The sequence below is a fragment of the Serinus canaria genome, chromosome 3, assembly GCF_022539315.1.
Source record: "Serinus canaria isolate serCan28SL12 chromosome 3, serCan2020, whole genome shotgun sequence".
NCBI classification, from domain to species: Eukaryota; Metazoa; Chordata; class Aves; order Passeriformes; family Fringillidae; genus Serinus; species Serinus canaria.
Genome location: NC_066316.1, coordinates 87533836 through 88110551, shown reverse-complemented (window position 1 = coordinate 88110551; position 576716 = coordinate 87533836). Strand labels below are relative to the sequence as shown.

At 37.7% G+C, this 576716-nt stretch overlaps 1 protein-coding gene across 1 annotated transcript; it reads right to left on the bottom strand.

Annotated features, from left to right (window-relative positions):
* Positions 1-130812: 130812 nt before the first annotated feature.
* Positions 130813-438121, bottom strand: KHDRBS2 (KH RNA binding domain containing, signal transduction associated 2). Its single transcript, XM_030235769.2, has 9 exons — positions 438009-438121; positions 377790-377917; positions 332277-332393; positions 281537-281683; positions 229353-229480; positions 226709-226904; positions 159515-159597; positions 145808-145866; positions 130813-131795 (listed from the first exon to the last, which is right to left on the bottom strand). The coding sequence occupies exons 1-9, from the start codon at positions 438097-438099 to the stop codon at positions 131698-131700; spliced, it is 1047 nt and encodes a 348-aa protein (XP_030091629.2). The 5' UTR covers positions 438100-438121; the 3' UTR covers positions 130813-131697.
* Between the last annotated feature and the right edge of the window lie 138595 nt (positions 438122-576716).

The window sequence follows — 576716 nt, the reverse complement described above, 5'->3', positions numbered from 1 at the left end:
TCATGGGTTTCCAGCCCCCATCAGAGATAGGGATGCTCAATCCTTTCAGAAAGGGACATCCTGGACTGCTGAGATGAATACTGCTCTAAGCTTGGCAAAGCACAAATCAGTTCTTTCAGGAAGACCCACAGATATGTGGTCTGCATTTCAGTGTGCATTGGGCTTATGTGGCAAGTGGAGGGGAAAGGGGTGCAAGTGTGACTTCTGTTAGAAGATACCAGAAGCTGACTGTGTTGGACAGAGCCAGTGCCAGTCAATTCCAAGATGGACCAGCTGCTGGCCAAAGCTGAACCAAACAGTGCTGTTGGGAAAACTCTGTGATAACACATTTAAGAAAGTGGGAAAAAAAAAGCTTCACAGCAGCAGCAGTTAGAAAGAAGTGAGAATGTGTAAGAGGAACAAGTCTGGAAACACCGCGGTCAGTGGAGGATGAGGGGAGAAGGTGCTCCAGCACCTGCAGCAGAGATTCTATTTCAGCCCCCAGCTGGACTTCTGGCCTTATGGAGACAGGAGCCATCCTGCAGCAGTGGGCTCCTGAAGGACTGTCTCTCACAGAGAGAGCCTGTGCTGAAGCATTCCTGAAGATCTGCGTCCTGTAGGAAGGTCTCATGTTGGAGAAGTCTGTGAAAGGCTGTCTTCCGCAGGAGGTACCCCATGCTGGAACACAAAAAGTGCAGGAGGAGGAAAGAGCAGGAGGAGGAATGAGCAGCAGAGATGATGTGGAATGAACTGACTGAAACACCTGCTCACCATGCTGCCAGGGCACTCAGTGGGAGGAGGCAGAGAAATTGAGTGTAAAGCTGAAGAGGGCAGGAAGGGAAGGGTGGGGGAATGTTGGGGGTCTTTAGAATTTTTTAACCTACTCTCATTTCTTTTATTGCTCCATTATTGACAATAAATAAATTTGCCCAAGTTGAGTTTGTTCTGCCTGTAATATTATTTCCCTGTCCCTATCTTGACCCATGAACTTTTTGTATTTTTTTCTCCCCTTGCACTGTTAATAGAGGGGGAGTGATAGAGAGGCTTGGTGGAAACTAGCCCAGGTCAGGGCCCTACACAGCATGGGAATGTCAATACTTATCATCTCCTTAGGAGAAAGGAAGAGAGTCATGAGCGCAGTGAAGCAGGCAGCAGCAAGGGGAGTGATGTGGGGAGTCTTTATTAACTTACAAGACTACTTGTTTTTATGTCATGTTCTATTCTATGAAAATTGAGGAAATTATGTTTGATCTAGATGGTTTTATACAACCTCCAGCTGGTACAGATGAGTAAGGAATCTCTTGGATTACTCAAAACAGAAAGTTATAAAGTATTCTTTATGCTGAGGAAATCTGGGTTGTCAGAAAGCTGGCAAGTCAGTTTAACTTAGGAATGACATTTACAACCTCCTGTTGAAACCATGTTTGAAATTGAGTAATCATCAAAAAAAAGCCAACAAAAAGTGGTTGTTGTGAAAGAGAGGGGAAAGCTTCAACACTTGAGGTCCATCAGTTCCAGTAAAGAGGCTTGTCTGCTAACAAATGCAACCTCAAGCAGGGTGTCAGACCAGGGCACTTAACAGAGCACAAGAAGAGGCTCAGTAGAGTTACCACTCTAGAATAGAATGAGCTGGGTTCTATTCAAGGTTAGGATGCTTAAAATGAAGCTCCTAGTCATGTATAAAAATATTTTATTCAGTGGAGTCTAGTCAGTACTGGAATTCCTGCAACTGATCCTGTTGTGCACTGCAGAAACCTAAGAAGGGTCTATTTTTGCCACCTCAGTCTAAATTATCTGGTGTAATTGCTGTTGAAAATTGCTGCCCCCTCTGTCATGACCAGAAATGTGATTTGCATAGTGAAATCCCAGCCTGTGAACTGAAAATATATGGGATATCATTCTAGCTGAAAAAGGCAACAGATATTGATTTCCTATATATCTCAAATTTGCCAGTGGAGTAGATTCCATGAATCTTTCTGATTCTTCAAAGTCATGCAGCTTCTGCATAGGAAAATTTTTTAGAGTGTGTATCACTTTGTGCATTGAATAGGGTACAAACGGCTTTTATATTTTGCATATTTTGAATTTTAATTCATTATAGCTGTATTTGCCCTATATATTTCCCAAAATTGTAATATTTATTTCACATAAAACCAGTTCAATTTATCCCAAATATAGGCCATTAAAAAAAGACTATGTGCAATAAAAATGTGAAGCAGATGGTAAAATATTAATTTGTTTATGATGAGATTTTCTTTTCAGATTATCTAATAAGATGTTTCCTATTATTTTGTAATGTGCTCTTGAATCTCATTTGAATGGCTATTTTAAGAGTATATTTTAAATGGAAATAGAAACTAGGCACAAATGTCTATAACTGAGCCTGTCAAGATGAGAAAGTAACAGTTCTATTGCACAGCAGAAATAGGACTAACACTAATCTTGCACTTATATAATCCCCATATATAATGCATCCCTCTAAATATTTAAATATATTGGTCTGGAATAACCTGGACCTTTAAAATGAAAATAGTTTTCTTAGTATTTTACTATTTATTGTTTATTTTTTCATGGGTTATGCTTATTGGAAAAATTTTGAGCTGAGAAGAATACATAAAATTAAGTGCTAGTTGATTTGGTTTGGGCATTTCTTTGTCTTCAGAGTGAGCAACTTATTTTTGTGGAAAAAAAGAAGATTTCATTCTATATGCTAGACTACTTCAGTTTACTGTATGAGATACTGGTGAACTCAGTACACCTTTCTAGACTATTGCAACTTTAAATTAGGTCTTAAAGACCTCATAGTACTTATTAATTTAAATAAGCCTAATAAGATCAGGCTGTTGCAGTATAACTTTATTTGAAGTGTATTAGTTGGTTATCCACAGCTGACAAGGACAAATGAGTTCTGCTCAAGGCACTCTTTCATCTTCATTGATCCAGGCTAAAAAGACTCCTATGAGTTCTACTTAAATATGTTGTGGGCATAAAAACAAGAAGCAAGTATGTGATAAGGAGATTAGATAAGATCTGTAACCATTGTTTTGTTTAGACATGTTTTTTTTAAGATGTGAACACTAGAAACAAACAAATACTAAAATTTCTTGTGGCATTTGTAATAAAATGTTTAAGTTTTCCTCCACTCAAGGAGATTTTTCATCACATGGTTCAGCATCTTGAAGTGTCAGTAGCAAGTTTAGATGGAGAGATAACAAGAAAAAAAACATAAATTAAATTTGCTTCCTTAAGTCTTGCAGAGCATGGAGAAACTTAGGGAATAATTGATAGTGGCAGGATGTGAGACATAAAAAGAGATGGACTGGGAAGTTTTTAATGACTCTTTGTGGTATTACATCTGTCACACTTTTTGTGCTACATTAAAGTTTCATTATTTTCATATTTTTTGTGTTCATATTTTCCCATCCTCTTCTTTCTGCTAAATTTACCAAGTAATACAATGTGAATAATAGAGAGCTATTGCTGCAAATGTCATTGATTCTGTTACTGGACTGGATAAAGTACTTCAGCCATGCATTCTTTTTCATAATGCATTTTCAATTAGTGGTTTTGGAATTCTATATAAAGTAGACTCATGGTTTTTGTTTTTGTTTTGTTTTTAAATAATCGTGTATTTCGAAATAGAAATAGTAAGACTTACAGTATGGAACTATTAATAATAGTTCCATAATAATGAGTCATTTTTATTTCACCAAAGAAAATTATTGCACTAATCTCTTTAATTAAGACGTTTATTCGTCTAAGGACTTGCCTTCTACAGGCTCTGAAACAAATGGACTACCTTTCCTCATCTGAAAGATAACAGACATAATCTGAGAGATTCAGGTTTCCCTTCTTTCAGTCTTGTTTCTTCCCTCTATGTTCTTTAACCTTTGCAGCCTACACACATAGATCAGTGGTTTAGTTGTTTGGAAAAACATAATATCTTTTGCCTGAATATGTTTTCCTAACATGTTAAATTCTTTAAGAAGATGTCCATAATTTCTAACAGTGTTTCTCTTAGATTCTTGAGATTCTAATAGAATTCTGTTCATTAGTGAATATCCTGTTTATGTTTTAAGAGTGGAAAGCAAAATCTGATGTATTAATAAGTAATACTGTGTGTAGATTATGAATCCATCAGGATTTGTTGGGAAATTGGAATGCATATTAGGTACATGGAGATAATAAATGGAATATTGGGCTTCAATGCCATCAGGAACTAAAGTAACAGAGAATTCTTCACTTAACTAAGATAAGTAAAAGGTTGCCTGAGATAATAGCACTGGAGGCAGAAATCCAGACTGATGCTGTCCTGGTAATGCTTTTTTTACTTTTTACATAACCAGACTACAAAGGGCTCTTTTCTGGTTGATAATTATGCAGTATGATTCTTTCAATGATAGATTGCAGTTTGTGATGATCTCAAATGTTTACTCTGGAGAGACTCTGAAATGTTAAAACATACCCCATATTTAAGTGCCCTTTAGAATGCAGAATTGAAAGCAGCACCCAGAATTCCTGAGAGCTGTATGAGTCATATTCAGCCATAGGAGCTGCAGAGTTACCAACACACATTTTATGACTTTTAGATTATAGCTTTCTCCTCACTCCATTGTCCACAGAATGCACAATTTCACTTTTATGCACTTTATAATCATTATCCCTCAAGTCATTCTTCTGTCAATACAGTAGTGTAATTCACTAAGAAAATAATATACAATGCTCTGTGACTTTAAATCATCTCAACCTGCACTCACACAAGCACAGAAAACAGACAAAGCTGTTTTGAGGATTGCAAGATTACATCCCCCGAAAAAGTTGTGAGCTTTCTAAATTATAGCCTCAGGATCAAGAGAAAATAGGAGGAAAAAAGCCCTTCTGCATGATGGGTAGCATTTGAGATTGCAAATTTATGTGAACTACCTTAATTCAGTTAAAAGGTGCTGAAATAAAGAGACTGCTTTTGCTGTTATTTTTATAGATATAATACAGAAGTGTTTCTGCATTATTCTTTACGGATATAGCTGTTGAAATGTTGCACTAGTATTATCATCTTTGAAAACCGTGTTTTAAAATTATGTTTTACTGAGAAAAAAAAAGAAACATGAGGCCTTTGCAATTTATAGGGACCTGGTTATAGAAACCCTGCTGTTCAGCACAGAAATATGTAACAGACTTGTACTTAGAAATGTATCTTTTCCTTGATATTTGATTTCTCTCCTATTTTACTGTTCTTTCCAACTGACTTGTATGACAAATATTGAGGATACTGGCTCAAGAGAAACAGTTTTGTTGCAGATGTGATTCTGTGCACTGCATATGGAGCTGCTTTGTATGCAGGGTAGGTAGAAGCACTGGTTCTTCAGTCACACAGAGACATTATGTATAAAAGATTTTCACGCTGATTATTTTTTTCCCCTCAAAATTAGCTGTCTATATTTTTCTTACACCTATTTCCATGGTTCTTCCCAGATCAGACTGAAGATTAAAATTTCCTTCTCACCATGATTCTAATAGTGCCTCTGATTTTCAGTGATTATAATTTCATTTCTCTCAGTAATCATTTTTTAGTTATTCAGCCTATTTTTAACAACTACAGATGGAAATAAAATGGATCTGTAGAAGAGACATTCATTAGCAAGTAAATATTCAAGGACTGGAAAAGTCTGTCTGATTCACAAAGCAGAAATGGCATTTAGTATCCAAGTCTCCTCCTAGACAAAATTAGCAAAGACTGCAGTGGAGTTAAAGCCTGCTGGTTGCAAAATTGGAAATTGGTTTCCTGGGGCTCTCTGTAAACTCTTCATTACTTTACTCAATCATGGTTCATTAGTAAGTTAACAGACAGAGGACCAGCAGACATTGGGATATGTTTAGGGCCAGGACTTCCATCTCCTTGAATATCCCTTAAAACTTCAATGTCACAGCAAATTAGGTACTGTGTCAAACTGCATCTTTTTCCAGCTGCAGTACATACAGGGCACAGATCATGGCCACTTAACCTCTTGAAATTGTCAGGTGTTTTTTATCATGCATTTCGTGGAGAACATGTGTTTTAACTCAAAGCAACTCTGATGGAACAAACTAAAGACCTCAAAAGGAGCCCAAAACAGAAACAAGTCAAAAACCCTTTGTTAGCAGCATCATGTAAAATGGATTTAATCTCTCTTATTAACCACAACCTGATTTGCTAGAAGAAAACAGCCATAGGTGATATTCTTCTAGTTAAACAGAAAGTTAAAAATAATTTTTAGGTTTCCAGGAAACCTAACCTTTTAGTGGCAATATAATTTTGAATTACAGCTGAGTGCCAGTTGTCTAGAACCCCATCTGAGTGCCTGAGTCTCTATTTTCTATTAAACACCATTGCATTTTTCTATGACATTGCCTGATTATTCAGAAAAATATTTACTGTAAATAGTTCAAGTCAGTGAAATGAACTGTACAGAAATTTTAAAAAATTTAAATGCTTCTGTGCAGCTACTATTTATAATATAATCTTTTAATGCTATAATTTTCATGAGATATCATTAATTTTGAAAAGAAAATGTAGGCCAGGCATTATTTGATGCAAACTGTTTAAAATTACCTGTGGTGTTTAGAGTCTCTTTAATACAATCTGTTCATGGTTTGCAGGGTTAATGGGTATAACAAGTGACACTCCTGGCTTTGTACCATTGCATCAGGTGCAAATGACTGTAGTGGCCAGCATGACAGCCACCTTGTGATAAGGTTTATTATTTGGACTATTTGCTAACCAGAGGTGCTAGACCCTGACTCCCTATGCAATTAAGGAATAAATTCATTATGGTGTTCAAAACAGGGAGTGGAGCTATCAGAAGTGCCCATTTGGAGGGAATCCATGGGGAGCCAGTGTATGGCAGAATGAACTGTGCATTTTCTCATTGCTCTCTTGAATCTTAGTGCTGTTTCAGTCTTAGTACCAAGTTAGGCACCTATTTTAGGTCATGATATGGCTACAAAACTATGTAAGCTGAATTTTTAATTATGCCGTAAATAAACGTGATGCAAAGTACGTGACAGCGTCCAGAGAGGGACTGAATACTTCCAAAGTCCCTTTGTGAGGAACTCCAGGTTTTTTTGTCTTTTCTGGGCCTACTCAGGGGGATTATTCTATTTGCTGTTTACAAGTGCTTTGTGTGCTCAGTGGGGCCTGTAGCTTCCAGCTGGGTGCTCACTTGGCTCTTTCTGTCTACTACTAAACAAGGTACTTTTGGGAGTCTGAGGATCAGACTAGAACTACACAAAGTAGCATGAGTGCCATGGTACACCCCAGCAACCTGATCTCTCAGCCTTTTGTGTCCCACAGCACAGCTCCTTTCCAGCCTGGGACTTGGATTCCATTTGTGTGGGGATCAGAGAGATAATTCATGGGTACTTGAATGTCTCTCTGGGAGTGCACAAAAGGATGAAGTTCTTTCAAAGTTTGAAAGTAGCCAATTTCTTCAGCTGGTCCTTGGCTTGCCTTTGCCTTGTCCTGGCAAAGGCTGTCATTACCACAAGAAGTGAATGTGCTGTGCTTACATTGCCACGTGTATGCCAATTACAGATAATGTTATTTACTATCACAAATTCAGTAAAATATGGCAAACTGCAATTCAGAAAATATGTTTCATACATGGTGCTTAAGGGTAGAATAAAATGTTCTCCTGCCATAATCTGTATGATTTTCACATAATTAATTTGTCAGTGTACACATATGCTCCTATTTTTATGGGGTTCTGACATCTGTTTGATGGATTATAACCTAATTTACTCTAGAGACAACTGACCTGCTGAGGGCTGGCCTTTTGTTATAAATGTTAACAAAAGAATTAATCCCTCTCTAATTTATTGCCAGGATTTCAGTTGTACTGTCACAAAGAAATGCATAACATGCAGAAACTAGAAAAATGGCACAAAATAAGCCTTATTGAAAAGACAGATTACCACAGCACAAGTAGGAATGAAGTGGCTGGTGACTCAGCTGAAAACTTGAAAATCCAAGGTCTGATAAATAGTAACCTTGTTTCACAGTATACACTTCAGATAACATGCAGAATCAGATAACCCACACAAAGTCAGCCTAAGGAGCAAATGAGTGAAGAGTCAGGGCAGATATTGCATCAGACAATCGTGCTGTGGGAACTCACCTTGCTGAGAAGTCCCTGGCAGAAAAGCAACCCCCAGTGAAGGTGTCAGATTCACAGAAACAAATGAAAAACATGAGAAAAGGGATGAGATCCGTTTCCTTTTGTAGCTCAAGTATTTGGGCTAAATTTAAGTCTTTCTTTTACAGCTAATCTATGCATAATGTACCTGTAAACATATTCTTACATAAGTTCCATGATGAATTTTCTGTACAGATCTTGCTAATAATTTTATTTAATACTATTTTACCTAATGCAATTATTGAGCAGTATTTTGGAAAGTATTTGATGGGGGAATTATGAATATACAGACACCAGAAAGATTTTAAAGTAGTTCTGAAAATTGCAGATTTGTCTTTTTCTTTCCCCTAGAAATTTGATTTTCTGCCTGTTGCACTGGTTTTGTTGGTCCAGTGGTGCACTATTATTTAAAAAAGCATTCTCTTTAAGTTATGAATTAACCTTAATTAGAATGAAAGCTCAGATGCCAAGAAGACTACATTAAAAGTTCATTTCCATATTGGATTAGGTGTAAAATTCCCATATTGGTTTCTCCTCAAGTTGTGTGTAAGCACTTCTAAATTCTTTATCAATAACTTGCAAGGAAAATTAATACACAGTTATGCTTAGATTTTTGGATAGAGATGCAGGACCTGCATCATTCTCTGGAGTATGAGTGACCAGTACCTGAGAAGACTACAGGCATCCTCATTAAAAGCTGAGGATGTGACTTCTTTGACTGGCAATGTAATGTGTCTGTTTTCAGGGTCCCTTTACCCCCTTCAAAGGCTGAGGCTGTATCTCCACTTGCAAGTCATTTGGCTGAGTAGGAACAGATCACAGGGTGAAGTCACTGGTGCCAGGGCCACCACATTAGCTCCATCCTGAGCTTTTGATTTTTGATTGAATTCAGTCTAGTATCCTCAACTGGATATCCTTATCATGGATGTGGTTTAAAATTGCCAAAAGGACAAACCCTGTTTTGGACCATTATGTTTTCCAGTCCCAGGAGGTGATGGAGCACATTTTTTGTGTACCTAAATTGGAGGCTTCCAAAACAAACCTTGTCTGTGAGTACCACACCTGCTCTGGGAAGTGAACTACTCAATGTGTTATGTGTGGGTGGCGAATGATAAGTGCATGTTGCAGTTCAAATCCTACAATTGCTCTAAATCGAATGCTAAAGGATCTGCAGCTTGAGGGGTACAATAAGCTCTGATAGGCATGGATAACTCTCTGCTTCCTGTATCTGTTTCAATGTTTTGCTAACTGCAAATCATGAATATCAGAATTTTCCTGGTAATCCATAGAGTTTTGTACCTGAGCATCTCTCAGGATTAAAAGTATTGGGAGTTTCCATGGTTCCCATATTTGAAAAACAGCATAATACTCCAAAGTTTCACTGCCAGCATGTCAAGTATTAGCATAGCACTGAGGAGAAATTACAGTGCAAACAAATTTGCAACCTTTTGTGTCAGGATGAAAGTGAAGCCAAACTTGCAAAAATTGTTAGAGATCCTGTAGACCTTATAATAATATCCCTGGTGCTCTGGCCTGAGGTCCTTTAGGCCAAGGTTCTCTACTAATGCTAGCACTGATTATTCTGTGCACTAGAAACGTTGGATGCAGAGGAGACGTTCTGCTGATTAGTGATTACAACCACTGCACTGTGGGGGATGGTGTGTAATTTACTCCTGTGGGAAGTGCTGCTGCAATAAAGCATAAAAATGTTAAAGTTTACTTGAGTAGGTGTTACCATCACATGGAGAGCAGTGATTCTGTAGGCTGGTCACATTTCACACATCAGAGCAGCAGCCTGGTATTGGTAGTAGTTGATTGTTTACTGAACCTGAAAGAACCTATTTACATAATGAAGTTTTACACTTCAAGTCCAGGTTTTAGAACTCTGTATCAGCCTTATGGTCAATCATTCCTGAGGCTTTTATTTCACATTTCTCTAGCTTATGTTTTGAAGAAATGAACAATTAAAGTTCTAATGGGAAATTCCATTTCCATCCCTGTGTTGCTTAAAGCAATCTGTTTCTTTGCAGCTTGTGGCTTTTCCAAAGTAAGACACTGAATATGGAAACAGGCTGCAAAATAAATCTTTTGTTATTAGGGAAATTTGTATTGGTGAAAATAGAGTAAATTTGTAGCTAAACTTGATGTGTGGAGTGTGAAAGGCAGAGCAGCCCAAGACAGGATGGATGCTTCTATAATGCTAGTCATAAAATTATATTCTGAGCTATGTAATTTTCTTTTCTGTTGGTGACTGACAATAGCACCAAAAGTATGGTATTTTAAAAAAGAAAAAAGAGAAAAATTTTCCTTAATCATGTTATACTTAACAGAAGTCATGCTAACCTGCAAACCAAAGATTGCTTATTACAATTATAGCTTTTGTTCTGACAGCTGCCTAATATTTACATCTACAGAAGTGTTTGAAGCCATAGTTATCACAAGAGCACCATATTGGAAAGATATTACATGTTCATTAGATAACTCCTTTTGAACAAGTTCACCTTATAGCAGGACCCTAATAGCTACTATACCAGTAGTCTTTGCCAAAATTTCACAGAATAGCATGGTCAGCTAGAGATATCTGTAACCCCTTTCTCAATGGACCTCCTAAGTCACTACATGGAGTTCATGACTACTTTTTTTGTCAGCTTTGTTGTCTCCTAAGTAGCAAGAGTTGCTCTTTTTTATGGATAAATTTTGTATAAATTGGCTCAAAGATCCAAACTCAAATAAGAAATGGTGTCTTGCTGGATGATGAGGACAGCAACATTACTGTGCCTACCTACTTGCCATTAAACAGAACAAGAAAATATTTTCAAGACAATATTTGCCTGTGTTCAAATAGCTGTTGTCTCTCCATTAGAGAAATGAAAAAAAAACCCATGTATTTCCTGCTATTTCACAGTTGCTTCTCTTGTATACTGTGCTGCTTCACTTTGAATAGACAGAGAATGTTGACAACCTGATGGTCATGTTTGTCACTGCTAAAAGGGGACAGTTTTTCTCTGATCTTTCACTTGGTCAGAGGCTCCTATTTCTTCCCTGGTAGCATTGCTGCAAATCATATCTCAAGAGTGAGAAGTTTCATAAAATTCTTTACCTTTATTGTTGTATTAGTTAAGTGAAGACTCAAATTATTTTTGTTGCTGGGTCAAGAGATCAAGGAGATCATAACTAAAGGTAGAGACAGGGGAAGGCAAGAAAGACAGCTTCCATATTTTGAATCCTTAAAGAATGATCTTTCCTTCAGCCCGAGGTTCTATTCTTCAGGGCTGTAAAAAGGGAGCATCCTGAGCTCAAAATTTAAAATCTATTTGGTTTAAATCTGATTTGAAATCTCAGTGAATGGGAAAACAGAAACTGGAGCAATATATTAATCAGGAATGTGATCCTGGCCTGGAGCTAATTCACAGGACAGACAATTGTCTTTACATGTGATTTTAGTTGTCATGATAATCTGCATTTGATTAAAAATTGGTTATTTGTCATGGGCAAGCCATTTGACTATAGTGTAACTTATAAGAATCATGAAAGAAAATATAAGAAGCAATATTAGTTGCTTTTCATAGTGGTAGTAGTCTTTCAATGCCATTTGCTTTGGTTGAAACATTAAAGGGTAATACTGGATATGAGAGTTACTGTACTAAAGTCACTTCTAAACCCTCCAAAAATCACTTTCACATCTTAAGTAAGACAATGTAATTTCAAACATATAGTAAACAATTTGGCTTTTGAGAGTGAGTTAAAAATCAATTTGCTGAAAAGCTTCCATCTAAGGAAGGAGATATTTCCTATTTGGTATTTTCAGAGGTAATATTTCATCTGCTTTCTTCTTAATGAGTGTGAACAAATAGTAAAATTTGAGAGACGAGATTTGAAGTAAAGCTTTTCTTGCTCATGTTGAAGGAATTTCATTGTAAGATGAAAGGAAACATGGCATAAATATAAAGGGAAAAAAAAATAAGGAAAGATTCCTTTTGCTTGAAAAAACCTTTTTAAATGTGAAGTACACAGCCAAGATTTGAAATGTATGGTGCAATTGGAAGCAAGGTGTTATGCAATGGTAACTCATGAGTTTAAATCTATAGCTGCTCCAGTAAAATTCACTTGTGTTTTACTGCTCTGTGATGTTCTGTTTCCTGAGAGTATCTGAAAGTCAAATTCACTCTAAAGAGATCTTCAACCATCATCTCTGCTTATATAATTTTCTACTGAAGCTTTCTGCAATGCAGACTGCTTCTCAGAGTCTTGCTTCTAAATGAACATGGGGTTAGTTGACACACTGTGTTCACTAATATTTGAGGGACAGGAATAAAACATGGTCCCTCTTGACATGCCCTATATAACTGCACACTGAATTTTTATCTGATGCATTGTGTGAAATATTCATAAGGAAATCTGAAATTACTTGGAAATGAGCAGATTTCAATTATCAAGGTAAATCTGCTCCCAAAAGTGAAAGATCTAGCAGAATTATTTTATGTGTGGGGGTTTTTCCAGGCAAAACATGACATATGTTAATAGGGTGCAAATGGGTTTGATCACAAACCTCAAAGAAAAACATACCAAAATCTATTCCATGCAAAAGGAAATAAAAATTCCTCATTTTTACTTTACCCTTGTACATTTTGATTTTCTGAATGTGAATGTAGAGTTTTTATATGGTAAAAGTGTGGCTATACAGTCAGACAATTCAAGATTTTAATTTTTACTTTACAAACGAGGGCAAAAAATATTGTTCCTTATGTGGAAACAATTAAATGGATTTCATGAAGAAATTCTTCAAAATTTCAGGTGGGACCTGGACTTAAACATCTTCCTTGGTAATATTCATAACTATGATTGATTAAACACAAACAAATATAACTGTGTTTATGAAAATAACACAAGTGAATGTGCATGCTCACAGCCAGACATTAACATTATAGGAAAATTTGCTGGCTCCATTGGGTTTGTGGCTGCTCTTCTCAATGTTATAAATGGAAAAGCCTGAGACAAGTTGTGCTTAGTCATAACCAGCACTACATAATGAAAATGTCAGAAGTAGGAACCAAACATTCTGCAAACTAAATATCTGTGGGAGGGACCTGGGAAGGACTAGAGAGGTGCAGTAAATACACCTGTCTGACAGTTGCCAGCTGGGTGCTTCTGTGAACAGCAGACAAAACCTGGCAATGTGCAGCTTGTAGCAGTCCTGAGAGCTCTTTTCAGTACCATGGCTAGTGCTAATCTCCTGTTCTTGGGAGTTACATCCCAGGCTGACATGACCTATTGAGCCTAAACAATGAAAGGATGAGCTGTAGACATGTAATAATTGGAATCAACAGGTTGCTAATTTTAATCAAGAGCCCTGAGAAGATACCCTTGTAGAAGGATTTGAATGTGTCTGGGCAAGACAGGAGACAGGGAAATTTGTTGTCTGCTTACCCAAAGACAGAAAACTGCTGCTAAAGTTTTCAATGGAGTACTGTATTTATGAAATCTTTACCATTTTGTCTATTATTTTCAATCTGCATCTGCCAATTGAACTGGAAAAATAGTATAGAGTTAATAAAATTGCACCAGATAAGTTTTTATTCCAAGACTGTGAGTAGTAAAAGATGGCATAACCTTCCCTGGGGCCTTTCTCTGCTTACAAAGAGGACAAACGGTAAAGTCATATATCATGGCATTGTGCTTCTGGAACTATCCAGGTCAGTCTGTAAGTTCTGAGATGCACAAAGTAACAGAAATAATATACATTGTTAATTTGCAGTTTCTACAGCAATAAAATTCCTTAAAGTGTCTTCTGAAACCCTCAAAGGTTTTATTGAACAGGATATAGAAGAGCTTACTATTCTTTCACACAGGAATTGACAGTGATATATTTTTACACTCTACAGGACATATAGTTGCTGGTGTTAAAAAGTTAGAGAAGACTTGTTTACATATTTTTGAAGCAACACTTAAGACACATTAGAGATTAAATAGTGTATTGCTTTGAATTTATGTTGATGTCACATAAACCATTTGTTAAAACTTGTTTTGAACATGAAACTGCATTTTATATCTTGGAACATAAAAGATGATTGGAATAACTAATATGAATGCCCATTTTTTTCTGTATGTATTGTTCTCAAAATGCAAAATAATTCAGTCCTTGTTAATGCCTTTTTTGTCCATACTTTGCAAAATAAAAGGTTCCTTTCACATCATAGAGAAGACTGCTTGTAGAGATGATTTTTACCTTGATTTATTTCCTGTTGATTAGCATGCCTAGATGTAAACATGAGTGTTACAGTAGATGGATAATATTTATGCTATTAAATAACATGCATATCCTGTTCAGTCTTGAGGTAATTGGAAAAAAGCAGGTCTTTAGCAGAAGTGACAAATGAATTCATAATAGAATAATCACGGAATAAGACCAGAACAATTTCACAACTATGGCTGGAAACGTTCTGTCTCACTGCTGAGAAGTCAGAGATGCTTGCTAAAAATCTTTAGACTGAATACCTTTGTATGAGCTCTTTTTCCTTCATGCTGGACATGTAGAAGCTCTTAATTTACAGCAGTTTTGTCAAAACTCATCAGCCAAGAGCTTATCCATTAAGTTCAATGGAGCTTGGACTTGGTCTGTAAATTTAAGTAGTTCACTGTTAATGTCCCTGCTTTTGGTCTGTTGTTATTCTTAATTCTAAGCAGAGAAATCTGCATTTTGTATTGAATGAAGTCATGTTTGCTCTTTTCTCTGGGATAGTGGTAATTGGCAGTGTTGTCCATCTCACCCTGGGGATACTGCTCTGTAATATTCCCTATTTTATGACCTTCAGAAGTGTTCATAAGATGCACTTTGGGACTAAGGTACAGCACAAGTGGAAATTCAAAGTGGGTAGACCTGTATGATAAAAGTACTAGTGATGGGAGAATAAGATAGGAACCAGCTAGCACTGATGCCTAAGACATTTTTAAGTACGTGATGAGGCAGACAAACTTATGACTCTGGAAAGCAAAGCTGAGATTCTTGGAGGTGATAAACCATGTAAAATAGCCTGTGGACAGTGGTCATTGTGGTATGGTGGTAGTGAAGTCTTTAAATAGAGAGATTCAAGGCAATTCTTTCTTTTAAAGAAAAATGATTTCTAGCCCTAACAAGTTTCACAGCTCTCCCTGAAGTAGATCTTACATGCTGACTTCAAAGTAGAAATAAATTGTCATTGGTGTCAGTGATAAACTCAATTAGAGTAGTAGCTTTGCTTTCTTGTGAGAATGCTCTTTACAAAATAGTGCTTTTAACTGTAGCACAGTTACAAGCAGCAGCCTTCTGTCAATTACTGAGTTGTAGCAGCTGGGTAAAAATGAACCAGCTTTGAAATTTGGATCACAGTTCTGATATATGTCAGTAGCAAAGAAATGGAAAAGAGAAAGGGTTTCAAACATGATCTCTAAAATGTACCATGTATTCAATGAAACCCTTTTGCTCTGTCTCACCTATCAAGTAACAAGAGCCACTATAAACAAGAAGTGAGAAGCAAGAAGTGCTGACTCAATTACTATTCTCTTAGAAAAGCCTCTTCCAGAGTATCACATACTTCACATCATGGCCACACCAGTCAGTTGTTCTTTATGCCAGTCATAACCCAAGCTATGTCTGCCCTGATTCTTTGCTGGTTTTAGTCAGATAAATATTATTTTTACAGAGATCTAAAATTAAAATCCAAACAAAAGAAGAAAAGCTGTAAGTCTTTTTTTTAAATTTTTTTTTATTAACAGTTCTGTGCCCTGAAGTCAAAAAGGTGGCAAAGTACCATTTAATTACTACCTTTGCTACTGTTAGCTACAGAGAAGACTAGATGTATAGAACTACCTGATGCTCAGGATTCAGCAGCTAGTGGAAATAGCTGCTTTCACTATTCTCATTAGCACCTGAAAGAGAATGGTTTGACAGCTAGAGAAAAATAAATTGGAGTTAAAGCCATTTTAAATTACATTTTCTCCACAGCTATAGTAGTACAAGATAGTGAATACTCTCTAACTAGACAGATGGTGAGAATAAATTCTCCAATTCGTTTCTGAATGGAGTTAGGAAGACAGTGAAATCCTGAACAAAAAAAAGAAGTTACACTGGATGGTATTCACAGGTGGATGGAGCATTACTGCCAGTGGAATAAGGAATGACACAATATAACTGTTCCTGCATCCCACCTCATCTGTCTCAGAAAAAACAGACTTCCCTCTTTCACCAGAGAAAACTGTAAAGCATTCAAATCCTCAGATTCTTTATTCAGTGATGTCCCACAAATCAACATCATAGTGCATGGTCAAGCTATTCTGAATCCAGAGCTGGTGGGCTGACACACCCAGGAAACAATTTAGCACAGAAGAGATGAATCAAGAGAAATTATCTGAACATAACTTTTCCATATTTTGTCCTGTTGATCACCGGGATATTCATATATTTGGTATATTTTCTCATTACTGAAGTACAAAATATAATGCAAAGTTTTTTTCTCTGCAGTTTTATGGGAATATTTCATCCTCAGTAGGAGTGCTTCAAGACATTTCATTAGTGAGTCAGGATCTTTGTTTATCAGGTCAGTGTCATTCAGCAGGGATTTTGATTAAAGCTCTTGCTTTGAAAGGCAAAGCAAAGGAGTTCCTTCTGTCTTTCTTGTACAACAGAAGCTATGGTAAGAGCTTTCTTGTGTCCAGAAATGATCAAAAAGACAGAGGTTGAAGAAGGAAGAGAAAAATTCTTTTTTACTTCAGTCAGAGAATTTGTGGTGCTTAGGGTATGAAATTGCCCTAAGGTAAATAATTCCCTTAGTTTGGGAAAAAAACAAGCTTGAACTTTGGCTAACCAAATTCCAGATTGTCAACAACCCTCACAGAGGGGTTCTACTTTTGAGACAATAATTTATGCTTGTGTTCACATTTACTGAGGTTTGGACTGCTTAACATTTCTCATCAAATCTTAGATTGGAAACTCCCAGGAACATCTGCTGGAGAAATAGCTGTTCTTGTTAATATAACATGCTCAGTAAATGAAGAGAAGTATGTGCCTATGAAAATTGTCAAGGGGAAACCCATTCTTCTCACCATCAGTTCTTCCATGACATGTAAAATAGACCCAGGGATTAATTTCCATTTAAGAAACTCTCCATTGAGAATAACTGGAATTGTTAGCACAGACATGGTGAAGGGGTACCTTTGGCAGGCACAGAAAAACAGGATAACAACAGAGCACTGACAACAGGGAAGATGAAAGGGTGAAAGAAGCAAACAGGGCAGATTGGGAGAGTGGGTTGAGAGGAGAAAGATGGGAAAAGTTAAGTGCTAATTATGGACACAAGTGTTTGAGAGATCTGTCTAGGGAAAGAACAGAGCTGAGGGCTCAGGAACAGGAAAGAAATTAATTTGAGCAAGAGTAAAGAATTACTTAATGTCTTGGATAAAAATGGGAAGTGCAATAAAATATATTAATACTGTTGTGATTTCACAATGGATAGCTGTATCTTATAAAATAGATGGCATTTATACATATAAAAATAAAAAGGGCTGGGGTGTGTTTTCATAGAGAGAGCTGTTTCTTAATGCATGGCCTTAGCCATGCAATGGGACTGTCAGTTAACAGAGCACTGAAAATACCAACGTGTTTCTATAGCCCAGAGTGCCTTTCAAGTTCAGAGTCTCTTTTTAGTGAAGTTCCATGAATAACTGTCAAGGTTATTTGTCAAATAAAGGTGAGGTGAGTATTCACAGTGTATCTATGAGGCTTTTTCTTTAAAAAAGAACCCAAACAAGCAGATGAGAAAAATGCACAAAAGACAAGATGCTGTTAATAGTTCTGTTTTGTTCTTTTAGAGCTGCAGTGTCTCCAATAAAGAAAATTATATGCTAACACATATTTTTTCCTGCTTTTTGGCTAAGAGCAAACTATTAGTTTAATATCTGATCTGTCCCTTTGTCAGTAGAAAGCATGCTGCTTTTGGAGGCAGATGGACTTAACAATCTAATAAGATTTTCTGGTTATTAGCTAAAATAATTGTCGCAAATAAGTATTTCTATAAACCTACAACAATTTCAGATAATGAAACATAATTACTTTGGATTTAATGTCAGAAATATTAAGTCATTGACTTGGGTGAAATTTCTGTTAGGTTCCTTGTGGGTATTTTTGTTGATTTATCTCAGATTCACCCTTTGCTGCTGCTTTGAGATAAGTAAGTAATTTGCTGATCTCATGTCTATAATTGCCTTATTTTGAGAGATTGCTTACAAGATTCTTATTTCTATAGTCTAAATTTTAAAAATTATTTGTGGGTTTTAAAGTGTTAATTTAAAAAAAAATTCTGATATCAATATGAATGCATGTTCTTAATTTATTTCTTAGAACACACCCTTACACTGGCTGTTTTGTCTCAGTAGAGATTTGCCAGTGAAACAGTTCAAATAAAGAATAAAATTAAGAATTAGTTTTGTTTTCATTAACAAAACATGAAACACCATATTCCAGGGAACTAGCTGTCTCAGATTATCTAGAACTTCTTAATTAGACCTGGATGTTAGCATTCATAAGCTGTCACCCCTCAGTAATCTACCTGATGTGGCAATGTCCTCCTTCACGATGTGACCCCACTGCACTCAGCAGGGCTCATGCAATCCTGAGTAGGATGAGCTGGGCTGGAAACCTTGTGGTCAGTTGGCAAGAAATTCCCAAGGGACGCTCTGGACTTCTGCAGACAGCATCTCCAGCAGCACAGTGGCTGCTGTATTCATTAACCCCAAAGCTGTGGGACTGCTGTGGTTCCCTGTGCCCAGGTTCAGCCAGCAGCAAGGCTGTGTTCATTATTATGGATAGTCATGCACATCTGTGTGCACACAGACACTGGGTGAGCACAGATGGAGAGGAGGGACCTACCTGCACTTACATGGATGTACAGGTCTTGTGTAAACATGAGTAGTGTGGGCTGCCCAGTGGTGCTCCTCTGCTCTCCTCCTGCTCATCAGGACTGAAGTCTGCTAGTGGTGTGTACATATATATATATATATACATGCACACATATTTATATACACATGCACACTCCAACTGCTGACCTTAGCCACTCAATCAGCCCTGCAGCTGGTCTCTGATCCCTGGTCTTCCAGTTGTTTGCATCCATCTGCCCATTTGAATGTCCTGAGCTTTGCAGCCTTGCTCCTGTGATTGGTACTCAGACCTCTTCACACCCGTGCACAGTCAGGTGTTTCCTGTCCCAGTTCTCTGGGAGTAGAAGCAAGGGAGTTTCTTTTCTATTAGGATAGGGCCAAATGAAAAAATTTCTATGTAGCTAGACAGACATAGGAAGTTGACAAGCCCAATGATCTACTGTGAATAATTCCCTTGCACTTTGAAACATACCAGAATATGCACTTTTGCATTTTCCCAGAAGTGAAATTCTGACAGTATATTGAAAAAGGTTTCTTCTAACATGGAACCATCTCTTGCTGAAGGGCTGTGAAGCTGTGTATTCTGAAAAGCTGAAAAAATGTTTTAGACATGACCCTATTATTTAAGTATCAGTATCTGACCTTCAACAGAATGTCTTATAGGTCCTTGTCTAAAATGGGCACACCAACTGAATTTCAGAGATGAGAAATTCCTATTCTACTGGCAAATTTGATCACATTTTAAAATGTGTCTACGTGTCTCTTGTTTGCTAGTCTGGATCTTTCCTCTCAAAAACACTGTGAAATAAACTCATCTTGAATTTAAATAGTGTCTAATATAAAAATGTGAAGTGAATGCTAGTGAGAAAGCAATAAACTCAAAATGGCAACTTGATTTTAGTAGTATGTTGTGTATTGGGTTGTTTTATATGCCATCAGTGTACATGCCTACATATTCTTTGTCTCCCTATGAAATAGATTTTTCCCCAGCAAACAGGATTATGGCAGAATATAATTGCTAAGAAGGACATACCTTGTTTAGCTGTAAACTGCCTTCTTACATAACTTCAGGAACAAAATGCAGAAATAGCCTATACTCAGCAGGCCCATTTTATATTTTCATTCAGCAAATACTTTGCAAGCTGAAAACATTTCACAGCTCTTTTTTTTTTCTTTCTACATAAAACAATTTTAGAGAATCTGCTATAGGTTAAGAATAAGGAACAGCAAATGACAAAAACAAGGCCTCTTGAATGAAATGGATACTGCCCCATTTCATTCAAACTAAGGTATCAGGATTTCTTCAGTTCAGATTGCAGTCATCAATGCTCCCATGCTGACACAAGTTTTACTTCAACTATCTACAAAGCAGATTTAATAGAAATAGTGTAAAAATAGAAACTCAGAGTATATGTCTTGACTCCTTTTGCTGCAATAACAACATTTCCATGTCATATTGTAACTGGGTATTAAAACCTGATTTCTTTTTACTGACAGTTTTGCAAAATATGACTAGTTTTGCAGATGTAATTAATCAAACAAATGCCTTTGTTTTCATGTTTTCCCATGGAGATGCTGAATTTATTGAGCTTTCACAAAAATAGTGATAGTAATGGTAATAGGCTATTTTAGTTTACTGCACCTTGAACAATTTTTTTGGTCTTTGCCTTTAAAAATTTGCAAAAGCAACGTTGAATTATGAGTGAGTATGATTACCATACACTAGGGATTTCATATAATTCTTGATTGTTTTGAAATAAATTGGATTAATTATAATAAGTGCGTTAGTTGTGTCTTATCCATTTTCATCTCCCTTCTGTGTTTCCCTTTTCCGTCTCCAACCCTATTTTCTGCCCATCCATTTGACTGATCCACTCTATTCTTTCTCTAGCCCTTACTCTCCTTTATTCCCCTCTTATTTTTCTTCCTGATTTTTCCTTTCTCATAATTCCCTGTTTTGTTTCTTTCTTTTCCCTTGGTTTGTATTTCTAGCCTTGCTTTGATTATAATTATTAAAGTTTTAGGTTTGTTTGAAAGAAAATCACCATTTGGATTTAAGTTAGCTGTATAGCACTGCTGCTTCCTTTCATTTTTCAATTGCTTTTTAATGCAACAAGAAAATGTAGCTACGGATGGAACTCACCCAAGGTTTTGGATCAAATTTTTTTGTGAGTTAACTGTGTGTGTAATAATGTAATGTCTACTGTCCACATGGCTGCTTATAGGGTAAAATTTTGTTGTGTTATACGAAAGAATAAAAACATTACAGAGACTGATTATTTTATGATTCTGTATGTACATACACCTTTGTGTGACAGAAATTGATTACTCTGGCAATTTCCATTTTAAGATCTGATATTCAGTTTCTTCTGCTTCTCCTTAGTTTTATCTATTTAGACTGAATTTTACCATGTTGGACATCACAGGTAAGACTTCTCCCTTTCCAGAATGACTGACTACACCATAAACTGCTATTTAAATTAACAAAATCTATTTTAAATTGCAGAAGAGTAGTTTCACAAGTTTTGTGTGTTGCTGGGAAGAAATTCATAGACACAGAACGGTTTGGGTTGGGAGAGACCTTAAAGATCATCTAGTTCCAACCCTCCTGATGTGAGCAGGGGACCTTTCACTACATCAGGTCCCTCAGAGCCCCATCCTACCTGGTCTTGAAGATCTCCAAGGGATGGAAGGTACTGGAAGGCTGCTTGAAGGTTCTCCCAGAGCTTTCTATTCTCCAGGCTGACCAGCCCCTATTCTCTCAGCCTGTCCTCATAGCAGAGGTTTCCCAGCCCTGAGATCAACTTAGTGGTCTCCTCTGGACTCATTCAAGCAGTGGTTTATATGCTGGGGTCCCCACACACAGTAGTCCAGATAGAGTCTCACAAGAGAAGAGGAGGGGGTGATACCCACCTCCCTTGACCTGCTGAGCACACTTCTTTCAATGCACTCAACACTTCTTTGGCTGCCTGGGCTGTGAGGACACATTTTTTGGCTCAAGTCCAATTTTTCATAAGTCCTCTGCAGGGCTGCAGGAAATACTGAGGACAAAGAGTGAAATTCATGTTGATCCTTTCTTCTATTCTTGTCATCAATATAAACCTTACTGTGAAGGGAGTGTCAAGTATATTTGTTATGGAACTATCTAAAAATATGTTTAGAAGATGTTACTTTCTGCAGTAGTAGAGAATTTAATTGCAAGTCAAAATTGAGGTGCACCAGGACACTAGTTTGCTGTAGCAATGTAGATTTCTCACTAATACAGAAAAAATATCGTTAAAAAGGAATTTTTTATAGGTGTATTTAAGATAAAGCAATGCAAGGCTCTTAAAGGCAATTGAAGTATAATTTTTTTTACTTCAACCTAAAGAAAAAATTCTTTAACAGTCAAGTAAAAAAATGCTTAAGCTCACTAGAAAGGGAACATAAATGTGAATCAGATTCCTGCAGATTTGGTTAGCCCTTGACAATGACATCTGCCTACAAAGTGGATGTCCTGCTATTTTGTATTAAGGAGCAAATTGGTCCATCCAATATAAAATCAGATTCAATTAGTGGAGTTAGCACACAGACCAGGAATCTAGGAATAATCCCTTGACATGTTTTGATGTGAGTAAGGTGTAAGACCAGTTAGCAAGCTGATATTTCCAGACTTTTTTATCTTTTATCTTCTTTTGTTTCTCCCTGGTGGGATAAAGTAGAGATCTGCCTTCATGCCACTGGTGCCTAGCCTTGGCAGAAAGATGTGGTCCCTCCTCCTTGGAATCTGTATATTTTAGGTTTACTCCAGAGTTACTCCAGGTAAAGCTAAAATTACTACAGAGAGGCTGAAATGACTTCAAATTCACCTCTTTTTAGAGGTTGGTAGTGAGAAGTGAAATCAGGCCAAAGACCATTTTCTCCCAGGAAATGTTTTTCACAGAATGTAACTGAGCCACTCATTTGCCTGTGTGATTTTCAGCCCTCAACAAAGACAATCATTTTGGGTACCTGATATTGCCCCCACATCATTTTTCCCACTATTTTCTTATTTTTGCTATCTTAGTAAAATTTCTTCATGAACCTTTTTCTTAACAGATAGAAAACAGGCAGTATAGTCTCAATAGCATTTGTTTCAGTCTTACATTAGTTGTGACACCTGGGTACATGTACCATTTAAAGACTGCAGAGATATCAGGAATGGCTTTCAGTGAACTACATTGCTTTGATAAGCAAATAGCAAGCAAACTCATTAGAAGAAAGCCACCCACAGAAGCAGAGAGCTCTACTTGCTCTTGCAGGATAAATACTGCAGAGAAGCATAGCATTCCCAGTGCTTCCAGTACCTGAGCTAGCTTGTTTAAAATGAGGTCAAGTTGTTCCAACATTACACAGCAATCTAGAGTGAGAACATATGTCTTTATATCAACATATAACATAGATTTTGCTGGCTGGACATTGTTTCTCAGGGTGACTATCTCACTGGACTTCCTAATCTTTTAAGCTGCTGAATTTCTCTTCTTCCACCTCTGCAGTCTGAACTGTTTTACAGAGAATGTTGTTGACCCTCAGCAAACTTTTTAGGCAGGTTCCAGGTACCTGTTGCGTTATTTAATCTAGTTTTGGTGGTAGTTCTTCTGTCAATGGGTTTTGACACACTCCACATTACGACATTCTTTGCCAGGCTTTCATTTCAAAAATTAATCTACATATAGGTTTTAGCCATGTTGGAGCCTATGACTTGTCTGTAGTTTTTTCTCTCCCACCTAATCATCAATGCTTATCTCACCTTCTTCTTTTTATTCTATCTTGTAGTTCAAATTTCATCAACCTTGCAGTTTCTGGATGACCTACATTTCTGTCTTTTCTTTAATAAACACAATTTTTTTTCTCTGTCACTGTCTATGTGATGTCTACAACATCACCACATTTTTTTTTACAAATGTATCCAAATATGTAAAGGTACCTAAATTTCATGGAACTCCTTTGCAAATGCTGTAAAAGAAGTTTCAAAACTCTGTGTCATTAAGTGTCTATTTAAAATTTCCAGTAAGCAAACCCTAATATAGCCCTAGCATATCCAAACCTTACAGCTTTTAGTTCATAGAATGACCTTCCCTTCCTGCTCTTCAGGATGAAATCAGTCTCCTGAGCCTTTATCATTCAGAGATGAAGAAAAAGAAAAGCAAGCTGCAACGGAACTGATATTTTTCATTGTAACAACAAGATACTCTTCATTGCAACAACAAGGTGTTCTATTAGCTAGTAGGTTTTTTCCATAACATTTATGTCAGGACAATTTATTTTTATTTGGCAGGCTGGTGTTTGGGGGGTTATCATAGAACTTACGTGGTCTGGCTGAGAAGTCAGCGGCTCAAGGAGCTTTCCTTCTTAGACTATTAAAAGTGCAAGGCTAAAGCAAATAAATTAGCTTCAGAACTACAGGGTCACCAAGAGGCAGCAGCAGTACGAAGCTGCTTGTGAACAGAGACCTGTAAAAACCACACTGGACCTAGCAGTTCCCTATAAATCAAAAGACTTTACAAACTTGGGGTAAGAGAACTGGCAGAGCACATGGTGTGTTTATTCTCATCTTTTTCATACATAGATTCATGTGCTAGTATTTCTTTGGTAAAAAAACAATCTTGAGCTCCAAAGCAGAGAAGAACAGGCAGCAGTTCTGGCAGCTGCCTGCTCTTCTGGCCAATTCTCTGTCTGGAGGAGGTACTTTCATTGCTAGGCAAAGCCTGAACATGCCCTGCAAGAGCTGATCCCTGGACATGCAGGTGCAGCAGGCAATGGGGGAAGAAGGTACCCTGGAGCAGAGGAGGAACCTTGCCTGTACTTATAGGTAATTATCTTGGCAGTCCACAGCAGCTTCTTCAGATTTTACTCTTGCTTGGGAGAAATCTGAAACTTCTTAGAAAAAAAGGCTGGAAGAAAAAGTTTATCCTGCAGAACCTTGGTGGGTAGAAGAGTGATTCTGTATTTTATCTTGTCTCAGCATAAATAACACAACGAATGGGGATACAAGCATCCTAATGTCACCTTAGGACACCCAGGTTATGAGTGTTTTCCCTCTATAAGATTCCCTCTTTTGTTTACTGCAGTCTAGTTTTAACATCGAAAACTAGAGAGACAGACCTATAGTGATGGCTGTAAAATGTTTAAAGAAAGCTTTTCATATGTAACATGAAATACATGTACATGTAAGGAATACATTTAATTATGATTTTTACTGTTTTGTAGATAGAATCTAGAAATTCAGAAAGCTGAGGGACAAAAATTAAGTTAAAGTAAATAAACAATATTAGTATTTCCCAGTTTTGAAGCAATTTCTCATGTTCCAAAGACATCTTGTATTGTTAGATTGAACTGGTCATTTTACTTCTATAAGAAAAAAAGTTATTAAAAGATTAATTATAGGAGTGCAGGGAAGACATAATTTAGAATAAACTGACTACTGAACCAATTATAGAACATGGAAAATGCAAAGGACATCTAAAGCAGGGAAGGTTGTCTAGTGGCTTATGAGTTAGACTTCACATGGAAAGGAGATGTCTTTGACCTGGAATATATTCAATCCAGAGGACAAGCAGAAACTGCCTAGATAGAGACATTACTGAATGGAAAAGTAGACAAGGGCACGTATGTGATGTAGAGAGAGGCCAAATCCTTCACAGTTTATTGAGCCAGGTACAATGCCTCATGCATGTACCTGTTTCAACCTTTGGCACCCATCTAGCAATAAAAATAACCCCTCAGCCCAAATAAGATGCCATATCTGATTGGAAAAGCAAATTAAGACCTTGCAACTACTCATAGTTCTGACTAGTCACCAACATATGAATGGATTCATATTTGGAGATAAGTGAACTGTGTAAGATAAAGGTTTTAATAATACCCTGTGAGTAAAGTGTTATAGATTATCTCAGATAAATTTTCTACACGATTAAAGCATTAAACAAATATTGCATTTTCCATGCATTTTTGTGCTCTTACATTTTGACAACTAGCTTTTTTCAAGTTTTAGTATTGGCAGTTGCTTTTTAAAGCATTTATGTTTTCCTCATGTTTTGAATAATCATTTAAAAAACACAAACCACTAACATGAGGATTTAGTTCTAATACACATGGAATGTGAGTCTGTTAAAAAATTCATTGTGCTTGAATGCACTGGCCATCAGCTGTGTGATATAAAATGACCCTTCCTGGTTGGAAATTCAAAACAAATCACAACAACAATGGATTTTCATGTCTGTAAAACTATTCATTTTGATCCATCGTTTAGAGAAGTTCTGAGAGCGAGAGATCCTAGGAATTAAATAAGAAGTAGGACTTAGATAAAAGACTGATTGAAATTGTATTTTTTACTAAAAACATGATGGGATTCAGTTTTTGTTTAGGTTTTTTTGCTGTTGCTATACTTTGTTAGAAAATTGATTTGATTGTGTACCAGATTTCTCATCTATAGAGCAGGAAATATTTTTCAGTTAATGTTAGCTATGTGTGACTTCCAAGGATCCTTAAGGAGCTGAACCTGAAGAACATTTTTGTGGCTGTCCCTTGGAAGCAATGTAACTGTAGACTGAATGAGGGCTGCTGTTTTTCAGAAATCCACACCCTATCTGAAGTCTAAGTGCCTGAGCAGGGTTCTCAAGGAGGTACCTCTTTCAGCTGAGAGACTGTATTTGAGAGTCTGAGTCTATTACTGGGGTTGTGAGGCCAGGTTTTGGTAGCAGGGGGTGGTACAGGGGTGGCTTCTGTGGCAAGCTGCCAGGAGCTTCCTCCATGTCTGGCAGAATCAATCCCAGCCAGTGCCAAGCCTAACACACCACAGGCCAAGGCTGGGCAAACCAGAAATGATGGCAGAGTAACATCTTTAGGAAGACAAAAAAAAGTTGTTGTGCAGATGTAACTGTGGCCAAAGAAGAGAGAAGTGAAGCTATGTGAGAGGAGCAGCTCTGCAGACTCCAAGGTCAGCACAGGCAGGGCGGGAGGTTTGCTTGAAGGTTTGGAAGGCTACAGTCTACTATCATGTAGGAGGACATTTATTAGCTGCAAAGCTTTCAGCTCTGATATCTGACCACTTTGTCACTCTAATTGATTTTACCTTTGTCTTGGCATTGTGATTGCTTTGCAATTTGTGGATGGTTAGTGGCTGTCCCTTGGTTACCCTGCTTATCTAGGCCCAAGACATAAACCAGGCTTGCTTTGACTTTGACTTGTCCTAAACAATGTCAAAAACTATTTAGTTCAAATTTATCATATGGTGAAAAGGAAACTCACGCACTCATGTCATCCTCAGCCTCTCAGCTCAGCAGATGAAGAGCTGCAATTGGCTTTGCAGGGAGATGTGTGGGGACTTTTAGCTTTCCCTGCTTCTAGGGTGGCCTACATCTTTTACCTTGCCTTTAATTTGGCATGATGGTAAAAAACACTTTCATGTACAAGCCCCAGGCAAGAATTTGTGCCCTTATATATTTACCTAATATTCCTTTTCTTGCCTGAAGCTGAGATGTTAAAGTTGATCTGAGTCTAATTTTGAGTTTAAACTGAGATTTATCTGAGATTATGATTTTGTTTGGGTTTGGGTTTTTGTTTGGTTTGTTGATTTTGTTTGTTTTGATTTTTGTAATGGTTTATTTTGGTTTGGGGGTTTTTTGTTAGTTTTTTCTTCTTTTTTTGGTTTGTTTGTTTTTTGTTTTAACTGCAAGTGAAAGTAATAGCTTGTGTTTACAAAGCAATGAGGCTGCAGCAGATGAACCTACTCTGTTGTCAGATTCTGGGTTTCAGATTGATATCTCTTGGCCCTAAATGTAAGGTTTTGGATTTCTCAAGTAGATGCAGGTTTTGTTTTTTTTTTCTTTCCAAGTCACTAAAATAGCCTATAATTTCCTTTGTGTTAGGAAAAAATTAATGTTTCTTCCCAGGTGTCCCAGCTTTAAACTTTTCTTTCTTGCACTTCTTATTTCCATGTAGAAATTGAGAAAAATGTAATATCACTATTTCTTGATATGTGTGCCCTATTTTCCATCATAAATTATAATCTTAGAACCAGTTAATAGTCTTTAGTGGTAACTTTTCAGCTGTAGCCATCAAAGAAGAGGCTGACCCCCGGAATGGACCATAATTCTGGAATAATTACTGAAATATCTGCTCAAGCCAAGCAAGACACTTGACAGTTTGTTAAGACAGAAAGGGAAGAGATGCCAACCTTCTTTTGAAGGGGTTCTAAGATTTCCCCTCACTGACATGCAGTTGGATTTATCACTTTGCAATTTGGTTTGTTGAGTTCCTTCTCATCTCTGTTTCTTCTCTCTGAACATGCTGCTAATGAAGGCAGGTGTGGTGCAAGTGAACATGTTTTCACCATTTGTTTTGTTACCTTGGCACCAAAACACACAGTAAAGCTTTGAAAATAAAACCCCATGAGAGAACCAAGGACTGCCAAACCAAGAAATTACAGGAAAAAACCCCAAATTCTTCTTATCCTATTAAATCTATTGGTTTCATTTATACCGATAGAGACCCAAATGTAACATCTAAAGCACCAACTAAATGCAAATCAGAACACAGATGGATTTTTATTTCTAAATTATTTTGGAAAAATGGAACAATTCTGCTGCACAGATATTTGCATTCAGTATAAACAAATGTTGAGAGTTCAGCTATGCGAACTCTAGGAATAAGACTCAAACCACCAAAGCTGCTGAAACTTTGCTGCTGATTCTCAAATGTACAGTTTCTTCCAAGTGTAAAGTCTTGCCCTCACAGCCTGTACCAAAACTGGAGAGGAAGTTTGCAAACACAGACATGTGCTCAGGCTGATGTGAGGTTTTGTTCATAGCCAGAAGTCTGAAGCAGAGGGAAGGTGCTATCAGGCTGCCCTTTGGGCTAAGGAACACCCAGCAGGTGCTGAACAGCCAGCACTCCCCAGCCAAGGCTGTAAGGGCCCTCACAGTGCCTGAGCAAAGCTGTGGGGTGTAAAATCTGAAGGCAATGTCTGTTGACTTCAATTTCCTCCTTCCACAAGACAGTGATGTGCCTGGGGACACCCATAAGTAAGAGCTGCAGGCTGCCACCTTGTCCCCTGAGTGAGCCAGAGCCCTGTCCCCATGTCTGTTTGCAGGAGACTTGGAAGTTGTGTTCCACACCTCTGCTTTTTCCTGTCTCAGAGGTTGTCTCCTCTCTTTACACTTTCACAGCTCTGTACCTTCCTACAGCACAGAAAATCACTTGGGCTTTCCATTGCTATTTGAGCATCCTGCTTCTGTAATTGGTGGGGTAGGGAGCAGAGGAATTGTGTTGTTAATCAATATGGCCAGGCAAATGTTGAAAAGCATAGATAGCTAACTGGACCTATTTCTGTGTGGATCATTTCAAAACACACAGGAGAAACTGCAACAAAGTAATTGAGAAAAGCTAGTATGAAACATCTGAAAATTATGAATCGTGGTAATCAGTGATTTTAGGGAATGGTTATAAAGGGGGAAATCAAATTTCCTCTTCTCAAATAAGAAAATCAATGCACTTTATAAAACCTGGAATTTTCTTTTAAACCTGCATTTTAATGATGTTGAAATTTTTAATGCCAAATGTCATATCTGTAGAAGTGGTAAATTTCAGGGCTGTAATAAAAGCTTAGGGGACATTTACCTTGGAAATGATGTATGACATGACCTTCAACTCTTCATAATTTAATAAGAATGCAAGGCTAACTAATTAGACTTCAAAATGACAGATAAGTGCTAATTATACCTTTTGAGTAGACAATAGAAGGTTTTAAAAATAAGTGTTTTAGATGTGTGGCAGGATTTTGCTACTACTAGCAGAAATCAGACAGTGTCTGCTAAAAAGAAGGATTTTTCTCTTGGTACCACCCAGGAATCATTTTCAAGATTTCTTTCTTTCAAAAGAAGTAGTAGATGCAGCTCAGTCTGAGTCCAAGACAGTTCTAAAAGGGGAAAAAATTGGGAAAAATATGGGAAAAATGGGACAAAAAATAATCTTCATGATTTCTCATTTCCCAGTTAAAATCTTACTGAAAGCTTTGGGTTTATATTGTTATTTAACTTCATGGAGTTGGATTCCAAATATGAGGTGTCTGATTTTTCAAAGTAATTTTTGGAATAAAACTTCATTAAGAACAATTAGATAACTCCGGAGTTCATGTTTCTGCAGATCAACTTACAAAGTGATCATTCAGCTATTCATTGTGAGGAGTTTCTTGGGTTTTATCATATAATGAGACCTTATGTTCAGAAATGTATTTGTTAAATTTGGACAAGCGTGTTTTTGGATTAAACTAAGCAAAAACAAAAACTCAGGAAGGGACACTATCGAAAAAGCCCCACCAAAAACCAAAACCGAACAACCCCATTACAAACCCACACATTTATGGGGGCATGTCAAGCAAGGAGAAAACTAATGAAAGATATGACATAATATTCTGCAATCCTACCCTTTTGTAAAATATTCTAGTTTAGTATAGGTTTTGCATGGCAGATTTTGGTATTGGGGGGATGCAGGGGTGGTTTCTCTGAGAAGCTGCCAGAAGGTTGCTCCATGGAACTTGTCAGAACTCCGTTGGCTCTGACAGAGCCAATCCCAGCAGCTCCAAGAGGGACCTGGTGCTGGCCAAGGCTGAGCTCATCAGCGATGGGTGTGGGGTGACACAGGAAGGGGGAAAAGCTATGGTGCATGAGGGATTGCAGCCAAAGGAGAGTGGGGTGAGAGCCTTGAGAGGAACAGCTCTGCAGACATCAAGGTCAGTGAAGAAGATGGGAAGGATGTGCTCTGGGTGCTGGAGCTGAGATTCCTCTGCAGCTCATGGAGATCAACAGGGATTCAGAGATCCACCTGCAGCCTAGAGAACCCCACACCAGAGCAGGTGGATGCCAAAAGAAAGCTGTGATGCCTGGGAGCAGGCTCCTGGAAGGACCTGTGTATCCATGGAGAGAGAGGAGCCCACGCTGGAGTGGGTTTGCTGGCAGCACTTGTGAGCCCATGGGGACCACAATAGACTGATCCCAAAGGACTGCACACCATGGAAGGGACCATCCTGGAGCAGCTTGTGAAGAACTGCAGTCTGTGAGAAGGATTCAATGTTGGAGAAGTTTCTGGAGGACTGTCTCCTATGGGAGGGATCCCACACTGGAGTAAGGGAAAAGTGTGAGGAATTCCCTTGAGAAGGAAGAAGTGCCAATGGGCGATGAACTGACTGCAGTGTCCATTCCCTGTCCCACTGGGCCACTTGGGCAAGTAGAGAATTTGAGAGCGAATTTCAGACCAAGAACAAGGGAGGACTGTGGGAAAGGTGTTTTTAAGATTTGTTTTTTTCTTTTTTTTAATTTCTTATTACTCTACTCTGATTTGATTGTTAATAAATTAAATTAATTTTTCCCTTCATCAAGCCTGTTTTGTCCATGACAGTAACTGGTGAAGGATGTCACCCTGCCCTTATCTTGACCAATGGGTGTTCTGTTGTATTTTCTCTCCTCTTGTCCAGAGGAGGAGGGGAGTGCCAGAAGAGTTTTGGTGGGCACCTGGTATCCAGTCAGTGTCAACCTACCACAGAGGTAAAAACAGTTGTTCTGAAATTTTTAGACTGCTCTGTCAAGTGAACAAAATATTGTTTTCCTGTCTTGGATTATCACTCTGAAATCCTGTGATGATCAATAATGCGTGTCTAAGCTCTTTCTGAACAGAAAAATGGTTTGTCAAAGAGCAATGACCAACAATTTCAGGGGTTTTTGGTGTTTTTAGAGGTCTTGTTTATTGTTGAGTTCTTGGGTTGTTTGAAAGAGCAGTTTGGATTTACCTTTTATTTCATCTTTCATTCTTCTAACACATAATTTTAAAATTTTTCTTTCCTGTGCCTTGCTCCACACAGGAGTTTGTCAAACTGTACTGTTTGGATAGATATTTGCTACTCCACTACATTTTCAGTTTTAGCATAACCTCCAATACATATAAGAGCAGCAAAAAGAAAATAAATCAGAATGGAGTTTGGGAATTGGCAAGTGGTGGGTTTTCTACCCCCTGCTAGACAGACAGCCTGAGAGGAATTTGTTATCTTGCTTTTCTGAAATTTGTTATTTTGCTATAGTGCTGAAACTAGACAAAAATGTCTATACAGGAAAAGTAGAGTAAGATAACACAGTGATTCTCAGCAGTGTACACAGGTTCCTCTATACATTTTTATATATTCTATAGTAACAGAAACCCACGAACCCATAATCCACAAGTGTCATATCTGATTTAATTTTCCCTTGTAAACAAACTCAATTTGAAGAGATCTCTATAGGTTTCTGTACATCTTTTCAGAGTTCTTGTTCCTATTGTATTCCTCTCCTACTGCGACCATGCAAACCTCTTTTCATTTACCTTCACATTTGCTACTATCCTTTTCCTCTTGTCCAAATCTATGCCACGAAGTATAGTGCCCACTACTTACATCTTCTAATTTATTCCCATAATACCAAGTTTTTGCTTGAAAAGGCCCTCTTTGGAAACCCCCCAGCCTATTTGAGAACTCATTGAGTATACATACACTGGAAAATAATTTACTTCCTTGTTTTGCCCTTACTTATCCCAGTCTCATATATACTGTGTTCATTCCTGTATTCCCCTTGGTGTGAATCAGAGAATCACAGAGTGTTCTGAGTCTGAAGGGACCCACAAGGATCACTGAGTGCAACTCTTAGGTGAATGGGGATTCAACCCTCAGCCTTGGTGTTATTAGCACTGTGCCTTCACCAGCCAAGAGAGTTTCTGGACGTAGCTCCCAGAACTGTGTCCTGCAGAGATATTTTCTGACACAGAGACCCTAAATACCCCACGGTCCTCTATATACAGTCTAATACTAGAAGAATTCTGGTTTAGACCCCTGAAATGCAAACCTCAGAGGTTTTCAAATTATTTCATCTTCAAAAGCTTACAGAAAATAATTAAAAGCTTTGGGTGACTATCTCAGGAAAAGAGACTCAAGCAAAGTACCAGACTGTGTGGAAATGGTCAGTCTTGTGGTTGCACATCCCCCTGCCCTTCTTCCCCCATCCTTGGAGCTAATCTCAGAAGCTCCTGATAAACCTTGACTAATTGTCTAAGCACTGAAATGTCCCTAGGCCCTACCACAAGCCATGAACTTTGCCATCAAATTCTGTAAAACCACATTTTTGCAAAATCCTATTAACCCCTGCTTTTGCTAATACCTTTCACAGTGTTTCTTTAAGTGACCAAAACACTAATTTGTTGACAAATCTCTCTAAAAAGGATCTGACACCTGGTCTTTACATGATTAACTCTGTACAAGTTAGTAAAAAATGCAGATAACATACTAGAGCAAGTGTCTTTATCTGTATAAATAATGGCATTGCATACAGTAGAAATTAATACAGAATATTTGGTGTGAACAAATAACAACTCATACAAAGTTAATTAACCCCCATCCCCCAATTTTTCACAAACTTCTTCTGTGTGACTTGTCATCTCCAGACCATTTTTTCACATCGCCATCGTCATACTATGCACATCTTGTCACTCATTATTTACTTTTTTCTCCATATTTTGCCGTAAAATTTTGTGTACAGCATAATGCCTAGTTAACTAAAGTAGTTAACAATTAACTAAATTCTTCTTCATACATAAAATTTTGCAAAAAAGTTGTGCTAATTTTTAAGCTTTACTATCACATATCTAAAATATCTTCTCTGAAGAAATTTTAACCAGGTTTTGCAATTAAATATACATAACTTTATTACTATCCCAAACAGTTAGAAGTAAAAGGAAAGAAAATTATTTAAAAAATCTCTAAAGCAATCCAAAGATGTTATAAATATTTATTTTTAATTGAACTGTAAAAAAAACCCCAGCACTCAGCATCTTTCAGGGCATTTCTACAATAAATTCAAGAATATGTGTAGAGTCCCACTGGAAAGTACAAAAAAGTTAATCCTCATTTTTTCATACAGAAAAAAAATAATCTTGGTGCTTGCACATAGGTTATTGCAAGACTTTTATGCTTAGGGACTTAAAGTCACTTACGGACTGAAGAACAAAAGAAGGAAGATTTAAGATGAGTGAGCAAAATGAGATCACCATGTCAGAACAAACAACAAAGCAATACCTCTGAAATTTGTGGGAAATGGGCAGAAAGGAATGAAATATTTGGAGAGTGATGAGCTAGATATGAAGGGAATGAACAAGCCATAAGCCATCTCAAACACCAGGAGGGAAACCTAGAGTTAGAACTGCAGGTAGACAACTTCTGTAAAATATAATAAATTGTGCAGCGAAAAGAAAAAAAAACCAACCATTTATATCTGGTCTTCGCAGTTCATGAGTTATTATGTAAAATTATGTTATGGTTTGTAACCTAAATTTCTAAATGTAGAAACTACATCAACTGTAGAGAACCCTCCAGTAAGGATTAGTGAGATGGAACAGCACTCAGGGGAATTTTGTATGCTCTTATTCCTGTCTTACACTTCATCCTGATCTGCTGACAGCTGGTGCTGGAGATGTGGTACTAGGATGGATGGGCCTTTAAAAAACACAGTATGCTCATTTTCATGCATTCAAGGGGTGCAATTGTATGAGTGCATTTTGTTATACTGCTCTCAAGGTAGCTTGCACTGGAATGGGTACTTGCCACTTGAGAGCAAGAAAGGAATATAAGCATAAAGGTGTGTTTTTACACCAGTATAATTGCATCAAGTGGAGAGGAAAGTGGTGGGAGCATGGCTTTATAGTGTATTTAAACCACCAGCATACAATGCTTTTTTTTTTCGTTTGAAATCCAGGTTTAGACAAAGAGCAATTGTTTCTACAAACAATAACCTAACCAGGAAATGTAACAGGCACATGAACAGCAGCTTTCACAGGTCACTAAGCCCACCCGCCTCAGTTCCTGCCCTTGCATGTCAATGAAATCACCTGTGCTCTTTTGGGAGGTAACATTTATCACCTCTGATGGGCATCCACAATCTCTAGAGAAGTGATAGCAAGCACTTACAGCAAGAATGATAATAAGAGGCTTTTGGAGGCTAACAAAAGCCAGTGACATGCAATTTCTTCCAATCATACTGCTCTTGGCTTTTGATGTCTTTAAGTCACAGCAGATCCTGCCTTTAATCTCTACACATGTAGCTTTAGCAGCATTTCTCGGGTGAATATAAATTGAAAGGGTAGAAATGCAGTAGAAGCAGGGGAAAGAGTACGTGATTTACAGGCTCTCAGAATCCCAGGAGTACTAACAGTTGTTTTGCATGAAGAAACAGCACACAGGAGCAGCTAGACCACTAAAGGGTGACCCAGACAAGAATTACAGCGTGGGTGATGTGTGAGCTGGCATGGGCAGGATGCTGGGACAGCCACAGCCAGCCTGGCTGTTCCCTCGCCAGCTGTGGGATGTCCAAAGCAGGATGTGGACAGAGGCACACAGGCAGGGATGCAGGCACCATGCTCCATGCTAGAGATCACCCAGCCTGCTGGTTCCTCCTGTGTATCAGGGATTCACACAGGTGTAATGTACCACTGTACTTTGATCCTTCCCACAGCAGGGCAGGAACCTCGAGCATGTTTGATAGGGTACCTCTCCATCTATCACAGACCTGTGTTATCTAAACTCAGATCTTGTACTTGTCAAGTATGTACAACTGAACAACAGTTAGAATGATGCATGTGTTTTTCTACACCCCAGCTGCAAGTCACTTGAGTGTGTTTGCCATCTTCCTTGACAATCTTCTGTTATTTTCCCACAGGTGGGAACCTGTTTTCCCTGCATAGTGAAGTGGCATTGTCAAGGCACTACAAAAAAAGCAGGGGTTGAACTCACCTGTTATAGGACCCAAAGCTGTTCCAGAAGTGAGGAGGCAGGCCCAAACACCCTGGATATTCAGCCATTCCCAAGTTTCACCGTGAATGGTCTCATCCAGAGACAGTAGAATGTGGAAAAATTTTTCCACATTCTCCAGCTGACGTTTATCGAACAAACAGTTATGTTTCAGCATCTGTTAGAAATGTTATATTACAAAGTATTTAATTTTAAAAAAAGAAGAGTTAATTAATTGAATTTTATAGTTTATTCAGATGACATTGATGAAGTATATACATCAGGAAATTTTTGTAGGGTACTTTTCAATCATATTTATGAGTAGTTTTTCTTCTTAAACAACCTTAAAGGGTGGATGTCAGTCTGCAATGATGTTCCAATTGCATTATTGTACTGTCAACAATATAAGCCTGAATGCCAAATTTGTTATTTTCACATTTTTTAGTGGGTGAAAGAATTAATGTATATATGGTATTGCAGCTGAAGTGTCAGTCTCTATTCTCATGTTTAAAAATTCTCCTTTATGGATCATTCAAATGCTCCTAATTTGGGAAATAAGCAATGTTTGCTTCTGCAGCTTTTCCCTGCCCTGCTGAAAAAATGAGTGATATTAATGTTTTTTGTTAGGAAAGGACAAGTAGGAAATAGCACCCAAGTATGCAAATTGTATTAATCATAACATGAAATCTATAATGCTGTCTCAAAGAGCTATAAGGAGCTCTATTTCTCCAAAGAGTATCTATTTGATTGCTTAATAACCAAATTACAAAACATGCCTAATAGCAGAGCTATTAGTGAGAATGGCAAGTGATAACAGTCCTTAGCATGAGGTTTTAATCTTTCAGATTAGATTAAAAAAACCTCTCTTAAAACTGTTTTGAAATACCTAAATTCCCTGGGGTGCTGAGCATCCTGACAGATGTAGCTTATAGAATTCAGCCGAATCTTGTAGCTTTTCAGACCCTTGTCTTAATCGATGTACAGGGGAATACCATCCAGATTTTTAAAATTTATTTAACCCATTATACTGCCCTGCAGATGCATTCTGTCATAATCATGACCTGAGAATAGAAGAGTGTGGGACCTTACTGTGTGATCTGCCTCTGCTCCTTTTCTAAGTGATGAATATTCACAAAAGTAGTCTCATTCCTATTGACTAAGACAGGTGGCTGAACAGATGGAAATAGACTGATGGTAATATTCTAGCTTAATTTTTGAAGCTGCTGCTAGCTGGACTTCCATTTTCCTTTTAGAGACGAATGATTTCTGGAATAAATGTATGCACATAAATGTTATACAGAGGTGCCCTAGTACTGATGAGTGATAGCAGCAGCTCCTCTGGCATTACTGGATTGTGTGGTTGTGCCTGTTGCATCACATCACCCTGTGCAGGATTGCAATGCCTCTGAAGAGAGAAATGTCTGTGAGCCTCCTGCTCCTCACCATGAGCCTCCACCTCTGTCTCCCAAGATACTGGCAGCAGGGAGGAGTAACTGCAGGTTTTTTTTTTTTTTTTTTTTTTTTTTTTTTTTTCCCTGCATCACCATGGAAACTCATGAAGATACAATGAAATTGAATTACGATTTCTTCTCTGTCCTGACCCTTGTGACAGAACAGAAATATCCTACACAAATCTTCAAGTTTTGAAGGTGCTGGCAGGCTCTGGTGCTCATGTTGACCTCCACCTTCTGACACTTGGAGCATTGATCCTTGTTTGTGGTGAAAGAGGATGCTGTTTCCAGAGCAAGCTGCTGTCTGGCCTACTTAGTGATCTAGATGACATTTACATTCAGAGGAAGCACACAAGGAACGCGGTTGTTCTGAGAATGACTCCAGGGAATCTTCTGCAGCTGATTTGCATTCAAATGCTGGCAGGCAGAAGTTAAGGGGAAAACCATGAAGGTTTACATTTATTTAATATCCTCAGAAAGTGTGACTATAACACAATCATGCCACAGAATACTGAAACAGCGTTGACATTCAAGTAGCACTGCAGTAATTACCCTCTGTCCTAATTGTTCATAAAGCTGTCCAGCAGCCAAGCCACTGTGCATCACTTCACATTCTCTGAAATTTTACTGTGGAAATTAGTGAAAAATGTAATTCTGCTATATTTTTAGCCCCAGAACTTGAACACCAGCTAGAATCAGTGATTCAAGGAAATCAAGCACAAATGCCTAATGTGTTCAGAGTTCATTCACTCCTGAGTGAGGTAAATGAAGTCGTCTTTTCTAACACTGCATCAAACTCATGTGGGAGAAGAAGAAAAAACAGTGAAAATGGGTCCCCTTGAAATGTCTGCTTTTTTATTAGTTTATATGGATCTATTGAACTGGAATAATATTTTTGCATTTTAAGATGTCCTTAATGGATATATTGTTTCTGCTAAGACCCTTTGAAACACATAAATCAAACACTATAGAAATTAAGCTTTACCCTCAGCAAATAGAGATCTGATAGGTTTTTTTTTAAATTCTCAATAATGTATTCCAAGTAAATTAAAAAAAAAAAAAAAAGGGAAAATCATACTTTTTTTTTTCTTATGCTGCTGAAGTGTCCCTATTTCTTCTTTTGTCCTTGTACAGCTTGGGATGAGTACTTCCAAACAGTACCTGATCTGAAACTATAATTTTCCTCTAAAACTCTCTTTATAACCTGTCTGAATCTGTTAGAAGTCTTATTCTTCATGGGTTTTTTCCCCCTGGAAACTGACAATGCTTTTCATATCTGTTATTGCCTGAATTAGTTAGGTAGCCTTGTAGACTGACACAGACGCTGTGCTTTGCCAGTCACAGAATATCACCTCTGCTCAAAAGCTTAAAGGATTCTACTTCTGATGCTTTGTTCACACTTGTCCTTCTAGCTATTTACAGCTCAGCAGTTCTGCTGTCTGCACCATCAACTCCCCTCTTCTGATCTACATCAACATTCCTTCTGCCTCCTTTTTCTGCTGGCACCATAGTGCTCTCTTCCCTTCTGCCTTGAAAGCTGCCCTGTCCTTCCAGCCTGGAATGTTTGGATCCGTATGGTCAGCAGGGATTAGCACTTTGTCAAAATGTTTTTTCTATCCTGCTGGCTTATCCTTGGCACTTGTTGTCACTTAGCCTTTTTTTACTGATTGCACCCTTGATTTGTCTATGCTTTTGAATAGCTTAATCTTATGCATGCCATTTATATAGGGATTTTTTCTTATTTTTAATTGAGCTTTTTATTTTCTGAAAGCATTCTGCCTTTTTTTATGATTTCATGTTTTGTGCTGTCCCATTTTTCCCAAGTGAAATGTTTCTCTCATTATTTGCCCTGTTTGTGTCTTCTAAGAACTGTTTGCCGTTTGACTCTTTCTTCCTCAAATATTGCTACTTATCTCTAGAGAGGTTCCTGTAAAGAGATTGTCCTGCAAGGCACTCTTGGAACTGCTGGAACAGTTCTCATAATGCTTGTCACAATGAAATTAACTTCTTGTTACATTCTTTTTCTTTGTTGTTGGAGTTTAGTATGAAATTCATATTTTTCCATATGTAGCACACTATCTTAGCTATATCAAGCAATTCTGTAGATAATGCCATTCAACACCTGTGTCCCATCTGTGACTCTGCCTTGCCTGGTTTTGGCTAGGTTGTCCGATGAGCTTTTCACAATGAGCAGTAATCTCACCATGGCTTCTTGGCTTTCCCAGTTATTATTTCCATGGCTGGCTGTAATGTCAAATTTCATATTTTCATTCATCTTCACACTCAGATAACTTCCAGGTTTTGGAGGCAGTCCTGGTTCTCAAGGAACCTTGGACATGATTTGAACATTTAAATAGGTGACAGATGATCGGACTGAAATTCCAATGAGTAACATTTTGTGGGTGGGGGAGAGGAAGACACTCAGGAGAGCTAAAATGATTGCAGAGATTATTTCTGACTGTAGCAGTGTTTTGGAAAACAGGAAGTGATGTGCTATGAGACAGGATGAAAAGTTGTTTTCATCACAAGCTAAATTCATAATTAGCAGTGAATGGAACAAAAAGACCCCTTAAACATAGCCTTCTGTTTCTTCTCACCAGAGAAAGCTGAGAGGGATAGGTTAAAGATACTTCATATTAATATTTTAAAGCAAGAGAAGAATGTTGGAGCTGACAGAGAAAAAGACAAGATCTTGTGGGTGTTTGTATGTGCAGGCTGCATGCAATGAGACACGGGAGCATATTCCAGAAAATGGAACAACAGGGGCCCAAAACTGAGTCTGCCTCCTTTAATCAGGCTGAGAACCAGAGTCTTTCTCCTTTTCAAGCCATTCTTTACATTCTGTGAACAGAGATGCCTCTTAGAAATATCCCTCTCACTTTAGTTGTCTTCACTTCTTGCCAGTCTTCACTGTCTCCTTGTCCTGTTTCATAAAGGATTTCTGGCATCTTACTCTCCTTAAAGCTTACTGTAATCTGTAAAAGACAAATTTGTTTTAAGGAGAAGTAAATGTTGAAAGTCAGTTGTGTTTGCAATGTTTCCTTTCCCCCCCCCCCCCTTAATTTGATAAATGACCTCAATGTTTACCTTCTGTTTGCAGAGTTCACTTCCCTGTGTGCTATTGCTTCCACCTATCTAAGAGCATTTTGAAGTACAGTTAGTGCTTACGTGCCAGTGATGTTGAGTATATTCAATTAAATACCAAGAGAGAATTCCATCATTGACTTTTCTGTGTTGCTGAAATATTACCACTGTTGCACTTCAAAAAGTTCCATGGCTGGCTGTTACAGGAGTGAAAGGATTTTTCAGAAAGAATTCTCTTTTCACAGAACAAGGAAGATAATATACCATGTGGTCTTGCAGTGCTCATCATCAAACTACAGTCATTATTTTTGTGGAAAAACTCTGTATAAGAATAGTTAGGAATATGCACAAAGTATATAAAATTCACCAGTGATTGTCTTCAAAAATAAAAATGTGCAGAAGGTTCTTTAAATTAGGAAACCTTCCCATGCAGAGTACTTAATTCTCACCTAAAAACAGAATGACAGCTTTAAAAAACAACAAAGCTGTCTGGAAAATCAGCCTACAGTCTTTTAGCTTCAAGCTGCTGTGTTTTTTGGGTCTTTTTCCTTTTAATCTGGGCAACTTCACAGCTGTTTCCAGGAACATGCACAACGCTTCAAATACTTAATGTTAAACTGATAAGAAACACCTCTGTAGAGAGAGCTATATTTTGGAAGAAGTTGTTGTTCAGTTTATCTGCATCAGCCTCCTTGAAGCAGTCCAAAAAATCATGCACATGTGTAGGTAGAAGCAAGGACAGACAGACTAGTTCCAATATTGTTGTGTGCTCTACTTCAAAAAATATTGTATATTTTTAAAATTTATTGGTTTTTTTAGAGTAGCAGTGCTGCTGCTACCCTAAAAATTGGAGATGGAGATTTATCTAGAAACCATTCTCAGAGTCATCCTGTGATGCTGCTTCTTACACGCCTGTATTAACTTTTTGGGAAATATATTTCCTTCCCTGTCTCCCTCCATTCCTTTCTTTCTGCCTTTCCTCTTTTCTGCTTTTCCTGTTTTCTATAAATCCACCTACAATCATTTAGACCATTATTTTTGAGTGAAGTAATTCTATTTCAGGGAATACATAGAAACTTCTCCTGAGGACAATGATATTCCCACAGAATGCATCTATGCCAGGTCTTAATTTGAAGCTAAAATGATATAATATTGTAAATATTCTGCTTTGAAATATTAATTTTAGCATAGATTCTTCCAATAGTAAATCATCAGAGTTGAATACACCATCAGCATTTGTCTCCCATTTAGAGAAGGTCTCCAATGGATTGGGAAAGGACAGAAATCATAGTACCTATCTGTAGAGATATAGATTCCAGAGAGTTATACAGTAGGGACCCAAAATTCAATGCTAGAAAGTTATTGGAACAATTTATTAAGCAATCAATTTGAAGGTACCTGGAGAACAATAAGGTGGTAAGAGACAGCCAATATGGATTGGCTAGGAGCAAATAACTACAAACCAGACTAATTTCCTTCTTTGACAGAATAGCTGGTTTAGAGGACAAAAGGAGAAGCAGAAGATACAATAATTCTTGACTTGAGTAAGGCTTTTGATGGTATCCCCTCTGACACTTTCAGGGAAATATGAAGAAATTTTGCAAGATGAAATTACAGCAAAGTTGCCACACAAGTTGTTGAAAAGCTGTGGTGGGATAGTAGTTATCAATTGCTGCCTGTCAAACTGGAAAGGTTTATCACATGCGATATGACAAAATCCTAATCTTAGGTCAGTGTGAGTCAATATTTTCACCAATATTTTAGAGCGCTGGAATAAAGGCAAATCATTTATTTTCAACATCATGGAGGCCTTATAAATGTCTTTAGAGGCATGAGTAGAAGTTAGCAGAGCTGAGTAGTATGAATGATGCCACCTCCTCCTCCGACTTTCCTCCCCATCCTCTGTTATTCAGTGCCTGTGATGACAATGTATGTTGAAAATGAAGTTCTTCACTTAGTAATATTTCTAATCTTTCACACTCTCTAACTCAATAGTCTTCACTAGTTCTCTACATTTAAGTCCATTCACACATCTATTGAAAAGGAAACCTGGAGCAAAATTTTTCTCCCTTTCCAATGTTTTTCTTTATCTTTGGATTTGAGCAGTGAGTTGACATCAGCAAGATGAAATCCAACCTCAAAAAAAAAAAAAGGTAGAAATTGAATGAATGAAAAAGGTCTCTCTCTGCAGGAGTTCCAGTTCTCTATGTTGTGATGAAAACCCTCAACAAACGTGGTAGTTTGTCCATTTTTGTGGAGAAACTTCTCCAAATAGCAGGAAGATCACACTCTAAAGTATTAATAAGAGTATAATATGCAAGGAGATAATTATTTTGCAGTAGCAGTGAAAGACCCCTTACATGCTAGATAAATAATTTCTGATAACTGTAAGAAAGCTTTCTATTTAATGTCTCATGTCAGAAATAAATCTATCACTTCTTTTGTTTAATGTACACTGACAGCCAGTCTCGCTGTGGTCTCAGATAAAGTTCTGTGCCAATTTTATGCACTGTATTTTGAGATGATTGTATGCAGGCTGGAAAGAGTTGAGAGAACAGATAAATTTAGAAAATACGACTAGCAAGGAAAGATAGAAAACCTTCAGTTTGATGAATCTGTACAAAAGAAGACTTCAGAGAAGATAGATGGGAGCATGTGTAAAATATTTCTTATGAAAAGACAGTGTGTCCACATCTTCTGAGGGCAGGAACAAGAAGTAATTTGATTTAATTAACAGTAATGAGAATTCACATCAGAATCTTTTCTTGAATAACAACCATTTCACTTTTGAGAAACATGCATAGGAAATCTGGGAAATCCACAGAGCTGTATATCTTTGAGTATGCACAGTGGGAAGCTGCACCAGCCAGAGTGATCAGGATGGGCTCTTGACTTCAGTGAGTGAATAAAATTTCCTGTTTGGGTTATAGCCTGCCAAGGTAGTCTTTACTAAATATGAACTAGAACTAGAAACTCTAAGTGAGGAATGCTTGGATCTGCTGGGTGAAATGAAAGAATTTTCAGTTTTCTTTCCATTTTCCTCTGCCCACACTGCGGGGGAGCTTTACTCTGGTCTTGTTCCCAGGCTAGAAACTTTCACTAGATACCTGCATAGCAACATGTTTTCTGTAGTCCCTTCTGGCTGTCCTGGAAAGTATCCTATTTGCTTCTCTTTCTAAGGCCCAGCTGTGCACTTTTTAACCAGATACTATCTGGGGCCATCCTGTGTCAAGCTCATGCTGCAGCCTCCCTCCTGCTATGCCTTTCAATCCCCCTGTGCTCCATCCTACATTCAGGCAGTTCTATCTGATCATACCCAATTTTTCCAGGGAAGGAACTTCCCTCCAAACACTCTAAGCTGACCTATTTTAATGCAATATAACACACAGTGGACTCTGAAGAACCAAATTGTCTTCAAGTAATAACAACTGAATAGATAAATAGCTGTAGGAAGGCTTTTGGTGTAGTTGATTATGCCAGAAGTGAGGTGGTGAATTCAGTGGTCTCTCCCAGAGCTCCATTGCTGAATGTTTCTGGCTGAAAGACTTGAGCAAGTTGGAGCCCTCTGTCTGAAAGCAGAGTATGTTTGTGTGCAGCTGTGATTTGCTTTTTGGGCTCACAGGCATGGTGCCATGTTACCAAAACTCTCAGACTGCAGAGTGGACTCTGCTCAGATGACGTTCAGGGCTATGCATATTGGTCTGATGTGATTGTTCACATCTGCAACCACAGTCTGCAATTGCTGTGTCAGCTTGCTGTAAAATCTCTGAGACTGTCTCTCATTTGCTCCTTGTTGGTGTCAATGGGTGCTTTTTACAAATAGGCCAGCTATTAGCTTTCCAATGTATTTTCTCTCATTCCCCCATTAAAAAAAATCATTATGAAGCCCTTTGGTGATCTGTGGCTTGCTGGTGAAGCCATCCTAGCTTCCAGGATTAAATTGTAGAGGAAATGAATGGTCTTCACAACATTTGAAAAATGAGGCTTCCTTTGTAAGGTGGTTACCCTAAAGACAGCATTTGGTGCACAGCTTGGATGAAAAAGGTCAAACTCTGAGTTTTGATGGTCTAGTTTTAGATGAACACATTTTAATGTTGTCCCCCCTGTTTACACCAGGGCCTCATGCTTCTTGAGTGAGTAAGGTGAAATAAAACTTCTGTAATTTCCTAAAGTAAATGAGGAATTTATACTGCTGCTTTTATTACATGCTCTGCCTTTTCATGCACATACTATGTAAGCCTGTATTAAGCTACTAAAGCAATAAGAGAGAGTAAAAGAGACAGATATTATAAGCACTTTGAGAGCATTACATGAATGGGACTTTTAAAGAACAAACATGGTTTTGAGGTTTAGAATATGAGCACATTGCTAAGTGCCTGTTGCTGCGTAGAAACTCTTCATGTGCACATGCTCAGCCTTCAGTTAGTGGGAGACAACCCAAGCCATGGTAGCTTGCTCTAGCTTTTTGAAATTTGGCATGTGTAAGGGAGCAGACATCACTAACTGCTCAATGTGAAATTCTTTGCACAGCAAGCTGTGCAGGAAATTCACAAAACCATGCTGTGTCTGTGTAGAGGCTTGATAGCCTGGTCCAAATCAGGTGTGAAGCAAAGCAAATAAGCAACAAGAATTTTTGTAAAACTACTCAGCAAGACTGTCCTTAGAATATGGAGCCTTATAATGGAATAAAAATGTCCTTTCTGACACCCCTTCAGAAATAGTCAGTACTGGTACTGGCACTTCAGTACAGGACCTGAGGAAGGTCACCTAAAGCCAGAATGTCTCCTCTCTTCCTCTCCTTTTATAAATGCAAAGGCCACTTACAAGAGTCTTTGTGCCTGCTAAGGTTGTTTTAGATGTGATAGTGTATGAATGCCAAAGACTACATTTGTGGTGATGTTATCTGGAGGAAGATTCAGTTACAAAGCCCTTGAGCAACCATGTTGCAGTTATTGCTTAAATTCTCTTGCAAACTTTTTATTGCCACCTGTTGGACACATTTTATTTCTTGTCTATTGAATTATTGACTTCCAGTGGCCTTTGTTCACTGCATCTTTTCTAGAACAGAGAAGAATCTCCACATCATGGGCTTGAGTTTGTATCTGTAACTTCTGGATCTAAGGGGAATATCTGATTGTACATCTGAGTACACTTTATTCACATTCGAAACCAGGAAGTAACTCAATTACAGTAGAAGTGCTTATTCTTCAAATACCCTCCCAAAACTCATCTGTAGAATGGATTGGTCAATTCCCTGCTGTGAACTGCAGAGAATCCATGGCCTCAAATTCTGATGGAACAATGATCTTCAGGGTCTTCTTCTCTTGTGCAGTAATTGCCAAATGTGACCTGTTAAACTTAGATCTTAATGTCTGACTATGTTTTTATGAAGTATTTATGATGTTTAGCAATTATGAATAAACTATGATGAGCACACTTTTAAAAGGTCAAGTCCTTTTAAAGAAAAATTTTTTACATTATTTCCAATAACTGTTGAATCTTTTTCACAAAAGAAAAATTGATTATCAACTCTTGAACATTTTATAGGTGAAATTTTCATTTTTCATTTGTATTAGACAATTGCATTTTTAACCTGACAGCAGGAGCTTGTTTTGAAACTAATGTATTCATACTTCCGTTTACAGATAGGTGTACAGTAGGCAGAATATTAAAGTGTTGATATGTCTATCATTCATCAAAATCTTACAGAAATATGATGTTAGCATTGCTTTTTAAAACAGAAATCTTTTTCAGGAGGTATCTACTGTAAGTGATTTGGATAAAGTGTATGAATTTATATTTTTCTCTCTACAACAACTTTCTTAGAAGCTGAAAGACTCTGAATTCTCTCTCATGGTTCCTACCTTATAGTGTAGGTTTGCTCATCTGTGTGACTGCCTGTCTGCCTACTTGTCTTAACATTTATGTTGGGAGAAACAATTGTATTGAAAGTATTTGGCAGATGTTTTCCAAGGTTACCCTTTCTGTGTCTGCAATTAGGATTTATGGTGGTGGTTGTTTCCTTATGTCTGCTATAGCAGTCCTCTCCTGGAACGTGAACTTTTGTACAGCAGTGCTTTTGCCTAAGACTAAATAGACATAGACAGGAAATTTCTGAAGTCCTGCAGTCTCATTCTATGTCTTAGTATCATCAAAAATGTATTCTGTGCTTCTTTGGCTACCAAATTCAGCAAACCTGATTTCATACAGGATATGGAGTGCTGACTTGCAGGTGTCAAGTGGAAGTCCCAGTGTCTGTGGTGGTTTCTGGAACAGAAACCTTAAAGACAGACAGAGTAAATACACCAAAAGGCACACAACTCTGCAACTGACAGTCTGCATCTTAGAAAATTTCTACTGCTTTACAAAGCACCTAAATAATGGATTGCTTCCTCTCACCTTTCACCTTCTGAAAATCTCCTTTAAAAGAATTTTTGTGTGTATTTATATGAAAAATGTGTGTATATTTTATATAAAAGCAGTGATACTTACAATAGACACTTGAAACTCACCATTTCTTTTATAGTGCACAATTTCCATAGGGGCAGCTCAGAGTGACTATTGTGCATCTCCAAGTGTGTCCTTGAGGAGTAAAACTGTTGAAGGTTTGCATGTCTGATAGCTTTATAATCATCCTTACTGCTGAAATCTGGGCTTTTACATGACCTTGGTTGTTATAAATTATGATAAAGAAAGTTTTTGTGTAGAAAATTGTAATTTTGAACAAATTAAAAGGTAGTTTTCCATTTCTTCTCAGAAAAGTATAATAGCGACTAAAGATTTCCCCTGATTTTACAGAAAGTGATAGTGATTGTCTAGAATATGAAAGCACTTTCTTTATCATTCCAGTGCATTTTTAGAATGGAATCACACCAGGTTTCCTTGATGGTTGTAGTACCTGTGTATGGTATTAAATGTGTGTTGTAGACAGTATCTCTTTCTGCACCACTTTCTTCAATAAGAAATCCTTTCTTTAGAGTATTTTCAATTCATGACTAAACAAATGAAGTGACAAAAATATTTTGGACACTTTGGTATATTTAACTGCTTATCTGAAGAAAATGTAAAGTATTTCAATACTGAGATATCCAGAGCTCTGTCCAAAGATAGATAGTTAGAGAACACTCATATTAGTTACTATTCATCCATAAACAAAGAGTATTTGTAGTTGTAGTCCATTTTGAAAATATGATATTTATAATAAATAACTTAGAAATGCAATGAATTGTGTAGCCATCATTTGGACATTGCCTGTTATCCACTGAACTGCATCACCCAGTTCAATATTATACATCCCTCACTACATATTTATGAACCTTCTGAGTGATTTAATGTTTTATGCCTTTGGGTAAACTCCCAATTCTCTGTGCAACTTTGTGCCCTAGAAGTTTAACTGAGATCAATATTCTGAACATTATTATAATCCTCCCACTCCAGATAAAATTATTTGCAGGAAATATTTCAAATATCAAGCTATAACTCAAGTTAGGCTAGAAGTGGGGGAGGATGAGCTGCAGGAAGGATTAAATCCATGTCAAATATGCAAGAACAGGCTGAAAAACAAGCACAAATCATAGTAGACAAAATCACAGCACACTACACACATAAATAAAACACCAGACACAATCTGAAGAAATACAACAGGGAGTTTAGTTGGGCTCAGAGTTAAAATTTTTACAATTAGATGCCAGATTTTAGCAAAACACCATTTTGACCTTTACCTTTTAATTTGATCATTTATCCAGCACAGATTTCCAAAACCACCACATCTTACTGGTGGTGCTGATTTTTTGTTTTTTACAGTTTAGATATACTGAGAGCCAAAAGCAACTTAAGAAAAAGATAGGAAGAACAGCTTGAAACCATCCTTGGAAAGAAGGAGATGAGCTGAGATTTTTTTTTCTTGTTTTTTTTTTTTTTTTTTCCAATTGAAGCTTCTCAGATTTGATAGCTTTAATTGAAATATCAAGTAAGGTCACCAGATGATGGATATATCACTAAGTTAAATTTCCATATTATCCCAAGTAAATACTTTACAGTATTTGGACTGATCTCTCAGAAATATTTCAGACCTTTGTGCATATTTAAATGCACTGTCTGACCTAAGGGATTCCCTCCACCCTAAGGAGACTTCTCTCATATGACCCCTGTCTGCAGAATTTCTCCTTGTATTGCTCCTTAGCCTAGCGTGCCATGAATAATTCAACCTTCCACACCTTAGTCATAAGGAAAAGAGAAATTCAGAATATTTCTGCAATTTCTGCTCCCTCTACAACCGTCAGTTCTCAGGTTTCAAGTCTCTTCTAGCTGCTCACACCACAATTTTCTGCTGCCAACCCAAGGATGTTTGTAAAACGCTCTCTCAGCTTTGGTCTGCAGAGTTCCTCAGCATCTGAGGATGTCGTCAGAAGTGGGAAGGAGCTGGTTTCAGCCCTCTGATGAGGTGAATGAAATATCAGTGATGGCAGGTCTTAGCTCTTTGCCCTAGTAGTGGTTAACACCAGGCACTGTCCCTGCAACACCACCATGTTGCTACATACTGGTCTTACACCAGTCCATTTTAATCCTTTTTTGGTCATGCAGATGATACATAGAATAAAAAAACTGGTGCTTCTACAACCCTCATTTATTATGACCACTGGACAGCATCTTTTTGGTTCTCTTTCACTTGGAATATGACTTTATTTTTTTTCAATAAGAACGTCAATGGTGATGTGCTTCACAGGGACCTGTTTGCTCACCAGGGGTCTCAAGTTCTTCTGTCACTGAAATAATTTGAGAACCATAGCTAGGGAGTGAAGATGCCTGGAGACAGAGTAAGCTTTGCAGCAACAAAGCAGAAATTGATAGGTTCTATCACTGAAAAAATAAATACATCATAAAATACATGACTACTTCTTGAAAATTGTTCAGAATTGCACAAATTTTTTTTCTGTTATGTTCTCTCACAATTAAAATGCAAGCATATATTGATTTGTGTGTATGTGTGTGAAATATTTCTCCACTCTTACAAACACCTTCCTTAAACAGGTTCTTAAGCAGGTTTCTACCATGTAAATAAGTGACTGTTCTCTGTGTAAGATTGCAACTTCCCCAGAAGTCTTTCCTTTCAATTATTTAACTTTGGTAAAGAGAAAAGGTTGACATAGTTCAGGTTAATGAGCTAATTATTTAAAAATACCAGCCATCCAAATGCTTTATTCTAGTTAACTGTGTACATTCATTATAGTCATCCCAGCCTTGTGTTTTTTTGTTGTCCTTATCTGTCACCCTGATATTTTAATATTTTCTAAGCCTTCTGATGTTGATGTTCTTGTAGAGAACTTTCTCACACACTTTCTGTAAATAACACATTGTTTTTCATTCTTTTATGGAGGAGGAGAAATTTGATGGACTGTTGGTTTGTCCAGTGGCATTGGAGAGGTGGCACTGTCACCCTCCAATCCAATGTCACTTTTGGAAAACTATAAATGTTGGAGTCAGAAAATAAATTTTCCCTTTTGCTCTTCACCTTGAGAGCAGCGGTGTGCGCCTGTGTTCTTTCGTGTTCCATAGTGACACTCATCAATGAGCCATTATCAATTAGGGTCCAATTGCTAAAGAAAAAAGACACTCCAGACCACCTACAATCTCTGGGTTATGAAGCAGTTCAAACTACGTGTCCTTTTGCCATCCAACTACCTAGGCAGGTAACTAACTGTGATCTCCTCAAGCAGAGAAGAAATAAAGATGTTATAATAGGAAGGTGCTCAGTTTCTCAGGTCTTGGGAGCAGTTTTTTTGTCTCATGTGCCCCTGGCTGCTATTGCTGTGTCAAAGGTCTTCCCTCATTCTCCCTCTTCACTGCTCCTTCCTACTCTCACATCTACATACAAATCCCTCCTGCCTCTTCTGCCTAGGCAAGCAGCCTTATGTGCCATGGCTGGTTTTCATGGCTAGGGTGAGAAAGGCAAAGAGTGATGTTCCAACCTTTTTCACTCCCTGGTTTTCACTCAGTTGTTAATTTTCATGACTTTTAGCAAACTCACAAACTTTAAAATTCCTATGGCTCTGTCATCTTGATGTGAAAGTGTCTGCACATTGAAAGTTACTAACAGATGCAGAAACTAACAAAAGATGTATCTGTACATGTGTACCTATGTTCACACATATTAGGTCATATAGAAATGTGATTCCAGAAGCCTCAAAAGAAAAGCCACTGGTGGAATCTTTGGGTTACTGGGAAGCAAACATTCGACCCTAGAAGAGTCTATTTTCTCTTTCCAAGTCTCAGATGTGAAAAGCCAGTTAGTCTCTTTGCCCTTACACGATTCCAGCATCTCTGCATGAAGCAGAAGCCTAAAATGAGACCTAAAAAAGGCATACAGACAGACATAATTGGGTAGAAAGTAATGACTAGAATGAACAGGAGTTATCATATGGCTGCTGTCTATATGCTGCCTTTCACCTTCTGAAATACAGAACACTTCAGAAGAGGCAGGAAGAAGGAATATGATGGTGGGGTTTGCCTCAGTGCTGATGTATAAAGTGGATGTATCCTTGAATAGTCAGAAAATCCATTTTGCAGCAGAAGTGTTACTCAGACATATTGTGAGCTAGAGAGTACTGGTGTAGAGAGTGGTGCCAATTTTTGAAATTCACATTTACTCAAGTTTTACAAATTAATCACAAAAAATGAAGTACAAAAAGTCTTCAGACACTTGCTGACAGCCAAAAGAAAATTTGTTTTAATGTATTAAATTCTGCTAAATATCAGTGCTTATTATTAATACTTTTTCACAACTACAAATCCCTTGTATTGCTTGTTCAGCAAAGGGTACTGGGTTTTGCTGTCCAAGATTTTTTTAAAAAATGAAAGTGACCCCATGCATACGTTTTCAACTTTTTCTAAATTGTGAAAGTATTAGTCTCAAGTGACCCAAGACACAAATAGAATAGCTAAAATAAAAATTCCTATTTATCCCATGTTTGTTTACTTCACAGAAATGAAAATACCAGACTAGACAAATTCAAATGGACTTTTGTACAAATAGCTTTATTGATTGCCAAAAAGAAAATAAACTGGAGAGTAGAATTCCCTTCACCAAATGACAAATGCATTATAAATCTCAAAGACATTTTTCATCTTGAAAGACTGCAATGTAGCTCCTAGAAAATACCAGAGAATATTGATCAAAGTGTTTTATCCAGTAGCATGTTATTTAGCAACAAGTAAATTCTAATCTGCAATATTTTTAAAGCAAACTAAACAAAATCTTTATTGTGGTTGCACTTATATTCTTTGGTTTTCCTCTTTTTCCTGTGATTTTAATTATGATTGCTTTGTAAGAATTACTGCATTACTGTTTTGCACTTTGGTTACTTCAGATTTCAACCATTCATTATGTTGTTAATTTCCAGCTATAAAGTCCTACAGTATTATTACTTTGTAAATTGGTAAATTATTTAATAAATTTTCTTACTGAAGAAACAATTGGATTTTAATTAAAAAATGAACGCTGTCCCCCCAAAAAATCACCTTAAGCAACCAAAAACAAACTGAAGAATTTTTGGTTCTGTTTTGTGGGATTTTTCTTAACAATGTTTACTCCATCTCCTTTTCAAGGACAGCTTCCATATCCTTTAGGTCTCTTTCAAGAAGGAACTCAATTATACATCCATGCCAACATTTGTGATGATTGAGTATCTGGATAGTCTAGTAATTTTCAAGCTTTCTTGATCCATAATATCTTCTGTCTAGAGGCAAAGAATAGCTAAGAATAGCCTTGACAGAAAATACAAATGGGGAAGGAATTTAAAAACAAAATTTGAGTTTCTAAATATAATACCATATTTCAAAATGCAGGCAAAGTTTGTATTGCTCTCAAAAAGCCTCAGCTTACAATAGCAGATTCATCTGACTCCAATCATTGCAGTGCCTATGGACAGCAGATATCTCACTCTGGCCCTCCACTAGAGCCACTTACCGCTTTCAATTGGACTGATTTAAAATGAAATATTTAAAATGCAGCGTTTCGTAACCCTGAATTTGAGAAAACATCAAAAGCAGACACAAGAGGTAAAGAATCTGACAATAATGACCTTTTCCTTGCTGTGGTGACTGTTTAAGTGCTTTTCACAGAAGAAATCAGGCCAGCCAGTCATGCTTTTTTTGGCCACTAATACTCCTTAAGAACCATACACACAGACATGAGAATGCATTTACTGGCCTCATGTTTTTACTCCCTCTGTCTCATTGCATGAATCTCAGCTGCTTTTGAAGCCATGCTTACCATGCATTGAAATGAAAATTCTTTGCCTTTGGCTCACATATTTATTTCCGCAAATGACGAACAGAACCAGTTCACAAGCTCCAGTCTGATGTATTTCTTAAGGAGTTTGAAGTGCAGGTTTTTGATCCAGTACAGTGTAAAAGAGCATGGTCAGGGAAGCAGTTTTTTCAAAGAAAGTCCTAATCTTTCAGCTGACAGTGGAAAGAAATGTATTGATAGAATGATTCACCTTTTTATGCACACCTACAATTTCTCTTGTAGTAAGCAAGAAAAGGTTTCACTTGAACACTGAGGTTCCAAATGCAGCAATACATTTTACATGCAACTAATAAGATTTTACTTATAATTGATTTGGGAATGATTAGGAAAGGCAATTGAATTTATAACTGCTGACTGACAGGGAAAATAGAAATGTGCCCTAAAATGCTATAACAAAATAGCCAGACTTGGTGTTTATGTTAATTGCAGTCTATTCACTGAGTTATCTTCTTGAATATGCCATGACTTCACTGAGATACAATAGGGGAAAAAGTACTACACCAGACAAATGCACACATTTAGAATAATATTTCTTGCCTAATTACTAGCTAGAAGGTGTGTATATTTATTGCTTTATAATGAAAGCTGCACATCATAATCACCGACAAGCCTAAACACCAGAAATGGTTAATTTTGAAGTATTTAACAACTCTTTCTTTGCCAATTTTATTCAAAAGGAGATGTGAAATTACTGAAAATCTATATATTTTCCTCTTCTTTCAATAGTACTTATCTCGTGATTAGCAACCCATAAAGCCAAGTTTACTTTGCTTGTAAGGAGGACTTTTTTTCTAGGATTTTCATGTTGGATATGTTAGACATGTTTTGAATATAATAAAAATCTGTCAGATTTTTAAAAATTGAAAGAAAAATGCATCATTTGATGTAGAGTATATATTTCTGGCACAAATACAGCATTCTAAGGGTTTTAATGACAGCATTCCACTATGTTTTACTCCTGTGTTGTATATCCAGTATTAGTTACACAGATGTTGCTTCAGCTCTTTTAACAGAAACAACAAAAGGGTATGAAGGTGCTAAATAAGCACTAATCTGATAAAAAGATTTCCACAAAGAAATAAAAAGCTGGAAAAAATATTGAAAATCAGTATCTCTGCTGAAGATGTGAGCTCAAGTTCTTCTGAAAAGTCCAAGAGAAAAGGATAAAGTACATTCTGTTTTTCTGTATCCTGTTGTTATTTTTCTGTGAGAGACGTCAGCAAGGAGAAACAAGTCTCAAATGCCAGGTGTTCAATGGGATGATCACAGATGTTGCCCTGGATTTGCTGAGGAAGGTTATTACCTGTGAAACAACTTGAAACAACTATTTTCCATGTGCTTTTCATATGGACAATTCTTATTTCTGGAAGAATTACTTTTGTCATCTCTTAATTTTAGATAGTTGTCTTGTTCTCCAGACTGGATGCTCTAGGAAGAAGTAAGAACAGTCTTGCATTGGCCTTAACTCCCTTCTCTTTCATGTCTGAATGTTGGATTGCTCTCAGTGATCCCCAAATTGTTCTCACTTTCTCCCAGAACAACATCTCAGACTAAGGTCTGAGAAAAGTACCTCTAAGGCAGGACCAGCTAGTAAAGTAGAGGACTTGTTTTGTTTTGTTTTGTTTTGCTTCAACGCCTCTAATATCGTAAGAGCCATACAAAATTTTCCTGCTATCTGGGGCACAGAGAGAACAAACTGTCTTTAGACTTGGCTAATGTGAATGGAATGTGTCCCCATGTCCACCTAACAAGCAGATGTTGTTTCCTGGTCTACAAGGCTGACCAAAGTGTTACTACCCACATGGCTTGTCAGTCCCAGTTTTGCAGCTCACTTTTTTGGTACAAAGTGTTGTGGTTTCTACTACTTTAACCAACAGTCGGCCTTCCTATCTACTTAAGACATGGCTGAATCTAGACATGAATCTACTTAAAGTAATTTTCAGTATGGATGAATTTCTCTAAACAAGAAGTAGTCCTTACTCTTTCAGTTCAGGCTCGTGTCATCTAAAATTCCTCTCATGACATAGTGAAGATAAGAGACAGACATGTTATAGGTAGCCCTTATGTGTAGTGATGATGTCTGAAGCCAATTCCCCCCCAATACTTGGTGCACCTACCAGGTTTGCCATTAGAGAAAGAACAGTGGTTTTGCAAGGTGACCTAATTAGGAACTGTTTCTTGCTGCAGGTTTATGAAGAATTTTGGAATTTGAGCTAAGTTTTCAGTTTTCTGAAGTAGAAGAGAAGGTAAAAGTCACAGCAATTTCCTGCCAGCAACTTCCCAGTAACATCTTATGCAGACAGGTTATACCATGGCAAGGCAGTGTTCTCTGCCTGTTAATGGCTGCTGAGAACATATCTGTGAGATGACCTTGTACAGCTCTATCCACATAACTGTAAAACCTTTACAACAGAGATTATGTCAAAAAAATTCAAGCTCCATCCCCTTAAAAAGTAGGTCATGGGCTGCCTAACTATCTAGTGCTATTTTAGATCAGACAAGATTAGGATATGCCTGTGCTCCAGGTGCTAGCTTTAAAACTGAAAATAATTTCTTGTAGACTCTATGTCATGTCTCCAACCCCATGTCAGCTTTCTGGATGCTCTATAGCCTCCTGCATCTAGTCTTCTGTGTACACATTTCCTTGGGCCACTGGTAATGAATGGGCACATGAAAAATCACTGGGGAAAGAAAGAAAGAAAGAAAGAAAGAAAGAAAGAAGAAAGAAAGAAAGAAAGAAAGAAAGAAAGAAAGAAAGAAGAAAGAAAGAAAGAAAGAAAGAAAGAAAGAAAGAAAGAAAGAAAGAAAGAAAGAAAGAAGAAAGAAAGAAAGAAAGAAAGAAGAAAGAAAGAAAGAGAAAGAAAGAAAGAAAGAAGGAAAGTCCTTTAGCAGTACGAATTATAATCTTTCAGATATTCACAAGTGTATGCTGTGAGGATGCTGTGAGGTTTGTTCCTTTTCCCATTCCCTATCATACAGTCATAGCATCATAGAATGGTTTGAGTTGAAAGGGACCTTTATAGATCAAGAAGTTCCAATGCCTCAGTGGGCAGGGACACTTTCCACTAGACCAGGTTGCTCAGAACTCCATCCAGCCTGGTCTTGACCACTTCCATGGATGGGGCATCGACAGCTTCTCTGGTCAACATGTTTCAGTGCCTCAACATCCTCACAGTAAAGAACTTCTTCCTAATATCTAATCTAAACTTGTTCTCTTTCACTTTGAAGCCATTCTTCCTTGTCCTATCACTACATGATCTGGTAAAAAGTCCTCCACATTTCTTGTAGGCATCCTCTAGGCACTGAAAGGTCACAATTTGGTCATCCCTAAGCCTTCTCTTTTTTAGGGTGAATAAATTCAATTCTTTTAGCCTTTTCTCAGACACTCCATTTCTCCAATTATCTTGGTGACCCTCCTCTGGATTGTCTCCAAAAAAGTCAATGTGCTTGTGCACAAAGTTCCTGTGCTGGGAACCACACAAGTGGATGTAGCACTGCAGGTGAGGTCTCTTGAGACTGGATTAGGGGGATAGAATCACCTTCCTTGACCACTGTCCTTGTCATTTCCAAAACTCCTGGACTTTTATGACATTGGTACAATGTTTTTGCCTCATTTTTTTCCCCATTGTTTCCTAAAGCTTTCAATTTTTGTAGATTTGTAAGTCCCTTTGTCTAAAGAAAAGAATGTCCTTCAGTTCTCCCTTCTTCTCTTTTAGCACTGAACTAGCTTTATTTATATTTACATCATATTAGCTGTTTTCCCGTATACTAGTCTGTTACCTTTACTCTCTTTTGTTTTCCCATTTTTTCTCACTGTCACACCTATCCCATTCATTGAATCTCTTTGTTTTAGCATACCACATCAACCAACCTTTATTTCTCCTTTTTGCAGCCTAGGTTTTTTTCCTTAGAACATTGCCCTATTTTTCTTGTTTCTCCTTTTCTCCCCCCTGAGCATTTTACAGTGTCCTTTGTCTGTCTTTTTCTGTCACAGTATCCTGCTTCTGCTCTCTATTTTCTCTAGAGTGTCATTTTGGTATAAAATGTATCGCATGTTGTGTATTCTCCACAATTTGGGGTGAACAGACCTGCCTGTGTATAGAGACACATTTACACATAGAATCCTTCAATTACTTCCAAATTGTCACATAATTTCAAGAGTACACTATATTTATAGCAATTGAATTCTCCAATGTTTAACGTACTGTAAATCTTTCATTCTTGTTTATTTGTACTCTGTCATAAAGAAGAAATATTTGAATTTTCTGTTCCTCATGTGCATTCTTTCAGTGCCACAGGGCCAGACTGCAGCCAGGTGAGGATGTGCAGGTGTGTAAATTGGGGCCAGTTGAGTCCTTAATCAGGGAGCTCCCAGAGTGCCTGGACAGGATGAGTGCTTGGCCAGTGCAGCCAGCAGCACCAACACATGGGAGGTGACACTGGGGTCATCACTCTTCTCCATGAGTTGGCAAGCTGCAGCTGGCACCAGAAAAGAATATGCAGTGCAGACTTTTCTGTCCTAACCCTGCTTCAGTTGCCATTGCTTCCACAGGGCAGGTTAGAAGGATCTTAAGCATCCCTCAAAGTTGGTGCTGTGCTCTGCAGGGAGGAAGCCCCTGGGGTCTGGGAGTGGCATTTCTCAGGCATGACAGTGACTCAGAAAGGCATAAAAATTGCATATCTGGTGTAAAAATAAAGATAGTTCTCCCGTTACTTGGTTGAATGGCATTGGAATACAGAGAAAACTATTATATTTTGATGCTGTAAGAAAAGTTAAATTTTGTTGCCCTGCTTCATTGCTGAAGGAGATGTGTAAGATGAAGCTGGGCACTGCAAAGACAAAGTTTCCTTGAAAATATATGAGATGAAAATATGTAGGAGTGACAAGATAGAATAGGCACAGGGTTTAGTGTATACAAAAAGTGCATAATTTAAAATTATGCCGTACCTTAAAAAGCTAACTGGAAAGAGACCTTAGGAAGTCACCTAATCAACTGCCTTACCCTAAGGAAACCTCTTTTTTTCCTCCCCCCCTTTTTTCCCCCTTTTTTTCTAAGATCTGCTCAACTTTTTGTTGAAGATCTCAAACAATGAAGGTGGCACAGGCTCATAATCTTTAGTGTTTCACTTCTGGTCATAAAATGTTTAACTAATGTCTTGCCTCTATTACTGTTCTTTGTAACTTCAGGTATTTTCTTCTCATATCAACTTTGCATGTCAAGTAGAGATGAATTTCTTCCTTATTGCTGCAGCCTTTAGGGAATTGGAGACTATTTGTGGAATTCTTTTTTCAAACATTCCTACTTTATGCTAAACAACATCAGGTTTAAGTTTTGTTTTGATTTGGGATTTTTTCTTGTTCTTGTTGTCCAAAACCCTGCACTGTACCAGCTACTAGGAAGAACATCAACTGTACCCCAGCTGAAAACAGGACAATGGAGCAGCATGTCTTATGACCTTATTGTTAGCAGAATTAAATTTTGGTAAGATTGATACCTGATATTGAATGCATTTTGTTTTTTTAAGCAGCTGGGATCCTAGAAAATAGAATTGCAGTGATACAGACAAACGAGAAGAATTAGCAATTATTTTGACTTGACTATCACTAAAACATGATATTTCTATATTCTTGTGTAAATGTTTATCTCTTCTTTGAAGCCTGAACATTTAAAAAATAGCTGTTATTTCATTTAATGCCAAGTGTTTCACTTAATTTGAGAAAAAATTTCAGGGAAAATATCAGAGTTTACTACATAGAAATATTTGCATTCAGAATACTTTTTTCTACTGGAAATGCTACGAAACAGTCATTTGTGCCCAGCTGTGACTGAGTTCACAGTATAAAGTGACATGGGAAAATTTTTAATGGAGAGAAGAAGGAAGTTACAGTAGGAAATAATTCAATCCAGCTTTATTTCATCTTCTTGTGTCTGTTGCTTTACAGAAGTGGAAAGGAAGGCCATATGGAGACTTGCACATACTTAGAAATCTGAATCAAATATGTAGTAAAGGGGTGCAGTTCAAAGGCTCATATAAGAAGAGCAAGCTTACCACATAAGCCTCTTCATAGATTTCAACTCCTTTTTGTGTTGCTAGTCATCTGACACACTTGTTTCTGTGTGTTTGTTTCTTTAATGTACTTCTGTGTGCCATTAGACTGATAAAAACTTCTACCTTCTCACTTCTATCTTTGACCATTTTTTTTCCTGGCTAAAAAAGTAGATATTACAGACAAATTTAGTTTGTAATAAGGCTACAAACTAAGAAAAATGTAACCATTTACAGCATCCAGAGACCAAAAGAATCAGGCTTTGAGCATATGTGACAGTCAAAATCTATTTACCTCATTTACTGCAGAATTAACTGTTGTGTCCACATTTATAGTAACCCCCCCCAAAATGCTTGCTCTAGGGTTCAGGCCTCCATGAGACAGCTTTTAAGTAAGTGGAGAAAGCTCTGATAGCATTCATTAAAGCACAGGACACATGTCATCATGTCATGGGTTTATGATTATAATACTGTCACCTTAAATATTCCAAAGACACAGTTCCATAAGAAACAGTTTCATAATATTAATAATGTATAATTCATTACATCATAAAAAAGAGCCCACACAGTCCACAAAGTGCTAACAGAAATGAGCAAGTTGAACACCATTTAGCTGAAATGGGAGCTTTACCAAGCAACTATGAATTTATTGCATCAGTTGTTTATGTAAGGTCATCCAGAAATAATGGTAACATTTCAGTGGGCTAAATAATTTTGTTTCAGTCAAAAAAGTGAGCAATGAGTTGAATTTAGGCTCTAAATCAAGACTTTGATGAGGTTGAATTGCTTGTACATGTACAGCAGCACCAAGAACTGGGAGATCATAATCTTAAATCTGTCTAGAGGAAGAATGATTTGCAAGATGTTTTTGTTTGCTTGTTTTGGCAATTCCCAATTTAATCATCAGACTGCATATATTCTGAGCCTTTTCTGTCATAGCATGAAGATCTTTCTATGCAAATGTATTAAATCTGTGATGTTTTCTGCCTTTACTAGATGACTCTGCCCTTTTATCATAGTAAGGAGAATGACAATATTCATTAAGAATATATAAGACATTAAATGGCAGTGATAACCTATTGTGATAAACATCACATAAAGATCAGGAAATGACAGTCAATCCAGGCCTGAGGAAATCTTAAGGCTGCAGAGTGAGCAAATCTCTCTTGTCTTCCCTCCCTCAAACCATTTGTCTCTTCTCTTATCAGTGAAGGCAATGACAGTAAGAACAGTACAAAAATAATCAATTCCTCTGGCATATTTAAAAGTCTGATTTCAAGGACCTTTTCAGAAAACCTTTTTGCCCTCTTTGGGTTCAGAATATGACGTTCATGTCTGTGCTTTCAAATTTACCTTTTTTTAAGGACCAGGGACTTTACATATCCAAATGCAAGCTCTATTTCAATTTCAGTACATATCCAAAAAGCTGGATCCAAAAATAAGGACACCTCACTGTAATTGCTTAATGATTCACCATCTTTGCTTCTCTAGGTAAAGATATACAGCTTGTTTAAAAGTGGTTGTTGTAGGAAGACTATAGATTTGTTGTCTGCAAGTCTTCATGTTTTCTTTGTAAAGTGCATCAGAAAGAGTTTGTGCTTGTTCATGGCTTCTTGCTTTGGTAAGTGATTGCTCTAAAATCAATCATCTCTATTGCCCTATACTATTCCCATAATGTGATGGCATGATGGCATCTCCTTTAGCTCCAAATGCAATTTTAATGCTGTTATCTAGTTTGCTTGTTAGACACAAGGCTTCAATTGGCATTTTTCAGGAAGGGAGACCATGTCCAGGCTTCTATAAGCAGGAGGAAAAGATAAAGAACCTGACTGGCCTTGTGCCTCTTCTTACAATTATAAGGTTAATGCTTTCAGCTCTCTATTACCACAGAGTTTGTTTTGTACAGAGAATAACAAGCTCTCAGCTGAAGTTGAATATTGTGAGTGCTAACAAATGCAAATAATAATTGCATATTTTTTTTCAAAACAGGAACCCTTCTGTGATAATGTGATTTTGTTGAATGGGCATAGATTGATGGGGCTGTAATCTATTCATTATTATTTTTGCCAAAGAGCAATGCATGCTGCCTGACACATCACAGAACAAGAGCTGTGCAATGTGGATAGCCTCTCCCTCCCAAATACATACTCTTTCCCAGTCACAGTATTACAGCAGAATCAGCCCTTGTGTTAGGTGCTACATGAATGCCTGAAAAAAGTTGGAATTGATTTTTCCAGAATTTCCAGCACACAGCTGGTGGTTCAGTGATGCACAGAGCACATTGTTCTAATATGCTCTTTGACAGTATTTATGTTGTTAAAGTCTAGAGACTTTAAAGATGCAACTGAGAGATCCTTTTCAATGCTTCAGGACACTGTCTAATTTAAATTTATTTTAGGTGATGAAATTTCCTTCTCAGTACATGTGAACCCTCAATAGGAGTTAAAAAAGTTACACCCTGCCTGCCCTTGAATATGAGAAAAACAGATCATGTCATTTGCTGCAGTCAATTGCTTTCTGTTCCACAGCAAGTTATATATAAGCAAATGAAGAGAAAAGTAGTTAAATATTTTTATATATCTCACAAGCAAATAATATAAAGTAATTTTGGAATATACTTCAACAGAGGGATGTATATTTGATAGGTTTTGCTTGTAGCTGGTACAAAGGTTGATGCAACAGCACAATTCACCTGCAAACAATAAGTAATTGCTAGGAAAAAACCCACAACTATTTTTTTTAAACAAGAAAACCAGTCCTAAATCAAAGTTTCTTTTCCCCAAATCTCTGTAAATGCAAGTAGCTCCCTTACTGACAATTGAGAAGTATTTTCTCTTTAATGGGAAAAAAGGCTATGTTTTTCAAATAATATTTAATTTTCTTATCTAATTTCTTTGGCATAAACAAGATACAAAAGCTTTTGCTGCCTAAATACTCCTAACAATTTCTCTTTTACATTGAATTATAGTAGCTTTGAAAGGAAATAATGCATCTGCAGATGGTGCTGAATTGCATGAAATTAATTACTACATGTGCAAGTTCTCAGTAATTAATTCCATTGAGGCCTGTAAAACCCATTGTGAGCTGAATTACATGCTTTTTAGCTTTTCCTTTTCTACCTGAAAGTTGCTGTATCATCTTTTAAGCTGAGTTTAAAAGTGATAAGGAAACTATATTAAGTTCATCCAAGAAAATGCATTCAATTTTCTTTGTCATGTTCACAATATAAAGAAATCAAACTGTTATGAATTGGGTGTTTGTACAGTCACCAAACATTTCTAAATGTCTTCCTGGGAAGTAACTCTCTGCTACTGATGTACATTCTGAAGTGGTGGACATTCAAAACTCCTGGGATCTGTGTTCAGTACCCTGTCCCTGCATGGGTTTTAATACAGCCAACACAAAGATCGTAGATCTCAGCACTTATGACCACTTGTACCAAGCTTTTCGTGTTTTTTTTAAGAAGCTGGGATGAGAGAGGATGTTTTCAGAACATGTATCCTCCAGATCTGATGCTAAACATAAGGCAGACACAACAGTCCTTAGACTAAGAATCCTGGCAGTGCCCAGATATAAGCCAAGTGCTTGACTGATCAAATCAGCAACAGACCTTACACAGACATGGGAGATATTAGGGAGCTATATAGAAATACCAAGGTGGTTTGGAACAAATGCAGGGGATTGAAAAGGATTTTTAAGGGTGAAAATTTTAGGATGATAAGACTAACCTTGCTGTTAGTCTTCAACCTGGTTCAGGAGGGAAGACACAGACTGCATGCAGAAATTCTGACAGTGATGGACTTTGTACAGGAAAGGAACCGTGAAATAGCAAAAAAGGGTTGAGAACTCCACCAGTTAACTATGATCTGTCTCCCAGTCTGATGAATTCTGACTAGCCTGGACTCAGTAAGACACAGCTCACAATGAATCCCATGCTGTATAAAACTCCTGAAGCCTAAGCCACCCTACTATTTCCAACCAGCCATTTTGTCTGGATCCAGTCCTGTGAAAAACTTCAGTGTCATGTTAGGCTTTGTTGCTCTTGTGGGGTCTGTACAGGCAGGGATTCTGCTGGTCTAATATGACTTTCCTGTTTGTGACAGCTGGGCTAATTTTCCTGGGATACACTGGGCGCTACTGCAAGAGGCTGTGCTTGAGCAGATATACACAGATGTATATTGTTTTTTACACTAGTTTGAGCCAAAGAACTAGTCTGACTATTCAGACTTATGAAATTTTGAGTCTCACTAAAATAGAAGATGCTGGGACTGTGATGCATTTTTTTTTTTCAAGGACTGCGTAGGAGAGCCCTGTTACAAACAGAGCTATAACATTTTCAGCACATTTGTTGTCTGATTGCTTGTTGTGTTATTTAATCAGGGAGGTTCCTGTAAATCAGAAAATTTCTGATCAGGAATTTTCAATTTCTGAAAAAACATTAATCCAAAATATTACCTTTATCAGTTTGAATTTAATTTTTGCTTTTGTCTCAAGGTTTAATGTTTTTTTTTGCATTTTCTGAAATTTGACTAGAAAGTTGGGGCTGTATTTCCAGGTGGAAATTCTGGTATGCATAACAAGTGAGAAGTAATCTCACATGCTGTCTGCTACATTGCACTTAAGAGTCTGACAAAGAAAATGGATAAAACTGTCAATCTCCAAAGTTGCTAATGCACGTTGATACCTTATGTCTGACACTCTCAGAAGACTGAAGGTGGGAAGAAGCTCTGAGAAGGGAACAGTATTTTTTCTACCTCAGACTCTGAGGATATGTGACTTGCTGGCCTTTCTAATTTTTGCAGAGCCATGGTATGTGTGCTTCTATAACCTTTCAGTCCAGACAGCAACTGGGTAAATGCCAAGGAAAGCATGATCTGCTTTCTAATCAGCAAACTGGCTACTGCATGAACAAGGACAGTGAAAAAACAGAAGGCTTTTTTCCTCTATAACCCCAGTATGGTGGTTATAGTAGCAGAGAGCATATTGATTCAAGTTCGGTATTTTTCTATATATCTGATACAAGGCTCACAAAAATAATTTCATTTTTCTTAGCTGAATTAAAGGGTGATGATGTGATTGACAGAGATTTAGAAGAACATCAGAAAACTATTTTAATAACCATCATGAAATACAGTTTGGATACTGCAGAGAATTCTAGCAGTGGATTTCATTTTGTTTTACCATGTACTTGATAAAGAAAGTATTCTTGCTAAATAGATTAAACAGCTACTTAAATTAGTATCTGTAATGTTAAAGGCACCTATACATCACTGTTGAGGTATGTGAGAAGGATGAACAGGGATGTGGTGGTTGGGATTGCCTAAATACAAGTATTTAGTCCTATTAGAGACAGTTTGGTATATCTAGAATAATTATACAAGGCTGGCATACATGGCAGTGGACCAAAGGGGCAATTCCTCTCTGTTGGAGCTGTAGCTGGAGGCCAAGAATTTTCTCTCTCTCTCCCTCTCCCTCCCTCTCTCTCCCCCACACACACCTTTTTTTTTTTTTTTTTTTTTGGGTGTGTGTTTCTTCTATGAGTGTTCTGTGAATCTCCCTTGAGACGTCAGACCTTGCCATGTAGCAAATACCTAATTTAAAAACCTCCCACTCCTTTTTGAAGTATAGCTCCTAGTTTTGTGTACTAATATTGATGTTAGAATTGCTTCATCTCTGTCTACCAAGAGCTACATAAATATTTGCAGCACACAGATTGCATATGCTGGTGATGATGATGCTGGGACATAAATCTTGGTGGTAGCTTCTTAGTCTCCTTATAGGATGTGTCCTAAGGACACATGTTTGAATAATGTTTTTAAAAAGGTCATTTTGTACCTTGATATACTTTCATTTTTTTCCCCAAAAAAGATTTAATGGGTTAAAAATAAATTGATTACTAGTTTGCTTATTTTAATTCAAATGTCAAAATATTTGTGACAATAAAAATAATTTTTTTAGCCTGTCTAGCTTATAGCTTGGAATTGAAAATCATCTAAGAGTTCTAACAACCTTGTTTTTACACTTTAATCTCCTTGTTTGTCTCAAATATGACCTTAAGCAGGTCATCTCAGCTTCCTGTACTTTGACTTCCCTACCCAAAAAACATTGATAGTCATATTTGTCTGGATGATTAATTTGTTTTAATTAACAACTATCTTTGTTAATATTGGAAAAGTGCTTTGAGATCCATGGATGGAAACTAGGATATGAATACAAAACATTTTCTGCTGCTAAGAAATCTATTTTACCAGAATGACAAAGATGCAAAAAGAGAGATGAATGCAGATAAATATCTGTATAACAGCTATTCTGGCCTCCTGGGAGCAAGTTAACATTTTTTCCTGAGAGGACTGATCTGCTCATAGATTAGATAATCAAACACAGCCGCATTATACTGGCAAGGTGTTTTAAAGGAGAACCTTGACGAAAAATAAAGATGCTCCTTGGCTATTCTGTAAACATCAGCATGACATGTGAAAGGCCTTGATAACGCTGAGGATTAAAGAAAAGGCACCAAAAAAAATGTGGGCATGGCTGTAATTAATCACACTTTGCTTTCAGTAATACCCATACAAAGCCAGAAGAGCTGCATATTTAATAAAAGGCTTTGCTGAGGAAAACCTTTACCTTGGTTAAAAATCAGTTTCCTAAATGAAATGTCTTTGGGCTTACACCCCATGAGGTTGAAAACAGAACCGGGGCCAGATTTGGAATCTCTTAAATGCTACAAAAGTTGTGTCTTAGATGGGGTACTGTTTTTTACAAACACAAAAAGCCCTAAAGCCTGAGAATGAGAGCAGTGGGATCCACCTGACAGAAAGTGGTGAGTGCCTGTTGGTAACAGAAATGCAAAGGAGGACTGGACTGAGACATGCTGGGACAGCTTGCAGCTGGATACCTGCAATGAACAGGTACAAGGTCTTCAGGAAATATTTTCAAGGAAGATAGAAGCAGGGGAGCTGGAGGAGGTGCTCTCTGCATGAAACAGCAGCTCACTTATGGGGAGCTCTTGTATAGGACAGACAACAGGCTGAGGGACAGCTCATGGGTCAAGTGATGGTGGCATTGTGGTAGGAGTCTCTGGTCAGAAACCCTATATTCTTGCTGGTTGAGTGTTGGGAAGGATGAAAGTTTGACGAGAAAGTCTCACAGACATGTATGCTTGGCAGAAAGATTTTCAAATGTAGAGTCTGAAGAAAGAATAGAGATGAAAGCAAGTTTTGATATAGAAGAATTACTGAGTCAGTCTTACTGATTAACCAAGGAGGCAAAGGGTGTGTTAGTTAGAAGGGGTTTTATGACTTAGAGCAAAGGATAAACCCACCTCAAACAAGAAGATGTTTTTACCAAGCAGAAGGGTAGCAGAGGCAAACAAGTCAACAAATGTTGCAAGTAGAAAAAAGGTCTCAGAATTTTCCACTGCAAGAAAACTGAATAACAACTTCTAGCTTAAACTGTAATGTACTGACTGTGAGTGATTGGAGAATAGTAACATGAATATGGTAATTATAGCAGTTATGATAGGCTGTAGATAATAGAGAAGGAATAGATTGGTTCTACTGTATTAAGATGCTCAGCAAAGAAAAGTATATAATGCAATGTAACCAAAACCAAAGGGTCTCCAGGCCTGCCTGCAGCTGGGGCTGGCAGCTGTAGGCACAGGCTCTGTCACCCACGACCCTGGACAGCTGTAATCTCTTGGATGGAATAAACTGCTTTTTGAAGTGCTGCCTGGAGGTCTGCATCCCTCATTTCAGCTCTTACAGTTCAGCAGACAAATCCTCCTTTAAATAACTCAAGTAAGTTTCTGGATGGCCATCAATGACAGAGCTGTCATTCAGGGGGTACCAGGCAGGGTGGAGTAGTGGGCCACAAGAACCTATATGATTAAAGGAAAGCTGGAAAGCACTTGCCTGAGAAGGAAGAACCTTCTGCAATGGTACAGGCTGGATCTGCTTGGGAGCAGGCTCTGCTTAAAACTGCTGAGCTCCTGAGCAGTGACACGTGACCCAGCAGTATGCCCTGGCAGCAAAGATGGCAACAGTGTCACAGCACACATTAGGAGAATCATGGCCAGTAGACAGAGGGAAGAGACTACCCTCGTCTTCTTGGCATTTGCTAAACCTAGTTCTACTCTGCACTGGTGTGGCCACACCTTGAATACTGTGTGCAGTTTTGGTCACCACAATATAAGAAAGACATTAGGCTATTAGAGAGTGTCCAAAGGAGGCCAGGAGGATGGTGAAGGGTCTGGAGGTGAACAGACCAAGTGATCATGTATGAGGAGCAGCTGAGATCACTTGTTCTGTTCATCCTGGAGGAGATTGAGGGGAGACCTCACTGGGGTCTTTCACTCACTCATATGGAGAAGTGGAGGTGCAGGTACTGATGTCTTCATCCTCATGACCAGTGACAGGATTCATGGAAATGGCAGGAAGCTTAGGTCAGGTGAAGTTTAGGCTGGATATCAGGAAAAGATTTTGCACCCAGAGGATGGCTGGGCACTGGAACAGCTCCCCAGGGCAGTGGTCACAGCACAGCCTGACAGAGTATAAGAAGCATTTAGACAACACTTTCAAGTACATGGTGTAACTCTTGAGGTGTCCTGTGCAGGGCCAGGAGTTGGACTTGATGATCCTGATGAGTCCCTTCCAACTCAGCATGTTCTCTGATTCTATAACACAGCCTCCAATTTTAGGCCCTCAGTAGGAGGAAGACCTCAACAAATTAGGATGAGTTAGCTGAGGCTCCCAAAATGTTTGGGAGCTGAGCACTCAGCCTGGGAGGAAAGGTGGAGAGACCTGACATTGTTCAACCTAGAGATGAGATGGCTTCAGGGGAACAAAAGAGCAGACCCTAGTCTTTACATGGGGGCTGTTGAGGCCACAGGCTCTCCACAGTGCTTCCTGGTGGGAGGATGAGAGGTAAAACTGTAAACTGAAAGATAGGTTTAAATTTTTTTTAAGAAGACTTTTTTCTCATGAGGATAGCCCAGCAGTGTAGCAAGTTGCCCAGTAACGTTACATAACCTCTTCCCTTGGTGATTTTTCAAGACCAGACTAGGTAAATCCCTAAACAACCTGGTCTGATCCCATGTCTAGGCTTCTTTTGAGTGGAAGATTAAACTGGAGACCTACTCAGGACCTTTCATACCTGAATTGCACTACAAGTCTATTATTCTAATAGATAAATAGTGAGAATGTCACTTTTTGAAGCTTAAATACTCATTCTGGAAAGGCTTAAAATGACTTCAATTACTGCCAGGCAGGCATCATCTCCAGTTATTCAAGTACCTAATTTCCACTGATTTCTAAGTGAGGCGGGCACTTTGATAGGTTTGAGGAATTTGGACTAAGGGTGTTTCCTTTAAAAAAAACCAACCAACCAATTTAATGGTACCTATGGCAGTTCTCCATTACTCATCTTTTCTAAGAAAAGAAGTGGCTGGTGAGAGGGAAATTAGCTTCCTGATCCTGCAGAACTCTTAAAATAGAAAAAAGGAAGACCCGTTCATAAACATGGGCATCTGAAAAAATGCACTCCATCCATTGCTGGTCTTTCTCCTAAAGCTGGCCATTTACTAGGGAAAATAGTTTTCTTTTTGTCATCAATATTAACAGGTACACTTTAAATTAGATCTGCCACTTTGTGGGAGATCAATGTAAGGAAAATAAGAAGACAGAACAACAGAAAAATTGGAAGATAGCAGTAGGAAAGCAGAGGTTTTTTTTCTGATTACTGCCATGCAATTGCCTTAGATACATTTTATTCAGAGTCTAGGAAGTAACTCTGTTAGGCTCAGAGGTCAACATAGGTGTAAGGAATACATTGAAGGTGTAAGGGTGTAAGGAATATTTTTTGACCTCTGAGTAAACAGGAAACTGGCACTTTAAAAATATTGCCGTTTTGCTTAAATCTTTCCATTTCTTGCCATTATTCATGGCTTAAATACACTTAAAATTTGGGACTTGGCATGGGGAAAGGCGTACGCATGGGTTTAAGCATGTCAAAGACTGATGTCCTAGAAGACAGTACAATGTTCTAGATCAAAATGTAAGTAGGTACATGTCATGGCTGAACAGAGGGGTGACTAAAGACACTTGTAGAGGGAAGATTCTGCTTTTTCTGCTTTGGGCAGGAAAAAAGGAGCAGTTTAGCACCCCAACCGCTCTCCCTACCCCCAAAAGATTCAAAAAATCTTTAAGAGAGGGATTGAAGGACACATCCTGTTTTAAGGCTACTACATGGCCCTAAGAAAAAGCACAAAAAGGAAGGTAACTGCACTGAGTGAAAACCTTGGTATGTCAGGTCTATTTTTCTCTGGAAGCTGAGTCCAGTATCTGGGGCCTTTGCAAATTCTCTGTAAAAGCAGCAGAACATATAAAATAAATCAAAATGAATCAACCACTAACTTGTGCTTCTAATTGCCTTGCTGTGAGCAAGCTGGTCAAAAAGTTTAATTAACATTATAAACTAGCCCATGGCTTTGGTAAAATGATTCAGATGTGGGAAGTCAGTGCTCCCTGTGTTCAAGTGTGGGCAGGGACAGTTGAGCTCTATCCAGTCAGTGAATGAACTTGCTCCTGACACGCTTGAGAACAAAACTCTGACTTTTAAAAATTGTCTTGAAGGTTAAAGCATTGGAGAAGATAAGCCAAAAACATTAATGCCTTGAAAGACTCTTAGCAACCTACCAAACTGGAACACAGGAAAGAATCTGGAGCAATTCACTTAGACAATATACATCTGTATCTGCAACCATCTGTAGACTTTCAAAGTTTGTAGTCATATTTTGGGGCTGTCCTATTAGTTTGTCTGTGATGTAATAAGCTTCTCCATAATTTCTTTGCTGAACTTTAGAGTCTCAAACACTTGTAAGAATGATCACTACTGAAATCACACAAGCATGCTGAAGACGATAGTATTAAAGGCAAGTCTGGCTCTGTATATTTTATGTGAAGAAAATTACCACCTATAACTGACAGGGACTAGGACTGTAGTTACTAAGTTGTCTTTGATTAGATAATTATTGAATTATAGCTTTTGTAACCTGTAATTTAAAATACTTGGGCAAGCCATGTAACAAACTCTAATTTAAACAGCTGACCAGGAAAGTACCCAGCAACAGATATATTGTAGTAATATAAAAACCTGAAGGAAGTGATGTTTTTTATATTGGTATATATAAGAAACCTACTCCTAAAGTGCAAAATTAAGCTGTTCATGTGCCATGTGATCCTATCAAGTTAATTCTAACTATGTTCTCATAGAGGTTTATTAGGAGTATGCCATGACATATTTGTTTGTGACCAAATGCCAACATAATAGGACTATAACATTCCCCTCCAAGAGATCTGACTTGAAGATCCTTAAGCCCTGAAGATCTCTGCTAATATGAGTCTCCATGATAAGGCTGATAGGAAGTCATGTAGTTCAAGGAATCCTGGAAACAAACCAATAAGATGGCTTCTTCCAAGCATTGTACTTTCTGCTTCCTTTTTGATTCACTTTTTGCATGCACTGAATTTTCACTAATACACAAAGGACGATCAGAATCTGATATGAATGGGTCAAAAAAAGTGTGTGGTTGTTTTGGACAAGAAAGGCTGAACAAATACTTTTTTCACTAAAAGTGGTCTGCACTGTTATGCAAGAGTAGAATTCAGGAAAGGACACACTTTTCTAAGAAAACATTTGTAACGAAAGACAGAATTCCCCCCTCTCTGTAAGGAATGATTTTCTTTATTCCCTACCGCTCCTTCTTCAGCTTATCAAGGTTACCACCAGATGTGTGTAGGTTTAAAACCCTATTCTTTCATCTAACTCAGCATCATCTCTGTTAAATAAAAATATGTCAGCAGGTTGAATTTCCTCTACTTGTTCTTGGTATTGAAGTTTAGAGTGTCCAGCTATCCCACTGTTACTTAGCCATCTCTCCTCAATATTCTCCTTAATTAAGACTGTTGCAGAACACTCAAGGCACATGGTAAAATATTGAAAACCTTTGATGACTTTTTGTTCTTCCACACCTCCCTTCTGGATTTATCCAGTTCAGTTGGGCTATAATTTTAAACAGTTGTACTTAGATGAAAAGGAGAATGACCTTTGTCCTTCCCTGCAAAAAGATCAAGACCTGTCAGATTAACTATTGCCTTGGCCAGTTTGGTTTACAGAGAGTAAGGAAGGATATACCACAGAATAGGAGCCTCCTGTGATGGTTTCCTGGGCTAACAGCTGATTGCCTGAAGGAAGGATGAGAGGTGTAATGATTTATACCAGCAAACACCCCTTAATAGTTCATATTAGCCAGGGGAGACATTTGTCCACATTCTAGGCCATGTGTTCAGTCACTGCATGCTATTACACAGAAATGAAAGAAAATATGAAAGACAGTGATGTGACAGATGGCTGCTTATGGCAGAGAATGGCTTAAATCTTCTGCCACAGCTAAAAGAAAACAAATATATGAAGTGACTTTACTAAAGGAATACTGTAAAATACTGCCATCTTATATCATACCCTCAATAAGCCCTTTAACCTTGTTTGTTTCTTTATTTCAGGTTTTCTGAAGTTATTACATAGGACTACTTTGAACGTAACAATTTTAGAACTGAGTGGTAAAATAATCACTGTCAACAGAGTATTCCTTGCAGGATTTATGCTTAGAAGCAGCCTTTTCTTTCAGAAACACTTGTCAGAAATAGTCCTAGCTTTTACTTTACAAAGCGGCTATTTTAGAACCCAGCTAGGTAGAAGAAAATTATTTCCATACCTAAATTCATTCTGTGAGTATCATGGGAATGTCTAGAATATCTGAAAGAGGAATGAGCTTTTGTGCAGCATTTTATAGTTGGATTTGCAAGATACAAATCTATGTCCAAAAGACCAGTGGTCTCTGCAGTGATTTTGGCTGTGCTCTTCTGTCTGCTTCAAATTAACTGGCTTCATTTACACATAATTGTTCTTCCTCAACTGATATAGCACATGTGAAAAAAGGCCTGTTCTTGGGGGTCAGGAGAAATAGAAAAGATCATAATATCAATCTTAAATGAGAAGGGATAAAAATTGCTTAGAGGTAAATCTACAATTACTGTGCATTTGTGGCGTGCCTCTTTGCCTTCCTTGGAGTGCTTGCTCTCCTGTCTCCAAACAGAATGTATTTTTGTTTTTCTCATCTTTCCATGTAGGTGATATCCAGCAGATCATTTTCCAAAGAGATGGAAATTTAAAGAAATACTGTTATTTGAAAAATGACCTAGTGGATCTCTGTTTGTGTACTATGGTGGAATCACACATTTACTGTTGAGACTACTTGCATGTATTTTCCTTCCATGTTTTACAAATAGAATACCAGAATCCACCCTAACTGTACTGTAAGCAGATTTATTTAAAATTCAGCCTTTCTGGCAATAACTGATATTCAGTTTCTAAACTACCCTGACCTGTTGGATTAATTATATCAGAGTGCTCATGAAATTTCCTTGATTAACCCACAGAAAATGTAAGGATTGTTGTAAGCACATGAAGAGGCAGTATGGGTTATTTTGAATTCAGACATGTTCACAGTCTTTTTTTCTAAATTAAAACATGATCAAGCTTAAATGAATCACTGACAGTGACTAAAAGCTTAAAATGGAAAAAGAATTATAGTACTGTACGGAACAACTGTACAATGCAGAGACCATATGCGAACTGTGACATTGACAGATGTGCTCCCCCAGTCCATTATAAGGATAACTTCATTGAGAAAATAAAGATACAATGTTTATTTCTTCATGACTTGCTAGATTTTTATAATGTAACAAACATTTTTAATAAAATAACAGTACTAATAATTGCAAAAGTACTACCAAAAATTAACTTATTCTGTGTTTGCCATTCTTAGACCCTGTTCTTAAGACTTGGAATGAAGTTTCTGGAGACATTATGTTTTTCTCAGCTTTTTGCTAATTTATGCAGTACACCCTCTGATGGTTTTGTTCAAGATTAAAGCTACAGCAAACATTTCTAGGCAGAGAGCAGATGATCAGGGAATTGAAAATCACACCAAGAAAATATTACACGGCTGCTGCAAAGGAGAAAGAGAGGTATGATGGAAGAAATGTTGTGGAAGTGCAATGGTGTTCCAGAGTGCCAGGAGCCCTAGGCTTTGTTGGTTTCTTAAGGCTGACCCTAAGCATAACCCTTCCAGTAAGTGGAGCAGGAAAAGCAGTTTTTTGCTGAAGCAGACGTGGCCAGCACATGGCTCATTCCACAGGGAAAGGCGTGAAGGGAGCTATGTTGTGGCAGTCCTGAGCGCCCCTTGGCAACCCTTTCGCAGCTGCCCTCTGCCTGGAGCTCTGGGCTTTGAGTTTTTCTGAACCCTACCCCAAGGCATGACCCTAATCCTAGGCAGAGCAGTAAAAGGGGGCTTTTGCTGAGGAAATTTAGCTGCCAGCACATCGATGGCAAATGAGAAAATTTTGAAGGCGACAATGTTGGGGCACTGCTGTTTTTCTCTAGGTCTGTTTTTTGTAGTTGTAGTGAGCGTGGAGCTCTAGGTTTTGTGTTATTTTGAGCCCTAATCCTACACTAAAATGTATCCCTGAACTGAGAATTAAAAGCTGCCTTTTTCTGAGGCTGAGGTGGCTGGCATATGGCTGGTTCCACAAGAAGGGTGTTCAAAGGGCCATGTTGAGGCGGGCAGTGCCATGCACCCTTTGCCATCTGTTTTGTAGCTTCAGTGTCCCTGGAGCTCTGGGCTTTGTGGCTTTTTCAATCCTAACCCTAGGCATAACTCTAACCCTAAGAGGAGCAGGTAAAGTGGCCATTTTCTGAGGCTGATGTGGTCAGCACATTGTTGGTGCCAAGGAGGAAGTTATTCAGGGAAAACAGGTGTGGAAGTCCCATGCTCCCTTTGGCCTTTCTTTTTTCTTTTCTTTTTTTTTTTTTTGTAGTTTCAGCACCCTTGGAGCTGTTGGCTTTGTGGTTTTTTAAAGCATAACTGTAAAATGAACAGCCTTTTGCTGAAATTGAGGAGGACATTTTTCATGTTTATAAACAAATTTAGGTATGGAATACTATGGAATGAGTGTTTCCCTTAACAAAGAACGCTTCTAACAATCCTTTTCTACCAATCCTTTTCTTAACATCTTAATGAGATGTTAAGACCAGTGGATGAAAGTGAAAAAAACCCATTAATTGACAAGAGTGCCAACACTGCATGGGGAAAAATGGTGATCACATGTTAGATATTGAACTGTTAATACCTCCACACAAAAATAAAAAAACCCTAAATGACAGGGAAGGAAAAAAATAAAACTCCAATGGCTGCAAGGTGGTGTGAAGGAGAAAAAACCCCAGTGCCGGTTTTTGTCTCAGGGAAGGAAAAAACCAAAGAGTTGTCGCAGCAGCTTGGGCAAAACCAGATGGGAACCTGGTGAATCTCTATGTTTGTCTCGTGTTCAGAGCAGATGAATGTGGTGAATTTTGTGTGCTTTCTTTCCCTGGGTTGGGTATTCCTAGGTCTGGAGCTGGAAGGAGCAGCTCCTCAGCTCCCAGCCAGTGGCCTGCTTCTCACATCAATAGTTCTCTCATGCCACAGCCCAAACAAAACTGAGCAGTTCAGGGAGAAGCAAAAGCTGCTGAAGGATTGCTGCCACAGTCTCCAAGGCCAGGGAAAGGGGAAAAAAAGCCTTCTTGTCTAAACTAACAAGAAACTCAAGCTAGCTAAGCAGCAGAGTGATGCCATCACAGGGCACCACTGACACCCGAGAGGGAAGCTTTGAAAAAGCCCAGGCAGCAGCCCCAAGGCTTCCCTCTCTCCAGACCCACTGAAAGCTACAGCAGCCATTTCTGGGCATAAGGCAGGTGAGCAGGGAATAGAAACCCTGCCCAAATCAATTAGTGATTTTCAAGATGAGAGCATTGTTTTCTATGAGTAGATTACTTGCATGTCTTTCCTGCTAAGGAATGAATACTTGGAATTGTTTTCCTTATCTCTCTTCAGGCCTGCTACCTAAATGAATATGTCATATGTATTGTCACTTTATTTTAAAGCCTGCTCTTGAATGATGATCTAGCTGTGGATGACTGGCTGAGCATTAGATATTAATCTTCCCTGAATTTTTGTAATATAGTCATCTCAGTGATGCTACTGGGTATTTTGTGGGTACCATCTGTCAGGAAGAATTATAAAGCAATGAGGTTTAGTTTTTTTCTCCCTAATGTATGCTATTAAATAATTGGATGAAACTGAAGTTCCCAAAAGCAATTAAAGACTTATGATAAAAAATTTGCCACAAAATGTACCATGATGAAGCATAAGAAACAGTAAAGTCAGTGTCTGGAGTTTTGCTAAAAGTTGTCAAAAAAGACATTTGCTCTCATAAAGTTATTTAAATAGTTAACAGGGTTACATTTTTAAAAAATTAAAGTCCTAATTACCTAAAACAGTCAATTACTCCTTCCTTTTACATCTTGATTTAAAGTTTACTCACCTGGTTTTGTTAACTATATATATGTTTTGAAGTTAGAGGATGAAAATACCCAGTGGTACAATCACCTGGCTGATGATGCACAGTAATGGTGACATTATGGGATTTGTCTTCACCTGTTTGGTTAACTCTATTACAAAATAAAACCAACTGATTACATTGTAGTATTCTTGTAACTTGATCTAAAGACAATTTTGCTGAGCACACAGTATGTTAAGTAATAGAATGAGAAGGAGCCTGAAAACTTTTGCTGGACAATAAACAATATTAAAAAAAATCCACCCTGGCTTTTAAACTTAGAATGCTTCTTCCATGGTAATATAATATTCCATTAATAGCAATAGAGCAGATAGATATATGTTGCTCAAATAACAGTTCTTATCAAAATGTAGTCTGAGCATTTGAAACATTTGGAATGCAGAGGAAGGGAACAGAGAAATCTGAAGATACAGTAATGAAACTGGGATGCTTCTTCTTTCTTTGTATACTCCTGAAGGTCAATATGGAAGAAAAGTATCCTACAGTTTTGAGTAAAGCTCCTGTTTTCCCTCTCCTATCCATAACACTTAGGCAATTTAATTTGTCATAGCAGGGCTCTAGAAATGATCCTTGAAAATGTGGCATGCTAGTTTGCCATGCTGAGCTTGTTTCAGCATATTTGAAAAATTTATTTCCATCTTGCTAAGTGCCAAGAAGGGTCAATTTTAGTTCAGTGGATAATTTAAGGTTTGCTTAGGAGCAAACCTTTTGGTTATGCAAGAGTTTATGTGTGCTTGTTGGACAAAATAAAATTAAGGAAGTAAGCAATAGCACTAAATGTTTCCATTCTTGTTGCAGGACTAATTCTGTATGTTAAGTCATATTATTGCTCAAAAGAAAGAAAAATATCTGTTGATCACTGGAGTTAAAGCTGAATGCTGAAAGAAGAATTTCTGGATAGAGAGAAATAATGAGTAAAGAAACTGAGATATATTCTGAGTAAATCAGCTAACATAAACAGGCTCCTTGGACATGTCCTAGTGTATTGGTTTGGCATGGCCTGGTTTTAGGTAACAGCAGGGCCACAAAGATTGCTCCTGTGAGAAGCTGCTGGAAGCTTCTACCATGTCCTGCAGAGCCAATGGCTGATGGCTCTGAGGATGGATGTGCTGCTGGCCAAAGCTGGGCCAATGAGAGAGGCTGGTAACACCTCTGTGATGACATATTTAGGACAAAATCAAAAGAAAAATCATGGGTCTTGCTTCTAGTCAGGGAAGAGGAGGAGGTGGGAAAACAACATGGACACACCGAGGTCAGTGCAGAAGGAAGGGAGGAGGTGCTCCAGGTGCCAGAGCTGAGATTCCACTTCAGGCTGTGGTGAGACTGTGGTGAGGCAGCTGTGCCCCAGCAGCACATGGGGATCCACAGGGAATGCAGAGATCCACCCACAGCCATGGGGATCCATAGGGAATGCAGAGATCCACCCACAGCCTATGGGGATCCATAGGGAATGCAGAGATCCACCCACAGCCTATGGGGATCCACAGGGAATGCAGAGATCCACCCACAGCCCGTGGAGGAGGTGCCCATGCTGGAGCAGGTGGATGCCAGGAGGAGGCTGTGATCCAGTGGGAGACCCACTGGAGAGAGAGAGCCCTCGCTTCCAGACTGGAGCAGCCTGTCCTTGGAGGACTGCACCCCGTGGAAGAGTGACCACGCACATCACAGCAGGTTTGGGAGGACTGTGTGCCCATGGGAGGGACTCACATTGCAGCAGGTGAGGTCTGGCTGCTGCTTGTGAGAGTGGACAAAGGCTTCAGTGAGAACTGTCTGCCCTGGGAGGGACCCCACAGCCTCACAGGGGAAGGACTCCTCTCCCTGAGCAGCAGAAGAAAACCTCGGGTGATGAACTGCCCAAAATCCCCACACCCTGTCTTCCTGCACTGTCAGTGGGAAGGAGGGAGGGGCTGGGGGCGGTGAACAGTGTTTTAAGGGCTTATTTCACATCTCATTTTCCTCCTCTGATTCTCTTAGTAATAAATTTCACTTTTTTAACTAAAGTTGAGCCTGGTTTGCCCTTGAAATATTTCTCCCAGTCCTTATCTCACTCATGAAGCTTTTGTAACTTTTCTCCTTTTCCCTCCTTTGCCTGGCTTAGGCAGGGGAGGGTGAGCGAGTGACTCCCGTGGGTGCCTGGTATCAGGCCAGTGTCAAACCACAACACCTAGTTTTCAGTGTTAGTTTGCAACAACTTGAAAAACTAGGTTTTCAGTAACTTGAACTAATTATTTTCTAATCAGAGGTTGTTGTGAGATTGTTATTGCTATGATTGTTCAACCTTATAAAGTTAGTTTAATGAAATTTACTTTTTTATTTCTCATTTCAAAGAAATACTGTTCTTAAGAACTCTATAGCCATTGAAGTAACTCATGCCTGTACCTCTGATGCACAAATAAAAGCACAACACTAGAATTTATATTAATGAGGATTTATGCTTTTAGCAATGAAAATAGAATCTCTTTGGGCGGACTAAAAACTTTTGACTGTTAAGTAAACTTAAATTGACAACACCAGTATTTTCATTTTTTTTTTCTACATGTAGAATTTGGCTTTGTAGAGCGATAGAAAGTCATATAACCCATGCTGAAATTGGGGAAAATTCCACTTAAATACTTATCAGCTCTTTCACAAAAAAAAAAAAAAAAAAACCCAAAAACCCAAAAACAAACAAACCCAAACACAGAAAACATACGAACAAAAAACTCCAAACTACCAAAAAAATTCAAACCAAGACAAAAAAAAAAAAAAAAAATCCCCACACAACTATTTCATTCAAAGTAAAAGAGAAGTAGGAACTCAGGTGTTATTCTGTACGTTTTTTTCCTATGGAGTTGTAAAAATGCATGCAGAAATAGAATCTGACAATTCTTCTGTTTAGAGAGTTAATAATGTCTGTCTTCTGCCTTTGATAGTGCAGTGATCTAGATGTGAATTAACCCTGCTTTATCTTGCTGTACCACAAACATGTGCATGCTCTTGTTCCCATATGCACATGCACTTCTGCTTGCTCTTCTACAAACTATCTTTAGTCATCCAGTAATCTTATTCATTTTTTTCCCATTCTTATTGAAGTTTTGGTTCTTGATTTTAGAAGTTTTTGTGGAAGTATCCTTAGAACCTGGTGAAAATCCTAGGTCACCAGGAATCCAGACAGACTAGAGGTGGGTCTCTTTGAAAGCACAGCCAGCCATCTGAAACATAATCCTGTAACTACACTATAGATTTCTGATCCTTTTCAGTCTCCCATGGGCACTACTGGCTTGTAAACAGTTCATAGTCCCCTTATAAAGCAGGGTTAGCAGGAAGATCTGACAGTGAAATCAGAATTCCCTCTCACAGGCTGATGCACATGCATTGCTTTGCAGGGGAGGTTTCTTTGGTGCTGCAGGGCAAGTTCTCTGGCTGCCTTCTAGGACACTTTCCCTTGTTGAGTATGCAGGCAACATTTTCCTCTTCCTCAGAAGAATGAAGCAGACCCGATTAGATTTGTTCTCAGTCTGGGAGCAGGAAATTAACTTTGAAAATGATTTAAATGTCTTGCCTGGGGAGGGCCTTTTGCCACTTTGAGTTCAATAGTTCAATTTGACAGAGCTCTCTGGCAGATTTCTAATGTATGATAGGTAGGTTTAAGGGATGAAAACGAAGTGGTGTTTTTGGATTTATATTAGCTGAACTTTTGCATTTAGTTTCCTGCATGTTTTTATTCCAATGTTATCAAAAAAACTGTTTTGAATGGCAATTCTGGTAATGAGGCTTATGGCTACATTAGTGAGCAGTCAAGGATATTTGAAAAAGGACACCTGACTGAAGACCTGATGTTCCACTGGTGTTTTGGGGCTGTTCATTTTCCACAAGTTTTTAGTTTGATTGTATGGACTGAATGTTTTTCCCTGTGTTTCTGTATTTCCATCATAGGCAGAGGCAGACAGCATTCAGAACTGCTTCGTTCATGTTCAGGCACAGACCTTTTTTGTATTACTCCATTCATTGTATTCCCATGCAACATGCCAGCTGTGATTAATAAGCAGTACCCAAAGGAAAAGGAAGTATAATCACAGAATCCTGGAATAGTTTGGGGTGGAAGGGACCTTTAGAGGTCATCTAGTCTGTAAGCCCACTTATGTACATTCAGGTTCTTCAGCTAGTTACAAACCTGATCTAGTCTTACAGTGGGAAGCACTTGGCTCCCTCAGTTTCCATCCTGCTGTCCATCCTCTTGAGAGGTGTGGAAAGAGGTTGCTGTTGAAGATTTTGGCAAAAAAGCTTAGCTCAGCCTTGTTTGCAGCTGGTCAGTCTTGCTGGTCTGATGGGCTACACCTACTTTGATCTTCCTTTTCTCTCTGACACACCTATAGAAGCCCTTCTTGTTACTCTTTGCATCCCTTGCCAGGTTCAGCATTGTCCACATTTTGGCCTTCCTGACATTATCCCTACATAATCAGGCAGCATTCCTATACTATTCTTATACTACTCCCAGAATAATTATCCTTGCTTTCACTGTCTGATTCTCTGACAACCTGAATCATCATTTCCTGCAGTATTTATCATTCACTTAACTCCACAGTTCATTAGAGAAATGCAGGCTCAGTTGGATCAAAATTAAATGGGAAGTATATAGACCAAATTTACAGTCAGACTGCACCAGTTCTTTGTCTCAAGTGCCAGTAAATTAATCTGAGACTGTAAGGGTTTAGGTAGCAGAAATACCAGATGCAACTACAGGATGAAAGGTGAGATAGCAAGTTTAACAGCAACAATTGCAAGCCAAATACTGTTATCATAGAGTACTGTGAAGTTCAAAGAGGACAGACAAACAGCACTTTCCACTAACAGCAGCAATGAGAGATGTTGAATGCTTCCACATGGTGACAGTCCTGATATGGCAGCAGTAGGAGAGCTGTGAGGGAGAAAGCAGTCATTAGACGTGATGTGGAGAGGTGTCTTGTGAGACTGGAGAGCAGGGTGATGACAGTGAAGGGTCTTTATCCACTTGTTGCAACAAAAGTCAGAGTAAGGCTTATCAAAATATCACAAAGGTGTCTTGAGGACAGGAGGAAATATTAACTGAGCATTTGCTTGTCACTGGTTATACAATCGAGTCAGTAATATTCACTCTCGTTTTACTCTCATTTAGTAAATTTTTTTCCCTCTGATTAAAGCAATCTACCTTGTAGTCCCAACCTAAGGGGTAAGCAATAGCAGAGCTGCTTCTCACAGGAGGATGAGCCAGGAGTCATGGAAGGGCAACCATGGCACAAGCAAAGAACGTGAAATTACTGAGCAAAATCTAGCAAGACAGGTGTGGTAATGGGAAAAAGTCCATCCATAGTCCTAGATAAGGTGAGGTAATGTGTCATGTTTAGGGTCTAGCCAGGAAAACCTGGGGATAAGTCTGGAAATCTGGCAGTAGTGGAGGACTGAGGGCTGTCCAGAAGGCAGAGCCAGGGGCAGCATCTCTGGTGCAGCATCTCTGGTGCAGGGACTGGAAGCCCCAGGCTGGGCTGAAATGTGGTCCTGGGCTGCAGACGGGGGGAGTGAAGGTGCTGGGTTTATGCACAGGGACAGGAAGCCATGGTAGCACTCTCAGGATCCTGACAGCTTGTCTAAATATCACATTCCATTGACAATTGTTTTCATTGTATCTAAGCTATTCTCAGTGCTTTTTCTCTGAATGATTCTAGCTGCAAAAGTGATTTCACTTTTTTACTATGAATGGAGAAGAATCAATACCAAACATTTAATCAGAACTTCCTTGAGCTTTGAAGAGAGTTGCACATGGCTCCAACTCCTGTATTTAAGAGCCTCTTTGTGATTAGACTATAAAATATTTCTAATGATATTTCTATGGTTGTATGGTTACTAACATATCTCCATTTTGAAATGGGGTTTAAAAGTGGAATAATCACTTATAAAATCCAGCTATTCTCACTAATGAATTGTTGAAATACAATGTGCTCCACAAAAGGAGCTTAGTTTGCATTCCTTTCCAGGGGCTGCACCCTATATCATGGTAATTGCAGTGTGTGATTTTGAAAATCTTAATTCTACATTAGAAAAGGCTCTAAAACAGGAAAACAACATAGATAGCAGTGGATGTCTAATATAAACAGATAGTTTCATCACCCTCCACTTATCTTGCATGTCCCCACTTGCCAGCTTCTGACAAGGAAGAGGAGGTACTGTGCATGAGCTTGCTGAGATGGAATACCAGTATTTAGAAAGGGGCAGGCAATGCTTTACCTGAACTTAATCTCTTTAAGCCCAGAAACAGTCCAGCTTCCTTTGTTTCAAGTTCTAAACACTAGAAATAACTATGAAGAGGTAATATCTTTATTAATTTATCTCTTGTCCCTTCAATGAAGTAAATTTTCTGCGGATTTTTCTGGCTTTATACAACAGATTAATTTTAATGTGTTTATACTTCACTTTGAAAATATGAACTAAAATAGTTTGTGTGACAGACAAACCCCAACCAATTTTTTCAATGCTTCTGATTTTAACAGAGGCATTTCACAGAATTTCTGGGTCACGCAGAAGCAAACCCACTTTTACCATTAATAGGGATGAGACTGCAAATTACACTTTCATATTTAAAAATTTAACAACCAAGTAAAATGTAGAAGGAGACAAGGTTTGGAGGAACAAAGCATAAAAATCGTGACATTTCCTTTTGCAAGAAACACGGAGAATAATAAAATTCCCGTGTTCCCATCAAAAAGGAGGACAGACTTTTTTATCCCCTGCAGTATGTAAGGAATATACTTAGAGTCCTATTGCCTGGTCAGAAGATTTTCTTTGTGCTTGGAGGATAAAATTGCCCAAGCCAGCTTTTGTTCTAAAGGTAGAACTTTTACAAAACATACAGACTGAAAGGAGGGGGATGTAAGTCAACATAAGGGAATAAACTAATTATGGCTGACTGGATCTTGAATATTTATAATGCAGCCAGTAGCAGCTCCCTTTGGGCCCCTTGTTTACCAAGTCTGTTGAATTTATTTGCCCTGACAGGACACAGAGTTCTGAAAAGTGCTATGTGCATAACGTCAGATATGGCTGGAATACTTACAGGCTGTAAAGCTTCATTCACTAAGGCTGTGTCTCTCTTAAAAAATACAGATTTGGAGTACCTTTACTGCTGAAAGTGTTCACAATAGATATATAAAAAGGAAAATGTAGGAAGCTGAAAAATGGAAGCTAATATTTTGACAGAAATGTTGACCTTTGCTCCCTTGATTATGCCAAGTTTTTGCCTCAAAACCATTTCACTAAGCAAGGCACTAATCCCAACAGCCTGTCAAACCCCACATCACACATCTGTCACTTTCCTCGTTGCTGGAACATGATGCAGAAAGCAGCATTTTGTCTTTTGAGGGCCAGTACAAAAGCAGGGCTTGCATCAGTGGCAGAATTGATGGCAGAAACAGAGTGAAATGAGACTCTGCCTTGGAGTGGGATCAAGCACTGAACACCTTCAGACAGGATTTATGGAAGATTGTCCATCCAGGTGGCAAGTGAAATCTGTTTTTCCCACTCCCCCACTGTCTATACAGTAAATTGCCAACAAATCTTCCTGTGTGGCCTTTTAAAGTAGGGAAGACCAAGCTGGGGAAAAAGTGTTTAAAAATAACCTTTGAGAAAGAATACCTTTGAAAAATGTAGTTGCACGACAGATTCAATTGACATCAGATTGTGCTGTCAAAAAGCTTTTTCACCCAGAGTTTCTTCAAATACAGCTGGACACTAAGCAAAGTGCAAGTCATAGGCACTTGAAATGGGAGCAGAATAATTTATTAAAAAATTCATGGGTGACCAGTGCTGATCCAAAATTCTGGGGTGAGGGTTGTATTTTGGAGGCTTTGTCTCATGACACGTCCCACGTTTCATCTTCATGGTGGCTCATGAGGATGTCCCAAGTACAAGGAGGTGCATGGCATTCCAGCCATCACGTGTTGCACATGTAATGAGTTAAAGAGAAAGGAAGTAGAGTTTCCTCTTTCTTCTCTTTCATCTCCTCCTCAGTCTGGCCCAGTGGATGAGTGGAGGTCCTTGCAAAGGCAGATGATGTGTTCGAGATCTGCAGAGTGAGGTTTTGATGGCAGAAATAGAAACTGCTGACAGGACAGAGTAGTGGCAAACAGCAACTCTGAGGGCAGAGTAAGAGTGAAGAGGGGCTCTGGGGAGAAATCAGCTGCCTGCTGGGCTTTGGGCTGGCACAGTACTGTGTCACCTCTGGTCAGATGCTGCAGCACCACAGCTGGGTAGGTGACAGAACCAGGGACAGACAGCACACATCACACATTTTTACTGTAGTTGAACAACACACTCAATTATATTGTGTTGTATTTTTATGTATGCCCTTGGAAATGTGATTTTTTCCAAACAGCCTTCAGAAAGAGTGTTCTGTCATTCGAGATTTTTTAAAATTTTGCTGGCAATTACCAGAAGCCCTTCAACTGAAACAAACAACACTCTGTCCTTCATGGGTTTAAATGGGGTTGAAGTCATGAGATTTTAAACTAACTTTATTTTAATGAGGACAAAGCTGTAAAATCTGACAAAAAGTATCGCTTATGCTACCAGCATTGTAGAAGTAGCCTTCAAGTTCCTATTCTTGGAAGAAAGTTTGTGAAATATATTCCCCAAGCAGGAAATGTTTTACCACCTCACTCTGTTAAAAAGCCTGCCCATCCATTCCTGATTCATGAATGAACTGGACTACTTGAAAGCCTAAGGCTCAGGTCACTCAGTGCATTAAAATCTCCTATGAATGGTGTGGGGGGGGAAATGAATCAAGTTAAGATGATGGGCATTGCTAAAATTAGTCCTTAAGAGAGGAGAATGGGTGCCCACCACAGGCATGTTGGGCAAAACTTTTGGTGTTAGCATATTTCCCTTCTGCTTTATTAATGCCATTTAGCATATCTAAATCATTGTGTGCCAAGCACACAATGGGAAATAGTTTACATCCAGTATAAAATCAGACCAACAGATTTAGAGAAGCATGCTGGATGAGGAAATGGCATTGGGCTTCTCTGTATTGGCTATGTGTAGTGTTGCATGCTTCTCAGATCACCCATTTCTGTGACAGCACTGAGCTGCTACCTGTGGCTGAGGGTTTATCTCAAATGGTCATTAAATCTAACTCTCTGCAGAAAAAAATAATGTGGAGAGTAATTTTCAGTTAAAAAAAATGAAAATCTTGCTTTTTCATCTTTTTTAAGAACATACATTCAAAGAGAGAGAAAAAATATAAAGCAGAATCATAATCATTGCTTGTGGTATATATCACAGCAGTAAAGAGAAAAGCAATGCATGTCTTCCTAATGTGAGAAGCAGAAGTATCAAAGACATGCTATTTCAGATTACTGATGTTGTACCAACAGAGAAACCCTTCTACATTCCACTAAAAGTGGAAGGAGGTTAGGACTTCTCATGAGTGGATGTGGAATCCCCTAGCCATCCAGCACCAGCTTTTTCTCTCCCAAAGTATATTTCCTACAGACAAAAAGAGAACAGTGTGCTGTAATCCAGTACAAGTATAAGGAATTGTAGGTGGTCATGATCCTATGGGTTCCAGTTCAGAGACCTACGTGGGCAGGACTGATACCTCCTGAAGCCTCAGTTCTGGTTGATGGTTGGTGGTAGAGAGGCAGCACACTGACTCGCAGTATTAGCAGAAATCTCAATTATTTTATGGAAATAGAGTGTAGTCCATGGTTTCCCTCAAGAAGTGTTGGGCATTTCCAGGTTTAGAAGAGAAAGCTGGTATTGTTTGAAGTGTCTGTTTATACTGGTTGGTTTGTCAGCTAAAATTTGCACTCTGTCATCAGTGCATAAAAATCACAAAATTATTTATTTACTCACACAATTATTTTCAAATATTGCCACATTTCTTATACTGGTGTTATAATAACAATCTGTTATTCTACTCAAGATTTATCCCTTCCCCAAAACAGCCAGTGACATTATATTTTACTGGCTATTCCAGCAGAAAACATCAGGGAGAGGATGTGGAATTGCTATGCTTTCTGAAATATGTTAACTATATCTGCATTCTGGATTTCATTCCACACACTACACAGGCAAGCTCCACTATGCTTTTCAGAGAAAATAAAGCAGACAATTGCTTGCTTCTGAACTACATAGTATGAATGCAGTGCTTATTTTTGCTCTCATTTTGCATCCCAGGAGTAAAAGAAAACTCTTCAATTCATTGCTGAAGTGCGCTAGATGTTTGTTTACTTTGATCACATGAAAGGATGATATTTCAAAAGTGTGTACCCATATATTCCAATTTTGTAGAGTTTCTGATGCTGAAAGACTCTGTGTTGGCTTTGGGGATAAAGTAAATCATACACTTTTAGCTTGGCTGTTTATCATTCATGCAGTATCCCATTGTTAGAATTCCTTGAACCAGCTAAGGGTTTATAACTGCTTATTTAGGACTGCATTTCAGAGTCCTAAATACAGCATAACAATATGTTATGGTTGTGAACACTCTAATACAATAGTTCCTGAATCTTATTATGGGGTGAATGCTTTAAATGTTTTTTTTTCTTTCATCTTCTTCAGCTGTGTCAGCAGTAATTTCCAGTTTATTTTTAGGGGCTATTAGACAACCTACTGGGACAAGACACAGTGAAGTTAATTCTCATTCTAAATGCAATGCATTTTAAAATAGATGTCAATGTTTTCATACAGAGAAAAAGTAGAATCATAGCAATACCAGACACTTTAAAAATGTAAAATTTCATGTAAAAATTTTAAAGCTCATCCTTACATTTGGACACAAAATATCTGTTTAAGAAACTAAATCCCCCAAAGACATAGGAAGGCCAAAACCAGATGTGTAATGTCTCTAGGAAACTGGAAATATTTCAAGGTCAAGTGTGTTGCACTTTGTAATTCTATCATACCTCTTAAAAGTTGCACTTTTGCTTTTCTTCTCAGTCTGTGTTTATCATGTTGAATAGCTCATGAATACTCAAGAAAATTGAGTTTGACAATCGTGAAAAAGCTGCAGCAAGAAGGGGCCTTTCACCTGCTGTGCCATCGCTGTACACTTACTGAATCATAGAACATATCATAGAATGGTTTGGGTTGGAAGAGACCTTAAAAACAATCAAATTCCAGCCCCCATACCTTGGGCAGGGACACCTTCCCCTAGACCAGGTTGCTCAGAGCCCCATCCAATCTGCTCTTGAACACTTCCAGGGATGAGGCATCCACAACTTCCCTGAACAATCTGTTCCAGTTCCTCCCCATGCTCACAGTAAAGACTTTCTTCTCTATATTGTTATGGATTGAGCTGGAGCTTCAGACAAGCCCTGCCTAAAGCTAAGATTTTTGGCAGCAGCTTGAATCTAGGTGGCCCACACCTAAAATCATTCCAGCTTGTAGGTTCTGAGTGTGGCAGATCAGGTCTAGTAGAAAATGAGTTATTTATTGAATAGGCAGGAGATATCAGAGAAGAGGATATAACAGAGTTACTGCACAGTATAAAGCACAAGAACCACTATCAGATTATATAAAACACTGCATTACCTATATTATAGCTAGGAAAGAAATAGAATAGGTTAGGAGTCAACGTAACTTACCACTGAAATGATGATAGTGTATACAGAGTTCTTCACCTCAACCCCTGAGAGAAAACCTGAGAGAAAAGCCACAAAACTGGTGTCCCAAGAGACCCCCACGGATTCCCAGGGAATGTGCATAAGATTTCTGCTTTGTGAAAATTTGGCTTTTAGAGTTTGTAGAATGAAGTGTCTGTCAGTCAGAAATTCCAGCTTATATTTCCACATCTGTTTCCACAGCAAGATATTTACTGTCAGCTGAAAACATCAATTCCATGACACTGAAATAGCTCACTACAAGACAAACTGTCTTGATTGAGTTGTTTCACCAAGGCTTATGTGAGGCTCGTGAGAGTGAGATGCCCTGAGTTATTCCACTAGCTAACAAGCAACAGAGAAACTTTCCTGGGGGGAAGGAGGGGTTGGGGTGAGATGCCCTGCTACATATGCCTAATCTAAACCTACCTTCTTTCAGTTTAAAGCCTTCTTTCAGTTCTATCACTAATGCCCTTGTAAAAAGGTCCCTTTCCAGCTTTCTTGTAGCCCTGCTTAAAATACTGGGACCCAGCTAGATGTCTCCTTGATCCTTCTCTTCTCCAAGCTGAGCAGCCCCAACTCTCTTAGCCTGTCTTCACTGGAGATGTACTCCAGCCCTCTGATCACCTTTGTGGCCTCCTCTGGACCTGTTCCAACTGGTTCATGTCTTTCCTGTGCTGAGGACACCAGAGCTGGACACAGCACTCCTTGTGGGGTCTCATGAAGCCAGAGTAGAGGGGCTGAATCCCCTCCCTTGCCCTGATGGCCACTCCTCTTTTGATGCAGCCCAGGATACCATTGGCTTTTTGGGCTGTGGGTGCACATTGCTGGCTCGTGTTTTGCTTCTCATCCACCAACACCCCCAGGTTCTTCTCCTCAAGGATGTTCTCAATCCCTTCTCCAGCCAGCCTACACTTGTGCTGGGCGTTGCCCCACGCCCATGCAAGACCTTGCACCTGGCCTTGCTGAATTCATGAGGCTCTCACAGCCCCACCTCTCAAGCCTGTCAAGGTCTCTCTGGATGTTTTCCCTTCCCTCCAGCCTGCCAGCCACATCTCACAGCTTGAGGTTGTCAGCAAACTGCTAAGGGTGCACTTGATCCCACTGTCCATGTCTCTGACATGGGTGTCAAACAGCATCAGTACCAACCTTTGAGGGATTACAGCCTTCACTGCTCTCCACCTGGACATTGAGTAGTTGGTTACAACACCTTGAGTGCAGCCATCCAGCCAATTCTTTGTCTGTCTGTTAAATCCACGTCTCTCCAGTTAGAGACAAAGCTGTTGGACACTGAGGAACAGTGTCAAATGCTTTGCATAAAATTAGATGAGCTTTAATTAAAATTAAAATATGCCCCATCTCCACTTTTTATAGTTTAAAACCCAAGCTCCTCATAGATGCTTATTAGCAAGACACTTTTTTCTCTAATCCACTTGTTTTCAGTTGAGGAAATTTCATAACATGTACATGGCACGGCACAAGAGGAGAATTATAACTTGGTATCATACAGGAGCTGAGCCAACAACTAACTTCATTCTCTCCTATGTGTTACATTATCTGTTCACACACGGGGTTAGACTGGTTGTCAGAGCCTTACACATCCCCTCCTCATCTGTTCGCTGTGTTACTAACATCGCCTGGATTGGGTTCTGTTTTGTTGTTTAAACATCACATTTAGGCACACTGTATCTACTTCTCATTTGGTTGCATGCTATTGCATATTTGGAAGAGTTAAGTGTTATGTCAAATCACTGGGAAATCAGAGAATGTCACAAGAAATTCTCTTTATGTTTCATGGAGAATCCTGTGCTATGCTGTCTCAGTGAAAGTTCCTGAAGCATGAACATGTGATTCAGACTGAATTTCCTCAAAATCAATGCTTTGATGGAAGAGGCTGTAAATGAGATGAGATTTTTCTGTCTGAAATATTTTAAAGGTTTTTTTGAGCTCTCTGACACCTGTAAGCCTCCTGTCATGATAATTGAAGTACACTTAACTAGTAATTAATAAGAATGCTAGGTAACCATTTCTAGGTCTTGTGTCTGTATAAAATAGATCAAGCATATCTTCAAAAACCAGTGTGGAAGGATGATTCACTGGTTCAAATTATCTGAGTAGAGGGTGTGAGTGAGCCATAGGCAGACCATACTGAGTTCAGTCCAAAGGGGAAGCTCTGTAAGTGGCTGGTAGCACAAGCACAAGGACAGTGTCTAAATGCTGGCAGACACAGAAGGATCTTTCCCCCAGTCCACCTGCTTCTGGCAAAATCGAGTGGCACTACCTCACTAAAGGAATGATTTATGGTTGTTGGGTAAAGTGGCTTTCTGATAGTCACAGGGAAATTCTGTACGATTCCTTCTCAGCACCAGAGCTATGGTGTGTGGCATTGTTTGCAGTGGTCCCAGGATGAGGGAAGAGACGAGAAAGTTAACTCCATGTATCAGAAGGCTTGATTTATTGTTTTATGATATATATTTTATTAAAAACTATACTAAAAGAATAGAGGAAAGGATTTCATCAGAAGGCTAAGCTAAGAATAGAAAAGGAATGAATAACAAAGGCTTGTCTCTGCCCGAGACCATCTGGGCAGGTGATCTGTGATTGGCCCTTAATTAGAAACAACCAGATGAGGCCAATCACAGATTCCCCCTCTTCTATTTCACAGCAGCAGCAGATAAGAATTGTTTACAGTTTGTTCCTGAGGCCTCTCAGCTTCTCAGGAGGGAAAAATCCTAAGGAAAGGATTTTTCATAGAACATGTTGGTGACAATGGTGTGCTTCAGCGTCACAGCGAGTCCAACACTTACCCAGACCTGCAGCCTTCACTCCTATCTGCAGGTAGTGGCAAGAATGACATAGAATTATGTCACTGATACCAAAGATGAGACAGGCTTTTTAGGCTAGTACTGTAATAGCCAAAGAAATTCTGTGTGCAGCTCTCTTCCTCATTCTTCAGAACCAACCTGAATTACAGATCTTTGAGGAGACATTTTAAGGGGTTTTGTACAGTGTGGACTGTTGGCATTGAAGTGGCTTTAATGCAGAGAAAAGCTTTAACTATTTTTCTGATTTTTTAAGTAAACCAGAATCCAGCAGCTCTTTGTGAGGATAATTACATGGAGAGGATTTGTCTGAAGTGTGTTTCAGAGAAATAAAATACTCCTCAGATAACACTTTATGGTCCGCAGTTTTTGGAACTTTTTGCTTCTCTGAGTGAGATGCTTTAATCAGAAATAGGATTATGTAAACCCAGGCTTGAAAGATCCCATTTTTAATACATAGAAAGAAATTATTCTGTTTAATGTTTAAGATTACAAAAAAATATGAGCATTACTCAAAAAAAGTAGTCTTACAGACCTTCCTTTTTTAAGATAATGAAAGTAAATTTGGCCAGATTTTACTGATCATTGTTACAAAGTTTTGATGATCCATGAAACTTTAAAAGAGTAGAAAAGCAACTTAAATCACTGATAACACCATTAGGCATTTATTTGACTTGGGATAAGAACTATGATGAAGTAAAATTAGGTCTTTCTCTTCATAATACCCAAGTGACAATCCTCAGGACATAACTAAACTACACTAGAAAAGAGGATGCCTGTTAGAGCACATGAATGCAACAGTCCAAAAGTTGCTCAGAAGAAAAAAAATGTTTTTCTAATAAAGGCAAAAGAATTTATGTCATTAAAGATGAAAGAATTTATGCCACATTATCAAGAAAATTTGAAAATTATTGCTCTTTACATAGTGAAAATGTGAATGAATGTTACAAATAAAAATTGTAGCCATGGTGTTCCATAAGTTAAAGAAAAATTATTAATTATTTTTATTGCCTGTAAGAAAACATCAGCCCTAAAAATACGCTGTTAACAATTAATTTGAGCTCTGTTCTGCTACAGTTAGAGCTTTGGCAGGTCCTGTTGTACATCCTAATGGCTGAGAAATTAAGATTGAATGAAAAATTGGTGTATATGAATGGAAAAAATTCAGGCAGTTTGGGGGGAGGTAGATGCAATTTAATTTACCTTTTCTTGTGATGAATTAAAAGCCATCTAAACCACCAAAAGATTGTCTGCTTGTTATTCTGGACATTCAAATGATGAAGAAATTCAGTTGCAAGATGTTTTGTGCTTGAAAGCAAATTATACGGTAATATCAAAATGATATAGTGTCAGTCTCCACCCTTCTGCTGATCATGAATCTGGCTTGCTAGAGCTCCTTGATTAATAACTGCTACAGTTTTAGATGGAATTTCCAAATACTGCTTTGGTCTTTCTAAATGATGAAAATCATTGGAATGTTGCTGAAGTGCTGACTGGCAATTCAGACTAGGTTGGCCTTTTGTGTGGGCATTCCTGATCAGGATAGAATTTTTACTGGTAGCTGTGTTAGGACAACTCTCCTATTTAATATAGTATTTTTATATAAAAAATAAAATGTATTAAGCTAATAACTTCAGTCTACTTAATGTGAGGCAGACTTGGCAGCAGCTGAGATACGAAGGCAAGGGGAAAACAACCAGAAAGTATCTGAGTAGTGTCTGCATCAGACCAATGCTGACTGCACTCATCTCCTTCCTGCTCACACCACCACAGACCACTGCTGGGTAACACAGGGCAGGTATTTCCAGGCTGGGGCACAAAGACTTGGCTTTGGTAAGCATTAGAGGGAGCCAGTTATCTGATGGGTTTTCAAGAGTTGGAGTTAACTGAACTGACATTGGTCCTTTATATTATACCATTGTGCTAAACTCCCCAGAGAAACAGTAAGTGGCTAATTTCAAGTACAATATTTCAGATGGCATTTGTAAACAAACATGATACCATTTCATTATACAGACACTATATCTCCTAAAATGGCAGGCTTTGTCACTAAATCATACTGAGTTTTGTATCTTAAGCTCAAGTATCAGGAAGAATGTCCTTATTTCAGATCTTGTGATATTTGGAGTTCAGGAAAGAGGAACTGAAAACACTGAGTCATGTGTACACTAATTTTGCTAGCACCCTGTACCAACTACAGTGTTTGAATTTCAAAATTTAGTGGGTCAGAATTTTTAAATTAAAAGTAGAGAGAATTTGAGTATTATAAATGTGAGTCGGGTGGTTTTTACTGGGCAGCTTAGTACTTCTTAAGACACAAATCATAAAAGAGCATAAAAGAATCTAATACGAAAAACCCTCTTAAAGGCCCAAACCTTCAAATTTTGAGAGGAAATCTTATGACATTGTTAATGTTGACTAGAATACTTATAATATATAAATACTCAGTAAAAAATACAAAATTTTATAAAGATATTGTAAGGAGACTGAATCCTAATTACAGTCTTCCCTTATCTCCTGTTTGTTTGCCACTGTGTAGACATGGCTGCTTTGGGCTCACTTGTATGAGTCTGGGCTACTCTTCTTGGCAGAGCAGCACAGGCTGCTTTTCCCAACATCTGTTTGCCTGACAGGAGAGTCCCATTCCTTTCCTGTGTTCCTAACTGGAGGGCTGGGGAAATCACTCCTGTGACTCCTTTTGGACAGCCAGAAACCAGACCCAATATTCGCCTTCTATTTTCTATGCTCAGATGAGTGGTGAATAATGAAACTAGGTCTCATTGTAGGGAATAAACAAAGCTAATCCAGTCATGCCTTCGTGATGGAACAAGCCAGAAGGTCTCCCAGGATGGGGACCCAGGAGTCAAGAATTAAAAAATAATTACAGCAAGTGACTCATGATACAAGGTGTTCTCAGGAACTTTCTCAGCTTCCTTTTAGGTATTGGTAGGAACTGCACTTGCTAAGACCAGCAGAGCATAAGTAAGTCTTTACACAATAATTTTCCTTAGCTAAAGCTTCTGGCACTTGAAATGGTAAAAGGGCAGCTATAGTTTAGCTCACAAAGCTGCTACATTTTAGTCAGAATACAAGGAAATGTGGAGAGATTTAAAATAAGCAAGAGGAACTCAACATTTGGGGACTGCATTATACAAGGCACATCAATCCTGCTTTTTATCATTCAGCTCATGTCTGAGCACTAAATATAAATAGGGATGCAAGGTAGTTTCTTCTGTCCACTGAATGGCTCAGGCCATTGTGTGGGTAATGAGAACAGTGTGGGATATGATTCTGGAATTGCATCAGGGCCTGGTGGCTGATGTGATAACAAAGAAACTCCCACCTTCCTAGTTCCTTTGGTCATAGGTCTCTTTAACCCTTGGAAAAACATTGCACCTTAAAGCAGTCATGCAGTTCTGTAAAATTTCAGAGTCTGGGCACAAAGAATGTTCCACTGACTCTCACTCCTCACGTGTTTTTGCTGTTGCAGACGCCGTGGACCTGCGCATGGACCCAGGGTCACATGCAGTCAGTCAGCAGTGCTGGGGGCTCATGGGTGGATGTATTTCTAATATGCAGTCCCAGCATGGCAGGAAGGTGCCATTAGCTGCGTGTGGAGTCAACAGCAGAGCTGTGGGTGCAAAGAAATGCTTCTAGCATGTCCATTTATATCTCTGCTGCAGTTTAAAGCAGCAGGTATTCTTCTGTCATATGAGAATGTGTGTACAGTGTCATGACATAGGACTGGATGCAACATTCTTTTCTGTGTTTGGGAAAAGAACATTCTCCTCGGCTTCAGTGACACCTGTGCAATTCTTCACACCGTGGTTTTTAGCTAGGAGTCTCAGCTCCCAGCTCACCTGGACTCCAAAACACACACTCACCCCCAAAGATTTCTGAGTCATGAAAAAGCCTATACTGGCCAGACAGGAGGCCCTGAGTTCTGGCTTGCAATTATCTGTGATGGGATTTTTTTGTTGTGGTACCTGGCAAAAGTCTGGGCCCAGTGAGGTACCACCTGGCAGTGCCAAGGCCCATGAGGCAGGACAAATTAGGGACCTAGCATGTTTTTAGGGATCTAGGCACTCTTTCTACCAGGCCTGATGTTTCTGGCACAAAACATCATGGGATCTATTCAGTTTGCTTTATAAAGAGTGAGTTGGCACTTATCAGTGAGCTCAACAACCTCTAACATGCAGATGTCCTTCATTCACAAGTAGCACTCTCCCCTACAGCAGTCCTGAAGGGGGGCTGTGGATGGCCAAGGAGGCTTTCAGCAGGCAGACAAATTTTGTTCCTTTCTATTTGTATGAATAATTTGTCTTAAGACCAGTAATGACAAGAGTGTACTTGCTATCATATTCTTTCCTTCCCAAGCAAGCTATTTTTGGAAGGTAATGTGCAGCTCAGACTGATGGACCGTGCTGCCACAGTCTGATTTCAGTCAAAGGATTTATCCTTTGTATTCCTACATCCTCTTGTCTTTTTCAGTTCTCCCTAACGAGACTGCTCTTGTTGCTAAAGGCAGGAAGAAATCTGTCACGTACACAGCTCTCCCTCCAGCAGTCCTTCCCCCTCCCTTCGTCTTGCTCTCTCTCCTTTAATTGGGCTAGAAAGAAAAAATTTAGCAATTTCTCTCCCCCTTTCTCCTCATTAGGCTAACGATGACATATTCTGTTTCCAGAGTGTCTGTAGGAGCACAGTGCAGCAGCCACTGCTCATTGTTAACACTGGAGGACGAAAAAGCTGGTGGCTTCATCCAGAATTCATGTAGATGCATGTAAATGAGAAGGGATTTCCTTGGGATCAGATGTAATACTCAAGTGAAAAATCAATGGGGAGAATTTCAGACTCTTGCTTGGTGGTGTTTTGAGCCTCCTATTATCTTACAGCCTTGGTGTTTTGAGTGCTGATGTTATCTTATAACCTTGTAGTTCCTAATGAAAGTACATTCTTCCTCAGATACATCGATACAGACAAACCTTGGGCTTTTTACATATTTTTTCAGTGCTTTAAGATTTATTTTGCCTGATTTCATTTATCACCTTTCTAGGGGTTTTTTTTCTCACTTCTATCCATATACTGACCGACATATGGGCAATAAATTCAACATTTTTTCCATACACATGAAATTAGAACTGTTCTCTTTCTTTTTATCCGGCCTTCCTACTTTTTATTTACTTCCTTTGTTTATTGTCCTTTCTTCCCTCCTACCTGCCTGCCTTTCTTTCTTCACTTTGGAAAAAGGTAGCAATGAGCTCTAATAATATCTCTATATTTCAGTTACTGCTGCTAATTGCAATCAAACTTATCATCCTCTTTTAACTTCTATTTGTTACCATTTAAACATTCTCAAATCCTGGTCACATTCCTGACTCACTTGTCTACAGAGCTAAAAAAAAATATAAACTGATAATTAACCCACAAACAGTACAGGTTTCTATACACTAAAGGAAAATTAGTTTTAATTGCAGGTTTGGACAAGATAGGCTGAGGTGACAGAAGAAACTGCAATTAATGCAACTGTATTTACAGCAGAGTGAATGATGTATAAATGCAAAATGGATCTATTCAAGAGCCACTGCCTGCAACTCATTTAATAGAATTATTAAGAAACAAAAGTTCCTCTAAATTTGAATCCTAATATTTAATGTGTCTATTGACTTCCATCAGAAATGTTTAAATACTTAAGGACACTGATCAGTTAGTAAAGCTTCATATTATGTCTGAGAGTGATACAAATAATAAGACCTTCATACAAAAGAGTGAACTGAAGTGCAGAGTAAAAGTGGGTTCTAGAACTTCACAGAATCATAGTTTTACCTAAAGTAAATTAAAATTAGGAAAAGCTTGGGTGAAGCTGGAGCTCTATATGGGTTATGTGTAGCTTCTCCTTTAGAACAGCATTTGGCTTGATCCCATTTTGTCTTCTTCCACCCCAAGCCAGTCTCACAAGCTCTTCTGCTGGCCAGCACCAGTTGGCAGGTTTTGCTGTCCCTGAGGTGTGTCTAACCCTCTGTGCAGAGGTATCACTTCCAGAGAGATGCCACAGTAATGTGCATGCTCAGAGAAATTTCAGGCAAATAGAGTGTCAGGACTTGACTGTGTTCCCAGGAAATACGTGCAAAACTAAGGATGGTTTAAGTGAAGGATGAGCTGGGCCCTGCATCCCAAGCCAGCAGAGTTTGCAAGGAAGTCTCTGTGCAGGTTCAATCAGTGGCCTCTCTGCCAAGACTGTCAACAAAGGTCCCAATTAGTGCCAGTTGTGATGATGATTTTTGTTATGCCAGCACCTGTCCACTATAATCTGGACTGTGACCACCCTCTCATTTCCCATTAGATGCTGAGCAGCTGTCAGGTGGTAGCAGAGCTGAATGATGTATTAGGTTCTGTGCAAATCAGCAAGTCAGACAGGCTGTATTGTCTCTAAAATGCCTTTCATGTCAAATTATTTTAATCTCTCTTTAATAATGCAACTGACTTTGTTCCTTTGACTTTAGTCTGTTTTCTAGCTCATGGATTATTATTCATATAATACCAAGTAACATTGTGTGACAAAACAAAACAAATTCAAATGCAAGTATAACAAGAATTTGAGATGCAGGTACAAAAATCACACTTGCAAAAATGTATTTACACAGCCTTTTAGTGGCAATAAATTCTGTAATTGTAAACCTATCTGACTTTGGCACAACATCAGCTTGATAAACAGACCTGTACAGAGGCGTGTTTGCAGTGGACAAGCACAGCTTTTAATGTATGCAGACTTTAACACTGTTTACCAGGTCAGTTTGGAGAACAAAAGCAGGTTTTTATATGCAGATGCAACCTAGGTATGCAAGCACACATGTGCTGAGATCCTGGCCAGGAGTCCATCACTCCTAGGGGAGTGAGTGTCTCACACAGCCACTGTCCCAAACATGCCAGATGTGCTCTGATGTGCTGTGCACACAAAATGTGCTGGGCACACAGCAGGACCTCCAGGTCTGTGCTGTGCTCTGCACATCCTCTGCCTGCAGGACAAGCTTGGCTGGCTGGTTGTAATGAAGTAGCCTGTGGGCAGCTGCCACTGGGTCACACCAACTCCCTGCCTTTACCTAAAGCAGCAGCAACAAATTCCCACGTGTGTATCCTTTTTTCTTTGACAGTGAAAATGATTAATGGAGTTATTTTGTTTTAGGAAAACCTTACAGGAACTCAAAAGACTGAAATATTGGGTAACCTTTACATGGGCAGGATCTGCACAGGATTCTGAGCCTGCATGGAGGTTCATTCAGTGGTGCAGAACTTGGGCTTCCCAGCACCTGAATGGATGTAAGATCATCTGTGCTAACCTTTTTTTCTTTGAAGTGTTAGCTGCAATAAATGTTTAAATATTTCAAACCACATTTCACAGAGTCTGAGTGTCCTTGTTACTGGGATTACAATGAACCAGCAACTCCTGGCACAAAATCCTGTGTGTGGGAATGTGTGTGCTGCACATAGCCTGTTGTGCCTTGATGTGTCTCTTTTATGATCTTGCTTCAATATGACACCTTTCCATCAGCCTCATCCTTTTTGTTTGTTAATTTTGTTCTGCTGTTAATTTATTGAACATACCTCACAGAGGATTATATGATCCTTGTACTTGGAGATGTTCTCATGGGTTCACGGGCACAACATTTTATGCAAAACTCATATTCACCCTCTCTACTGAAGAAAGACTTCATGGAAATGTCCAAAACCTACATTATTTATTTGAAATAATTGATAAAGGGAGGTGTCTCTTAAAGTTCAAGTTTTTGTATAGGTTCATAAAATGTACTTGATTATTTTGGTAATTTTTCACAAAAGTATGACTGTGATCACATAGTGAAAAAAAATCCATTTTATAGAATGACTGAATAAGACTGTATTCAAGGTGCTCCCCATGTTAAATACTGTGTGATACAAAACCAACATTTTTCACAATCATGAGAACTAAAAACTGTGTAACAAAACCCACTTTCTTCACTTGATACACTGGACTGATAGACTGACTCTCTAAGAAATCCTGGAGATATTTTGTGTGACTACACATTGAGTCTCTCCTCAAAACCCTGGATTCTCTATTCAGTCATGACCTAAACATGATCTTTTAAAAGATGGACAAAACTGCAAATATTTTATTTTTTTCAAAGCAAAAGTATATATGGTCAGAGTTCTAAAAAGTATAAAAAAATCACAGATTTATATTGTGAATAATAATTAGGAACTAAAAAAAAAGTTTCATTTAATATTTTCTGTATGTGGCATATTGGATGGCTGATATGTTTGGTTAGGAAGAAGAAAAGAGCTATTTGTAGTAATTTCAGTTTTAAGGACTATTAGCTTAATAACAAGGAACTTGATGGAAACTTGTATCTAGTGGACTTTTTATAGGCACACAGAAAACATTAATTTCTGTAGGCACCTACAAAATGAGCACCCATTAGGGATTTTTGTCTGTGGTTTTGCAAATCCTTTGAAGTTTTAAAATAGATTGCACATTGCCAATGGATTGAAAAGCTATCCTACTTTACGGTTGCAAAACAAAGGATGAAAAATACATTTACAATCTCCAGTGGAAAATAAAATTACTTAAAAAAAGAAAATAGAAAAAAAACCCCAACAACTATAAATATACATACTTATACATTCACTCAAGGTACTGAAAGCAGATTTTGGATATGGTTGTTTTGTCTCTCTTGACCAAAGCAGAATGGTTTTTCTCAGCACGATGCTGCATGTAATGTACCACAGAGAAGTTTTTCTTCAAGATGGTGTGGGAAAACGAGGTTCAACATGATTTCTAATTGTGATCTTGTTCAAACCCATGTAGGTCTACTTCAGCCAGTAATACTTCAAGACTTTTTATCCTTGGAACGATACAAAATGTTTTCTTTAATAATTATCAATATCTTTAAATTCTAACTTGTTACATTTGTGAGTAATAGCACACTTATCATATCTCATGAGGACTGCATATAAGTAACTAATACAGTGGCATGCTATATACCTAATTTTTTCATTTTTATGCACAGCACTTTTTAGTTGCCATAATAAGATTTAACATGAGGACCCTAATGGTGTATTTTAGGGATAAAATACAACATCCACTTCTAGAAGGTTATTTCCCCCCTTAGAACTATAAGCAAAAGCAAGTCTTCATGCAGATAATGATTTAAGTAGGAAATTCTGACAGTTCTTATATTAAAACAGCCTTATATTGGATATACTGCAAAATCCTCTGCCTTCAAAGATTCCATACCTTCAGAGACTCTCCAAGGAGAACACACACCATGTGTTGTGTGTTGGAATTCATAATCTCTGGTTTTAGGTTATTCAAAGAGAAGCTGGAAAATCTGTATTTTCAGCAGTGCTGAAAATTATTTGCTGCAGTTCAACATATTATGCAGCAAAACTTGGTGTACTGTGCACCTTCTCTTAAGATATCTTCCCATGTTCAGGACTAGAAAATATTAATGGAAAATGGGCCATGTAAGCAGGAAAATGTGTTGTAAAGGAATAGAAACAAATAGCATGCATGCTGGCTCTTTGCTTGGCTTAGGTTTTTGAGATCTAGACAGAATTCACAGCTGGACCATTAAAGGAGAAAGGGATTTATTCTGTGTAGTTCCATCCTCTTGTTACAATCTTTGTCATAGGAAAGAAAGCAAGAACCTTGTACCATTTTCAGTTCTTGTTTAATATCTTCTTCATAGGAAAATGCTGCCAGGATATTAAACTCATCTGTTCTTTTGGATAATAAGGATGTAATGTACCATTCTGACCTTTCCAAATGCTGTGTTTCAAATTACTGTTCATTAGATCCTTTTTTTCTTGATTAAAGTCTCACTAACCTGTAGAAACAGAATGAAATAAGATCTAGTCAAGACATAGCATATCAAGCATGATCATAACAAAACCACACATTTGTATAGCTCAAGGGCTATAACAGATATTAACAATTTGTTGTGCTATATGATTGCTCTCATCATTTGTAACAGAGAAGCTAAAATGATATTTCTTTAAATTTTTGACATGCTATTTCAGAGTCACAAGCTGAAGAACTTTTATTTGCTTCAAAGTTTAATTATGAGAATAAGAAATACTCTATTTTTGGTATCCTGTAAAAAAGTTTCAGAGATGAAGTCATAAGAGAACTGAATTATAATCCTCAAATGGAAATGTAATTAAATGATAAAATATATATGACTGAGGGCTAGATTCTGTTAACTTCATTAGCTTTTTATTTAGATTCAGAAATAGATATTAAGGGCACAAGAAGTGATGCATTATTGTCCAGTCTAACCTCCTGTGTGGTCCCAAAATGTTATCTGTCAGCCTCTGTAGCTTCTGAATGAGATGAAGCATTTCTTTCTATGAGACCCAGATGGTTCTGATGGTTGAAAGCTCTCATTGTTAATTTGGTGATGGGGGAACAGGCTGGAATTCTTGGCTCCAGCTAATTGCACCTTCCTTCCTCCTAAATGAGAGGGCCCTTTACTGTCAGGAATACTTTTTGCCTGTAGGTACCTGAAGGCTGTAGTCAAGTTACTTCTCAGTCTTTTCTCAACTGATTTAATGGCTAAGAATCTATTTAGTATTTCACTGTTGGTATCTTTTCCTGTATTTATTTTTAATTTTCAGAATTATTTTCTGTACCTATTTTTGACTTTCCATACCTTTTTCAACAAACCATAAAGGTGCTTTCCAGTGGCTTTCTAACAAATTTGACATATGTGAAAAACCTGCCAATTTCTGAATATTATTTACCTATTTACTCTTATCAAGATTCCATTGGTCGTCAAATAGCATCCTATTCATAGTCCATATCCAATTTACATTTATAATGACACCGTGTCCTTCTCAAAACCATTATTTTTCTGAATAACACAAGATCAAAACATACTTAAACTAAAATGAATTATTAATCTAAACAAGAAATCAGATGCAAGCTGTCCCTTTGTATACAATTAAAAATAAGTCAGTACACTACTCCCTTGTGTTCACAGTTTAATTATTTTTTCTGTAAGTGTCCATCTTAATGGGACTTTAGACTGGAACTTTAACACTTTAGGCTGGTTTCTACTTTCTTTTTAACAGTGAAGTGATTTTGCCTACAGTTTAACCTCTGCTGAGGAGAACTGGCCAGCCTTGGGACTGCTGCTACAGAATTACAGACACGGTGATGATGAAACCACTGCTAATGGTGCTCCTGAGAGAGAATAACTCAGTGTTGGTGTGGATGTTATGAATGCCTCCTGAGGGACTGCACTATCTGTCAGACCAATTGCTTAGCTGTTGTTTACCTTTTCTGTCTGTGTGGATCAGTAAGCATTTTAAATAGCACTGGGTAAGAATCTGCTAGCACTTATGAAACCACAAGACAAAATAAGGAAAAAAAAATTGTTGTAACAAGGAAATTGCCCAGTCTGAGCAGCAAATTTTTTTTAAGTGGTGTGTCTCATACTGAAAAGTATTAAGAGATGAACATGGGGATGCAATGATAGGTAACAGGTAAGTATCATCCAGAGGAGCAACACCTGAAGTTCCATGTATAATTTTTCCTCAGACACATTTTTTTTTCTGAGCCTGAACATCAGTATTAAGGAAAAGTACATTTCCTTAGAAAAGAAGCTGAACTGCAGGAAGTAGTCGTAGCTGCAGGTTATACCAGTTGCTTTCTGCTACAATGCTGGATCCCAGAAGAAGGCAAGTCATCAGTCAGGAAGGGTTTATGATGCATAGGTATGGTATTAACTGTTTTCTCACTTTCAATTAATCCAGACAGCTCAATATCAAAAGGAAGTAGCAAAGCCAAAGCAAGTAATTTAAGATCCTTTCAGAGACCTTGTATCCCTATGGATGCACATGTGGTTAGCCAGGCAATGCACACACACACAAAATGACTGAAATGTGAATTTACAACCTTTTCTAGCATCTACATATTTGAACTAATGGTGTGGCACATCAGCTGTTCCCTTCTGCCCATGGCTGCCTTTGAGGACATTCTTATTGGAGACACTAAAGACTAGAAGACATAATCTAATCTCAAGTGACTACAAGAACCATGAGAACTTCCTGAATCCAAAGATTCCTTGGAGGAAACATTTCTCCTTTTTCTTGATAAACTACAATCCTTGGCATGCTTTCCTAGCAGGGCAGTATTTGAAAAAAGAGTGGAACTCCACAGCACTGTGCATGGTGACTCTGCCTGTCTACATTTGGTAATCTGAATCTGTTTAAGGATCACAAATGTTTTGTTTTGGGCTATTATAAAACCAGCCCCCCATACAATAGGGCCATGAGGCTCTTCCTCTTCTCAGACTGAGATTGCTGTCACTCACCCTATTCAAAGTGCTACATGAAGAACTACACAAATACACAAATACTTTTTATTGACAGCAGGATCAGGCACCTTCATTTTTCATCCCAACATTAAGCCTACATAAACTTTGGCATCATTGATTTTATGTTTGTTTCCGTGGGACTCGGAAGAAAGGGCCCAGAGAATAAGAAATGAACAAACGTCATTTAAAATGAGGAGGAAGAAAAAGTGAAGTCCAATTGAACAAGTGTGTAAATTGACATGTTATTTTGACAGCATTAACTACCCACAGCTTGATTTTCAGAACATTCTATCTTTTACTTTGAAAAATAAAATTTAGGTAGTAAACCTAGTTTTCTTGATAGGCCCTTGAAGAAAAGATAAGGATTTTACTTGACAGAAGATCTCATTGTGTTTATGAAATATTTTTTGTGTCCCCAAATATTTTACCTAGGCTAAGCTAAACCCATGATAACTAATTTAATTTTATAAATGGATTGTAACATTAAGGTTTTTCTTATTTTCCTTTCCTCCCCCCCCTTGTGGTTTCTTTTATGCTTTTTATAGTCTTGAGCTTTTCAATATTGTACAATTTCCTCAAAAATTAAGTAGCTGAATCTCTTCTCTTAAGACATTAACTATATATGTATCCCATAGGAATCAGCTTTTCTGGTAGCTGGACAGATGTCTGGTAAAATCACATGCTCTTATGAAAAGAGAAACAGGTGAATATTGACAATAGGTGTCAGGGCACATTTTTATACTGCCAAGAATTTTGGATTTGTTATGACAGAGTAGGAATGAAGACAAACCCTTCATGCTTGCATAGACAAGAAGTAATTATTTTGATAATTTTGAAGTCATATGAAAATTCTAATGCACAGACCTAAAATTCAATATGCAATCTTATTTGAAAGCCTTTTCGTTTTTCTTATACAGTATAACGAAGTCTACTGTCCAGAAATTAATAACATGAAAATACAACTTGAAAAAACGTATCGAAACAATTAAAATTGCACTTAGTGGTATTTTACTGATTTTATTTTTTATTGTTTTGTAGCAGTTTCAAGGCATCAAACTTTAAGGCAGACAATTCCAGTCTTCCTTGAAACTTACTTAGAATTTACTTCCCAGCCAAACAGATTTTTGAAATCCAAAAAGAATAAATGAGTGTACACTGAGTGCCTGTCACAAGTGTGTGTAAAGCTAGGCAGAATTCAGAGGAAATATGACTGTCATCTTGCCAAAGGCAACAGCTGGTGAGTGCCTCAAGCTCCGAGGAGGTGCTGGTTCAGAGATGTCACTGCCAGACCCAAAGTGCAGTTACCAATCCATTCCGCTTAGGAGCAGAGGCTGCAGGAAAGCCCCTCACCAGGTAGGCTGACCTGGAGCACTTAGCTCTTTCACCTCCTGCTATGGACCTGAAAAAGCTCCAACAACTTTCGGAGACTCTGGTATGAGGCTGGAAGCAGTGGCTGGAGTGTGGCTTGGGAAGAGTAAATCCATGAAGCCCCAGCTTGATTGTGGCTCTTCCTACTGGGATCCATAAAGCCCAAAGCCACAGCACAGACCAGAAAGGGCAGATATTCCAAGACTGCTGCTTGTGCCCCTGGCTCTCAGCACCAACACCAACAACTTCATTCCCATTCTTCTCCAGCTTTTCAGTGCTTTTCAATAGCTGTGTATTTAATCTCTTCAAGAAAATAAAACAAAACCACTACTTATCCAATAATAAATTACTTTGAAAAATAATTTCAAAATTCATTCACACAGCATTCCAACTAAAGCAGTTTGCTCATTATTATAGCTTTAGTTTGTACAATGGAATATTCTGTACATATTCATTCTGTATTACATATATATGCACTGTACATATGACAGACAGCAATTCCAGGTCTGTGAAGTGTTTTCACTAACAGTTATTGAACACAGTCCCTGGTGCAGTGGGATGCTAAAACTCTCTTGTATAAAACCAAATAGATTTCAATGATGGTACTCACAAGCTTGCATTTTATATTTCCTCAAGTTCCTCCTTTCTCTGGTCAATATACTCTTTTAAAGGGGTAAAATAAATATCCTTTTATTATCTGATTCTTAAAGGTATCAAATCTCAGTTGCTTCATACTGCATCACATGTGTACCATTGAACTGAAGGCTTGATTTCAAATCTTCTGAAGTCAGAGAGCATCACTGAGGGTTTGTGCTTGCTTGAATTTAACCACCAGTGTCCTTTGTGGTCACTATGCCAAAATGTCAGTGCATTTCCAGTCCTGAATAAAGAATGCTGGTCATGCACACAACACCAAAAGTACTGGGAGGTCAACAATAAGGAATGAGGCTTTCCATTTTTTGTTAATCCAAACATTTGTGTTTCTGATTTAGGGATTATAGTTCAGCAGATGCCAACTGTTTACATTTCAGGAAAGGTCCCTCTGGTATTTATGAAGGACTTGTCCTGAAGTGAGTCTGCTTGATCTCTATAAATATTTGGAGGCAGCATGCTACTTTAATGGAATTAATGAAAATCATGGAGATTTTTATTGGTATGCAGACTACACTTCACAGAACATCTTTGAACTGACTTGATGTAGCCCATTTATTGAACTGTCTGCTGTACTCTCACATTTAGCACAGCATCAGTTTAGAGACGAATCTTACCACCCATACAGCTATGATGAGACCCACTGAGGTGAACAGGATTTCTCACTGTAGTAAGATATGACTTTTCTTTACATTTTAATTCCTTTGTCTGTCTGACATTGGAACTTGCTTACAGGTATCAATTCTGGGAGTTGTACACAATTACTCAGAATACTGGGAGAGAAAGGAGTATCTCAGAAACCGCAACAGGCAATTTGTAAAGAGTAATGATTTAATGCCATCTTTTATAGCTTATGGTAAGTCAAACTTTTGTGGTTTTAGTTAAAAGCTTAAATGAGTTCTCATGTTTATTTTTACAGCTAATACATTTATCACTCTTAACTGTCCTTCGCTTGGATAAGGATCATTCACATCTTTTACATTATATGCCTAAATATACTGGGGTTTTTTGTTGCATTGCCCTTTCCTCTCCTTTTGCCCTTGACAAAATCAGTCATGCTGTCCCTTTCTGCAGTTCTCACAGAGAACTAGTTGTGCCAACCAATTTCAATGTGATGGAAATACCTGCCCTTTTGTTGGAAGGACAGACACAGGCAGGATTCTACTGAGGTATCTGTATCTCTGAAGTATATACCTTGTATTCTTTAAGTGAATTATTTGCCACTGCAATGTTATGCTTACCTCATTCTTCCAGCTGAATCCACAGATACTGGGATGAGCAGAATGATTTTCAACAGTTCACAAATACATACAAAATAAATGACTTTTACTCAAGAGTATATTTATGGTAATGCTAAACATAATACAATATTTCAGAAAATATGTCTAGGACAAAGGGCAAGCAGAAATTCTTGGAAAGAGATCTGGAACATGAGAACAGCAGATACATAGAAAATACAGAGAACATAGATTACATTTTTGTATTTAATTCAGGATAATTTTTCAGTGTTGTCATTATATGATGCATTAGAAGAGCCTGCAAAAGGCTCATAGTCCTTGCACCCTTTTCTGAGATTCTCTGAAGAGATAATTCTTCCTGATTTCACAGACAAACTCAGAGTGAGTACCCAAATATTCAAAATATTTTCCATTCACCTACCTGTTAAACAACCAGTCATTACAAAAAAATCTTGCTCTCTATGTCAATATTGTCATATCTTAAATATCTCTTTGGACCAGGGTCAATTGGGAGAAGTTAAAGAGCTGGATGAGATTATGATAAAAAGCAATAGGCATAGTTGGAAAGCCATAATAAAGTGCTAATATTCCAACACTTGCTATTCATATAAAGATTGATGCTGAATATACTTTAAGTAGAATATAAGATTATGACTCAAAGTGAGACATCAAAATAGGAAGTGCATAAATATATAAGTAGGATAGAACTGAAAAGACAAGACATCTCAGAGATTATGTTAAAAGGGGCCACTGAGAAATACACCAACATGCATTTTGACAAAATGCAGAAAGATGTACTTCAGAACTCTGGATACTAATTTTTTATTCCTTGATTTTAAATTCATCAAATTCATAGAAAATATCTAGAAGCCATTCTGTCCATCCCTAAAAGAAAAATCTGCTTGATGTGTAACTTATGCCCAAGAAACAATAAACAGTTGAATGGGAAGAGCAATTACAATATTATACGGATTTATAGCCCAATAGTCTGCTTTAATCTGCACCTAAAATACTTGAAAAATTCTACTGGCTAAATTGCCAGTGCTCCCTGTAGATGAAAATTTTATCACTAATTTTATTTAGAAACAAGCAAAAGCAGAAAAGCTCAGAGAAAACAAACTTTTTTTAAAAATGCCAAATGAGCTTGAAAAAATCATTATGCCTAATTCCTAGTAAGCACTGAACTGAAGTGCTCCTAATACATTTAATAAATATGTGTTTATGTGCAATGGGAACAACCATAATTCTGGTGAAAACATTACTCCCTAATCCCTCAATCAGAGTGAAAATGGCAAACCCCACTTTCATCTTCTAGAGGAACCCTAATGCTGAATTCTGTTCTTTACATTTTACACAGAGAAAAATTATAGACCAATGTGACATCTTATTAAGAAAAAAAAAAAAACAAAACAAGAAGTTGTAAATTCTTCCCCTTTGATACAAAAATGAGACATCAGATTTCTGAGACGGGGATGAACTTCCTCAGTTGGCAGCTGTTCCTCCTGGGTAACCAATCACTATGTTTGCAACCTTAGCTTAGATTTGGCACTGGTTATCCAACAGGCCATCTCTTTCTGGGTCCACAGCACAATCTGGGAGAGGTCCTCTCTACATCAGTTTAACTGCTCATTTCACCAAGCCCCCATGCTCAAGTGGAAGATGATTATATAGCATGTTGCCAACACATGCAGCCTTTATCTGTGCTGCATTTACTGAGAGATGAGGGTGCTTCATGCTGATCATTTCAGTTTTTAACCCATAGAAGAGTATGATTCCAACCTGTGTTCTTTCTCATTTATATAAACATTAATAATTTGTTGCCTGTTTCAATACTATGGAAAATGATGCATGCATTGCCAGCCTTGTCTTGACTATTGCTTAAAAGGAAACAAATAGGCCAAAATCTGGGTTCACTTTTAAGGCTGTAATTTCATGTAAGTCTGCTGTCAAAGCTATAGAGAGTGCAAAATCTGTTGCCCTGGCAAGGAAACTTCCTGTGCTAATATCCAGGTTTCTGCTCATGTCTGGGCTCAGGAGTTTTCAGGAGCTGCTCCAAGTCATCCCTTTAAATCTGCATTGACACCTCATTTTGAAGCACCTTATACTCTGTGGGTCTCTATGGGTAATTTCTATGCAAGCACTGTTATGTAAGCACAATATTCCTTGCCTAAATTTCAGTTATCCCTGATAGGCAGCCTCCAAAGCACACAGCGTTTTATTTTACAGAGGAAAAAAAGTATTTTATCTTGATTTGTGTTTCCAAATTCCATCTTGAGCTTCCAGCCTTTCTAACATTCTTCGTGCATTTATCTAATGACTAAGAGGATCCATTTGCTTGTAATGAGGAACTTCTGCCCTAACTGAAGTCTTTGAACTTGTAATTATCTTTAGAAAGTCTTCATTGTACCATCTATGTTCAAAAAGGTTTTATATCCTAAAATGACAAGATTAGAAGTATATTAGAGGAGACATTCAGAGCATTCAAATATAACTATGGAGATGAGTATTAAACATTACTTTAAGGGAGATGAAAGTGCATGGATTGGATTTCCATCCTGGATTAGGATTGCAACAAAACTTTACTGGTTCTATCTTCTTACTTTTCTTCATGCCCCACGAAGACTGGCATTTTTAGGTTGCAGAAACCTCTGGACAAATATCAACTCCATAGGAGCTATGATTAGCAAAGGTAGGTACAGAAAGGACAGGAAACTTCAGCTGGGTGGGAGAGAGGCATTTCCAGAATCTCTGAAAGAAAAAACTGAGTTTACTCTTTCAGCAGTGGGAAATCTGCTCCTAAAAGAAGCCTTGAAGAAGAAGTCTATTTCTGCAGCATTGGAGTCCCTGGGTGGGCAAGGATAGGTAGGATTCAAAACTACACAGGGACCCTCAGCCAAATGTCATTCAGCCCTAAATGCAGATGTATCACTGGCCAGAGAGCTGGAGGGCGTAAAACCTCAACAAATCACGTGTGCAATTGGAGCTCCTGTAAAAGGAGCTGTGGGAATAAACTCGAGGCTGTTTGTCACAAGAATTGGGGAATGTGTGCTGTCTCTGCCTCTGACCCACACCCCCCATCATGTTACACATTTCTTTAAAGGAAAATTAAATGTCCACTGTGCAAGACTTTGGAAATGCAGTTGTTAAGTTACTGCTCAATTTTAGATATTTTTGCATAAGGAAGTTCCAACTTGACATTTTTATTTTGGTCAGGAGATATCCTGTGCATTATCTCTGCATTTTCAGAGAGACAGAAGAGAAACAAGACAGCTGGCAACACGAATTGGATTGAAAAATGTTAGGGAACCCACAAAACCATGATGGGAGAGTGAAGTCTCTTTCAGTAGACTGGAAATTAGAAGGGAAAAATTACTGAAAATACCCAGCTTTGTCTGTGATCAGAAAGGCTCCACTTCTCATAGGGGACATTCAAAAAACAGGTCCTAATTTCTCAAATAGCAGGAGAAGTAGAATCATGGGATTACTTACTGGGATGAATGAAGTGGTATCATTTTACCCAAAAGCTGGGATCATTCTATGTAATCCTATTCAATTTAGTAAATTCAGAGAAGGTTTACAGAGAATATATGGAAACACCTGACCTTTCTCTTATCTGAGTGGGTTACAAAGAAATAAAATGTATTCTGTGGAGAGTGCTGTGTTGAATTTTTGGCCCTGCCAACTCAGCACAGCTATCACAGCTCTCAGAGGATAATCTGGAAATGCACAGTGACTTCAACCCTGTATATTTGCTTTGCTTGAACACAGTAGACAAGAACTCTCTATGGACATTCTCCATGCTTAGTCTGCCATCCCAAGAGCTCCTGAGGAAAGAACTGATATTCTGCAATAATTTGCTGCTGCAGCTTCTTACTCTGCTTCAGTTGTGTTGGCCATTCTGATAGCTTGTGCTCTCTCAGAGTACTTATGGAGGGTGCAGCATATACCAGTTTCTCCACAACCATGTTCAAGTTCAGAAAAATATGCAAAAAATTTTGTTTTGTTATTTTTTCACCCCCTTATGTCACATATTGGCTCTAAGGAAAAATTTGTTCTTTTGAGTAATTTGCAGAGAAATACAAATAGGTGCATGGAGTACTAACAAACTCGCCAACTTATTCCAAAAAAAGGATGCACCTAAACAATATCTGGGCAAATATTCAAAGAAACATAGTAATAATAATTACAACAACAATAATAATAATAATAATAACAAAAACAGCAACAATAACAGAAGGGGACAACTGAGGAAAGACCATGAAGGGTAGAAGGGCAATGTACAAGGGGTAAAAATTTTATGGCCTGCAGAAACATCAATAGTAGTGATGACCCATAAATCAAAACGTAGCTACTTGATCTTCAGGCTGAGGTTACAGGATGACAATTAGAAAACTCTGTTTTCAATTTAAGTGGATTTGTTTGATTATAGGTCACCAGAGACAAAAATCTGGTGCTCAAGATGCCTTTTAAAATGAAAGAAAATTTCAAGAAGAGGTGTGATTTGAAATGCAGCATTTATTTCTATCTTATAAGACAGTGTTAGAAGAAGTTCCCTTCATATCTTCCTCAATAGCTTTTATATTAGCAAATGCTCATATACTCGAGTGCAAAATTACTGTGATAGAAAAAGGGATGGGGCTCTTTGCTCTTTTGAACGTCCAGTGACCTGCAAAACATGGGTAAAACCCATTGGTTTATTCACTCACTAGAAAGCTTTAGAAATATCTCATCCCTTTTAAAGAGTGATAACTGCCATAGTTGTGAAATTTGGTGATTACTTCAGATGTTAAGAATAAACATTGGTGCCACTGATGTGCCTTACATATGCTAATAATATGTACAAAATTTATTGGATTGCATAATATTAATTTCGAACCTGGAGAAGAATTAGGATCTTATTCCATGGAAATAACAGAATGAATGGAAATCAGTTAATAGGATTAAACCCACTGTAGAGAGATGTGAAGCATAAAGCCATAGTTAATGACTCGTGATCTCTCTCCCCGTCAATGCAGTCTCTTTATTCCTCTTTGGTCTATGCAAATCATGTATATTCCTCTCATCTAGCAGTTCATGAACTTGTTTGAGCAGTTAGTCTTTTCCCTAGAAACTCAGAAGATGGTAAGATTACTTTTTTTAAACAGCAATGAAATGTATTATACATGTGTGAACCAAACGAAAAATATCAATTCTGAAATGGTAGCTCTCTATTGAGTAAAAAAGTTTTTGTAAATCCAATTTTCACATCTTTGTTTCAAGTACTCCAAAAGAAGACAGGGTGCTGAAACCAGAGTATTATCTTGGCATGCTTACTCCTTCACCTGGTTGTCTCTGATTTCTTATCTGCATTGTGGTTCAATATCACAAAGCAAAATATGTTCTGTTCTTTCCTCAGCTGAGCCACTTGCTGAGGAGTGTTTCAGAGCACCTGGATGTGGCACTCGGTGCCATGGTTTACTTGAGTTGTTTGGGCATGGGTTGGACTTGATGATCTTGAAGGTCTCTTCCAACCTAGGGATTCTATGATTTAGATTGAGACAATACTTCATTACTACATATATAAATCTCTGGGACTTAACTCTTCTTTCAAGTGACAACAAAAACTGTGTAAATGTTCCTCACACTAAAACGATCTCAAATTCCGTATTTCCATTATGATGAGATTCATACCAAACTCTTACTGAATAAATAATATATGCAGTTATTGAATAAAAATAATTGCATATCTAAATAGAAGGAACTGAAGTATTATTTTAAAGACAATTGAATCTTGAGTAGTGCTTTAAAGACAGTACCACTTTATTAAATCATATTGTAGTTTATACAAAATATTGCAATATATTTAAAATCTAAGATTAGAATTAGCATTTCTTTAGCTGATGAAACTCCAGAAAATACACTGATAGATATTTTGAAGGTAAATTTTTCTTACAGATCTTGAGATTTATAAAATAACCTGTAGGAGAGCAAAACACAGAAGTCAATTCAACCTGTGCTCAAAACCAGTGACTGAAGTTTGCATTCATAGTTAGGAGAGCTTTGTGGAGTTAATCTAGTAACACTGTGCTAAATCTTGGCTTTCTTCAAAGTGGAACAAATTTTTTGACTACTCAAATTACTTCAGTCTCTTGGCAATAGTGCAATAACGTTCTGATTTTAAACCTGGGAGAATTTGCTCCAATAGTATTGCTGTGATGAAATATCACACTTATTTTGTCAATATCCTCTGAGCATAATATTATTCGGTGTGATTGCAAAGTAACTATTAAAAATTACATCAAAGACTTGGTGGTATCTTTAAAAAGCAGAGGTATTTTTCTGGCAATTCTCTTGCTTTCTTTGCTATAGTCCACAAGACACAAATTGAGCTGGCAGTGAACCCTTGTGGCCCAGAAGGCTGATGGTATCCTGGGGTACATCAGGAATAGCACTGCCAGCAGGTTGAGGGAGGGGATCCTGCCCCTCTACTCAGCCCTGGTGAGGCCACAGCTGGAGTGCTGTGCCCACTTCTGGGCTCCTCAGTACAGTCGAGACACGGAGCTCCTGGAGTGGGTCCAGTGGAGGGGAACAAAGATGATTAAGGGATTGGAGCATCTCTCTTACAAGGATAGGCTGAGGGAGCTGGGCCTGTTCACCTCAAGAAGAGACAGCTGAGAGAGGAACTCATCAATGTTTATCAGTATCTGAAGGGAGGGTGTCAAGAGGATGTTTCCAGGCTGTGCTCAGTGGGGCCGAGCAATACAACAAGACACAATGGGCAGAAACTGATGCTCAGGAAATTCCACCTGAATATGAGAAAGAACTTCTTTAATCTTTTAAATCTTTAAACTTTTTGCAGTGACTGAGCACTGGAATAAATTTTCCAGAGAGGTTGTGGAGCCTCCCTCAATTTAAAGAATTGTCTGGACATAAGCCTGTGCTCTAGGATGGGCCTTCTTGAGAAGGGAAATGGGATGAGGTGACTCACTGTGGTCTCTTTGTGATTCTGTGAAATTCCTCCCCTCTCAAACGTGGGCATGTGGATAAATCAAAGAACATCACATTTGCTGGAAAGGAAGGTGGCAGTTTCCTAATCCTTCTGTGAGAGAAGCTGGGATTTGCACTTCAGGAAACTTTCAACCCTATAGAAAGGGAGGTCCATGACAAGGGTCTGGCATACATGGAAAGTCTTCCAGTCACTCATATTCCCCTCATTGTCAGGAGATGATTTCCAAAGAAACTGCTTTCAGATTGCCTTGAAGTTTAAGAAGAGTCAGAGAGAAGGGGAAATGAGCAAGGCCACACTCTGCCCAGATTAATGGCTGCCAGTCTGCTCATGACCTGTCAAATGTAACTATGCAAAGCCTTCTAAGAGCAGGAAGTGGATTTGATATCAAAGGCTACCTACAGGCAGCAGCTCTTAACTCATGGCTTATGTAAGTGCATATATATAAGAAAAGAAGCCTCTACTTAAACCAGCCAGTCAACAACTCTTTCTGAGCTGTGGTGTGTCTCCAGAGATCCTTATTCAATTATTAATGCATCTGCTGCTAATTTCATCATGCAGAGTGTGAATTTGTCTTTCCACGACGAGCTCTAAGGGAAGTTTGTAAGAAATATAGAATTTATCAGCACATAAGAGTCAACACATTACTGCTGTGCTGCAGCCATTTATAACAAAACTAAAATGAGCACTCACTTGTTTGGCATTAATTTAATGTCCCACTTAGCTCCTATCAGACGTAAATAGCTGCTTCATCCATTTAAGCATTTCTGTTCGTGCACATAATGAAGTACTCTGTACCTGTCAAGTAAGCAGAATTCATAACTGAAATAAGAAATGGATGAGAAAATTCAATGTTCCTAACATTAAGCCTCTACAGGGATAGCATCAGACTTTTTTTATGGCTTCTGTGAGATTCACCTTTTATTCCATGGTTCAGAGACCAGAGATATGACACATGCTAGCATGCCAGAAATGTTTCTGAAAGGGATGTCTGTTCAACTTATAGCACAATTAACAAAAGCTGTAGTTGTTGAACACATGCTATTACAAAATAAAATAGTTAAAAATCCTGTTGGCATTTGAATATTTTTATGTTATCTATTCTAGAAAAACAAAATTTATTTTTAAACAGCACTCTAGCTGTAATCATATTCTCTAGAGGAAATTTTTATGAGAATGAACAGAGGTAATGACTACTATTAGTCACTGTCATTAGCATAAAACATTAGAAATGACAATATTTATAAAAGGCTATGACATGACAGTTAAAATATGACTTTCTATCCTTTTTGTCTGCTTTGACTACAGCTGGTTGCTATTTTTTAAAGTTAAACTGATAGAAGTTTGGTAATGGTATATTTAATAGCATGTTCATCATCAGATCTAATTGTTTTCCACCACAGGGTATGAAGTTTTATGTCTTCTATCAACCGAAAACAAACAGCCCTACTGCTTAATGGCTCTTCAATTAATGTTTATGGTGCTACTTTTATGACCTAAGTTACAAGAAAAAATTTCAAACAAAATCCTTCAAGAAGCCTTTTAAGAATTTAAGAAGCTTAATGGGACTTCAACCAATACCAAAAATTACTAAAACATGTAGGAGGTCCCAAAGCTGAGGATGTGAAATAGAAAACACTAGAACGACATTAGAAAGACATAGGAAAATAGAAATAGAAGACACAGAAAAATTCTTCTAGCAAAGAATTTTGTGTTACAATTGCCATGGAGGAGAGAACAGACCTTCATGTTGGGGAATTTGGTTGAGGGATTTCAGGTTGGCCACCTTGCAATTGATGTTGATGCTGGGTTAAAACAGAGAAGACCTATTCACCCCAAGTCATGCACAGCTCAGAGTCTGTTGCTCAGATTGCAAACTTATTCCCCAGAGAGTGATTTGCCCTCAGTATCCTAGATGCCAGCCTCCTACTCATAATTTTTTTCCCTATTTAGCAGAGCTCATGCTGATTAAAATGAAAGAACAGTTCAAAGACAGGTTTCTTTTTAACTGCCTTGGTGCATATTAATTTTTGTCTCTCCCTTTTGTACTAAGCCTCTAGAAAGCAATGTAAAACTACTGTAAATACATTTTCACTGGAGAGCTGCCACTGTTCTAAATTATGAAAGCGAATGATTTCTGACTTGGACTGTTAATTGTACATAGCAGTATTATATTAATTTTAAGCTTCCCATGGTAGTTCAGACACCCTGATTTCTAGTTTTTAATGATACATTATGAGCCTTTATTTCTCTGACATCCAGGCAATTAATCACTGACACTCCTCAGTCCCCCAGAGTAGCTGGACACCATTAGACAAGAAAGAATCAGACCTGAGGGAGGTCAAAATTTCTTTTCAGGAATTACTTGTTTTTTTGCACCATAAACTCTGCTTGACATTCATTGCAGCAAATATATTTTAATAGAAATGCTGTTATTCTACCTCTCCTCCCAGTCTCCCAGGAGTTTTTTGTAGCTTAACATGATGTTCAGAAACAGGCAAAAAATGCTCTGCGAAGTTTAAAGGCTGTCAAGCCTTCTTGGCAAATTCCCTCCAAGAGCACAGCTGAGAAATGACAAACCTATCACCTGACTGGCTGGTGTTTAAAGCTGACTGCTTTTGATTAGGAAGCAATGAACCTTTCCTTCTGGAGTTCATTCTGTGTTTTATAAGCACCTATTCACTGAAAATTATGCAGTTGAACTGATTTGAATTTGATTAGCGTAACGCTCCAGTTTTATTATTTGTAGTAAATACAGGCATCTCTTACGGTTTCTTACATTTAGGAGAATGTCAGGATAGTTAAAGACTTACTTTTACTTCCTATGTATTATTGCTTGACATTTAAAACAAATCCAAGAATAATATAAGCCTGTATTGCAGTTACTCACTTGTTATGCACTGCTCAGTATGCACTCACACGCTACTTCTCACTGCTCCAGCAGGAAGAATAGGATGAAAGCAGTCCTGCCTATTCAAGGACAAAGTACTGTGTCCCCAGCAGGAGAGTTGAGCTAGAAGTAACTGTGAAATGCAGCAGCTAATGTCTTTAATGGAAAACTCCTGTATTAAATTCTCTGCTGCAGACTCTGTGATATTTCAACAGGCAGCAGTGAGGAAGAGCAGAGCTGCTACCAGAGGGGCTGGCACTGAACACCGAATCACTCTTTCAATGTCAGCCAGCTTCAGGAGTTGCAATGTGAATGCTCTGGGAAGCTTGATACCCTTTTATCTTCTGACAGCCTTTCAATTATATGTCCTCTCATATTATTACATAACTTCCAATGATCTGCACTGTGGACCTCAGTAATAAAAACCCATTTCATGCCTGAAGAACACAACTTCTTTGGTAAGTCAGTTTAGACCTAGACGGGGAGCAGTGCATTTGACCAGAAACAAATGCTGAGTGGAGTCAGATGGTCAGGTCAATAAAAGCTAAAAATAATATTTGACTTTGAGAGAAAAGAGAGTTCAGAATACAGCCTAAAGGCTAGATTCAGCTCAAGCTAAACATTTATATCTGTATCAGTGTTATAAGGAGAGATTAGACACCCAAACTTAGATGCTGCAGAGGGGTTACAGAGGATATACCTACAGAACTCACTAGTAAGGACTGGGAGTAGCTGAGATCTTTCATTATTGCTGGTATGGTCCATAGTGTCTCAGGTCTATTAGCTTCAGGCTGAGTTTTCTCCAACATTTAATTCTACCTATCTTGAGAAAAATGCACATATTTACACAATTTACCTCCTCATTTACTTACCTGTTTTGTAAGCCATGCTGTAGTGCATGACTACAGCAACATATCCCAGCCATTAGGGATGCTTCTAGAAAAATAAGGGGCTCACTTCAATTACAGCTGAATTACTTCAGCTGTAATTCCAGCTAATAGTGAAACATTCATGTGCTATATGCATTTTCAGTACTTCTTGAGCTTTCATTAGTACTAGCTTGCTGTCTCAAAAATCTGTAACATATTAATTTCAACACTGCCTGTACAAAGATGCAAGACAAGAAGCACAAAAAAGCTAGTTTGAGTCAGGATATATTTACATCTTTTATGCCAGTCATGACTCCTGGTTTTTGAGAACCTGAACCTGAGACTAGTGAAAACTGCAGGCTGTCAGTACCTCTAAAAATGAAAGTGCAAAATATGGAGAATGTCTAATGTCTCTCTTAAAAATGTTCAGAGTTATCAACAGAGGTGCCTTCTCCTAAGGCAGTTCAAATCAGTTCAGCTTTCTTTACCAAACAACCAATCTAAAAAAAAAGCCATGAGAGGAAAGAAATAGCAGAAGTTACAGAAGTACAGAAAATTCACTTCTGGGAAATTCCATGGGCCAATTTCCAATTGGAAATTCACATGGTGAATGAGGTGCTTTGAGAAGCTCAAAGTGAAGCCTTGAATGGTCTGCTCACAGCAAACCTGTGCATTGGGCTGGCCTTCTCTACACCCATTTTTCAACTTCTTGCTCGACAACAGAGCACTGAGCACAGAACAGGCCTACCTGAAATTCCAAGGACTAGCATATGCCCCATGCTTTGTTCTTCTCAGCTCTGCATAATTTAATTAATAATATGACATGATATACACAACCTGTAGCTTTTAAGGAAAGCAACGCTTACAATTGAAATTGAAAACTTTGTTCATTAAATGTTTTGAATTTTGCTTGATCTCAGTTACCTGAAAGACAGCTACATAGCTTACACCAGGCATTTAAGAACATTTTCTAAACAGTAGAAGGCATTTAATCTTATTTGGGTTTTTTGACACATACTTGAAAAGTGTTTAAATAGTGCTTTGGACCTGAACTAAGTATATATGCATGCAGCATATATATATATATATATATATATATATATATATATATATATATATATATATATATATATATATGCAGTTGGAAAAAAAAATCAGAAAATGCAAGGAAGTAATGGAATTAGACAAACCTTAGTACTTTGTTACAAAGTTCTGTCTTGCTCAGGATGAGGAAAAAATCAGACTTCCCCTTTCTTCCTCTACAGACTTTTGTTAATGTTCTAGAAATATAAGTAGAGTCTTCCAGCCTTCTGAAATATTTTACCACTTATTAAAAACTGCAGGTACTACTGCAGTTAAAGGAATTACTATTCTCAAGTATACTTCCAAGTACTATTTCCAAGAATAGTAGGTCATTTTCTTTAGGCAATCATGATCACCTACTTCTAAGTCTCCCTTACAAGCCATTTTAGGAAATGTGGTATAATGGTTAAGAGTTTGGCCTCTAAGTATTTTGGTTCTGATGAATAGTATTCTGTGATGTAGTGCAGTTTCACCCTTCTTCTTCCATTTCCTATATGCAAAGCAAAAATACTAATAAATAAAAAATATTTCTAAGAGCCTTAGATTGCAATTTACAGTGTTAACACACTTAAATATAATCTAAGTAAACCCTTAAGAAAGCTGCATATTTTCACCCATTTCTTTATCTCACTCACAGCCTACATAAAACTGGAGTGTGAATACTGTCACCTAGGGTTTATTTCCAGCTCTAGCCAGGAGAAAGATTCTTGAAAAATCCACTGAGTTTTTTCTGAAGTCTAGAGCTGTGTTGGGCAGAACTTTGGTTCAGCTTTGGTTTTTGGTGTGGGCAGAACACATGGTGACAGGGAATGGGGTCCCATATGAGGACTTCATGCCGTTCCTCAGGGAAGACTTCAGGTCCATTTCTGGTGTGCAGTCAGGAGAAACAAGGGAAGGACTGGGTGTAGGAAATGAAGCTGACTCCAGCTACAGCAGGACTCCACATTAGCTATTGATGCTGCTTTTGTGAGTTGAAACCTTCTGGATGCACTAGCTACCAACAGCAAGTGACAAAGTCTTTTGTTTCACATGCTCTTTGCTAAACAAACAAGCTCATTTCTAAAAACTAAGTGCAATAACTGTCCTTTTCTATGATGTTTGGATGTATATAAGCTTGTTACAGAAAAATACTACTGAGTATTTAGCTTGAAGGATTTAGGAAATGTTAGATTTATAATTTCCAATACAATTACATGACGTTCTTTGCCATATACAAGAGAACACAGCCTTTAACTACAGGACGCCTTACTACCCTTTTCCCCAAAATAACTAACTCATTCTGGATATAAGATTGAATTAAATACTTGTATCTGTCTTAAACTCCACCGGTATGACCCTTTTTTTGTTTTCTCTTTCTCATCCAAATGGTTTCTGCTGTAGCTTTATTTACTTTCTAACAGATTTTCATTGTGCATGGTTTGTAGCAACAATGCTACAGTAACTGAACAATAGAAACCTGAATAAGTGAATATTTACAGCATCTCAAAGAAGATACCAATATTTTCTGAGATGAACAAGTGGAGAACAGAGCAAAAAAACCCCAGAATCTGCAAAATTTGGTTTTCACATACTGTCTCAAAGGATTGACTTATCCCAAGGAGAGACGATTTCTTAAAATATTTTTGATGCTCAACAACTGCAAAAATACAGTTTATTTATTATTGTGTTACTTCTGTGAGAAGATGATTAACTGTTGTATTTCTTTATGACAGAAAAAGTGTAAGGATTTAGATACGTAATCAAACTGTCCTGTCTCAAAGTAACAAGCACCATAGGCACCTCTGTATAAGCTCTTTTACAATGGCAAACAAAATATGAACTACTTTTAAATAATTCTATTTTTTGCAGACTGATGTGACTTAATTATCTCACATTTTACATAAACTAAAACCATATAGAAAAATACAACAGCTCACCTGATAGACTGGAAGATCACTCTAAGTCTCAGTGGTGGCATATCCTAGAGAGGGTGGTACTGGTAGGTCCAGAACTCAGGGCTGTGGAGAGTCCCAACCTGAGGCTGTCCTTCAGAAGCAAATGAATTATTGCAAACGATGTTGAGCACTCTCAATTCCCTGAACATCATTCAAAAGGTACGGTACTTCCCTAAGGCTCCAAAAATCTGAAAATCAAGATAAAGTTGGGCAGACATATTCAATAAAGAACATAAAATCAGTTGTCACATTAATATTTTTGCTTAAATGACCTTAGTAGCTTCACATAGCATCTCTGTGACACAAGGATATACTTCTGATGATGGAAAACTCTTGGAAGACATTACCTTCCAAATTCTGCATGCTATGAGATAATGCAGTTACAAAACAATAGAATTTGCTATACAGTTCTAACACATTCCTGTTCCCTGCAAAGCACAAGGGAATGGGAGTGCATGTGACCACCTGCTTAGGGTCTCTAAAATGATAAGTGTGAACAAGAGAGCCAAAAAGAGGCAAAAGAACAAACTAAACACTGATATTTATTTCTTGGTTTTTTTTTTTTCATTGTTTTTTAGATTTCTCATCTAAATTCTTAATTTTTATACTGCTACAAATTTATCAGGTGCTGCCTCAACACCTTTTCTGTACCTGCAATCACCTATTTGAGACGAAGGCTCACAGTCCAGGCACAGTAGTATGAGTGTGCTTTTGGCAATGTAATAAAAAAGGAGGTTTGTGGGGGTGAATTTTATGAAATTATGCAGATATTAAAGCAGAGTAATTATATTCTTCCAGAGTAAATTAATTCTGAGTGCTGGTATGGATGAGAATGGGAACTTGTAAAAACAAGTTCAGTTGCAGTTGTGTTTTATTTCTTGATAATATTAACAAAATCAGGCCTATGAAAGACTAATTAAAATAAGTTCTTATTGGAATAAATGAATTGTGAGAGAACTTAAAGATTTAGGCTGGAGAGGGAGGAATTTTTAAAACACATTAGTTTCTCTCTTCAGCCAGCCAACATCCAGAGAGTGTTTTAGAGCATCTGGCTTAAGTACTCTGAATTATTTCCCTTAAGCAAAGATCACTCCACTGAATGTGTAGGTAGTCTAAGAACCTGTAGCAGCAAAAGTAATTATTTGAAGTTAGGTGATGAATGTGCTCTGTGTTTCCCCATGTCTTACACAAAGGTAATTTCACACAGAAGAAAAAAATTCTGATCAGTGGAGTAGGGAAATACAGACATCTTTTTACAGCTTCTATCAAGTTTACTGAGTTGGCAAACAACAACTTTGTGGATGTCTCGTGATATTCTCTAAAACAAATAGATTTTCATGAAAAAATCAGAAAATAACTTTTGGGTCACTCAGGGGAATTCCTTACATCCCAAGAAAGTCTGTGATACAGGAAACCTCAATTTGCAAATTGTGTAAACCTTTCCATAAACTTGGAAACATTTCTCTTTGATGAAAACTATTAGGTGGGTATAAACATCAGGCTTCCAAAATAAAGAGTTTAAGTAAGCCAAACACTGTGAAGTTAGTTAAATAGCAGTTACAGGTCAGTGAAACCCAAATTCAGGTTTTGTCATGTATACATTTGATGTAGGCAGTGTCTGAGTCAAACTTTGTTAGGTTGTTGGTTTTTTTTTTGTTTCAACCATTGAGTTTAAAATGGCTGAGGTTTTTTTTTTTCTGATTGATTTCATTCTTAAGAAAGGGCACTGAAAGAACAGCTACTCAATATTTATTTTATCCTCATTATTCAATGTGTTTTTTTCTTTATTAACTGTCTGAACTCTATTCAAAACTTTAATTTTTCTTGACAAAATTATGACTTTTGCAGTTGGCTTTTTGTGTCATTTGTGGTAACAGTACCTCAAAAATGTAACTAATTGTTTATTAGGTTAGTTTATTAGGTTTAACTAGTTGTATTATTAGTTAAAATAAAACATTCAACACTGTTACATTGCCTGGGAAAACCAAAACTTGCACCTATCCTTAACCAGCATTTTACACAGTCAGGCACAGCTGATGATGACACTTGTAACTCTGGTGAAAATCAGATCCAAAACCTCTTTGTAAGATCTCAAGACAAGAAAATTCACATTAGTAGGCTTCTACTTCGAGCAATTTGTTTACCCTCACACAAAACTGATGATAGAAATGCTGAAGGACATTATAAATCATTCCTGTGTTTTAGTCAAACTCAGCTGTTTGCCATTAAACACCCTCCAAATCACTGGGAATGTCTGCCAGTGGTTCTGTGGCTAAGAGCCTATTTGGGCACACAACCCTTATACATTTCCACAGACATCAACTTGTACATTAGGCAAGACTGCAATTGAAACTATGAGCACTGGGAAAATAAATCTGAGATAGGATCATTCTGGTGTTGTCTAATTTGCTAATACAGACAGAGCTTTCGCTTGTTCTACATATTTCTCCTGACTCCTTCACCATGCACCCCAAACATCTTTTTCTGATCTGACAGAAAAAAAGTTATTATTTTTCTGAACTGCTTAGCATTTTGACCAAAATCCTTGGCTTGAGAAGATACCCATCTTGGAAAATTTACCATCTTGAAATTCACCATCTTAAAGAGAACACAGTTGCATTTACAGAACATCTTAATGGTAGATAATATGGCCAGCCCTGCCAAAAGTATATTTACAAGAAAAATGGAGACATGGCAAATTATACTTTATAGCTTGTTCTGTACTTTATCTGTGAGAGCTATGAATGAGAATGATTCATTGAAGTAAGTCCAGATGAAGAACCTGGTATAAAGTGTTATTATACCAAAAACTATTTGCCTTCTAGATCCTTAAATATATTCTTAGGGTTATTTTTGGTTGACTGTGTATTACAAAATCAGATGCCTTATTTCCATTACTTTAGCAAACCAGACTCCAAAGTAGAAAAACCCAAGTGAACTACTCTGAATCTAAAATTATCCCTAAATCGGTATAAAATAAAACTTCTGTTATTTTTAGATCTGTCAGCACGATAAAGTTTAAGAATATGTAAAACCTATATGTAGGTTTTTAGGGTCCAGTCCAACTGTGCTCAGTGCTATGGGGAGGACATTGGGTATTACCAGGTATCTCAAGCCCTTTTCAGTGTTTTGAGATGTCCTTCTTGCTCAACAAAGACATACAGCATGAGAAACTTACCATGGCAACAGGAGATGCAGCTATAGAAAAATAGGGCTATAAAGGAAATTGATGAAGATAATAATAACAGGCTTCTTCAGTGTAAATCTGGTACATGTAGGTAGGGTCTCTATACATACACCTGCTGTGGCTTCATCCAATTTCCTGGTAAAGTCCAGCACCAAGTGATGACAGCACAACTGCACTGTGGACAAGGGAGTTCAGTTCTCAAAACAAATCCCAGCTCAGAATGCATCCAGTTTCATTTCCTGATGCAGCTTCTTACCCTCACCTGCTGCTCTGCCATTTGCACTTTATTACATCACTTTGACCTGCTGAGTGACCTTAGCCAAACCATGTAGCTTCACTGTTTTTCTAACTCTCCATTATAAGGCAGAGATTGAAATACCTGCTGCCTTTAGTAATTATTTTGAGTTCAATACAGCATTTTTCTTTTAAGCCCTGTAGGTGCTATTTCAGCTTTTAAGGACTATGCAGCATTATTGTGATGCCCATAACTCTTTCAAACGAGCACTAGGTTCCCTAAAGCACGTATCCCACATGCCTTCACAGTCTAATGGGCAACCCACTTTGGCCTTAGATCTGCATTCAAGTTCAGTGATACAAAAAGTATTGTGCCTCCTTCAGAAATGTGATAGTTGTCATGAAAATAAAGTGGTGACTACCGTGAGCAGATGAACTTGATTGCCAAGTTGAGATTTGAGCGAGCAACAGTGCCAAGCAAACATCTTCAACTAAATATTTTTCCTGCATGTGGGAAAATTGGTTATGATTACAGGAAAAGTAAAATCTTGACACGGTACTGTATCTAAAGTACTCTTCCTGGATCAAAGTTATTTCACACTGATGTTAAGCAGGACATGGGCTGGAATGATGCAATCCAGTCCTTAATAGCTAGGCGTTCTGTTTGAATTTAATTAAATTATAAAACTGAATACAGATCACATTCTGAATTATATATTCCCTTTTTAGTCCTTGATGTCAGCATGAATTTTTAGTATATGAAACCTGAGAAAGATCAGGATTAAATTCTCCATCAGAAAGCTACTCTGATTAACAGGAATTCAATGTAATATAACATTCTTGTCAGTTGTTTGTATCTTTACATCGTGAATTCTAAACCAGATATGAAAATAGTATTAAATACTTAAAATACCATCCAGAATAATAAAAAGAACCCTATCAGTTTTAAATAATCAGAGAATGCCACACTAAATTCCTGTATTATTAGCAAATAGCAGCATTTCATTTGAATGACAGTGTCCCTGATTATCTTTTCAGCTAAAATAGGTATAGGAAACATTATGTTATTCTGTGAAGAAGAGAAAAAAAGTGGGAAAAAGAAAGGAAAAAAGAAAGAAGCTGTATTGGAAAGACCTTTTCACTGAATTTTGCCACTGATTGTCCAGGACTGTTATAAAGTTTGGGAAGAAATATAATGGAGTTCGAAATGAATACAGTAGATCATGATACAAAATATCTGCACAGGTAGTTCTGTGTACTGTGCAGAAGTAAAGAAAGCAGGCCCACCCAGAATGCTGAGTCACAGATGAGCAGCTCAGCAGTTTGTACCTCTGACTTGGTGGTGGTAACACAGTGTGAAGGTCTTGTAAGGCAAGGGCACCTAACATAAGTTTCCACTGCTTTCCTGAGAGTGAGCCATCCATCATGAGCTAATGCATCCAGCATGGCAACAACAGTGCCAAACAAGATAGAAGCAGCTATTCTCACACTGTATAATAATACTCTATAACAAGAAACTAGACCTCCATTAAATCAATAAGGTATAGCAGCAACAGAAATAAACAAGAAACATTGTTTTCATAAGTAATTCGACTCTTATCAGGGTACTGAAGCATTTCTATTTTCCTTGTACATCCAAATGTTGTGAAAAGATATTAGAAAGTTCTGATTGTTTCCATATAGCATCTTGAAAAATTCTTAGGGCACATGCAGGATACAGATGATCAACTGCACATCTTTTTGTTCTATATTTATCTTTTTAATATGTGAATGATGACCTACACCATTACAGCATGGGTGTGATCTTCTTCAATAAACCTTCCTTCTGATTTACATATTTGAAATATCTCTGCAATTACATTTTCAACAAATCTTGCTATTCTCTGGTAAAGCATACTAGGTTTCAAAATTAATTCAATTTTTCTAGGACAGGAGGCATTTATGTCTTTCAATAACTACCAAACACAGCCTTTTAAAAGGATTTATATAAGAAAGCAAACCGTTGAAACAGTGACATGTTTTTAGTAGAAGTTTAAAAATCTGTATTTCTTATGCTTAAGTTGACAAAAATTGCTCCTCTTTGAGAACGAAGACTTTGTTCCAGATATGCACAATTTAGAGATATATTTCAACATGTTCTGCCAAGTTGCAATAAAAATAACTTAGTCCACCAGAGACTGTGAAAGGACAGAAAATCTTTCCTGTATTCATACTGGCAGGCTCAGTTCTTCAGATTCCATAGTTTCAGAACATAAACACTGTACAGAGTGTCTCCACCAAAGATACCAGCATTCTCAGGAGCAAAGCTCATAAATTGTCTAATAGCTATGTAGATCAGCAAATCTTTCAGTAGGAATCATTTTCCTAATGTTTCAAATGAATGTTAGCATTTGACTGCCAGGACCAGAAACAAAACCAATTGAAGGAAAAGGAAAGGCTTATTGATTTCAAAGCTTTCTGTCAGGTTCCAATGATAAACAGTAATGACTAGAAAAATTTAATTAGCTAAGAACAGGGGGGATGATGGTGATCATCTCTGCAGCCACAGCTGGTTTGAGAAAGTTACCTGTGTAACCTGTTCTATCTCAGCAGACAAGTACAGTAAAATGGATAATGTGAAACTTTTTCTGATAACTCTTGGGTTTTAATAACTGACAGAAGTCACAGAGTGCATCTGAGTTTTAATGGAAGACAAAAAGCTTCAGAATACATTAGCAATATTTTTCTGTTCAATATTCAAATATTTTTTCAGTTTTTCCTGTTATTTTAATTGTTAATTTGTGTTCTTTTTGTACTTTGATTAATCTGCTGACAACAGAGGATGACATTAAATAGTAACAAATATCATCTTTCTTCTTTGGACATTAACTACAGCCAACCTTTCCAATTATAGCCTTTCTTTTTGTGTAAAAACTTTGTAATTTGTAAGTGAAGTGATTTTTTTTTAACCCTGCCTTGAAAAAAATGCATCTACAAATGAACTCAGTCCTCCTGATCCCTAAAAATTCATGGATTCTGATATAGGGATAAATTGGTTCTTTGTCATGTAGGATTCATTTATAAGCTATTCTATGATTCTGACTTCATGAATATTTTTCCCAAACTGCTTTATCTTCTTGCAGTCTTGAAGAAGACTCCTTATTGAAGGACTATAACATTATAAAAGAATTCAGGTAATACTTATTAAACAAACCAAAAGTATTTTCTTTAACATCTTTGCTAAGAAGTTGTTAGCAAACATTGCTTAAGGAGATGATAATCTTGTTTAGATCTGGTATTTCTTTCACAAAAGAAATTACAGAAGACAACAGGAGAACAATTTTCTCTCAAAATATCTAGCTATTTAAGAAATTTAGGTAGAGTTTCTTAGTTGTCTCTTCATTTTACACAGTATTTTTCCATAAACAAAAGGAAATTTACCAGTTAGCTTTACAGAATATGAGTTATCTCTAGGAAGGCTGCATGAAGAACACTGCTATCCAGGGCTGTCTCTACTGAACCTTTATACAGCCTTGACTTGTTTCTGTGTGTTAATGCAATACAATATGGAAAATGTTCTAGGGCTTCCTTTCCTTAATGGATCACAGGCTTCTTTCATTCACAGTCAAAAATTTTTTCTCTCCAATGTTTAGCTAATTTGATGATTCTCCTTTACCTCTGCTAATAATTTTGTAGCTGCAATATTTGAATCTTGCAAGACTTTGGACTTCTTAGAAAGACAGTTCATAAAACAACACTCCCACTGTCAAACATGAAGGAAACACATCACTATTGTAGACTATTGTATTTGCTGGGAATGTCCCGACGAAGGCAGGAATGATGAATCTCACTCCATGTTCTCAGAAGGTTAATTTATTATTTTATGATACTCTATTATATTAAAGAACACTATACTATACTAAAGAATACAGAAAGGATACTTAATAAATGCTAAAAGACTAATAATGAAAACTTGTGACTCTTTTCAGAGTCTCAACACAGCCTGGCCCTGATTGGCCAAAGAGTCAAAACAACCCGCACCAGAGTCCAATGAAACAATCACCTGTGGGTAAACAATCTCCAAACACATTCCACATGAGTAAAACACAGGAGAAGCAAATGAGAAAAGAATTGTTCTCTTTTTCTCTGAGGCTTCACAGCTTCCCAGGAGAAAAATCCTGAACAAAGGGATTTTTTCAGAGAATGTGAATGCTACAGTAGACCAAATTGGTTTTTATTTGAACACAATACACTGGTTACTTGTTCTTGATTTTACCCTTCAGATAATAATCCTGGATGATATTTCATGAACACTACCATAAATCCATATTACCATGATGAAATAATAAGCCTTTCAATAGGTGCACTATGTATTTTAATTATCCTGATCCTAATGGTACCTTGGTTGCTTTATTGAGTTCCTGATATGCAGCTCAGCAGCTCAGTCCTGGCTGTGGTTTGGCAGCTCCCTGGCAGTACGGACACTGGCCCTTCCATCCTGCCATGCTCACTCACAAGGTCTGCTCACCCATTTCCTCAGAGCTACCACAGACACAGTGATGTGCTCCTCATGGCCTCCCTCCCCATCACTTACATCAGTGCTAGGCAGTTTGGAAGTCAGCACAGGTCTAAATAAAATGGAGCAATTGTGGCTGGGCTGTGGAAGGGGGGCAGAGTAAAGGGGTAGAGATCACTTGGCTTTATGGCTGTAGCCCTGTCAATCTGAATGGAGGTTGAGGACCTCATTAAGGCACAAACCATTGCCAATATCCTCTGTGGTGAGGACAGATACACTGTGCTTCCTGAGGTTCTTCATTTATTCATATGAAGATTTAAGATCTTTGCTTAAACACTGTAAGATAAGTCAAATAGGAAAGAGTTACATGGTGCTACTTAATTTTCTAATAAAACTTGCTGCTCTAAAAATACCTAATTTTTTTTCAGTTAGAATGGCTCTTGACTACTTGCAAAAGGGCTGCTAAACAAAATAGAATTTGCTGGTTTAACTACTAAAAAAGTGGAAAAAAACTACAGAGCACTACTTTCTTCTAAAACTGTTCTATATATGAGGTCAACTCAAACAAACAAAAAAATCTTAGAAATATTTGAACAAAAATTTTGCATTTTTAATTTCTCTTTCCCAGTGTTTTTCACTTATTTATTGTGTTATTTTATATTGCTTTTTTCTTTGTATTACAAACAAAACTAATTGGTGAGTGAGTTAAGCCAGATAAAATGGTTGGTTCGTGACAAGTGTCTGGGAGTGATCTGTAGCATGAGTGAAATTACATGTTTTCTGGTGGTGCACATAAGTTTTCAGGACCTCAGAATTGTGGCTGACCTGATGCTGGATGTGTAGAATTTGTCACAGCTTTTCATGGAAGACTTGAAGACAGCTGTTAATTAGAATAATCAGACTCTCTTGTTACTCTCTCAAAAATTAATAAAGTGGATTATGTTTTTCCTAAAACGTAGCTGATTAACTGCAAGGCTTCTTCAGAAACAGTAGTGAAATACACTTTTAGTTAGCACAGAACAGCACATGCAGTTGGGTAATTTTTCATACTATTTTCCTGAAAATCAATAGAAAAAATGTTTGCATAAACAGTTGTTTGCTTGCAATGGCTTAACCTACTTTTTCAAAATAATTCTTATGTAATATTATTTCACAATGCATCACTTTACTGACATTTTCTGCCATTTTTAAAAATTAGACAAATAATGGTTGCAAAGTAGACTTGGAGACAGGAATATTAAAGGATACTACTCTGCTATAAAGCCATATTTATTGAAGTCCCCCCTCAAGGAGTTCACAGTAGTTACCCTCACATAAAAATGTGATGCACACGTGAGAAATTAATTTTATCTGCTTTGACCTGGATCTCACATCAGGTATGACCTGCTCACAGCTTTGTGCTATTAATCATTTCAGCAAGGCATAGAAGAATTTCCTGGAATAGTTATATAGTATCATCTATAATACATATTAATCTATAATCACAGTTATACCAGGATGAAACTATTTATAGCAATGGAAAGTATTTTTCTTTTCTGTGGAGATATATACTGACCAAAGCCAATTAGTGTAACTACATGCAAGGTGGGTCGATGGAAGATTTTCTTACAGTGGCACACCCCCACTGATGTGACTGTAACATGCAGACAAACCCTAATGCCATACTATATCACTTTGGTCTGTAGGGTGGTTGTAGCACATCAATAAAAACAATTTATAAAAATCTTGAGGCAACGCTTTGGAGAGGAGAATTAAACCCTTTATATCTTGTTATACAATACAACTTGTGGTTTGTAAGTAAATGTTGAATACCACCAAACCTGGAAAATGTTACATCATCCAGACCACAGTCATAGGAAAAGATGCCAGAGTAATAAATGTGTCTAGGACTGTGTATTTGTGTAAACTTATCTAGTTAAGAATGATGACAAGAATTTGTACTTTTTGTATTGTGATTAGGTACACACTTCTGAGTCCATGGACAAAGTCGTAACTGAGCTGAATTTTTTTTGTTTCTAGCAATGACATTTGTCTTCAGTCAAAGATCTCACATATAAACTGAAGTCTATTTAAGAACCTTTATGTTTAAATGTATATAACAGAGAAATATAAGTAATGCCTCCATTCATGGCGTTGCATAGTAATACCTAAATGTCCCTGCCATTCTAAAGAATAAAAAAGAAAAACCAAGTGTAAGAATAAATAACAAACTTCCTGTCTCTATACAGACACAATTTTCATAGGAAGAAATGTGAAATATTTTCAGAAGCAAAGACAATTAGCATTGCATTTTTCTTTGCTACGTGACTAGCCAAAATGGAGGCATGCTTTTAATAAACAGAAGCTCCTGTTTTTAGCAAGAGCAGTTATAAAGTACACCACCTTAATATTTACCATTAAAAGGCTAGATGACAAGAATGTTTTTATTGAAATGAAAAGTATCCTAACACACACGTAAATGTTTTGATTGCCATTATACCATGATCACTATGCTGATACGCAGAGAAACATTGCTGGAAAGACACTTTTTTTAAAACTGTAGCTGAATATGTTTTTGGGTGTTAGTAAAAACAAATGCAGTGATAAAACAGGAATTAGGAAAACCCCCTGAGATGCAGCAGAGCTTACCTGACCACTTCTCAGCAGATCTGCTGCTTAGCTGTCCAGTGCCTGTGAGTGCCTGAAATAGTGAGACAGAATAAACTCAATGTAACCATCACGTAGCCTACTAAATTCACTTTAACACTTCAAAGGACAAAACATACTCATCATAAACTATTCAAAAAGAGCTAGCATGCAACTCCAGCTGCAAGAGATTTTGTTCACAAACTGAACAGCAATCGGCCTGTACTTTAGTCGCATCAAAAAAGTAAACCAATCACATTGACAAAAAGCCACTGTAAACAAAAAGACTGTATGTACTGAAAAGATTAACAGTTTTGGCATCCCTACCATCAAGTCTTCTGTTCTTTTTTTTTTTTCTTCATCAAAATTTAGGTTATATATTTGTTGTTAGCAAGAGTTGCATTACTATTATTGTTAATTTTAGTTCTGTTTATTACCTTGAGGGTTATATATTGTAGAATAATTTTGTTGCCACTAGTTAATGTTAATTAGTTGTTTTAATAGCCTATATACCTATTTGTTATCTTTTGGTAGGTTTACTTTTTTAACTATCAGTAACTTAATAACTGAGAATATTTTACATTACTGTTGCATACTCAAAATTACAGAGTTACTATTAGTGTTACCTGTTTAACGTTTAGTCATCCTTTGAGTCCTGCGACATATTTCCTTAATAATCATCAGCCATCAAGTCTGATAGTCTCAAAAGAAATATCAGCCCTCTAAACTGCCTTCAAGGGCGGTGATATTTAGCACTGAAAATTACAAATAAAGTTTTTGAAGTTGAGTACCAACAGCTGGGCAGTGACACTGATGATTTGTTTATCAAGACAAATTGTTATATACTACGAAAAATGCAGTCCACGCACTCTTCTGAGTGAAAACAAATAGGTGAATCTATGCAATGCTTACATGTTGAATGGGATATTTAATGTGCGGGGAAACTCAAAGGTTGAAGAACTAGCATTTAGACAGTCTAACAGTGGTAAGTGGTAATCTTACCTCTTTAAACTCCATTACATTCTCACGAGAGACATGCTAATACAAACAAGTCAATCAGAGTTTGCGTTTAGCAAGATCAAGCTTAAAGGATAGTTTAAAATCCATTTATTGTTCTAAAGCATTTTTTTCCATTAACATGTTATACATTAGTGGATACTAACCATGATTCATGTAACAGTTTAGTTTGTTAACTTTTATATTATTTAACAACCAGAAGTTATTAATACAACTTTTAAAGTCTTACACAAAAAATCTTAAAACAGGCTTGGGTTCATTTTTGTAATTTTTATATAAAAACATTTTAGGCATCTCTTGAAAAAGAAATAAAGCAGGCATTTAAAGCTAGAAAACAAGTAATTCCAAATTTAGTTTGTTACAAAAGGTTTCAGCTTTATTGACAAATTATGGCAAACATATTTGACAAAATTATGGTTTCCTATTTAGAGAAGCTTACACATGGAACTTTAAGTGATTTTTTTTAACAAATACAGGTTAAAACACTGAACAACTTCAGTTAGCTACATACATACAGTAGCTGCTTGTTTTCAACCCCATTAAAACAGCATTTAAAATTAAATTTACAAACTTAATATCGAGCATCTTAATCTAAACTAACATATATTAAAAAAGACAGGTTAAAACATCTTATCTACAGCTTGATTATTGTCTGGCTCAAAAAAAAAAAATCATATTACAGTCTTTCAGCAACCCTAAACAGAAACTCAGCCTTAACTAGTATGTAGAGAGACTCAAGAGCTGTAACAGTGTCATGCTTTTTAGTTACACACAGCAATGAATACAACCAACAGAACATCATCTTTGAATAGTTTATAGACAATGCTTGCCAAAGGTTTTTTGTCTCTGGTTTTTTTAAGTCCGTGTTATAAAATAATACTAATGCCAATGTCACGCCAATGTTATAGGAAATACAAGTAGTACATAGGATAATAATGAGCAGTAATTCCTAGCATAGAAAAGAAATGGACTATTACTTGTCTTGTTGCTGTTTATGTGGAGACCACAGGCTATTAATTGTCTTTGAGATGAGGTCACAGATGAGGAGGACCTTCAATATCTACCATAGGGGTGTTCCCTGTATCCCCCTCTGGCTGACCTTGGAGGTGGTGCCTTTAGGCTGGAACGGGTCGTGGCCCATTCTTCTTGTGCTAAAAACAGAAGAGAAAAACAAGTTTTGTAAACATCTAAAATTGAAAGAACAAAGGGATGCCCCTGCTAATGGCTGTCAAAATCCTAGCGGGTTCTGGTTGAAAGCTTTAGAAAACGAAATGAGGACGGGGTTATCATCCACTTCTTTATCCTCCCACAAAAAAACTTACAGAAAACTAACCCACTTCTCTACACAGGAAACCTGTCTATCTTAGGAAGAAAGAAAAGCCTTACTCCTTCACTTTCAGCAGAGAATTAACTACTGTGTTGGCGGTACAGTCAGCTCTGGAAAAATCACTGCATTAGTCTGCCAGTTCAGAATTTATTTGATGTTTTGAGTTTTTAGTATTTAAGTTAAAGCAGAAATTTGAACAGTATTTAATGCAGTTGGTATGGTAACAAGATGAGGAGTTGAATTATGAAAAAATATGAAAGACATGTTTAATTTTTTACTTCCATTTGAGACCAAAAGAAAGAAAATAATGGAAGAAAAATGTGTAGAAGTAAAGCTACCACATGAAGCAAGAAGAGACTTTACTTTGTATCTTTAGAACACTTTTTCATTTTTAGTGAATCAAATATGCTCAGGAAGAATAAGCTAAAAACTGTAAGGCTAGTTCAGTTTTTACATTCCTTCCACAAATCTTCTTCCTCCCTGACATGATCTTTCTAGAATTTAACCCTCCCAAAGGCACAATCAGTAAACTCCCTACAGTCTTGGTCCAGCAGTTGAACCCAAAACTTGAATTATCTCCTAAATCAGCCAGTGAGTCATCAAATGATTTCTGGTTTTGTCTTCCAGTGACTTGAACTGATCACATTTAGAGTGATTGAAATGGAAATGCACAAGCTGCAGTGTATCACATCATACCAGAGTGAGCATTGCTGGCATCTTGTTTTTGCTAATGACTAAGAACATAAATAGCTGTCATGAGGCAAAAAACCCTAAATGGTTAAATCAGGTATCAAATATTCCTTTTGCAAATATATGTGACTGTGAGAAATGAAAATATAAAACATAAAAACCCTGTTAAAATTCTGAAATCTATTTCTTCTCTTCAAGATGTCTTCTCTGCAACTACTCTTCATTATCTCATTGCCTTGAGGTATGAGGGCAACAGCATCTGTGGAGCTAAAGTGAGTTCAGGCTAGCATGTATGGAGAGGGCATCTCTGGAAAAGATCTGGCAGCTGTTGATCTTGCTATGGAACAAGAAACATGCCTACTGTGATTTTTTGGTGCACTCCATTTATTTTCTATCTGTTTGAGTTCTTCAGGATGTTTCCTTTTTGAAAATCAGAGGTTTTATGGTCACATGAAACCAAAGTTTGCTGTGGAAAGCTACTGCCTAGAGGGTTGAAGAAGTGGCAGCCAATACGATACGGTTCTAAATTCTCAGGTCTCTCATTCCTACAGGGAATAAGTTTCTGCAGAGTGAATTTAAAAATCTTGCCTCTGCAGTATATATCATTACACCCTTTAAAAATGGCATTTTGCTGTAAATTTTTTCCAGCTTCAGTTACCCTTTGCTGAAGTGTTACTACATTTGCAGAGAGGCCTTGGGGACAAGAATGATTTGTATGAAAAAGAAAAGCTTCATTTATATAAATGAAAATGACTGAAGTAGTAAAAATATTCAGTACATGTACAACACAAAGACAAGCCAATTTCTTGTTCCTTTTTAGTCCCCTCACCATTGTCCAGATTGAAGCACCTTCATATAAAGGTGAAATGTACAGTCTTTCTGGTAGTATTCATGCAATAAAAAATGACTTTATATTACCAACTGGAGGAAACTGCTTTTCCTTGACTGTTCATAAAGCAAATTGCTCTTGTGACTGTACCAGCTTCTGATATGGAACAAAAAATGAATCATAATTTCTGGTACAAACCTCTTAGGCTCTTTTTTTCAGTGACATGGTAGACCTATTTCCTTGATTTCAAGCTTTAACACCATCACTGAAATACAAAGTGAGAGTTGACAGCTAACAGCTCCTGTTGATATTACATGACAGACCCTACTGTATTAACAGGTGAATCCACAGCCAAAACAGATGTGGAAGTTCTGGGACTACAGCCTTTGACTGGGAAAACTCTGGTGCCTACCACACATACAGCAGTAAAGGATTATATATTTATTGTGGAGAAAGCAAGATGACAGGGAGCTGCACTATCATGAGTCTCTGAACCACACTGTGCCACTACATTACTAGATGCAGCCACACCAAAAAAGAAATCAGATTGATAGTGGTTTTCTCCTGGAGTGGTTTTTAATGAACAGCAATATACCTGCATGCTAGTCATTACAGGTTTGTTGACATGAAAACTGCTCTTTCAAGTCCTTCCAGAACTCCAAGGTAATCTTTTTCTTTCAGCACCAAGGGAAGAAAGGGAGCTCCTGAGAATGGAAATTTCTATCGTTGGGAACAATCTTAAAAGCCTAGAGTTCTATTGACTACCTCAGCAGCCACACAGAGACTTAGGTAGCTCCCTGGGTAGCAGAAAGCTTCAAAGTTTGATTACCAGGCTGAGTTTCACTGTGAGAACAGGAGAAAAGTGAGTGAGCCTGGTCTTTGAAAGACTGTGCTGAAAGAGGAAGGAAAGAGAGCCTGGAAATATTTCATCTTGAGAAAGTGATGTGTTTCATTTTAAAAAAGTGACATGTTAATGAAATGGAAACTGAGAGGCATTTCAGGTGAGGAGCAGGCAATAGATGTAGCTTTGGAGAGAGAAAGGTAATTGGAAGAACTGTGAGAGACTGCTCAAGAACTGAAGAAAGGTGCAGGGTGGTTGTTGTGTGATAATGCTGATTCCTTTTCCTTTTTTCCCATTCCTGGGAAGAACATCCCTGTGGGGTCTGACCTTCCTGTTCCCTCGGTGACATCCAGACTTCCATCCAGTCTTTCTGCTCTAGCAGACCACACTTATTCCCTGTCCTTTTCAGGTGTCAAAGACTATGGTTAAAAAGAAATCCACACAAGCACCTTAATAATTGAGGACAGAGGATTCAGTTTTTTCAGGAATTTGGTGATATTGGCAATTTTGCCATTCTTATTTAAGGCAAAATATTGTTATGCTTTCCTTTCAGAAACGAAAAATATAAGTTATTGTAGCAGAATGGAAGCTTAGGAGAGTTTATAGGTGAGGAATCTTAGAGTGCTTGGGCTGAAGGATTGCTTTGGGTGTGATAGTGTCAGAGATACTTTGCTAAGAAATGTGAAGACATGGGCACAGCCCTTCTAATTACACTGCATATGTCTTCCAAACTGCTATATGCTCCTGTGAATTGGTATTTGAAGCTCACATTTAGTATTTAAAATTTAATTCTTATTATCACAATCAGCACCCTTGGTTTATGCCTGATTGAATCTGCATGTTAGTGTTTTTGCACTGCTTTTTATGGTTCAGATGGACTCTTATTTACTTTAGTGTGTTCACTGAGTTATAGAAATGATCCCAGTATTTATCACAGAAATAACTGATGCATTACTTGAGGATTACTTTAAAGATTATTTTTGAACTGCTAGAAGACTCAATAGCTCTAATCTGTTTAAATACAGAATTTTAGTTTGTGGTTTTTTTCTTACTGGAGAGTAAGAAAAAAAAAAGTAAGAGATCATTTAATTTTTACCCTGAGAAATTTCTTTGAATATGGAATCAAAACAATAACACAGAGATAGCACAGAGATGGGTAGATATGAACTTGTTTCTTTCTTACTATTTCACCTATGCATTATTGAAAGCACTGAAAAATTTAGTGGTCTATCCATGTAGTAATTAAATGTCTTTAAGTAAAGATTTGAGAAAATCACATATTTTTACTCTTCATTTAGCATTCTGCAACCTTATTATGGAATTTTCCAGAATTGAATAAAAGTCTTTCAAATATGCAAAGAGGGGAAAAAATGCGATCTTTAAAGGGCAGATCACAATAATGGATTTTTTAAAAATAAAAATATGTATGAATGGCATATGATTTACATAGAAATATATTATTTCCTTATTATTTTTTATTTATAGTCATTGCTTAGTCCTGGTACTAATAAAGACTCAATCACTTTTTCTTCCCAGTAACTTATTTAGCATCTGAACATTGCCCACAATTACTGGGCACAATTTTATGAATTTCTGGTCAATTATTTTGGAAAGGTGTCCAGGAAAAGATTAGAAGGAGCTATTCTGATTAGTTAAGATATAAATAACAGCAAGTAGTGTAATGGTTCAATTTGATTTTTCATTTACCTTTTGGTGTTTTAGAAACAGAAGTTGATTTTGATTCAGAATTAGACAGTTTTCTGTGAGGAAAAAAAACTCTTTCACTGCATACGTGTGGAGAGAGGAATTTGGATTATTAGTTCTACTCCTTGTTTTCTCAGTGACCTTGGACAATTGTTCAATATTTTGTAGTATGGCTTCCTCACTGGTAGAATGAGACAGGAATACTTCCCTCCCTGGGGTGTTCTGAGATGTAATGAATTGTCTGAGCAGTAAGAGAAAAGTGATATGTGCTGAGCAGAAGACCCAACAGAAACCAGACATAGCTTCAAAATGAGAACTCCTAGAATGCCTTTCCTTAGACAATTCAATTTGTGCTGTATTTCTAGTAAGCCTCCATAGAAAGATGGATGGAGACAAAATACTACTTGCAAATGGTTGGAAAATTTGTCCTATACAAGCTAACGACTAATGCTCAGCTAACTCTGACAAATGCAGTATTTCAACCCAAAAATTCACACAGAAAAGGTAGCTGCACTTTTCTTGTGTCATAATTGGACAAGTATATATTATTTTAGACAAAAATGCAAGAACAGGCTTTGGGTTTTGTTTTTTTTTTTCTTTTTAAGAAGAACATGCATTTTTTCACTCACTCTTCTGGTCTCTTTTTCCTTATGCTTGCAAAATACACAGGATTTTCTGACTTGACATCTATGCATTTTATTATTTTGTGAGAAGAAGTGACTCTATCAATTCAGAAACGGTGCCTTTCTTATTTGAAATTTGGAGTTTTGAGAAGACAAGGAATGTTTTCCAAACACAGGCTCAAACCAATTAAGCTAGCTTCTACCATTCTGAGTACCCTTTATTTTACTAGACCTACAGTATGAAATATATACAGCTTAAAAACTAGAAATGAATGGAAAACCTTGTGGTTTAACAGGCATCAAACCTACTTGGTGAACACAGCCACAGCTCTTCAAAAAACCCCACTACTGCCCCTATGCTTGAGAGCACCTTGTCTTCAGGTGGGCTGATAATTTAAACTGCATGGCTGCTCCAAATTTGTGTAAGGGTTGAGAGTTTCCCTGGCTTGGGAAAAAATATTTCTTAGAAGTTTTCAGCCACTTTTGTAGAGAACACCTGCCACAGACAGGGAAGGAGCAGCATCAGAGTACACTGACAACTAGTGTGGGAAACTGCAATGCCAGGAGGAATAAGAGTGTTATCAGTGTTGTTGTGAGGTGAGTGTGAATGTTACAGTGTAGAAGGAGTTTTATTTTTCATTTATTTTCAGTAGAAATTAATTTTCTATTACTTTATGGTCATGTAACATGAAGCATGCAGTTATATACCATATTGGAATGAAATAGATGCACATCAATATTACAGGACTTTTGTCTTAGATTCTTCAACTCTATGGTTCCCATGGTGCAGACAGTGAAATTACCATTTGAAATATTACATAGGAAAGTTTTGCATGATTTACTTATTCTTATTCTGTCATAGAAAATGATTTATAATTCAGAAGTAATAGAGGAAGCACAATAAGTTGCCATAAATTAAAACCAGTCTTGTGCTACATGCAGAATTTTTTTCCATTTTCGTAGCATAACTGGACTACAAAGGTTTTAGAAGACACAGACAGTTAAAAGAATGTGATGAGTTTAAATATGGGACTTTCTAAAGAATTATAGTCTACTTAAAACACTGATTTGACAAAACAGCAATAACTCTAGCATCATCCCCACATTAGTCATCATAGCTGAATTCAAAATGTGCTCCTTTCCCTGCAAACTTTCAAAATCATGCTCTTATGAAAATCATAAATCTCCTCTGAGAGAATGAAAGCCACTTGAGATACAGCTAAAGTGATTCCTCCAGTAAAAGAATTGTTAAAATTTTGCAGAAAATCAAGAAAATGCTTTTGTCAGTTCATTCTGTCCCACAGTAGGAGTGCTGCTATCAGTAAGTACAGGAATGATTGAAATAGAAGATTAAAGGAGGGCAATATATTTGGTGTATCTTCTGTCCATATGCTGTAGAAATCTTCACTGCCTCCTGTTTCCAGTGGAATAAAAAAATTGAGTGCTGTACAGAAAGACTCAGAATCACTTCTGAGTTCCCAGGGCTGGGAACTGAGCATCTTCCTCAGCAAGAGACCAGATGCTTCAATGAGCCCAAAATATAGATGGTCATGCAGAAGCATGTCACACTCCTCAGAACCATGGCACATGTAGCAAGGTTGTTGGCAGGGACAGTTTGGGGGGCATGAAGACACAGGTGCTCTATCAATATTAATATTAGCACACAGTGCACACCAATAGAGATGAACTGCAGAGAAAAGCAGCTGACACTGAGGACCTGATATTCAAAATACAGTTTCTATAGGTATTTCTCATTTCACACTGGTTTGAGCCTCTGGAAGTGAAATCTCACAAACAGTTGGGATTGCATCTAGTTTCAAACTAAAATTTATGTACTTTGAACCCACTCAGTGATGGGGAAAGAAGACCCATAAATGCAGACAAGTGGTGAATCTGCTTCTAAAGAACACTCCTGCTCCCGTGCTAGTGTAGAAGTGCCCAGCATGTGCTGAAGACCCAAGCCAGGTGCTCTGTCAAGACACCAGAAAACCTCCACCACAGTGGTACAATCTGTGCCTTTCTGCATCTCAGATGCCTAGTTAATAATAAGATGAATTAGGAAGTGGTTGGAAAGTCAGATCCAGAGGTAGTGGTCAATGGCTTGGAGTCCTGATGGGCATGAGTGACAAGTGATGTCCCTCAGGAGTCCATACTGGGACCAGTATTATCTAACACCTTCATTAATGACAGAGGCAAAGGGATGAAGTGCACCCTCAGCCAGTCTGCAGATGACACTGAGCTGGCTGGTGCTGCTGACACACCTGAAGGACAGGATGGCATCCACAGGGATAAGGACAAGTACCAGAAGTGGCCCTGGGGAATCTCATGCAGTTTAACAAGACCTGGTGCAAGGTTCTGCACCTGGGTCAGGGCAATCCCTGGTATCAGTCCAGGCTGGGGGATGAGCAGATTGAGAGCAGCCCTGATGGGAAGGACCTGGGGATAGAGGAGAGGCTGGACATGAGCCTTTTGCACTCATAGCCCAGAAATCCAACTGTATCCTGGGCTGCATGAAAAGCAGAGAGGTCAGCAGGGTGAGGGAGGTGATCTTGCCCCTCTGCTCTGCTCTCGTGAGACCTCACCTGCAGTGCTGCATCCAGCTCTGGGGTCCTCTGCACAGGAAGGACATGGACCTGTTGGAGTGAGTCCAGAGGAGGCCACAAAGATTAGAGGGATGGACCATGTCTCCTATGAGGAAAAGCTACAAGAATTGGGATTGTTCAGCCTGGAAAAGAGAAGGCTTAAGGGTGAACTAATTGCAGCCTTTCAGTATCTGAAGGAAACTTACAGGAAAGATGGAGAGGGACTTTTTACAAGAGCATGTAATGACAGAGGAAGAGGAAAAGGCTTCAAACACAAAAAGAGCAAGTTTAGATTAGATATTGGGAAGAAACTATACTGTGAGGGTTGTGAAGGACAGGTTGCCCAGAGAAGTTGTGATTGCCCTATCCATGGCAGCATTCAAGGCCAGGCTGCATGGAGCTCTGAGCCACCTGGTCCATTGACAGGTGTCTTCATCCATGGCAGGTGGGTTGAAACTACATGATCCTTAAAGTCCTTTCAAACCCAAACCATTCTAGGATTTTATTATTCATTCCATGATGATTTTAAGATCCAGACAGCAAGGAAAGTTTTTTTTGTATGTTGCCATAATATTTTCTAGGAGACACCAAATGTATACACTCAGGTGATATAAATGAAAAATTTGTGCACATTAGTAAGACTTTGTTAATCTGTGTTGGTAAAGACATTGTTTGTAATCACAAGCCATGTGAAGTCAAACACTGTAATGATGAGAATCAGACCTTATATCATCTCTCACATCTGCAAATCAATCACTATGAATTATCTGAGCACTTGATTTCTTACATTTGAATATTTAAATGAGACTAGGCTAGGAAAAAAATAGGGCAAGAAATCCTCAGCATGCTGAGCTTAATGAATATTAGGACCAATGATCTACAATACCAATGAGGAAGGACCTCATTACTTCCTCATTACTAAAAATGAGGAAGGACCTTGGACTCAACAGCTGAAAAAACTTTGTATCTCCATCTGCAGAGCAATTGGTATGAAGTGCTTTTTCAAAATTCACAATTATTTTCTCTGTATACATTGTGACATGGCTTCATTTTACTTTGTCACTGCCATAGAGGGCTGATTTCACACTAGGGTGGCAGTTCCTTGAGTTTCTCCACGATATAAGCATGCTTATGTCATTTAATGAAGTATGAGAATTCATGTCCCCTAATGTAGCATCTCTTCAATCAAGTTCTTTATCCAAATTCTAGAGGTTTGAGCCCTCCATACATGCTTTCCTCTGCTTATTTCATCATGATACACTTACTTTTACTTGTTCAGCAGAAACTATTATTGTTATTGTAGAAAAACTTAATTTGCTAGATGAAACACTTTATAGGACAAACAGAATTAAAAAAAAAAAACTATATAATAAAAGAGTAGTGGAATATTGCTGTACATTTGTAGTTGCTAGCTATAAAGGTCTATAAAGAATTTGTTTGTGAAGTGCCATCTCTGTAGAGGATTTCTCAGTAAACTAATTGTTATAACAGTTACAAAGCTCTTATATGGAGCCACTGGCAGGGAATTATTTGTGAAATAGTTAAATCATTGTGACAGCATTTTACAGCTTAAATGATGTCTTACATTAAAAGGAATTACACCAAACAGTTACACTCTCCAATTTTAATTAAAAATTGAATTATCCTAAAACTAAGTACCCAATTCTTTACAGACTGGAGTAGAATATGCATCAAAAAAATGGTCATTTAAGAAAATCTAAACAGCTGAAAAATTTTTGTGAAGACAAAAAAATATTTAAATAATGTCTCCTTAATGCAATGGCAGAACATTCAGTAAAAGCCTTGCAAGCTTCTCCTGAAAAGCAGCAGTAATGTGACTGGATTTCATTTATGTCTTCCCTTTTTGTGAAGGTGGCAAGCTACAGATTAAACTTTCTAACTCTTGCCTAAGGCCTTTGGCAGATGAGGTTTTCCTAATTTAATTGTGGTGGTTTAGGGAGTTATGGACTTCAACCTATCCTTTCACTCTCTGTCTAGGGTTTCTGCTTTTTCAGTAATAGCACAAGAAGTCTGAGTGTACTGGTCGTTCAGATACTGCAGTTCATGACCTGACATAAAAACATAATGGCCATAATTTTCAGGTAATACACAAGGCAGGATATGCACCAGGCTGTGAACTGTGGCATCTGACAAGAGGCACTCTCACTGCTGGGGCAGTCTCCTTTTGGAAGCTGGGGCTGAAGCCTCTTGAACCTTCTGCAACAACAACTGGCAGAGCTCACTGCTGGAGTCTGCAGCCTTTGGGAGAGCTAAGACAGAAAGAGCCACTCATAAACAAAGTTTGGAATGCTCTGATCAGTACAAAGGAGAAACAGGAGTCAGATGAAAAAACAGTGAAGCAGGTCAGATGTAATGAATACAGCTGCTTGGTTCTGCCTTGCCTGCAAGACATATACTCTTCTCTGTTATCTCTCTAATGTGGCCTAACACAACACAGTGCTTGAATCAAGAATGCTGCTTCCTCTAAAAAACAAAAAAAAAAAAAGCCAAAACAAAACAAAAAAAACCAAAAAAAAAAAGGAAGAAAAAGAAAGAAATGAGAACATGAATTGATAACAAAGGGCTTTTTATTTACAGTGGTCCTTTCCAGGGAAGATGCTTTTTGGAGTTGGGCACGGCATCACATATAAGCAGGAAAGATTCTTAGTTACCAAAATTTAGGTGTAGGCTTTATCCTAATTGATTTGTAAGACAAATAATTAAATTCATGTTTTCACTAGATATCTCTTCAGATGACAACAGTGCCAGAAGGGAAACCACAAAATTACTAACGTATGATGAGAGCAAAGAATATAAACCTTTTGTTCATAAATTATTCCAATTTCATGCCATCTCCCTTAAAACATAAGCATCAAGTTAACACGACACTGTTACCTTAGTTTATACAGGTATCAAAACCTTCAGTGACAAAAGTATCATAAATGTTTGTTGAGTGTGATTAGAGGCGGGGATGTTTTACATTTTTGAAAATTTATACAGTACTTTAAATGACTGGTCTTTTATTTTTAAACTGCCTTCTAAAAATATTTCTTTACAACTCACATGAAGAAGCCTATAAGGGCTACATTCCCAAGATTTTCAGGCATATGTCCCAAATTCATGTTCTTCAGCCTGGAACAGTGATCCTCAAAATTCTCTAGCAGTAGCTGAATAATCCTGATCTTATAAAAAATTTGTAGGAATCTCATAACTCCTGAGTACTGTATTTCCATGTGCTCAGAGACTGCTGCAGGGAATGCTTTGAAGTGTCTCTACTTTGATTCTTCTGAGAGACTGGGTGACAAGCATGTAAAATCACAACACAGCTTAAGTGTCTAACTTCATGAGGGGGTTCTGTACTGCAAATTTTCATTAATGGAACATCCCTTAATCATGGAAAGCAGTGTGATTTTACATACATCCCTGATCTTCCTATTGTCTTGGGAGAGGCCTTGGCTGGATTTGGAGGTGATGGAATTCTTATGAACCTTCACAAAAGAAACTGAGCAAGGAGCTAAGGCAGTTAAGGTATGGATTTTACAGCACTGAATACTGTTTAGGAATCCATCTTGTCCAGCTAATGACAAGTGACTTAGATTCCTCCTTGGTTAGTATTTCCATCTAATCAGAGATGTGAACTTCCTGAGAATTAAATGGTGTTCAGGTGGGCTCTGCTCTGAAACACCCCTCTAATTTTTGCAACCCCACTGTGAAAAATCCATAAATACACAGATCTTATGATCTTCTGAGGAAACAGTTTCCCCAATCAGAATTCCCCACAAGTTCTCTCAAAAGGAGCAGAGAAGAACCCATGAGACGTTAACCACCTACTACTTCTCAGGAGTATAGATAGCAAGGAAAGTCATAGCAGGCAGCTCATTTATGATACTATTGTGCTCTATACTTGAGAAGCTACAGAGAACTCTATTTTATACTTTAAAAAGACTGTAAGTATCAAGAAGCATTATTATTTCATTGAATCTACTTCACGAAAAATGAAAGAAAACCTTCTCAGGTTTAAAAACTGTCCTCCCTAAAGGTAAGTTGGAAGCAAGAGGATGGATGGAAGAAAGCAAAAAAAAAGCCAAGCTTGTAAATTTTTGATAATTCAGATATTGTTATTAAAAAGGATAAAGGAGAAAAGATAAGTTGTTGCATAAAACACCTAAGAGTTGACAAGAAGACTTTATTCATGTACCATTTGTCTGTGGTCTTATTCAGAGTTTGGGAGAATTTTGAATTACAGAGGTGTGCCAGAAAGAATTGTAAAGGAGGAATATAGCCTTGTTATGGAAAGCAAAACAAGGTGTGAAATGAAATTCAAATGAAAGAAAAACTTAATTTCTTAAAAAAAAATGAAAAATGGTGAAAAATGAAGGGGCAGCTGATTTAATACAGTGGGATGGATTCAGGAGACTCACAATGAGTCTCCTGAATCCATCCCATTGTATTAAAACATCCTGAAACAAAACATCATGAAAATGTAGAGAACTGGAAACAGAGAATTAGGGTAAAGTTAGGTGAGGATGAGAAGGGGTGATAGATCAGTTACAGAGAGAACATCAGTGTATGCAGCAAGAACTCAGAAACTGAGGAAGTTAAGCATATATTCTATAGCTCTGTGTACTCAGATTACCTCTTCAGATAAATAGCAGTGACTTGGGAATGACAGAAGTTCCTGCACATATTTCCAGGGCATGAAATTGGCAAATTTACTGATCTCCTAAGCAGGTGAACCAAGAGCAGCATAAACAGTTATATATAAATGTATCTGCTATCAGGAAGTAGCAAAATTGCAATTTAAAGTATTATTTAACTTTATTTCAGGTTTTTGATAAGACTCAGATTTTTGTATGCAAATGCCATCTCAGATAATAGTTCAAGTGAAAATCAAAGCAAGTCCACAGTTATGAGCCATGTATTTTAAGCCTACCAAAGGAAACCCAGGCATATTGGGTTTGTTTCAGCTGCTGAATGGAAAACAAAAAAAAAGGAGCTTCATGCAGAGCATAAACTTAGTCATGATGCCACTCTGTGAACATTTTGTAAGCCTTAGCTAATTAGTCCATTCAAAATCCCTGCTGGGAAAACAAGTAATATTCTTCTAGTTTTACAAATGAGGGATTGGAAGGAAAGTGACACTACTTTAAATGTCTTGCCCAAACACATGGAGATTCAGCATGGTGGAGTGTAATTAAAAGTTAAACAGTGAGTAATTCTTACTGCTGAGCCCAGACCATTCTTTTCTGCATTGCCTTAGCAGTGCATTCAGGACAGCAGTGGAGAGGGGGATCTGTAGATGGGAGGAAGGATCCTCCACTACAACTATTAAAAATGTATATGCAAAAGGGAAGCAGAACAAAGGGTAACTGAACCACTCACACTAATATGGATAAGCTATTATTATTACTTGACTACCACTGAAAATGTGCTTGACTGCACATTGTATCATCCAAATACATTGTGAGAACTGATTATACAAAAAAATAAATTATTTCTGATTATGCAATGCAATCATTTTGACAACATCTCACTGATGTCCATTTCTGTACCAATACAAAGGAAACTGCAAGTGAGCATTAGTGACATTTGCTTCAGAGCTGCATGAATAAAATTATTTATTTCAAGCAGCAACCCTTATATAACCCCTTAGTGTAACTTTCATTTGCAGCATCATTTCCATCAGCTCTCATTTTCACAATGCTGTGGAAGTCACTATGTAGACTTAGGATACTTCAGAAGCAGTAAATCAGGCATGAAAGCTCTGCTGAATATTAGGGTTACTCTTTAAGCTGACTTGTTATTTCAGTGAAAATCTCTGAGTGAGATTCACCCTGCCACCTCATACAATGTACTGATAATTATGAATAGGAAAACATGGGCTAGGCTCCAGTTATTGAAATATATCACTAATAGCAAAAACCAGATCTGGAAAATGATTTGTGCTCATGGGAGCTTCTCTTCCTTTCACTTCTCTTCCTTTCATGCCCCCCATACCCATGAGGTGGAACTGTTCCAGCTCAGACACAGAGTCAGTGGGGACGTGCAAAGACTACAGCCCTCCCTTTACTAATACTGCCTGGTGTGGCACGAGATGCTCCTTTATCTTGGTGCAGGAGGGGTTCCCATGGTGATACAGCACCCTCTCCTTCTTTCCACTTTGATTAAATCTGTATTTCTAAATCTCACAAACCTTGCTAGTTGAAATGATGCACATGACAACAGCAGATACATAATATTGTTAGCAGATAAATAATATTGCTGGCAAATCAAGCAGACTGGAATTTAACACTGTGAAAGATATTCAAACACCAATAGAAACTTTTGTGTTGGTGTTAAACTGACCTGTGACTGTGAGTAACTGGCTTTGTAATTTTGATTGAAATTCATCAATCTAATTTTCTGGTCCTATGTCAAAACTCACCCTAAAGTTACACAAATCTATTTTGCTTGGGCTTTGAAAAATGAGAGAAATAAAGAAAAGTGTATGGAAGTAATTTCTGAATTGCCAGTGACAGATATTTTCCTTTGATTTCACACTTTTGCAGAAGATAGGAGAGACCTTACCGTAGCTGTCATAAGCCTCTTCACTTGTTCCATGACCATAGTCATAATATTCAGGCACACTGTAAAAGATTCAGATAGCCATGTCACTATTATTGTGGGTAACCAAGTCAAAACAAAAACACAGCTCACAAAATAAAAGCCATTTTAACACTTTGACATAGCCCAGTCCAGCTAGTTTCAGGCATAGGGAATATTTAAAGATATGAAAGAAAATGCATCAGTGACAATAAAAGCTATTGTACAGTATATTGCATTTCTTATCTACTCAGCATAAAAAACCAAATTTGATTCTAAATATGTAAACTTGGAGACGTGACAAAGACTGAGAGAAATTCTATCTGCTAAAATGAAGTCTGAGAAAAGACCACTGTATTAAAGGACCACTGTTGTTAAACCAACAAAAGGGCTTTAATCCTCATTTACCTGAAATTCTAAACATTTATGTGTTACCAAAATCAGTGGGGTTTTGTTTTCACAAAGCTGACTGTATTGTACGGTGTGGAACCTGTAAACTTACTCAACTTTACCAAAAACACTGACAGGTTTCCAGCATTGATCCTGAAGAAGAAGCATGTCCCCACTGCCTGTAGAGAGAAATTTGATTCTCCACAGCCTTTTTCCTTATGTAGTTAATGGACACCCATGGAAAGTTTTATACAGTGATCAATAAAACACAAATTGAAATGAACGAGGGTCTATGAGTGCAAAATCACACTTAACAGTCTCAAACTCACTTTTTCACTGTTTTAAAAAATTATGTATAGTCACATTAACATGGTATAAAAATATTTCAGATAACAGTTACATTCTGATAATCAGCAATTCCCAGCTATTATGTGGAGTGGGCATCCAGAAAATTCAGCCTCTGAGACATAATTACATTGAAAGGGTATTATTCACATTTTTGCTTCACTGCTGTTATTATTTATAGTTTGCATTCTGGTTTTGGTACCAAATTCAAGATCAGGCTACTTCTGTTCTCAGGTAACATGTAAGCACACAAGAATCAGTCTCTGCCCAGAAAAATCTGCAAACTTCATGAACTCCACTAGATTGTATTTCTTCAATCTGCAGGGAACCAAACAGAAAATGTAACACTTTCTCTGTTGATAGTTTGTAGTTGTTGTTACTTCCGCTTCTTTTTCCCTGGACACCGTGTGAGATAGACTCTTGCAAAATGAACAGAAGCAGGCAAGAAGCTCAATATTGCTATAATTATACCATTACTGCTCTGGCCATTTTCCATATTGGATTATTGTTTTAAACATATTAGTTTACACTCGAGAGAGAAGCTTAGCTGACAGTGGATTGCAAGTAGAAATATTTCAGAAGTGCAATAGAGATAAACAAGCAATCTATAAAAATTATTTTCTTAACCCAATTTTAACCTTGTTCACAAACAGACTGTAATCAGATTTTTAATTTCTTGAACTTAATAGCTATCCATAACTATTACTGGAATAATTTCTGAGAATTATTCATGTTCTCATCTCACTCAAGAGCACTGACTGCATGTCTCTGATAACTGACAGTCAAGCTGTTTTGACTTGGGTCACATCATCCCCCAAATGGCTACAGATAGCTCTCAGAGCTTTTGGCTACAAATATCCATTTATTTGGTTTTGGTTTTTGCTTTTTAAAAACTGAAAATGTAACTATAGCTGTGTGCATTAATTCAGTAGTTTAGTCAGAAGTCATTCATGTGAGTGAATTACAATGACACCAGTATCGGAGAGATGAAACTGATTTTCTAAAGCAGTTGCAGAAAATGGACATAAGAATAACATGAATGATATTAAGTTAACACTTCAGTGAAGACTTTTCCCAATGCCAACCAAGCTCTACAGGACACAATCGTTGTCAAGACTTGTCAGATAACGGAAACCATCCAGCTGCTTGAAAATTAATTATCTAACTATACAAACCCTCCTACTGAAATGGTGCAAGAAATAAACAGGAAGAACACATCATTTATTTGTAGAACAAAATATTCATTCTGTAGTATTTTGCAATTATTTTAGTAGCCAATTAAATGAAATGACAGGATTACATAGGATGAAGTAAAGCAGTGCAGCATCAGGGTTAAATCATTTATCCAGTCATAACTACAAAGCTCATGAAGAAATGACTTGCAGTGTTCAGAACAGACACATGACATACCACCCAGCTCTGGCAGACAGCTTTATGAAAAACTAATTTTAGAAGCTGCATTTTGGCATATTGCCTGCTTTCCTGGCTAGAGAAGGGTGTTGGACTAGTGAGTGGTGCTAAAAGAAAAGGAACACAAGAACTCCTATCTTCTGCCAACAGATAAGATGCTAATACTTCTTCTGACAGGTTTTTGCAAACCAAAGCAGCTGCCTCCAAAGGTTAGCTTTAAAAGGAGGACAATCCAAAGGCCAGTAACTTATCAACAGCAATCCTGCCTTCAGTGATCACTAATGAGGGCCTTGAGCTATTACCCATCAACATAACATCAAGCAGAACACAAGACTTGCAAGAGCAGGTAAAAGATTCTTTGCTACATTATTGGTGTTGTACGTTTTTATTTGAGAAAGAAACATACAGTCATAGAGATAATAAGGATGTGAGATAAAAATCCTTTAGTGAACATTCTGAACTGAAATACACTGTCAACAGAATACTAAGTTGATACACAAATAATCATAAAATAAGAAACAATCTGTATTACAACTATAAAAAGGAAATCATTTGTTACACACTACGTATTTGATGTCTGTGAGCACAATTCTTAACATGTAATTCATCCTGAAAACACGTAATTCATAGCACAATACATGAGTGTCATAGTTCTCCAACTTTATTTCCCTGAATAGAACATCCTTTTCATAGATTTGAGCCAAAATGGCATTTCAAATTCCTTGCCAAATCATATTGAAAAGTGTTTTGAAGAATATGTAAGTGAATAAAACTTATTTCTTACTATGAAATACCAGACCTAAACTCATATTTTGTGGGCTAGACTGCTTATCCATTCATCTGCTTTATTTTAAACCTCTTTGAATAGTCACTATAATCTATTATATGCATTTAGTTGTAGACATTTTCCTCTGTTTTACAGCAAAATAAACAATGGGTGATATTTATAAAAAATTTGTGATAGACTATGGCTTTAACAACTTGATGTTCTTTTTTTAAATTACTGAACTACAGAGAGAGGTAGTTCAATTTGCATTATGGCCAACTGAGAAGGAAGCAATCAGCAAATGCATTCAGCATAAATAATACTTGTTTATATAAATTTATAGTTCTCAGACTGTTCCTGGAAAATACAGTGATCATGAGCTCTAGAAACCACTGATTCTCTTGGCAGTGCTAATTGGAAACAAAACACCATTATCTATCATTAGCATTCATTACTTTCAAGCAACATGAAGTGTAATTTACTTAAAGTACGTGCACCCATCTGAAAGCAGGATGCAATGCATTTTATAAAGCAGACAGGATTAACTCATTACCAACTTTTCAGCTTTGACTTCACTATACTTTAACACTTTATTTCTGAAACATAGAGGTCTCAATGTACTATGACCAACACTTTAGGAACCTTCTACAGGTAGCACTCATGAAAAAATTTATATACACAGGGGTATGTATCTTTGAAGTAGTTTAATTTGGTTTGTATATGAGAAACTCTGATGTTATTTTTCTCTATAAGAAATACTTACAACACAGATATATGACCCTGTCCTAATTCCTACTCTATGGCCAAGGAGATTACATATACTGGAAATGTTCATAATCTTTACCTACTTATGCTTATTGTTTTTAACTTTTCATTTTGGTTAATATTTTTGAACATGTTTGTTTTAAAGATTTGAAATGAAAGTTTTCATGAATGGTGATCTGTTCTCTCTCTTCATGTTGACAAAGCTGGATTAGTTTCAAAAAAAAAAAAACAAACCCAAACCAGCACAAGATGCTTGTTTTTGAGAGATAAGGGTCCTTTTATGCCTTCCAAGCTGTATTATCTAGTGCTCCTATGATATGATGAAGGGTCTAGTACAGAGATCTACCATGAAAGATCAAGTACAGAGACTGTATCTATGATGATATGAGCTCTATGATGAAGGCTCAAGTACAGAAACTGTATCCAAATGGCAACCTTTAAAGCCAACAAAGACTTTTAACCTCTCATTAACTGGAACTTTTTCAAACTGGTATTACTGCAAAAAAAAAAAGAATTCTAGTTTGACTGTGTCAATACCCACGGGAAGCCACACAGCTTGCTCAAAAGCCTGTAGAGAACAGCCCTTTAAAGTGGTTTAGGCTGAGAACCACAAACAGAAGTGTTAAGACTGAAGCCACAAAAGCCTGACTCTTGGGTCAACAAGCTACCCAAGGGAAGCGTGATGTTCACCACTCAGAGGTCACTGGGGTTAGGTACAGGAAAACATGACATTAATGAATGGACTGCATTAGCCTTTGACCAATCTCTTCCTGCACCTGCAGGAAGCTGCTGGCAAGAAACCCTGGGTTATCAACATTACCATCTGGCTCCCTGGCTGCTCTTACAGCTGCAGTAACACAAGGCAGCAGAACATTGCAAGAACTAAAGAACAGAAGTACTTCTTGTTCCCTTGAGCTCTTTGGTCGTGTGTGTTTTTTTTTTTTTTTCTTCTGTTTTGTTCTTTCTTTTCTCTCTTTTTGTTCTTCAGGGTTTTTTTTTGGGGGGGAAGGATGCATCTAAGCTTTTATTCTCAAATGTGGTAGCAGACATACAATGAGCTCTCTAAAGCCAAAGCAGAAAGGTACAAGAAAGAGTTTATCTTCTTTAAACATCACTAACGAGTGAATCCGTACAGAAGCGAGTTCAGAAGCCTATCCTAAAAGATCCTAAGAAATGGAAAGTCTTTGAGTAAGACTGGTTAATTTATATTTAGCAGATAATATTTTCCTGTAAAAACGTTTTTTTCTTCACTAATGGTACTTTTTAACTGGTAGAATATATGTTAGTATGAGAGTATTTTATTGGGAAATGTTTGGGAAGAAGCTGGCCAATTAGAGGTTTTTGATAATTCACTGGAACTATAACTCTGCTGTTAGATAATGATTAGGCTTCTTTTGTGAAATACATGAATTGATTCAAACTAGAGATTCAGCTGGTAAAGTTCCACAGTGCAGACTCATAATGAAATAGGCTAAAAACTTGTACACTAGCCTTTGAAGAAGTAAAAATAATTTGAGATACTTCTATCTTTGTGTTGTAGAGATCAACAATGTAGAGTGAACCATTATTGTGGTTTGGGATTGGAAATTTCTGAGGAAGGATTCTCAGCCTTTGACAGTTTGCAATTAGCATCTATACATGGGTACAGATAAATGAACCTTTTTAATTTCTTAGAGATATATCCCAGTCAGGATTAACTTTAGACAAGATTCTTGTATCAAGCTAATGCCCAGGATAGCTCACAAGGACCCCTAGAAGTGGGGTTTAATATTTTAGAGGTGGGATTCAATATTTTAGACAAGTCTGTTTTTCACATCTTCAAATGGATCCTGTGTACTCTTGGTCTAAAATTATCTCCTTCTCTCCCTATATAATTTCTGTTCAGTAATCTTTGGCATTTCCAACTTCCAACATCAATAAGTGGTACAATCAAATATTCAGTTCCTGTGCTAACAGGATGCAGTCTAATATTACTGCAGTTGTTTTATGTAACACTGTATTTGTAAAGCTTCTCCCTCCTACACGAGGGAGGGAGTCAGAAGGATTTAACACACAGTTGGCTGTGAAAGAAAAGCTGCTTACACAAAGCAGTAGACTTCTGCCTGGAAGAGAAGTGAGCAAGATCTGCATTCACGTGAATTACAATATATGAAATTTTTACAAAATTATACCTCATAGTGGAAATACGTGAATAAAGAGATAATCTTTCTAGGAAACTGAAACTTACTGGAACATTTTTACTTAAAAGAGTATTGTATCTATAGGGAAGATGACAAATCTTTCGAATAAAGGAACTTACAAGATTCAAACTTATATCACATCTATAGTCCTTTACTCAAATACTTCTTTAGAACTAATGAAATATGGTGAGCAGTTTAGTGGATAAGGTCTCCCTTCTTCTGAAAACTCAATTTTGATTGTATCCAACATTTTTACCTGAGAATAATATCTCCATTACCATACTCCTGGATTTTTTTAGTACATTACAACATGCCTGAAGTTTAACTAGATTCAACTGTCTCCAGTATTTTTGTATGTTTGATTTTGCGCTACTGAAAATACGAATTTAAAGCTATTATAAACAATGAAGGCAGCAAAGTTATACAAGCATAGGATTGGAGAGACAACATAATTGCAAGATGACTTCGGTTTCTGAACTTTTTGCAAAGTATGAAATACAAACCAATCTGCCATTTAATTTCACATGGCAGTTTCTATTTATCTAGTCTAAATTCCACTGTCATTTTCTACAGATACAGAATTATGACTAACTATTTTAGCATATAATACCAAATGTCTGCAGAAACAGTATTTGCAGGGAATGATGCAGCATTTTAGGAATCCTAGACAGTTTTAGAGGAAAAACTTTTCTCTAGTTCAGACTAGTGAAATTTGACTCAACTTTTCTCATCGAATCAAATAAATGAGAAGTGGCATTTGAAAAGAGTTTCTGATGATGAATGCCATAAGCAGATTGCTGTGAAGATACATAAAATGTCATATTCTAGGCTTCCTGCCTTGATTGATTTCAACAGATTGGAAATAAAATACAGGAAAATCTTTATTTATGGACGGGCGGATATAAGCACATCACCAAAATGAAATATGACAAAATATAAATACAATGCAAAGTGCCTAAAAAGTGAAAGAGTGAGTAGTAGAGAAAATAATAATGAATATCAAAATTTGAAAAGAATCAGTGTAACTATGCTACCTATTGCAGCCTCTACTATATTTATGTGTTTATGTATTTTACTACATAGTAATATTTTGATAGTGAGACAGAAGTGTGCAAACCTCTGTTTCTATCACTAAAACATTTAACTATGTGATAATCTACTAATTCAATTAATGTTTGTTTCCAGTCTTGTCTAACCCTTGTTTTTAAACTAAGGACAAAATTCTTTCATTAACTATGGTTAGTTCACTACTAATCTGCTGGAATTTTTCACAAAGCAAGTAGCTGAAAACAGTGGGACTTCTAAATAGAGTACACCAAGGAACATGTACACCCAGCTGAACCTCATACTGCTGTATTTACAAGTGCACTAGTTTGTTACTTTATTTGCACCACTGCTTTGAGAAACTCATCTTTGGAAACAGATGTACATATAGTACCTTGATATCTGGAGGTCAAGCAAGGATAACCAGAATGAACTGGAGCTCATGCAAATATATCCTGCTGATGCAAGTAATTCTTTCAGATACACCTGAATGAAATACCCTTCCTAAGTAATTTTTCAGCATGGCTGTGCACTGATGTGATTGTACTGTAAGTCACATAAGTGACATGGACTGAACTGTGGTCCATGTTGTACTCCTGCATATCAGATCAGAAATAAGTAAGTGATTCCTAAAGCTCTGCTACTAGCAGCCCACACTGCAGAAAAAAGAAGCTCTAAACACAAGCTTTACAGTAGATAACATGAACTTTGAAATAGAAACATTAACCAGGGAAAACAGTTTCTTTTCAAAGCCAAGAACTTGTCATGTATTCAACTTGAGTGACTAAATATGCTCTTGAAATTTTCTGTGGGTATGAGTAATTAGAAGAATGTAGCACTTATTACAGGGTGAATGGAGAGGTATTGCTACAAACAGATAGTTACTGGGATAAAACTACATTGATATGGCTATAGTATCTATTTTCCACAGCAGCATAGTGGGCATAGGCAGCATTTTTGTCCTTTTACTTCTGTTCCTAGTATTGAGAAACAGATGCCCAACTGAACTTAGCACAGTGCAGTACATAACAGTGCAGCTTTAGGTATTATTGTACCTTTTGAATTAAACACAATTCAGTGTGATGAAAGGTATCAGTCAACTTTTCTCTGTTACTGCACCTTTTTCTCTTCTTCAGTCCTCTAAGATAATTCCATTTTAGCAATTATCTAACACAATGTTTGTAATTCTTCAAATCTTGCAAGAACTACTTAGAATTTATTCCAGATATACTAGTGCCATTTTTCTTTATGGTAAAGCTTAGATTCGGTACTATGATTAACATCTTAGAAGGGAAATTTGGAGATGACATGGCCTACAATATGCAATTCCAATCAGAAACAGAAGTTTATTTCCTCAGCAGATGCAGGATGGGTTTGAAGTGTGAGTTTGACAGACCAAAAAGCAGTTCTTTGGCCAAAATGATCGGCATACCAGCATGAAATGTCTGCCCAGAGGACTGCTGCCTAAAGCATTACATAACTTATTTGCAAGATTAACAGTAAATATTTTGCCAAGAATTTCTTCAAGGTCCTAAAATTGGGTTACTGTTATTATTATTAGTGAGGCTGGGTGCAGACAGGCATGAGAAATGCTTTTTACCTGTGTCATCCTGCAGTCACAGCAAGGATGACAACATGCCATCACAAGGCCTATACTGCTGTGGGATGGAATCTGTAACAGCAACGTTGTGCACTATTTTCATCTGTCTTTTATCACTGAATTATTTATTCTTCTTGTCAGTATGTTATGGGTTTCCTGATATTTACAAGTCTATTTACAGGGAGTCATCAGCCCTTCTTTCTTTAGACAGCATACACTGGCGACTCATATAGCTGCTGAACTATGTTTTTAACAAAAGCCATACAGAAAAAAGGCAGAATAAAAAGCCAGGCAGCCAGACCTGAAAGCCATTGCCAATATACCATTTACCTGTTCACAAAAACCAGAACGGATCGATGGATGACTGCTCATGCCAAGCATTGTGGAGCAGGGAAATATTATCAAACTCAAATTTTGAGCTTCATTGATAATCCTTGGCTTCTTTTGCTCCTCTCTGTTAGACATCACTGTTTACACTATGTATGGCTGGATAAATTGGCCACAAGTGAATTAAAGAGAATATACCCTTCCCGGTCCATCCCATGACCAGTCAGTCCCAGCTTTCCTCAGTATCTCTTATGGCTGTGAGACATGGTATCTTTGAAATGAAACTGTTGGTGCTGGCAGAGACACAAAGGTTAATGGAGATGACTGAAGATGTGGTAGCAGAGCTGAAGATGGCTCTGTTGGGCACCACGATTCATCAGCAAATGATCCATTGTCACCAAATTATTCTGTTAGTCTCGGCTGCGAAGTCTGGCCACACTTTGCACATGGGACAGTCTGATCCCTAACAACCTCCGAGTAGCCAAAGAGGCTGATCTTCTACATCTCCTCATGAAACTTAGCATCCTTTTCTTCTGGTGATCTAGTGATCTCAGCCCATGAATCCTGGACAGTGGTGATAGATCAACAGACTTAAAAGTTCCTGGTAAGAAAATCAAAAAGTGCATTACATTTTGGAAGCTAATAGGATTCTCCTACATTTTCTGTTTTATAGTTGAGTTGGAAATTAACACTTCTACCACTTTGTATATTCTGTCTATTTTTTTTTTTTTTAAATAAAGTTGCCAGACTGGAGGTTTGAGAAGTACATCTAGCTGGCACAAAGGTTTTGAGTGTCCTCTGCCTTACTTTCAAATACACAGAGAATAGTGTATGAACTTAACAACTACTGAATATCTCTTAAGAGTGTCTGGACAGTCAGATATTCTTATCAGCGTGAGCCATCTTCACATTATATGGAAGGGAGGGGAAGAGAGAGGGAAACAAGGTCATCAAGAAATTCAAATTACAGTGCATTATTGCCCATGGCAAGTATGTCAGATATGGAGTTTTCTCCTGCCCACTGATATGGTTGTTTCCTTGTTCTTTTTGGCATTTGACAAAGCATTCATTGTAATTATGTTAAAAACTGCATTTTGACATCTGTGTGAAAAAAATTCTAAAATGAGTAGGGTTTCTAAATGTCCTCAGAAAATGTGTAGTCTTTCACAGAATCCTGCAAATAAATGCTTACAGACTCAGTTGGGAAGGACAGACAGTTCATTTAAATTTGTCCTGATGTTCCATCTTGTGTTCTGGGTTGTCATTATGGGACAGGAACATAAGGAGGGAAAAACTGGCTTTACAAATATGTCTTCTGCTACTTAAAGCAAGACATACCTGCATGCAATATAGACTGTCATAACCCATAATTCTCTTATTTCTAAAATATGTCTCCCCATCTCAATAAGGTACAGGTGGCACTTACCATAGGAAGAGTCCTGCTTTTCTCTTTCTTCAAGTTGCTTCTTTGCTCCATGTCAAAGTGTGCTTGAGATGTCTCTTAGCTTGTTCAGACATGCAGACTTACTGTGGGTTTCATCCCAGCCTGATTCTGAGACTCTGTCATGACCTCTTCCAGAGGTGACCCCCATCCCCCTAGTTTCAGCCTAAAAATCAGACTGCTGTCATGAAGGACAGACAGAGCTTTCTGTCTGGAGAAGTTAATCAGATAAGTCCATAAGAGAAGGACCTATACCAAGTGTATTGTTGGACCTGCAACACCATCCCTGACTTTTAGTACAAATTTCTAGAAAATTCTGCACTAAAGTACTGTGGCTGCATTTCTCTTCTCTTCACAGTGGAAAGCAAGGCACAACCTCCCAAGGATATTTTCTGGGAATCGCAACGAGTAACCTCAGAGAAAGCAAAAACAATTCTTATCTCGTTTCCTGCACCTGTGTTTGTGCAAAAGTAGAATGCAAAATGGAGATTATTTACCCAAAGTGATGGTGTTCCAAGCACATGTGCAGACTGTTGGTCAGCAGACAGTCACAAGATTCTGGGCAGTTGAATTGAGTGCTTATGTAGATTCAGTTTAGATGTAGTGTGATATAGTACAGAATAATATAGTAAATAAAGTAATTAATTAGCCTTCTGATATCAACGGAGTCCTCCTCATCATTTTGTCCCTGCTTTAACTATGAAGTACAGCATCTGAATGGTCTTGGGGATTGGTAATTGTGGTGCTCCTTCTACTAAACTATAATCCCATGTTGCAGCACTGTACATGTGGATACTGTGCTCGTTTTCTCTGCTGTTGGCAGAGCTTAGTTTGCAAAATTCTAATTCTAAATTCAGACATCTTGGTCAGCAAAGGACTAAGGCTCCCTAAGCAGTATATATGGGCAGAAAGACTCTGGCAAATGGGAAGTAGATACAAGGTATGGAAGACAAAGGCAGGGGTAACAGGGGTGTTGGTGGCAGGCAGGCTGCCCAAAATCTATCTTCAGTCTGTGCATGGGGTAGGCAGGGGAACAAGAGGAATTTACTATGATCTCCACTCTAAAGCACACCGAAGTCAGCCTGAGCTCAGACCATCCACCCTGTCAGTACACAACCCTCTACCCCAACATGCTCTTTTCGAAGCAATGAAGAGAGTAAGGCTTGGCCGACATGCACAGCAAGACAAACAAACAGACTAAAGTATGTACCACTCTAAGAAATTCCACATTGAGTCCCTAATAAGCCATAAAAAGCAATGGGAAACTCTGGCCTTTATATGAACACAAATCTTGGTAGTCTGCATTAAGCCACTAACTGCAATTGCTTCTCATCTCATGCTTCAGAATTTCAGTCATTCCCTGCAGAGGGAAACAATGATAATTTCCTGGCTGAGCACAGACACTGTTGGCAAATTTTTGTTAATTTTTTCCCCTTAAATGACACAGCGGATGAGATGAGTAAGTACTTTGGAGCAGTACTAGTTATCTTCTTTATTAGGTGTGCACATGGCATGACTCATATGACTGGGCTAAACTAAAAAGCAAGATCTGAGACTTGGAGAAAACATTTTGAAATACACATCTAGCCAAACATTTTGGGTACGCTATTTCATTGTATTGTATTATTTTTCTTTTTTGCTCAGTAAGCGGGCATTTCTATGAAGGTAAATGGCCAACAAGATGCAGAAATACAAATTGTGTATTTAATGGTCCTTTTGTTCTTTAGATCTTTGAAACAAGAAGCATGGAGCTCTGAAAGTGCTCTCTTTGAAATCAATGGGCTACTTGAGGCAATAAGTACCACTCAACATGGGTAAGTATGACCACATGTCTTGTCATATATTTCAAAAGGAAATATTTTAGTTGCAGATTTTAAACAGATTAGGTATCCTGGAGGTAACTCCAATTAGTAGAAAACATATCTGATGACTAAACTTAATAGCTGTTTAATTGACTAAATTATGTGACTACAAATTTTCTCTCTTGTACCAAATTATCACTACAAGTTCTAGCTGCATTATAATCCACTCCTCATAAAGTTGATATATTTGTCATTTAGTTGTCTGGGACATCAACTTGCAAAGAAATTATAGGTTAATTCAGATGTTATAAAGAAATGTCATATCAAGATATTTCAAACTAATTATTGTTTTTACATCAGAAGCAGTATCTCCTGTGACAATTCACTCTTGTAGCAAAAAAGGAACTGAATTGTTTTAAAAAAAATTGAAGTACATTCGACAACAAGAATACCTACCTACACAATGACATGACGGGTGCAGCTAGTAAAGTATAATTACTTGAAAGTGTTAAAGTATACTTGATGGGGTTCACATTCAGGTGTGACAAATCCTTTTAAATATACTTCACTGGATATAAAAATACTTATAAAGTATTTTTTATCCACTGAAGTATCACTCACTACAGCAGTTCTGAAGCTGAACATAATTCTGATATTTACATCAGAAAAGCATTCAGTGAAAAAGATGGCTAAACAGAAAACCAAGTTTAAGGTCCTCTGGCCTTGGGAGTGTAGAACTCTGTATGTATAGATCACTTTCTTGCTCAGTGAGAAACACAATAACATAGTTAAAATCTGTGGCTTTACTTATTAAAATTTCATTTGCCGTTCCACAACCTTACAAGTACTTCCAGCACTGCGTAAGACCTTTTTCTGAATAACTGGTTGAAAGACCCTGTTATCCTTTAGCTTAAAGGTGAGAAAGCTGCCATTCCATATTTAATAAACATGCATGGACTGTCCAATTAATGGCTGAGTGTGTGAGGTGCATGTATTAAAAAAAGAGATAATTTTTGTTGCCTCATTTATTCACACCAATCAATATAAGATGTGAATTTAGCCTTTTCCTATTATTCCACATCACAAGGACAAAAATAAGTTTCTGAACTTATAAATGCTGAGAGTTGCTTAGAAAATAACTGGTTGAAAACAGATAGCTTCAACCCTACTTCTGGCATGTAATTCCCTTCTATAGTTTACCTTGATGGTGGATGCCAACCAGAAACAGGTTACCATCACAAATATTTTTTAATTTCCTTCTGTTTTTTCTCAAAACATTATAAAAGCTGTAAGTATGAGATACCCTTCACAACTTATCATCAGTAAAGGACAGAAAAAAAGGGGACAAATAAGTTCAGAATAACATCAAATAACAAAATGATGTAATCGCTTGTTAAAAAAAATACACTTCATTTGCACCAATTTTAAAAGCATAGCTGCTTACATTTTTACATCATCTAAATCTCTGTATATAAATTTGGACTGCCATTATTACTTTTTACTTCTAAAGTACTCAGTGATTTTGTAAAATTTAATGTGGAAAATAAACCAGGAAATTTACATGAAAAACTAAGATAAAAAAGTGTACTTTGGAGAAATAACGTAAAAGCACAAATTCATACCTTTGTGTTTGGGTGGCATAGCTGTTATCATATGCCTCATAGCTTGGATCATCATATTCACCCCCATATCCATCATCGTATCCCTAAGGGGAAAACAGAACACCACAGCTCAGAGGAGTGATAAATCAAAGCACATTATCAAGCTGTAAAAATAAATTGCATCAACATGGGCATGTCATGTTTGCCCACGATAATGTGAAACATGCAGGCGACTGAAGAGAATTGGGAATTGTGAAGAGAAACCTGTGCATTGCAAGAATAAAGAAATCAGTCACTCATTTAAGAGCTCAGCTTATTCACTGATAAACTGTGGTGCATTGTCCAAACCACAGTGCTTCAGTGGGATCTGTGTGGAATACTGATGAATGAATAATAAAACAAACAATTTCTTAGCAGTTTCTTACATAAGTAGTTCTATAAATACCTATAGGTGAAATGAACAAATGGCAGGTCAAACATACTGACAGTTCTACACTATTAAGAATGGTGTTCTGATAAAATATTAATATTCAGTATATTGAAAAAAATGCAAAATAGCAAAACAAAACACAGCAACCTATGAGAAACAGTATCTGTCAAGCAAGTAATGGCATATGACTTTTAAAAATAACAGAGTAAGCCCTTTACTTTCACTAAGGATCTTACTCTTTTTAAAGGCATGCTTTTCTCGGACAAATTAACCAACAATTTAGTACAGGTTCCTCCCATCTAACTTAAGGTTCCCAGTGAAGAGCTCAGACAGATGAGCAGTTCACCTAAGACAGAGAGACACAAGTGACTTCAGAAGGTGGTTCAGCTCATCTAATGCCTGAATTTTCCACTGAGGGAGTCACTGGCAATTGTGATCCATTGTAGCTGTCTCTGAACCAAAGAATGCTCAGGAACTATACAATAAATAAATAAAGATATAATCCAAGGGATGACTTTTGATATGCTCTTTTCATATGACAGGAAAACAGGGAATGTAAGAAATGCTGTATGAAAACTAATTTTTTTTATTTCTCTGTGATTTTTGGGAGCCAGTATTTGTAGTTAAATTGCAATGAAACAATTTGCTGTCTAAAGAAAACCTTTCTGTTAAGGGAAATGCTAAAGGAAATAGTGAACTTAAAAAACTTTGACTCGCTATTAGTTACAGAAAAAGGCAATTTTTCCTCCCACAAGCTACGCAAAATTTATTCAAGGGAAGAAGGGACAGCATGAGGGACACTAAAATAACAGCAGTCATTTCTGAAATGTCTGTCCTCAGACATTTCAATAAACAATCACTCTAGTACGCTGTCATAATCACCCAAAGTACAGTTAGTTTGGTACTTTATTATTTCTGCTAATTAAACTCCCCAGTGGTATTAAATAAGACTTCACTGGCATTACTAAATTCAAGAAAGCATTTATGGAGGAAGCATTGAGTTGTTTCCTTAGGTAAAGCACATTAAATCTGCCTGTTCCTCAGGGTTACCCAGCAGTTAAGGTAAGTGTGGATTCCAGATGGGAGGCTTCATCCCTGTGATGCTCCAAGTCCTGAAGGAAGGACAGGACTCTGCATTCTAACTTTACTGTGTCAGCTGTAATAAGGTAAAGCCTTTTTAGAGCAGAAGGGAGTGTCCATTTTCCAGCTGGAAATGTCCTCTCCCAAAATCTGAAGTCCACACAAACCCCATCATCTTCCATTTTGGGTGGCAGTGCACCATTTTGATTTGTCTGCATTAGTATGAACTCACAGTAAAAAAAAAGTACAGCTAAAAACATATCCCTGCAGATGACAGTGATATATTTAATATTATATAGCTAAATACACAAACTTGCTTCGGGAGACAGGATGAGACAAACAATGCACTCCAGGAGACAGATGTTAGTCACATTGATTAGTATGCTCCTGGGTGGGATCCTGCTACTGTGAAGATGAGGGTGATGGGACTTCCTATATAAAGTCAAATAGCTAGAGGACAGACATTTCAGCCTGCTTACCCAACCATCTGAGAGAACAGGAAAGGCAACAATTACAAATTAGCTCCCTCTGTTTCTTGGTGCCTGAGGTGGATCAACGTTCAGCATCAGCAGGGCAGAGAACACTTGTTAATATTTGACACCTCTCTGGTGTCAATGGTGGTTCATGTTACAGACTTTAACAGTCTCCCTCAAGGCTCAGAGCAAGTCAATACAGTGCAAATGGTTCAAGTGGAATTGTTGGAAAACAAAGTAAAAAAGCACAATGTACCTTTAATGAACAGAAAGTATTTTCTGGATAATATTCTTTTATTTGTGCCAATCTCTATGAAAATTATCTTCTAATTTATTGAAAGTATAATACAATGTAAACACCCACCACACCTTTAGATATCTAGAACTGAGACTCAAAATAGCTCCTTTCACATCCTTGAAGTGTATTAAACTCACTGAGCAGTTTTCTTCTCTTTAACATTCAGATCCTCAGAATCCACATCTTTAATGTTTGAAAATATTTCTTGGTTAGGCACTTTGAGAGATGAAGCACCCAGCTCCCACCTAAACCCAGCTGAGATCAGAAGTTGTGAGTCTGAGGGCATCCAAATTCACATATTCTGCTCCATGAGTGATGAGGACAGTGCTCCAAAAGCAGTTTTGTATAAATCCAGAGACCAGAACCCAGGATGCACTCTCCAAATGCAGTGTAACCTTTTACTCAGCATTAGAGTCAGCATTCATGCACTTTTTAGGTCTACTAGTGCTTCTATAAAAACCAACCAACCAACCAACCAACCAACCAACCAACCAACCAACCAACCAACCAACCAACCAACCAACCAACCAACCTTTTCCTGTATAGAAGTCTTTTTGTCCCATTATAACTGCCACCACCATTCAGAAGAAAAAGCCTCCTACAACGAACTGACAAATATACAATGGGCAATTAGAAATGTTTAAACTGATAGCCATTTCTAGGCAAGGTTTTTATGCCAGGCTACCTTTATTTCAGGTATTTCTTAATAAAACAACTTTCCAAAACATAAAAAAAAACTCAACAAACCTCTTTACTTTGTGTCAAAGGGAAAGGACAGTGAGTCTTCCAGTGACTGGGATTTACTCTTGCCCTACAATGATACATCTTAGACAAAAAACCAGATATACACATTTGAAGCTGCAGTGACACTAAGAATGTTTATTAACAATTTTAAGGAGTTTTGGTATTGTTTAGAGTTAAAAATAATAGAAAAAAAGCTGATAAGCTAAATAGAGCTCAATTAAAAAAAAAATAATATTTGAAAATGAGCTTTTCTAAGTATTTACCTCCCTCACAGAAGGGAAGACTGGAGAAACTCTCAGGAAAATCTCAGAACAGCATCTGAGATTAGCATTTGCAAGGCTCACTTCAGGAGGAAATGCTCCCTACTCTACTACTGATAATGAAAATTACAGTCAGTGGAAAAAGGGGTGTAGAAGCAAAAAGAGACATAATTGAAAAAAGCTTATATTCTACTACCTGAGAAAAAGTTAAGTACCAATTTGATTCAGCATTCAAGAGACTATTAAGAAGAATTTATTTATTCAGATTTACTCAAATCCTCTTCTATTTTCAGATGCTGAAAATTATATTAGAAATACAAACAAAATTTTAAGTATCATTAGTTACAAGGGTATCATAATATAACACAAAATCTGATGTCTTTAAACATGAATCTTCTTCTTAGTATTAAGACCCTGTTTCAAACAGTAACAGACTGTACTCAAATGCACCAAGTTTAAATCACCTCTTCTCTGAATAGCCTTAGAAAACAGAATTTTCACATTTTCATGGTCTGAAAAATGGTAGGTTTCAACTCTGTGAAACCAAGAAGGAAAATAAATCTAATACTTCTAATGAAAGCTGTCCTGCTCACAATATTTTATGTATGTGCTCAAAGTACATGAGAAAATACATTGTAACAGAGTTGAAACTCATTTGGTTTTTATAGAAAAAAGCCCAACTCTTTCTAAAGCAGCAAACTGCAAAATGGCAAGACTTTAAAAAAGAAAAAAAACCCCAAAACACAAACAGTAAGTCAAAATAAAGTGAGGTATGCAACTCAGTATTTTAGATGGCAAACATGTGGACATGAAAAATACCTGCAGTCAGATAACCAGAACAGCCCCTCCCATTAGCTGCATCCAGCAGTACACAGAACTTGGTCCTGTACCTCAGAGAAGGTGAAGGTATAAACACCCACCTCTAGTTGTAACTCTTACATAAAAGCAGTTAAGGGACCTTTGAACAGTTGTCTTAGGAATAGAATACCCCTATTTCCAACCTATCTGTTTTTATATCTGGCCATGGATTCTTCAGCTATACCAACAGTGTAAGAAAAATGAAAAACTAGATATTATCAGGTTTTTGAAGATGCTATATATATTTATATCCCCTGCACTGGAAGATTTAACAAGCATTTCAAAGGTGAACTAAAAAAATCAGTAGAATGGCACTACATCCATCAAAATTATAATTAGTAGTAATAATAAAAAAAATAATGCTGAAATTAAAATGGGAATACCAATCAATTGAAAAATCAGAGCTCTGTGTTAGGGACTTCATAAATGCAATGCATGAACTGGAGTCTACAGTGCTGAGACAACCAGAGTATAAACACACATGACCTCTTAACAAGATCACTCTTCACACCAGCAATGGGAAACACCTTCATAAAGGAATGGTAACACATAAAGAGAGGAAAAATTTACATATGCTCATATAATAATATAGTTAAAGTTTCAGTATAATTGCAGTAATGGAGATTTTACAAATTCAAAGCAGAGAACATTTGTGTCCTCATATTTCAATGGTTTGAATAAATCTCACATGGAACAATTAGAGCAGTTAGAATGAGTGAAACTGAACAAGTTTAGTACCCAGAAAAAGACAGGGCAGAGGACATAAAAGCAAACAGATATGAAGTTCCAAACAAGCACAGTAACACAGAATCTCAAATACTTCCAAAAAATTGCTGTGTTTTTTTCTAGATGAAGGCCTAATTTATTTTCTTTTCTATTTTTTGGGAGTTTTCTTCAACTAAATGGAAAATGAGTGAATAACACTTAAAAGAAATTTTGGTGTACTGAAAACTAGAACAGAATGAAAATCTAAACAAAAATCTAATAGAAGAGAGACTTTTCTTACTCCTTTCATATTTGCAAGACAGTAATAATGCTGCTGCAATTATACTCCAGCATTCATCTGATTAACACCCTTCTTCAAATCCTTCTGTTTGCTTTCTTTATGCCATGAAGCCAGATTAAAACTTCTAATCCACGTGTCAAAGCTTTGTACAATCAACTGCTGCTTGCATCCATGTGACTTCTTGCACTTCCCCCTAACTTTGTTGTCATTGACTCTGAAATCCTTTCCTCTACCATTTACTTGTGATGGTTTTCATTATGATTGCCTCTCCCTATGGAATGGCATCCTAACAAGTGTGACAATCCTTTACTCAGTTCCCACTCCCCAGGAATGTCTTGCAGAAATATCTTTCTTCCAATATCTATAAAATGACCTATTTTAGTAATAAGCAGCAAGTGGAGATAAAAAATAATCTAACTCTATCTTCTTTGTGTATCTGCAGTAAGATGCATTTTTACATTTGTCTGACTCTGAGATTCCTGAAAAAAGAGATTTTTAATTGGTATTTTTACTGATGATGGGTACTGCTTTACATAGTAGTTGAGTGATAATATATTACAGTAGGAAGTTGCACTGGTGACATTCTATCACATAAATGTCATTTAAATTAAAGATTTCTTTTCCCTGTGAACTGAAATGAATGGAGTAAAAAGCAGCCTTCAGCTGCCAAGGGAGGATGGGCTGCAATACACCCACTATTGATTTTAATATCTTTATCCTATCTAATATTCCTCTCCACAAAGTTTCAAGCAAAGTAGATGGTGAACCTCTCATGCATCCTGATGCTCCCATAGCTGGGGAGAGAGAGAGAAATAGCTGGAGCTGGCTCTGTCCATGGAGCAGTAAGATTTAGTGAATCAGAGATAAAGAAATAATTACAAGTATCTGCTAAAAAGCGACAATTCTTCTGCCCAAGTTTAGTAGCTTATTGATGGTTTAAAACATCTCACCGTGTTTTCACTTGCTAGACACAATGTTATATATGTTAAATAAACCCTATAATAATCTAGGAAATTATATTTACAGGCTTTGAATGGCTGGGAATGCCAAGACATTTTACTTTTTGTTTTCCAACGCTTGAAAACTGGATATTCCATCTCAGAGCTTTTAAATGCTCATGTAAATGCTGTGGTACTAGGAAGGAGCAGACATGCTTTCACAGGTGCTTAACAACACCTTAATCAGCATCTAATTTTAAACCAGATTTCACTATGATGTATTATTAATGCTGAAAGTAGGCTATTTAAATACAACTTGGCCAAATGCAAGATACTGTGCTATAGCAAATACATTCTCAAATTTTATAAGCTGCCCATGTCTCCAAATTTACAGAATTCCGTAAAGAAAAGACTTGTAGGAGTCATGATGATTAACAGCTATAAAATTTTACTGCAGCACTGAACAAAAAAAGCTCCTCAAAAATAGTCTTATAGGGAGAAGAGAAGAGAAGAGAAGAGAAGAGAGAGAGAGAAGAGAAGAGAGAGAAGAGAAGGAGAGAGAAGAGAAGAGAAGAGAAGAGAAGAGAGAGAAGAGAAGAGAAGAGAAGAGAAGAGAAGAGAAGAGAAGAGAGAGAGAAGAGAAGAGAAGAGAAGAGAAATGAAAAGAAACAACATAGGTTAGTGCATTCTGCAATCCTACTGATTTTGATCCACTTTTATCCTCTACTTAAATATATTTAACCATTAAGGATTCCATGAATTAGTAATACATAACAGTTAACAAATCTTCAAGTGCTCAAAACCCAAGGCAAATAAAGATTTATTTATTTATTAATCCTGAAGCTGGTCTAGATGAGTGCTCAGGCATTCCTAATTTTGGAATCTTCATATCCTAATATGTGGAAGACACCCCATGCCTTTTTCACAAATTATAGCTCTAGCTTAATCAAATTCAAAATTTCACTTCATCACATATTTTCTGGAATCTAATTTTATAGAACAGTATTTCTAAAAATAATTTTGGACACTGAATTTTAAATTCTCTTCTGAATGTGATTTATGCATTTTGCACAATTTTTGAGTCCATACATAAACATTTTAACTCATCCATTCATTTTTCTTACCTTATGAAAGACATACAGGATTATTTAGAAGACATAACAATGGTACCTCTTATTTAGCATTGGTTCAAGCCATCAAGCTAAACAGTATTTCACCACTACCATGATAACCTCAGATTATATTTTTAAAGCTGTAACCTGAAGAATGTGTTCCATATATATATAGATAGATAGATAGATAGATAGATAGATAGATAGATAGATAGATAGATATAGACACACACACATTTGAATTAATTAAGCTTTTCTTTGCACTCAGTTTTTAAGTGCTGATGGAATGAAATTTACTATGAACAAAATAATTAGCTTTTAAAAGTTATGAAAATCAGTCACTAAAGAAATAAATGTTAAGCTGATATCAGTTGCAGAAGAGATTAACTCATTGTTTTTTCTGCTTATGACAATGATTAAGCTTATTACACAAGTGTTGCTTGCACTGAATGCAGCAATGTTTGCACTGCTGCTAATCACATTTGAATAAAAATGTTCCTGAAAATTCTTCTTGATCCTGCATACTGTAAAGGAGCAAAATCCAAAGTACCTACCCACAGCATCTTCTTACCAGCAATATTTAATTTCCTAACAGATATTGTCTGATTGGGAAAAACACTTTAGCAAGGATTAAAGGTATTGCAAGCTTTTATTCTTGGATTTAAAACATTTGTAAGAAGAGTGAACTCAACACAATCTTGTAAGGAATGATTCATAAAGGCCAGGTAGAATTAAAAGAAAACATGCAGAATGCAATGGGACTTCTCATTTGTGAAATATAATAATGAGCAAAACAGTAGAGAGTAGTTAACACTTGCTGAGATATTTAAAGGTAGTCTTTAAATTGTTATTCCCTGAAGTTTGAGCATGCAATTAGAGAAATTTGGAATGGAAAAGAATCTATTAGAAACTCTTGTCAAATGTGATTGCTTCTTTCAGCCCATTTTTTAGTGCTTTCTCTAATCAAATGCTAAATATTGCCAGGAGTAGGGATTCCACCATTTCTCCTGGGAGACTGTCTGACAGCCTAATAGATCTTTGTGTCAGACACCTCTGCTAACTTTATCCCATATGACTAAATATATCCCACTGTACCAGTGAGATGCATGCTCACAACCCAGTATTCTCAGTGTTCTCTGATGTCTGTGTTATATTCTCTCATTTTCTTTTAGAAATTACTCAAATATAAAGATTCCAAGTCAATGCAACCCTGACACAGACAGAGATGCACTGATCAGCAGACAGTGCAGCAACCAGTGAGGACCCGCCCCCAAATCTTAATGAAAATCTAACAAATATCCTTGCCTTCACAAATAGGGTCCAGGAAATTGTTGTACTGGTTGTCTTTGACTGTAGTGGGTCAAGAATGTTAAATACTACCAATAGTATCCTACAGTGAAAGCCTTCTAAAGGAAGTGTCTATCAGTGGTGATAGCCAAGCTGTCTGAATTAAATCTTTTTTACTGGATGGAATTTTACTGCGTTAAAATGCACCCAGAAAGTCTGTATAGATCTCAGAATATGACTTTCACAGCAACTCATACAACTTACTCTGCAAGCCTTTGTCCTGTGCACCAGACCAAATTTGCACATATTTTTTAAGGTGATGGAAGTGATACACATATGGATCACAGTTACAAAATCCCTATAAAATAGAGAATAAAAATCCTGTTACTGTGTATGGCATATTCCAAGGCTCTGGAGTGGCCTAGCTCTCATGCAAACCAGGATGTGTTGTGATCTCAGACTGCAGCAAGAAGAAAGACAAAGGAATTGTAATAGCTTCCCCTATTAAATGCTACACTCTTTATACCATGCACTTGTAATGGCTTTGGTCTAGCTCAGCCTTTACCTGCCCATCATTCATGGTTGAAAACTCAGAAAACTGCCTGGATCTTTGATCCATTAACTGACTTCAAGTGCATTAAAGGCACAGAAACTGGTAAAACTGACATACTGAAAAGACAACAGTAACTCTATGCTAATTCTTTTCATGCTTGCTAAGGAATAAAAAGACCCAAGGAAAAGAAAAGGTAAAAAAGGCTAACAGCTCTGTTCATTCCAAGCCTATACTTCTCAGGAGAGTGATTCTGACCTTTTCTGGTGCAGGCTGTCAACAAATTAAGGACTAAAAAGGATTAAAAATATTGATGGACTGCTAACCAGAACAGTACTGATTTTCATTTATCATATACAAGTAGAAGTTGACATCTAATAATGTCTCTTCTACTCTAAGCCCTGGGATGGAGACACCAAAAGCAGAGTTCAACAACCTTCTCAAGCATGCCTAAGGCTGAGTTCCCAAAATGTACAGATCATACTGAGTCATGGTCATCTACTCATGGTATCCAACAATGTAATTGCAAATGTAATTTCTGGTTCCTGCTTTAACAACTACATTAGATAAAGAGTGACAGGCAGACTACCTGCTAAAAGACAAAATTATTTGAAGAGATTTTTCTCTCGCCATAGATGTGGAGGCACAATATAAACTGCAGTGAACACTTGACTGATATACCTGAAATCTTGTGTTGTTGCTGGTTTTTTAAATGAATAAATTTTACTATTATTTCTTAGATTTTCTTACTAAGATCAGAACCCTTTTAATTCTATATTTAGAATTGAAGACAATTTTTTGCAATTTTAGCTCTTTCAGCTATTTGAATTTTAAAGCCTACATACCAAGTCAATTTGAATTACTCTTCTACTATTAAGTGACATAGGTTTTTTATTGTTTATTTTTATTGTTTTAATTTCAGCTTTCTTTTTATTTTATTACATTTTTATATGAAGCTACTTTTCTTGTATGAAACATAAATTCTGATATATCATAATCAATTTAATTTCAGAAAGAGAAAGTAGGGAAGTGGGATGAAAAGAATTTGTTAGTTGCTATTTCCTTTTAAACACTCTACACATTCATCTTTATCTTTCTTATGCTATGATAATACCTTGCCCTAGATAACATAAAAATCTAAGTATGTCTCAGATCTTCTTTCTTTTAAAGAACAACGATATTAACAGGAATTTAAAAATTGAATTCTTTGAAATTTGTATCAGGTCTTAGCAAGCTGAAAAGGCCACAATGTCAGTTTTAGACGTATTGAAGGAAAGACTGTTCACAGCTAAATAACAAAGAAGATATATCAGTGCATGCCGTGGTAGAAAAGGAGAAGCATATGGATACATTCTTTTACTATCAGTTCAGAGAAGATGGCAGCTAACTCTTAGACTCTGCTTGAATACTAAAAAAATCAGTAGAAGGTTATTCTCACCTTCATAGTATCACTGATGATGGGAAAGACCTCCAAGATCACTGATTTCAACCTCTGACGAAGCATCATGACGTCAATTAAACCACAGCACTAAATGCCACATCCAGTCATTCCTTGAGCACCATCTGAGATGGTGATCCCACTGCTCCATTCCAATGCTTGACAACCCTTTCAATGAATAATTTCTTCCTGATATCCAGCCTGAATCTCTCCTGGCACAGCTTGAGGCTATTTCCTCTTGTCCTGTCGCTGGCTGCCTGGAAGGGGAAACTGGCACACACCTGGCTCCAGTCTCCTTTACGGCAGCTGTAGAGAATAGTAATGTCTCTCCTGAGCTTCCTTTTCTCCTGGATAAACACCCCCAGCTCCCTCAGCTGCTCCTCACAGCATTTGGGCTCCAGACCCTTCACCAGCTCCACTGCCCTTCCCTGGACAGGCTCCAGCCCCTCAGTGCCTTTCTCACAGCGAGGGGCCCAGAGCTGGACCCAGCACTGGAGCTGTGGCCTCAGCAGTGCTGAGTGCAGGGGGACAATCCCTGCCTGCTCCTGCTGGCCACACTATTGCTGGTACAGGCCAGGATGCCACTGGCCTTCCTGGCCACCTGGGCACACACTGGCTGCTGGCTCACGTCCAGCTGCTGTCAACCAACACTCCCAGATCCTTTCCACCAGGCAGCTTTCCAGCCACTCTGCCCCCCAGCCTGTAGCTCTGAACAGGGTTGTTGTTACTGGAGAGTAGGATCACTACTCCACCATGTCAGTATTATCTCCTCATTGGCATTGTCCTTGTTCTGTTAATGCACTGGGGATATGAAAGACATTGATTTAGCTGTGATTGCAATAGGCAATGACTCAGGAATCCATGTTTAAAGAAAGTCTTCATGATTCACAGAGGCAGTGTCAGTGCTTTATACAGTGCTTCACAACAATATTTAGTTGGGTTTTGAAACAGAAAACCCATGGGAAAAAGGGTTGGATTGGTGTTTCTCCCTAGCCAAGACTAGGGTCTAGTCCAGTGTTAAAATGTATACAGGATTACAAAAAACCATCTGGACATCATTAAAAATTTTAAAATTAATTGTATTCAATTAACTCTTTTAGTTTTTTTCAATTTAATAAGACGTCTTTTGCTTATGTTCATAAAACTCAATTCTAAAAGCTAAAGATACTAAAACATAGAAGAAAATAAATACACAAAAATATACTTCCTGACTAGCAAATTGCACACTGAGGGGAATATGGTTTGAAAGGAAACTGACTATTTTTGTCACTGGCGATTTTCTGTATTTAAATACTATCATAAGGAACATCCAAATGAGGCTCACGAAAATATTTGACACCTCTGAGTCCCATCAATGTGAATCCAAAGAACTCTATTTGAGACTGAAGTAGATTAGCAAAACCACAGCTGAAAGTTCATTGACTTAAAATCTCTACCAGACTCTCTGTCTGTTAAGGTATCTAAGAAGCAAAAGATGCTGACTTATCTATGGTGCTGATTTCTCAAATGTATCCCTCTAGAAATATAGAATAATAAACTCCTCCTGATTTCAGTATTTCTTTACATACTAGTAGCCAGTCAAGAACATCGACCTCAGTGAGGTCTACTGAATACTGACTTGCCTATTTAGCATTAATATTAAAAAGGAACGAAGTCATTTGGTCAAGCAGTATTTATTTCCTTGGTAAAATGTTTGGAGGTGTGTCAGTAAACAGGTGTGACTGGTAAAGTCTTGAGCATACCCTTGAAAACCTGGGAAGCCCAGAACATGGGCTCAGATAGATAAAATGGAGGAAGGACACAGAGCACTTAATTACAAGCATCACTGAAAAAATACTAAATTATTAGTATGCGAATAAAAAGTAAGTGTTGCACCACTGGTGATTAAAAGCTGGCCTTCAGCTTTTAAATTTTATTCATCTTGCCAGCTGAAGAAGGCTGTATCTCAATTTCAACCTTGAGGCAGACTGATGAATATATTTGCAGTCAGCACAGGAGTGAAAATCAGATCAGCTAGAAAACCTGAAAAAGTCCCTTGTTGAAATTAAAAGCAACATTCTTCTTGTTGATTTTATCATCTATAGTGTCTATATTTCAAGATGTAGCTTGGAGAAGCTGAATGTAATTTAAATTCAGGTCCCTTTGGATAAGCAACACAATTTTCTTCTTTGGAAGAGGCCTTTCTCATCAGTGCCTGCTGGAGGTCAAAAGCAGAATTCAGGGGAGTTTTCTAGTTTAGACTAATTGATTTTGGTGTCAGTGTGAAAGCTAGGTACTTCATATCTGACCATAGGGCAGACATTAGGAGCTCAGTTCAGCAGCTGCACAGTTATCTCCTGTCATTTTAGACATACAAACACATCCTGGCTTTTGCCTCCTAGTCCAGCAAGGCATGGGTTTCTCCCATGTCTCACAGGACATCAAGGACTCTCTGTGGATGCCTTGAAGGCATCAAGACCCCTACAGTGTCTTCAAATGGCATTGTAACCTGTGTGGAGGCATCCTGACTGAACCTGAATGGAGAGGACTTGCTTGGAGATGAAGGCTGTAGCTACATCAGGGTTTTGAGCTGGGAGCTGCCTTAAGCACTGATCCTACAAAACTGAGGTGAAGAACCAATATGCCTGAAATCTCGAAGCATCTAAGGCTTTGAGATAGATATTCCTAAAACTCTTCTTCTGGGCAGGCTTGTAGCTTCAATCCTGGCAGACTGAATGGCTCAATCAACGACATACCAATAACATCTACTCACTGTCCATTAAGTTCTCCATTTATCATCCAGGAAAGTCTGGAGCTAGTTGGCATGCCCTGAGAATACCTAATACACACATCCAGGAGTGTGCCCAAAACTACACCTGATACCCCTTGTTTCCTTCTAATAGAGCACAACACCACAATACTTCCATGGAGTACCAAAACTATCTGGTTTCTTCCAATGGCATTCAGTAGGAAAGATACAGCTTCTCCTCAGTTTTCTAGCTGCAGAAGATTCAGGGCTGATAAATAATTATCCCAAAGGGACTTCATAAATAGATACTTATACCTATTTCTTTATAACTGAGCCAAATTCAATAATGTTATATGAAGTTTCCATAACATTGCAACTGGGATGTTAACCACAGTATATTAATATGGAAGAAATTGGAAATAATCTTTTAAGGCTCTTGATTTCCGTTCTCAAAATATATTTATATTTGATCTTGGTATTTAAATTAATAATATCTCTGTAAAGTTTTTGTGTGTTTCCAGATCATCTTCTAATTCTTTTTTGCAATGATAATTTCATAACGAGAAACAGTATTTCATATTTTGCTCCTGCTTTAACTTTCAATGAGAAAGCAAATGCAAAAAGCACTGTATATTTCTGTTTCCCAAAATATTCTCTGCTTTTATAAAAGCTAGCACTGATCACAGAAATGACAAGTAGGAACAAAAAATATTTTTTCTGCATGACTTATCTGTTTTCCAGATTGTTCAATATCTGTGGCAAAAACACTACTTAAGTTTTGGTCTGTATATTTTTTTAAGTTACAGTACATGAACAACAAGCTATCCACTGAGCTAAGAGCATTTCCTCCTTGAAACAGTGGGAAAAGTCACATGGACTTCAGTGGCATCAAAATTACAGGGAAAAATTGGAATTTTTTTTTCATTTTTAGATCTTTTGGATCATTTTGGGAATGTAACTGTAGGTATTATTATGGAAAGTAAAAATCTGTTATAGTCTAGTTGTCATTATTTATAAGAAAAACCATCATATTCATCATTTAAATAATTACACTGATTATGTTTACTGTACTAAAGGTTCAGGCAAACCTATGATATAACAAATTATCACTATCCCTGTTATACAGATGCAGAAAACAGAATTTGGAAGTGATAATGTAATTAACATGCTCATTATCAAAGTGAAAATCTGTGTCAGATCAATGAAAAAACCTCAGTTATCTGGATCACATCACCACCTTGCTAAGTGGTATGAGTCATTCCTTGCTCCTGTCAGCTTTAAAAGCAGACTAGATACTGATGCTATGTGAAAGGCTGTTTTATAAAACTTTTACAGATACCTTATCAAACAGCTTCACCAACTCAAACACTTTAAGATCCATGATTTGGGGTCCAGAGCTATCAGTAAGAGGTTTATGTCACCTTGGAACATGCAAGTGACTGTTGCAAAAAGTCTTGTTAAAATTGCACTGAACTACATCCCTGTGTTGGTGAGCTTAAGGCTTTGCTCATTACAGCCTACCCTTGCACAACTTTCTCATTATCTCATAACAACTGATGAAAGTTCAGACTTACTCTTTAAGTTCTGAAGGGTTTTAAGCTAATCTGACTGACATAGTATTCTTCTGCTTTGTCTAAACATTTCTCTATCTGATTTCAGTAACATACAAAAAGCACAGTCTTCCCATCATTTTGTTGCTCACATATTGTGATAATGGCAGAAAAAAAAATAAGGTTGCAAGATGATAAAAAAAGTTTGTATACTTAGTGATGCCCATCAGTGTGTCTGAGATCTGACAGACCATCTCACAATTATTATTTGAGGAAAAAGTTTAACTTCTTTGTTTGTGAGAAAACTGGTTGAACCAAGTATGTCTGGTATATAAGAATAGAAGTGTTTTTCATTTTTATCTTTTGTTTTTTAAAATTGTTTCATCCAAGGGGAATGATATTGAAGAGATCTATACCAGTACTGTGATCACTGTCACTCTTTATCTGAATTTTATCTTTTAAAATAATCTCTCATCATATAATATTAATTCTCTTCCATTACTGGATGTCTACAATCAGGTTGAGACAGCAGCACTGACATCTGACAATTGCTTGCCCTGAATATTTATGTATACAGACACCTAAACACTACATTTTAGAGGGAAGTAATTAAATTTTATCAGGAAATTCAGACATCCCCTCCTCAGAACAGTCCTCTTGTTCTAATGTTAACACTTGTTTTTGGTTAGTATTTTTAAAGTCAAGATTATTTCATAATATTTTGTTTGAATTTAATGAAAATATTTATATTTTGGGTCTTGCTTCTTTCTTTGTATTTTTCTGCGTGTATGATTTAGACTAACATCTTGTGTAATCCTATGTTTTTATACCTATAAAACACTATCAAGAGGCCTTAGAATATCTGTCCAACCATTCCTGCTGGATGCTGGCATAAAAGAAAACAAACAATGGGAAGAAAATAGAGGAAGTGTATGATGAAAAAGAACTTCTTCATAATTTACCAAAAGATGAAATAAACGGATGATTTTATTTTGATTTAATCATAGTACATTTCACAATTTCAAAAAAAAGTTTTTCTGTCCAATTTTCCTCTCAAATTTTCCTTTCAGAAAAGTGAAACCTTTCCCATGAAATTGAGATCCTTCTGTGAAGGCATATTATTGAAAGCTGGTCTTTCTGAAGAACTGCTTCTAGACAGGTATGCATAAAAGTTAGAAAAAGCTTCAAAGAAATGTCTTTATTTACAAAATTAATGTACTACCTGCACTAATATCTGTTCATCAATGTCCTAAAGCACAAGAAAAGTACCCACGAATGTGTATGTTTGAATTATCACAGATGTCCAGTTGTGAGATATTTCTGTAGTGCTTTAAAACCATCCTTTATCTTCTTTCTTTAACTGCACCTTATACATTTCATGCAGATCTAATGTCCTCTTGTTTTCATGGATAGGAAGTCTGAGATCTAATTAAGTCAAATCATCTTGCATAACACAATGAGATCATTTTATATTAGGCTTTGGTGTATGTTTCTCCCTGGTTCTAAAATGGTGCTTCTGTGAGCCACAAGAAATTTCTAACCACAGAGTTTTTTTTCTGTGGCCAGGCTAGCTTGATTAGTTCCTTACTTGTACTGACAGCATATTTGTGCCTAACCTGTGTGCAGGGGTTGAGGAAATTACCTGTGAAGCAGCTGTAAAAAACTCAGATGTAATAGCAGAACTTATTCCTGGGGGGATAGTAGCCTCGCTATCTCCTCCTGACAGGCATGCTCATTACCCTGGCATGGAAGGAAGCAGCCTGGTTACTGATTCAGTTCCAGTTCTGCATTTCCCCTAGAGTTGGCTCAATGGAAGTCAGACAGCTGACAACCTCAGCCAAGAAAACTGCAGCATTGCCTCAAATCATTTGACTGGCTTGCTGCCTCACAGTATTTCTCTCTCCAAGGTACACCCCAAAAACTTTGGCTTCAGAGAGGAGTGAAAACCAGATTGAATATAAATGCACAAATGTAACTTATGATCATAATTCACGAAACACACAGATACTGCGGTTTGTAAAGACAGCAAGTGAAAAAATCTATAAATCAACTTCTGCCAGGAGTGAGAAACATATTCTCTAATATAAAATGGGAATATTTCTGTGTGCATATGGGAATATTTCTGTGGGCATAATATAGCCTCATTCTATTTCAGTGATGTTTCCTTGTCTAAAAAGGAAGTGACTGCCACTGCTACCAGATGACAAGCAGTCAAGAAAGGATTTAAGATGAAAAAGATTAATTAGCAGAGAAGTTCTAACCATAAAAACTCTCCAACTGGGTATGTCTGCACCTTGAATCCTGTGCTCAGTTCCTGGGCTCTCACTTGAAGAAATACACCGTGGGGCTGGAGCATCTCCAGAGAAGAGCAAGGAAGCTGGTGAGGATTTTGGAGCACAAGCCTTATGAGGAGTGGCTGAGGGAATTGGCGGTGTTTAGTCTGGGAAAGAGGAGGCTCAGCAGGGACTTTATTGCTCTGCCTGAAAGGAGGCTGTGGCTAGGTGGGGTTTGGTGTTCTCTCCTAGGTAACATAACTGGACTAGAGGAAATAGCCTCAATTTGTGTCAGAGGGAGTTTAGAATGGATATTAGAAGTTTCTCCATAGAAAGAATTGTCAACCACTAGAACAGGCTGCTGGCAGAAGGGGTGTGTCCCCATGTACATGTGGCACTTAGGGACATGGCTTAGTGCAAGTGCTGGGTTAATGGTTGGCCTTGAAAGTCTTACAGGTATTTTCCAAGCTAAATAATTTTGATGTAATCTGTGATGAACTGGAAGAGAGTCCAAATCATTTAGTTATGTGAGGAAGGGAGCATTTTTTGCATAGGAAAATTCAAGAGAATTACAGGCAGAGCTCCCTGTAGAAAGATGAAATTGCAGAGAATCTGGAAAGAAGTCAGGATGGCATCCACTAATCTGCCACACAGAAAATTTTGTCTTTCACTCAAGAAAAATAAAACTGTTTTAGAAAAGGTTTCAATTGTTTCATTAGAAAAGATAATCCTAAGAGCATAAAACTATGTCTCCAGCCTTACCTATTTCTGTCTTTTTTTTTCTTCCTTCAAATGGCCACAATTCATGCTAATATTTTCCTAAGCAAAAGGCAAAGATACATGGTGGTGCACAGGAAACAGGTCCTTGTATCAGAAGCTGTGGTTCTGGCTGACCTTTTTGAGGGCTTCTAACTCCTTTTGGCTTTCTTGAAGCCCAGCACTTCAGTAAGTGCTGACACTAGAATTACATAAAAGCAAAGTGACAGGAAAACAGCCCATTAGTATCTTTACTATTGATCATATGTCAGCTTCTTTATCTATAACAAATGCTTTTTCTTTCCATTTTAAAATACAAACTAAAAAAAACCCACAATGTTTTCTCCAATTCACTAAATGAGCAACACAAAAATAGATGAACACTGTAGAGAAATTAGCAATACGAAGACAGCAAAATCAAGGAAATTGTAACAGCGGCATCTTTTTGACTGAGGGTTCTAAGATCTAAAGATTACAGCAAAGGAGTTAAACTAAGTTTACTGAATGCAAAAATAGATTACTCAATAAACATGCAAACAATGGCACTCATGAAGGTAATCCTTCCATTCTTGTCTTCACACCACCATCCATGTAGACAAAACTGCATTTTTCTATTCAATAGTACTGACTGTAATTCAGTCTTTCACCCCAATTTTACCTGTATATTCAAACAAATGATAAGTAGGAAGATGAGAAGATATAAAAAATTGTATGAAAATCTTAGTTATTCCAGTCATTCCTGTATCATTGGGTATACTCTACACTAGTTTTATTAGGATTGTGCTTTGGACAAAATTTCTCAAGCATACTTGACTACTAATTAACTTTGGTAGAGTGTAAAATCTGTATTTATGGGGGCTAAAATTAGGTCCTTATGAGCATGGGGAAAGTTAATAGCTTCTGCTAAATCAAATTGGATTGGAGTTCTACTGAAATTGTGGCAAGTATGTTTTTCAGATTAAGTAAATTTTTTGACTGTAACACATCTAGTATAGTGAATGATTGCTAAATTGGTGGTATGCATCACAGTACAGGCATAAACCAGCACAAGAGGAATCTGATACAAAGAAAAATAACTGCTTTCATGCCATTTTTTGGTAGCTTTTTTCCCCTTCCAAAAAGGAGACAAGTATGTCTTGCAGAAATATTGCTGAGGGAACAGAAAATGGAAATTTATATTTTTCATAAAAATATTGTTAGGAAATTATTGGGTTTTAACTTCAGGATAAAAGCTTAGCTATCAGACAACAGCTGATCTATAATGTATAAACAAAACAGCTCACAAAATGCTAAACTATATAGAGAGGGAAAATTCTCTTAGATCTACATTACTGAACTTACTTCAGACATGCTGCTTTCCTTTGGCCTGCAGAATTCACACTGAGATCAACAGGAGCCTGCTGGAACACCACAGCTGAGTCAAGATTTCTTGTGACTCAATTTAGGTTCTTCCAGCATTAATATATTATGCAAATTAGATGTAAAAAAGAGTGTCTCTGTGGGGTATTTCTACATGTATATGAATATGGGGAAAAAAGTCTGTGGAATGAAAACTTCTAACTTCAGGAATGTAGGCACATATACAGTCTGACTTTTAATTAATTACACATTTTAATGCATTTAAGAATCATTAATTTTATGAAACAGCTTAAATTGAAAAATGCATTTGAATATGAATCTCTGCTATACATTAATGGAACAGAAAGTGATTTAGGGGTTGAGGGCTTGGAAAAATGATAAGTTACTATGAGTAACATGGGATGTGAATTGAAAGACAGCTGTTCCATAGCAGTTACATATGGGCATATGCTCACCTGAAGTTTAACATTTGCTTCTAGCTATCAGAAAATTACAAAAACCTGAACATTGGAAGGTTGCATCTTGAGATTGTCTAGTCCAACAGGTAGTTTCCAAAAACCAGTCTGGTTTTGAATATTGCCCAGTATGAAGACCCCACAATCTCTCTAAGCAAGCTATTACACTGCTTGACCATCTCCATAGTGAAAGCAGTGTATTTTATTTAAGTGGAATTGCCTGTGTGCCAGGGTGCACTTAGAGCCTTTAGAGGCCCTGACCTGCTCACCTGTAAGCTTCAGCCACACTCCTGTCCATGTGCCCAGGAGCCCTGTTTCAGCTTGGCCTTCTTTCCCTGCCTTGGTGACACCACCAGAGAGCCAGTCTCCTTAGGTATCTATACCCTCAGATTTAACATATTTACTGTATTTACTATATGGCACATTCAAATATCCAGTCCAGCTTGTGTAAAAGCTATAAATGTCAAACAGAAGACTGCTTCGTGTACTAAAGGAATCTTTCTTTGTTGAATTAGCTTTCTTGAGTAGGGATGCAAAGAACAAATTAAATTTCAATTCAGTCTCTAAAAAAGCCACTCACATGATATCATCTGTTGAGGGAGTGCTCAGCTCAGTGGGCAGCCCATTCAATGACTTTGGCCTCAAACAGCTAATTTTCCCCTTATTTTTCACTTGAGAATAGAAATAATTATTTAATAGCTGATATTCAACCATCAATTAGTTTTAGCTTATATATATTTGCTTTTCTTAAACATTGAATGATATTCACATGATATGCATACAGCTAGTAAGCTTCTCTGAGCACATATAAGCTCAAAAAGGAAAAACAAAAAACCCCTGAAATGCAAACCAGAATTATACTAAAGAGAAGACAATGTCATAAGCAGGAAGCTTTTGTTAAAATATGCAATTCATAACTTAGAAAATTCTGCGCTTTCTTAAATTCAATCTCGGTAGTAGTTAGTATTTTAGTTGTGCCTAGACTTAATTTATTTACAGTAAAATTCCACTTCAGCAGTCAGTTTCAGAAACACTATTGACCAAAGAAAAACAATATTCTTTCTTTTATGGCATGAACCATTTACTAATGAATATAAAGCTATATAACAGGTAGCAAAGGAGTCATTACAAATATGTTGACCACATAGATGTGCTCATTAAACACAAGAGAGAACAAAATACTGAAATAAAAAATACAGTCTGGTCACTTCCTCAGTCTCTGAACTGTGTCCTTTTCTCATCCAGCACATTAGATCAATAACTAGAAGCGTGTATTTGATTTATGACATATAATTATTGCGCAGTGGTTATTTTCAAAATGTCACCTTTTTTTTTCTTTTTTAAAGTTAAGTTCATGGCTGCAACCCTACATATTAGAAATTTATTTATCGACCAGGTTGTTACAAGCTATGTACAGCTTGTTTTCTTATGAAACTGAGCTATCACTTCATATTGCTAATCCTCACTTGGAACACAATAGCTTAGTAATAGCATTAGTTCTCTGTTTAATAGATACTACAAAAACCCTAAAAGAAAGGTACATGGAAGAAGGAATTAGATGGCTTTGTTGAAGTAATTTTGCATCTATCAAACCTTGTATTTAAGAAATGGTTGGAAGATTATAATCAGCACTGCTCCTGCAGAATTCTTATAACTTCCAGGTATTACTTGCTCAAGACCCTAGACCAGCTTTGAGAAGTAAGAATGCAAACAACAATGCAAACTAACATATGTTCCATCATTGACCTGACTGAAATATCTTTTCTTTTCAGCACAGTAGATACACTTCCTAGAAAAGAGACAGCAATTTCTCATTTATAGTTCTCTCTTATAGTTGACTCATAAGGAGTGAAGGAATTTCATGAATCACAGTTGATAGTGGTGCCACTTATTTGGGCAAATTGGATGCACAGGCTAATTTCCTCATTAACTGACTCAGCCAAATCTAAGGCTCATGAGAGAATATTGATCTAAATACCTCTTGGAAGTGCAAATGAATATTTGGTGAAGCTACTGGCATTAATATACTCTTATAGTTAGGAATTTCTCAGACTACATCACTGCTTTGTTGGATCAAGGCACATAGGAATGCTACAATATTTAAAATAAGCTGGAGTCTTAATTTTTCAAATATTTGGTTGAAATAATTCATACCCCTATGTCTGATTAGCATATGCAAGGAATGTATGACAATGATATATTCATTTATTCAGCCAGCTCTGAAGGAAAAATCCATTTTACTGTATTTTCCACATAGTCACAATTGCAAGGACTTTGGGACTATGATAAGCAAAGAGAAAAAAAATCAGGACACTGTTCCACTACAGATCACTGGCCTGAAAGATTTTGACAACACAGTAACAAACATTTAGAATAAAATAAAGGGAAATAAATTAAATGCTATTATCAAGATTGAGGAAGGCTACTTGAAAATACAGGAAGGCTGCTTGAAGCCTTATGTTTTAAAACTCAGAAGACATGGATGAAATTAGGGCTGTAGTATTTGTGACAGTCACATCTCTTTGTGTATCTTTGCAGCTTTTCTGTAGATCTTAGGAATGAAAACCCATTACCAGTCAATGCCAAAGTGAGCAGTACACCTGTGTAGATCAGGAATAGCTAATCCTACACAGACATGGCTATTGGCAGGACCACAAACACGAGTTTGTGGAACAGATTTTCTCGAAAGACTGTTCCTCAGTAACAAATAAAGGCGGAAATTGATGAAAAAAAAAATTGTTATGAACAGCAATGCTGACCTTTTTTTGAGACTTCCCAGAGGTGGCACCAAAGTTCTGCACCAAAGTACCCAACCAAAACCCTTCAAGAGTCATTACAGAACACTGTGGGCAAAAGCTTATTCATAATAGCAAAAAATGTATGGAAAGGGAGAAGGAAATGGTAATGCCATCTTTCTTGCAGGGCGATTTTTCCTTTATTTGGATTGTAGATTCTTCCTCAAATCTTTTGATTCCAACTGCTTTTAACCTGCTTGATAATTTTCACATACACACAATGACAGTCATGATACAATGTTCTTTTACACACAACATATATTCCAGAATTTATTTCTTTATTTCTTTGAAGCCTATAGGACTTATAATTAGAAAGATTTGGCAATACTTACACTTCAGCAATCAGTCTATTCATTTTTCTAGTACGTAAGGCCAGTCCATTGGCATGACTATTTTTTTTTTAAATAATGACCAAGACAATCTTCTATGTCTGCCATCCATCTCCAGCCCCTCAGGAGGCTATGACCCATCTGTCTAGGCTCTTCTGTGTGGAGTACCACCTACCAGAATAATATATGGATTTGGGGAGAAGATCTGTCATATGCCTCCAGATATCTCATTTTAAAGACACCATGAGTAATTTTTCTGATGGATATGATGTTTTAATATCACTGCAGATGTTTTTTCTTCATGAGTTTTTGAAACTACTTTATGCCATATTTTTAAGTTATGACACTTAAAAGAAAAAAGAAGCACAGTTAGTTTTCATAGGCATGGAGGGCATCTGAACTTTCAGAGGAAATTGTAAGCTACTGCTCACTCATATGCCAATTTAGTTCCCTGATCTTAAATTCTCTTTCCATGTCAGATTTCCTGAGAAAGGAAGAGCAACAGCCTCAGATCTCTCTCTAGCAGAGTCAGGAGAAGACTCAGATACTGCACAGAACTTGTGTAATGGCAAAACAGATTTTCTCATTGCTTTGAAAGCTGAGTTCTCTGTTTAGAAGTGTAAGTTCAGTAGATAGTGCCAAGGATGCAGAAACTACACCCACTCTGAACTGTAGAAGAACTGCCTTCTAATTAGGCAAAGGTTACTAGTTTATAGAACAGTTATCCCTGTGTTTTTCTAAGAGTTGGAATTTTTTTTAAATCTCATATATGACTGTATTAACATTAGTTTTCTCAAATACTGCACATCCTATGTAATTCTTCTGATTATTTCTGTCAACTCATCAACCTCCAGTGTGTGATAAAGACATCTGAACATTCTCTTAGGGAATAGGGCTGGGGTTTGTACCCCAGGACATGCATGTTCCCAGCATGTTCTTCGATTCCATCCAACTTTCTTTCTTTTTCCCTTTTTCTTAGATGTACAAAAAGATGTGCTGCAGCTAAATGAAGCACAGACTATCCTACCTCTCTGGATACTCTTTGCCAAAATGGTAGGTAGCAATAATGAAAGCAGAAGCTTCTAGAAGCAAACCTCACAAGGGAATCTTTCTATTGATTTCATTAGGCAATGAACTGTCATGCATTTCTAATGCAGGATTATTGTGCATATTTCCATTAAATTTGCACCCAGTCCTTGTAAAATTGTAATTGTACTTTCATTTTCCTGTCCAGGGCTTTTATGAGCATTTCCTAGTAGAAATACTTCTGTGATGTTTCATATCACTTGAATAATTTCTCAAGGAACATTTATTATATTTGAGCTATAGCAACTAGGCATTTATGCAACTTGCATATGACTCAGAGCTTGGAAGTACAGTTTTGTCCTTGTTACATCCTAAAGAAAATTCTATGAACTTTTACATTGCTTTCCCTAAATGTATGTTCTTGTATATTTTACATACAGTACGAATGAAATATTTAGACTAATACCAAAAATAGTGTAGTAACATAAAATGTCGGAAGAATTCAGTTTTATAAAATGGAAGAGTTATCCATTAAGACATTGCTAATATTTTTAAATTTTCAGATAATTTAGAATGGATTCTTCAATCTGATTTACTGAAGACTCGAGCTGGAAGTTGTAAAATGGAAAAACAAAAAATCCAGGTCAGACTCAGCACCAACTCCTGTGGCAAGGCTTCAAAGAGATCTTGTACATTTGTGAAGGTAAGAAGTCAAACCCCACAAATATCTGATGAATGTTTTGCAATCCTTATGGGTAGGCAGCAGTAAAAGAGGTGTGATAAATCAATAGAACAAATTCTCAGGCTGGTAATACGCCTTGCACTGTGCTGCTTCTCATTAGATGCAGCAGCAATTGCAGAAAAGCTATTACAGCATTCAGCACTGTTAATGAGATGTACTACCACAATTAGTCTGCTGACAGAGTATACAGTCTGCAACTGGGTTATCCTAAAATGTTTTCACATGTAAGAGAATTTAGCAAAGAAAAATTTTTGATGCCTACCAAACCTGAAAACTTTCCTAAAATATTTGTTGTAGTTTGATATAAACATCACATTTGAAATCTAGTTCTGCTTCAGATAAACCTGATCAGTAACAAGATCCAAAGCCAGAGTTTTATTGATATTTAAGCCAATACATTTGATAAGGCCTTTAATTATCTCCCTGAAACTTAATGTCAAGTTCAAGTCCTGGTTGGGCAAAATGTCAGTTTCTAAATATTTTTCTAAAAAACAGAATGGAGTTTATTTGGCACATCACTGTTTAGACAGGTTTGTATCTCACAGTAGCTCCCAGTTTGAAGACTACTATCTATAACCTGGGACAGAAAAAGGGTAAAAAGGTGATATTTCAGTTTTCTTTTTATATGGAATATGTTTAAGGAAATTATTTTAATGAAATTCATCATGCTTTTCTTAGCATACCAGCACTTTGAAAACATTTTTATTAAAAAATAATTTCCTATTTGTTTCAACTACTGTTTAGGACCATTTGGACTCTGATCTCTAGGTGTGAGGTTAGAGCCTGATGCAGCTTTTTGTGGTATTTCTCCATGGAAACATTCAGGTGTCTCTCAATATCTGAAGATTTCCAGCAGATTAATGCATTTATTTTAAACACACAAATCAATGATTTTTAAAATTTACATTGATTTTTTTCCATTCTGTGTTTTATTTTTTGAGAGTCATTGCAGCAACATACCATATATGTAATTATACAACATTCTCATTCTGTTTTCCTACTCCTGCTGAAAACATCTGGGCCCCAAGGGCTCCTCCAGTCCTGACTCTCCAGGGGTCACTGGCCCCTGCCCCCAGCAATGCTGCAGCAGAGCTGGACTCCAAGTGCCCACAGCCCTGCCCTGCCCTGGGCCCTGCTGAGCTGGGCTCACCTGTGGGACCGTGTCCCAGCCCTGGGAGATGGGCAATGCCCAAGGGCTGGGCTGCCCCAGTGTGCCCTGGCTTCCCTGCTCCTGGCTGGGGATGGGATGGACCCTGGCTCCCAGGCCACCCCAGGGGAACACGTGCTGCTGCTAGCCCTTCCCCTGCTCCCTAGGAGAAAGTGGGCTCTACTGTTCTACAGTCATTGTTAATATGCCAGGCTTCTTCTTTCTCTGCAATATTAGCTTTTAAAATGCAAGAGTAACTCTGTCTCCTTCATTCAGCTGTTCAAGATGTTCATGCTGACCACAGGGATGTCTCAGTGCCTTCCCACTGGCAGATAAGTGTATCAGCTCTGTGACAACCTTGCAGACAGAGAAATCCAAACATCCACATCACTGTTAATTTTTACAGGTGGGAAACTTGCATCCTCTGCCTCCTCTACTTTCTTCCCCTGAGCTCACCCAGTCTCACCTAGAGATCTGCATCATCCCTCCTTGGCCAAGGATCTCTGGCTCAGCTTCCAGCTCTCCTTATGGAGACTGCTCCTGCTGCTTCCTGCTGTCCTGTCTGCCATTAGCAGCTACTGCCCCTTGTTTACCAGGAGACCTGCCCTGATCATGCCACTTCTGTGCCTGTGGATCTCCACTACCTACTCCTTCCTCCTGATCAGCTCCAGCCCTGGCTGGCTTGGCAGCTGTTTTCTCACCAGATCTTCCTAGTCTTGCTCCCAAACAGAACCACACTGTCCACAGCTTTTTCCTTGAGTCTCCTCTGCACTACACTCTGAACACTGCAGAGCATTCTTCACTCCTTTTATTCAATCCAAACTGAAGAGTCTTAAAAACCAAATGCCACATCTGAATGCAAGTTTTAATATATTTTAGGAAAAAATGTAATACAAGGGAACACTGCAACCCTTCCCCTAAAAACCCAGCAAAACAAAACTACACAAAGCACCCATGCAGAACAAAAAAGGCAATCAGGTTTAGCTGTTTCTAAGAAAAACCCAGCAAAGTCCTTCTACCCTGTTCTGTTGCCTCAAAAGGAGTTAAAAATGTTAAAATACCTGCTGACTTCCTTTGTTTCCCTAATTACAATTTTGCTATTTAGAAGCATGAGATTGCTGAACAAGCATGAACAGCATGTAGGTCACAGGAATAGGAAATAATGATTTATCCATGATACATTGCTGGTTTGAAAGATGTTTTGGAGGAATCTTTCAAACAGAAGGAAAGGACTCAATAAAAAGCTTGATCCCTTTTGTGAACAGAGAAATTACATAGGGATGGCAAAGAAATACCATGATTCCTTTAGGTAAATGGTAAACACATAAAGCAAATAAAATTGATTAGTCTACTTTTAATATATTTAGCTTGTTTTTTGTTTTTTTTTCCCTCAGGCAGCTTATATTCCCCTTTAAAAAAGAAAAGGCAGCTAGAGTAAATTGTTAACTAGGGTCAAATATTACCTATAATTTATAAGCAAAAGAAACTAATTCAAGTCATGGTTTTGTACACAAGGCTTTGAAATCTCACTCTAACCTTTACATGGCTTCACAAGTCATTGGTGCACAGTAAGTACAGCCTCCTCTTAATGAAGCTAAGTCTTTACATTTTTAACACTCATTTGGAAAACCAATTAACTCTGGCTCTATTGAACAATCTGAACAGGAAATAAATCAAATGTTAAAACATTTGTGAAGAGCCAGACTTTCTGTAATTAGAGTACTGATGTGCCCAAGGCTGACTGTGTAGTGTGCAGCATTATAGATTGACAGCTTCAACAGTCCAAAGCAATTAAAATTGTATGTTCCCCTTGCTACACATGCTAGCATCTTGCAAAACCATTGTATGATATTTACCTTTCAAATTTGGGTTCAAGTTCTTTATGATTTATAAGAAGTATAATATTCCTTCTGCAATTTAGAAAACTAAAACTGTTCTAAGGTTTTAAATTACATTCAATACGAATATCCTGCAGGAAGTGTAGAGTCTGTTAGGTGGGAGACAGCATAAATTACCTAGACAACATTAACAGGTTCACTGATCACATGCAATGTTTCCACAGAAATTGGAATTTATTAAGGCAAGCCTTAAAATGTATTTGCTGTGACTTTCTTTGCTCTTCTGCATAACTTGAATGTACAAAGAGAAGGTTTATTAAATCTCAGGAATAAAAATCAGCTATTCAGTATTTTCCCAGATGTTTAGTATTACCTCTAAACTTTCATTATTTGGACTTTTCCTGCCTATAAAGAAAAGCAGATGTGGAAATAAAGTAAAACACATACTTTTTTCATGACTCTCTGTTCCCAATGACTGTCAGGGATTCTGATTTGGCTTAATTGGTGGTCTGAGTTATTCACCTGTCCCTGAAGCTTAGACAAAAACAACCCTAACACAGGTGTCTATATATACCCCAAAATAGGTGTCTATAAGGATGGGGTCTACATAAAATCTTTATGCTTAATAATTTGAACAGTGTAACATATATTTATTACATTTATTACACAGTTTCTTGTTGTGCATATATTTCATCTTGAATACCAGGTACAAATCTTGGTTAAAGATAATACAGGTGTTAATGAATTCTTAGTAAAAACACATGACCTGCAAGTTGCATTCTAGAGAAATATCTCACAGTGACAATACAGTGGTCCATGTCCCTGCACTTGATGGCATCCCATGCCTTTTGATGGCTTTCACTTTGGTGATGGATTTTTTTTTTTTATTCCAGTATCCATGCCATGTCTCTCCTATCTTCCCCTCCAAGTGGTGTCTTCCTCTTTGATTTTTTCCCCTGCTTTTGCAGCATCTGTGAGGTTAGTTTTGGCATGTTTTGGCCCTTTGCACTGCACAGCATGTAATCCTGGTCCATTTTCCACAAATTATTTCAAGCATTGGAGTTAAAAACAGAGAAATTTCATCGAGTGGCTGAAGAATTCCCTATAGATGAAATACCTTCCAAAATTCATGCTCAGGCTTGCAGTGACAACTGTGATTAAATATAAATGTGAGAAATCTGTGGGTCAATACCTGGTATGTGAGTACCTGATAGTAAGAAGCTCCCTCTCAAGGGCCATTACCATGTTGGTGTACTTGGACCCTGAAGTGCTCAGAGAGCCTGGACAGCTTTCTGGGTTCCAAGCAGTTGTTGAGTTGCCAAGGGAGAGTAAAATTCTCTGTCAGTCTTAGCAACAAACTGTGAAAATGGAGGACTAGTCCTTGCCCCTGAACTGTGGCTGGATTAAACACTTCTTCCAAAAGTGGTTGCAAGCACTTTTGATAAATTTATCAAGCTGGGGATGGTACCCCGTGCCAGGAAGATAATAAACAGAACACTCAACAGCAAAGAAATTCATTTAGAAGCCCATTTGAGGCAATCTCAGTAGGTTTCAGAGTGCACTGCAAATGAAAACAGAATTAAAATTTTGAGAAAGAGAAGAGTAAACACTACACAAGTTTATGACAGATATACTAAACTGCAGTAGTAAAGAGCTAGAGTAGATCAACTAAGATGTCCCTTCCACTGCTTCAGTGAATTGGACAGGCATCCAGACACAGGCAGCCAGAAGAACCAGTAACAACTGATTCACATTCTCCAGAGTTTCTGTGTCATTACTGGTGCTATATGCCTACCAAATCTCTTATTTGTTTCTTTTTTATAGATCTAGTGTAATTCAGAGCAGCTCTGAGAGTCTTAGCTTTGGTTACTTGAAAATGGATGAACAAGCTGCTTATAAGCTCCCTTAGGGGATGAAGAAGACAAATGGTCTAGGGACACTTGCTGGGAACGTTTCAGCTGGTAGTTCCTTTAGGACTTGAAAAAACCAAGGTAACAAATTATTTTTTTAGAGCCTGCTACAATGCTTGCATGGGTAAATATAGGCAATCTCATTTCAAATATCTTGAAGGAACTGGTAGATATCTAAAATGTTGCATAAAAAAGGGAAAGACCTTTCAATACGTGATTAGACCTACTCTGTCTTACAGCTAGATGCCCCTCATATGAATAAATCTCAATGCAGTCCTAAAAAGAGACCCCCTCCTTCTGACCACAAGTCACACATGTATTCAAAGATGAAAATACTTTATCAGTCATCAGTGACTAGAAGACAAAACCAGGCTTCAGAAGCTTTAAACACTGCAAATACTAGGCATTCTTTATACTAGGCACTATAATACTAGGAACTATTTATAAGAGATAAAAAACTTCCAGAAGAAGATTTTATTTCTGAGAAGACTGGACAAATATGGATAAATAAGATAGCAGAAGGAACTAGAAGTATATGCAAAAAGCTTTTTTGAAGACAGAAAGCCTTTCAGCTTTTTCTTCCATGTCCTTTACTGAAATGATCTAGGAACGTAAGAAGAAAGACTTGATTCCACTTTTCACAGTCTGTGGCTGAACATCATATACATAGATAAATGATACAGCCGTTCCATCTACAGCTGTTTTGCCTACTGGCAGCAGAGTTTTCTCCATGTTTTCTGCATGCTAAGTGGTTATAGCATGGAGTGTAATATTTTTGGCATTTCATACTAATGAAATTTTGCTTTGCTAAGAGACCATAGACAGTTTTGGACAGTTTAGCTTATTTTGAACTCACTTTGTTCAGAAACCTTCCATAAGTTTTGAGTATCACTTCCTTTCTTAATATTCAAAATCTCTTTTTTCTGATAGCTCAGCCTCCAAAAAGATCAACTGTAAGTAAATAAAGAAAAAAGTTAATTGTAATAATTTCGCTAACATAACTGTCACCAACATGTTTTATGAAAAATCCTTTCCTCAGGATTTTTACTCCTGAGAACCTGAGAGGCCTCAGGAACAAACTGTAAACAATTCTTATCTGCTGCTGTGGAATGCAACAGGTGGATCTGTGATTGGTCTCATCTGGTTGTTTCTAAACAATGGCCAATCACAGTCCAGCTGTCCAGACTGTTTTGGTCAGTCTCAGCCTTTATTATCCATTCTTTTTCTATTCTTAGCTTAGCCTTCTGATGAAATCCTTTCTTCTAATCTTTTAGTATAGTTTTTAATATAATATATATCATAAAATAATAAATCAAGCCTTCTGAAACATGGAGTCAAGATTCTTGTCTCTTCCTTCATCCTAAGACCTCTGTGATCACTGTCACACATAACAACTGATGCAAATAACACTGACTATTTCACAGGCTTTTTATACCTGATATTCATACCTGCTTAGCATTTAATTCATAAGTTCTGTTGCAGACTAAACTCAGGTGTTATTTTCTTGAGCAGCAACTACATAATCTGGGGGAATTTTATGTGCTTCATTCCTAAATTGAGGATAAATTTAACATTTATCCTTTCAACTGCATTTTTTCATTTATTGAAATAAAAAAATCCCTTAAATATTCTGTGTCTCATTTTCCTCCTTCAATGCAGTATCTTCTCTGAGAGAGCAAAAATAATTATAAGGCATTTTTATTATTTAATAACTCTTCTACAGTAACAACTTGAATTACTGCCTGTACACTACTAGGCAAAAAGTGAAAACCCAACTTATTTTGTATGCCCTTGTACTCCCAATTTCAAGAAGAAATCATTAACACTAATTTTTTTTAGACTCTGACTCATTGTATCTTTATTTATGATCCTTTTCTACTGAAAGACATTTTAGTTCCCCTATACTTATTTTTTTTACTTTTTGTTCTTGGTTATTGGAATTCATTTGTTTTGACAAAGGCACAGAATATTTCAGCTTTAGGTATGTGACAGGAATACTTAGCTTGAAAGCACTGTTCTGCATACCTTGTATTCTTCACTGAGAAAAAATGGCATTTTCATAGATAATTTGGCCCATGGAAGATCTGATTTGCTTTTCTGTGGAGTTGCTACAGAAACACATCTATGAATCTGAATATGGGTTCAGAAGTGTTAAAAAAAAGAATAATTACCAATAATCACTATCAAAATAGAAAGATGCAGCAACAGTCACAGGACTTTATCCTTTCTCCAGCTCTATTCAGTATTTTATTTAATTACTTGGGTGGAGTTATTAAATATACAATTGCATAGATGACTTCAAGATGAAATGGTAATGCATATATGTTGTAAATTAAAACTTATAATTTGAAAGTCATCTTCATCTATTGGACATAATAAAGATTTATTGGCTAAAGCATACTTTTGGACTTCATGTTTCTGTAATAATTATCTTTTGCTTAAGCAAAGTACATTATCTGGCACCTTAACTATTTAGGCTTTAATCCTCTCAGAAATCTTTTCTCAGAGTTACTATTTCTGCCTTTTCTCCTATTTTACTTGTATGCACTATTTTACTGCTGATTTCAAGAAAAGAAGCAGAAAATGGCTGTAATGGCAGATGTGGGAATACCACCACAAATAATATGACTTAGAGAAAAAAGAGGAGGAAAAAGAGTAAGAAATAGATACACTTGAGAAGTACTCTCATGAAAGATGCAATATCAAACATAATGCCCTTAAAAGCAAAGATGAGAATTTTCCAATTAATATGAAAATATACAGAGAAGAGGAAAGGATTCAAGCAGTGGGATGATATTGTTGAAGATGCTAGAATATTTGTTAAAAGGATTAGCACAGCAAATCCAATTTTAACTAGTAACATATTGCTGAAAGAATTTAACTCATGTAGCAAAATACATTATCCAGAATATCTGATGCAAACAATTATTATTTCAATTTGCATTTAATACAATAGCAGGGAAAGCTGGTTAAAAATAAAGAATAACTTATGAATCAATGTTTTACATTATGTTTCATCATTTTCTTTGGTATATGGGAAATGACTAGAACTTCTATTACAGTTTGCACCTCTTTTTACGATGAAAAGCTTCTGGTAATACTGAGGAACTACAAAAATACATTAAAAAGAACCCCTTTCACTTTTTTACAAAAAAATGTTGATGTATTTGAAAGTATAACCAAAAAGTGGGAAAGATATAGACATCCCAGCTGAAGCAACTTCAAAACACTTTTATGATGTGGTTAGATTTCACAAAAAATGTCCACAAGACATTAAGGAAGAAATGAAGCAAATAAAATTCAAAAGAAAAAAAGAAAAATAAGAAAATTCAATAAGAAAATTCATAAAGAAAAAAGCAAAGAAGGGGAAGTATAAAGAAGTATCAGTAGAAAAGATGAGAAAAAAAAACCAAATGATAACATTCATATTTACTTCTCTTTTTGAACTTTAGATTCATATTTGAGATACCTGGAATAGCTCAAACCTTACAACATACGGTGCAACATAACTTAGAGTGACCTTCATCCTAACAAAGAGAATGCCACTAAAAAGAAGTTGTTTTTTTTTTAAATACGAAACCAGAAGTTGAAGAATAGACAATATTTATTCTCCATGAGAACCATAACACAATAGGTCAATGGACCAAGGGAAATACAGGATGCCACACAACTTGGTGGTATTTTAAAGAACTAATCAGACACAGCACTTGATCTCCTGAAGTAGATTGCAATTTTATCAAAACAGGAAGACCTAGAGCAGATATAGAGCAAAAACTGGGGGAAAAAAAGGTTCCTTAAATTTTGTTTAATAGTGGTAGTGGACAGGATTTTGATTTATATTTCTAGATTATTCACCCTACCTTGCATGCCCCCAGTGAAAACACATTATTGCTTGTTACAGTCACTGAAGAAAATCAACTCTTGAACCATGCTAAGTGGCTTAGGGCGTAAGGAGTGAACTGGGCCAGCTGTACCCCTCTCCACCAGCACCTGAGGAGACCAGAATGACTGTGTGTCTGCAGGTAGAAGGGGTTCAGAGAGCTTGTTTAGGACCCCATAATATGACTGCAAGAGTGTGCCCACATTTCTCCCTAATCATCCCAGACCAGCACTAATGGTGTCAAGAAGCTTCTATGAACTAAAAAAACCCAAATACTGAAGGTAATTTCTAAATATGCTTATCCATACTGAGCACACAGTGTGTATTTGGACAGATTTTTCAAACACTTCCACTGGATTCCAGAGTGATGTTATGATTCTATGTGATTTAAAATAATCAGGCATATCGGATGTTGACAGTGAGGTGTATATCAAAAGCTAATTATTTTTCACAGAGTTAAGACAATGCCTATTTTTCAAAATAAATCACCTTTTCTTTACCACAGCCTATAAAATACATTTAGAATTCATTATTATCTTTGGTATTTAAATTTAATTACCAAATTTTCTCAAGGTTGTAGCACCACAACTGTACACAACGCTGACACAATGTTCTGCAGATGTGCCTTTCACAATGACACATTATTGAGCTATTTACTGATGAATTATTTCAATGTCTTCTGAATATTCAGCTGTTGTATTTTAAGTGGATTTTAAAAAATCTAAATTCATAGCCTTCTGCAAACAATAAACTAATGTTTTCATTAATTTCATGGATGTACAAAATTACTTGTATTTTAGAACTTGTCTGTTCTTTGGAAAATGCCATCAGCAAATTTTAGGCTGTTGTAGTATTCATAAAAGAGTAGAATAGCTTGTTAAGCAATCTGTGGAACTTCTCCACTGTAGTTATTAGTCATCTATCCAAAATGTTTGGGCCATCAACCAAACATGTGGAAAAAGTATAAATTAGAAGGTATTAGGTATCCAAATAAAGAATGATTTGGAAAAATCACCAGCTGTATTTTTTATTTGTGATAAATTGGGTTTGCTTGGGCAGGTTTTGGCAGCAGGGGAGGGCTTCAGGCAGCGGTGGCTTCTGTGAGAAGCTGCCATAAGCTTCCTCTATGTCTGACACAGCCAATCGCAGCTGGCTTCAAAACACCCTTGTCAGTGGACACGGCCAAACCATCTGTGACAGTGGGAGTAACTCTGGGATAACAGAGTTAGGAAGGGGGAAAACCAGGAATTGCAGTTAAGAGAGAGGAGCTTGCCTTTGTGACAGAAAGAACTCAGAAGACATCAAGGTCAGTGCAGAAGGGGGAGCACGAGGTGCTCCAGGTGCCAGAGCTGAGATTTCCTGCAGCCCCTGGTGCAGCCGTGCTGAGGCAGCTGTGCCCCTGCAGCCCATGGAGGGCATGGGGGTGCAGAGACCCTCCTGCAGCCCATGGAGGACCCTTGGTGGAGCAGGAGGATGCCCAAAGGAGGCTGTTATCTCATGGGAAGCTCATCCTGAACAAACTCCTGGCAGGACCTGTGGCCCCATGGAAAGAGGAGCCCACTCTGGAGCAGGTTTGCTGGCAGGATTTGTGGCCCCGTTGGGACTCACACTGCAGCAGCTGCTCCTGAAGGACTGCACACCATGGAAAGGACTGTGCTGGAGCAGTTTGAACAACTGCAGCATGTGGGATGGATTCATGTTGGAGAAGTTCATGGAGTACTGTCTCTCATGGGAGGGACCCCACTCTGGAGCAGGGGAAGAGTGTAAAGAATCCTCCACCTGAGAAGTAGACGACGTGTGATGAACTGACTACAACCCACATTGCCCATCCCTCTGCACAGGCTGGAGGGAAGAGGTTTGAGGCTGAAGTTGAGCTTGGGAGAAGGGAGGAGTGAAGGAAGGTGTTTTAAGATTTGGTTTTATTTCTCATAAACATACTTTGATTTGATTGGTAATAAATTAAATTAATTTTTTCCCTCAAAGTCAAGCCTGTTTTGCCTGTGACAGGAACTGGTGAATGATCTCTCCCTGCCTTTATTCCGATCCGTAAGGCTTCCATTTTTGTTTTCCTCCCTTGTCCAGAGGAGGAGAGGAGTGATAGAGTACTGACAGAAAATACTATGTACTGAAATGCATTTGAAGAAATGAAAACATTCCCAGAGAACTGCACCAGACAGATTCAGCAACCAGAAACTGTAGTTGTGGAGACAAGTAAGTCAGAGTGAGGACAAAAATTACATTGGATGGTGTAGTTAACAATACATTAGCAACAATTCCTGTAGTCTGTGTTGCCTGAGAAACAGAATGAAGGTGAAAACCAGCAAAAAACGTTTCCTGAACAAAAAGGACAAATTCTGTAAAAGTCATAGGGGGAAGAAAAAAAGAGCTACTAGGGAAGTTTTTTTGAAAATCTCAAATCCTCCAAGCTGTAAAAATTCTGCTTACACTGAGTGACACTTTCCTTGAGGACACATGTACTGGCAGTTTTCTCAATCCAGTACTCATGTCATCTGAGGCAGGGAAATCACTTATGCATCCGAGGAACCTCAGCTCTTCTCTGCAGACAGCTTTGATAAACAAGATTAATGTCTTTTCACAACAAGAAAAAGTACCTTCAAACCCTGACATTTCAAAATAGTCTATCACTAATTAAAAATGTGGGTTAGCAAGATAAATAGCACAGGAGTAGTAGGGTTAATAACAAAAATGCCCACATGGTGAAAGGAATTCCATTCACTAAACAGATCTGATAGCTGGTATACAGGATACCATTTGTACCATTACAAATTTAAAGCCTTAAAATCATTAGCATGGCCATGTAGAGATCAAGGGAGCACTGGTGCTGTCATAAATACTATGAGAATTTCCTACAGGATTATCCTGAGAAAATATTTCACATGCAAACATAAGATTTTCAAATGTTCTGAAAGCCTTACATATTAAAAATTCTGACCAAATGAAAATGACAGCAACAATAGTAGACAGATGTCTTAAATTATCTGAAAGATGGTAACTTCATTGCAAGTAGTTAAATTGAGATGTTGTATTAATATCTTACTGTCAGCATTCAAATTATGGCAATTTTATGAGTTAGCGAACTTTCAAATGTTGTTTATCTAAACTGCTCAAAGACATTGGATAAAAATAAATTTGCATTCTAGAGGAGAAACTCTGCCTAGTAATAAGCAAAACATTTCCAGCTCTACATATCATATACTTCATTATTAACCTCTGTCTTGAGAAAAAGTATTGCTCAAATGCAAACAAGACAATTTCTTTTTAAATTTAGGAATATAAACTTACAAATGTAGTTGTAAAACAGGTGGTAATTAAGTCTATAATTAACAAAATCAAATTTGGTATCATCACTTACTGTTGAAGTTATTTCATGACATAGTCAGAATAAAAAACTACTGGTTGGAAAACTATTTCCAGATACACATAAATGTATCAAATTATTGAATATACACAAAAACCAACCCATTTATAAAACAACTAATTTTTTTTTTCATATTAATGCGTGTAGAATCAAATGGAGAGTATCCATTTCCAAGTCTTTACAAATTAATTAAAAAAATTAAAGGGGGCAGAGGAGGATACACTATTAGGTTTATGAGAAACAACAACTCCCTTGGATTTTAGTGACAAGTTTTGCTGCATGGCAAATGTAGAAAAAAGTTGTAATATGGATAACTTGGAGCATGCATACAACTGTGTCAAGTACATTCACTACCCTGAATCACAAAGGATTTTGGGGATGTGCAGAATATTTCACAAATGGTCTTTTGTATTATATGTGCTAAGGTCAACTGGATATTTGCTTAAAAAAGGAAATGAAATAAGATTAAATACTATTACATAAACCTTGCTTGCTTTATAATGCCTTATTAAGTAGGGGTAAATAGGATTTATGCTAATCCCAAATTTATACCATTAATCCTGTTTTACAGCGCATTTATTTCTGAACTTTTCTTCTCTTACTACAGTTCTTTCAACATTTCCTGAGTTTACAAGACATTCAAGTAATAAAATAGCAAGGGTGACTGCTTGGAATGAACATCTTGCCTGATCTATACAATTACAATTTGTATGGTCATTACCTGACACAAGAATGAGTGATGAGCATTTGACAAAGACATGGCAATTTGTTAGCATTGCCTGCTGGCTTGAGTGACACTTTTATATTACCTCTTTTTTTTTTTTTTTTTTTTTTTTTTCCACCTCCTGGAGTCTTTTCAAAGCTTTGGATCCTGATTAAATTCTGGGACAGACAGTTCCTGCAGCCTCTAAAATGGACTTTTAAAATAGCTTTGATAGTGTTATGTCATTCCCATGTTCTGGCACATTCTTTTCTACATACTGATTATTCCACTGTTTATCTTACACCCCTGTGTTCGCAGATTACCATCACTAATAACGTTGCACAGCAAGCAAAGGGCTGCTCATGTGCACAGCACATGGTCACTGGGTAAGGTAAAATCCAAATGCAAATTAAACTAAACCCAGCATAGACTCATACAACATCAATCACCCTGGATTTTGGACAAGGCAGCTACTAATGACACAAAAAGCTGCAAGAAGGCAAAGTACAACACCAGCCATTTTGGTCTGAAATTGCCTTGTATTTTAGAAATCCCCTTGATATAATAAGCCTGCATTGCAGCTGCAACACATCCCAGAATTTGCTCTTCCTCAAGGAATGGTCTGTGGAGACCTGGTACCATGCACAAATACATGCACGTTCCCTGAGGTGTGGGAGTGTTGTTCTGGAAATGTTGCATAGTGACAGACTGTGCAATGCAACACATCCTTATTTTTGCTGTAGACAGGGAACTTGCCTGTGGCTGCAGCTATAAAAACAGCTGGATCAAGGTCAGGATGTCAGCTACCTCCAAGCTGCTCAAACTGATGCAATCCTGCTCTTTTCCAAGCAGTTTCCTTCACTTCACACTGGTGCACAAATCATTAAAAGAAAAGCAGCACCTGACATTTCTGTGCTTTTGTTTTTATGGGTCCTTCCTGATACTTCTTCTGCACAATGGCCTTTGCATCTCAACATTAGCTTTTGAATTGTTTTCAAGATGCATCTCAATTATAAATATATCACAAAGTACCCAGTGTCATTGTGTCCTTCCTAAGATAGACAGGTTGAGATTTTAACTGAATGGAAATCCTTCAGGGAAATCTAGGATATGGAGAGAAAAAGGTAATGCTAACAGTAGCCTCTTATAATTAATTTCTGACCCTTTTCACTACTTTTCTCACAGTAATTTTGACTGTGTCATATATTGCTGAAAATTTCCTATTTTGCTAAACCTCATACCTTACTAATGCTTTACTTCATGATTAGTAATTTTATGAGAACAGTGGCATCTGGCTTATGGCTTTTCAGCGTGGAGTAACCACTTAAGACCAAAACATTCAGGAAAAATGAAGTCTGTAGTTTTTTCTCATCTATTTTGTACAAGTATTGTTGTTTAACATGTGAAATCCCTTTTTTATTTTTTCCATTAACAAAATCTATAGGTACTTCTTTTCCTATGTCTATTTAAATGATAAATTACTTTGATTCCAGTCCAGATTTACTTTTGGCTTTAGTATAAAATAAAGGAGAATTTATTATGAAGTTGATAATATCTTTTCCTAATATTCTAAAGATATTCATCTTGAAATAAGTTCAGCAAATCAAGCTCCTATATAGGCACACAAATAAAATGGTGCAGAGGAACACATTTTTTTGTGTGCATTATATAGTGAGCTATATTGTATATGGTATTGTTGTCATAATTGAATTCCAACTTGGATTTATGTCAATTGTTTTCATCTCAGTTGATTAATTAAAAGTTACATTCTGTTCTTTTTTAGTTTGTTTCATTATAAAAAAATATACAACCCCAAAATAACTTCAGCCTAATCTCCTCATTGTGAAGCTAATGCTCAACTGCCTGTAGCACTGTAAAGAACACAATTGTTACAAGGAAAAGAACAAATGCTCAACTACATCTCCTGTTTAATACAATTCTTGCATTTGAGCAATTAATTGAATACAAAATCCCATAAATACCTTCAGAGTTAACAGTTATTCCATTTAAAATAAACTTCTCAGTCTGTAGTATGTCTAGTGCTAACAATGCTCTGCCAGACATATAAGTTAGAGGAATGTAGTAAATACAGATAAATGCAGATAGATACCATCTATGTCAGTAGTAACAATGACAGAAGATATGGAGACCATGATAATGAGAAAGATCCCTGTAATGAAAGGAAATTTTTTGAAAGAGATCTCAATTAGGATAGGTTAAACATTCAGTAGAATCTTTATATTACCTCGTAGCAATTTTTGGCATTTGTCCTGGAAATATACAAATTTTCTGTTTTTCTATTTTCTATTTTTATATTTCTACTTTTATATTTTCTATTAAAATCTCAGTAACTTGTGTTAATACAGGGCCTTATTTGACCCTTTTCTTCTCCTGTCCTGTGATAGCTACCTAATTACAAATAACCAACAGTGTTAAAATGATAACCCACAGAGAAAAAGAGGATATTGCCTTCAGCAATGATAAAATTTTACTGCAGCATTGACCCCTTCTGACTTCTGACAGTTTGCAATGAGTGTCTGGACTGCTCTCAGCTACATTCTTTGCTCTACTCCATCAGCACTTGAGGGTCCCCAAGGGCTTCTCACAACTCAGTAGACTGCAGAAGGTGCCCCTCAGATGTAATCTCTGCAGAACATAAAAATGGATAGTCTGCTCCAGTCTCCTCAGGACAGCAAAGCTTGTTCCTCCTTGGAACTTTTAAATCTGGAAATGTCATTTCAAAGATACTGATGCTGTGTTACAAAGTAAAGTTCGTTGTTACATATGGGGGAGAAAAGTAGTTCTTAATATACAAATATCAAAACTTTGACTCCTTGCCATGTCAGCAATAATTTCCTGCTGCCATTATTTGACCAGTACCTTTCTACATGGGTTCTTATTTTTGACATAGTCAAGTATTGCAACTCTTGGTCTTCTAAAACAGACTAATATAAAGCAGTGATTTAGTTTCATTACTGGCAGCATCTCAGGGCATATTTCCCAGGACTCTACTAAATCACACTGTGCATTACCTCAGTTGACAACTTCGGGGTTGTATTTTATTAAAATGTTAAAATACCAGCAATTTCTCTTATAACAGTCAAACCCTTATACGTACGGTCAAAAGTGGACTCTGTAGAAAATATGTTCTTTGTGGAGAAAAACATTTACCATTTGCTTTGCACCATTTTTCTGACAAAAGATAGCTTTTATTAAAAAAAACAGCAAAAAAATCTAAGAAGGACTAGATTATAACTCCATTTACCTCCATGTAACAGCAGAGTCTGCTTTAGACTAATTGTTGCAAAAAGCAGCATCTCTTATTAGCTGCTACTGTCCCCAGCACGGGGGGGCTGTTCTGCACAAGGCTTCTGTACACAGAAGTATTCCCCTTCTTGAAAAGTGGCCAGTTTGGACCACTAACAAAAGTACAAGAGGACCTCATTTACTTACATGCCCAATAAGAAATCTGAAAGTTCATCTAGTCAATAAAAGAGACAACGATTCTGAAGAACGGTTCAAGGTATTTGATCCAAGTAGTATCCAAGGAAGTACATCTGGATGAGCATTATGGAAAAAAATATGCAGTACAAAAGTATAAGACTGTTTTCACCTCTGAAAATAATTTTATGCAACCATCACAAACAGTCTCAATTGACATTTCAGAATTTAGCTGTAATAAACACATGCCTTCACTGGAACTGCTCCACACGTACAATATTGTGGGACTAGGAATTAGACTCCATCTGTTTAATTCATTGGCAAAGAATCCCCTGTCCCTGCTCTGTGCTCTATCAGATTATGTCCAGTCAGAGTCAATGTTGCTATCAGCAGTGGTAACTGGTAAGATAAGATCACTATAACCACTTCTTTTCACATATCTATAAATTGTTACAGATGTATTGTCTGCAAAGCACACCTGCTGCAGTGAAATGGCAACAGGCAGCAATTTCCTTTTTAAAGAGAAAATATAACAACACAAAATGGTCTCCACCAGAAAACACATCTGGACTAAAAAATATGCTTTCTATGTTTTTATAATCTCTCCCCACAGCAGTTCTTCTTCCATTATTTCATCCCTGCTCATTTTTGGCATGAAGGCTACTAAAACACAAAACAATTTATATCTATGTTGATGGAAATTGGTCATATACAAATATCCATGTACACAAAATAGATTTTTGCCAGAGAAGCAGCAGAATGGCTGTATGCTGAAAAAAGGGCTTCTTTCACAAATAATAATGATCTCTAAATACCAGAGAGTGGAAGAAAAACAAACTTTTGATCTAAAGATCTTGCAGAATCTTTGTATAAAACGACAAGTGGATCAGGTTGTTCACCACTTTCCAGTGTCCCTCACATGAGATTACAAATCCCTAGCCTGTATATTTCTTTTTTTTTTTTTTTTTTCCTTTTATAGCAACAGATCTGTTTCAACAGCTTCTAGCTGTGGTTTGAAGTTTTTGGAAAACGTGACTCATAATATTTTAAAATTCCTTAGGTTAAAGACATTAAGAATTACACCCACTTTGAAGTACAAGTCTGCACAGCTGCCTCTTTGGATACTCATCAAAAATTCAAATTCTCTAAATTACCATTGTCATTTATCATCTAAGCCAGAAAGAAATATGTAATTTTTCATAACTAATATACATCAGATGCCTGAAAGTCAGTTTCTTGTCATAATGTTACCTTCCTAATGTGATAAACTCCAAACCAATCCACAAAGTAAATTCCTTGCCTACAGCACCCAAACCCAACATGTGATTCCAGACAATCCCACTTCTTTAATTCCCACTAATTTTTTATTTAAAATTTTAGACTTACTATCCAAGATGTGGAATACAAAAATGTGATTATTTCCTGTTTGGGGAGATTTTAACATCCCAAAGGTACAGTATGCCACTGGAATTCTGTGTCCCACCTGCAGCACCTTCTGAGTGCTCTGTACTCCCTGCTGCTGGCTCCAAGGGTGTGATGTGCTGCATCCTGGCTCTCCTGTGTGGGGTTGAGGTGCCTACAGTTAGGGCTACAGCCATAAAATGAAGGAAAGTTTTGCTAGAGGGAGTGGCTCCCAAGTGCTGAAGTGGCACATGATTTAAAAGCAGTTTCTTGTTTTAGTGTGCTCATCTTTGTATGCTCATCTTTTTATGCTGTATGGAAACTTTAGTGCCTCCTCTGAATTTCATGGAGTTAACCATACCTTCCCTATGGCATTTAAAAACACAGGTCATTATCTATCAGAATAGAAATTATCAATAATTAGTGGTAGGAGCAACAAGCAAAAATAATACCATTACATGTATGTGCACTCCACATTACTTGAATGAGCTCATCATCATCACACTTTCCCCATATTCATATAGAGAGATGTAAATTTGATCAGACCCTTAACTAGTCTGTCCTGTAAACAAATAGTAAACAATGTAAAAAATGTTGTTAGGCATGCTGTGAGAAGAAATATACAAGGCATCTCAGCTGCATATCTTCCCTAGGAAACCTTAAACAGCAAAGAGAAACAAAATTTTACTTACAACATGGAAAATTAGACACAGACAAGTTACTAAAAGTAATGCAATTTGGAAGCAAAAACACAGTAAGATGCTGAGCACAGGCAATATGGGAAGTGAAGAATCATTGTGCAAGTTTCAGGAACTGTGCAAGTAGAAGCCTGATGGGTGTGGGGTCAAGAGATCAAAACGTTATTGCTTTGTTATGACTATATTTTTGCTTTATTAAAAATTGCAATAAATCAATTTATGGTTTGAAAGCTCTGGTCTTGCTTACCATTACTGTCTCTGCACTGAAGATTACTGGCATAGTGATATCACTCTGTGGTGTTATTTGGTTATCTAGTTACATGTATTTCCAGTACCTGAGCTTGGCACTATCTGGAAAGGGCTGGAAGTACAGTATTTGGTTTCACAGCTTCCCACTGCAGATACAACCTCTCAGTTACACCACAGATCATTTAAAAGTGCTAGTACTGAATTGCAGACTTTCCATAGTAGCATTTATTAAAAACATACTCATTTGAAGCAGTAATTGTTCTGCTACCAGGGCACAGCCCTTCATAACAACCCTTTAACAGTATTTTTATGAAGATAGAACTTCAATTTTTCCAGTAGCTACAAAGTGCAATGCATGAGTACCTTTCCTCATTTGTTTTTCATTATGTATCACTACCCAGAGGCAATCATTAGCTAATTTGCTGATTTACAGTTGCAGTTTACTAGCTTTAAACAATGCTAAGTCATTATGATTCCATTTTTAATGCTGTGAGAGGAAAATAACTGTCCTTTCACTCTGAGCTCCATAGCAAAGTCCCTCAGCCTATGTGCTTCTAGCTTTCCTCACATCTAAAACTATTATGCTGTTTTCTCTGCTAGAATTAACCATAAATGGTGTTTAGTCTGCTTCTTTCTCCTATACTGCAGAGAACTCTTATTTTGCCACCCATCACAATCCTAATGAATTTATCACAGAAAGTATCAGCTACTGCTTACTCAGTTTCCTAATGAAATCCATGTTGAAAAGTTAGTTGGTTACTGCTGGCTTTTCCTTAGTTGCCTGAGACATTTTTTTGGCATAATGTAAAATGCAAGCAAATGAATTGGAGTGTAGTATGTCTGTTTAATTTCCCTCAAATGTTCTGAGATAAAATGCTCCTCTGCATGCTGGCAAAGGAGCACGGGAGGATGGTGGCAGGTGGGACAGCTCAGATACCACCCTGCCCAGCTCCTCCCATCACAGGAGAGTGGAGTGTCTGTGGAGGGACTGCAGAGCAGTGTCTGTCTGTCTGGGTGCTCCTGAAAGGGCTCTGAGCATCAGCAACTGGAGAGGGGCTGGGACCTCTGGTGGCAGGAAGGATGTCATCCTCCAGGCAAAACACTCTGGTGAAAATTAAAGCCTATTGTCTTCAGTATCTTCCATGTATTGTTTCTGGGGAGACTCAAGAACATATGAGTGGTTAGGGATTCTTATAAAGTTAAAAACCTTTCTGTTGATATGATTTAAAAATCTCTTAAACTTAATTTAAAATTGGATGCAATACATGTTTCTTTCAAAAACATCTCAATGAACTGAAGTTCTGGGAACTGAGTAAACAATTTCTAAGAAAAAATCTTCACAGCCTTCTGGTACAATTTGAAAACCTGTAGTTGGAATCTTTGTAATCTTAAAAAAACTTAATAGGTATGTGTTATGAAGCTGCACCAGACAACTAAATTTTATGTTGCCATATTACATAAGATCAATCTCAGCCTACCTAACATGCTACAGTTACATGTTTTTAGCATAAACTGTGAAAAAATAACAGATCCAATCTGATGGGAAATATAAGATATTTAAGAACCTCAGTCCTATAACAGCACTAGTTTGTCAATTAAACTGCAACTCATTTGCTAAGTGCTCTGAGCTAATTTAAACCACAGCAAGCCAGATCTAAACCACTGTGGGATGCCCCTACAGTCATGCACAATCCCCTAACACAACATGCACACACCTTTCTTTCCTGTGATCACTTACGAACAAGTAGAAGGTACTTGATGAAAACCTTGGGCTTATCCAGATACAGTGAGTGTGCTTTGAATAACAAGGATTTTTGATTTCAGTTTCTCCATTTAAAGGCCTTTGGTATATAAATTAAAGACTTATGTTGAAAAATGAAGAACTAATCTAAAATGACTGGAATTGCAATTTATACTATAGTCTGGATACTTTCCAGTTATCTTAAGAAAAATTAAGGAAAGAATCCAAATGTTCTGGAGAAGGAAAAAAAAGTCCAAAGTGTAAATTTGTCCTGTTGCTGATGAGATACCACAATAAAGGAAATTATACCAGTCGAGCTGTAAGACATTCTTACTTAAATTAGCAATAATGAAATAAGAAATGTGACAGCATGCCTAATTTCATTTTTGGATAGTTCTGAAAACCAGACAATTTCTGTGACAACAACATGTAATCAAATTATTGATAACTTGGGGAATGATATTTCATCTAACACAGATTTATTTTGAGGCTTTTACATTTTGGTGTTTTTGACAAAAAAACACCCCAAAAGCTCATGACATTGAGTTAACCATAACTATTTGAAAATAAACCACCTTTTTAAAATGACATGATTTGATAATGTTCAGAAGAAAAAATGATGGTGTAAAGCATTGCTTTGGCCACTGCTGTTTACGAGCAAGGATTCTTCTCCGACTGTCCTGTCTCAGATAACTCTCACATTTTCTGAAATGTGTCCCTGTGACCTTATTTGTTTCCCTGTTAGTGCCAGACTTTCTTAGGAATTACTCTGATATTACTGGTGTATGATTCAGTCTCTTTGTATGAGCCCAAGAATGTCACCTTTTCTCTACCTACTAGTTTAAATAATCACTGGTAATGTAGCTAATTTCCTGCACAAGAAATGGACTGTGAACTTCTCTCATCATTTATATGTGTTCCCTCCATTCTGCAAAAATTTGCTTTCATCCTTACACCTACAAAAAACATAGTAAGAACCACCAATTCCTCAGTCTAACACCTTGAAATTCTCCAAGGGTCAGAACATAATCCTCTTTCCTCTAATAATAAAAATGCACTAAGTTTGTACTCTTTCAGATTACTATAGTGCTGATGATATAGCCTACAGGACAAGCTAGCCTTTATCCCAGCTCACCCTAGAAGTTGGTACCTGCCACACATTACTGTCCTCAGTTTAATGCAGACTACACCACTATTGGAAATGTGCAGGACTGCTCAACAGCATTTCTATCACTGTGTTTCCATACATATTTTGGAGTATGAGTCACTGCCTTCCTTAAATCCTCTAGGGGAAAAGGCAGAACTTTATTGAGAAGGATTTTTTAAAAAAACTAGGTTATTTATTCCCTCCTATGCATAGGATTAGATAATATTCTGAAAGTAAATGCAAAGTCAGTAAAAAGTTTGAGGCTGCCTGGATCTGACTCAGTAGCATACATTCAGATGAGGTTTAGTGCAATGCTGTTGCAACACTGCCACAGAGCTTCAGAGAGCTCAAAAGCACAGGCAGAACATTCTCCTGCTGGCTCAAAGGCTAAGAATTTTAAGAATTTAAACACATGCAACCATATCCAAATAGAATTTGGAAGTTCAGGTAAAGATTTAGTATTGAAAGCAAGTGTTAAAACTGAGCCCAGCAGAATGGCAGTAAGTCCCCACTTATCCTTCTGTAGTGCTATTTTATTATGCCACTCCTACTTCTGGTTGTTATACATAACTGGAAAAAAAAAAAGAAGGAGACCTTAGTAGGAGTAAAGTGCTAGCAATAAATGATGCTTCAAGGACTAAATTGCACATAAAAGAATGAAATTGTTAATTGCTCAAAGCATTTCAAAGGTTGCTTGCATGCCTAGGGATTTGGTAGGATAACTAATATTAGAAGTGTTTGGGAAGGAGGAAGATGTTTACAGCCTTTCTTGTCTTATCTTGAATCTTTCTAACATAGCTTTGTTTTATCCTTTAGATTCTTTCATTTGCATTTTTATGTCTGCATTATAAGTGCAGAAATTGAACAGTCCAGATAATAGTTGTGCTTCTTACATAAATAAAGATGCCATTAAATCCAGCAAGTTTCTGCAAGCTGCCTCCCACATTGCAGTCATAAATTGATCTTGGATATTGGTTTGAAGAACAAAACAAAATACATTTAACATCAAGTGGTTACTGTTCAAAGTGGGAGAATGACATGCTTGAAAAATGTGCATCAGAGAGCGCACACTAAGTTTTCAAAATTTTATAACAGGCCAATAAATTCCACATGAATGGTTTGTGCATAATGAATACATTTAGGACACTAAGTACAAAGGCCAGGAATTGTGGCCAATTCACGTGACAAGCACCAATGGATACTTTCCAAATCCCACCAGCTACCTTCACAGAGCTTAAAACAAATAGGCAAGCATGTTCATCCATCATACTTTCTGGTACCAGAGAAATATATCTCAAGGTGAACCTACATTATCATGCCAGTTTCAAGTATGTGACTGATGCTATTTTTAATGAAGGCCAGCCTGGCTTAACAATTTGTAGGCTAGTGGCTACAGACAGACCTACAGTTTAAGCCCAAGAGGAATCAAGTTTTTCAAGAAACTGGTATGTTTTGAGAGAGAACTAGATCTGGCTCCTCAAAATAGTCATGCCCAAATAGGTTTAAGTGAATGGATAGTCCAAACCATTGCCTGGTGAAAAGTTAGAAAGTGAGCATTTCATTCCTGTTAACATCATGGGTTATAATCTCACAAAAGAGTGTATTCTGAAAATTTGATAGGAGATACCACTAATGGAAAAATAATGTATTTCAGGAAAATAACCCAAAATTTCTGAAGCTGAACAAACAATTATTTTCTAGTAACTTAAAATGTTGTCCTCAGCCCAAAAGATATGTCTCCAGAGGAAGCATTTCATAGTGTTTCTAACAGTAGATATGAATATCACCTAAAATGTGAAGGAAGGTTTGTTTGTTTAGTTCTTAAATTTTGAGAAAAAAGCAAATTGGGACTTAGCTGGTGTTTACTGATGTGAAATATATACAGAGAAAGATGTACAAGCTCCTAATACATCATGGCTTCAATTTTTCAGGCATACAAGACCTAATCCAGCAAGGTGTTAGCTGTTAGGAGACTTCCTGCAATGCATCAGCTTGATTGAACCACTGAGCTTCATAAATTTCGGAAATGCACATCCAGAGAAGTAGTGACGCATATTATCTGCTGTGAACATCTGACCAGTCTTGTTCAGCCATGAATATGTCTCAGCACAAGTACAGATGGCCAGTTCTGCCCTGTGGTTCAGCTAAGGGACCAAGAACCGTGGGACAAACTGCTGGACATTGCAGACAACTAAAGAAGAGAACACAGTCAGTCCTGACCTAGACTGACAAGGCAACAATGCAAGAAGAAATACCAAAACCCACACAGAATGGAAGGGGAGAATCTGATACAATGATAAAACCCCCTTTCTTCAAGTATGATTCTCCAGCGTGTTAAGTCATTTGGTGCCCACTGGATTTTATTTGGAATTGAAAGGATCAGGTCTTTCTACATCTGACATTTCTTATTTTGCTATACTCCCAGCATCTTCTGTCATGCTCCCCTCTCCTGTCTCTCCTCCACTCCATTACTCTCATTCCCTTTTCTCCTCTTTTATGAGTAGTCCTTTTCTCTCAGCTCAGGCTAAGCAGGGTTTATTGCTTTGTTCTCATTCCCTCAGCCAGGATTTTAATCTCTCTCTGTTTCACTGAGGCATGATATTCCACTGCTCCAAGTACTTCTGTCTTTCCTTAGACTGCATTCTTTTATTTCAACACCAGTTTTACATTTTTTTTTGAAAATTCAAGTTTGCTGTCCTTGCTTGCTTTCATCACCTCCTCTCTCTTTTTTTTTATTGCTTCCTCACATCTCTTTTCCCTTTTTGCTGCAAGTTTCATTGAGGTTCTTCTTGGTTTCTAAATCAGATTTAATACACTTGTACCAATTCAAATCCAAAATAAAAAAGCTGGTCTGCTGCCTACTCAAGATGTATTCCAGCAATTTCCTTTTAGATGCTAGAAAACTGTACAGTCTGGAGGTTTATTTTATTCTTGCCAATTCTCTTTGAAAGCACTTTAATTATCAGTGAATGCATAATTTGCATGGATGCAAAAACAGTCTGAGATAGTCTTGCAACTGTTCCCTTCCTGGAATATCTGTTTGCTACAGTTTTAGGAAACAGAATAATTCTCAGGATAAAACAGTTCTGACTCACAAGCTGGAAAGAGTATCACTTTCAGCATATGTCATTGCTTGCTAGATACAAACACTGCTCTGGTGAAACTAATCTGATGCACTACATCTGTAATTTTTTTTTTCCATTCCATTACACTGCAGAAAAGTTTATGCAATCTAATGTGATTTGAAACAACTGCATAAGTCTGTATAGAATACTAAGTGTTTTGGGAGCAAGTGTTTCTCATATAAATGACCTTTATAATATAAATAAAATACCTTTGCCAGTATTAGACAAACATGCCAAAATGACCAACAAACAACTTCCCTTTTTTCCCCTATAGTTTTCCTTTTAATAACTCATTTAGTGGGCTGTTGGGCTATTGACTGAAATATGAGGAGGGTTAAGTCTGGGGCAAACCCTGAAGATTATGGCATCCCAAATCTGAATTCTGATTTCTACTCTCTGCTGAAGATTTCACTCCCCAAGATCTAACCCCAAACTCGCAATCTGTTCTTTAAAATTTTAAGCATATTTTCATTGTTCCCTTCCTTTAATTAGTTTTCTACTTTATTATGTAATTTAAGCTACAGACATGCTTTTTAAGTAAATTGAAATGGATCTGTTGTATACATTAAAGATGACTTTTCCATTACGTTTCTACTGCTAATGAGTGTTTATTTGTGTGTTTTCATACAGAAAAGGATGCAGGTTTGCACCTAGCTGTGGTGCATCTGGGGAAAGGCCATTTGTTGAATAACTCTAGGGTTGAGATTAACCTACATCAATCCTTTCATTTCAGTGCAAGAAGAAAAAAATTCTACAGGAACATTCTGTTAAAATTAGAATAATTATTAATTCACAACACCTAGCTTTCCTTCCTAATGAATTTTATGGCAATCAGACCTTCTGAAACAAACAAAAAAAAGAATCTGCAATTTATATTTAAGATATGTGACAATTCAGAGGACAGGGAGCGTTATCTTTAATTCAAGCAAAATCACCATTTAAAATAAGGGACTAAAGTAACTTTGTGCCTAGTGTTTGACAAACAGATTCCTTTAAGAGACTTTTTGTTAATGTTAGTTCCTAAGAGACCTAAAAATCATGTATGTGAGTTGGATTTGCTTCTTTCTAGATTTTTGGCTCTTGATTGCACCAAGTTTTCAACCAAGTATCCTTCCAAAAAGAATTCATTAAGGACTGGACCTGGATACATCAACAGCAGTGAGCTTTCCCCTCCTCCTTCCACTTCCAGACCCTGGTTCACACTTTCGTAGAATGTACATGTCTTAGTCCAGGCTTTGCTTTTTGATGACTTGATAACTAATGCATGGTAACTGCAAAGCTTATTCTATGGGTTTGGGTAGGTAACTAAGAGAATGCAAAATGTCTCTGTATTTTGGCTATTTTTTTCTTCACTGTAAACTCCTTTGCAACCTATTTTTAGAATCTCTTACATACATGTTGAAAAAGGCTCATCTGGCAAGATGAATGTGCTTTTTAATCCCACATTCACTGTGACAGTGATGACACACTGCCTACAAACTGCAGCTTGCAGACATAAGTCAGGCACTCAGAAGAGACCTCTGCATCATATATCTTATATTCCAGTTCTCAAAACTTAGATCAAAGATACCAAAAATGAGATATGCTGAAAGAGGTACTATCTATAAATTGGAGTAGAATGCTTCTGGTTGGCAACAGAGGAGATGGAAGAAAAGAAGAATAGAAAACATGTGTGACTCAGGTGTTGGAGTGTGACTCAATTTTCTTTCTCACCCTCCTCATGAAATGGCTTTTTAGTAAAGTCAGCAGTATCAAGAATAAATCCAGGTCCATAAGATCAAAAGGTTCAGTACCAGATAGTGGCGTGTTGCACGAATCAGCAATATCTATGGTGGATGACTTCAAGAAAAGCAACCCTTGTATTTTTTCTGTCAGAAATCTATGGTGAAGGAAAGGTTGCATGGCAGCAATAAGGCTGCAAAGAAAAATACCAAGAGCACAGTTCTCACTTCCTTTTTTTTTACTTTTTTTAAAAAATGTATATTACAGATAGAAATGGATTGTTATCCATATTGTGGTTACTTGTCCCAAAAAAAGCAAATCTGTGCAGTTAATATAAACACATTTTTAAAACAGTCAGAGATTATGCTAATAACTTTAATGTGCAGAGCATATGACTCACAGAAAGTGCAGGTGTGCAGGAAGCACCCCAATGATCAGACAATATTAGGACAAGTTGCTAACAGAGACATGAATATATTTTCATTTCATTCCCACCTACTTCATGGGCAACAACTTTCATTAAACCCATTTTTCTCAAAATGCAAAGTTCAATAGAACTTATTCTTCTGTAAGAGCTTCTTGTGGCTTGGTTAGAGACAATTACAAATATGTCTGATACTTTCACACATCCTGTTCATAGACATCAGTATAGTCTGAATAGGTCTAGCTGAGAACTTCATCTTTTCTGAGCTTCCCCACCTACGTATTCACTGTACACCTAAAGAGGGTGAGAGAACAGGCCTGAAAACCAGAATAAAATGCCATAATGGGGCATATCTGCACCTCTGGTTCTTAGCAAAATCTGACTAGTGCCACATGCAGTATCTAAGTTCTCATTCCTCTGCACACATTGGATCTCTCTTTCTCTCTAGAGAGAACCTTGAAGCTGCTGACTTTCCTATTCCAAATGCTGACTGGACTGAAAATTTTCAAACACCTACTGATCAGAGGCTGGCTGAAACTTCCATTATCAGAAAGAAGTGAACTTTTCATGAGGAATTAAAGCTTTGCAGCTTCTAGTATCAACACACAATTATGTCATTACTTTACTGCAGGGTCTGGTAGTGCACTGTAAACCACAAGTTTACAGTTCCTGTTCCTGAGACAGAACCTCCTCAGGGACCAGAGATGATGGAGTGAGCTTCAGGATGAAGCTTTCAGAACCCAATTTTCTCTCCCTCTTACTGCAGTCAAAGCTTACTAATTTCTTTAAGTTAAACAAGTTCTAACTCAGATACAGCTAGTTTAAATTATGTTCATCCTTAACAGAACAAAAAATCAGGCTTGTTTAATATGCTTAATTATGGTGCTCAGTCCCCATGCTGATGACATTAAGGACCAACATAACACTAGAAAAAATTCCTACACACAATGGAAACTCCTTCAGAGAACAATGTGTGTTCATGTCTCATATTTGTAAACTAGCTAAACAACTTTGGAATCTTAGATAAACATAAATAAAAAAATAATACTAGTACTTCACAACTGAAGATAGTTTGAACTCTCTAGTTTCCCATATCTTAGTAAAAAATATTGTGAACATTTTAACATTTCAATAAATAACTTATTTACAACATCTCATTTATTTTCCAAGCTCTTTATGAGCATTTTCAGTTCCTATTTACTGTGAAAAGGATCTGATACATTATTTCAGTCTAGATTAGTACCTACAATATCTTATAATTTCTAGTTCAATAGGATGATTAGTCTTACACCTAAAGCAGGACATTCCAAACAACAACACCAGTAATTTTTAAGCAAAGAAATTACAGTCATGTTCTGAAATAACCATCACTGTGAGACTGGCTCAGTTATCTCCAAGGAATGATTTTATAGCTTTGAGAGCTGACAGATTGTTATGCCCTGAAATTCATGCAGGGAATGGTATTGTGGCTGTAAATCACAAGGGCAACTCAGAGAGTGTCCAAAACCCTTTGGAATAATCTTTACTTTCCTGTTTTGCTCAATAAGCCTCTTAGTTGAAAGATTACCCATGATGAGTTTTTTTTCTCCAGCACTGGTAAAGGATAGCTCCTGTGTCATTGACAGCTGCTTAATTAAATTTAAACAAGGCTTTTTGTTAGGCATTTATCTGTACTTGTACTCCTCCAAGGACTATAAAGGGCAAGAAACTCAAATCCAAAGTCAATTTGACTTTCGTGATTTACTTTAGGCATATTTATATCTAAATGGCTAATCTAAAATCCTGCAACTGTATCAATTAAAATAAATAAATCAAGTTCAATAAATCCATAGCTGGATTGGACTAACATTTTGGCAATTATTCAATATTCTGCTTTGTCTGACAGAGATACCCTGCCCTGGTTGACTGAGTCTACTCAAAAATCTTGTTGAAAGAGCATGTTGCACCACAGTCCTGGGACAAGTCCTTTTCTGCTTGGCACACACTGAAATATTACTTTGAAGCTTACAGCTTCTATTGCAGCCTCAGCCTGTGTGCAGTGAAAGAGATTCCCCCTTCTCTTGACCTGCAGGTACCTACCAGAGTAACATCAGCAACATCTTGGAGCTTCATCCCACTGTCTTTCTAATTCCATCCTTAGAAAAATTGTATCTGTTTCACAGTAACTTCTTACTGATTGAATTAGGCTTGAAAATTGTTACTGCTATTCCCAGATTTCTCAAGATTTTTAGGCTTATTGCTGAGAAGAATAAGATGACATAGTAATATTCTTGATCATTTTTCTGGGTGGCCCAACTAGGAGTATCTCAAGGTACCAAAGCCTGCTTCAGCCCACCCAGCAGTAATTTTCATGGAAATAGCTAAAATTACAACTGTTCTCACTTTTCTTATTTTTTCAGAATTGCCACTTTGTATTAACAGTGATTTATTTATGGATTTTTTTGCCTTATTACATTGTTTACATGACCACCTGCCAATATAAAATGTGACAATCCCTATCTCCAATTGTCAAATAGATAGTATATATAAATACAGTCTTAAGCACTCTGATGATTAAAGAACAAAACTGAGAATCCTGCTGGTTTTGTTAATTTAGTGTTCAATTTCTTTACCTCTATACTCTCTTCCTCTCAGTGGATGAAGTAGGTTACAACAACATTTGCTCTCTTTTCAGAATTTTTTACAGTAACTTTCTGATTTCTTTTTCCTTAATAAGGAAGCTATGAAGGAATCATAAAATTATAGGCTGCACCAGGCAGATGTCAAGAAATAAATAAGCATTAGGTTCATAATGCTTTGAACTTAAAATCAAACTATATGCTTGGATTTTTCATTTTATTTTTCTAAGAAAGTCAGCAAATCTAAGGAGAGTTCAAGAATACAACCTACAGTAATGAAACTTACACTGTAAAATTAACCAGCACTTGTAGAAGAGCTAAAGTCTTTACAAAACAAATTATTCCATAATCATTTCGAGAGAATGGAAAATACATGAAAAATTCTTCAAGGTGATTTCCTCCCCAAAATAATGTTCTAGTTTTATGTCATAGCTACTCAACACCTGAGTCATACAAGTGTGTACATTCATACTTACTGTGGCTGCACAGATACAAAGCTCACAAGGAAATTGTTCAATGAGATTTTCCCCCAAATAGGGAGGGAAAAGCCTCATGTTACTTAAGCTGGGAAGTTTATTGTAAGAGCTTTCAGCTTTCATTAATATTTCTGCTCTACAGAATGCAAAACAGTTTCTCAGAGTTTATTCAGTGATCTGTTTGCTTATCCTCAAATATTCTGATCAAGGATGGATGAGCTGCAATTTTCCAAAGAGAGTAGAAGCTTAGTTCTTTGTATCAATTCCCTTCCACCAACACAAACAACAAATGACTACATACTCTGTACACAGCTACTGAGGTCCTGAGGAAAGAAAGTAGGGCCTTTAGAGAAGTGGGCCTTTCTTTCCAAACTGAATTTTATCTCAACATCCTCATTCAGTCAAGGACTATCAAAACAGTATTGCCTCTTTGCCACAGTGTAGCCTCCCCACCTCTTAGAAAGGTCACAGACTTTGTCAAAAGAGATAAGCAGGATTGTTTCTGAAAAAGCTAAAATAATTTTTCCCCTCTCCCTTTTAAGTTTTCTACAAAATGAATAGCATCTAAAAATAATCTAAGTTATTTAGAATTAAATCCTCTGTTCAGAAGTAATTTAAGGACTTAGAAGCCTGCTTTGTTTGCAAATTTTGTGTCATTCAGGATCTTTTTTGGACCCAGGATCAAATTTTTGGATCCTGGATAAACAAAGGAAACATGCAGGAATTGGTTAAATCCAAGATGAATATACTTTCTTGAAAGATATACAGGAAAACTTAGAGAATTAAGAATGGTACCCACAGTGCTGTACTGTTTAGTACCCTTTAGCTGTCCTTTTGGCAAGGATGACAAGAAAACATTGAATGACCCTTGATCCTCTCCACTTAGGTGCCCTTGTTTGGCTTGCAGGAAGGCAAATCCTGCTCCCAGAACTGAGCCTGCTCTAGTGCAGAAGTAGGCACATTACTTTTGTAGGTGTTCTGCAAGAGCTTGAATCTATAAAAAAGAATCGAGAAGACTGGAATAAAGGTAATCCCTTCAACTTTTTTTATTTTTATTTTTTTTAAATCCAGAATTTCTTTCATCCAAGATGTGAGACTGACTTGCAGTTCTTCCTCTACTTCATTCCTGATGCTCCCAACTCAAGTGGATACCCCTGGACTGCAAGGTATTTCTGCCCAAGGAAAACACTCTCACTCCCCTGGATACTGCACTGTTGATGGAAACAGAAACAGTTCCCATAATGAAAGGGTTATCAAGCATTGCAAGGGGCTGCTCAGGGAAGTGCCAAAGTCAGTGTCCCTGAAAGTGCTCAAGAAACAGCTGACCATGGCACTCAGTGCTATGATTTCACTGACCAGGTGGTATTTAGTCAAAGATTGCATGTGATGGCCTTGGAGGTCTTTTCCAACCTTAATGATTCTATGATTCTAAGCACTGATTCAGCCATACAGTTCCTGGCTACAGCTCCCAATGTAGTAACCTCACTTGTAAATATCGATCACAACTATACACAATAACACTATGCAAATGCAAGACACATCCCTTGCATGGGAGATTTTTTACCCCTTAGAAAATACCAACTGGAACCTGAGTGAAATGAATAAAACTCTATGAAAATTACCTTTTTTCCCCTGCTTTTGCTATGTTTAGCACACACAAGCCACTTTTGTTGCTTTTATGAAAGTGGTGATGTGTAATAGGCACCTCAAGAGTAATAAATTAGAAAAGCTCCAAGTGGCTTTTTGGATTTATTTGTTTAGGGTGTTTGCATGAAAGGTGGCCTTGCAAGAAAGCAAAATGGCTGTTCAAGGAAAGTGAAAAATGACCAAAGTTTTGCTGCTTCTAATTTATTTGATAGATGTGCTCAGGCTCAACAACTGCATTTCAGTGATTTCTGTGGTTTTTCCTTATTTTTATTTTTCTCATTCTCTGAGCTGCAGTGTCCACACCTAAATTTGGCAAAATTTAGTTAGCAATGAAACACAGATCTCTTCTGCATCTCCCTTACAGCCTGATTTACATAAACTTGATTTACCTCCATTTGTTTTTAATATTTTTTCTTTATTTGCATATTATCTGTTAAGTGGTGCAGTTTTGTCAAAATACTTGCAAATCCCAATTTCCAAAACTAATTTTAATTTATAAACACTTATTCTTTCATTGTTATTTGTAGCTAAATAGAACTAAAATAACCTGTTCAGCTTTCACATATGTGAACAATTTTGTCAAGAAAAGCAAAGCAAACCAAGACCAATTCTGAAATTTTTTTTGCAAACAGGTAGTACAAAGGGAATTATCTATTCTTAAAAAAAGATTTGTATCAAAAGAAACAAGCATGTATCTTAATTCTGCATGTCAGTTAAATTGTGCAAGCAGTGTTTGTCCAAAAAGTAAAATGATTGATGGCAACTGGTTGCTAAAATAGAAATACAGTTTGAATTCCAATGTATTTTCTTTTAAATACTTTTTTTTTTCAGAAAACTTCCTGCTGCAGCATGTGTGAGGATTGGTATACACATGCAGAGTCCTAATAAAGACAAGTTCATGGGCTACATGACATTGTAGAGATCAATCTTGAGTAAAATGGTGAAGCATCAGATTTGGACAATTTATTTTTACAGTGGCCAAATATGCACTGTTCAAAAGCATACCTGCTTGTTTTACAGTTCAGTCCTCAGAAAGATTAGTAAGCAGTGTATATAATGTGGTTTTTTGAGGTTTTCTGGGTAGGAAAAGGAAAGAACTGAGAAAAGGAACTGGGAAAAGTAGTGTGATTCTAATAAATATTAAAAGAAACTAAAATATGAAAGTAAATACTAAAATACTTCAGTATAGTGCATTATTTTATATATTTTCCCTAGATAAGACTCACTTTGGTATATCTTGTTGTTTGATTTTTTTTTCTTTTCACTTCAGCTTTCTAAAACTTGGATGTCAGAAGCTGCAAGGCTGAACAGTTAGAGACAATTATAAGGGATTGGAAAATCCAAATAAAAGATAGCACAATATGGAGTTTCTAACCTTTAGGCTTCTATGTCCCCATTTAGACCTAAATAATTTGTATCTGACAGAGACTGGGTGATCAAAAGAATGCATGTCAGTATATTATCTAATGGTTTATTAACATCTTCATTACAGAGCCTCACTAAGTGGCCCAGAAAGAGTTGGAAGATAGTATGGACACCAAAGCTACAACTCAAGCACCTTCTCAGGAACTTATACATAACATTATGTATTTGCACAGATATACAGATTTAAGAAATATTTAAATGTGGTTTGATGTTATTGCACAAAGTAGTACAGGGTCATGCTTGGGTCCCTGTTGATCCTGCTATAAAAGAAGTATTTATTTATATAATTTCACTAAATAAAGCCCCACTGCAGTCTATAATTTCAGATGTGGCACTCCACAGATTTTTACACCATAACAAGAGCTACAAAACAACAGTAGGTAGCTATGAGTAACAGCACTTACAGTGATTGTAAAAGCTATTAAAATGCAGGCAACCATAATTTCATAATAAAAAACCAGGCTTGTATGGAGAAAGAACATTTTTCAACCCTAGTCTTTTACTTTATTGTCCTGGAGCTTTTATACTGCATCTCTCTCTTCTAGTGATTGCTGCACTCTCTAAGAGTCCTGTAGGTCAAACTCAAGGTACTGTGCTTCATAACAAAATCAATTCTCACAAGGTTTTTGCTGCAGTTTTAAGAGGTACACTAATGATATAACTAATTATTTTTTTTTTTAATGAGCATGTTTGAGAACTACATTGGTCTCCCTATATGTCAGAGGTATTCCTATGAATATTCCAGTCACTTTAATACCATCATTGCTAAACAAAAGGAAGAGCATCCTTCATCCAGTCCATCTCAATGCACAAGTAAAACTACTCTTTTAAGTCACTCCTTTAGGACACTTGCTAGTATTTTCTTTTCCTTTCTATATTTACATTTCTTCCCCCAAATTGTATTGTTATGAAATAAAATAAATGCTTTAATTTTTATGTTGCTGATCCTTCAGACTGATTCCTTACATAGTTCCTCATGCATGTTGCTTGCTGTAGAGGAGCTCTGAGCAGCATCAAGTTGTTATGAACAGATGGGCTGGAAGAAATTGACAGTTTTTTTCTGTGATGTAGCTACAGATAACATATACATACATATACATACATCTGTATCAGAGTGTAAGCACATATCTTTATACTGACACAAAGATTCACTGGAAATACTAAGAGATTTGAAGAGTCAAACCTCCTCCTTCCAAAAGCTTTAACAGGACACTGACATGATGCTGCTAGGGAAGAAGCTGCAGGGTTATCAGCAGATATCCTGAGTTCCAGGCACAGCTCTAGTCAGCTCTGTCTATGCCAACATCCACTCTGGGTATTTACATACATTCCTAGCTCTGTGAGAATAAAAGCTCTCATATATACTTGAGCCTTCCTTAAATACCCAGAGAGAACAGGCATATTGCTGGGGAGGTGCCAATCCATGGGATAATTCATCCAGCCCAAACCTTTTTCTTCCTAAGTATAACTGAAATTCAGAGCTGCAAATGCAACCAACACAATAAGGGAAAAAAAATAGAAGCTTCTGTTTGGGCCTTTAGTTTTATCAGATACATTTCCTATTCTTCCATTTTCTTGAGTAGGTAATAAGTGTATGGATATAGGCAGCTGGCTAAAAGTCCCATTAGCCAGTGAATGAAACTGAACTGTGGTCTGTAATATTTGTATTTTGTCATAAGTGCAATTGCTAAATATGTATCTCTACAGTTTCAGGAAGAAAGATATTTTGCAAGATGACAACATCACAAATGTATTGAACTCTGATGAAAGCTCTTGCAAGAGGAAGTGGTTTCTAAATACATGGCCCAAAAATTCCAGTAAAACCCAAATACTGTTTTGGAACAACCCACATAAGTTTTCAATTACCATGAAACAGTTCCTAAACTGTGCATTTTACTCCATTAATCAAGCTCAAATTTTAGCTACAATGCAAATTCTTCATAACTAATACACAAAGTAGAAGTTCTCTGTCATCTGTACATGGACTCTATTGATATAAAGAGCCCTCTGTATATCTGCTTTAATAAGAAGCCCCTAATCTAGTTCACCAAAGGCCAGACTGAAAAGCACAAGAACAACAGGCAAGCTGGAGGCAATGGATATGTGCTAATGTTAAGTGCCATGGCATCTTACCCTCCAGAGCCCTTCCCAAAAACAGAGCTCAAAGCTCCTGTAGTTGTCTGGCACAGCTGAAGTCTCTGCACTTACTGAGTGCAGATGTGTCTGCCTCCCTGGAAACTGATGAACCTTGAAGTCTATAGTTGTTCAGCTTTTTAGTACCTCAGCAGACTACATCTCGTTAGGCAACTTTGAGAATTGAAAGAAAAAACCCAAGGCTTCCTTCTAACTGAGCAGAATTCAGAGTAGCTGAACTCTCAATAATTCTAATTAATTCAAACTTGTCCCAAGTCTTGAAGAGAAATTCTTTAAGTTTGTATAAGTTTGTTAAAAAAAAAACCCCAAAAACATAGTTTTTGCTTTGCAGTCTGTTGGGAAAGGATTTCATGGGTGGAGATACAGTCAACTGATAATGTTTAGCCTGCAAATGGCTGTAGAATTATTTTGTACCAATCTAGACTGTTCTCCATCAAATAAATGACTGAGTGACAAGTTGTGACTAAGCTAAGTGACAGCAGATATGTATTTTTGGTAACAGGCCCCTGAACAATCACACTGTTCAATGATCAAATGGTGCATTGCATGGTGCAGACAAATTTGGCTCTGTGAATAACACTGCATGTATTTTTTATGCAGGATCTTATGAATACAACTGCATACACTATGAATATTTAAGGACCATATGCAGGCTGCATCATCTGTTGAGAGATGCCCTTCACTTGGATCTCTATATAACAAATATAAATATTTATTACCTTGTACTTGTAATAACATCATTTATAATACTAAAACATGTACAGCTGCATCAGCATTTTCTTTTATATTCTGTCTAGCATAGAAAATAATTCTCATCTGAAAACTTGGTAACTAATGTCAAGGAGAGAATAATTTCTGCCAAGTAAGGACAGCATGAAGGGGATGACAGAAGAACTTATCCTCCACAAAAAATTTTTCTGAAACATTAATAAATCGATGTAAGAGTTTTATGTATTTTATTAGTGAAGTCCATTGAATAACTACAATTAAGACAATCAAATCTAAACAAATCAATTCAAATCAAGAAAATAACATAAAATAGTCTGATTTAGATCACATTATCAGTATGTGAGAAATTCACAGCAGTGAATTTCAGTCTGAAAGCAGCATTCACTTAGTACTGCATTGCTCTCGGGACAGTTCTTCTGGTCTCATGAGAAAGCCTTATTTACTCAGTCTAAGATCTCTATGAATAAGATACAAACTTCAGTTTGCACAGGTAAGCAAAAAACTCTAGACCTGCAGGTTCCCAGACACTAAAGATTTAGTGCTGACTGTGGATTCTGCTCTTAAAAAAACATTAAAAGTTTGCCAGTACTTTAACTCCATCCTTATGTTGCTGGATTTTTTCACAATAAATATATTTATATTTTTCATGGACAATATTATCCAAAATCTGAATAAATCCACTATACCTTCATCTCACAGCATCCTTCTAAACCTCAGTATAGTCTTTCAGATAATATAAATATTATCCTGTTTATTGCTATTGTACTAAAAAGCAAATTTGATTTTTCAAGTCACAGCAGATACAAGCTGAATAGAGCTTAGCACTTCTTCTAAGCGCCTTGGACATAAATAGCTAATCAATCATATTTAATCAATATGTTGTTCAGCCATGCAGATTCCCATGTCTGTAATTCCAGCTTTATTCAAATGATCTTTAGTCTCAGAACATTCTTCATTGATTTTTTTTTTCTTACCCAGAAAAGGCATAGAAATAGGTAAGTGAAACATCCTAAAACTTGGAAATACCAGTTTAGAAAACAAAAAAGAAAGTAATCCCTGTTACCTATTTTTATATCCAATATGTTTCACTGTTTTAAGGTTTGGAACAACCTTAAAAGTCTTAGTTGTCCAGGCCTCACTCTCATTGACAATGTCCTACTGTGATTGTAGGAATGGGCTTCAAAAGTATAAATTGCTCACTTGAACATATTTATTATAGCAGTAGCACAGGAGAAAACATGCCATGAATAGGAAGTTTAGGTCTTTATATAGTTTCCATCTACATCCAGGAATGGCAGACAGAATGGATTTAAAAGCACTAAGAATTCCCTTTTAAATTATTAAGCAAAGCCTCCACACAGCAATTTTGTGGATTGCAGTCACATGTAGATGTTGACTATTCTTTTTAAAATCTTAAAGTGTGACAAAAGGCCTCTTATTGTTAGTCTTTTCATTGTCTACATGGGCACTGAATAAGCATGAGCATAGCTGTTTCAGTTTGAAAACTATTGAAAAATGTAAATAACCATTGATCTTTGAATAAACAGTTGAACGTGGCACTTGCTTTCATATCAAATAATTTGAAATGAGAGGAAGAACTGCATGACATTAAAAGCACAATCTGTCTCATTGTGTGGTTCTTTTCCAGTGACTTTGTAAAAGCACTGCTCTCCACTTATTTCAGAAGATAACAGGAATCTGCATCTGGCTGATTTGAACTGAGAGGCGAGAGAGAATATTTGCATTTAAAATTGCTCTTTAATCTGGCTGTCCTAGACCTAGGAGCTGTCACAGCTTCACAGTGTCTTGACAGACCAGTCTATTCCTTGCAAACAAATCATACATTTGTTTGTAAAAGCCAGAAGCTCATCTAAGCATTCATATTGTGATGAGTGTCTTCTTGTGCAAAAGTCCTCTTTTTCATCCAAGAGTGAAACTGCAAGTGGAGGTAAAATACAAAAGCAATGACTATTTTAGTCTCAAATATATTCCATTTTGGTAATTCTTTCTATCTGGTGTAAGGGAACAAGTGATAAATCACTTCAAAACTCACATAAGACCTCTTGGCAAGGCTCACCATAGCTTCTAAAAAAATGTAAAGAAAAAATATCACTGGACAGTTCATTACTAAATTCCAATTCAGAAGGAAAAAATATAGATCCAGAGTCAAATGCCCTCCAAACCAGATCAGAAAGCAACAGTAATTTTGGCTTAGATTTGGATTAGGTACCCTTCTAATATTTAATCTCAAATGGAAAAGTCTGAATGCTCAGATCAAAATATACCATGAAAAACAGTGCCTTTGCCCAGTCAAGTTGCCCCAAACCTACAAGTGTTGAACATGATGTTGGATGGGGATTTGAACAATCTGGTCTAGAAAGGTGACCCTGCCCATGGCAGAGGGTTTGGAACTAGATGATCTGTAAGGTGCCTTCCAACTCAAACTATTCTATGATTCTATTATTTATTGCCTCAATAGGCAATAAATGAGTACTGAAGTACTCACCACTTCTGTATAAATCGTGGATCTCAATCTGTCATGCCTATTGCCTGTTTCACAAGTTGCCAACAAGACCTCAGCCTTTAGAGGACCCTCAGGTCCTTCTCCACAGAGCTGCTTTGCAGCAGGTCAGCCCTCAGCCTGGGTGGTGCCTGGCATTATTCTTCCCCAGGTGCAGGACCCTGCATTTGTCTCTGTTGAGTTTCAGATGGCTCTTCTCTGCCCATCTCTCCAGCTTGTCAAGGTCCCTCTGAAGGGCTGCACAGCCCTCTGGAGTGCCAGCCACTCCTCCCAGCTGTGTGTCATCAGCAAACCTGCTGAGGAGGCCTCTGCTCCTTCATCCAAGTCACTGATGAATACCTTAAAAAATGCTGACCTCAGTGTTGAACCTTGGCAGACACCACAGGTGACAGGCCTCCAGCTAGACCCTGTGCCACTGATCACACCCCCAGGGATCTGCCATTCAGCCACTTCTCAATCCACCCCCCTGTCTACCCATGTAACTGTTCTATTGGGTTTGTGTGGCCAACTTTTGGTAGTGGGGGAGGGGGCTACAGGGGCAGCTTCTGTGAGAAGATGCCAGAAGACTTCCCCATGTTCATCAGAGCCAGTGACAGCCAGCTCCAGGACAGAACCAGCAGGGGCAAAGGCTGGGCCAACCACAGTTGATAGTAACCCATCCATGATAACATATTTAAAAAGAAGAAGAAGAAAAAGAAGGTATTGCTAAGATGTAATTGCAGCCAGAGAAGAGTGGGGTGAGAGGAACATGTCAGAGGAACAGCTCTGCAGACTCCAAGGTCAGTGCAGAGGCAAGGAGCAGGAGATGCTCCAAGTGCCAGAGCTGAGATTCCCCTGCAGCCCCTGGCAGAGCCCGTGGTGAGGCAGCTGTGCCCCTGCAGCCCAGGGAGGACCATGGAGATGCAGAGATCCACCTGCAGCCTGGGGAGGAGCCCCACAGTGAGGCAGGTGGATGCCTGAGAGGAAGCTGTGACCCCATGCAAAGCCTGTGCTGGAGCAGGCTCCTGGCAGGAATCTGCAGACCTGAGGAGAGAGGATCCCATGCTGGAGCAGGTGTAGAACTCCCTTCTCTGAGCAGCAGCAGAAACAACCTGTGATGAGCTGACTGTAACCCCCATTCCCTGTGTCCCTGTGCCTGGGGAGGGGCAGAGCTGGGAAGGAGATGGGGGTATGGGAGGGGAGGTCTTTTTTAGGTCTTATTTTGCTTCTCATTATCCTGTTCTGATTTTGTTGGTAATAAATTCAATTAGCAACCCCAAACTGAGTCTCTTTTGCCCTTGATAGTATCACTCCCTTTGGCGAGTGATTTCTCTCCCAGTTTTTATCTCAACTCTTAATCATTTCATTATATTTTGTCTCCCCTGTCCAGTTGTGGAGGGGTGTGATAGAGATGCTTTTGTGGGTGCCTTGCATCCAGCCAATGCCAACCCACTACAACTATCTGGTCTCAACCTAACATTTCTCACTTCTTCGTCTGTCCCTGACCTCGCCAGAGATGTGAGCACGGACGTGTGGCTTAGTCGTTGGCTGCAGTTAAAGCCCAACACCGGGTCACAAACCCTCTTGATCCCAAAAGCTGCATGGCAGCTGCCAGATACACTCTCCATCCAGATTCACACCCAATTAACTGCTTTTAAGGTGAAGAAAGTTCACATAGTAACTACTTTCCCTTTGCATGTATTTCTAATGTTAGTACCTTCTCTTCCTGTGGGCAAGAAGTTCCTCTAAGATACAATCTAGGCTGCACTCAACATAAAGCAAGTTTCAAAGGCAAGTAAAGAAAAAGGCACAAGGTGAGTCACTCCTCCTTCCTGCTCCAGCCCTCTTTTCTGAAAGTTGTTCCAAATGTTTTTCTCTCTGGCTAGGCCTGACATTCAATATGTTGCACATGAATATATTCACCACAATGACAGGACTTGACTTATCTTGAGAAACCTTAAGATATCTGCTTTTATGAATTCTCAGAAAGGCCATCAGAAACCTCAGAATATTTATATAGTGGATAATCCAAAGTTTAAATGCTTATCCAAACCAATTTTAATAGTTAGATGTTTCAAGGTCAAACAGTCAATACATTCTCTGATTAGTAGTGCTCAGCAAATGGCTAAAGATTTTTTTTCAGGAAATGCTGTCTAAACACTTTTAAAAAATCTGTTGTAGCCATTCGATACTATTTCTTGAATTCACTTTCAGATCAGCATTCAAGTTACTATATTTCATTAGAGCAAAACCAAGCAAAAATACAGAATATGGATACTCACAATCAATGACAGCGCATTCATATGTACCACTAATCAAACCAATGGTGCTTGCAAATAGTAGGAAAAAAAATGGTGTGAAATACTGTAACCAAAAATGAAAAATATAAACTCATAAGGAAATTCTAATACACTTGTGGGTTGCTTAGAAGCAGGGAAAAAAAAAGTGAATTGGATAAATTATTCATTATAAACTAGTTTTTCATCTGTAGGATTAAGGGGGAAAGAACAACAATTACACATGACATTAGCTGCAGGTCCACAAATAGATTCACTTGCTTTTAGTGTCCAGCCAAGTATCTGATTTATTATATGGTTTATTTGGGAAGAAAAACTGTGTTGATTACTTTCTACAAAATAAAAATGTTTTCCCTGAAACATCATTTTCAATATTATATGCAGATATATGACAGTAAACTTTTCCTTCTAACAGCATAGCATCAGAGTTCTAGTTATTATCTCAGCCCAGAAGATACCAAAATTATTTAGACTGAACTTACAAACTTCTATAAAATAACAAGAAATTTTCATTGCAAACTGGTGCATGATAGCAAGCTGATATATTCCTAGCTGTGGAATATAGATGTTGAAAGGAAACAGGAGATGGAAGATCTCCAAAACCTGAATTTTGACCTATAAGGCAGCACTTTTTTAGCTGTTATCTAAGAAGAGGGAAAAAAACCCACAGACACATATGTTTGTTTTTATTGGACTAATGTATCACAAATTAAACTGACTATTTTAATTGGGTCTATGTTTTGTGCTCCTGAGAGTGTGGGCATTTCAAAAATATGGGGAGATGGCTGAACGCCTTCCTAACCTGGAAAATCCATCTGCCTCAACTTCTCTATCATTTTGCTTTCCATACATTTACCAACCAGAAAAAGTGCAAGAAATGCTCCCTAGAAGATGGTTAACACTCTAGGACATTTACAACTACTGTAAATGAAAAAAGAAATTACTTCCATTATAATCCTAATTTTACATTACAAGGGTTCTGTATCTGCACAGAAAGGAAGGTCTCATACATTTGATACTAACAGACAATAATACACTGTCAAGGAAGTGTATACTTATGAAATTCCATTTCTTAGCAGGACTTTTAGCTCATTCATTAATGGAAAATGTGTTGAAGTAAATAATAGAGGAGTGACATTTTTCCCCCCTCCTTTCTTGCTGCTGTTGCTCAGTTGTGATTCTTAGAATTAACAGAATGTGTATCCCTGGCTTGAAGTGGCCGTGATCTAGTCACTACACTACAAATGCACATGGTTGAGTGAAGCTTTAAAAACAAAGAATAATTTCTGATTCATTCTCCTTTCTTCTGTTCTAGGAAGACTATTAACTGAATAAAAGTGCATATTTCCCTGGAGGTAGGATTGGGGAATAGATTGGCCGTTCATATTACTCTTGGACTTGCCATAGCTGGAAAAATTCAGACGTCGTATTTGATAGCACTTTCTTCTCTATTTGGATATCTGTTGTTATGGTGATAGTTCCAGGAGGAAACGTTAATGAGGATGACTTGAAAGCTTTGATGTGTACAGCACAATTATTTTTAACACCTCATAAGAAAAGGTGACAGTCAGTTAGTACTGCTCCTGGCTAAAGATGAATCATTGTATCAGCTTTCATGAAAACTACCTGAATTTCTATTTGTTATGTACCTGTAACACAGCGTTGAATACAAATATGTAATAAAAAGGATTTGAAACAACAGCCTGCCTCCCCTCCACCTCCTCATTTTCTCACAAAGGATATAAGCTGTTATTCTCAGGAACCTGGTTACAGCAAAAACTGACTTTGACTATTCAATACAGATTTTAGAATATCTGTATTGCTCTTTTGTGACACCCCAAGAACTATCGAGCATGAGCTCTCATATCCAAAACTAAGCTGTGAACAAACTACAAACCCACATTGCTGAGCACGGGCCTGCAGACACACTGCATCACCCAGACTGCCGTTCACCTGCAGGGAAAAGCGTTAGAGACAGAGGAGCTTTCTCTTTAGGCCTGGACTATTCCATCTCGGAAGGACTCGATGCCCGTGGCAGAGCTTGGCTCTCAGGCTGTGAATGAGGGCATTTACTTACATAGTCGTCATAGGCCTCGTGTGCGGGCGGCGGGGGCGGTCGGTAACCCGGCACGGACGGGGCGCCCCGGGCTCGAGGGGTGGGCACGCCCCGGGCCACCGGGGGGACGGGGAGCGCTCCGCGTGTCACCGGCGCTCCTCGGGGCGCTTGGGCACCTCGGCCAGGCAGCGGCGGGGGGATGGCTCCCCCACGGCCCCTGCAGGGAGCAGAAAGGAATGGTCACTCTGGCGTCTCCCCATTTTAAAGGCTCTCACGTTTTCACTACTATTTAAAGCATCATGTAACTCTGGGGTTTTGGCAACATCTCAGGCAGAACTCACATTATGGAAAGGCATTATTTTTAAACTACCCAGTGCCTTTTGCACCTGATCCTCTTGTTGCTTGTACTGATTAGATTCTGAATCATTGTAATTCACAGGGTTGCAGGATTACTCCAAAGCAGTTCTAGAAGATGAAGAAAATGAGGAACCTCTTCTGTTGCTCTCAAACTATTTTACAAGAGCAGTCATCACTCTCATTTTCATGCTTATTGGTGGGTGAGAGAAATGGATTGGCAGAAGATATTGCAGGACAACAGAAACTTGCAAGGCAAAGTTGAGGAAGAATATAAAAGGAGAGGAATAACTTTTCTTCCTGTCTAACTTAGTTCAGCACAAAGGATTGGTAGTGTGGGATTCTACCTTCTCCCACTGCACAGGGAGAAGAGAGCATATAGACAAGCATGGAAAGAAGTTTAGCATCCTCTGGGCTACTTATGCTATATCTCCCTTGCTGTACAAATTAGTAAATCAGAAGAAGCTGTTACTGTTTAGAAAGACTTGTATCTATACCATATGATGAAATAGAAGGGGGATAAATCAGGGTAGCAGTCTGTGAGTTTTGTGTCACAGCAATGTTCTACTGGTGTGCTGTCTTTTTGGAAGACTGAATGCCAGGTATAATAACCCTGCATGACACCCAGATCCACAGCTGTGAATGGAACTCGGGTCTCCTCTAGCAGTAGGAACTGTGGCTTGTTCCCTGCTGAGACAACCAAACCCATGGCATTAGCTTGTGGTGTTCGTTACTTTACCAAAAGTTTCAGGAGATGATTTTAGATTTGCAGAATCAGTGAATGGTTTGTGTTGGAAGGGACCTTCAGAGATCCTCCAGTCAAAATCCCATGCCTTGGGCAGGGACATCTTTCACTAGATAGAATTGTTAAAGATATGTCCAACCTGACCTTGGACACTTCCAGTGATGGGGCAACCACAACTTTTTCCAGTGTTTCTTCCCTATGTCCAGCTTCTTCTCATTTAAGAGTGGCAAAAAGTCTCTCTCTTTCTTATTAGCCCTCTTTATATATGGAATGGCTGCAATGAGGTATCCCTGGGGCCCTCTCTTCTCCGGGCTGAACAACCCAGCTCTCTCAGCCTGACTTCATAAGGAAAGGTGCTCCAGACCTCCGACCAGTTTTTGGCATTCCTCTGGACTTGCTTCAATAGGTTTTTTTTTATATTCTCCTGGGATTTTTGACTGGAAATTAGGGAAGGAATTGAAGATCATAGGATCTGTGCAACTGATTCAATCATCTGGGCATTTTGCAGGAATTAGAGGCCAGAACTCCACCAATTATGCTTTGAACCCAATTTAAAAGCTGCTAGTTTGCTGCAGTGACATTCTGAACAACATTATTAAGTCAAGCTGTTCAGAGATCTTGGATGTCAGGAAGACTGAACCCAGATACTCTTTGAGTAGAAGATGGTCATGAATGTCAACTGCAAAAAATTCTGTGTAAGTGCATCACGCTGCCAATTAAAAAGTTCATGTAGGAAAAACTGATGGTAAACATGATAGACACCCTCAGGGAAAAAAACTCAGAGGTCACAGGAAAGATCAGCCCATTCAATTATTGAACAACTCCTTTTTCAGCACAACATAAGGCACCCCCATATCCTATTTCCTCCAAAAAAGTGTTCATTTTTTAGAACTCGTCTTGAAATTACCTCTATGGAGAGAAGACTGGAAGCAGCTAAGTAACTTAGATACTCGAGGCAATGAAGTTCTTAAGAGTTCACAGGGAAAAACAAATTTTACACTGGCCTTAATAATAAGCAGAGATATATGTTCTTTAAATATGAAAAAATACTCGGGCACATTCACACCCCAATGTTTTTAGATTATGCCAATTAAATTAACTTAAAACTGATAACCCATCAACACATTAACATATAATGAAGTTTATATATATAGGTATAATTGTATATACACACAGTATAGCTGTAATATGTATAAAAAGTAATTATTTGGCAAATACAGTTCCACCTAGACCATGAGGCTTTCTCTGACTACACTATTATTTTGACCAAACATTTTATGCTACTGACCATACTGCCTTAGTACTAGGATAATAGTATTCTTAGAAACATCCTTTTCCTGTCTTCATAATCTGCTGTCATTTGTTGTCACTCACTGTGCCATGTGACCTATAGATCAGACAATCTGGAACAATATAGACCATACCAGTTATCAGAAGATAAATATTTTGGTTTATTGACCAGGATATGTATGTAACTGTTTTTTGGGGTTTTTTTTAACTATGGGGTTTTTTTACTATTGCTTACATTTTGTAGAGCTACTAACATAATAGCTCAGGTTACCACACCTTGAAGGAGCTGCAGGTGGCACACGGATCCCTCTTCCTCGAATGCCCCGTCCACGTGATGAATCCTCAGAACCGTTCAAATACGAAAGCTCTCTCAGCTGCTCCTGGCGAATTTCATCATTATAATCCTGAAACGCAAAAGGTGAAGCTTTCTGAAACTTTGTGCTTTGGCTGAGCTGGCAAACCACTCAAACCAGAAATTCTGTGGATGGCATTTTGGTGAATTGTTCTGCATTATCGCTGCTACGCTGAAAAATTGTACAAGTAGGAGTGGATAACTGCCTATAATACATGGACAAAAAATGTAGGTGTATGGGTAGTGAAGGTGGACATAAAGAGTATGAAAATGCAAAAAAACCCCACAAAATCACTGAGAAATGTATCTATAAGCAAAATGCAGATGGACTTTAACATACAAAAGGTATTAAATTCAAGCGACTTGTAATTAGACCAAAGAAAGCATTTTATAATTTGTTTTTTTTTTTTGGCAAACCTCCCTGGCAACTTTTATACACTTAAAATACAAATTCTACCTTATTTTGAATATTAATATGACTGGATGATTTAATTCAATACCAATTAGCATTACAAAATGTAGAATTCACTTATTTTGTATATCCTGAAACAGCCAAGTAACAAAGCTATGTTTACTATTAAAAAATTATTAAATTAAATTAAATAAAATAGGCCCATTTTAAGTCAACAGGGTATAGACTTTAGCACTGCAATTTCTTCTGGCTCAGTTAACAGAACACCAGATGAACTTCCTTTTCTCACCGATACAAAACAGAATCACATACTCATAAAATTATTTGGGTTGGAAGGGACCTTAAAGATCTAATTCCAAGCCTCCTGACAGGGACACTGTGTTGACTTTCTCTTCACTGGAATGCATGATTGGGTGAGGTGATCCTTGAATATTAACTATTCTATTAACTAGAATATTAACTATTCTACTGCACTCCACCGAGCAGTTCCCTGGAGAGAGCAAAGTCTGCTCTTCCCAAGCCCAGGCCAGACCTTGCTGTGCACTCTCCTCCCTGCCCTAAGGTTCTTGAGCTCTGCAGCCCAGGCTAGCCTTGAGCTTCACCTTCCCCAGCAGCCCCTTCCTGCTGGTGAGAACAAAGTCCAGCATAGAGCATTTCTCCAATGGCTTCTCCAGCACCAGGAGAAGGAATTTACCCTCAGTGTATTCCAGGAATGCACTTGCCCTGCTGTGTTGTCCCTCCAACAGATCTTGGGAACGCTGAAGTACCCATGAGGACCAGTGCTTGTGAACCCGAAGCTGCTCTTTTCTGTCTATAGAGTGTCTCATCCACTATAATACACAAAAATGGACACATTTACTTACTTTATGTTTGTCCAAATTCCTCTGTCAGCAATTCCTTTTTTTTTTAAGCTTCCTTCCATTTTATCCAGCTGATCACTGTACTGAAAGTCTGTTGCAGCAACCAGCTCACTGGCAGCACAGCTGTGTGATAGCTAATTATTGTTTCAAAACAGAAAATTATTGAATTTCAGCTCTTCTGTCCTTCCATCATTCCACAAGCAACTGCCATTGACTGTCATGCAAGGACCTGAAAATGCATTACAGGAGACACCTCTTTCAGCCAAGGTGAAGACCAAGCAAATGCTGAGCTCAAACTGTGGCCTTGCTTGTTCCTTCTCCCACCTAATGAGGTCCAGGAAATCTGTTTACAGGTACGATCCTGATCCTGCTGTGTTCTAAGAGTGTAGGCCTGGTCACAATTTCATTTCTAAATTCTAGTAGCTGGAGAAAAATCTATTACTGAAATTCAGAAAAGAACCCTATTTATACAATATAGTGTGTGATAACTGCAGCACAATCATAATTAAAATAAATTCATCTAATTTATCAGGCAAATTCCTAATTTGATAATAAAATAGATAATGGCTTTCATTTCATACCATGCCCAGATCTTTTTGAACATTTTTCTATCCTTCTAACACTAATAGTTATAAACCAAAGACATCTTCTAAATCAATGTGCTCTGTAAAATACAGAGGGAAAAACAGAATCAGTGAGATCACATTTAGAGCAATTGCTGGAACAGGTACCATCTACTGTGCCCTCTTAATATCATCTGTTATTCCTACTGGTTTAACAAGGATTAGGACTTCAAACTTGCTGATTGAGTTCACCCTCCAGATTCCACACTGGTACTGAGACCAAACTACATTAATACATTAATAATGTAGGTACATTCTGTAAGAGGAAAATGTGGGAGGGGAAAAAAAAAAAACCAAAAAACCGACCTGCAAGGAACAGAAATTGGAATGTATGTGTTGCTGCTTTAACCCCTCTCTTTTGGAATATTGTTGTATAAATGAATTCTACTAGAAATTGCCTCAAAGAAACTATTACTCCCTCAGGTAAAAATATAATTTAAAATCTTAGTATCAACAAAACAGAAAACACAAGTCACATTTATAATATACAACAAGATCTGCAAAACTTCACCATTCTGTTATGCAATGCCCTTAGTTTTTGTGTGCAGGTTATTTGCTGCACATTTAGTTAAGAAACAGCATATTTTGAAATGACAAGGTAAAGACAGCAAACTACTCCCAAAGGAAGATGCTGGGACAGGTCTCTTGAAAGGGAATTATTTTATTAAAAATATAACTCTATATAGATAATTTATCTTAAAGGCTCCTTAAAAAGCATAAGGATCATAATTTCTAAATATGAAACCTGAAATTTTCAACATAAATTCTCATTTGTCCTCTTCCCTTAAACAGAAACATAACACTGAATTAATCTTTCATAGCTGCTACAAGTATAGCTAGAGTCAGGGTATCTATCCTGATGAACATTTAATTGCACCTGAGCTCAGAGCCCAGCACATGAGCAAAATTAGGCTGCTGATGTTTCCTATATATCTAGTCCCAAGAAAGAGTACATGATGTTTCAAGGCATACCTATACTGAACGAAGTACAAGGAAGTAGCTACACACTACAGCAGTATATTCTGTTTCAGGAAAAAAAAAACCCAAAACAATCTCCTTTTTATGTTAAAATAAGCTCATGAAAAATGTCCTGTACTTCATAGCTATTAATCTCATACCTATTCTTACAGCTGATAATCTACATTGACCTATTTATTTTGCTCTTGTTTCTATCCCTAAAGACATTACTACCTATAAACAGCTTTTTCATTTGCTGCTGATAAGGGGGCTGCAGTTGACTTTTATCATGGTGGTCAGTGTTTACTAACTGTGAGCTAACCACCCATGTCTATGACTATTCACCTAAACACAAATTTTGACTTTAGAAATGGGAAGGACTTTCAGCATCAGCAAAATCATAGCATCCAGGGCTACCATAAATTGCCATGTTTATGTAAATGCCTAAAAAACCAAATTACATGTTTAGATAAAACATTCAGTAGTCCAGAAAACATCAACATGTTTACCCCAAATTACTGCAATTATGCTTATTAATGAAGGTTTGGAGTGATTAATTAGATTGGTTGTCCTGAATGTTGTAGGAACAAAGGAAACCCATGTGCAGGTTTTCCATAGGAAATCAGTCTGGCTGATGGCAGCTCACCCACAGGCCCTTCTGGAAGCACTGGCAGGAGATGCAGCAAAGAGGGGAAAGCACATAAGCTGCCAGAGAACTCAGTAAACCATTTTGGTAAAAAAAAAAAAGCAAAGTATGATGCATGTTCCAAAGCCTGATCTGAATTAACAAGGACATGTAGTGACAAGGGACGAGAGTTAATAAAGAAATCAAACGGTAAGGCACAGAAAGACCAAAAGAATTTTGGGAATATGTCTCTATCATTAGCATAACAAAGGCTCATAGAAGTCAAGGATAAATCAATTCTTAAAGGACTGTGATCTCCTGTCCTGATGTACTCTGCCCATTTAAGTTCTATTATAATTCTATTAATAAATATCATTACTCTTATCTGTGACAGCTGAATTTCATTCTTACCAGATAGCTAGGGGAAGAGTAATTTAGGTTACATTCAAACTACCTTAAAAATGCAGAGTTATACATGTCAACTCTAAAATGATAATCACAATATTTCACACTGACAATTTTGAAGCATGAATAAAGAACTCTATCACTCCCACATATGTAACATCCTCTGAAGCTCTGTGTTGCCAGCACAGAGCACCACATTCCCAGACATATGTTTGCTCATCCTGCCACACTCTCTTCCTGTGCTCAGGGAGCAGAAAGGGAACAGGAGATGGATTTGGACTCCTGCATCATTTCTGCATCCTGCCCAGCTCCTTCCATCAGCAAAAGAATTCCAGGGCTCTGTGTATTTGCCCAGATTCACTGAAGCTAGACAATCTCCCCTAAATTCTGCTGGTGCTGCCTTGGGGCTATTTTCAGGCAGCTTAAATTCCAATTAGGCTAAAATTTCCATTGAGTACATGCTTCAGAAAACTCACAGCCAGAAAATGGGACACAGAAGACAGAGTGAATTTTAGGTGGAGCTAGGTGATGGGAATATAGCCCTTTTGTTTTGTTTGGTTTTAGATACATTCTAATTTTGGATACTAAAAGAGACATTGTCCACATGCTCCCTTTTGTATATGGGGAAGCACTAAAAAGCACTGTGAAAATACCTGCTGATAAGGAGTTCCTGGAGTCCCTGCTTCTTTGTGTTCTCTGTGTCCTTACAATGGTAAACTGTGCTATACTTCAGCTTCAGGGCAGAGTGTTAGCCACTTATCTGGACTCACGGGGTCAGGATCTGCAGTTCAGTACACTGAAGAGGCCAAGAACCCTGGAACTTCCACTTTTTAGTTGAGTGCTTTAATATCAGGCTGTTACAAAAAAGAATTGTCCTGGCTGCTCAGTACTCGAAGTACTTGACAAACTAAATCCTGAGTTGATGAGATATTTGGTATTTCCTGACACTTTTCTACATTTTAAAATCCTGCTCTAAGACTCCAGTGCACTCAAATTGAACTTCTTTCTGTGCATATCAATAGCATTTATCAGTGTCAGGTTAGTAGACTTAGAACAATTGTGCCAGGTAGATTGGATAGCCCTCTCCATTGCCTAAAATTTGGGTGAGACAGTGCCTGAGGTGGGCATGTAAATTAATTGCTGCACCTGGGTCAGGGCAACCCCTGGTATCAATTCAGGCTGGGGGATGAGCATCTCCAGAGCAGCCCTGATGGGAAGAACCTAGGGGTGCTGGTGGATGAGAGGCAGGCCTGGCAATGTCAGCTTGCAGCTCAGAAAGCCAAACGTGTCCTGGGCTGCACCAAAAGCAGCATGGTGAGGGTGAGGGAGGGGATTCTGCCCCTCTGCTCCACTCTGGTGAGACCCCACCTGCAGTTGTGCATCCAGTTCTGGGGTCCTCAGCACAGGAAGGATGTGGACCTGTTGGAATGAGTCCAGAGGAGGAACATCAAGGTGGTCAGAGGGCTGGAGCACCTCTGCTATGAGGAAAGGCCAAGAGCTGCAATTGTTCAGCCTGGTAAAAAGAAGGCTTTGGAGTGATCTAATTGTGTCACTCCAGTACCTGAGGGAAGCATATGAGAAATATGGAGAGACTTCTTAAAAGGGCACAAAGTCACAGGACTATTTTCAAACTGAAAGAGTAGGTTTAGATTAAATATTAGGAAAAAATTCTTTACTGTGATGGTGGTAAAGCAAAGGGACAGGTGGCCCAGAGATGCTGTGGATCACCCATCCCTGGCAGCGTTCAAGGCCAAGCTGGATGGGGCTCTGAACAATCTGGTCTAGTAGGAGGTGGTTGGAATTAGGTGATCTTTAAGGTCCCTTGCAATCCAAGCCATTCTATGATTCTATGAACTGCATCCTTAAGCTTCATGCTTTGTCTTTCTAATATTAATTTGAAGTCCATTGCAAAATATGAGATTCATCTGTAGCTGAAACCATGCCCAACCAAGCAATTCCTACAAAGTTCACCAGAACTGTGGTAACTGGCTCTAGCCTACCCTCCCTGTGTGTATGATGGGTATGGCATATGTTCTCAACAGTACATGGAGAAGCTCAAACCCCACAGCTGGTTTGATGTTCCCAGATCACACCCACACTCTCTGAACCCATGTTTAATGTATATGCATGGTTTCCTGGTTACCTACAGTCAAAGCCATCTGTTAGGATGGCTCCTTGCCCATTCACAGATTGTTTTGGTTATCACACCAGAGCATAGGTGCCAGGTAATGATGGGTTTAGATGGACAGCCTGCAGTGCACCCCAAGTAACAAAGCTGCTGCCAAAATGACTCCAGTACCGTTAGCAACACACGCCTCTTTGCATTTGCCCATATACACTGGCACTCAAGTAAGGCCATTTTGTATGCATGCAGTTCTCTGGCAGATCCCAATAAATATACAAAAATATAAATATAATCCACGGAGCCCAAGGAAGAAATTACTTTCTCTAAGCAATCAGCATCTTAGGCAGATCTACAGCCATAACCATTATGCACTTTCACTTGCCCCATATGCAAAAAGGTGCTGCCTTTACCTGATTACAGCCAGTCTGAAAAATAAACCATAATTGTGTGAATCACCCCTAGAGATTGAAACACATAAAACAGACCATACATTTCTTTCAGTTGCAGTTTGAATGTGTTGCAGCCAATATGAGTTTCAGCTTCTAAATGCCTATGGGCAGAAAGCAAGCAGACATAAGCTAGAGCCACGTACACTTGCCTTTGAGGTTAGTTGACAGCTGGGGGATTTGTCAGCTTGCCACAGAGAGCACTCACCCAAGCGTGGATGTCATTTTTCTCTTTGAGCATGCACAATTAAATCTGCCTGGCATCATCAGCATGGGGCATCGCTCTCTACAAGCAGTGTGGAAGGGAGGGGGGTGTTTGCTCCTTGGCATCTGAAGAGAAGCTGCCAATCCCAGGGTGGAAATCGTACATAGGCAAAGTGCTAAGAAACTTTGACCCAGATATTTTAGTCTTTGACAGAACAGAGCAAAATAAGTCTCAGCTAATTGCATAACCAATTTAAATTTTGTTTTTCATACTAAAGAGACCTTTCAACAAAAGATTATTACAGTTTACATGGAAATGCTGTTAACCACACAAAATAATCACACTGAAGATGGAGACATGGCTTTTGAAAAACTTGCAGAAGCCTGTATTAAATTTCAGCCATTTACTCCAATTTGTTCCATCCCTCTTGCTCACAGGCCCCACACAAATGGATACTGTGGTCTGTAATTCATTCAAATGACAGCTATGCTGCCACAGAAGCCGCTTAGCTGACAGCTCCCTATCCCTGAATTTAATTCCAAGTGAGCTCTGCCTGCCAGAGACTTGTGCTTATTTACAGTTGTCACTTGAAAGACAGTTATAAGGGAATTGGTAATAAGAGCAGAGGGAATATAGCAGGCTACAGGAAGGGTGGTGCAGCCACCTAATCCTAAAGAAATTGTTATAGATTCCCACTGGATGTTTACACTGGCTTCTTGGAAGGAAAGGATGTGATATGGCTGCTCTTCCTCCAGGAAAACCCAGTTGCTTCAAAGGAGGCAGGGAGAGGAGTAGGACTGCCACTGTTCTCCAGCTGTTTGCTGAAACTCTGCTACTAATGAGATCATTACCTGCTCTTAAGGCTGGATTAACTGTCTGCTATAATTTCCATGGAAGCCAACACAAGTAACAAGCTATGCACAGTACACATGCAACATTTTTATTCCAGCTATGCCAGGTGAGACCCAGATTGCCTCCTGCTGACCCATTGCTGGAGGTTTGCAGCTCCCTAGTCAAAGATACCAGGGATGGCAACAAGGCCAGCCAAATTCAGATGTGTTTACTCTTGTTTAAAGTGCCTGTCTTGTCCAGCCTACACAGCTACAGCCACACTCCCTCAGCCCCATGGGCACAGTAAACAAAACATGCTGCTTGACCTAAGGAGACTAGAAAGGGTGACCAAGAAAGACAGGTCTGGATAAGAAAGTATCTTACTAGAGGTCTGTGGAGTGCCCTTTCTTTTACAGCTTCTGAATAATTTCAGAACTTTAAAAAATCCCATTAGGTGATAACAGGTTGATAGCATTTAATACATTGGAACTGAACTTGATACATGACAAAAAACTAGTTTTTAAATCAATTTTAGGGGTTTTTTTACTTATTCCAATACAGGATTATGGTACCATGAGCTGTCCTTGGAGTAAGGACTGCCTTGGCAAGCACTAAGTCTATTTTACAGATGCAGAACAGAAATTTCTTAATAATTCTGATAGCATATATTAAAATCTATTAATAACCATAAGTCAGGAGATAAAGAATATCTTAAATTTCACTTACCCCAGACCCAGCTGTAGCATCCTGGGAGCAGAATCTGGCAGAAGGGTGATTACAGTCAGCACTGTCTTTAAAGAGGAGCAGTGGGAATGGTAGCATGGCCTGTGTGCTTGGTCCTCCATTTTTCTAGAAAACTGACTGCTCCAGACTAACCTAGGTTCTGCTGGGTTCTATATCTGCTGCATGCAGGGCCCTTTAGGAGCCCTGAATATCTCTCTGATCATCCAATTTAGCCCTAGTCTGTGTCTATGAAGTTTTTTTTTAGGCTTAAAATAAACAAGACCTCCCAGGTCCCTGAGGACTGGAGCAGCGCTATCTCCACTCCCGGTGGCACTGCACCAGAACCATCCCTGCCTGCCACAGCTGCCTGGCAGAGAACAAACTGGTGGCAAATCTGGACTGACAGCAAAAGAAAGGATGGCGACAGAAACTCCTTCTGGGAACCTCAGGCTGCCACGAGGGCTTGGCTTTGGAAGGCAGCAGCAGTGCCTCAGCATTTCCCTCGCCTAGCCAGAGGTTGAGGCAGAAAACACAGTATCTCTATTTCTCATGCACTCCTACACAGCCATCTGACTAACCCAAAGTAAACAGCATAGTACCTCCCATCCAGTGGCAAGACTTTTTGCATAGTAAGGAGAAAAAAAAAAAAAAGATACATGCTGGGAAGATGGTCTGTAATAGCATCATAAAAATAAAAGAGCAATTTTCACCGCTGGAATCAAAGATATTTTCAATCTGCTTGGTTTGAACTGCTATAATCTAAATTAGTTTCATTGCTGGTAGATTTATGGATAACCAGCATAATGGTACAGAGGACAATCACAGGAGAACAAGCAGGTATGCAAGGAGTCCCCCTCTCCATACAAAATTCAATAAGCATGAAGAAAAGACAGTTAAAGAATGCTGCTATTGAATCCCAGGGTCACTGTCTGAAACTAAGACTATTAAAATAATATACATTAAGCTTTCTGAAGTTTATGCCTAATTTCATGTGAGAAAGAGTAGAAATATATCAATAGATAAAAAATAGTGAAAGAAAAAGAAACATATCAAACAAGAAAAGCTGAAATAATGACAGTGGAAGACCAAAGCAAATGTCAAGCTCTGAAAATTAGCAATGAACACATAGGTTTAAAATAGCTGATTGAATAATCCCATTCGAAAGGTATGCATCGGTTTTAAGCTTGTTTTTTTTCAGAATGAGATTTGAGACAAAAGGAAAAATTATTAAGGAAATAACAAGGAGTAAAAAGAGGTAGAAAATAATTTACAAAGGAAAGATTAGGCCATGTGCCAAGTACAGATATACTCATTCCCAAGTGTCTCTCTGCTCTCCATAAAATACATGGTATATGAAAGATTAAGAATGAAATATATAAAACTGAGTAAGTAATTAATGCAGCCAGATCTAGGGGAAAGTACTTTTAGAGTTTCAAGCTAAACAATTTAATATATTGCATGAAATTAATGTAATCATTTTTCTAATAAAGTTGAATATCTTTTATTTTGCTATTGCATAAACCCTTTGAATAACTTAATCCACCAGGATATTTATGTCTCCTTTTTTTCCCTGTAGCTTGTGTAGAAGAAGGTTTTGAGGTATTTTAATAGAATTATCACTTTTTTTTTTTCCTGTTAACGGAATATAATCTAATTCCTGCTTCTTACCAGGTAGCAAAAAGTCTTTTTGCTTCTTACATTTCTTCATGGCTGCTGTGTCTACCCTATCCCTCCCCAGGTGGCTGCACAAGAAGACCAGCTTCAGATCAAATACAAACTCTACAGGTTCAAGGGGAAAAGTGAAATAAGTTCCCCACTGAAGGACCCACCCACTCACTGAAAACATCTGAACACAAACAACTGAAGATCAAGCCCAGCTATCCAAGTGGCAGTAAAGCAGAGGAAGGCATGTAGGCTGTCATGTGGAATGCTGCCAGAAAACTTACAGGCAAAAAAATCTATTTATAAACAGCATTAAGAAGCTTCTAAAGAGCTGCATTTATAGCAAGACATTCCATTCAGTATATGAGGGTCTGTATTTCATCCCAGCTTTTGCATTCACTCCAGTGTTGCTCCGAATGTGATCTATTCCTGCATCAGGTAACCCTAAGGATATTCACTGGGCACAGAAGCAAACTATACTCTCAAGAGGAAAACCACAGGCATATTGAGAGATGTAAATGCCATAAAAAGAAGTCAGACTTAACTATCATATTTTCTACATACTAGTTTCATTAGCACATAATTTATTCAACTCAATTTCTGACTCTCCAGTCCATCGGTGTATTTTCTTAAAAATGGTTTATTTCTCTTGAAACATAACATGATGGAATTTATTCTAAACTTTTAAAGAGTTTCATGATGATAATCTTAGCACTGAAAATTAAACTCCAAGTTCCTGATATGTGAACATATTTATTGTAATAAAAGACAAAAAATTGTATTCAATATTTTCTATCATTTCCAAGAAATGTGATCAGTAATTATATTTGGTACTGAAAGGGAAAAGAGGGGAAGAAGGTAAAATGGGTTTGGAAAAGATGTGTTCAGTTGCTTTCTATAAAACATTATTATCCTGTTATAGACATGTTGAAGGATTTTAAAACTGACCCTACCTAGCTCCTTCTTACTGCTCTCCATATAGTTTTGCACTTACAAACATTTTAACATTTTCTTAATAATACTTATTTTTTTAAATATTTATAAAACTTATACAATGTATACATTTATTTACAATATTCAAATAATGGCATATAAGAACATATATGGTTGTCCTTCCTGCTTATTATGAGTAGGCATCACTGAAATGGATCAGAATGTCTAAGTCTCTTTGAAGCTACTAATCTGGACCCTTATCAAAGAGAAGCCTTAATAAATTTAGTTCTGTGCTGTGAGTCAGAAATCTAGAAAAAGAGAATTATTAAGTTACTTTCTTTTTTATTCACAGAGATAATTTTTTTTCTTTTTCTCATAGCAGAAAATGCGTAGATGATGACTGGGTCAAAGGAAAGGAATCTTTTTTCTAAGCCAGATGTTAATCACTCTTTTATATTAGAACAATTTTTTTCAGTCTTTCTTATATTGTTAAAGCAAGAAGTTTCTGTAATTGTTTTCTAAATCTATGTAAAAGCAAGTACAGGTATTTGAAATGCAGCATATATTGATGACTGGTTATTAATTCAATACTATTAATTAGAATTATGGCTAACATCCTGGCCACAAATTTGCTTTCCTAAAGTCACACTCTTAATTGGGATACTAAAAATACGGTTGAGTAATTAGAAAATGAAACTTAAGGTCTCACCTTTTCTTTTTTTACCTTCAAATACAAGGGCAGATTGAGGAGATGTTATGTGAGTAAGCACAACTCCAATGCCCTTAAGAACTTTGCTGAGCTCAGTGCCACCTCAAAGGGACTCACCAATTCCATCTGGAAAGTGAATGCCAGCAGCTGTTAACCAAGTGCCACATAGGCTGAATTTTCCAAGCAGATTTCCCATTCAGCACAAAGGTGGAATGTTTGTTCAGAGCCCAAGTGTGAGTGCCACTGCCTCCACCTGTGTTCAGGGCTTCAGGACAGGTACCCCACTCATACAAACCCCACCAACACACCCAACAGAACCCTGCTGCCTGGTGAGCTCAAGCCTCACCCGATTGCACTGCAGAATCGCAACTGGGGTTTGACATCAACCCTATATTCTTGACTAGGAAAAAGGACCCCACTGATTTCAGTGCTCTTCTGTGAGCACTGAAAAAAAAGCGGGAGCAGGTGACATGTTATTCCAAATATAACACATTTGTAGCTCCACAGTGACAAATTGTGGAGATACAGGGGTGTTAGTCATTGAGCTAAAAATGTAACTTCATTTCTTTTTTGTCTAAAAATAATAGGTAGTGCTAATAAGCCTCAGCTGTGATGTGAACACAAAAAAAATTTACCCCAGTGATGATTCCTTACCAGTTTTCTATACTGCTAGAAAGTCTGTGGTGAGCTATCTTAACATCAAAATATAGGTAAATATCTGTCACCTTACTTTGCATGTTTTCCAACCACAAAATTACATAGACTTACAGTGGAATTATGTGGAACTGAATACAAGTGATTGTCAACCCATTAGTTCCAAATTATTATTTAACCATAATTAACCCAGTTCTACATTATTGATTTTAGAAGCATGGTGGAAATCTGTGCTAGACCTTCCTTCTGGTTTTCCATTAAATTCAAGAAAAATTTTCTAAATTTAAATAAATTTTTTATGTTTAGAACAACTAAATACCTTGTCTTTCAATATAATAATTCACTTCATCATAGAAAATATGAGTGGACACTAAAGACATAACAATAACTGCATAATTTTTTTTTTGCAGGAAAGAGTGCTATAAATGGAATGAACTGAGGCTAATTTATTTTAATTTTTTTTTTCTAATTCAAATGATCAATTATTTTAACTGAAATGTATTCAGTTAAAACCAAAATCTATTTAATTTAAAGTATTTGCCATGTGTTTCAATGATTAATCTGGATAGGCACTGGATATCAATGTCTCATTAAGCATTTATATTCAGTATAGCACACCAAGGCAAATGCATATGACTTCAAGGTGCTGAGTATTCTCAGTTTCCACTGGCTACAACTAATCCTGCTGAGCAGCAAAGGTAGATTATTTTATTGAACTTAAGCTTTTCAGACCTGGGTTTTATGAGATTAAAGCCTCCAATCCTGCTGGGCAGGTCTCAATAACCCAGAGTTATTTATACTCATTACACTTGGGCTAAGTGGTTTGGGTAAAAACCTCATGGTTTTCCTGGATTCCTTAAAGCTTCTATAAATAACCTGGGCTGAAAATTTATGTCTTAACCTGAAATTTTGACATCCAGGCATTCCTGCTTTCATGCCAGAGCCTCACTAAGGCATGCTGAGAATTTACAGACCTGATATTACTGTTAAAAACCCAGAGATTTTTCATCACTCAACTTGGTGATTTCAGGAAAATCACTGGGAAATTTTAACTCCTGTCAAGTGTGTCTCTCTAGATCTGAACATTTAATCACAAACCTAGATACAAAGAAATTAAAGACAAACCATAGAAATCAATACAGTATGTTTTCAAACTCTGCCAGGTGCTCTGCATAAACCAGGAGAACTTCACATTTCTCCAGGTTTTGTTTTATTGGCAAAACAATCTTACTTTCACCTCTCTAGAGCCACTTCCCAGCACCAACTTAAAATATCCAGAACTAGGCAAAAGGCTGTATGTGCTACAGAATGCAATGCAGTGCTCCTTCAACTCAGTTTCATACAGTCAACACAGTAATGTAAAAATGTTGCCTTTTGCTTCTATCTTTTTTTAAACCAAAACATCTGATAAGGGCTCAGGGGGCTGTTAGAAGACTCAAGTATGACTAATTAGAGTACATTTTCTGTATCCCATTGTGTCTCCTGGCATCATGTAATTTCAGTGTTTTCTATTTCCCCAAACATCATTTACAGTTAGTAGAATTATAATTTTGTTTTCTGGTTTTGGAAAAAAATCACTTGTTTCTTTCTAATTAACTCCTACTAACACTTTTTTTTCTTCTCATCAGGGCCACAAGTTTGAAGATTTGGAAAAGAGAATTTCCCCACATCACCAAGAAAACCCCCATAACCTCAAGAAGATATCAGATAATCAAGCACTGATGAGTATTTTTAAGCAGAAAATAACTTTTAGAAAGATGTGAGCTAGTGAACTTGTATTTTCAAGGGTCTGGGAGTGGGCCCAGGCATTGTGATCAGTGGCCCAAAGTTCAGCAGGAGGCAAGTCACTAGTGTTGTGCTCCAGGGGTCTGTGCTGGGTCCGGCACTGCTCAACTCTATTCATGAGTGGATGATGGAACAGAGCACTCCCTCAGCAAGTTCACAGGTGACACAGAATGGGGAAGAGTGGCTGATGCACCAGAGGGTTGTGCCACCACTCAGAGAGATCCTGCTAGGCTGAGAAATGGGCCAAGAGGAACCTCATGAATTTAGACAAGAGTGCAAAGTCCTACACCTGGGGAGGAATAATGTAGGCGCCAGCACCTGCTGGAGGCTCAGCCTCCTCAAAGCAGTTTCCTGAAGCTTTGCAGAAAAGGACTTTGGGGTTCTGGTGAACAACAAGCCCACCAGGTACCAGCCATGTGCCCTTGGGCCAATGGCATCTTGGACTGCACTAGGAAGAGCACTGCCAGGAGGACAAGGGAGGGGATTATTCCTGTCTGCTCAGCACTGGGGCGAGGCCAGAACTGGCTGTGCCCAGTGCTAGACTTCCAAGTGGAAAGACACAGAGTTACTGGAGTGTGTCCATCATAGAACCACGGAGATGATTAAGGGGCTGAGGCATCTTTCACATGTGTCAGGCTATGAGAGTTGGGGCTGTTCAGCCTGCAGAGCAGAAGGCCTAGGGGGATCTCAGCAATATGTAAAATATCTGAAGGAAGGGAATGAAGAAGAGGGAGCCAAACCCTACTCAGCAGTGCCCACTGACAGGACAAGAGGAGACAGCTGTAAATTTAAACATATGAAATTCAATCTGATCATGCAATTTTAATTTTTTTTTTTCTTCTGTGAGGATTCTGAACAGTGGCACAGGTTGCCCAGAGATATTGTGGAGTCTCCATCTTTGGAGATATTCAAGAGCTGTCTGGACACAGTCTTGGGAACCTGGAGGAGGTTGAACCAGATGACCTCTGGAGACCCCTTCCAGCTTCAACCACATTCTTATTCTATGAAAGGAAGTCCCATGTTATAAATTATTTGATGTCTTAAAAGCAAGTTTCAGGTTCATCTTAGGAATCCATACAAAATTTTGATGCTGAACAACACATTTCTTCTGCTGAATTACACATTCCCAAAACGTGGCCTGAAGTAATTTTGAAAAAGAGTCTGTTCAGCTTGTCATCACACTCTCCAACAAATGTAAATTAATTCACATTCACAGCATCGCACCTCCTTTAAGATGCAATTTAATCTTCATAGCAGTTCTCTTTCTTTCAGGTCTTAAATTTTCTTGTCATGCAAGTTTCAGATCATCACATTAGAAAATGCCCAGGTAAGACTTGCTAGGGTTCATTGCTGTGTTGTATTTTGTTAAGGTAGCCTGCATTTACAGCCATGCTTTGAAACCACATGGTTGTGCAGCCACAATAGACTGGAAATACAAAAGACTTTTTGCACAGAGTTGTAAATCTGCTTGTTCTATTTGCAATTGTGGGTGTCTGTACTTGTATGCAGCTTGTATTCACAATGACAGATTTTGCAAGTGACTAGGGCTCATTGCTGTGAAAATTCATTTGGATTTTTCAACATGGTACATGTTTCCTTTTTGTGTTTCTAAACACAGTTGTAAGTCAATAAAGTATCAAATCTTTTGATTCAGTGCAGAATGTGTTTCCAAACTAAATAAATGAAAGGAAAATTCTTGTAGATTTTTTATTTTCAGTTCAAATGTCCATTTCAGATGCAGAAATGTTGATGAGTCATATTAGCAGCACACAAATTTTTTTAAAGTGGTATTTGGGGTGCACCACTGGCAGCCAAAGAAACATTTTCACAGACAAGCAGATCTGTCTGCTATTAAAAGCAAGATTTTAAATGGGAACTTTATCTTTTCCTCTTTGCATCTTTGAATGATATTGAGGCAGATTCATGAACAATTTTTTTGATGGCATACAAAATCTAAGAAAGCCTAAGTGAATTAATGTGCTTAATAAATGCATTTAATTTTAAAAGCAAAGAATAGGAAAATTCAGCACTGATTTATGAAATTTGTTTCCTGGGAAAAAAATCCTTGGATTTTGTTTTGTCATTCCCTTAATGAAATGTATTCTAACTGTAAATATTTCTACTATGTCAGCTGATACATAAATAATTCTATTGATCCTTTGTACTGCCAAATAGTTTATGGTTTTATTAATGCAAAATAGTGTTGGTTTATAGTAACTAAGGACTAAAATCCTGCTTTACAGGAAAATGTCAGGGTTTAAAACTAGAAAAGAAGAAATATGTGCAATGTTTTCTGTGTAAAGTTCAACAAGTAGCTTTTATCTCAGCGTAATGCCAATGATCTGAGCCTACAGGCTACTATAACTTGGAGGGGTGCTAGAACATGATTTTCACATTAACCTGGGAGAAAGATCAGATTATTTTTGTCTCCTAATGGCAATGGTTTTGTTTATCATTGTGGAAATGATCTAATCATCTGCAAAAACAGTATCTCCAGAGTTCATCATCTTTGGTTATTTTACTCCATGATTTGAATTGTTTGCTACTCAGCCCTGAGTGCTGATGAGGAAAGTACAACATTTGCTCCCATGAAAATGATGGAATCTAGTTGTCACCAGTGATACTACAAGCTGCCTTCCAAAGCAGATGTTGGATAATGAATTTCCTGCATTAGGACAGCAGAGTACTGCAACACTCACTACACCAGATGTGCATGTTATGGAAAAATGCTCCATTTAAAACACTGATGTGATTACATAGATTTTTGAAGTAGAAGTATGATATAAATCATCTAACATTATCAGTACTTCTCATTTTAACACAGGTACCAAGTCTGCTATAAAATTACAGTTTATATCCTTCCCATTCATCTAGCACAGACCAAGATGATTCAGTAGCAAATCAGTTCACCAGTTCCTAATTTGAAATTAAATATAGGGTTGAGTTCCACAGAAATGTCTAATAAAGCTTTCATGACATCACACATTTTTTTGCCCAGGTATATTCTCTTTCATTCTATACACTGTACACAGCTGTGCTGAGGATTTATCAAGGTTAAAGGGTGAAAGGAAAATAGATCTCAATCACACTGCCTTTCAAAATAAAAATATCATTGCAACAGCTTCCATCTGGATCACATCCACAGATTTTTCCTTCTCTCATTATCCCACCAAAAAGAGGGTTTTTTAGTTGTGTGAACCATCCTATAATAGAGTGTTCTTTTTTTGCTTTGTTTTTTTTTTCCATTTCCAGGAATAAAAGATTAAGTTCTATATGATGGATAATATGGTAATTATTTTAGAACATTAAATTTAACAATATGCATTTCTTATCAGACAAATTCAGCTTTTTCAGTGTCACTCAAGCCTGAATATAATAACTTGATAATGATGTTTTGTGCTATTACCCTGCATCACTTAATGTCCACTTAAGCTTTCAGATAATGAAATGCATAAGGAAGAGATTTTCCTTCACTCTTTTAGCATTTTCTGCCTATGATTAAGTACACATGATTACACTGTTGCACTGATTAATGCCAATTTGGCATGAGGAATTTGGTAGCAATTATGTGTGGTTAAAGTATCCAATATTACATGTCATTCCTCAAGGCTGAGAATGCAGGGCTATTTAAAAGCTCAAAACCATCAAACAATAAAAACACACACATATATATATGTTTATGTGTACATACACATATACACATGAATATATGATCGTGCATATATAGAGAAAAAATACCCATATATGAAAAGATTTCCAGATTATTTGTGTGCTATTATAGATATGCACTCTTCTAGAGAATTTCTCTTGTCTGCATAGTACAAATAGGAAAATTGAAAAATATTAATCAATTTTACATTATTTGTTTTTAAGAGAGAATTCTAATGACTTAGCGACTAGCCTCTTTTTTAAAACCCACACAAAATATTTTGGTTTAGCTCTCTGCTGATAAGATTCTACTTTATTTAGCAACTTAAATGAGTTTTTGCAATAATAGTACCCATATTCAGACATTAGTCATTTGAAGAACAGCATTAAAAGACCACCATTCTGTATCAAATACAGTTATTATATCAGAATTGCCATAATAGAGGAGGAATCTGAAATTAATGACTTTTTGTGATGATGACTGTAACTAAAAGTTATTTCAATCATCTGTTGTGCACTTACACATAATGCTCACATCCTTCTTTGTGAGTTTTATTTTAGTCTTTATTTTCTCAATTAGATTTTTTTGAGTATTTTCCAGCTACAGGAATTTGCACTGCTCTGCCCTGCAACAAGTCAATGGCTCCATCCATATTCTTATTTGTATTATCCAAAGTTAGTGCTACAGTTGGAGTTTATTTGCATTCATGCAAATCAAAACTAAGAAAGAATCATAGTTAGGACTTGTTGACTGTCCCTTATTTTACGAGTTTATTTTTGAAATCGTTCACAGTTTTACAGGTATTTAAAATCTGAGTAAACATCTGAACAAAGTAAAGATTTAACTGAGTAACATATGGATGTGCAATGTCTGTTTCTGCCTGAAAATGTAAATGGTATTTGTCTGCAGAATAAAATACACCTAAAATATGAGAATATGGGAATGGTTTTGAGATATGTCCTTTGGTAATAATACTTACCTGAATGTGCAGGAATTTTCTTTAAGAAAGACAAATATTAGATAGAACAAAGTGTTTTAGAGACCATCTAAGACAGTCTCTACCTAAACTGGACATCTTGAGCAGATTGGACGCCTTAGGGCAGAAAATATCAACACGTAAAGACAGATGTGTAGTATCTCATCTATTAAATAATTTTTTTATTTTGCTTCTGGTTTTGATGTTTGCCTGGTTCTTTCCAGTACAACCGGCATATTTAAAATAGATCAATTTGCCTTGTATTTAGTGGGACATGTCTGTGGCAGGTTTAGTGTTTTTTGGGTTTGGTTTTTTTTTGGGTTTTCTTTTTTCTTTTTTTGTTTTTTTTTTTTTTCCTGTTTTCATTCCTTTAGTACAGAAAAAATTGGTGATTTATTCAGTAACTATACAGGAAAAGTGTCAGCTATACAGCACCTTAGCTATCTAACACAATAAGATTGCTCATTCTCACAGATTTTTTAAGTCTATTAGCCTGACAGGAAAGGTACACGAAAGTTTTCAAAGGCCAAATTACAAAAATTCAAATACAGCCCAAACTACTGAACACTTCTCTGTGATCTCTGTTGGGCACTGGCCATAAGTGACCTTAGCAGAGCTATTTACACCAATGTTTTAGATGCACAATCTAACCTGAGGCAAATAAAAAGGCATTTATCACATCAGAGTCTGCTTAAGTACTCTCTCTCCTTCCTGGACTTCAGGTCCCACTCAGCAAAGTTCAGAAAACTATCAGGAAGGTTTAATAATTACAGTTTCTGTTACCCAAACAGAACAGGTTTGTTATAATGAAATAAAACACTATGTCTGCATTCATGAAAATGAATCAGCTGACAAAATATGTTTGCTATAAAGGTTTCATAATTGTTTTAGAAAGACTACCAGAGTATGTGACATCCCACAGAACAAGAATAGGTATTAGTATGATGGAGTTGCAACCCTTTTATGGTCTACAGTATTGTAATGCTCTTCCTTTGCTTACTTAAACATTTGACCAAGCATAAATATGTTTAAAGCCAGCCTAAAACACAGGTTTCCTGATTTTTACTCTGAGGTTGATGGAACATTCATCTTTCTACTAAACATGGCAGGAGCAGTAGCTGCTTCTTAGGTATTCTATAGCAAGCAATACCATGTGCAAATATTTGTGAGGAAATTTCTGTTCAGTGATACAGAAAAGGTTGAAGATTGGTTTTCATTACAAATTGCATTTATTTTTCTACCTAACAGAAAAATCTGAGGAAAGTAAACGAGGGAAACAGACATCTGACTGGCGAATTCTCCAAACAAAAATCAATCTGAATGCCTTCAAAACAAGTTCAAAGAATTGCATCTCAGAAGCTATTAAACATTCTTCTAGTAACCACGTGAGGTTGTGCCAGTTCCAGTAATCACTGTCTGGCACATAAAGAAATCCTGGAGTCATAACTTCTTACTAGAAAAGCAATGGCAACATTTCTAAACTTTCCCCAGGAAAGTCAGAGCTCATAGTGATTGCAGCTCTGACTGCTGCAAAGGCATGTCAATGAAGAAGGGTGTGCTGTTTGAGAATTTCCTTGTGAGAAATCCAGTTAGAAAATCCAGAGGAAAAAAGCATTATGTCTTCCTTTAACTCAGTCATATTCTGTTCTGTTCGTGGCAAACTCTGACACTGTTACCTTTCTAAGTCTTCTATCTCCTGGACAGAAAAAAATCTGTTCACTGTACTCAGGCCAAGAAAAATTTGCACTTATATGAACAGAGAGAAAGAGTTTAGCTTGCAGCTACAAGAGATTATTCAATAGGGAAAGGAAAGACAAAAAAAAAGGTGGGGATTATCTGGAGGGATAGAGAAGACTTATCAAAATCAGAAAGAGAGGATTCCAGCGTAATCTGCTCCTTGTATTAACAACATGTGCAATCACTTGTACTGGGAGTCTGTTGGCTCTGATTTTTCACTTTATCCAGGGGCTATGTGTGTGAAGCTGTGGGTATGCATTTACAATGGTTAGTGAGTAACCTTGCAATATCTCTGGTGACACTATCCTCCAATCTCTGCTTCCCATTTATTATGTGGTAGAGCTCTGTGACAGCTAGCACAAAGCCCATGGAAGCAGTGCATGTGCTCAGGTCTGCTCCTCCTATATGAATGCAGTATTAGAGGACACAAGCTGTAGTTTCCAACCTTCACAAAGGACTAGAATTCCTAAACATTAACTGCAGCTTAGCATGTACACTCACAAGCAAAAAAACCCTGAAACAAAACATTAAATGAAAAACAAGCAAATTTCTGTTCATTTTTCGTTTAAAATGTTTTTGCTAGTTAATTAACTTAAACCATGAAAATAGTAAGTAACAATATACTCTAATGAGTTTCTTCATTGATTGTGTGCAGCAATAAATTCCTGCTTGTATATTTAATTTCTATTTACTTGAATTGCTCTATTTAATACATGTTTATGTGAGACATTTTTAAATGAATTTGCTGAGAAATTTAATATACTGAAAAAAGACTTTTTGTTAGACATGTCACTGTTTTGAAAAGCATTAAGAACATCAGAAAGAATCACTGTGTGCATCAGATGAGCAAAATTATTATTATTATTAATATTATTATTATTATTATTAAACTTCTCAGTTAACCTAGAAGCTGTCAATTATAACTGCTATCATCTGGCTCTCCCTTGTTATTTACATCAGTAAAAAAGAGAAAAAAGCATTGATGCTGTGCTGGGGTGCTGCAGCTGCTGTGGTCAATGAGAAAGCACCACTGGCCTCCAAGAGGCACAGGTTCCCAAACACCAATTTGCTTCCCAGTGCTTCTCAAATGCTTCCCTCATCCACTTCTGTGACAAAACAAGGTCATTTACAAGTGTGTTTTCTATTGAAAAAGTGTGTTATTTTGGCTGCTGATCTCTGACACACAGAGATTTTTTTTCTGCTTCCCTACCTGCCTACTGACACTGCTGTCCTTCAGCATTTCTGACATCTTAAGAAACAGCCTATTCTTTAAACCCTCATCTCAGCACAAATTTGTGGAGACTTGCTGTTCTTTCCCTGTTCTGTAGAGCACATCAGTTCTGACAACGACAGGAGCTGGCATGACCCAGGCACAGAGCAACAAAGCAATAACTTGCTGATGTTGCTTGTGAAGTTGTGCGAGTCCTGCTCCTTCAACTATTTAGAAGACACAAATGCAGCCCCCTGTTTCCCTCCTAAAAGCTGCAAGAAAATAAGGCCAGAGAAATCTTGCAGTTCTCAACCAGAAAACCACCACTTAATACATGAAAGGGACTGATATTAATAACAAGTATGCAAATGCACTAGGAGATGGAGGCATCATGGTCCTAGAAGCCAGACTACAAGGATGGCAGAAGATTGGGATGGCTGACAAAATATTGGAGCATCTGTCCGTACTTGTGAGCCATCATACGGTACAATTAAAGCCAAAAACAAGCATGAATTATCAAACAAAAAGCTCTGTAGCAAAATGGAGGTGGTAGCTGCCATCCAGCTCTGCCAGCTCACCTCCTGCAGCCCCTGCCATCACACTGACATGGTGATGTCAGTGGCCATGACCAGCGCTGGGGCTGTGAGATCCACGTGGCATAAAAGAGGCACAGGGCTCTTCCTGAACTGCCACGCATCTGTCTGTGCCACGGCCAGATGGCAAGGGTGTGAAGCCTGCAGCTTGGTGAAATTATCTTGCTATTTATAGCAGCATACAGTGCATGACACCCCACAGAGTTATTTAGGGTCTACAATAAGGGTAAACAAGACTGAAATCTGGGTATTTGTCTGAAGGTCAAAGAAAGAGTAGGCACTTAAACTCTATGTGAATCAAGTCCCCAAACTATTTAAGATACTAGATGAAAAGCATACATATATTTACATTCAACATGACTTATGATACTAAAAACAGAAGAAAAAGCAGAGAGGGAAGTAACAGATGGCGTACCAAACAACACAAGCAAGTAAACAAGACAAGAAACAAAGTCACCACAAAATCAAGACCTGTCAAACAAGTACTAACCTTAGCAAAGGCACACTCGGGCAGACACAGGCTCCACATGCATCTCAGTGCCACGGGGCACATTACTGAGACAAAGGCTTGTCAGGCTGTTGCTGTGTCCCAGTGACTCCAGCAGCACCTGTTACACTCTTTGCATCTCCCCAGCAGCTGCTCTCTGCCACTGCCATTGTCTGACCTCTCAGTCTGCAACAAGTCTGGCCATAGCTGGGTGGGAATAATTTCCCCTCCTTTTTCCAGGTACCTGCTCACCTTGCCATCATTCCTTTTTCATCTGGTCTATTTCTACCTTCTGGTAATTTTAAATATCATTCAGCTTTCACGCTGTTCACTAAAGGAAAGAATAAAACATCTTTTCTACCTCATGGCATCTACAGTGGACACAGAAGACCACTATTATCTGAGACCAGTGAAGTCCCACATACACCACTGTACTGGGTTTGGCATGTCCAAGCTTTGGTACTGGGGTGGCTACAGGGGTGGCTTCTCTGAGAAGCTGCTGGAAGTTTCCTCCATGTCCACCAGAACCAATCTCTCACAGCTCCAAAGACAGATGTGCTTCTGGTCAAGGCTGGACCAACCAGAAATGATGGTAGTACCTCTGTGATAAAATATTTAGGAAGAAGGGGAAAAAAGTTATTGCTGAGATGCAATTGTGGCCAGAGAAGAGCAGAGTGAGAACATGTGAGAGGAACAGCTCTGCAGACCCCAAGGTCAGTGCAGAGGGAGGGGCAGGAGCTGAGATTCCCCTGCAGCCCCTGGTGCAGCCCATGGTGAGGCAGCTGTGCCCCTGCAGCCCTTGGAGATCCATGGGGGTGCAGAGATCCACCTGCAGCCCTTGGAGGAGATCCACACTGGAGCAGGGGGATGCCTGAAAGGAGGCTGTGAACCCGTGGGAGGCCTGTGCTGGAGCAGGCTCCTGGCAGGGACCTGTGGAGAGAGGAGCCCCCACTGGAGCAGGCTGTGCCTGAAAGACTGCACCGTGTGGAGCACTGACCCATGCTGGAGCAGTTTGTGCAGAACTGTCTCTTGTGGGATGGACTCAACACCAAGAAGCTCATGGAGGACTGTCTCCTGTGGGAGGCCCTTATGCTGGAGCAGGGAAAGGATGCCTCTCCCTGATCAGCAGAAGAAACAACCTGTGATGAACTGACCATAACTTCATTCCCTGCCTCCCTGCATTGCTGGGGGGAAGAAGTAGAGCTGGGAAGGAAGGGGTGGGAGGAAGGGGTTTATAAAGTCTTATTTTACTTCTCATTATCCTGCTCTGATTTTGTCAGTAATATACTCAATTAATAGCCCTAATTCTAGTCTGTTTTGCCTGTGATAGGGTTTGGTGATTGACTTCTCCCTATCCTCACCTCACCCTCTGTTATATTTTCTCTGTCCCATGCAGCTGTGGAAGGGGGTGATAGAAAGGCTTTGGTGGGTGCCTGGCATCCAGCCAGGATGAACCAACTACAACCACTTACAGTGGAGGATAGTGCCATTCCACCACAGGACTTGGAGCTAGAAACATGGCATCCAGCTATTTCAGCATGGATGAATCATCATTCTGTTAGGAAAGGACAGGTGAAAGGGAATATAAAAGAATAAGGGTTCCTGAGGATAGTTTAATAGTAACAATCTTTCTAAAGACACCTTTTTCTTGCTTTATTATTCCAAAAAGATTCATCCATTTTTGTCTCCTGGGAAAACAGTGGACACCATAAGGATAATATGTTGTTTCTGCCCAGTACATCCTTTTAATCTTTACTAAAGAGTAGTTTTTTTTTTCCTCAAGATGATGGATAAATGATCTGCCAATTATGAACCTGTTGCTAGGCCTATACCCTTGGCCTAAAAGCATTTCAATAAGTCTATTATTTTTTGCATAGTCATCTGTTGTTTGTTTTTTTTTCCATAGCTATTATTCTTTTTTCCCTGCCTAAGTGGGTCACTTCTATCATCATCATCATCATCATCATCATCATCATCATCTGCTGTGCCTGTTTGATCTTACTTGTCCATGGACACTGTTTCTTACAAAAGAATCTTTGCTGCACTTCAGCAACAGAAGGTTTTGATAATCAACCCATCTTTACACATACTGCCTCATAAATGAGGAAACACTGCAAGAGGCACTGCTTATTTCAGCATGCCACACAATATACTGTACTCAATAGTAGTCCCTGTACTCCTTGAAAATTATTAATGTAGGACTGACAACAGAATTGTAAGTCATTCCAAACAAAGGAATTATGCTTAATGTTTCTTGCTCTCTTTCCTGTTTTGATGAAACTTTCTGAGTTGTTACCAACAATTCTTTTCTCAGAATTTAAGAAGGCTATGAAGTAGATATATTGGGCCCCATTATAGCAGAAAAATCATTAGTTAACACAGATCTTCCTCATACATTTATTAGTTGAAGCTTTTTCATTATCAGTTGAGGTCAACAGACCGAACAAGTGGATCATATTACCCACTTAGAAATCTTTTTATATTTCAAGCTCTTGTACCTAATTTATCCTCAAACTCCCTATGAAATAGGCACAGTAATTAAGTATGATTATGCTACTTTTCCTAATTAGGTAGCAAGTGGCATCAATGTTAAATATATGCCACAAGTTTATGCAGCAAATCAAAAGCAGAAATTCTGACCCAAACACAATGTTTGACTACAAGCTCCTGGGCACCTGGGAAGTTACCTCAAAGTTCATGGGCAGCTGATTTGGCTTTTCTATATGAAAAATATATATGGACATCAGGACTAAAAGAGATAAACCAGCATCACCATTAGCACCCCTTTAACATGCCAAAATTTGACAGTCAAGTGATATAGAACCCTTTCCTACCCTTTCCTGCATCCAAACCATCCATGCAATCCATTCCAAATGCATTGAAAAGTTTACCCCTGCATAAACAAAATGCAAATAAGGACAAGTTTAAACACATGTAGCATATGTACAAATGCAAAATGCATTCTTTTATTCCTACTAATTATTACAGCAGCCTCTTCTTTAGCATACTTATAAAAGTAAATACTAAGAGACTTGAAACAGAAAGAGGAATCCACCTACAGAAGCACAGCTTAAGCATCACTTTCTGCACTGAACATTGGGTCAAAGATATCATTAGCATAATTGCAGAACAGCCAGTGAAGCTTTCAAAAATGTGAGTAACAGCATAAAGGGCAAGCACATTATTTATAAATTAATTTCTCCTGGCCCTGAAGTGAATAATTATAAAGGGCTCATTTTTCTCTTCTTTATTCAATCGTATCAGTTAAAATATCAGTTTACAAAGCACATAAAGTTTCAGCTGGATCCAGTAGAAATAGCAATCATTGCTTGCTCTCTTGGACTTTTATTCCCTGGTTTCTATTACCTCATTAGTAAGTCTTAAAGCCAACAAGCATTTCCAGACTTAAGATTTATAGGAAACCTAGATCTCACTTTGCTGAATTCTGGGAGATTGTTGTCTCATTCACACATCAGTCACAAAGATGAACACAGAAAATTTTCTTTCTCAAGAGTAGGAAAAAGAGCATATCTAACATCTCAATCAAGTGTAGAAATGAAAAAAAACCATTTTTCTTAGAAGAAATGGCCATCCTAATTTCTACAATTCTACATTTTATTTTTAAACAAAGTTATGAGTTAGCCATTTGTTAAAGAAATGAACAATCAGGAAAAACGTTTTGGGACATTTGGACCCAAATTTGTTATATCAGGTATTTCTAACAACTCAAGAGAGATCAGTGACTGAGTTACAAGGTTATGTTGAAGAGACAAATTTAAAGGAGGGCTCTTCTTTTTAATGGCATATCCTAGACAAGTGATTCCTGTTATGTTACTGCATAACATTAAATGATGAAAAGAAAAATCAATTTTGATAGCATTATTAGTCTCACTTCTGTGAAGACATCAACTTCCTCTATTTAGCCACACCAATTAGAGGCCAAAGAAGCTGAGGATACATGCTATTAAACACCAAAACACAAGCTAAGCATCTTCAAACTCAGTTCCTGAAAGTCTTCATTCCCTGTATGGTCAGTCTAATGATGAGAGATTTAAATTGCACATTTACATAACACAAACAGATCTGCTTTCTTTGGGGATATGGAAAGAGGAGAAGGAGAAGGGGAAGAAGAAGGGTTGAGTTTCTAATGGGTAACACCTGGTGATTGGATCTATCTGCACACCAACCCTGGCTTTTCCCTCCTCTCCTAGTAGAGGGGGTTCAGTCCCCTGGGGGGAGATGGCGAGACTGCTGAACAGAGCTCCTACCACTGGGTGCCCATGCCCCAGTGTGCCAAGGAGGGTGTTTGCCTTTGCTGCTTACTAGCTGTCTTTAATGAAATGTGGAAGAGAAGACAGGAGCTTGGTGTTAGGGCATTCAGAGAAATCACCTGCCCTAGTTTTGATACTATTATACCAATGGTCTTTGCTTTCGAGGTCTGAAACATGGACATTCCAATTTCCCTGTTGACATCCTATTCATTATTTTCATCGTCAATCTTTAAGACTGAAATGTTATCCATACCATTTTTCTCACATGAAAACCTTTGTTTACAGTCAGACAGTAAGCAAGAAGCTCCTGACTTTTGTTTGGTAGTCAATCCTTTTCTGTTCCTACCTAATTTCCTCCAGAGGTGTCTATTATCTGTCAGAGGTAATTTTTAGCCTTACTTGAGAAGTACTTCTGAAGACAACATGTCATTAAATTCAGAATGTTCTAATTAAACAGACAGGCATGGAATTTAAGAAACATTTCCTGGAGCCAGTATGTTTTGAGACTGCCTAATAGGGCAGAAATCCACCTGCAGCCCCTGGAGGGACCTCACACTGGAGGGGGGAGAGTGTTTGAGGAGTCCTCCCATTAAGGAGGAAGGAACAACACAGAGAACAGGTGAAGAACTGATCATCACTCCCATTCCAAAGTCCCCTCCTGCCACTGGGGGAAGGAGGAAGAGAATTTTGTGGTGAAGCTGAGCCCAAGAAGAAAGATGAGTGTCAAAAATTTGATTTTTATTTCTCACTATCCTACTCTGACTGGACTGGTAATAAATGAAACTAATCTCCCCAAGTCAAGCCTGTTTTGCTCATGACAGTAACTGCTGAGTGATTTCTCCCTGCCCTTATCCCAACCTAGGAGCATTTTGTTGTATTTTCTCTTCCCTGTCCAGCTGAGGGTCAACCCTGCCAACACAATACTGTATAGACTAAGGTAATGGATGAGGTGGACAATGGGTGGGGAAGACTTTCTGTGGACAATACAACTTTCCTTCTCTTCACACAAATATACAGTGAGGAGCTGCTCCCTCATTAAAAACCAAAAGTGGTACAAAAATAAGAGTAAGTTTTATTTCAATAATTTTAAGAATGACAACTTTGTGCTTATGAGTATGTCTTCTGAATTTCCCTCTTCTCAAAAAGCTTGTAATTTAGGCACAATCATTTTGCTCAGACTCACTCACCACTGGCCAACAGTAGTACCAAGAAAATATACAGATTCTAATTAATTTACCCAATAATGCTAACAATTAGTCATTTAGATCACTGCTGTTTGATAACTGACTCTAGTTTTTCTGATGAAACTGTAAAACAAAGGAGATTTATGGATAGAGCAACCACAGGCTAAGCAAGTCTGATATTGCTTAAAAAATCTGAAAATAATTAGAAAAAAATATTCTCCATGCCCTATTTCTTTTGGCACAAAAATGCAAGAAAATTAGTCTGTGTAGCTAGTGCCAAGCTGGAGAGATTTGAATGCTACTTCCAAAATGAGGTATGGAGTTTATGACAACCATCTGCTGAGCTCTCTATCCAATCCTGCCCAAGTGAAATTAAAATATTGATCAAAACAGTTTCTTTGCAATACTGAAAAATTTAACAGTAGATTTGCTACCTACACTTGAATATTACAACATCTGCCTTCTCTTTATAAACTGTAGGTGATAAAACAAGACTTTTGTACACATAAGATCAAATCTACCCTTTCAGTTTTCTAGAACACTGAAAGCCATAGACACCTAAACTGAGAGGAAGGCAGACTTGGCTCTAAAACTGTAACTGCAATCCTGACCTTCTTTTGGTTTATCTGGTCTTCAAAGCAACAAAACTTCTTAAGTTTCCTTTTCTTCTTCTTTTCCAAAGTTTTCTTGAGCACAAGTTCCTCTTTCGGCAATAATTCACAACCTATGAAGGCTTAAATCCTGCTTGATTTCTGAACTCCAGATCCACTGCAGTGCTGATTACATATCACACATGCTCAGTACACATTTACAGTATCAGGTGTCTCATAAAATGTACCTGTTGGTGCTGCTGTCTTCAAATTCCAAAAAGAGCAAACTCCAAAAAAAGAGGAAAGACCACAGCTGAAGCCAAAGCTTCCCTGCTGGAGCTTCTGCCCTGGGAGCTGAGATCAGTTTGGTTGGAATAGAGAACCAATTTTCTAGATATGTATGTGAACCATCAGTCCATGTACCAGGAGATGAGTAGAACACTATGGAGGAGTGAAGGCACATACCACTCCTTCCTTCTGGTGTGCTAATACAACCTGCCAGGAAGAATTTGATATTCCCTACCCTGAGGACTACTCTCTGAATATGAGTTTTAATCTCAGGATTTAATGTTTAACAACTTTAACTAAAAGTTAATTCTTATCCTTATCAATGAGAATTTATTGAAATTCCTTGACAAGAGAATTCCTGTACTTTGGTTTATGCTTTCATGATTTTTTACATATTTATATTCAGTAATGAGGCCAGAGTGGAAGAGTCAGCCTACCAAAATTCCTGGCTTCATCATCTTGTTAGAGCTTCTTTCTCTTTCCATTTGGGGAATATTTTCAGTCTTTCTAAGCTTGAAATACAGCAAATAGAATAATGAAATACCCATCTGTATTTCTGGACTACAACACAATTCCCACAGGTCTCTACAAGCAGCTGGGGGTGAAGCTCTCCCAAAGTGGCGCAGCTACAGAAGGCAAGCATGAGTTAATACTTGTCATTCTAAAATGATAAAAAAGAAGTTAGATTTCTTTTAATTTTGTCTAAGTAGAATAATAACTATGAATATGGTTAATGAATTAAAAATGTATTTAAGAATTGCCAGAGAAGAGAGTGAAGTTACTCACAGACAAAAGAGAACAGCACATCCCTACAGTTCACCCTCACAATTACTTGACTCAGCACTTCCCAAGGGATTTCACAGCTGCCAACAGTGCTGTGATAACATAGTAAATAAAAAGTTGAGGATTATTTCTGTATGTTCTTTAAGCAATTTTATATTAATATAAAATTGCTAAAAGAACATACAGAAATTAATATTAATATAAAATTGCTAAAAATATTAATATACATTTAGAAAAGTACACAATAAACATTGAAAAGGATAAGACTGAGGTTTACAAAATAATGAAATAATTTGATAGTGTATATCCTGAATAAGGAACTGTAATATGACAAACCTCACCCCACCACTTCCCAGACTCCTGACCCAAGTAGCAGATGACAGTCCATTAAGCTAGCAAGAGTGAGGCTGAACAGGTGAAAGAAAATATTCTACTCAACAGCTAGGGAATTTCTGGAACTTTTCTTCACACAAACACACAGAGGCACAAAGTATCCCTGAATTAAAAATGGGATAAGGTCATAAGCAATTTGGAGTTCTCATTAATAACTTTCTGCTGAAATGTAGACTGGCTTATTTAATCAGGATGCTGACAAAAATTCAAAATAGTACTGCTTGTAACTGAGCATAGCAATTACTTTTAACTTGCATTTCTTTTGCTACTTCAATGTAACAACATTTTCACAAGCTACAGACAAAAACAATACAGTAAATTTGTTATCTGTAATTTGGATTTTGCCATATACTATTTTTATAGTTCTTTTACAAGGCACAAAGATTATTTTCAAAAGAACAGTCAGCACTGGCCTGGGGAGAGAGATTACCTGCATTACACTTCCACTGGTAAAGCTCCCAAAGTTATAATTGGCATGTTTGCATGCTGAGTGTTTTCCTATTGATGGTACTACTCAAAGGAAAAAAATTCAGAGCAATTAAAATCAGGAAAAACTCCAGCTTTCTAAGAGGCTTTTCCTTCTGAGTGCTGGAACTCCCTATCATGCCTTCAGTAGTTTCCATTTCTAGTATAATGCTTCATTCTTCAAAGGCTTTTCTCCTGCTTCCCTTGACTTTTTTGCAATGAGCTCAGTGACTAGGAACACTGATTTGTTCTAACAGCCTACGTAGCAGAGAGAACAAAGAAAAAGTTGCAAAATACCACATTTCTACACTTTTCCATATGAACAAAAGTAAAATTTGCATTTGCCTTGAATAAAAAAAAACAATTAAGGAGTGAAATTCGGCATTGGGGTTTTTTTATTGATGAATTATGTGTTCACAGCTAAAGGAAACATTTCTATTTTAAATAGCCTTACACAATTTACTTGCAGAAACTATGCCCAAAAGGATATGAGTACCTGGCTAATCTTTGTCAGCTTAATTCCTAAAATTCTGGCTTTGCAATTTTGTCTTTTGGTATTTACATTTTCAAGCTTTCTCATCAATATAACTATACAACACATTCAGTTAACAAAAAATTAAGTAAAACCTATTTTACTTGATTTATCTTCAAAATTTACAAAGGTAAATATGAGCTGAACATTGATTCCTCACTTCTGACTATGATACATGTCAAATCCATAGTCCTTGACCAAAGTGTGCTGATTTCCAATTTGGAATTTTACATTATCCCAGGTTTGAGGACTGAAAAACGTAAGGAAATCTTGAGAGCTAGCAAACCTCAAGAACAGACATGAATGAAAATACTTTATCTCAGCTTGATGAGAGTGATAAGAGTGTGGTTCAGCGCGTGTCAATGCTGAAGGACTACTCTAAAGAATTATTATTTTTTTAATATTGCTTTACTCAGTATATTCCAAGCAAATCTAACAGAAAAGTCACAGCATAAAAGACAGAAAATGAAAACTTCATTGTGACAGAAAAATTTTTCACTTGGGAAACGTTTCCAAGATTTTTTATTCCCAGCTGGCTTGAGAATATTGTAACTTATCAGAAACCTCTTATAATACCTATAATATCTCTCACAGTAAAAACTGTGAAAGTAATCAAGCTACTGACATTTTCTTTCCACTTTCTCCACAGCTTTTATCTGATTTAAACATAAATTGAGATATCTAAGCCACACAGAAAAGATTAAAAAGGCTTTTCTTTTCTTTTTTGTGAGTCTGTGTAATTCTTGGTCATTTTGGTTATCAGTTTTGCACAATAACATCCCTCTGTTCTATGCAGTGTTTTTAATATTTCAGAATTTATTAACTTTTCCTGTGTTAGTGTGGGGATTGATACTGACTCCTCTCAGCTTGGTCATGGACTGATTGCCATAAAAAAAGATGCTAAAAAAGGGTAATTCAAAAAGTGGAATTATGAGAGTTGCTGAAAGAAATATAGTTCATTCAGGCATCCATGAGAGCTCCTTCCACCAGGCAAGGCTCCTGCTACCCATCACACACATCTGGGAATGAAAGTTGAGGGTGCTTTGTCCTGAGATGATTTTGGAAACCTGGTTGTTGTGAACAACATATGAATGACATATGTGATTATCAACAGCCACTACGAAAACCTCTGCACCACAGAAATCTCTGTCTGTGCATATTTATCACGTGCTGGCACATTTAGGTCATACCTCTGCCAAATCAGGAAGCAGGATGAATTCCTGTAATATCCTCTTCACAGCTGAAGATAAAGTTTGCATGATTTTAAGACTGTGTTGAGTAAGTGAGGCTACCAAGTCATAAAAGGCTCCAAAAAGGGTCTCAACATTTTTTGGCAAGGCAGTGTAAGGGTGTTCAGGCAAATCTTAAAATGTCACAAGGCACAGGAAACATCTGTGTGCAGAATTGCATTCAGATATGTTATTCCTGACTTAGAATATACCTACAGAAGAACTTTGCTCTCTACTCGTAACTGATTCACTTCTCCTTTCCTAAATGTTCCTGTGTAGTCAAGATTTGAGATTCTTGGATGGAAATCATTATAACCTTATTAACTACTAGACTCAGCTACATAACATTACAAAGGCAACTCTACTCACATAAGTATAATTAATAAAATGAATGAGCTATCTTAGGCTTTTAACTTCAAGTGCTCCTCCTCATCTCCCAACAACTTCTATAATCTTGTTTAATTTATGTGATGTGAAGTATCAGGGTCAGGCCTGACCTGGAGGCAACTCAGTTTCATGTTTATTAGCAGGTCACAGACCCAGGAGCATAGACACAGAGAAGTCAACAAATGAAATCTTTCCTTGAAGCAACCAGCAAAGTCACAAAGTGCTGAATATAATCTGAATGTGTTTTGTGTGGCAGAGACCACACCTTTTCAATACATTCTGTACATAACTCTGTGTCCAAACAGGTTAAAAAAATCTGGCTCCACATCTCAGCTCATGAGACTCTGCAAAGATCTTTTGAGATCAAGAAGCAGTGGCAGATTTCACCAGTCAAAGTACTAACTCATGGCTGTGTCACACCTCAATGAAATCTTCAGCCCAAAACAGAACATACAAACACCTTTGTTGCCTTTCTTTATTAATAACACTTTCTTGGCAAGTCCTGCAGAAATTACTTATTTCAGTATCTTAACTGACTTTTAAGTCTGTATCTACTAGTACAAAAACCGAGATCTGGACATTCACTACCTGAGAATGCTACCCATGAAAGATAATTTTTTGAAAATTATTTAAGTAACAAAATGAAAATGATCCTTTATTAATGAAGGCTACACTAGTACACTTCACTTAATCAGGACACAGATAATTAGGAAATCTGGTTAATTAGGACTTTTCCTAGGAAGCTGAATTAAACCAAATGAGTTTTGACTGGCAAGGGACAATGGTTAATTGGGATGATAATTCCACTTAATTGCTATGCCTGCAGGCAGTTAAGTGGTCTGTGAGGCTCAGAGGCTAATAACAGCCTTTCTTTCCTCAAAAGACCTGTGCCTGTCCAAAATCAGTAAACCAAAATGGTTTTAAGCCCCCATGTACACATTAGGCATCACTCAAAAGTTCTCTCTATTGAAGAGGTCATTACTGTAGAACTTTTAGGGAAATTAGAAGTGCTAAATATTCTCTGAATATGTTTCAACTACGAGAAAGAAAATAAAAGACCTAATTTTTTTCCTTGGAGCTAAACCACTTTACTGTTGAAGTTCCTGCACCATAAAAGCCCCAAGGACACTGTCCCAAACCCTCGGTCTCAGTTTCCTTCAGTTCCTTCCTCAGTGCACTGGCTCCTGTGCTTGGGATCCTTCTCAGCCACCAGCCCCTGTCCTACCCAGCACACTTCTGCACTGCATGCCTGACTCAACTGCCTTGACTATTTGGATCTCAAGGCAGCATAATGAATTTATTACTGCTACACAATGGTATTTGGGACAGCTGAAATGCACAAAATGGAATGCTCAACTCCAAAAGTTATTTTGCTTTTCCTTGAGGAAAATAGTATTTTGAGGCTCCCTTGACCAATAAATGATTTCTCATATAGCTTTAAGACATCTTTACAATCTGTACTCCTTCAACTGATTTTTTTTTTTAATTTCAAAGTTTCTGACACATAGATGTTGCAGCTGCATTAGCGCCATTTATTCAAGAAATTAGGTGAAAAATAAATTTCTCATAATTTTCCCCTGACTATATCAGAGTGGAATGCTTTATTTAAAGTAATAAAAAAAAAAGAGAAAGACTTAATGGCAATTAATAAGTATTAGTATAAATTCCAGGTTTTCCTGGAGCTTGGGAACTAACAATGGGAAGTCAGAGAGAAAAAGAATAAAGAAAATCACCAAATATCTGATGCACTGCAATGTGCATGTATCACAAGGAGGAAAGTAATGAAATTATATAGAGTAAATGTTCGATATTTAATCAGTTACACTCTAGCTAAACAGATAATCTTTACTTTGATTCACTAATAACCAAGGGCTGATACAAAATCTTACAACATCTGTACACATCCCTTTACATGAAGGGAGTTCTCATTTTTAAAATATTCATTTAATGTGGACAATTCTGTACTGACCAGCCATGATCAAGATGTTTTCTCCATCTCTTTGGTCAGTGCAATCCTACAGTCTGTGTCCATGCATTAGTATGCCATTGTCTGGCTCTGCCAGTTCAAGCTCTAAGTATTTTTTAAAAGGATTCATATATACTGTGATGGAGTTTGGGGGGACATGTATGTGGGCACAGATTTACATTTGCTTTCCTATAAAGTAACTAATTTCTTTGCAGGGAGGGAGTAAATAAGAATCTTTTCCAAAGCACAGGGACACAAACTTCATGAAAATTAAATGTCATAAGCAGCACTCTCAGATATTTTCTGAGGGTATAATCTCCAAATCAAGCTTTCCAACTGAAAAAGAGACTGTTCAGTTGTTCAGTAATTTATATTTATGGCCTTACAATGTTTAAATTCAGCTAGCAATTTTACAAAAGGAGACTATACCTAAGAAAACCCTATTAAAGAACAAGAAAAATGAGTGGTTTTTACTAAAATACATGTTTCAGGCAATATCAAGCTCCATCTTTTCTAATTTAACCTTGAAGAAAATAAATTGCTTCTCTGATTTTAACTCAACAAGTAACTAAAATATCCAACAACTCCATTAAAATATCTCAGCCCTGAGAAACCTAAAACCTGGCAGGGGATCTTGTCTCCATCTGCAAATTTATTCTTTATACTGTTGAATGCTCCTCTGAGCATGGTTAGAGCCCTTCAAAGCATGATGAAATTATTGTAAGAGAGCCTTCACTTCTGGGCTGTTTATCAGTGCTATGACATCTGCCCATGGACACACACCTTTATTTCTTATTCACACACACAAACCCTTTCCTGCTATACACAGCTCATGGCACAAATCCAATGCAAAAGAAAGCAAGTCTTGTATTTCCCTGCAACACAACCCCATGGTCTCAGTCTGCTAACACTGTTACTGGAGGAATTTGTACCCAGTGGAACTCTGCACTTAACCAACTGCAACAAAAATTTTGGTATGATCCTAGGTAAAAATGTTGTTTAGTTATTTGCCTTCTTCTCCAATTTAACTTCCCACACACTGTCAGTATTACCAGGTAGCTTAGCCTGCACTATATTGCTTAGAATTCCCTAATTTTCTTCCTATTTTGCCCAGACTCAACAAAGAAGTCAGAATTACTTTGCAAAAATGTAGTAAGACTTCATTGAGAAGTAAAAGACCCCTAGAGAAGGTCTGGGCAAGAATAAATATATGCAAAAACACAACAGAGATGACCAGTGAACTTCTGAACAGAACTTGTGATCCAACTGGCATTCCCAGGAGCAGGAGTCCCAGCTGAAGCAGTCCCAGCAGTCTGACAAAGTCAGGCACACCAACTCACAAGAGAGTTCATCTCTTGTTCTCTAAAACCATTTAATATTGATATCTATGAAAAGAAATAAAAAATTCAATGTAGTATCTTTTTCTCTGAGTCATCTGATATTTTCTACTTTGCACTGAGCAAAAATTCAAGTGGGAAACCTAACCCTAGTTGGCCTGTCAATCTCTGCAAATTTAAAGCTATTAATATTTTATCAAAAGTGTGAGCATGCTGTAATAATTAATTGCAATTTCTCTTTGAAATAAAGAACATGCACATCAATATATTAATGGCAATGTCTAATTTTTATATGACATTCACCAGTTATTGCATATATCCTCCTGAAAATGCTTCTATCACATTTAAAATGAAAAATACAAAAATAAACAATATAATTTTTTCCACACACTTTGGAATTAATTTTTCATAGCTAAAATAATATAAATATTTATGATACACTTAACTCATCTTAATAACTACTTTTCCTGAGAATGTAAATTTCGGAAAAAATGCAAGGCATCCAAATTTCTCATAGATGATGTAACCATGGATAGTATCTTTCCACTGTTATTCATAAATCTTTTGGTAGTAATTTAAATTAATTTAATTTTCATTATTTATTCCCCTTGGTTTTCTTTAACCTTCCCATTCTGCTATTTTTATTTTCTCCATTCTTTTCTCCTTTATATGTGGTCTCATCAACAGAGGGGACAAACACCAGCTTAGAGGAGCTAAGAGAGAACTCACTGGTGGGATCTAGGAACTGGCAAGCTGTGTAAAGCTATCCACAAAAAAGGGCAGAAAAGACCCTTTTTTAAGCACTGTCTCAAGGGGGAAGAGGAGATAGGAATATGATAATTTACTGCAAGGACAATACTCACAGGAGTAGAATCAAAGTCTTGGACAACAGGAATTAGAGCTTTATTCACACAAAGGATGGAGTATTGGTGTGCATGTGTCACAGACCATTTTAACTGTGCAAGAAAACAAAATATTCCATCTGCTCTTACTACAGAGGAAGAAAAATATGTATAATGGGACTGACTTTCTCTTGGGGATATCTGCTAGGTGTCATAACATGTAACTGCAAAAAAACTATACTGTTGCTAGCTAAAAGAGGCCAGGTTGTAACTGCTGTTGAGGAGCATCCTACAGGCTACCCTCATAACCCAAATGCCAGAGACACTAAATAGTGGCACTGGGCAATAGGATATTTTGGTTAAATGCATCTTTCAAACAAAAACAATGTAAAAATGAAAGTAAGAAGGATGTACAAATATTTTCCCTTAATGTGGGTGACTGATTATGAAAGCAAAACACATCAGTGAAATGAGAGTGAATAATACAATAAGGGCAACTTGGTCATACAGCATGATTACTCCCTTCAATTCTCTTCTATCCCATTCCAAAAAAATAGGGCAGGGGTATGTTTCTAGATGAAATTGTAAAGATTGTTACAGAAAACAGTGAGATAGACATTTAACTCATGATCTTGTTCTGTATTTGCACTGAAAATGGGGGTTTTTGTAGATAAGAACATTTACCTCTCTAATAGAATGGGACATAAGACAATTTCCACAGTATGCTATCATTTCCAGATCAGGCACCTCACCTGAACTTTTTTATCAGTTAATGGCTAGATTTAAACCCTATAATAAATCACCAGGCACTACACTGAATGATTTGAAAACTGGTATTGTGGTATCGTTTTTCTGGGGTGTTTTTTTGAGGGATGTAAAATTGCAGAGCAATGACCTCAGAAATTGCTTTCTGGCTCAACAATATTAAATATTCTTACTAACTATTTGGACAATTATATCAAATCCTTTTTTATTGTACTGCTTTTTAAACTAGTGGGTGGTAAAAATGTGAGGGCTAGGTTACTGTCACAAATCCATGTGGCCCCTCTGACAACAGGGTCAGGATTCAAGAGTTGAGAGGGCAGTCAAATAGGAAAAGAAAAAAGAAGATCTTGTGAAATGAGGCTTAATAACAATATTCATGTTTGAGGAAACATCTGATTTCTTTGACACTCTCTCTCTGGAGAGCCCCAAAGGAGAGCCACTAGCTGGAAAGAGGAGGAGGTGCTTTGAATGTGGGAAAGACACAGAACTACCAACTAAATCCTGAATATAGGAGCAAAAAACCACCAGCTTGGAAAACAGACAAAGTTTCCTACCAGTGAGGATAACTGGTAAAAAAGCTAAGCTAAAAGCTAAGCATGCAGACTATGAACTCCAGATCATCTGGAACACTTGCAGTGAGATTTGATATCTTTCTGACACACATATTTTAGTACAGTTTTTAGGAGAAATACTACTGCCTGTGTGGACTGTGGCTCAAAAGAAATAGTCAAAATTCCATTTTTAGAATCTTTGAATTTACAAGTTCTCTCTTGATTTTCTCTTTGCAAGTTCTGTGGACACAGAACTACCTAGATTATTCCATCATGCTCCACACATATCTAAAGAAGATGTGTGTAAGTCTATTAGAAGGGTCAAGAAGCTTTTCTGACCCCAGTACATTACTGGGTATATGCATTCTTTCCCATCCTTACAATTACTTTCCCTCTAAATACTTGTGAGCCACAGGAAACCTGCTGTCCCTTGTCAGTCAGTTTATGCCAATAGAGAAAAACCTTTCAGGTGCATTACATAATGCTTTATCCCTGTACACACCATGAAAACTTACAGTTTAGTAACAAAAAGGGATTTTCCTCCCTTCCTGATTCTCAGTCTCTAACCAGACTGCTTGGAAATATTGATTTTTCCATACATAAAAGTCCTCAGCTGTTCATTCAGGTAGTTTTCCTCACCTGCTCTGGGTGCCAGGCAGTATCAGAGCAATTGTGCAGAGCAGCTAGATAAGCTAAGAGCAGGATGCACAACTAAAATTGGTGGCCTTGGAGCAAAGGTAGCCGGAAGATATCCAGCAGGCCAACATTATAGAATAATAGACCACACTGTATTATAGCCATATACTTCCTAGTAAGTACAGAGATATGTTTCATTATATGAAACTCAATACATACACTATAATAATATACCATAATATACACAAAATTAACATAGATTCTCTGTTTCTGCTGGCATTAAACTACATAAAATCACTTCTAGCCCAGAACTGATTAAAGAGCTGAAGTACAAGTTGAGATTTAATTGATATACCATATAAATAGCCTTCAATTATGGCTGGATACAGTAATTAAAAAAAACCAAAACAGACTAGGGTTCAGCAGAAAATGAGATACATTCAGATTTTGTTTGTTTCCAATTTTAATATTAAGGATATGACTCAGCTGTTAGTTTGAAATGTGACGCAGAAGAAATTGGTTTTTAAGTGATATTGTAATACATGATTGCACGACAAAACTGGCTTTTGCAATCCAGCAGAAAGTATAATTTCTGACCATGCAAAAAGTTGAGCTCTGAGTGAAGATTGATTAACCAGATTAAAGATCTCTTTAAACATACTGCAACATATTCACACTGTTTGGGAGACAGATGGAGATGGAAAAACCCCACTCTTGTGCAGATATGCAATAGCATATCAGGGACTCATCCCATTGTACAACATCAATCACCCACTGTACCACACAATATGTGGTAGTCAAGCAGACTGTCAGGATTCCCATTCCCAGCACAAATATTTTTTCAGAGCTTTCTATCAGCTCTCTCTAACTGCACCTGCCTTCTGTCTGGAATGCAAACTCCTACTCTGGATGCAGCTCATTTTACAGACTCACATAAATCTATTAAGTACTTTTCAAAACAAAATACAAGTGTAGACCAGCCAATAGCCAAGGCACAATCTGTTTTTCTGATGTGTTTATAGGCAGAAAAGAAATCTCAATCCAAAATCAGAGCAAAATCCTTGTTTAATTTAGCATTGGTTTCTTTCACTGATTTGTAGCTGATCAGTTTAGGAGTAATGACAGGGTAGAGATAACAGTTGTTCATTCTGTGATTTACCATGAAGTTACACATGCAATTCCCTTTTTTGACATTGAGGAAATTTTCTTAGCCCTTCTGAGACAATAGCTCTGGTTTCCCAAACCCATTGTAACTACAGTTATTTTACAGCTCTTGGTTGCTTTTCTCTCTGTTTTAACTCAGCGGCCCATGTGTGTTTGGCACCTAGGGAAACCCTACAGGCCAAGGACTCATGACTAAATTTAAACAACTCAGGAGTATGTCCTTAGAACAAGGTGCTATTGTTCACTTCCTCAAAAGTAGTAATAATGTAAAGCAAACAATTAAAACAACTAACAGCTATCAAATCTTACTCTAAATATAACCTTTTGGCTTTTTTCCCCTCTGTAAAATTCTCCCTGACCTTCTGAAGCCCATATTGGTTGGAAAAAACATCAGCTTTTGCCTGTGTTTTTGACAGTTGTCCTACTGACCACTCTTGGACAGTCTACTCATCATGTCTAATCAGAATCTTAGAGCCCAGGTTTAACTACTGTTCAGCGCCTTATTTCTGCATTAGAACCCAGGTTTAACTGCTGTTCAGTATCTTATTTCTGCATTTAAACAGAAGTAAATCAACAATCAAAGAAAAATTCAAAAGATTTTTCATTGTTTTCAGTTCCTTGTACTGATCTCTTCAGGCTTAACTCCATGGTTAGTATTCATTATCAACAGAAATGCTAAATATGTACCTCAATCAGAAATAGCCACAGATCCTGCTGAGCATGTCTGCTTTCAAGAATTTCTCACTTCCTCCAATCTGGCTCTAAAAACAGATTTTTCAGCAGCACTGTAACTAAGCTGTTACTCACTGGGTCATTCACAAGTTATGCCAACATGGAAATAACACAGGAGTAGAGTTGGTATCCAGCAGACACAAACCTTGTTCCAGCATGTCAAAAGGAGAGAGCTCAAATGTCTTTCTGGGTTTAGTAAGTAAGAAGTGAAAAAAGAAACTGCCTGCAACAATAGGTTTTCAAACAGCTGAGAGAAAATGCAAGCAAGGAGGTAGGCAGTAATTGTACTCAAGTAATTTAAATATGCAACACGAGTTATTTCTTCTTAAACATGCTTTTGTTGACTGCTGCATCTATCCTCAGCCTTCCTCTCTGAATGAGGTCCTGTCCCTACTAGCTAGTGATATTCTGTGCCATCATTCCCAACTGCATCCCATTTACAGCCTTGGGACTGCCTCACCTCTCTTTCTGCATAATAACCTTCAGTCAGTTCTGAACAAACTTGATCATAATCTCTAGAGTCATTATATGACTCTTCAGAAAGATTATGCTTTGAAAAGACTTCCTTTCAAAAAAGACTCATGTACCTATGAGAATTTTCCTCTGTTTTAATCCAAGTCACAAACAGTTTCCCTTTGCAGCCAATGACATAAGGGCAGCTCTGGAATGCCTCCTCTCCTGTTCAAAGCCTTTTCCAGTTTCACACAGCTTATCTGAAGGTTTTGTCTCTCACCTTGATGATTCTAAAATGAAATGTGTAAACTTAGAAGGCAGGCAGGTTATAAATGCATTATAAGCATTTTTGTATGCTGGTGTAAGTGGGCTGATGGGTGGGAATGTACTTTGAGATACCACTCTCACAAAGAAGTCTCTTCATCTGCTAAATGGCCACAGATTTTGCTACAGGGTCTATGCATCACACCACCTGTGTAGGTCTCACCCTGCTGTGTTGGAATGAAATAATCTACTATCAAGAGGCAAATCTCCATCTTCAGAATTTGATACACAAAGCAGGTTTGACAGACAAAGAAGTTTCACACATCAACTCCCCAAGAAAATTGCTACAGAGGCATATATTTAGAGAAATGTTCTTATTAAGAAGGTTTGAGCCCTGTCACATCATACATATGGACAGATGTTTAATGGAATTTAATGTCACTAACACAATTTCATCAGCAAACTCTCACTGAACCAGAAGTGAGATTTGTTGACTCATTTTTCATCCTGGAAAGTATTCGTTAGGTATTTTTTTCTATTTTTTTTTCAATAAGCTGCAACCTTTCCCAGCTATTCAGTGAAGGACTCCTGCAAGGCTGGTCATGGCACAATCACTGCACAGTCGTGCTGCTACTGCAAGCTTTTCCTTCCCTGGCCACATTTTTATTCCACTGCTTGTCCTTCCAACACAACTCATTTTGGACTCACTGGTCCACTCCAGCTGTATCTGACAGATGTCTTGCAGTCCTAAAACAGTCAATCCTTCCCAATTTCATGAAAGTGCTCATCCACACTATGAGGAAGATATTGTACATGCCCTTATGGAAGAGCAAATGCCCACATCAAATAGGCAAAAAAACCCACCAAAGAACAAAGTAGTGACTGTCTGGTATTCACAAAAGCTTCACACTGAGAATGGCCCCCCTACCTGAACAACCAAAACCCAAACATGAAACACAAAGCATGAGAAATTAGCCTCTAGAAAGCAGTACTGCTGCTCTTAGCCCAGTGCAATATGACTCTTCTCTACATTCCTGATTTTTTTTTCTAAAACTAACACTACTATACTAGCAACTGCAAAGTATTCCATCATTTTGGTGAAATACAAATATACCACATTTTATTTTCCAGTTACACAACCAATATTTATGGAAACACCCTGCCTAAACATTCTGCATCATTAATGACTGATAATCCTACCATCTCCAGGGATTCAAGTCTGTTTATTTTTAGGATTCCTTTTATTTCTACTACGTTCCTTGAACTCATTTGTATTATCACTGCGCTGCTGCCAAATATTTCCTTCACAACTATTCAATTAAATATGGAGTTTTTGTTTTATAAACTTGATTGCCATTAATCAGTCTTTTTTGTCTTTTCTGATTTTTACACATTCATTGTTCTGAAGTTTTTTGCCATCCCTTCATTGCTCAGGTTGAACCAAAACCATATTAAACTAAACTTTAAGCCGTTTTCATAGTCAACCACCAATTTTTCCTTTTCAACTTGTTATTTAAATTTATTTTTTCTTTTAAGAATCTCATGTCAATGAAGTTTTGTCATATTATTCCTTGCCATTTAGGAGACTTAAAACTTTTCAAAACATCAGGAATTTATACAAATGTGTATCCTTTACTTACTAAACCCTCATGTTGGCATGTGCTGAATGTATACAGGCAATTCTTACTGTCTTGGAGAAGTACATTCTGCAGATTAATGTATTTTTTATCCTTCATGCAGATTATTTCTGAACAAGTTCATGTCAACAAGTCCGGCACACAGCAAATGAGACATCCATTTTCAAACATCTCCATCCATGGAGATAAAACCTCTTATCTGCCAGACCAAAGTTGTCAAATGCTAAAACAGAGCACCTGGTGGATTAGGAATTCTCTCTTGGTTACAGAAGAAAGAATACTGAAAATAGTTGGACTATTATTTTAATTTTCTGTTTTCTGAGGGGAAGAATTTATTGAGTGATTAAAAAATCTGGTCTGCTCATCATATTTATAAATGTTATTAAAAATCTTGAATAGCAAAGTGATAGTATTTCAATTAAATTATTCAAAGCAATAAAATCTAAAGGTTATTGTGGAAAATTGCTGAAAGGTCTCATTATACTCTATTATTAGAAATAAAACTGGCAGAAAAAAATGGAGTGATGATAAATGCATAGTAATGCTATGAAAATACTTGAAGTATTGATAAGCATCAAAATACTGAGAGTAAATAGCTCGTTATAAGTTATTAACCCCCATCATTCCAGAAAGATGCCCTGGATTTTTTACAAATGCCATTGAAAAACCATCAAATCAGTGCAAGCAGGATGAATGGTGGCTAGCACTAGAAAAAGCCCTGACACTGAACCACACAACAACAGAAGATTCATTCCATTACTGGACTTCTTCTTGACTACCAGCATGAGCTACTCTCTGCCATCCTGGCCATTCCAGCCCAACAGAAAAATTAAAGAGGTAAGCTAAGGATGAGAGAGAAAAATAGACAGAATTATGTAATGGAAAACCAGAGCTACCTCTGCTTCTTTGCAGTAAAAGTTGGGAGCTAGAAAAGAAACAAATCCAGAACAAGACAGGAGTGAGGATGGGCATGAAATTGTCGTCTGCTTTTACCAAGCATGAAGATAAAGGCACTTAAAAACTCTTAAGAAACTGCTTCAAACCCAACAAGAGGAAGTGGAACTTAGGGTTTTATTTGTGTTTTTACACTCAGTGTGTAACTGAACCGTCAAACTCATTGCAATCTTAAGTTTTTCTGAGGCCAAAAGCTTAACTAAGGTTCAAAAAAAGCCTTTGATGAACTCAGGGAAGAGAAGTAAAAGCTACCACAGGGTATAAGGCAAGATGGTCTTGGATACAGCCTTAAAAGATGGAATTTTTGGCTGCTGGAAGCTGAAAGAACAAAACTGAGGCAAGATTACTCTGCATTTTTGATTTTCTTTCATGTTTTCCTAAGTGATCATAACTCAGCATCATCAGAATTGACTACACTGACTTTTGCTACATTAAAAAAATATATTTACTAATACCACCAGAACCTTTTTTTTTCCTTTTGTTTTTAAAAAATAAATAAAGAAAATCAAAACAACCCCCAGCACACTGTAGGATCTGCAGTATGGTTTTCAGTGTGAATGACAGCACAAACTTTTTATTCATTTAAGTGTACTTTCACAAATGAATTAAACCTTAAAAATCTGATTGTCACTTTGCTAATAAATGTGAAACATGGAGATAAGTAACCTGCAAGTTAAAGTAACCTAGTTAAGCCAATAACCAATTCCTTGAAAGAGCCAAAATAAGTAACCCTTATCTCCTTGCTTTCAGTCTTATTTTTTTTTACCAGTTATTGTCCTTTTCTTTCCTCAAATTGATGTCTGGGGGAAAAAATGAGATACTAATATACGCAATGGGAACACTTAAGAACATCCTGCACATTTTTTTCATCATGATTACAAAGTAATTCCTTGCATGCAAATCAATTATTTTAAATATACTTTCCATACCACTTTTATACAGAACTACATGGAATTTTATTTTCAAACCATAAAGTTGCAGACTCTTCACTGGGTCAAACAAACCTTTATTGTTGATTGACCAAATTTGTACCCTCATACAGAGCTTTAAATGAAATGCCACATGGGCAGGAAGGTCTGGTGGTCTTGCTAAGGTGAACAGTCTAATGTGCAATACCACAGCAAATTTTCTTGCTATATATTACAGACCAGCAATGAAGACACCAGAAGCAATACTGTGGGATTCAAATTTTTCTGCATGAATTTTATCACCTGCACCAAAATAATTTCTTCTGATCTGCCACTGGTGAAAAACTTGCCCTAAAAAAGGAAGGAGCAAGACAAGCCTAGAACATAGACTCACCAAGCAAGTTGTAAGTATCTCTTCTAACTACAGCCACATCTCAAGAGCATGCTCAGTTTAATCCCTGCTCAGGTTATGTCTCTGGCTCATCTGAAAGGGCTGGCTCTGACAGTAAGGCTGAGCCTCTTATATCGATTCCTTCCTGTGTCAGAAAGAGATCACCAAGGAATTGCTTTCACAGACTGGATAAGTCTTGGAATATCTAAAGAGGTCTTAATCCACTCATAGTGGGAGTATCAACCCTTAAACCATACAAGATGTGGTGAAGTATCTAAATTGCTTTGAAGCAGCTGGGAGCTAAGCCTAGGAAAAAGATATTGTTGGTCTGGCATTTCAGCACATGACCCACTCTTCATGACACAAACATAAAGTCATTTGATTAATTATGTGCTCTTTGTATTGCTATCTATTTTATAGCTTTACAGCAGAAAGAACCAGTAGTCTATGCTGTATATCAATAACTGTATAAAAAATTCATTCCATTAAAAATGATGGAGTTTAATTTTTCAACTGAAAAATTGAAACATTTTTGGTGTACATCTCCACCCCTCAACATTCACTTTGAGGGGAAGATTTAGGATTATTTTGATGAAGCTTAAAATAAGTGGTTTAAACAACACAAGTGCTGCTCAATCAGCCAGTATTCTTTATTAGGAAAAACTTCAGCATCTGTGAAAAGTCAAGAACCACAGTGCACAAGTTATGATGACTCTCTTAAATGCACTGATGTTTGAATGTATTGATAATAATTTGATTTGTTAAGCAATGCTTAGGAAAAAAGGCTGTGAAGAGCTGAAGTGCTGTGACATTTTAGACCTTGACAGAATCTCTGAATTTTATTTCCTTGATTATCAAAACTTGCCAGAGATGTTGCACACTGGGAAAAACAACCCAGCACAGCTAAAACAGCTGCTAAAATTTTTCCTTAGCAAAGTCTTAAAATAATTACTGTAGTAATTATTTCTTAGTGCAAGTATTTTTGAAGAATGTGCAAGTGTAAATTATTTTCTTTGACAGGCATAAAAGATGAGTTTTAGAGATGCAGCTCTGATGTTACTCAGCATCATATTTAGGGAAATATTTTGCCTGTTGAGGTTTTTTGAAAGAGGAAAAAAAAGACTGGCATCCCCCCACCCACACTATAGCTTATTTAGAAACAAACATAAGATTACAACACCGTGGACTATGAAATGGTATGTAAATAGAGATATCAGATTATATTATAGCACAGAAGAAATTCAGATAGCTAATAAAAAAAAGTGCAAAATAAATGTCATATACCTAAAACTGACAGAATTGTTACATGTGCTGTACGTACACAGATTATTTGTAACTTTGGTCTGTACTAAATAGGAGTTCCTACAGATACAGTAAATGTATGTTTGAGGTGAAATACTTTCTTTTTACAATATTAGACAGAGAAAGACCTCCAAGGAACTAAACACTACTTTAGGATGTTGTAATTGTTCTCACTGAAACAAACTGGTCTCAAAGTTTGTTTTCAATTTCCCATAGATCTCATTTTTTTTCATAAATAGCTCTGGCATAAATAACTTCCAGTGTGAAATTAGAAAACTTTGATTTCACTGAAAGGCTCTTCTTCCCTAGTGATTTTTCAATTTAATTAGCTGGATCAATGAGAACAGATAATAGTCTTAAATGATTAGTAAGAAAATTCTTTTAAACAATAGTATAGAGCAAGGTGAGATAAAAGGATTGAAACTAAACAGCCAGTAAGATATTTAGGCACTTACAAGGAAGTCTGGAAGACATTGTAGCCATAAAACTCTGCATTCACCTGTTGCCTCACCCCAGTGATTCCTAATGACAGCATCTGATCTGACAGTCACCCACAGCAAACTGCACAGGCAGATGATCACCAGACACTGCCCATAACTGGACTGCATTACATGACCATGTGTTTATTCCCAGCCCTTGAGTGGTGCCAATAAGCCTCAATTTAAAGCAGATACAAGTGGCTAGGATAATGCATGCAAATATATTGGACAGCAGTTTTTAAAGTGGTAATTGGTTCAATTTCTGATCATCTGACTGCACGGTTGTAAACAATCTTTTCAAAGTGGTCATGTCACCGCAGCTGCAATCTGCCCTCTACATAATAGCTCCCTATTACAGAGCACTCACACATAAAATGAATGATCAGTATCTGCTTCTCTCATTCTCCCAAGGGATGCAAACCATGTCAAATAAAAATGCTTTGCTTAAAGGGATAAAAATGTGAATCAGAAGAAAGATTTTTCCTGTGTTAGAAAGCACGGAATTCCTAAGGACAGTATAGCTCCTTATGGCATGCGAATTAGGAGCTTGTTCAGAAAATATATTTGTATGTTTGGATATAAATCAAAATTATACAATCCTATATAACAGGAGTGATGTAGAATTTCATTGGTCAGTAGTAGTGAAAAAACCTGATTGCATTTAATAGCCATGAACCTTTAAAAATCAGCAGATTTTAAAGCTCAAAAAGCTTCTAGGTTCTCCTCCCCTCCCCCTGCTCCCCAGTCTCCCCTTCTAGTTTGTTGACCCTGCATCCCATTCTGAGGCACTGAGATCTAACCCCAGCCTTAGGCTCCTCACACAGACCTAGGTCCCTGGCAGTTTAGGATCAGAAGTACTTGGCTGTCAGATAACTATGGATTTTATCAAATCTGTGCTGGCCACACAGGGGAATCTGAAAATCCTCCTCCTCCTAGGCATCCCTATTGTTTGTATTTTCCACACAGCTAATACTGGATAATTTCCAACATGTTAGCATCAGTTCCAATTGTGATTGCTAATGTAAATCCTTGACTTGGGGAACACATTCTGGTTTTCATTTTTATTAGGTTGAAAGAAAAATAATGGAGCAGACAGTTGTTTTTCAAGACTCTGAGATTAATCCTACCTACTTAATCATGGCTCTTTTGATTTGTCATATTTCAATTATATGCAAATTTTCATACTAAGTAAACATCAACCCAAAATGAAGCACAGTATCTAGCTAGTAATTGGATATGACACCCCACAAAGACCTAATTTTGCATAAAACTCACCGAAGAACTAGCAGTCAGTAACAGAATAAATCTTATCAACCAGTTAGCAACATCCTGCTGGCAGCACCCACACAGACCTCCAACCATTTGCAAAATGGAAGCTGCAGACAGCAAAGGAAGCAGCTTGGCTTTGGAAATGTGTCAGCTGCCAGAGCTGCAGACACTGGGATTCAGTCATGCACTGAAACGCCTGCTGGAAGGAGCCCAAGGTACCAACCGAGATGGAGCTGCAGCGATGAAATGTGGAAACTTGTGGGACACTGTGGTTCTAACTCTGGCTTAGAGGCAAAATCTTCACTATTAAAAATATGGATACCTGTTATTGAGTAAGGTTGAAGATAAAAAAGAAGTAATCACATTTAAATCAAAAGTAGTTGTTCATTTAAACTTTGCTTCAGTTAATAAATGTTCAATTTTTTTTTTCTTAGTCCTGTTCTACATTTATCTGCATTTCTCTTATTATGTTTTCTGGGCATTTATCTTAAAATTCAGTCTCATTAAAACTTCTGAAAAAGCTATAAAAACATTATTCCATTTCACTGACATGATCATGTAATTTCTGAGGGTAATATTTCATGTAAGCTTCAGAAAATTCATAAACAATGTGAAAACTCATTTGAATAGTTTATTACATCCTTGATTTGGTATAAATAAAACTGTTCTATTCTATTGTTTTATCCTTGTCATGCAATCCAAATATTCATTGCTGCAATAAATTAAGTCTTAAAAACCACAGAACATCATAAAACAAACTTAAGAGATGCTGAAAATAGGGAACAAAAAGGAAATTATCTAGTGCAATCTTTCTGAGTGAAAAACCCTTGAAACATGTTGCAGCCAGTCAGTTAATAATTGCTTTGTAAATCTGAAACGAAGCAGAGGGGATAAAACTAATAAACAAGTCATAAAGTACAATTTTTACTTGTTTGGAGTGACTGTGATTCCCTGGAGGGAAGAGTGGCACAAAAAGTCTGGTTAATGTTCAAGGATCACCTCTGGCAAGCTCAGGAATGAGCATCACAATGAAGAGGAAGTCAGGCAAAAATGACAGGGAGCTCCTGGACAAACTCAAAAAGGAAGCCAACAGATGGTGGACACCGGAACAGGTAGCCTGGAAGGAATACAGAAATTGCCCAAGCAGCTAGGGACCCTGTTAGGAAAGCTGACAGAAGCCCTGAGAGAATTAAAATTGGCCAGGGCAACAGGAAAAGTACATCAGTGATAAAGGGAAGACTAGGGAAAATGTGGGCCCTCTCTGGAGCAAACCAGGAGACCTGGCTACCCAGGACAGGGAGAGGGCTGAGGTCATCAATGCCTTCTTTTCCTTGGTCTTCACAGACAAGTGCTCCATCCTCACCACCCAGGTCACAGAAGGCAAAGGTGGGGACTGGGGAAATGAAGAATTGCCCACTTCAGGAGAGGATGAGGCTGGAGAATATCTAAGGAACGTGAAGGTTCACAAGTCCTGGGACCTGATGAATTCATCTGCTCATGCTGAGGGAAGGGGCTGAGGAAGGGGCTAAGCCAATACCCATCGTATGTGAGAAGTCATGTATGTCCACAAAGCTCCCACTGACTGGAAATGGGGAAAGTAACCCCCACTTTCAAAAAGAGAAATAAGGAGGACACAGGAAACTACAGCTCTTTCAGCCTCACCTCAGGTCAGAAAGATCATGGAAACAAATCCTCCTGGGAGTTTTGCAAAGACATGTGAAATGAGGAGGTGAATGCTGACAGCTAACTTGGCTTCACTGGGGGCAAATCATGCCTGACAAATTTGGTGGCCTTTTAGGACAGGGTCTATTCCTGCCACTGTAAACCATGTTCAAAATTTCACAACAAAGAACCTGTTTTTATATTTCCTCCGGTGTAGCTATCATATTTGTGCTGGAAAACAAATATAATCCTTACAAATAAATAAAGTGCCATCCAAAATATATGCTTGTATAGATGCTGAATATTACAAGAGATTTTAATACTACTCTGAAAACACATGGTTCTCTCTCCCTTATTCACCCAGGCTGAACAGAACACATGATGGATGTTAAAAATCCAGATGCCACCTTCATTGCACCATGCTAGAATGCAGGAGCTCTTCTTCAGAATGAAAAGGACACAAAAAGGTAACCTGAAACAGAAACCTCTTATAGAAACAAACTGAAGTTTTGGAAAGTCATGAGCAACTGGAAATAGGGTTATCCAAATGACAAAGCCTGGCATATTTTGTAATTGGCCCTGCTATCATTTTAAGCTATAACATGCCAGACTTTTCAGGAATATGTTACTTAATGATAAATTTTCTTCCAGTGTAATGGCTTGGCAGATCTTCACCATTAGCTTGCAGCCAAAATGTCATTCCAAAACATTCTGTTAGCATTACAATATTGACCTAATTTGTCCCTTGTGTTATATGTTCGACATAAACTCATAAATCATGAAAAATAAAGCACTTTCTTGTCTCACAGTTATTTCAAAGAATTCTAAATGGTATTTTATTACCAGTGTTCCCAAACTGGAAGCGTAAGGAAATCAGAAGGAAAAATCAGAAAGACAGATTTAACTTGTTTAAAATGTAGCTCATTTCTGGGCCCTTGATGCCAACAAACTTTTTTATTTTAAAAAAATCCAGATATTTATTTTTAATGATTTAAAGCTACCTAGTGTTCTTAAAAAAAAGTTTATTTGCTCTTAAAAATGTTACATTTAAATAGTTTACTTCCATATTTTACTTGTAACATATTCCCTTTTTCCCTCATCAAGAAGCCTCCAGCAAAAAAGGTTTTGAAATTCTGCTATGCAAGTGGCCTGCCCCACCTGAACATCTCTCATCTCGGCTTCCTACTACTCATTAAAAAAGGCACTCTTTGAATCCTTCCATTATTATCAAGAGACCTGAACTTCATTTTTTCAATCAAAAATAGAAACAAGCTCTCATCATATTCTTTATAAGTTCTGAACATTTTTAGAGCACTAAGAACTCTCAGAACAGACCTCAGAAAAGAACTCATGTAATTCTAGTACTACTTCACTTAATATTTAGTATGCTTATGCTTCAATGCTAAGACAAATTTAAGTATGAAAATAGCATGGAATGCACTTATAAATGTGGAAAAAATAATTTTCAGAGAATTTGAGGAAAATCAATAGACATGAAGGTAAATATTTCAGAAGATGATATATTTAGTATAAATCAAATTGAAAAAGTTCACAGCTTTAGAGTACATTTCTGCGCTCTGCTACAAGATTCTGATGGAAGATTGCCAAACTGTGGTCTGAGTCACAAGGTGAACAGAAATGTCTTAGGAATGTTTTGCTCATGCTGTTTGCTGCACAATTAACTTCATTAGCAAGATATTTAGGTAAATTGTTACATGTATTAAAATGTTTTTATGGACCTAAATATTCAAAAATCCCGGATGTGCACTCTCATACAAATGACTAATGTCTGCAATCAGAAAACAAATGTAATCTACCATTTTCTTCAGAAAAGAAGAAAGAAAGGCAAAAAACATTGACAAATGGAAATAATAAAATAGCTAGAAAATATATCCAGGCATCAACTGTGGCACTTAATGGCCTGTTTGGCATCTCCCTGGGACAAAAGAATGAAAGACAAAAGTTCAACAGAACACAGCGAAGGCGTTTTTTCCTTAGTCTAAAAAAGGAACAAACTCAATGCAACAAAACCATAACCTGTCAAGAAGAATGTTATAAGTGACTTACAGGAACCAGGAATTTTTTTATTTCTTCCAAGGCATGACTCATCCGAGAATACGCCTCCCCAGGTGGAGCAAACACTTCAATTAATACGTGGAGCTCATCACTCAAGTGTGCATATTTGGCTTCTCCACTTTTCCTTAGTTCTTCCTCCTATGAAGAAAGGGTGGATTTGGTTTTTAAAACTGGAAATCTACTAATTTTGCAGTGATTTAGCATTCACAGACAGCACGACAGAAGGACATAATGTAAGCAGACTTTTAAATCTGTTAAGAAATAAAAGTCTAGCTCAAGCCACTTAAAGATTTAAAAATCAATTTTGAGTGTTTGAATGATGAAACCAGTATAATTATCATCTAAACCAGATTTTAATCAGCACAGTGAAAAAATGCTAAATACACCAGAAGGAAGATCTGACATATTAAATCCATAATGGAAAAGCTGCATTCATCTGTCTGAATCTTAGCTCTTAACCACAAAAAACCCCATAAAATAAAGATGCATTTAACCATTTTGGAACACTACTGTTCAGTAAAATCTTTAGGTTCTTCAACAAATATCTGCAGCCTGTAAACTTTAGTATCACCAAAGAAAAATATGCCCTAGGATTTTTATTTAGATGCAGAATCACAGCATAGTTTAGATGTGAAGGATGTGAACTACTACAGACTATGTAGCTCCAGTGCCCCTGCAAGTGTCAGACACCTTCCACTAAATCAGGTTGCTCAGGGCCCCATCCAACCCGGCCTTAAACACTCCCAGGAATGGGGCATCCACAACTTCTCTGGTCTAACTGCTCCAGAGTCTCACTATTCTCACAGTGAAGAACCTTTTCCTAATGTTTAATCTAGAACCTTCTCTCATTCAGTTTAAAGCCATTACCCCTTGTGCCCTCACTATGCACCTTTTCACAAAGTCCCTCTCCAGCTTTCTTTTTTTTTCTGTACTTGAAAGGTGCCATAAATTTACCCTGAGCCTTCTCTTCTCCAGGCTGAGCAACCCAAAATCTCTTCATAGCAGAAGGGCTCCAGCACTGAACATCTTCATGGCCCTCCTCTGGGCTTGCTCTGACTGATCCATGTGCTTCTTCTGCCGAGAGCCCCTGAGCTGCCCTCAGTACTCGGTGATGTCTGAGTTTCAGCCCCAGCCCTGATTCAGGGTACCTATGCAATGTGGTGCACAACAGCTCAGCTGGTGAATCACCACACCTAGATATAGCTCAACCATCTTTGGGTCCCAATTTTCTAGCTATAAAATACGCTTAATAATCCTACTTCATGTTAGAGTAATGTTCTGAAATGTCAATCCACTTCCTTTTACACAAACTTTTGAGATAGCAACTGTAAACTGCAAAATACATTCGTAGTAGCTACTGCTCCATAAAAATCTAAGACATAGAATAGTGATCATGTTAATGGCACTGGCTATGACAACATAATGAAAAAATCCAGTCCATCACTACACAACATAGACATAAGCAATGCTAAAGAATTGATGAGTTGAACTCTCGGTCTTCAAAATTATTTTGAGAAATGTAATTTAGAAGAAAATATGTATATATGGAAAGCATTATCACAGAAAAAGAAGTAAACTAATTTGCTTGAAAATGGTGAAGAGGTTACAGCTTTTTAGTATCTACTAAAATAATAGTTTATGAACATTTAGCTAAGATATAAAAACTGTAACAACAGATTACAATTCTTACTGCTTTAGCTTATTTAATTCTGTATTAATTTCACTTATTTTAGCATTGACTAATTTACACCACTGCTTGCTACCATGCTATGCTACCTTTGCAAAATGCTATGCTCCTAACAATAAGTATTCAGTTCTTTTTATCTATGCTAGAAGATCCAGCCTCAAGGATTTTTTCATCTTCCAAAGAATACACAAAGGCTACATCCTGAAGCTCCAGCATCAAAGATCTGGCTCCATGCTAACTCAACGTTTTGCAGATTATGATAAAATCATAACTCAATACATGTGGACTATAATTTATTTTTAAGTTTTAAAATTGACATATTTGTTGGCAACTGAAACTAGAAAACTTACGATAACATATAATTGTCTCAGTATTTTTATTTTCACAGTTAAATTATCTTTGGCATTTTAGCTTATCACTGAAATCTCATTGAAATTTCCATAAGAACCATAGCATATTACAAAAATTTATCATGAGATGCTTCCAGTTATCTGGAAAAAGAAAATCACACATTTGATTACATCTAGAAAAATTTGGTATGGAGTTTTCAGTAGAATTAATTCTTATAAAAGTGCACCCTAGTGATTGCTGGAAGTTTCTTCCCTATTGCTTTTTTAAGACTCTGAGGGGAAATAAAACCAACAAATGCCAGAAAGCCCCAAAAGTTATCTTTCAGGAAAAGACTACCAAGAAACTTCAAATTTAGAAAATGGACCTTTTTTCCAGATGTGAAAAAAGCAAAAGAATAACATTTGGCTCATTGTTTTGATGAGGATTCTGCACAGCTAAGATATCAGCAAGATGATTTTATAATGCATACCTGGAACATGCCTCTCCAGTGGTAACAATGGTAATTATGTTTCTCTTTTAGTTCCTGAACAAACTCAGGTTTTCTTACACCACATCATTTTATAACCTGCCTCTTCAGCACATTCTTTCTGTCATTACTTGGAGCTTATTTCTACAGCTGTTGCAAACCACAGGCTGAGGCTGTGAGATACTACACATTTATCTGTGAAGAAATTTTTGAGGTTTCATCTTGTGGAACACATAGGGTTGAAGACTGAATTTTCACACAGTATCTCTTTCCATCATAGGGTAAAATGTCACAATAATGCTCCTTTTATTCTAAGTGTATGTACAGAGACAAAGAAACCTGATTAAGGAAAACTATGGATGAGAAGGAACTCCCAGACCATGTGAGCACTGCACCAAGCTCTCCTTCCAAAGCAGTGAATATGACTGAGTATTTGGGGACTGAATGCAGCCTTACATTTAATCCTCTGTGGGGCATCAGGCAGCTAACAAGCAAACAGACATGGCTCACACTGCTGGGGAGACACTTGCTGGTGGGGCAGGTGACACCTGGCAGCTAATACAGCTTTCCAAGGGCAGTACAGATGAACAGGCCCTCCCAGGAGCACAGGAAGATGGACAACACCTTTGCAGATCTTCATTAGCAAGCAGCACATCCCAACTGCACAGCAAGATGGTCAGTGCCGTGGCCCAGTATCCACACTGCTTCTCTCTAGGATGGTAGTAGTGCCCCTCGTGTAGCACAGCAATGGGTTTTGCCTCCTGCTTCTTGTACTCTGGTTGCATAACTGAGTTCCCATTAGAAGCCAGAGAGTCTTTCTGGAGCCCAACCTTGTTTTACTTTCATAGGAGAGGAATCCAGCTCAAACCCCATGAGCTCTGCTCACTTTAAATAATGGGAATTGGGAATGATCAGGAGGCTCTCCTCTAAACTATGCTTCTGAGTCAAACGAAAACACCAATGAATAACACCCCATGTAGGACTAGTAAGGACTGAAATGGATTCTGAGACTTTCCAGTACCTGACACATTAAGGCAGAATAAATGAGATCATCATAAATCTATTTTTCATGGTGTTCCTTACAAGGCTATCTGGGTGCTAATAGCCTTCCAAGGCCCTAGTGGCCTCTAATGCACCAGTGCAATTACTTGTGGACTTTGGCTGTTTCTCATATAACTCTGCCCTAATCACCTCTGAGGTTCAGGTATTCCCCATGGTGCTGTCTGTAACTTTTGGCAGATTCTCATAGCTTTTTACATTCTACAATTCCCTACATCACATCCAGCAGTTTTCTAGACCCTGTTCAGATTGCACAGCCTTGGCCAGTGTCCACCCAGCAGCTGAGTTGTTCCCTCACAGCCCCAGCACAGAAATGATAACTGCTTAAGCTTACTCATGTAGACATGGAATGAATCACAGTGCCAGCTGATCAAAAGTCTGATGGGTTCACTGGATCAAAATGCAGTTAAGTCTCAGACACTGGATCTTAGGGTAGAAAAACAACAAACCTGGGACCTGATCAGTTCTGCTTTCTAAAAGGAAAGGAATAGATTTGTTGGGCTTCTGGGTTAGTGATGGCAATCACTCTTAGTACTGGCTCTCAGGTTCATGGTATGGTTCTTGGTTCACAGTGACAAGGTTTTACTTCAGTGTGGGTTGAGCACAGCAGAGAAAACATGTATCACCCTCCAGAAACAACTGCCCCTCAACTGATTCTCTCCCACTCCATTCTGCATGTCAATTCCTTTCATTTCTCAAGAGTGACAGAACCCACCTCCCCTCATACAATACATACTTCAGGCTTCCTTCATTCCCTTCATTCTCTCTTCTTCCTCTCATTCTTAGAGTGTCTGTCACACAGTGCTGAAAGTCCATCCACCCTCAACATGATGCATGGCTCTACAACCCACTCCCTCCTAAGGGTAACAGGTGTTTTGAAACATCTACTGTGTTTTATAATTTCCAGTTGACTAAAGCAGGGAAAATGAGTTATTAACCTCCATAGCAGAAATATCAGGAGTACCAACCTCTGCAAAAGTGAAGTATGTGAGTGATAGGAACATAAAGGCCAAGAAAAATGATGAATTATCTCTGGATGTGAGAGGAGTCTTAACATTTAAAAGGATGTGTGTTGTCAGAGAACTGCTTTCTGTCTGGAAGCCTGGCCAAAATGCTTGAATAAAAAGACTAGAATACATTTGAAAGAAATGAGTTTGCACAGAAAAGAGTTACACAGTCCAGATTGCTGAATCAAAAGTGTCCTCATAACACTGAAATAACAGGATATCAAAGAACAATAGAAAAGAAACTTGCAGTAGGAATTGTGTTGCTCTCAGAGATAAATTTAATCAATAGAATACAAAGAAATTCCTATAATGAAACAAATACAGCTACAAAAAGAAAAAATGGGTGCTTGAGGAACAATCTGAGAATTGCAATGGATTTCATATCTCGCAAGAATTTACAAAGAAAAGCACAGTGCACAGACTAGACAAAGATGATAATCACAGGGCTGCTGCTACACAGGCATTATTCATAAGATCACTGGGCAATGCTACAGAAGAAAATTAATGAGCATGCAGTTTGACAAATGCAAACCTATTAAATTTTAATCTGGACATAAATGAAAAAAATCAAAATGTTGTCTACCACACTGACTGTAGTATAAGTAACAGTGAACTCATTTATTGGGCGTACTGGGTTTGGAGTTAAAAAACCTTCAAGTCCAAGGTCCCATCAATGAAGAAAAAAGGAAAAAAAAAAAAAAGAAGAGAAAAGAGAAGAAATTTGATAATAGATGAGGCATTGGAAGAATCAGTAGAGTACAGAATGAAGCTAAAAGACCTTAGCTATTCCTTGACTTTTATTTTTAAAGCAGTTATTCTCACTCCAGGAAGAAGGGAAGAAGAATAAAGAAGATGGAAGTGGTGAGCACACAGAGAGAGCTCACATAGCAGTGCAAAGACAGTGGGTGCAATGAACCTGCAGTCAGCCACAGAGACCCCCATTATGAAATGCAGGCATTAGAAAGAACATTGCCTACAAGAGGAAATTACTGGAGATACAGGTGACAACAATTATTTTTCTATACTTGATTCATCATTAAAATTTTCATTGTAATTTGGTGAATTGGAGCTGAGAATTCTGTACATACAGAACTGTCTTGGGCAAACAGGTCCTTCAGTGCTTTATTTCCTGATGTTTTTCAAAATGAAATGCAACAAAATCTTAATGGCTAGAAGGTACTAAACCATACCTACCTAGATCATCTTTTTATTTAGAGAGGCAAAAAGGAAAAAAGACTAATCAGCAGAATGTGATGATGAGACAACCACTACTGAAAGAACCCTAACACCTAACAGGAAGGTTAAATTAAGAAAAAAATAGAAATTCTTTGGATAAAAAGAAAAGTTTAGGAAAAAGATTAACACACTAAAGTGGTACGTGCCAAAACTGAGGTACCTGACAGTGACCACTGTGACCAACAGCTAGTGATCTATGCTTAAATTTCCTGCCAGAAAACTGAGTTCACAGACCTGTAAATGTTTCTATGTTTGTACAAATCTAAGCAGAAGCTAACACAGCACAGATAAGAACCACCTGGGCACTAGAAAATTGCTCCTTGAATTAACCAAGCCAAAGATGTTTATTGAATACAAACTATGAATTGCAAGTTTGCAAAGCTTATGTGGGAAATCAAAGATCCTCAAGAAATGCACAATTACCATACCTACAGATGCTTCATAGGATTATGTTCATCTTAAAACTTATGATCACAACTAGGGATCACTGCAATCCAGATACCTTCAGATTCAGGATAAAGACTGCCTTAATTAATGAGAGTAGAAAATGTCATGCATTGATTTATGAAAGGCTAATTAGCAGTTTGTTGCAACCAAGTGACAATGTAGTTTGCTTGAACTCCAAACAAGATGTTACACTTTTACTATGGACAAAAACATATCTTAAAAGAAGTATTTTCTTTTCTTTTTTTTTTTCCTTCTTTAATCCAAGATTTATTATAAGTTTAGTTCCATACTAATGATTGCAGCTCAAATTCCATGCAAGCAAAAATGACACATAAACTAACTTTCTAGTGTCTGACTCTTTCCCTGGTTTTACGCTCACCCTTCCACTGCTCTGGGGATCCTAAGGTTGATGGCTTCAGCATGGAGAGGACAACACTGATGTGAGCTGCAGTACCCTGAGTCCTTTGATACTGCACTGGGTTTGCATGGCCAAGTTTTGGTAGCAGTCGGGGGTACAGGGCTGGCTTCTGTAAGAAGCTGCCAGAAGCTTCCTGAGTGTCTGGCAGAGCCAATCCCAGATCTGGCCAAAGTTGGGCCAACCAGAAATGGTGCTAACACCCCCGTGGTAACATATTTAAGGAGAAGAGAGAAGAAGTTATGTCTCAGATGTAATTGTGGCCAGAGAAGAGCAGAGTGAGAATATGTGAGAGGAACAGCTCTGCAGACCCCAAGGTCAGTGCAGAAGGAGGGGCAGGAGGTGCTCCAGGTGCCAGAGCTGAGATTCCCCTGCAGCCCCTGGTGCAGCCCATGGTGAGGCAGCTGTGCCCCTGCAGCCCATGCAGGGCCATGGGGATGGAGAGATCCACCTGCAGCCCTTGGAGGAGCCCCACACTGGAGCAGGGGGATGCCTGAGATGGGGCTGTGACCCTGTTGTCACCTGTGCTGGAGCAGGCTCCTGGCAGGGACCTGTGGAGAGGGGAGCCCATGCTGGAGCAGGTTTACTTGCAGAACTTGTTTCTCTGTGGGGTACCAATGGTGGAGCAGCCTGTCCTTGAAGGATTGCATCCCATGGAACAGTGACCCACATTGCAACATTACCTGCTGCCTGTGGGATTGACTCATGTTGGAAAAACTCATGGAGAACTGTCTCCTGTGGGAGGGACCCCACAATGGATAAGGGGAAGGACTCCTCTTCCTGATCAGAGGCAGAAATAACCTGTGGTGAACTGACCAGACTGTAACCCCCCATTCCCTGTCTCCCTCCACCACTGGGGGAGAGGAGGTAGAGCTGGAAATGAGGGAGAAGTGGGGAGAAAGTTTTAAGGTCTTATTTTGCTTCTCATTATCCTGCTCTGATTTTGTTAGTAACAGTATCTCTAATTCTAGCCTGTTTTCCCTTCACAGTGTTTGGTAAGATCCCTCTGTGTGTTTACCTCAACCCATGAATCCTTTGTTATATTTTCCCTTCCCTCTGCAGTTGTGGAGGGGAGTGACAGAAAGGCTTGGGTAGGTGCCTGGCATCCAGATGAAGACAATCCACCACAGACACATAAAACTGACAGCAATAATTTTTTTCCTCCTCTCTCCAGGAAGCACAGGGGGTTATTTTTAGGATGCTAAACATGCTGTATACATTGTTCTTTCTCCATTGTTTAGCAACTCCATTTCTCATCCAATTTCACTAGATATGGTAAGTTTTACACCTGCTGTGTCTGGTGGTAGTTTTTTTTTTTTTCCTCTCTTTGTTACTCATGATGTGATTTTAGCCCGATCCCAATTTTGTGTCCCTTTAATGACCTGCAGCTGACCTTGATGCCTCGTCCTGCTTACAGTCCCAGAGCCTTCCTTATCATCCCATGCCTTTGTTTCAGTGCCTCCACTTCTATCCCTACCCTGTACTCCCCTGTACAGCACTTTTATTCTAGGGCCACAGCAGCACCTTCCACACAGAATAATGATTTATTATTGCTACCATTAATTACAGATACAGTATAAACCTAGGCAAAAAGGAAAGCAGTGAAGGTAAAAATCCCTCAGCCATTAGACAAAGGCTGCTAGAAGTCAGCAAGCTCAAAGGCAGCTGGGGACAGATCCTGAGCAGTCCAGAGGAAGGCTGGCAGGTCCCAGCCCTGTGCTGTGGTTTTAGCACAAAGCCTGCAACCTGCAGCAGGTGATGACAACACCACATTTTCTGTGACACAGGGATACCAGTATCAGTGGAAGGACAACATAAGGAACTAATTGCCTCTGATGACCAGTCCTAAAACCACTCTTGGGATACAGAGATTTTTTTTTCAGCTGTGTAATTTTAAACCTAAATATATGGCTGGATGAGGACTTCTGCTTTCCATGCACTTCTGAGTTCCACCAATGCTGGATTATACACATGCCCATCTCAGGGAACAAACAATTGCTTGGGCTCTGCCACAGTGTGACCTGTGATGGCTACAGCTACTGCTGAGGATGAGAACTGCACAAAAGGATCAAAACTAATGAGCACTGACTGTATTCCCAAACTGCACCATCCCTTTAGGAAGGGCTCCTCACTATGATCTAGGGTTTGCTTAACTACACCCAGGCTGCTGACAGCCAATGCCAAATCACCACATTCAAAAGGATAAATACAGCTATTTAGTGATTTGAAAAAATGAAGAGTAGAGAGATATAATAAAGGCTGATGACACTGTAAGAGCTTTAAGAGCTTACTGTGTCAAAAATAAAGCATCAAGCCTTTGGCAGAAGAGAAACATCATTTGAGGAAAGCAGATATAACTTCACTTACACTGGTTGGAGGAAAATATACCTTCTTTTCCTCTGGTGTCATTTTTACTTTCCAGACATAATTTTACTGGTTCTCTTACATCAATCTCTCTCTATTTCATTATGTTTGGAGCCAAAAATTCTATAAATTTTAGTTTTTAAATTTTTTGGTTTTTTTAGAGAGAGAGAGAGAGAGAGCATGAAGAGTCACCTTAAAGTGATACAAATGTTATAGACACTAGAAAACTCCACTAATGTTTTATGTAATTCAATAAACTAGCTGGTGACAAATTATCAGACATCATGAAAAGAAGGTTAACTGTATTAATGCTAAGAATTCCATAAACTGACAGTAATTTATTTATCAAAAATTCTTATTAATCAGGAAACATTCCTCTTTATATTTGTTATGTATATAGTGTTCCCAAAAAACTGTGCTTAATAAAAACCAGTATTGATTTTTTTTAAAATGTACAAACAGGAAATTTAAATTAAATATCTGTATCACCTTTTTGTTCCTTCTCAGTCATTAGGTTTTATTATGATTGTATTAGTCCTAATGGAATTTTTTTTTCTCCAAAGAATAAATACCACTTGTATCACAAGATTCACAAGGGATATTCCGTTTTTAAGAATAGGGACTTGTATGAAAAGAATTGTTTTGCCATTCTCCAGGTTCTGAATGAATTATTTTGCTACAAACTATTGAACTTAAATAAAAGTAAATTCCAGTTGTAGTCAAGTACTTTAAAGACTTTGGGTTTGGTCACCTGAAGGAAATAGTAGGAAGAATATTTCTACCATGGAGAAAATTCTGGACAGAAAAATCCATGTCTAAGCTATTTTATGCATAAGAAAAACAAAAGACTTGTATTTTGAAACAATCCATCAGAAGAGGTCTAATGTGTGCACTTAACAGACTATAAAGAAGCTGCAGCTTGTCTTTGGCAATTAATTTATTTATATTTAAGCCCATTTTCATGATAAAGGCTCCAAGCCCACACTAGAAAGTAAATACTTGGTTAACCACTCAGGTGATGAAGGATGCTACCCCAATACAGGCCTAGAGAACAGATCCACTGATGCATGTAGGTGTTACTTCAAAGGCAAATTGCTATTGCAGGTGCCTACATAAAGGGACCTCCAAGCCTTTCCCAATCTGTGTAACTTACTTAGTTTATAGCTGCAAAAGAACTCAAACACCCAGGATTCAGGCATGATTTTGATGATAAACACCAGATTGTGGCCATCTAATTTCCTGTTCAGTTGCTTGCTATCCCTGAAATCCACAGATGCCAGAATTGTTCACAGTAATACTCCTCAGACTGAAGTGTCTGGGCAGCAGCACCACATGAGAGTGAAGAAGATCTGATAATTCTTTCAGGCTTGAGTTTCTGTGGGATTCCTAAAGTAACAAGGGACTAAGTAAGACAGATGTTCCCAATACACTCCCCTATTGAATACAAAAGAGGAGCTGCTGCCCTTTTCCTTAATGAGGTAGCAGTTGGAGAGCTCATCAAGTTACACGTTATGGAAGTCAGGAAATAGGTGTGCATTTTAGAGAAGTTGCTAGATTAATCCCACAAGAACCATCTGGGAACGTGTTCTGTTAAACTATTCATAAGTGATCCAGAAAATGAGTTGAACAGTAATAAAAACTCTCCAGTGATAAAGACCACCTCTTTCGGTGTGCACAGACTCTAGATAATGTTATTTCAGGAGAAAGATCTTGAGGGCATTCCACTCAGGTCTACAGAAAGAATTTGCTCAGTGTATCATATCAATTACTAGACTATTTTCTATTAGGCAATTTTTAAGAAAGGAAGATAAATAAAAACTGCAAAGCCTTTAGTAGACCATTTTGGTGCTCCAATTTAATAATTTGTTTCTAAACAAAACAGATCAAGATTAAAAGAATTATTACAAATATGGAAATATTTTCATATGAGAAACTAAATACCAAAGTCTTGGAAATCTTGATGTTTCTGCAGTTCAGGATGTCCTTAAACAATTAATTCTTGGAAAGCCTTTCAATTTTCACTAGTTCTAATGTTCTCACCCAAACTTTTCAATCTGCAGCTTTCAGGAGTTGCAGACTGAGTGCATTCTTATGCTTTCCTGTCTCATTTGGAACTGTGGACCCATGAACATGGGGCATGATGTGTTGCATACCTAGAGAAAAATCCCCAACCTGTAGATGTATTATGTTTTTGTTCTGTGACAGTTGCAATTGTTTGCTGCTGTATCTTTCATCACCTGTTACATAGATGTGTATGCTTAAGGCGGTTATGTGTCAAAGATGGAACCCACTTCTGATGTTAAAGATCCTATTACTAATTGGCATTCAAATGAGCTCAAAACACTATTACAGGTGCTTCATCTAGAAAGCAAAGCAACACTTCAGCCACTCTGATTGCTCATTATAATCAGAGCTGAAAGAGTGCAGAGGAGAGCAATTTACAGCCACTTTCAGCTGCAAATTCAGGAATCATGCCTGCTGCAAGATGTGTGGAGAACTGCCAGCTGCCTTCACCTCCTCACCTCCTGCAGTGGCAGCTTTCTCCTCTCCTTCCACAGATAAAGACTTTCTGAAGGATAATGTTGCTGTGTCTCTGCAGAACCCTTTCAAATCCAACTGGAAAGCCCCTGCAAGCACAAGGCTTAAAAGCTCAAACTGGTGATCCCATTTAACTCCTCATTGCTTTTCCTAACAAGTCTCCACCATTGTGCAGGATTCCCTGTTAATGTTTTGAACCCTGATACAAGTGGAACCTGTGATACAAGAAATGTACTTCCCTAAATAGTGGATGTAAAGAAAGTGACATCTCCCTGATTGCCATATTGGCCCAGGCAGGGTAATGGGGATGGTTTGGCTTCCAGCAGTTTAAATACCTGTCTGATAAACTGTATTATAAAGTTCATTTCCCTGGCTGATTGTCAATAATGATTTCCTTCAGGCTGTCCCTTGATTAACCACAACATTGCAAACAAAAGCAGTAAATGGATTTGAGTATCCTACCACAAATTTAGAAGAGACCACAATTTTCTTGTATCCCCTAGATTCTCATGCAGTGATGTGCAAACCACATCAGTGGAGGGAAGCCATAATGGCAGAGACAAACTGAACTCTGGGGAGTGGAAGAGGGAAAAGAAGTTCATAAATAATTGGCAGATGTATCTCTAATGGCATTTACACAGATGAAAATGTTTTGATACCTGAGCTGACTTAAAAAATACATTATCTTCTGAAAAAGTATTTCAAATTAAATAACTGAAAAAATCAACCAGTGTGCCACTGCTCTTCACAAACATATCCTTTTCTGAGCCAGAATTTTAATGTTTTGCAAATGACATATTCCCTCTCCCATGTGACAGTCACACATCATTTTGCAAGTTTCACTTTTTCTTTTCTTGTAGAATAGTTTTGCATAATGATAAAGAACCCAAACACATTTTCAATGGCAAATTTACTTGTTCCTCTGCTATCTAGAAAATCTAATTATTCACACTATATTCATTTAGACAAATAAATATTAATGAGATTGCAAGTTCTTGGATGATTTATCACAAAGGTGTCAGAAACAGCTGACAGATAAACGTGTTGTAACAATATTACATATATCATAAAATCATAGAATGAATCATAGAATGCTTTGGGTTGGAAATGACCTTAAAGATTATCTGGTTCCAACCACCCTGCCACAGGTAGGGATACCTCCCCTTAGACCAGGTTGCTCAAAGCTCCATCCAAACTGGCTTTGAAAACTTTCAGGGATGGGGCATCCACAACTTCTTGGGGCAACCTGTTCCTGCCACACCACCCTTGCAGTAAAGAATTTTTTCCCCAGTATCTAATCTAAACTTACTCTCAGTTTGAATCCATTCTCCCTTATTCTGTCACTATATGCTCTTGTAAAAAGTCCCTCTCCATCTTTCTTGTAGGCTCCCTTCAGGTAGTGGAAGGCCACAATTACATCAACCCTAAACTTCTTTTCCAGGCTGAACAATCCCAATTCTCTTAGCTCTTCTTCACAGGAGAGGTACTTCATCCCTCTAAGCACTCAGTGGCCCCCTCTGGACTTGATCCAACAAGTCCATGTCCTTCCTGTTGTGGGGTACTATCATGATTTTATGTCTGACAGATTTGCTGACTGCAAATAAAATAGCTTGCAAACAGATTCTTGGTCATCTCAGATATGATGGGGATTTGCTCTGCCAAGACAAAAAGAACACATTTTCTAATCTCATAATGGAAATCTGTAAGGATATTAGTCCATTATAAGCCATAAATGACTCTGAGTAAAATACATGATTTTTTAATGACTAGTGATTATAGCGATTCTAATAGAAATTTATTGAAGACTCCTTTTCATGGAATGTGCAGAGTACTCAGACCATGAACCATTCAGGTAACAGCAGCTCCTTGGCAGTGCAGTCTGGACCTGACCTGAACTTTGCATCATGAGAGAGTACTTTAAAAAGCTATCACTTTTTAAAGTGTAAAGGAAAAGTAAAGGAAGTCAAATAAGTAAAGGAAGTAAAATAAGTCTGTTAAGTTTGTTTATCTTGAGATAACTTGGCTGGGATGATGATGGTAGCTTTTGGCAGGGGATTCTGTGACTCAGTGGAAACTTCAGTATTCCTCACTACAAAGTTTTAGAACACATTGTTTACCTAAGAGCAGACACATCCTCACTGGAAGGCAGACTGACTCCTTTGCAAGGTAAATCACAATGGAAGTAGCCTGAATGATGGAAAGGGCTTTCTTCCAGGAAGTCCAGTGTTCATAACTTCACACTGTTCTTTCTAGTGCCCCAAAGAAAACACCAGGTATATACTCACTTCAGATGAGCTCACCCCAGGCTGGAGATGTCACTGATACTAAACTGGCCATGTCAAGATGTCAGTGACTAAATGCAGCCAGGGCATTTCCTCTAAAAGCTCAAAGCACACTGCTCCAGATCCTCCACCCAGAACTCCCCATCTCCCATGAGCACTTGCACAGCATCCAAACAAGAATGGACTATCACCAAAACCCCAAACAGACATAAAAGTGAAAGAGTAAAATAATTTTATAATTCAGTTTAAAACAGATAATTGCACTCCAGAAAAGGTTAAGTGCCTGTAGTCTTCAGAGTCAGCTAATTTTACTGCACTAAAAATTAATATTCATTTTGCACTTAAGTTTTATCATCCAGATCATCCCTGGCAATTTAAAGCACTCCTCCAACCCCCTTTATGTGCTCAGATTTATGCATGAAGAAATAACCTTGTGCACAGGCTTTGAGTGTTGCAAAATGTTCATTACATAGTAGCCATATCTCAAACAATAAAAAAAAATGCAGATTAAATTAATCAATTATAGTCAATTCTGCCTAATGTCACCATCAGTTTACAACAAAATTCCCTTCTATTAAAAGCTTTTTCCCAGGAAACATTGTAACCTGCCTCTGGCTGAAAATGAAGCATTTTATTTGTTTTCCAGTTCTTTACTGCTTTAGCACCTGTGGTTTCCCTTGTTGCTCATTTTCAATACCAGTACAAATGAGGGTACAATAAAATTGAACAATAACACTGTTAATGGCAGACTTTCTCCACAGATTCAAGAGAAAAGATTAAGATATTTTTATCATTGTATGATCATCCTCACATGCTATGACTGATATTAAATGCTGAAAAAAATATATTTCTTGTTCTTTCATCCCTTATTCCTAAATTGGAAGAAGGGAAAAATAAAAAATATTTCTTAAATAAGGAATATGTGCACCACAAGAACTCAGCAAAGCTTCAGCTCTTAAGAGACTTAGCTCATTGTGCTACTTTTTCCATCTAAATGTTAGGGGTTTTGAGTGTGCAAAGACCAAATTAGTCAGGCTCTTCAAAGACATCATTATCTTCCTCCCAAGGCTGTGTTCAACCCCAGGTCCTTGCTGGATCTGAGACAAAGGTCCCAGTCTGAAAAGTCACTTATAGGACAAATGAGCCATTCTTTGTGTCCTGTGAGCAGGGTTCCTTTACCTTGACTTAGGCATCCACAAGATAGATTTTCAAGCCCCAGCTAATCACATGGAGCTCTCAATGGAAACAAACAGGGTGATTCATCTGAAGCTGAGGCTGCTGCTCAAGATGACTTGGGAGTTGGGTGAATGAATCATTTTATGGATCTATGTATCTTTTTGGATCTGTCCAAATCATATTTAAAAAGAAGAAATCAAAACAGAATTGGTAACTATGAAAATGGGGGGGGAAAGCATTAGTTGGATTCTTTTATAAAAATTATCAGGATGAAGGAAAAAAGTGAAGACTTATAGGACCATTCTAGACAAGTTTAAAGACTCCTGTGCTTAGGAAACTGACTGAAGGATTACAGACTTATCATTTTAACTGCTCAGGAAAAGATAATGCATCCATCATCAATCTGAAACATTCATTTTGCTCTTCCAAACACATATTTAAGCATGTTTTCACTGGGCATGCTGAATGAAAATTGCAGTATTTTACAATTGACCTACATGTTGCACTGCTGGTAACATGAAGAGCAAAGAAAGAAGTGGAAACCCAAGCAATCAGGAAAATGCAGGCAGAGATGTTACTATTACCAGCTTCATACCTATTTTTTTTGCACCACAGTGTAATTCTTATTTCACTCAGAAACAGTAGTTGCAAAAGCAACACTGGCCAACAGATTCTGGTACGATATAAGCGAGATGATATACCCAATTATGAGAAATTCCATTTGTTCTATTTTCATTTTATATAAGTTACTGAGGGGTTTGACAGTGATGGAGTTCCCCAGCAGAAAAGGTACATCGTGCTCAGGCTCCAGAGACATGCTGCACCACAGCAGCTGATTAACTAACAGCTGTCATTTACCAATTATAACCTTTCACAATCACTAAATCTGTCACCAAAGGACAGGTTCTGCTCCTCTGCAGTCTGAGCAATGGCACTGTGGCCATCATGTTTTATCACTGCACTCCCCTAAGATGTATGGAGGAGCCTGGAGAAAGCAATTGAGATGCCTCTCTGGCAAGCAGAGCATGACAAATTCCCATTAGTAGTGCTCCTTGACCTCTGGCCACAATGGGGATTCCTACCCTTGGCTCACTCGCCTCCAGTCCTCTGCTGTGCCTCCTGTGCTCCTTGCTTCCCTGTCCCAGGGGCTGCAATGCCTCCTCCAGCACCACACTGCACGTGTGTTTCCTTGGCACATCCCTCCTTCATCCTCACAGAGAGAGCTTCCCCCACCAGGGACTTATATGTAAAATGGCTAACAAGGAAGGAAAGATGCTTGCACGGCTTTTTTTGTTTTGTTTTGGGTTTTTTTTAAATTTATTTGTTTGTTTTTCTTGTTTTGGTTTGGTTTTTCTCCCCCCAGTATCTTTCTGAAATCCTCTTGTCAAACCATTCCTTGCTGCTGCTGTTTTGGCAAACTGCATTCACCAGTGCCTGCCTCTGCTGGGGTCACCTGGCCCTGCTGCAGCACCCAGTGAGAGAGGCACGAGGGCTACTGAGCATCTCTCCCTGGGGCACAGGGTCCCCAAAAATCCACTTCCTCACAAACCCTCTAATCCACTCACACGTGGGTTTTCAGTCTTTCTGCCACTGTCTCCTAAGACACAAGGGAGGGTGACAAATGAGATAAACCATCATGTTTGCCACAGAGACAGGAGATCTGATTCTTCTGTGTCTGTGGAAATGCAGAACAGCAACTGAAGCATCCTGCTGTGCAGGAAGAGAAATTAAATGCCACTTTCAGGAGAATATTATGGCAAATAAATGTAATCTGCATATAATGCAGCAATGACCCTGGGCTATCTAAAACCAACTTCAGACTGCTGGCAGAATTAAAGTCCAAAACCTGTTGGTTTTCTGCTTAGTTCTGTGCTTGCTGTTCTTCCATGCCAGTGAGAACATATTTGACCAAGTGCTGCTAGCATCCTCTATCACATAGAATTGTAGAGTCCCTGGACAATGAGTAGAAAAGAGAGGTTAACAAACTGAGGTTGGCCAAATTTCCTTTGCACAGCAAGCAGAAAAAGCTGTTTTTTCAAATTATGCAAGTTTTTTCAAATTATGCAAGTATTGATAGGAATGCAAAAATGCAGTGGCTTTACCTGTGAAGTTTAGAGTCCTTTTCCCTAGATCAGCAGATGCAATTGAAATATTTGTAACTTTAAGGAGGTCCAGTGTGCTTCCTCCTTATCTTATTGAAGCCGTATTGATAGTAACAGTAAAGAAATATTTAAGAGGCTAAGAAGCTGTGATGATAACTATTTTCTGAATTTCATATAAAGCCAGTAAATATTACTGCTAATATTACACAGTATTTTGCATGCCATTGCATAAGATGATTAAAAAAAAAAAAAAAAATATGAGGCTGTGTTAGAAAAAGTCCCAGCAGGGTGGAAGGGAGGACAGGCTGCCTGCCAGACCCAGCCAGTCTAACACTAATCAACAGGTCTGTCTCCCTGAGATTGCCTGAGAGCCAAAGGAAGCCTTTGGAGTATGTGTTGATGTGATGGGCTGCTCTAACTTTTACCTTTTATTTCAATTTGTGAACACAGGACTTAGGTGGATCCATTGCTACGAAGTGCCATGCACTAATCTTAACTCTGAAGGATTCTCCTTTGTTTATAACACCCCCCATGAAATGAAATAATAAGAAACACACTGTTAAAAAACCTAAAAGTAGGGATTTGAGAACCTTTTACTTTCAGGCCAGAGTGCAAAGGGTCAGTGCACAAACAAAGTCCAAGATGATATAAATCATCACATTTACCCACACATGAGGCCTGTGACTGCTGACTAGTTTTGTAATCAACCCATGCTGTATCTTTTGAGCCACCTACTGTTTCTATCACTTTTTGAATCTAGGCACAGCATGCAGATGTTTTAATTCAGACTTGGTCTTCCGCACTGAAAAATCAAACCATTCTGGTTTCACTTTTGAAAATCTGCATTTTCTAAGTTTGCAATACTTTTAATCAACTTGATTGACAAATGGTTCAAGCACATCAGTCTCTTTTAGTGTCTCCAGTATAGACCATTACAGTAGACATCTAAATAGACAGGGAATTTTTCTTGCCCGTTTTCAGTAGACTGGTTTGTATTTTATTTCTCTTATTTCCATTCATTTCCTTCTACACAGATGAGGTATCTGCAAACATAATCTTGGGGGAATCTTTTTATGTGTTTCCCAAGTGTGTTCATAAAGAAACAAGCGGCTTGGAAACAGAATCCTTCTGCTCTCTGCTCACAAATTTCAGCTTTCATTTTCAGGGGAAAAAGAGTTTGAGGTCTAGAAGGAAAGGGTACATAAAATGCAGTAATGAAGGTAGAAAATAATAGGTTTCTCTTTTTTGGTACCCTGTTTATTTAGGTTTATATAGGCAAATTGAAGGCCTTTAAGATCTTCATTGCTGATTTTCTGCAGCTAGTGGATTAGGAAAGGGATGTGACTGTGCTCTGTATAATGGATAATGGTAGCTTTAGAGCACAGCACCAGATTTTCTCACATCTTTTTCTGGGTTTTGTGGAGAGAGCTGCAGCTACTTCACTGTTGCCTGATAAGCTTTGCTTTTTGACAAATTGAAAACCATGAGACATTGATCAGGCACAGCCAGAAGGTTGTGCAGTGCTGTTTTGCTGACTGTTGCCTGGTTTTTGCAGGCTGCTTGGTGTTCACAGGAACAGCCTGGCACAGCCTCAGGGGCAGCCTTGGGAGCGACTGACATACGTGTGCCACCAGCAGTACTGCCAACCAAACTTGGTGGAACAACTACAAGAATTGTTCAACAGAACAGAGTGTGCTGCAGCCTGGTCACATCTGCCAGTGCCTCTATCTTTCACCAGTGGCTGTCAGATCTGGTGGTCATTCTGGACATCACCTGTTTGGGCTACATGAATAAACACATCGCCGATCAAGAGGTTAAAACCAGCAGGCACACAAGACTCCTGAATGGAAAAATGAAACAATCCAGTGTGGTGTTTTCACCTGCAAGCTGGAAGGTAATGTAGGACCCAGTACACATTTGGCTATACCTTGAGGTCTTTTTGCCTCCTAACAAAGAAAAACAGAGGCAAGAGACGTAGGAGTCCATGTGGAAGTCCTCACAGGAGGAAGCCAAGAACAAGATCCTATCTGGAGTCGGGATTTTTAAAGGAAAGCTTCCCCTTCTGAACAAGAAAACTGCCTCTTTGTTATTTCCTGCTATGTTCAGGTAAAAGGCATGTGGCACACATTTTCTGTGAACAAAGTGCAGAAATACAACTTATTTCTTCCTCTATAAGATGCAGAAAGGGCATCACCCAGCCACAGAGAATGAGTAAGAAGTTCTGGAAGTACTAGGAGAGTTCTATTTGTTGATGCAAGGCTAGATATAAGAAGACAAATTTAAGAAACAGCAATGGAATATTGTAAAGGAGTTACTGACTTCAAAATTATGACTTTAGAAAGTCTAAAAGACTTTAGGAATTATTTTCTGTTTGAATATGCTTTCCTGCCCTTTGTCGTCTAGCACATTCCACAGAATATGATATCACAGATCTTCATAAATCTCGAAGTGTGTTTGACATACTTTTATATAAAGACCTGCACATTTGCCTTTGTGCTTTTCATCTGAAAAATCACGTTTTAACCTCATGTTTCATTAGTCTTGTCATTACCTGAAAATGAAAGGCAAGGAAGGACACAATGAGCAATGATGAATGCCAAAGGTCTCAAAGAGCAAAGTGGGTTGCACCAGCTGGTTTCTGAAGGTACCTGAAATAACTAGGAATAGACAGAGAGTTCTTTTCAGAGTGACCAGAAGGCACAACCAATCCTCCCAGAAGTCATCTTTTAACTTGGCTGAGGAGAACATGTTTAGATGGTGTGCTCTGCCCTCTACCCAGCCTGGGATGAACTCCCTGAAAGCCAAGTGCTACAGAGCTGCAACAAGCACAGCAGCAACACTAATTCTGTCTGCTGGAAGGTGGGTTCATTATCTCAGGCTCAGCAGAGAGCTGATGTCTTCCATTCACAGTTTATTTCCACTAACTGAGCAGAGCTGGCATCCTGCCTTTAGAAGAAAAAGAAAAAATAAACCCCACAGCCACAATTAGTCTTGCTGTCTCATATTTTGTCTCTCTCACGGCACGATTAGAGCATCCCTTCTTTCAGAATGACTCAAAATTAGTGGAAAAAGTCCTTTTCCTCCCCACTTTGCAAAGCTCCTCAAGCGTGTCCATCTTCCAGTTCATGGGAACATGACTCTTCTACAAAGCACAGCTTCAAAGTTGCCTGTCAAAGTCAAATCACATCCATACTTCCCAAAGGCAACTACTCTGCTCATTTAGGGGTGTACTGATTCCTCCAAAGATAGTCCAACTTCTAAACCTCAACTGGATAAAAGTATCAGCTGTGAAACCCCACCTCTCACATAAATCCAGACATTTGAATGTGCCCACTGTCACCTTCTGCTTGGCTTTAGGTACAGAACCACAATCATTCCTACGCTGAGAACAGTAAAATACAGAGCACTGGTCATCTTCAGTTTCCTTTGGAGGCCTGTCCTGCCTTCTCATGTAATTATGTAATTCCTGAATTAAAGACACTCATTCCCCCTGCTGTGACTGGATAACTACTTTTCAGAAACCAACCATGATACGTTCCTTAAAAGCACATGCCCTGAAAATGGACTTACACTGTCACTGCCAATTTAGGAGCAAGTGAGATTAAGGAGTGAAAGTGGCTCCATTAGAACCATCCAGGCAATTTACAATGCCTACTCTGTGGCTGTGAAGTGAATATGAATTAGTAAAAACATTTAAGATTGTGAATAATAAAAGAGTTGCATTTCAGCTTCTACCACAGCTTGAAATGCTTTCATTTTGAAAATGCCACTTGTGCTAAGGTTTAATTAAATGAAAAAAAATAACCCAAGGAAAAAAATAAGAATAAAAAGAAGACTTGCAAATGAAAAAGATCTAAATACAGAGGCAACAGAGAGAAATCACAAAGGCCAGACGCAAAATGCGAAATGCGCTGTATCCTCTGCTTTATTCACCAACACAGCAGCCCCAGGGCTCAGGATCACAGTGCTTAATGTATTCACTTTTCCTGGCCAGTCCCTGAAAGCATCTGCATACACTATTTCAGGACTAAAAGGACTTATGCAATGCTTTGCTAGGCTTATATAGATAAGATGAGTACACTTCTTTTCTCCGCCAAATCCCTCTTTTCATAGACATTGCATCTCTGAAAGCATATCTACAAAATTAGCACAACACAACAGCAAAAGTGCACGTGGCCTCAGAAAATATAGAAGTAAAAAAGATACACAATATTTTACAAGATATATTGCATTAATAAATTTATAGCTTAGAAATACTGAAATTTCCACCTACATTATGCATTATTAAATATAATACTTCATATTTTATTCTAAATTTCGAACTATCTACTGCTGTGCTCTGCATCGAAAAATAAACATTTTCATTTAGATTCTCTTTTGTAATTTTTCTGGCAGAATCACTAAGTCATTTACTTAGATCCTTGGAAAATGTTGTATTTGTAAATGTTGATATAATCTGTCCTAATGTTTCTAAGCCAAGTAATAAATGAAGTGAGGTTTTCATTGCAGTATTTATAATGCATTTTGCTTGTTGCAGATTGAGAAATATTGATCAAAAATCTTTCCCTGAAAACAGCTACTGCAGCCAATGCAGCATCAATGAGTTTAGGGTTCAAGCTGGATAGGTACAAAGACAAATTACTAGGATGCTCAGAACTACTGGGAGTATCTTTCAGGAGAGGCATTTAAAATAGCTTGCACTTTTTGCCTAGTAGATTTAGAAGGAACATACCTTCTCTATTAAAAAAAAAATAAAAAAAGAAAACAAAGAAAAAAGAAACAGGAAGAAAAAGGAAACTGAAGGACTAAATTCCTCACTACCAGAGATTATTTTTGTCTGGAAAGAGATTTCAGATCCTAGTAATGGGAGCAGAACTCATTGTAAGAGTTTAATCAGGTCATTAAAATGGCCATGTAATATGGTTACAGACAGAGCAGGAGCAAGTCCCTCTCTAGAGCAGGGAAGTGTGATCTTCTGACACAGAGTTGTTATGCTCAATCCTAACATCATCCTTCTTTGGGTTGGCACTTCAGCATTAAATACATGCTGAAGCTTCACTGACTTCTTTGGACATTTACAATCTCTGTTGCCTACCAGGACTGTCAGTCAGACAGTATTTGGAGCTTCAGGTAGTGTATGAGATAGCTGCTGTATCCTTTTTTGTAGAAGCAATGCCTTGCCAGAGTGCTGGTAAGTTAGTTGACTATTTTTACTGACATGTGAACTGCTTAAATATGAAATGCTTTTGTTAGGAGAAAAATATAGGCCAAACACAATGATTTGTTTTGCATTTTTCAACATATTTGTAATTTGATTTCTTCTTCTATTTTAGAAAAATGTTAAACATATACATAGGTTTATTTATGTATATATAATTTCTTTTTACTGTGCAATTTCCCATCAGTTTGAAGTCAAGAGCAAAATGGATGGTAGTGCAGCAATAATAACAGTAAGGCATATTTTACAATGGGGTAAAATGGAGAATGAGAAACTCTAGTAAACCTTACAATTGAAGCATATGATTTTTAAATTTAATGTTTGTATCAGAATGAAATTATGTCTAAATACTTCATGAAAGTATACTTAAAATGCCTACACAGATACAACCATGTAATCAATTTGCACTGTTCACTACAGGACCACCAAGTGCCTGCCCAGGTTTCCTTGGTCACCTTTGCCCACTCCTCTAGCTGAACCCTTCCTGCCTGTGAGCTTTCCTGGGCCAGCTTTGCCATGAATCCAGATGAGATGCCTGCTGTTGCCTGAGCAGAACCTCCTCCTGGCTGTTCCAAAACGAAGGAGCCATCACTGCCAGGGACAGGCAGTGCTCAGCTCATGGCCTGTGTGTGCCTGAGCAGCACATCCCACCCTGCAGTGGCGCACGGTGCTGCACTCACTCTGCTCACCCGCCACGGACCAGAGGTGGGCTGTGATTGAAGGCAAACTGTGTGGCATGAACTGTGCAGCCTGTTCTCACTCCTGACTCTCAATAAATCTGTACAGCCAAAGTGCTGAACATAAAGTGGGCATAATAGACATTTCAAGAGATTATGCACATGGTCATTAGTGCTCTGCTGAATTGCAATTTTACACCAATTATTTTGCTACTGAATTTTCCAAATGTCCATTGTGACTATCTATGTTCCTCATTAGACACAGCAGACAGCTTTCTGGCATTAAAGAATGATTCTTTCAATTAGAAGATCACACTAAGCATTGTATTACCAAGATGAACAATAATACTCCAATTTTATACAACCTGCCATATATATATGACACAAAAATGAGTTAAACCACCATGAGACAACTTCTGTAACCTGCAAAAACACTGGAAGTCATTGTCCTTCAAAACGGTTTAGACCAACAAAACTAGCAGGACTATCAATTTACAGTATGTCAGCCAACAAAAAGCAGAGTGTTTTTTCCTTCTGCAGGATGGAGTAGCGTTGTTTATGATTAGACACATGTTTAATACACTTTCCTATTTTCAATATGAAACAAAATAATGAAGAAAACCCAGATTTTCAAGTGCATTCTATGAGGATATCAAAATGTTATATAAAATATGAGTCACATTATGTTTTATATTTTAATTGTACTTTTTCTTACACAAAATACTTTGAAAATAAAAAAAAGAAAAAGTAGAATATAGTTTGCACAATTTTACTTTTGTTGATTCATATTACATAAATATACATGTTACAATATGCCTTTCATTTTAGCTTTGTACAGACTGATGCAAAAAAACTAGACTCCCTATAGGGTGAAATGGAGTCCCTATAGTCTTAAAATGGAGGCTATGTTAGTTTTAAGAAAAAGTAATCCAGCAATCTAATTTTGCTACTTCTTTTATTTAACGTTTTTTTCAATCACCAGGCCAAGAAAAGAGGCACTAGCTGCCAGCAATTGAAATTGCCAGGAACAAAAAGACCCAAGTGCCTCTAAACTTCATTTTGATTTCCATGAAGATATTAGAAAAAAAAAGCCAGGAATTTTGAAACTCTGTATTTGAATTGAAAAGACTTTCCCCTACTTCAATTTTGCTTATTTAATCAGATTAAGTTGTCAAAGTAACTCTGCTTACACAAAGTGCCTTTCCTAAGCTGATAGCAAAATATCTTTCATTAACAATATTATTTCGTACTACATGAAAAAAACAATCCATTATATTTATATATGGATGTGGTTTATTTCCCTCATGTTCTTGTCTGTTCTAATGAATTTTGCATGAAAAAAAATGTGTTATTTTCTTGCTGGCTTGACTCCACTTCATTTATTACAGAAATGAATATGCTAAAAATTGTTGGGCTGTAGGGCTGTTGTCTGGTGGGTTGTTTGTCCTCCTATCATTTTCCAGACCTTGAACATAGGACAGACCTGAGAGCATGTGTACTCTAAGCTCAGCTGTGACAGGAACCCCTCTCATGGTCCTGCCCCAGTCAAGCTGTGTGGGGTGATGGATTTTGTCAACCTGAACCCAGCACATCCCATAAGCTGCTTCAGTAATAGAAAACCCCGAGGAGCTCTGTCCCAGAGAGTACTTCTGAGTCAGTTTCCTTCCCCAGGATCCATCCCAGCAAAGACTGGCTTTAATGCTACCCTCCAAAAACAGGAAGCTATAATAAATCCAGGTTTGCTTCCTCTGAGCATCACCCTGGGTAACAATCTTCCCCTGACAAGGAGAGGGGCCCTCCCACTGGAGCCACACAGCCCAGGGCTAGGACAGCTCTCCACCTCCTGGCCAAGAATGTATGACCTGATGAGTTTGCTATTGTTGTTTTCCCTCACTGGTTCTCATCAGCTTTCCAAACCCAAATGGATAATACTAAATGGTGTGGCAGGAAAATAAGGGGTATGGAGGGTAATTTTGTATTTTTATATTACAGAAGAAAATTTTAAATACTTAATTAGTGTCAAATCTAAACATTTTCCTTTCACTTACCATTTCAAGGTTTCCTTCTTAACAAGTACTCTTCTGGTCTCTCTGACTGGTTCTGTAAAATGGCAGGAGCTCATACTAAAAACTGTACAACTTTGAAAGAAATAATTTGGATCCAAAGTTTTCAAGTTTGCAGTACTGCCAGGAGGTATAACTGACCATTTATATTTCACTGTTTTGAACAAAGGTTTCTTTCAACTTGGAACAGAGAGGCAATAATTCTGTAACTTGCTATTAAGCCAGCAGATTGCAAAATATCCAAGAAAATAATATATTTTTATAGAGAATGACACCTCTAAGAAATATCTATGCTGTACCTTGGAATATAGGTATTGAACTCAATTTGACCCATGAAAAAGAAGTCAGTAGTGGACTATAACTAAAACCTAAGCAAAATTCATCCTAACCAAAACACATTTTTAATAAGAATGTGTAGAATGCTGGGAGGAAAAAAAAGCAGGAAAACATTTTTAACTAGAATACTTAATGTAGCTATTAATTACATGTAATAGTAAACAACTTAGTGGGAAAAGCAGCTTTAATACTTCCTCTTAATTTTGAAAATTACAGTTTTCAGTTAGAGGCAATACTAATATAAATGCAAGGACAATTTAATACACAACCCACATAAACACTGTTTAAATGGTGTTAAGTCAGCATCTCACAAAATGCCTTGAACACATAATATGATCTCAGTACTATGGCACAGAGTGCTATAATGTACAATAAAGTTCATTGCTATGCATCACTGCCAACCTCCAGCATACACCAACAATATAACCTGAGTAACAAAAACAATCAAGGCCCTTTTCAATTGAAAGTAATGTAAAAAAAACCCAAAACACCCCCAGACCTACAACAAAACTATGAAAGAAAAACAGCAATGTGAATGGGAACACCCACGATTCAACCTTTTCTATTCTGATGACAGCTCAGAGATCCCTTTTGGATTAAATGCATTGGGTGCTGCCCTAAGAATGGTGGCAGTAATGTGGACTCTAATGAATGTTTACAACTTTAAATGGACAAATATCCCTTTGAAGCTCACAGGATGATTTTATAAAGTATATAAGATCACCTCCCACATAAAGAAGGAAACAGGGAAACACTCCCTGGAAATTTTGTTACTGAATTTTAAAAATCTTTCAGTAACCACAATGAAGAAGAGAAACAAAACAGGCCATAGGGCACAAATTTAACCCTGTCCACTTCCATCTTTGTGTTCACAACTGTCTGTCAAGGGGATTACTTCCTCTCAAATATCACTAGTTTTCTATATTTGGTGTAAAAATTCGTCATACTGGAACAAAGCATGCAGGTGACAATAATGTGTGGAAGATTAATAGAGATGACAGCCTGCCATCCTTAGGGGAAAGAAAACTGCTGTTGCACAGTCTGTCTTTTGTTGAAAGCTAATGGGAAAATTTTCTGCTTGTATGTGGAGAAATAAAGCATAGGTACTTCTTGAAAGCACACACTGCCTAAGAAAATGCTGTGTAACATGTAACACATAATGCTTCCACATTCATCTTTAAACAAAGCAACATGAACTGGAGCCCTGCTGAAGATGAGACTGCCTCCACCTCTGTCTCAGGAGAGCTTTCAGATTTGGCTGGGGATGGTCTGAGGACTCTCTGTGGGGGAAAGCCAGCAAGAAGAGTGGCCAACAGCAGACCAGGGAAGCGACAGAAACAGAGAGTGATAATGGTAACACCTCTCATGGCAGAGTTATTTTCTACGTAGTGATGCATTGAAGAGGGGCCAGAGTACTGAGTGCTTTCCAAAAGCCCTCATTTAGTCTTTACATTATGTGCATTAAGATGCTGCATACTTGCTCCTTTTAAAAAGCCTTTCCTTTTAAATATTTGCATTTGGTAATGAATGCATGTGAGTTTCCCCATAACAGTGCAGAACCTAGGGAGCACTGAGTATGGCCTGGCTATGGGACCCTTTTTTTTCCAGAAGTGATTAAGAGAAAAGGTTATCATTGACAGATTATTTGAAGAGTAAAGCCAGTTTTGTAAAACTGCTGAATGCAGCCAAATCTCTGCACTGAAATTAAAGAAATAGAGCAATCCTAAATACACCAGTTATTGATCTTGCAACAATTAGTGATGCATTCAATTATTACTTCTTCCTGGACTTCCACCTTTTGAGCCCACAGGGAGTGGAGCATTGCTCAGGGCCGGGCACAGGAATCAGCACAGCCCACAGAGCCTGCCAGTTCCAGGTCTGGCAACAAAGACACTGCCTGCTCTGAGGAGGCAGAAGAAGCATTGTGTGGTGGCAGGGGATGGACAACTGCTCAGTCAAACAACCCTGTGTGTTAGCTTTACTTCTGCATTAAACCACAGAGCCCTCTGGGGAGAAAAACTGGAAGACAGACAGAAAAAAAATGTATCAGTATGTCGACAGCATTATCCACAGCAGTGATCATCCACAGACCTAAAAGGCAGTCCACAGACCACCTCTATCCTTCATCATCCATTCTTCTTCTCATCTGAATGCAAATTATTTTGGGGCCATGGAAATGCTCCTGTGGGGACTTTGCCCAGCTTCTGTGTCCCACAGTGTCAGATATCTCAAATCCTCCCTATGAAATGGATGCGAAAGGAAGCAGCCTCAGTGTAACTCCTCATCTCTCCTCTCTTTTTGCTTTTTACCTTAAATCCCAGAGAATAGGGGGACTATGGAAATAAGTTCCTTGGACAAGGGAACTCTAAGATGACAGTGAGTGGAATCATTAACACCTTATGAGACAATCTGGGGAGGTCACAGCGTGCTGGGTGGGCTTACAGACTCTGTGCCCTCTCATCTGAGACCGAAATCCATGATGCTATTTTCCAGATGATAAATGCCATTACATTTTTATTGAGAAGTTTCTCCTCATTTTGAGAAGTGAATGGATCCATATTTGATAGGTTTTGAAATTATTATCCCTCTTTTTCTTAAAGCTAAAACCCAATTACCTTCTAAGTACTTAGGAAAGTCCAATATGTTAACTGCTGAGAAGGTCATAGCAATTTAAATACCTAAAGAATAAAGAACTACTGCTTCAATGGCTAACCTTTCTTAAGTGATTTCTGAAATTGCCTGGAAATTATCTGGTCACTAGAAGTACATGGAAATAGGAAACAACCATACCCAGTTGTACAAGCAGGAATTAATGAATGCAGCAATTTCCAGCATAAGTACTATGTTTCTGGGTTTACCAAGAGCAGGATGGACAAAGGAACAGCCTCCTTTAGACACCAAAGGGCTTAACACCTTTCAGTTTTTTAGGATCATTCTGAAAAAACCAAAATTATTACTATGCTAGTTGGAAGTAATTTTTAAAAAAAGACCCTTTTTGCTTATATTGAATTGCATAGATGAATTTGTTAACATAGCAGCAATTGCAGATTCTGGTTTGAAATGTCTCTAATTTATGGGTATGAAGTAGAACTACATAAATAATCTGCAATAAGCATTTAATTTACTGATTTTCCTCCCAAAGTACCTAGCAGCAGATTCTTTGATGTCAATGCCTTTTACATGGAATCAGCCAATGAGCTGAATTTCCCTAGTGTTTATTGACCAGAATGTTATTTGACTTCCTTGAGTGGATAAGCCTTTTAGGCACAAGGAATCAGCAAAAAGAGACTACTGGAGTATTTCTGGATGTGATTCTAATGTTTTCTAGCAAAATTTGACCAAGTACTGAGGCAGCTTCTAGAAAAGGGATGAATAAAGAAGACCTATTAACTCACCCTGTCCTGCTCCACCAGTACTGGTGTGGGCTGGAACAGAGTTAATTTTCTTCACAGTGTGAGGTATTTTGGCAATGCTCTGGACTGTGCTGCAGTGTTGGCAACACTGAGATGCTTTTGCTATTGCTGAGCAGTGAGCCAAGGCCTTTTCTGCTTATCACCCAACCACACCAGTGAGGAGGCTGGAGGTGCATGGGAGTTGGGAGGGACACAACCCAACCAGGACAGCTCATCCCTGCTGATACAAGAGACATTCCATACCATTTGACATCACGCTCCACATATAAAGCTGAAGGAACAAGAAAAAAGAAAATGGAGGGACGTTTGAAATTATGATGTTGGTCTTGATAAAATGGTGTGGTTGGAAAGGACCTTAAAGATCATCTAATTCCAAGCCCCCTGCTGGGGAGACACCTCCCACCAGACCAGGTTGCTCAAACCCCCATCTAACTTGGCCTTGAACACTTCCAGGAGTGAGGAGTCCATGGTTCTTCGGGCAACCCATCCCATTGTCTTACCACCCTCACAGTAAAGAATTTCTTCCTAACATCCAAGTTAAACCTACTCTCAGTTTAAAGCTGTTCTTCCATGTCCTATCCCTACATGCCCTCCAAGTCCCTCTCCAGCTTTCTTCAGAGGTAATCCTTACATGTGATGGAGCCCTGCTTTCCTGGGGAAGGCTGAGCACCTGGGAAGTGGTAAATTAATTCCTCAGTTTATTTTGTTTGAATGTGTGGCTTTTGTTTTACTCATAAACTGTCTTCATCTCAACCCATGGGGTTTTCTCATTTTTACCCTTCCCACCAGTTAGGGAGTGAGTGGCTGGGTGGTGCTGAGCTGCTGGCTGGGGTTAAACCACAACACTTTGTGAACAAATATCCAGCCTATCTTTCCCCAGCCCCCTGCCTTGAACCCAGGTGTTCTAAAACTAAGTGTTCCCATGAAGACACCAAAACACTGAAGTTCCCCTTGACACTGCTGGAGTGCTATCAGCTTTCTGGAAATTAGGTGAACATGTCCTTGGTCATTAGTTCTTCTCTGTTTTTTGTTCTAATTAGTTATTTTTAAAAGGCAACTCCTCTTTTAAAATGACACAAGCATTTTTACAGTCCTCATTCCTAGGTTCAAGAACCCCTCATTCTCATATCCCAGACCTTTTTCTTTCTTTCCTAATGAATTCAAATTTGACTTGAGAACGTAATGTGAAGCATTACAGAAAATGCAAGGGAAATAGCAGAATAGGCACAGCATTGCAATGGGAAATCCAATGAACCTGTTGGATGACTTGTGGGATGGAAAGGTATGATGATGATCTGGCAGATTATCATTAGAAGAAAATCAGGGAGCAGATGCAAAACAAGAACCAGGATCTTCTGACTTAAGCATGTCTGCTGTTTGAGAGGACATTTTCCAAAGTTATCCCTTTATTACAACATATTTCAAACTGCCAGAAAAGAGGATGAGGAGAGCAGGCCTTAGTCTTTCCTACGACCTCACACCATGGTTGCACAGATATGGCACATAAGACCACTTCCAATATAAATACCGGATTTCATGGCATGCAGGTTTTCCTCAGACAGAAATAAGTATCAGTATAGACAAACAGTATACATTAAAAATCTCTTTCACCACATCCACCTTAAAGGGAATATTAAGAATCAGTAAAGACAATTACTCAGATGAATACCCCAACTTACTTAAAAAATCTTTTTATCCATACCATTCAGACTCAAAAGACAGTATCTGGTGCATGCTTGAGGAGGAGAATTGCTCAAAACCAAAGGAAGCAGAAAAACGTTTATTTCACAAGAAGGGTTTATCAGCCACGCTCCCAAGCAAGTGTCATGAATATTTTCCTGACTGCAGGCACTGAGGATACTGTTAGTGCTTTATAGTTATTCTATGTAGGCAAAAATAAATTAATTAAGTATTCTGTAATAGCTTAAAAGTTTCTTGAATGAGTGTGTGGCAAGGAACCAGTAAGTGCCTTCTGTCTACTGAGAAACAGAAACTCAAAATGTGGAAGAGCTACTCCATGGAACAGGCCCAGATGAGATGACATTTCTGATGGGGCTTTAATGTTTATTTGTATATACTGGTTTTTGTGGGATGGTGCTTCATATCTACTGAATTACATCACTTTAAGCCATCTTCTGCCACTTCACTTTCCCAGGATTTCCAGAATTCCCCAGTGGGATTTTTATGGCACTGCTGACTGGGCAGGAGGCTGCAGGCAACTGTCGAACTGACTTCTCCTTCCTCACCAAGGAGGAAGTGCCACTCTGTACCTCTTTTCTTTAGCATTAAATTCTTGGGAGGAAATTCTGGATTCTCATGTGGAATACCATGCTTTAAAAGGCAATTTCCTCAATGAAATTACAAACTCTGTGAGCTGTGCAGAGCCATGTCTCCTTGCACGTGCTTCGGAAGACGCTCCCCTGGGGCCGCCGACAGACAGGCGGCAGAGCGGTGACACAGCAGCTGCTGCCAGTGCCCAGTGGGTTTTGGTAATGTGAACAGCATGTGCATGTGAAAAAAACTCTGAGCTGTGCTTCCTAACACCGGCCACGTTATTCACAGCACCCTTTCAGAGGGTTTGCTCTGGAAATCAAGACCGACAGCTTGCGAGAACTTGGCACCATGCCTCCTCTTCTGAGCCCCAGGCTGCCAAAGCCCAGCGATTACAGAAGAGAAAAGGGCTTTCAAGCACAACAAGGAAGGATGCAGCAAGTAAGACAACTGCTGTGTACACAGTAGCAATGCTGGTGGCCTGAAATGAATACTGCTGAACAGTTGGCAAAATGTCTGGAAGACTGAGAAGTTCAGTCTAGCAGCAAAACTGGGGATTGAAAACACTGAGAAACTGCAAAACCAGACATTAAAGCAACTCTGTTTAAACATCCAGACATAATGAAACTGGCACTTGAGGGGTACAAGAAGGAATTAGAAATTTCAGAACGCTATACGAAACAAAGGGATAACTGGGAGACAAATAAAACCTAGCCAGAAGTAAAAAGAATATAAGAAATTAGAAGCAGTCACAGAAGTATATTAACCCCCTCAATTTTGATGAAATACTTGGTCCACAATCCTAGCTGTATGCCAAAAAGCATATTACAGACAAGAGAGGCAATTATCCAAGCAGTACAAGGCTTAGAACATGGAAGATGCCAGGACACACCAGTGGATGTGAGAAGTTTAACAAACATAAGAGGTGGGAGGAAAGTGTGCGGGACATGAAGGTCAAAGTTCTCAGGACAGGGCACAGTGAGATACCCCCAGGCACTTTAAAGGGCACTAGACACTCATGTTTAAGCAAATCAACACTACCACAGAATAATTCAGCTTGCCTTAAGACAGATGTCTGTGTTTTGTCATGAAGACATAATTGCACCCTAATGACAGTGCTCAGTAAATCTCCACCCATTCCAAGAAGGGTTTATATGTTTTGTTGCCATATTGCCATTTTCCATTTACGTATCTGAATCAGGAGAAATACCTAGTTTGGGCCATCTTATCTAAATTCCTGTGTTCCAGGCACAACAGGAATTTAGATAAGATGGCCAAAACTTTGTTTGGTCCATAGCAGTGCAAAAGATGGACTGCAAAAGTGAAAGTAGAGCAGTATCCTGATTAAAAAAACAACAAAAAAACCAAAAACCAACCAAACCAAAAAACTCCAAGGCTTGCATGACCTTGGCAGGTAGAACATTGTTTATTTTTTCCCAAATTACACATTATTAAATCTCTAGTAAACAGTATTCTTTTTCTTGGATTAAATCCACATACACTTACTAGCTTCAGTACATTTTTCTAGAAGTCTGTGTTTTCTGATGTACCATGAGAGAAATCACACTACGTCCATATTAATTAAAATATTACTTTTTACTGTGGCTAAATATGTTGCTCGTGATCCCTAATTTTTTTTCAAAAGTTTATAATGGAAAAATACTGTTATTAAAATATGATTCTCTTCTATTTTTGAAAACATTTTTTCTTTCAGAATTCACATAAAAATTCAAAAGAAAGTTATATGCTGTTCAGCAGAATATTTTATACCACATTGCAACCTACATATTGTCTAAGAAAGTATGACTTTATATTTCAAAGTTCTTCTTATATTATGTTGCAAAAGTACTTGGTGATGTCATTTTTACAAAAGCTACTTGACAAGTCATTCCTATCCATATCAAAACTAAATGAAAATGCAGTATTTAGTATTTAAGGGCTAATCACCTAAACCAATAGTCTGCCAGTAGCATGCATTTATGAAATGCCTAATAAGAACGTTGGAATTAACTTTTGAAATTATGTTCATATTCAAAGGATTTTGGAAAAAAAGAAAAATAAATAAAGGTCGGTAAGGCAATTAGAAATGGAGATATAATAACATTTTTCACTGTAGAAGACAGCCAAAAGTTTAAAAAGATATAATAAATTAATTATATATAATTATGAACAACTTTAATTTGAGATTTATTTTGTTCTTTTGAACATGATCATAATTAATGAGAGCCAAGTAGCCTATTTTTTTTTTTCTTAATAAAAATTTAGAAAAATATAAACAGTAATCTAGTACTTAGGAACTGTTATTTTTACTTAGGAGCTACTATTTTTACTCAGCTTGGCAACATTGATCTTAATATCTGATTAAGGTAGAGAAAAAAGTTACTTTTTTTTGTTACAAAACCCTTGTCTTTCTAAGGCTCAATAAAAATGTTCTCTGCAATCATGACACTTTAGCCTGTCAAAAATTAATCCCACTCAAAACTATTAATGAGATCTTGATATGCATATGAATACATTAAAAACTATGATACAGGAAAAAGAGTAGGAAGGTCTGGAAATAAAAATAATCTAAATAGGTAAGAACCATGTGCAAAACTGAAAACTATACTACTGATTTTTTCAGACATGAAATCTGAGACAATAGAGATTTCCTACATTGTTATCTATTTGAGCAGCAAAAGCAGAATGCAAATAAATGACATTTGAGATTTTCTTCTACTGAACCCCTTCCAAGGTCGCTGAAGAAGTTACCTGACCATATCAGGACTTTATTTAAATATGGGTTCAATTTCAAAGTCAGGCTTTATGCTCTCACTATTCATTAGGATAGACATAAAGATGTAGGCTGGGTGTTGCACACCCAGATATCTTTATGCCTTCCCAAATTAAATCTGTATTTTTATCATAGAATAATAGAATGGTTTGGGTTGGAAGAGGCCTTCAAGATTTTCTAGCTCCAAGTGGTCTGTTATTGGGCAGGGACATCTTCTATCAGTCCAGGTTGCTCAAAGCCCAAAGCACCATTCAGCTTGGCCTTGAAAACTTCCAGGGATGGGACACCCAGAACTGCTCTGGGCAACCTGTTCCAGTGCCGCACCACCTTCATCATAAAAAATGTCTTCCTAAACCCCAGTCCAAATCTACCCATTCTCAGTTTAAATACACTGTCCCCTGTACACTACAGGCTCAGGTAAAAAGGATTTGTGTCTGATTTGTAAGCCTCCTTTATATGTAGGAAAAACACAACTGGATCTCCTCAGAGCCTCCTCTTCTCCAGGCTGAGCTCTCTCAGCCCGTCTCCACAGGAGAGGTGATCCAGCTCTCCGACCTGGTCTGGAGCCCCTCTAACATATCCACGTGTGTTTGGTATGCTGGGAAGGCCAGAGCTGGACACAGTACCCCAGGTGGGGTCTGATGAGAGTGGAGTCAGGGGCAGAATCCCCTCCACTGCCCTGCTGGCCAGGCTGCTTTTGATGCAGCCCAGGATGTGCTTGGTTTCCTGGACTGCAAGTGCACATTGCTGGCTCATGTCCAAGTTCTCATCCAACTGCTTCCCTCTACTCCACAGGGATGCATTAGCACTACTGGCCTAAAGAGGCAGCTTCAGGTCATTCTTATGCAAATGTGGTCACACCACCCAAAATTGAGCATGGACCTTAGCTAGCTAAATGGGAACACTGACCACTGCTGGAGCAGCCAGCAGAGCCAAGAGCCTCACCTGAAGAATGGCAGAATGCAGCAATGAGTTCACCTGTGGTGATGTGAATAGCAGTGCATGAAAAAGGTGATGCTTCCCCTTCCTTTTATGTCTGAGTTTACTGAAACTTCAGAGATGTGCATGTTGTTTGCAGAATTGAGCATATCCATGTCAGACCCACACCAGGGACTGTGCAGGTACAAAAAGAACAATCTGTCTAAAGGGTTAGACATTGTCCAGATTAAATAACACAATGCTTTTGAACTGAGAATAAAGTAAGAAACAAAACTTAAACTGAATTCTACTAAAAAAAAAAAAAAAAAACAACCCAACAACAAAAAAGACCAACAAAACCCAAACTCATGTAAGAAACTACAAGCAGCTCAAAGTTCCAACTAATGACTACAGCAACTCAGTCACCAAAGACATCAAAAAAAAAAAGTGTAAAAGAATAAACAATATAGAATTATTATTTTATGTGTAGTCTCAGCATTTTTGGTTTTATCCCCTGAGATGCCAAAAGGCAACAGAATAACTGCTAACATTTCCAGTCACTCAGATATACTCATATTAGTCCAGAAGCACATGCATCTTCTTAATGACACTCAACTGTGGCCAGCTCAACATATAAAGAATGACTTTTCTCTAAATTAAATGAGAGCATACATCAAAAATCACAGAAATAAAGAAACAAACTATCATAAATATGTCATGGTGTATGGAAAAAATCCCAGTTTTTCATGCCCCATAATATTTGAGCCTTAATGCAATGATGCTTCCTTTGAGTCTATAAACCCTTTTGTTTAACTTACAGAAAATGAAAGAAATAAATCAAACTCACAATAGGAAAACTTATTAGATTGGACCACCTGTTACAGCTTTTTTGCAATTCTTATCTAAAAAGATTCTTGGATTTCCTTTCAGGTATCTGGAATCTCTTCTAATACTTGCCTACAATACTCCTCCCAAACTTTCACCCCATACATAAAATATATTCCAAAGACACAAAAGAGTTGTGCTTTTTTGCTTTTTTCTTTCTAGTGACATTTCCTCATCCAATGCAACAAAAAATCTTTGCCCAAATATCTTAGCAAAATTTAATTAGGCATGCTGAATAGAGACACATAACATATACTTCTGTGCTAGCCAATGTATTATGAAGAGTTATTTGATACTGTATTTCATGGGATACAGTGATAACTTATGTGTGAGAGAAACAAATTCTCTCCTCAATCACACCATCTTTTTCAATTATCCAAGAATATAATTTGCTCCTCTTTCTTGTCTCAATGTTATAAACCACTGAATACTATTTCCAGGGCCAGGAAATGACACTCGATGAATTAATAATTCATTGTAGTACGACATCTCCTAGATTTCACTGCTGAACTACATTCTACAGGGAGCATAAAACAAAATGTGAAAACTTGCCCTTATTGCTATATATCAAGAGCAAAATTTATAGTTGTGATATGGAGAAGCCCAGTTTGGAAACTAAAGTCCATACAACAAATAACATGGTCTATGACCTATCATAAGCCCTTTCTCATTGAAGCCCATGTAAAAAAAAGTAATTTAAGTTTACATAGCAAGCTTCTTTGCGACATTTTTGTTCTACACATGTAAAATCCTTTCATCTATTTTGAATTATAGATTATTCCCTAATTAGCAGATTGTCAGTATACATTTGAAATGTATTTCTGTAGATGAATTAGGCCAGAATTCCATATAGTCCTAACACTGAATAACATCTTTTTTGCTATACTTCAAGTACTTTTGGAACTTTTTCTAAACTATTCTAGCTGATATACTTCAATGAAATTAATATGCCACCTTCATTTAATAGTGAATTTGCATTAAAACTGTTTTATCTGGGTATGCATCTGTAGATCATAATGCATATTGTATGTTTTGTACATTAGGCAGAAAAGTAATAAAGAGTAAACCCTAAAGAGAAAAACACAGCAGTTACTGTATGTGAACCTCATTAAAAAACTCTACATTTTATAAGTTCAGCCACTATATTTTAATTTTTTTTTCAGAATATATAATAGTAATGTTCCCCCTACAAACTTCAGAATAGGAAGCAGTGATAGCTGTCTGTATCATGAAAAGAGAAAGCAAATGTGCAGATTCAATATGTTGCTCTGCTGATGTAATAAGAAAGAAAAGAGAGAAGATGGCAGAAAACAAACAAAACCAAAGCCAGTAGTTTAAAATACAGGAATTGTAAAACATAGGGACTCATATCACAGTCTTGGACTCCCAGGATGGTTTGGTTTGGAAGGGACCTTAAAGATCATCCAGTTCCTATCCCCCCTGCAATGGGCACGGACACCTTCTACTAGACCAGGTTGCTAGAGGCTCATCCAAACAGGCCTTGAACTCTTCCAAGGATGGGGAATCCACAACATCACCAGGCAGCCTGTTCATGTCTCACCACCCTCACAGTACAGAATTTCTTCTTAATATCTAATCTAAACCCGCCCTCTTTCCGTTTGAAGCCATCACCCCTTGTCCTGTCACTACTGGCTCTTGTAAGTGAATAGTCTCTCTCCATCTTTCTTGTAGACTCCCTTCAGCTACTGGAAAGCTGCAATTAGGTCCTCATATCAAATTATCCAGGGTCTGGGTCATGAAGAGGGCAAAAAAAAAATTTAGAGGTTTAATATCACATAATTTTTTACCACACACTTTTCAGCATCATGAGTGAGCCTTCTACTTAAAAGTAGTTGAAGAAAAAGCTTCCTTTATCTGACTGGGTGATGATTGCAAGAGATTCATTTCTGTAGAGCATGTTTTAGGAATTGCAGCTAAATCTTCAAAAGAACCAACTAAAATATTAATTCTGTTTGCAGCTGTTGACACCCAGGATTTGGCCTTGAAATAGTAAAACAGAATTAATAATTTACTGTCAAACTATTCAAGAGTACACATTTGCTACATCAATTTAAAGAAATGTGAAACATTAATTTTAGACTTACATATATACCTTTGGATCAAGTCTCTTTACAGCTAGAGATTCAATATAACCAGTGTTACACTAGAGTTGAGTGTTATATAGATGGCTAATTACATTTTTAATTAAGAAAGTAAGACTAGTTTGACATTCCCTATATCCCCTAATTCTGTAAACAGACCCCTGGAGAAAGATTACCAACATAATACAAAGAAAAAAATATTTTTCTTTCTCTCTCATTCCAGATAAGCATTCGGTAAGGGACTTCTTTAACATAAGAGGAGATGAAGCAGGACCTGATGCTGGACAGAAAAAAAGATAAGTTTTTATTTATTTTTCCTCCTCACTTCATAAAAATTACTCTGAAGTGAATTCTTTAGAGTTAATAGATACCCCCTAAATCATTCACCTGTTGGAGCACCAAAGAACAAACACACAGTGCAGCCATTGACTTTCACAGCAGGGTTTGTAAGCACAGGAAGGGAAGATTTGCCCGTAAGGCCAAAATTCAGCAAAGCATTTGCACATTCATAAACTAAAAACATCCCAGCTGTGTTCCCATGTCCTCTAAACATAATTTATGAGATCAGGGTCCAGTAAGTGCTACAGTTGCTACCTAAAGATTTGGTTTCAAAGAAATTTCTCAGAAACTGAAAGGAAGAAGATGACAGGAGGCAGGGATTAGGGCAAGGCTTTGTCTTATTTTATTCACTAACTGCTACCCCTCTCATCTCCTCCACAAATTCTGAAAAAAAAAAAAAAAAAGAAAAAGCATTCTGTTTTGTATTATAAATGGCCTTGATCTGATTCAAACCAAAGGAATATCTGAGTCACATATAGATATAATATCGTATCAATAAAAAAATAGGCAAAACAGCCTGAAAGCCTTGAGCACATCCACAGATGTCCTTAGGTATGGGATATATTCTGTAGGGATAGCAGCTCATTCATCCTAACTCAGAAAACTCTGAATTCAGTGTATTAACATGCCACATTTGTAAGATTTATAATTATCAACAAATTAATTCTCTGCAGACACCTCTAAATTAGATGGTGAGCTTTTACTGTATGGAAAATAAGAACTGAGAAATAAAGCCACTGCCACACAGTCGTGGGAACTAAAGGAAAACTTTATAGTCCTGCAGACTCCAAGTGCCAGCTCCAAACTGGATTGAATTCATGTTCACCTGCAATCAAAAAACCCAGAAACTACAAAAATTAGGGAAAAAGTAAATAATATCACTTGCAATGCTAATATCATACTTTCTGATTCCACTGCAAATTCAAGACATAACTGTCAGAGCTGCACATATGCCTTACTTTAGCTATGTTTGATAAAGCACAAACATACCTCACAGCCAAGCATCCTTGGAAAGAAACTTGTCAGAGAATACCTCTCTGTCAGAGAATTTTCCTTTCAAAGAAGATGAAAGAAAGATGGGGTGTTTTTTCTTGTAATAAATGGCTATAAACTCAAATTAAATCTGTAATGATTTCCTTAAAGCTATTACTGAAAGCCTGCAAATTATCATGGATTACATAACAACAGCACTGCGATGAAGTTATATCGCCAAAGTTATATTGATGGTGGGTAGATAAATGAAAAAGGAATGCTACATTACTACAGTAATCAATCTGAAAAATGATCCAGAGACTAATCAATGCAACTGAATAAGAGAACATTAATCCCTGATGGAGATATTACAAAGTAAATAATATCTAACTTAGCTATCTAAATTCCACTCACCATATTCTTCTATTCTGTTTCTTGTGAAATTGAATTTCAGGGGACTCTGAAGAGTTGTTGCTCCAAGTCTGATTTTTTTTTTCATTATTCTATTTAATTGTGTGCACTGTAATTTAATTTACTGCAATGCTGCCTCTATTGTGGCAATGCAAAATTCCTTGTAAGAGTAGCCCATTAAAGTATATTAAAAGTATTTATCATGATCCTCAAGAGTACAGATAACATTATGCATGGAAAACTGGGATTTAACGTAATTGCTACAAATATTTCAAAGCAGTTCTTTCTGCATTTATCTATATGTAAAACAGGAAGAATAATAAACATAAAACTAAACTCAGCAAGATCAAACTTTGTCTTTATGAAGCTGTATGGAGATAAATAAAAGACTTAGGAATGTAAGTCATTGTTCTGAAAAAATATAGATGGGAAAACACATCAATGTGAAAATATATTCGGTCCCCTGAATTGCTGTAAGCAATTGAGTTAATTTACTTTAATTTCCTTGTCTCTCTTTTTTTACCTCCCCATCTCTCACACATGAATGTGCTGCTTTATTTCTTCCCGTGTTTATTTTTTTAAAGAAAACTTATGGCCTGTTGCACAGGCAGGGACATTAGTGCTAGGACTCATCCTGACAATGCCATTCAGGATTGCAAAGGCCATGTGCAGGAGAAGGGGGTGGCACAGTTGGGTGCAAGGTCACACAACCAAACCTCTTGAGAGATGTGAGGCACAGGGCTGTCCCTGCAGTGGCAGACACAGGACACTGCCAACAAGCCCCAGCTTGCTCTCTGACCAATGAAATACAAGTGAGCTGAAATCAAGAAGAGTTTGGCACAGGTCTGGATGTGAAACTCGGACTTTTGGGTGTGAAACTGGCACTACTGCAGACAGAGGGGATATTGCAGCTGAGTCACTTGGCAGCTTGATTCTAATGCATAATACATCTGTACATAACTTTGTTTACTTTGCTGGGGTATTTAAAAAACCTGACAATATTCCACAAACAAAAAATTTAAACTGCTTTCAGGTAAAAAATAACTACTAAACATTTACAAGTTGACAAAACAGAAAGCTTATTAACTTTTTCTCTTCCAAGGGCTATCTCTACCCTTCCCACATTGCTCTCTTGCCACTTCTTTGCCTTGCCTTCTTTAAAGTTTCATAGTCTTCCATTACCTTCAACTTAAAAAGAATAAAGCTGAAGCACTACCTCAATGTTTTGCTCTTTGGAAATAGCCTAATTTTGTAGAAAGAAAAGAATGTGTCCCATCTTTTTAAACCCAGCAGTGTAAGTCTTACAAATGTCCTGTCAGAACTACAAAATATCTAAGTCAGTTTTAACATTACATTCAAGGGAGGCGATAAAGACTTTTAATATCACCACTGTGTTACATCAGTAATAAAACAACATCTGCTTGAGGTCTGATGTGGTTCTTATGTGAGGACAATGCAATTTTCTTAACTATCAGCTTCAGAGTATGAAATTTTTAACACAGAGCTAAATTGCCCTCTTGGCTATTCTGTTTTGAAGATGTCATCACTAATCACATGGAAGCATTGTATCACTCCATGAATTGTGCTAGTAGGAAATACTTGCATTGCTGTATCTTGTTGAATACTTGCATTGCTGTATCTTGTTGAACCCCTACAACCACTCCAACACCTCACTCTTCAGACTGGAGCTCTAGTCTAAAAATTAACAGAGAACTATATGGAGATTGCATATGAATTTCATTTGCTTGCTCAGCTAAAGACTAAGAGTGATTTATTCCTTGCACTGGTCATTGGCAAAACTGCCAGTGGCTTCAGCAGTACAAGAAATGCACTTGTGAGACTCTGAAAATGTTAGAGAATATCTTATGGACCTCCTTAAGCATCGAAGAAGAACAGTCCAACAATTTTCAAATTCTATTTAAATTACAAACATTTAAAGTACTCAAATGAGTGTCCCACTTTCCTGGTTGTTTTAACCTGTCTTGGTCTGTAACCAATCTATGAACTTTAATTTGTCATCAGTAATTAATACAGGTTTAATGTAGGAAGATATGATAATCTCAATTTTATGCCAATTTAAATTTTCAGATTTAAAATAAAACCTTGTGTTCCAATATTACATGTGTATGAAGAAATGTAAGTATTTTTTTCATTTAATACCAAACATATTCATTAAAACAAGAATATCAAAAAGATCAGACACTTCAGCTTGGTTTCTATTAATAAGCACACAAACTTGCACAAATTTTTTTGTATTTATAGCCTTTTTCAAGAAATCACAGACAAATAAGTTACAGAATCAACGAGGCAGACTTTTTCCAATATTTGCAGTCTAAAGTTTATAGTCCAAAATTTGTCTCTGAGAGACAAAAAGGACATGAAGTTTTTTTTTTTTTCATTTGTTCAATTTAGGATTTTTCTCTCCCAGGGAACATTTACTGAGCAAAACACCACCAGAGCAATCTTCACCAAGGTCTTTTTTGTTGCCATTGCCTCAGGGAAACACTGCATAAGAAGTGGTCAGGAAATAAATGTGATGCTCCTGTGACCCAGCAGTTCCTAATGGCTTATTCTTGACTCCGATGACAGTCCAGGTCTTGTACCACTGAAAGCAAACTCCAATACTGAATAACATCTACTTTGTGCAACATCCTGTGTCCCCTTTTAGAAACTGACACGGTGTACATGTGAGTATCCAATTACACAAAAATAAGCTGCAGTAAATTGGGCTCTAGCTAAAATACTGGAATGCTGTAAAAGTCTGCTGACACAAACTCATAAGTAGCATTTTTACAGAAGTGCAACTAAAAAATTTACAGCTGCCATGAGGCCAGAAACAGGCTGCTTACTGAGAAATAGAAATTACTTCTCTAATGAGACAAAAAAGGTCCCGTTCACATACTCCTACAGTGCTCAGGCAGAAGATGCAGAGAAGAACTGGAACCTGACTGGAGAAGTCAACAGAGTGCCCTGGTGCCCAATCTTCAGACCTAGATTCTGAAGCACAGGTCAGAACTTACAGGCAGCACAATTGACAAGCCATGTCTCTAGAGAAAAGATTTTTCTACAACTTGAGAGACTCAAACAAGGTGGAAGTCACTGTTGCAGAGACGAGGAGCTGCACTGCCTCATATATGGGCAGGAAGCAGTAATTTGGTGGGTTCTGATACTGCTATCTTTTTCCAATATAGATATCTTTTTCCAAACCAAAGAATGGTTTGGTAGTGATGCTTTGTCTTTACATGCTGCATGAAAGTCAGCAGAAAAATAAAAAGGTGGTTCAACATCCCCATTTAGAACATGTAATGATCTGGAGGCTTATTCAAGCATGACTTGAGAAGGCAGCAGGTTTTATATCAAAGTGAACGAACACTATTGACTGATTTGGTCATAATTGCAAAGTAATTTTACTTGAGCTACTTGAGCTATACTCCTCTTAAAATGTATGTGATGGCAACTCCATTTAAACTGCAAGCCTTACCAATGTGTAGAAACATTCAGGAAATGAGTTACAAATCAATCTTGAGACTTTGGAAGTGACTGTGCATCTTTCGGGGATAAAAGAGTTGGACATTAAATAGCATGGGAGTTTAAAATGCTCAAGAGACAGACATCCCTAGTCACTGTGCAGAGAAAAAACCAAGGAACTGGCTAACACAGACAGACTTAATGCTCAACCATGAATTGGAGCAATATACCACACACATATCTTTCTTTCTCTCTCCACATATACATACAGATTACAAAGCTTTCAAAAATCTTACCCTAAGCCTAACTCTTCTAAGCAAGGTCAGAGTGGTTACCCACCCAGTAAAAAAATGCTGAGCTGTTCTTAACCCAAAAGGAATTGGTTAAAAGGCTATTTTCTCTGCAGCAATACGGGCTACATACTTGAACCAGCTCAAAAATTCAGAGAGAGATGTCAAAGACAACATTGTAAAACTCTGACATAAATATAACGAACCACCTTTGTAAGGAAAAAAATCCATACTGCAAAGAAACAAACTTAAGAGAAATGGAAACAAATGGATTTCCAAAATTTTATAGCACAAACTGAAAAAGCCAGGGACTACTCTGCTGCAGATCATTTGAAACTGCATAAATTTAAGGAAAAGAGGCAACTGCTGTTTCTAGCCAGGTTCCAAACCCAAAGTTATATTGGGAGATGCCTGTTAACACAGATGAGCTTTCTGATATATATGGAATGATCTATCACAAGGCATCTCCTGGATTCAGTATGCAGATAGGGTAATTTGAATATCAGGAAGGGAAGAATTTATCCCAGTGGGGCCAGTTAACTCCTTTGGCTCAATGGTTTCATATTTTTGAGCTTATTTCCACTTCAGCCAACAAGCCAGACAAATAGGTAATTAATGGCAGCTGCAGAAGCTATTAGACAGAAGATGCTCCTGTCTGCCAGGGATGTGGTGCTACAAATGATCTTGGGAAAGACAACAGTCCTACCGTCTTTCCCAAAATCATTTGTAGCACCACATTCCTGGAACACAGGCAAGAAGCATAAAAACCAAAACATTAAGGGATATGACAAGAAAATAAGAGGTTTATGACTCCCCACCTAGAAAGACTCCCACTGAATCAACATATTCTTTTTGTGCTCGATGGAGGATAAATGACTGAATGCACTCAGTTTACTGTGATATCAAAATATACAAATTTAGTTCAAAGGATGTGGCTGAGAAGCAGAAAAGAAAACTTGTGTTTTTCTAGGGGTTGCACTCTGGGTTACAAGGAGTTTTCTGAAAAAAAAAAGAGAGGGAACAACTTTCTAGAAACAAGCTGATCTGCACAGATCTGTGAAACATAAGCAGGGACAGACGATGCGTGGACATAAGACTCCTAAGAGAAGTATTGGAAAAAGCATTTTTCATTAATGTCTCATCCACTGACTTCTCACAAATTGATTCTATAGGCAATTCTAAGTTTAGATGGAAGAATAGTTTCAAGAAAAATAAAGAAGAAAGTCAAAGGAATGAAAATTATGTGCTAGAAGATGGTAGATGGAAGCTTCCCAAGGACTGGCAAGCCCTGGAGCCTGCTGGTGCTGGCGAACGGGCACACGTTTGTGTCCACGTGAGACTGGAACCCAACCTGTACCCAAGATGACTGCTCTAAGCAGATGAAGACTATGGGGTCACATATGCTGCTGATGAAATAAAGGTTCCTCTGACAGCCTTTCGGAACACCTACTACTGAGCTGCCAGTAAAGTCCTCTCTTTTCTGACTATATAGTAAGACTTGTCTTCCCAAATGTTGCTCTAACCATGTAATCATGAGACTGCAGTTTAGATGGGAGACTCAGTAAGGTGAATAGCTTCTGAGAATAATTATTCACCTCTAGCAAAAACCTAAACAATTGCAATACTTAATAGAATCAGTGAAAGTTTATAGAATAAAAGGTATTCTAAAAATTACTGGCTGTGATCTGTATCTACCTCAAATTGCCTCCCCTATCAGGGAAAAAAATTACTTTACAACTCACTAGGGGTGTTACACAGAGGTATTTTCCAAGAAACTGGGGTGGTTGAGCAGCTGGAAGTTGTAGAATACAAGTAACAGTGATAAAGTTGATCTTCTCTTTTAACCTGTGCCTGCCAACAGATTTACGTTTTCTCTGTACAAGGAGAAAGTATTTTATTTAGAATGTTTTTTTCAAGTAAAAACCTAGCTTTAGATTGTGAAAGCCTTTGGCACCTTTTGGCATGCTCACTTAAAGGAAAAACATAGAATGCAGATTACAGTAGCATTTAAAGAGTTAACATCTTTTTGCCATTTTGGTCCTTGAAGATTTCAGTTTCAAAAGATGGGGTGGTCTGCTTTTTGTTTGTTTCCTTTCCTTTGCGTTTTTCTTTGTTGCTGGTTGTTGGTTATGGTCCTTATAGCCCTACAGCAGTTCATACAATGAAGCTGAAGATATTAAGGAAGACAAAAAAACTGTGCTGCAGCAGAAGCAGTGTGCTCTTGTAACTTTTGCTCACATCTTGAAGGCAAGCTGAGGGCCCAATCCTGCTCTTGATCATAAACCTGGTTTGTGGGGTGAAATGTCTGTAAGGTTTTGTGTCTGTAGACATAAAAATACAAAGTCTTTACGACTTTTAAACACAAAAAGAAAATCTAACAGAAAAATACAAAATGGGTGAGCAGCAATTAATGATTTAAAACTACTCTTCTAGCTGTGATCTAGTTTTCTAAATTAAATGCCACTCATTGCTCTATGTTTCCCCTAAAGATCTTCCAGCTGAATATGATAAAAGGAGTACTTCAAGGGAACAGAAATACTTGACTAAGAAATTAACATTTCAGAGATTTTACATAAAGTCCAAATCAAAATTCCCAGCAGGTTGGAAGTAAATCTAAAAGTTATCTTTTACAAAACTAAATCGAGTTTTTATAGGAATTCCCAAATTTCTATCTCCAACTCTAAGAGCTGAAACCCCTGGCAAAACAGTGAGCTAAACTACCATTGCCATCAGCCAGAGCAAGAGAGCTCACAGGCACTGGTGGAGTGGCACCAGTGCAAAATGTGGTGCAAGGGACCACTAGGTGATTTTTGGTTGGTTTTGTTTTGGGGTTTTTTTTAAACCTTCTAAAGTCTTTTGTAACTTCTTATTCTTGTTGAGAATGCTGACACTGTCACTTGGAAAAAATATTGCGTATGTACCTTTACTGCATGACCTTAAACGTTTTGACAGGTATTGACACTCAAAAGCTTTTAAAACTCTGGACACTAAAGACAACACCTTTGATCTCACATTTCAGTGAGGCAATAGCACTGGGGAAGAATAAACTCCAATGCTTGGACCAAAACATCCTACAGACAAAACCTGCTACATTTTTCTTCCCTTTTGGGCTATCTGAGCATAATTTATAGCTTTTTTGAAAAAAACAATGAAGTCAAGAGAATCCTTTTAGAAAACTAACTTTCCACTATTAGGACACTATGCCCATGGTAGACACGACCTAATGAAGAACTACATTGTGCTTCAAACCAAAAACCTATTGGGCATTATTCACATTACATATGGACTTAATCCTGTAAGATATTGAAACATGTATTTAAAGGTTGCAGGATTGACCTCACAGCATGCAGAATTTGCAGGGAAGAGACCAGTGCACCAGTGCACACTGCAACTATCCCATATTTTCAAAATATTTTTTAAGGCTCCCACATAACATAGCTGCTAAAAACCAACCTAAAGCCAACATGCTAATAATTGCATCTCAGTAGTTTCACTGTGTGCTCATTTCAGATCTTTTTAGTTGGAAACAAACTCTTAATGCTTGGTTTTTCTTATAAAGAAAAGGTAAGGAAACAAATTCTGTTTAACTGGAAAAGCTGTTGTCCAGTGACAGTGAACCTTATTTGGAAAGCACTTAACCCACACAATAAAGAAAGGCATGTAGTTTGACTGCAATTATCTCCTCTTTCCTTAAGAACTAGTTTTAACAAAAACTGAAACTTGAAGAAGGCAGCAGTTAAAAGTGCTCAGTGGCTGATAGAAGACTGAGTCTCAGAAAAGTAGTTAATGTGGCTTTTCAAAGCTGCAGTGCAAGTTTGTTCATTAGTTTTCGACATGAATCTTGAATAACAGAATCCTTTCAGTAGCCAGGACAAATGACACAAGTAAGTGCAAGCTTAAGGAATGACAGAAATGGGTAATAAACAGATAGTGTGCAGAATAGGAAATAGTGTTAATAGGATTTCTCTAGATAAAAAAGTTTTCAATTGGAATGGCAAGAATACATCAGTCTGCAGAAGATTTCATGGAAATACTGTGACTTATATTTTTCTTCATGTGTGTCTGACAGCTCATGTGCTACTACAAAAGTCAATGTTTTAACTTATTTTTAATCTAATAAATAACCACACTATCAGGACACTAATTTCCAAATCCTACTCTATGTAAGTAAAACGTGGTTCAAAAATATGTTTGGAGCAAAGACAATGCGACCCCCTTTAGTTTAAATAACTGATCAGTCTTCCAAATGTCTTGCAGGTGATGAACAATGAGTTTTCAGGGAAAGATATGAAGGCTAAATAACTAGTTTTCATTTTTTTAAACATAATGAAAAGTAAACAAAAATCATTCTTTGTCTAACACTTAATACATTACTAAATCATAATTAAAACATTCTATTGTTCTTAGGTTATTCTGCTCTTCCAAACAGACTCCTTTAGGTCACTTAAAAATGCTCTTAAAAATAGAAACAAACCACTGATGCAGTTATACTTGGGCATCTCTTCAGTAACATCTAACATAACTTTATGTGACATAAATTAGCTCTGTGGTGTTCTGTGCACAATTGGAGCTGTTCATAATACACGTTTTAGGTAAACTGCATTGCCTTTTCAAGTTAATCTATCCTGTTCCCACACTGTAGGCACAGCAGAGACTCAGAAATCTTAAGTCACTCTTAACAAATCTTCCCTGTTGCTCTGAAAGGAAACAGCCTAAAATCTTGAGCCTCTAAAATTTATCTACAGGTTTCTTACAGAAGATAAGGAAATTCTGAGGAACAGGCATACCTCTGTTGATATAATCCATTTCCCAGACACAGAAACTCCCCCTCTGTATGACCAAAATTCCTGACTATAGCAAGAGCAATTCATTGTTGAGCCAAGAACTTCCCTGTTGTCATTCTGGCACTAAAAAACCTCAAATCAGCAGATCAGTTCTTTTTGAAGATTTAAGTATCTAGGGATCTAGGGCATAAATGTACTCAGCACTTTTCAGCAGCAATTCTGTTTCTGCTTCTCTGATGCAACTCAGCATCCAGCTGCAGCAGACTGGAGGAGAAAAGCACACGTGCCTGCAGTTTGTCTAGAAACTGCCATGGCTTATGGCACAATATAGACAGCTTTAAGGAAATTCTAGTTTCTAGAGAGAAATTACATTGATTTTTCTTGAATACTCCTGCAAAACAAAGATCTATCAGCCAACATACATAAACTGATTTCTTTTATGGTTCAAATAACCCACAAAGAGCCTCCAGACTTTGGTAATTTGTATTTAAATCAGTAAAAAAGTACTGCATAAATGATACTAGTGCACTTGTTTTTTGACAAGAAAACTGTTTTAACCAGAGCAAGTTGTTTTTTCCTTAGCAATATAGCAATTCACACCATTATTTATGCTCACAGTCAAACATGTTTTCTTTACATTTTATCAGTATCTCAACCTAAAATAGCCTCTATGAAATGCTAATTGTAACTATTACCCATCCCATAATTACTCTCACACTCTTTTGCCAGGAACTGGAAACACTGATGTGCATGGATGAGAAAATTCCTACCTCTCACTGTAATTGCAAAGGGATTTTGTTTTCTTTTGAGTCAGTAATGCCTAAATTGGATTAAGATAAATTGCTTATGAGCCTTTCTCTACAGAAATCATGACTGCTTTATTTAATGCCAGTTTATCCTAGAACTTCATTTTTTTTACATCAGTCTCATATGAATGAGTCTCCATGAAGCTCAATTTCAGATTATTCTTAAGGACTATAAACCTTGTGAAGACCTACTCAAATTTTGCTGACATACTCATGAGTGAATGTAGTACCTGTCATGCTGGCACTGTTCATTATGATCAGATGAAAATCAAATTATATGATCAGAAGAGTGACCAATCTCAAAATCAGAAGTCCTAATCTGTCTATTATGTGTTTAAACTTGTTTACACTCCCCTGTTTGGGCAACTAATGCTCTCAGCTATAATAATGTGAGTGGGTGGCTGAGAATGGAGCAACTGGGCATCAGATGTAGTACAAAGGCAAATTACTGCTACTTAGCAGGACATACATTCTTTCATCCAGGGAAATATTTATGATTCCAGAAGTTAGACACAAGTAATTAAAATATTTTACCTGTCAATACCTGGAAATAAAATCAGTAGTGCATTCAGCATGCATTATCTTATAATCATAACTGAAGTGTCACTAAATGTCTGACAAAAATGTCATAAAAAAAACTGAAAAATTGAATATAATCCATGTGCCTAATTTGTCTAGTTTGTGGCCTTATATTTTTTAATATTGCTATTGCAGACCTCATAATGTCCATGTGATTGCTGATACATATTACCAAGACCAGATAATGCCAACCAAAAAATCCTGATTGGTCTTTCCTTTATTTTGGCATATTATTGCTTTCATAATTTTAGCTACTGAGATTAATGACAGAGGTAACAGAAAGGAAAGAAGAATAATGTATAACATTACTAGAGGCTATATACAGTTAAAATATAGTGAAATTAGGAGTCATTATTTCTGTGCTGACCATAACACTGCTGTTCCACAGATTCTAAAAGACATCACAATGCAATCAGTATTTGTTCTTTGGGTCAAATATTCATGAAAGCTTCCTTATATCCTGGTTTTAGCTGGGATAGGACTAATTTTCTTCCTAATAAATGGCACCCTGTTGTGTTTGGGATTTAGTATGACAATAATATTGATAACACACTAATGTTCGGGTTGTTGTTACGCAGTCCTTACCCCAAGCCAAGGACTTTTGAGTGTCTCATACTCTGCCAGTGAGGAGCTGCACAGGAGCAAAGCCAGGAGGGAGCAAAGCCAGGACAGCTGACCCAAACTGGCCAAAGGGATATTCCATATCACAAAGCATCATGTCCAGTATATAAACTGGGTGGGGAACTGGTTGAGGAGGAGTAACAATTACCTGCAAGTAATTACTTAGGGGCATTGACCAGGCTGTAATTCCAAGCACCTTTTTCTTTTTTTTTTTCTTTATCTATAGTGCATTTTGTTATCGTCTCCTCGAACTATACCCTGAATAAATATTCAACATTAAAAAAAAAACCCATCTCTAAAGAAACAGAAAACTAAAGATTAAACACATTTATGTACACCAATATTAAAGCAATAATATATACAAGCTGTACTTTCACATGAGAAAGAGACTTCTCTCAGATCAAATGAACTTTAATCTGGTTTCTCTTTTAGGTGAATTACTTAAAGAACAGTGATACTATAGCAACTGTGAAGGTCTAAGCAAGGTTGGCATAGCAAGAAAAAAAATTATATTTAAGCAAATGATGTAACTTGAAAAACACAAAGTAGCCTTGGAGTCAAGACTCTATTATAGGCCTTTTAATTGAGTCATTAATAAACAGACAGGCAATCTAAGTGTAACACCTAAAACAACAAATGTTTCAACTAATTGCAACCAGAATCCAGACACTGTACCTTAGCTTTATCCCTCATGGATCCTTTTCCCAGGATGGACATTTTTGCACCTGTTTCTTCTTGTAACCTCTTTAAAGAGTTTCCTCTTGGTCCAAGTAATTTCCCAACAAAATTGAACTAGAATGAAAATAAAGAGAACTCTTTTAGACCCACAGGTACTTTTCCAAAAACTTAATAAACATGATGACTAAACAAGAAAATTTTGATTTCCTTTAAAAGAAATATTCCTACTTAGCTTTGAGCCTAACTGACAGAGATACAAGACTGGAGAACCAATATATTCATTCATCTAGTGTGAAAGACAGTAAAAGCATTAATGGTTTATTTGAACCCTGGGAGGCTCCTCTCTAAGACTAACAGGCCAGGGGCTGCTAGGTTAGTGAACTGCTAAACAAGATATTTGCTCATGAGAGGCACTGGTGAAACACAGAGAATGCCTAGGTTCTTTCCCAAGTTAGCCAGCTTTACTTGCAGGTAGTATATCCTGCAAAGTTAGAGCTTTAAATTTTTGGGATTTGATGCTTTGCACATCAACTTGAAAGTGCGTGCTGGTTTGTGTATCACCTTCAAATACCCGTTTTGCCAGCACCAGAACAAATGACAATTAAGAGATCGTGGTAGATATTCAAGGACATTTTCTAAAATGAACATGGCTTTGTCTGCCAGACTGCTAATATTCCTAAACACTGCACACTTCATGCTACACATACAGCAGTTTTTTCTGTATGAAGAAGAGAGATGTCTTTAACAAAATCAGATGACAGAATAATAAATAAATGAGGTGTTAATATCAAGTTGACACAGAGCAGCAAAAACGGGGAAGTCTATTAAGTAATTTGTTCATTCTGCAATCAACAGACTCTTCATTTATTATTTCCAACATCTTTTAAAATGCTATGATATGTGGTCTTCAGAAGTTGACTGGACATCATCAGCACTTGCTTAAAATGTTTTGGAATTATGTTCAAGTCTGAACAGATAGTATTCTGGTCTGGCTTTCAAAAAAGAATGAGCCCCACCAAAGCAAAAGGGGTGTCATTGTATCAGCACTTCCTTGGTTTTATTTCAGAGAAAAACAACATAACATTAAGAAATATCAATCAAGAAAACGTTGCTGTCAAAAATACACACAAAAGTCTATCAAGATGTTATAATATACATTGTTTTGCACTACCTTCTATTTTAAAAATGAAAAAATGGGGAAATATTCTTGTTTTCACTTTAACCAACAAAAACATAACAACACAAATGCATCAGCCATGTTAGTAACACCCAAACTCTGAACCATGCCAGATGCTCCAAATCCCAACCTTGCTTTTAGTCCAGTGCCTTAAAAATAATTTTTAACTGCCTTCAAATACTGGGTAAACTATCTAAGAAAATAGTATGTAATCACAGGAAAATAAATATGTATGGTAAATTCTACTGCCACCTAAACCAAAAGATAATGTGCCCATGGAGAAAGTAGTAAGTGGTAACATTTTCAGGAAAATTTAGCATGATTTGAAGCTCCAAAACTAGATCTTTCAAGCTGGTGTGTTTTTACTTCTTTCCAACTCTACCTTTCTGATTTAATAAAAGGTATCAGCTCTTCAAAATAGGGGGTGATTTCGAGTCAATGTCCCAGTCAATGTATCAACAATCCTATGTCTTCAAACTGTTGCTCAGCCTCTTCCACAGAAAACTTGGCTTAGAAGAAGTTGCTGGCTTCAAATTGATTATTCAATTTTGTATGAAAATAAACCAACGAGGAAGAAATGGCAAGAACTGAACTTTAATACTAGAGAGTAGACCTAATCTATTGATAGAAATAAGATTTGAAAAATCACCCATTAATATACCCATGGATGTAAGGTTTATTAGGGATGGCCGAGCAAACAGCAGACCTCTTGTTTCTCTGCAGGGACCCTCTTACCTGTGGAAGGGAGGATGTCACATGCTACACCACCAAATCTTTTGTGACACTTACAGATCACCAATCAGACAAGAACCATGTCCTGCTGCATCCTTTCAGTGTTTCTTAATACTAAGAAAAGCTACCCTTTCAAAGATTTAAGAACTGTAACATGTAACTTTGCAGGAAATTATGAGAAGGCCAAAGCCTACCTTAATCCAACCAAAGCTTGAATACATTTGTTCTCTGAATGGAATAAAACTATTAAATTACACTCTGTGAAGATTTATGTTGAGCATTTATATTTAAGCACTTCATAAACTGTATAGTCATTACCTTGACATATTGCTGCAAAGGAGCAGTATGGCCAGCATAGACCATGTTATGTGCTAAGTGGATTTTAATCACTTCACAGGAAATAAGTGGCTGGGGATTTTAATTCTATTGATTATGTAGCAGGCAGACACATTTCATCCACTAGCTACAAAACACATATCAGGAAGGAAGCAGTTACTTACAACTGAGAACTGAATTGCTCTTAGTTTGCTTTTGTCTAAAATTGCAGAAAAGCCACGGCACTGTATTTGGCATCCTACTGTTATGCTCAGTCTTCTGAAGAAAGTCTGAAGCCACTGGATATCCTCAGCACAATCTATAATGCCAAAACTCCCCATGGTCTGAAAGTACTGGTAGAATAACTTTGACTCAATAACTTGTGAAAAATTAAAAGAATAGGTAAAAGAAGCACATAGGAAAGAGGATGTTTCAGTGAACAGCCCAAAATGTAGGAAACACAACTTCATTCCTCTCTTTTTTTTTTTAATGAAGATATGCTGGGCAGAACCAATTTTAATACTGGAAAGTTTAGGCTCCAGTTAGAGCCACACACATGCACACACAGCCTGAGCACAGAGAAAGTGAAGGAAAATGTGGAAACTCAGGCAGCTGGACTGCATATAATGGTGAGCCTTGCCCACAAACGCACATTCCTGGCGCAGCAGCTGTAACTGCAAATGTTATTCTGCAATCTCAGATCCATTCCAATTCTGCCAAGCATACAAGTTTTCTCCAAATAACAGTAGCTCTAAGTCTCTGGGATAATATCTGGTCATATTAGAAGAGGATAGCTAAGAAATGCTGACATGTAGAAGAGAGAATATTGAAAGAAAGCTTTCACTGTTAGGGAGCAAACAAACTTCCATTTGAAAAATACTGTTGTGTTTCTAGATGTTCTTATCAGGGGCTTTAACGTTTCAATCATGTTTATGAGCATGATGAACAAGCTAGGCTTTCTAGCTTGCAGAAACCCTTCCTGGTTTATGGCAGAGATTTTTTATATTATTTTCTTAGATTTTTTTTTTTTATCATTTGTCTGGGGGAGATGCTGCATGTCTTCAGGGGAAAATGATCAGGTGACAGCAGGGGATGCTTTATTATAATCAAATGCATGATGTTTTGTGTATCAACAACTGTGAAATAAACCTTCTCTGCAAAATAAAACCTGACAGAGAATACAGCTTAATAGATCTTTCCTTTATCTACAGCTAGTATCTCCAAAATCTTCCCCAACCAATATATACCCACAGTTTCAGCAGATTTTATCTGCATCCTGATTACTTTCACACTTCACACAAGCAATCACACATTAAGGTGCCCAAAGCCAAAGCTCTGGCTCCCCATTTTTCATCAAAAGTTTTTGTTGTAACTACCTCAGGACAACATACCACAGGTATAACAAATCTAAGGGATAGTTTACAGCATCAGCATTCAGGCCTCAAGCTAAGTACAATGACTGGTAGAAAATGCATGTTTATATTTAGAAGAATATTTGTTTCCCTAATTGTTGCAGCCTGAATACATTTCTACTAGAACTATGACACTTCTTACTTTATAAAAATCTAATTTAATAGGGTTTTACAACCAGAATCAAGGAATATGCTTACCATTCAAAAAACACATTTGTGTCATTGACTGTTTCTATTTTATACACAGATCAGTGTTCACAGCAGTAACAAAAGCCAGATAACTAATGAATGGGATAAGACAAATGTTTCCAGCTGTAAGATAATACAGAACAAAGCCCTGAACTGGGGGAAGAAATTAATTTCTTCTAGAAGCGGCACACCAGAAATAGCCCTGGCTTGACAACATGAAACAGGTTTATTATTTCTCAGTGTTTTGTTCACCATTGCTATCAGCTCCGTTGTGGAGAGACAAAGTGTCATTCCATTTTCAGAGCTACTTATCTTCACAAAATCCTGTCCTTATTCATGGAGAGCGGGATGGGGGTAAGGGTGGGGAAGAATCTTTCTAAATTCTGTCCTGTTCTCAGGAAAAGTGGAGAAAACAGAGACAGTCATGCCTGAACAAAACCTTACTGTTTGAGACCTGCCTATAATTAAGGTCCTATTTTAGGACTTCTGACAGCTTATTTAATTTAGAACAGCATTTATTTTAAAAGTATCTCATGTTTTGATATGCATAAGGGACTTCATGTTAAGGAAGTACTGGACTACTATGAACGCAAATTTTATTTTTCTCAACATTTTGTAAGCATTGTATTACAATGCCTGTAATAACAGGCTTTAACTTTTGGTCAGCCCTGAATTGGTCAGGCCTTTGGGCTAAGCATTGTAGGTCTTATCCTACTGCAACTATTCTACTGTGGGAAATGGGAAGACAGAAACTTCCACAGACACAGGAGGGTTTGATTTGCAGCCTTGGAAGAAGCTTGGATTGATACAAAATTAAAGTATACAGACATTAAGCAGAAAAATTATAAATTTATGTTTCTATAGTTGTAAGTAAGAATATGCCTTAAGTAAGTGAGAAACTATTGATAAGATGGTGAAGGGTTTATAATGAAGGGGTATAATTGTACAGAGTAAGCTAAGAGTACAGATGTTCTAATAGAAGCATATGTCTGTATGTGTGATAGTAGCCATTGGATAAAAGTATCCATTGAAGTAAGTAAAGGTGATAGGTTAGAACAGCAAAATAAATTTTGTGGCAACTGTCCATTGGATTAGAAAGTTATATATTGTCTTGTAATGAAGAACTCGTGACTATTTTGAGCTATGGCAGACTGCTTGCTCTCTTAAACCTCACAGCCTCTGGGACTGATGTTTATCTGAGGAGCAATCAATCAGTTTTAGCCCAAGTGTCGTCCCATTCCTTCATTAAAAGTGGTGAAAATAATATTCTCTACTCTTCTCATCCTCAGCAGTTTCTGCAGAGCCCAGGTTTGTCTCCCTCTATATGTAGCTGCTTACCCCATTCAATATCTAGCACTTCTTGGCTTTAACAAAATGAATTTAGTGTTCCAGATAAGCATGCAACATTATTTTTTTATTACAACTATGTGATGCAATGCTTGCTGTCTCTTGAAGAGCTTTCAAGACACCTCTTTGGTAGGACTGAACTTTGCAGAGCTCTACTTTAGCAGAGCATGTCAGGAGACAGCAAATACCAGAAGCAGAAAGGGAATGTATCCTGGAGATCTACTCCAAAGAATGTGTACTACTGCTGTCTTATAGTCTTGTATCAGAGAGATGTCTCTGCAGTAGTCCCAGAATCAAAGGAGTAATGGAGAAAGCTGCCCTTTCCTCCAGAGCTCACTGGGTCTCATCTCTCTGTTAGGCTTTGAACAATAACTCAGTGCCAGGCTATGCACAGAAAAATTAAATGTTCAAAGACAAAATACAGCTTCTTGAAAACTCCAGGCCAAATTAATTTCAGGTTTAAATCAATGGAATTGCTTAAAGAATAAATTAAATCTGACTAACAAAGTTAGAATTATTAAAGTTACTGTGACTAGAAGATTTACCTAAGAAATAAATGGGTTTTTATTACACCTTTTTTTATCTTGAGAAGTGCTGGGAACTCGTATTTATGACATGCTAAAAGAAGATGCTGCAATACTTGTCTGGCTATTTACTAGCTCATTGCAAGCATCTAAATCTACAGTGAAAATATATTTTTGGCATAACTCCATGAAACAGATGGTCAGCAACTCCAGACAAAAATCTCCTATATAGAAGTCTACATTGAGATAGGAAAAATACCGCCTCACTTTCATTTTTAGCAGTTTTCTGTCAGAAGTCTGGCAACAAGTTGTGGCATTCAAATACAGCAATTTAAATAAGTTTTAAAATGAAAATAAATTTTGTGATAAAAAGGAAAAATTGGCATCTGATATACCCTTCTTCAGTTAAAACTTTCTTAAGTCAGGAAAATTGGAGTGGCTCTTTCTCTAATACATGCGTTAGAGGTGTCATTTATTAAAATCTGCTAATCTGTAAAACACCCAAGCATTTTATTTTATGTGGTTCTGCTTTTAAATCTAAGGTGAGGTAATTGGAACAAATTAAAGCTGAGCATCTATATTAAATCCTCAATTAACAAGTTGTTACTTGCAAAGGTTTTATTATTAAGTTGCAGAAGTATCCAGAGAGACTCATTGTACCAGGCACTGCACAGCCATGCAGGAAGACATGATCTTGACCCTATAGAGCTGTCAAGTCTGTTTAAAAAACCCAAACTAGACCTCACTGAATGTATGTAGCAACTATTGCTTATCTGGATTGTGAAACCACTGCTATTAAAATCATCAGGCTCAGATATCCAAAAGGGTATTCATACTCAAAGTAAGTGCAGCAGCAACAGCTTCTGCTGGCAGAAAAACAACACCAGAGCCTGCTTTTTGCAACTCAGAAATGAGAAAGAGGATCCTAAAGTTCAAGGCAAGGCTGGATGGGGTTCTCAGCAACCTGATCTAGTGGAAGATGCCCCTAGCCACAGCCAGGGTGACTGGAACCAGGTGATCTTTAAGGTCCCTTCCAACTCAAACAATTGTACAACTCTATGTCACACTTTATCTTTGGCTTTTGTCTTTCTCCTGCAACCTGGGTTAGTACACTGCTCTTCCTAAGGGTGCCCCTATTTGTCCAGCCCAGCTGGGGCAGCAGTGAAGGGCCAACAGGAATGGTTCTCAGGCTTCTTGAGCCTGTGCTGGGGATAGGTTAGACATGTCAGCAAACTGGCCACCAGTCAGAGGTCCTGACTGATCCCAACCTCTAAAAGGTAGGGAAGTACTTTGATGGCCCACTGCTCCCTGCTGGGAAACTATTCAAGAGCAGTATTTTTAAAAACTGCAGAGTATGCTAAGCTAAACATGTCTTTCCCTTGTACTGGATTTGTATTTTATTGAATGAGCAAGAGGATTCTTTAGGACACAAAGCCACCTGGCTTTTAACATTCATTCTAGCCAAGCTTGAAGTAGTCAAATTTTACCACTTATGGGAAAATAAAATACAAAGTAAGTAATAAGGAATTCCTGGAACTATGTGTCTAAGACTGGCTCATTTGGAAGACATTATCTAAAATGGTATTTATACAAATGTCAACAATTACGGCTGCAGAAATGCACCACTGAGCTTTTTCCAAAGTGTACAAAGTTTATAATGAACACACTCACAGGTATGGAAGTAGGTACCAAAACTACAACACTTAAAAGCACAATCAACATTTGGCTAATTGGGCTTATTACTCCCACAGATACCCAATTTACCGGTCACAGTAATAAACACCATCTGCTCTTTGCTAACTGGCAGCAACCTAACAACTTTTTTCTAACTTGAAGAGTTTGCAATGTAAAAGAATATCTAAAGAAGTAGTAGTACAGTGGGACTTCCATGTACATCATCTTACTCTTACTGAACTGAATATGATTTCCCATTATGTGAAAGATTTCTCTTTGCCAGATGATATATTTCCCAAGATAAGCTCTGAGTCAACAAGAAACAGGATAAGTTAGGGTTGAATACCCAACCATACAAATAATGTATCTTTCCCATGTATGTTAGTGGACTACTCAATGTAGCATAAAACACAAATTTCTGATCAGTCAAGGAAATATAGTAAGTTAATTTGGACCTAATGTGTTAATGGGCTGATTTAACATTCATGCATATAGTATCTAATTTTGTAGACACCATTGTATTAAATCACAAATGGTTTATGTTAATATATTAAAAACTCTGTTAGTCAACTTGATTTTGCCTTTTGCTAATAAAGTAATTATACTTACAATAGCATTTAAGTATCAATTTACATACACTGAGCACTATGCAAACAATTTTATTGTTAAGTCACGTCCATAATCAAAGCAAAGCATTACTTTGAAGTGACTGACATATGCAAACCACATAGCTCTGTGGAAATTAAACAAGCCTGTGAAAGCACTCCAAAATATTTTATGAAACTCTGGTTCCTTCACCTTCCCCTGCTGCATTTTCTACACTGCTTTTTTTTGGTCTTTGTTACTAAGGGCAAATTCAATGAGATATTTTTTTTTCTTCCTTCCATCTCATTATGTTCTACTTCTACTGCAGTTAGAGAAGAAAACCAAGTATCCTTCAAGATTTTTAAATGAGGTCTTGACTGCTCTGAGAAGGTAAGGCAAAGAAATATTTGAAGAGGAGTAAAGCATCCCAAAATAACAATAACAAGAAAAAACCAGTTAATAGACTTAATTCAATGACTCAAACTGCTGCTGAATTCCGTTCCCAAATAGCTGAGGAAGGACATCTGTCTGATCTCAACTATAATTCAGGTGAAAATGATACAAATCTAAGAGAACAGATATTGTGCTCTATTCGTCCATTCAGTCAGATGTGACAGGACAGAACACAAACTGGGACAACGCAGGATAATTACCATTAAGTAAATTGCCATTGTTTATGAGCTGATTCTCAAAAGATACCTCCTGTAGCAATCTGTTCAAAGAGCAGACTGCACACTAACTGAATAGACTCCTGTTTAATATATTTTTTTTTCTCACAGTGATGACCTTATAGAAAGAAAACAGCCAGCAGTACCTCCATTATCTGGCAGAGAGCTTTCCATTGGTTTATATAGGTGACATACTGGGCTCAGAAAGAGCATGTCCATTCTCCAAACTGGAACTGCCCCAACTTGCATTTTAACATGCAGACCAGGGGACCTGCAGAGCCTCCTCCTCCACAGTACACAGGGCTAATTGCAATAGTAAAAATCAATGGAACTGATACCTGATTTTGCATTTCATTTAACTCTGCTGATTGCAAACCAAAACTTAAAACATATAGAGTAATTCCTCTGTAGTTTGATAGCAATGCTACAGATTTGCTCACTGTAAAGAATCAAATGTGTTAAATAAGGACACAACAAACAAGACTTTTTCCCCCCATTATTTCTGGTTGTTGGAGAGTGTCCAGAGGAGGCCATAAAGAAGATCAGGGGACTGGATCACCTCTCCTGTGAAGAGAGGCTGAGAGAGCTGGGGTTGGTCAGCCTAGAGAAGACAGGGCCCTGTGAGTGACAGGACAAGGTGGAATGGCTTCAAACTGAAAGAGGGTAGATTAGGATCAGATATAAGGAAGAAATTCTTCACTGTGAGAATGGTGAGGCAATGGAACAGGTTGCCCAGAGAAGCTGTGGATGCCCCATCCCTGGCTGTGTTTGAGGCCAGGCTGGATGAGGGCCTGAGCAATCTTATCAAGTAAAATCTGACCCTGCCTGGCAGGTGGGCTGGAACTTCAAGGTCCCTTCCAACCCAAACCATTCTATAATCCCATGACTCTATGATTTGTAAATGTTCATAATTTGCCAAGTTGAAAGCTCATAGCACTCTCTATGTGCAATTCAGAATATCTATTCATTCTCCTTAAAAAAATAGAAATCACAGAGTTTTATAGTATTTGAGTATCAAAAGAATCCAAAAACCTGAGTCTCATTTGTAATACTCTGCTGATGGTATTCCCTTGAAAGCAACATACTGTGCTTCAAACTTCATTAATGTAGCACAGGGAAAAGCACTTGCAGGACAACACCTTGAAAGACCAAGACATGGAGTATGTGACAAATGAGATGGCAAGCATGAGCTGGAAGGCCTGAGTGCCTTTGAATAATGCAAGCTGGAATACCCAACAGTCCTGCCATTGCCATACAAAAACTCCTGGGTGAACAAAACTGTGGTTTGGTTGCCCCTACTAGATAAAATATTAAATGATCTGCTTTTTTTTTACTTGCACCTTTTTTTTTAATTCCTGCACCCCAGGCTCAGATCTGATTCACACTTAAAAGAATACTATGGAAGTAATATTGAATTCTCTAACACAAGATTTAGAAATGCCTCAGGTGTATTTCATAACCATCTGATTTCAACTTAATATTTATTCCATCATAATTACCTTGCTTTAGCACATCTAAAACCTTCAAGAAGGATGAATTTCTTTGTAAAATACATATTAAAGAGAGCCACCAATATGAAGGCAGTGAATATGTTCAATTTTTTTCAATGCACCTTGTCAAGACAATACGTCCCAAGCTCCAGGTAGTCAAGGGAGCTGGGAGTCCTCTCCTGGAGTAGTTAATGTGACACAGCCATCCCCAAATAAGAGATTTGGTATCTAGGAAGATGATTCAGGCTTTGAAACTCACTTTCACAGTGGCACCTGACCAAGTTGTGAGACTTGTGTCTATGTACTGAATTTCAAGCACATCAGTCCCTTTCCACACCCTTCTCTGCCTGGAGCTGCTCTTCATCTCCAGTTCAACTGCCTCATTCCCTCAGTAACTGTGTGAACTTTGGTATCTCACCCATTTACATTTACAAAAAGTCATAAATTCCACACCTAGCTCAGTGTCTAGGTCTTGCAATAAACAGAACAAATTCTAGTCCTCCTGGGAACCTGCATCTTCCAGTACTCTTCCATACTCCTTCAGGAAATCACAGCATTCAAGTGTTACAAATGAGGAAATGTTTTGATTTGCAACTCCCAGCATTTATACTCACTTTGTGTCTACAAATGCAATAGCTACTGGAATGAACTAAAATAATGACAGCAAATATGTGACAAAAACCTGTGAAACAATAAGGAAAATTAGCTTCTAACAGACACTGAGGAGAAATATAAGTGCAAGTTTACGTGGAACATTATATTCTGTGTAAATCTCAAAAGTGCTTTGAAGCTTTTTTATTTGATAAAGACCATTATTGTCTCAAACATTAAGATTACAGCAAAGTAGAGGAAGCAAACTGATTTATTCTTAAAGGTAAAAACTAAAGATTTGTTCCATGTGTAATTTACTGGCAATGTTTTCCCACTGCAAATTTATTTACAAAACAATTCTACTCCTCTTAAAACTGAATACACCTGTAAATAATATTGCATCAAAATAAGAACAAACCAGTGCACTCCAACCTGCAGCAACAATGGAATCAATGGACAACTACTCACTCATTTAATCTTCTCCACTTAAAACACTATACAATGATGCTGACAACCGAGCAAATGCATCCTCACATTGATAGCACCATCTCCAAAATCACAAAGTGGTATATATACTTACATCACTAGATTAATATGAGAAACTGCTTTAGAAAAAGATTACTTATTTTAGAATCAGTGCATAACCTCAAATTTCATGTAAAGCATTTAAATTCATAGAGATTTGCCTCAGATGACAACTTTCACCCTTGCCATGTCTTCTCTTATGCCACGTGGCATTCTGCATTTTTTGTAATTTCAGCAGAAAATGGGTATTTCTGAGTCTATTGTAGGAGTGCAATTTCCAGACCAAGGTTTGTCAAATGCTTGTAGATGCAGAGTATGGGCATTACATGTTTGGTTATTCTTAGGCCTGTACATCACCCACTTAGAATAATGGAAGCAGCTGTCTCATTAATCTTTAGCAAACACAAAAGAAATTAACTCCATGCTTGCTAATAATCATGGATGCCCAAATCCTAAAGGGGCTTTCAGCTGATGAATTCCAGGGTCACAGCAGTCAAGCCTGGTGAGCCTAGAACTCCACTATTCTCTCTGAAATGTCTCAGAATATTTATAAGCATGACATGGACAGAGACCTGAACTGGAGGCTCTGAGGAGAAGTGCATCCTGCAGACCCCATACATCTGTGCAGACTCCAGACACACACTAGCAGCAGCAATTTAGAGTCCTTACAGTAGAAAAAGTGAGACAAGGGACACAGGACAGAACTTCCAGAGACAAAATTCTCAGGTCATTTGAGAGCTGAAAGCTGTGACCTGCACGGCAGCAGCCTTTGCCACATCCTCACTACGGCGAGGGCAGACTCAGAGAGAAGGGGATGCTCCGAGGCAAAGCTCCAGCCATGGGCTGAAACAGTGGGGTCAGGAGGAAGAACTGGGAGACACCTGGAAATGAGACAATTCCAGGACAGGAAGAGGCTGTACAAAAAAGAAAACACCTCCTTTGAAGTACAAGGGATCTAGCTGATCTCTAAAAATCAAAGAGATGACATAAGCAGGGTATGGAATTACATTTAACTCAATTATTAAATTCAAGAAAAAGATGTTTTTAAATCCAGCGTTGTATTAAAATAAGGAAAACAACAATGACCACAAACTATTAGCCTAAAAAAACAAAGTACAGTTTCCACACAGGAAGCAAAAGAAAACTTTGAGGAACAACTTGAAGAAGTATAAAAAAAGAAAATAAAATAGTATTCAGAGACTTGGAAACCAGACAGCGAGCTGATAGGGCTAACAGATGTTCAAGGTATAAAAGGAGGATTCAAGAAAGATAAGGTCAGAACACAAAAATAAAATACTTTCTCTCCATCTGGGTTCATAGTGGAGGAAACTGTGACAGGTGGTTGGGAGGAAGACTGCAATAAAAATTTTCTAAGAACTTCCAATTAAATTACTACAAATCAGAATAAACAGCGCATTTAGTGAAGAATAAAATAAATTCATTAGGTAGGTAAAGTGCTGAGAGGTGGCTATTTTAAAGGGAAATAATTTCTCAGGCATCTATGAGTGTTCTCTAAAGAACAAACTAACCTGGACTAGGTTAGAAAGTAAACTGATAACCAGACACCTGATTTCCAAAAGACCAGGATGACATGGTGTTAGAAAGAAAGGGCCTCTGATGGAAACAGAAAGTGTGTTTAAATACTGGTGAAAAATTGTAGTAAATCACCAGTATTCACACTGGAAGGAAGTAATTAGTTGAGTCTTTCAGAGATCCAGTAGGAGACTGAAGCCAGGGAAAGCAATGAACAGTGAGAAAACAGACTTTACTGATGATGCTAAGCTAAGTCAAGGTTCTGAAGGCTGGACTGGCTATAAAAAATTACATCTTATGGCACTTGGTGATAAAATTACAGCTGAAATACCATGTAAATGAATGTAAAAACATTAAAACACGCTCTACCTTTACAAACAAAATTATTTGCTGATTCTAAGTCCTTGGAAACTGCCTCAGGAAAAAAAAAACTCAGGGGAAAACGAGAGACCCTTGCAAGCAGCAGTCTCAGAACCAGCACAAGATTGCTTTCTGCACAGCAATCCTCCTAATTTGAGTTTTAAGGATTGACCAGAAGATTCACCAGAAGAAACCACCCTGAGCTCAGGATAGCCTTGGCAAGTTGGGGTAATATTCTGGAGATGTGTCTCTGCATACTTTGACTCTATTCCATTTTGGCTTTAGTGACAGCTTGCAGTGTTGGTCACTGCTGGAAGAGCTAAATGACAGCATTAGTCAGGCAGGAAATGGATAATAATGACATTTGCAATATTTTGCAAGAATTTGAAATAGTCAGAGATAGTGAAGCAAGTATTACCAGCTTTTTATAGATCACATGCTATGTTCATTCAGTGTCCTGCCACCAAAATACTATGCAAAAAGTATTAGAAAAAAACAAAACATGCCAGAATTTTGTTCGTACCGTATTATACTGAAAAATTATTTATATTTTTATGCAAAATTTTATTTTGAGACATAATATTATACTCTAAAATTTTAGGCATACATAATTCTCGTATTTTAGTTTGAACATAACTGACTGAAATTTATTTAAAATACATTTTTGAAGTACCTTTTGATCCAAATATTAAACACTAAAGATGCACTTTTGGCAGCACTCTGGAGTCATACCTAGAGATTCAGACAGCAATTTATAACAGTGATGGCAATTAAATAAATTATATTCTTCATTTCAATAAATTATCATCCCTGAAACATTAACTACAATCCCTCTATGGTGGCATGCTTTCTTCTGCCATTCAGGAAGAGATATTAACATGCATTTTATTATCTCATCCAGATAGAATATGACAAACTCCTTGAGTTTCTTCATACTGCAGCATATAAAAATAGACTGAAGGCCTAATCCTACTCCTCTATTTCTCCAGGAATTTCCATATTTTTAGGACTAAGAAATGGATGCAATGTAATTAATAAGGATGTCACAGAATTATGGCTCAACACTCTGGTTCTCATACAACTCACACTTGGTCTGCTTCAGATGGAAAAGCACAAGGAGAGTGAAGAATGGGTTTCTCTCTGTGCTTTCCTATTGATTTACTAAAACCACAATGATTATTGATCTGATGTATTCTTTAGAGGAATTCATCTGAAAAAGGTTATTATTCATCTCCTGCAACCTTGATTTTAAAAGATAGCACTTTATAGCCTTTCAGTGTAGATTCAGACTTTGTAGCTAAATTGAAAGTCATATAATTGTGAAATAGCCTTTTCAAGTAGTAACACTGAAATTCCTTTTTTACTTTGTCATTGAAACACATCAAATTTATTTACAAAATGACAGAATTCACCAGGACAGACTGAATAGGTGAAAATGTCTTTGTTATAAGATGCGGAGATCAAGGTTCATCTGTAAAATATATATTTTTAAAAATATTTATTCTATCTCTACACAGTTTTGAGGCCCTTATAGGCCACAGACATGAGGTAGTTGGCAAATTCCTGAATAATTGTTTTTGAGAGGTGGTTTTAAAGTGATGAAGAACTATCTATTATTAACATTAAAGCAAACAAATCAGTTTATATAAAATTAGAAGACACAGGGGAAGATAAGAAATCAGTCAAAAAGAAAGTGAGTCAGAGATGTTTACAGCACAGGATTTATGGAAAGTCTTCAGAAAACATGGCAAAATATTCTTTTACTATCACAATTACTGTTAATTTGCATAATCTGAGTCTACTGCATATTTTGGAAAAAAAATGTATGTCATTACATAAAATTAATGAAACATTCAGTGTACTCAGTTTCTCCTAATTTTCATATAAATGGTTTCAAAGTGCTCTTGCAAACTGCTAAATGACAACTTTCACAGCTAATCAATATTTTTTGTTTTATACTAAAAGAGGCTTTTTAAATACCATTGTCAGTAGAACCCTACGTATACAAATAAGTCCTTGAATCTTAAATTAACTCCATCAAAGATTTTTTACTGTAACCTCTCATTTTTTTTATAAGCAGAGAACAGTCCCCATTGACCTGAAAACTAGAAGTAATCAATGTGCCAATGTCTCCAAGCAAAATTTAGTACAGCATCTCTGAAAACAAATCAAGCTCTAAGCAGAAACAGTAATTTGTAAGGAACTATAAATACCTTCCCATTTTATACAAAATGGTTCCTTATAACTGAGATTTCCCTGTACTACTGGAAAATACCAGCCAGAAAGAAACTTGATAAAAAAGATATTGGGCATATTTTCCCTTTCAAGTGTTTTCTCTCTTAGCTCTTTGTCTTAGCCTGTATCACTAACAGTTCTAACATGTTGAGTTAATTACTATGAATCCTTAATTGTTTAAAGTGTCTGTACACATCTAATCAGATCAGTTTCCTCTCAGAGGACATGGCATTTTTCAATCCCATTATCCTGTTAAAATAAAAAAGTCCACTACCTATTTAAAGTATTAAGACAGATTACTATATAGGACAAACTTCAGAAATAAAGACTCTGCTGTAGCCTTGCCAAAAAATTTATTTCTGTTTAAAAACATTTATTGTACTTTGGCACAGTAAAAATTACGTCATATAGATGTATACAAAGAAGTTATAAATTGCCAGGACTTTGTGAAATTTATTACACTGGGGAGCAGTGTCCCAAAGGAAATACTTTATGAACCATAAACCACAGAATTAACAACTTTAAGCTGACTAAAATGTACATTATACATAGGCAACACAGGACTGTTTTCCATGTTTCAAATATTCATGTTGATGCATTACAGCTCATTTAATTCAAAATAATTGCAATGCAATGACCATGCTGTCATTTGGATTATGTGTCTGCACAGATTTGAAGGACCCATTTCCATTTCTCCACTCTGGCACAAGTGAGCAGAGGAATTGCTCTCAGTTCCATGGTCAAGCAGCTCTTGTGTCTGTTTGGACTTTGGAAATTGTTAAAGCACCAAGCAGAGGGTGTTGCACGGGCTGCAGATCTGCATGAACAGTGTCAGGAGACAAACCCAGCATTACAGCTGGACATTGGCAACCCCAGCATCGTTACAACTGTTCAGGCAAGGCCTTGGGCCAGCCCATGAACCTCTCCAAGAGCCTCCAAGCAGCCCTTGGGAATTAAGTGGAGTGATTTCCAAGATGCACTTTTAGTGAAGTCATCTTTTTACAAAGATAGGAGATGCAATGCTAAGGACATGGCAAGCCAGCAGGCTGCAGGGCCAGCAGGCAGTGGCACTGCTGGACTTGCCACATCTGCTTTGGTTACAGCTCAAATCCAACAGCAAAATATTTATTGCCTCTGCTGCCCTAAAGTTTCATCTTGATTAGATTAATGTTGTAAGACTCTGAAAACCCTGTGACATGTTTGCATTAAATCAGAATTTCCTACAAACAAAGGCATTCAGTGTTTCAGGTATTACACATAAATATTAATCAGTTAAATCTCTTCTCTGAAGGCTGAGACAAGACTATTGATTACTATTATAATGCTAAAAGGGAGAGGGCATGAATATCTTACCCTAAAGTACTTTTTGAAAACTCTAAGATAACTTTCCAAACAAACATAATTAAAGTGTTTGACAGAAAAAGAACAAAATATGACCTTTCCCCTTCTACCCAGCTAAGCCAACCACCATGTCACTGGAAACAGCAGACTGAAAAAGCAATTTGGAGTGCATCAACAAACCTAAGAAGTTTTGCACACCCCATTTTACAAATACTTGGTAAAGAAGTAAACTACCTTATTAAAACCAAGGATTATGTGAAATGAAAAATAGGCAGTTCAGTACAAAACACAAATAGAGGCAAAGACCAAAGATTCTATGGGTCAACTGAATGCTAATTATTGTATTTTGGGGAAAAAAATGAAGCAGTATTTCACAATGTCTGAATGATGTATATTTAACTTATTATAAATATCAGACTCAACCTGCTAGAAATATTCATATTATGTGGGAAAACTGTGTAGGAGTATACTTTGTCTTCCTGTATGAGCTGGGTACAGTCACTCTCAACATACTAATAAAGAAACTTAGAAGCCATGGGATGGAAAATTAAGTTTCTTGCCATGGACAAGACTTCAGGAAGAAGATAATGTTAAGATCTGGGACTGCCCCATGCCAATATTGAGTCTCTCACTAGAGATTTTGTGTTGTCCAAATCACTTAGGCAAGGAAAAGAGCTTTACTTTGGTCTGGACTTCCAAGGGAACACAGAGAAATTTCGGCTGCACCAGATTACCTGGAAGAAGTGCTATGAACCCACACTAGGCAATCATGGAAAGACATAAATGGCTCAGGGAAGTACCACAGAAACAGCAGCTGCAGAGCAATCTGCCAGCAAGCTGCAGGTGGAAGGCTGAGCCCAGCACCTTTTATAAAGGTGCTGTATCTAGTGCAGTCTGACACAGGTACCAGCCATCACTCCACAAAGGGCTGCTCAAATATCCACCTGAGACAGCCAGTCTGCAGACACCTCCCAGCTCAGGATCATGTGTTGCATCACATCTTCTCTGTATTTAAAAAGGCAAAGAAAATCTAGCATAAACAGCTGGTAGATGCACCATGAAAGAAGGTGCTAGTTAAAAGACTGAGGCTTTGTTTACAATGTTATCAAAAATGTATTTAAAACAAATGATAAAGTGGAGTAGTTTAATTGCATTTTGTTCTTCTTTGGACACATTTACTCAGAATTGATGTGGTCCTGATTTGAATTAACTTCTGAACCAAATAAATTTAGAACTAATTGGGATACCAAAATTCTTGTCCTAAGAAACCCTAAGCAAACATGCTCCTTTAATGCCAAGTGTAGAAATCTAAATATTATGCCTTTTTTTTTCTTTTTAACATAGGGACATTGAACATCTTATAAACCCTTACTGACACAGAAATCTAGGCTATTGAGCAGAAGTGATTATTCTGCAGTTCTGAGTGACAAATTAACTGTTATTGCAAAGACAAAATATCACCTTTCTACCAGAGCTAAATGGGGAATTTTTCAGACAGATGGTAAAGATTTTGTGGAGTAACGCTGTGCAACAGAAAATATTTGGGCAAGAATTAATTACAGCAATCACTGCTGTATCAACTCTAGGGTTAGCCAGATTCTTTAACATTTTTTCATATTCACCATATTAACTTCTCCCAAATTCAGAAGCACCAAATATTTTGTTTAAATAAATATGTCTTACTTCAGTAAAACAACATAATTATTGAGATGGAGACACTTTAACATAAGGCAAGCATGCTGTGAGGATATCAAGCAACGTTAATGGAACTTTCAGGAAGAAAAATTTATTTGCAGTAAATGAGGAAGAGGTGCAGCTATGATACCTTAAGCTTAAAAAATACACCATCACTCTTTCAAGCAGCTCACATCCTATAAAAACCTTATTACCTGAACTGCACTCCTTAAAGAGCACGATTTTCAATACCAATCAAATTATTATAAATGTTTGCTTTCTTTTCTAATAGGAATCTCATTATACTTAGAGAAAGAATGTTAAACTGGAAGTAGACTCTTCCCCCATGAAAACAGAAACAAAACCTGTCAATATGCCATAATGAAGGCTACCATGAAAATGTTTTTAAAAAACAAATTATCTGTGAAGTTCGTTTCTTGTTGCTTATTGATCACATTTTACACCACTTCAGGAAATTTACATTTCACTTCAAGTCTACTAATTTCTAAAAATTTATTCAAAGAAATTTATAATGGAACTATTCAAAATAAGTAATTTCTGCTTTATAAGAAATTCCTAACTTTTTTCTTCTAAGTAAAAAAATAGAGATATTCAATTATTAAATTATGAAGTATTTTACAATCTATTAAACAGATATTTAAAGAATGTTCATATAATTTGAAAAACAATTTTTCAATTGAATTTTGAAAAAATTGTACTTATTTTTTTTGAGATTATGAATTTAAATTACATATCTCAGGTACTTCCTTAACATCCCTTCTTCTCCAAGAACAGATGTTTCAACCTGTACTTGTTAGAAGCTGCCACAACTCAAACACTACAACAAATGTATTTCAACTACAGTTTTGTTTCTTGTTCTCAGACAACAGTAATCTATTGATATGAATGATGCAGTATTTTTAAATGCAATTATAAATTAATTAGAAAGATTTTTCAGTAGTATTAGCCTGCAAAACAAGAGAAACACTTTTTAGTGATTATCAAGTGCACCATCAGCAATGACACCAAACTGGGAAGTGCACTTGACTCTCCTGAGGGACAAGAGGCTTGCAGAGGGATCTAGACAGACTGGAGCACTGGGATATGATTAATGGCATGAAATTTGACAAGTCAAAATGCCAGATTCTGCACTTGGAATGAAGTGACACTGGTCACAGGTATAAACTGGGAGAGCAGTGGCTGGAGAGAAGCTTTGCAGTAAGAGATCTGTGGGTTCTGGTCAGCACCAGGTTCAGTATCAGTCAGCAGTGTGAGCCTGGGCAGGCAAGAGGGCAAACACAACTTGGGGTGCATCAAACAGCTTCAGCAGCCAGTCAGGAAAAGTGACCAGGAAAGGTGACCACCCCTCTGGACTCAGCATTGGTGCAGTATCACCCTGAGAATTGCCTGCAACTCTGGGCCTCAGTTTAAGAAGGATGTGAAGGTTCTTGAATGTCCAGAGAAGGGCAACAAAGCTGGTGGCAGGGATGGAAGGTTTGTCTTAAAAGGAGCGACTCAGAACTTTGGACTTGTCAACCTTGGAGGAACGGAGGCTGAAGAGTAACCTCATTGCTCTTTACAGACTCCAAATGAGATGAATTAGACAGGGAGGTGCTGAGCTCTCCTCCCTGGTATCCAGTAGCAGGACCCATGGGAATGACTCAAAGCTGTGCCATAGGAGGTTTAGACTAGACATCTAAACACACATCAGGCAGCATTTCTTTACCAAGAGCAGGGTCAGGCAATGGAGCAGTGGAGGAGCTTAAGGTCCCAAAGCATCAGATCCTTCTGAAAACTGTCCAGAAACGCTGGACATGCTGTTCTGTAATGTTAATCCATTAAACCTTTCTTTCTTTGTATGAAGGAATATTTTCAATGACTTTTTGACCATTCTTGACAAGCACGTTTAACCAGATACCAGATAATATAAAAGCAAGTAATTTGCGAAGGAACTATTTTATTGTAATGCCAATGATTATTGTAGAATTATAGAATCAGTTAGATTGAAAATTACCTCCACAGTCATTTGAGTCCAACCTTTTACCAAACACTACCATGCCAAATTGACCACAGCAGTAAAGTGCTGTGTACAGTCCTTTCTTGAAGGCTTCCAAGGACACTGACTCCACCATTTCTGTGGACAGACAACTCCAATGCTTAAGAACCCTTTCCATGAAAAAATTCTTCCTGATGTCCAACCTGAAGTTCCCCTGGCACAGTCTGAGGACATTTCCTCTTGTCCTGTCTTTGGTTGCTAGCCTAAGAGGCCAACCCTCACCTGCAAGGGGCCCAGAGCCAGACACAGTACCTGAGGTGCAGCATCACCAGTGTCAAGTACAGAGGGAAAATTATTTTAATACAGCAATGCAAGATAAAGTGCCATCATATAAATGTACATAAAATAGACTTTCAGTTGTTCATGGCCATTAAAATGAATTCATTTCACAAGAGATGTTGAAATCAAGAGGACTTCTGTAATAGGAGAGATTCTTTTAAAGGAACAGCAGCTGTTTATGTGCTCTTTTTGCCAACATTTCATTTTCCCCTTTAGCCCAATGGTACACTAAAACCTGTGCTATCTCCAAACACCAGACAGTTGCTACTAATCATTTCTTCACGTTTTTTCCCAAATACAGTAAAAAGTGGCTATCTCTGCCAATTAGGCAATATGATTGATGGATAATCACTCACACATAGTCCTAGAAACTATCACCAGCTGTGCAAACCCCCTCACACCAGTAACTGGAACAACCTCTGTACAAAATAAATATTTTAAGAAAACCTTCTCTAATTGATCTGCTGATTGCCATGAAATAATTCTACTCTGATTCATGATTAACTGTATGGAATGTCTCAGTATCTGTAAAGAGTACTTGTAACATATTCACCTGCCATTTGAGAGTCTCCTATGACCAAACAGGTTGGTGTGCGCAGAGTGCCTTACAGTTTAGCTGAAAAAAACCAATCATCTAGATTTCATTAAATAAAACATACTGATAAGAGAATGACTGCTAAAAACACATATGGCAGCTAATTAGGAGTGCCATATACAGTCATTTTTTCCTAGCTGGACATAAATGTGCTTTGTTTACTTTCACTTGTTAATAATGGTAAATTTCATGAAAGTTACCTTTACAAAAAACAATCTTAGAGGCTAGTAAGCAAGTGGCAGTCATCAGCATTATGTACTTGTTTTTCTGAAAATGTCCAAAATGTTTTAAAAATGCTTATAAATTTCTTTTTTTCTAGGAATCTGAAAAAAGCAAAAGGGAAAAGAATCTGCAGTAACGAAAACAAAAAAAAAGCCACCCTCAACTGGCCTGTTGAATTGAACTTATAGGTGTAATTCTGACAGGAAATACCCTTTGCTATGCTGTCATTATGGTGATGTTCAATGTGCTGAATGCATGGCTCTGCATTAGCAGTATCACTGTACACTCACTGTGTGTTTGAGCATCATTATGGCTAAGAGGAAAACCTATTTCCATCAGCTGGAAAACAAATTACTGATACAGAAGGTTGCTACTAAGTATAGCAGGAGTATTTTTATACTGCTGAACTTCCACAGAGAAACCAACAGGATACAGTGGAAAAGCCGCAGGTATATTGTGAATTAGTAACTGACAAGAAACTATGTCAAATACTTCACAACATCTGAGAATTTACTCTGAAATTAATTTTTTGAACATACAACAATGCAAAATATATAACGTGTATCTCAAACTTGCCAGTTCAATGCTATTTATTCTATTCTGAAACTGCCTTAATATTAGGTAGAATCATAGATTTCTCTGTGGTAAGGTAGACACAGAAGAGCAGACACTATGTTGCATTGTTATTCTATCCAAGTAACATGAAAATCAGTTTTCAGAGAAGGTCTTCCAAAGAAGCCTAATTATGAACATGTAGGGATCACCTCTACTACTTCTTTACGAGCAATCTACTTTCCATATTTTCTCCTCAATCAGCTGCACAGGGCTACCTACAGAGCTAGCAGCAGGTAGCAAAAAATTGACAAGATGAAGAATGCATTTGCTAACAGGGAATTTACATACCCATAGCTCATACATCATCACAGCTTACCCAGGCTTTAATGACTCCTCTGAACTGACAAGATGAGGATGCTCACACTCTGTGGGACTAATCAGAAACAGCAAAATGCTTCAGTCACCACAATTCAACTCAAAGTTGCATAAGTGGTTATCTTGCCCTAAAGACAAATGGCAGGTTTAGCTCAGTTTCTCTCAATTGTAACAGCCACTGGAACAAGTCCCGTTAAGAAGGCATTGAAGGTATGAGGAAATAAAATTAAAAAAAAAATATTTGGGGGAAAAGAGTTCTAAAGTTTATACAGAGGGAATTAAATATTACACAAAACTAAATATTATGTAGGAACATCCTGCTGCTGCATTCATCCTCCTGTAATAACAAGAGATCATTATACAAGAGAGAAATTTCTGTGATATGACATAATGTGACAGACTACTTGTCAACAAATCTTTCTAGGCTCAAAATGAAATGAGGACAGTTCATTCTTGCTCTATCAGTTGAACATATAAAGGGCTGAAAATTATATCTTTATTTCTCCAAAATGAAAGTGTATCTCATTCACTATAATCAAGATAATAAAAAGTATTATAATAAAAAGTCAAGCTATAAGAGGTTCCTAAAAATATATTAAGAAAAAGATATTACTTTCAAGAGTAGTAACTACTCAGTGGATCAGTCTGCTTGGGAGAAAATTATTTTAGCATGGCTTAAAAAGCAGTACTCACAAGCTGTGAGAGCAAGAGTCATGAAACTACCCAGAGGATAGGAAATTCCTGATAATGGCTTCTATCCACTAAGTATAATATTTCTTTAGCAACACCATCATTTTCTCTTTGATCTGCCCTACTTAGAAAGGCAGGAACTTTTAAGTCACCAAATCTTTATAAGGCACTGAAATGGACAGGCAATTTTTGGCTGACCTCAGTTTCAGAGAGCATATAGACTAAACCCATTCAAATGCTTCTTGAACAGACATCAGTGCAAATTGCAGGTGCAGTTCAGAAGTGACATATGGCCTCTTATTATTTCCACAAATATGCTGCTACTGCAACAATAAATCTTTAACAGACATTGCCAACTCTGTATGAGGTCTTAAACATATTGATGTTTATAAATCTGTAAGATTTGATTGAAAGAAATCTACCACTACTCTAATCTAAAACCCACAAATTACTTTCCATTGAAGCAATACGGTGATTTCTTTTTCCAGAACTATAAAAACTTATGAAAAATAAATCACATAAAAATCTTGGACTGAAATATTAATACTTTTTTTTGGACTTCTTTCCTATGCATAAAGAAACAATATCAAATGTTGTCGCTCTTACCTGGGAGAGCAATATTTAACTGTCAAAGAACACTTGGCTAATCATGGACTTAAAAAGGGAAAGAAACTAAGGAGAAAAAGAAGGGGAAAAGCCATTAAAAAATGGAGAGGTGGGTAGAGTGAACAGCTCAACATCACATTCCCCCCACTCTGCCCACATTCATGTTTTAAGCTATCTTTTATTAATACTAAATAGATTAAGTTTAAATCCACATTTCTCTAAGTAAACTGGTTTAGTGATGTTGCAAAAACATAGTTCCTAAGTCATAGACTAGAGTTTGAGGGCTATCCTGCAGTGGCAACATGGATGTCTGGTACTTTCCTCCTGTGAATGTGTAACTCACTTAGACAACCTATGTTGAGATGCCAGAAAAAAACAAGAACCCTCTGAACCTAGGATGATGAGATGCTAGTATATCATTCTGCAATATGAAAACATTTTTGTAACAACTTGAAACCTGAAGTGCATTGAGAGAATGATATACAGAAAACACATTCTGAATGTGTTTTCTGTATATCATTCTGAATGTGTTTTTATATAATGCATATAGTGTACTATATAAGATAAATTTAAATATATTAGTCAATAAAGAAATAATAAAATAAAACACCTATTGTGATCAGCACCAGCATAACACACAGACTATTCAGGAGTTTGATTCTTTTGATTAGATATCTATTTAACAATAAAGCAACAAAAAACCCAGAACTTATAGAGAAAATCTGGGAAGTCAATACCTTCATGTATATTTATGAAACAGACAGATTTGACAACTATATTCTTATATAAATATATGCTGTTTGCATTTGATAATGCCTTTCACAGTTTTTTTTTTTTAAATTTTCCACTAATAATCCTGAAGAAACATATTTAATTACACTAACTATTTTCATGGCTAAGTGCCTGTAAGGTTTTTTCCCATTGCATTTATTTGATTTTCTGTGCTTTAAGTGAACAAGTGTCAGTTACACAGGTACTAATGACACAGATCCTCTTCTAAGGAATTTATGAAGTCAGTGGTGCTTTAAGCAGCCTGCTAGTACTGACATATTTAGTGGACACACTCAGTTATAGCCTACAAGTAATGCATAAACATTGGAGCAAGTCATCCTCAGGACATCCACATGTTTGGATGGAAGAATTACTATGTCTTCACGTGCTATCAGACAGAGCAGAAATAAGCCAAGAAGAAAGTAGGGTCTCTCAGGGAGAAAAAAAAGCCATTTTTGGATAAGAATTCAACTCCAAGGTGATCTGTAAAGGATACAACCCTAATGGTCATGGCTTTTGTCTGCAGGACCTAAGGCAGCACTACCCTATGCACAATTTCGGTAGAAACATTCGAAATAACAACTGAACAAAGGTTATGTTTACCAAGTGATTTTACTATCTTTTTAAAATTAAAATTTGAGGAAAAGTATGTCAAAAAGACATACTAACAAGGAAAATTTTCATCTTTAATTTATGCAGCTTATATTGCATATGAGTGGGAGGCAGGTTTTTTAATTATTCAGTGGTGACAAGGCTCCATGTGACGAGAAGGACGTGGGATGTCAGGAACTAAAGAGAAAGAAAGAACCCATGAATCTCTCAGGGGTCCTGAGAATGGGAAACCCATGGCAGACTGAGTTTTGGAGGTCACTCAAGTGTTGCATTGACACTCCTCCTGAGAATGACAAATACAGCTCCTTATCAGAGGGAGCAAAAATACTATAGTGAACAACACTGGAGCAGAGTCAGAAGAAAATACGTATGTTGTAAGATTACCAGTATATGCACAAATGAACAGCTACATCCATGGACTACTGAATTCATCACACTGTAAATTACCACATGCAGCTTAATACCCAAAACCATGCACAGATGCTGCAATATTAGCCCCCATACATAAGAATCTCTGAAATATCCATTTCTTCTTCCTTTTACAATACATTATTGAGGCCTTCAAAATAAAAAAACTCTTTTTTTTTCATTTCCACAAGGCTAAACGTGTGCCTGAAAAGAATAAAGGTGACCATATGTAGGTCATGCATAGAAATGCTACAAATATTTAGTCAGGATAGAATACCACATAGAATAGAATAGAATAGAATAGAATAGAATAGAATAGAATAGAATAGAATAGAATAGAATAGAATAGAATAGAATAGAATAGAATAGAATAGAATAGAATAGAATAGAATAGAATAGAATAGAATAGAATAGAATAGAAGTACCACATATAGAATTCTACAATACTACAAGAATCCATATAATCTGCTGTCAGGAAAACATAAAAGAAGGGCTAGGTATTATAAAGAGACAAACTGGTTTATCTGAAATAGACAGATGGGAAGACAAGAGTGTGTGAAGGATAACTAACTAAAGGATGGACAAAAACTCATAATCAGGTGTCTGCTATATAATGAATACAGAAAGTAAAAGGGCAACACCTGTTAGGCAGTCTGGCATCCATAAAGTTTTACAGCTAGCAAGAAGCCAAGAGAAAACCTGTGCCCTTGAATTTACTGGGACTGCATCTGGTGATGACTTGGCACTTCACATGCAAGGCACTCCTTAAGACCGTGCATTTCACACTTGTAATTTGCTATGGATAGGTACAGGCAGAGATCCTGTAATATTTTTAAATATATCTGAAAAAGCAAGGAATGAACTTCCTTTAAACTGGGAGAAACTTGTGTGTAGATCACACATCTAAAACCCCACCACTCACAGTGTAGTAACAGCTTGGAAAAACAATCATCCATAGTAGCTACTTTCCAGCAAGAGCATCAGCAAACAGCCTTTAGAACTGCACAAAAGGATGCAAAGCAAGAGTACAGAAAAATCTGCAATGGGAGGGAGAGACTTGCAGTAGTAAATTATCAGCCACTGTATTGCTGAAGGTACAATTGCTGCTTTGGTTTGTGCGTCCTGTAACTCAGGACAGCTCATGAAAATGTAATTCATTATGTATTACTCATCATTATGTGTAACTCATATTATTTATAATTTCAGCTCCCACTGAATTCTAGTTTATGGCCTCAAAAATTGCTCTCATAGTTTATGTCTTACGGGGCAAATAAGTGGCATTAGCAGTGGCCAGTGGTAGGTGAAGATGTCCTGCTATCTCTACATAGATGCAGAGCTGTGGCTGCCTGCTCATGAGTGCCACAGTGCAGTCACCTGTGCCTCTTCCCCCTCAAAATCCATTCAGGTCTGCTGCTTATAGCTGCCTACACATGGAAGCAATGAGGGGCTTGAGGGAGAAAAGGAGTGGATTTCAATTTCCAGTTCTAGACTTCTCTAGCCAGTGATATGAAAATATGTGGGGAGTTTTCAGTCACACAGAATTGAGAAGGACTGTGTGGACGACTGAGTCTGAACACACACTTGTACTACACACACTTCTACTACACAGTAGCTCACAAAGTCTCTCATTCTCCTAAACACAAAAAGACACAAAACAGACAAACAATGACCTATGATAGACTTAAGTCCTAGAACAAAAGACCAAAAGCCAGAAACCATAGTATGCACAAGAAGAAGAAAGCAGCAGCTCTCAGAAAAAATAAAACCATAGAAAAATCTTACAAAATATTTTTAAAGGATTATGGAAATTATTCTGTTAGCCCTGCTATGCGTCATTTTAGCTCTCCATTTTGTACTAAATCTGCTTTCAGATCTAATAGCTGAAGTCTCCCACACTGTTGTACACATTGATAACTCCTATCTTACACTGCATATTGACATCAACCTAGAGCTGGCAAGACTACTTCTATAGCACACAGGACTTGTATACTGTTATTTTAAAAATATAAAAAGGAAAAACAGCAAATAGCCTTTGTTACTGGCACGCCTTGATATCCATTAAGCCATTTTTATGGAACGTGGTTTTCAAGAACGTCCTGTTACACACCTAAGAAAGAAAGAGACTCTGACATATTTCAGGACTTTTAAGAAAGAAGAAGAGAAATATGGAGTAGCAGTAAAGCATTACTAAGAGGATACCTCAACAAGAGGTGGGAAGCTTTAAAAAAGAATCTAAGATCTGTAAGACTTAAGGATGCACTGGTTTGTTAAACAGTTAGAGCTTCCTGTTTCACTGTTCTCTGTGCCTTCATACTCCATCAAAGGAGTCCGGCCTGGGATCCTCTGACTTTGAGTAGACTGTTGAGTCTAGCAAGATGAAAATCCCAACTTCTTAATATTTTTTTTATAATATTATTTCTAATACTGGCAAATAAGCTTTCTCCCTTAATATAATGCATTGAATGTCAAAGGAAAATGATGGAAGAGGTGTGAAAATGGAAGAAGAAAACTGTCTTACACTAGAAAGATTAGAAGGTAATTTATGCAATCAACTCATCATTATGAGTAAGTACTTGAATCTTTCCTTTCCTTGAAGACACTAATGGCACAGGTAAAACATTCAGGAATCCCCAAGAGCTATGCATAATATGTACAAAATGAGGTTGGACAGAGCACACAAACTGGAGGTATTAAACCATTATTACAAATCAACCGAAATAATCAAATCACTTCAGTTGCATTTCAGAATAGATGTCCAGCAGTCATGAATTCTACTTGCTTCAAGGGGAATATGAGCCATGTGGTATTTGAAAGTCTACCCACAAGTAAAGATTCTTTGTTTCCCACAAAATTATCCGGTAGAGATCAAAAATGAGTATTTCAATAAATATCCATAGTCTTGTGCTCCTAGCTAAGTGACAATAGATCCCTCCCCACGTAGTCTGGTTATACATGCCAACATGCTGTGTCAACTCCAGGGAATAAATACTGTGATATTGAACTGCTGTTCTGTTATACTACTGAAGATTAGTTGAAAATACTATTTCTATATCCTTGATGCAGAGTCCTTGCATACTTCCTGTAGATTGCATGAGCACATCTGATGCTGGATATCATCCATATATAGTTAGCCTGAGTTGCTTTAAGGCCATGGAATTAAGCATTATTCACATACACATCCCTATATGCATATTGCTCAATTATAGATGAGGAAATTACATTCCCTACACGCACACATTAAAATTTGTGAAGTAGTAACATAAAAGTTAGGGGCCAATACTTAAGCTTCCACAGAAGTTAGCTGTATTTTTTACTTTCTTATTTATATTGTATAATTACTATGTATTTCTTCAAAACATTAACAAGAGACAACTTACTCGCCAACAAGAATGATAAATACAACATGGGTGACTCTATCACCTCATGATTAATGGGGTCTTTTTTATTCATGAAGTCAGATGTCAGATTCAGTTGAAAAATGTGTATCATCTTACATGTATTTATTCCAAAGCCTACTAAAATTGCTTTCCACTGCTACAGATGGATACAATAACAACCACTTTTCACTGTTCTTGGAATTAACACAAGATGTATGTCAAATGATGACCTTAAACTTCCTTAGTTGAAAATTTCATTTAAAACTTGACAAACTCACTGGATGCCAGAATAACACAGTAATAACAATTTACATGAAATCTACTACCTCTTCTAACCACACTCCTCAAAAAAAAAAAAAAAAAAAAATCCTTAAACCTTAAAAATAGCCATTGGTCTTCTGTTGCCTGGAAAGAAAAACTGTACAATTCTTGTTTTCTCATCATCTTTCAATTTTTTTAATTTTCTTTTAATTTAAAACCAGTACACTATTTTCCATTATGATTTACTGCAAAGTTAGTTGATAACAATTATTGGAAATACTGTTCTTGCTATTTTTCTGTAAATTTCTGAGAATATTCTTCCTGTCACCCAAGAAAAATTTAGGATGTGGCCATGATCAGTTCCCCACCAAAACAGAGTACCTCATTTCCCTTCTAAGTTACATAACAGTAATAAATGAGTTTTGCTGAAAAATTACAATTAAAAACTGCCTAAAAATTAAGGTGAGCAGTCAGTAGGTCTATGCAGTATGTTCTGAGTCCTGTACATGCTGGTTTTCATTATAAGCCATTGCACTGGCTGATACACCACCCACTTCAACTCAGCTCATATCTTGAATAATTAACAGACCACAGTGGCTGCAAAACTAAGAAACTTGAAGAGAAAGTGAAGTTATACAAATTTCTAACAAGCTTCTTACATACAGATATAGCACCAGACTGTGCACCAGAAATAGCCTGTTTTGCCCTGATTTTCCAGTTAAAAAAGTATGAATGAGGCAATTTTTCAGAAAATGAGAAACAGCGTACTTACTGAAGAAAAAACACTTATAATTTATTCATTCATCTTAGAGACTCTATTTTCCAACAGATTTCAGGTTACTTTAGTTAGCAGAATAAGGCGTTAGCAGAATAAGGCTACAATTATTTCTTCCAGGCAGAAATTAACTGTTGAAGAAAATGTGTTCACAGTAAGTTTGAACAGTAACTCACAGCAGATTCTACAGTATGCCTTTTTTTACACTTTCCTTGCTGTCAGTGAAGTCTTTATTCTAGAAAAATGTATCTATTTTTATGCATCTGAAGAATGCTCCCAGTGTCTTCAGTAAAACTAAACAGATCACATAAAAATCTAAAATATATACAAATCCTTGCAATGCCATAATGAAATTCCTAATTGCCAATTTCTCAAGCTGTTATACTTGAGCACTATTTATTTTTAGTGCTGCTTCAGACTAGTACCTGTTTCCACAGATCTCATTTGAATAAAACAACCACATCCTAAAAACCCAGCAAACTTTGTTGTGGTTAGTGTCCTTGGTGACTCATTTATTCACATTATAACATAAATGCAGTCTTCATGTACAAATAGTAGTATATAATAGGTAGCACTAGAGTGTTAGCATTTCTTTTCCTTAAACATCATAAATTTTAAAAACAGAAATGTGATGAATGAGAAAATAAATTCCTGCAGGCTACTTATCCAAATATAAGTAATAATATGAACCATTACAGATGTAATCACTCCCTGTAAAAAATAAGGAGCAGTGATGACTGCAGGACACCTGATTATAGTCAGCTGGCAATAGAATCTCTGATTTAATGATAAAACATCCTCAAAGTACTTCAAAACTGCCCAGTCTTGCTCTCCTGTAAAAGCTGGAGTCTGGTTTTGGGATGTTATAGCCAAGATGTAGGTATCATGAATGTACTGTGTACTGCATGTGTCTTATCATAGCTGCAAAACCACAAGTCCAAGAGAATCATTTAAAGAAAGGGAAGAGGGAGAGAGGTAGAAAAAGAACCACATTTTGCATTGTCATTTCTATTTAATCACACTGATAAAAACCCACTAGACAGTTAGTGAAGAAGAAGCAATTAAATCGCAAAGTAACTTCCAGAAATTTTTTTTTTCAGCTTACACATACAAACACCACCTTTACAACAGCATACACTGAGAGCAGTCAAAAAAAACCCAAAAACCTGAGAAAAAAGACTTAGAGGAAAAAAAAACCCAAAAACCTGGGAAAAAAGACTTAGAGGGAAAAAAACCCCCAAGCTATTTGAAACTGAAGCTGGACCCTTAGCAACACTGAGGTCACTACTGCCAAAGTACTAAAGAATTGTTCAAGTAACAACTGAAGTTAACAGTGATTGCAAGAAAAGACCAAGCACACGTGCTGCTGGTGTGAACAACACAGTAACTTGAATTAAAGATAATTCTACAACTCCTTTTAGTCTGTTCCAAGCCTTGTTTGTAATAGCTGTAATACTGCCCACATGCCTTTCTTAAATGCATTAAGTAGCTTGTTCTACACCCTATCAGTACATCCCCACCATTCTTTACCAGGAAATTAAACTCTAATCAAACCTGATTTTTATTTTCTTTCACAGGGAAAAGCTTGTGAAAGGCAGGGGAGGGGGGAGATAAGACAGGGGAGTTGATAGTGATCCAGCTTGCTAAACATAGGAACACAGTTTACAATAAAAACTCAGGAGCATATTTCCATTGGGAAAAAAGTTCTCTTTTATAAAAGCCTAATGTTACACATTTTGTTTGTTTTTGTACAGGACAGTACTACACATTAATAAACCAGTTTTCTTACTATGATATGCTGGGAAGTTTATGCAATCTTTGCATACTGTCTCTATGCAACCCAAATCTTTCCCATGGTGATGATGGTAAAATTAACCATATTTTGTCACATGGATCACTCATCTTAAAAGGTCCTCCTACATGTGTACACATGTGCATTCTTTATGCAACAAACATTTGGTTTCAAGTATCTCCATTCCACCGTGACCTTCTTTAATTCTTTACAGAAATTTGTAAAGAAAAGTGGACACGTGAGGCTCTGCTTTCAGAAAATGAGCAAATACCAGCGAATAAAACCCCTGGCTGTAAAAAGACAGGTAGGTAAAGAGAGCTAGCATCTTCAAAGAAACACTGTCAGAGTAACAGCTGAGCTGGAGAGGCTTTTCCAATGGCTTTCAATGTTTTTGATCAGGTGCTATTTTTAGGTGGCAGTCCCAAGAATGCAATAACTACCCTTTCTTAGATGTTTCCATTTCACTACCTTTACAGTAGACATTGTGAGCTTCCTAATAAAAGACACAAAATGGTGCTTTTAGGGAACCTACTATACATGCAAACATTTAGGATTAAATAATTTACCCTGGAAAATCCTTTTTTTCTAATTCTTTAAGGAAGCTTCTGGTTATAGGAGGATGAGGGAACATTTCAACACCAACCTAAAAGCAGCATTAAATGCTCTTAGTTTAAAAAAATGCTGAGTGCCTCCCTTGAAATCTGTAGACTTGACAGTCTGCTCACATGTGGATTTTGGGGAAATGCAGGGGAAATAGCTGAGAGGGAATCCTTTCTAGGAGAATCCCTTCTTTTCTTTTCCATCCCTCTCTGACTGGAACAAAGGGACTTTTCCCACTGTTGCTCCAGCAGTACCTATAGGCAAACATGAAAGGCATGAAAGGGTAATGCATTCACAGAATTTTTTTATCATTTCCAAAGTACTTCAATGACTGATCACACTGAGCAGTGACAAATAAAAAGTTGAACTGTTTTCTCAGAAGTTATTTTTGAGTCTCCTTCCCCAGAACATAGCTATCAATGTTTCTGGTACCAGTTAATTCATCTCTTATGATAGCATTTGTAATAGAAAGCTCAAATGAATAGATGCCTCTTGTTATTAGCATTCATTTCCTCTGACTGACTATAAAGGTGTTTTGAGATTACAGCATTTTAATACCTAAAAATAAAAAAAAAAATACATTATTTGAAAATATTCTTGTTTCTTCATTGCAATGAATATCTGCTATTAAAAGTGATTTGTCTGGCAGTTTCCTCTTGCCTGCTCTTACATGAAAGAAACCAAGTCTGTGCTATATAAATAGCTCTTTATACTGGCATCACTTTATTAATTCCTCTCTCTGTTTTGAATGCTGCTTTTTCATAGTGGGAGAAAAAAAATGGGTCTTTTTCCCCTTTTGTTAATTTCTTAGGTTCAAATGCTGGGTTTCTGAATAATCTAAAACCCCAGTAAAAGAGTATCCTGGACAGAACTAAGAGTATTTCTACACTTGTGAGCACTTCTTCATATACCTAAATCACTTCTAAATTCACTACTTGTGTAGTGCTAACAAGAAAGATATATAAGAGCACTGAAGTTACTCAACCCACTCAGAAATCTGAGTCTTCAGTTGGCAATCTTTTATTGAACTCAGAGCCATTGCAACTAGATTACCAGAGATTACAAAAATTAAAACCTCCTAAAAAACCCTGCAAGCCAATTTAAAGATACTGTATTTTGATGGGCTGCAGCCAAGCACAATTTGAATGACCTCTATCAGTACAGCCTCTCTAGGCATCCTGCTCCTTGGCTTCACTGTTCCCATGCTAATAAAGTTTCTCCTTCTATCCAGTCTGAACATATCTTTTTCCATGCTACACCTGCTGCCTCTTATTCCCTCAAGTTGCACCACTGTGAAGTGCCTCCTCAACACCTTCCCTGCAGACAGTAGGGAGGCAGCTCTTAGATCCTCTGGAGATAACTCTTCCTGCTGGCTTATTCAGTCCAGCTCCCTCAGCCACTGGTGATCTTGGCAGTCCTCCTCTGAACTTGTCTGCATCTTCCTTATATTTGGAAAATTAAAATTAGACACAGAAATGTAGGCAATCATTTTCTACTGGCAGCAGATGAACACACTGGTTGCCCCATCATCATTCCTTTCCCAGCTTACATATCCCTTATCTTGAATGTGAAGAAAATCTCTGCAGTTTCACTCTACAGAAGTCTGAGACAACTTCCAGACTAAGAGGACAAAATCAGCATTGTGGAGCACTAATGCACCTAGCTCTGCCCCTGCAGACACAACTGACTCCATGCATTTGTTCTGTGAGCTTGAGCCTGAGCCTAACGAAACACATCCTTGCAGAGACATGGTGTGTTCTGGTAATCTGCTCCTAGGGAACAAAAATAGCATTTTCTCTCTTCCTTGAAGAACAATCATGAGAGGATTTGTAGAGATTCACTCCTCCCTATATGTCATCCTGCCAGTATATCCATGAGGGAACACTTTTTCTGTACCCATCACCCTATTATTTTCTTCCAAAAAGGAATCCTATTAAAAAAAAGACTGAAAATATACGAAAATTTGAAAGCTTTGTTTTTGTTTTCCACTTCTTTCCTCATCATCTCTTCCCTCTAATGATATTCCAAAAAGCATGAGATACAGTGCTCTGAAAGTCATCTTGCCTTTTCATGCTCGTATTATTTCTGCAACATCAAAATATGCGACAAATGCAATTATACCTGAAAGAAATAAACTATCTCTTCTTGCAGAGGCTGGAAGAGTAATAAAACATGATTTGTACTAGCACTGAGCTAATTACAGTGACACCACTTCTGTGCTACAGTTCTGTTAGTGTCAGCGCTTACATTAGGAACTTCTCATTCCAGGGTTGATAATTGTGCTCTGCGTTAGTTAGTGACTCTTCCAGGAGAGAACAACACAGTTGTTAATGGCTTCATTAGTGACACTTTCTCAAAAATGGCTTAAATTTTAAATTACTTTTTAATTTTGTAACTCCTGTGTCTGCTACATGGTGTAAATCGCAAGCAACTTGTAACTAAAGCAAGACAATTCATTAAGACAAAACCCATCTGAAATGTGATTCATATGCTTGGAATTAAAATTGTTTATTTTTGCTAAGTTTAGAGACAATAGTTGCTGTATATAATGACCATCTTCACTACCTTCCCACCCAGACATGGTATTAGGGCTTTCTGGAAAACTGAGGTTTCCATTAAAGAAATATCTAAATAGTATGAGCAAGAAGAGAGTTTCATAAGCAGCAAATGTCAGGTGATGTTTGGCAATAAAGCCACCAAACATCAGTGTTTTAAGTTTCATATGTGAACACATTTAGAAAAATATGCTGTGATTTCTGGTATCTTTAAAGTACTTGGATACCCTGGAAATCTGCAGATAACCTGACCACTTCAGTATGCTGATTATTTTTAGGCAACATGAAAATTCACTGGACATGCTTCATTGAGAATGCTGATTCCTGGGTCTGAAAATTACCAAAACAAAAAAGCACTGTCTTGTATCATGCTGGGTCATGATATAAAACATGGTCTTCATTATATCCACTTTCTTATCTATATATAAAGTTACACATTTACAGTATCTGGTACCTATGTGAGTAATTCAGGTAAAGTTTTACAGCTTACACAGAAAGAATTCTATTTTTTCCAAATACCACTGTCACTCAGTCATAAAAATAAGTATTTAAAGCAATGTGATAAGGAGCAACCTAAGGCTATACAGTCTGAAACAATATTCCCAGTATATAAGAAAAAAAAAAAAAAAGAAGCAAGAATTTAATGCTAGTAAAAGCAGTAATAATTTGTTCTCTTTCAAAAAAAAAAAAAAAGGGCTTTTTCTGGCTTTCTGCTACCCATCAGGTTTTTTTTCATTAAATTACAGAGAAATAACTTATTCAATACTAATACCAGACTTCTTTAACTTCTGAGAAACATGTTCACTCTTATTATCAAATTGAACAATTCTCTATACCCTGTATAATTTTTCTTTTAATATTGCATTAAGCATTGCTTCAGTGAATTTTCCTTGGGTAAAATAAACCAGGTGAAGAAGATCTAATTCTCTCTTGCTGAGTTGACATAGACAATAAACAGTTTGTCTCATCAGCAGACGGTCTACCAGCTTGGAAACCAGTGATTAGGGAGCAAGGGGTGTGCAATTATGCTATGTATGCCATGGTGGACATTTCTGGTAGTAGAATAAGTCATATTTGACCATATTTACCTTAGTGCTACCCACTCCTTATCTCAGTAACAGGATTGTGATCTCAGAAGGTAGATGGAAACACATTTTTGCTATAGTTGTCACCTGTTCTAAATTCATCCTGTTGGAACAAAACTGTGACTTCACATCTAGGAAAGTGACATAAGAATTGTCTCCTCCTTGTTTTCTTTTAAGAACACGTGAGTGACAGAACTATGAATTGCTACATTTTTTGAAATGAAAGAGGGATGGCATGGTTTCCTCCCAGTGTGTAGTATTTTTTTCTGACTCACAATCCCAAACCACAGGTATGTAACAGTTAAAAAACCCCACAAATAACCTGTGGCAACCACAGATAAATTGGTGGTTCTACTGTTAATAGAAAATCTAATTCTGTCAAATGAACGTGCTTGCAATTGATTCTCGTGCCCCTGAAAATGTTTATATATTGATGCTACTACCAAGCTATGTAGGCTAAAAATGGAAGGCATATTTCAATAAGTTTAAAACACAAACACACACATATATATGTATGTATTCTAATAAAAACATGAAAGATAAAATTATGAAACAGATTTCTTCACTATTAGAGCATATCCTTTGCATTATGTGGAAGTGTCACCTGTTTATTTTGTCTGCTCAATGTGAGTAAAACACAAAAAGGGAAAGAAGGTGGCTGAGGTCAAACATGCTCTAGGCTAAATAGCTGCAACTCAGCAAGTAAGAGCATTTTCAGTATAAATTTTTTCATTACCATACTCCTCCATATAGCAACCCATTTCAAAGTTTTCTGATGATGTGTGGGAAGCTTTAGAAACATCAAGAAAGCCACGAAAATCTTTGACGTTACAAAGGAGTAATAAAATGATTCAAAGGACGGTCCTGAGGAAGAGGAAAACCTTGTCACTGAACTAACTGGTCCAGAAAATGCACATTCACTCTGCTTGGGGCACACAGGCTCTGGAGAAGGCTGCTTGTATGTCCTTGTTGCTGCAATTGGCCTTCTCCTGTGTGAGGAGTCATACGTGACCCATGGGGCCACGTAATTTCCAAGCCTTTCATAAGGAATCAAGGCAAGGTGAACACCTACCTTGTGCAGTCTCTTTCCCTAATAACTACTGACCTCAAAGCTTGACTTCAGCTCAGTTTGCAAGAGGAGGCTATTTCACAGACAAGTAAGATCTCTGAAATTTGGAGAACATATAGAGCTGGATAGAAGAACATGTTCAAACAGAGGCAAAGGCTGTGCTTTATGCTTATGCCATAGGAGATCAGAAAATCCATAGAAGACAAAATTTTTGTTATTATAGCTATTTCCAAAACATCAAATCAGAGCTCACAGCTAAGCAAAAGACACAGATGCACTCAAAAAGCTTCCTTAGCTCTGAAGTTCAAGGAACTGCTTATGTACTTGGGTACCACTGAAACCTGAATTGTTCTGTGATGAGCTCTATTACCTCCTGTCTAGTCATTAGGTCTATTGCAAAAGGATCCAGGCAGAGTATGATCTCTTGTGTTAATATTTTATAAGTAATTTTCAAAAATCAAATGAGAGTTAATATAAATTACATTAATGACTACTTTGAAGTGACCTTGTAGCACTACTCGAACAGAGGAAAAAGCCTGAAAAGCCACAAAAGAGATTTCATCTTCAGCTTCAAGAGGTAAAAGCATACTTCAGGAGTGTTTGTGTAAGACAAAACAATATATTCTCTATCAAGAACTGATTAGCCCACATAGATTCTGTATTTACAAAACTAGACTAGAATAAAGGAGGCAGAGGAAAAAAAAAACAGCAGCTACCTGTTGCAGAAATTTTGAAGCATCCAGTGTGCATTTTTTACTTTAAATATTGGATCTTTTTTAGTGTTTGAAAGGAAGTAAATATTTATTTTAATAGCAGCTTTAACAAACTTCCAAAACATTCTTTAAACCCTATTTTGCTTAAAGTTATCAGTTTACTGTTCTTTCATTCTCTGCTAACACATAAGACTGTAACATTAAAAATATTTCATTACATGTATATTGCACTATAATTCCTTATTAAAATATTACTATTTTTATTAAAAATATGTATATGAAATAGTAACACAACTAAAATAGGTAAAATCTCATATCCTATATGATGGCAGCATTTCAAATTGAAAAGCTGTATTGGAAATGGCTGACTGGAGTTCATTTTCTTCATTACAGACAGTAAGGTGCTGTGTTTGGGATTTGTGCTAGAAGTACTGATAGCCCAACAGTGTTCTACCTATTGCTTGCACACATTATGAGTTTTTCAAACTTGAATTTCTAAGCACATAGAAAAGCCCAGACACACAACAGAACCAATTTCTCATAAAGCCTTTTCTTCTGCTGCCCTGCAACTTTAGGATGTTGATGTTACAAACGCTAACTAATGTAACTGGCAACTGATCCTCTTAAAAGATAGAAGGGAAAAAATACTTACCAGTCATCCAAGCCTGATAACAGTTATGTGAACTTTTTGATCAATACACATGGCTGGCTTAGTTCTGCTCTTGTTGAAGTCAAAGGTACTCTGAAAAATCTCACTCTAACCAATAGTTTGCTTTACAGCTCTCATGAAGCACAGGTCCAATTTGAAAGCTTTAGTAGATATGATTCATGGTGTATTTAGACAGAAAGTTTAATTTTTACTGTTCCTACTTTTTTTAGTCCTTAAAAAGCAACACAGATAAGTGGAAGTGAGGTATATTCTATTTCTTATCATAAATTATCAACATACTTCTTGCTGAACTCCCCTCAGATTCCAAAAACAGATTCCTTTGAAAACACTGAACTTGTACTGATGATACTAAAGACAAATTTAGCCCTCAAATCATCCATAAATACCAAGAGCAGAGAAAGAAACAATGCTGCTGTAATTGCAAAGAAAACCCCGAGTATCTTTGGGTGTAGGTTGAGCACATGTCCACAATCAATCATACACAGCCAGTGTACCATTAACATGAAATCAATCATGCTCTTGATTGGAGCTGTTGGTTTCAGCAGGGTGAATTTCTGCCCACTCTCACATTTATTTTATTAAAGCAGTGGTAAAAACTATATTTTTCTTTCTCCCTCAAATAGGAATAATAAAGAAGAACAGAGAGGAATATAAGAGTTTTGATGGCCTAAAAAACTTAAGTCATGACCAACATGCCAAGTGGGGAGTGGCTAGGACATGTCTGTATTTCACATAGTTGCTACCAGCTACCAACTTTCCCCTGCTCATATTTTTATTTGTCCCATTTTCTACTTACATTGTGTTTTCTGTCAGCTCCTTGGTGTACTTATTAAGTGTATTGAGTACAAAGGGTGTTTCCATCTTGGTTTTGGCCTTTGAGTGCTCTGCAATACGAAAGGGTAAATTCCAGCTACTCTAAAAGTCTGCCTTGAAATATGGAAGGCAATACCACTCTAACAGCACTGATTAAATCCCAGTAAATCACTAAGCAGCAATTTTGAGTCCCTGATTCTAATTTCAAGAATGAGTTGAGGAAGAAAACAGTAAAGGATGAAGGCTGAACTATGTATTTTCATGTATAAATAAAGGGAAGATAGCTCATGAGAAATCTTTAACCATCATGCAATCAAAGGCAAGGAAAAAAGCCCTAATGTCGGGAATATTTTTTTATACTACTTGTTTTTAACTATGTTAATGCTGTTTTAATTACATTGCTAAAGATTTATACAGCAATGGATGGTTAAATGAAACAGCAAGGCAAATCTCTAAATTCTACCTGGGATACTCTTTATTCTCTGCAGTCAGGAACAATTTTATGAAACAATTTTTAAAGAGGTCTGTACAGAGTAGCATTTCTCAGCATATTAAAGAAGGTAGTTAATGCTCTCAGAGCTGATTTCAAAAGCAGTGTTATGAAAACAAATAAAACATTAACAAAATGAGGACACAAATTATTTTTATCTAATAAAAAGTATTTCCTGTAACCATTCAAGAGCTCCACAAGATTGGCATTGGCCCTAGAAGCAGAGAAATGGATGAAAGATCAGGTCCTACATAAATCGGGGGCGGGGGGAGAAATTGTGTGATCTTTTAAAATGTATTTTACTGAAAGTACAGCTAAAGTATTTGTCTGGATTTCCCAAATGCCTATTGTCATTAAATGGAACAGAAGATTCGTATCTATTTTGGGTCTTGAGTACAATCAGAAATAAACTGGAAAAACTGCACTGAATAGCAGAATTGCACCACTTGCAAGAAAATTTCAGAGAAGTAGAATGAGATTTTGAGGTTTGAGACGTTTTGCCTTTTCTCTCAGCTTAAGTAACCGAAGACAACTATTTTTCCAACTTTTCTCTCTTCAAATGTTCACATATTTTATTTCACTTTTCACTTTATTTCACAGTTCATACAGAAGTGATTTAAAGAAAATCTCTTGATTATAGCTATTTATTTTAAGCAAAAAAGTCAACAATACTCAACTATCATTCAATTTTTGAAATATTTCTGCTGGTCTATCTGAAATATAGCTAATGATCAAAATTGAAACTATACATTAATAGGGAATTTGGTAAGAAGCAGAATTGAATTATTAGAAAACTCAAACGATCCTTCTAATATCTGAGTGCCTAATAGGGGCTGGTCTTTCATCACTGAGTAACACTTATTCAAGTATCTTTTCATTAGATTATTATGAGCCTTAAGTGCTAAAACACTTTATATAAATTTTCAGGAATAATTTTCTGTATAACAGTGACTTCAGAAATTGAAATTTAATGAAAACAAACAAATACTAATAAATTCCACATTAAACACAGTACATAAAGTAGTTTTTGCCCCTATTAATCCTAGTGTTATGTGGATCAGAGATCCTAAGTGACAATTACACTTGAATATGAAAATTGAACTGGGCTCAACTAAAAAGGAATTTTGAAACTTCCCTACACATTTATAAAGCAGAAAAGCATTATTTTGTTAAAAAAGATGCATGTTCAGTTCTTTCATTAAGACCAGGTAGGGAGGGAAGTCTTTCAAGATATATGAGAAAGCATCCTTTATTTATACAACTATTTGCAGGATCAATTTCAGTACAACACACTTCATGTAAATTAATAATTTTCTGCCTTCCAATGTTCAGGCTTCTCTTTAAAGAACTCAGTTGAATACCGAACCAGTGAAATCTCCAGATTTAGTTTGACATCAGTCTAAATTCAAGGATCTTGCCAAGTATAAAGGCTTTTCTTGTCTTACACAGGAGAAAAAAAATACTAGCAAGGTAAGTAAAAATCTCCATTCTGTAACTAGATACTTAGCTCTTTTCCCACTTATTAAAGTGTTGGAGTTTTTATAATCTCCTGGAACATCTACAGGATCAGTGACAGATCAAATGTTTCTCCTACCTTATGCTACAACAAGGTACTTATTTAATTAAAACAATATAGATCACAGAGAGAAGTCATGGCTATTCATTCAGCCCAGGTCCCACTTCCCTTAAAAATTTTCTAATTTTATTTTCATTCAATTTAATGGATATATTAGTATATCTTATTCTTCATATCTTACTTAAAAGTGAACTAACCATACAAATCACCTGCAGATGATTAATATGACAACAGTTGCTTTGAAAGCATAACAGAAACCATCAGGTTTGAGAGAAACAACACGTGAAAAATTGAGAATGTTAAATAAAAATCATGTTACTTGTCTGAGTTTCACGTTAAAGACACAATAAAACCAGAAAAGTTCACCCTTCACAATAAATTCTTTAGCACTGCTGAGTTTGTCTAAGTTATTTCCTTGAAGTAAGAAGTTTATCAAGCATAAAACAATATAAACTAACAATATTTGGCACTGAATCTTTTAAATAGTAACAGATGCTGTGCTGGTTTTGGCTGGGGTAGAGATCACTTTCCTCAAAGTCTGGGTCTGTGTTTTGGATTTGTGCTGAAAACAATGTTGATCTAATACAGATGTTTTTGATACTGCTGAGCAGCATTTACAGTGTCAAGGCTTTTCTGCTCCTCATCCCACCTGACCTGCGTGGAGGCTGGGGGTTCTCAAGAAGTTGGGAGGACACACAGCTGACCCCAAATGCCAATGGGATATCCCAAACCATACAGTGTCATGCCCAGCATATAAAAGTGGGAAAAGGAGACATTTGGAATGATAGCATTTGTTTTCCCAAGTGACCATTAAAGATGATGAGGCCCTGTTCTCTGGAGATAGCTGAACACCTGCCTGGGAAGGTGTTCAGCTATCTCCACCTGCCATGGGAAGCAGTGAAGACATTCCTGATTTTGCTTCACTTCCATGCACAACTTTTGCTTTAGCTCTTAAAGTCTCCTGTCTCAGCCCACTGTCTCTATTCCATCTCTCTCCCATCCCACAGGTGCAAGAGGGAATGAGAATCTCCATGGGGCCTGGTTGCTGGCTGAGGTCAAACCAAGACAAATGCACTGCAATATTTAAGACTTTATACACATACTGTTAATTTTTAACTTTTCAGCTATTTCATATATCTGCACTCACAGAAAGCAAAAGAAATTAACAAACTGAGCTATTGCTCAATGGCTGAAACCCAGCTAAGCTGAAACCAGGGATAATGAGGGCAAAAGTGAGCCAAAGTGAGCAATATTTTAATTTACAATGTGTACTGAACAAGTTTGCAAACAAAAACTTCCTATTCTGTGTGCTACATGAAGCTAAGGCTTTAAACAAGCTCTCAAATTCTTAAACTGTGCAAAGGAACAAATTTGCAAAGCCCAGCTTAGATGCTCCTTAAACAAGTCATCACAGAAAAAGGTAGGAACTACAGAAAACAGCAGAAGCCAAACTACAAATAAGTAAATGGCAAAAATTTGTATTGCCATGCAAATGACAAAGTTGCCCACCAAGTGTCTAAACCGTCACTTTTGTTTTTCAGCAACAAGATTATTTCAGATTTTGTGGGGATTTTTAAAATTTTTTTAAATAACCCACTCTTTTCCCATATCTGATGTATTTGAAATAAATTCACACTGTTTTGTGCTGAAGTCTTTTTAAACAAACCCTGAGGTATTTGCATGAAACTCTTAGTTGGAATTCACACACCATGAAAGTTTAAAAAAAAAAAAAAAGGCATTATGGGACAGAAAGAAGGATCATCAAAGACACTGCATCACTGTTTCAAGAGAAATTTTGACTGCATTAAAAATATCTGCTGCATAGTGGAGAGTGTTTAAATGAGATGCTGTTTTTACCTGGGCTGCTGGTATTTAAGATAATTAACCTCAGAAAAGATCAGTGCTGAAGTATCAACTAACACCCCATCTCTACTTTAGATCCCTGTTTTAGAGCAAAGAGGCCTGTGTCTTTACCAGCTGGTAACATAAGACAGCTGTTGCTAATCACAGTCTTTGATATTTTTTTCCTGTTATCTGCACTAGACTATGGACACTTGAGTAGAGCCAATTTCATAAGGCTTATTCTGCAACTTCAAGAACTATTTAGCCAATAGAAGCCTTTTGTGTTAACTTTTGCTCAAACCTTAAAATGCTGCCGACTCTACAGCTGTCATTGAAGCTTAGCCTACAGACCATAATACATTTTTAGGCCAAAGGTTCCCTTGGAGCAATTTGAATTTTTACATGAAGTTAAAGTAAGTCCAAATGTCTCCCAAGAGCTGCCCTCATTCCTAAACAGGGAGCCTGTAAACTGTTGTTTTACTTGGTTTTTAACCGGGCAGATTTTTTTTTCAACAATTTTATACACTTGGACACTTTTTGCATATTTACAAAACCCTGCTTACCTAGCACTGCCCAAAAAAGCTTATCAACAAAGAATGAATGAATGATTTAAAATAATGATCTTTCAAACAGAAACAACTCCTAAGTGAAATCATATGGTAATTATCTTAACTGTTTATAAACATAAGTCTGCTGCTATTATTAACATATTCTACCAAATATATAAAATTTTCTACTGTTTTCATTATTTATAAAGCAAGCTGAAGCAACTGCTGAGTGCTGATTTGCCTAATGCATACAGTTATCCAGAAAAGACAAGACAATAAATCACAGCAATCAGCTGTTGGATACAAAGTACAAATGCAGTCCTTGAAAGATAGATCCTAGAGACATTATCAGGAAACCTGCAGTTCTGGGAATTGTTCCATGCCAAGCACAGAATCTTGCTAGCAAATCAACTACAGAAACCCTGCAAGAGATTATTCTGCATTACTGAATAAGTATTTCATTTCCATCACACTGACTTCTTTTGCTCCACCACTCAAAAGCTGTAAAAAATGCCTTATATCTTTTACTATTCATTAATATGACACGTTCATTAAAGTAAATGAAGCTAATTTAATCACATTCAGGTGCTATATTGGATAGATGATAATGTTTTGTCTTTTAAATAGTTTGTCTTTTATTCTACTACCTTCATCAAACAGTATTCTGAATTATTATCACACTGCTGTTAGGAAATTACAGCACTATTACACCGTGACTAAGAACCTCAGGTCACCTACAGCATTTACAGAAAATATCACAAATCAAGGCAAAGCACCTCAGGCTATGCAGCAAGAAAGTAATTCCTTATAGCACTGTATGTGTTTCTAAGGTCTTTACCATTTGGATTATTACATTATCTCAGTTTTATATTCACTAGTCAGGAGGTAAGTGTCAGCTGGAATCATTGAATCTCAGTTTTTTTACACCTTTCATTTTGTTTGATGAGCTTTTTACCAATTGTAATTTATTACTCTGATGAAAGTATAAAGCAAAAAGCTCAAAGTGTAATCAAGGCTAATGGTGAACCATGTACCATGTGATAATAAATCAGCAAGGAAAAAATACTCTGGAGACAAACAGAGATGTTTATCATTTCAGTATGAATACTATTGGAATAACTGTTTATGTAAAATTAAAAACTGTATAAGAAAAACAAATAAACACCCAAGTTCCAAAAAACCCCAATATTTTCTTATAAAATATAAACCAAAAGCTTCCCATGAGCAGCTAAATTTTGCAAGAAATGAAATCATTTTTCTGCATTAAAGTATGTAACAATGAGAACTAAAAAGAAAGTCTTAGATGCTAAAACATTTGATTTTTATCAACAGCAATGTACATTGTCAGTCACAGCCTTCAGTAATCCTGACATCTGATCTTTTAAAACTTATTACACCAAAGAAAATCCCCCAACTCTTTTATGAGGAAGCTTTTTGGAGTTACTGGAACATTTTTTTCTTGGGCAACTGGTATTTTCTTTTATGAAAGGATGATATGTGTAGGAAAAAAAAAAGACACCAAAAAAACAAACTGAGAAAAAACTTCAGCAGTTTGTGTAAGGACAAAACCTACCTGAATTTGAAAAAAAATCTCATTCACTTTAATTGCTTTTCTGTAAGGCTCTGAGACAGAAGCTAAAACATGCAATGGCTAACAGATACATTTAAATAGGAGCTTAATTTTATTATTTTTTTTACTACCACAAAGCCTGCATATTATGACTCAATAAAAATGGTTGTGTATAACTTCTTCATCATTATATTGATAAATATTAAACAAGTGTTGGACAAGATTTACAGTACCTTTGGATATTGTTTGACAGGAATCAGAACTCTCTCTGACAGCTTTATGTTTTTGTTGCTGATAACATCAAGATATTTCTTTTCTTCATCTTCCTTCTTGCCTTCGGAACCCTGAAATTTTTCCATTTCTGAAAAATAGCACAGAACAGAACAATCAGTGACATGGTAGCTGTCATCCTTAGGAAGTTTTAACTTACACATTCCTACCCAGACCGTTCACTGAACACCTCTGCTGTCTGCACTCAGGTGACAGGGACTGCTGTCTTTAAGAGAACCTGGACCCTCAGCAGCACTGAGAGGCAGAGGCGACAGTCCACAGGTCACACTCCTCAACTAATTCTTACCCAGCTGAAAGGGAAGCCAAATGATCTCAACAGGAGCAGGAACAGATGAGGCTTACAATTCCAGCTGTCAGTCTTTTAAAGGGAATAACATCATCACAGCTCTTTTTTTTTTGTAAATGTGACCCGTCAGAACTAAGCTGGATTCTAACTGCAATAGCTAACTTTCAGTACAAATACTAGAAAACTGAAGAAGCTTCTTCTTGTTACTGAGCTTCCATTCAAGCACTTCTGAATTAGTTAAAGACAAGAAATAAAGTTAACTCTTGCTCAAAAAGATTCTTCAATTAAGAAATGCAGTAAAAAACATTTATATATATATATATAAAATTGCTAATCTGTAGAACACGCTATAATTTACAATTAAAAAAAAAAGAAACAAAAACTATTTTCAGGTAGAATAGTCCTGAATTCTTTATTTCCTAATGTTCTATAACCAATGGATAACAACAAATAATTGAATTCAACATCCTGCACAGAGCATCTCATATAGTGTCTGAGAGCTCCTTCACAGTACAGGTACCAGAGAAGAAGCTGCTTTTGCAGCAGTGATATTGTTGACAGTACAGAAAATGGCAATGCTTATAATGAGCTAATTATAATTGAATTACAGCTGAAAAGGGACAGCTGTGAATCTCAGATACATGCTGCTTCACGGATGGGAAAGCAAGAGTGGAAAGGAGGAACACAGCCACAGCATGCTCTAACATTTATATAAAAGTTTCTTTGACTTCCAACAAGCATAAAGAAAAAATGTTTTGAAAAGAAAAGCCCATGTCATGATTTGTTAATAAATGTTTATGCTAGTTTTATGAGATCAAATAATTTATTTAAAGCCTACACCAGCAGACAGTTCTCTAATGTTACAGTCATAAACTTTTTAAAACCTCCCAGAGAACACACCTAAAAGACCTCAGATGGGATACAGATTCAATAATTTAGGATTAAAAAGTTATTTACAACCACTAAAGCATCAGAAGAACATTTCACTATTGTAAAATACTTGAACACATGTAAAAAAATGTGGTATGTTGCATTCAGTGGAAGATTAATCTGGAAAGCAGCAAGCATCAATTAAGTAAGTAAAATACTCATTTTGGGCAAGTTTAATAGATAAAAAGTTCTTTGAAAATAGATCCAGTGCAGTTATACAAAAGGGTGTGCTATGGGGGTACAGAGGGGAGAGACAAAGGTGCATAATGAGGGAAAAGTGTTACAAGAACAGTAAGTACTAAATTAAATAAAGGAAGTTTCCAAATATATTGTGATATATATACAGTACTAAATTATATTATACAGTACTAAATTAGATAATTATAAAAGGCAGGTGGGGAAAATCAATCTACATGTACACATATATTTCACTAGAACCATGGAAGTTTAAGTTCAAGAAGACCTTTAAGGTGGTCAAGTTCAGCTGTTAATCAAGCTCTGCCAAGTCCACCACTAAACCACATCCTTAAGTGCCACATCTACACATCTTTTAAATACCTCCAGGGACAGACATTTCACCACCCCCGGGTAATCTGTTCCAATGCTTGGTAACTGTTTTTGTGAAGACATGGCTGCTGCTGTCCAACCTGAACTTTCCCTGACACAGCCTGATGGCCTGGGAGAAGAACCAACCCCCACCTGACTATAACCTCCCCCTTCAGGTAGTTGAGGAGAGCAATGAAGTCTCCCCTGATCCTCCTTTTCTCCATGATAAACAACCACAATACCCTCAGCTGCTCCTCATCAGATCTGTGCACCAGACCCTTCCCCAGCTCTGCTGCCATTCTCTGGACTCACTCCATCCCCCCATGTCTTTGTGAGGTCCTGCTGGCCACGCTATTGCTGATACAGGCAGGGATGCCATTGGTTTTATAAACAACTAAACTCTTTCTCCTGGAAAGCTGAAGATACTTAAAAGTCTGTATGGTCAGGAGTGATGGGTACTAAAGGTTAAGACAAAATGCTCCGCTTTGAATCATCTACCAGGCCTTGCAACAAGTCCCAGCCTTGTGTTTTGTTTTCAACTGAGAGTACATGGAAGTTTTGGAATGAAAGTGGCATCTTTGCTGAAGCTAATGCAAGACTACTTCAGCTGGGCTTATCAGACTTATGTGAGCAAGAGTTTGTTATCTACCAAGACTGAGACAAGCTGTGGCACTTTAATTGGTTTCACTCCATGTCAAGGGCTCAAGGGCTGAGTTCTAAACCCAGAAGAGCCAGTCCCACCTTATTATGGGAAGCACAAGAAACAGCAGTGGGGAGCTGAGTTTCCTCCAGGGAATGAAAGGCAACGAGAGCCCATTTCAGGGGAGGTCCCGCAGCACTTAGGGTCAAACAGAGAGAGAGAAGCAAATGAGAAAGGATCGTGATGAGGGCCAGGCTATGAGCTCAGAATTACAACAGAAGGCAGCAGGGACACTGGGGACATCAGGTTTCTACCAGGAAGCAGTGCCAACTAGCCCATGACCTCAGCCAGACAGCTTTTGAGTATCATCTCCAAGGAGGGAGAGTCCACAAGCACCCTGACAGTGCTTGGTCACCCTCACAGCAAAAAAAGTTCCCCAATATTCAGAGAGAAGTTCTGTGTTCTGGGCACCCCTCAAAAGAGCCTGGTTTTGTCTCCTTTGTACCTTGCTTTCAGTTATTGGTATACGTTGGAAAAGATCCCCTATGGAGTCTTCTCCAGATTGAACAGCCTGGAGGCAGCACTCCTAGCCCTGTCTTTGTAGAAGAGATGCTCTAGACCCTTTGTCATCCTTGTGAAATCCTTACTTGACACTCTCCAGTATGTCCATCTCTACTTATGCCAGGGAGCTGCACACTGGACAGACTGCTCCAGTGGCGTATCACCTCTTTTGACCTACAAAGTTGACTGAGGAATAAGAAATGCCTTGAGCTGGTTTATTTCTAAAACAAACATAGGGCTGAGTATGATCAGTGTAACTAACCTATGAATTTATAAGAAAAATATGGCACTAAGATTTTGCTTGACAGTGGAGCAGCCATGTAAGATGAACTATCTTGGAAGTTTTCAATGCTTAGGGCTGGAGTTTGTGTCTTCTGGGTGTGGTTCCTGAAAGCCCCACGATGTCACCAGGAAGTCATTGTGACACCTGTGACAACAAGCCTTTTGGATACTTGGGGAAGCCCCGAAAGGCCACAGTGTCTGGCCTCTGCCACTGGAGACCGACATCTGAAGGTGGGGGATAAAAAGGATCCCCGCACCATTCTGTGCTTTCTGAGAGCACAGATTTGCTGGACAAGGACACTGACAGGACCTGGGGCGCTGGTCCCAATTTGCCATGCACTCAGGCTCTGTCTGCAGCTGTTGAGAGGCCAGGAATTCCTTTCCAAGCCCCTCAGCTCCTGCCTGCACATATCAGAGAGGTCAGTTAGCATCCTGCCTCAAGAGCTAGAACATGCCAAGACACTCAAGTGTCACTCGTCTGCCTCAGGATGGTCCCTAGCACTGGTGGCAGCCCAAGTGCTGTCCTGAGGCAAAGTGGGCAGCTCTTTAATGCTCAACTTCGGTAGCTTTGCTGCTGGCTGCAGACTGTGTCTAAGCACCAGGGCACACAGCAGCTTATCTCTTTGGTTTGCAGGTCAAAATGGCCTCAGAGGAAGACCTGGCTGAAAGTGGCACCTCTTCCCTTGCTGCCAGCACCAGCCAGGTATCCCAGGATGCACGACCAGGTGCTTCGGAGAACCTAAGGTGCCCAATCTGCCGGGCTGGCATTATTGACCAACCTTCCACGAGCAGGCGTTGGCACCCTTTCTGCTTTTACTGCATGGTGGAGCAGTTCCACAGAAGAGTGGAGGGCTTGATATGCCAGTCACCTTTCCCACATACATTCCATGTGGTGGGAGACAGTAACTCTGAGGTGCACTCTAATGAGGAGTCCATCAGCTCTGCCAGCCATACTGAAGGAGAGCGAGCTGCGTCCTGCTCTGCAGAAAGAGGTCAGCATAATTCCCCAGGACGCCAGCACCGCAAGTCTTACAGCAGAAGCTGTGGTGGCAGCTGTGGGGGCAGCCATGGTGGCAGCTGCGGGGGCAGCCGCGGTGGAAGCCGTGGTGGCAGCCATGGTGGAAGCTGCAGGGGCAGCCGTGGTGGAAGCCATGGTGGCAGCCATGGTGGCAGTCGCGGTGGAAGCCGTGGTGGCAGCCGCGGTGGAAGCCATGGGGGCAGCCATGGTGGCAGTCATGGTGGAAGCCATAGGGGCAGCCATGGTGGCAGTCATGGTGGAAGCCATGGGGGCAGCCGTGGGGGCAGTCGTGGTGGAAGCCGCGGTGGCAGCCGTGGCAGGGCCCAAGAGAAGAGCCAAAGCAGATATCCAAGGAGGCATCACGATGGCCGCGCCAGGGTCCAGCAGGCCCAGGGCTACAACCACTCAAGCAGCAGGAGACGGCAGCAGAGCAGGGCTCGGAGCGCTGCTCGGGACAAGGGCCAAAGGACCAAGCAGAGTGTACGTGCCCTCTCAGGGAGGCGTAAGCGCCGTCAGCAGGAATACCAGGTTTCTTTCATAGAACCGAGGGCAGTAAGGAGCCGATCCCGGCAGAGGTCACGCAGATCTTCCAGCCAAACACTGAGGGAGTTTCTAAGGGAGATGGAACGCGATGAGGGACGAGCTCTAAGGCGTGACTGGTACATCCGTGCCTCTTATGGGAGGAGCAGGAGCCAACAGCGGGGGCACCAGCATTCTTACAGAGAAACGCGGGTGACAAGGAGCCGAACCCGAGGGAGGTTCCGCAGCACACTGCCCCTGAAGGAGAATCCAAGGAGGATGGAGTGCTATGAGAGACAGATTGAACAGGGCATCCATGCCTCCCCAAGGAGGAGTGAGCGCCTTCAGCAAGCACGCCAAGGTTCTTTCATGGAACCACAGGTGACAAGGAGCCAATCCCGGGGGAGGTCCCGCAGCACACAGCACCAAACACTGCGGGAGAATCTACTGCGGGAGAATCTAAGGACGATGGAACGTGACATCCTAACCTCCATGAGGTGGAGTGAGCGCCATCAGCAGAGACGCCAGGCTGATTTCACTGGATCACAGGTGTCAAACAACTGATCCCCATGGAGGTCCCACAGCCATGCTGGGCACGAGCCTGGTAGGACCCACTACAAACAAGGGAACTACTGCATGCCCTCTTACCAGTGTCAGGAATGATACTACTTTAGATAAAATCAGCCCCTACTAACAATTGCAAAAATAAAGTCAAATCAAATGCTCAGGCCTGGGGCTAAGGATCTATTCTCCATCAAAAAATGCATCTGAAAATCTAAAGACACCCTTACAAAGCCTTTTCAGGTTAGGAGGATAACAAACATGAAACTTCACCAATGCTTTTGTCATCTACGGTAGCCACTTGTGTATAAAATGGGGTACTGAACATTTCATATTGGGGTGCCTTTCCATCTATATTGGGTTTTCACAGTGTGACCAACTTTTTCTTGTTTTTGCCCTGGTAGCAAAGACATTAACAACTTGTTAGGAAATCTCTTGTCCTTCCACACCTATTTTCTCACGCTTTATCCCAAACATCCCCCAGAGTAACTTCTCCTGTTACCAGTCTCCTCACAATGAAGCAGTGAACAGTGAAGTTAATTTACAATCATTCTATCTCAAAGGCACTGCCTATAATACCAATCTAAATTTAATGCCTGCTAGAAAGCCTCTGAAAAGGTTTTCCTTCTTCTTCTTCTTCTTCTTTAAAGACTTTAACAATAAACCCCAAAGCTTTCATGAAGAAATTTGCCCCCATGCTATGCCCTGTACAAAGCCTTAGGTTTAATGCCCAGTGTGGCACTACAGGCTCTTCAGACCATGGCCAAAGACTACCAAAGTCATCAAAAAACAGTGTTGTGTCAAGCACTGCTACTTTCAAGTAAGACTGGAGCAAAAAGAGGAGTCTTCTCAAAAGACAGAGGCAATACACTAATTACTGGAGCAAGACAAACTGTATTAAATTTTTGTATTGAACTATAGGCAGCTGCTACTGTGTACACTCCTTGTGTCACTCCATGACTAGTACTGTGGAGACCCTGGGGGGACATTCCCAGGTCTAGGGAGACACAAGAAGCTTCCCTCAAAAAGCTGTTAGACCCCATTGGCTCCTTCTCCTATTCCCATGTTCCTGAGCCACTCCTTGACTATCCCCTGACTGGCCCTCATCTTTGTACTGCCCCGAGACCAGGGTCAGCCCCCAGGCCCCTGCAGAGGGAAAGTGAGACCCTCTGTGTGTGGGTGCTGGGACCTGAACATCTCACCGTGAGGCTGAATAAAACATCTGTGGATATTATACAAAGGTCCTTTTTGCTTCCTTACCCTGGACTATACTAGCAGCAATTCAGACTGCTTCATAGTACCACCACATAAAAAAAGCATTAGGACAATCTCATGAAGGAATCCAGGCCAGGATCAAGCTGCCAACTTGCTCACAGCACTAACACATAGCTAGTTGCTTTAGTGGAAAATTTTTACTTGCCAACTGCAGAAACAATGGTCACCTGCAACACATGCTACAAAAACAGAACCAACGCCTTTAATAAGATGTTGCACTCATTGCGCCTCTCATGTTTGTGTTTAGCTTGTTAGTTTTCTGTGCAGTCACTGATAAATCCCCAAAAAAATAAGAGGTGACTGCCACATGGACAATTGACTTGTGGGAGAAAAACCTGGCTCTTTGTGAGCATATGGAATCATTCAAACCTTCCCATGTCATGAAATCTGGAGAGGCTTCCTTAGCTTGAGTGTGATTTGAGTCACAGAACCACAGAGGCAAGAAAGGACCTGCAGAGAACCTGCAACCTCCCCTGCTCAAGCAGAGTCACCAAGAGATGGCAGCTGCCAGACTACAGCCATACAGCTCTTGAGTACATTCCTGCACATGTCAAAAAGGTCAGTCACCACCCTGCCCTGAGAGCTGGAACATGCCAACACGCTCCAGTGTCACTCACCTGCACCAGGATGGTCCCTGGCACGTGGTAGCCCAAGTGCTGCCCTGACACAGAGCAGGCAGTTCTTTAATGCTTGACTCCCACAGCTTTGCTGCTGGCTGCAGACCATGTTCCTAGTGCAGGGGAACATGTGCTGCTGCTTACAGAAGGCCATAGGCAGTACAGGATCTTGTGACCAGCTGTATTAGGTCTGCGTGGCATGGTTTTGGAAGTGGAGGGAGCTACAGGGGTGGCTCCTGTGAGAAACTGCCAGAAGCTTCCTCAGTGTTTGGCAGAGACAGGTCCTGGTGGCTCCAAAGATGGACATGCTGCTGGCCAAGGTTGGGACAACTATAAATGGTGGTAATGTCTCTGTGATAGCATGTTTAAAGAAGAAACAAAACAAAAATGGTGGGGCAGTTGTAATCACAGCCAGAGAATAACAGAGTAAGAAAATGTGAGAAGAAAAACTATGTAGACACTAAGGTCAGTGACGAAGAGGAGCAGGAGATGCTCCAGGCACCAGAGGCAAGATTCCTCTGCAGCCTGTGGTGATGGTCATGGTGAAGCAGGCAGTCCCCCTGCAGCCTATGATGATCCATCGGGCTGCAGAGATCCACCCACAGCACATGGAGGAGCCCCACACCAGAGCAGGTGGATACTTGAGAGGAGGCTGTGACTACATGGAAGACCTGACCTTAGAGGGACCCATGCTAGAGTAGCCTGTCCTTGAAGGACTGCACCTCATGGAGAAGTGACCAGGTTTGAGAGGAACTGTTGCCTGTGGGATGGACTCATTGCAGCAGTTCACAGGGAGAGGCTTTTTCTGAGATGGACACATGCTGGAGAAGTTCAGGGAGAATTGTCTCCCATGGGAGGGATCCATGGTGCAGCAGGGGAAGGATTCCTGTCCCTGAGCAGCAGGAAAAGCTATGGGTGATGAACTGAGCATACCTCCCATTCCCTGTCTCCTTGTGCTGCTGGGGTAGGAGGTACAGCTGGGAAGGAGGGAGGGGTAGGATGGGAAGAAGGTGTTCTTAGGGCTTTATTTTACTTCTTATTATCCTGCTCTGATTTTGGTAGCAATAAATTCACTTTATATCTCTAAGTTGCACCTGTTTTGCCTTTGATGGCAATTGATGGGTGTTTTCTCCCAGTCCTTATCTCAACCCGTGAGCCCTTCGTTAAATTTTCTCTCCTCTGTCCAGATGCAGAGGGGAGTGAATAAGTGCCTTTCTGGGTGCCTGGCATCCAGTCAGTGTCAGTCAGTGTCAACCAGCTACACCAGTGGAAATAAGATGTCCATAATGAACAGCATTCCTCCATAGAGTGCAAACAGGAGATCTCAGTGGTACTTTTTCTGCACTCCTGATCTTAGGTAAAAAACAAAAATAAAGCATTTCAAGAAGACACTTCATATATTTTCCACTCATTTTTGCTCTGAACTAACCAAATTAAACCAGGGAGACACACAAGCTATTCAACTACCTCCTCCAGGATCAATTCTCAAACATGCCTCATTTTTGCCTTTTACCATTAACACAGTAATCTTGCATTTGCTTCTGTATAACACAAGCCACTCATTCCTCTTCACTGGAAGAAAACATGCATATTTCAGTCATGCAAAAAGAGGCCCTGAAGAAGAGAGAAGTATCAGAGACAAAAACACATTTCTACCTATATCTTTTTAGACATATTATTCCCTATGAAAATTTATCTTGAGCTATCTCCAGACTTTGAGCTGTAAAATCCTGGAAATATCGTCAGCACAATTATGTGGAATTTTTTTGAGGGGAGTAGCTTATTTTTCCTTCCTGGATTTATAAAATGGAAAGCCAAGTTAGTAGCTCTTTTTCACTATTCTCTACTTTACTCTTACAGTGCCAATAAAATCATGTTAATTACATTTCTCTTCAAAGTCCTTGACACCTATTACAAAACTTCTCTAATGAATATATTTTTTCTATTAAAATTAGGCACCCCAGAGTAAAAACATCCTTTTGCTACACTTAAAAGTCATGTCAAAACTCTTCAAAAAATAATTTTCTTCTTGTCAGTCTGTCCAACCCACCAAAAAAATTAAATCTACACAATTCTTTCTGCTGTCAACATTTGCCTCCCACTTAAAGGAATTTTGTAGCCTATCTGGCTTTTCTTGCCTTTGCATTTGCAGTGCTGGCATTGCTTCAATCAAGAATCATGGGCGGCTGCTAACAAGGTCAAGCCCTCTGAAACAATCATCTGTTTCTGTTAATGGGAATGATTTCCAGAATGAGAGTATCATCAACTTGTTCTTGCATGCATTATGTATATCAAGCTTATCTAGTACTCAAAGTACACTTTTTCTGCAGGTTAATGAAAGAATGTTGGAAGTGTAAGAGGAAGAACGAGACAATGCCAGTGCAAAATAACAATCACCAAATCAATTACAGCTCTATTTGAGAGAGAGCATTTTTAATTTAAGGTTCATTATAAAATTACAATGGGGTAACTCTGAATACCTAGAACAGTGTTAACAAAAAAATCCCAGCATATTTTTAGAAACAGAAAATATCGGAAACATACATGAAGGCTCATTTTCTGTCCAAGGCATTACATTTTAATTGAAAGCAGGGCTATTGAATTTTGAGTCAGGGGAAAAAAAAAAAAAAGGCAGATGGCTCAACAGTTGAACAAATTAAAATTAAATTAATTCATAAGTGAACATCCTAAGAGGTTTCCAGTAATAAAAATGACATCCAAACCCGCAAGAATTGGTAACTCAAAAGTAAAAACATTGAGTGTATCAACAGTGGCTGGGAGGGGTTATAAGGACGGTACAATCAGCCATGAGCACTGAAAAATTAGCCACTGGCTCCCTATATTCACCCAGAAACACATTCATGTATTGTATTAACAACATTCCTTTATGTACACATACTCATTAAGTCACACAGCTAGCTGGGAAGATTGAGAGAGGATAAGGGAATAATTCTTACATCAGACACAAGTAAGGCAATACCTCTTCCAGTGATGAATTTAATACCTGTTAGATAATTGTGGGTCAGATCTACATGTTTATGTCATCTGTTCTAGACAAACACAAGCTGAAGCTTTGTAACTCTATTAACTCAATCTGACTCACCTCAGCTCTCAAGCAAAAAAAGTGGCTAGTAAAATAATGTTCAGAAAGAATTCTGAAAGGCAAGTAAAAAAGGAATGACAGAGACATACAAAATCAGGCACAGTATGAGAAGAAAGTAAAATGGGTATTTAGTGTTTCTCAGGAGGGGAAAGCATCTATTTGCAATGTTACAGATTGAAAAAAACCAAAAACCTTTTGGGTATAGGATGTAATTACACAGGGGAACTGCTGAAAGCATCCATATTGATAAACTCAAGTCTCTTACAGATTCTTCCCTTATGTTTAGATTCTGTCCCATAAGGCACTGAAGGTCTTTTCAATTTGGGCTTGTCTGGAAATACAGCATCCATTAAAAGTTTAATTTATTATGCAGGTATTATTTATTGTTGTACTTCATGGCCATTATCATCTACCAGGCTGCCTATTGTATAGAACATAAAGAAACTGCAGAAAAGTGATCCTTTAGTAGATACTCAATTAGACTGCATGTATGTGCAACACTGGGGCAGACTTGCCCTCTCCTCCCCAGAAGAGGAAAGACATTGACAAAGTGGAGCAAGGTCAGTGGAGGCCACTGGTGGTGGTCAGAGCTGGAGCACTCACCCTGTGAGCAGAGGCTGAGAGGGGCTGTTTATTGTGGTGAAGAGACAGCTCTGATGGATCTAAGAGCAGCTCAGCAATGCTGATGCTCACACAGTCATGCTCTTCACAGGAGTGTGACACAAGGGTAACAGAAAACAGGGAAAAGGTGGAAATAGAAAGGTTTGGCCTGTTTATATGGGAAAGTTTTCTCAGCACAGTCCAGCAGTGCTGCAGGTTGCCCAGATAAACCATCTCCTCCACTGGAGGATTTCACAATCCACCTGAACAAATCCCTGAATAACCTGGTCTGAACCCTTGGCTGGCCCTGCTTTGAGCAGGAGGTTGCACTAGAGATCTCCCAAGGCCCCTTTACATGTGAACTATCCTAGGATCCTACAAATGCAATAAATTTCAGACTTATCTGTGTCTGTCAAATTTCTGGAACTTGTCCAAAAGATTTAAATGTCATTGCAAAAAAGTTAAAGACAGCAACAGCATGATTGCCCAAGTCCTGTATCCTTAGCAAACTTTTTTAACAAAATGTACTAACATAGGTACAAAAGTAATTAAAGATCTAAAGAACTTCGTATTTCTCATTAAATGCAAACCAAAGAGTATTAACAAGAAAAAAAAAGGAGGAAAATTCAAGTGTGCAAAAACTTTTATTTCTATCCCCTCTCTATACTGACAACTGATTTTTATTGCCTGGTCACTACTTTGGCTCTACCCATCGTGTAATCAGCAGCTTGCAAAGCTATGCTACAGGGTAGTTTCTTGTCCAAATTATACTACTGGTAGAAAAATAATTACCTAATGTATCCATCTACTGACCTATGCTTATATCAGTATATATTAAAAAAGCTATAAAGAGGATACTAATAGTGTTAAATAACTAGAAATGTCCTGAAATGAAAATATTAGTTCTTACTGAATTTATGAACATCTGCTCCAATGCACACCCTTCCATGGAGAGTTTTAAGTCTGATTGCCAAGTAGCTCCTCAAGACAGTTGTCCATATAATCCTAGTTCAGTTGCTGAATACACTCCCACTAGTACTGATACACTATCCCATGTAATTCTAGATATATAGCAACTGCAATCACTAAAAAAAAAAACTATTTACAATGAAATTTGCTGCAGGAAATTGATGGAGTCTTTCTTGCCTCAGTAAAAATAACCAACAGCAATCCAATGGTCAGCATCAGCAAGTGCAGTATAAAGAAAAGATCTAGGATGCATTTTGAATGTGATGACTTACTGAATAAAGTTGCTGATAACATTTAAAGAGTGACAACAATGTCAGCTTCAAGACATAAATGCTTTCTAGCTTTGGAAAAATTAAAAAAGGACTATTGTTAGGATTTTAGAAGAACTCTTGAAGAAACTGAACAACTACAACATTGATTAAATATATTTTTTAACAAATTGTTAAAAAGAGAGCAAGCCACTGGGTAAGATTTTAAACACTTAAGTTCTTTCAAAAGTGTCTTTGAAGTCAAACATACCTTTGAGGAGTTGACCTGTGTTGGAAGTTTGTTTTTGGCAACAGTACTGCCTCAACTATGGTGTGCAGTTCACTAAATATCTGTTCCCAGTACAGTTCTCCCTTCTTACCTCTTACCTTCAGAGCAGCTTAGACAGTATTATGGGTATGTCACCAGCTGGATGAAAGGCAAACGTCAAAGTTGTTGGAATACTTTTTATTTAATCTTGGGTTTCTTTCATCTGCGAATGAGACTACTCATAAAAAGAATAGAGAGCATGAAGATTTACTCAGACAAGTAAAAACTAAAGCAAAAACCAACAAAAACATCACAAGTATATTTATTTGTGAACATATCTCTAGGTGTCCTTGAATTTAACACCCTAGAAAACTGTGTTGCTATGACATGTAAGAAAAGTAGCTTTTTGCCAAAGATTTTTGCAGTTTCTGCCGTGACAAAGTTTATTCAACAAAACACTTCAGGACACATTGAAGTGTTCTCACAGACTAATTTGATGAAAAGCATCAGTGCTGTGCTACATATTGTGTGGTGTGGAACAGATACACAGGGGTGAAAGACAAATCGATCACTGAAACTGCAGGGAAGTCCACCAGTGACATATTCATTACCTATCCCTGACTATCTGGAACCTGCTGGTATTCTTGAGTGGGATGCTCTACCCCGCTGGAGTAACCAGCCAAAAGGAAGCTGTTCTGTCTCTTCACAGTTTCTGGGAATTTTCTTTTACTCTCCTCTGTCCTAGAACTTATTACTGGTAATAATGTCTGCTATTCTGTCCTCAGAGCAAGACAGAGATATGAAGCAGCCAGCATTTTTTTCCTTTCTGCTCTTATCTAGCCTTTTTCAGATTTTTTTTTCTACTGTGAGGTAGAACAGCTGAAGAATAAGACTGATGTCTACAAGTTCACAATATTGAAAACTATGAAAAGATGCTATATACTGAATATAAGAACCAGCACAAAATTTTCCTTGAAGTTCAGGATTCCCACTGACCTCTCCTGATTTTCCAGTTAGCAATATCACTAATGAGCTGATAATCTCTGCTCAGACAGTTATCAAAGTATTTGAAAGGAGTCTACAAGCCATCAAAATAGCAGTTTTCATTCAGGACGTGACTTCAGATCTTGGGCTCAGAAAGTCATCTGTATCTGAAAGACTGACAGGAAAACTGAAGTTCAGAAGAGATGATGATGAAACACCAGGTAAATGCAAGAAATTTGCAGCTGAGAGGTGGAAGAGATTTTAGTGTCAGAGTATGACCTTTGCTTCCTAGCATGCTCTGTCAACAAAGAATGGCTCTGACTGCTATACAGACAGGAAAATACTGAGTATATTAATATATATAAAACAAATAGTTATATATAAAAACCTCAAACTTTTTATTCATAACTGGTAAAAAAGCACAAAAGAAGGAAACAAAACATTCAAGTACTGGTAAGAATGATTATGTTCACCTGTCTACAATGACATTCTCTTAAACATCCATTGTTTCATAGAAGACTTTATTTACAGAAAAGTTGCATCCAGGTGCTCATTAAGACTATGTAGCAGCATACATATCAAGCCAAATGTCAAGTTTAATGATGTTGAGAGATTTACTGTATGTTATCAGGATCTACTAGTTCATCCAAAGATTACACCATTTCCTATCACAATGGAAAATTACTCATCTGCTTCAGTCACAATACCATTCTGATTTTACCCTACTTGAGACTGAGAGCAAGTTACAAAGAAGAACTTTTTGACAAATCGATATTCAAATTGAAGGGCTAAACCAGTGATATCTGAACAGCAAAAAGGTATTTAAGGCTTCACTCACAAACCCACTGGAAAGTACATCTTTGCTTTAAGCCTCCACTTGGAAATCCTTACAAACAAATCCTTGCCCCAGAGGATCAGTAGCACACACTAAAAACATGATCAAATTTCCTGTACCACCTCTTCAGGATAAATTGCTGGCAATATCTAAAAATATATGACCCATGAAAACCTGAATTAACACACTTGCAAATGTGCAGTGAAAAGAAAAGAAGCTGAAATTAAGAAGATGCGTAAAATTAAAGATATTTTAATAATCTGAGGAGGTTTTATTGCAGTACCTCCTGTGGATTTTTCTGCATTTTTCAATGGATTTGACAGAACACACTCATGCTCATACCTCACTCAGTAGGCTTTCCTCACCCATGCTGCACTTCAGGCCATGTCTAAGCACTGGCTGCTCCTCCACTGATCTGCAGACATGACAGGGACATGTGAACAAGGTACCAAAGCTTGGGCCTGTTCATTTAATGAAACAGCCATTACATAAGGATACAGAAACCAGTCCAGGAACCACATCAGAAGTAGGAACAAGCTACATACTAGTTTTTGTTAAGTGACACTGACTGCTCTTGGCCACAATTTAATTATGCAAGAAAGAGCTTTGGCAACTGAGGCAGGATTAGGGACATTCTTACAACTCGATATAAACCAATTATTTTCAAACTATTCAACAAAAAGCAGGAAACCTCAGTCCTGCTTGGAAATAGGATACTCTATGGCAACCAAGGAAATTAAAAGTGAACGTGTATTCATAAGAAAGAAACTGTGTTAACATCAGGTAATATGATGTCACTGCTCTGGGTTATTTGACACAAGGAATTAAAACTCATGCAAATTGGTATCACAACTGATACTCTGGCAAACAAGATGCATGTTTTGCATAGATTTGTCATGTTGTCTTAAGAATACTTGTTTTCCTTTTGCAAGCCACAGTACTAAATTAACACATATTGATGTCAAAGAGACCTGTTTCATTTCCTTCATATCCTTTGATTCCTCCAACAACATTTCTAGAAATCAATTTTAAAAGGTGAAGAAGACATGTTTGAACCTGTCTGCAACCCACTTCATCAAAGCCTGTTATCTTGTCAAGGGGGAAAAAAGGGCCCAGGATAATGTTTTCAAATAATATGAGTAGAGTGTATGCTCCTGGCATGTATCTAAAAATCAGTGATGAGAAGCATCCCTTTTTTCTCCACCAGACCCTTTGCTTCTTATTCAATTGAAAAAAAAAAAAAAAAAAAAGGCATCACAGATGGGATCACTAACAAATACCAGTTATATGAAACTGAATCCAGAATAAGCAGGAGTGCTGCCAGGAAACAAGCAACCTGAGAAGCTTCCAAAACAGTGAAACCTCCTTATGATCAATCCACACAGCTGCTTGTTACAGTCCAGGAGTAAGCCTGAATCCTTGCTGGACCCCTACACAAGTGGATATCCATAAATGATAGGCATTATATTCCTAACTCCAGCTGGCTAGAACACACCACATTGGCTCAAATGGCCAAATATCTTTTTTCACCCTGTCAAAAAGATGCATTTCTTTTTATTTACACCAAAGTCCTGTAGTTCTTCCAGCAACATGTCATAAAACCAAATATATTCACAGTTCCCATGGACGGCTTTTCATCATTAGAAGTCAAAGCAATGGCAACCACTTTCCAGACAGTTCCTAGTCCAGGGGATAAAAAAACTGGCACAAAAGTCTGTGCCAGACTCAAGAGTTCACTCCTCAAGCCCAGTGCACCTTGCTGTATTATCACTGCAGAAGAGACTGGGATCAGTTCTGTGGGAGACAACAGTTTTTTCCAGGAACCAGCATTTCCAGAAGACTAAGGAGCATTATGACTCTTCCAAACACCTGATTTCAGGCATCGCTTTTACCTTGTCACTATCACAAAATGGTAAGGAGACAGTAACTAATGAATTCCTACTTTCCCTAAATTTGAAATTAGCTGACATGTTTAGAAAATATTGGGGGGAAAGAGCCTGGCAGACAAATAGACCATTTAATTGCACAAACTAACTGTATTTCCTGGGAAAATTTTTCTTAAAATTACCGTAAAAGTCATCCCAGTACTCATTTTGCCCTATGATTTGTGAACACCTAATACCTGAAAAATGCAGAAGCACAGATTACATGACTGAGAGGGAATATAATAAAATTATTTTTGACATAGGAGCCCATAGCTGCCACTCTGCAGGCTCATCATTACCCTTCTCCTTACTAGCATATCTATCACTAAACTGTTCAGGGAATAATGTACTGCAGCCCAGTAAAGCACTATGAACCCAATGAATACTTGTGCAGAACAGGATAGAGCTACAATATAATTCTGGAAATTAATCTGGAGCACCAGTCTTATGAGGAGAATCTGAGGTATCTAGGGTTGTTTAGCTTGGAGAAAAGAAGAATCAGGCAAGACTCTATTGCTCTCTACTAGCACCTGTAAGGAGGTTGTACACAGGTGTGTGTCCATCTTTTTTTTCCATGTAACACAGATGGGACAACAGGACTTTGTGCCGGGGAGGTTTAGATTCACTATTAGGAAAAATGTCTTCACTGAAAGGGTTGTGAAGTATTAGAACAGGCTGCCCAGGGAAGTGGTGAAGTCACTATCCCTGAAGTGTTCAAAAAACATGTAGTTTGTGGTACTTAGGGACATGGTGTAATGGTGGACTCGATCGTAGAATCACAGAATAAGCAAGGCTGGGAAGGCCTCCATGTTCTACATAACCAGAGACATTAAATTTCATCTGAAAAGTTTAAGTACCTTTCTGCTTGTTTTGTTCACCAATTTGAATGTTGGTTAATCCTGTTACCCAGAAAGCCATACAAATTTGCTATATGCCTGCTTTTCTTCAGGAGCAATTTGTTCCTTCCAGAAAGGTAACTGGCAGGCAGGCCTTCATTCTGAGAGTGAAAAAGAGCAACTGCCTTTCTTAGACTCATCAAGCAAACAAAAATGCCCATTATACCCTTGTGTATCTGGGAACAGCTTTTACTTCTTTCCTGTCTCCCACTTTATATGTCATCTTCACAATTTATCTCACTGTTCATTAACAATCATACAAAAAACTTCATCTCTTAAGGAGCCCTTTTCTTCCCAGCTCTGGTAAAACAGCAGAGAGATCTCCAAGACCTGCCACATTTGACAACTGTCCTGCTCCACAAGAAACATCCTAATTAATCAGATGAAAGTGCTTATGCTGCTGCAGATTAGGTAACACAAATTATTTTAAAAATAGGCAGAAATACAATTCACAATGAAAAGGTAAAAATTAAATTCTTCAATTTGTCTAAATTTTATGTCTCTGACTAACAAACTTTTTCATCTGGTTACATGCCTCCTGCCAACCATCTCAGCAGCTGGTAAAAAAAATAAAAATCTGTCAATTTGTGCCTAAGGGTGTACAGGGCAAAAAAAGAACTTGGACAAACCCACACTGATTCAAGCATGCTGAAGGGTTTGTCAGCTGCCTTGATTAGCTCAGCCTCTCAAGTTCAGAAAATGCCACAGGCTCATTCTCGAAGAAGAAAATTTCCAGGAGTACACAGTGTTGCAAGACAATCTGTTCCATTGCAAAACAGATCTGCTCAGGCTCAACCCAACACAAAAACTGCAACTTGATGCTGAGCTAATAAGGAATTTAATATTTTTGTGGACTGTTTGTTTTCTCAACAAATTTTAACCATTTCATACAAAAAATACTCCATCAGGTCTTGGTATGTATAATGCTGGGGTTGTTTAAATGCTGGGTTTTTTTAAGGCTGACAAAAATCTTATAGCTTTCTCTCTCTTTTAGGAAGGATGCCATCAATAGCAAGAAGTGATGGCACTTATATATTCCACATTCCAATTTTATGGAGTAATGAAAATATAAGACAGATTTTTGTTTCAGTCAGAAAATACACAGCACTCAGTACTGGAGAGAATCACAGAATGTTAAAGATCCTGTTGTTCCAACCCCCCTGCCATGGGCAGGGACACCTTCTACAAGACCAAGCTGCTCAGAGCCCCACCCAGCCTGGCCTTGAACATTTCCAGAGATGGACACAACTTGTCTGGGTAACCTGGGCCAGTGCCTCACCACCCTCAAAGAATTTTTTCATAATACATTATTAAAACCTACTCTCTTTCAGTCTGAAGACATTGCACCTTGTCCTGTCACAACATGCTCTTGCATCACAGGTAAAATTCTTGATAATAACTGGGGCGTGTCAGTTCTTGCCCACAAATGGATTCATGGCTACTCAGCTGAAAATAATTAAGTCCATTTTAAAAGTATTTGTAAAAAAGGATGCTTTAAGAAAAGACATGGGTCTTTTCAAGCATCTACAAAAACAGCAAGCATGAGCAATTTCAAAAGAAAAGTAAGTAAATAATTAAAACATTAAGCAAACAAAAAAGAGGGAAAGAATAGACAAGAAATAGAAACTTTTATCTGCACCTTTATTTTCTTCAGTTTTCTCCAAAAACTACAATGGATTATAGTCTTTTCTTGGCTGAAAAACATTTTCTTAAATTCCAGAAAGCAAAATTAAGTATTGTGACTGCTTCTAAAATATTGTACAAGACATGGCATTAGACACTATAGATATAGCTTGTTTTCCATTAAAAAATATTTTCTAGAAAAAAAAGTAAGCCAGAATGAAGATAGAAGGCAAGGCATCTTGGAAAAGTGGAGAAAAAAGGGGCCAAGAGATGATCAGGAGACACTTCAGGAAATAGGAAGCAGAAAATACAAAAAAAAAGACGACAGGATCAACCAAAGTAACAAAAAAACACACAAAGGAGAAGAAGGGCAAAAGTTCATGCCATGCTTCATCAATCTTCAGCAACAATTTCTAAGGCAGGACACCTGAAACCAAAAGAACAAATCTGAAGAGTACACTTAGGTGGAGAATAAGAAGGGGTATCAGAGAGGAAGGTCAGAATTGTTTCTGAATGGGAGCTAAAAGAAAAATGGGCAAAGAGAGACCATCTCACTGATCACGCACACTTTGAAATCTTAATGTTAAATATTAATTTTTCTATCTATCTAAATACTTAACAGTCTCTTCTTAGAAACTTGATATATCAAGGTTTAAAAATAAAAAGTAAATGGATAAATAAACTCGATATAAATGCTATATTAACATGTTGAATGCCTCTGTAGTATTTTATAGGATATTCTATAAAGTCCAAGATGCCCAAGTCAAGCAGGGTCAAGCAATACCCACTTTTAAGTAAGTGTCCTACTTTAAAAATACTTCTACAATTGAAATTGCAGAACAGACATGAAAGGAATTTTCCATAAAATTATTTATTTCAATTTTTGTAGGGGGAAAAAGTCACATTACATTTGAGTCCATGCATCTACCTACCAGTATTTTACAGAAGTGCAGGAAAAAACATCGTTCTTCAATCAAACCAAGAAAACATCATCTTCCTAATAGAAAATAGTATTTTAATAGCATGTTGGTAACCAAAAATCTAGATGTTGAAATATTAATATACAAAAAAGTGACATGGGATATCAACAGGCTTGCTATTCTTTCTGCATTCTTTTTTAGCTTTTCTGCCCTGAAATTGATGTTGCCACCATGAACACTCCAGTGACTTAGGCTGCATTAATCAAAAGATGCGTGCTGCTCTATTTCAGAAGATGCATGCTGCTATGGAAAACAGTTCTACCAATTAAAATTCCTGCACACAAATTAAAGGCTAGGCTATCATTATTATATGAAGACAGATTCCAATATCTCCAAGCAAAAAATGGAGCAATTATTCATGTAGTTAACTGAAAGTCTTGGAAAAATGTAACTTCTCATAAGAGGCTGTCTGGCTATCTGCCAAAAGAAAACAGAAAATATACAGATTTACCTTCGTGCTCTATATTATATTTTGGCTATTGGCTATTGTCCCCTATCAAATATCTCTCTCTCATGCCATATGAAAATCATTTCATCAAGACAAATTCTATGAATTTGAAAACAAATGTTTCTGAAGAAATTATGTTTCTATTAAAGGAGAAGTATCTTAGAATGCTCTGTGTAAGAAGTCCATTGAAACATTTAGCTAACACAGATCAGCAGCAGGGCAGAACAGCTTAAACAAAAGCCATCATGAAACTCGAGCAGAAACCTGTGTGTCAGCAGCTCTAACAATTAGATGCCACAGGATCATCAGAAAACATGCTGTGAAAACCCAATATTAAAGAGAAACATAAGTACAACAGAGATATGTTCTAAAACTGACATGTTTAAGAAAAAATAAACTTAGCCCTGGATTTTAAAGATGCTTAAGTTCTTAATTGATCCTGAAATTAAGGATTCAGAGGAGCAGGTATCTTTTGAAGTCACACCCTTAATGCTTCCAAATAAAGCCAAGACTGGATCTTGAAGTTCTCTACAGCCAAGTACAGCACTAGATCCAACACTAGAAACCTGCCCATGAATCACAGCACTGTGCCAACACATTCTCATTTGTAGGACGAAAGGGCTCTCCTGAGATTGATTCCACTAAATATGCTTAGATCCAGAAATAGACAATTTGGAAGTCAGTGGGAAAAAGACAAGAAAAATGCACGACTTTTCAGTGAACATGAACTAATCCATCCACTGGCTTTCCTTGCATGTTTTTCCTATCATGCAAAATTCCAACCAAGAAATGGTGTCTGAACAATGAACATATACTACTACATTCTTCAGCAACACAGTTTAAAGAAAGGAGAAGTCCAGTCTTACTATGTTTATAGACTTATTACAGTGTTTATTGGGTTTGCATGGCCAGGTTTGGGTAACAGGGGGGCTGCAGGGCTGGCTTTTGTGAGAAGCTGCCAGAAGCTTCCTTCATGTCCAGCAGAGCCAATCCCAGCCACCTCTAGCAAACATTACCTGCTTTTCATTTCAGTGCCAGTTTATACACTGCTTTTCCAATTAAACCTTCAATATTAAGCATCAGGAAAGAGATACATTTTAACAAAGAATCTTATTTATAAGAGTTTTTTTCTAATACAACACTGACAAACCAATGCAGTTTACAGGTGCTAGCTAGGAGGACAACCACATAAGAAGAGCAAAGATATTTCTCCTTGAGGATCTCCAAGAAGAGTGATAAGGGTTGGCTCAGCAGGCACATCTTAGCTGGGAGATGACATCTAAGTATCAAATGATGAATGACTGTGTGGGTGACAGAATGGAGAAAAAGTCTTGAGGAGATCTGAAGAAAGAAGCATAACCTGCTTGCTGCAGGAAGAAAAGATAAAAATCACAGGTCAAACTCTAAGAAAGGACAATCAGAAGTGTTTTGAAGGGATACAAATCAGGCAGATTTAAGCTGACATCCTGAGAGAAGGTTATAGAAGCAGCAAGAGAGGCAAACATGAAAAATTAGCTGGATGGACAGACTAAATAAATAGACTGATATTTCACTGCTCACCTTAATGCTTGCTGCAAGCAAAAGGGAAGAGAACCTGATACCCCTGGGTGTGGGTATCACCCTGAATTGTCTTGTAAGTATTTGGCACTGCAGGCAATGTGATATTCCCTAGAGAGAACCTGAGATCAAGCTCATCCTTAAATATTCTTCTTGCATTGCCTTTTGCAATACAAGCAAGAGCTGTTCCTAATTTTAGAAAGTTTCTCATGTATATGAATTGTCATAAATACAGATGATTAAAAACTGAACTTTTTCATAGCAGAATGTTAATAAATATATTCTAATAATAAAGTCACTGGTTTTATTTATGGTTCAGGTACACTTTAGAACTCTTTAGTCCTTCTAGTCCTGCTAGCAGATATATGTCTTCAATGCCCCTAAGAAAGACAAATAGACATGATGAAGAAATCATCCTTTTTCTTTTTTTTCTCCACAGCTCCATTGTTCTGTGTGAAAAGCTAGTAGTGTAGGTACAACTCTATAATCTTAATGATGAATCAGCTCTAAAACTATCTTATAGAACAAAAAGTATGGTGGGCACAGTACCAGTGAAATTCTGAAGTGTATCACAGCATTCCTTATGCTATTGGGACACTGGCTACTGTTCTATATGCAAAAGGTTGTCAAACCCAATGGAATTTTTGTTTCATAAACAGAAGTATTCTTTAACAGAGTATCCAGTCTTCTGATATACTTCTACTGGGCAAGCAAATCTTTGATCTAGGATGGCCTTAAATAATGCCAGGGATTTTGTACAAGGATTGTTGAGCAATATAAGTAAATCAAGCTGCAATTAATTTTGCCTTAATTCATACTGAACTGAAGGAGGATATATGAGTACTATCTGTTCCAGCTAAATTAATTTTGAATTCAAGATTCAACTGGAAAATAAACTAATAGGGTAATGATTACCTTTTTTTTTGTTTAGAGACATATTTATTTGTAGTAATTGCATTAGAATTGTAATTGCAAAGAAACAAGCTGAAGGAAACATTGGTAAACATCTTAACAGTCCACTCTTGCTATTAGCTAGGTGAGATAAATATGTGTAAATAAATTACAAAACCAATAATATAAACTTTATAGTTGTCAAGTATAGCAAATGTTATGAATTATTCTGCACTGTGTTGTGTACAGCATAGCCCAAAACTGATTAAGTCATGGGTAATGCAGAAGAAAGGAAAGGACCTCACAGCAGATGTTAGTCCCTGAATCAGAGAAGAGTCAGCAGAGGCAGGAGGCACAAAATAAACTAGGTGTAATAGCAGTTACTTCTCAAGAGAGCCAAAACAATCATGGCACAAAAACTGGCTGTCGACCTACACAGAAATATCTTCTGTATTTTGGCTATTTTTCCTTCTAATTCAAATATGCTGCTTTTTTCTTCCATTGTATGCAGTGGTATTGAATGAATAAATGACACAAAAATTCAGAGATCTGAGGTTGCATTAAGAATGGTCTTGAAAAAAGTACTTTTTCTGAATCTTCAAAAGATCAGCACAGTTCTTATGGAGATTATTATATTCTTGTTTTGCTCTTGTTATTGCTACCATAAAAGCAGCTCTGCTGAGCAGTGCACTGGACTCTCACTCTGCAAAGCTTTCTGCTTGCTCTCTGTGGATCCCAAGTTTCACCATGGGTCTCTAGTTCACACACATTAGATTCTGATTACTCTCTGTTATTACCCTCAAAGCAAGCTCACTTCACCTAACTGGCTCCACATATATCGCTTAAATCCTGCTAAGGATCATGATGCCTGATTTTCTACTCTACTAAATACCAGATGCTCTAGAAAAAGATAAGAGGTATTTGCACGCTCACTGCTACCTTATTTTCAGCAAAAAACCATGGCAACCCCATTGAAGGCTGACATTTGGCAGCCATCTGTATACTACATTATATACTTCCAGAACTCCTTAAGTAAAATCCAAATGATTCCAAATATTCCAATATACTTTTTCTATAGTCTGCAATTATATTGATACAGACAGATAAATCACTCTATTTTAACACCAGTGTCACTGAAAATAGCCAAGACAACTGAAATGTCAATACAAAATGTGAAGATACATCACAGAAGTAAAGAATGGCAAGATACGTTATGTAACAGAATGTTCCTACTAATAGATTTGCTGTCTAATCACTGAATTATAATATTCTATTATAAAGTACCCTCCTTTAATCTATACTTTGACTTCAAAAACCCCTCACAGTATTCAGAAACGTGTTTTTCAAACAAGACATTCACTGTCCATGTTACCTATAACTTGGCTTCATGGAAAACCTGATATATTTTGATTGAAAGAGATAGATTTTAATATACCATTTCATCTCTAGAGAGTCAGGGACTATTTGACAGATTCTAAAAACTGCAATTTCAGACAGTATAATTATAATGCTTTTACGAGACTATGACAATCGACCTCACATCACAACAGAGGTATAAATAAACCTGGGAACAGTCTAATCCCCAAAGAAGAGTCCCATGACTAAGGATTGTACCAGTTTTGTGTACCAACATGAGAGTAAGCTGAAAGAGTGAATTTTAGCAGCATTTTCAGGCACAGACTGTGCTTAGAAGACAGTTTCTCAGAGTCTCAGCAGATACATAAGGGTAACTAAATTTATTTTGACAGTATACCATCAATATTTCATACAATGACATTAATCTCCAAACAAAAAATGAAAAACCAAAACAATTATAACACCAGCACAAAGCACTATTAAAGTTTCAGCATAAAGTGATGAGTAAGCAGGTTAAAGCCAACTACATCTGTGTACACAGATCTAACAAGCATCTCATAGTATCATAAGCATAATAACAACAGCCAAAAATAAAGTATCCATCTGGGCAATCTACAGCTCTGGTCACACAAATCGCTTTCAAATGCTCATGATCACTCAAAGAAATGTAATATAACTACTGTATGTCTACTCCTTCCCAATGACAGTGGGTTTATGCTTCACTGAAAAAGCATTTTCTTATGTTTATTGTGATAAGGTTAAAATAAATGTCACTGCAATTTTTATGTACTCCTCAAAAACTAATTTGTCTTGATTAACTGATGATGAAATCTTTATACTGTAACTTTAGAAATACTTCTTATAAATGTCAATATAGCATTTTTCATAATGAATATTGTTAAATATATAAACATATTTTAACATCTTTTCTTTGTCCAATGCAATCCAATGCTGAAGCATGTTAGGTTATTAAAACTTCAATGTCTTTATAATCCTTGGAAAAATTATTAATCTGATTATCTCAGGCATATTAAACATCATGAAAGTCACAGAAATATGTTATCTCACTGATTTTAAATCAGTTCTTCATGTTTTATATCTAAGTATTTATAACTACTGCTGAAGTATACAATCAAAATGGCCTTCATTTGTTTAAGCATATTTTCCATTCACAGCAGGTGTTCTCAAGAAACACACACAAAAAAAAAATACAGGACCTTAACATCAATGTCAAAGTAAAATGAGCAGAGTCCCTTGTGGATTATTTACTAACAAGGTGAAAATGCATTGGAATTATTAAATGTGGGCACATGCCACATCAAAGATAAAAAGACATCAAAACACAGTGACAGGAGATGGGAAAATCCTAGGACTTTTCAGTGCATTAAAGACAATGGAGATGACAGCCATATGGCCATTACTAACAAACACCAGCACTCAAACATGCTCAGAGGAATAGGGCTAAAGCCAGTCTTAGATGTAATCCCTTCAACCCAAAGTATGGAAATTCACTATTGAGGTTCTCCACCTTTAACAACAACATGAAAAACTGACACAAGTAATGAACAAAGCATCTACCACCTCAAATGGAAACCAGCCATTTTTGAAGACATATGTTTTCACATTACTCATTACTTGCTTTTCAGGGCACAGCTGCACGGCAACTTGCTGCAAAACTCGGGAGGCAGATAAGGCAGCAAAAAAGCACGTGAGGGAGGACAGCAAAAGAGATGGAATAGCACAGATGGGGAGGAGAAAGCCCTAAAAGGGAAACACAGCCAATGGTTGGCAACCTGCAGCATGTCTCCCTGTCACTTCTCTACAGCACTCATCTTCCAGCCTCATCTGACACATGCTTTCAGCTCCCTTCCCATTCCTATAGAATGGAGTGTAGAATACAACAGACTGTTCCACTTGGAAGGCACCTACAATGCTCACCTCGTGCAGGTCTGACCACTTCAGGTCTGACCAAAAGCTAAGACATATTATTAAGGACAACTTACTAATGCCTGTCACTGACAGGCTTGGAGCACCAACCAATTCTAGGAAGCCTGTTCCAGAGTCTGATCACCCTTCTGTCACTTGTGCACCAGGTTCAGGGCAGGAACAGACGAGAGGCAGGATCGTAGCAAAGGCGAAGAAGGCTTTATTCAAAAGAACCACGTGGTTTTTATAGAGTGGTACAATAGATTCTATTCTATTGGCTAACAAACAGAAACATCTTTCTCACGCACTGTCCTTGAGAGGAACAGAAAAATAAAGTAGAAAAACAGCACCTGCAAATTGTTTATAGTCAACAGTTATCACATCTTTCCAGCTCCCTAAAATTTCTCACAAGCTGCTGTGAGAAACACTTGCCCTTTCTCTCTCCCTGTCCCATGGCATCCAGGTGATGAAATGCTTCTGATGTCTGGTCTGAGCCTCCCCTGGCACAACTTTGAACCATTCCCGCAAGTCCTATCTCTGGATCCCTGAAGAGACCCTGCTCAAACTGTCCCACTCTCCTCTGTCTTGTACAAGCTCGCCCCTAGTGTTTCACCCTTCCAACTTGTTTGACACTAAAAAGACTGGTGAGGAGAAAAGGAGTGGCAGTCTGTAAAAAAGTCATGAGCACATACGGATATGATGAAAGATTTTGAGTGATGTTTTAGTGGTTGTAATGAAGGAATTATTCTCATTTCCTAAGCTCATTTACACTCAGTGCAATCACAGCAGTGGTATGAAATATTGTATGATAGTTGCTAACAACGCAGGAAAGAGCATGTATTTAATTATTAAAATAAATTCTAATACATGATTTATAGATTTATAGACCTGGAAAATAAGTACCTAATTTAACAACTGCTCTTTTAATTTGCACTGCTTAAAAAGAGTAAAGGATCTCTGAAATAGCACTATTAAGGTAACCAGAGGACATATGGGAGACAGGCACAAAGTAATTTGCGAGGCAACAGACATTTTTTGACCTCTAATTTATAACACTAAATAGTCTCATTTTGTTATGATCATCTGGGCAATGAAAAGCAGGTGCTGTTCTTATTCTGCATATTCTTTCCTCTTCCTGCTGGGTTACACTCATACAGATGCACACAACCACATCTCTGGCGAACCAGCTCCTCTTGAGATTCTCAGCACTAAAAAGCATGTAACCAGGAACAGTCCTACACTAAATTTTCTAGAATGATGTCAAGTTCATTTTTACATACACCAAAGTGGAGTTTCATCATGCTGCAATTAATTGGGAATTAATTTAAAATTACCTAAAACTTACAGAAGAAAGATCATATATACCACAAAGTATCAATTTATTCCATAGACATAAAATTCTTCCAAGCCTGTCCCTAATCCATGTAATTTTTGACCGATGTTTGCAATAGAACATTTTCATCAATATTCAAATGAAATACAAATGCCCAACCATCTTTTTAATGCGTTCAGTCATGGAGTATGATACAGAGTGCAATACATAATAACCCACATAATGCTGGAAAAAATAACCACTGGGCTGACCAGTACACACACAAGGTTTGCAGAATTCATTACTGAACTGCTCTTCAAGCTGCCCTGAGGATGCTGAATGCAAGGAATCAAACATGCAGAGCTAAGAAGGAATAACTGAATGAAATGACAGAAGCTTAAGCTACAGGAAGATATTTGCAAAAATGCTACCTCTGGAGAATAAGTATTTCCCTGAAAGAGCAGTGGCACAGAGTAACCAGGGAAACATGCTATGCAGTTTCCATCACCTGGTATTTTCAACATCCATCTGGACAGAGAGATCTTAAAACAACATACCTGATTCAGTTAAAGGCATGTCAATATACAGCATGTGACTTTTCAAAGCCTAATCTTTCTGTAATTCAACATATTATTAATGTTTTATGCTGCTGAGACAGTTTTATTTAGCCAAAGTTTATATTGGACTTGCTTTAATACAATACATTGCATGTATGTTCACTGGACTGGAAATAAGTTAATGTTCGTTTACACATTTTTTGATAAATCAACACATGCATAAAATATGGACTTGAGAAATATCAACCTAAAACATTAATGTCTGTGAAGATAGAAGTCAGCTAGCTTTTCCACAGGGGAAAAAATGCAGAACTTGGTAGAAATTTGGAACATCTAAGAAGTCAGTAAAAACCTGAGCAATAAAATAGTATCTTTGGGTGCCCATTCAAAGAGGCAAAATAACTTTTAACAGCTTAAAAGGCCAAAGTAACAGTGGTACCCAAACTTTCTGAAGCAACACACTGCATGAGGAACTGACCCTCTCACATCCCCAGCTCCTGAGCCACCTCACAGGTTCTCCTCCAGGAATTCACTGACAGGCAGTCCTCTGCTGAATTGCCTCCAGTGCTCGCTTTGTAGTGCTGTAAGTATCCTGGAAGGTAATTAGCATTTCCTTAAAAATAACAAATGCATATTTGCAACACACAAAAATACTTTCCCAGGAAAAATTATTAAAATATAGTGAAATAAGTACCATTTCTCCTTGAGCGGCAGAGTATGTAACACAGGAAAAAATAAGCAATCAAGAACCATAAGTATTTCTCACTGTGCACAATTATAAATGCAATTTAAACTGTTCATGGAAACTTAATAAAAAGCAAATGGATTTGAGTATAAACAACTAACAGCAATACAGCTATGAAAGGTTTCAAAGTTAGTTTTTTCTCACAAAAATCTAAAAGTAATATTTATTTTTCATATATTTTCTAAGGCTATTATTATTTTGCACTTAATCAGTGAAGAAGCATAGTAAGAACTATTCAGCACTCTCTGGCTATGTTAGATAAAATTGTGAGGTAGCCTGTTTAAGTGTTTCAGGCTCCAATAATGCTACTGCCAAACCTAGAACAGGGTCCTGCTGTTGGCACTGCAGGAATTAGCAGCTTTACTAATTACTCCAGCACTGTGAATGCAAAACTATCACAAAGCAATGCCCAGAAGTCTACATGGCTTATGATATCTACCCTAACAGTCTTTAGCCTCTGAAGACATTATAGTATTCATTTACTTATTTTTTTAATTATGCTCAAAGGTCTATACATTTCAAAACTAAGAAAGAAATGTGTGTGGATCAACTCTTCACTGTTGCTGAAATCTAGAGAAGCAAGAGCTAGCGTATGCAGTAAAAGCAATTGCAGTTCTTCTAATTAAAAATCACAATTACAGCATGAGATATGAAAATTATGAAATAGGGTCCACTTTCTTAAATGCAGGCTGCCTTATTTTGTCTAACCTTTGGTTAAGTAGGTCTGCATGTGACTGTCCTAGGCTGTCCTAGGTCTTAGTTGGTGGAAGCAGCAGCACATGCAATGGAGCATGTGCAAAGATGGGCACTCCATGCAAGTGAGACAGCCCTCTTTTTCTATTCTTGCTGCATAGAACAAGACAGAACCTGATCCACTGAATTTCCATGCCTACTGCTCCCTGCTGAGCCCCCAGGGAATTAATGCGAAATATACCACAGGACAGAATTCCAGGGTATGACAGCAGTGGTAATTATCTTTAATGTAATTTTTCTCAGCATTTACAGATAAGTGCATTAAAACTGACAGAAAGCTTTCAGACTTAGGAGGGAAGGGGCCCAGGTTGGAGTCAGGCAGTGCTAGGAGAAGAGTAAACTCGGTTGCCATTTGGGACTTAGGAGGCTTTTAGGCAGACAGCCTCATTCACTGAGTAGCTCCCTCTTCAATCTGAAGGGATACACACACAGACATCTACAAATTCTGAGTAGAGGCTACTTTAGAAGAGCAAATGGTGTGTCTTAACATCTTCTAAAGAAGTCACTGCATGGCATTATACAATTTCCCTCCAAAGGAAGGAAGAATACACAAAGAAAATGGTACAAAATACATTTTGGGGAAGAGCCAACATGCTGAATCCTTTCCAAAAATCCTGAAATTTGTTATCTTTGCTTCTTCAAAAGCTTTTTACTTAAAAAAATGCAACTGTAATGAATGTATAAAGAAAAACAAAGAGATCAGTAAAGAGAAAAAGACTAGAGATTGTTCTTGGGTAGAACTATGAAATCATACCCTCATACAGAGCTATATTTAAAATTATTAAGCTAGATTCCCTATATATTAGACATCCAGCTACCTCAAACTCATACCACTGAATGTCAAATTAATAAAAAACAACCATCTATCTCTTGTTCTAAAAAGGAGCTCTATTGTATTACTAGAACTATACTTCTACTAGAACTATTGTATTACTGGAACTATATACATAGGTAATTTTGAAGTTTTACTAAAGGTAGTTCTAATTTAAATATCCTCTGGCAACAGTCAATCTGAAATAAATCCCCAAAACAACACAGACCTTGCAGGCACTCCTTTTAAACATCTGAGAGTGTGCAAATCAGCCAGAGCTACAAGGAAATTTCTATTAAAACTGAAATATATTCAAGTAAGCGATAAAGAATTTTTTTTAAATTGTTCTGACTCACACATGACCACAAAAAATGCTCCAAACAAATCACTTTCAAATCTACTCTCAGTTTCCCATGTGTTTATTTTAAATTAAATGTTCAAGGAATGTTAAATGATAGCTCTATCATATACTATCCATGCTTAACTCATACATAAACATTTTGCTGTCTCACTCAGAATGGACTTCCTTGTGATTCTGTTTACACAAAAATCCCTCAGCACAATGAGTCAGTGTTACCTGCAATAAATAAAGCAGCAGAGACCAAATGACTTGACCAACATATGCACAAAGTGTTGGACCAGCACATCACTGCTCTCCACATGGTAACAGCAGGGTTTAATGATGGATTCCACACCTGTAACTGAAGTCTGGCTAAACAGCACACTCACTCCATTGAGAAAGCTAATCTTGGAATACTTTTTGTCTTTTTTCAATGTGGTAATTTACAAAACTATGCATTAAGACAGAAAATATAAAACAGTCACAATAAAATAAAAAAAAAAGTAAAAACAAGGAAAACCCACTGCAGTTCTAACACAGGTTGATGTATCAATTCCCAACTTTAAATGATTGTCAAAAGACTATAATACTTATCACTAATTGATATCTCTACTAATTACTTAAAATATGTTAAACCAGATTGTTTAGCCTAGGTTACAGATAATTGTCATCCCTGAGGGATTCATATCCTCTTATTCAGAAGAAAAGCAAGTAGTTGTAGCTCTTTTGGCACTAAGTAATTACTCAAAACTGCAGCTGGCTGAACAACAGGTTGATTGAAAAAAAACAAGATTACTCCATCAACAAAATCTGGTTCTTTTCATTATAAATATTTTATCTCCGGAGAGAAAAAAGTAAGAGCTCATCTCTTCATACTGATTAACTGGGACAACTAGCTTCTACATTAAGTAATCAAAAAATGAATGGACTGTCTAATCTGAAATGCACATTTGGTACCCTTCCACCACAGGAATGAAAAACTGCCTGTTGTGGTTTGAGAGGAAATGAAGTTTTTTGCGATGGTGTGGGCAAGCCAATCGGTGTTCAGATTTAATATTGGCACCTGGTTTGTCCACTGAGGGCATGGATACGCCTCTGAGAACACAGGGGGTTAAAAGCTGTGATCTCCCAGGGGAATTTCCTTTTGGGTTCCGGTTTGGAACTGAGCAGACCCTCCCTGCCTGGCTCCAAGCTGGGCAGCGGGGGAGGGGAGCCATGCGGCCGGAGGGAGGTAGGCCAGGCCTGGGCCCAAGGGTGGAGGAGAACATTACAAGGGCTTCGGGCAGCCATCCTCCATTCCCCCCCCCTCCCCGGAGAGAGGGAGAGAGCCAGAGCCTGTGCCTGTGATAGCGCTGCCAGCGTGAAGGAGAAGGGAGGGGTGCCCAGCAGGGCAGCCAGGCGTGGGAGTTCATGAAGCAAACCGGCAGAGCCTGAGACTTTTAACCCTTCTGGGGAGGATGGAAACCTTGCAAATGCTGATTCCTCCTGAAGTTGATGGATTGAGAGGATGTTGAGAAGAATTCTAGGTGGGAGGAGATGATGGAGTGGCCTTTGGCTGGACTTTTCTTGTATAGCCACAGCAGAACCCCTTGTGTTCCCGTGACACAGAGACTGCATTCTATGAGGAGGCGATGGCTCAGAGCCAAGAGAGTGCAGTGATGTGGAGGAGTGTGAACAGAGACGGGTGAGGAGGGTGGTGGTGGTGCCCTCTGTCTTCGAAGAAGAGGAAGAAGAGGATGATCTCTGTTCAAGAGACCCCTCGGCCCCAGGGGGTGAAATTTGGGGGGGACAGGTGTCCCAAAGGAGAGGGACTGTGCTTTTTTGGAACTGGACAAAGTATCCTTAAAGGGAAAAACCCTAGAAGCAGCTCTGATCCATGTGCAGTGGTGAGAGCAGTGGACATGGAAGGAAGAAGTCACAATGGCAAAATGTTCTCAGGGCGGTGCCACACGTGACACGGAAACACGAGAAGTTTTGACTGTTTCCTGGGGAAGTCTGTGGTGCAAAAGGGACTCCTCTCTTCTCCACAAACTGAGAATTGGTTATCTAAAGGGTGGTAATGGAATTGGAAATTTGGTGGGGGGGAGGAGGAAGAAATTTGGAAGGTTTTCATCTTGTGTTCTGTGTGTTTTTCTTTGTAGTTTTAGGTTAATAAAGTTTTTTTTCCTTTCAACCTCAAGTTGGAGCCTCCTTTGCTCTGTCTCTGATCGCATCTCACAGTAGATACCAGGGAAAGAGGTATTCTCATGGGGGCACTGGCATTGTGCCAGGCTCAAACTATGACACTGCCCAAGATTCCCTGTGATACCCAGTCACCTTCAGCCTTTCAAGCACCTTTATCTTACCACACTAAGTTTCACAACTGAGCTGTCACAACTTAGAGACAAATAGCACCTTTTAGGTTCTTTTTCATGACTGACTGCAACTATTCAAATTCATGAACTTAAGCACATACAGAACCTCAGCAGACTAAAGCCTATGTATCAAACTATTTGACCAATCAGACCAATAGAAATATTTAAGTAAATTAATTTTCCCAAAAAGCATTCCATAATGAAGAAATACCTGTTAAAATTTTTGGAAAGTAAGTAAACCTCACAATAGTTCAACAGGACTACTGGCCTTAGAATGCAGCTGATTTCATTGTGTAAGTTCAGGTGAATTGGGAAGATTGATGTCTCAGAGGGACAGACTCAGTATTGGTGTACATTACGTGGTGCCATTCATGTTATACTACTTCTAGCTTCAGTAACTGATTTGAGGCCAAATATTCTTGTTATAAAGATAAATGTGTTGGAAATAACAGTACTGTTTCTTACAGTACAAGACAGCAGCAATGTGAGTAATAACAAGATGATTCCAATTTGACTATTCAAGAAGCAATCTTTTTCTCTAGAAAAATCTACAGTTACTATAATTTCTTTAATTCAACTATTAATTCTTAAGGGTCCATCAAGAAGCTACCAGGATTTCTTGCAAAGCCATAATACTTATGAAGTAGAAGACTGATATGCAATTTCTCATCTTGTGACAAGCTCAAGTCCTTCCCATTTTATCCCATAAAACTGAAAAATAACACCTTTCTTTTAATCTATCTTTACAATGATAAACATTCACAGGGCAATTTGCTGCAAATAGGGTGGATTTTGTTTGAAAATCAAATTGGCTCTGAGGCATTTCCTCTTGGCACTGGTAGGGTTTAGGAGATTTAAATAATACAAAGCAGTCTTGTGCAACATATTGAAGTCAAATCTGAGCACTGTCTCAATGTATCACTGATATTAGGAAGTCTAAAAATAAAAGATGGTATATTTAGAATTAGTTGGAGAGACTGAATTACAAATATTTATACAAGTGTTCAATGTGTCAACAAAAAGCAATAGGTCCCAGCAGTATGTACAATCTACCTTTAGACAATCTGAGTTAATAGAAGCAGACACCAAGAAAACCTTAACTGAAGGGTCAGTGACTAGCTTGATATTTTAGAAAACTCATGGATCCTTTTCCTTATGGATTATATTTGAATAAACTTCTTCATCAAATTATAAAGCAATTTTCACTTCTATCATGACCACTGTTGTATTTTCCAAGTAAAATGCAATTTATGTACTGGAATATACACCACTTGTATTGTCTTTCGTACTAACAAAATTTTATAATGACATAAACTTCTGTAAAGTCTATCCCACGTTACTTAGTTTACTAAAATAACCAGCAATGAATCGTTAAGGCTTGAGAAATATATTGACATAAAACCCTGCCCCCTAAGGTTTCCTGGTCTTAAAATGCTGATGGAGACTGGGCTAACTGGGCAAACAGGTCACCTGAGGCTGCAGGCAGCTCCTGGGGAGGGGGCATCCTACCCTGGCAGGGACACCTGCAGGGTACATCCAGTCCAAAGAAAAGAAACGCTCATTTTTGGAAAGCTGAGTAAAAAGCACTAGTATGTGTCCAAATGAGGAAATGAAATCCTAAAGAAGCTACAAAATCTCCTTGTAATTTTGAATTCTACAAGGGTCAAAAATTATAAACCTGTTCTCTCCCAGCAGAACCTTCTTCAGACAAATCTCTTGGCCAGTTCTGAGGCTAAGTAGACCCAGCTGCACCTAGACTTCCCAGAGAAATTCAGCAAGTACAATTGTCTCATTGAATCCTCATGACTCAACAGGAGGGACGACAACCTGATTATACAAACCACTGTAACAGATCATAGAGTTAGACACTTATTTAGACACTGCACTGACAACATTTAGATATTGTATTAACAATAAATCTAAGCACAATCAACCACACGATCGCTGAGTTCACTCGTCATACACTGCTGAGCACCTTCTCTCAACAACTCTGCCACATTACAACTGATGCAGAGAGCAGGGTAATCCCTTCAGCCATATCAAGCACAGCAGTTTGACCATTCTCTTTGAAAGGAAATACATGTATTCAAACAAACTAGAAATTGACATCTCCAAGAACTTTTACAAACCAGCAACTGCAAATCCACGCAGAAGGGGAGGGATTTGGCCCAAGATGGTATTGGAAAGGTAAAACAGCACTGTAAGGGAATGCAAAGGATCAGTAAAAGATGGAAAAGTAAAGGATTTAATATGCAAAGTGCTTGCAGCATGTCTGACTGATGCCCAAAAGTAAATGCCAGGGACTTCACAAAGAAAAAGGCCAAGATAGAAATCAAGCAAAACATGACTTTGGCAGTCAGTAGTCAATTCAAGGACAGAAAAAGGAAGTTAGAAGAAAAAACAGAAGCTGCAATAGCAGAATCAGAACCTTTAAAATTCAAAGTCTCATCTGAAGATTGGGACAGAGACATTTGGAATGACCCTGAGGACATGGAAACAATCAGAACAGGAGGAACAGCAACTAGTCAGGCCTATAAGCAAAACAAAGACCACAAAAACTATGGGTGATGGAGTAAATAAAACACATTGGAAATCTATCTCATATATACCTCGGAAACTTGCAAAACTACAAGAAAAACAGAGCAGAAATGAGGGGAACACTGAGGCAGAATACACCTGCTGAGTAAGCCTGAGAGGGAGATAGAGTCCTACCATCCCCAGAAGATCACTCTGGTCCAAGAGTATTTCTAACTGGACTAGAGGGTTAAAAATCAATAACGTATTTAGAGCTGCATACCAGGAAGGAGGAACAGACCCATGAGACTGAGGGAAGCCTAATACTATAATGGCAAAAGGCCCAAATGAAATTACAGTTTCTAAAGAAGCTTCCCTGCAACTAGTGGAGCAACACGGCCCAGAGAATTTTCCACAGCCCTGATAGGAAACCTGGGATATCTCAGCCTATTCATGAGAGGGCCTCATCTTTCTTCAAATGAAGGAGGAGCAAACTCTTACAATCTTGCTCAGGCTGCCTCTAGCTGTCACCTGGGAAGAATCAGGACATAGGTTAGGAAAGGGGGAGAGCAAGTATTTTAATCTAGAAATACTAAAGCTGTCCAGGCCATAAGCCTGGCAATACCTGCCCTTCCCCCAGCTGGATCCAGGCCACCTACTTACAACAGCTGTATTCAGTGAAGAACATTCAGTGAAGAGCAAAATCATTTGTGGAGAGAAGGACAAGCTCTAGAAGGACAAGTCTCAATTCCTGAGACTTAATGCATGACAAAGAACAAACTCATGGTGCCTGGCAGATTCAGCACAAAAGGCCCCACCAGAGGGGCAAATGCCCAGCCCTCAGGATCGCCATTCACTACTGCAAAAGGAACTGACCAAGGTAAAAAACCCAAGACAGTGACTGGAAGAGGTTCCCCATGTGACCTAAGTGACCAAGAGAACAGAACACAGCCATGTTATCTAGTTCCCTCTGAGGCCCCAGAGACAGAGCCCTCCCCTCCTCATTCACCCAGGAGCTAAGACAGCTCTCATGTCAGACAAATGCCTTAGGCCTGACCCACAACTGGAGAAATGTAACAACAGTGGATACAGGGAATAATCCCATTTAAATCTCACCCTGTTAAAATGATGAGCCAGTTACCAGGGAAAAGCAGCCCATAACAGGCTGGGCACCCATGATATAAACACACCAATGAGGATGTGTGTTCACTTGTCATACACTGCTGAGCACCTTCTCTCAACAATTCTGCCACATCTCCCAGAATCCTGGGAGGCCCTGGATTCTTCGGGATCAGCGCAGCACATTGGCTCTAGGTGGGCTCATCCCACCCATGCCCCGACAGCAACACTCAAACCTCCCAGCAACACTGTAAGGCAGCTGGTCACTGCTCTGGGGATGGCCACTCTGCCCTGCAGAGTGTATTTATACCAGCTGTATAACACTCTGTATTTATACCAGCCATGTATTTTACTCTGATGGTTTAAAAAACAACTTTTCTGTTTACCTAATATATCGCTTTAAGCTTTAGAATCCCCTTGCTCCTAGGCTGCCAGCCCTGGGAACTTTAAGACATGTCAGCCTGGATAGAGTCAAGTGAGTATTTCTTAAAGGGAACTGCAGACATGGCTATCTTAATTCATTTGAAGCTGTTTATCCTGGGAATTGTATCTTTTCCACTGTTTTCTTTCCAGCTAGTTTCTCACTTAATACTTACTGGTTATCAGGCATGTCAATATCAAACAGGAACTCAAGTCACATCTCCTACTTGTTATTTAAGAGCAATCCACACCCTCATATATTCACATACAATATTAGCAGTATTTTGAAACAAAGCTTCACATGTTATTCATTATTCAAATCAAACATTATTCTCAATTATTTTAATACAGATTTCACCATACAGATTTTAAAGTCTATTTTATATGAAATAAAGCTTAAAAATCTTGGTAACTCCAATTAGGAATCTCAGATGTAAGATAAAATTTAAAAGTAAGTTGCACTATATAAATATTTTATTTAAGGGCAGACTGGTGCGATTCTGGAATAAAAAAACACCATCAACATTCCACTCTTGCTCAGGCTTCATACAATTTGGTTGCAAAAACTTCACTGGACTGGAATAACTAGAGGATATTTGACTAATTCCGCTGATCCTCTTTGTATTCCTGTATTTTTTATTATAACTTTGAGAAAATTACACTATAGTACCCACTCTGCCCTTCCTTCAATTGCTTAATCTTAAACCCCTAGCACAGTCTGAGATACCAAAGGACATCACATCTGTCCTGAAGCTGCCAGTGCAGCAGCATACAAATCTAAAGATTTCCATGCCTTACTTCCAATCCTTTCATGGATGTCCTGAGTGAAATTCAGCTTCAGATTAAGACAGCTAAATTTTGATGTCTACTGAAAATGAAACTATTTGATTCAGTTACCAAAATATAATGAATTACTACTACCCAAGATGTTAGACAGCCCATCTAGTCTCCAGCTACCACTCTGGAAGAGGACAAGTCTCCCACAGGCCCTGTGTCATACCTGTACCTGATTTGAAGATGTCTCTGATACCATGGGACATAGAAAATCACACTGGTTCATATTCAGATAACTGAATCAATTCCACCTTAGATATCTTACCAACAGAGATAATGAAGCCAGGAAAATAGCCCAGCCTACTGAAGTGGACATTCAGGTAAATTTCTCGCCATTCCACAGATGACAACTGTAATGAAAGCACAGAGCTCGTAGTGCATGCAAACATAGGTGCCTTAGTAAAGGACTGAGTGCCCTACACAGAGCAAGAGTGTCACCCCAAACAAGTCACAGTGGCAGAACGTAAATGTGTCAATGTGTCATCCCTACTTTGCAGATTGTCCCAGACTCTTTAAGTCTTGTATTAGGAAGGTATAAACACCCCTTGGGACATATAAAATTCAATGGTCTGCCCATTCAAATCAATGAGAGAACAATGATAAAGGAGTACAGCTACCCCAGACAGAGACAGGCAGAGCCTGGACAGCCCATACTGTGTAGGTAGACACTGCCTGGCAACAAATTCAGCAGGAAATAGCCATTTTAAATGTACTAAAATGGAGAAGTTTACAGCACTTGTATCTAGTGGCATGGTTCACTGTTTTATGAAAATACTGATCTGTTAGTTACCTCTGAGTTGTCAATCATTAAAACATTTCAACAGAGTTTCTTTCCACTTTGTTTCGATCATTTACTGATTCAGAAAATACTACTTTTTTGGTGTTATATATCCATTTGAGAAGGAAGATGTCTTTCTGGCATTACAATTTAAGCCTGATTTCTACTCAGAGTTTCAAAATTATCTCATCTAGAAAGCCCTCATAATCAAACTGAAGCTTTTGATTAGTAACATTTACTTAGGGATATTAATATCCATAGACAAATTCCCACTCAGTTTCCTAACATTTCAATTAATCTTCAAATATATTCCAGGGCAGCTCTTCGAAGCACACTTCTGTAAAGCAGCAGTGTATCCCTGAGAGCATGATGATTTCAGTTCATTTTTCATTCTCAAAAAACATTTGGGAACTACATCTTCTTTGTATGTGAGATAACTTGGACAGCACCTCAGCTCCAATCCTTAGATGGGAACCATTAAATTCAGAAATTCCTTATCTCCTTCTGGGACTAGAAACTGTAGCTATATTCAGCATTAAGATGAAATCTTCCCTGTTAAATCTATTTCCTTCCAGTGTTCTGAATTATGTTTCATATGCCAAGAGAAAGCAGTTTTAATGAAGTCTTCTCAGTCTTTGTAATAGAAGAGGCAAAACCACATTTTCCTGTTCAGCTTACTGAGAAAAGAAACTAAACTTTGCACTACAAAGAAACACCACACCATTTTCTTCTAACGAAAAACATTCCTCCAGCAGCAGAGGGTTCTCCAGGCCAACTTAATGCCTCAGAATAGCTGCATTACCATTTCTTGGTCTCCTAGATACTCAAAATTCATGAAATTTTAATAGGATTGTGGTAGCACAGAACTTGAGTTATCTTCCTGAGCTGCTTTTACTGTTCTAGAAAGAGAGAAGCCAACCATTTCAGACACAAGCCACAGATACAGGGGAGGGCCAGACTCTTGAAGACTGGGAAATATCTCAGCCAGCCAATTGTCACACAGAACATTTAGACAGGTGAGAAATATCTCTTCATGTATTTTTAATCATCAACCATGATACAATGTACTGTCTTTTTTATTTGTAGTCCATTACTTTGACTTAAAATTTATTATCACAGGACTGTTTTAATATAGTCAAAGACAGACTGGCCAATCTTTGCAAGACTTATAAAATATGCCTGCCTTTAATTTTAATCAATACTTAATTTTAGCAATGCACTGCAAGTGAAATATAAATTTCTCCCCATCCCTTCCCCAAGAAACTGGCAATTTCACAGTGGCTACAGGAAAGAAACCCAAATATATTTACTGTACAAAATTAAATTTTAAAAATATCTTTTCTCATAATAATAAAAAGTTACTTGTTAACTAAAGAATCAACACTCCTTGGTAAAATTTATTTTAACTTTTTTTTGTCTTCTCAGAGAAACAGAGATTGTCCAGAGCTTTTACAGAAGCCTGTTCAAATTATTTAACCATTTTTAGGACCTGATGTTCGAGTACTAATATAAAGAAGATTTTATTCAAAGCTTCAGTTCTCAGTCTACTCAGGGTACCCCAGCAACTCACTTCAAATCAAACAATCTCCTTGGAGAATGACTTTGTATCCAAAGTGATACAGCAATTGATAGCTACACAGAGAAGGATGTATGGACAGACACCACATTATTCTGTAGCCAGGAGCAGCTGCTGAGCTCTCACAGCACTGTTCTGGATTTCTCCCGACATACAGCACAGTTATCTGAGAAACACATACCTCCCAACTAAACGTCCTGGGACTAGTTTGGATACAGTTGCCAGTATTCTAAGCAGTTCGGACAGATATAAATTGAGTACTCATGCCAGGTTTACTTCCAGATGCTACACAAATCTGGACATAAATAGTATTACCAAGCCACAGACAGTATACAGCATTATACAGTTACATGTGTGGAAACACTACCACAGAAAAGGTGTATTTTTCCATTTTTGTTGTTTAAAACTATTTTAAAATCATATGTAACAAACCTTATTATGCAAACAAAAGTGAATATCTTTTTTTTCAGAAATCTGTGGCTTTGGGATGACTTTTAAGTGTTACTTTAAGTACTATAAGATACCAAACATTGCATTCCATTTGGCTCCTTATAAATCACGTGATCGAACCAAAAAACGATAGAAGGAATGTTCAGAACAGTAACCTGCTTTCAACACATAAGTGACTTTAGCTCATTGCAGTCATAAGGAATATGTATGGACAACTCTGTGGCCATCAGCAGCACTATGTTTTAGAAAGATTAGCAGAAGTTTCTGTAAAGCAAAGCTTTCCTATCACCATTATCCACTACACATTAAAAACATCCAGAACAAGGCACAGATGCTTCCTGCCTAAGGAAATTATAAACTAAAATATTTCAAAAGCAAAACCACATTTGAGTGTGTGCATGTAAAGGAAGAAGGGAGAAAATTAGGAAACTAGGAGAGAGATCGTACGTGCTTTGCTTTTCAAACCACTCTTTTGAATTGCAGAAGTTCTGAATCATTTATTAAATAACACAGAATAACAAAGGTTTTAAGGGGGGAGCAGCAAATATGACAGCTTAGGGAAATAGGGTGGAAGGAATCACCTGAAATGCTCTTAAGAGCAAAGCAGAAAAATGTAGACTGTAGTATGAAAGTTGTTTTGTTGGGAATGGAAAGGGAAACCATGTGATGAGTATGAGGAATGTAGTATCATGATGTGGAGCTGCAAAAACCTGACAGAAGAAGAAAAGAAATGAAAAGGGACTGGACATTATCAACATCTTAATATACACCAACTAAATAAATATAATAGGGCCAAGAAACTTCCTCTGGCCCCAAAACCAGTGTCACATACAACTCACATCTGCTTGCCTAAACTAACTCCAGCAAATGTCAAGTTTTTGCTCAACTCTGAACCATGTCCAGGCTCTCTCTGGAAGAACTGCAGCTGAATTCCCCAAAATCACATCAGAAAATATCCCACAAATTTAACAATGTGAGCAAATGTGCCAGTCCTTGTGCTTTAGTACTATCCCATTGCATTTAACACTATGGATACAGCTTTTGTGTATTTAAGGAAGAAAGGTCAGAGGATTACAGAAAATGTACTCTTTCATTTCCTCAGCACTTTTCCACATCCTACACAGGCTCCCTAGCAGAAGGCCATTCCAGTTCTGTTTAAAGTGATAAGGTTTCAGATCCTTCCATCCAAGCCTCGTGCCTCTGCCAGTACAACAGGCAAAGCTGATCCAGTGCACAGCACTGGCCATTAAGTGTTGTCTTCTGTCTGTTCTACAAAATCACAACAATACACTCAAACTATGTGAATTCAGTCCAGCACTGGACCTTGTGTTAATATTTATGTACAAGAACAGGAAAATACCCACATCTTGTATGCTCCTCTGCAACACCAATGTGTGACTTTTGAATTAGAAAATGATCAGAATCATTTCACAACCCACAATGACAATGCAAATAGGGATATAAAGAGTAAGTTTTCAGATTTGTTCCAGCATCTGACTGTTCCCAGTGAACTGACCATCTGAACTCCATGCTTCTCAGAAATTATGATACACTGAAAGAACAGCAGTTTGGAAGACACTATTCAACCTTCTAAAGAGATGCAGTCTGAACTTCCACTGATCATCAACTTGCTTAGTCATTTCCAGCTGAGAGAAGGAACAGTATCATTTTTCCAATCTGAAAGCATTTTTTCTACCAATCTTATATAAAAACATATAAAGCACTCTGCAATGGAGAGTGTCAGCTTGATTTATTTGTTGCTAGGTATGCAGTACTTACAGAAAATGAAAGTCAAACCTTGTTTTTTTTATTAAATGCCCTGTACTGTTAATTACTTCCACAGGGTGACTATAATACATAATTACTTTATTTTATGGGTTTTTAATGCACTCCTTAATTTTATAACTGTCTGTTTTACTATTTTTTGGAAAGAGTAAAAAGATACAACCAATTAATTTTCTCAAATACCTCAGTAAAGGCTGTCTTCAACCACTGAAATAATCTCCCAGGGACATGGCGAATCCCCGTCGCTGGGAATTTTCAGTACATGATTGGTCACAGTGCTAGGTAACCTCATACAGGATCCCCTTCCTACAACAAGTTAAACCAGATAATCTTTCAAGGTGTCTTCCAATTTGGGCTGCTCTCTGACTCTCTAACTTCCCTTTAAAATAAATTAAACCTGCTTTTTCATAAATCATTGCAAGTCAATCATGATGCAGTTAACTGCATTTAGTCCCTTCCTGGTCTTTAAAGTGAAAGCACTAAACCCACCGATTGCTCCCCATAAAATTAACAAATTTTCATTTCTCATCCTTGCCAAGTAAAATATTCTGGCAACATTATAATTATTTTCTGTTACCAGTTAGTTAAATAACACAATTGTTCTTGTAGTACTTCATCCTGTCCTAAATACCACATTAAAGGATAGGCTGCTCTCCAAAAAGCCTTACCCATTAAGCTAGTTACCCAAATCTATGTACTGCACCACATTGATAATCTGGAGCTTCATACAGATCTGACAGCTCTACCTAATCAGAAATTATATGTATAAGGAAATTCTGCCCTCATGCAGCTTCCTTTTCATCACAATCAATGGTGTTAACTCTGGTCATACTGTTATTTCAGAAGCAAACTACTTCTCCAGTTGTCTTCAGCAGAATCCATTTTTAAACCATACCTAAATTAAGCTACTTCCTCTGTCACTATTCATTTTCTTTGCAGCCTACTATGAAGAATCTTATCAAAGGCTTTGTGAAAATCTTAGGACATTATGTCTGACAGGTAACCTTTATGTACTTTACCTATTTTTTTTTCAAAGAACTCTGACAAACTGAAAAAGAAGACTCTTCCTTAGAGAAATTCTGATACTTTTCCCGTAATATAATACTACATAAACATGCTACTCAGTCTTTAATTCTAATCTTCACCTTACCCAAAATTCTCAAGAAAATTCCTAGATTGTAACTCACTATCTCCTGCTTTCTCCCATAAGGACAGTATCACAGTACTGACACCATAGTCTTTTAAACAAATACTGGTTGGAAATACAATGTGCTCCACCAATCTTCCATCTTCCTAAGTGGCTTGATTCAGAGTATTTAAAATGTGCATGATGCTCTAAATATATATATAACATTTCATAGACACAGGTCAAGTATGAGCTGTGAAATTTATGACCTACTAATAAGGCTATTTAGAGAAACATTATCCAGATCTAATTCATTTCTGCTTTATTTCATATGGGTATTTCTACAGAGAGAAAGAGTATTTGATTCAGTCAAATGCTTTATGAAATAATAATTTTGATTCTCAGTTTAGAGAAACACAAAGTGAAACAAGTCATATACAACTAGAAAGCTGTATTATACATGCATGCAGATGTGTATAACTAGATAGAGTGTGTGCATATATATATACATACATATAGTATACCATAAATACAAGCTTCCATAAAATGAAAGACTGATAACCACCTGCTGAAAACTTGGGGAATTAATTAAAACAAAAAGGAAAGCATATATACTAATTGCCAATCTTGAACTGCAAATGAGATCATCCACATCAAAATACATTCTTGAAGTTGTTTGTTCAGTACAATATCATGGTAATTTTCACATGTGCAATTCAAGTATCAGGTTTAAAACTAGGATTGATTCCTTCCTAGAAAACATGAAGCTCATTCTCAGATCTTACAAGTGCTTGATGAGCTAAGGGGCATGTTGTACTTGAGGTAGCATTCCAGCAATTTTTGATTGCTTGCTTGCTTTTTTGCCTCACTGGCATCTCTCTGGCCTACTGACATAAAAGAAAGTGGCTTGGAGCAGAGGCAAAATGCCTCTGCAGGTCCTGGCAGATTAGGAAATAGTGGCCTTCTCTGTCAGTTATTCTTGGAAATATTAGCTGAGGAAAATGAGCTGAAGCAGCACAGAAGAGAAGCGAGCCGGCAGTTTTACCTCCAAGCAAACTAATGTATGTGTAACTCCTGGGGAAGAATTGTTTAGGAGCAAAGAGCTACAATATCTGCATAGCTATGTATGCCACTATTCTCTGGAAGCAGAGTCTATGTTTTTTGCTGGTGATTGACCACTGAATTGCACTAGCCCAATGTATACCATCTGCTGTGCTAACTTTATACAGAAGTGATTTGCTATGGGGTTTCTGGGAGCTGTCCTGCTAACTATTGTTTCTCCATTTTTTGTGTTTCTTTGTATCCTCACAGTATTGCCAGAAAAAAAAAAAAAAGAAAAACCTGGGGGAAAATTGAAAAAAAAATTAAAATAATTTTCTTGTTTAAAAATATTAAGTGTAGGAAAACCAGCTGACCATGTGGAGAACACACACAGACAGACACCAACTGTGTTCAAGCAGCATAGAACTGAAAGTCTAAGTGAGCTGGTAAAGTTCTGGCGACAGAGTCAGGAATATGAAGGAAAACCTTCTCTGGAACTGAAAAGCAGGTGGAAAAGGCAGAAGTATTATCTGTTTCATTTATTAGCATTATTTTCATAAGACTAATTTTCATGAGTCATCACTACTCTGAAAATTTTAAGACAAATGTGTTTGTAGAATACGGTAGTAGTATTTGGGTAGAAAAATAATCTAAAATTAATACTTAATTTAGTATGTTAGACCAATCTAACATACTAAATTAATCTTCTAATAGACCAATCTTCTATAGTATGTTAGACCAATACTATAGGTTTTTTCCTCCTTTTTACTGGAATTCGGTGTTTTAAAATATATGAATGATGGTACCTCAGATGAATGTAACTATCAAAACCAACTAATTCACAGGTGTATTTTTGTCCTTATAAAGTAAAATTTAGATTTACTAGCAATGTGTTTCAGAAATGGTGCTATTCACTGCTTTTTACCATAAACCATGTTACACTTTTAGATTAGGCTGGAATTAAAGGAAACACTATTAAGTACATTTCTGACTAGCACAAACGGACATTAAAGACAATAACAGATAACATCAAGAAACCTAGAGCTAATGAATTCCTCCTTTCTTGCAGCCTTTGTTAAAAAAAAAAATTATTAATTCAGCAAGGTAGCCTTAAAACATGAAAGAGAGTCCTAAACAGCGTGTTAGAGGCAGTAATGCTTTATTTGGTCTAAAGACTTGCAGTAATCCATAAGTTAAAAACACCCTTCTTTAGAGTGCATATAGTGGTGCACAGATCTCTTGGAATTTAATCCCCAAGATGCTGTCCCAAGATGGTTTCCCAGAAGAGCATCACAGTTTCTGTCATCTCATTCCACTCACTTTGTTTTTGTGATGCTTACAAAGTCCCAAATTCAGCTGCCCACCATTTCTGTACACTCTTGTTAAAAAGAAACAATTTTACAGTACTGCAACAGCAAAGTTTTATTAGTAGGCATCCCATTTTAATGTTTATTCTTTGAGCAAGTATGTTGTCAGTAAATCTTTCATATTCCCTTATTATTCCAAAAGGTAAGTGCTTGTGTTTTGCTTACTTGCTAATTCTTGGTTCCACAACAACAGTGAATCAATATAACATTGTATGTAGCCTAGCTCCCAAGGTAAGAGAAAGCAGTATATACTACACCAACCATAGTAACCAGACAGCCTCTAGCTCATATAAACACACTGATGAAAACTTTTTCCTACCTAAACAAAAAAGCAAGTGACACACAGGTTCCATTAAGGTAAGACCAGATACTGTATTAAAAAAATAGAACTACGAAAAAAAAATGGTAGAACAAACAACAAAGCTACTGAAGATTAGAAGAAATTACAATGCAGGCCACCAAGTGCTAACAAATAATACATTTCAAAGGAGGCTTCTAGTTGAATCCAGACTACTGGACTGAAATGGATGAGATGTGTTGAGTTGACCACCAATGCTTCTCTATTACTGCCCTCCTCAGCTGGACAGGGGAGAGAAAATGCAGCAAATGGCTCCTAGGTTGAGATAAGGGAAAGGAGGGATCCTATCACTATTTATTGACACCAGCAAATGAGACTTGACTTGGGGAAATTAACTGAATTTATTACCAATTAAATCAGAGAAGAATAATGAGAAATGAAACCAAACCTTGAAATCATCTTTCCTCTCCAACCCCTCCCTTCCTCCCTTAATTTTTGTTGATGAATCCATCAGTGCCAGTCTCTCAGTGAGCAGCTGCAGTGGGAGCCCAAGCCCAAAGCAAGAGGTCAGGAATTGCTGACCCTTTGCCCAACAAAGGGCCTGGGGAGCTGTGGCCTGGCCAGGGGAACAGGCACTCAGAGACACTGCAGGAGCCAAGGATTCCAGACTTTCCTGGGCTTGGACAGTGGAATGATAAAAGCCCTGGGCATCCTTTGCTCAGGGTTCCTCCTCAGAGGCACCAGCTCAAGCTGGTTGTGTTATTTAGTTATTGCACCAAGATTAAATTGTTTTAAGGATGGTTCATCTGAGACTCTGGGAAACCTGGGTTTGGGCCAGCTCAGAAGCCTGGTGTGACTGTGTGAGTGTGGGGATGCAGCTGCAAAGGGACCTCGCTCCCAGCTCAGGTGTGAGTGGGACTGACAGAGTGGCTCCTGGAGGGACAGACAGATTAGTTTTTATAAAACTTTATTCCTGATTCTCTCCCTTATTGCCCTATCGGAGGTGCCAGGCACTGAGGTTGATTCATCACACTCTGTCACTTCTTCCTCTTCAGAGGAAGGACTCCTCACACACCTCCCCTATTCCAGCATGGAGTCCTTCCCATGAAAGACAGACCTCCATGACCTTTCCTAAAATGAGTTCTTCCCACAGGGCCCAGTTCTTATGAACTGCTCCAGTGTGGGTCCCTTCTTTCTTGTAGCCTCCAATGCATTATATAATACACACGAAACCACCTTCTTGCTTCTGTGACCTTACTGAAACCCTGGTTTTTACCTTAGACTTTGCTGCTGCAAAATCTTTCGGAGCCTTTTATGATTGCAAATGGCCATATGAGGATCCCTCCCTCCCTATTCCTCAACTTTCTCACTTTTTCTCTTGTAATTTATTCTAGTTACTTGCTGGAATATTTCTTTCATGCTTGTACTGTTACACCAGCTTCCTTTCCAGTTATTTCAAGCTTAATTCTCTAGCTTGTCTATCTCTCTCACATTGTCTCCTCTATTATCCCAACTTTTAGCAGCTGTTTAGTGATAATTCATGCAATGACCAATCAAGAGGTTTGAGGTTCTGTAGATTTTTTCTTTAAATAGTGCTCACTCACACAATTCAATTCACATGGACTTACTTGCTCTTCAGGGAATTCATTCAACTAAACTCTGGTGCCTTAGACACATGCTGGTTTCCTCTGCTCAAAGATTTTGGTTTCCTAAAAAACAAACTAATAATAGCCAGCCCAGAATTCTCCCTTCATTTCCTACTGTCCTTCCAATCCATTATCAGTTTTCTTTGCTGCAACCATGTAAATTAATAACTTGAATATATCAGTGTGTGTTTAACCTGAAAAAACACAGGATGCCAGTTTTTAAAAAGTGCATTTGATGAGCATGCAGGTGGGTACCATTACCTCATGCCTGGAAATATAGGGAAGACAAATGATGAAAACAATGAATAAGATTCATGTTTTACAATTTAATGTCTTTGACATCTGTTGAAATCAGAATAGCATGTGTGGGTACACAAAAACTACAACAAAATCAGAAGGGGGCAGAAGCAGCTTGCAATTTAAGAAACAAAGAAATGCCTAGAAGATGTAATTTTTGTTCTAAGAGGCACATTAAGAACAACTAGATTACTTTGCAAAACAAAGAACAGTGCAGTCTAGACCCTGTTGTGAGGGCAGGAAGGCCCTTCTATCTAGTCCAGGATGCATAGGTTATTGGTTGGTACATTTGAAGAGAAAATTAACAATTTCTAAATAAATTAACTGAGAGAAAGGATGGAGAAATCATAGGTTCAATACTTAACTGAAAAAGACCAAGGGTCACCAAAGCAAAAAAAACTATTAGAGGTGGCAATGGAAAGCTCACTTGTGGATATCTCCACAGGCAAGAGACCAACTGAACTGAAACTTTGAATGAGCAGATAATATAAAAGGTGGCACTCGGGCAGGGGACATCTCCAGGACAGAATCCAAGGCTCAGTGATGGCACTTATGGGCAACTGTTTTGCAGTGATAAGTTTCCTGACAAACTTTCTACCACCTCTACTACCACCATATACTGACACAGTACCTCACACCTATCTCCTGTAGCTTGTGATCCAAGTAAGACAATGGCATCACATGATATAGGACAGTTCACAAAAGGGAAAGCAAAAGAATTATGAAAAAGAACAATAAAAAGAAAGTAAAATTAATTAAGAACTTCCAGGTGCAAGATCATCACTACAGGGTGCAAAAGACTGAGTGACTTATTATGCACCTGTACATATAAAGTAGTAGATACTATGACTTCCCTCCCCCCAGTCCACTATGTAGCTTAAGGAACAGGTTTCCATACATCCAGTTCCTGGGGAAAAAGAACTAGAAGGCTTTTTTACCCAACAGGACCATTGAGTGAGGAACCATGGAATAAAGGGCACCCAGAAAAGATGGTCAGTAGCCATGGGATATTCAATCACTTCAAATGAAGCAATACCAACCACCAAAGAAATTATGTATTTCAGCCTCTAAAGAAAACTTCTTTTCTTTACTAGCAGTAATTATTCCTCAAACATGTCTTCCCAGATTTTCTCAAAAAGGCATGTGCTCCATCATCCCTCAGTCTGATGTTTGTGCAATTTTACCAACACCACAGGATTACTTCTAAAGTTCCACACAGAACTAATAGGCTTCAACATGAGTTGCACTTCAATTCAGGTGCATGAGAGCAATCTCAAAATTAACTTTGAACATCAATACCCATGTTTTCTAATGACTGGTTGCTTGTAAAGTTGCAACAAACAGGTAAAAGATACCCCTTTACAAATGAACACATATGGACATCAAAGACTTTTTCTCCCCTGCAGTTGTCAAGTATTTTTCTTAGTGACAGCAATAATGTTATGATAGCTGAGATTAGCTGGCACCTGAAAACTCCTTTTTAAAGGTCTCCAATAAATTGTTACTGTAAAATGGTACTATTTTTCTTTCAGAATAACTCTTACAGTAAGATCATTATCTCAGCAGTACTGAGACTTGCCTCTGGACCAAACATCCCTTCTCAGTCCATGTACCTCAGGCTATAAGCATTTAAATCATGAGAGATGTGAAAGTTATAGAATTCAGAGGTCACAAGCTTATGGCCTTTATACTACTCAATATTCAAATAAGGAACAAAATTCCTGAGGGCCTTTTGTCCGCCAGATGAAAAAGCACCCTATAGACTACTATAGGCAATAGAGATGTCTCACAGGTTATGAGACAGCTTTACTTTAATTCACTCACTTATCCAATGGAAAGAAATGGATAGTGAGGTGCTGTCTGGACTGAAAGCTCCTAGGACAAACACAGGGCCACACTGAAATTTGTAATGATTGAAATTATACCCTCCAATACTGAATTAATGAAAAGATGGTGTTAAAAACGTATCCAAAACTTCATGTGTTGACAAGTGATAAGCTCAAAAACCCTTTAGTCATACAAAACTTAAAATCACTTTGATAGCAATACCAGCAGCATGTACAAAGTGAAGCTGAAGGCAGAAGCAATACATGAAGATACTCTCCACAGATTCAGAGTTAAGAGAACTTGCTTTTACTAACCAGTATTGTATTACTTAGCAAAACTTTTTAAGTTATAAGCCATAATAGAAGAGTTTTCCAATGTAGGGATAGGATAAGACTATTAATACTATTTTTTTAAGCTTTGGGAAAGGTTTTAGTGTTGTCCTCTGTCTGTACCTGTTGGCAGAAATCCCAGAAGCCATCTGTGCAATAGAATTAGGAGTCAAGAATGTATTTTTGGAATGCACTGAAAAAATGTGTCATTTTCAATCAAGTAGCAGAAAGAAGCAACTTGCCCTAAATCCCTAATTTACGTCCTCTCATTCACACATCCATTAAACACAAAATACTGAACATAAGTGAGGACTTCTGGAACCTTTTAGTTAAGTTTTATTCAGATAAAATGGATAGATAAAAGTAATATAATAAGCATTTGAAAATGCTGTTGGTCTATTTAAAAAAATAAAATGAAATTCAATTCTTCCTGAAAAGCTTCTGTTAGGAATTACATCGTTTTGATACTGTTGTATTGCATGTGTTCAGAGGGACTCTGGAGGTGCATGCCATCCCTGCATATGTGTTAAATTATCCAGTAAACAAACAATCTATGTTACAGTGATTCTCCCAGTTTTAGACTAAACAGCAACTGAGATCTTCCATGTTAGTAATGTTTACAATTCATAGCTGCTTCTAATTATTTTCTATTTGCCTCCCAATCACAACTTCTTAAGTGTTCAGATGGATGCAGAATCACATCAAGTTCCTGCTTTGTGTCAAAACCAAGCTGCTCCATTTCCACTTTATGCTGAAAACATCTCCCACTTCCACCACAAGAAGCACTTGGAAAGCTTACAGTACAGTACAAACATTCCTTAATAAAGGCATTATATCAAAATATTTCTAGCAAAAACTTAGTCCTCTCTTCCCCCTTGCATCTGACATATCATTCCAGATTATTCATACACTTCAGAGCAGCAAGAGACTTTTTGTGCTGAACAGATGGTTTGTGTATGCTAACAAGCTGGTACTGCATGAACATCTTTTTGTCATGCACAACTCAACATAAACTACTGTATTTCCACGTTACCTCCCAGTTTAGTCTTCAGAAAAAGAAGAGCAACAAAACAGGTAACATGAAGACCTGTTTTCACACATTCACTGCTGACCTCAGACCCCTCTGACACTGATGAGTAAACCCTTCTTCACAGACTTATGCACAACCTGATCTGTTGGTGTTCACACTAAACCATCTGCAGCAAGTGAAGAACGAACCAACCACTCCTGTAACAGCAGCAACAGCATCTGGACAACCCCTAAAAATCAAAGAGAATCAGGGCATTCTGCAATATTGGATTTACAAAGACAGAATGAACTTTTTAAATAGGAGTGTAGGATCGGGAAAAGGAGTTCATGCAATATAGGAACTGGGTGTGGGAGATTACCCACCAATGGCTTTTAAGCACAAATAAATTGATATAATTCATTTATTTACTTGGATCTACAAGTATGAGGAGGATGTTATTTCAAATTTTACAATGGGCTAAATCCTACTACTTTGCATACAATTATTTAGTGAAATAACTGCAAATCTGTACCTGTGCAAAAGTTAAAGCTATTAGATAGCTCTATAGCCCTATGGAGACACCAGGATAATAAGCATCATTTACCAAAACTAACTCTCCATTTTCCTGTTGAACAGCTATCTGAAGACAGGCAGGAGAAAGGTCTCCTGGAATCAGTCCTTATTCTGCCCTTCAAATAACAAAATAAGAGACAGTAAGTCACTTGAATTTGGGGCTGCTCCATTCAGAAGAACTGGAGTAAAATCAGTTTGAGTTAAAATGGGAAAGTCAGGGAAACAGCTCCATAGCCACAGCAAATCAGTGTAGTTCTAAGTATTTAGGAAGAACGATGTCTCACTCTTTCTCCAGCTAGAGCTCACATTTTGACCTCAGAGCAACCCCTGACAACATCAAAACGTCCTTTCCACAATCACAAAAAAGACAAAATGCAACAAACAAGTTTTCTTAGAAATATTTAGAAAAATCAGCAATATAAGCCTACATTAGCAGAAACACAGAGACAAAAATGCACACTGTGAGAGGTAAGTTAACTCAATTTTTCAATACTGAAAAGCCATTTTAAAACATACACACACCGTCCCTGATTTGATGACAAGCTCTCTAACTTGAAGTATTTGAAAGAGTGCTCTGAAACACACACTTAAATCCCAGGGAACATTAAACTAGGGAATTTGTTTTCCTTCTCCAGTGCTCAAACCTCTTAGGAAAACTGTTTTTCCTTGATTTGCAATGCTGCTCTTTGGAAGTTGACTGATTATGAGCCAGGGGCTTTGATCCCTCCTTTTGCTTGTGCTGAAGACACACCTGCCTTTACCAGTTAGAAAAGCCAAAATGCTTCTACTACAAAACAAATAAACATTCTGTTCCAGATCCAAAGCAGAGCAAAGAGGAATGCATGTTTTGATAAATCTTTTACAGACTAGCACATAGTATTATTTTTTTCTAATAGTTACATTGATTGCCAGAATTTGAAGTATTTTATGAATCAAACGCTTTTGACTTTTTTCTGCACTTGTCAGTGCAACCCTTACAACAAGGGATAGATGCAGAATAACTGATGAGCACTTCAGCAGGTACAGGGAAATTCTAGAACAGCAGTGACCTGCCCTGTGTTTTTCAGCCTTTGCATCGTGCTAACCCAAGAACAATAAACAGGAATGCCCAGTGCAAGCAAAGCATTTGATGATTTTAAGATGTCTTTGGTTATATCATATAGCAGCTTTATATGACCATCAAAACTTTGTACCATCTTAATTAAGTGTGGATGATCTTCAATATTGCCATATTAGCATTATTAGAAGTTTCACTTGATTTTTTTTCTCAGTATTCAAACTAAAAAATTCCCTTTCAACAGCAAAGGTTGTGAAATCAAGAACAGGCATACATTATTTCAAGAGGAGGTTATTATTTTTGAGGAGGGTGGGGGAGTTGGAGGTTTTTAATCTGCTGAAAATCTTAAATAATTCTTCCAGGTTTTATTAGTTTCGGCCCTTTTAGGATAAGGAAATAGCTGTACTCATTTCCAGCAGGACTCTAATTAAAATATGACAGGATTTACAGAGGACTGTAATATCCAGGATTATTTCTGCCTGCAAATTTTAAAAAGAGTAATTTTGTACCAAAAGTAATAAGAATACTACACATTCCTTATGAAGGCTTTTTCACATTGAGATCTCAAAGATTTGAATGAAATTCAGCATCAGTCTACATCTTACAGATGCAAGTTTTAGAATGAATTCACTGAAGATATGTAGTACAAGCCAAGACTCCATGTACTATGCACACCAGATCTTCACACGAGTTTTAAGGTTTTCCATTTTTCTGGTCAGACTGCACAATCTTACTTGCTTACACAGCCAAAGATTAAACTGCAGCATCAGTAAAGTTCTATACTTTACATACCTGATTTTAAAAACTATCTGCTTCCTTGCTTATTCTGATGTAGTGCACTGATACCTATCCAAGGACTGAAAACTGCAAGGTGAAGAAAAGATGAATGCATATCTTCACAATGCTTAGCAGAGTCCATCTGCAAAACTGATTTTTTTTTTTCTGTTGTGTATGCTTTCTTAACACCTCAAATCCCTGATGAAAACACTCCTCCTATTATTTATTTTCAAAATATTTTAAAGAAAATTGTATATTCTAAGATCAGCTGTGGCAACACTGAATTTTCCTCCACATTCAGCAGTTTGTTGAAGAAAAGAGAATTAACTGAAACAGTTAAAACCAGCTTATTTTTGAAAAGGCTCTCTAACCCTGAACTGAGGCACCAGGTGACTGCAGTGACCCTGCCAATCCAGAAAACAACTATTTCATAAAAGCAGCATGTGTGGCCTACAGTACAGCTACAAGGCACTGAAAGGTGTAACATATTCCCATTTTAATAAACCTTGGAGAAGAACTACCAAACAGCAGTGACATTTATGCCTTCTAAAGAAAGGCCCAAGACATCTCATACTTCGAGCCTGAAACCTGTGTCTTTGTGTCACGGAGGAACTGCTCCACTCTCATGGCACTGCTTTGATGGCTTAGGCAGATGTTTAGCCTTTATTGCAAGACTCATGCACAGATCACTGCTGATCATATCAGATTTTACAGACTACTAAATAGCCCAGCATGCTCCAGCACATCTTGTTGTCAGTATGTATTATCTGCATATTGCCTAAATGAGAAAAGTATACATCCAATGGAGAAGAATTTGATGTAGCTGTTGGACCAGACTAGCCCTTTGCCAGAAGGTGCCACGATATGAAGCTCTGTTTTGGCATGTGGAGCCCAATCATGCCACCTCCTGGTTAGGAATGGCCACTCTATTCTACACATTACACAGGTGTTCAGTGCTTAGGAAGTTAACAGTCGATGGGAATGTTCTACTCAGCCATCCAGGTATTCTGCCTTCTCTTGGTACTAACTGCAAATATTAACAATTCTCCATAATCTTGAATTTTAAAATGCTTACTCAGAGGTATAGAGGAAGAGAGATGGACAGTTATAGCAGTTACAATCTGTATGTGTACACCAAGGAGACTAAATATGACATAAATTTACTTAAAGAAATACCAGGACAAATGAAAAATATTCTCCCTCAAGGAAAACATTCACGTTGCCAAAAAACTAGCACTTTGTTGATGAGGCTCTGGGCATCCAGATAAACCTCAGCAAATACCTTTGACCTTCCCTTAAATAGTTGGTACTAAATTCTGCTATTTGCACTAAATTGCACCTTTAGCAGCTCCACTGATTCAAACAGCACTATTTAAAGAGCAAAGCACCTTTTATTTTAAACCAGGGTATCAGAATCTAAACTTCAATTACTGCACTCATATTGTTGCCTCTTTGCAAAACAATTTACTGTGTTTCAAAGCACATGTTTTCTAAGATTACAGATCAATGGTCTTAAGTGGCTTCAGATGTCTGAAAGATTTTTGTTATTTTTATTTTTTAAATCACATCTATCATTTCTTTTTTTCTCTCCTCTGAAGCAAGAGTGCCTTTTATGACTAAGAAGCTGGGGTCAATATAAACACAACGTTTGCTTTGTTATATTCATTCTAACATCTTATAATATTTTGTTTTCCATAAATCTGGTTATCACTTGGGATTCATCTGCATTACATTCTGCAAGGCAAAAGCATGTCCTGTTGGCTATACCAGTCAATAGATCATATTTGTATTACAAGGACTGCCTGAAGGCCCACTAATGGCAACAGAACAATTCCTGTTAACTTTAGTCAGCTCTGAACTAAGTCCGTAACGCCTAGCACATCACTACTTTATAAAAATCCCAAGTATCTTGTATTAATCTAGAGTTTGCACTTTCTATGGAAAAGGGTCCAAATGATCAATACAAATCTAGTTTCTAATGAAACCAAGGTACCTAAAATACACGCTCTGAATATTAGCACGTTTCCTGAGTCAATCTAGCGGGAATTTACAGTGCATTTCTTGAGACAGCAAAGCAAACAATGACTAATACCAACTATTTTGTAAATACAGATTTCTTCTCACCTGATGTAAACATCAGGAATAAAAGAAAAAAAATAAGCAGAATAGTGACTACTCACAGATTAATATTATTGTATGAATTTACATTTACATTTTACAATAATCTTATTTTAGTTAAGAGGCTTGTCGAGACAAGTGAACTCATAAATTTGCAAGCATATTGTCACAAGTAGTTCCCAATGAAAAAAAATATTAAAATTAAAAAGCATCAGAGGCCTGGTTTTAGCAGGTCATGATCAACAGCTTTTCACTTCTAGGGCTAAGAATATAATTGTTATATTCTGTATTTCCAAGACAAATAATATTCATATAACAACCTTATTATCATCCCAGGTTTTTAACAGAAACACACAGTCATGAACTAAAGTTGCATTCCTATATGAAAAGAAAATCAATCTCCAACAGTCCAAAGAAACCCCAAACCACATATGACAGTGTATTAGTTGAAATCATGAATATAAGACAAAATAAACTTGCATTATGTTAACAGTTTTCTACTAGCTAGAACTACTACTGCAGGCTTGTATGAGAGACCCTACTAATGCTCAGTGTAAAGGCTAATGTTTTGAATAATCATGTCCTGTCCTACAAGAAGCCTGCATGTGGATGATAGCTGAGCATTATGAGCCTAATTTACACAACTTGGAGGTTTAACAAACTCTGCTATACCACATGGAATGATCTAGGGACTTTACTCAAGATTAAAGTTAAAGGCCTGATTCTCATTGCCTTCAGAATGCCAGCTGAAATTCTGAGGTCAATTGCACTGTCATTATAAGAGAGAGAAATTAGCTACCTCATTACCCTAGTAATGCTGATATTTCCATGGGGAGAGATGCTCTTACTTTGGCCAGCTCTTTCCAATAGGTCTTTTTCCTTTATGTTTATATTACAAAACACAGAGCTGGTTTTAAGAACACACTAAGCAAGCTATTCCAAAGCTGCACACATGTAAAAAAAGATACACACACACATATATATATACACACACATACATATATGTAATTTGCTTGACCCCAAAAAGTACATAGACAATTAGCTGACACTTTCGCCTATTAAATGGAATGCTGATATAAAACCAGTTTTGAACTGTCAAACTGGTTGTATCTTTCTATGTCATCCACACCTGCACAGCTAAAGTGACACTCTTATTTTTAAATTCATAACCACAGACATCTTACACAAAGCAATTAATATTTACAAACATGCAAAAGTAACGCATATAAGGAGATGGTAGCTTCCGTGGTAGGGAGCAGCACTAGAACAGAGAGGCTCTCCATTCTCTCTGGAGCTCTGGAATGTACTGCAGTATAAGCACAAGCTGGGTAAAAAAAGCACTGCTCAAGAACATACTCTTCACTTTTGACATTTCCTATCTAACCAAGCATTACTTGACCTCATACATTTATCAGGACATCTCCTGACTAAAAGTAGAACAATCTCACCTGAGAAAATAAGTACTGTTAACCAGTATACAGTAAAATAGTTTAAAGCTATACATGAAACAGGGACACTTCCAGCTCTTATAACAGCCTAGTACACAAAACAGTTCACTTGATACAGGAAAGCCCTTTCCAATAGATGGAGATTAGCCTATTCTTTAGAGCTCAACTACCTATTACAATTAAAAGGTATTTAATTTTCATTGCTGAATGAATTATATTCTCAGAGTAAGTATGTTCAATGCATATAGCAAAAGTTTGAAAAAACTTTGGCAAATACCACCAGCCACTCACAAGTTCTTCTAGTAGATGACATACCAAAGACATTTCCATTTCTAGTAGTGGAATGGTCATGCAGGATCTACTTCTACATGAAAAGGTTATGATCCATGGGGGAAATCAAGTATCTTCTGATTAAGGCACTCAACTGGCCATTCAGAGACTTAGGTTCATTGTCAGAATCCACCACAGATTCCCACAGTGGTTTTTAAAGAAATCGGGTTTTTGTCTCCACACCTTGTATTTAAACAGCATTTGTACCTTTTTCCTCACCTTTCTTTGTCTTGTTTGGTAAGTATGCAAATACTCTGCCAAAGGAAATGTCCCTTTTCTGGGGATTTCACCAGACCCCAGTAAGGACTAAAGTAAGTGATTTCTAGTCATCCCTTAATGGTGAGGGATAAATAGCTACTGATTCAAGTATGCGTCTGACACAGGTCAACCTGAAGGACACAGATCTACCTGTTGAAAACATAAGTAATATGCTGGTTTTAATATTGGTTAAGTACACCAAAACAAACAAAAAAACCCATGCAACAGAATCAAACAAACAAAAAAAATTGGGAAAAAATGGGCAGTCTTATCTTTACAAGTAAATCCACTGTTGCACATCAGAAGCATTTTTCTGGAATACTTATTGCTTGTGTGCCCTTCTGCAGTTTCTCACAGCAACACAACTGTTCTCAACCTCAGGTTTTAGCAGCCAACATGAAACAACACAGCACTTTCAAGTCAGAGTGAATGCTTGAGGCTCTGAGCTCCACAGCAAATCTACACTTATGCATTTGATACAAAATGTACTGGCAACCAAAACTGCTTAGGACGCCATAAAAAGACCACCTGGCTGGCATCGTTATGGATGTAGCTGATTGCACATTACATTCTAAAGAACAGAAATCCAGAGTCTGGAAACAATGTTTTATCACGAATATAACCTAAAAATTAATTATTCACTACTACAGAGATCCTAGCTCCAGGATCCCATTTTCTTCTGGCACCCAAAAATGAAAATTCTGCCCATTCTATAAATTTCCTTTGTATTTATACCCAGCAGCAACCAGTGCATTGTCATTTTCTTAAGTAGTAACACTCTAACCGCGGTTAAATGTTTTACCAGTCATCCTATGTTAGAATGTAAAACAAATCTCTAGAAAGCTTGACAGATGGTGTTTTGAAGGATAATGCCAGGTACCTGGTGTGAATCTGACATTAGCCTTCTCTCAGACAACTCACCTTCATCTTTTAAAAAATCCAGTGAAATAATGCATAGTCCTACTTATGCTAAGAAGGAATGAGAAGACAGTTCATTTATTAAATGCCACGAATGAACCTGATGCCTAGAAAAACCAATTTCATTTTCCATTTTTTTACTTTTCTTTGCCTACTTTCAGTTTTGTCCTTCCTGTATTTTCCTCCTTTCCCACACACACACACACTCTCTCAGTGGATACTTCCCCCCTCTGGGAAAAGATCGAACTGCAAGGCTCAGAAAGTATATTCCTCTAAGAAATAAGGACTTTGTTTATGATATGATTATTAGAAAAGCAACTGTAAAAAGCAGCATGGCTGCCTCTTTAGCAGCAAGGAAGCTATGACAATAGAGTACAAAATGGGTCTGTATTCATACTGAGATTCAGTATTAATTTCAAAGCTATCAAACAGAAGCACTCCAACAAAACCTGGACTCGGTATCTTCACTCAGAATCAATAGAAAATACATTAAGGAAAGACAATATAAAAACTGCTGACTGAGAAAAAAACACTGCTTAGCATGGTAAATCTGAATTAGTTATGATTTTCTTTAAGTCATAAACAGAACTTGGGAAATTATTTGCCACCTCTGAATGTGAGTTTATTTGAATGTGTGACTCTCAAGGGCCTGACCATACATTTCTGTGCCTTAATCTCATTTAAGAACTTGATAGGTTATCTTGAATTATGCACCATTCTTTAATACTTCTTTTCAACATTGGGTTCCAAGTTGAACAGGGTTTTTTAAAAAGACTATTAAAAATCTAGGGAGAAAAACATGTATAAGAGGAACTTAATGGATTATACTTGGGCAAAAGTTGAAACTCCGTACCACGAGGTCTTCACTCAACCACTATATTGAGCAGTTATTAAAAGAGAGACTAAATGATAAACTTTCTAAAGAACCTCTAGCTGAGGTCCAACTTAAAACTCTACTCCGCCTAAAGCAAGGAAAGCAGGGCGAATTACACTGAGTAACCAAATATTAAAACCAGTGTATTCTGATCTCCATACAAAACCAAGAGGAAATCATCATGTCCTGGATGAAACTGTCATGAAATTGATAAGCCATATCCACTCAATGTCTGACACCGCGCAGTCGACTGAAACAGCGCAGCAGTAATGGCATAATAGTAGTACCATATAAACCTTATTACTTCAGAGTCGAAAACAGGACACAACGAGTGTAATGAAACGCCAGCATCTGTCTTTGTGTAAGTGAGCCTGGGAAGCAGGGGAGCGCTTCCCGCAGAGGCGCCCCAGCCGCGGCAGAGCCGGCGCACGGCGGGCGAGCGAGCGCGGGCGGAGGGGAGCGGGGCATCCGCGGCTGCCGCCGGGGGCTGCTGCCGGACGGGTCCCTCCGGGCGGCTCCGAGCGCCCGAGCCCCTGAACCGCCGCCGCCCCGAGCCCACGCGCGGCCGGGTCCCGCCCGCCCGGAAACCCGATTCGCTCCGTGCCAATCGGCCGCGGCCACCGAGCGCCGACCCCGAGGATCGCCCAGGCGGGGGAAGCGCGGAGCGGAGCCTCACCGTCTTCTAGGAGGCGCATGGCGTGAACAAAGCAGGGATCCAGGCTGTCCTTCTCGGCCATCAGCTCGGGCAGGTACTTGTCCTGCTCCATCGCCGCGGTCACGCCGGGCGGGCTGCGCGGGATGCCGGGCTCGCCGCTCCGCGCTCTCGGCCGCCCGCTCGCCGGTGGCCGCGCCGGGGCCGCCCCGCAGGTGCCGCCGCCCCTCGCGCGGCGGGCGCTGCCCCGGCCCCGCCTCCGCCTTCCCCTCGCGCCGCGCGGGGGCGGGCACGTGCGCGGGTCGCCGCGCGCCGCTGCTCGCGCCTTCGCCCCCGCGCCTTCTCCTCCCGCCACTGAGCGAACCGCGGCCACCCGCGGCATTAAATAGGGAGGCGGAGCCAGCTGGGCCCCGCCCTCTCCGCTCCCATTGGTGGCTACACGCCGCCGGGGGCAGACTCGCCGTGCCATTGGCTGTCGCCAGGCGGGGGCCCCGCGGGCGTCTGTTTCTCTCCGTGTGTCTGTCTCTCCGTGTGTCTGTCTCTGTGTTTGTCTGTCTCTCTCTGTGTCTGCGTCGTGGTTTAGGACTGGTATTCCTTAATTTACTGCTCCTACTAAAAGCACGCTGCCACTCGCTCCCCCCCACCCTTTTCCCCATTCCCTGTGGCAGGTTAGAGAGGACAATTGGAGGAATCGAAGGTAAAGATCACGCGTTGGGATAAGAACAATTTACTGGAAACAGCAATGAGATAAGAAAATGAACAGTAACAGCAATGATGTTAACAACAAAAGTGTTCGAGAGAGACAAGTGATTCTCATGCCAAATGCTCAGAATCGGCGTTACCCCACCCCGAGCTTACTGGACCAGACCCTTCTCTAAGGAAGAGACCTGAGGCGATAGCAGAACAACCTCTGGGTCCTGGCCATGCCCCCTCCTGGCTACGACAAAAATTAACTCTGTCCAGGCAGGAACCAGGACAGTCTGTGCGTCTGTCACTGTGTGGGTGCCTGTGTCTGTCTGTACGTCTGTCTGCGTGCAGCTGCCTGTGCCAGTTTCTGTGTGTCAGCGGGAGTGCGAGCACAGGCGCTGTCTCAGAGGGGCGTCCGTGGTGCCTGTGCGCGTACGCGTGACCGTGCGCGACTGTGACCGCGCTATCCGTGGGTGCTTGAAAACTGTGGGTGTGTGTGCGTGAAAATGGGTGCGTGTTTGTGAAACTGTGTTTGTGCGAAACTCTGTATCTGTGTATGTGTGTGTCTCTGTGTGTGTGTTTGTGTGTGAGTGTGTTTGTGTGAAACTCCGTGTGTGTGTGTGTGTGTGTGTGTGTTGATGCTGTGCTGCGGTGCTTTCTGTGAGTCTGGGGTTGTGTCTGTGCCCGAGAGCGCGCATTGGCCCTGTGCCCCTGTGCCCGTTTGCCCACGCGTGTCTCAGAGTGCCTGTGCCGCCGGTGTCTCTGCGTGGGCCGCCCTGCCCGTGCACGCCGCTGACCTCCTGGCAGCCGCCGTGCTGCGGCCGCGGCCCGGCACGTGTGTCCGTGGCCGTGTCCCTAGGCGCGGCCGCGGCTCTGTGCCCGCGGTGCCCCCGCGCCGCCTGCGCGGTGCCCGCCCCGCCCACACCCGAGCCGCTCGCCGGGCGCTGTCCGCGGTGCCGAACCGGGCAGGCGGCGGCGCTGCCCGGCTCTCGGCGCTGCTCTCTTCCTTCCCGCCCCGGCGCCCTGCGCAGCCCGCGGTGCCTCCCCCGAGCTCCGCCGCGCTTCCCGGGCGCTTCCTCGGCCCTCCGGGGTCCGGGTAGACGCCTCGCTAAAGCGGTGCCGCATCGGCGGCGTGGCCGTGCTGGAGCTGCCAGACAGCTTCTCCCCTGAGAATGTGATCAGAGCATCAGCGACCGGGCGCCGCTGCTCGCAGACCGCGCCGAAAATCTCTGCTCGTGCCTGCTGTGCGCAGCTGGAGAGGGCGAAGCAGGGGGTTGGGGTCCTGTGGGAAAAGCGCGATCTCTGTCGAGGAATGCCGTGCTGCAGCTCCCACGGCCACGCCTGACAGAATTAGAGCTATTATGCAATTAATGTGTCTGCAGCTTGGGTAAATAAAATGTATTTTAATTAGAGTTTAGCTTTAAGTATACATTTACTTTAGGTTATATTTATTCAGGATTTTGCCCCAACAGACCATACAGTATTGTGTTTTGATTTTGAAAGTAAACAAAAGATGCCTAACTCATCTCAACTCATTAAAACTCAATTTGTGGGACCTCAAGAACAGTCTATGGCACCATACAGCATTTTGTGCTCAACCCCTATGTCAAATTCTTTCTTAGTATGTACCACTAATACTACTATCTTAGTATTTATTCTAATGAAATAGACAATTGTCGCAATAATACATTTGTGAATGGTCTAGTACTGTTCATTTCAAGGGGTTGTTTTTGTTGATGTTGTGGTGTTTAGACTTTGTTTGTTTGTTTGTGGTTTTGTTTTGGTTGGGGGAGAGTTGGCAGAGGAAGAAGGAATGAAAAAGATAAAAATCAAAGCAAAATCTTTATAATGGCATCCAAAAGGTTTTGAATATGTTCTACAGACATTACATAATGTCTGTCTGCAATGTTTTCAAAATCCTAGGATACATACAGGCAACATTTATGCAATTTCCACTCAGCATGCAGATAATTGAGGGACTGCATGTGTTTACAAAAATATGTAGAGAATGTCTGTGACCGATGCCTTATTATTCTGTAGTATTTCTAGGAGGGAGGGATAAAATACCTGAGAACCCATCTCCCAGCTGAGAAAGAATAGGAGCAGGAAAATAGTTGATTTCAGCTAACTTAAAAAACACTGAAGAAGCAGAGAAGACTGATAGCAGGACTGAACGGTTTAATAGTCAATCAGATTTTACTACAAATTGTGTGTGGGGATAAAGGGAAGGCAAAAGTCCTTCTTTAAAAAACAAACAAATAAAACAAAGAAAAGCACAGGACTGAGATAGTTTGTTAATAATTTACCCCGATTCAATTTACCGCATGAATAGTTCTCCTTTCCCGTTTAACAGCGTAGGGAGAAATGGCAGTGTTTGCAACACAGCTCAGGTCTGTCTTGCTCGAGAGATCACCTGTGTCATCATCAGATTGTATTTCTGCACCTCTGTTTTTCAGAACAATTCAGGCTGGTGCTCCTCAGTTCAGAAAGAGAGAAGGCCAATGATAGGTGCGTTCTCCTAAAGCAACTTCAAGATGAATGTTAGCCATCCTCCCAGAAGTAATCCTGGTCTGGTACCTTTCAAGACATACCATATGGTCATGTATATGGAAAATGAATTTTGGGGGTTTTCCATCTGAGGTGCTTCAAGAATAATGTTACTTTATTCTGTTTAATTGTACTTAACGTACTTAGATCCCAGGAAACTTTGATTTAAACACCTTTAAGTTTATTAAACAAGTGGGAAGTGCTAAATTCATTTAACTCTTTTTTTCTGGTCAGAGGAGTAGACCAGAGTAGCAGGTTTCATTACACAACTTTTTACAGCAAACTAGACAGAAACAAGTTCCCTGTAAGCTCATTTTTGAAAACATAAAGTTAAATTGACTTTCAGGAATACTTAGGTTGCAAAGCCACTGAGATACCTTTCTGAATTTTACCTTATACCTCATTAATAAAAAAAAGGCCTTAAAATCTGTCTGACAGGAAATATATGTTGTAATGACATCAAACATGACTTCATTGCTAGTTGGAGATCAATTTTTTTTACAGCTACTAAAAACCAAAGACACATTTTACAACTCTTTAGTTTGAAGTGTCAAGCCAAATTGAAGTTTATCTGTACTATATTTTATTGCTAAATCTGATAATGAAGTGGATCACAGCATACCGGATTGCAGTTTATTCAAAGACAGAACAGGTAAGAATCATTATGTGTTTTTGCCAGTGCCATCCAAATACCTTGTATTATTATGTAGAAATAAAGTCAAAAGGCAGTGGATACAAACAATTAAAGGAAAAACTCCAAACTTTGCACATGCTTAGTCAAAAATTATTAAATCTTTTGAGAATGCGCAGTCAAATGAATGGTCAGTGTGAGCACAATTAGAATTCTGACACCTCACAATAAAGTTGATGGAATAATTTAAATGAATAATTAACTATGTGTGAGAATACGTAGGACCTGATGCATCAGAAAATCAGAATAGTCAAGAGTTTTCTATTTCAGATAATCAATTTGCTTTCAAATTTCTTTACTGGCTCATTTGTTTTAGGTATGGGTAAGGGTTATCTGATTCCTGAAAAAACTACAGATGAGCATTTAAAAAGAGCAGGGAATTTCTTCTATAGTCTAAGTAACCATGCCTTCTCTAAAAGTAGAATTATAATGGTCAATATAAGTAGCAGCAGTACATGTGCAAAAAAGAGGGAATGGCCCCACTTCCTTTACTGTAGTTTATTTAATTCCTTTTTTGAATGCAGTCTGTACCCAGTCTCCATCTGATCTCTGCACGCTGTCCTGTGGATACCAGTTCTTGTACCTTGTGGTTTCATGGTTTGATTATGGGGCAAGTGAACATGCACAGAGCTTGTTTCCATGTAACAGCACTCAGATGGTGCACTGGGCTTTACCAGTGGTGGGTCCAGATGGAAGTGGCTACACCCTCTCCTTTTAGAGGCCAGCCCTGAAGACTCCCCCCCCCCCCCCAACAGCTTGCTATATAATCCAGAAGGGAAGTGTGCAGCAGCAAGTGCACAAGCCACTGCAGACCATCTTCAGACTACCCCAGGCACAGCAAAAGACTCAGCCATATATTGCAACACACAGGTGGTTGATCTCTGTGGCAAGTCCCTGATCTCAACAGGGTTTTGGTCTCTTCCCTCATACAGCTGAATAAACACTGATTTTCTTAAATGGAGACAATTCTTACAGATTTGTTATTAGTCTATACAAACCAAATAAATCAGCTTCAGTTAAAAAAATATATCAGTACTTACTTATTTCCTTTCAAGACTAAATATTTTCATAAACTCGGTGAACCTGCAACCCTAGGAGAGTTCAGTGTGAGTTTCAGGTGTAACAAAAATTCTGCCTTATGCTATGACTGGGTTTATGACACCCACATTACAGGTTCTTAGTTCATCAAAACACATTCAATAAAATTATATATGTTACAGCTCTAGTTCATAGTAGCATTCTTGCAATGCTGTAAGAAAAAGTAACAGAAAATTTAACTCAGGGTAAATGACGTGGAAGGTAGCATAACTTCACTGAAAGGTGTCCTTCATCATTAATTTGGGATAATTTTAAGCAACATAATAAATTATAACATAGCAATTGAACACAGAAAAATGCTTAAATAGAAACAAAGAATAAAACACAACCTAGAATGTTTGTCTTCTTTCTTCGTTGTGATGCTAACAAAACTGACAGAGAAATTGTGACTCTATAACATAAGTTCCTCCTCTCCACATGGAGGTAAACACTAGGCCTCATATTTTGCTTGCTTATGAAGTTCTACCTTTGCTGTTTATTCTGACATTTCTATTACAGCTCATCCATTGAGGGTAGCTCAAACACTTCCACAAAAATCTTTTCCGTGATCAGAGCACAGTCTCCATTCATCTGTTCTCTCTAACCTTAGTGCTATCAATAAGCCTGCATTTATCTGTCAGCATTATCTCCAAGATTTAGATCTGTTCCTTTTCATATAAAACCTTTGTTTACATGGCTTTCTAATTTCCTTTTCTCTTGATACAAAATAATTCCTTTTGTACCTTTCTTTTACTTTTTCCCTTTCTGCATATTATTTTCACTGTCCTTTCCCAGTATGCAAGTCTCCCTTTAACACAAATTTCTCCCTTGAAGGGTAACAAGAAGAAGAAGGACTAATGGACAAACGGTGGTACAAATAAGGTGAAATGTGGTTTAGAGTAATAGAATTAGAGTTTCCAGACTCCTAGGACGCTTCTATGAGCTAGACCTTCAGTTCATAGTTATGTGCCAATTATTCAGCACAGCAAATTAGAGAAGTTGGTAGTCTCATGGAGCTTTAGGCATGTAAAAATCACATGTCTGAGTCTAGTCCAGTCACCACAGATACCTTTTACAGTCAGGAGGCTGAAACAAGCTCTTGCAGCTGTTTATTCATCTGACCTGCAAGTACCTATTTTCGGCTGAGATGAGTCATCCTATGTGAAATCTGATTTCTCTCCACTGGATATAAAGTCAGTAACTAGATTAAACATAAGCATCTATCTTGTACATAACAACATTAATACAAATGAATTCAAACAGATTTCAGTAGTGTATGACAATAGAGTCCTGAGGAGTTTATCATTATATAACAGATGAAGGAACTGAAAAATAAATCTTCCAAAAAGTGCACTTGATTTGCAAGACAAAATGTATTCTACTTCAAGCATATAGAGGCTGAAAGAGAGAACATGCTCAAAATAAAATGCTCAAAAGAACTCATTTGAGAAAAAAAAAAAATATGCATACATGCATACATATATTTTATCTAAGATATAAGTAAATGTACAGATGCACAAAGAAAACACTATATTCAAATGAGAATAAAATTGTTTAGAGGATGCAAAGGATATAAGCTAGAAATAAGGAGATTATGTTACACATAGGAAAATGTATATTGAATATAACAAGCTACTTTTGCCATTTCATTTAGCAAGTGAACTTGCATGGGAATTAGAAAGCAAAGAAAGGGAAGCTTGTAGATATGTATATTAGAAAGCTGGTAATACATCTAGTTCTGCTTTTCTGTGGAGTTGTTTTGCTTTGTTTTGGGGATTTGGTGCCATTTCTTTGGTTGGTTGGTTTTGGGGTTGGTCGGTTTTTGGGTTTCTTTTTCCTCCAGTGCATTCATAAATTTTTATCCAGTTTTGGTTTAAGTTCTGTTCAGAGAATATTCATTTTTAAGTAATTAATTAGCAGCTGGATTTAGTTAAGTTTGCTTTCATAAGAAGGATACAATAGAGGCAACTCTCTGATCTTAATTATTTTATTGATCTTGATTATCTTAATTATTTTATTGATTGATCTTGATTGTTTTATTGATTGATTTATTTTTGGGTACACAAAGCCCATATCCAGAAAATGAGATAAAATTATGTGTTATTAATCCATTGTTCTGTTGCAATTTTGCAAAACCTTAATGAGGCAAATTCGGCAAATGATTTAACATAAGTCTATTTATTACATTTACAATGTAGAACTCTAGAGAATTTAGCCTGTTCCCACTTACTCATCTGAAGTGTAGAAGTACAAATGGAAAATTCCAGATTAATCACTCGCAGATGGCATTCATCTAGCAATCTTAAAATGCAATATATAAAACTAGAGGACACCCAAAGCATCAACAAACTGAACAAGGAAGAAAATTCTCCACTAAACAAGTTTCAAGATACTTGACCATATTAAAGAATCAGAAAGAGCTGAACTAACTCATCAAACTTTAGTCAAGCATTATGGCAATTTTGTTCAAAATGAAATGTGACATGGGGAAAGGTGTGACACCATACAGCATCTTTATAATTTCATATACTTTTAAGCATAAAGTTATATAATCATATATTAAAAATGCATTTCAAGTGTATAATACTAACAACCTTACAGTTTAAGAAATATGCTACCTGCTAAATATAGGATTAGAAGTTATTACCCTTCAGGGCCTTTGAAGAGAGAAACTTTGTAATATTAAAAGAACCTAAATATCTCCGCTTTCTTTATACAGAACTGTTTTAGCCAGAACATTTTAGTAGAAACCTTAGAAGCCCCTATTTATCTAATTTAGGATTAAATGCAGATGTTGTCATTAGTATGGATCAAAGCAAAACAAAAAAAAGATGAAAAATATTTTCTTTCAAAAATGTGTGTTCTAGTTCAGCAGATGAAGTGAAGTAATATCCACCCCACTCATAAAGATTTGTCTGTTTTGAAAGTCATAGAATCAATACATCACATATGTTTCAGACTCACTGGATCATAGCACAAACATTTTCTCAAAAAATCACTGAATGCTAAAAGATGTTTCTAAGACAAAAAAGAATTTGAAAAATCACATTAGAATTTTATTAGATGCAAATCAGGGCACAAAGTTTTAAATTATTTCACAATTCATTTGATCAAACCTGAGCATATCTGAATGTAATATTTTAATGCATAATAGGAGACAGATTTCAAGTTCAGAAGAATAAAGAACAGTAACAACTTTTTTACTCATTTTTTTCTAACTTCTCTATGAAAAGGCTTTCAAATTAACAGTTTTTCGTTTAGATTAGAGTGCTTTAACTCCTAAAATGTCCATAGTCCACAATGAACATTCACATCCATAAGATTTAAAAAAACCAATATGAACCCAAATTGTAAAACCTTCAGATCATGAGGAGTTTCAAAACTTTCAAACCTTACCCTTTCTCTTTGCTTCTTAATGTTAGCAAAGGCATTTAATGCTCCCAGCAGTTTCCTTTTTTTTTTTGGAGAGTTTGCCAGAATTTGGTTGTCCTCCTCATAGTTCTCTTAGAGTTGTGCATAATAAATGCACAAGGTAAGAAAATCAAAAGATAGGAAATTTAAAAAGCAGACAAACGCCTAGCAAGTTTGGGGGAGGAAAAATGTTTCCAGTGCCTGACCAGCTCCAGTAAGAGTAAATAAAGTAATAAGAATGTTAAAATGTTAAAGTTCAGTAAATGTTGTCAAATCTGCTCCTAGTGATGGAGTTCATTTGCAGTTTGTGCCAGAACAATTGAATTTGCTTTATTTTAGGAGCTGGGCTGTATTAATCTCAACTATTTCAAAGCTCAGTTCACCCATGGAGCAAATGGATGATGATTCATTCTTTTTCTAAATAGAGTATTAAGTTCAGTCTCATATTGCAATTATTTAATTTTCCAAACAAGTCATTTCAAAGCTCCAGGATCTAATTCCATGATTACATAATTTCTTTCAGAGTAGATGACATTTAGGGATAGATTATACCATGCCACAGTTACCTGTGTTTAGGCACTGTCCCAGTTCAGTCAGTATAATACTAATTTTATTTAATGACTGAACAACAATATAGTTTTCTGATCTTCAGTTTATAGGATTTTTTACTATTATTTTAAACCTTGACATATTAAGGGTGAGTCAAACTTAGAAATTTATCAAAAAACAAAAAGTAATAATTACTATGCATTTCTATAAATTTAGTGCACCGTACACAGATGGGAAATCAGAAGCTGTTAAAATAAAAACTTGTGAGAAACTTCACACAATAATAATTCCCAAACTACATAAATTTCAGCTACCTAAGACTTCCTCAAATATAGTTACATATTTTTTTTATTTTTTAAATACATAGCCTGATGAATTTGAAAGTATTTATTTAAAATATTTTTACATTATTATGCAAAACTGTATTCCCTAAGAAGGTAAAAAGCCCCAAATTATTTGTGCAGATGTAACTGTGGCCAGAGAAGAGGGAGCTGAGGAGATGTGAGAGGAGCAGCTCTGCAGACACAAAGGTCAGAGAAGGAGGGGCAGGAGGTGCTCCAGGTGCCAGAGCTGATTCCCCTGCAGCCCCTGGTGCAGCCCATGGTGAGGCAGCTGTGCCCCTGCAGCCCTTGGAGATCCATGGAGGAAAAAAGACCCACCTGCACTCCATGGAGGAACTCCTGCTGGAGAGGGGGAATGCCTGAAAGAAGGCTGTGACCTTGTGGGAAGCCCCCTCTGGAACAGGCTCCCAGTGAGACTTGTGGCCCCATGGAGAGAGGAGCCCACAATGGAGCAGGTTTGCTGACAGGACTTGTGACTTCATGGGGACCCACAGTGGAGCAGTTTGTGACAAAATGTAGCTCATGGGAAGGACTCATGCCCTCACGTGGAGGACACCACAATGGAGAAGAAGAACTCCTCTCCCCAAGAAGTAGCGGCAGGAACAACATGAAGAGTTAGCCATAATCTCCCATTCCCTGTCTGCCTGCACTGCTCAAGGGCAGGAGATAGTGAATGAGGAATAAAGTTAGGCCCAGGAAGGATGGAGAGGTGGAGGGAAGGTGTTTTAAAGATTTATTTTATTTCTCAACTATCCTTTTCTGATTTCAGTTGGTAATAAATTAACTTCCACAAACCAGCTCTGGTTTGGCTATGACATAGCTGGTGAGTGATCTCTCCCTGCCATAATCCCAATTTAGGAACTTTTTGTTATATTTTCTCTCCCCTGTCCCTCTGAGGAGAGGAGAGATAGGGTGGCTTTGGTGGGCAATTGGCATTCAGCTAGAGTGAACAGTCTTCTGACCCTTTGCAGAGTTAAAAAGTCCCACTTTGCTTGTTTGGTTTTGTTTGTTTGTTTGTTTGTTTGGGGTTTTTTTTGTTTTGTTTTTTCCTTTACATATATATATATAAATTAAATAACTGGATTTCTTTTGTTTAGTGTCTACACTGCTGCCTGTCTTCTGCTAACCAAATTGTTTTTTTATTCTCTTGTATTCATCTATATCCTGAGAAACCTATAAGAATCATGTGTGTAGCTGAGAGAGACTCCTGAATGTTAAATGCATAATGGCAAAATAACTTTACATCTTCTTTTAAGCTCATTTCTGCTTAGATCTTTTTCTGCCATGAACAACAATTTCTACATTTAAATGCAAGAAAAATATTGGAAGATAGGTGTAAGGAAGGGACAAAATGAGCTTTCTTAACAAATTAGGAACCTAGGTAGGTACATAAGAATAAGCTTAAAGCTGTGCTAAATAATGTACTAACTTTCTCTTCAAGAGAGGGGAGATGTCTTACCAGACTAGACAATTGTTCTCTGTAAGACACAGAGAACTTAATCTCTCTTAGTTGTTAATATGGTTTTCTCAAGTCACTAAATCATTCAATAGAAAAAAAATAAGCAATCCATATTCTTCTATTCTGAGTTTATGTGTTTTTGCTGACCACAGTTTTGGATGTGTTACCATAAAAAACCTAGTTTCTGATGGCTGAAAGCAACCCCTTAGTTTAGCAGAAAAACTGCACATATTCCCATAAAATAGGGCATTGGGGAAAAAATCTGTACATTTTGCCAGCTGCCCTTGTTTCTGGTTTACACATTTCATGGTTTAAGCAGAGAGATTGTCCTGGTTTAAGGGTTGGAAGTAGGCAGCTTCAACAAAGAGCAGATACCAACTATAAAATTTCTGCATGAACTCCATCTTTCATTCTCCCATGGTGCATGGCTTTGGACATATGAATCTGATGGCTGCATCCAATTAGATAAAATCCTTTGATAGAAAGAGGAAAAATTATCTCTATTACTTATTTAGGACTGTAGCCTATGTTCTGATTAGAAGCCACATTATAGTTTTGTAAATCAGATTTTATTTACTTAAGGAAGAAGATTCCAATTGTTTACATGTTGGGGATTTCCCTCCCAACTTGTGCTTACTAAGACCATGCTTAAAAAGAGGATTCCACTTCCTCCCTACCTAAGACTGTGCTGCAATCATCAAATTGTTGTTAACTTTCTTAGGCACCTAAGAAGAAATTTCTCACTTGGAAATAATGGACTTTTTTCAAATACTCTTAACCTCATCAGGTTCCCTGTTCCTTTGAATAGATTTTATCTGGTTGGCTTCTGACCTTTCTCAATAAATTTATTCTGGTTTGACACAAAGGGGAAGGATAAGTAGCAATTGGTGCTACAACAGCAATTGGTACCCAACAGTGACTTCATCTATTCACCAAAGTTCTTTGCAATTTTTCAACACTCCTACGGGATCTTTTCAGTATTTGCAGGAATTCAGTTGATCACTTGATAGTGGCCAAAGTCTTATTTTTTACATCAGTAACTTGGTAGATGATATATTTAATGTGTTTGTATCAGGTTTGTTTTAAAAAAGCCTCTATAAAAATGAGGGAAGAGACTTTCAGACTGGGGTGAGAGGAGATGAGCTGGAACTCCAGTGAGCTGTTCACTGTGGCTCTGTATGAATTCTTCATCAGTACCGGTGTTCTGCTGTGCGCCTTTACCTGCTAAACGCTGCTCAGGGACTAAAAATTCATCTTTGAAGGAAGGAATAAATAATGCCAGGGTGGGAGGAGGAGAAAGTAGACTTTACTCAAAATTTTTTTAAACATACTGGGAAAAGGGAAAATGAGTAATGGCTCAGAAAACAATAGGTATCTTCTTGGTTTTGTGGCTCTCCTTTGACTGCTTGACAGTTTTTCCTTGTAGTCTATGCCTTGCTTTAGGCTTAAGAAGAAATTGTTTTAAGAAGCAGCTAGTCTGACTATGCTATCCTTTTACTTCTTCAGATACTATTAGTTTAGTGAATTACTATGTGAAGTCAATGCCCAACTAAAAAGGAATTCAATAACTCTATTTATGCCAAAATAATTTATTGCAGAATCAGATAAAAACAATCCAATTAAAAAATAAAAAGGAATTATCTGGTACCTTATGAGTCAAAACAGATAAACACAGGTTTGTAGTTAAAAATATGCCAAAAGTGGAAAAAGACCAGTGGTATAGGCCATAAAATTACACTCCTGAAAAAATAAAGCAGTCCCTTCTTCACAGGTATTCTATAGGCATGCAGGTCTGGTCTCTGTTAGGAAAAAAAGAAATTAAAAAAAAAAATCATATTGCTTTCCTGATTAAGCTCTGCCTTGGGTTCTCTAATTTTTTTCACTGGGTCTCCTAGGAACAGTGTATATGTTACCAAGACATAAGCATGTACAGGGTCCCTCATGTGTTCCTTGTATGCTTACAGCCACCACTGACAGTGGCATTGAAGCCTAGCAATGAGGTCTGTCCTTCTAAATTCATTTTTCTTTATTCTTTCACTGGGTGCTGCAGGCCAAAATTATTCTTATGTTATTTACTGCATTTTTATTCAAATAGTTCTGAAAGATCTTTCCATCTGCCAATGCTTGTGGTAGCAGGGAGAGCTATCCTTAATACTTGGCAGACATTCTCTTCAAGAGGGAGAAACTAAGCACAAATGAGCTATCAGTGACCTCAGCATGATTTCAGAGCCCCCAATTTCCAAAAGTGAACTATAGTTCCAAGAATACTCCTGAGTATATATGCAGAAAACATTAGAGTTGCATTGCAAATCTGCCACCACAGCTACTGACAGCTGATGGTACAGCCAATGCTGCAGTTCAGCTGAGAAGAATTGTTGTGGTGTGAAGCTATATCCTGTCCCTCCGGATACAGGGATAGGATACTGTGCCAACTTCTTCCTTCCCTTCCCCCTGCCCCCTTGCCCTCTTTCTAAGTGCTGTCTGTCAAGTTCCACATTCCAGCAAGGGCATCATGTGATTGGCAGAAGTTCAAAAGATGCTTCTCAGACCTGGGGTCATTGGCCTGTCCAGGTGTCATTGTCCCCTGAGACCCTCCCCCTCCCACCTGGTTGGTGGCTCACCTATCCTCTCCCTCCCCCCTCCCTGTGGGTTTAAAAGACACTGGAACCATGTAGTCGGATTCTGTTGGAGATTCAGAACTCTGTCACCATGGAATAAACTCTGGATTTAACCCTCTGGCAGAATCCAGTCTCTTTCTCTTCACCATTGCCTGAACCTTTTCCACTAGAGGTAAACTGAGTTTCTACTTTGCTTGGACTCATTCTGAGTGCCTAACTGCCAGCCAGCTAAAGGCATCTCAGGTGAAAAACCACAGCTGATACTTTTGGTTAATAAAGAATGACTCATTTCTGCACAAGCATGGCTCCTTTGAACTAAAGATTTTCAGCCCCCATGGCCAGGGTTAGCCCCTTGCACAGCTCTGTGACAGTCTATTTCCTCATTGAAATTCTGGAGTCACGGTTGATCACACATTCCAGATGATAAGAGTCTGCCCTGCGGAGTGGAACTGCTGCACTCAGAAGTCTTTTTGTTAGCTCCTGTCAAAGAGCCAGCATTAATATGTCCTAAGATCCTTGTCAAGGCAAAAGCAAGCTTTTTCTGAAGAAAAAGCAGAGGTGAGTGAAAGCCTAGAAGACAACCATAATTCACTCACTAAAACATGATTAAGTAGATGAGCTTACTATTTTATTTCATCTTTAGATAGTGAGACATTTTTAAGCACCTGAACTCAAAACCAAGACAGTAGCTAAACTGCAAGTGATGTTGCCAAAACATTGATTCTTCAAATTCCTGATAAAGGTGTCTCAAACATCTGTTAAGAACAAAATAAGCTTTAAGCCTGTGAGGAGAGAAGTAATGGATGCAGTGGCTGTCTCACAAAAAAGGTAACCCTACTGCTGGCCAAAGAGGATGAATCCTTAAAAGGACTGATATTCATACCTAAAATACAGAGTTTTATGGGGTTTAAAAATTTTAGGGTGTTTCATACCTACACTTCCATCTGACCCATACACCTTGGTGTCCCTGGCCTAGAAACAATCATTCAGTAGGTGAATACCTTGATTTTGATCTAATACAGATGCAGGTATTAAGCATGAGTGAGAGAAGTTGGTATTTTTGATTGTTTATTTTGTAAACCGAAGGAATTGTTTTTTCACATAAATGTGGCAGGAGGGCTGGGCTGATCATGAGGACCTAAAGAAGTTCTCCCAGAGCCCTGCCTTTCTACCACATGGAAAATGCCCTCAAGACACTGGAAAATTTAATAATAAACTTTAGTGATATCTAATATAATTAAGTAGAAGCTCACCAGATTAGTTTTAGCAATATCACACAATCCAACCCATTATAAAATGTATTCATTTGGTTAGACTTGTATGAAGCAACAAAAAAAAGACTCCTGGAATGAATAAACTTACTAAATGAATTTACAATGTGTGACAAATTAAGAAGATTACTGCCGGGTCTCACAAGTCTATACAAAATAAGTTAAAATTAATGATAAACAAAAATGTGCTCCCTTTGTGGTTTACTTCCATCCAGCTGCATCCAGCTATGAAAGGGCTATCAGACAAAACACTAATTAGCAGTCAGTTCAAGACACTTTCAGAAAGTAATCCACTGGCTTCCAGTATCTTTGTTTACTGCCACAATTTCAGGAAAGTGCCAGGAACTGCACATCCCCGTTGGGGCTTAGGGACAGGCACCAGTCAGGAGGTGTGCAGGCTTGCTCTGCAACGCGTGAGGGACAGAACAGCTCAGAATGGCACCCATGTGGACTGGGACATTGACAAGGCTGTGTCTCACCCTTTGCCTCCTTACGGTCCTCAACAACTGGTTCTCGTGCCACAGGGAAGACTCTAAAGCCTTGAAAGCCTTTTCCCTGAAAAGCATTCCTTTCCATGGAATGTGTGTGGTGGTGGCAGCAATTACAGCTCTGTTGTCTCTCTGATGTGTAATATAGGGTCCACCAACTTTTCCATATATTTACCGATTTTTAGGAAAGTCAACCAAACACTTGTCTAGACTTGCAAACTCTTACTGTTGCGGTCTCTTCATTGTCTTCTACAATAAGGCATCCTTGGAATCCCTTCTGCTGAATCTCTTTGGCTGTTTGCAGCTGTTACATGTCTACCAGACAAAAGACCAGGCGTATAACTTGTAGCCTCATGATCAGGGCATCATGGTTTGGGCCACTCCAAGAGAAGACAATGCACTTCTACCTCTCACATCAGTGTTATCTTAGATAGCAAATATTCTATCATCATCATAGTACGAGGATTTCACATTATCAGAGCTTCATACCTTCTTGATGTTCCTCGCAGGCGGCTCCTCTACACACTGACTTCTCCAGGTCCTCACAGTAATCTGACTCTCCTCGTTCCTCTTTTCTTACTCTTATATAGCACTAGTTCTTATTGATTACAGCTGTGGCCTGTTAAGATCAGGCCCACCTCCAATCTTCAGCAACTGACTCAGCTGCAACTCATTGGGGGACAAGATCACCCTCTACACATCAGCAAATGCTTAACCCCTGACACAGAGACTGTTATTAAAGGAGGGATTACAGCTCAGATCTCTTCTTTCAAGTGAATGCCCTAAACTGCCTGAGTAGAGCCTAATTTTGCTTTGGCCTATGAAATACTGATGATACTGGATTCTTTAGGAATTTTTAACAAAGCTTTTCTTTATAAGAGTTTACAGTCCAATGACTATGTGAGGTGGTCAAGATGTATGTTCTTCAAATAAAAACAGACTGGTTTAGTGTGTTAGCCACTTCACTGCTGACAAAAAGGCATTGCTATCATGTCTTCCAATTGTCTTTTAGAAAGGTTTGATGTCTGTGATCAATTTGAGGTGCCAAGCATCAGGAAAGAAGCTGTGAAATGAGTACTTCTGTTTATTTCAGGCACCTTGGAAGGGGACAAGATTTAAAGTATAACCTGCAGATGTTAGCTTTCCAATCATCATATTGGATTACTGGTTCCACTAATGAAGTCCTTACTCATGGATTGCACAAAGAAATCTAGATATACTGATGAGACCTAAGGACTGCTGTCAAAATACAAATTAGATAATACAGAAAATAGCTTTTGTAAAAGTAGATTGTGTTCTAACATTCTGGTACTCATTTAGACATATATCTCTCAAAGCCAGCAACCTGTCTTAAAGCTATTAAATGCTACATTCCTTAGTGGAGAGTCAAGCATATCTAGAAGAAGCTTAATCTCATTTATCTATTTATCTGCATTGACTGCAAAGTGAACTTCAGTTTATTGTAACAGTTTCAGGCAACAAATTTTCATATGCTACCATAAACTAGATGGATTCCAGCCTCCCAGTCTAATCTCAGTGAAAGTGTGTCAGATCATCTGTGATTCATATTCACAGGAAGAACTTTTCAGGCCACTATAAGCTACAATACAGGTAATTTTAGAAAGAGCTGAGGTTGACCATTGGTGAATCAACCTAAAATAATTTTAAAAATTTATCTGTCCTGAATATATCTTAACCTGGAAACTCTGCATGCCTTCCTCCACAAATCTCAAAAACAGAGGCTTCAACCTATGAAACTAAAAAACCCCTGAATGCTAGTAGATCTAGTAGCTCAGTGAGGATTATTCTGTGGTTCTATTCTTTACATTCACAGTTCTTTTATCATTCTCTCTTGCTATTTCTTTAGAGTTTGAGAGAGAGATCACTTAAAACATTCCAGTGATATTGATCCTATATCTACTTTAAGTCTTTTATACCTGGAGTTTTGCCAAGCAAAATAGTGTGCTTCAGTGATCTCAAAGGCCTTTTATTGCAAAAGTAGGCACTTAAAAAAAATCTTTAGTTTTCTTTGTTTCTTGGCCTTTGATAATATTGTTCTAAAATTATATTCTGAAGCTGGAGTAATCTTTAAAACATTGTTACACAAGTACAGTAAACAAGAGTTTAGATTGGTTCTAAGTACTATGGCTCACTTGAGAAGAAAAAAAAATTAGAGTTTTTTACCCTATCTGGCGATCTCAAGCATCTACACATTAATTTGCTTTGCTCACTGGGTGTCCACTTTCCATCCCATCCAGCAGATCATTGCTGGTCTGGGATGGTTAGGCAGAAAATTTTGCCAGTTTGTCTTAGGCTACTGCTTGCACTTTACTTTCCCAAACCCCTTCTTTTTGGGAATCCTTAGTTTTCAACAACAGCTTTTCTTTCTGGAATGCCAAGTGCCCAGTTTTCCCAGTCTGAGCAATCTATGTGCAAAAGAAAAATGCATGGTCAGACTCCTGATTGGTGCTTCTGTGCCATGTCTCTTTATTAAACAGGGGATTTAGGATGTGCAACTTTTGTCTTATCCAGATATTATAAAAATTTACAGGTAGCATGTACCATTTGCAGCTACCCGGTAGTGGGCTTCTAACAGCTAAAACAAATAACAAAATAAAATGTATATCACCATTTTAAACATATAGTAGACATAGTAGATAATGCATCCAAAAGTTCTTTAGAAAATGTAAGTGCTTTCCTGCATATTTAAGGTAATTTATTTTGAAATGTTTTGAGAAATACCAGAAAGATTTCTCATTGTTCTAACATGTGAGTTTACGATACCTTGTATATATAATATCACAAAATCTTGGTGATAATAGGGCTATCCTAAAGGGAATAGAAAGAAATAAAATTGTTTAGTCTTCTATTTCCAAGACAGCCTAGTATTACAGAATGAATACTTAGATCTCATTTTAGCATAGGCATAGTGACCTGCTGTTTTGGATAACTTAGAAACACTTTCCATTATGAAATAGCATTGGACTCTTTTTGGGGGTAGCTTGTTTATTTTACATTATTTGTAGAAAGTCTGATAGAGAAAAAGTTCTAGTGCCAGGAAAACGCCAATGGTTGATGCCAGGAAATTTTCTTCAGATTTGACTGGGCAATAAACTATGGAGAATTGCTGTTTTCCTGTTGGGGCTTCCATTATTGCTTTTTGACTGGCAGCACACCAAAGCCACAGACAATCTAAGCATTGAACCCTGCTCTTCCTGCAGCCACAATAACATCCACTGCAGTAAGAAGAAATGGGGGTATAACCTCAACCCTTTGCTTTCCAGGGCAAAGATAGTGTGGTGGTTTAATACCATCCACAAATTAAACTCCAAATAAGTCACACCCTTTCTCCAGGCCCCTTCCAGCAAGAGAGGGACAAAGGCAGAGAATATGAGCTGAGTTAAGAATTTACTGAAAGCAAACAGCAATGGAATAAGAAATGCACAGTAGCAACATCGGTACTAATAACAAAAGTGTATAAAAAAGAGAAGGTGCTTTACACACACAGGGTAAGGTGTTCACCACCTCAGCTTAGTTCACCATGGCCCCTGGCCAAATGCAAGATGACAGCCTTTCCCACATGGTTCCACATGTTCTCCACTGGTTTCCTCAGACAAAGACAAGCTTGCAGGCATTCCCTGCATCCAGGTCGCCTGTCCCTGAGCCTGAGCCAATGAAAAGCAATGACGGACAAATCCCCAAAAAGCCAGATCATCTGCACTTCACCACGTTTTTTTCCTGACCCCTACACACTGCTGGTTCAATACCAATGCTGCACTACCACTTCAGACAGCTCTGCCCACTCCACCCCTCTCTGCTCCGTTCCTTTTGGCTCAGGTCAGACTTGGCAGGGCTCAGGTTTGCTTCTGCTGCTCTGTTCTCTGCAGCTGCTTCCCACACCAGCACCACCTCCCAGCAGCATGTCTTGGAGCCATGTTCACCACTTTGTCAGAGCCACATGTCCAAGCCACGTCTGGCAGGAGCAGGAGGGGGACAGGCAGAGATAGAGGATGGGGCCCGCAGGGCTGATCCCTGTATCCCCCGATGGAGAGACCGAGACACCGCGCTGTGCTTCTGGGGCACGTTCCTCTTCCTTCCCCCTGAAACCACACCCACAGCAATGATGGCAGTGGTATGGAATAGTGATCTGGCTGTGCCAAAATGGCACTAAGCTCTGCCCCCTCTCTGCATCAGGACCGCTGGTTGTCAGATAAAGAGACATGGGTTATAGGATTTAAGATGACCCCCATGGCAGGGAGGAATGACAAGGAGGACTCCATAGATATCAGAAGGATAATTAATTACTTCATTATACTATGTTATTCTATCCTATATTATACTACATCTAAATTGAAATTGCACAAGCACTCAACTCAACTGAACAAAATCTTGTGACTGTCAGCCGACAGTCCTGACACACACTCATGGGTTCAATTGGTCAGTGAATCAAAACACTCACACCAGAATCCAATTACCAAACCCTCTCAGGTAAACAGTCTTCTTTAATGCATTCCACTTGCGCACAAACACAGGAACAGCAAATGAGATAAAAATTGTTTTTGCTTTCTCTGAGGTTCCTCACTCAGATTCCCAGAAAATATCCTTGGGAAGTTGTGCCATTGTGCCATGCTTTTCTCTTCGAAGAGAAATGTGGCCACAATGGGAGATTACAGATCTGGGAGGAATATCTAGAATGTCCTGCTAGAAGCCTCTCCAGTCCTGAAGAATAGTAGGGACACAAGTCAGACAAAAAAAATGTAATAGACAGGAAAGCATTACTGCTCACTCCATTGGACAACTGACATGGATGAACATGGATCTTTCATGGTGTTTCATAAAGCATTTTATATTCCACTAAATTTTCCAAACACAAAATTGAAATTGTACTTATGATTTTGCATTGTTTCTCAAGGAAAATACAGTATCTGTTGGTGCCACGATTTACAAAAGAGATACTTATTTTCCAAAACCCTTTTCTAGTGGCTGACATATCTGAGGCCAATCTTTCCCCACTACGTGTTAGCACAACAGATCCTATACCTTCAGTCATAGTGAGCAAGGTCAGTGGCAAGTGTCAAATCTGAACTGATGTTCCATATGAAAGACAGGGGGCTTAGTACAGTTGCACAAGATAAAATTTTTCATGTTTACTAATTCTTACTTATCTATATTAGCATGGGCTGCTAAGATTGAGTAAAGCCATTTATTAATTCAAAATTTTGTAAAATATCTATAGATAAAGCAGATTTACTCCTGAAAGGACATAGGCATGTTTTTCAAATTTTTTTTGTAACATCATTAATTTTCTCTGTACTCTTTCATTGAGGTAGCTACCATAAGGGCAAACACAGGAGAGTGATTAACAGTGGCTGGCTTGGCAGGAAATGAAACATCTGCCTCAGTGGGGAGTGGACAGCAGCCTCTGCTTTGCTACTATTGATACAGCCCCATTGAGGTCAACATATGTGAGCTTTCAAATATTCAAACAGATCACATTTATTACAGTTGTTCCAAATATGTTGTGACGTGAAACAATTTCTGCATTTTATCTTGTCCCTCTTCTAATTTTTACTTGCAAATTACTAAGTTCTACTTCATGCTGACCTTTTGTAAACTGAAGAATACCTATGGATCAGCTGGTAAACTAGTAGAATTGGTGCTGTAGGATTTCACTGATTTGTATTTTGGAATGGATCCATTACAAAGATCCATGTTATTTCCACTATTTTCCTCCCTTCTTTTTTATAAGAACCAACTATACAAAATGGGTACTGCAAATATCAATAATTTCCTTTTTCAAAAAGGAGTTGCAAATATACAACAAGCAGTTTTTATGAACCAGTTTTCATAGATTATTTTGAAAAATGGTTTGAACATTTAAAGAGATGCTCTGATATTCTGAAAAATATTATTATTTATGGTCACCCTTCCTTTTACAGACTCCAATAATTGAGGATGGCTACAGTATGAGTTTCAGAAAATCAGATGGTTTTGATTTAGAATATCCAATTACAGGGAATCCACCAATTATGTTAATAATGTGAATTACTGAATTTCACTTTACTTTGAGTGGGCTGGAATCAACATTATGCTTTTTATCTCTAAGTAATATTATTTATCCATGTAATGCATGCAAAAAAGCAGAGGACAACAGCAGGTACAAATCCTTCTAACTCAAGCTAATCAGTGGATGCCAATTGATAGGCAAACCTGAAACCTTATAAAAAGGGTTCATCTAAAGCTGTATTGAGAAGATGGTATTATGCTGAGCTGTACTCTTTGATTAAAGCAACTTTTCAGGAAGAGATTTAATTTTTAAATTTAAAAGAATAGAAAAAAAATGTGGTATGATTGATTAAATCAGAAGACAACAAAAGGAAAAGAATTTTCCATTTAGTTTGGAATAACAAAGAGAGTGATGAAAACACATGCTGTATGAGTTACAATTGGCTTCTATATTTAATATGACTTATGTCTCTTATCTTCTATTCTGAAATATTTGAATTGTAGAGTAATTTAATATTCTCCTACATGCAAATGCATGCACAGAGCTCTGTTAGAATGAGAGGGCTGACTAGGCTGTGGGCGTGACAGGAAGAACAGAGCGTCTAAAAATGATCCTGTTAAAACTGCCCTAGGGGAAAGCAGCTTGAACTCATTTTAAGCATCAGGGAAGACTGGGATGAAAAGACCAAATCCCCTTCAGTGTCAAGACAGTGCACACTCTGTCAAATTGTAATTTCAAATGTGAATTTTGGAATGCCAAGTAGTTGGAGTAGTTTAGTTTCTTGTGTCAAATATATGTGTACTGAGACAGGAACAAATAAGGGATATTAACTGTTAAACATTTAGAATTATTACCATATCTTGGAAATACTTCTGATATTGTACAAAAGGCCTAAAAACTGAAAACTGTACCTGAGAAAGAGAAACCCATATCTAACTGCACTGCAGCCTGTAAATGTGAATATTTTTGTTAATATTTAGTATAGGAAAAACACGAAGGTTTTCAAAGTATGTGTGCCATGTCAGAAAATGTATACTTGAGGACTGAAAAAGACAATTTTGATTTTGCTGATAACATGTACAAAGATGTCTTTGCTGACATTTATATTTATTTGACATGCAGAACTGCAACTGCACTTACACTTGTGTATACACAAACGCAGCCTCATACAGGTCTGATGGTATATATTGCCAGACATTTTTAAAAATATGTTTTAGCTTGACTTTCATTGTTAAGTGGGAAAATAGTACTGCAACATGCTACCCATCAATGATTGACCCTGTGTGTTTAGGAATAAACCTTTTTCTTGGTTTTCTGTTATGATGAGTCACTGTTATGATGAAAACCTCAGCCAAAAATTCAAACGCTTTCACCGAAAAGCCAAATAAGCTGAGAACTCCTTACAAAGCAGTAAACCAACACAGCTTTACTGGTTGTAATGATCAATGCATGCTGAGGATACTGAAAACCTTGGAGAACTGTAAGCTGGGGAGAATAGACCAGACAGTTCTATTGTAATATGTGTCACACACTTTTATATTTAGAAATATCTCATTATAACCTCAGCTTGAAGCACAAGTTCTAACACAATACTATTCCTACTTGCAAAGTTGTGGCTTATATGGAATGTAATGGATTCTTATTAGTCTTCACTCAAGTTTTATTTAATAAAGATCTTTTTCTTTAAAAGTCTGCCAGAATTAGAAGTCAATAATTATGCTGCAGGAGATTCACTGTTTACTGTGAACATAAATGTAGTGTGTGTGCTATATATACCATGCTATGTATATGTATATATAATGTACATGTTCACCCTCAACCATTTTGCTGATGACAACAAACTGTGTGGTGTGATCATAATGCTGGTCCTGCAGGTGGCTCAGGGCAATCCCAAGCACAAGCAGGGGCTGGAAGGAGGGTGGATTGAGAGCAGCCCTGCCGAGAAGGACTTGGCAATGTTAGTGGAAAAAAAGCTCAATATGACTTGGCAATGTGCTCTTGCAGACTGGAAAGTCAGCTGAGTCCTGGACTGCATCACAAGAACGGTGACCAGCAGGTTGAGGGAGGTGATTCTGTTTCTCTACTCTGCTCCTGTGAGACCCCACCTGGAGTTCTGCCTCCAGCTCTGGGGTCTGAGCACAAGACAGATGTGGACCTGTTGAACTGAGTCCAGAGAAGGCCACTAAGTTGATCACAGGGCTGGAGCACACCTCCTACAAAGACAGTTTGAGACAACTAGGGCTATTTAGCCTGGAGAAAAGACTGGGGATATCATACAGCAGATCCCTTGATGTGGGCAGGATGAGGGGAGAGCTGGGGGCAGGAGTGCTGTCCATGAGGGTCAGGGCTCCCCAATGAGAGTTGACAAGGCAACAAAACCACATTTCTACCACCCCAGCCAGAAGCAGTTCAGCTGAGGGCACCTGGGCAGCACCAGCCCCAGGCACTTCCCTGGGGATGGACATAGGCGAGATCAGGGACAGGCCAGGACATGGGTCCAAGGCAGTGCCTGGAGCAGCAGGACTCGTGCCTGGGCGTGATCCAGCAGGACCCACAACCAGGCAGAGCCAGGCTGGGGGGAACAGGAGACTGGCTCTGCTGTGGCATCACTGGGGCAGGGACAGCTGGATCTGAGGGGCTGTTGTGGGAATCTTTGATGTGGGCAGGATGATGTGAGGCTTGGGGGCAAGATTGCTGTCCATGATGGTCAGAGCTGGTGGTTCTCTTGGGGATCCAAAGTATTGCTACAGAAACAGCAATTCACTATAGGATTTATTCCTGAAAATTCATAAGAATTTTCTTTTCTGAGATTGCACATGCCTTACCAATAACTGCTGAGATGTAGGTCTGCAATTTCCAGAAATGAAATACATATTGATCTGAAAATGCAGTGAAAACATTCTCATTTGTTTGACTTGGCAGAGACTGATCAGCATAAATGTCCTGAGTCACTGCTTACCTATGCTTAATATCACCTCTGTCTGCTCAAAAAGCTTGCTGGCATCATAACTATTTTATGAAAAGTGGAACATTTCATTTGGAAATCTGTAGGTTGCTAGCACCCTGTGCTGCCAGGTGACTGTTCATCCTCTGAGACTGTGGGAAGGGTTTGGGGCAGAGCAGCAGCATCTCACAGCAGGACAAGGGTGCAGGGATTGGGGCCATCCCTGCATCAGTGTCCAAGTGCTCATGGTGGTCACCAGCCAGCTGCCCTCTGTTCCAAAGAGTGGCCTTGGCTGCTTCAATTTACTAGAAGTGATCTAGTTTACTAGAAGTGATATAGCCTATTTACCTCCTTTACTCTAAACTATCATCTTTTATTCCCTTCATACAACTGCAAACCACCAGACATTCACCACTTTCAAGTGTTAATGAAATTAAAATTGAGCAACTTTAAGAGTTTTTGTTATGGTCAAATAGCATTGTGTGTGATGTTTTCTCTACCTATTTAAGGACAAGAGATAGGCTCTGTCTTTGAAACTGCTGGGCTGTGTTGTAAAAGTGCTTCTGAAGTCTTGGAACATGACTGTTCCTTGCTGTACGACAAGAAGCCAAGGTTGTTGTTAATCCTCATGAATTTCTGCTTTTCATTTGCAAAAATCTGTACCTGCTGCACGTACCAGATCACTGAGTCTAAACTTTAAAGAGTTCATAGTGGCTCATCCTGAGACCTGTTTAGTATTAGAATTTTTAAATGGTCCATTTACTTTGGTTTGAATTTGCACTTGCACAGTTCATGACTGTCGCCCTGATTTTCTAATATTTCCTAAGCCTTCTGATGTTTACCTCTTTGTGGAGAACTTCCTCACACACTTTCTGTAGATAACACGTTGTTTTGCATTCCTTTATGGAGGTGGAGAAATTTGATGGACTGTTAGTTTGTCCAGTGGCATTGGAGAGGTGGCATTGTCACCCTCCAATCCACTGTCACTTTTGGAAAACTATAAATATTGGGGTCAGAGAATAAACTTCCTCTTTTGCTCTTCACCTCGGAGCAAGGTGTGCATCTGTTTCTTTCGTGTCTGGTAGTGACACATGACAGAAAATAACACAGTTTTTTAACTGTTGAAAAAATACTTTTTAATTTTTGAAGTTAAAATAAATAGTTGTACATACAGACAGATTCTTTTGCTTTCCAAGTTGCTTAAATCTGTGCTTTAGAGACAAATTGTTTTATTAGTTAAGCTATGGTGTAAAAAAATCTCAATTAATCAGTTGAGCTAAATTAGGAAAGACAAATGTAACAGTGTTTGAAGTTTCACTGTGCATGTTGCTTTCAAATGAGGTATTCTGAACACTAATCACAAATGTGTACAAAATGGAATAATCACATTAAGGAATCAGAATGCCATAACTTGGTATTTTCTTATTTAAATTCATGGTGAATGTCAGACACAGTAAAATACATTGCAGCTTCCTGATAAATAATTTTACCTTCCTTAGCAATTATTATGCGCAGGAATACAAGAGTGAACACAAATCAATAGTTCTGTTGTATCCCTTGAATAACCAAGATGGATGAGAACATGGTGACAGTCTGTTTAGGCAACAAAAGACATGTCTTCAGTGAGTAACAGGATACATATCACAATGTTTTCCTCTGTGGGTTTATTCAAGTACATTTCTTTATTGAGTTTGATAATCTTACACGCATTTTTGACAAATCCTTTCAACGTGCTATTAGTTTTTCCTATCACTATTATATAATTCAAAACATTGAAGGTATTTATTTTATTATTATCCTCAATTGTTGACTCATTTTCTTCTACATATGTCCTGTCTTCTGACAACCTTTCTTATCCATGAACACCAGGGTTGAATTGTCTCAAAGTACCTATTCAAAATAAGAAAAAATAAATATCTCCAAGAATTTTAGGTTTTAAACAGTGGAAATTTTTAGTTTTAAGCTTGCAATAATAAAATCAAGCAATATTCAGCCTCTTAATGTGCTGACCTGTGGTGGTAATTGTGAAGCCCCGAGAGTACAGACGCCTGTCAGTTCTGTCAGTTCCAATGCTTTCTGCCCTTTTTGGAGCCTCAAGTGTGAGAGTCAGCCAACCATCTTAACTATTTAGGAATAGTCAGTTGCACAGATAAAAGCTGAGGAAACAATTTTATTTTTTTCAGAGCAGTTTTAGAAGGTATATCATACCCCAAGCTGAAGCTGATTTCTTGCATTACCAGAAGGGGAATCAGGAGGTAAGTAGGAAGGTGGGAAGTGGGTTTGCTGCCAAAAATGCCTTTGCTGTAGTCCATAAAAGTTGTCTCGCTCAGTTTAGGCCTGTGTGGGCCATGGTGTGCTCCACTTTGAGAAAGACATAGTTTAATTGAAGAATCTGGAAAGTGCTGTGATTTATGAAACATGATTTCTGGGAAAAACAAAGGGAATAGAATCCTGAAGATCTAGGTTAGAAGACTAGGGGAGGGAGTAACTTCCCAACCTTGTTTGTGTAGAGCAGTAATAGAACTAAGGGACTTAAAGTTTTCATTACAAAAATTTCAGTTTCAAATTGAAAAAACCTGAATTTGGGCTGCAGTGGGGCTCTGTGAGGAGAGACCAGACCTGGGCAGGACATGGCTGGTTCCAGCTGCCATGGGGCAAGGCTGAGCCCACAGATGAGGAGATGGCATCTCGAGCAAATGTATTTAAGACATTAAAACAACTGAGATGTGGGGGAACAATAAAGTCAGAGATGGTGTTCCAGGCTCCATCCCCAGAGCACAGATTCCCCTGCAGGCTGGGAAAGAGCTCTCACTGGAGCAGGTGGGTATCTCTGAGTGGGCTTGTGCAAATCCCACAATTGAGCAGGGGTAAAGGGGAAGGAAGAAGTGGCAAGAGAGAAACTACAGTGTACTTACCATAATGCCCATCCCCTGTGCTGCTTGATGGAGTGGGGTTTGTATAGGAGTCTGTGAGGAAGGACTTAAATAGAGCCTTGGAAAAGGGTGAGGAAAGATGTTGTTATAATTTTTATTTTTTTTTAATTTTTTTTTACTACCTAAATCTATTTTAACTGGCAATAAAATGGATTGCTTTTGCTGAAGTCAAATCTGTGTTGCCCCCAAGAGTAACTGGTAAGTGATTTCCCTGTCTTACCTCAACCCATGACCTTTCTCATCCAATTTTCTCCCTTCTCCCTGCTGAGTCAGTGAGCAAGTGTGGGTAGGCATTTTACTGTTATGCAAGGCTAGCCCACCACAAGAACAGGTAAACAAGCTTTTTATAATGCAGGAGTGAAAATGGAAAAAGGGAATGTCCAAGGAGGCTTTGGCAAGGGCTCATCTAAGATCTTTGAAAGACGGTTAAACCAACATCTACCAGAATAAGCCAGGTCATATTAATCCTCTCTCATACTGAGCAAAACAATGACTCAGAATTCTGTATCTTACTTTGCTGTGATCTCTTAGTGAAATATTCAGACTAGACATATAGATTTCAATTTTTTTAAGCAAAGATTATTTTTTTTCTTATGGTGCAAGCTAGAGATCCCTTTAGAAAAGACAGCTAATCTAAAAAGCAGCAGTTCCATAAAATGTGGTGAAGGTTCAGTTGAAATCAGTCACATCAAACTACAGTGTAGAAGTGTATAGAAATACTATTCTTTTACATTCATCATCTGATTTGTTTAAATACCAAGAGGCTGCACACCAAATAAACAAAACCCTTAAATCTGTTTCAGCAGATGTCCTGCTACCTTGTAATTTGATTCTTCCTACTTAGTTTAGGAAAGTTAGGCTGAAAAATGGAAGGATACTGGAATAGAGATAGGAATATAAAATCCAAGTAGAGAAAAATTACCAAAAAAAAGGATTGTTCAATTTGACATGACAGCTGAGAGAGCTTGCTGAGCTGATCACTCTTAATAAATAACATATGTGGTTAAATGTAAGAAGAAAAAATGAGTCATTAAAAGTAAAATATAGCTTTAGCCTAGGAAATAGACAACAGTAACTCACAAGTATTAATGATACATCCATTTGTGCTGAAGATAAGAAGAAAAGTTTTACTGTTAGAAGAATGGCAATGTCCAAATACTTCATTGTAGCTTGGAACAGAGTGTGTGGCCTGTGCCCATAAGATTTAAATTGATTTACTTTGCTTAGATATTTAGAATAATTTGCAGTCAAAACATATGCTGCAATACCAATCAGTGATATTGAAAGTCATAATTTTTTTTTAAATATACAAAAATTTGAAGTGTGATGAATTGCATAGAAGCACAGGAAGTTAAGTTTCATAGATTCTGAAGAAAGAGACTGTGTCCACTGTGTCTGTTTTGCTGTCTACTGAGATGTTGTGATCTACTACAAAAGAGAAACTTTGCCCATTAAGAAGATGAAATATACCTGTTGCATTTCTTCCATTTATTACTTTGATATAAATGTTTACAGAGCTGGAAATTTTCCTGCATGAATTTGATGTAAAACATGAGATCATAGCTTATCTTTATAACAGATATTTAGATAAGGGTTTTTTTAATAAAGCAAGTGGATCTTTAGGCAAAATTTTTAATAATCATTCCTTATTTTGTGTTTTGTTAGCTGTTTGTGATTGAATAGCCAATATGTAAAATACAGCGGTAGAAAAAAATAATGTACTAACTTTGTATGACAGAAATCTGAGAAATAATCTTTTTCTTTAATTGGAAAAATACAAATATACATGAGCCCACAGAAAGATTTCAGAAGAATTTTACTGTCTTTCATGTACACATAATTACAAGTTTATTGATAATGAAAGGATTCCAGAAGAGCTGTCAGTTCATCAATTAACCACAATACAGTCTAAACTTGTTAAATTTCAGTAATACAAATTTATTTGCATAGTTTAATTGAGGGATAGTCTTTCCAAATTAGTAGCTTTCCAAAGATGGTAGCTGAAATGAAGATGTTCTTCTAAAATGCCATTCCAACCACAGGAGCAGTCTCTAAAAAGTCATCTACAAGCCCCTTCTTAGATTTTAAAGGGAAAAAAAACCCACATTAATTCAGAATGATTATGTGGCTATTTTGTCTGACTTGGAAGAGGCAGTAACAAATACCAGAAATGCTTGTGACAGTATTTGCCAATCACACTTAGTCCTTTGGAACAACTCATTTTTAAAAACCATGATTCTTTTTGAAATGTGTATCACAGCATAGAGCTAAAGAAATGATAATAATGCAGAACTACCAGGTGTAGTGGGTTGATACTGCCTGGGTGGCAGCACCTATCAAAGCCTCTCCATCACTCCCCTCTGCAGCTGGAGAGGGGAGAGAAAATGTAACCAAGAGTTTGTGAGTTGAGATAAGGACATGGGCAAAACAGATTTGAATTAGAGATATTAATTGAGTTTATTGCTAACAAAATCAGAACAGGATAAAGATAAGCAAAATAAAACCTTAACAACACCTTCCCCACCCCTCCCTCCTTCCCAGCTCTACCTCCTTCCCCAGCAGTGCTGGGACACAGGGAATGGTGGATTACAGTCAGTTCATCACAGCTTGCTTCTGCTGCTGATCAGGGTGAGGAGTCCTTCCCCTGCTCCAGTGTGAGGCCTTCCCACAGGAGATAGTTCTTCATGATCTTCTCCAGTATGAGTGCATCCCACAGTCCTCCCCACTAGTGAGGGTCACTCTTGCAGTCTTTCAGGGACATGCTGCTCCAGTGTGGGCATCTCTCTCCATGGGTCTCCCACAGGGTCACAGCCTCCTCTCAGGCATCCACCTGCTCCAGGGCTTCAGGTGGGTCTCTGCATCCCTGTGGGTCATCATAGGCTGCAGGGGACAGCTGCTTCACCATGGGCTGTGCCAGGAACTGCAGGGGAATCTCAGCTCCAGTGCCCGGAGCACATGCTCCCCCCTCCTTCTCTCCAGACCTTGGTATCTGCATAGTTGTTCTCCTCAAATGTTCTCACTTTGTTCTTCTCTGGCTGCAATTTTAACTGCACAATAACTTTTTTTTCCCCCTTCTTAAATATGCTACCACAGAGGCACTACCATCATTTCTAATCAGCCAGCCTTGGCCAGTGGCCTGTCTGGTTTGGCAGCTGCCAGGGATTGTCTCTGTTGGACATGGAGGAAGCTTCTGGCAGCTCCTTGCAGATGCCACCTCTGTAGCCTCCTCGCTACCGAAGCTTGGCTCAGCAAACCAATACCAGGTTAATCTGTTTCATGGATGTCACAGATTATGGTGAGGGTGCTACCTCTAAATTTCCTCTTTTCCATGCTAAGCTGGCCTATGCATGCTGTCTCCATGCATGTTTATTTCATGTCTCCAAACATCCGTGTCTGCTTAAAATACAGACTTTTCATTCGGGTTTGAAGTTTAATTCCATCAGGCTTTGCCACAGTATAAGAAAGATATTAAGCTATTAGAGACCACCCAAACAAGGGCAACAAAGATGGTGAAGGGCCTCAAAGAGAAGCCATATGAGGAGTGGCTGAGGTCACTTGGATAGCTCAGCCTGGAGAAGAGGAGACTGAGTGGCGACCTTGCTGCAGCTACAACTTCTTCATGAGGGGCAGAGCAGGGGCAGACCATGATTCTTTCTCTGTGGTGTCCAGTGACAGGACCTTGGGGAATGGCCAGGTTTGTCAGGGGGGGTTTATTTTGGATATCAGGAAAAGCTTTTTTATTTAGAGGGTGGCTGGGCACTGGAACAGGTTCCCCAGGGAAGTGGTCACAGCACCAAGCCTGACAGAGTTCAAGAAGCCTTTGGATTCTGTTGAATTGACATCTAATGACAAATTCATGAAGTACTATTAGCCATTAATAAGACAGATTTGTTGTAGGAAGAATGTAGGTGCAGTAACATAGAAAGAAAATGATTTTAAAGAGAAATTTGATCTCCATCTTCTAGCTTCGTGAAAAGCTTCAGGCATTCAGATACAGCCATCAAAACCTTTATTATGTGAAGAAATTGGATCTCCTGATTTTGAAATTCAGTTATGATATTTAGAAAGATTTAGAAGCTATTTATTAAAGGTCACTTTCTGTGGTAAGCAGGTTTGTTGGGTTCACAGGAAAACTATTGGAAATGAGTAGCTCTCTAGAAATATAAAATGAAATTTCTCTGTAAAATTCAAGTACATGTTTATTAGATTTCAAGAGATTGTACCATACTGTAAAATAAAGCAATTGACATGTACCTCAAAATTCAGCAGTACCTGCAACTTAATGAGTATTTTCTAATAAATGGCTATTTCAGTTGTGTAGTGCAAGAATGAGTTTCTGTGACATCTTGTAGAACTAAAACAAGTACAAATGTTTAAATATATCCATTGCTTCTCAAATTCACAACTGAAAATCATGGTCAGATATTTTAAAGGGCAGTGATGAAAGTGGGTATTTTTAACACACTTCTAGTTTTGTGGCAAATAAATCAGCAACTCCAGAAGAGCATTAACCATCTCTTCCCAAGACCTACCTTTGTCATTGAAAAGAGTCTGTGTTTTTCAGTTAATGTCCCAAACTATAGGTGTAAAGATGATTTCTTGGAAGCCTCAAAGAACATTTTAAGCTGGACTCCCATTAAGAGTCACTTAGGTCTCAACAGCTCCAGTGGAATGAGTGGAAGTCCTATTTCTCCTGTAATTTGTCTTTTTCATGGCAAGACGTGTATGTTAATTTGGAAATTCTCCATTAGGCCACATTTGTAGTCTTTTCCTTTCTATCTCTTATTTGAATCAATTTCTTAATAAATTTAGGGTTTTCTATTTGATTTTTTTCCCCAGCCTATTTTTCTTAGTATATTTTTTTTTGGTAATTAAATTGAAAAATCAATAGATGGAAAATGTGATTTCTGGTTAGCATAGCTGCTAACAGATAATTTATTTTAAGGTCTTCAGATGTGTGTGATATGACTTAACTTCACTACTTTACAATTTAAAGATCCCAGTCAAACCTAATAATACTCAAGGTTAATCTTTCTGAATAAAATCCAAGAAATGGAATTTAAATGGCATTTAAATGAAAGGGCTTTTTTCCCCCCATAAATACAGAATACTTGCTGCTTTGATTTAATAAGCATTTCAGGTTTGGAATATAAAGTTTGAATTGAGTGACAACTGTGCTTGCTGCTTCTGCAGAGCTCAGCACGCGAAGCCATTTATGATTTAGCAAGGAGCTCTGCTCTGCTTAGAGGGTTTTCTCAGATACTACTAAACACAAGTCACAGGATCAGACACTGAACACCATGGCAACATCCCAATTTTTAAAAATTCAATAATTTAAGGGCAAACACACATCCAAAGGAGACTCAGCCTTATGAAAACATTCAACCTCTGTCTGCTACCTCTCAGCTACCTACCTTGAAAGAATCTATACAGTATTTTCTTGCAAAGAAAATTGTTCACTACTGCTGAAATTTGGCTGATGTAGCAAGGAATTCAAGATGGAGAGACAATAAAAGGAAGAATTGCTTAAGTCAGTTCACACATATCATGCCTGGGGGATAAGACCCTAGGTCACATCTTTTCCTGAGTTTTTCAGTAGAATACAGACTCAGTATTGGAAACACAGACAAGTGATTTCCCAGGCAATATGTCCATTACACTATAAACTGGTGTTCTCATTTCTGTTCTCACACTAGCCACTGAAAAGGAAATTTACTCTTTTGACACTATTTGGAAACAACACACAACTTCTGTGGTTCACAGAAGACACCAAAACTCCTATTCCATGTTCCTGTTTTCTCTATTCCATGCATGAGTTCAGTGACAGTCAGGAAAATGCTATAGACAACATAATTTTTTGCATTGAAATATCTAGCAGACAAGCATCCACACTCAAAAACAGAATTAGAACTTTGAGCTGGGAAATATATACATTTTCCCAAGAAATGTGAGAAACCATCAAGCAAATCTCTGGCAATAAGATTGTCCTCAAAACTGATCTTAAAATTTTGATTTTACACTTTCTCCTCAGAAGAGCTCCTAACTAGGAGTTTAAGAGATTAGGCAAGAAATACAGGCTGCTGATTGCCTTTGAGCCCTATGGTTTGAATTACTGATTCCATGGAGTTCTGACAAAACTGCATTTTATCAACTAAACAATTAACAAATAGTGTGGTTATTGGAATATGTATACACTATATATATAAACTATCTGTGGAAAAAATATAGAAAACAGGGATTGTAGACTCATGTTCGAACATTTATAGAACTAAATTAATAATTTTCCTTGTATGGGTAACCATTTCAGTGGCTGGATTACTGTACTAAACCTTAAGCATCATTGAAAGAAATTTCACCAAAATCTTTAGAAGCACCAAGAGCCAGAGTTTATGAATCTCAGTTGGTCTTAGAAGGCAGATACGGAGAAAAATGTTCGTCCTTGGCATGCATGGAATGGAGTTTTAAATATCTGAGTAAATTTAATAAAAAATTCAGACATTAAGGGCATTTAAATATGATGTTGGATTTAACCCCAGGTGCATAAGTGGTGGCTACGTCCTACAGGGGATTCAACTTTATTGACTGTATTATGAGTGGCAGATTCTATAGAAGATAAAACAAATTCTTTCTGACTTAAGGATTCCAAGGTTGTGGAAGATATAAATGAATGCATAATTATTAAATATTTGCTTGGCTGGGATCCATCTACATTTACAGTGTTTAGATACCATTCTATATATGAAGCAGTGGTATTCATGTTCCAGTGAATATGCTGATGGGATAAATAATTTCAAATCAGAAACTTGTTGACTATGCTGTCAGTTAAACTGTCAGCATAGTCAACAAGTTATTTAATGTGTATTGTTAAATATAAGATCATAGCTTTTATTTTCTATAATTACTGCTAATATTATTTCATTCTTACTAATGGAAGACATTAAAATAGCTCATAATATCTGCCAAGGTAAAATACTGAATGGTTGAAAAATTATCTTGTGTAGAGTTATTCTGGCCAGCACTTATTTCCTCATTAGTTTATTCACTTGGACTTTTGCTTTATTTAATCCTGTCACTGCATCTTTACTGGGTAACTGTCCACAAAATGAATCCATTTCAGATGCTTTACTTATGTTCCTTGGAAAATCTTGAAATCCCTGCATAAATTGTCTTACACTGAATACATCACTTTGCTGATATTTTTATGCTTGAAAGAGTAATCTTTCACACGTATTAAATTTATGCTAAAGAAATGCAAGTGATACTGATTTCTTGTAATCAGTAAAACACAGAACGTGAAGGGATGTTTTCAAAATTTTACTACATAAGAAATGTAAGTGTAAGATGTACCTAAGTACTGATCATTTAATTTTTACATTAAATTTTCATTTACAGAACATTCTGTTCTCATGCATTTAACTGAATGCCTCCTAGTTTTTAAAAAATATTATTCTTAAAATTAATTGTTTGATACAAATTGTGAACACTGATGTGTTACCATGGATTTGACTGTTGCAAATCAATATGAATATACTACAATTCAAGTAGGAGTATAGATAGTAGTCATATTATACTCTCAGCTGGGTCATGAAATCAAGATTGATTATTCCTTGCAAGAATAATTTCACACAGAGAACCGGCTGCTTTGAATTCGTTTATGAATCAAAGACTGACCATCTTCTCCCAAGCTTTTGACATAATGCAGGAAACCTTATCATATGTAACTCCTGACATTATTTGTGAACAGAACAGAAAAGGAAAAAAGTTCTATTACTTCAATAAGAGATAAAAATAATAAATCTTATTTTTACTTCTAAACAATGCATATAAAGAATTTTGGATTTTGAAATGTTTGTTAAAAAAAGAGATTTAACAGAATAAATTTTGCACTGCTACTCAGTGATAGAAGTACAAAATGAAAATATGTGGGGTTTCAAGGATTATTTTTAGATAAATAGGTTAATAGATATATCAGAAAGCTTATATTTTATGCCAATTAATTGACATACAAGAGAGGTGTCTATGGTACTGCATATTTCTGTTGGATCTGCAGCAAGAGGTTGATGTTTTAATTCCTCTCAGATTAATAACACATTCCAAGTTCATTTCCAGGTCTGAAATTCTGAGACAAAACTGAAAAAAATTTCAGTTTCAACTGGAGTCAGTGGCAAAACTCCCATTGACAGGGTTTCATCCTTCACACTTATCTGTCTGGGCTAATCTCAGTTGCCTAAAGTGGTAACAACAAAAAAGTAGAAGCCTATTTTCAGCAACATTTTCTCAATATTCTAGTTTGTTGTTTTCTCAATTCTAGTAAATATATGAGAAATATAAAGTGGAGTCCAGCATAAAATTGTGTGTCCCATCCCAGTCTAGTCTGAACTTCAATGTGTTCCTGCTAGTCACTTGAATGATGGATAATTTCTCAACACCTTTTGATTCACTGTGGAGGGATGACTGGCAATGATGCAGAATCTAGTAGAGGTGTAACAGGCTGGTGACATCAATTTGCAGTATCTGGACTGCAAAAGCAGGCTTGCTCTCCCTCCAGATCAAGGCAGCGATGAAAATTGCACAAACATGGAAATAGCTGTGGAAAGTAGCAAATGGAAAATTAAAAATTATGTCGTGTTCAACTGATGGTTTTTTCATGATAAGGGAAAGACAAAGGGTAGAAGGTTTAGCTTGGTCAATCTGACAGCAGTCTGCAGGAAAAAAAAAGACATAATAATTATAAACAAAGAAATAAATAAAATGTCTGTTTTAGCTATAAATAGCTCTATGTGCAATTGTACTCTTAGTGGGCTATGGAATGTTATTTGTGAGCCGCTGCTAATATAATATTAAAGCCAAAAAGATCAGAAAAGTGTCAATAAGAAAGGCAGATGCTGCCCTAAAGAGATCCAAAAGCCCTTTGGACATCAGTGGATAAAGAGCAGCCATCTACAAATAAACAACCTTGTAAACAAGGCAGCACACTTCCATAAGAATTGTAGAAAAAACCCACTAAACCAGTAGAATAAGGAGAGAAATTTTGAAAGGTTTACACAATGAAGAAAGAACTGGAAATTAATTTTTTATGGATGACTTTACACTGACAATTTAGATTGTGCCTTATATTTCTCTGCCCTGATCTAATAATTTATCCTACAAAATACTACCTTTCACCTATAAATTTCAGAGAACAAATCAGTTTTTTCTCTAGAAACATTTTTTGTAGATGATCTTGACAATTATCAATCAGGAGAGGAAGAAAAGCAAAACTGCTGCTTTATCACTTTTTTTCAAATATTGTCTCATTAAATATCGCCTTTTTTTATTTTTTCACATGTAAATTCTCTATATTTTGTGGACATTCTCCTTGCATAATAATATTTACAGCAGAATACGGTTTCCTATGGATAGTTTTGCCAGAAATGCAATGAAAATTGCTATGTATTTTTTTTCCAGATTGGGATGTTTCTGAATTCCTACTGTGTAAGAGAAGTCATCCAATAACTTTTTTTCTTGTAGAAGTTTTAATCTACTTGTTGAAAAGTGGGGGGGAAAGAATGCAAGTCATGATAATTTTTACTATTTTCTTTTTCTTTGCTCTCATTATTTCATAGGATTGTGACAGTTATTTAAAAATCAAAAGTTACGGAGTTTTAGAGATTTATAAGATAATTTATTACTTTTATATTGCACTCTTGGACTTTATCTGGAATCTAAAATTTGGCTGGTGTAAATGGTTGGTTTTAAAGCATTCACAATCAATTTTAACTCTTGTGTTATGTTTTGACAACCAAACAGCAAAACCTCAGCATGAGCAACTACTGTTTTTATTGAAATCAACAGACAGAAACCATAAATAATTGTTTGTGTCCTGCTGCTAATACCAATTAGCTAGCATCACACAGACACTACTGGGAACAAGTAAGGGTATTGTATGAGAGATTCTGAGGTTTGAGCTTCACACAAAATATACAAGTTCGAATGTACCAATGACATAAATTTTGTCTTACATGCTTTTCAGGGTCAGCAAAATTTATAATGCTGAAAGGCTATTCTATTAAGGCTAGTTCATATTTTTATTTCTCTGTGCTCAGTAGCAACAGTAGACAATGTCTAGCATGCATTTCAAAAGCAGTCATTATGATATTGAAGCTAAAATACAGTGGTAAACTAAGATACTCTGGCACAGTGCAGCTAGGAAGTGAAATTTCATCTGGAACAGCAGCTTCATATTCACACATCACACAAACCACAAAGAACATCTCAAGCCCCTGCTGAACTACCAAAGGAAAGGATGTCAGTTGTGCTGGAAGATATTCTCCACATTTTTACATGTTCACTACCTTTTGTTCTGTAGGAAAAATGAAAGATGGTCTAAATATCAGACCATAAGCTCAGTGCCTAGGAAACCTGGCTGTTTTCCTCCTCCATTTTCATTTGGCAAATAAATCCCTATCTTTGCACCCAGTCAGACAAGACAGTGTGCAGTGAGGATAACTGCTCTAACACGGAGTCTGTTAGCACAGCTTGTAGATGCTTCACCTAAATTAATACACCGTGATGCTCACTGGGTTAAATACTTGAAGTAGATGTGTCTTCATTCCAAAGAGATGACCAGTGGTCATCAAAGATAATGACTCCTCTTAGTCACCACTGAAGTCAACACAACAAATGAGCATTTCAGGAAATAAAACTGAGTAAGAAATTGAAAGTACTTGAAGCTTCTTATTACTGGGGAGAACTCTAACATACAATTTTTCCCCCATATTACTAAAATCTATGTCTATGCAGGCCATGTTTTAAATTTGCTGCTGTTGTCTTTGTCATGGAAATGATTGAGAGAGTTAAAATAGCTTTAAGCTGTCTTTACAGTCTACTAGGTGATAGTGTAGTCATTAAACCAACTTAATTTATGATAACCATCCAGATTTCTGTGTCTGTTCCCAAAGACATTTCAATACTCAAGTTTCTGACTGTTGATGCTGTGAGAGCATTTTAAAACTCTTCATTATGTTTTTATATTGCAAAGATGGAGCTCTGTCATATCAAACATGTCTACATTTATAGCTATCAGAAAGCGAATAACTAAATTCATTCTTACAGAAAAATGTTCATTGAGAACCTGACACTGACTTTAACAATCAATAGCAATCAAAGCAGTGTCACAAAAACCTGGTTTTTGGTTTTTTATTCCAAAACCATGGTAATACAAATAAGATTGAGTTCTAATATTCAGGCTGGTCCTAACACTGTCACAATCCAGTGCTACCAATGCTCTCTGGGTGACCCTGTAAGAAGATTCTATTTCTTAAAAAAAAAAAAAAATAGCTTTTTTTTTTTTGGTTAAATATTGGCTTCATACCTCACCATGCTTCTTGAAAAACACTTCTGAGTTCAGCTCTTTGAACAACATTCAGTCATTCCTGTTATGATCTTTTCAGCTGCAAGGATTAGAACTGTAAGGTACTACTCAAGACCATGGAGTCCAGACTGTACAGACAGCAGTGCTCACAAGAAAGTGAGGAAATTTAAGGAAAATTTCTGGAACTCCTAAGAACTTACCAGGGGAGGAAAAACCAGGACAAAAACCCTGATATATGGTGACAACAACTTACCTTCATATTCTTATTCAGAATCACTGCCAGAGGCAATATGTCTGAGCCAAACGAACATAAATGCTGTGAATTTCTTAGACAGAAGATCTATTGTTTAATTTCTAATAAGTCAACCTCTGCTTTTTTGCTTTGCAAATCAATGTTTTATTGCTTCCAGGATTTTGCTGGCTATAGATATTCTGTTACTCTGGTCAGGCTACAAATCTAGGGATTCATTCCACACACTTCTTTCTAAGAGTCGTCCTCCATATATAATGGAATGTGCTGCACATTGACAGCTCTCTTGATACTACATTCCACTCAAATCATCTCTGAAAGTTCATTTCTATTTCTTGGTGCTTTATATCCAGAAAATAACCAGCTAAAATCTGCAGTGACTGGAGGTAGCAATCCACAGAACCCACACGGAGGCTCTGACCTGCCCCTGCTGCAGTTTTCAGGTGGGTTTCATTACCTGCATGCTCGGTTTCTTTTACACGGCCAGGACACGTTGTTAAATTTGTAACTTGTGGTCACCAGGAGAAAATCAAAAAGGGAACAGCTGTCCTGTGACTGCAAATCAGTGTCAGTATTCTGTTAAAAAGCAGATTAGCCTGTAACCAGGCAAGTTACAAGTACTGTCTGTGTCTCTGTCTTTGGCTTTTAGATAAAGCTGGTAACAATCTTTCCCCTCTCATCTTTCCCTTTCACTCACACTTCTAGGGACAAGAACTGCTTCTTCTGTATTCCTCAAGATCACTTGTCAGAATCGTTTGGACTTCTGCAATGCATTATTTCTTGAACAATCAACAAAAATTTCTACAACAGTTCTCTTCCTGAGTAGTCAATTATTTAACAGTTTTCATCTTCAATTTTAGACTAAAGCCTCTTCCTGTTCTTTACTCTCTTCTTTCTTTTGCTCCTCTGATTTATTTTTAACTAGAATTTTAGACTGGGAAAGGCTTGTATATATTGTGTATATATTTAATTTATTTATTTGAGAAGCATCAGCAGAACTAGTGTACATTTGAGTGATCAAGTAAAGGTTCAGCTTCTTGTCAGAGACTGAAGGCAAAGAGTGAAGTAAGGCTGAAAGAGACATTATTTTTGTCTACCAATTAAAAAAATTCGATTTTAGTCTGGTCCTGAACATTTTGCTGGAGTTCAGTGTGTCTATGCATGAAGAAAGTGTTTACAGGATCAAACATCTCTTCTGTAAAAGATGGCTCCGTTTTTAATGTCATGGAACTAAAATGGAATTCTAAGAAAATGTTGCAAAATGTAGAACAGAACAATGAGTCATTTTCTTAGATTTGGTTGTAAGAAGAGAGTTATTGTAAAATAATTTGTACATTCAGAAAGAAATTCTTCCTTTGTTTATAAACCATACGATTTTACTTTTTTTTTTGTACTGTGTTAGAAATATAGGTGTACTTAAATTTTGTTTTTATCCTTTTTGAACAAAATGGGTTTTATAAATATTATCTTTTTTTCATCACATAGTAATGCTTGTAGATGTTCAATGGCTACTGAATTCTTTCTGCTGACTTCCCATTTAGTGTTTCCTTTATTACTGCTCCTTAGTTTTTGTTTAGCATTTCTTGATTAGTGACTTGATGGTATATTTATGTACTTTTCATCACAAAATCCAATTTTGTGCTATGTGAGGGTGTCTGTGCAAGAAAATATTCCAAATTTTGCTTCTACTTTTCAGAAAAAATAATACATTATGATTCAGAAAATACTGCTGGGAACTGAAGCCTTTCCCATATTCTGCAGTCAACAGAACCAGCAGTTCTCTCTGGGATTACTGTGTCACAAAGAGAGATTTAACTGACTCTGCTATGGGGGCCTTCCTTTCCCCAGACCTTCTAAAAACAGTGTTATTGTAGCAATGAACTGTTTGACCTTTGATGTCATTTCTTGACCACACAACTCTAAAATCTAGTGATAGAAACTTAAACAATATTAAGTCTCTTGGAGGCTTTTTGTGGAAGCAGTTCTGGGCATTCTGGAACAGCTATTCAGCAGGTGTGTGCACCCTGAAAGCTGAAGTAAATTAATCAGCTACATGAAGATACATTTCCCACTCTGAGTGTAAACAACTGTAACTTATTAATTTATTGTGCATTTTGGGTCTCAGAAAATTACTCTTATTTTTTTTTTCCCCCTAGAAAACATAAGCAACTCTTTCTTCAAAGATAGTCCTTCTACCCTTGGTTTTGGTTTTTTGTTTTGTTTTTCTAGTCACAGCTCAGCATTGCATCCAGGACTGCATCATTCTAAGCCTGGTGAAAACACTGAACAGAAATGATCTTTGAGCAACAGATCAGAAATTACAAACTTAAAAATAAGAAATAATGTACAGAGACAGACAGAGAAAAAAAAAGCTGAGGAAAAGAAGAAACATTAGAGCTTTAGATAGTAGTAATCTACCTAGGTGTAATAAAAACCCTTCATTTATTATTCCAAAAAGAGAAGTTTAAGGGACTTTTAAAAGAAAGCAGGAAAGTTTTATTGTAGGGATTGTCAGGGAGTTCATTTTAAACACTGGGGAAGAAGGAAGGAAGATATTTTGAAAAAAAATTGTTTGAAAAATGAGATGGGTAAAAGACTCAGGGACAGGGCTGACATCTTCATGGTGAATGTGAAATGATAGATAGGAGAGGAGAGATCATGGAAGACCCTGAAAATGAAAAAGCCTATTATGTTTTACATTATAAAACTGAAAGAATGAGTGAAGCAATACACTGTAAGAGGTGATATGGTCAAAATGAAGACTAACAATAGTCTTTGCATCACTGTTCTGAATAGATATGAAAGTACTTGGCTTTTGGGAAATCAGAGAGACTTGAAGTATCTAAAGTTTTTCCTTGCTGACTGAATCTTCCAGAATTGTTTGGTGCAATATACAACAGGATATCTAAGGAGATTTTATTTCTAATAATGATCCCTCTATTACAGTCCCAGGAGTTCTGCCAAGAACAGAAAAGAAGGTAATAGACATAAGTAAGGGTAGAGGGAAAAATCTGTTTTATCTGTGCTCATCTCTGAGCATTGCTAAGAAACATATCAAATAAAATCTTGACATGTGGGGAGGTGTTTAGAGTAGAACCAGTTTTGAGAATTATCCACATATAGATGCTAACTCAATACAAATGCTAGCAAATACAGCTTTGGCCCTAAAGTATTGTCTGCAGACTTGCTTGCAAATCACCATGAAATTCTCAACACACTTTTCCTGATCCTTGGTTCTTCCTTCTTGCTCTCCTGGGGTACCTGAAGTAAAGTTCAGCTGTGTGTAAAAGGTCAGACAATTTAAGCCACTTTGGGTATTAAGAGAGGAGTCTACAGAGTGCTTGGACTTTCAACTAATCTCTATTAAAAGGAAAAAAATGTCTTTCCTTTTATTCTAAACAGACTACCCCTTCTGGTATTTTGCCAAATGCAACAGATGCATTGCTTATGGTATTCAAAGGGATATACATAGGGTCTGAAAGGATACAGACAAGATCTTGTCACTCTTGTCACTCCCTGTCACTCTCTACACTGAAGTAAGAATCTCCTAAAGTTTTAAACAACTATTCCATTGATGCAATAATTTAAAGTCTACACTAAATAACCCGTGAGAAGACCTCTGCTTGCCTAGTCCTGTTTTTTTGTGTCACTATCACTTCACATTCTGGACTTTGCATTACCTGTAAAAACATAGTGTAGAGATCAAAGCTAACCCCACTTCTAGCAGCAGACACAGCACAATAAGGTAAGCACATTGCTTTCCTCTGGGCAGAAGTTTAGCACAAGCACTGAAAAAGTTTGATTGATTTATCTGAGCACTGGTTGTCTTGCAAGAGATCAGATTGGCACTTAAAGCTGCAGCTGAGTCAAACTGTGCATTGTGGTTTCAGGAAGTATCAACAAGGATGCTGGGTCTCTTGAAGCTCCAGCCCTTCCAGAGACCATGCATGTTTTGCCCAGACAAGATATCTTTGATTGCACAGGTGTTCATGCAGCAGAAAAAAGTTTCCTCTCTCCATCAGGGTCATAGATTCCCTCTGGTCTTTCTTCAGGACATAAAGCATTTCTATTCATTTCACTTTCCTTTATTCACCACAATCACTGATGATTATATTCTGCATTAAAATATGAACTCACTTAAAATACAGATTTCCTGAAAGGACAAATCAATAGTATGACATCAGTCCATGAGCTGGCATGAAAGAAGAATTTGACAAACTGGTATTACCTCCTGAGCCAATCTGTTCTCATAGGTTTACATGGATTAACTCCACATTGGTGATTAGGTAAATCATTATTAATCCATGTGTTTGCAATAGCTGATATTTGGGGATTTTCAGACATTTCTGTACTTGGTCCTAGAGTTTACCACGTAAGATAAAAGGGGAAAAAAAATAAGGTTGATAAAAAAACTTAACAATATTAGAAATTCCTGGAATACAGTGACATTTAAAAGGGGTATTAAATACTGAACACTTTGAAAACACATCCTTCATTATCTTCAACCAGAATTTGACACTGCCAATTTAGGATGGAAGGTGTGAAATGGAAAGGAATTTAATACCAACCAAAGGAAGAAGGCAAAAGAAACCCTGCCCGTCTCTGCTTACCATTGAAGTGCTTTTTCACCTTCATTCCACTCTCCTTTTCCCCTGAGTGATCAGAAAGAGCATGTGTGTGTGTCAAATCATCCTGGTTTCAGTTTCCTTTGCCTGTTCTTTCCCTCTGTCCATTTTGCTGGTCGTCATAGTTACAGTGACCTCAGTTGTCCTCCTCTCAGGGTCTTGCAAGGATTTTTTTAGCTTTCAGTCATAGCAGCGCTTTGCAATGCCAGTTTTTCTAATTCTTTAACTGTTACTTAATTTGTTAATCTGTTTGTCCCACCAGTCTTCCCCTTTTCTGTGCTGTGTCCTGATATATTCCTCAGAGCAAGCTGGAAGTGCTCTCTTTCATCTTTACCCCAGTATCAGTTTCTTTCTGATAAGACTTCCCACCTTTAATCTTTCCCTTCTTAACCTTTGAGTATTATTATACTTTGGCTTTGTCTTTGGCTTTTAAGTGATGTTTTTATATCTCTTTTAGAATAAGTTAAACTAGACTGTCAGAAGTGTAGTAGCTCAAGCAGATTTTGCCTGCTTTTTAATTTTTTTTTTTTTTTTTAAATTTCAGCTCCTTCCTCTGGCTTCTGGTTATAAAGGAGTCTGACCAAGACAGCTTCTGCTGTAATAGACAGGGCCAAGGTCAACCTTAAAACCACAGAAACGTGAGATGGCCCTTGGCTTCTCCTCAACACTTAATAGGCTACAGCAAAGGGGCTCCTCTCATCTCTCTACTACTCCTGCAGCTGCTGCTGTGAAGGCACTAATCACAGGCAGGGAAAAACAAGCAGGGTGCTAAGAGCCCATGAAAACCTCCTGATGTTCAAGAGGCCGGTGAAGTTCTGCATGTGGATCAAAGCAACTCCAAGTACCACAGAGGCTGGGTGGAGAACAGATTGAGAGAAGCTCTGCTGAGAAGGATTTGGGGTGTTGGTTAATGAGGCTGGACATGACCCAGCAATGTGCACTCCCAGCCCAGAGGGTCGCTTGTCTCCTGGGCTGCATCAAAAGCAGCGTGGCCAGCAGGGCCAGGGAGGGGATCCTGCCCCTCTGCTCTGCTGAGGTGAGACCCCACCTGCAGGGCTGCATCCAGCTCAGTATAAAAGGAATGTGGGCCATAAGAGTGAGCTCAGAGGAGGCCAAAAGGTGATGCAAGGCTGGAGCACCTTCCCTACAGAGACAGGCTGAGAGAGCTGGGGTTGTTCAGCTGGGGAAGAGACGGTTCCACCTTACAGCCCTTTCCAGCACCTGAAGAGGGCCTAAAAGAAACCTGACAGGGACTCCTTAAAAGTGTCTCTAGTAATAGAACAAGGGGGAATGGCCTTAAATTGAAAGAAAATTGGTTTAGAATAGGCAGACAGAGAGGTGGAGAGAAACTGGAACAGGTTGCCCAAAGAAGTTGTGGATGCCCCGTTGCTGGAAATGTTCCAGGCCAGGTTGGATGGGGCTTTGAGCAGCCCATTCTGGTGGAAGGTGTCCTTCCCCATGGCATGGGGGTTGGAACTGGCAGATCTTTAAAGTCGCTTTCAATGCACAACGTTCTATGGTTCCTTGATTCTATCATTCTATGGATCTATGACTCCATGATTTCATGTTATGTCAAGGGTGAGTGGGTCCTTTTTCTGGATACAGGGCTTATCCCAGGGAAGGAAAGTGTATCCCTTTTGGCACAGAAAATTGTGACTCCTTCTTGGACTTGTTCTGTTTAACAGATTTGGCCAAAACTTTGAGTAAGGACTGAAATTTCTAAGATTATTTTTATTTTAACACTCAAACAAGTTCCAGAAACAAGTTTTGTTTGTATCACCTGTTAGTCTGAATTCAGAAACTGACAACAGACCTGAGGCACTCACATTATAGTTGCATCAATAATGCTACAGACAGCTTAAACAAGAAAATGGGTGGTTATTTGGTATGCCTTTAAATTACAATGGTGTACATAATGTAATTGTCAATCCTCTAAACTCTTGTGGAATTTTAAACTACATGGTAAGCAGTCATATGCATCTTTTCCATACACACAAAAGTATCAGATCTGAGCTAGCTTATATACATGGAAATTTTAAAGTTTTCTAGGTATTTACTTGGCACCAACCTCTTTTTTTTAAAAAAAAAAAAAAAAAAGTGTGTGTGATAAATATATGTAAAAGTATTTCTGAAGCTGAAATGCTGATGGTAAATGTACTCAACTGCAGCTTCAATGGATACTTGCAGCACTCTAGTGGCTGTTCTTTGTAAATACAACACCAAAGGCTGGAAACTTAGAAAACCACACCCTAACAATAAAAATTAAAGAGTGACAGAGTTAGACATGAAAGTTGTGAAAATGAGAAATAACATGCTGTGTCAACCTAATTAAATTTATTCAAGCAAACCTGTTCTTTAATTTAACAGGATCCTTGCTTTGCATTAGAAATATAAAGAAAATAGTTTGGAGCGGAACACATTTTAGCTTGTGGCTACTTTTTGATGTACTAGCTCACTAGTTCAAGAAAACCTAGTTACTGGGAGCTTTACAAAACTCCTTTTCCTTCATCCCACTGCAAGTAGGAGGGAATTAATAGGCACAGTGCATCTGCATTAGTCAATAGATATGTGATGAGAAGAATGTCTAATATACAGCTCTGATCAACAGAGTTACTGCATGTGGATGTGCTACTGTGCTAACATAAAGTAAAATGTGTGTGACAGAAGGGGATTCATCTTAATGACTTCAGAGACGTTCTTCAATTTGATTTCTAAATCCAGCTATAGATGAAGAATTTGTGTTCAAATTTGTGTGTATATTTAAAAATACATTTGCTTCCTCTCTTTCTTTCCTTTTTCTCTCTCTCCTAGAAACTTTGGACTATCTAAAACACACTGTGATCAAGGCTTGAAAAATGCTAAGAAAAAGGCATGCTCCCTTTGGCAAATGTCATCATGTCTGCAAAGGTCAGGCTTTTATTTAAAAACATAGTTTTGACCCTTCCAGTTGTGAGGATAATTGTCTAAATGTGAATTAAGTGGCAAGAAAACTGTGTGCCTAAGAGCTCAGACATCTCCCCGGCCTCTGTGGCTGCTTGGATGTGTCAGCTTTTGCTGCTGTTCTTGTGAACCCTCCAGTCAGTTCTGGAAAGCAATGGGTCATTTCCCCTCCTGGGAGTCCCTGGGCACTGAGCACACAGGCAGAGAAGCATTTCCAACAAACACTTCTGCCTGCCAGGCAAGCACACACTGGCAAAGAGCTCGTGTCACTATGCTGGCAGCAGCCAAGATGTGAGGCAAGAGCAGAGAGGGATTTCTCCAGTTTTTTATCAGTTAGAGGAAAGGCTGATCGTCCTCACTAGCCAGAAATACATAGCAGGATCACAGGAACTCAGAGAAGTCAGATTTCTTACATTCTTTAATACATAGATGTTTCACCTATGTTAATTTTCTCTCTATCCTCTTTCCAGAGCATGAGAAAGGCTCAGGGAAGGCTGTTGATGCAAGGCCCTTCCAGGGGCCTTATTTGTTTTGTTGCAAATATTTCTGCTTCCAAAAAAACCCTTAACTGAGATCAATAACAAAGAAAGCAGTTTCTGCCTTTTAGAATTAGTTCAACCATAAAAGAGAAACAAATGTAACTCTGGAAAACATAAATTCCTTGTTTGATGGCCTGTCATTTTGTTGAAGAAAATGACAGCACCTACCAAGGAAAAAATCCAGAACAGAGGCAAAGAGCTTATATTTGATTTGCATGTTCTTGCTATTTTGTCTTTGAAAATTTCCTGAAGTATAAACTTTCTCTGTGGTAGCAGGAAGTGCAATACCATCTGTATCCATACCAATATTTTATCCCTGTGTAGGAGGAAGGCATGTTTCTGAAATGCATCCCCTCTTGTGGCTGTATCTTTTTGCTTCTGTTCATTTAAAGGGTAGTAATCTTTTTGGGCTGTAATTTCTACAAAAAGAGAAGAAGCTAGATTTTCCACTCTCTTCTGGAATTCAATTCCACACAATAACCTAATGCAAATACCACAGTATTTACATATGTAGGTAATCATGGTCAAAATTACAGCCTTGTTTCCAGAATTTTTTTCCCCCATATTACAAAGGTTACTTTTATAAGCTGATCAAGAGGACAGATTTAAGTTTCCATTTGTATCCACAAATCTGCTATGTGAGACAAGCCATGGCTTGCTAGGTGTATTATCAGAGCTAAAGCACAGCTCATTTCCCTGGACAAATTTCCAAACCTGTTTCCACAGGGCTGCAGAGGTGCCAGTGACTGCAGTGGGGGACAAGCCAAGCTACTGCCTCCCCTTGTCCCACCCTGTCCACAGCTGGCTCATGCCTGACCACCCTTGGATCATGAAATGATCAAAGGCACTGGGCAGAGACCCTTCTTTGCAGGGGGAGCTAGGAGACACCTTCACCCACAGAGCTTCTGATCCTGATATTTATTCTCATAATAACACCTGAGACTATTGTGTACTGAATCAGAAGAAAGCAATATGGTTCTATGAAATTTTTTATTTTAGGTCTTAATCTTCAAAAAGATCTGATTTGAAGAGAGAAGTATTCTGCTAAAACTCAAATCCCTAACAGCAGAACTCTCAATAAACCCACAATACTATTCCATAGCAGGGCTCAAAGTTTCCTTTGATACTACAAAACCTAAAGACTACAGATTGCTGACCAAGCTTACTTCTTTAAAAAAAATCTTGTGTATATGAAATAAGACTTGACTTGTGGTCCAGTGCTGAAGAATTTGTTGTTGGTGGTTTTCTGTTAATTTATATCATTTAAGTAAGCAAAGTAAATACCATTTTTGTTACTGCAGTGCCCAGTTCAGGTACAATGTTGAGTGCAATGAATCATTTTCCTTGCAGCCTGCTTTCAATGCAGAGATGGAGACTGACATTTGCTGCAAAGCTGACTGAGAAGTTCTGCAGACAGCTTCAGAAATTTAGCTACTGTGTTGGCAAGGTCAGTGGTTAGTGCTGATGCTGGTCAATGGTCCTCAAAGTTCCTAATTCCTAGGTGATTGAAATGTTAACTAGCTCTTGTCAAAAGGGAAAAGAAAAAAAAAGCCTGGAACATGATCTACTGCATCTGTCAACCTAAGATCTTGATCACTTTGAGTTTGGCACCTACATGAAAGTGTTTATTGTTTAATCAAAGATTTCATCAATCATTTGAATGGGGGCTTTCAAACAGAAATTAAGTTTTTGAAATGCCTGTTTAAATGTTCTCTTAGCTGCTAATGTTGACCTGGACATTCCTATATTAAGTATTGGTCTTGGTCATAAAAGTGAAATAGGTATGTAATGGGACATTTTCCTGTATGAAAGAAGTGATTGATTTCATTAATGAATATAATACAAGATAATTATTTTTGTAAAATGTTCATTAATAATGACTGAAAAATTAATGATACTCAAGCATCAAGAGGGGTTTTTCAGGATACAAGCTTTTTTTATGGGTGGAGTGAATATAATTAAACATGAAGCTGGGAAGCACACATGTCCTATGCAATCCTAAGCTCCCTCAGCTGAAAGAAAACAAACACTTTTAGCATTACAATAATTTCATTGTAAAATTCTTTTTCACTGTGTTATTTTACAGGACAAAAATACTTGAACATTATTTGATAATTAGCAGGGGTTTTATTAATTTAATGTGATTATTTATCCCTAGATAATTTATTGTCTTTTTACTTTGGATGCAACAAATGTAATTAGACTGCAAATATGCCTCCTGATTGTTGGAAATGGTTCATATATGTCCAGTTGTGGATTTGGGAGAGCTGATACATCTTATCAAATGTCAGCATTCACAGTAAGATCCTCTATATCTGAGCCTGTTGTTTTTTGCATGCTTAAACCTAATCAGACAAATGAGTACCTTTTTGAGTGTAATTCATCTCATACTAAAGCAGTAAATTGAAGACAGATCAAGATGACTGTCACCCAAGAGTCAAGGGTGAATGCCTCACACACACACACATTTATAAAGTGTGATGAATAAATCTATCCAATGTGAAAATGATATTCTGAGTAATGTAGATGTAATGTTAACCAATAGAGTATGTTATATTGAATAAAATATCAAGTGCACATTAACAGAAATAGTTCAGGAATAACAGTGTAATTTAGATGATGTAGAAATTTAAAATAAGAAAAATTTCTCATTTGTATTTATGAAAGAATTTCAAAATCTTTTAATTAGCTTATTTTAGTAATGGAAAAGGCTGTGGCTAAAAGTCTGTTAGGATTTGGTTTTCATGTAACATTTATTGGAAAGAGCACTAATCAACTGTTAGTACTGTGCAAATACACAATATTTTCTGTGATAACATTCAAACCCTGAATTGATCTGTATAGAGAAGGGAGAACTGAGCTGAAAAATCTATGTGGTTAGCCTGTCTTTAGCTGCATATGATACCTTGAGAGTCTATAGTCCCAAAAATGATAGATTTCTAACAGGTTGTTTAAAATAATGTATCTTATCCATATAATCAGGAAATTACCAAGAGAGTGATGTCTTAATCTTGATGAAAAGTATGTATTCCATGGTAATCTAAAAAATGCATTTTCTTCAGCAGAGCTTTCTTCATGCCAGTCAGGTCAGACATAATCTACACCACAGTCTGTCTCACTACACTCACGTTATGAGAGTGGACATGGAGAGAGACAAAACAGAGTCTTTGTGGAACAAACTCAACAGTTTTATCTCCTTGTCACAAACATAAAGCTCATTGTCTTGATTTATTTGTTTTTCTTCTAAATACCACTAACCTATTTTGAATATATAATATACTTTAATATATAATATACTTTCTTTTGTATTTGAATAAAATATTGAAATATCTCCAAAGAAGATGCAGAGGGTGTTTATGAAGGATGTAACATTCCTTACAGAAAGAATAAAAGAAGTAAGTGCCCTTTGTCCCTCTTTTGCAGAGGATGTAGACTTGCATTCCAAAAAAATAATCTTGCTTTTCTGAGCTGATACTTTCAAGCCTAATGTATCATATTGGAATGATCTCCAGTGAAAGTATACAGGCTTTCAACTCCAAGATATATTACTAAGCTGTGTATCCTAAATATGTGAAGATAAAAGATTAATTCTTCACAAACACTGTGACAAATAATATGGAGTTGTAATATAAGAGTGAAAGCCAAGACTTTTTAAAGTTACATCCTCAGTGCAGACAGTTTTTAAAAGTTTGTGGCACTGTGAGTATCCACACTGTGTACTGATAATTTCCCAGGCAATCTTGGCATACTAGAGGCAGTCAAATGATTTAAGGTACTGAGCATTATCCCATTCAAAAATCCATGAATTATACATATATATATATATATATATATATATATATATATATATATATATATATGTGTATCTGTGTGTGTGTATGTATTTTTAACAATTTTATGTGGATGTCTGTGCAACAAGACCAAAATGCTGGGAACCCAGAACAAACTGAGAAATCTGTGCCATTGCAAAGTGCAAGCAGAGTTGATACTCAAAAGGTTATGGGATGATTCAGGCAGGGAGGGACTTCAGCAGATTTCCACTACAAGCCCTTCTTGAGGCAGGGGCAATACTCTGCTCAGGCTGGGTTGTTCAGGACTTTATCCAGTTTGGTCATGGAAACCTCCAAGGATGCTGGCTGCACCACAGCTCCACTTCTGGATTGCTCCCATGGAAATGCTTAGGTTATATCTGTAATAATGCACACCTTCAGTCAGTGGAGGAAGTATCATTCCACCAGCCTTCAGGATGAGCTTTGTCACAGCACCTCTTTCACAAAAGTCATCTCCAGCTGTTTTTTTTCTGGTCAGCCATTTTATATCTCATAGATTGGGATTTGCAGAACATAATAATTTTGCATATCGTGAATACAAGTTAAATACAGGTCTAGACAGGCTTAGCAAAATTTAGAATCCACACTGTCACAGAGGCATCTGTTTCAGGTTTCAGTTGCAATTAACAAGTTTTATTTAATTGCTAAAATCTTCTCAGCAGTCCATCAGTGTGAAGCAGATCTCTTTAGCAGTTTTAGAATTCAAAAAATTCCATTTGACATCTGCAAATGTTAGAAACTAAGTGGTTGAAATTCTCCATTGGAAAGGTGGCATTTTGACAGTTTTATACAGGTAGTTCTTTTATTTAAATTTAAGAATATACAAATCTCCTCAGAAATAAAGATACCATTCCTATCTTTTCCTTGAGAGCTTAAAGAGTTAAACATAAGTAGTCTTGTAATGGATGAAGCACAATTTTACATTACACAAAATTTCAGTCTTCAAAACATCCAGATTTAATAATAAGTGAAATGTCTTCTCATAGACATTGTTTTTTTGAGACTGTGTTAACTTTTCTTGGAACTTAAGGGCTGGAAATATAAGCTTTCAGAAAAAAAAAAATCTACTTTATTGAAATAAAATGTTATTAAAATCTCTCACCACTCTGATCGAAAGGAAAAAATCAAAAATAAAAGAACCCCCAAACTCAGCAACTTGGTGTTTTTCAATAAAAAGCTGAAAGAGAATCTCCTATTTCTAAATGGGGTGTGATATTTTTAGTTCAAAATATTTATCTGCAAGATACTTTTAAACCTATTGATTACAGTAATCTGATCCAAAGAAGTAATGGATATCTTATACAGCATGGAACGAGTCACAAGAAGAGACTGAAAGAAAATCCTCCTATGACATTTAAGAGTGCTGTAATCAGATGATCAATGTGGAACATATTGCACTGACCATACTAGGGGATTTGAAACTCCATCACTGCTTTCAAGGACTTTATTTTAAATCTTAAATTTATCTCTTTTATATGCACCAACATTTAACCTCTACCCCTAAGAACCCCTTCAGAGAAAGATACTTTCTGATCAGTTATATAAATGCCAACAATTTACTTTCCAGGTTAGGTTATTTTTTTGAAAATGCATCCACTTAATATTGCAAGGTAATTTCACTCCATTGCCCCCAACTAGACAAACTACCCTTCCACTAATCACCAAATTTATTTTTTCTACTTTTAAACTACATTTTAATAACAAAGAATTTTAAAATTAATGATCAGTGAATTTTATAGTTTTATAGTCAAATGCACTTGTAGAACCAAATGTATTACAATGTTTTCATATTTTAATTTCTTACTAAACATTTCTTTATTGCCTTTTTTCACTTTGTGCTGGGAACACCATCAAAAAACTTTTCTATTACAGTTGAAATACAGCGTAGTGCTGTAGTGGCTTCTTGTGGCCAGGATTTAGCATCAGGAGGCTCACCAGGATGACCTTTGTTAGAAGCTGCCAGAAGCTTCCTCTGTGTCCAACAGAGCCAATGCCAGCTGGCCCTAAGGCTGACCCCCCCACTGGCCATGGATGAGGCCAGCAGTGACAGAGGGAGAATTTCTGGGATAACACAGTTGAGCAAGAGGAAAAGTTACAGTGCAGAAGCAATTGCAGCCAACGAAGAGTGGGGTGAGAATGTGCGGAGGAACAACTCTGCAGGCAGAGTGTAGAGTAGGTGAGTGCAGAGCTGGGAGAGAAGGTGCTCCAGGTGCCAAAGCAGGGATTCTCTTGCAGCCCACAGGGAAGCCCCTGGTGAGGCAGCCGTGCTCCTGAGGTCCATGGAGGTCCCTGGTGCAGCAGGTGGGTGCCCAAAGCAGGTTGTGACCTGGTGGGAAGCCTGCACTGGAACAGGGTCCTGGCAGGACCTGTGGCCCCTTGGAGAGAGGAGCCCACTCTGGGGCGGGTTTGTGACCCTATAGGGCACCCAGGCTGTTCCTGAAGGACTGCACTCCATGGGAAGTCAATGCTGGAGCAATCCATGAAGAACTGTGACTTGAGGGAAGGACACACTTTGGAGAAGTTGAGGACTGTCTCCCATGGGAGGGACCCCCCCTCTCTGGTTCAGGGGAAGAATGTGGAGTCTTTCCTCTGAGGAGGAAGGAGGTGCAGAGACAACAGGTAAAGAAATGACCACAGCTCATCCTCCTGTGCTGCTGCACTGGGAGTTGGTAGAGAATTATAGACTGCCCCTGAGGCTGTGAACAAGGGATGGATAGGGGGAAGGTGTTTTTAAGATTTTATTTTACTTTTCATTATTGTTCTCCCATTGGTTTTTCATAAATTAAAATAATTTCCCCAAGTCAAACCTGTTTTGCCCATGACAGTCACTGGTGAGTGATCCCTCCCTGCTCAGATCTCAACCCATTTGCCCTGTGTCAGATTTTCTCTTTCCTGTCCAGCTGAGAAAGGTAGAGCAGCTTTGGAGGGCACCTGACACCCAGCCAGTGTCAAACCACCACAGCTACTTTTTTCTCCCAGGATGTCGCAAATTAACTACTTTGAAAATAAAATATATTTTCTTTACTGTTGTTAAACTGTTTATTGTTTGCTGTCATAAGGTCTATCATACAAAAAATGGATAGTTTTAGAGTATATGAAATAAAAGCCACTATGAAAATAAATTACACTGAATTACATTAATGCATGTGGAGATTCTCACTGCACTGCTGCACAAAGAGCAAAGCAATCTGAATCAGAGACATAAACAACAAAATAAATAAATTTTCACAGCATATTAAATTTGAAATTTAATTTAAAAGATTAAATAAATATCCTTATTTTTATTCTACAGCCTATACTACTTAGTTTTTTTATTTGAAAGGGGCTGTTAAAAATTTAAATATCCACCCAATGTGAATTTCAGAAGCACCTGGCTATTAAATTCCTAATTAGTTTCTACAGCATTTCGTAAATCCCACTACAGTTTTGTCTGCATCTTGAAGTGTCTGAATATGTTTAGAAACCTCAACTAAACTACTGCTTGCATTTATCACAGAATAGAAAAGATAAAAGCATTAAGTCTAAGTTTCTAATTAAAGTGTCAGAATGAGATATAACCAAGATATCATAAACTCTACAAGCAAAGAATGCTCCTCTGCCTCAACACTGTTGTGCCAAGTGTGGTTTTCTAATCTGTGTCACAAATGCTGGCTCTTTGTGTGAATCAGCATGGTCAAGTTGAAGTACCTGCTGTCATTTATTGCTGGTGATGTGCACTTTTCTGAGTGACTTGTGGGGTGCCAAAGTTTTTCTGTGGCTCTGGCAGACTCTGTGATTGCTTGCTTCCCTGTAAACAAAAAAATTAAGGGCATAACAAAAGACCCCTTTGGTGCAATTTACAGGGACAAATATGTTACCTGATACCAGCGAATGGATCTGCAGAAATTATGACATACCCACAGAGTGGGAGGGCAATATATAAAAGAAATGCTATACATTGTCACTATTAGCTTTTTGTTACTGCTATATCAATTTTCTGAGCAGTCAACAGATAGCTTTATGGAATGTTAGAGGGATGATAAAATGAATAAACTGTATATATGTGAATTAAGAGGAAGAAGAATTTATTATTTGAATTTTGCTGCATAAAAATTAATTATTATATTGTCCCTTCTTAAAGTAGATTAAAACTTTATGTAAATTTGCCGAATATTTTAATGTAGATCCCTGCTTTTCTAAGTGTGAATTATTTGTGTGGTTTCAGTGCCAATCTTGAAGAGATTATAGTTGCTTTCTAGAAAAATTTCAGGGTATATTAGCCAGAATTCTCTTCAATGATAATATAATGAGAATAATATATTATGGCAATAATATTAGAACTACTCATTCTACAGTGTTTTGCAAGCATTTTTTTCTAAATCTTGGCAAATCTAAATGTCCATGGCTTTACTAGACTTTACATCTCTCTCATTTTTAATAACATATAAACTGATGGCTTAACTTAAATTCTGTGCATGTTTGTGCACTGGCAACACATTTCCTCAGGATAAAGTCCCACCATATATTCTCTTCTTACACAAAAATTTCAATAACCAGAGCAGTAATCACAGAATTTAGATTGTAAACTGCAACTTTATCACACTTGCCGTCATTCACTTAATTTGAAGTTCACTGAACAACTATTATGGTGAAAATTAGGTTTATATAAAGAAAAAAGTGCAAATATCACCAAATGGTTTAAATGGAAGCACATTCTCCCTACTAACAATCTGTTTCTCTCTTCTTGAGAATACCTAGAGGTCTGATGTAATCTTGACCAAATTCTTTAGAAGTGATATTTCTGGAATATGTGGGGCAGATCTGCTGAAGGTGTGAGCTTGACACTGGAATTATTTGGTGTGACCTGTGAGCTGGGCAGTCTGGAACCATTTGGTGTGACCTGTGAGCTGGGCAGTCTGGAACCATTTGGTGTGACCTGTGAGCTGGGCAGTCTGGAATCATTTGGTGTGACCTGTGAGCTGGGCAGTCTGGAACCATTTGGTGTGACCTGTGAGCTGGGCAGTCTGGAGTCATTTGGTGTGACCTGTGAGCTGGGCAGTCTGGAACCATTTGGTGTGACCTGTGAGCTGGGCAGTCTGGAATCACTTGGTGTGACCTGTGAGCTGGGCAGTCTGGAGTCATTTGGTGTGACCTGTGAGCTGGGCAGTCTGGAATCACTTGATGTGACCTGTGAGCTGGGCAGTCTGGAGTCACTTGGTGTGACCTGTGAGCTGGGCAGTCTGGAGTCATTTGGTGTGACCTGTGAGCTGGGCAGTCTGGAGTCACTTGGTGTGACCTGTGAGCTGGGCAGTACTAGATTAGCTCCACACAGCTCTGCCTGCTGGCTGTTCTATCCACAGATATCCAAGAGTACCAAAACTGTACAATTGACTGCAGCTTCTAAACAGTTTATGGGATTTCTCTGTTTGTCAATTCCATTCTAGGTAGCTGGTCTGAAGATAACATCTACACAAATGTCTGGTCTGTTTTGAATCATAAGATTGAAAAGATCCCATGCCAGCAAGTTCCATCTGTCAAATTTATATTTATTGGACCATGAAATTTGTTTAGCATTTTGAGGTTTTTGCAGAGTCTATCTCATGTTGAAATCAGTAAGATTATTACTGACAAGGTGCTTCTAGTGAAAAGTGGATGGGGTTTAACTAGCCTATTTAAATTAAAAGAATGCCCACTTATGAAGTAAATATCACTAGTTGCACAACTACTACATACAGTATGTGAAATATATAAACTTTCCTATCTTTTTTATGTGTTCTTGCAAATTCCTTTTGCTGAAGGTTATCCATGTGCAGAGTGAAAACATGACTGGCTGTATCAGGATCTAACATCAAACAGTTAGTACAGGGAAAAATCCACTGTTTTCTCTACTTTGCTATATTGCAGCATAAACTGGATTAATTTTACAAAATTCCTGCAAAAATACAGAGTTTGACTTTTGGTATACATATACCTTTCCCTTGTGAAATCACAGAGATATGATTGGAATTTTAATTTTATTACATTTGATTTGGATCATTAAGGATCAAAGACAAAACAATAGCTTTAAGTTTTTTTTAATATATATTTTTTCTAAAATTGCAACCTATATGAAATAAAATAATATATTTCATTATTTGAAACCTCCTTCAAAAACAAAAAAGGGAGAATGAGACCCTATAAACTGATATAATTCTTAAGGAATTCTAAATTTTTAATGAAGACAAAATTTTCAAATTCAGAACCTTGTTTAGATGTCCTCTGGAGCTTTTTCTCATTCATCTTATATTAACTGAAAAGAGCAGGCTATAACAGGATCCTTCTGAATATGTAAATTATCCTGTATTAATAAGCTTCAGCAGCTATATATTCTAGATTTAGCTGTTAGAACTCAGCTCAGGCAATAAGACCAAATCAGATCTTAGCAATTTACATTTTTATAGTTCTTGCTAAAGCAATTCAGAATTGACTTTTACTGCCAAGAGAGGGCATAAAATAGTGTATAAAAATGTACTTAGTGCACTTGGTGTAGACCTTGCTTTTAAACATGAGTCTTTCTTTAAAATAATTTTAAAACATAGGATATAAAATAGCCACAATTGAAAACCAAACAAATTTAAAAAATCCCCTCTGCTCAACTGAGAATGAAGATCAGAAAAAGTTGCAATATTGCTGAGATGAAATCCACTGATGAATAAAAATGGAAAAATCAGCAGCAGATAACTGACAGAGAAAGAAAACCACAATGGACAAAGGAACTAAGTCTGCAGAAATGTTCATTTTTAAAATGAGTGTAGGATAACTGCTTTTCAAGCCATAAGTGCATTTCACCTCTTAGTGTCAGATTTTCTAACACAGAGTGGAAGAATGGAAAATATCTATATTCCTAATAGTTGACACATTTTTTTTACATGTTCTTACATGGCAAAGGCTTCTGAAGCCCTCTTTTGGAAAGCAAGGTCAGACTATATCTATTAGTTACACAGGTTTCATTATTTTGATGATTGCATTTCCATCTACTGCAACGATTTCTGAGGTGAAAACTTTAGATTAATATTGCAAATTGTGTAAGTGTATTCAAGGCCAGGCAGGATAGAGCTTTGAGCAACATGGTCTGGTGGAAGGTATCCCTTTACATTGGAAGAGGGCTGGAACTAGATGATCCTTAAGGTCCCTTCCAATCCAAACCATTCAATGATTCTGTGATTGAAACTAAATAAATCCTCAGTCCTCCATCTTGCTCTGGTAGACATGGAGTACAGGACAGTCCAACAGCTGCTGCCATTCATGTACACCCAACAAGGATCTGGAAGTAGTTTATTACAGACATAAAGTTTACAGGCCAAAGTCTGGCCTTTCCCATCTAATGTGCTTTTCCTATATGAGGAGCCTACATCTATCCTGGATGAGGATAGAATGTCAATGGCATTCTTTTTATTTCAGTCTCTTGGAAAATAATATTAGGTCTATGTAGAACTATAATCTGTCAGCTCCAGGGTATCTTTGGATGAGACACATTTCCAAAAAGAGAAGGCTTGTGTGATTAAGTGGCATGTAAAAAATGTTTTTAAATTTTCCAAAAACAAGAGTTGGCCAGGTGATGTACAGAAAGACAATATTCTCAAATTGTCTTCTTTAAAAAACCACTCAGCCACCTCCTGCAGAAGAAAGAGTAGGAAAGAAAGTTATCACCAAAACTAATTTATATCATAGCTTAAAGATTATAAATCAAGTTTTATCTGCACATAAGAGCATGGAAGTCACACTGAAGCCCTGTGGATTATAAAGATTCAGTTAGAAGAAGACAGACATAGAAACACTTGCTCACCATGAACAATGATATTGATTTTTGTGCTAGGAAGGGTTTCTTCCCCTGTCCTTACAGACATCTAGAAAATCCAGGGTCATACACCCCAGTGATGAAGGTTCTTCAACCCAGACATATCCTTATAATTGGTAGAAAAAAATTCCAAATTCTAATGCTTATTTAGCTTGTTTTTTTAAGCAAAAACCCATCACACCAGGTGATGTGTGCATGGGTGATGCACAGAACACAGCAGAGGCTTATGACTGCAGGATTTTACCATGCAAGAACACAGCAAGTTATTTATTTAAAACAATATTAACAAATTGAGAATACTTGCTTTTTTATGCATGAGAAAACATGAAATAAATAGCCATAAGCTTACAAAGGCCTTGTTAGTATCTCCTGGGTGGCCTTCATTCTGCTGAGATTCTCGACACATTGCCACCCCTCCAATCAGGAGAACAGTCAGTAATATTCACACTGAGAGCTACACTCTTGAGAGTGCACAAGAGTTCTGTAACTTGTGTACTGAAAATTATTTTTTTCACAGATGATAAATTTTTAACTCCTATTTTTCAATGTCTACTTCAATTTCATCACAGAAAGGAGAGTTCAAGCACATGGTTATAGTGATGTCAGTCGAACAACAAGGGAAATCTCACTGCAGCTGGGATTTCAGGATATTTTTACATTCTCCTAACTTTCACAATTTCATCCTCTGGCTCAGCTGTCACAGACACATCTGTGGGTTTGTGTGACAAATAGACTTTGGCCTATAAACTTTATGTCTGCTATAAAGGACCCTGCTGTACAGGGTCCTTTCTGCAGCAGCACCTATGGCATCGTGGTGGGGCCAGGCTTAGCAAGTGCTCTGTGCATGCTGAATAACACTCAGAGAGTCTCTATGAAGGTAAAAAGATAAAATCATAGTATGAAAAATCTCAGTTTTGCCCAAGTTTTTTCATATACCAAGTTTCCTAAATCTCTAATAATTTTCACTGTTCTTTTCTGGATTTTTTAGATATATCCATGTGTCTTTTTAAATTTCATGCCCCAAACCAGACAGATATTTCTGGCTGAGCAAAGAAAAGGCTTGTGATGTAAATTACAAAAAAACCAAATATTAATTAGAATGCAATAATATTAGCTTGTCTTGAATTGAAATCTACATGTACTAAAATAATGTAAATATTTTGTGACATTGTGCTGACATACCTAAACACAAAGTATGGCCCTTTTACTGAAGAGTGTGGGCAATTTGACCACTAACCCAACAAACAGAGATCTGTGCACTTCACACAGCAGGCATTGGGAAATGTTTATGCAGTGACCCAAGTGGTGAATTTTGCAAAACAACTAGTAAAAATAAAAGGAGCAGACTCTGCAAATAAGCCTGGAGATCAAGAACCCCCCAGATCCAGGGCCTATCTCTGCTAAATGTGCAGCAGCAGCACCCTGGTGCTGTACACTTGCAGCTCACATGTGATATAGGTGTTAAGGATCAACAGTTTTATATGGGTAGAGAAGAGCAGCTATATCATAAAAGAATGAACTGTTAATATGAATTAATATTACTACTAATAATTTAATGAATAAAATAAACGGTTAGTATTCTTAATGAAATATTAGTTTAGTAAAGTGTTTAGAATTGTTTTAAATTTGTCAGACTTCTGAATAATGCAGTCAAAGCAATCTCAAGTTCCCTGATACTTTTATATATATGTTAATTTGCAATATAGCTAAGGCTTTATCAACAGCACAATGAGTCTGTTTCACACATATTGTGGGTTATATATAAATGCAATGAGGATTGCTCCCTTTGCAGCATGAAATACTTAAGAACCTGTTGGGACCCATCATCAATGTGCATAATTAACTATTTCTCTTTAGAAGTGCTATCCTGAATTTACTTTCCTGAATTTCAATCAATTCTTGCAAGATAATTTCAGATAATTAATTACAAGATGCCATTAACATGACAATTCTGCAAGAAGAATACTGATCCCTCCAAAATATTTGAATCTATAATTTTTGTAAACATTTTAAAATAAATATTGTATAAGAAATCCTTAACAAATGTCAAACTATTTAATTTTGACTAATTTGCTTAGGGAATGGTACAAGACAAGAAAAAGTTTCAGAAGACTGTGTACATCGCTTTTTTGCAAGTTTAGACCACCTGTAGAAAAAAGTGAATGGTTTTATTGATTTAACATCCTAGCAGAAGAATACTCTGCCTTTACGTGCTTTTAGAATACAGCTTCCAGTGTAGCTATAGGTATATGTGATTCCCAAGAACTCAGAAATTGTGTCCTAATATGTTTGCAGGGAAGCAATGACTCTAATGCCCATGGTTATTCTTGTGGATATTTTGAGTGATGTACTGCAAATACACTTTAACTTAGTATTGCAGGTATGGCCCTCTTGTACCAGCCACCTCTGGATTCTTGGTTACACCACAACCTTGTCCAATTAATGTATATTCCTACCATTACAACAGTCAAATAATATATTCAATTTTTTCATTCATTGTTGTACATGTGCAAAATTTTCCTGTTATTAGGGGACAAAGTACTGTAGTGGAAATATTAATGCAGGAACAAAGAGCAATGCTAAATATATTCATGTAGCATCATCTGCTAAAAAGTGCCATATCCATAGGAGATCACAGCAAAGCAGATATTGCTTTTAATTCTTTGAGGCATTTGCATTGTGCCATGCTACTTTGTAAAATTTTGCATGTTCACTATTTGTTCTGCCATATCTTAGGAAATGCACCAGTTCACATAGGTGTGCAATCATACAGCTTTGATTGGAAGGGTTTAAATTTTGCATCAGCTTGGCTGAGCTTCTCATTGTTTTTATTTTGTTGTTTATTTCGGTGGTGTGACACTTAATAGGAATTTAAGCATTATGTTTCAGATTTGGCACAAGTGCTGCAAAACTTCTGCTGAAACAATGAACCCAGTGATGGTGTAAGGGACTTGTCTTGTCAAAGCAACACGATTTTCCTGCACTTTGCTAGAAACCTAACACTTAAAAATTGAAAAATTGGTGTTTAAAGTGCTAGGAACACTCACACTCAGTGTAGGTGTTTTATGTAGTGCATCATTTGTCATGGTCAGAGTCTCATAGTTAATACACGAGTGATGTTTTACAAATAAGTTTTGCCTTCCAATGTAATATCTGTGAAAGAAAAAAAAAATCAGTATAAATCAGTCTTATTGCTTGCTTCTAGTTCCTTGACAGGACAGTATCATGGATTCAGTGTTTCTGTGTAATTTTAAAAAGTAGTTTTTCACTTAGCTATTTAAGTGGAAAGTAATTATCCTATTATTTAATGAGGATAGTCAGGCATAGAAAAAGGTGGAGCATGTGCTGCATTCATTATTGCTGTTAAATACTCATAATATTTTTCAGAATAACCATCTCAATGAGACCAGAGCTCCAAAATGTAATATCTTGTCAGAGATAGCTGTGACTTTCACATCTCTCAGTTAACAGAGCTGTTTAAATATAACACAGTGTCTCAAAGGAAGTATGTGTCTTACTTTTCAATCCCTTAGTGACAACAGAACTAATGGAAACTACCCAAATATATTTGAAATCTCAGTATCAATTTAGTGTGAAGTATGGTAAAAATTCCTGTTATTTCTTGCCTGAAAAGGAGCAATGCTTGATCAAATTTATATGGATAGCAAAAATTATAAAATATTTGGAAGGTTCATTTAACCTTCTTTTCCTTACTTGCAAAAGGGAGTTTTCATCTATGAAAAATATTTGGATGCTTCCAATACTCTACATTTCTGTTTTTAATGCAAGAACATTGTGCAAATTCTGTGCTCAGTTCCATATCTAAATGATGGCTGGATAGGAACCCATGCCTTTTAAACAAGGCATACATTTAAAAATTTATTTTTGAAATCTGACAATTTTAATTGAAGGGTTTATTTTTAAAAATCTTAGGAGACATGCACAATATCCATTGTGACCAGAAATGTAATTATTTCATACATACCAATTCAATTCTAGCTGGAAAATGCAGCAACATGAATTATATTTATTAAATATGCACTTCAAAATTTGAAAACCAAATCCAAAATATTACACAGCCATACCATAGGTCAGATTTGTTGCAAATTTTTCCTTCTGGTGAAATTTAAAAATGTGATTTATTTCCCTTAGCAATAAATGGATAGTATACCAAGATCTAGGGCTGTTTGGCTTTCCTGTATTTTCTTTTGAGTGTGCAGGAGTTGCCTGAATAAATAAATAATAATAGTAGGAAGCTTGTAACTCATGTTAATTCCACATCAAGCAGAAGGAAAGCAAACTGAAACGCTGTAATTATCTTTTTTTTTCCTATTTTTTGGGGTGGTTTTATTTTGGTTTTTTTTTTTGGATTTTTTGCCAAAGAGCATCTAGTACTCTGTTTATTCAATGTGTGATTGAAGTTTCTTAGGCTGTCTCTTAGGGGTCCATGGAAGATGACTAAGAAAGAAAAGTGCAGTATGAGATGTATGCACAGAGAATAAATTGTTCATCCCTTAATCAAAGAAGCAAGAAACTTGCTGTGCCAGGTAAGTGGGAAGAGAGAGGAACATGAGGCCACAAACCTCCAGGCAGGTTGCAGAGTCAGACACTCATTCTGGCTGCAGGGGAAAACAAAGACTTCACATAATGACAACAGAAAGACCAGAAAAAAATCATAGAAAAAAAGATCCGCAGAAACCAGAAGTATTCAGAACATCTGTGCCCTGTATTATCCTTCCATCCTGCAGTTGTTCAGGAGAAGAGGCTTGCAATATTTGCCAGAGTTTTGATGAATCGTTCACTGGTACTGATTTCAGATCAGATGGCAAAGTTCACATGCATGCATCAAAATTAAAAAGTTATATAAAGTGTGCAAGATAGACTTGAAATACTGGTTTTATGCAATAAAGTAGATTTTGTTTTTATACATAGTTAGCACCAGTAGTCAGATGAAACTGCAGAGTCTGAATTAGTTTTATCATGGTGAGAGCTAATCAGACTTTTTTCTGTGCCACCATGGACCTAGTAAAAATTTTTAAATTTCACTGAGCTGTTGATTTTCTCTGATGCTTAAAATAAAACCAACATTGATATTAATAACATTAAAAGATACACAATGCTTGAGTCGAGGAGTTACTAAGTGTATGACTTTGTGCATTCTGTTTAACCAGGTACGAAAACTTATTTTGTCAAAAGCCATTGTTCTTCATCCAAATTAAAGGGTCTTACCCTTATAATAAAGGATTATGATTTTAATGAAAGATTGATGAGGGACAACTACTGTCCTTCAAAGAAAGACGCAGCAGCAGAAATTGGTATTTCACATTTAATCAATTGCAAGCGTGCTGCTTTTGTTGTTCTCTTGAGGTCATTTCAATACAAGTCAGAGACCATGTTTGCAAGCTTCACTTAGGTGATACAAAGCATGAAAAAGCAGCTGATCTTAAACTTGAGCATCACTGCCCTTAGAGAGCAGCAGGTTGATATTTTGATATGTAAAAGAAAAGAATTTTGCAAGGTCTGCATATTTCTTCCTGTCTCTAGTAACACGCTGGTTCCCATACAATCATCTACAGGTAAGGTAACAGCTTTTCTAGCTCCATGTTTCATAAAACTGCACCTTGGAATACCTGAAACAGAAACAATTTTTGATGTCAAGGGTATGGTTAAAATTGGTTACATAAATATACACTTAATGATACATTTGCTAGATGTTCTAAATAATTGCAGGTACTATTTATGATTGATTTTTTATTTCTGCTGGATTATGATTACACCAGTGACTGCGTGTCAAAGAATTTCTCTTTGTTTCCTGAATCAGTTGTTTGAGCTGCATAAGCTGAAAGAAGCTAGAGTACAAAAAATCCGATGCTTTTGACTTAATTCCTTGATTTCAGATGGATTTAGTCCTTAACTACCCTTCACAAACCTGTCAAATACTAGGCAAGGAGATTTACAGCCTTAGAAATACATTTGCTGAACCACACATTGTCAGAGCTGACAAGTAACTCAGGGTTTCTTTTTTTCCTATATTCCATTTTAGATGTTTACTGTGGGACTATATAAACCTCTTTTATTCTGTTTCACACAAATAAATACTTCCACTGGCCTAGCTTAGAATCCCACTGGCACATATTTTGCTGAGTTATTGTAACTCATGTTCCATTATTCCCAAATTACACAATGATCCCAAGATTATTGTCAAAGTTTAGCCTTAAAAGCAGATGAGCACAGACTACAAAATTTTATGACAAGAGCCCTCATTGGTAGTGGTCGAATGAACCATATTCTAAAGCCAATAGTTTGTTGTTTATGGGCTATGCTGCTTCCATGGTGTGTTAGTAAATTAATTAGATAAATTATAATACTAATAATAATTACTAAATTATTAGATAAATAAATCACCCTGTGCTGGATTGTGACGTGGCCTCAAATTCACTCCAAAATTCTCTGCCTCCTCCTCCCAAGCTGCACAGGAGGATGGGGAATGGGGGCTGGGGTCAGTTCACCACATGTTGTCTCTGCTGCTCCTGCTTTCTCAGGGGGACAACCCCTCACACTTCCCCTGTTCCACTGTGGGTCCCTCCTACGGGAGACAGTCCTCCATGAACTTCTCCTCTGCTAGCCCTTCCTCCTTTGTTAGCCCTTCCCATAGGCTGTGGTTCCTCATGAGTTGCTCCAGTGTAGGTCCCTTCCACAGGGTGCAGTCCTTCAGGGACAGCCTGCTCCAGGGTGGGTCTGCCACAGGACCACAAGTCTTGACAGTGTGGACACTCCACTCCATCAGGCCACAGGTCCTGACAAGAGCCTGGTTTGGCATGGGCTTAGCAGGGCATCACAGACCCTTTGGGCATCCTTCCTCTGGCATGGGGCCCTCCACAGGCAGCAGGTGGATCTCTGGTCCCCCATGGACCTCCACAGGCTGCAGGAGCACAGCAGCCTCACCATGGTCTACAACAAGGGCTGCAGGGGAATCTCTGCCCCAGATCCCAGAGAACACCCTTCCGCTCCTTCCCTGATCTGCAGAGTTGTTGCTCTCACATATTCTCACTCATCTCATCTTTGACTGCAATTTGTTCCTGTGCTGTGAATTCTTTCCCCTTCTTAACTATGCTTTCCCAGAGATGCTGCCACTATCACTGGTGGGCTCAGCCTTGGCCAGCAGAGGGTCTCTTGGAGCCATCTGACATTTACTCTGTCACACATTGGGAAAGCTTCTGGCAGCTTCTCACAGAAGGCACTCCTGTAGCCCCCATCCCCAATGCCAAAATCTGGCCATTAAGTCCCAATTCACAAATGGAAACAATGACAGACACATCCTGTACTCTCTGCATGGGATCAGTTAATTTACATCTCCTGCATTTCTTCCTTTTCCTGTTAAATTTAAGATGGCTGGAGAATGTTTAGGATAAAATCTAGAGCTGTGCTTTATAATTTTCCATATATTATACTTTTATTTGTATCTTTCATCATAGAAGAGGGCAGGGAAGAGAAAAATGGTAAAAGGATTTTAGGAGAGTCATTATTATAAGGAAATGGATCTGGGTTTCCTCACTAACTCACAATTTCTCTGACTTATCATTTCAGTGGATTAACTACTCAAATCAAATTGAATGATAAATACAGTCTAATATAAACTGCAGAGCACATTATTTTTAAATCTTTCTGCATTTCAGTCTTTTACAGATCTTTGCCCCAAAATAGACCTACTTCATTTTCCTTGTTTATGAGAATGTGAACAAGACTGTGGAAACTATAAATAACAGTAACAACTGTTGGTAGATGAAGTGTCTTGATCCATCTTGCAAACAATCTCCAGTGTCAAAATTTTTGAGAGGATTAGACTACAGTCTAAACACAGGCTTCACTGTCTTTGAATCTAGAATTTGAAAACACAGATAAGTGATGGCTATGATTCTCTACAAATGTCTGTCATGTTATTTTCTCATACATCTGCGTAATTAAAAAAGCCAGCCTATGATTTAAAATCCATGCAACCTTGGAATCAAATAAAAACCTTAAATCCTTTTTGTGAAAACATAAATTGTACCATATGTATTTTCAAAAGGACACATTGGATATAAAATTACTACATCTTAAAGTACTGCAAAAGATGAGTAGTCCATATGGATACTGACTTACACATAGCACATTCAACAGCTAAGTGCACTTCAATATCATCATAAGTCACATCAGAGTGCTATTTCAAGCACTCTCTTTTTCCCTCTAGCAGAATATCTCACTTCATAGTACAGCTCAGGAAATGTTTTTTATTAAAGATCTGTCAAGTCCCTGTGATGACCTAGTTCTGAGAAGTTACCTGAGTTACTGGAGCGACCTTTTGACAAAGACAGAACATGACACTCATGAGCCAAGGTCAGTGTTCTCACGTTCCCCACACTGTTCAAAAGGTCTCATAAAACTCACATGAATATGTCTTGGACACAGGACAACGGAACAATAAACAGATGAAAGAAGCAACAGAAACAAAAATCAAAAATTAAATACTCTGTTTGTGGTTTCTTGAGGAGGAGTACTGCTTCAATGAGCTACAAGCAGCCACTATTCTGCAGCTTCACTCAGCTTCACTCAGGCCATGGAACAATACAATATCAGGATAGGGGAAGTTTGTTTTCATAATATGCTACTAGCCATGTGAATTACTCCTTTTCTCCTTTTTTTTTTTTTTTTTAATCAATCCTACTTCCTAACTCTTTATTTTCTTCAGAAAATCACCTTTAAAAACTAGTAAAGTTTTCTTGCTAGTAAGACTTATTTGCTCAAAGTTTAGACCATGTCTCAACAGCTGTTTTGCTGTTTTATCGCAGAAGAAAATGGTTTTATTGAAGAAAATATTTTTATTAGGCAGAAAACTGGCAGAATTTTGTAAGTTGTAAATTCCACAAGTTGTCTTGGTTGAGATCCAGAAAACTCAAGGCCCACTGGGTTGAAGTAGTGATGGTTTTCACTAGAATAGGGTCAATTTTCTTCACAACCTCTTGTATGAGGTTGTATTTTGGATCTGTGCTAGAAACATGGTTGCTAATTCAGGCTGGGAAGGGGACAAGGAGCTGGGAGGGGACACAGCTGGGACAGCTGACCCCAAATAATAAAGAGATATCCCAGGCCATATGGCATCATACTCAGTATATAGAGGGGGGGCAGCAAGGAGCAAGAAGGGGATGTTTGGGGTCATGATGTTTGGCTTCCCAAATCACCACTGTGTGTGATGGGGCCCTGCTCTCCTGGGAATGGCTGAGTACCTGCCTGCCCATGGGAAGTGGTGAATGAATTCTTTAATTCATGGCTTTTGCTTTACCAGTCAAACTGTTTAACTTTACCTTCAGCCATGAGTTTTCCCACTTTCATCCTTCTGATTCTGTCCCACATCCTAATGTAGAGAGAGTGAGGTTGTGTGGTGCTGAGTTGCTGGCTGGGCTTAAATCATGACAAATAGATAGTAAAAAAAAAATACTATACAGTCCTTTTTTGTATGTTTACATTGTGCACATTGTTTACATTATTTGTTTCCATTGTCTATATTGAAAGAAACTGTTTTTCAATGTTCAGCAAAAACTGAAATAAGAAGAAATATATAATAATTGCAATATTTTAACCTAATAAATAATTTATACTACACCTTAGATCATGGGCTCATTAAATTTAAATTTTAATGTTTTAACTTGTGTGATTTCCCTCAAAAGAAGAGTTAAAAATTAAGCAGTTAAGTAAAACAAATAGTCTAATCATATCTTGTTTTGGCATCAGAAACAAGATGCTTTAACTTCCTTCAGTGTACAGATAAGCCTCACAATTTTCTCATAAATTCAGTTACTGGTAGGTGGTTCAGCTGGGACCAATGGGCCATGAGAAAACTTAGATTTGGATATTGGAGAAAGCCCAATGTACTGAATGACATCCCAGGACAGGGGGCACTGCCCTTGAAGTCAATTGAATAGGGTCCTTTTAAGAGTTGTCTCTAGGTGGGTGCACCAGAAGTGACATTCCCTGCACCAAGCCATTACTTTTATATGGCATTTGTGAGTACATCCACAAACTTGTTGAAGATGTTGCCTGTTGTGAGTCTCTTAAGGGAAATTCAAGTCATGGGCTTGTGGTTTTGTTCACGTGTGACTGCTCCATATAAGCAACCATATCAGTGGGCTTGTGATGTGAGCCAGCCAAGTGGCCAAGCATATGTCTGTCCTGTGAGCAGAGCTCATTGTGAAGTCCAAAAAAGCCAGCAGCTAGGTTAGTTTAAATCTGGTTATTCCTCAGAGAACAAAGGTGGAGACAAGTGCCATGATCCTTTCTTCCTTTGCATTCTCTTTCTCACCATCTTCAGTCTCCAAAAGATCAGAATCTTGACAAAGGCACAGCCATTTAGTAGCAAACCCATGGGATCACTACAGAATACATTATGCATGACCATTAAGAGGGTTTTCAGTGTTGTATTTCTTGTTCACTTTTTGTTGGCATTGTCCTGCTGGGAGTAAAGCTTACCTCTCAAATCCCAAAAAATCATGGTCAATAGCCATGGAACATGTAATAATTGAGATGAGATGCATCACCCTGCAGCACACACATACATCAGCCCAAATATTATCACCAGATACATCTCTAAACTCACTTCTCATCACCTGTAGCCACAGGTATGAAAGCTGCATTTCCTTCAGTTGGATAGGTCCTCTGCTGTAAATGGATAAATAAATTAAACCACAAAATTTCAGAATACAGATTATTAAAACACACAGGATAAATGTTTGTTGTAATTCTTATTGAGTGACTGGTTTCATGCAGGTTCATAGGATAATTCTTCTCCAGGAATTTTTTCTACCTGTCACTAAACTGCTGTTATTAGAACACGAGACCTTGCCATGGGATCCCATGTATTCTTATTTTTGTTAATTGAATATCCACAAATTGTACTGGGCAGCGGGCACTGGGCAGCACTTCTTGAACAAAGGAGTTGGACAGGCTGACCTCCAGAAGCACTTTCCAACCTCAGGCATTCTGTGCAAGTCCAGTGTCTTTCCATGCTGAGATGTGTGCAGCCTGTTGGCTACAGAGGTTTTATTCCTTCACACAAGTGCAGGGTTAGTTTGTCAAGTGCTTTCTAAGAGCAGGTATTCTTTTGTATACCCGTATACCCCCTTTACAACTCTCCACTCTCCAGGAACAAATTACTTTTCTTCTGTCCTGTCACAGGGAAAGAAAATCCCTCTTTTGATTCTGCTTGTGCCATTTCACAGTGTCTTGTCAATGGGACAAATTGCCCTGCCTTTTTTCCTTTCTTTCTTTCTCCCCTTCATGCCAGTCCTCAAGGTCTTTGAAATCCTTTTCTCTTACCAAAGTAGTATGGCAAACATTGTCAGTAATGCAACAGCCTCTGAGCTCTCTTTTCATTTTCCTAGCATGTTCAGCAATTCTTACCTATTACAGGAAAGGAAGGCTTGCCATTTCCACTGCTGGCAGCATTAATTTTAAAAAAAGATTCCAGAAAACATTTTGTTCTCTCTTTGTACTTTTTTCTCCTTGCAACTCTGGTTACACTTTTGTTCCATTTAATTGTTTTTACTCAATTTTGTGTATTTTTAAGCCTAGCTGCACTCTTGGTACAAGGCAGATGCTATTATAAAGAGAAGATGAGAAGGATGTTAATGAAAATGTCAGATTCCTTCTGTCCTCACTGGACAGCTGTTTTTGTCCATGTGCCCCATGGGATGGGTCTTGGCTGTGGACACTGAGACAGAGAAGGTGAAGTGTTGCCCTGGAGCAATGCCAAGCTCACTGTGGTGATCAAAGGCACTGCAGGCACTGGCAGTAGACACAGCTCACAACCTGCCCACAAAGCCAAGTGAAATGTTTGATGGAGAGGAATAGATGTGGCAAAACTTCTTGGTCTGGTTTTTAAATGGAAAATTGAAATCACACTTCCATAATCTTGAGATAGAAACAAAAAAAAAGATATTACTCTGTACTGGAGAAACTCTTTCCACCCACTCTTTCCACTCTTTTGGCTAAGAATTGGAGATCATTCTTAAAATGGCCCTGTTTGGAAGGGGCCTGAAGGAAAAGAAATACTAATACTAATATTAATACTATTACTACTAATAATGATAATTTTATATTTTTTTCTGGTTGAAATTTGCTTGTCTTCCATTAATTTTCAGGCGCCAAGTCTAAACAGAATCCTAAAAAAACCCCAAATGCAACTAAAAAGGGGAAGGGGAAAAAAAAGAAAATTGAAATACACAGGGTCATTGCAACAAAAGAAGAGGCCCTCTTTGCATTAACTGTAGGACTAAATGCAAAGATTTCTGTCCTTGCATTTAATTTACTATATAATGCTAGGCAGGTTATTTAACTGTGTTTTAATTTCCCCACCTTTGAGGTAAGTCTAGTGAAGTCTTGTGAGGGATAATATATTTCTCCATCACTTTGGGATCTTTGGATATAACAGGCTATTGCACGGAAGAAGCTCTTTATGGGACATCACACAAAATTACAATGCAACACTGAAGGGCATGACCTTTGGGCTGTGTGTTTTATTTTTTATTGTCTAAACAAGTCAGTTTGCATATTTATGGTAAGAGGCTTGCCTTCTACATGCCTTCTACATCTTGGATTTTTAACTTGATCATGAAGGAGAAGGAGCATTTGAGGAAAAAAAAAACTTAAGCAGAAATTTAATTTAGGGAAATGTATCTTACTATTGAAATTAATGTGCCTTTCTGTGAATTTTTGCTCAATGATGCAAAATAATTTGTAGGATGTGGGTCAGAAAACTTTCTGACTCAAAAAATTCAATCCCTTCTGTCATTCAGCACTGACAGTGGGTGAATGAATATCAGCCAATGCTGAACTGGGCTCAGAACATCATCTGCATGAACTGCTCCCACAGGCTGGTGGAAACAAGGCCAAGGGTTTAATCCAGGAAAAAGCCTTTTGAAAGCTCTTGGCTGGCTCTCAATTCCATCTATTGACAACTGCTAGTTTTGTGTTGCAAACATAGATATTTGCCAAAGTAGAGACTGTTGGTGTGTTGGTGTTGCATAGAACCTTTACATAACAAGCAGCAGCAAGATCTTTCAAGGCCACTGGGTGAGCAGAAGCAGCTGTTACCAGCTGCACACTGTCACAAAGTCAGGACTATCTTGCAGCCTCAAAGGGACAGAAAGCAGTCAGAAATTATTGCCTTAGCAATTGTCTGCTAGGGATCATGTTGCCATAAATCTGCCATCAAGACAGCTGTGTTTCCCAGCCACCCAGAGCTGCCTGTTTGTGGCATGCTGGAGGGGAGTGGGTGGGCCAGCCTGACTAGACTGGGTGTCTCAGGGTCTGTCTCAAGCCCAAGCTCCAGCAGGACCAGGAAACCTGAGCTCCTCACTGCACACTGAATGAGGGACTTAACAATGCAGCTTTAGAGTCATCAAACCTTGACTGCTGCTTCACTTTAAAATACTTGGAGAATGAGAGGGTGCTGTGTCACTGACATGTTCTATGAAAAATCCTTTCCTTAGGATTATTCCCTCCTGAGAAGCTGAGAGGCCTCAGGAACAAATTGTAAACAATTCTTATCTGCTGCTGTGGAATGCAACAGGGGCAATCTGTGACTGGTCTCATCTGGCTGTTTCCAATTAATGGCCAATCACAGTCCAGCTGTCCAGACGGTCTCGGTCAGAGACAAGCCTTTGTTATTCATTCCTTTTCTATTCTTAGCTCAGCCTTCTGATGAAATCCTTTCTTCTTTTTTTAGTATAGTTTTAATATATTATATATAATAAAATAATAAATCAAGCCTTCTGATACATGGAGTCAACTTTCTTGTCTCTTCCCTCATCCTGGGACCCCTGTGAACAATGCCACAGTGCTGATCTGCACCTCTGTTATTTGGTTGTGTGGTGAGAAAGGACCTGGAACAGGAGTCCCTGTTGTGGGGACTTCATGTGATCAAGGGGTGTGAACTGTACAGCAGACTTCCCAGACAGTCCTACAATTACAAGATTTTTGTTGGGTTCCTATCACTTCTATATACAGGTTGAATGAGAGATCAAAAAGAAAAAAATTATGTCTTGCAGGTTGAGACTTTTCCCTGGCTTCAGAGAAAATCACATGTTTTAGCTCTAGATCACAAGATTTAGTGCTTGGTCTATTCCAGTACCATGCACTCTGTATCCTACACTTGTGCAAATTGCAAAAATATAAAACTAGTAAAAGTCACACAGTCACTATTTTAGCCTACCAGTCCCCCACACATTTTGAAATAAATGCCTTGAAGAGGATTAAGACCTTTAAATCCTGAGTGGAGAAAATTACCTGCTCAAAGCATTTTATAAATCTCTGAAAACCTAGAAAATGAAAAAGAAGGATTTAAAACATTTTTCCTCTCTGTATTTAGCTGGCAAGGCTGGCAAATTAAGGTTATGTTTAGTTGAAGCCCAGCCTCTAAATCAGTAACAATTCTCTCTTCTGGAGACACTGTTCAGTGGTATTTTGTTTATAAGAAGCAGCATATGCATTGGGGCTTACAGTTGGCAAGTTAGGTTGTGTGAATGTGCCTCAAAAATAGTATTCCCAGTGGTGTCTGTGTCTGTGCCCAAGATCCATGTTCCAGCCTTTGTATCTGTGAGAGACTCAGTCATTCCACCATGAGCCATAACCTAAATTCTTTTTTGTAGCTTGACTACTAAGCCCACCTTAAATTTTCTTATGTTTTCACCTTTCATTTAGTGCAATGAACCAGAGATATTTGCTAAGGAAATCTAAGATCCTTCTCAGCAGCCCTACACAATCCTGTCTAGCAGGAGAGATCAATGAAAACAGTCTAATCTTTTTGAGTTGATATACTTTTAACCTAATTTCAAGAAATTTCTAAATATTGCAGAATGCTGATGATGAAAACAGAAAAGAAAAGAAGAAATATGCAACATGCCCTGAAAGGTTGAATAAATCCCTACATGTCATCAACCAGATAAAATAATTCACTACAAAAAAGTATCTCAATACTTAACATGGAGATGAATCTGCATTTAGGCAATTTATTAAAATTTAATTAATTATCTGAAATGCACTCTTATGTACTACTTCATAATTTCCATTTATGGAATAGAAAACTAAATTACTACTGTAAAAAAAAGTGGAGTATTTAATAATATACAGTTCTATATTTACATATGGATCTAATTTGTATATAAATAATTAAACAAGAATATTAATAAAAGCAATAAATAGCAGATTTTTTATTTTAAGACCAAAAGGTGTTGGCAAAACTCCCAATACTAAGGTACCTCTTTAGTGACTCAGAGAAACTGTGAGTACTGCAGAGCCAACATGGTGATTTCCACAGCAGGGCAGTGTTATTCCCCCCAGTACGGGCACCTATGAGTTCTAAACTTCTTTCCTAAATTATTTGGTTTCTATGTTTTCTTTGGGAAATGTGCACAGCTGGTAATGCAAGAGAAGACCCAACATACATTTTTTTGAAGTTCCTTTTACAATTTTACTATGCAGTTTTTTACACAATCGTGTTATTTTTTCTGTATCTATTGATACCACTGAAATAGCGTTGGCCCCATTGTACATCCTTTCATCACCTTCAGCCAAATATTATATGTTTAAATACATGGACTTTTGTTCCCTAACCTAGTTTGCCTTGCATGTGGGTTCAATTTCTGTGTTTTGGGACATGAGCAGTTGCTATACATACATGGTTTAAAAGCAAGTGTATACTGAAGTATTCATTAAATTAAAAATTTGGTAATTTTTATAAAGCTAAAGAATTGCTGTTAGGTAAGAACTGATAAATGTTTTGATTTAATATATTCTCTGACCTTTCTTATTACTTTTCTCCAAAGGTCTCTCAAATTATAGCAAGTATATATACATATACATATACATATACATATACATATACATATACATATACATATACATATACATACACATATACATACACATATATATATATACATATACATGCATACACACATATATATATAGTTATTATATAAAGAAGTTCAGTTTAAATTGAAGAAAGATGTCCAAGTTTGATTTCATTAAAACTGAATGAAAGGTGTTCTACCTCCATGCTGACAGGAAGCTTAAATGCACCTTGCAAGACTAGGGATTTTGAAAAAGGCCTTGAACTGACTACTTGTTTTGAAATAATAATGCTGAAATGTCATTGACTTTTTTTTTGTATTGCATTGCTATGCTCCTACATTTTTTATTGTTCATATTCTGCATTTTCTGTTCCAGGGATTCCATTTTCTTTCCAAATGCATTCCATTGTGTTTTTTGTTTGGTTGGTTTGGTTTCTTTTCCATTGCAATAATTGTTATGTTCCTTAAATTAGTCTCTTAAATCATAAAATGTGACTTTTTGAACTCTTCTTTCTAATACAATCTTTGAGATTTATTTGCTTTCTTACATGGAGCCACATTTTCTTTCTACACACAGCTTCAAATTATTGTCATCTTTCTTTCTTCTTTGTTCTAAAAAAAGTCTGTTAGCTATGTGCTAACTAGTAATGCTACTGCAACCTCCTCCTCTCTTTTCATCTGAATGTACACTTATATTTCTGCATTTATTTTAATTTTTAAGTCACTCATCTATTTCTGAAATATACTCTGCTGAACTAACTCTGGCTGGCCTTGGTAGGACTGCTTTTCTGACCTTGCTAGGCTTGCCTGATTTCAGTTATTTCTCTACAACAAATAGAGTAGAAATTGGAAGATGAGTTGATGAGTTTTTACAGGGTAAATAATGAAAAATAATTATTTACAGGGTAAATAATGAAGATTTTCTTTGTCTTTGGAAAGTATTAGTGAAAAAGAAAAAAAAACCCAACAAATTGGATGCCATTAGTAATTGTCAAATATTTCCACTGTTTGCCACAAATCTCTAAGCAGTCCATGAATGCCTAATATTTACAAACACAAAATTCTCACAGAACAGCAGTGTTATTTTAGATATTTTTTCCTTGTGCTGTAATGAGCTAATTATAATCAAATTATTGTACTCTGCAACTTGAATAGTGCTGATGCATTACAAATGAAGAACAGTGGTTTGCAACATTAGCATGCCTGGGTGTTGAGCACCATCTTCTCTTACCCATTCACAGCCTTGTAGCTAGAGATTTATTTTGACCCTTTTGTGTCCTTTACAAAACTGTGACTTCAGAGTAAGTTATGATCTTGAAAAAAACACCAGTAGTTATGGATTGCTGCTCAACTTGTCAAAACAACTCAAGGCAAATGAAGCCTAACCATGGTGAATTATTGGTCTGCTTCTTCACAGTACAAGCCTATATATAACCACAGATGAAAACTGGAAAATGGTAATTCAATGTCAGAGTTTTGTGCTGTTATACAAAGTTCAGAGGTGGTGTCTCCAACACAGGCTTCAATAGCTTTAGCAAGACAGGACCTTGATTAACCCCTTGCCAAGATACTCCGTACTTTTCAGCTATCATTGCATCAGGAGAAGAGATCTGAACACAAGTTTCTGTGTCTGAAACTTAAATGACTAAAATTGTTCAGTCATCACTTAACCAAGACCTGCTTCAAATTTGCTCTACAATCAGTTCAGTTCTGTTGCTAGTCCTTAATGTTTCAACTCTTTTGGATTCACAAATTCACAGATGTTTCTTCACCCATTATCATATCTGGAGTATACATTAAAAATATTCCTAGAACATGAATTACACACAGCTTGGTCATAACTTAAAGTCACATAATAAAGCATATTTTAGTTTGAATTTATAGCATAATCTCCTCTCTGATAAATTCTGGATAAAAGACATTTCCTCAGGAATATGCCAATGGTTGTTAGTGGCTATTATCTCAGAAAAAACCAAAAAAACAAAACCAACCAACCAAACAAAAGCAACAAGAAAAAACCCCCAAAACAGTAATAATAAAATAATTACTGTATTGGAATTCAAACTTTACTGTACTGGAATTCAAACTTATCCTTACCTGTAAGATGTAAAATATATTTTTTGTGGGCACTGAGGGCTAGAAGCTCTTAAAATTTCTTGAAACCGGTGTCTCACACTTGGAGTCAGTCCAAGTTAAATTCTCCAGCACTTCTCACAGCTGTGAATATGTCTGTGAATGTCAAGCAGATCTTTTACATATTCCATATTTTTGTTCCATAAGAACATTTCACACCTTAATGAAAACAGTGTGTGCCAATTAACAAGCTAGTATCAGTTGTATTTACATTTTCTTAATTAAGCCTCAAAAAAATAAAAAGGAAAGGGAGCTCTGCTATGATTATGTTTTGACAGCACTGTCAATCCTTATCTACTAGATGGAGACAATATATTCCAGAAGACTAAAACAGAAACAAGTTAACAAGTTCTTTCAAATATAGTAAAGAAGTTTATTCCTCCACTGTTTTACAGCCTATTGCCTTTTATCCCTTATCTTGCAGTCAGGTTTCAGAGTCGGAGACAAATGTTTTAAAGCTTTACTAAGCATTCTAAAGATCTCTGTAAGAAAATAGCTAAAGTGAGAAGGTGTTTGGATGGAAAGAACAGCCAGATTTTGGACTCAAAGACCACAATGGGGCTGAAACCTTATGAAAGTTCAGTCCTACCAGCTACAGAAATAGCATCCTGCACTGCAGCGAGTCTGAGATCATTTCACACCTGTCTGTGCAGCTCCTATGAAAACAGCAATAATGAAAATTGATTCAGTGAAACATTTGGGACTAGTGCCTACACTCTTGCAAATATGTGAAGTTGAACTCTGTTAGAAAAAAGTCAAGCTCTTTGAATGCTCCATGGTGTAAAACTATAGTATCCAGAGCATAAGACACCTTTTGAAACCACCATGGCATTCCTCCATGTACATACTTTTGTTGCTCAGTGTCAGAGTTTCTCAACTTAGAAAAGAGAATAAGGGGGAAGGAAGATGAAGTTTTCTCCTTTCATATCAACGAAGAATCAGAAAACCGGAGAAAAATCAGAGTTGCAGCTGTTCTGCAAATACTGCAGAGCCATAACCCTCGCATATGCTGGAGGATGCTGTCATCAGCAGTTGCACAGACTCAAAGCATCTTCTCTTTTTGCTACTGCAAGCCAACAGTAGACAGCAAACATACAGATTTCCAAGAGTTTGCTGTGCCAAATCAAGAAAATTTCTAAGAGGGAGTGATTATGCCAACAAGCAGTTGTTTACTTTTTTGATGTTGATTCTGGCAGTAAGGAATTTAATCCTGCTCTGAAATGACTGCGCAGCAATCCAACAGAAAAGCAACCAGTCACAGCAAAGAGCAGCAGTACACAATCTTGGGTTGAAGTTGCAGTGTTCAGCCACAGAACACCAATATTATTGTCCATTATGATGACAGGTAAAATCCTGAACATTCAGGACGTATTTTCCACTGATTTCAGGAGAGTCAGGATTTTAGCTGAGAGCTGCATCTTCACACAAAGCAATTGTCTCTCTTTAAAAAGTACAAGTCTCAAAGAAAGGGATGATAGCTCACAGAAAAAAAAAAAAAAAAGGAAAGGGTGTTTTTGAGGTCATCCAATAGAACCTCCACATGGAACAGGCCCAGTTAAATCAGGTGGCCCAGGGTCTTGTCCATTAAAACATTGGGTGCTTCCAAAGGTGCAAACTTCCTAATCAGTTTGGACAATCTGTTTCAGAATTTATCTGCCCTCATAGCAAGAAAAAAATAAATTTCAAGTTGTCAGATCAAAATTTTCAGCCTCCAGAAACTATCCTCACCAGCAGCATCAGCCCACCAGAGTTGTCCACAAGTATATACAGCCAGCAGAAAATGTCCCTTGTCCCTTGTTCAAGCCTGGAAATCACTCTGACAACTGCTAGTTAGTTTTTTCAACCTCCAAATGACTCTGTTAATAATGAGAAATAGAAAATTACGGTTGATATTTAGGATGCTGGAAAATTCTTTCCCGTTCTCACAGTATTTTTTATCGTTTATGATTATGTTGGAGCAAAATATTTTGCAACTCAGTGAAAAAGAAACAATAACCCTTTTGAAAACTGGTCCTTTTTTCCCTTCCTCATTTTATCATAGCCATGATTTCTGAGAGATTCAGACGATTTTATAAAGTTACAAATATTAAAATATTTTTAGCAAACTATCACTGTTTCTATGTGCCTTCCAGAACAGAAATCCAAGAACATGAATGCACTCCCTGCATAAAGAAAGCTTTTTATCATTCATATTGTTCAGTTGATACCTTATATAGGACAGTTGATATATATATATATAGAGGTGATACAGTTGATATACATGACATTCTCTCTGACACCGGTTGGACCAAATGTCTCTTGAAATCATTAGGTATACACATAGAAGATAAAGATAAAATTTTGGAGACAAGAAGGACTATTCAAAAAGCCTTTCAAGGATTTCCTAAGCCAGGAATATTTTTAGGTGCTCACTGAAAGGCCAAAAAGGATAATTTTGTGCTACAATGTAATTTGCTGCAGAACAGCTCTGAAAACAGAGCCATTTATCTGTTTTGGTGTGACATTGTGCTGAACCGAAAATCTCTGCTGAGAACTAGACTTGTTTAGCTGAATCACCATTCTCTATTAATGCATAAAACAGTGTCTGCAGCAGTGCCTGCTGCCAGCCAGCCAGCTCAGGCTGTCAAAAGTGTGAGCTAGATTTTCTGTGAAATGAGCAACCCAAACAGATAAGAAACTTTTCCTTTCTTATATCACATTGAAATTTGTGGGATTGTGGTTGGGAAAAGTAGAGCTGATGAATGGCAGGTTGGCTCTATCACAAAATTAAAGAAAGAGCAAACACTTTGCAGAGTTTGCTAATTCCTTTGTTAGTGTTTCATTTTTTTAAATAAATGAGAACTATACTTGGCCTGCTAGTGAAATATTAATAGAGTGAAAATTTGAACGGTGAACCCTCCCTGCCCCGTCCCATTGCAGTCTTAAATTACTATATAGAAAGTTTCTTGGTAAGAGTCTATAAAATATGGGGAGAGAGGATAAGGAACATCTTATTTGCCCACTAAGGCATCACATCTTCTGTTTGCTTGAATACACAGATTTTTGCCACGTGTCCAAGACGCACAATAGAAAACTGTGCCCTTACAACTCATTAGTGAATTGAGCAAGGAAGTCAATATTGCAATTTGCCCATCCTTTAGTGAATTATTCTCATACGATTACAGTACTGTCTCCCACAGTTTTGACCCCATTATAACCCTTGCTGGGAGAACATGACACTGGAATTTTAACAAGCTTTTCCCAGGATATGATTTAGTTGTAGGATGAGGAAGTTTTATATTCTAGTGCTACAAAAGCTGACTTCCAGATTGTGTGCACTGTATCGCTGTCTAATTTGCACTTCCTGCATGGATGAAAGCACTTGGCCTTCAGTCTCAGATCTCCCAGACTACCTGTGAGTGCACAAAGTGAAGAGCAATGCACACCCTGGAGCACCTTTTTGCTGTAGTACATGATTAGGTGGAAATCAAGTAATGTCTGACCGCCTATTTTTCATCATTCTTTTGACAGACTGGGGAAACATCTACCTTAGCTGTGGAGCCTTCAGAATAATTCAATTCCTCCTGAGTCAATTCTCTGTTTTTCAGTAACTCTGGACAAAATAAATAATAAAATTTCAAGGACTCAATGTACAAAAACCATATTAACAATAGAATGGTATATAACACTGTTGTAACTTGATGACATCAACAGAGTAGCAAGAATCAATGACAGCAGGGCAAGACTCACTGTTGCTTGCACAGAAAGTACTGACTTGCAAAGCACAAAAAATTTACTGTTAGTGCTTAGAAAGTGCGTGGAGGCTATTCAATAATTTGAAGAAAATAAATTTCATGAATAAATTTAAAGTGCTGTAAAGATCTTAGCACAGATTTACAACCATTGATTAAGACATCATTCTTCTTGAAGTCAACTTACTAGTAATTTATGTATAGTGTATGTCAAAATGAAAATTTGCATTTAGAAAGACTGAATGTTTTGTAACAATAAAATAAATAGACTCTCCATATGGCTAAGAATCTATGGAAAAATTTTAAAAACTCTTTTATTTTCTATAGATGTGTCTACTTTGATTAAGGACGAAGAAATGATAGTCGACGAGGAAAAGAAGAAAGAAAAAGTACCTGCAAAAAATCAAAAAGATAAATCTCAAAGCTCAAAACAAATTTTTTCTTCCTATGCATCGAAGTCTAGAAAAAATTAATTGGCATTTAATAACTTTTTTAAAATTTAATAAGAATTACTCTTGCAACACTTTTCTGTTATGTTGTAACCTCAGAGATGTGCACAGCATGAACAAAAGATTGTGCAGAACTGTGCAGAGTTTTTCTGTGCTTCTCTATTCACATTGGTGGGCTCCTCACGAACTCTGAATCTAAGCAATTCTAAATTTACAAGAACTAAATTTTTCCTTTTCCTCTGATTTCACTTTAAAAGAGTGAAGATTTTACCTGTATTCTGGAGAATATAATGTTGATGATAAAATTATCATTTTGCAATGGATTCCCCACAAATGATCTTTTGCATCATATGCAGCTGCATATGATGCAAAATTAAAGTGTGCACAGGAGTGTCCAAAATTACTTCATACACAAGAAAGTAAGATGCTGTGTTATGCATTTCTCCCAAATGGTAGAAATGGTAGCTGAAAAAGGAGGAAAAAAGGTAGGTTTTTTTCCTGTGGTTCCACTGCAACCTGCACTCTGTATATTATGTTCATTTGAGATCATAGCTTGTGAGCTGAGACCTTGTTCACCTTAATGCCATAATGGTAAAAATTAGATGCAGAAAGGAATAATTTTCCATGGGGTCTACTCCTAGCACAAGCATAAACGTGAACAAGTCGTTACTTTTTGGTTGGGGGATCAAAAATTTAATTTTAATAGAGACCAGATATCGATTTTACTTCCAAATTGCACAAGTATATTGAAGCTGAATAAAAAAAAATTAACAATTTTCATGATTTTTGAGATAACTTCACTACAGAGAAAACAAATCAACTGCTGCTGAAAGCAGGTCTATATCTTCCTGATTTGGTTAGGATTAAAAATGAACTTTTTCTCTTAAAAGAAAAATTCAACTTTTCATGACCAAACTTAAAATCTGAACCCAACCTAATTCTCCTATTAACACAAGATGACAGCTGTCAGTGGTGTTTATGAACAGGAAACATACCTTGTGAAATATTTTTGTCTTATGAAGGATTTCCCCTTACAAAATTCTCGAGCTCCTAAAATGTTGGAAAAAATTATAAGTTATGTTTGACAGCAGGGACATAAAGGGCATAAGGAAGGCATATAAGCATGTAGCATGCTATTTTTTAAATATTTATTCCAGCAATAACCATCTGAACTTTTACTCACTCAGTTGTGTGGCCCCCAAATTCAACAACTGATGTTTGTGTTAACCATGTGTAGTTAAAAGTTCTCATTTTTCTGACCTGTGCTGGGCACGTTGCAACTATATGGCAATTTGTTGTGATGAATTTGCCCACAGAAAACAAGAGGTGGTGTAATGTAAATTGTGCTGTACATTGTTCTCTAAGGATGGGCACAATCACTGCGGCAATAATGATGAATTGCAGAACATTGTATTAACTGAAGGCATTTTATCTGTTTATGCTGAATCACAGTAACCTTGGTACAGAGAACAACATAAGAACATTTTGCTTCTTTTAAAACTGCTCTAAGAAGATAAATATGTGAAAAAAGCCTAAAGCAAAACAAACAAAGGGAAAACAATTGCATGGTACTAACAAATAAAATGCCACTTCTCTGACAGGAAAACATCCCTCTGCTAAAAAGGAATGTGTTGGGGTTCAACAGCACAAAGGAAGGCTTCTATATTTGGAAAATAAACACCGGTCTGATTTCCCTTAGCTTTGACCACTGCCAAGTGTTTCTGAAACTGAGTCCTCAATAAACTGTCTTTCTGAGCTACTTGAGCAAAGACAAAAGAATAAGTTAATGACAGTGTAAGTTTTTCTTGCCAGTTTTGAGAAGAAGCAGCATCAACAAGAGAGGAAAGAAAATGGACTTTTTCCTGCTGCAAGATGTGTTACCTGCAGTAGCAAAAGGATTTAACTCTACTAACTAAGGGATTAATAACTAATTATCATCCACGTTTGGATGAAAATACATGTGCTGATGTGGTCAAATAGATGCAGAGGGCTTCTGTGCTCTCACTCTCTGGAAATGCTTAGGACACTCAACTGGCTTGTTTTTCTCCTGATGCTCTGCCCTATGTCTGTTCCATCAGCCTGGAATCAAAGGTGTGCATCCCTCATCTGAGGGGTGTGTTGCAGAATGTTGCCTGCCAAGCACCTTGATCCTTTTCCTTTCCCTTTTTATATTCCAATACAAATGTTAAAATATTGGGAAAAAGCCCAACAACCAAACAAACCAAGAACCAAAACAATCTCAAAAAACAAAACCAAAAGAACCACTGCAATGCAGATTGGTTCTCTTTAATACTGGGATTTAGGAATGAGCTGATCCACCAAGAGTATTGATGTATTGCTTACTCGTTTATGGCTCATGGCCATCAAGAACCAGGACTGTCAACATGCTACTGTGGGAGTCAGTGGGAGAAGAGATGAACTGTGGTCTTTACTGCATTAACCTATTTTTTATGCAGTGTGGAGTTCCTAAGGGAGCCTGAATACACATTTGTTTATGTTTGATATTGCTCTGTAAACAAAATCAGTAAGAGTTTTATTTTCATATGCATTCATCACTGAATTAATTGTCTGTAGATATCAGAGATCGAGGACAGTCCAGCTTAAACACATTTGAAATATTTATTAAAGTTCTATAACCAGTAATGCTCTTGGTATTTGTTCTCATGAAAGAATCCTACATTCATATAATTAGCTTTATGGCTCAAGTAACACCTAGAAGGAACAGTTATTCCTGTATAATATTTAGTGGAGATTTTCTTCCATCATTTGTGTGAAGACCTTGTGTTGTCCTAGAGCTGTGTTAACGAGGAAACATATTTCTACATAAACCTACACACACAGGCATGACCTGAAGGCAACACAAGCTACAGAAGTGTAATTCTTTTGACTCTCTCCTAAACCACACAGTGCTCTGAATGGAGAAAAGTAAGTAAACGTTGCTGAAAATTTTTATTCTAGGAACTGCAATGCTGAATATGAAGGATACTGTGCTAAAACTTGCAAACAATTAAGATTTTAGGCTTCTAGGAAAAAAATGTTCCAAAATGAAGGCAGCAATACATTTCCAGACAACAGGCAGTTTGCCATCTGAATCACTCTTGAAGAATTTGGTTACACACTGTTTTCCTGAGTAGAAAAGCTGGCTCAATAAATTTGTCTCTTTCAAGACACTGAGTGATCCAGACCTGATTTTCACCCTCTACCATACCAAAGCATACTCTTCACCCACCCATGACGAGGAAACTGCAGAATATTGATGGGAATGACAACCAGTGCTTTTCCTACAATGTAGGGAAATTTTCTACAGTGTAGGCAAATAAAATGAATTGTGAAACTACAAATTTATTTTCAGCTGGATTGAGCAAATAAGATGTGGTGTGGCTGTGTGATACAAACCACAGATCTAGTCTGATTCACCGGTCTAAAGCTATAAAAGAGTTCAAGAGCAACAGGACAGGGGTACCAGCTAAGGCACTGCAGTGTATCTACAGAGAAGACATTAGTTCCCTGTAGTTCTTCATTTCCAGTTCTGAGGACCCAGCCTGAAATCCTGTGAGTGCCTTCAGTTCTGGTTTTGACAAGACAGTCAATCCACTTTTAAGTTTGCAAGGGCCAAACTGAAATATTGTATCCATATATGAAAGGGTTAGCCAGGTGTAACTTCATTGAAAAAAATAAAATCACAGATTAACATTGTCACACATTTCTGCTGTGAATGATCTGCTAAGTGAGTGGTGTGGCTGCTGTAAGTGGTTCAGGTGGGGTTCAGTTCACCTCTCCTAACAGTCTTCCCTCTCTTCTCTTTTTAATCAGTGGGGAGATAAGGCCATTCAAAGAAGTTACCCATTTAACCAAATTTTAGATGTAATTTTCAGTGAGATTCACACACAATAACTGTTACTCCAATGACAGCCTGGGGCAGAGACCTCAGGTGCAGATATCTAATAAAAGGTGTCTTTTCCATTGCAGCCTACTCAAACTGGAAGTTTTGTGATATGAATGGCAACATTCTTATTTAGAGTTCTCCTTTCACAATACCAGGATGGTTTTGTTAAAGAATTCCAGTTTTGGTACAGAACTGTAAGTTAACTTGATTGCCAGGCTAAATAACACTTTATTTTATTATTCTTTTAATTTGAAATAGAATTATTTTAAAAAGAAGCCTCACATTTTTCAAATTTTCAAAGGAAGATTTTTGGAACAGTTATGATATTTCTTTTTTTTTTCTAAGCAGAGGACCTATTTGACAAATACCTTCTACTCTTCTGAAACAGCATGTTCAGAAAAATAAGCCATCCTCCAGATAAAAACCAATCTAGAACCCCAGAAACAAACAGGCTGTTCTCCCTCTGTTGCCTCCTGATGAAAAATGTTTCTCTAGTTATATCACGACATGCAATAATAATGTACTTATAAAAAAACACATTTCCCTTGGCTTTATGGTCTTACATAACCCAAATAATTTAGGTGCCCATGTCTAGATACAGTTACTAAGCAGGCAGTTATTTAATTGAAAGATTGGGAACTATTTGATTTCCAAATGTTAGCAGATGATTAAAGGCTATCATTCTTTTTCTCTGGATTATTTAAGTTTGTAGGTATCTCTTTATTGATTTCTTTTGCATTTATCAGGTGTTTCTATTGCTTGCCTCCAGACACACTCAGAATAAAAAAAAATATATATTTTAATTTTTTATTACTTTCATTAAAGCAATCTAGTGATAACTACATCAAGTCTGGTATTTTGGACAGCTTTGATGTCACATTCAAATATATCTGGAAGGAAAATCATTAAGATCAAAGCACTGAGGTAATCAATTTTCATTACATAGAGGGAGAATTGAACAGACAACAGTAGTCACTGGCATTACTTTGCCAAACCACATCCAAATTAGCAACACACAAAAACTCTTCCCACCAGCTCTCCATCCAAATATATCCATGGTGAAAACTGTACAAATTATTCTTACCTGTAACCTCAGAAAAGTGTCTAAAAGCGGTGCCTGAAACTCCAGTAGTCTAGAAAGCCTTTCATCTCAGCCAGTTCTGGGTTAGCTCAGCAGACACAGCTCCTGCTACCTCCACACAAAGGCCATGTGTCCAGTCTGGCCATCTGCACTCCATGGCTCAGGCTGCCTCCAGCCCCTGAAACTGAAGAGGGCAATCACTGCATTTGGCAGGCTCCACTCTAAGTTTGCAGTAGCTGGTTAACTATGGTTACAGCTGTAGTCGTGGACTAAAAATTTAATTGCACAGTCTGAATATCATCTAACAAGGAAAAAGCCAGCATTGGGTGGACACATGAGATGTTTGCTTTGGGACAGCTACTGCTTTTCTCTTTCTCCTTGCTTAGTGATCTCAGCTGACACTTGAGAATCTGCATGAGACAACAAATCACAATCTTCAAAGCCCACAGAGCTCAGAAACTAGACCTGAGTATATCAAAAGAGTCTACCTGAGTATACCAAAAGATCTTGTTGCACATTCTGGGTCACCTCACTTATATTGTGGCAGCTGTAATAGTGTAGCTTGCCTTCCTAAAAAAACATAGTCAAAGTTGTCCAAGAAAATACTGGTTTGAGGTCCATAACTGCTGTATTTTTAAGGCTGTAAGTGTACCACTATTTATTTGCTTGTTGTATTTTTTTCTTCATTTCTTTTCCTCTTTGGTTTTACAAAAAAAAGGGCAAATTAATAAATAAGTCTGATTAAACAGTTTTCTAGGAATCTTATTTATGTGAAATTTCTCACACCTGCACTTTCACTGTGATAATGCATGTCCATATTGGTATGTTCAAGTAAATGTCTGATAGCTGAAGCATGTGCCAGTTTGTGTACATCATATCAAACAGCTACAGAACCAAGGTAGATCCTGGCATGAGCAGGAGGATACATGCAGAATTCTCTAGTGTGGTGCAAACTTCCAAGTGTTTCTAAACTAAATAGCTCCTTTCTGATAATTTTGATATGACCAATAAAATTTAATTAAATACCTTTGGAAAAGAATCGGAATTGAAGTTTGAGAGTTTCTTTCTAAAACTGTAAAAGCACATCAAAATAGCAGCTCATTTATGTGCAAGAATAAGAGTCAGTGTATCGTTGCTCACAGTGACAGTTTCCACAAAAGAAGTCATATTTATATGGGAGAGAAATGAAGACTGTGCCAGAGTGGAAGAAAGGTAAAGGACACAATCAGGTTGTCAGTATCTGTTTTTCCCTTCAAATGGGAGTCCTTTTAGGGGATTATCCTGTATAAAGCTGAACACGGGAATAATAGCAGAAGGTCACAGATATTAATGGAGTTCCCAGAGGAGGAGCTTTCATTGCAGCAGTGTTGAGAAAATGTGTCTATAATTTCCCCACCTCTTCTTAAAGGCTTGCTTCAGTGGACACAAAGCAAAAAGCAGCAGCTAGCTCAGATCATTTCAGCAACATGGGAGATCTCTTCCCACAGAATCACAAAATAGCTAAGGCTAGAAGGGAACACAGGGTCATCTGTTCCAACCTCCCTGCTCAAGCAGGGACATCCTACAGTACATGGTACAGGACTCTGTCCAGATGATTTGTGAAGATCTCCCACCAGGAGACTCCACAACCTCTCTGGGTAATCTGTTCCATGCTTGGTCACCTGCATAGCAAAAAGTTCTTTCCATATTCAAGTGGAACTTCCTGTGCATCAGTTTATGCCCTTTGCCTCTTGTCCTCTCTCTTGGCACCACCAAGAAGGGCCTGGTCCATCTCCCTGACACCCATCCTTTAGATGCTCATACACACTGATGAGTTCCCTCTCATTCATCTCTTCTCAAGGCTCAATCTGCCCACCTCCCTCAGTCTTTTCTCACAAGAGAGATGCTCCTGTCCCTCAATCACCTTTATCGCCTCTTCTGGACCTGCCTCAGGTGCTCCATGTCTCTGTCATCCTGAGGAGCCCAGAACTGGACACAGCTCTCCAGATGTGACCTGACCAGGGCTGAGTAGAGGGGCAGGATCACATCCCTTGACTTGCTGGCAGTACTTTTCCTCATGTACCCCAGGTACCACTGGCTTTCTTTGTCCCCAGGGTATACTGCTGCTTCATGGACAGCTTGCTGTCCAAGAGGACCCCCAGGTCCTTCCCTGCAGAGCTGCTTTCCATCAGTTTGGTCCCCAGCCCCCAAACCCTTTTGAAGGCTCCTGCTCCCTGTTTGAAAGCAATCACACAATGTAAAGTGCCAATCTGACATAACCTCTGCTCACTCTATGCTGTCTGTAAAGCATGATGGCAGGTTTGTCTTATATCAGCAGACCTCATGCCTGACCAGGGTTGCTGCAGGGTTGCTGCTTTATTCCAGATCAGTAATTGTTTATCCTCCAAGCAGGTATAAAAGCATAAAGGTGAAGTAAATGCCATGACACATGTTCTGGTTCACTTGGCAGACACATGATGAAGAGATCAGACATGTCCTGATGCAATCTGGCAAAGCACAGGTCTGATGCTGGTGATTGTGGACTCGTGGTATTGGAGGCATCAGGGCTCGTGTGTCTGACCCCACAGCAAAAGCTGGAGAAAGGTGATTCTGTGGGAGAAAATCATCCAGGTGTTGAAGCCTAAAGTCTCACATTTGAAATGCATGTGTATCTAAGAAGCACGTGGATTTATGGCACAATAAGAATTGATAAATAATGCCACAAGTTTCAAAACAAGGTGCTTTATCATGGGTTTAAAAGTCCTATCCCTTCCTAATGTAAATACTCACCCACTGGATTACTCAGAAACAGATCTGGGGAGTGCAGAGAAACCCTTGCTGTGCCAACAGAGTTCAAACTTTGAGAAATATTTTAAAGTATTGACAGAGTTTGTCCTCTGCTTTTCCTCCTGTGTGATCATCTCTCATGCTGTACAAAAAACCTTGCCAACATTTTTTTCCAAGGTAGAAAACATGTTCTAAAAACAACTACGAAGGCATTTGGAAAATCAGATTCTGAGACAGTCAGAATCCAGCTATATAGCTGAGTTGTAATGAAAAAAATGTTTCTGTATATTCAAAAATATTCTTCAATAGGCTACAATACACTCATCTCAAAACTTTTATGGAGTTGGACATGGTGATACCCTTCCAATCAACCTCATTGGTTCTCCTCCCACTCTTTGTCACCTTTCAGAAGAGTACCTGTGTAGACAGAAAAAAACTGATTAACCATCTCGTTCTTTTGTGGAAAATTTCAAGGTCATCAGCATTTTCTATTGAAGACCATAAGCAAATTGTGACAATATTCTTTTGGGACACCATCAAAATTTATGAAAGCTTAGTGATATCTGACTGTCTCATCCTACTGCTTTAGCAAGTATTTAGAATTTGCATTAGTACAACTATCTTATTGGTGCCCCCAGCAGGGCAATGGGAACTTGTTTGTGTGCTTTGGATATGCTTTCAAGGTCTAATTTTTGATATTTTCACTATACCAGTGAGTCAAAATTATTTGTAAGATTTATTCTGCTTTTTATTTTCTTCTGAAAATCATCTGCCAGCGATGATTATGTAATGGATTTTTGAAATTGTCAAAGTTGAATATCAATGTCAAATGTCCAGTGTTGTAGCTTCCAAGATGATCTCCTCTGACTTTTTCTACCACATAACTATTATCTGATAATTTTTTTACATGGATAAATAAAGAAGCTTTGCTAAAATATGCTGTTTTGCTTATAGTTAATGTTTTCTCTTATTTGGTATTTTATAAAAATTTTCATCATTTTCACCCTCTCAGATACATTTAAAAGTTATCAGATGTCCTAAAATCCTATATGTATTTTTATAGAATACATACAGTATTCAGCATTTTAAATAACAAGCAGTTCAAGTAACACATCAAATTACTTTTATGTTCACTGAAAATAACAGTTGAATATCTGCCTATTTGTATACATGAAGAAATAAGTTACCATTTCATTTAAGCAGCATGATAGATTAGAAATCTTTTCCATCTTGAAATACTAAATAGCAATGAGACCATTGGTACTTTTTTGCTTTTTTTTTTGTTCTGTGGTAGATTTTGTGCATAACTTTTTGAAAATTTGACTGATGTTCGCAATATTTTAAAATGTAATTCTGTTTCTAAGCTTCTAAATAAATTTTTTTAAAAACCAAAAAAATTCTCAAGGCTCATGTCCACTGTGATTGAGGGTGCCATTGACTTTCTAATGATTATGGACTGCAGGGAAATTTGAAAAATAAGAATTATTCAGTTATTGATATGATGTTGTATTAATGCTTAGATGAACTTTTCAAGAAAAATTAAGGATTGACCATAAAACAATTTTAACTGCCAACTCCTGCTCCTTCAGGCTGCTGTGCAAAGCTACAACCTGTTCAGGTGAAAATGTCTCCAAGTCTGTTTCTTCTATTCTTTAATATCAAATATATAGTCATGTCTCATTTTATGTTTATATTTCACCTGAGTAGCTTAACATTTTACCAAGCATCAGCTTCCACAACAAAACCTCATAGCACACACATTCTTATCAGATACACACCAGATATAACATCTAATCTTATACTATTTATGCTCAGTGTTTTGCAAAAGGAGACTGATCATGGCAGCAGTCAAAAAGGAAATGCCTGAAGTTGCATGGCTGGCTCTTTTTTTTCAGCTGATCTTCCCTACAACTGAACATGGAGAGGCATGGATCTGATGCATGGACTATTCAGTGGATAAGGAATTCGCTGGATAGTTGCAGCCAGGGCGTTGTGGTCAATGGATCTGTGTCTGGGTGCAGGAATGTCCTAGTGGATGAAAAGCTGGATGTGAGCCAACAGTGCGCGCTTGCAGCCCAGAAAGCCAAGTGTATCCTGGCTGCATCAAAAGGGGTTTGGCCTGCAGGGCAAGGGAGAGGATTCTTCCCCCCTTTCTCTGCCCTTGAGAGACCCCACCTGAAGCACTGCATCCAGGTCTGGGGTCCTCGATACCAGAAAGACATGGATCTGTGAAGTGGGTGCAGAGGAGGCCACAAATATTGACCAGAGGGCTGGAGCACCTCCTACAAAGACAGGCTGAGAGAGCTGGGGCTGTTCAGCCCAGAGAAGAGAAGGCTTCAGAGACCTTCCAGCAGCCTTTCAGCACCTTAAGGGGCTTACTAAAAGGAGGGAGAGGGAATTTTTATACAGATAGATAGTGACAGGACAAGGGGCAATGGCTCCAAACTGAAAGAGGCAGGTTTAGATTATATGTTGGGAAGAAATTCTTTACTCTTTTGTTGCTGAGACCTCTGAACAGCTCAGAGAAGTTGTGAATGCCCCATCCCTTGAAGCATTCAAGGCCAGGTTGGATGAGGCCCTGAGGATCCTCGTCTAGTGAATGGCATCTCTGCCCATGGCAAGGAAGTTGGAACTAGATGGTCTTTAAGGTCCCTTCTAACACAAAACTTTTTATGATTCTATCACTCTAAATAAAATACCATAATATCTGAATTATAATTTTCAAATAATTTCAAAAATTTTTTTCAACTGATACAAAAGAAGATGTGCTTGATAAAAAGAATATTTTTGTAAGCAGGCTTTCATCGGTGCAACACATATGAGATGCTTCCCCAAATATTTTGAAAGGTCTTTCCCAAAAGGACTCCTGCAACATTTTGGGTAACTGTAATGTTCTGTTTCTTGTCTTTTCCAGAAAATAGAAATAGAAATAAAGAAATAGAAATAAATCCTAGATTACCTGTTTTGTTCCAAACACATTTGCTTCCCACAGACAGATACTGCTCAAAGAAACACAGAGGACATGATGCACATGCATGACACACAAAATCATACAAGCCCTTTGCAGCCACATGATCACCTTCTTAACCTGACGGGCAACTACACCACAAAATGAAAGATTAATTTTCCAACTATGTCACAGAATCACAGAATCACAGAATATGCTGAGTTGGAAGGGACCTACAAGGGTCATCGTGCTGAACTCGATGGCTCTCCAGAGCACCATCCCAAAGAGTGGGATGTACCATCCCATGTGCCCAAGAGCATTATCCAAATGCTTCCTGAACTCTGTCAGGCTGGTGCTGTGACTGCTTCCCTGGGGAGCCTGTTCCAGTGCACAGCCACTCTCTGGTGGAGAGAGAAGCTCTCTCCAATATCCAGCCCAAATCTCCCCTGGCACAACTTCATGCCAGTCCCTCAGGTCCTGTCACTGGTGACCTCAGAGAAGAGATCCGGGTTGGCCACTCCTCACAAGGAGCTGTAACTGCAATGAGCTTTCCCCTCAGTCTCCTCCAGGCTGAACAGCCCAAGAGTCCTCAGCCACTCCTCATACGACTTTCACTCAAGGCTCTTCACCATCATTGCTGCCCTCCTTTAGACACTCTTTAATAGTTTAGTATCTTTCTTATATTGTGGTGACCAAAACTGCACACAATATTCAAGGTGAGGCTGCACCAAACCATCCAGAATAACAAAGGAGTTGGGAGCACATGATCAGAGGAGAAGAAAGGTCACAACTTTGACAGCAGGCTGTAGACAAATTATCTCATATAATTTTTATGTACGAATCAACCAAGGTAAGTCTGCAAGGACATGGACCTCCTGCCTTTGATTATATCATGTGTGGTCCATCAAAATGGCTAAAACTGAATTCCTGGGATGTTGAAAACTAAGGAATTGAGTGTATTCCTCTCAGTAAAGAGAAGATTTGTAGTCTAAAGCCTTTGTAGTGTCAGTCAATTTGATTCAGTGAAGGGTAGAAAACAATTTCTAAGAGCACAGAAAGTTTTTGAAATAGTTACTCAAGTGCTTCCCTGATCAAAGATATATGATGAGTTATCAGGTAACTCTCCCTGACCATTTTTTCACAGAATTTGGCTTAAGAAAATTTTTTGATAATAGCTTGATAGCACTTTGATCAAGGGTCTATTGTTAAAATGTTAAATTGATTGTTAAATCATTGAACAAATGTGAGATGTGAAAGGTAAGAGCTTGCACACTAATCAACTTGAAATATAAAGAAAATTGTGTTTTTAGAAAGAGGAAAACCCATATGCAAATGCAGAAATTATTGAAGTATGATTTATCTATGAAAAATTATATAGTAGATGTTGCTCTATGAAGTAGTCTCAGGATTTTTATGTTCATGGAATCCATAGTACATTAGAAAATCCATAAATAAAAAGATGTTGTTTTCTTCTTTTGTTCCTTCTAATCCATCCTTTCATGATCAGAAGGGATTCTTTGTATCTTCTCTATGATCCTTAGCAATATAGAAAGAATAGGCCAAATTCTGCTCTCAGAGACATCCCTAAAACTTTAAACCTCAATCAAACTGTAACCAACATCTTAGCTCATAAAGTGATACTCTACTGTGAAAGGTGTCATAGAGCTACACTGACACATCAAGAAGACAAAGAATAAATTGTTCTTCAATAGTGTTTATGGATGGATCACCTCTTTTCACAGAACAGTTTACTCCTATCCAGTTTTAGGATGGTTGGAAAAAGAGGAGTGGTTGAAGTTCCCTCTTCAATCTAACCTGGACCATTGCATGTAAGGGAGAGCTGAAGATTTCCTGTTTTAATGACAAGTGCTTGAGCTGCTGCTCAACCATGCCAAGTAATCAAGAGAAGGGGCTCACTTCTTCTTTACAGCCTCCAAAGGCAAGAAGATGATTGAACATTTTGGAAACACTTGGATCTGCACAAAAGAAGGAACTCAGGCATGTTTGCTATCCAAACCTTGGTGATACAAGAGGAAAGATAATGATATCAATAAGTGAATGGATATGAAGCTAATCAGATAGAGGAAAATTATTTATGGATTTAAAATATGACAGCTTTAGAAAAATCACATTTCAGTGTGTAGGATTTTATGTTATGAAGAATGAGAAAAAAATGGTTCTGGAAAAAATTCAGGGTGGAGGCAATTGAGGAATCCATATCTATTTTTCAAAAAAATGTTCTTCATTTTGCATATGATTGCTCACCAACTTTCCTTCTGTTTGATTTTGCAAGGATGAATAAATAACTCCACAAATTTTGAAGCAACTAAAAAAAAATACCTACTTTACAAAACTATAAGTATTTGCAACTGTTTTATATTTCTAGTTGTGTTTTTGGTGGGTTTTTTTATTGCTATTTTTTTTCCTTGTTATTTACACAGCCCTTTCCTATACACACATCCAGATCTAGATATTTGTTTGTGCTTAGAGAGATTAAATAATGATAGGATTATCTGACTCAAGGCAAAATGTAAATTGTTTACAAATCTGGTTACTGAGTGACAGTGAACAGAATTGGATTTATATTTTTTAAAAAACCGCAGGAGAGAAAGCAATTTCTCAAAGCACTGATACTGATGCTCTGAACCATGTGTTGATTCTAACCTGCATACAGAGCTGTTGAAATGACCTGCTAATGTAGAACAAGGACAGTGTATGGCTTTGAATAAACTGCTGACAATAAACTGTGGTTGTGCAATGCTGCTGTTCTTGGGCGCCTAAGCAGATTAAAACATCTTGTTTTGACAGTTACATCGTGGTCTTTTTTGTATTTCTTTTTCAGCAGTGCTCATTCTTGTGCCATGATTGACTACAGATTTTCTAGTTAGGTTGGTAGATTTAACTAGGAGTTTTAAAATAAAGATTTGCAACCATCTTACATTTCAGAGGCAGAGGAAATTTGATCACTTCCATAATTTAATAGATAGCCTCATCTCATTCTGTAATTCTCCTTCTCTGTGGTAACTTTGAACACCATTATTCACAGCACTGCTAAAATGAATCTCAGCTACCCTGTGGATCATTGAATCACTGTTGGAACTGAGGAGACATTCTCTCATTGAAAGAAAGCTAAAATTATCATTCAGATACGAAAACATGTCAGCACATTCATATGTTAGCTTTAATGATACCATTTCCATAGGATATAGATTACAAAAGAGTCCCATAGGTTACCAGATAACCATTAACAGAATTCTGTCAGTATTCTGCACCTGATAATAACATCCTCAAATAAAATCTCAAGAGTTTTTGACAAATGAACATCAAGTCCTGAATTACCAGGCCCATTTTTAGTTGCAACCACTTCACTTCATTGCTAAACTGTTTTACATGCACTTACTGCCTCAAAGCAAATGCAACACTAGATCTGTGTTATCAAAAACAAAAGACTGAGTTTTTGATTGGAAAACTGAAAATAGTGTGTTGCATTTATAGAGACTCTTTCTGGAGATAAAAGAGCACTTGCACTCCTAGGTGATATAAACCAAGAGATGAGACAAAGTTTGCTAGTGTGCCTAATTTTCAAGAGATGAGTTGTAATGAGTGGCCACAGTTCTCAGAGCTGTAGCTGTCAGGGACATCCCTCCAAAGTTACAAACACCAGCCAAGCAAGAGGAAGCAGTTCAACTGAAGTTGTGTCTTCCATTTTTATTAAGGAAACCTTTTGAGGATTTTTCTTGGCTTCTATACCCAAAGTGAGGCTCAAAGAGGGAGCTAATAGCACAGGGTGCCAATAGCACTGCTGTTTTCAGAAGCATATTAATTTTTATATTTTCTTTGACCATAGGAGGCAGAAAAAATGTTCAATCATACTTCTGCTCCCACATGCTACATTTCAAAGTATGAGCTGAGACTAACTGTTTGAAACTTACCTCCTTCCCATCTTGTTACATACATCATTGATTATTCTGAGAAACTGTGGGGTGTGTGTATTTATATTTAGTTTTGGATACATCTGAATGGAATTCTTCCTTTTTGATCTTTCTTCAAAAATCCTTTTTTTTTTTTTTTTTAATAACCTTTTAGGAAATAATATTTTTGTGCTGGTAGTAAATACAGCTTTTGGTAATCTGAACATTCCTCTTCCTGTTCTCTGGTGCTAGCTTCCAAATTACAAAGCGCATTTAGTCAGAGCATTTTCCTCTCAGCAAAGTTTCCCTGCTCTTACTACAGTTTTCCTAAATTCCTGCAGTAATTCAAGCCTGAATGCTTTTGCTTCTGGTCGTGGTACATTCAGTACTGTTTCAGCTCTAAAAAAAAAATACATAGGAAATTTTTCATGGCTAATTTGTTTTCAGTGATTCTTAACTCACTGTTTTGTGTAGTTTTTAATGAGTTTTGTTGATGTATCAATGATGCAGAAGTTGGGGGTTTTTGTTTTAGAGTGCTGTTTCTGAGTTGTCTCCTCAATCCCCCTTTCCTTTGGAGACCCCAGTTTCCTCAGCTCTGAATGAAGCAGGAATACACCAATCCTAGGCAAAGTAATCACAAATAAATTCTTGCCTTTGCCACATAGCTGGCCTACTTTCTGCAAACTTTAGATGGCTGTCTACTGTCACATGAATCTTAAAGATTCTGCACAGCCAGAAAGAGGAGAAACAAAGGTCCAGTTTTCAAGTACTTTTAAATAAGTGAGAACCAACATGTTTTCATGAAAAATTCTTAATATGCTTAATTAGTGTAAAAGAGAGAGTTAGAAGATGAAGCAATTAAATTTAAATGTCTTAAGGAAGTGTTTATCAACATTGTCAGAGTTTTCAACTGCTAGATCAACAGTGGGGAAAATGATCCAAAACATGTATCTGAACCTGCAGCTCCAAGTATGAATTTCCCCTTGGTATATTATTGCTTTCAGCATAAACCACAAAGAAACAACAGTATGGGCTGAAATCCATCTATTTTGGATCCATACATGGATCAATGTAGTATTCTATGGTGTGCAGCAGAGACTAAATTTTGTAGGTGCTGAGGTGCTTATTTTGAGGTGCTTATTTACTTGTGTACTATGTATTGTGCTCTTTAGTGATGCTGTAAAATCACAGTAAATTATTTTTTCAGGTATTTTAAGGATATGTAGAACAGAATAATGTTTAAACTTGCATATAAACTCATAATATAAACATGTATATGGCATTAGGCTTGATTGACAAAATGTTCCAGAGAAAGAATGTGGGATAATATCTTTAAATTATAAAAAAACCTGAAACATTTTAATTTACAGGTAAATCTCCCAAGTTTTAAATCTCTGTAGAATTGGAGCAAAATATTAAAAGCTCAATGAGAAATGCCAAGTAGAGGGACTTGTTAGTGGAGAGTGAGCCCTGGAGTGCTCCCTCTCAGATTAAGATAATAGTAGGGAATCTGTTTTGAATTGCTCAGGCTGAAGGAATAAATGCCAAGGGAAAGATAAGATAAATTCTTGCTAAACAAAGGTACAGCAAGTGTAGGACTTTAAGACCAGCATGATAAGCACAAAAACTAAGTGAGGATCACAAAGGGAAAGATTTAAAGAAGTGCAGGATGTAAAGAGAATAAGAAATTACTATCACATTAAAACATCCAAACCAATCCACAGATTGAGTATGGACTTTCAACAAAAATTAAGAAAAGATTTCTGAAAAAGCAGAAGGAAAGAACTTCAACAGAAGATTTAAAAGCATTGAGAATAAAATCATAAGCAGTGGCTAGAGCAGATTAAAGCACCAAAAGAAAGACTAAAGAGTTGTTATAAAGGAGTGATTAAAACTGGAAGAGTGTATAGAAAACAAAGGCTTGTATACAAGAAATAGAAAGAGGAAAGTCTCCAAATATACACAATGTAAATAGTTTTCAATGGAATATAATTTGTCATTGTGACTATGTTTTGAAGTTTGCAATCTGAAGTTATCTTTAATTTTTGTATGATGGCCGTGTACATATGCTGATAAATTCAGGAAGCCAGTTACCTGTGTTTTAGAGGTGTCTATTTCCTTTTACTGTTCTCCACCAACTGTTATCTTTATATTATCAGTAGATTTTTCATAATACACCTCTTGGCTCTGTGTAGGTATTGCCAGTACAACTGAGACTACCAAAACAGATGATTCATTGGCTTAGTTTGCCACTTGAAAAAAATACATTTATTGTATATCAATTTTCTTTATTCTTTTAATACTTTTATGTAAAGTACTGTTAAAACAACTGTTGCTCTGACGTTTACCTTCTCTGATTTTTCACTGTATACATATGTTTAGGATAATTCATGTCCAAATCATACTAAGGTTACCCTTGCTGTTATAGAGACACCAAAGAATTTTATTTTCCTTTTATTGCTGAGCAAGAGAATGAGGGAAACATTTCATTAGCACTTGTGTGAGGTTGTTCTTACCTACCAGATTATATACTGGACAGAGGAGGAATTATGTTGAAGTGACTTTGGGGTATGTGTATACTGAGAGGTATTTTATAGAACAAAAATTAAATTCTTCCTCAATGCCTCCCCAAAATCACTAGAACTGTGTGTGCTAATTGTGTGCTATTTTGAGAGATTTCATGAATGCATAAATGCTTCATACAGCTCTACTCAAATTTATACCATAAGGGAAAGAAGAAATTTTCTTACAGAAAATAAATACCTGCATTCACCTTAAAACATTAGGAAAATTAGGTTTTGTGAAGTAATGTGTGATTGTACTAAACTCCTTCCTTGTACCATGAAAAATATAATCAAAGGCAGGGGTGAGAGTTTTCCCTTTCACATGAGTTGATACTAATTATAAGAGATGCTAAGCCATTCTGCTAGCAGAAGGATTAGGCATGTCTTTCTTTCTCTTCCCACGGTTTTTAAAATTTTTCTCTACTTTCCAAGAACTGAACACTGCTCCCAATTAGTGGAATCAAGAAAATCATCCTTTATGTTAAAAGATTTTATGTTATCAAGTGCACTTGGACAGGAAACAAGAGCTTTTGTCTCTTCCATTCTCCAAAGCTTTTCAAACTTTTCTCCTTATAATGATCCCATGTCTGATTTCTGGTGTACTCTGCCTTCGTTATTACCAGGGTGCCCAGACTTACTCGTGTCAAAAACTTCCTCTAAGAATGTTATAGGTCACAAATCTCTTTCAACCATTTTCACCTTGTGCAGGTGTGTGTTTTCCTCTCTGCCTTCTCTTTAATCAGTTACTGAGAAAACACTGTGCCAAAGTATTTTTCTTTTTAACAGGACATTTACTACCATTGTTATCATTATAGTGCTTCCTTGTGAGTGGCTGGTCTCCACCAAATGTTGTCCGGTGCTACTGGAAAGTGACCATCCCTCCTCCTGCAGTGATGGCTACAAAAATCCAGCTCACTTCTCAGAGGAGCTTGGTCTCTGTACTGACTCTCAAGGCTTTGGAAGGAACTGTCCCTTGCCCACTTTCAGTCACAAAACAGCCTATTGAGAGGGATAATATGTTTTCTCTCCTGCTTCGGAAACTAGTATGGCTCATCTTGTGACAAACTTCTGAGGTTCAGCAAAACTCCTCTGAGGGCAATTTAAACTTTACTGAAGTCAAAGGAATAATGGTGGCTAGCAGCAGAATAAACTCAAAACAGGTTTATGAGAAATAAAAATAAAAACAAGCATGAATAATTTTCCAGAGTGGATACGAGTGTCACACATTAAAAAAAAAGGAATGGAAAATCCTGAAGTACAGGATTCAAAGCAAGATCAGAGTTCTGAGCTGTAACAGAACTGAATAAAAAGCGCTTGAAATTCAGTGGTGAAAGAGTAGATGCATGTAGCTAGTAGCAAAATAACAACATTTATAAAGAATGAAATGAAACATAAAGCTTAATTTTCTTTTAGAAACCCCTTCTGGAAGAATAGGTTTTAAAACCCAGATTACAGAATAATGAATAAAGGACTTAATTTTCCAGAGCCACACATTTGGACATAATTTAAGAGCATACTTCAATGGAATTTAAATCAATGTTCATGTGGAAAATTAAGTAACCCTTCCCTTCTTTTCTATTGTAAACTGAATTTATGATCAGTATCTGAGAAATATAAAACCAAACACTTAATTTCAGTTTAACACATATATTTTGTGCAATGGAAGCAAATAGATCTGTCACTGTACTAATTAGGCAGAAAAATTGGGAGCAAATATCTCTGTCATTAAACATGAAGGCAATATAGAAGTCATACAGCTTACTGGTATTTTCAAAGTTGAAGCAATAGCTTTACTTTTTTCTTCAGTATCATTCTTTCTTCTTCAAAGTCACTGAAATAGCAGAAGAAGACACTGAAGGTGAAGAGGATCTTGGGCCTTCTTTCACAGGAAGATTTAAGCAGCAGCTCTGCCCTTAATGTCCTAGTGAGCCTTAGCAAATGTGGTAACCAAGCAAGTAGAAATGTGCTGTTTATTTTGTCCACTCACGCCCTGCAGTCACCATGGATTCTCAGAATAGAACTGTGGCGTTCTGATCTTAGGCACCTCTTAGAGACCTCTGAGCCACATCACATCAGTCATCATCTGCATTCTGCTGGACCACAGTGATGGATCCTCTGTCCACTATTTTCAGCCTTGACATACAACATTTGATTTTATGGGGATGTTCCCAAGCCAGATCCTGCTTCTCAAAACATCAGAGTTTATATATACCTTTGAATACTCAGACATTCAACTAACCTTAAGAATAATTTCAATAACCATAGGTATATATGTGAATGCTTTTCTGAACAACACTATGGTGCTCACTAGCAAAATCAATCCTTAAATACAGAAAGAAGTAAAACCACTGGAATGTGTTCTTACATGTACTGGTAAAAACTCTCTCAGAAAATAACAAGTAAAAATCAACCTATGCTAAAACCCCATATTAAAAGTCTCATCAAGATCTCATTTACTTATTTCTATAAAGAACCCATTACAATATTTTTTGAAATTCAGTATATCTGTCTTCATATAATATTTTATTCAATATATTTTATAGACTTAATAAATCAATATAAATACTTATTTGATTTACAAAATGAAAACCTATAAAATGAAACTAGAACAAGAAGGGAAATAAAAGTTTGAAAATACTGAAAATTATGTCCATGTATACAAAGTGAAAAATAAAAGTAAGCAAAGAAACTCTGGGCTACCTACGATCTTTTGAAAAATATGCATAATAGAGTTATTCTACACAGCTGATTTTGCACTTGACTGTATTTGTGTGAAACCTGTAAAGAGTTGGAGGGCACCAAGCACCACTGAGGTATAGATCTGAGAGTGCAGTGAAGCTTGGGTGGCTTTTGTCCCCCTTAGAGAAATCCTTTTCTGCACCCCTTGATGAAACTGGCCAGTTCTGCAGACTATTGTGTGAGGCCACATTGCTTCCCAATCCTTTGATATCCATGTTTCTCAAGAAAGAATTAAAAAGACCAGCCTCTGGGAAGCCTGTAATGCAAGAGCTGCAGTTTTCTGGGGGCTTAGAAAAGCCATTTCCAGCACCTGGTGAGTGTTCCAGTGGAGACAGGCAGAACCTCTCCCTGGTTTAGGGGAAGAAGGGGCCTCTCATTCCACAATACAGGAATGAGGATAGGTGTAATGCATTCATGTAGTGATCTTAAATACACACCTTAACAAAATAGACCTGATATTGTTTTTCACATTTCTATTTTTGCCACTGTCATTTTACTTGAATTAAAAGGTTTCTGCAGAGGAATTTATGGAGAGCTGTAAGAGGATGGCATCCTGAAGAGTAAGCTAGTTACTGCTCACAATTCCAAAGAACGCAGGGCAGCAACTGCTCCTTGATTTATTCACATATGCTTTCAAATGAAGTCAGTAAGAACTGTACCTCTTCAAGGGGTATAAACCATGCAAATAACAACAGAATTTGAGAAACAGAAGTGCATGTATTTATTTAGTTAATGTATTTCTTTGCTTTCAAAGAATCAGCCACAATATATTTTCACTTTTTACAAGGAAAGATAAAGCAGATAAAAGGCTTTATATCCACTCTGCTTTCATAGCACCTTACATCTGTAGGACTGTGTATAATCCTGTGTAACGAAAGTGAAAGGCATCGTTTTGACTCTGCAGCGTTGCATTTTCAAAGACCCATTCTGGAAGGTTTGTTCTACTTCAGCCAATTTAGTCACACTGTGCACAGAGCATGAGACACTCAGCTGAGGAATGATAATAATTCTTTTCCCCCACAGGAGCCAAGAATATGCAGCCCCGTGCCAACAAGTAGCAGCTCCCAGAAAGACAGCATCCAAAGGAGGACAGCTGAACCCAGATTCCTTCCCATTTAAAGCCCTCAGAACTGATGGGTGGTGTGAGATGGCAATATTTTCAACTCCTGCTTTCACCACTGTCATGCAAAGATATTTTTGTGTTTCTCTTTTTTGTCTCTTTTTCTCTGCATTTAATTACCTGCTAAAATGCTTTTTTTTTTTTTCCCGTGATGGAATTTCTTCTGTTTTTAAATGACTGAAAACCATGTAGCTGTAAAAGATCTGGAGTAACAAATTGGTACAATATTCCATGGGCAGATGGTACGCTAGCCTGACCTTGTTTATCACTGGACCGCATCCTGTGACAAGGTTTTTTTGTAGTGACTGCAGCTGTCCCAGACATTCCACATATCACATTCCTCCCTTCTTATTCTGATTACACAACTGTCAGGTGAGGGTGGCATTTCTAATTGTTACCTTAGTATTGTACTACCTAATTCTGCTGGAGACCTTCAAAATTTTAAAGTATCGATTCCAATCAGTGAATCAACAGATTATTTTGGGAAAAAAAATTCTAATGAATGATATGACAACATTGATATGGACTTTGAAAACAGCAAAAATTTTTTATAAAAGGAATTTTTTTTACTCCTTTCAGATTAATAAAGAATTTGTTCAAACTATCTATATGCTCTTTCTTTGAAATGTACTTGGATTTTATTGCCCCAGAAATTTCAAGCCAACTGGATCTGCAGCATGTATAAACACATCTTTTTTATAAACTAAAGGAAAAAAAATGCTTTTTATACCTTTTATATCACAAGTTCTTGGTTTTTTTTCCACTGAAAAAATTAGGCAGAGGTTTTATTTGCTATGTGTAACATTTTTTCCCTGTTCAGACATCTTCTACTCAAACTATGCATACATTATAAATTCAAATAACATATATCTTAATGTTTCATCATCTTAAAAATTTTTATATAGCTTTTTTGAGTTTCAGCCTCCTCCCAAATTCTACCAAAGAAGTAGGAGTTCCAACAGAAAGCAATTTCATTTCATAAAATAACAATAAATCTTAGGGAAAAGAACATTTATCCTTCCTTCTACAAAAGCTTCCTTCTCAGTTTGGTTAGTCCAGATGCTGCCCTTTTAAAAAGAGGGAAGGCTGAAGCTCAAAAGCTGGCAGATTTTTGCACATGGTAAGGTCAGCAGAAATTTCAGCAGACTATACTCTTTATTTTGGCAATGCTTTGTGTGCAGACACAGCCTCAACTGAAGTCAACACATCTGCACTTTAAAAACACGTCTTTTTCCATCCAGTCAGTAGTTTATGTAAGTGAGAGATTTTAAGCTTGGTGTCAATCCACAGTACTTGGTTTTGGCTTCAGAGTACAGATCAAACTCCCTAGAAACTGGGATACATGAAGAATCCCTCATCAGCTTTCAGGCTGGAAATAATGTGTAACATATATTTGTTTGATTATAAGGGATGAGTCACAAAAGATAATTCAAAAGATGACCCTAACAGGCATTATGTTGGACAAGATTTGCCAGAAGTGTTTCCTATCAGAAGTGTTCCCTATCAGAAGTGCTTCCTATCTAATATTTGTATCAAATGCATATACTCAAAAATTATATATGCAGAGCAGAGGCCTCTGAATTAACACAATGTAACAGGATTTTCAAATGCTTTTTTAATGAGAAATCTGGTGTTTGGGCTCCATTCTGCAGATTCTCATCTCCAGCAGACACTCCCTGCAGACCAGCAAACTCTAAAGTTCCAAGCCCCTTCTTCAGTCCCATGGACCTGTGATTATCCTTATTTCCTCCTCACAAGAAGGCACAGCAGAAAGCTGCACAAACAGAACTCCTCACTTTCATCTTTAGCACTGAAGTACAACATGTTATTATCTGTTTATGCAATGCTACTTCTGTGTTGGTTGCTTAGATCCTTCTTTCCCAGCATCCTGCTTTCATTTGTACTTATTTTGCTAATCTTTAACTGCTCAGGCTGAAATTTCCTGCTCAGGATATGTGTCTCAAAATGGAAAGTTTTAGGAAAAGAGATTAAAAAAATTTCTACACAGAGATTAATAAAATTATTCAGCAATAATTTTATGTAAGACCCTATAATTCTTTCAGTTTTTTCATCAGAAATATTGATTTTGACCCTGCTATCTTGATAGCTAATTCTTTAAGGGGAATCACAATAATTTTATACGCAAAATTATTTTCTCTGTAAAGAATGACATTTTCACATGACTGATCTAGACTCGATTGGGAACAGTTGTTAAATTATCCAATAATTACATCCCTACTGGAGGTAGTTTGTGTCAAAAGGCACCTCTCTGCATCTGGGCTGCACATGTGTTATCCTACAGAAAAGATGTGCAGAATTTTACTGGACATATTGCTTGTAGGCACTAGCTTGTGGTTTACATGTTTTTAAGACAATGTTTGATCATGTGATCCATAGGGTGTTTTTTTAAGGAGGAATGGGGCTGGGCAGTATCTCAAATCTATGATGTATTGCACTTGGGGTATTTCTAGGATTGTGCAGTGAACAAAGCCGCTCAGTTAGGAAACATTGCCTCAGTAGCTCATTACACAAGATGCAAGGTTTTGCAAGAAAATAAAGCCAACTAGGAAAGTTCTCTCTCGTATCTGCTTCAGACTTCCTACAGGATGAACAAAATCTCCTCAAACTGAATGTTTCATAGCTGGCCATCAGCTGTTCCTCATCTCTGGTTGCAGAGCAGATGGCCATTTGTACATGTGGGTAGTGTCAGGGAGAAAACTGATCTTAAGGTCTCAACTGGTCACCCCTGCGTAGTAAAAACCTCTAATGACTTTACCCCCAGCCTTGTTTTGTACCTAACACTGTTTCTAGAAAAAGGATGGATATAGAGAATTCTTAGTCAAGGTGGGTGAAAGTGTCCCCAGAGAATATTATTACAAAGTATGAATATAATAGTTTGCAAGAAAAGGCAAATTCCATCAAAACTCTAAACAGGAACCAGGATGCCCTGCCCTGAATACAACTGTGGAGAATTTCTTCTAAAATTTTAAACAAGAAATTGGGGGAACTTGAACATAACCTAATAAAAAAAAAATTCTGGAGCACAATTATATCTTATTGTGGTATAGAAAAAAAATCCTGTGACTAGATTTTGCTGTAATACAATCTTTTATACGGGTTATTTGCAAATAAAATAAATTATTAAAATCCCATTTTTCTCCAATGATCTGCTTTTTTTTAGGTGGCATGTGACAAAATGTGGTGCATTTATTTACTGGATCTGATTTTTAAACTATTGCATCTCAAATGGCAAGAATGTTCCTTGTCCCAACAGACTGTGCATTGATCAACAGGCCCAGAAATATGATATCTGCTTGAGACAGCTGAAGGAAGCAGGGTGTCAGGAACCACTCACACAGACTAATCTTCAATAGGTGTTCATGCAGGTCTGAACCACGAGTCTGTTCAGGTCCCAGAGCAACAGGCAATGCTGGTTTCAGTGACTGTGTCCATCTTCCACTTCCATATAAGAAAGCAAAAGATTTCTACTGGCCTTGCTGCAGGTATGATGCAACTCCAGCATGGGATCTGCAAACAAAATACAAAAATTCTTATATCACATGGCTTTCACTGTTTTTTCCTGCCTGAAATGACTTGTAATAATAAATGACTCTCCTTAACAGCTCTTTGATTCAGAATAAGGTACTGACTCACTGAAAGTGAGTCTTTTGTTGAAAGAAAGTTGTTCCTAAAAACTTGTTCAGCACTTGTTGAATAATTATTCCAATATCTCAAATTGAAATGTTTCCATGCTGTGAAGGAACCTGCCAACAAGTCTTCCCAGTACATTAATACTTCTGGTTTATACTTTTTGTTGCAACACTCAATTAAATTAAAGATTTTGTTTATTTAAATTATGTTAAGCCACATAATAATTTGGGTTAGAACTATGCAAAAAATGGCTTTTAAAGGAAAGTAATACAAAAAATACTGGCATTGCTAAATCAGCCATCATTATGAAAAATAAGGTCAGTATCTTTCCCATGTCTATGTCTCAAAAAAAAAAAAAATTCACCACAGCTGTAATTCTAGAAAGGTTTTGTTTTATGTTCCTGTTTGTTTTATGTTTTTGGTTTTATATTTATATTTATATATACATGTGTGATATCCATGCAGTCTAGCATAGTCTTTTTTAAAATTGTGAGGTTTATCCTTCGCATGGACATGTATATATCTGTGCTTGGACTCTACTGAGAAAATTTTAAGGGAATATCTACACCTCCATTGTTTTCCAGGGTTGTGAATAAATATTACAATATTTCAGTGGTGTGAGAAAGGTGACAATTCCCTAATTATTAAGTATTTATGATTAAAGTGGTTCTGTTAAACAGTTTAGTCTGTCATAGAAAACAGATCATCGATCTGAGAGGTTGTATGAAGTGTTTTATTAAGCAGAACAGCAAAAAATTTGGATTATTCATCACACTGAACACCCAAAACGTGGGTTATATAGACACAAGATCAAACTCTTATGTATTTGGATGAAGCCATATTTTTAAAAATGCATATTTATTTTTTTGCTTTGCTCTGTAAAGAGGTATTATATAGATTTACCAATTGCCACAGCATGTGTTCCAACTGTATTTTGCAATAAATAAACACACAATTCAGAATCCTACAATAAACTATTTTATGCTTCTTTTTAAGTGCAGCTATTGGAATAGAGGATATTTTTAAGATAACCTACCTGTGGGACTGCAAACTGAATTTACTTAAACAATATGCTTTAACAATATACTTTAAAATGCTGTCTTATAATCTACCTGTATATTGTTCTAGCCAGCATGAATTTAGAGAACAGAAATTTGTGATTGTATGAACTCACATCCAATCTATAACACAAAACATTGTTTTTTGAGCGTATAATATAATCTACATTGCTAAAGACCAGCCTAGCATTTTGCTACTCTAAAAAATATTTTCTCAGTCATAAATCTTTGCAGAAGAACTCTGAGTATTCAGAGGAACTTTGAGTCCATTAATTGAGAGAAGACATTGCTTGCTTTTTATACAGCAGCTCCAAACCTTCCATTTGAATAGTTCTTTAGGAGGAAATTCTTTACTGTGAGGGTGCTGTGACATTGGAAAAGGTTGCCCAGAGAAGTTTTGGATGCCCTTTTACCGAAAGTGTTCAAGGCCAGCTTGGATGGGGTCCTCCATGGGCTGCGTGGGTATCTGCTCCACCATGGTTTTCACCATGGCCTGCAGGGAAATATTTGCTCCAGTGTTTGGAACACCTCCTGCTCCATGGACCTTGGTGTTCACACTGACCCTTTTCACAGCTCAGCCACGCTCTGCACTAGGTGGTTGGATCCAGCTGGAACCAGCTGTGTCCAGCTGGGGCTGCCCTAGGCCATGCGTGGTTGGATCTGGTTGGAACTGGCTGGAACCGGCTGTGTCCGGCTGTGTCTGGCTGTGTCCAGCAGGAACTATCTGGAACCAGCTGGAACTGGCTGTGTCCAGCTGGAACTGTCTGTGTCAATCTGGAACTGGCTGTGTCCAGCTGGAACCGGCTGTGCTTGGCTGGAACCAGCTGTGTTCGGATGGAACCAGCTGAGTTTGGCTGGAACCGGTTGTGCCCATCTGGAACCAGCTGTGTCTGGCTGGAACCAGCGGTGTTCTGCTGGAACCTGCTGTGTCTGGCTGGAACTGGCTGTGTCCAGCTGGAACCGGCTGCGTCCGTCTGGAACCGGCTGTGTTTGGATGGAACCGGCTGTGCCCATCTGGAACCGGCTGTGTTTGGATGGAACCGGCTGTGCCCATCTGGAACCAGCTGTGCCCATCTGGAACCAGCTGTGTTTGGATGGAACCAGCTGTGTCCATCTGGAACCAGCTGTGTTTGGATGGAACCGGCTGTGCCCATCTGGAACCAGCTGTGCCCATCTGGAACCAGCTGTGTTTGGATGGAACCGGCTGTGCCCATCTGGAATCAGCTGTGTTTGGATGGAACCGGCTGTGCCCATCTGGAACCAGCTGTGCCCATCTGGAACCAGCTGTGTTTGGATGGAACCAGCTGTGCCCATCTGGAACCAGCTGTGTTTGGATGGAACCGGCTGTGCCCATCTGGAACCAGCTGTGCCCATCTGGAACCAGCTGTGTTTGGATGGAACCGGCTGTGCCCATCTGGAACCGGCTGTGTTTGGATGGAACCGGCTGTGCCCATCTGGAACCAGCTGTGTTTGGATGGAACCGGCTGTGCCCATCTGGAACCAGCTGTGCCCATCTGGAACCAGCTGTGTTTGGATGGAACCAGCTGTGCCCATCTGGAACCAGCTGTGTTTGGATGGAACCGGCTGTGCCCATCTGGAACCAGCTGTGCCCATCTGGAACCAGCTGTGTTTGGATGGAACCGGCTGTGCCCATCTGGAACCAGCTGTGTTTGGATGGAACCGGCTGTGCCCATCTGGAACCAGCTGTGCCCATCTGGAACCAGCTGTGTCCGGCTGGGGCAGCCCCGGCCTCCCTTCACAGAGCCTCCCCAACCCCTGTTGCTGAGTCCTTAAAACCCACGCTTAATACAAAGCTCAACAAACAACTTGCAGTGTTTGAGAGAAGCCTAAGAAATAATAATTCAAGCACCTCAATTTCCTTTTTTCAGTTGAGTTCCAGCAGTTTATTTCAATCCCAATGTCTCTTGAACTGGACTGATTTGCTGTGGATTTTTATTCCAATATAACAGCACTCATGGTTTTACTACACTATTTTTCCATTACTTACTAGAGCTTCAGGGGCTGAGAAAATTATGGTCCCTCCTAAGAACTGTAGCCTCTGTTACAAGTCAACACATCATTTTTTATTATATGTTGTTCATTTTCATTTATTCAGCCTAAACTAAGACTATCCTCAGAGGAGAGAACATCTTTTTCCATTTACTGTCCTGGGAAAAAAAATTAGATGTCATTAGCATGAGTCCCTTTAGCAACCCTCTTGGCTAAAACTGAACTTGCTTGAAAGCAATCTCCATTTATATGTATTCCTAAAACATTTTAAGTGGCTCATAAGGATCAGAGGCAGGTTTGGGTGGTGAATGTAAGTAGCATAACACTGAAGGCAACTCACTGAAGCCCCACACCCAGGAATGAATTCTTTCTCTCTCCAGTGCACTTTGTTTCCAGCTTGAGATTGTGCCCAGATTGTGTGCATAGGGCATGAGGAGGGTCACCAACACCTTCTTGAGACTCAAGAAAAGAAATTTATTTATTGAAACGGGCTGGAAAATCTTTTCTGTGCTTCTGATTCACCCAAAGTCTTCTCAAATTTGCAGCAGTGGGGCATTAGTCATACTGCTGATTTCTCTCTTTCTTCAGTCCATTATCACGTTTTTCAATCATTTAAGGCTCCTCACTTTAACAGAAGATATTGAGAATATGTTGAGTTCAGGAAGGTATGGAATAGATAATCTACAGGTTCATCTTTTTAATTTAGATACCTGCTGTAGAAGTTAGGTAGCTCAAGTAATTCCTATTCTTCTATTGAATCCTTAAGACAGGCATCATCGACTGAAAGTATCTTCTTTTCACTTCCCTCTGCTGTAGTGCTGCTCAGCAGTTGTCCCAAAAATTACTGATTCAGAGGTTTGGGAATCAGGTAAGACAGAAAACAAAATGCTGTTGTCTTCCCAAGTGCACAATTGCAAGATCAGTAAATTTTTGAAGGGAAATACACGAAAAAGCTTTCTATTGATTTCATCCAGAGCCACAATTTTACATTTTTTGCTTCCAGTCAGATTTTTTATATGATTGCCTTATACTATTTTGAAAATAACATGTAGAATGCACTTACAATGGCCATCAGAATGGTCAAGGGTTGTTTTCCTCTTAAGCCACTATTTTGATGCTTTTATAAAAGGAAAATTATTACTTGCTTGGATGACCTTTTTTGAGGCATGTTTTCAATGCCAAGGTTATTTCTTTTCCTTCACTAAGAAAAGGTGTGATAAAATTAAATGTTTCTGGTTTAAAACGGTCAGAATGGAAAAATGGACAGTTTCATGCTTGGGAAAAAATGTTGAGATGCTTATTGACACTGAGTACTGTGAAATGACTTAATTTTATCTTCAAATGTGCCACTCACAGAACAGAAATTACATTTTAAAGGTAAGTTGTTTAAGGAAAAAAACTTTTTGCTTGAGCTTAAAGAGCAAGATGGAACAGGTTCCTCAGTTTCCATAAGAAACCAGATATGCTTTGTTGACATTAAATGCATGCATATATACATATGCCTAAAAATACATTTTCTATGTTATATATTGGTTTGTTGTCAGTTGTCCCCTGTTGTATAACTTAACAGCTACTCAATATATAGGAGGCAGAGCTAGTAGGAAAAAAACAAATGTATTTGATGTTCTCTTATTTTTCTTCTTATTATAAGTTGGCTTTTGTTGCATATAGCTATGCTATGCTTAAAGCATTCATATTGAAACTGCCTGACCCATCCCCAGAACATAATATTGCTCCTGTCCTAAACAGTGACAGTTATGATCATTTTATTGTCATTTATCTTATTAAGACTATTGCAACACAAATTATTAAAGCTATCAGTTGTAACAGCTATTTCTGTTGTAGCATTTCCTAATTTTTGAGTTTTCTACTTTGTAGTTCTATCATTCTTTTACCAGTCTTCTACAATGTTTTGTGCTTAATCCTACTAGATGTTAAAATTGCAAAACTGCCATGAATTTTATTTAGATTGGTTTTTGCACATCAGTTTTTTAGTTCATAGAGGTCCCTGGTATATACAAAACCTGAAAATGTAGCCTGGAACCGTGTGGTAAGTTACTTCAGTTAAAAGTTCTCATATTAGAAGTATGTGATAAAAAATATGAGTAAGATTAGAAATAGTTTGGATAATATAGTTTTAACATCTCAATTTTACATTACTTATACATGCACTAAGCTTCTCATCTTTCCCTGTTTGAAGATCCTAATTCCACTTTCTATGACCAACCTACATCACACTTTTTTCAAGCTTCCTATTTTAAATTGAATAATATCTTAATCCTGCTTGAATTCTTCAAAGTTTTTCCTTCTCTTTAAAATTCCTTTCAAATTATGCACTTTCCAATCTCTGCCACACTGACATATCTTTCTATCTGAAGTTACTTTCAAGTGAGAAAAACATGGAACTGAATTTCCGTACCATTAAAGTCAAAGGAAGATTTGCTATTGCTTTCAGTGACTACACTGCATTCATCTGTAATGCAAGCAAAGGAAAAATAAGCAACTGTATGAGATTTTTTTGAAACCTTCTTCCATTTTGCATAATGTCAGCTATCTCCATGCCAAGCCATGTCTCGTTTACCTAGATAAGACTAGCACAGTTTTAGCACTAATTGTGTAATGGATTTCAAGTCTCAGAGAAGCAGAGTTGCTTAATTCTGCCAGTAAAGTGTCTTATCCATCTGCTATACATTTTATAAAGATATGAAATGACTGTTCCATATGTACTACATGTTCCTTACAAATATATAATTTCACATTTAGATGCAAAACTTTACTGAGAAAAAAAAAAGCTCAGACTTTCATTTTGATCACTCAGATTTTTCTACTGAAATGATTTTGATAAGAGTGAATTGCTTTTCTCTGGTGGAAGTATAATTTTCTGCAGTATGCTTTGACTTGGAAATTGTGAAAAACCTAAGAGACTAAAAAAGAATAATTTTAGTCTACCCAAGGAACATATTCAGCAAAGCAGCTGATCACATGGTAACATTAAGAAAAATAAAAATAATGGGCAGACATGTGTAAAATTTGGTACAGTCAGAAACAATTTGGTGAACAAGAGGCAGAGTGTTTTAGCCTATATTCATTTATACAGAGGTTAATATTCACAAAAAGAATGTTTTATGATGGGAGTTATTAGTGCATGGCTGTTGCAATAGAAAGTTGGTGACAGACTTAGGCCTGCAAAAAAACCCATGAAATATACAGTTAGGCTCCAGTTTTGAGCTGCATTCAAATAAAGCAATTCCTGGTGGAGAAAATTGTGGGCAATTTTTTGGTACCAATCTGTCAAACTTTTCACCAAGAGATAATCACTTCTGTGCAAATGTCAGTATCCACATTGTAATCACTTATTTTCCAATTTATTTCTCTTTTTATACAAAAACCACATATGATATTCTGATGGCTGTATTATGTTTCTTATATTCTACATGACCATTATCCATGTTTTTAAATTGTCTCCAAGTTTTGTATCATCAAAACATTTTTTATGTAATTCAATTAAAACTCACTATGACAAGCTTTTTAAGGGGAATAAACCTAATATCAGGTTTAGGTACTTCTTGAATTCTACAGAATTTTCTGCAGGAGACACTCGATTGTGGAGGTGTTTTATTGGTATGATTATCACCTTATTTTCCTTGGCAAACTCATGCTTTATTCTTTTAAAGAATTTGTTAATCCTGTGAAACTCTCATTAAAGCCAACAAATCAATAGTGTTTAAGAAATACTGAAAAGATTCTCAAGTCACAAGGAAACCCAAGTCTGTTGCTGACAGAGTTCAGCTTTTTTCTCTTTAGCTGAGCCTAAAGGCAGTCAAGACCGATTTTCTAGTTAACACAAAACCTTCTGATACTGTAGAAATGCTTGAATGCCTAAGGCTATTAAACAGTTTTGTTTTACTGCACTGACATTAGCGATATCCTTTTGATGTAAGGCAAAACCCAATCAACTTCAGTCACAGGCAAGCAAAATATACCAGAAAAGGTATCACATAAGCACCAGCACAGAAGTGCTGATGCATTAAATGATAGTTTTTCAGTTAGGATCTTTGGGCTTTAATTCAGCTTTTGGAAGAGGAAGAAGGCTGGACTGAAATAATAGAAATCCTATAGACTACTGCCAATTGTCGTGTCACTTTAATAACTGTCTATATCACTACTCTGGACAGTTTGCTTAAATGGGATCTTCAGGAACCACTAGATCTTTCTGCATTTCATCAAACAAATTGTTTTTAAATACTATGAATCAAATTGCTGATCCTCTTTCACTGATTTTCTTGAGTAAAATACATGTGTATTTTAAGGTGCCTAGTCTTTCAGAGCCTCTTAGCCTGAGACAGGCAGAAGCTGTCTCCTGTCTCAGGCTGAGAGCATCTGAAAGACTAGGCACCTTAAAATACAAGGATCAAAATCACAAGCCTTATACCTAATTTACACTCTACTATATAACATGATTTTAAAACAAGTTAAGGTAATCAGGGAGTATTCATACCACATAGCATTTTGGGACCTCATGTGACACCCTGGAGTCTGTGTATGGCCAGAACACAAAGCAAGATGCAAACTCCTGCTGGTGCCCAGTAGTGGCCTTGGTTCCTAACTTCAGCTGTGTAATTTAACACCCTCAAAGCAGTAAGCAATATTAAGTGTAGGTGCTACAGCCCCTTACACAAGTAATGTTTTGAAGGTATTAGAATAATAATGTTTCAGGTATCAGAACCATCTCTCTGATGTGTAGCTCACCAAATTTTGAACATGAGTTATTAGTGGGGCTGGGGCTGTTAAAATCTCTACTATTACTGTTCTTGAAATTTGTTTTTCTGTGACATTTTAAATATATAGCAATCTAGGGTGAAAATTCCAGCTTGACTTGTCAAATGTCCTCTATATATATAGAGAGAGAGAGAAAAGCATTTCTTCTGAAAGACTACTATGACAACAGTTCAATAATGTGGTTAGCCAGGCCATGGAAAGAAGGTCTTCGAAAGAAAAGAGAATAATCTCAGATTTTTCATGAAGATCTACGTAATCAGACAAAAGAGAGAAGGAAGAAAAGGAAAATCCCTGGTCTTAGAACTTGGTGTTAGAGTACAAGGGAAATATTTGTCATTGTAATTCACATTTTAGAGTAATGGAATCTGCTGCAACCACATATAAAGCAGACCTGAGAAATAAGAGGCTAAGATTTCAGCATTCTCTCATGCTGTCAAAAATGCATTTAGAACTATATTTTCCATGTCAAAATAGGTGGAAGTTCAATGAAGCCTATAGAACTTGCAAGTCCTAGAAGATAATGCTGAGCATTGTGGAGCTTGTAATGACCTCTTAAATAAAATTCTATTAAACACTCCTAGTCATCTTAGTTTTGAGATTTATTTAATAGTATGCCTCTGAAGTTATCTGCATTTTGTGGTGACCTTTTATCTTTCTTCTAGAATGCTTCTGCATCTACTTGCAAAGACCCTTATTTACACATTCCCCACGGAGCTGGATCACTGCTGCATTTACTGTCTCCTCACACTGCTTAGTAACTGCAGTTTTTAAAATGTTTACTCTTGTGTGGGTGGTAGTGAAATCTATAATTGAAGGTTTCTTTTTAGCAGATGTTCCCTTGTTTATAGCAAGGATAATAAAAATTTGAAGCTCTCCAACATCATCTAAATATTCTGGAATTCAATTTAAACCTTTTTTTGTTGGAAGTATAATATTTACTAACTACAATCAACAAACAATAATAAAAGAATCCTACAAATTGCTAAATTTCCAATACAGCAGCTCCTGCTTTAAATGGATTGGATTATTAGGGTCATCTACTTGCAAATGCATCTGAGCAGTTGCTGGTGCCTGCTAGTGAAAAGTGCTGGGTTTTGTTTCTAAATACAAGGATAATATTTAGAAGACCTGTGTTTTGTTCACTTTGATAGACTTTGTACAGTTCATATTGGAGGTGTCATGTCCAGGTCTGTTACTGGAAAATAATTAAACTCTTACTATCAAGCCCGTCCATTTGAGGTACGTAAGAACATTCTGTTGTATGCCAGAACATACAACAAAAGGAAGACTGAGCCACAAACAAGCTCTAGTCACATCACCATGATGCCAGACCAAACAAAGCAATAGACCCAGGAGAATCTTGGTGGAGCTTTAGTGAGTTCCTGTTTGACATGATATTATGGGAAAAGTTGTGGAACCATTTGAGGACAGTGTTATAGAAGAAGGAGATATTATCCCCTGCACTCAGCACTGCTGAGGCCACGCCTCAAGTCCTGTATCCAATTCTGGGCCCCTCGATTCAGGAAGGACATTTTGGTGCTTGAGTGAGTCCAGAGAAGCGCAATGGACCTGGCGAAGGGTTCTGAGCTCCTCTTGTAAGAAGCACCTGAGGGAGCTGGGGTTGTTTATCCTGAAGAAAATGAGGCTCAGGAGAGACTGTGTTGCTCTCTACAACTGCCTGAAAGGAGGTGGAGTTCACCTCCACTGAACTCCACCACTGCCAAGTGGAGTTCAGTGTTTTCTCCCAAGTAACCAGCAACAGGACAACAGGACTCAGTCTTAAGCTGTGTCCTGATGTCCAACATAAACCTTTATGTTGGACATCAGGAAGAAATTCTTCACACAAAGGGTGAGTAGCTATTGGAATGGTCTGCTCAGGGAGGTGGTGCCATCACCAGACATAGCCTTTAGGGCCATGGTCTAGTTGACATGGTGGTGTTCAGCCACCAGCTGGGCTCAATGATCTCAGAGGTCTTTTCCAACCTAGCTGATTCTGTGTTTCTGTGATATAGGCTGCATCAGCCTCAGCTTCAGTCTGTCATCTGTGTTGAAGTATACAGAGCCTGGGGCTGCTCAGAGCCACAATTCATATTAGCTTGAACAGGTTTGTTACTGGGAAAAATGAAAAGGAGAAGAGAGAGGAAGCAAGAATGCAGGCCCCAAAAAAACTCAGGCTGTACTTTGAAATAGAGTGGACACATGAACTGTTTCTGTATTGGAAGGATTTTTATATTATACCTGAGCTTATAATATTTTGTACACCAGAAGAATAACCCTACACTAGCAAAGCTATAGTAAATCCTTTGTGATAAAATTAGAAGCCAGTCATAAAGTAGACCCATAAAAGCAAGAAGATGAATATTGAGCATTCAGTGCAGTTGACATCAGCTATATTATATTTTTAGTTGTTTCTGAGGCATTACATGATGCACTTTTTTGTTATAAGAGTCATGGACAAACCAGTACCATTATTGAAAGCACTGTCATTCAAAAGGAGAATCCCAGCCTGGGTTGCTTTTCCTGCTGTTCTACTGGAGATAATTGCATGTCCCTAGCATAAACCATTTTCCCAGAAATATTTACCAGGAATGTTCCTTTCCCTTTCTCCCCTGAATTATTTGACCCCAATTTTCCGAAGATTTTGGTTACTTGAACAATGAAAACAAAATATTGCTCAAACATTTTAGGGAGAGATTGTCTTTAGACATCCAAACATTCTTGGACATGTTAATTTTTTATACTAGGTTTGTCTTCCTACTTTCAAGCTCTATTGAATTACCATATCTTTTTCTTCCCAGACAGTGTGATTTGCATTTATTATTCTTAAAATAAAATTTCATTAAAAATAACATGCATAACTTTGTGATAGTGTAATAACACCTGATCTCCTGCTGTCCTTTTAACGAAGATTGCAGAGGACCACTGATGACTGATGTGGTATTTGAAGTGGTTCCTTTTAAACTCTTTTCCAAGGTAACTTCCCTAATCACCTCTTGTCAGAATCAAAGGTTCAAGCTGCCACAGTCAGGCGTACGGTGACTGACAGGCAAAATAATTACTGAAAGAAACCAGGGATCCATTAGGGAATATACAGGAAATTTTCTCTCTGGATTCACCTCACAAACCCATTGGAGCTGTTGCTACGATAGATTCTCCTGCACCATTTAATGAGAAAAGACTAAATTTTAAGCTAAAATGGGCCTGAAACTGCAGCAAGACACAGTAGCATAGAAGCATAACAGATGTGTCTTTAAAGCTCTCCCTGTTTCCACGTGACTGAGAAATGGTAAATTTCTGAGAGGTGCTCAAAATTGTCTGCATTTCATGTAGCCACAGGGTGTGATTTTATTTTTTTTTCCTCTTTGAAAGTCTAGAAATGTCTCTCAAAGCATCCTCATGTAATGGCTATGGACCTGAAATGTGAAAATGCCATCATTTTCACATTTGGCTTAAGTGCAGCTATTCACTTTTTACAGGGTATCTCTAATAGCTGGATTCAGCTGAGCTACAAATAATGGAGTTATACACACTCCCTTCTATTCACTTTGCCCAAAGACTGCAAGCAGACAACAATTTCACTTAATGGGAGACTGTTGCCCTTTGACAGGCAATTGTGTGTGATAAGCTCAGTTGCTGTTGCAGCTTTCACCTGTCTCCTATTTTTTAGTATAATAGATTAACAAGAACCATATTTTTACATCCTAAATACCACAGAGAAGCAGTTTATCTGTTTAAGTACAGGTGATTTCATTTATAATATCACAGCAGAATTTTGCCTTTTTTTCCTGACAATTTTAATAGATTAAATTCCAGAGCAATCCAAAATAGCAACAAGACAGTAAAGAAACAATGATACATGCATTTTAATAAAAAGTTAAGTAGCATTAATACTGAAACTGCTTTTCTACTGTTGCCTGCACCTAGCCTGCTGGTAATCTGTATTCCTTGCTCCCCTTCTCCCTCATCTCTCTGAATCATTTTATTCACATTTCCTGCAGCATTTTACATCTTTTTGTTTTCTCCTCCCCACACAGGCAGAGAGATCTTTTTGAATTAATAATTTTTGAATATTCAACAAATGCTAAAACCATCAGATAAACTGAGAAGATTGACATGAGACCCCATGAAAAGTCATTGCAAAAAAGCCAGGAAAAAAATTCATTTTAATGGGCAGCTCTTCATTTGGGATTTGGTATTTTCTTTGCAGAAGTAACATCATAACTTTCTATTCTCCTCTTTACATATTATCTTTCTCCTTGTGAAGTTATTATCTTTTTCTTTCCCCACTTATCCTAGGTCTCTCAATACTTTTTAAAAATTTGCTATTCTTATTTCTATATAAAAGCTAATAATTTTTATTTTTGGAAGGACATCTCTAGCTGTAAGGCATTGAAATGTGAATTTAGTGATCAAAAAATCCATTTGACATATTAGAGAATACCATATTTATTACACTGCAAACCTTTGAAACCAGAAGACTCCTTTTGATTTACTCAGGAGGTGATTTCCTGCGCTTATTATTGTTTCTTTCTCTTGGTTTTATTGTTCATTCAGTATTTTTAATCAGTATAAGTGTTGCCAGATTTTCTTCCCATGTTACTGGGTATTTCTTCCTTTCTCCCTCTTCATCCTTACCTCTTGTAAGGATCTGTAATAGCATCCCTCCACTCTTCACTAGGCCATTTTCTCTCTTCTGAATGTCGTCCCCATTTTAGGGTTGGTTCATTTTTTTCATTGTTTAAATTAAGCCTCTCATCTTTTATCTCAAAGCTGTTTTGGCATTCTAGACACCTGGTTTCTGAGAAGCTTGATTTTTGGAGATGCTGATTCAGCTCGGGTAGTATTTGGAGGTACAAACAAACACTTTAATTCAAGAGAGGCTCAAGACTTCAACTGATGAAAACTAAAGATCTGATGCTCAGCAGGATATCTTACTGGATGTCTGCTAGAGTGAGCTTTGGAAGAAGCTCTGCCAGTGATTTGCTTCCAGCAGGACTTTCTGTCACTAATAAAAGCTCTTTAAGCCTTCTGTTCCAGATAGTGGTTAATTTGCCTCCTTGTACACTTATCTAGCTCACACTTCTCAGTTTGTCTACTTTGTTTACGTCTAAGTTACTTTGTCATGTAAAATGCCATCATTAAGATTTTTGATTTCAGAGTTTGCATCACTTATATGGAACAAATGATAGCAGATACATATAAAGAGAGGAGGAGTTTCATCTAAATTTGAACCTGTTTCCTCACTTGATACATATTTCATATGATCCATGTAAGTTTTGTCTTAAACTATGGTTTATACAGAAGTGGCAGCAAAGGTAGGTCTAGGCATGATGTGGCAGTCTGAGCAATCAGGATGTGATGGAATTGTTTTGACCTTCAGGACACAGATGGAAAGAGGTGCAAAGTGCCTGTGTGACAAGTGACAGCAACTAGAAAGCCTATACATAGACTTGGAGAAATGTTTTTCACAACACAAGAAATAGACAGGCTATTTAGACATTTAAAGATATGTATTAAATTTTTTTTAAATCAATCAGCTAAACTATGTGGATAGCTATAGTGGCATATACATTTTTTAACTTTGAGAAGGTTTGCAGTATCCAAGAACAAAATGTCTGTCATTTAATAGGAACAACCTAATGATCTTGGTTCTATGTTGAAATGCAAACACATTTCTCCAGCTGTTTTTTAACATCTGGCCTCATTTATTCCTTGGTTTTGGATAAAGCAGTTGCTGTGTGGCCCATGTGATTCTCTGACCCTCTGATTAACTGACTATGAGGAAGTCTTGCCCTTAAAAAAACCCAGTCACATATGAACTTAAAATTGTCTATTTTCTGTTGGTTTTACCTTACAATTTACACCCATCTGCAAGCAGAATAAGCCATGTTACTTCTTCATAAACAAATTTCAGTTGAAGTTTAGATCTTCAGTTACAAATGCTGTCAAATATTTTGAAAGCAAATGGTGATCCTGACAGTTAAGCACACCATGCAATCCTTTGTACTGCCAGAAATGTACTTGACTATATGAATAATAGATGTAACTAAAGTATTTAATATGCAGAAAAATTGTCACAAATTCAGATTATTACAGCTGGAAGTTACTATAGACATTTGCCTTATATAACTAAATGATGACAATATCCAAATTTGGCTCATCACTGGAAGCATGGGAAAGTTTAAAAATGCTATGGTTGTCACAGTAAATGAAGGCACAAAGCATTCATGTGTTAAAGGTCCACCCTTCTCTGTATGGAATTCTCAGGAGTTATTCTATTTTCTCTTTGTGAATGTAGAGGCTTAGCCTGTGCCAGGGATTAGAGTTTCTAAGGAATTAAAACTGATCAAACGTATAATGGAGGTCTCATATCAGCTAAATGAAAATAATATACTAGAAGAACTCAGTGATGTGTTTGATTAAATTGGTTGCATTAAGGACACACTTCACATTTGTTTAAACCCTGAGGTAACCCCATTTATTACTCAAGCTGGGAAAACTGTTGTTATTGAGAGAATGTGTTCAGCAGAAACTGTAAAGCAAGCTGAATTTGTAAGTTATTAAGTCAGTTAGTGAACCACCTGGCTGGCTGCAGTTGAAGGTGGCTGGGCAGAAAAGAGGAAGAGATTGTCTGAGAGTATGCCAAGAAATAAATTAAATTTGGTAATGACTCAATGAGGACACGTTCATATACTCACTATGGAAGAAAGAAGAAGAACACTGGCAATAAAGTCTCAGTGTTGTAAATGCATACATTTTGGCTGATATGTATTCCCAGAAAAAAACTCATAACTTTCATGTAATATGTTCTTTAATAAATTCTCCTCCCTCTTGTTACCTTGATTCCAGCAGGATTGTTTCATAAGCACCTGCAAAAAAGATGGGAAAAAAAGGGAAGCTAGACACAAAGGCAAGCTTGAACAAGTTAAGAAGGAAGGCACATCAGCCCAAGAATTCAATCCTAAAGACCCATGCCCAGCTCATATCAGTTTTTTAAGAAGAAGTTTTCAGAGGTTTTCAATGGTACATTTTTTTCATCTATTAATACCAGTCAGTGACTATACCATATTTTGGAAGCAGGGACAGGAACCATGACACAATCTTGTAACCATTTGCCTGCAGAATTATTTCTTTTGTTTTTTTCCTCACTTCAGCCACATTCCCCAGATCACTGTCCTACTGATGTGTAGATCACATATCAGAAAATTTTTCATTGTTCAGTGTGTTCATACCAGGATCACAAAAGAGGACTGGCTACCTCTTTTTCCTACAGTTAAAAAGAAAAACATGTCTTTTACAAACACTTGCAGTTAGCTTTTCAAGTTTGTGTGATTACGTTAACCCTGAGAATGATAACCTTGGGACTTCACTGAAAAAAACCAAACCCAAACAAAGGGCAGGCAGGAGGGCACCATGTCCTGGAGTGCATCTGGCACAGCACTGCCAGGCAAGAGACAGGGATTGTCCTGCTCTGCCCTGGGATGGTGTCACCTTGAGTGCTGGGGGCAGTTTTGGCCACTAGTGAATGCTTGGGAGGGGGAGCCTCACTCTTCTGAGGAGTGGCTGAGGTCACTTGGTTTTTTCAGAAGAGGAGACTGAGGGGAGACCTCACTGTGGTCTTCAACATCCTCATGAGGGAAAGTGGAGAGGCATGTAATACCAATCTCTTCACTCTCAGGACCAGTGATAGGACTTGAGGAAGTGGAATGAAGCTGAGTCAGGGAAGGCTTAGGTTGGATATTAGAGAAATGTTTTTCACCCAGGGGGTGGTTGGGCAGAGGAACAGACTCCCCAGGGAAGTAATCACAGCACCTGAGCAGGGCCAGGAGGTCAACTCAGTGATCCTGATGGGTCCCTTCCAGCTCAGCATACTCTATTATTCTATGAAAAAAGACTCTGTGTTTAGCTCATTGCAGGACAGAAAGTGTGATCTGAGAACAGTTTGAGTGAAATTCTCTGCAGAACTCTGGGTTAGAGCTGGAGTCAGTTCCCCTTCCATCTATGTGGCACAGGGAAAAGTGCTAGAAATCCCAGACTTCAATACATTTAGTTCTAGAGCACTGAAGTTGAACAAAACTGCTTTTTTTAGATGTGAGTCAGAAGATAAGACAATCTTAAACTTTCTGTGTAGAATTACCCAGTTTTCCCTAGGCAGAGCACTCTTGTTCACTAGCTGTAGGTGTAGAAGTACAGAGCTTCATGATTTCCAGTAACTTCTTATCCATGAGTTGGCACTTTGTGAACTCTTTCAAGACATTAGTATTCCCCATGGCAGAGTTCACTATGAAATATGTTAAGTGTGGCCCCTAGGAAATGGGCAGTCAACTGATCAAAGTCTTCATGTGTGCTTAGGTTACCTGAGAAGCACTGAAGGTAAGAACAGGACTGTGTGAGGTTTGGTGCAGTACAGAGGGGGAACAGCTACAGTTATCAGCAATGCTCTGCCTTGTAGAAGTACTCTGCTGACACTGGCAACAACAAAGCTGTGTTAGCACAACTCTTGTGTTAATAAACTCAAGTAATAAATCATATGAGAAAGAGATTAGGCCAAAAAAAATAAAACAAGTATCATGCTTTGACACTGGACAAATGCCAGCCCCTCATGACAGCCACTCACTCGTCCCCCCCTGCTACAGCTGGGTAGAAGAGAGAAATAAAAATTAAACAAAGGGTTCATGAATTGAAATAAGGACTGAGAGAAAGCACTCCAAGGGCAAAGCAGGCTCAACTTAGAGGTAAAAAGTGAATTTATTACTAAAAAAGTCAGAGGAGGATAATGAGAAGTAAAATAAGCCCTTAAAAACAACTTTTTTCACCCCAATCCCTCCATCCCTTCCCACCGGCAGCACAGGAAGACAGAAAATGGGGGTTTGGCCAGTTCATCACTCAAGATGATCTTCCACTGCTCTGGGAGAGGAGTCCTTCCCCTGTGAGACCATGGGGTGGCTCCCACGGGAGGCAGTTCTCCAGGAACTCCTCCACTGTGAGTCCACTCTCACAAGCAGCAGCCAGACCTCACCTGCTGCAATGTGAGTCCCTCCCATGGGCACACAGTCCTCCCAACCCTGCTGTGGCATGGGTTCTGGGGTGCAGTCCTCCAAGGACAGGCTGCTCCAGCCTGGAAGCAAGGGCTCTCTCTCTCCACTGGATTTCCCACTGGATCACAGCCTCCTCCTGGCATCCACCCGCTCCAGTATGGGCATCTCCTCCACGGGCTGTGGGTGGATCTCTGCATCCCCTGTGGATCCCCATGGGCTGTGGGTGGATCTCTGCATCCCCTGTGGATCCCCATGGGCTGTGGGTGGATCTCTGCATCCCCTGTGGATCCCCATGGGCTGTGGGTGGATCTCTGCATTCCCTGTGGATCCCCAGGGGCTGCAGGGGCACAGCTGCCTCACCACGGTCTCACCACAGCCTGCAGCAGAATCTCAGCTCTGGCACCTGGAGCACCTCCTGCCCCTCCTTCTGCACTGACCTTGTGTGTCCATGTTGTTTTCCCTCATTTGTTCCCAAGTCCTCCTCTTCTCTGACTTGGAAAAAAAATCTGTGTTCCACTTTGTTTTGATTTTCTTCTTAACTATGTTATCACAGAGATGTTACCAGCCTCTCTCGTTGGCCCAGCTTTGGCCAGCAGCATGTCCATCTTCAGAGCCACCAGGGATTGGCTCTGCTGGAGATGGTGGGAGCTTCCAGCAGCTTCTCACAAGAGCCACCTCTGTGGCTCCCCCAACAAAAGCCAGGCTATACAAAATCAACAGAACAAGAAAGGAATTTTGTGTCATTTCCAGGGTCTTAGGATATTCAAGCATTACAAATTTATTCTTCCTCAGTCACTGCAAGAACTTTCCACTTCATTCTGAAATCTGTGGGATCCTTTGGAATTAGAGCCAAATCTAGATCATTTCAACTAAAGCTGAATTAAATTTACAGGAACATAACTTGTCTTAGGAACAAAAGTGTGCTGCAAAATAAAAAAGGAAAGATTTTCATGGGACACATATCAGACAGAATTTCTTTAATAATTATGATCGTCTGTCTCAAGGAACAATAGATAAATAAATGCTTTGGTTCAGGTTAAGAGCTTGGCAGCTCCAACTTTTTGGCACTGCATTCTCCTATCTTATTATCAGGGTCATTTCCATGCATGTTTTGTCAATTTAAATAGTTTGTCTTAAGCTGTTTATACCAGTATGTTCCTAGTCAGTCACCCATATGTATCTGCAAAATGCACAGTTGACCCTGGATATTACTGTGCTGTAACTTCCTGTGACAGGTGCCATACCTGAAGTTCAAAAATCTGAATAAAAGAAAAATTTTATTTTAAATATCCATGGTTTCTAAAAGCTAGAATTCATCTCAAAATAGTCCATTAAAATCCATTAAAATTAAAAACTGTCAATTGTAGCATTCCAAAGCAATGTGATGTAGTTATTACATGACTAATATGGTACCGCAAAAACATAATTAACTTAAAAACGTTAGTTTGCAAAAATTTTGCTCAGGATTTAGTTGAGAAAGTAAAGTACAATGTGAAAAGGTAAAATATCTAAAAACTTTTCTCCTGGTCATCACAGAAGTTTCAGAGCTACAACCCTGCTTAAAACACATTGGTCCAGAAACCACACATACCCAGCAACACATGATGAAAAACAGTATTTTACAATTCACATAAACTACACTGTACCTTTATTAATATGGCTGAGACTGATACCAGGCATAATATGCAATTGTTCAGTCCAGAGGTCAGGAGACCTACTTTCATTCCTTTCTTGAGACTTTTTTATGATTTAAGGAAAATATTTTGAGCCATTCGTGATCAATGAGAAACGTCAGAACTGTATTTTTGATTTTGCTCATCTCTACCTGTTTGGATACTGGACAGGGTCTGACTTGGCAATGCACCAACTAACCTCCTTTCCTCTTCACCTAGCAAACCCAAATAATGTATCTTCTGATAGCCCAACCTGCTCTTGAACTCTTTCTTTTGCTAAAAATCCCTATGAATTCTTTTCTTAATTTCCATGAATCTTCTACATTATAATAAGTAGAAAATATGACAAATTTTGTGGGTGACTGAAGGAAATAAGCAGAATTTAAACAGGTTCTCATGAAAAATCTGAGGAAAAATGCTGTAAACTCTAACATCACATGGGGAATTATTGCTCAATAATTTAACTGCTCATTTATATACAAGACACTCAGCTACTTAAACATCAGTCAACCTCTGCTGAATGTCAAACTCATTTGTTTCAATAAAAGCAAAAAAAAAAAAAACCCAGTCAATAGAGAGTAACAAACAGGGAAAAAAAAACAAACAAAGGAAAAAGAATACCAGAACACACATGATAACGACTCAGCCAATTCAAACCAATTATATCTGAAAGGAGTTAGTGCAAAGTTCTCTTAAATTGTGTTTTCTATGACAAATCACACATTACAATATTTTGTTTTCTACTATTCAGGCAACTGCCTTTCTAAAAGATTCCCCTCATAAGGTAATTAAGAAGGGCCAATGATTTACTTTAGTTTCTATATGTTTGCAAATAAAATTTACCTCATGCAGAGACTCAGAATTTGGCTGGAATTTGGAAGCGTCAGACTGCTTGAATAATTAAAAAGAGAATTGTACTAAAAACTATTTCCCAGCTTGTGTTAGTTGCTTTAAAAAAGAAGAAGAAAACAAACATAAAGTAATAATTTTTTGGGGGGAGGAGAGTTTTTATTTTTCTGTGTGTTCTTGAGCTACAGAAGAAAAGCTAGTTCATTTTAATCAGAAGATAATTCTGTTCTAATGCTAAAATCTTGACAGGGCCTTCATTACTGTGACTGCTTCACATATGTGGCCTTAATTTGCCTTCATAAACAGATATAAACAAAATCATGATTCAAACTCCACATTCTTATCAGCCATAAAGTTTGTTACTCACTTTAGATTAACTCAGGGATATGAGGAAGGGGTATGAATTTGACTACCTTGTGTTCCAAATAATATTTTTTTTTAAAAGCAGATGATCAGATTCTTGTAAAACTTGTTTTATATACAAGGAAAGTAGTCTTTAAATAAAAAGGATACTAACTAAATTTTTTCTGTAGATCAGAAAAGCATTATAAAAGGTAATATTGAAGAAAGGTACACCACTTCTGAAACTTTAGATGCTACCCAGATGAGTAAGGAAATATTTGTTTCATTCATTTTTGGATTGCATTAAGCTTAATACTTACTTCAGTATGGTTGTAAAGATAAGCAAAGGTTTTTTTCTCTCCTTAAAGTAAAGATATTAAACACATTGTTAAACTAGCTGCATCCTTAATCAGTATTTCAATTAATTCATGTCCAGACATCATTGCCTCCTTCATCAGACATTCAAAGCTCAAGGACCAAAGCACTTAAGATAATTCATACATCTTTGAACTTTAGTATTGTAGGATATCAGGTTCTGATATCTTTACTAGAGCAAAAATTAATAAGAGCTGGCTCAGGTGCTTTACATAAATTGTTGCTGTGATGAGTTATACAACCAGATTTTCCTTACACTTCTTCTATAAGTGATATCTGCGCTGTTACTTCCAAAATATTAATTATTTACACATTACTGTAGAGTAGTTAAGAAGAGTAGAATTTTCCATCTCTGCTCTTGTAATATGGTGACAATTCTCAGTTTTGTTTTTTCATTTTATTTTTTATGAGCAAATGAATCCCTAAACTATATTTCTAATTAGAGTATAACAACTCAGAAGTGAACAATTCCTACGTTCTAAATTTGCTTTAATCCAATAATTTCAATCAAAAAGACAAAAATGGTTCTTGCCAACTATACTTTTTGAACTCTAAGAAAGGAAAAATGCTAGAAAGCTTAAGGAAGAGCTCTGTTCTTTTTTTCAGGGCAAAACCACTGCTCAGATAGTAATAATGGTTTATTTTTAAAACTGATGAGTTTTTTATAAAGATCGGGAATGGGTATAGAAATTGCTAAAATATTCTGAGTTGACTGCTAGAGCAAAATATTAGTAATAAGGGCCTTCAATTTACTTGGGAAACAAAAAGCAGAAGACAATCACAAAAACCAGGAAAAGAACCTCCAAATAAATCTAGACGGTCACATTTAATAACAGACTATAATATTATAAAAAACCTAGATAGAAGGCTCAGTGGTTATGAAAGTAAAATTAATATATTAGCATAAGTTTTACACAAGTATTAGATTTGGTCTGATAGATTCTGATATGTGGCAAAAACTCAAGAATCAAATTAGAGACCTGAAACTGGCAATTAGGGTCACATTTTCCCTTCCCTTCCCTTCCCTTCCCTTCCCTTCCCTTCCCTTCCCTTCCCTTCCCTTCCCTTCCCTTCCCTTCCCTTCCCTTCCCTTCCCTTCCCTTCCCTTCCCTTCCATTCCCTCCCTTCCCTTCCCGTCCCTTCCCTTCCCTTCCCTTCCCTTCCCTTCCCTTCCTTCCCTTCCCTTCCCTTCCCTTCCCTTCCCTTCCCTTCCCTTCCCTTCCCTTCCCTTCCCTTCCCTTCCCGTCCCTTCCCTTCCCTTCCCTTCCCTTCCCTTCCCTTCCCTTCCCTTCCCTTCCCTTCCCTTCCCTTCCCTTCCCTTCCCTTCCCTTCCCTTCCCTTCCCTTCCCTTCCCTTCCCTTCCCTTCCCTTCCCTTCTCCATGAAGGAATTTTTTGTGTCTTCACAGTCATCCCTAAAGTACTGAGATCAAAGGACATTATCTAGAAGTGAGATTATACTACTGTAGGTCTTAAACTTTCCAAACAAGAATAGAGTTCAATTCTTAAGTCTTTTTAACAGTAACTTTGAAATTTTGTTGATTGGGCTTTTCTTTAAGTAAAAGTACAAATTAACAGAGAATAGGCGCAAATATTCTTCAATTAAATTGAGTGGCAGTGCCTTTCCAGCTATTTTCACAAATAGTGAAAGGTCTTCAGGTTATTTGCTTTCCACAACATCATAACAATGGTTCTGCCCTACAGCTGCTGGTGCAACCTCTACATCTGCCTTCCCACTCTTCAGGTACCTCAAGGAAAGTTTTGCTGAGCACTTTGGAGGTGAACACTCAAAACTGGGTTTAGAGAGTAATGGTGAATATGGCTGTAACTTTAGGATTACTCATAAATATACTTTTTTTACAGTCTTAGTTAATTCAAACTTTTGTGGTAGCATTGCCTGAGCAGATGACAATCTCTATCACAAACTGCTTTAAGGGGAATAAAGAAAGTTCTGGAACCATGAGAATAATTTGACAGATATTATAAAAGCCCATCTGCTGTCCTTAAAAAGGCCTAGTAGAGCCAATTTCTGGGCAGGAGATGGAAACCAAAGAGGCTGCAAGCATAGCTCCAATACTGAACTAATTTGTGAATGGCCATGAAAGATAATGTCAATTAATTGTGTTTTGTTGAGTTCCTCTTACCTAGGATACTGTAGTAAAAAATTACTTGTGTGAAGGGTTATAACACAGATGCAGTGGCATTTTTGTGAGTTTAAATTCAAACAAAATGCTTATTTCCCACTGATAGAAAGCTTAGGAAAATCAAGCAGCAATAAGAAAATCTTTGAAATCTCTATTTTTCTTGTGATGTTTTCTTGTTTCTCAGCTCCATCCTAAAAGATCTGAAGACAAATTGCACCTTCTCCTGCAGTTAGAGAACACCATTTTCTTCTACTATTGGCCTCAGCATGTCATAAGCTACAGTCTTGTTTCTGCTGTGTAACTGAATGGCTTCATCAATTACAATTTAGATACAATTCTACCGATGATACAGGTACCAGAAGAAATAGGACTTAACTAAACCCTTTCTGAAGGTGAGTTACCAGCAATAAAAAGAAGAGGTGAGGAAAAAAAGTCTTCTTTTTTTTTCCCTCACCAAAGGTAACTTTTAATACAAACCAGAACAGATTAGTAAGAAGAATAAAAACACCTTCCATATCATGGTTCTCCACATATATAGACTGGATAATTGGATAAACCTGCATGCTATATTGTTTTAGAAACATAGTTATTTTCCATTTACTAATAGAAGCAATTTTTAAATGGATATTCCTCCTTCTTTCTTTAAAGGACACAGAGCATCTAATTCATTAGGAGACAGAGGATTTTGTTTCATTAAAAAAAAAATTAATTAATAACATCTGTTGGACAATCTTGTTAAAAACAAATTGTTCTAAGTCTAATATTATAATTACAAACCAACATTTCAATGTTTATCCTGAGTAATTATTTCCATTGCTTAGGTCTTTTTGGCAAAAAATGCCACAACACAAAGGACAGTCGGCTGAAAATGGAGTTTAATTCTGAAATTTTAATAGGGAGGCTCAGATTTTTGTTTCATTGCACCTCAATATTAGAACCGAAATATTTCTATTTTGATTTTTATAATGAGGACATCTATGCTGATAAGAGCAGCAAGCCACATCTTTATTCTGTCCACATAGTGAGAAATCCAGATATGTGAATCTAATTTTCCATGTTTTCCTGACTCTAAGCCAAGATAGATATTTACAGCAATTTCTATAGCCATGCAACAGAAAAGGAGAAAAAGGATAAAAGCCACAGCAGGGAAACAATCCATTTCCTCAGCTGGAACTGAGGAGATATAGTGCCCTGGTAATGCAGCTAAGCAGTTTCTAGACTGAATCTGGCTGTTGTCCAGACACCTACAATTAGATTTATGGAAGCAGAATTCAGTTTGAGACTAACATAGGAGTGGGATTGAGTTGAGGGTTAAGATACATAAATTTGTGCTAGGGACCTACATTCCATTAGATTCAACAAAGACTGGGGTCATGATTTGGTTGAATATATGGGTGTGCTCAGGGCAATTTGAGATCATGTGAGATGTGCCGGATAGCCAGACATGGGTGGCAGAAATGAGGCCCTTCCTGGAGCAGTGGTCACAGGTCAGATGCCCCAATGGAGGACTAATGAAGTAGCCTTGACCAGCACCAGATGCTGAGGTTTAGGCAAGAGAATCTCACCCCCAGTCTGCACAGCAAAGGGGGGCACAGCCATCAGTTTCTTCATCTCTTCCTCTCTTGAACTTTCCCTTGCTCCCTCTTTCCTTCTTTTCTGTGTCAGAGGGACAAATGGTTTCAGACATGGCACTATGCTGACATGGTTGAAGCTCATTTGTGCTCTCTAGATGAGTCAAACAGTTTTGTGAGTCTGTGACCCACTGAGGAGTCATGTAATATCAATATCCTATCATCCAGAGTGTGCCTGCAGTATCTCCTCTTGCGGGACAACTACCTGAATGATGGAGGTTGATTTTGACTGGCTGCCAAATACCCACCCAGCTCCTCTATAACTTCCCTTTTCAACAGGACAGAGGGAGAAAACAAGCTAGGAAAGCTCCCTTACTGGCTACTGTCATGTTCAAAATAGCCTTGACTTGGGAAAAATTAATTAAATTTATTGTCAATTAAAAAAATTAAAGTGGAGTGGGAAGGTGAGAAACAAAGAAAAAACTCCTCCAAACCACCTCCCTTCCTCCCTCCTTCCCAGGCTTAGCATCATTCCTCCATTCTCAACACTTCTTCAGGATTCATTACTGCATCACTTTTAGTCTTGTCACAATTAATTACTTTAGCTGGCAATTGGAAAGATTCTCAATATGTCATTGAGAGAAGCAAACACTGTAAGCAGTTTAAATGTTCTGGGCTCTTGAGTGCCTAAGAGTGATTGCACAGACAAATGTAAACAGCTCTTGAATAGTGAAATTTCAGCAGTCTAGGAAAAAAATAAAAATTTTATTTTCTCTCATGTCTGTATTCCAAAGCTATGACACTCTTTGCAGAACAAAATATATTTCTGTGTCTTTAGAGCCTGCATTGATCCAGGATTTTTCAGTGGGTGTTAGTAATTAAACCAAAGTCTTGGCCACTGCAGCTGTCCTTTGGGTGTCTGATTTAGCTTGCAGATACACAAAGCTGCTTACCAATTTGTAAAAAAGGAACAGTATTTGATTTACTTTGTATAAAAATTTCCGCATAGAGTGCTTTTGGACAAAAAGTATAATTTCCTCTCTCCATCTCTTAAAATCTTTTTGCTCAAGGAACCATCCTTCTGGCTGTTTCTGTACTGTGTGTTTGGAACTTGTGAAGATAATCATCTTTTCCAGGGGAAGACAAACAAGTCAATAGATCATTGAATTAAACATTATCATCTTAAAAACATATAAAGGCTTCATTTTTTTCAACATAGCCAGAAAATTTCATCTACTCCTCCTCATTATTCCTTATCTGGGGTCATGATCTTCTTTTTTTGATGTGATAACCACAGCAACAAATTCTGATGGCAAAGGCATATCATGGTTTAGCTTAGAGAGAAAGTATCAGAAACAGCTGAAATTGCAAAAATTGAAAGACAGAACTTGTTTACAAGTTAATACCTCACTACAAAAACATATCAACCTTAAAATAAAATGGCATGTACTACTCCAAAATACATTTCAGCATCAATGGGCTTTTCAGGCTACACACTAATCAAAAGTGTTGTATTTTTGTAAGTAAATATTAGTAGAATTTTAAATTCTCTTGAGAATAAATATATTTCTAATAGCATTACTTAAAACCTTCAACAAACACTGTTAAAAATAAAAGTATTGTTCCATATAACAAAAATATAAGAGTAATTTATACACTGGTGGCTATAGAAATTTTTGATCTCTTACACTTACACTGTACATAAATTTTCAATTATGGAAAACACGCTGCCTGTGGAAACCTCTAACACCATACCATACAATTATAGTACATTTTCACTACAGTAGCTACAGATCTCAGGTGACTTCTCCAAAAGAAGGACCAAGAGAGCCTGGAACTCTTTCTCTATAAGTGGTTCTGAAATACCACAGATTTAGGGGTTTTAAAAACATATGCAATGACAAAAATACACTCATTTAAGACACTAGAAAATACAGTCATGGTTGTGCTTGTCTTGGATATCAAATAATATTGGAATTTACAGGAATGAAAGAACTGCTTAGACTGCTGCAGCTACTGTTTTAAAGGAGTAGCAACCAAGTTCCTATTGTAATCTGACACAAAAGCTCTGCTTAATCAATGACTAATTCAAGCAGAGTTGCTTATCAAACTGGAATAATAAATGATATGTGATTTTATATTCAGTGCCTAAGAAGTGATTTAGGAGTCAAATCTTTGCTTATCAAAACACACACCACATGATACAAAATATTGATTGACTCTCTGAACTAAATTAAGGAATACCTGAATCAATCAGGATGATACACAAGTTACTGGCTTTCTAGTAAAGAAGGCATGCTGAGCATCAAAATGCAAAAAACCTTCTGCCATCTAATAATTAGTGTGGGGTGAGATTGTGTCATGAAGGAGGACATCTGGGATAGTATTTTACCATTTCCACAGTCATCGGAGCCTTTTTGTGTCACTTGCAATGATCAGCACTTGTTGAGGGGCCCCCCTCCTAAGGGACATCTCAGGACATCCCCTCAATTCTCCTTCCTGCATTCAGGACTTCCAAAGTGGATGCTGCTGTGCCAAGAAGAACAGCACCACTCTGTGAAGCTGCACTGTATAATCCCTCTCTTGGCATTCCTCTGTCACTCTTCAGGCAAGTACAGAGACCAGGGAAAGAGAGCATCCAAGATGGAGCCCATCTTGCAAGGTACCAACAGTGCCTGACCCAGGCTGGCAAAGCCAGGAGTGCCAGGAGTGCCAGGACACTTCTGTATTGGTGTAGTGTGTTCCACATTTAATGAAAATCCTTGAATTTTGTGAACTGAGTTGTGGGGGGAAACGGAATAATAATGAATTGCAAGCACTTATTCAACTGACAATGGCAGCTTAGTTTCAATTATTTATAACACTTCATAATGTGCTAATAAATGTTCTTTAGTAGCATGTCTTGGTAATGTAATGAATTCTTAGTAAAATAAAACCTCATTAAAGCATTCAGCTATTAATTCTGTGTTGACATAAGGAAAACATAATCTGTTTTTATGACAATGTGTTTCTCATATCTCTTCTATGGTATTTGTCTGTTTCAATTATTTATCTGCATTGTTTCTAACTTTTCTGAGTTTTAAGTGTATTGCATTTCCCTTTTTCCAAATTAACACCTTCTTTTTTGGTGTGCCTGTCAAAATCTCTTGATCTGAAGACTAAAAAGAAGAATTCATAATACCTTGAAGTTAACAGCTTCTGTCCCTTCTTTGTGCCTGCTCTGTTTGATAGTTCCACTACACTTTTCTTGAATTTACAATGAAAGAAAAAAGTAGCATAGACACAAATAGTTACACAGAGGAGTGTGGAATTAGAATTAAGTTTGTATAGGCATCACAAATCTAATTTCATATTCTATTTAAAATTTCTAATGTTGAGTGCATTTCAAATGCATTATGCCAGCAATCCTTCAGTTTGAATGTTCAAGTCAGGATTTATGCTGTGCTGCCTTGCCTCAGAGCACTTTCTTAATTTTCTAATTATTTGCTGGGTGCCAGGATATAATCTTGGAAGAGCTGCATAGTCAATTAGGAAAAAGAAGCTCTTTAGGGTGTCACCCTAAAAAACTTTAATGCAAACATGGAGCAGCTAAATTTAGCAAATAGTGAGGACTAAACAGAGAGTGTTCTGCTTCCCTTTATCATACCTTAGATTCTTTCTTCTATCAAAATCCATGACCTGATGGTACTGATCTATACCTGTTTTTCAGAGGGCAATGTCAGATATTATTTAATTCTTTAAAGCAAACAAACTGAGAAAAGAGGTAAGACAATGCCCAGACTTTCACGATGCAGAAAGTCTGTTCACAGTGAACTGTGGTAATCCTTTATGAGTTGGCTATAGTGGTCATCAGTTTGTAGGAAATACTATTTGATGTTATGAAGTCCCGCAAGAAGAACTTTGAGCACCTTCCATTACATAAGACCATTTTTTCAACCCCTTTTTCTCTCATATGTGCATAAAAGTGTTCCCTATCTATACCTCTGAATGGTTATGCTGTTAGCAGGACAACAAAAACTGAAAAATCACATTCTGCTGAGATTGCCTGTTGGACAAGCAATACAAAAAGGCTGCATAGAAAGATACACAGACTAGATAGACTCCTCAGGGGGTGTGGGACCACCCTCTTCCTTTGAACTGTGCCAGGGCACTGCAGACAAATCTCATGCCCATTACCTTTTCTATCTGCTATTTGTGCACTTTCTTATCACTCTGCCATCAAGTGAGAATGAAAGCAATAAGGCTCTTCTGACTCTTTTGTCTGAGTACTACAGGCTAGTCTCAAATCTCAGGGTAGGAAAATGAGATGTAGTTTAGAGCCTTGGTATAACACAGAAACATGTTAAAAAAGTCTTTTTATATAGGAAAAGCTTTTTTTTTGTGTGTGTATAAAAGCTCCCTTGTGTGCTCTGTCAATAATCATGTTCATATCATCCCAACAACAAATGAGCAAGTTTTTGCCTGCTTGAGAAATCATAATATAACTATAGATTCTGTGTGCTTCAAAATAATGTATAATCAGTCAATGTAATATTCTCAAATTATTTAGTAAATGCACAAAGAGAGTTCAGACATTTGATGATACTGAAAGCTCAGCAGTGGGTAAAATTGATTGAATGCACTTTGAGCATGAATAAAAGAGTTTATGATTTATTGACTCCTTGTAGATTAATCTGAGGCCTCATTAAGCAATGAAGCAGAATAGTAAACCTGATTTGAAGGAATGTTAAAAATGGTCCTACAGCAAGTAAAAAGAATTATATCCCACTTTTTGACATTAGGTATTTTTTGGCTACTTTCAGTGATCTTGAAAGGTAACACCTGTAAGCAATGGAGGGAAACCTAGTGTTCTTTGTGGCAGATTTTCTAATTCTGTTATTTCCAAGCATAGAAAAATGCTCAAACAAATAAAAAATAAAGACAAAATAGTTATTATTTGGAATAATACACTGTTATTTTTTTAAAAATTCATCCACTTATGGCCAAATTTAGTGCCTCAGATTTACCAGTTCAGTTTTCCTCCAGTTTTGCATTTTGTTAGATAATTTGAGTTTGATATGTAGCATTGATTTCTTGATATTTCCTATCTAGATCTGAATTTTGTAACTTGAGGATTTGTTTCTTTCACATTAAATCACAGGTCTTTTTTGCTTTCAGTGGACAATAAAGAGAACAAAGATTATTTTTCTGCTGCATTCACAAAAGGGGCTTAGAGGACAAAGACAGATCTTTTGTGACTTTCCAATGAATTTTAGATTTTAGTTTGTTTACTCAGCTTGTACTGATCCAATAGAAAAATATGTGAGACAAATCCCTTGTAACTATTAATTTGGATATCAGGATCCTAAGGGCAGTGCTGCAATAATTGTTGTTAAAAATGTTCACGATAAATAAACCTTTTATTTCCTCATAATGTTGTTGAAGAGACAAGTGCTGAAGCACTTTTACTGTGCTAATAGTTAAAAACAATCCTCACTATGTAGGCATATATATTTATGATATACCAGAACATATTATTCAAAATAATACCTAAGGATTGCACCCATAAAATACAGAGTGGGAGTTTTCTACCTGGGCTAATGTATTCAGAATGCATGAAGGGATAGAACATTACTCCCAAAACTCCAGGCAAGAAAAGAATAACTCCTCATATTTCCTTACTTTATTTTATACAGAATATTAAAGAGGCTTGCAGGAGACCTCACCCTGGAAAGAAATATTATACAAAACCTTAGATGATATTTCCTTCTACTAGGTCATCTTGACAAATTACAATTTTCTTTCAGATTTTGGTGCTCTTAATTTGCATTAAAAAGTGATATAAAGCAATGCAATCTTTCAGTTTCTCTTACTGGGAATGTTGAACTTGAATTGGGATTGGGAAAAGAAAAACAATCACCAGCTTCTTCAAGATGAGTCAACAAAACAATAGAACATACAGCTTTATATATGAATGCTGTCTGTGGAAGAAGAATACAAAAAATTTGCAAAGACAGCAGTAAAAGTTGACATGTTATGAAGGTAATGTTTGAACACAAGATATTCAGAAGTTCAGAAAAAAATTATTTTACTCATAAAAGTTAGGAGGGATTCAGAAAAGAGAAAGAAAAAACCAGAAATCTTGAAAGACATCCCTTTAAAAAGTTGGAAAATCAATTAAACAAAAAGAGGCTAATCCAAGTGAGAGACTGTTACAAATGAATTATTTGCTACTTTACATGAAAAGATGAAACAGGAGAAGAGCAAAAAAGACAAAGAAAATAAAAGTGGAAAAGTTGAGTAAGCAGAGCTGTGGAGTGAAGAGTGAATCAGAGCAAGTTTGTGGTAACAGCTATATCCAGGTATAGGGTAAGGTGTCCTCAGAATAATCCTGCTTCTACTGGATTACATATCACTGTAATCCTCGAATTCTAAACCTGGCTCTTGAAAAAGACATTACATTTGGTTTGTAAATCAAACATTTATTTCTTATTCCTGTGTTGATGTCTTGGGTTTAGGGAATGGATGCCAAAGGAACACTTCACTGTTTTTCTTTTTTTTTTTTTTTTTTCTCATTTCCTTAACATAAAATGATTACCATCAAGGATAGTGTGGTGGTAAAATTATTAATATACAAGATATGAGAGAAATGGTTAATTTTATCCTTACTAGAACAATCACTCTGACTAAAAGCTGTCAGTGACCATTTCTAAGCTAAGGTGACAATGGGTGTGCCACCCCTACAGGCTCCACCAAGAGCCATCTCTCCATATTGTCATATTATTTACTGTTTTCTTCCTTCTTATGAATTATTTACTGTTTTATTCCTTTTCTCTCATGGTTACACTGGAGGGTTTTACTAACATCATAATTATATAATATACATCATGTTGGGAAAATATTTTTTTCCTTCTTTTAATGTTTTACTTTTAGGCTTTAACAAGTTTATAGATACCAGCCTCCAGTGTTAGGATACAGTTTTAATTTAGAGACAGATGACCATTATTGCACTGTAATTCTTTCTGGCAGATTTATGGAATCATAAACCTGATGGTGCTTTAGGGGTGCTTTCAAAAGGAAGCAGCAGGAACAACAAGGGAAATGCTGGAAAGGAAACTATTGATGGATACTGTGGAAGTTTTTTTCTGTTTTGAGGGGAAAATCAGAATGCCTGTACAAGGGAATGATGATCCTGCAATATAGCGTATTTTGGGCAATATTATTATAAGTTTTACCAGTATTTCCTGCTAACTTACTCCCTTACTTTCCCAAAAAAACCCCTCATTTCCTCTCAAACCACGACAAAGGCATCCACTCTTCTTGTCATTCCATGCCTCCCTTTCCTGTTAGCAAAGTTTTGTGCCAAGAGTTTTCTGTTGTGCCATGACTTTGTAATACATTGGAAAGCACCTTTAGGTTCACCATAGGTGTCTCATAAATTTTTCTTGTAATAAAATGCTCAAGAATGTGACTAAGATGTTGTTTATTTTGATTTAAGGGATTGGCCTGTCTTAGTAGCTTTTGTGTGTTTATTATGCCTAATAATTTAGGATTTCTTCTGGACTCAATCATCTGTTTAGATGTTGTATTGCCCATGCATGTACATTTGTGTTTAATCAGAAGTCTAAGAAGTTTATATCTTGTTTTTCCCCAACATCAGCAGCATAGAGGATTAGAAAAAGGATTAGAAATGCAATATAAAATTGGACCTTGGCAATAAAAAATTTGGTTTGATTTTGAGAGTGGTCATATTTACATTAGTAGTGAGAATATTATAAATTTGTTTCCATATTTATAGTACTGTTCTATGATCATCTGTATTCTTATCTGACTACCTAAAATGTATAGAAGGGACATCAATCATTAACTCTAAAAAAGAAAGTATTTCCAGGGAGACTTTCTGAATTTAGAAACAAGATAAAAGCTTTATGACTCAAAGGAAAAAATCAAATGCTTTTTTTTTTTTTTTTTTTTTTTTTTTGTAGCCACAAGCATCATATTTACTCAAAGTACTGTAACGATAAAAGCAAATATCTCTTAGAGGAAGTTAGGACAAAAACTGTCAGAGACCTGGGCAGTAAATAGCCCTGAAATTGTTTTCTCTACTTCATTTCAAAAGCTGAAGGCAAAGAATGCTTGACCTTTTACAAATGGAATGGTTTCCTGCAGGTCATGGTGCTGTATTGAGTGCTGCTGGTCATGTGCAGCTTGATGCAGTCATTATGAATGGTGAAACCATGGCTGCTGGCACACAGTCCTGCAGAAGGAGGATTTCTAAATCGGTGACATTTGCTTGCTTCAGTCCCCCAAAAGCTGGAATATGTCTTTCTGCTTCCTCCATTCATCTGTATTGCCAGAGGTTTTTGACAGCCTTTGCAAATTATATAGTATGATTGTTCTACATGACCCAGAAAGTGTAAAAGGGTCAAGGAGAGAAATGTGAAATACAAGCAAAAAAAAGCTGTTCTTAAACCTGTGATATCTATACTCCATTAGTTTTCACCTTGACATATTAATGAAATATGAATGATATTTCTATTCAACCTTATATTACAACTTATGAATACTTTAATGAATGTCATATAACCCACAGTCTAAATTTTGCTCCCATTGAGAACAATGGAAATTTTTACTATTACTCTCAACACACTAAGACTTTACAGTTAATTTATCTCCTGCCTTTTGTTAAAAATTCTTGCTTGCATACTGGTTTCTTGCCATGTAGCTGGTGTGTAGATAACTAATTCATTAATGCCAGTTTGGAGGTTTTTTTTATTTTCTCATGCTTTCTTAAATTTCAGTTTTGCTGTGACCACTATAGAAGTCAAGCAACCAGGTTGTGCAACAGTGGAGAGTATTTGAGCATACATATATAGGTATCCCTACAACTATTAGGAATTATAGACTTATGAAGTATCTTATAAATTCTGTCAGGCAGCACTTTTTTCAAGTTTTTGTCTGTTTTAACCATACTTTTGTTGCAATTACTCCAGACTTGCAGTGGAAACTCATAAGAGTGAGGTACCATGTGTTAAATGATCATGACCCTTAAACTGCAGCACAAGCGCTATCATAATAAGCTCCACAGTGGTAAAAATAACATCTGAGTAAAAGGCACATGGTAAACCCAGGACTATTTTAACGCACTGCAAAAAAAGGTAAATTGAGTCCATAGAAATGTGTTGTTAGAAATATACAAGAACTGAAAAATTTCAATTTTCTGTCACATTAATTGAATTATTGGCTAATTATTTTGAGAAGCATATATGAAACCACAAAGAGAGTTTCTCTGGTCTCTTGCTGACAGTGATTCAGGATTCACAAACTATGTGTCCAAGTCCTCTGAAAGACCCTTTCAGATGGTTTTGCTTAAAGCATTTTCACCACGAAAGACAGAACTCATTATGCCTTCACTGAAAAAATACAGTCAGAAGAGATTACCTGTTTATGCAACCTACTACTTAAGTAGCAACACAGTGGTTAGAGCCCTTAAAATAATTGGGAGAAAAATTTGGCTGCCTACAATCAGTACCAAAAGTACAATACAATAAAAAGGACACTGTCCCCTTCATTTGTCTTCTGGGTTGTGGCAGTTTATGAATGCAAGTTTGCAAGCAGATTTCATGCAGCAGTAAACAAAATAACTCCTTGTAATAAGAAATTTCGTTATGGCTGAGA

Excerpts from the sequence above, each read along its gene's own strand:
- KHDRBS2 (XM_030235769.2), bottom strand. The coding sequence starts at position 438,099 with ATGGAGCAGGACAAGTACCTGCCCGAGCTGATGGCCGAGAAGGACAGC. Across the intron at positions 332,394-377,789 it reads CTGTCAAACAATATCCAAAG|TTCAATTTTGTTGGGAAATT; the intron begins GTACTGTAAATC and ends TTTTCATTCTAG. Across the intron at positions 159,598-226,708 it reads ACGAGGCCTATGACGACTAT|GGATACGATGATGGATATGG; the intron begins GTAAGTAAATGC and ends TTTTCCCCTTAG.